Source organism: Lepisma saccharinum, chromosome 1 (assembly GCF_977018435.1).
Source record: "Lepisma saccharinum chromosome 1, izLepSacc3.1, whole genome shotgun sequence".
Classification (NCBI taxonomy): domain Eukaryota; kingdom Metazoa; phylum Arthropoda; class Insecta; order Zygentoma; family Lepismatidae; genus Lepisma; species Lepisma saccharinum.
The window spans coordinates 156,355,156-156,931,871 of record NC_139229.1 but is presented as its reverse complement, the minus strand read 5'-3'; the positions used below and the strand labels follow the sequence as shown (position 1 = coordinate 156,931,871).

The 576,716-nt window shown below is 39.6% G+C and overlaps 3 protein-coding genes and 1 non-coding gene across 5 annotated transcripts; 2 read left to right on the top strand and 2 right to left on the bottom strand.

Annotated features, from left to right (window-relative positions):
- Window positions 1-96,167: 96,167 nt before the first annotated feature.
- LOC146002924 (lachesin-like) lies at window positions 96,168-494,052 on the bottom strand. Of its 2 annotated transcripts, none has more exons than XM_083141087.1 (9): window positions 493,881-494,052; window positions 306,863-307,013; window positions 238,444-238,559; window positions 219,095-219,280; window positions 191,422-191,614; window positions 156,875-157,003; window positions 148,855-148,995; window positions 105,546-105,719; window positions 96,168-97,611 (listed from the first exon to the last, which is right to left on the bottom strand). In XM_083141087.1, the coding sequence occupies exons 2-9, from the start codon at window positions 306,975-306,977 to the stop codon at window positions 97,247-97,249; spliced, it is 1,419 nt and encodes a 472-aa protein (XP_082997213.1). In that variant the 5' UTR covers window positions 306,978-307,013; window positions 493,881-494,052; the 3' UTR covers window positions 96,168-97,246. The 2 variants fall into 2 exon arrangements, with proteins under 2 accessions (XP_082997213.1, XP_082997207.1); XM_083141081.1 differs by lacking the exon at window positions 493,881-494,052 and adding an exon at window positions 485,213-485,320.
- Window positions 494,053-501,854: 7,802 nt separating this feature from the next.
- LOC145989755 (uncharacterized) lies at window positions 501,855-507,107 on the top strand. The gene is made up of 2 exons (XM_083125052.1): window positions 501,855-501,994; window positions 505,569-507,107. Exon 2 carries the CDS (start codon window positions 505,578-505,580, stop codon window positions 507,105-507,107), a length of 1,530 nt encoding a protein of 509 aa, XP_082981178.1. The 5' UTR covers window positions 501,855-501,994; window positions 505,569-505,577.
- LOC145986679 (protein GVQW3-like) lies at window positions 504,016-504,606 on the bottom strand. Its single transcript, XM_083120982.1, has one exon. The coding sequence runs from the start codon at window positions 504,604-504,606 to the stop codon at window positions 504,016-504,018; it is 591 nt and encodes a 196-aa protein (XP_082977108.1).
- A 513-nt stretch (window positions 507,108-507,620) lies between the features above and the next one.
- TRNAS-GGA (transfer RNA serine (anticodon GGA)) lies at window positions 507,621-507,691 on the top strand. Its single transcript has one exon. It is a non-coding gene; the product is annotated as a tRNA-Ser (tRNA).
- The last annotated feature ends 69,025 nt before the right edge of the window (window positions 507,692-576,716 follow it).

Sequence of the window (576,716 nt, the reverse complement as noted above, 5' to 3'; positions counted from 1 at the left end):
ATTCTGTACTTTAGCCTATAAAATATTACTGTACCCTTTATTACGTTTAAATACGTACAATAATTAAAATACACGTTTCATATTTATTTCAACTTTAAAACTGTCTTCTCAATTGTAACATGTCTTTTTTATGCCAATTATGGGTATATTATCAGTAGTATTCTACCACCAATGCCATTTATATACATCCACGCAATACAGCAAGACCATCTTAGAGGCTCAGGCCGCAGCACTCAGTCCTGACGTCATCATCTGGAGGCGATCATCTTAACACTGTACAAGGAAGACAATATTTTATCGTAGAGAATTTAAGTTCGTTTGTTTCTCTTTAATAAGGACTGGAAGCTCAGAGATAGTTACATTTTAACATGTATCATCACCGTAAATATAGTTAGAAGAGATAGAAGAAAATATTAAATATTTACACCAACATTCTTCGTTCAAGAAGCAACTTTGGCCACCACAAAAAATTCCTAATATCACACAAATTCATGTCGAAAATCGTTACAAACTTCCTGGTGGAAATTTTTTAAAAAATGCGTGTATTTGTGAAATATTATCCGTAATATTTTAAAGTTTTACATAAAACTCGTTACAGTTTTTGTAAAAAAAAAAAAAAAAAAAGGTAAAAAGAAATAGAATAAGTTAAACCCCGCATGTTGAGTTCAGAGGAAATTCGCCGAGTTGCCTAACCAATTAATAAACTCACAGAAGCATCACTAGCACATTTATTATTATTATTATTTCATTGTCTTTCCGTTCTTGAAAGGACGACGACAGATAGTACTTTGTAGTACCAACACTCAATTATTTTTTCAACAATTAAATAAGGCAAACAGCAAAGAATTTTAGAGTGTGGATAGTTTCCTTCTTTTGTGTCGGCCTTCAACAAAGTTATTTACCTTTTTACTTAACAAAGCATTTGTTGAGGACCACAAAATTATTCTCAAAACCTTTTGGCATTCGTGTCCATTATTGCAGCTCACCCACCACTTATCTTCATCTTCTCTCAACTTCACAAGACTGAGATTGCATGCCACTTCCTGCTGGTTTACTGCTTTCAAGAATTCCACTTCATATTCACGGCTTATCAGTTTTTTGACAACAACATAATTGATCAGCACAATATCCACAACCACCTCTGAAGGACACAACAATCCACCTCTATCCAAACTTTTTATAAAATCCAATGAATCGTTTGGAAGATCTTGCATACTCTTGTCCAAAACTAGAATGTTGCTGCAGTCATCACACGTCAATTTTTTCCTTGCAATGTAAGAGCAATAGCCTGCTAGGTAGCGCTACATCAAAATATGAAGATCTCTCTTCGCTTCCACAACATCCGCAGCACAAATTTTCAAACTCTGAAACATAGCTAAGTCTGTAACTGCCAGGGTCAATTCAGGTGTACCATGCTCGTCAATTTGATTTACAAAGATGTCACCATATTTTAGTAACTTCAGTTTCAACTTCATTCTGTTGGCAAGACGCAGTTTTTGTTCCATCTCAAAAATCTGACGTACGTACGTTGTACTGCGCACCAGTCAACTGTCGGTATTGGCCAAATCTCGCTTCAAGTGTGCCTGATTGAAATTTTCCTGGCAAAAGGTATTGCATTCCTAACTCTTCTGTACAATATCTGGTTATTTCAATTAGCCCGTGGGTGGTTATTTTCAGGGCACTGGAAGTTTCTCTAGTGAGTATTCCTGACAATATGTTCAAACTTTCCCACTTTTCCAACCAATCAAGGAATTTATGAAGCTACGTACAAGAGTCTCTCATCTGAGGCTTCGTTTGTCAGAGGATACTGTAAAATGTTTCTTAACCTCGCACCTTTCCATGGAGACTTGACATTAACTACTTCCCACCAGTTTAAAACAATGTTAATGAACTCTGCAGTGTCTTCATAGTTCGGCAAATTGTGTTTTGGCCCTTGTTGCTTTAAACCTTCAATCATCATATGGTTGAAAACTTGAGCAACTAGTTTCACGTTTTGTCTTTCTAGGGAAGTTGGCCACAGAGATTTAAATTATAAGTTATGAGCATATTTTAGGATATTATCACTTTCCATACTAAAGAGTGTTCTAAAAGTTGCGAATGATGCAACATGAATATCACACAGGTTTTCAAAATCTGGGTAAACAACACTCACATTTTCATTTTTCTGATTGATCCAGTTGTTTCTAATACACTTAAATAAGTGCACAGTGTCCACAAGATAAAACAAAGGCCTCTTCTTATCACTTGGGTGAATATACACAAAGTTCTGTTAATGTTCAACATTAAACATGGACATAGCTTTCCTATTTATGTTGTTATCTGAAACAACACATATAATCTTAATACCTAAATTTTCAATTCCCAATATGACATTCTTAATTACGCAATGCAATGAGTCAGCAGTTAAAGTTTTCACGGATAATATATGTACAACTTCATTGTACTTAGAGAGCACACTGTTAATCATAAATACATGAGCACTTTTTGCAGCTTCAGAACTATCATATGCAGTGCCAACAATTGAACCACCCTTATAATCGATGTAGGATTTGATATGGATTTCATCCAATATCAATGAGCAGTACAACTCATGATCTTTAAGGTGAGCCACTTTCTCTTGCATATGCATTAGAAAATTGCGTTCACTTTGCTCTGCGATTGGACTTGCATGGATATCTGAACATAATTTCTTCAAAGTATTTGGATGGGGTAAAATAAAATATCCTGAATCACGGATGACCCTATATGCACATGGAGACATACAATTCAACAACGATGAGAAAACAATAATCTCAGAATCATGTCTCAGCCGTTCTTTACGAACATTTAACAGCCGTATTTGTGATTTTATAAAATGAAGCACTGACACTCTGCTATCATGTACATTCTCTTTTACATTGCCAAGAAGGATTTCAATGGCTTCCAAAACATCACTAATATTATATGCTGATTCTACACTGTCGAACATTTCCAGGAAATGTATTGCATCTTCAATAGCATGTGTAGTTGATACCTTACGTGAAAATCTCTTCTTATTAATTTCAACTCCACGATAAAACATTGACAAAGAGAGTGAGTCATTTACAACAACATACTTAACAGGTATGATGGACATCCAGGGAAAATTGATGGGATTGCACCTGGACAGATCCGATGCCTTGCCAAAGCAACTCTGAAGACTTTTCCTGTACGGTCATCCACATGTACAGTCTCCCATTCAATGTCCTCAGTCTTGAAATGTGCTTGGCACACCTGGAAATAGCATAATGAAAAATGGCATTATAACTGGGAACATAAAGGTAAAGTGGGAGCTTTAGAATGAAGTGAACTATTAGGTACTTGCTTTATACAAGCAGAACTTAAGATACAAGGGAAAGCAAATCTTGCAGAAATTGTGACCGTTTTTGAAATATAGAAATACAAGTGTGTGGTTACCATGAAAATTTTCAGCAAATCATGACGTGAGGTTAAGAATGCCAGGAATTGGCAATAAAAAGACCATAGGTGGATATGACATTCATTTCCCCCAGCATAGAATGAACAAACTGGTAAAGTTCTTACAATTTATTAACAATACACATCTACAGTATTTAGTTACTTAACCTGTCCTCAAGTAGACATGTAATACTTTTGTTGAAAGGAAAATAATATTCTCTCATCGAGGTCACATGACATCAGAACCGACTCGGTGGCTGAGAGGTTAGCACAGCGCGCTACAACGCCAGGGGATCCGGGGTCTGAATCCTACCGGGGCACGGGTGTTCTTTGTGAGTGCTACATCAATTTCATCATATCGTCATTCGTCCTCATCGTCGCCATTAACCAAAAATGGTAGAAAAGTTACGCTAAATAACAACAATCAAACATGACATCAGCAAGTCTCAATACTAGTAGTTATACATTTTTTTTAAAAATTTGAACCAATACTTTTTACAAGGCGGTTTAAGGATTCAGGTTACGGTTGGTACAGAGAAAAAAGGATTTGCTTAGACTAACGAAAAAGGTTAGGTGGACAGTTTGGCGTTGAGCAGTTTGGCGATTTATTTGTTTGCAATAACCAAACATCAGTAAAAATTTCTAAATCATTTTGTTTAGGAATACCAAAACAAAAGTGTCACATAAAAGTTTGTTTAGCCAAAATGATTTATGCACATGCAAGTAAAGAATGTGATTAAATATAGGCTATTCAAGAAAAAGAAAGTTAAACGAAATTACTATGTTTGCTTATTCGCATAGCTCGGTAAAAAGTATGTTTTTTTGTGTGATAACGTTTATTTGAAACATAAACAATATATTCTTGTATAATTATACAAGAAAATATTCCAACAAATTGTTTGTTGTTACACAATGTATACTTTGTATTTCAATGCATAACCTAAATATCAACTTGCCTTCCATTATCTCCGATTAACCTAAAGAGGCAGAAAAACGGGCTAAAAATAAGAATATAAATGTGCATATTTTACAATTTTGCTCAGTTCTATAGTTTTCTTTCTTTAAGCATACTTTGAAACTAAAAAGTTGTATAGAATTCTCGATGATGAACATGTTATCGAAACAGACTGCTTTGGTAGATGTAACAATATTTTATAACAATTCATTTTGCATCGATAAACAACTATGTAATGTTAACCAAATATAGTAATTCAAGTTAAATTTGGCATTTCTAAAGAAACTAGCTTAATTAGATTTACCAATTCGATACTGGTGATGAAGAATGATTTGCAAGAAACAAGTAAAACTTGACCAAATCTAAAAGTATGTTAGATGCCTATTTCGTGCACATTAAATCTTTACATTATGAACTAAACTATCTCCCGTTTATTTATAAGTATAAAATCTGTGTTACTTACCCTGGAGTTTATCGTAGGGTCAAAATTACGTGGAATTGCCCTAATCCATTTCTCTCTTTCAGTAACGTCTTGAGGAAATCTAAATACATTAGTCTTACTGTTCTCATCATAATTTCCTTTACAGTTGAGAACACAACACTTATAGACCATATTCCTTGTACGCTCCCACTTTACTTACACTTCGTTGCAGTTCTTATAATTGCATTGCAATTCCACATACGCTAAAAACGATCCAACATTACTTCCACCAAATAAATCAAACATGGCGGCTGTTTCGCCTACAGATGATGACGTCGCTCACGTGACTAGAACAAGCCATTCGGCTTTCTCCAGTTTGAGAAGGTGATGAATACAGTCTCACAATTGTCTGCAATAATCAGTTACATGCCCGCTTGGTAGCCTATGTCTGAAGTAGATGCATAGTCAAGTGAAAGTAAATTTTTCAAATATAATGCCAAAGTCTCGAATACGACTGATTGTATCTAACATTATGCCCCAAATTAAGTCTATTCAATATATATAAAGCCTCAATCCCACCACTGACTCACTGACATAAATGTTCTTCATGAAGGAAGCCCCGGAGGCGAAAAACGCCCGATTACGACCCCCCATGAAATCGTCCCAAAAGGCCGAGAAAATTAAGAAATCGCCCTTCCTTAAGGGTGAAAATTCCCTTTTCTCACGTCCTTAGCAACCATTGCCACGGACATTTTTTGCAGCACACATTGTTTCCTTCAATTCTTAATTGTCGACATACATTATATTTCTCACAGATCAAAAGCACACAGATGAATGAACTCCTGGCTTTGAAAAGGTGGCTCAAACAAAGGTGACATCTACATAATAAGGAGTTTCAGCCCAGATACAACTACGTATATACGGTATTGGTAAACTCAATGCGAAAATATTATCTACATCGTGGTTGTTTTAACTAGATGTTTAGAGGTATAATAACATCCAATTATTTAGAGAGTTTGCGGTGCTTGTTGTTCACCATGGAAACGGACGTTGCTAGGGAACTTAAAGAAAGTTTATTTCACCCAGAAAACTACTGTAAGTGAATTATACTAGACTTTTCGTATTTTAAAATACAAGCGTCAGAATATATTACAGAGGCAAGGTAGGAATTTTAGGGGAATGACGAAAAATTTTCTAATTACGTTTAAAAATGTGAAAATGACAAAAGACGTAAATATTGTTTTCTCAATTTTATGTCGCTCTTGAATTCGTTTATACAAGAAATCTAACTAACTATCTTGAAACGGTTATTGCTTACTCACTTTATTATTAAGAAAATAGACAATTTTAATATTTTTTATATTTGTACCATATTAGAGCCCGTACACACACAGAGTTACGTTCAAAACTTTCCAAATAAGCGAAACGTATATATTGGTAAACTCAATGCGAACATATTTACATCGTGGTTGTTTTAATTAAATGTTTGAAGTTATTTTAACAAACAATTATTTAGAGTTTGCCGTGCTTGTTGTTCACCGTGGAAACGGACGTTGCTAGGGAACTTAAAAAAGTTTATTTTCACCCCAAGAACTACTGTAAGGGAATTTTAGTAGTGGGATTGACTGTATTACCAGCTCGATAAAGGAAGAGCTCTCCTCCAGCAGAATTGTCTACACTTAAAACTAGCTCAACATGCCTATATGAGCTTTTTGCTCAAGTGTGGAACCCCCTCTAATCCAAGATTTTTGTAAAAATGCCCTCATGGATTCCATGAGAAAGGAAGAGCCCCTCAGATTGATGTGCCTATACTTACAAAAAGGCACTTCTGTGAGATTGTTGTCCATAAACTTGTCAAAAATATGCCCCTCTTAATGCCCACACTTAAAACTAGGCCAAGACACACACACATACACACACATACACACATATTTACTTCCAATTTAAGTTTAATTGGACCCCAGCCTCAATCCAATATTAAAACAATGCAATATGCAGAGCTCCTCTAGAATTGCTCCGTGACTCTCTCATTTCTTACATCATAAACATATGATTATTCCCCTATGAGAATAACACTACATATGGTGTCATCAGGTAAAGCCTCGTGGAATTCACAGATAATTTTAATATTTGTTCTGTCATTCACCACAACTTGTTTTCTTTTTGAAGCATTGATTACAAACATGGGTCTCTGTGCCTTGAATTCATCAGGTGTGTAATACATGTCAGTGTTGCCAGTAGTGACTCTTTTGAAAGCCGAAAAAGCTTCATATAATTTGAGGAAGTCATCCTTGGACATGTCTAAATTGTAATTTTCTCTAGGAAAGACCTCATTTCTGCCATTTTTAAGATATATGTTCTTGATGTTGCAGTTATCAAATTTACTTGAATTTTTTTCCTGATTATTGTGTCTCCCAGTCTGAAACAGTACTACCACAAAATCAGGCATGTCAAATTGTATACTGGAGAATGAATTTGTAGCATCAAACTCATAATAAGTACCAGATGCGGGCTTCTGTACACATTGATATGTATAAAATTGTAGAGGAATTTGTGGATTTTTTATTATATCAGCTTTGTATTTAAGACCATAACTGGCCTCGTATTCACAACAGGGATTCTTAGCTCCATGGTCTGAATAATGCATTTGCCTGCATCTGGTAGGGTATTAGGCAGAGCTTCTCCTGTAGAATTTATTGTACTGTACCTCATCAAAGCATTGTTATCATTGGCAGCTCTTCTAAATGTGATTCTTAACCCACCCTTCCACATAATTTCTTTGTAATCTGAGAAGAATCCTGGCAACAGGCGCATAGGGAACAGCACACTGTGGTTTTTAGATAATATCTTATCACCGGCCTCAAATCCGCCTATTTTGTAATATGAAGCCTCGGTTTTGGATAATTTTAATGTGGCCAAAGCTGTGGAGGTAATGCCGGGATAATCTATTCTGTTTATAACAACGCCATGCTTTCTGACCTCAATTTCAGAGAATAGATGCGGCACAAAATTGTCTACAAGTCTTATATTTGAATTTGCCTGATAAGCTGTTCCATCGAGCTTTACAACATCAAATTTGATGTATAGATCTGCTCTGTGGGGGTGTATAAATCCATCCCCTACATCAAGATCAACCTCAACCTCTGTGTTGGGTTGATTTAAATTTGCAAATGTCCTCCTGTTTGGGGGGAATGATTGTAGCTCATAACTCTCAATATTTTCCATTGTATGTATTTTTATTTAAATGTTAATTTCTATGATTGCAGTTGTTGTGGCTCCAGCAAAATCAACTAATTCTTCTTTTTCATTAGTGACCATCAACTCAATGTAATCTATTCTATTATGACACACAGGAAAATATAATGTTGGGGATGGATTGTAGATGATTGGCTCCATGAATTCAGAATTAGGTTTGAATGTTGCAATGATCCCTGTTTGTTTGTGAGAGCCTATGCCATTTGATTTGGTGATCATACCCTCGGCTACATTACAGTGAATATTTAGAGTCTCTATGGCTAAGAATTTAGGTATATTCATAGCAGTGTGTTTAATGCCCGGTTCAAGTTTTGTATTGTTCTCAAAGCCTAACAGCTCTCCTATCGTAGCCAGATCCACTGTTTCTGCAGCAGATACAATCTCTACTCTGTGAGTGACAGAATTTTGACTTAACACTACACCTCTGGGTAATTGAGCATTTAGAGTGGAGAGATTATATTGCCCTGGAGTGATGACAATTTTTTCATCCCCTACTGCAATTGTGTTGTTGTGGTGTGTAATATTTGGGATCAGGTACATGCCATAAAATGCTCTGAGAGCTATTGTTTTGGGATATACTATGTCATCATGCAATTTGAGTTTCAATATTGAATTTTGGCTGGTGAGATGGAATACCCCCATGATGTTTCAGATACCACAAGGCTTTTTGAAAATCTTCAATTGATGGTTTATTTATTTGAGACATATATCTAAGAACATACAAACACAAATGTCCACAATTAACATCTTTGAAGTTTTGAACACGGGCATTATTGTAATAAAAATTAGCTGATTTTAGATATTTTATTAAATTTTCAGGTGGAACACCTCCAAATGAATCAAACACAAATGCCTCATTTTTTACATATTTAAGATAACAAATCCAGTGAGTGCCCTGATTTTTGTACTCATCCAAATTAACAATGCCACACTCTTTGTTGAGTGGTTGTTCCGGTAAAGAATCAGACATGTACACACCTCTAAAATGTTTGATGCCCAGTGGCTTGATTAAAGCTTCAATATCTTGGTTTGTAAGCGGCTCTTGTTTTTTTTAAACTTATTCATGGCTCTCTTAACACCTTTGCCTTTTTTCTCCATTGCCAGGTTATGGCGCTTCTGCTCATCTAATTCTGCCCTATTTTTCTTGGCATTTATTACTGTTTTTGCTATGGCGGCTGAACCCCCAGCCAAGCTCCCCACAGCCCCGAGAGCAGCTAAGATGGCAGGGATGGTAAATATGAATCCCCCCACATGTGATTTTTTTCTTGATTGCTGTAATTTTTTTAATTGGGGGGTACTAAGCAACAATTTCATACCATGACCCTTTGCAATACAAGAATTTTTTTTCTTGCGCTGCTTTTTGGTCAAAAGACTGTCAATAGTTTTAAGAGATTTGAGACCTGCATAAGGTATTTGATACATAACACCCTTGGCCTTCATTGTAGGTTTATTATATACATATTCACAACCCCCACCCCAGTTTTTGTTTGGTGCTCATAGCTATGGTGGTCCCCAATGCTGCTATTTTTTCACTCAAAGAAGCATCTTTGCTTACAAATCTGCCAAATGCAGCCTCTTCTAATTTCTTATCTGCAACATGTCTCTTGTCAAGATCAGAATGTGTGTTGTATGCAATATCATGGTCTCTACAAGCAGCATCTAAGGGATTAACACCAGGATCCCCTCTGTTTAATCTATGGTCCAGTTTTGTGCCTGGACCACAATACTGATAGCCTGGAATATGTAGTTCAAATGGCAGCTTGTTTATGATGTCATTAACCAAGCCCCGACCCTCAGAAATATTCCAAAATTTAGGTGGTAGAGTATTAATAATTTTTATGAGATATCCAATCCCCTTAGTGTCATTCACTATAAAATTAGACAATTTGGTGCTTATCATGTCCATAATTCCAACCTTCTCATTGTAAAAATTGTGGTTCCCAGCATTTTCCTCCCCAGCTATCACCAATAACCTATCTACAAGTTTCCTGACATCATCAACCCACACAAATTCTTTAGGCAGGGTGTTGTATTGTTTGATTCCACTTCCAGTCTTGATTTGTGACCATATGGGCTTGATTAAATTGTTGTATTTTGCCCCACTGCTCGACTTGACTCTTTTTTGTGTGGGATCATTGTTCTGGTATAGAGCATCTGATTTTATTAATATTTCTTTGTAATCCTCATAATCTTGATCTGTATAGCTGCCAGGCCTTTTCCTAGTCATGAGTTCCCACAATCCAGGTGTTCCGGTGTATTTAACAAAAGCACCTTTTTCTCCAAGTCGAGATTCTGAATATACAATTATATCATCTCCCATAAATGTTACTCTGAAATTGCCAATTCTATGTATAATGCTGCCATCAAGCTCTGTGTCAGCATATAAGCCAAAAACCTCATCTTTATTGTCTTTAGGTGTGGTTAAATATTTTTGAGCAAGAAGACCCAATACAATAGGATCTTGACTAGCCTCAATTCTTCTAGGAGCAATAGGACTAGGTGTATGAATACTGGAAAGTGGGGTGAATGGATAATCTAATATGTTCCTTGCAGCTACAGGTACAAGCTCTGTGAGCAAATTTTGATTTTGATCTGTAACAGTTTTGATATTCTTACCTAAATTATTAATAGCATCAATTACAGGCTGTTCTGTTTGTTTGTGTTTTTCATAAATTCCTCGGTTCTCTGATTTCCATCCCTTAAATCTTTTTACAAGATAATCTCTTAACTTAAGATCATCAATGATTGGCCTTTTCATGTTTATTTATATACGTCTCAACGTCTAGAAAATGTTTCAACGTCTAGAAAATTGTTGATTTTATTTCTATATTTGCCACTATTGGGTGTTCTTGTCATATCAATTGTGACAAACCCATAACTGTCCTGGTTCCAGCACTTGCTGCAAAACTTAGAAAAATCATTGTAGCTCAGGTCCCCACCTACATATTCATCATGTATGTGTTTGAGGTTGGTATGGTCTTGATGAAACACACATATAAAATTGCTGTTGTCTCGGATCAGCTGCTTCGGTATTTTTGAAAAAGTCTGTGCCAGGTAGAAGCAATCAATGTTTTTGTGCCGGCCCTGTGTAAAAAAGTTTCTAACCTTGTTTTGATTATCCAATATAATGTCATCAAACACAACAACAGAATTATCGAGACATTCATCAAGTGGCTTAACATCTGGTTCAAAAGTGGCAATATCCAATCCATCATATAGCTTCATCAGCTGTTGATATTTTAATTGTTCCAAGCTCTTAGAGAAGATATACAAGTGCCTGTTTTTCCAGTCTAACCAGTTGGGTGCCAATAAAAAATTATCAACCATTAGTGTAGTTTTACCACAAGCAGATGGCCCAACAATAAGACACCTAATATTATCAGGCAACAAGTTGCCATTTCTCTTATTCTGTTGTTCAGGTTCTGGCAGCCTTTTTATAACATCCCAGGTATTCATATTATCACTTTGTTTGCATCGATCCAGCTGTGTTCTGGAAGTCCTAGCCATTTGACAAGTAACTTTTTGCCTTTTCTGCGGATGATTTTTTCTATGAGATATGTGTCAGGCTGTTTAGTTTTGCTGAGCTCTTGTTCATAGAACCTGCCTTTGAGAATTTCTCCTCGGTGATCCTTTATTATATATGTGTTAAGGGTCCCGGGTTTAACTTGAACCACTGTAAATAATTCAGTACTCCAGTTTCTTGTAAAGCCTCTCTTGAATAAGTGCTTATATTTGCTTATTCTTACTTGATCCCCAATCTTGTATCTGGCCTTTCTTATTGTTGGCTGATATTTAGGATAATAAACAGTCCTGATCAATTTTTGCTCATCAGATGAGCTCTTTACTTCAGAGGGTTTCATGTTGATTGTGGAATGGACAGAATTGTTATATTTATGTAAAAGTTCTGGAAGAATATTAATCCATTTATAATTACCTTGGAGGGTAAATTGTTTATACATAAGATTTTTTAAGGTTCTGTTGAATCTCTCTACAATTGAGGCCTTGAGATCACTGTAACTCGAGTAATGTTTTATTGCCTGGCTTTTAATAAATTGTTGAAACACTGAATTATAAAATTCTTTGCCATTATCTGTTTGCAAATAGCGCGGGGATCTTCCACTCTGATTGATAATTGTTCTCAAAGCTTCTGTAACACATGTTCCAGTCTTGGATTTGAGTGGCACAGCCCAGGCAAATTTTGAAAATGTATCTATGATAGTGAGTAGATACTTGTAGCCCTTGTTGATTTTGTCTAAGTTTTTCAACTGTCCACTTGCCATTTCAATCAAGTCGCTCTGCCATAAATCATCTATGCCCTTTGTGACTACTGGGAGTCTCTTAAAATTATGTCGGGCCTGTCTGTGTAATTCATCAACAATAATTTTTCTAGACATAATATGTAAACAAGAATATTGCAACTATAGGGTGTTCAGCAGCTGAGACTGCAGGATTTTCTAAATATAATTTGTCTCCAATTTGTATTTTAAATTCCAAAGAGCCATCATCTTCAGTATAGGCTGTTTCTAATGTATTGGGGTCTGTAAAATCCTCCAATTCTACACTGGTGATTTTCACTTTGTTATCAGCATTTGTTATTGATAAGGTAGGGTAGTGGTGTGCCTGTGGCTGAAGCCAATATTTGATCTTGATTGGTCTCAATGTGCCCCCAACAAAAAACTGGTAATAAAATTGTGCAGGGGACAGCATATATATTTTGCCACCTGGTGTAAATGGTGAATCATATTCTTTGTTGGGGATGCTGTACAATTCAAGTATTACTGAATGTTTTGGATTCTCGATTATGCCTGTTATTTCCTTTTCTGCTGTGAGCAATCTGCTTGTTACAGATTCAAGGTGCTCATTGATGGTTCTTACAATCTCATCGTGCCCAGGCTTGATTCTTATGTCAACAGCAAGTTTCTTGTATTGTTGCACAATTTCTTGTAGCTGGGTGGCAAAAACAGACAGAGCATTTGCTTGATTGGATTCCATGGTCCCTAGCTGTTGCTTGATATTAGCTACAATTTGTTGCAAATTTTCAACAACTGCCAATTTTGAATTTTGAGCTGTAAGATCATGGACCTGTCTTCTGATATCCTCAAACAGGGCATGCAATTCATTAATATGTTGATTGGTTGGTAGAGTGGCCACTGTCTGAGTGAGATGTTTGATCTCTGCCTGGATATTCTTGATATCTTCTGATTTCAATATCCTATTCACTGCTCTCTTAATATTTTTAAGTTCCTGTGATGTAGGCAAATTTGATACTGTATTTTGCAAAAATTCAAGTGCCAATTTCACATTGTGTAATTCAGAAGCATCAGCCACATTTTGCATAGCATTTTGGAGCAGGGCTATATCTGCCTGAGAGGGTGTGGATTGTTGTAAAATTTCAAGTTTTGTTTGGATATCATCTATCAAGTGATGAAAATGAGATAGTTCAGATTCAGTATTGAGGTTTTCAAGCTTTGTGATTTGTTGCTGGACACTGACAAGTGTATCTACAATCCCAGGCAATCTGGATTCTAGTACATTTGCCAAATCACTTTGCACTGCTGCTATTGTACCTTCAAGATGGGTTATGGAACTTTGAATTTTTCCAAAATCTTCATATGTTTCAAGTTGCAGCTTAATATTTGCTACACTCCGAGTTATTGCATTTAAAGCATCAGAAGATGGCAAGTTGTTCATAAAATTTTCAAGTGTCTCAATTTTTTCTTTAACCTCGGCTATGGCATTGTTCAGAGGATCCAGATTAGGTATTTGGAGTGACTGAATCTGTTCCTTTAGAGTGGAAATCACTAGATCAAAATCTTCTTGTGATTTTATGCTTTTGACAATTGTTTGGAGCTGTGCCTGGACATTATTTATCTGCTCTTCTAATTGCTGTTTCAATTGCTCAGAGTTGTTAGCCTGGGTCTTAAATTTGGCTTGAAGAGCTGCAACAGCTTCTTCTAAACTTTGAAAATTATCCAATGTAGCCAGGTCAGTATATTTCTGAAGCAGCAATTTGAGTTCAGAATCAATTTTAAGAAGAGGGTCCATGCATTGTGATTGTAAATTTGTAATTTCTAATTGAAGACTGGCATTGAGTGTGGTTTGTAAAGCTTGTAAATCACTTCTTAATTTCTTGACTCTGACATCAAGCATCAAAATCTCATCACTGTGATCTTCATGTCTTGTATGGCCAAATATATCATTAGGCATTTTGTTTAGTAGTTATTTATTATTGAATACCTGATTCTTAATTCTATAAAAAAGGGTATAAGCTTATCATAGGATCCAGGGACCTCAATATATAAGCAGTCACCAGCAGAAACAGTATAAACAGTGCCAGAAACCATGTTTGAGTGCTTAATTCTGTAAATATTTCTCCCTACTGAAATTTTAACATCACCCTCAGGGGTTGTAATAAATTGCAATTGCCCACCTACAGGTAATTGGTAATGATTTAAATTATTGTTAAATATGTACAATATTTTGCCTGTTTCATCATCAACATCTGTAAATATGCTGTTCAGATGAATAATTAACAAGCCACTCAGTTTAGACAGCTTATCAGGAGAGGGTTGTGGTGTTGGCAGCTCCATAATAGCCTGTTTTTTGAACCCAAATAAGTTCATAGGCATGTTTATTTATTTCAAATCATGCTCTGTGCTTGTGCATTGATTGCCATTTTTCAAATCACAATGACCCCATGGTAGAGTATGTATGCCACATGATAAAATGCATCTCTTATCATCATGTGGGTCCAGAGCCACTTTTCTTACAACATTTGAAGTCAATAAGTGATCCACACTCTGAATTCTGGATTCCGATGTTCTGATTAAGCTCTGGGATTTGATGCAATTTTTATAATCTTCAAATTTAAGCTCTTTTTCCACAGCTACTTTGCCAATACCCTTGGCTTTTTTGATAACAGCATTACATGTTTTAAAACTGTACATCTTGGCACTTAACCCAGCAAATTCCACAATAACATCACCAAGTGTCTCATCTTTTAACTTGCCGGGCACTTTTTTGTTGTGGGGTTGAATATTCAAATGGCTTGGCAATTCACTGGTGTCAAAATATTTAAACAATTCAGGCTGTGACATATCTTGATAAACATCTTCTGTTTGAATATCAAGAATAAAACTATCCGTATCCATGTACATCAGTTTTACATTATCACCATAAAAAGGTTTCAGCACATCATAATACAATGTTAACATATGTAATTTGGACAATTCCAATATTGCAGCCCCTACATAAATAGGTTTATCAAACTTAATTCTTGTTTTTTTCATGTTGAAAAGTGCCATATCTTCATTATAAATTCTTCTGTAATTGAAATTAGGCTTTGCAACCAATTTTTTGCTCAGGCTGGGGTCAGTAATTATTTTAACATCGGTATGTTTTCTGACATTTTCAATTGTTTTGCCATATACAGAATTGACCATCAATTTAAACAAGCTCTTATCAAATTCGCTCTTTGCAGATGTTCGAAGCTCTGTATTTGTATCAATGTATGGCTTCAACCATTCTGAGTGCCTGAACCTTAAGACTTTGCCAAGTTTGGTCACTTGAACACCATGTTTCATCAGGAACTGGAGGTTTTTGTAATATATGACACAACCCTGTTTTGGCTCCAGAGTCATCATGAGCTTCTTCTGTTTAGAGCCAGGTGAGCACTGAACCTCGGGAATTGGGGGCAAATCAGAAAATTTGTTATGTAAATAATCTGGAAATATCAGATCAACTTCTAAGAAGAGGCCACAGTCTCTGTCATCAAAACCCTGAAGATCTTCAATATTAAAATCTTCGACCCACTCAAGCCCTGCATATGGCAGTTTTTGCATCATGGCATGACCATAGAGGCTGTTTGCATCCACATACAATATATAATTTGATGGCCGTGCTGGATCATAATCAGGCATATATTTGTTATTTGCTCTGGCATATTTCTGAGAACATTGCACCATGCCTCCTTTTATATTTTCCTCCACAAACAGATACATATCTTGATCTTGGATCAGATCCAATTGCTTTTTAGTGTTTAAAAACATTGCAGCCCATGCTAGGCCCGGGGCACTGAAAAAATACACTGGGTCCAGTCCATAATTTTGCATTGATGATTTTCTGAATGCTTGAAGTATATCAGCTAAGAGGGTCACATCAAGTTTCAAATATGCCATGTGATAATCACCAAATGTCTTGCATTTGAAATTGTTCCACATCAATTGGGCATGGTGATAATCTTCATCTGTGATTCCAGAACCTCTGATTTTGCTGTAAAACTCATGTTGTGGAGGCAGGGAACACTCATTAAATTTAGAAAAATCTGTAACATAATCATATGGATATACACCTTTTCGCCTAATTAATTTCAGGTCCAGATTTGGAAACATGGCACATGTGATTTTGAATTGATCATCAGATAATTGAGTGGCCAGTGTAGCCAGGCTAGCAGATAAAAATCTGTAAGAATCAAGAAATCTCATGTGAATAGGAGTTCCATTAACTTTAATTGTTTTGCTAATAGATATATATTTTTCATCATTTTCAGCTAAAATATTTAAATTCTGTTTCTCAAACCCCTCGTACCTGATTAGATGATGGAAATCATAATTGGATGCTCCATGGCAAAATATGGGGACAAATCTTGGTCTCTGGATCTTAATATTACAGCTATTACACAGGGCCTGTTTATATCGACCATCTGTATGAGAATGGTGATGCACCTTGATATTTGTATCTGAAAATTCACAATCACATAGTGAGCATTTTTCTGCATTGTTGAAATCTTCAATCTGTTTCTCTGTTAAAGGCAACATAGGTTTTGATTTTAATAAGACATTAGATGCTATGTCACGGCACTCATTTTCTATTTTATGTGCAAATTTTTTGATGGCATCTGGTCCCATGTATGAATCTATTTTGGTAACAACACCATCCTGTACAACCACATAACAAAAGCTGGAAGGTTCATGTAGCTGATATGGTGTAACTGAAGATTCTTCAGGATCCGGATTGCAGGATGCAAGAGATTTGAGATTTGATTCAAAATCACAAACAATATATGCTGGGTGTTCCAACAAGGCTTCAAACTTTTTGAATTTGCAATTCTCACTTGGCATTGGCATCACCATATGAACAGGTTTATGATTGCCACAGTATTTCAGATGCTCAATTAACTTGTTTTTGGCAATTTCTGCACTCTCTTCACGAACCCCCCTCACCATTTTTTGACCATAAAATACACTTAAACATCTTCTGCACAACTTGAATATTATATTAGATTTGTCTAGTTGTGTTCTCACTAAAGCCTCAAGATTATGTATCAGAGTGTAATGATATTTGCCATCCTCTTCAATTAAGAGCAAATCAATTGGAATAGCAAAATCATCATCAATTGTACTGATTCTGAGAGGTTCTATCAAGCAATTGCCAGTGGAACAAATATATACATTAATAGATAATTGTTCACCATTGATATCCCTGGCCTTTTTTTCAAATTTATCAATATTCTGAAGAGACATTGGATATTCCAAACCCTCCATTGCATCGTCAAAATCATGTTCATGTTGTTTGTAATAACTTATTCTCTGAGAATTTCTTGAAACTGGATACAAAGCAGCTAAAATACACCACAAAAAGCATTTCTCATCATTATTTTCAATATTAACCACGGCTTGTTTGTTTTTAATATTGATAGGTAATGGCAAATATGTAGATCCTTGTAATGGGCTGAATTCAGAAATATTAACATATAACTTGTGTGGAGAGCCGCATAGGCTCCATCCAGACTCTTTTGCTGCAAATTCAGAGTGTTTAATGTTTAATTGTTCTATCAAACTGCTTATTATTGTGTCTGAATTTGCATTTGAATACACAGGTACAGTTTCTGTCATGTGGGGCTGTGTAAATTTTGTGCCATTTGGTTTCTTATATTGAGTATACAATTTGAGGGAGAGCTTATAAGAGCCATTTTGTGTATTTAGAATTGCCTGTACATCAGGATTTATACTGTTCAAGAAATTCTCAATACCACATCTTGGCTCTGATACAAACCGATAATCCCTAAGTTGGGCATTAAAACTGCTATGGATAGGTGCAAAGCATGGCTGCTTTGCTACTCTGGCATTAAGAGGTACTTCATGCTTTCTTTTCAGACCAGATGTGGATGGTTGTAGGGGCAATGTTGATAGCTGTGCAGAACAAGTATTTTTATGTTTATATGTGAAATATTCCATGCTATATTTTCTATTGCATTTGGGGCATATTTTTGTGGGAGTTCTGTATTTGCCTGGGTTACAAATCTTTTGGTGTCTGGCCCAATTAGAGCTAAATATATTCTTATTGCATTGGTCACAATATTTTTGATTCGGCATTTTTGTTGTTGTTTATTATATACAATTTCCTGGGATTCAATTCAAAACTTTATACTGGATCAGTTGGGTTCAGCACTGTGCTGTGTGTATGTGTGTATGTATGTATGTGTGTTAATATTTCTCGCTTTGGTATTTATATAAAATTTCCTGGGTTTTAAATCTAATCTCTATACTTAATCAGTTGGGTTCAGTGCAGACAAAAAAACTGCATAGCTCTATGTCAATTAGTTCTTGAGATTTGTATTTAGGAACCACTTTGGCCCCCCTGCCAAAAATTGGCTTTTATTGTATTAGTGTATATTGTTTCTATGATCAAAATTCTATGCTTAATCAGTTGGGTTCAGTACAGAGAAAAAAACTGCATAGCTCTATGTCAAATAGTTCTTGAGATATTAATTATTTTGTATTTAGGAACCACTTTGGGCTTTCCCCCCTCTTCCCCCCCCCTGCCAAAAATTTGTATTAGTGTATATTGTCTCTATGACCTTACTTGGGTTATTCCGCCAAATTATATGCTTCAAGTCTCCTATACTTTGGTGGAGCCTGTTCAGGTTCTGCCCCCCACTTGTGGGTTCCATTGCCGATCCAGCAATGGTGAAGAATCTGCTCTGTGCCCTGGCTTATATAGATTTACAGAGCCAATCAGAAAACACCACATCAGCACATTATGTCGTAAGCATTTAATCAATTAATATTGCACTAAAGCAATTAATTACATAGAAAGCATTGCATGCCTTCCAGAAACAATTAATTAAATAGAAAGCATTGCATGCCTTTCCAGAAGCAATTAATTACATAGTAAATATGTATGGATGTGGGTGGGTGGGGGTAGGGGTGGGTGTGTGGGGGTGAGTAGGTGTGGGTGGGGGTGGGTGTGGGTGTGTGGGGGTGGGGTGGGGGTGGGTGGGGGTGCATCTTGACTTAGTTTTAAGTGCTGTGTTCAAAATAAAAATATAGTGGCTGGTAGCTATATCCAAGCCCTATTATAATTTTTGTTTCTCTATTCTGTCACTAATTTTGATCCTAGGATAATTATATTTATGGGGGTGATTCTGCATGGCCCCCAGAGCAACATACTGAAATTTTGAAAAAATCGATTATTTTTTTTTTTCAATTTTCACTAGTTTTGATCCTAGGCCAATTATATTTATGGGGGTGACTCTGCATGGCCCCCAGAGCAACATACTCAAATTTTGAAAAAATCGATAATTTTTTGAATTTTGATTATCTCTGGAACCATGAACCCTAGAGACATGGGGTTTGTTGCTTTGAACTCAGCACGGCAAGATGCAACTTTTTGATGTCTATAAATTTTTCAAAATATCTTGTTGTTCTCTAGATCTTGAATAACTTGCCCAATTTTCAAGATATCAGCATGGGGGTTGCATATTTGAAATCTAGAGGCTGTTTAGAAGTTTTGTTAAAAAATCGATAATTTTTTTAAATTTGAGATTTTTCAGAAACTATCAACACTGGAGACTTGAAATTTTGTAGACATATTCTAGGCATAATTCTCTATATTTTATGTCTCTATAATTTTCCTGATATATGCAATATTTAAGCTGCAAATCTCTGATTTATGTCTGTTCTATAAATAGAATTTTCTGAAAAATGCGATATTAACAACTTTGTTAATATCTTCGGAACCACGAGTCCTAGAGACATGGGGTTTGTTGCTTTGGACTCAGCACGGCAGGATGCAACTTTTTGATGTCTATAAATTTTTCAAAATCTCTTGCCATTCTCTAGATCTTGAATAACTTGCCCATATCATACAATATCAAGAGGGGCATATTTTTGACAAGTTTATGGACAACAATCTCACAGAAGTGCCTTTTTGTAAGTATAGGCACATCAATCTGAGGGGCTCTTCCTTTCTCATGGAATCCATGAGGGCATTTTTACAAAAATCTTGGATTAGAGGGGGTTCCACACTTGAGCAAAAAGCTCATATAGGCATGTTGAGCTAGTTTTAAGTGTAGACAATTCTGCTGGAGGAGAGCTCTTCCTTTATCGAGCTGGTAATACAGTCAATCCCACTACTAATTTTGCTAGACTTTTCGAATTTCAAAATACGAGAGTCCGAATTTATTACAGAGGCAAGGTAGGAATTTGAGTAGAATGACAGAAAACAATTATTATCCAATTATGTTTAAAAAATGTGAAAATAACAAAAGACGTAAATATTGCATTTCCAATTTAGTGTCGCTATTGAATTCGTTTATGCAACACATCCAACTAATTATCTTGAAACTGTTATTACTTACTCAGTTTATTATTAGGAAAATAGACAACAATATTTTGAATATTTGTACCTTATTAGAGCCCATACAGACATAACGTTACTTTCTAAACTTTTCAAATTAGCGAACTTATACACTTGTTTGGCTTCATCCAATAAAAAATGCAGACATTTTACCCCATCTATAACATGATTACGCCCACAACGTGGCCAAAGATCACGCATGCGAGCGTACAAGACGTGGCCAAAGGCCACGTCGAATTTACGCGAGTCTTAATAAAATCCAAAATTTCCTCCTCGTTGTATTGATCCTTTCACACATTTACAACTTCCAACAACTTTATCTTCCTACTATTAAGGGAAGTCGGGGGAATATGAGCATAGTTAAGGTTTTTCATTAAAAACCTAAAAATCCGTATTTGTTACAGTTTGAGACGTTTCTCAGTTTGTTTTCTACTTTAACCCAAAACAGATAAAAGAGGAAACAGATAGTTTCTTGTAAAAACAATATTTTACAAAATATTGTCAAGTTGCTCATATTACCCCATACACGGGGTGATATGAGCATAGACCAGGGGTAATATGGGCAACTGCAAATAAAGCTGGATATATCAAAATTTTTACATTTTTTTCTTAGTGCACCTAGTAGTTATTACCATTTATACTCTACACAAGCACAATCCACCACAAAAGGAATGATTGTCTCCATCATCATCACCCAAAAATCATTTGCAGTTTTCACATACAAAGGTGACTCCATCTTCCTCAATGCTTACACCGTCCTCATGTAATCACTCGCAGCCATTCTCACACCTTAACCATTTTTCTCCATTGAAGTCATTGTTTCCTCCGCAAATAGGACACATACAATCGTCATCAGTTAAAGAATAAATAAATCATTAAATCATCCATTAATGTATTTCATTGGTATTTGTTTATTTACTTATTTGTTTATAATATTGTTCAATTACATTCATTTCTTTAATTTAAATGTTCTAAAGACCAGAATAATTAATCTATTAATCTAATTTTTTAATATTGTACAGTCGAAAATAGTTGCTCATATTTCCCCATTTCTGCTCATATTACCCCGAATACCTCTGCTCATATTTCCCCAGACGCAATGATTTGAATTACCATCTCCTGTGCCACAATGCTTACATGCAACGAAAAGTTTCATTCTGAATAGAAAGCCTAATCACTGCGTTTTCAAATGACTATTATGGCATTTTTTCAGACTAAGAACTTACATGTTATTTAACCCTATACAAATATTCCTAAATAACTGAGACTACATTTTGACAAACTTTTCACAGACTTACATTAAAATGACGCTGACACGATAAAGACTGTCGCTAGGCTCACGACATTTAGTGGTGTACTGGGAGAGGCTTCAGCGAAGTGCTGCTAACTGTTGGTCTCTGAAACACAATTCTCCTCTAGCGGTGTGCGCAATAATGCTTCAACCTGCTCATATTCCCCCGACTTCCCCTACCATGTGACTATTCCAACGAATGATGCATTGCTCCCTAGAGGACACTATTGCAATCAGAGTTTTCTTATATCTCACAGACTACTAAGTACAAAAATTAACAATGTGCACCTAAAGAATCTACAAGGAAAATAAAAACTTAATAAAATAACTTCACTATTATACCAAAATATTGTGCTAGTTACAAAGTACCAAAGAGTCTGCAGCAAGAAACTGTTATTGGAAATTTATTTTTTAAAACTAATTTGAGTTGTAGTTACAGTTTGGTTTAACAAAGTATTTAGAAACAATATGTGAAAAGTAACTCTTAGTCAGTGCAAGGAAATTTTGTTGCAAACAAATTACAATAGATGATTGTTAATTGTAATAACATAAATACATAAAGAGTTACATGTGTTTTATTTGTGTTCCTGCTATAGCCTATGTCTTGTATAACAACAAAGAATGTGAGATGAAACAAGGAGTCAGATTTGCTTGAATAATCATTCATTTTACTCTATATATGCATGTAAGTGGGTTTCATGTGACGTCAGGATTCGCACAGCCGCCATGTTCGCGGCCAATTTTGTTTGTCGTGCGATGCAAATATCGTGAAATAACTTGAGCTTCTGCTTGAACAATGCACAGTGTACATTAAACACGGCACAAATCTCCCGCCCGCCCACTTGAATTCCGTATGCTTAAAAGAACTGGCCTCCACCATGGCTGTTCGAAGCCACAATTCAGCAGTTTGTAACGTGGGTGAAAGACACCTATAGGTGCGCTCAGGCTACTTTATTTGGAAGCTCCTAAGGCGAATTTCAGTTACCTATCTGGACAGTTTTGGCCTAATTGTTGTAACTTCATATTCCTTTTTCACAGAACCAATTTGGGATATGAAGTTGAATTTGAACATTATAGTCTTTCAGTATCCGTTATCATTATGACGATATACAGGGTGATTTGTAATTCGACCTATTCCAGGAAAGGGGTAATAATAGAGTACATTTGCAACAAATTTGACCCTATGCACCGGGGGTCAGAAATCAATGGGTTTCGAGTTATTGCAGTTTGTAGATTTTCGTGACATATTCCGACTTGCGACCAAAACGTGTCAAAATTTAATTGACACGTTGGCAATAGCTGACGAATGAGTGACTACTGGGAAAAAAATCATGCTCAAAAATTCCTACCCACAGAAAGAAACAGTCATTAGATCGATTACACGTCATGAACGAATTTGGAAACTATCGTTTAAATCGAAGAGGATGACTCAAAAAAAATGGTAACACACTGAGCGTAAAAATTACGGAAAAAATATCCTCGTTTCATAAGCTCACCAAAAAGATACAAATGTTGTCAACTGTCACACGGGTTGGGGAAAAAATATGAAAGAGTTAGCCTACAGTACACCAGTGGACTCCCAAGAAGAGTTGAGAGAGAGAATTGTGGCAGGCCTTATACATACGAGACAGAGTGTCAACGCGAGTTACTGTGTCTGAAGTACGCCGTAGGCTGCGCGCTTGCATACGTAACCGGGGGAGACAATCTGAACAGGATTTGTAGTTCTTGTAACTGTTAATTCTGACACCCTGGAATCATGAGGATGGTAAATAACATTATTACTTCACTCATTTTTGTTCATTTATTTCTCTAAACCGATAATTTCTTTTTCACATTACAAAGAGGTCTACAACGCGCATTTTCCGCTTTTTCTTCAGATTTCTCCCCCCCCCCCCAACCCAGGTGACAGTTGACAACATTTGTATCTTTTTGGAGAGCTTATGAAACGAGGACGTTTCTTCCATATTTTTTACGCTCAGTGTGTTACCATTTTTTTGAGTCATCCTCTTCAATTTAAACGATAGTTTCCAAAGTTGTTCATTAAGTGTGATCCAATGACTGCTTCTATCTGAGAGTATGGAAATTTTGGGCATGATTTTTTTCCCAGTAGTCGGTCATTTGTCAGCTGTTGGCAACGTGCCAATTAAGTGCTTAGGGTGGAGTATTTTTTTCACAATTAGTAGTTTTTGGTCGCAAGTCGAAATATGTCACGAAAATCTACAAACTGCAATAACTCGAAACACATTGATTTCCGACCCCCGGTGCATAGGGTAAAATTTGTTGCAAATGTGCTCTAGTATTACCCCTTTCCAGGAATAGGTCGAATTACAAATCACCCTGTATATGTATCTGTTATTTAAATAAAGAAAGTAAGCAATTTAACATTTTTAAACATTGGCCCCTTTCGAAGTTCACTAACACGTTTCCTAATGAATGCAGCAATACACCCAGAACATTTAGTTCTCGCGAACAATTGGAAATGAATAATTGAAAAAGCGCGGATATTCTAAATTTAACATGCAAGGAAGCCTAGCTTCTTTGCCTTAGGCGATTTTACGGTCAAATGTAGCTCTTCCGCACGTTACAAAAATATAGTTAGCAATTTGTGTTGTAAAGTTACTGTTGGTATCGTTACTACAAAACGTAGCTCTGTTACAGTTCCTTACTTTTAAAACTGGCTACTCCAGTTAAAATTCGTCAAGATAGATTACCCGTTTCTTGTAACGGAGTTACTTCCAAACACAAGTAACTGTAACAATATGTTTTCAAGTAATGGTAATTGCAACAGATTTACTTCGAATCCGTTACTTTTAAAGATAGCTTCCCGTTCTCCGCTGCAGAAAACAACTCTCCACTTTTGGCATTCGATCCTCTTCATAGAGAAGTGCGGAGGGGGACAGAGAGATGATGCTCGCTTATGACACGTGCTTGTTAGCTTGCCAGGTACGGACGAAAGATGTGCAATATCTTTAAGTGCGCCCTCCCACAGTGACGAAGGGTGGGCAGGAAATCTCCGAGGACCACCCTGAGCAAACAACCCCGCGTTAGCCAACGCCTGTTCGGAAGAGGGCCGTAAGTAAACAGTGAGATGAGATCATTTTAACATTCTCGGTGAGGAGATGTTTGCGGCCCGACATGTTTACAACCAGATTAAGAAGACGGGTTTTCTCCCGCCTAGTCCCTGCGCTGGGACAGTTTGCAAAACAAACTCCCGAGGAAGGCGGTCTGCTTGTATCTTCAGCGAGATTCCTTGGGAAACTTTTATTTTTAATAATTCTCCTGAATTTCGAAATGGGCCGGCTTCTGCAAATGGAGAAAACTTTATCTTGGACCTGCTCAAGTGCGCTCTGGATCATTAAAAAAAAATATGCTTGTTTCCGGAAACGTCAAGGTTGGGCGTTGGTTTTTAGTTAATGTTTGAAGTTCTGTAACTGTGATGTATGGAGGATAGAGTTGAAAAAAATGAAATACAAGTATTCCCTCCGTCCCCAATATAGGTTTAGGTTTGGAATTATTTTGTTTTAACCCTTACTTCATGCTCAGGTAAGCAAATCGAGAGTAGATCCACGATTTAAAGTGAGATCAGAATCACATGGCAGTGTGCCTCCACCAAGCATCGAACACGGGACCCTTTGATTACCTCTCCTCCATCGGGAAAGTATGATGAATGAAGAACATATGAAAATGATGGACATTTTGCAAAGAGCACCGTGGACTCGAACACAGAACCGGTGTTTACGAAGTGACTTTTCTCAAGATACCCAAATGTCAACCTCACTTCCACGTAGTACACGTCTGCATTTTGCACACTAACGGGACTCTGGCGCCCGGACTAAATTACAGTATAATCCTCAATGGGACTTTTGCTATGTCCTGTCCATATGTGTTTCCAATTGCCCCTTTATCTAATTCATGTTATTAACCTTTGCCCAAAAATAGTACGATGTGTATAAGCTCCCTTCAAAAAGCAGTCGCGCCATGCGGTTTTGTTCAGTTTCCATGTTAGAGGACGAAGGAATTTTTTTTTTGCATGTTCTTAGCAAGGCATCTAGAAAGTTTGTGAACAAAGTTGGAAAGATATTTTACATCCAGGGGCATGAATAAAAGTCCGTTGCGAACATATGCAAGCAATGTTGCATTTTTTAGTTAGGTTAAACACGGAGGCGGTGAGGAAGACTGCAGTATTCATAAGAAAAATAGGAAGAGATGGGAAACATGGTATTGTTTATGTATTTTTGTAACAAGAGAGTTTGATAAAGTATAATTGTTCTTTATGCCCAGATGTGGGCCTGCAGTTTAAGTGAAATAGAAATCACGGTGCAGTGTGCCTGCAGCACGAATCGTACCCGAATTCATATTGGTAATTTTAATTAGGAAGAGTGGCTTTCAGATAGTGTAGTGGTAACGTCGTCGCCTTGTAATAAACGAGTCCCCGAGTTGGATCCCGTTGAAGGCACGTAGATGTTCGGATTCCACTTTTAACTGTAGGTCCAGTCCTATTTAGCTTATCTGTGAATGAACTTCTACTTCATGAATTACAACAATTTCTGTAATGGGTCAGATTCACGAACCTTCGATCCTAATGCGAGTATCAAAACTTTACATAACGCGTTTGCTATTTTAGAAAAGCATCCATGTGGACTTATAGTGATAGACACCTTAAAATCCGTTTTTAATGGGTATTTTTAGTATCATTTCATTGGGAGAAATTATCATAAGCACTTATGTGACGATCGAATTTTTGATTCATTTTATATGTATGTAGCAAACATCTATACATTTACATACAAATATATTAGAATGCCTGCATAGTTTAATCATAACTTCTAACAACTTCTACTAATAATATCCACATAAGTTACTCGGAATAAATAATTATAATTGCAATAACACGTCAATATTACTTGGTCTACCTGCCAATTGAGAATCAAAACACAAGACCTATCACGTCGCGTATCACTGAAACAGATGAGAATCTGAGAATAATATAGGAACACTATATATTAGGAGCCATGTTCCGATATTAATGAATTTAGTAGTACTGTGTAATTTATACAGCCGAATTGTGATGCAATTTCAATATTTTGTAAAATTAATTAGAAAACAACTTTCACTAAGAAGAGTTAGACAAATTGCACAAAGTAAAAGAAAATCCTAGTTAAAAGCAATTAAACGATGTCGGTTGAACTGCACATTTGACAAAAATGTTGTACAGGGTAGCCCAAAAAAGGTGACTGAAATTTAGAACCGTTGCATTATGTTTCGTTTAGCTACCTTTTTTGGCCACCCTGTATTAAGAAGCGAATTTTGGCAGTACTAAGTTAGACAGTGTACAGCATAAATTTTTAGGAAACTTTTAGTGTGTTCATTACGAAGGCAAGTACACATTTTCTGTAAATATCTTAGCAGCCACGGTTCGATATTGCTGCCTAAGTACAGTAATGAATTAAGTAGTACTGTGTAATTTATACAGCCGGATTGTGATGTATTTCAATATTTTGTAAAATTAATTAGTAAACAATTCACTTTCACTAAGAAGAGTTAAAGACAAATTGCACAAAGTAAGAGAAAATTCTAGTTAAAAGCAATCAAGCTATGTAGGTCGAACTGCACATTTGACAAAAATGTTGTACAGGGTAGCCCAAAAAAAGGTGACTGAAATTTAGAACCGTTGCATTATGTTTCGTTTAGCTACCTTTTTTGACCACCCTGTATTAAGAAGCGAATTTTGGCAGTACTAAGTTAGAAAGTGTACAGCATAAATTTTTAGGAAACTTTTAGTGCGTTCATTACGAAGGCAAGTACACATTTTCTGTAAATATCTTAGCAGCCACGGTTCAATATTGCTGCCTAAGTACAGTAATGAATTAAGTAGTACTATAAAATTTATACAGCCGAATTGTTATGTAATTTCAAAATTTTGTAAAATTAATTAGAAAACAATTCACTTTCACTAAGAAGAGTTATAGACAAATTGCACAAAGTAATTTATACAGCCGGATTGTGATGTATTTCAATATTTTGTAAAATTAATTAGAAAATAATTCACTTTCACTAAGAAGAGTTAAAGACAAATTGCACAAAATAAGAGAAAATTCTAGTTAAATGCAATCAATCGATGTCGGTCGAACTGCACATTGGACAAAAATGTTGTACAGGGTGGCCCAAAAAAAGCTAACTGAAATTTAGAACCGTTGCATTATGTTTCGTTTAGCTACCTTTCTTGGACACCCTGTATTAAGAAGCGAATTTTGGCAGTACTAAGTTAGACAGTGTACAGCATAAATTTTTAGGAAACTTTTAGTGTGTTCATTACGAAGGCAAGTACACATTTTCTGTAAATGTTTTATTTTCGTGCACTATATATACAGGGCGAAATTAAAAAGACATATAACTGCTAGTCCACACTCAACTACTGTAGCTTTTTCCTCCATATTGCTTTTTACTAATTCCTTCCTGTCTATATCGATATTTTGTTTGACGTAGTCGCCCTTTAGTAATATGTTACCTGGTGAGATCCTGACAATTTGGAGGTGCGGTTTTGCCATCAGGTGCGTAATCATGAATTCCTCCAAGCGTGGTTAATTATCTGTCTCTGCTGGACGCGGAGTCGAGTCTGTGGAGATGATCTATGTGGCCGTGCACTAATTAGGGGGAGTGACTCACACGTCTATCAAGTTTTGTCTCCTTCCATGAATTGTTGCAGGACACCTACCTCGTCCAAGTGACGATAAATGCTCCATACTCAAACACCGTGGCAACAGTCCCTTGAGGGCCAAGATTTGACACGTTGTTGGGACTACGATTCCCATCGCCGCTGTTATCTCGCTTTCCAGACCGGAGTCCGCTACTATTTTAAGTAGCTCCCCAGTTATCCTCACGAAATTCTTGGAGTTTCCACTGGGATCGAACATGGGGCCGCTCACACCAAAGGCGAGAGCTCTAATCATTCTGCTTAGTGGGAGCTCACAAACGCTTCATCTCTATTCGAATCTATGTATAAGGGATACGCGGTTCTAGCTAGTGTTGCCAGCTACGGTAATATGCCACTAAAACTGCACTTTTTAACTTAAGCCATATAATCGCATGTCTCAAACGTATCAAATGCTGCACATAACCCATATTGGTCGTAAATGACAGATTAACATGGCATCAGTCATAATAGTCTAATTATGACCTTTCGATACTTTCTTATATATTTATCTCACTGAAAGGTGAATTTTCGGAAGATTTTTATCGCTGCCTTCCGTCAGTTCTTAATTTATAGAATTTTCTGTGTGGAGTAAACTGATAATGTTAAGCATTGAAAAATATTTCAATGGACGAGGCTTTATAATGCAGAAAACCTGGTTTAAGTATATTTTACGGTTTTCATGTTACAGGTGATCAAAGTTTAAGTTGGACGACTTTTGAACATTCTAATTATAAAAGTGCCCATTACTGTACGCATCAGAGTTCAAAACTAGACTATGATATTTAAGCGCAATTTGACGACTATACTGAACGCAACTCCAACTGGCGGTTGACCTTGATGGCTATTTCTGGCGCGTCCTGTCCCCCAATCAGTTTCGGGGGGGGGGGGGGTCCGATGGGTGTCAACAAACTCAGTTGCGAAGCAAAAGCTGAAGGGATCACATCGCTCTCCCGAAGCAACGTTGCCAAGCGTACTTCGGTTTTTGCCACTTTTCTTTACATGACTGTATGCCGGACCCCGTGACGGAGTGGTTAGCACATCGCGCTGTGCCGCCAGGGGTCCCGGGTTCGAATCCTGGCTTGGGCATGGATGTTTTTGAGTGTTCATTCATCAATTTCATCAAATCATCACTCATCCCCATCTTCGCCAATCAGCCAAAAGTGGCACAAGAAGCGATGTAAAATAAATCAGATAATATATATAATTGTGTGTCCGCCTGTGGGTGATCCTTCCGGAAAGTTCATCGTTCAGGACCGCATGCACAGTTGTACCATTAACCCCCGCTGATTTCTGTTGCTGACAATACCGTTGCCCGAAAAGACACTTTCTCGCTTTACAGTACGCTTGGCAACATGTGGTGGACCCAACGCTCATTTGCTTCGTCTCGTGAACAACGTTCGGTACCTTGTGACTCGGAAATGCCTGATCTCAGTCGAAATTTCAAATGATCGCTGATTCGCTGTTTAACAGCAGCCAGTTGGATTTGCGTTTAGTGTAGTACATAACATTTTCACGGAATTTGGCTACCAATATATAACATTTAACCGCCATTTTTCGACTAGTATACATCATTTAGGAGACATTTGGTGACTAGTACATAACATTTAGGCGGCTTTTGGCTATTAGAGCATAGGTTCCAAAGCTGACAACTTGAAGCAGCAAAAAATGCGACTCATTAATAACTGAGATGCCAACGCAGGTGTACACTTGAAACATATGTTCCTACGATTTTCAGTACCCCACATCAATTAATAAAGTTAATGTAATCTGAATTTATTAAAAATATGCCATTATTTGTTAAATTGAAACGTTCATTGCAGAGGAACTGTTCAGTCAGAGCATGAATGTATTGAGACACCGAGCACACACACAGGAACAATACTGGCCATAGTTTCAGGCGCCAGAGATACGTTAACCTGAAAGAATATATTTTGCGGGGTGTGCTAGCTGGACAACAATTGCTCACTCGGTGACGGCACCGTAACTTTACGGTGACATGGGTGCGAGCCATGCCACCGTGAACTTAACGGTGTTTTCGTCGTAACAATTTACAGATTTGCACCGTAATCTTGCAGAAATGTCACCGTTTCAATTACGGGTTAAGTCAGGGGTTCCCAGGCTTTTTCGTTTCACGGCGCCATTAGTGTTTCAATATTTTTCCGCGGCGTCCAAGTGAGAATTTAGGCCTATCTAACACTTTGCAACGCTCATTTAGTGTTTTTAGGTTAATTACCTTAAGTTAAAAAATACACACATTTCAAATAAAGAAACATTTTATGTGAACAAAGCATTAAATAAGCACATGTTGGAAACGGTCATATCATTAAATTTACGATTATAATTAATTGTAATATTGGAACGTTTCGCGGTGCCCCTGTATTCCAACAAACTTTGGAAACTACTGGATTAAGTAGTGCAAGAGATATTGTCATGTCACCGTCATGTTACAGTTGCAACAGCGATACACTGTGATATCCACAGTGAGTGTTGTTATTTTGCGTAAATTGTCGCTGTAACAGTATTAACATCAATGTACTGTATTATCCCTGTCACACTGCGCTAACCATTACGCCACGGAAGCCGGCACACAACAAATGATACACCATGCCACAGGCGGGAATCGTACTCAAGTACATTAATTGCAAATTGACAAGCTTAGTAAATAAGTCTCACACTAGTTTCAAAAAGAAATAAGCATTGTTAATTGGGAAACCAAGAACTTGGTGACCACAACATCCTCCCCCCGCGATACCTGATAAATGAGCCTATAACAGCCGGAAGACCGGAAACAAATTTTCGCACTTTTGATTCCGGAGTTTCCAGGATGATACGCACAACCTTGGTTTCCACCCTCTGAACCACTCTGAACCGGATGTTTGATTGCGAACAAAACTCGAATCCCCTTGAATTATCAATTCCTCGCTTCAATTAGTCAGAGCATGGAAATTGCGTCTTTAAATATCTATCGCAGGTCGCTCTAATTGCTTCGGAACAAATCACACGGTGACCTACACAGGCGGCGTGAGATCGTGTGTGAGAATGTGGAAATAACGTACACAAGTTCATGCGGATTGTGTGCGAGAAAAAGTCGGTAATTCGTACGCTGAAATCTAGTAGCAAATTTGGTCGTTTTGGTTGTGAATAAATGTTCCGGAGAGAAATAGAAGGAGATGTGTTTGCTACAATCCAAGTGTCAACAGTCAGCTACAACCCGTGACCGTACATCGCTTTTGAGGTTAAATTATCATATCTTGAGGACGAATAATTACACAAAATCTACGAAGTAACAGGCAACAATTAACTCGATGGCAGAATTGGATTGATTTGTTGTTTTAAGTCCACTTTATGCACAGTAAGGCTAATCGGGACTGGACCTACAGTTTAAAGTGGGATCCGAACCAATATGTGTCCCCACCGAGAATCGAACCCGGGACCCCTTGGGCAGAATAGGGGCCTCCTCAATTGCGTATGATAACGTTCTGTTTGATTTAATTATTTTATGTCGCTTATCTTCCACTTTTTTCTTGTGCACAAAAGATCTCTGGTTCTATCTCCGGCATAGCCACGTTGTTCAGTGTTTTGGAAAGTGACAGAGGAACAGATTGAGAAAGGGAGAGATTGAGAGAGAAAGAGATACGTTTAAAGAGTAAACAGAGATTGATTGATTTCCTTTATTTTACTTCGCTATTTGCGACACTTTTGGCTAATTTGCGAAGGTGGTGATGAGTGATGGTATGATGAAATTGATGAATGAACACTCAGAAACACCCATGACAAGACCCGGATTCGAACCCGGGACAGAGATGTTGAGAGAGATAGAGGAAGATGAAGAGGAGAGATGTTGAGCGCGACAGAGATATGTTGATAGCGAGAGAGAGAGAGAGAGAGAGAGAGAGAGAGAGAGAGAGAGAGAGATATGGCAAGCGAGAAAAGGATAGAGGAGAAGAGAGAGGAGAAGATAGATGTTGAGAGAGAAATAGAAATGTTGAAAGAGAGAAGAGAAATGTTGAGAGAAAGGAGAGCGAAGAGAGAGAGAGAGAGAGAAGAGAAATGTTGAGATAGGGACAAAAAGGGAGGTAGAGCAAAACAGACAGAAAGAAGAGAGAGCAAGGAACACAAAGAGAGAGAGAGAGAGAGATAGAGAGAGAGACGAAGAAACACAGAAAAGGGAGAGAGAGAGAGGACAACATAAAAAGAAAAGAGCGTAAAGAGAACTTAATACAAACTTTTTATCAAAAGTTAAACACTTAATACAGGATTACTTTATTCGTTTTCAATCAAGTGTAGATTAGAAAGATGCTTTACTTTTACGTCAGTGATGCTGATCGGTCCGCGCGCGCGATAGAGAGAGATGCAGAAACTGACGATGCATGAGGTTTTTGTGGCCAAAACACAAACCAACAAATTAATTTTTGTTATCGGATAGCAACACTGATATTAACCCTAAATTTTTGTTGGTAATTTTTTTTATAGAAAACGGAACCACAACGATTGAACATTCAATCAACCGAGGCTTTTCATATCTCCTCTCTTGTTTGTACGCGCGACTGCCCCTAATTTGATCCCTTCAATTCATCTGCTACGTACCCACACACACACACACACACACACACACACTCTCTTGGGATGGGATGAATTTTGTTTTGCGTTTTCGTGGAAAACATGGTTTCCGTTACGATTATGTCGGTGGTGCTAATGAAGTGATGCGAATTAAAATCCTCAGTTTCCGAATCACAATTGACAGGATGTTGGTGGCGGAGGGGGAGTTCCTATCTCCAATTTCTGTTTTTGATGCTCTTCTGTTCGGTTATTGGACGTCGCATCCTGTTACGGAGGGTGGCCGTCATGGGTGGTGTTGGGAAAACCAATATGAAGTGAAAATAGTTCAATAGACATGCTTTATCTTGGAATACAATACTACAGTCGGATTATTTTAGCAGTGTCTCGAGCTGATAGCGCGATCTAGCTAGCAGGCTTACTTCCGTCTCGCCGAGTTTCACAGAGACAAATATCTCATCTAAGGAAAATTTTCGGCAAAATGAAAATTCCACTTTCGCTTAATATTTTGAATGGAGGGAATTTTTCCTTCGCTGGGAAAAATCAGGGACTTAGGCGAAATATAATTTCAACGAAGTCAGAAACTCACTGTACAGTTCTGTTCACATAAAGTAGCATACTCGTTTGAGGCGTGGTCCAGCGTCTGAGAGCGAGTAGGGCGGTACACTCGAAATAAATGTTCGAGTAGATTAAACATCCTCTAAATAAATGATTAGTAATGTAGGTGATAGGCGGCATGCTTACTGGACTTCTCTGCTAATTTCACTTCCCTGTGTTACTTCTTCTCCTACGCAGTTTCATTCATCATTTCATGAAAGAGATAGCTTATGAATCTCCACTTTTCCACACCTGCACCGATCTTATTCAGTATATCTATAAATTTATTTCAATTCACTAAATCAAATGTTTTCTTCAGGTCCACAAATGTTATAAATAGTACTTTCCTTCTCTAGGTATCTTTCACCATGTAACTTCTTAAATTCATTTATGTTGGTTTACATAAATGAATGAGGTGTACTTTGACTGTGAACACATGAAATTTCCCAGAGGAAGGAAAATTCCCTCCCTTCAAAATATTCGGCGAAAGTGGATTCGACGAAACGGGAATTTATCTTTCCTCGAAAATGTTTTGTTACATTTATATTTTAATATATATTAATTTTATTATATTCTCGTATGTGCCTCTGGGCCATTCGGCGAAAGAGGATTCGGTTATAGGAACTAGCCAGCCTACCAGGCGTGCAGAGCTTAATTAAGAAGGTTGGCGATAGGCGCTGGATTAAGATGACGTCAGCGACTCGGTACTTCATTCGTGGATTTGAGAGTTGTGACTCGTTCCCAATCTTAAAATGCAGAACAGCCGGAGTTTTTACGCAAAAATCTCACTCTAGATACTACACTATTATAAATATGTAGCTGAGTGGTGTAACACCCAAAACTGATGTAACACAGTGGTTCTCAACCTTCGTGAGCCCGTGGCCCTGTAAATTCGTTCTTTAATAGACGATGCCCCGATCCCAACAATTTTACTCCTAAATAGTTTACTAAGTTTTTAACTTGATACGTTTAAAATCAATCAATAAATTATGCCATAATCATGGTAATAATTCGATTATGTCTAGGCTTGTCAAAAATAAAATTTGGTTTAAATTAGTTGGTGACCACTGGAATCTTTTAGTTTCCTCTGCCCAATATTATTAAATTAATTTGGTAAGTGCTGCTATTCATTGGCATGTTCCAATTGATCAGAATATTTTCACTTCAACATATTTGTTAATGAAAATTTCTGCGCAAACTTACCCGACCTTCAAGCTCCAAATTTGGGGGATGGAAGCAACGCACCCCCTCGGTTAGATTGTTTGATTGCTCACAATCCCTGTCACGAAAGCACCGTCGTTGTCTGTTATCGCAGTGGAAACCCGAATATTTGAAGGTGGTTGTCAGCTCGGGCTGCAAGTCGCTTGACCCTTCCGGCCGTAATTCGAGAACGGTCCCAAGGTTGTAATTCAAATGTGAAGGATGCAAGGGTGACAAGACTCCTCTCAGCGGTTTTGATTTATTACCAGCATTGGCGAAGAAGAATTTCCTCTTTTTCGATAATGATCGAAAGGCCATATTATCCAGGTGGTTGCCAGATCTGGCTGCAACTTCAGTAGAACAATTCGCTGCCCGATATAATTGGCACCAGAGCCCGGTGGTGATGTCATTTAAGGAGAGAACATTTCCCACAATGAATTCTATAGCTTCCTTGCAAGTAGATTAATTCGTGCTGTGTGTTGCCACGTCTGTTAGGCATTTGCCAAGAAACTGTATCCCAATCCTTTTTCACTAATTTGTTACAAATACACAACATGTACACTATTGCTTTACAATTCATACCAATAAAGTGTAAGAATACAGAAGGTTGTTCGCTTTATATCCGACCATTTTCGACGGGTACTCACCTTAAGAGATACCGCTCCGCCACCACCGATCATGTTCTATTGGACCCCCAGCATTGTGGACTATCGCCCGGCATCGCAGTTTCCATTGCAGCAAGTTCCGGCGCAGGACAGGCATGGGAATTCTGTCCCACTCCTCCCTGCAAGCTTTCCATAGACCATCCAGGGTGCGCGGGCGGCGATGTTGAAGATGTCGTTTCAACAGTCCAAATGCGCAAAAATCCATTGGACTGGCATCTGGGCTTTTCACAGGAATGTCTTCAAACGGAATGACACGAATTCCTAATTCCTCTGCCATTTTCTGATAAAAACGTAGTGATGTTCTGGCGGTATGACTCGAAGCCTTGTCCATATGGATCATCCATCACCTGGTTCGCGTCCATTCCATACAATTGTGGGATGTCTCTCCGATAGATAGGTGTCAGAATGGAGTCTTGGAAGTATCTGGCATTCACCTTCACGTCTTTGTCCACCTTGCGTATCATCAACTTACCCTCACATCCGAATCCCGTCACAACCAAAAAGCCACGAGGGAAACTTTCCCTGCACTGACGAACAAAGTTGCTGCGCCCCTTGCCGTCAATGTCACGGTAAGTGATCGCCCGAATGTGACCACCAGCAGTGAGATGGACATATGATTCATCCATTGTGACAACTTTCTTCCATTTGGAACCCGCCAGATACTTTTCATACAGTTTCCTGCAGTTCGTCTTACGTTCGGCAATGTGACGGGCCTTCGGCACACACTTCAACCTGAGGCGCTTGGGAATTGTTTTGTTCACAGTTGACGGTGCGAGGTGAAATCTGTGGGCCATATCACATTGAGTCGGGGGGATTTTCTTGGCACGCCAATCGACGGATCCCCCTTCGCACTACGGGTGACACTTTGTTTGCAGCCCTTCTCCTGGTGGTTTTTGTGAGTGAATGTTTCGCAAGGAGAGCCTGTTGTGTGTAACGGGCCACAATAGCTTTCGCAGTAGTCACCCCGAGTGTTAACCCATTCTCCCGACACTGTTTCACAATGCGTACTAATGAAAACTTAGCATGAAAAGGGCCATAACGTAACCCTCCCAATACCGGTTGATTTTCGGCGCCATTTGATAACATTCACTACCAACACTCACGCACCTACAAGGTCAGACACAACACTGCTCCCGCCAGCAGACCCATAGTTCCAGCGAATCACTTCTGTATAATCTGTTTTTTTTTTAACGCTCGTGGAACATTCTTTAATTTTGACAGAAACCAAGAGCCATGGACGTAGCAACATATCGCGAGGCCCTGGGCGAGATTAGAATGTGAGGCCCCTATTACATTCTTTAAATGGAAATCGAGCAAAATATTATCAAACTTTAATAATAAAAAAAATGCTGATTACGTATTTAATATATTCTGCGTATACAGGGTGTATCATAAGTAATAGCGCAAACTGACACAGTTGAAAGTACACGATAATAGAAGCAAAAAAGTCTCAGTAAACATGGGTCTTCAAACGAGCCGTTTTCGAGATAGTTGCGAATGTGTGGTTACAAGCCGCCACTGACTTCATTGTTTGTAAACGTCGTCCTAGTTGGTAAAGGTTGCTGTAAGGTTCCATTTTCACTACGCAGTACAGCACAACTGACGTGACTCTCACAGTACGATTAGACTGTATCCATCCTGTTTCATTACAACGCCACCTCTCGGAAATGTTCTGTCTTGTAAACAAACCTCGGAACGCGCAAGGAGTTTACAAAATGCAACCAGTGACTGCTTGTTGTTGTTGATTTAGTTTATTTTACTTCGCGTTTTGTGCCACTTGGCTAATTTGCGAAGATGGGGATGAGTGATGAAATGATGAAATTGATGAATGGGCATTAACAAACAACCAAGCCCGAGCGGGATTCGAACCCGGGACCCTTGGCGTCGCAGCGCGATGTGCTAACCACTCGGCCACAGGGTCCGGCACAACCAGTGGCTGCTTGTAACCACACATTTCCACACATTATTAGCATTTTAACAACTAGGACAAAGTTTATAAACAATGAAGTTAGTGGCGGCTTGTAAGCACACATTCGCAATTATCTCGAAAACGGCTCGTTTGCAGACCCATGTTTCCTGAGACATTTTTGCTTCTATTATCGTGTACTTTCAACTGTGTCACGTTTAGTTACACGAACAACAATCAAAGATTCTATACAATGAGAAATTCCTTTATTCATAGATTACTTATAGCGGCGTGGATTCTAAAGTCGGACGACTTCCGCAAGGTTTATTGAAAATACTTAATAATGGACGCATTCATTCAAATTGTAATGTATAACTAGAATTTAAAACATGATAAAAACAAAATGCTGTAGTTTTATCGCCCCAAAACATTAGTCTTCCATATATTTTTCTCGCTTCTTTTATTACATTTTTAATGTATCAAGCTACATTGAACGCGAGGAGACTACATCGCCCACCCCCTCCTACGCCTGTGGCAAGAGCGTTGATTAGTTTCCGCTGGATCAGACCACCGTAGGATCCAGGTTCGAGTCCTGGACTGATCAATTTGCATGACTGTTGTCAGCGTAACAACTCGATAATTCGGCAGGGGACGATTGTTGCGACACGTTCTAAGCAGAGTTTTAATTCCCGCACCACATATGATTTAAAACACATCATCAAACGTCCAAATAGACACGTTGAGGCTAACAAGAGCACACACGACTAAATTTGCAACAACGGGACCAGAGATCATCGTAGCATTGTTGACGCGAGAGTAGAATAAATAACGAGTGTCCCGCCACACGCGGAAATATTAACATCGCGCGTGATATTTCCTGCGCAATTCTCCCTGTCTTCCCTCTTTATTGTCCCTCGTTCTGCGGACTCTTCCAGGGCCGCGTCATTATCTTCCCTGGAGTCGCAATTTCGGGCCCCCCGGCCGGGTTATTACGCGAGCAGCGAGCTTAATAAACACTAAACACGGGGCTTTATCGCGGTTTTATGAAGAGTTAATTTATTGTAACAGTGCGCAGTCGTAAATAATCATCCGGGAACAAATTTTAGCGCTTCTTAATTATTCTCAGCGTTTACATCCTTTCCGTTTTGGAAGAACTGGATAAAGTTTATTTTTATTTTAAAGAATTTTAAATTTTCAAATTTTAATACACGTCTCATGGCTTCCTCAAGGAGAGCTGGTGTTGTAACTACGTCATTAATAATAATAATAATAATAATAATCCGTGGCGGAACACCCTGCGGGGTCCTACCTACCGATTTAACAGACTTCCAGCAGCCTCACTCCCACCTGCGGGGGATCATTTAACTAGTTACGGGATGAATTGCGGTCAGCACGACGAACTCCCAGTGACCGCGTTACGCTACTCATTCGTAGCTCCCCAATTTCATCACGATGGTGGGTGCCCACCGGTCACATACACAGGCCGAAATCTAAGAAGAAAACTTGTTACGGTCCCCCCCCCCCCCAGGAGACCCGAACCTGCGCGCCTGTATCCGGGGCCCAAAGCATGACGCTCACTGAGACGACAATAATGGGGGAACCCCCGAATGTATCCTAACCTCCACCCGCATACATTCGAGGGTATGCGCATGTCCCAGTGCGTCTGATATAAACTGGGACGGCAGTTGCTCGTATTACGGTTCACCCATTATTGTTGCACACACTACCTTTATTTAAATTATCCTTTACTACAGTACACATATATATATATAAAACAAATATAAGAAGAGAAAGAAAAACAAAAGAAAATATATAAGACACATACATATACATGATTCCCAATACAGTGATTTGATTATTATATGTAAATTACAAGTCACAAATTACACATTACAGTATTGTTAGTGGTCTTCACAGATATCAGCACATAGTTATATTTTAGTCATTTTTATTTAGTTATGTTTATTTTATTTCTTTTCACATCCTTTTTCTTGTTTTATGTATGCACTGTGATCCGGATTCCGGACTCCCGGAATCTATAGTATGCTTGATCCATGCCGCAAGACGAACCGTCAAGGACAGATCGCAATAGGTTGAGGACCTTTAATTATTTGAATATATTGTTTGGGAGATTGCTCACCCCAGAGGCTAGGTGTTCTTATCCCTGTCGGTTCGTCCTACTCCTCCTATTTCAGTCCATGACTTATGTAGCTTGAGTTGCGTTTGAAATATTTGTACAAAAGAGTAAATAAGGTCTGACAACAATAAAATAAAATAAAAAATAAAATAAAACAATATAGAAAAGCTAAGTTGTCGATCAAAATGGGTACACTCTGATCTTCATTATATGACATACAGTGAATTAAGTTGTTTTTTTTTAGTGTTAGAATTTGAATAAAAATAATTTAAATGAATAATAATATAGTGCTTGTTTAATTTGATGTTAATTAGTTTGGGGTTTAGATTAGACATTGGAATGCCAATGTCACCGGGTGCTGGAATACCAGCATACCATATTTTTTTTATTTAATTACTATCTATTTTAACCTGGCTCCCGCCACTCTCAACAAATAATCTTTGTGCTTTTCCCCTAGCATCCGAACAGGACGAATTCTTCTTCTTTCTGCGGCTTCCCGTCTTCCAGTTGATACCACGTAGTGCCTTCTTCTTGATACAGTTGGTGGTGCCTCATTGTTCTTCATCATTCTCTTCCTCCTGCTCGAGGGCCGGGGTGATCCTTTGTCTTTGTATTCTCGTACTTCTCCTAGGTTCTTCCGGTGTTTGTTGGCTGTTTGTGGGGGCCGTGTTACGGTGTCGTGGGTTGAATTTCTTCTTTTCTTCTTTTGAGACTTCGTCAACCAAGATCTTCAGATTTTGAATTTGCTGCTCGCATAGAAGTGTTCTAATATCACACGTAGGAAGTTCTCTTCGCAAAGTTTTGATCCTGTCAGTTGTTTCCGGGCAGAAGAAGACTCTATGCTCGGGAGAATCCTCCGTAGCTCCTCAGTAGGTACATTTCGGTTCCAGGGCACTGCCAATTCGGTGAAGATATTTGCCATACGGTCCATGTCCCGTTAGAAGATGCAACAGGCCCGCTGTATTAAATATTTTTGTCTGTGTGCTGCTTCGGACTTTCGGGATAAAGGTATATGTCTGTCTCCCATTTTCGGCATTGTTCCATTCCTCTTGCCATCTGTCCAACAGGGATTTTCTCATTTCATGCAGGGTTGGGGTGAAGTTTCCTATACAGGAGATCATTTTGTCTTCATTTCCTTTCTTAAAAAAGTATCTACCCGCCCTCCATTTTACTTCTAAATCTAAAGGGAGATGTCCAGTCAGGGTTAGCAATGCTTCTGTGGATGTTGTTCCAAACGCGCCTGTTGTTCTTAACAATATTCTTCGTTGAGAAGCCCTGAGAACTCTGACGTTCTTTTTCAAAGCTAGACTCTCAAACCAGGTAGAGGCTGCGTAAGTCACAATGGAGTAGTATATTGCTCGGATATATGCTTCGATTGTGCTTGGTTTCAGGCCACACTGTTGAGATGCCACTCTGGTGAGTTTACCCATCGCCATTTCCGCCTTTGCTGTAATGTTTTTGATATGCTCTCCGAATTTTATACCCTCTCCCATGGTCACGCCGAGGTATTTAAAGTTGACCGATCTCTGTATAGCTGATCCCAGTATCCTAATGGATGGATTCCTGCTGGTGCTAAGATGGCCTTTAGCGATAAGATATTTAGTCTTCTCTGCCGACAGTTCTAGTTTAGCGTCTCTGCACCAGTCTCCCAAGGTTTTTAAAGCATTGTTTGCCTTGCGTTCCACCTTAGCTCTCGAGTCGTCAGCGCAGACCAGGACTATATCATCCGCGTAGGCTATAACTCTGATCACGTCCGGATTCTCACCCAGGGTACGAAGACAAGGTTCTAAGTTAATATTCCACAGGTGAGGACCCAACACTGAGCCCTGTGGACATCCCTTCGTCGTGGTTTTTGTTAGTTTGTTATCGCCTATCCTCAGGGAGACCCTGCGATTTCTAAAATAGTCCTCCAAAATTTGAAACAGTGTGCCTGGACAATTTATTTTCTTTAAAGTGTGAAACAGGTTAGGCCACCAGAGGTTGTCAAAGGCGAAGATAGCTACAACTATTTTCTTGTTTGATCTTGTAACTTCCTCACTGAGACGCCGAAAAGGTACCACCCCGAACGTCCGTGGAAAATTCAATGTGCCTTTCCGAGGCCCAAGTGACACGCCACGCTCGAACCACGCCGCCGAGCGGAACATTTCCCATGCTCGGCTACAGTAGGGCCGAGGCAGCCAATGGAAAAATTCCACTCTACAAACCTGCAGACTTCTGGCACCTAAATTACGCCCTTCTGTTCCGTGCGTCTTCATGTAGTGGGCGTTACACCATATGATTTCAATAGTAGCAGACAACAGCAGCTCTGTTGCCGCGATTCCCCGCATCTCAGCGGGCGATATGCTTTAGACCCAACGGCCATGGTGCGTGACACAGTCATTAAAATTAAGCATTAATATTTTAGTATAACCTCTCCCCCCCCCCCTCCAACCATGCCGAAGAGTACATAATTATTCCTGGTTTCTTAAGTAAACCGTCCAGAACATTTAAAACAAAACACTGTCCGCAAATCTTTGTACTTGTTTCCTAATTTCAAAATTCTCCCTTCCACCCCTTCCTCTGCTACTGTCACCTAGGTCCTATCATTTTCACGAAAAAGTGTTTGCGTCGCTAGAATCCAGCGTTACTTTAAATGTAGAATATAATGAAGCCGACATTCGAATATCGACCGGAATGCGTAGGAATCGATAAAAAAAATTAAAAAACGTTTATTTATACCTACTCAATTTTCCCTTCCTTCCTAAAGATTGATAATAGATGGCACATTTTACAAATTCAATGTATTTTCTACAATACAATGTTATAGAATATTCTTCTCCTCAAAGGTTACTTTCGTAATGTGATTTTGATGTTTTAGCCTACGTTGTATTCTTTAATAATCTTATTTCATTGATTTCTTTGTTGTACATGTAACAGATACATCTATGCTAGAGTAAGTTCTCATTTTTTTTTAAATAAAATAACTGAATTTATTATGTTTTAAATGAAGATACAGCAGAATAATAAAGTTCTAGCTGGTTTATCTAACAAACTAGAACTTCGCTTACTTTCGTGAACCCTAGTAGTTGCCTATTTCGGGGGGAGGGAGCAGGAAAGGATATGTTACATCCCTCCCTCATTCGCATCCAGGACGCCAGGTGCCTGGGCTTCCCGGGCAATGACGTCTGCTCAAGAATTAGTTTCAACAAACATGACACGTTTCATACTTTTACATATAAAATATCATATTTTGTTCCAATTGTGACAAATCTCCGTACTAACAGCGTTGAAGATAAGGTGATGTATACCCTGTCCCATCTATCTCCTGAGCAAAGCCGCGCATAGCGTTAGAGAACGGAAGGAAATCGAATGGGCAGAGCGAATAAGTACAAAGTACATGCTGCTCGAAGCCTGGTAACTGCAGTTGCTTTCTTCTCTCTTCACGCAATACTGTTCCCTCTCGCGCGTTCACTGGCGGAGCCGTCTCGATACTTGCAAAGAGACTTGTTTTCGTTCGCCTTCTCCATAAATAGGACAGAACATATGTGAGTTACTATTGTTCCGACACCAGGAAAAGCCACCACACATGTTCCAAAATATCATCAGGTTCTGCTGCATCAGCACGACAATCAACAACCTTAATAGACAAGAGTTTCACTCGACACTCCTTAATAGCGGGCTCACCGTATCACGGTACAGGAATATATGTACATCAATTAAATGCATATTTTTGATGAATAGTGAAATCAGTAAATTATCGGCATGGGAATCTCAGCTAAATATGCGAGTACATTGTAATCGGTAATACCTTTGCTTCCTCACATCATTATTAATAATAAGTTTTCGTGCTAGTCATTTTTGAAAGGCAAATAAGCTTTGTTTAAACAATAATGAGCTAGAGATTGTAACATTAATTTCCAACAATCTTGGTGCTGCCATCTGTCGACACGATGGCGAGAACAAAGCACTTGGAGAAGATGAAATTTGTCAGAAGTCGAGTTGCTGAAAGAAACGGTGAAAGTAAGAGAGGGAGATAACTGACGAAGACGATTACAACATCCTGCCGGACAATAAGGCATAAAATTGGAAGTTAATGAGCCGACAAGAATGGAAATTGATACGAAAATAACGGAAGGGAAGAAGAAGGGAAACGTTTCGAAGGAACGAATTATTCAAGGATTAATATCGTGGATGATGAAAGCGTCGTCGCTGGATTTTAAAGAGCTTTTTAGTCGCTTTGATGATAGACTAAGGGAGTTAATTCTTCTCCACTGGGGAACTTCTTGAATCTATGTATCTTCTGGCTAATAAGGTTACTGTAATCGACGTAACAATAATGAAGTGATTCCTTCGCTGCGGAAATATCCTCTCCCAGAGTCAAATTGAGATGAGACGAGAGATGTGACTACTTATTCCATCTCTGTAAGGGAGGTGAGTTCACTGTATTCTACAACTTTCATAATGTTCTTTAGCTGGTAAGATTTATCATTATGATGGAATGGTCCAAGGTTTAAATTTTACCTTAATCTAACCCTGTTAGAAGTTGATATAAAATTTACAGAACGTTACCGTTGAAATTTACAGAACTTTATCGCTGAAATTTACAGACATTACCGTTAAAATTTACAGAACATTACTGTTAAAATTTACAGAACTTTACCGTTGAAATTTAACAGACTGCCTGTTAATTGCCACAAACGGGACAAAATCTTTCCTTACGTAAATTTCAATGTTTTATCATGAAGAAAGAATGTAAATTGGAGTTCTTAGCCATAATTATATCTTTAAAAACTGAATAATATTTACGCAAATTATGATAACTCTGTAATGGCCATTAATACTCTAAAAACTGTCATGGTAATTTTTACGGAAGTTGGATGGCAGCGGAAATTGACGGTTTTAGACCGTTTTTTCTCCAGTCAACTTTTTACAGTGACAGGTGGTCTGGAGACAAGACGAAGAGAGGGGGAGGTAGGGTGCTGTAAAAATCTCGACGACAACGAGACCATGTTCTTCGAGACTTGTCGAGACGGAACAGAGAACGAGACAGACGTCTGCAAAATCGAGACGAAAATGAGACTTTGGTGTGATATATTTAAAAATGTACCTAAATGAAATTTACTTTACTATGTATCAACTTTATCACACACCATGCGGATATCTACCTGGTTATTTAGAGATGTCATATTTTTTTGTTTATAGTATGCCTAATCAATCAATTAGTGGCAATTGAGGACCTGTGCTGTGTGGTTGCATAGTATATTCAGGATGAAATCCATTTTTTCTTGGGGTTCGGAGCTTGGAAACGTTAAAATAGAAAAGTTCGTCAGTAATGGTGTTTGCATTAATGACCTGCATACGGAGTGCAAGTTTTGTGTGGTGAATGGCTGTATGTGTTGTTAATGATATCTGTAAATATTTCGAGACTGAGATGGAGACAAGATGAGTGTTTATAAATCAAGGAAAATACGAGAAGAACTAGAGGCGAAACGTCTTTTCCTGAAAACGTCTTTTCCTAAACCACACTTCGTACATCAGCGTACTCATTATGACAATTCTAGTTCTGTTCACATATAATTTTGTTTACAAAAAAAAAAAATCAAAATACTCAAATCGTTTTTACTTCTCTGCCACTTTTGGCTAGTCATGACGATGATGATGAATAAATGATTACATAAAATTGATGATTATTCGAACGTAGAACCTCGAATCCTTAACCTGGGCGTTATTTATGAGTGTCACTTCGTCAGTTTATCACACCATCACTCATCATCATCATCTTCGCGATTATCCACTCTGGCATAAAAGCGAACTAAAATTAACCAAAACAATCAATCAGTCATTTCACTTAGATGTTATACTGAAGTGTACAAATACTTCTGCAAATATACAGAAACCATAGGAACGTTACCAGACCTTGACTATCGTGGAAAGTGTTATACCACATGAAATGTACGTTCAAGGATAGGACAGTCTTTAGTGACAATACTTTTATGGAAATTACCAAGGCAAGGCTGGTTGCATTCAGACTTTTATTCGAAAAATTAATTTTCATTTGACACGTTTTACATACATTTTTAACGACGTTATCTAGACGGAGTGCGTTCAGAAATTCCCTATTTATAAGTACAGCAACGTTTTTATGAGTTCTTGTTAAATAAAATGAATATAATTTTTGCTTCATACGTTGAACTTCAGGCGCTTAATTTCCCATTTTTCTTTGTGATTAAATTAGATTGTAAATTCTACTTATACTATGACCTAACACCACTAGTTTTAATTTTTTTTAGTTCACTTTGGTCCTCTGCTAAATTATAATAAATGAAAATTAAAATCAATTTCTTCTATAATCCGCATGGAATTTTGCTATTGTGAGATTTATAAGAATCCAATATGGTGTCTAGCTAGATATGAGAGATTGCAGTAAACAGTGATATTTTTATCGCGAAGAAAAATTGTGCACGATTATGATGGATAAGTAGGTCACACCATTGTTCCCCCTTCATCATGTTATATCATTGTAATTTTCTATATGTATGATACACCAGCAACATTATGTTAAATTACAGACAACAAACGCCTACACACTGAAAAGTGGAATTTTACACAAATAACATTTAATGATAATTATTTGTAGCTAATGTAATTATGAATAAAGATGTAAAAAATTAATGAAATTTTTGGTATCCTGTTTTCTGACTTTCTTTTCGTTGTTGTATTTGGAAACACAAGGCAATTTGACATTGTTACATCGGAAAGGTTTCCCCATAACGATTTGTAAACTCGACTGCCATCTTTTGGCAGAACGAGGAACAACGTACAAAAGTTGGTTGCCATACCAATTGTAGCAAACTAAAGTAAAATGTCACTAGTTATTTTCTTCCAAAAATGTTTGCAAATTCTTATTTAAATTCTTCTTCCGGTTGAAACTTAGATAATGCTGCTTATGGGGAGCAAATGTTTCAAAGCAGCTAGATATCAGTGGAATACGATTTTGAAAAATAAACTATAAGTACCAGTGGTGCCAACTTCATGTGACACTGGAGGAGGGGGTGGGGACAAAATTGACGCACAGGTCTTCATATATAAGGGAGCATGTGCATTTATAGCCTATTCGCATTTGCCCCCACACTGTAGATTCGAACATATACTAACAGTATACATTCAGCTGTTAAAGCGGGCTCTGTGGCCGAGCGCGATAATTGGTTCACTTTCGATATCGTAACCAATATTCGTGTGTTCGAGTCCCGGTCAGGGCATGCATGTTCTTTCTGAATATCATTTTATCACGCCGTGTCCGAAAGCTGGCTTTCTATCTCCATGATTCAAAACAAATGAGCAACGAGTGTGGATATCACGTGACCTAGTCACCAAGTATCTGTGCTGAGAGCTGCGTACTTCTATTCTTGGCGCTTTCGAACTGTACTAGGTGACGTCACTTCCGTCAAAACCACACTTCAAGTATGTACTTTGCACCTTTCGGACAGAGCCTCAGTTTCATCAAATCATCACTCATCCGGCCTCCCCGATGGCGTAGTGGTAACGTCGTCGCCTTTTAATGAAGGGGTCCCGGGTTCGGTAACCGGTCTGAGAGATTATCTACGAATAGATGATTTGGAGAAGGAAATACTACAAATATGTATTCTCATGTGTACCGTATATCTTATGTATCAACTTAAGGAGAAAGTTCTAAGTTCTGAGTGAATTTTAAGATGGTGGGGGAGTTAGTATTTCTTGAGGTAGAGACAGTTTCCATCACCCCTTCTTTCCAAAGTCGATGCTATAGACATTTTCGCACGATGGCAACAGACGAAGAAATTAAGAGGGAGTGATATCCCTACGTCTGTCCGTGACAGCATATCAAACAATCAAAAATGGTCGGTTAACAAAAAGAACATTAAGAATAATTTTGCAGATGATGTGACTTTTAAACCTGACAGTAGACCTTCAGTAAATCTAGCGACTGATACGTCGTTAATACGCCAGTGGATGCAACATACATTCTCATCCGTCTGTAAATTTAGTTATCTTAGAAACCTACTAAATTCTAACTTAATGCGAGAAAATGATCAGGATGTTTGGTAGGTGTGTTCGGAAATGCCAAGTGTTGGGTCATTAGCCGAAAGTGGCAGAAAAGTGACGTGAAATAAGACAGATGTACTAAAAGAAATATATTCACATGGCTACTGTCATTGCAACTGTATACTTCACGTGTCTTTTATAGAGTTCGTTTTATCTAATCCAGTATCTTAGTTCCATTACGTTACGGCTTTTGTATAGTGGCGGCTATTAGGGGGCAGTTGTCCCCCCTCACACTTTTTGCCACTTTTACCCCGCGCTATGCTAAACCTTATATACCAAGGGAAAGTAAAATGTACTTGCCGTCCCAGTTTTGGAACCCAATCTCCGCCACTGCTCTATTTACAAATATTTCTGAGTACTACTGAAGGCTCCTTTGTAGGTGGAAGCCTAGAGTTGAAGCCTCCTCCTAAATCCGGCCCTACTTGGTATACCTCAGGTTGCTTAACATTTTATTGAGATCTAATTTCGAGTCTTTGGAAGCAACGAATTACTGTTTCACGAATTACTACTTACTTATTAAGTACCTAACGGTAACTCGGTAACTTTTCTACCAGGTAATGAGTAACTAGAGTAATTTCTTGCACATTTCAACTGTATTTGTATCTACCTGTATACATTTGTTAGCAAATATTTTGCATTCGATTTTTTATAACTTCGTTTCGTTATAATCAAGGAGTCCATAGTTCGATACCTGTAATTCGGATCCCACTTTGAACTACAAGTCCAGTGACGGTTAGCTTATCTATGCCTAAAGTGAACTTGCAGCAAAACTGAAACGTAATATTTTAAAGTATATTGCATTAGTTTGGATTTTCTTACCTCTAACTTTTCACATTTAAACACATTAAGTTTGTTATTATTTCATGGAAATTCATGTTAATTTTAGATGGTCACGTAATGGCCAGGCCTCTTGCAGTTCATAAATACTACACGCTTTACGAGTTACAGATAATTTTGAAAATAATTAATGTAACAAGTTTTGAGTTTTGAAACTAACTAATTCTCCAAGCGTAAATGTCTAATTTTGAAGTTCTCGCTGACGTTTGTACCCATTGTATAGGTACTTGCGTTTCAGAGGAAACACGAGAGATCGTTTTTCTCATAATTAACTGAGGAAAACGTCCAGGATTCCACAGTAGAGAAAGGAATAACTGGACGTTATTTTACGGTTGTATTTTAGTATTAAATCAATTGTCTTAAAACATCTTCTTACTGTTTTTCTGTGTGGCGTATGGAGAGTACAATCACGAGCCATCTGTTGGTGGAACGGAGAACTAAGTGGAGTGCTTCGTCGCATTGTATCCAACTGTATGAAAATGTTACTCAAACGGTAAATTAGTACTTCCATTGAAACGCATGACAACAAATATTATGTAATATTATTAGGTGAACTCTGAGTAGCTGGTCAAGTTTGCTAAGTATGCTGCAGTCATGCACTGCAAACCCCTGAACTGTAAAAGTGCTTGGTAAAGATGCCTATTACATCGTGCGAATAGATTTTATGTAGTTTATTTTGGGGACTGGACAGTGGGACGCAGACCACAGGCTGGACCAGATTATTCTCGGGGGAAGGGAGGTGGCATAGAATATTCTGGAAACATATAAGAGGATCTCACAACGGATATATGCAAACAATTTTGGATATATACCGGGCGAATCACCTAAAAGTTGCACCCCAAATATTTCAGAAATGGAAGGTGCTATTGATGTGCTGTTTTCACAGAAATGAAGTGTAACCAAGGGCTCATAATTGTAGCCCATACACAAATTTTTATAATTATTAGAATGTGTATTTATTTTAGAATGTTACATTTTTTCAAATGGAACAATGCCTATTGACAGTAGCAAAATAGAACTAGAGTAAATTAGAATGTCAAGACAACTGCCGGTCTGTACAATTTGCAAACTACGATAGCTAGTAAACTACTTGTACTAGAATCCTGAAAGAAACACCATTGACATTCTAATTTACTCTAGTTCTATTTTGTTACTGTCAATAGGCATTGTTCCATTTGAAAAAATGTAACATTCTAAAATAAATACACATTCTAATAATTATAAAAATCTGTGATGGGGCTACAATTATGAGCCCTTGGTTACACTTCATTTCTGTGAAAACAGCACATCAATAGCACCTTTTATTTCTGAAATATTTGGGGTGCAAGTTTTAGGTGATTCACCCGGTGTACAAAATCCACTTGGTCGTACGTACTTCTGTTCTACAAGCTCCACAACTTAGCGCAAGCAGAGAGTGGAAGGTATCAAGGGATGTCGATGATGCATCTTACCTCTCGGTTAGGTGATTAGTAGGTGGACGTCAGGTGACAGATCTCGGAGTCCTGGATTCGCTGGCCCACAGTCTTTAGTTTCTGTGGTAGGTTGATGCTGTGTGAGTTTTAGCTACTAGTTACCACTTCGGGCTGCATCTGGTCGATGTGATTGAGTCGGTGGGCAGTACTAGCCAAGTAGACTGTAGGCAGGTGCGGCGTACAGTAGCGGTTGCCCTTAGCGAGACGGCGACTCGAGAGCCTGGAGCTACGCTAGCCGCTCGTAACTACCTCGCTGATGAATGACTAGAAGACTGACTGTCTCTCTGACTGACTGGCTGTGACTGGCTCCCGAATTGTGGAACTTACCCCTTTTAACCTACCATAGGGCGATGCTCAGATTCTGACTCAGCCTTCCGGGTTCGTCGCTTGTCGACGTCCATGCACCCGGTAGTGTTTTGTGGAATGCTGCGTCTCCTGACGTCACTTGCTTCCGCTATTGCAGGAATGTATGATTGTGTTGCCTGGCCGAGTATCGATGTCTGCTTTGAGTTTTAGCTTTTCTTACAATGTCTCCCTTGACTCTTTCCACGTTATAGCATGTAGCATGAGGTGTACGGACAGGACCTCATGAGTGAGAGAATGGTTACACGATGATGTAGACAGACAATACACGAAAGGCCGATCCAATGTGCACGACCGCGTACAGCCGAGCGAACGCGGAATCTCTTGCATCATTTACTATGGAAGATCTCGCGCCTAGCGACTTCTCTTCCTTCAGGTGAAGCGGTTTCTGACAGGACAACGTTTTGCTGTACAGAAGATTCCAGTCCTTGGTGGCAGATACATAGCTATGGGCTAACACGGAGATACAAACTTTACTGCCACCCTACCACAAATACCTGAACAAAGGCGGTGAGTATGTCGAAAAGTAGGTCACCGTAACTTATGTAATACAAACCAATTGCTACTAATATTCTTGTTTTATTTTGTGTCTAATCGAAACTTATTTTCTGGACGCCCCTCGTAAATTTATTATTTTGCCAGAATTTTGTGTTTCTTGCGAATTGCACCACATTGTACTCATATTCTATGGAAACCCCCACAAAAATCAATCATATTCTGCTCTTTAAGTTTAATATCTGCGGTAATATTTTGATAAAACTAGAATAATGCGAATAAAATAGTCACCAATTAAGTACATAGTGACATGATTTGGGACCTCCTTGATGGCGCAGTCGCCTTGTAATCAAGGTGTCCCGGGTTCGATACTCGGTGGAGGAACGTAGAGGTTTGGATCCCACTTTAAACTGTAGGTCCAGTCCCGATTAGCGTTACAGAACATAAAGTAGACTTAAAACACCAAATCAATCAATCAATATTACATGTTTTATCGGTTCCACTACATTATACAAGGTGTCATTTTTAAGACGCCCACGGACCACGGAAACGTATAGAGGACATCAAAACAAACAACTTTTCTCAGTAACATTTTTCTCGTTGGTTCATCGTTTCGGCGCTACAGTCGTTTAAAAAAAGCCCGTCTTGCCGCCTGAATGCTGGCAACCACACACATCATTTAATTGCATTTGTGACGTCATATCCCGTCGTGAAGCGATGCGTTCCAGGGTTGCCAGGAACACACATATGCTGTGAAAAATGACATAGTTACATTCACCCAAATTATGTACCGTAAAACAAAATGAGAAAACACGTTCTGTAATCTAACAGGAAGTAATGAAACTATACGAAAAATGGTAGAAAGAAGATAGCATTCAAGTGGAAGTAGTCATATCGAATTTCGTCTTAGCTTACATGTCAAATCTTTGCAAATCTAGTTACCAAGTTGGTATCTACAATTTAGCCTATCCACTTCGTCCTTCTGATACTAGTTGTCTGTGACATTCTGAACAGATGACAAAATAGAATTGAAAGAACTCAAAATTCCAAAGGTAAGCAACACATAATAATGTATATTCAGGGCATTATGAGTCAAGTGGCAAAAATGGTTGAAAATACAGGGATATAAGTAGTTGTAGTAAAACAAACTCTCCGACAACTGTGTTTATCTATGCACCGGATACACATTTAATAGTATGCAACTATGAACAGGGTTCGCTACTGATTCATCATTAGATTGTTACTGTGGTTGTACGTGTTTTAGCCGTTATGTAACAACGTGAACCTCGGATACATACGTACGTTATCAGCACAAAGGTACCACAAGGCATCTGGACACAAACCTGTAGATATCAACCTTGCAATGAGATTTGAAAATATAATTGACATGTAGCTGGGCGTAAACAGCCACATTTAAGTTGTAAGCCCAATAAAATTTATTGTTGATATTTGACATGTAGGCTGAGACAAAATCCGATATTGAAACTTCATTTTTAATACTTTTTTTTTACCATTTCTCATATTGTTGGTTCACTTCTCCCTTCCCCTGAGATGACTGTTGATCTTCTGGCTGGTAGGCTATGATGTTCGGTCTACTGGACGCGTTTCTCGCTTCGTTTTACAGCTAATAATGTGGTTGGTAGTTTGTCCTTTTCACAAAATGTGTGTGTGCCTTGGAACACTGCCGTGCGCTGTTTCACCGCAGGAAATGACGTCACACATACGATGAAATGTTGTGTTGTGTTGCCAGCATCCAGGCGGCAAAACGGTCTTTTTTGATTGGCTGTAGCGTCGAATTGACGCACCAACGAGAAAAATGTTACTGAGAAAAGTTGTTTGCTTTGATGTCCTTTATACGAGCCTGTGGTCCGTGGGCGCCATTAAAATGACACCCTGTATAATCGAGTTGGGCTCTACCCGAAAAGGAATACTGACTACGCCCCTGATAACCATTATTTCGCAAAGGTATTCTTTATTTCATTCTCAAAACGTCATGTTTTAATGTGACTTCACTGCTACTTCACTGCCTGAAAAATCAGTGTAAAGCTCAAGGAATTTTTACTACACTCAAAAACGTGCATTACGTAGGTGCGAGAAAATCAACTCATTTTCTTGTAAATGAAATTAATACCTCTTCCCTCTTGGAACAAATTCCTTTGTTGGGTTCTACATAAAAAATGTTGCGTGGTTTATTTTCGTACATTTATTTTGAACTCTACTGAACAAACTTTATTCTTTTCGGAGTAACTTACGATGATGTCGACGTCTTTTCCAATTTACCAAGATTCTGACGCTTGACTCTCGGCCAGTATAAATAATCCTCTGTGGGGGTTTATTTGTTTGTGACTTCCCTTCATCCATCTTACCAAATCACTATCCATCCCCATCGTCGCCACGTTAATAATAATAATAATACATTTCTTTATTAAGCGGGCGAGGGCTATAGGCCTATAGGCTGCTCTGCTACCTAACTCTTGTCAATGTAATGTTACATATATAATAAACTGCATGTGGAGCAGTGAGCTACAAGTAAAATAATACATATATACTTGTAAGAGATACACAAAATTAAATGAATACACAAAGTGATTAACTACAAATACAAAAGACAAAATAATAAGTAATAATAATAGACAAAAGTAATACATAACAATAAAAATACAATTTCATGAAGTGACTTGATACCTTCAATATGTGCCGCGACTCTGCCATTGTTCCATTAACAGTATATCTTTTACTTTGCCTCTGAAATTTACGGGGTTCTTTATGCATGCAATGTTCGCAGGCAATGCATTCCATGCTTTAGGAGCCGAAAAGGAGAAAGATGATTTGTAGAGCGTGGTAAAATGATGGGGTAAATCGAAATTGTTCCGCTTGCGGGTAGCATATTCATGGATATCCCTACGAGAATGCATTTTTTCGGACAGATTCTGCGGTTTACCTTCTGCTAATATACCGCGGACGAAACAGAAATAGTGCATTTTCCTTCTGTTTGCCACAGTAAGAACCTGATTGTTGTTTAAAATCGGAAGAATATGATCGGATCTTTTTAGTTGGAAAATGTATCTGATGCAGGCATTTTTGCACCATTTGTATTTTTACACTGAGCTTTTGCGAGACTTGAGGGCCGTAAACATTATCACAATAGTCAAGGAATGGGTATATTAATGCTTGGATGAGTCTTAGTTTGCATTCAACAGGGGGGAAGTCACGGAGACGATTTAGACTTCTGAGTGTTCCGTAAGCTTTCATACATTGCGTCTTTATGTGTTCTGACCAGTCCATTGTTTCGTCAAAGACCAGACCAAGATTTTTGGCAGTGTTAGAGTCCAGCACAGATATTTCTGCCGTGCGATGCGCGACAGAACTCAAGAAGCAGTGTTGCTAATGGAGCAGATAGAAAAATCGCTGCAGTGCGCCGATGCACAGCTGTTACGTACAACAAGGAAATTAGAGAATTCAGGTCTATCTAACGTTGAGTTTTAAACGTTATGCATTCTACCAGGACTAGGATTAATATGTACTAACAAGTGGCTTTGTATGTAGCTACATACATATGGACTAAAAATTCGCAAAATATGAACTAACACATACGTAAAATTACCAAAAATGTCGCAAAGAAGACTTCTTCATACGATTCCTTATTTGAGTGATTTCAAACAAAATAAAAAATATGATTTTTCATTGCATTAATGCACTGGTGGCGTTCTAACTGTTCACTCCCAAAACCCGTATACACTGGTACGGAACTGCAACGGCAGATAACAACATGCCAACGTGTTAAACCGCGACAATTGGACCACAACACTCCTCCTCAAGCAGTATTATTATATCCTCTCTGTGATCGGCGAAAGTCGGTTGCCTTTGTTCTACATTTACAAACGATGCCGGCTTCCACAACAATAACAAGTACATATACTGCCACTAGACGATAAACTGCGCGGCTTTTTCTTTTGCTATGAACCAGGGCTGGCGCTAGTCTTTTTGCCTCCCTGGGCGGTGGCGGCAGATGCCGCTCCATTTCGAACCCCCCCCACCGCCATTACGCAGCAACGGGAAATTGAAAATCAATATATTCCTAAGTAAAACATCAAAATATAAAATAAATAATGAGACTTCTTATGCTATTTCAATACTATTAAGCGCAAAAGAATATCTCGCTCGACCACAGTTTTCAATAGTCTTATTTTTTTCTTCTCTTCAAATTTTGCCACCCTGGCCGGTGGCACGGTTCGCCCTCCCCTTCCGCCGGCCCTGCTATGAACTTGGTCACCCATCAAAGCATGGCAATGCATTAAGCAGAAAAAATGACAGCCTCCTCTTCCTCCACCTAAATCCCATCTTTCGCAGCAAACGTCGCAAACTCTCTTGACTTCCCGCAAAATGTATGTCCGGATAACGTTTTCATCAAAAGCGTCCACTGACGATTTGGTCGCTGGTCTTTGTCGTTCTTTCCCGGGAGTGTGGAATGATGTGGAGGGGCCTTCTGACATCTCAAGAGATTGTATTTCGTTCATGATAGCCCTGATTGTTCGTTCAGGAAATCCAGTCGCAGCCGCTGCTCTCTTGCCAAAATGCTGTATTGGGATGCTAACACCTTCACTGGCTTCCTCCTTCATGAACTCGTGCACGTTGCTTAGAATTTCCTGAGCTTGGCTATGCAAGGTTTTTGATTTCAACTTTGACAGAACTGGAGGCATTATGGAATTTAACGTTCATTAACAAACACACACTTTCACATACACACACGCAATACACGCACACAACGTCAAACCGGTAAAATACTTAGTATGAAATAAACATATGGTGCTTCCAGTCCAACAAAACTCACCGTCATTTTACCTACCTTTCCCCTTCCGTGACAGAAATAGTGCTTCATTATTACAGTTGGCAACACTAGTTACTAGCTAGCCAATGAACATGCACTGCATAAAAGAAGCAACCACTACGCCGTGCTATATTGCCACATTACCGTCCCTGCCGAACGGTGTGAACCGCGAGCTGGAGCGCTATTCAATTGTTTTCAATGATATTTGCGCGAGTGTGTCCAGGAATGGAATGACAATATGGCAACAATAGCAAAGGTTGGCGACCATGGTAGAACACGTGATGCTAAAAGAGAGGGAGACGAAACGAAAATTGGTATCTACGCAACGGCAAATTTATGTGTGTTGTACTCTACTCCTGCCAATAGACATATTGTTTATTTTGAGATCCATGTTAATGTTTTTCATTAACGACCTTGAATAATTAGATCCAATGATCATGAAAGTGGATATTTCCGGATTGATTTTAAGACCGTTAGATTCACACCAGTTATTGACGATGTTCAAGTCGGAGTCCAGTGACCGCAGGTTGTGTTCCAATGGAGCATGATGACCTGAAAAGTATAACTGGGTATCATCTACGTAAAAATGTGGAGTGAGGAATTTTATGGCTTGCTGCAAATCTGCAGTATAAAGGGAAAATAGGAGGGGGCCTAGTATCGATCCCTGTGGCACACCAGCTTTTAGCATTATAGGCTGACATACGTGAGACGGTGATTTATGCAATATGACCCTTTGACGCCTGTTAAACAGATACGATCCAAACCAGTTTAATGTTGAAGCAGAAAGCTTGTAATATTTAAGTTTAGCTAATAATAAATCATGCTGCACAGTGTAACCAATTTAATTTTTTCAAATTAATAAATTTAATTAATCACCAAATCAAGTTTATGCTCTTGGATTTCAAGTTCAGCTTAGGACTTAAAATAGGTTGTTGGCATGTTAAAGTACCACGAAATTATGTGGAAATTTATTTTAAAATTGTCTGGAAAATTTGGAAAAGTCATGAAATTTATTTTGCCAAATGAGTGGGAATTATGACGCAAAAAGTAATACAATATCTGCCTATAGCCACTAGTATATACAGTGGGTATATTACATGATTTAAATATAATTATGAATATAAATATATAGCACTCATCGGTTTCAAAATTCTGGAAACAGAAGGGGATGCATTAATCAGAAAGGTAATTTCCCCTCACCTTTCTCCCCTTCAGGCCCTACTTCTGCATTTATTAATGTTTGTGATAAACTTACCTGTACAAGACCTGATCAATTCCCATTACAAGTCTCAAAAGATTCCCGAACAAGTTCAGCATAAGATTCAATGATTTTGTTTGTTTAGTGTTCGCAACCAACAGGCAGACGCTACTTGGCGGAGATTTCATGTTCGCGTAGTTCCATATTCTGCCACGAGATGTCAGCATAATACAGAAATTCCTGCGCGAGTGCAATTCAAGTAGTTGTATGGATTTCCGCAAGATGGCAGGAGAGCCCCTTTCTTTCCCTACTCTGTCTAGAAAGCAAATGCTCGGATGATGATGGCGTTGCGAGCGAAAATTCAAATATGAATAATTTTAAGACCAAATCGTACGAATTGCACATATCATTCTCACTCTCCCTTATACTTCTTGGAGAGTCGTGTATTGGCTTTCCTGGAGGTGATGTCTAAATAATGTGTGCCAGAACATTTTCGTAGGCATCAGAAAGTGAAACTTATTTCTGTCACAACATAAAGCACATTTGAAATATACTGTAGAAAGGAAACTTGGCCAGTGATGAAACACTCAATGTACCCTACATGGTTTGTAAACGCTTTCCTACACAGTAGAAGTTATGGGTGAGTGACTGGTGTTATGACCGCGTTTTCCGAGTTGTGCTCTGTATCGGACATTTTGTCAGGGAAATAATTTGCACTCCATGGAATTGAAAGTGACTTAACAGCAAGTGATATTGTTCATTTCATTTCCTCTTGTGTCAGTGGAAGTCGAGAGAAATTTTTCCATGTACAAGGCTCTCTTGTCCGACAACCGACAATCATTCACTTTTGAAAATTTGCGTATGATTTTCGGTGTGTACTGCAACTCAGTACTTAAAGTGTAAAAGATGACAAAAAGTGAACTTTCTTACTTGTACTACCATACGTAATGAACATGTGATAGATACTGTAATGTTAATTTGTAATTTGAATTTCTCTTGGTAGTTTATAAATTTGTTTTACAAATCTTTTAGAATTTTTAGGTTATTTTTCTAAGTTTATAGAGCATTTTCTTGCATGTATTAGGTCATAAATGCAATTTTTAAAGGTCATTTTTGGCAAATTTAAGGTCATCAAAATCCTAGCCATAACGTGGTATGTTATACATACGAGGTGTCATTGTTACATGTCCAAACAATTTTTCATTCGTGAGCGTTAGTTCCAGAATTTAGCACTGCTACCGCGCATTTACATTCCAGAAATATACGTACTACGTTCATTCCCTTTCAGCAAACCTCTGGAAACAACCTACGTGGCGGAGTGGTCAGCGCAGCCCGATACTACACAAGGAGTGTTCTAGACCCTAATCCCGGCCTAGAAATGGGTTCTCTTTGTGAGTGTCCCTTCATTAATTTCACTCTATCATCATTTATCATCATCGTCGCGATTAGCCAGATACAGCAGAAAAGTGGCGCTAAATAACAAAATGAAATCAAGCAAATATCTCTCGAGTTTTGCCTTTGAGAACATGGAAATGAGTTACCAAAGAATGAAGTTTCTCATGTAATGTGCAACCCTTTGACAAAGTAGAATGGCCAAATATTATTTGAATATAGTTATTCATTGCATATTCTATATGTATATCTTTATGTGCTTTTGCACTTTCCCTTCCTCATTCTCACCCAACGAGTCTCCAGGTGCCTGAGCTTGCCTAATGTTAATGGCTTCCCGGAGAATGAGCCGTGCACAAAATTTTAAGTAAAATTCAGTAAGCTATCTCATTTTTCTTAAATTAAAGTTGCTGTGCAGTCCATTGTACACTCCTGTTGACATAAAGTGGCACATTTTCTAAGGTTGGAGTGTTGAAGTATGTGTCACTTTATCTGAACAGGAGTGTACATCTGTTGCGAGACATGAGAGATAGCTGACAGCGAGTAATAACATATACATACAATGTGTGTCGAGATTTACACCTTTTATTTTTTCAATTCACTGAGGTGACCTATTTTTGAATCCAACACATACTGTAAACATCCACAAAGTACTCCACTGTTAAGCCGAAAATTATTTCTAAGGCAATTGCAGTCAATATAACTAGCTAGTCCATAGGCTTACACCACGATACTATCAAACAGTTTTCCACCACTTATGTGCTTTCATAAATAACAATGTCGACGATATGTTAAATGATTCATCTGCTAGAGCTTTCTATGTTCAAATAAACATGCCATCTTGAATATCAGCAGTTCTGCATGAGGTACAATTAACATCTCTATTTTACAATGCAAAATGCATGAGAATTTATTATGATTTCAATTTTTTAAATACATTTTTGTTCACAATCGTAGGTAAATTTTTTGCACGAATTGTACTTCGAGCTTCATTTACACATTCTTTAGTTTATATTAGAATAGGTACGAAAACATTCCACAAAAAAAAAAAAAAAAAAAAAAACGAAGCAGTCTCGAAGATTTTGCACGTTTAGCGTTCTGTAGGAGGAAGTGACGTCTCATCCTAGTAAGAGCGTCCAGCTATTCAGATGGTTGGTTCATAGTCATCCTGCACCCAGAGTAACAAGACAAGACAAGACTTCAAAAGTGACGCTATTTCAACAGCAACATGCTATTATAAACAATCTTGAAAATCGTGCCCCTTAAACATAGACAACGAAGAAATTTTCCGTCACTAATAAGCATTTAAAATGCTTTCGTAGGCGTTATTGGAAAGTTTTCCTTTCCTTTGACCAATAATAGAGATAAATCGACAAACAGGACAAATAAGAGTTCATTTACACCGCTTGTGTCAAAAGATATACTAATAAATGGTCCGCCATTTTGAAAAAGTCTGCCATTGCTGACCAACAGGGTATTTTAAATGCCTCCAATCTTTAAAAGTATTAAGACAGCTATTAAACTACATTCGAAGTTTCATGCTTTTATCACAAAAATGCACAATTCAGCAAATATCTGCCCATTTCCGTCGAACTAAAATGATCTTGCAAGATGGCAACACTCGTGGAAATTTATTGTGGGGATGTCTACTGTTATATTTGGCATAGTCTGACAACATTCTTTGTTTCATTTGATTTTAATTTGATTTAGTTGAATTTTACTTCGGTTCTTGTCCCAATTTTGCTAATCGTGAAGAACATTATTTCTATTCAAGTTAATAAATTATGCATCTGAATACTTTCAAATGTAGGCTTTAAGTGTATTGCTGTTGTCAATCCTTGTTAAATTGCTTTTATGTACGCACTTTTAAACAATGGAGAGTGTCACTCTGATCCACGATTTGTATAATGCAATGTGCATTAATGAATACTAAGTATGTGTGTGTGTGTGTGTGTCATGATTCCAGACTTTAGAAGAACACCTTTACAGATTCACAATAAACTTCTTGATTAAACTCCGAATATTATGAAGGTACACATGAAACTGAATCCGAATAACATGTTTACAATGTTCAAAGTTTCTGATAATTGCCTGAATTCAAACAAATGTATGAACATAGTTGATGAATAAAATTGGTAAACGATGTAAGTGCCAAAAATATTGAAACACCGTTTTCCACGTTAAACTGTCAAATGTGCCATGCTTTATAATGTGGTAAACGTGAAAAGCGACTGGTAGCCCTGTAAGTAGTTCAAAAGGGCGTGTAAAGAGGTCGCGAGTGTGATCGTCCCTGCGTGCTGATTTGGTGGAAGTGCCAAGCAAAGTTACTGAAATTCTCAAACAATAAATTGAAAAAAAAAATGTTATTATTTCAAGTTCCAAAAGAGGTTTCACGTTGAGGGTGAGTGAAAATCGTAAACGTTGTCCATGTGGAAAAACAGTTTTTTGCGATTTCCCAACACTTTCGCTTTTGGCACTTACAACGTTAACCACTTTTAGTCCTCAGTTATCTCCTTTCCGAGAATAGTAGCTACATATTTTTTTCATTCTTTACTAAATGGCACTTACTTTCTGCTTTTTCGGCTTGTATCTTAGTTGTTGCGTTGAGTAGTAATTTCCGCAGAGGGTGTGTGACTTGTTTAGCAGTTCAGCTAGGACGATCTTAAGTCGGAAGTTCGTGGTGACGTTGCTGCAGCCATAAATCTTTCGGTTTAAGAACGCTAAGAGCTAGTTAGTTAGTATTTTCTCTGTCATATCAGTTGTCTAGCTCACAGAAAGCATTGTTGTCGCCCATTTCCAGCATGAGCGACACTAGCGCCACAGTGAAAATTTGAATCTTAAATGCAATATTGAATATAATCTTGATAGCAACTATGAATGTTGTTTTTACTATTATCTTTACTTCTAGTGAGGGATTTCAGTTATATTTTTATCATATCACATTACAATATTCACGGTGAACTGGCAGCTATGGCCAAGTGAAATCGTCTCCTGAGTTGAGTTAAGTCCACTTTATGCACAGTAAGGCTAATCGGGACTGGAAGTACGGTTTAAAGTGGGATCCGGGATCCGGGTAAAGATACCACCGGGTATTGAACCCAGGACCTTTGGTTACAAGGCGACGACGGAAATAGTCTGTGCATAGCAACTATTATAGATTTTGTTTATATATGTCTTTTCTATGTTAAAAATGTATATCCGTAAAGGTTATGAGTTAAAATACTTAATTATTATGTATAATTCTTATGAAGTTCCATTCTTGATATGTAACCGGCCTATCGCGGAGTGGTTAGCACATCGCGCTACGACGCCAAGGGTCCAGGGTTCGAATCTCGGCCTGAGCATGGATGTTTGTGAGTGTCCATTCATCACGTCACCACTCATCTCCATCTTCGCGATTAGCCAAAAGTGGCAGAAAAGCGAAGTAAAATAAACCGAATCAATAGCAATAACATTCTTGATGTGTGTGTTTCTGTATATCTCTAGAAGAGAAAGACATAACAGTTTGTACACTTAACACGAAAACAAAAATCAACATACAGATCTTAATATCATACTCGTATTTCAAATTCGGCAGCCTCAAAGAACGGATACTGTTTTTTCTGTAAAAATCGCATTAACTTTTCAAAAATTTCCGAAGGTGCCCGACCCGGGCCCGGCTACGCCAATGACTTGAAGTCATTAGCCTCTGCGTAACTTCTCTTCGCAAAATTACCTTCCAGTTTCACCCTCTTGACTCCCCCCAAAACCCCCTGCTTCCTCCTCAACACTTCAGAAGTCCCTCAAGCGTGAATTACTTCCCTGAAAGTTTCCTCCATCGCTTTCACGTCGTTCCGAGGAAATCTCTCCCTCTCCCCCTTAGCCCAGTCTGTTTGTCATTCCGTCCGCGTATCATTGTGGCCCTATAACGCGGCGAGGAGGACGCCCGGCGTCGCGGCGCAACAAGTAGGGCGTCGCGTGTCCACCCGATGCTATCCACGTGATTAATAGGTTCTCCGGCTTTCCTTCTGGCTTCACGTGACGAAGGCGTGCGAGTCGAACGCCTGGTTCCTGCTGGGGGTGGGAGACAGTGGGGTCAAATCGACGCTTGATTTACGACCCCTCTCCCTGCACCTTTCCTGTCAAGAGTAATGGAGTGGTTTTGGGAGACGCTCGTCCGGTGTATTCAGTACCTCAACCGCAATGTCTTCGGCCCGTTGCGAACCCGTGACTCGTATCTCTAAGCAGCCGAGGTGCCTGTCACGCCACCAAGTTTCCTAACCAATGTCTTCCGCTAGCTTGTTTCCAGATGATGGTGAAGAGATTGTTCTCCAGGTAGGTTCTGGGACAGTTTCCGACCCCGGACGGCGTTTGCAGACTAACGAGGCTCTGGCGTGCGGACACAGAGCCAGTTTACTTCTCTGTGGGGCTCATGTCATGCCTTGTTAATGTGCGCTTGTCTTCCTTCCTTCACTCTTTCGTTTAATCTTTTGGGCCTCCCCGCTAGCGCAGTCGCCGTCGCCTTGTAATCAAGGGATCCCGGGTTCGATACCCGGTGGAGGCACGTAGTGGTTCCGATCCCACTTTAAATTGTAGGTCCGATTAGCCTTACTGTGCATAAAGTGGACTTAAAGAAACACCCAACACATTCATTTAATCTTGTCACCTTTCATCGTCATCTTCGCGATTAGCCACAAATGAATCAATTAAGGAGTTGCAGATATTAAGGGCGAACTCGACGAAGGTTGATTTTTTTATCGTTGCATCATATACGTACATTGAAGACTGTAGGAACTCATACAACGTCTGACAGGAGTCTCCCTCGTCTATAATACTCTGAAATTGGCTTAGAATAAGACAGACGTTTGTAAAACTTCCGATTCCCGCAACTTGTATTTTCCAAGTTTTCCACTAATATCCGAAATATCTCAACTGTTTCCGAGCTTTCGCTGATCTCCGTAGCGGAGTGGTTAGCACATCGCGCTACTACGCCAGGTGTCCCAGATTCGAATCCCGATGTTCTTCGCGATTAGCCAAAAGTGGCAGCAAGGCAAAGTAAAATAAACAAAAATAAATCAAAGTTTTCAAGCTTTCGAAGCTAACGTCACTCTTATCCTCAGAAGTTGAAGTTCAATGATCAAGAACCAACCAACGCAAAAACGAATGAACCACTTTTTTCAACCATTAGGTCCATTCCAAGCGGTGTAAGGATGACCTCACGTAAGGCACCCAAATATCTATATTTATCTTTATTCAACTTGTATTCTTTGTCATTTTATAACACTTTTCTGTCACTTTGGGTAACCGGGACTATGAAATTGAGTGATAAGGGTGCAGAAAGAACACCCATGCCCATACTAGAATTCGAATCTGGGAATTTCTATAGTAAGATTTACGGCAGCTCTATCAAACAAAAACCATAATTTAGCAACTTTTCTGCTCTTTCATTTTGGTTATATTCACTTTTTGTGTACACTGCACCGTTTTCGAGATATGAATTTTAAAAAAAAATTAAGGCGAATTTTTGCCGCCATTTTCCAACATGGCGGATTTTCCCCAAACATTTGGATTGCAGATTTTTAATATATTATTCACTATATCACTCCGCACAATCTGGCACAAAACAACATTTGTGTTGCAATTATTTCCGGGTTAGGACACTTTTTCCCGTTAGTTTCCTCCACTATAGAGAGCTAGAAAGTCGATTACTTAACGCACTCAGTCACTGAACCTCTCTTCAACGCACTGCTCCCTGGTAAATTGCATATGTGCTGTGTATCGAAGCTTTGGCATCTGGAGGCACTGCCATTATATTTCTCTGTGGAGTTGTGCGAGATGATGTGCGTTTTATCCTTGCATCTGTCGAGTCTCTCTTCACAGACTCAGTTTTTAACCTGGGTATGGAGATTTTACTCCTCAGACAGATTCATTGATTTCAGTTATGGCAATGGGTTTGGTCAAATGTGATGTAATTTGTAAAAATTGCCTAAATGCTGAACCACCACACAATTTCAATCGGTGCATTGTTTCCACTTCTTCAACGATTTTTTCCCCAATTTTCACTCTTGCTAATCATTTTCTTCAATCCTTTTCACTTTCCTTAAACAATTTTACCTCATGTTTTCTCTTTATATTTAATGCATTTTTCCCACCTCAATGTTTCCCATCCTATCTACTTTTGTGAACTGTCCTTCTTGAACAATTTTGTTCGTCTTTCGCACTTTTTTTGCACCTCGACTACTATCAATTTCTGCCCATATTAAATTCGGTTCATTCTAGTTTTTGGACTTTTAACCATTGTTATTTTTTAAAGAGATTTACCTACGTTTCAGAGGCTGAATCTGCCTCCGTCTTCAGGGTAGCGTGTAGTCTGTTAGATCACATAAATGGTTGCCTAGGCCACCAAAAATAATCCTCCTTGGGGCTAAATCCAAGATACTTGCTTTGAACGAGGTTCAGCTTCTCCTTTTTAAATGCAGTGTGAAGCCCTTTTGGCTAAATACACGTCCATGTTTTTTTTTTAAGAATAAATTATTGTTGCCTGTTCATGTATTTCTCTCTCAACGGCCTGGCTTCAATTGCAACTTATGGTTGAAAATACCGTTGGTCTTTTTTGTCTGTGTTCTTACACTCTGTCTCGGGAATCTATGGAGCAAGGCCGCGCACAACGGTAGAGAAGGGGAGAAAGCTAGTAGTCTGAGGAAATAGCCGGTATCTGTAGTCGCGTTTTCCCCTCCATGTACTCACTGCCCCTCTCACGGTTTCATTGGTGGAGCAGATCACTTGTTTTCGTTCACTTGCTCCAGAGATTCCCGTACAGAGTTGACTCGTGTAACGAGGCACATTTTGTAAGGTTGGGCAGTTGAGGAATGTGCAATTTTATCTGAACAGGAGTGTACAATCTTTGAGTTAAGCATATCGTCCACTGAGATGCGGGGAAACGCGGATAAACGCGGCAACAGAACTTCTGTTGTTTGCTTCTATTGAAATCAAATGGTGTAATGCAATTAATTCTGATCTTGTTTCTAATGCTCGTCTGTTCATCATGTTATGAAAAGCAGCTGCACATTGATCTAACCTTATGTTAATAGGTAATTACATGTATGATACGGTTTGTGTACTGTGTACGGTTATTTGTGTCCCAGTTAATGCATGTTTTAAGTACTGCCTGTAGCATTAACATTATTAGTTAACCAAACCTTGCAGTATGTTAAAGAAAATCGTAAATGCAATGTGAATGACATTCCATGTTCTGTCTTTCTGAATGTTAGTAAAGAAATAGAGCTTACGACCTTACTTATTGGATAACTATAATGCAAAATAGAATCATTTATCACTTCAGAACCACCTTCTACAACTAAAATTTATGGATAACAAATTTACTAATAACTTGAACAATTCAAAGGTGTTTTGTGGTCGCCCTGAATGGGAAGAGAATATCACGTTTATCGTCACTAAGAGTTTTGCTAATGCCATTTCAATATTTCAGGAAAACAGAACGACCTTTCAACCACGGAGATGTTTTCCGAAGCAGATCGCTGGCAAAGGTCGAGGCACAGGTGTTTTTGCTAAGTGTTATCAGAATGGAAATCTCTCACTGGGGAAGACTGCAAGTTCATTCCTCCTGTGGCTGCCTGTATTCACGTTGAGAATGTCAAGGATTGCATGTACAGTCAGAGAAAGTAGTTCTTGGGCCACGACACCTACTATATCGTAACATCTTAAAGCCTGTTATCTATGCAACCCAAATAACAGAATTGTAGCTTAGATTTGCCTGGTGAACCTGGCTTATCGGGAACGATTGAGTATTGACAGCAGCGTGAGTCATATTCCCAGGACCAGCCATAACAAACAACAGCTGGGTGCCGTGAGACCACCAGAAAAAGTTTCAGGAATTTGGTTACTTAACAACAGCTACTCGTAAGGAAATGTTCTCTTTACTGATATTAGAGTCATTGTCAAGAAAGTTCACTGAAATGGTGATTTTCATCGAATCATCATCGCGCAATACACATGCTGTCAACCCAGAAGTCCTTGAAAAAGATTGGAGTTAAAAACAACTACTTGACAAATGATAAAACGAATCGATATTCATTAGTCCCAACTTAGAATTTTGTGTAAGGCATGGATCATCATGTCCTATCATCCACTTCATAGCTTCATTAATCATCCTCATCGCCTTTGTTCACGCAAATGCTAGAAAAGCAATATAAAGTAAGCAAAATTAATAAATTACATTTTCAGCAATTTCACGCAGCGACTCAGTTGCATGTAGACAAAGTTTCATTAGTCGGGAACCAAGGGCCCCTTCGTTCTGCTTCATTGTCATTTTCCCTACACTTTGCCTGCCGCGATTAACCTGATGTTGATTAATGCAACATTAATTAAAGCAACCAACCAACGAAACAATCCACAAAGTGCACCAAAGCGCGCATATTATGAATAGGTAAACTATGTGATATTATGCTAATTTAGAATTTATTAATAAAATGCGACTTTTGGGGGGTTCAGTTAAGTGGCTGCACATCCATTACGTAATCGCAATATCATCAAATTGTACGAAGCGTGTCTACACCTACGTAAAGTGTCAGTCCCCGTCATAGGCGTGCGCAGATTAGGGGGGGGGGGGCAAAAGCCTTGATGATAGTTCAGGCGGGAAAAGAATAACGTAATTTCATCTCACTTGTTTACATTTTATTGCATTGATGGGTGTGTTTATATATACACACCCCTCCCACCGCCCCCCCACACATATACATACATATATATATACAACACACACACACACACACAAACACACATACATGAATACCAACAGCAAAAATCATATAAATTGTCTCTCAAATGTTCGCGTCCCTTTTCCTCCAAACAATTGTTCATGCACTTAAGAGAAAACCTTTTAGCAGCAGTACTTCTCTCCTCGGTAATATAAAATGCATTACAGAAAACAAATTGCGAGCGAAGCGACCAATAAATTTTCAGATCCAAATTTTTGCAAAATAAAAAGAATATCGATTTAATATGGCGAAAAAATTTCATGGAGCGTCATATTATTCTCTTTTACAATTCTTTTTTTATTTAGATCGTTTGGCGTCCAGGGTTAACTCCCGCCGACCCCTAGCTACGGCTCTGAACTTGACTTGACTGCAAGAAAAGCAGACATTGCGAGCGAAGCGATGAAGAAAATTTTACAAAATATATTTATATTTGTATAAAATTTGAAATCAAGGGGGCAATTGCAGCTCTGCCCCCCCCCCCCCCGCAGGTGCCCTTGGCAGTCTGGAAGAAATAATGTAAGAAAGACGTGAAAACTAAATCCATCTTGAGTGTCCTTTTGTCCTGCTACTCTTAGATTCTGCTACTTTTGCTTTCCTTTACTTCCATGTTTGCCCCTAAAATTAATTTCCGTGAGGGGGGGCTGTGGTTGCGCCACTTAACCCCTTCCCCCGTAGTTGCTTTGAACTTTTATCGGCTTGAAAATACTTAATTTTCTTTAAGAGTATAATATCGTTTAATAACGGCGATAGGATTCATCTATCCTACATTTCTAGGTAAAAATATAATAATATAGGGGCATAGATGTCTGGAAGGGGGGCAAGGATTGCCACATCTTCCCCATAGATAACGAATGTCAACCAAAAAGTACGTTTTCACATGTATAATTTTATTTCAGTCATAATAAATTAAATTAATTATTATAATGAGGATGCAGGAACGCGATAATTTCAAATTCAAGAGGTGTCTTTTGAGGGGGCAACACTATTATCGGGGTAATATGCCCCATGGAAAAATACCTTGCTTGTCTCTTCATGGAAAAAATATGCTGACGTCCATGATTAAGAGTTCATTTGCCCTCCCCCTGGCCCCTGGGCGCACGCCTATGGTCCCCGTGATGGAATATGTATCGCAAAGCCAGGGATTTAACATCAAATTTGTTTTGTTATTGTTTTTATTAGTAATTACCTCAGTTTTCTTCCTCTGAAGTTAAATTATTCATGACGATGATCTATGATTACATTAAAGACATGGAAAAACATACACAATGAACCCATTTTGGTCGGAACTCGAACTCGGAACCTTGTTCGGCAAGAAATACAAATATCCATAAGGCATGAGTGTTTCATTGGAGATGTTCCTCTACTTCCGTCATTTTATCACTAATATATTTCTTTAATATACAATAATAAATCACAACTACCTAAAAATAAATATTATACTGTATTTTCACATGCATGTCTTTTGATGGTTAGAGTGTGAACTGGCACCTGTTTATTTAGATTGTTCTTTATGTTTCGTGTTTAGTTAAAGATAGGGAAAATGCTTGTGGAACGATTAGGGCTATAAGAATTCCGTCCGTGACAGACTGGTTAGCTACGATATCTGATGTCCTGGGTTTGAATCCCGTCGTGCGTATGGGTGTTCTTTGTGAGTGCCCCTTCATCAATTTCATCACATCACTCATCCTCGTCGTCGCGATTAGTAAAAGGTGAAGGGAAAACGACGCTAAATAAGAAAATAGAAAGAGGTTATAAGAATCATTCTTATTTCCGGACGTGTCCTACATTTTATAGTTGTGTCTGGCCTCCGGAAGGAATTTGAAAGAAATCTCAAATGTCTTATACGTATTTTTGGCATCACGTAACTTCAAATTAGATGGAGAAACTGAAAATCTGACGGGAGTCTGAGATAACGTGGTTCCTTGGAGAAGTATGCTTAAATCAAAGAGTGTGCATGGTTGCTGCTGGATGTTCGGAAAAACAATTACAATCCCAGCTCAGAAATTACTTCCCGATTTTCTAGATCCGGAAAAGTCCGGATGTATGTATAAAAATGCTTACTTTGTGAAGTTTTATCGATACTATAACTGTCGGTAATTTGTTCGAAGTAACAAATTTCATTCCAGAAATTACATAAACAGTTCTTATTGGAGAAATAAGGACAATTCTGTTTTTCCCCAGTGTAGTAGTTTTTTACATTTCAAACAAGAAAAACTTCCAGACTTTGTTTACGAAATTGTGAACTTTTTCCTTCCCGAATTCATGGATTGTTTTCTCTTCCTTGCCCCGCATCGACGAAAAACGTTCTGTCTCACATACACAAGTTGAAATCACATACGGCCGTGCTATTAATTAGCAGTTGAGGAATTTTGAACTCGACTGTTCACTTCAACATTAATTTTTGAGCTGAAGATGTGTCATATCCTCGTTATATACTAAGATGTCCTAGTACGCGTAACCTATTATATTTACTGCAAATACTTTCGTGTCCAACATTTTGAGACAATTTGTCCTACTTTCCGCTGAAGAGTGATCTGATAGCCCTATGTGTGATGAAAACTGATTTTACTCAATTTCTGATATAATTTATTCCAGCATTTCCTTCACCGTCTATTACCTTATTATTACCTCCAATGCTTACACGACTTTTCCTTCGTGCTCGACCTTTGGGTTCAGAAATGTTTACAACACTCCCGCGTGTAAATAGCAGACAACAACACTCTGGAAGACCATAATGTATACAACTTGTTTACTACATATTTTACGAAAATATTAGAATGTTAGCTTGATATAACTGTGGATTGGAACGAACGAAATAAAATTCCTGTTTTATACGCACACTGGAACGAGCGCAGACCTGCTGTGAGTCACTCTGGCAGTGAAGGTCACTGATCGAAGCAGCTAATGCTGCTTACTACAAGCAGGCGCCTTATCTTTCCTCAAGGAAACACGAAAATCTTCCTTACTTTTTTTCGCCAGACTAATGGTGAACATTTACAGGAACGTAAGGAGTAGTATCGTATTCTATTGGAATTAGATTTCGTGGCGTTTTAAAGATATTATAACAATATGTAGATCTCTTTTGTGACCTACACTGAACTTATGTTAAAGTTTCATTGACATGTGAAAGCGGAAATTTAGAGATCCTTCTTCCTTACGATTTCTAAACACCTGAAGAGTGTGGTGGTGAACGTGAAACTACTTATTGTTCGCAACACCGGTATGTATTACAAATTGTCTCTAATCAAAATCCCTATTACATCACAGGAAGTGATATTTAAGACAATTCTACCACGTATCCAACGTAACCAATACTCAGACTGATTCCAAGCTTCTTCTTGGGTTATTTTGTGTCGCATTTTTACCTCTTGCGATAATCGCGACGATGAAGATGATGGGTAATGATACGAATGCAATGCTACATCTAAGCCTCAACAGGTTTCGAACCAGGATCCTTTGGCTTTGTAGAGAATTACGGTGATTTTTATTTTTATTTTCATTTGGTATTTTAAGTCCACTTTATGCACACAAAGGCTAATCGAGACTGCATCTACAGTTTAAAGTGGGATCCGAACCAATGTGTCTCCACTGGGTATCGAACCGGGGACTCCTTGATTACAAGGCGACTCCGCTACTACTGCGCCATTGGGAAGGCTAAGAGAGAGAGAGAGAGAGAGAGTTACGGTAACTACGGTAATGAAGAATTTAAAGTAGCAGAACGACTAAGCTATTCTTTAGTCAATATTGGGATTGTTAATGAATATTATGAATGTCAGTTCAAATTGAAAAAAAAATAAACTACAAAATTTCCAGAGTGCCGTTACAAATCGTTAATTTTTCTCTTTCCACACATTACGTTGCTACTAGATATTTGCATGCTAAGATGTAGAAAGTGCTGCATTTTCAGTGTGTGGAATTGAGATTTATTTCTGAGAATGTAGTAGTGGGAAAAGGATCACCTCACATGTGTGGATTATACCCCCCCACACACACACGCACACAAAATATATCGACTGTTGTTCTTATTAGGAAATATAACATGTATGAATTGTGTCAAGAAAAATTGGAGCCTATTCACATCCCTACGGAACTTGGAAGAAAGCCCACGTAGAGATTGGAAAGTTCTGTTTCGACAAAATCGGGATGTATATAGTAAATTAAAAAGCAAAGTGCTACCTTGTGCTTTGCACCAAGCCATGAAGGCGTGTAGGGGGTGTGGAGATTAGGCTCCAAGCTTTCTTGATCAGGCCGAAAGTGGGGATGATGTGATCAGCACCACTCCCCTGGCCACCTTACCCCCTCCCCTCTTTATACGATGCTGGGTGAGAACCGGAGCCGCTTGAACAGGTGGACAAAATCCGGAATTCTCCCCCGTCGGTGATCGAACCCAGATCTCTCGCATGGTAATAAAACGCCGTAACGACTGAGCTACTGCGGCACATATAGTATAGTAGACTATGTAATTAAGGCAAGAATTATTTTAGCGTTTCGTTCAACGTTTTTAGGCGAATCTTTTTCGGAGATATAACGTGTAGCTCTTGTCGGTTGTTCGACCTGGCTTGAAAAAATGCGATTTTCTGACGAACAACATTCAACCTGACATGTAGTGTTGCCCACGAGACGAGACTTTGGCCTGTCTCGTCTCGTGGAGTCTCGTGGAAATGCTGTCTCGTCTCGAAAATATTCGTTTGTCTAATGACACATGGTCAATCTCGTCTCGTCTCGAATTTTTAAAAGCCTGTCCCGTCTCGTCCCGTGGACAACACTACTGACATGTCACGTGACTTTCCTACATTTACTGTGCCTGTTGTCTTTTGCATGAAAGACGAGTCGCTCTTGAGACAGACAGAATCACACGATCACCTAAAAGTGCAATGTGTGTTGCCTACCCTTCCGGCATTATTTGCTGCCATTAAAGTCTTATGGGGAAGAACTTTTTTCCACCACTGTACAAGGACTGAATTACGAAAACAACACGGTACGTTACCTCATTTTGTCTGCCTAGAAACATTGGAACTTTAAATGCTTTTAAACATCACATTCATTTTAGTATCTAGGATATTCGGGAATAAGTTTTAAAAAAATGACATTTTACAGCTTTAGTTATTGATATTAATTATCTTAATAGGACACATTTCAGGAATGATATATTTGTTGGATCATCACCAGGCAACGGATTTATATGTAGTAAAATGTGCTAAATATGTGAATACATATTTAGTTATTTTCAACAAATCTGGAGTAAAATATGGACTTGAAAGTTTTAAAAAATTACATTTTTAATAACATGACATTACACAAGCTTCATAAAATACAGTACGCTTACGTTGACATTAATTGTAAAACAACACAAAATGTGTTTTCCTTTCCTGCTTGCAAAACAATGAAGAACAAAATTTTGTTGTGTGTTCGAACGTGAATTTCCTTCTATTGTCTCTAAGATGGATTTATATTGACTAAAACTACTTTCAATGTCGCGAGAAGTAATAGGAGTGTATTTCAAATTTGTCAGTTATTCGCAAGAAATATGTAAAAATAAGTAAAATATGTAAAAAAAACAAACTAATAAATGGAGAAATATGGGAAATAAAAACTGAATTTTTCGGGTCTACATGCTACGATGCGCGCAAAGATAATACAAAATATAACTCTTTTCAGCTTCATACATAAATAGGTTTTGACGTACATATAAATATGTTCCCTGATCATTTTTATGAATCTTTACACATGCCCAATATAAACTTGTAATTATAATATTTTACTTGATTGATTCAGTTTGACTTGAATGAAAGCAAGAGAATATCGCAGTTATAATATAGCAAATAATGATTGATCTCTGATAGCAAGGTATAATTTCTAGATGCCAATCACCTTAGACTTCGACTTACAGAACATAATTATGGAACTCACCATCTATTTTTTCTAAATTACGAGATTCATTTTTGACGTCTATCCTCACGGATTGACGTAAGATATCTATCTCGTATCTAAGCAAAGTTTTTTTCTAAAATTTATAATTGTAAAGGTGTCTATAATTTAGAATTAGCGGAGAATAGTAAATTTGCAACGGTCATTGTTACAAATCGAAAGTGGCACAACAATAATGGGGTTCAATTTGGACCTCTGACAGTCTAGGTTGCCACGCCTCCAAATCGTCTATTATTCACGTATCAAAAAGTGGATGTAAAGAACAACATATTAAAAATTTGAAAGAAGTTTTTATCAGAATACTTTAGTGTACTCGCTTAATCAGAATTCTTGCATTCTGGATAAAGAACAAATGTTTGACCATTGCTCCAAATCGTATTGATAAAATTTACGAAATTTGACACGACTTAAAACATTACAAGGTCTCAGATGAGCTTTTTCCAATATATTTCAACTTTTGTTCCCAACAATGCGGAAATTGCAGCTTCTCTAAATGAACTGAAGACAGTAAATAAAGTTTTTCTCTCGACTGAAAAATGTGAAGCGAGTTTAAAATTAAATAAAAGCGAATTTAATTCTATAATCGACTCACCAGATTTTTCTGAAGCGTAGCGTTTGGAAGCGGACAGTACCTGGCGCTCTTGTAGATGCAGTTTCATACAACCAGTCCATTTGGTAAAGCGGAAGAGCGGGTTAGATTCCCGGTGTGAAAATTTTTGTCCCTCCGTGGAGAGGTTCGGGGGTTCAACCAGCCTATATAAAGTGAGCCCCTGGGATAAACCTTGAAGGGTAAAGGAAGCCGGAGCGTGGTGCTGATCACATCAACAACACAAATGGCCGAGATTATAAATGTGTGTAGCCCCTGTGTACCTTCACGACGTGTTGCAATGGGCAGTGTGCAGTTTTCTATCTTATTTCTTCGTGGCAGAGTGGTTATTACAGCGCGCTACGACGCCAGGGGTCTCGGGTTCGAATCCCGGACGGAGCATCTGTATTCATTGTGAGCGTCCCTTCATCATATCATCACTCATTCTCTCATTCGTGATTAGCCAAAGGAGGCAGAAATGCGAAGTAATATAAACCAAGTCAATCAAACCTTCTATATTCATTTTCGTAATTATTATTGGAATGTTATAACTATTTCTTATATTTTTTATGTTCAATATAGAGTGTCAAGCCCATGAAACGGGCTCTGTATAAACGATAAAATCTTAATGTAACCTCACTATAATGAATAACTTAATAATGATATGTATGCAACCCGTGGAGACGATAATGGAATATATCGAATTTCATAACTTACCCATTTAAAGGTTAGACACACAAAACGAGAAATCAACTACCAGAATGACGCTAATAATATGCAGGCAAGATCACTAAAATGAAGTGATAAGGTTGTATCCACACTTTCGTGAATACGATAGATATAATAAGTTAGAAATGCTCACATTCCCTATCACTGCACACTAAAACGTTAGTTTCGGAATATGCCTCCAACTCTAATGTGCCATAAAAGGGAGAGTTTTGCTCCACTACATTGACTCTAATACATTACATTGGTCAGGGGATACTATTTTGCACAAACTTTGTTAGAATTATGTATCATCATTTATTATCTAACATAATTGTTAATCGAGAATCAAATATCTACCTTCTGATTAATTTGATTTCTCCTATTACAATTTCAACAATATTTCTTACACATTTTCTTCTTAAGTATCATTGTACCGATGATGAATAGGAAACCATAGCTCTGTACCCATATTAATTCCGATCCAACTTTAAAAATTAAGTTTAGTCCTTATTAGTCTGTGCATAAGGTGCACTTAAAACAACTTCAACTTCACAAAATTTAAATTTTAAATATTACAAATTTAACAATGGTTCCTTAATGACTATAACTACGAAACGAATCTTCATCGTGCCCGTAGCCTAATCCTGATTAGTAGTGCAGTGTCCCGGGTTCTGAAACCGAAAATGAGGCTCGGTGAGGCTCGCCTTAATGGATTTCTCTCGTAAGGCATGAGCCTCATTTTCTCGCAGTGTTGCCAGCTCACCTCAAGAATATTCCACCATGTGATATTTTACAGGCGAAGCTAACCTACAAATGGGAGTTGGCAACACTGGCAACATCAATTGCGGTTCAGTGTTGCCAACTTACCTCAAGAATATTTTACCATGTGATATTTTACAGGCGAAGCTAACTTTAGTAGTAGGTGGAATGCTTCGTTCTGGAAGGGCCTTTTGACCTACTTTTTATTTTCGCAGTGTTGCCAGCTCCTCACTCGAAAAAATCACCAAGGTTTTTGTTTTTGGGTATAACCTAACCTCAAGCAAGGAGCTGGCAACGCTTGAGGCTTTCTCGCAGTGTTGCCAACTCACCCCAAGAATATTTCACCATGTGATATTTTACAAGCGAAGATAACCTACGAATGGGAGTTGGCAACACTGGCAACATCAATTGCGGTTCAGTGTTGCCAACTCACCTCAAGAATATTTCACCATGTGATATTTTACAGGCGAAGCTAACCTACGAATGGGAGTTGGCAACACTGGCAACATCAATTGGCGATCAGTGTTGCCAAATCACCTCAAGAATATTTCACCATGTGATATTTGACAGGCGAAGCTAACCTACGAATGGGAGTTGGCAACACTGACTAGTGGAGGTAGCCGGGTTCACCAGCATCAATTGGCGATCAGTGTTGCTAACTCACCCCAAGAATATTTCACCATGTGATATTTTACAAGCGAAGCTAACCTACGAATGGGAGTTAGCAACACTAGCAACGTCAATTACGGTTCAGTGTTGCCAACTCACCCTAAGAATATTTCACCATGTGATATTTTACAAGCGAAGCTAACCTGCGAATAAGAGCAACACTGATTAGTGTAATCAGCTCAGTTGAGCGCCATCAATTGGCGATCAGTGTTGCCAACTCACCCCAAGAATATTTCACCATATGATATTTTACAAGCAAAGATAACCTACGAATGGGAGTTGGCAATATTGACTAGTGGAGGTGCACGGGTTCACCACCATCAATTGCGGTTCAGTGTTGCCAACTCACCCCAAGAATATTCCACCATGTGATATTTTACAGACGAAGCTAACCTACAAATGGGAGTTGGCAACACTGACTAGTGTAATCAACTCGGTTCTGCGCCATCAATTGCGGTTCAGTGTTGCCAACTCACCCCAAGAATATTTTACCATATGATATTTTATTTCCAAGTCCCGGGGACACCAATGTATATCGTGACTTTTGTAAACCTCTCTCGGGAACGATGTGCCACACACACGCGCGCGCTGGCGCCTCTTATTATTTTTGTATTATGGCGCAAACACATCTAGAAAAAACTACAATTTTGCCCCCTCTCCTCTCTGCGTGTGCTATCAATGTTGACACAATAACGCAAATTCAACAATACGTAGGCTTTGGGACGACGGAAGTTACACAACGGCAAGCCTCGTCAGTACACCTACCCCCAACATCCGGAGTGTGCAAGTACATAATAGCGGGCTGCTTGGGCGTATACAATTTGTTTTGTTTATATTTTGTTTCAGAGCGGGCGAGATGCCCGAAGATTATTAGATATCTGGAGCATGCAGGCACACAACAGCGAGCTGGGATGGAAGATCGTCAGCACATCCGGAGCGTGCAGGTACATAATAGCAAGCTGCTTGGGCGTTAGCGTGGCTTCGCCGGATGCAATACACACGATGCTTAGGTTACAACAGGTTGTTAACATTAGCTTTGGGGGAAGAATGTTTTAGAGAAGATTGTCTTAGAATATTTTCATAGTTTCACACCTCTATTAGATTGGTAGAAAAATATATTAGTGGGCAATAAAATCTGAAGAAGATTTGTGTCTAGCAAAAATAAGCTAAATAGAATTACACATGCATACAATATTTATTTTTTTTTCTATCTACAATCATATTTTTCTTATATATTTTTTTAATTTTTTTATAGGGTTGATTAAAGCACATATTTGAGGAAGACAACACTCTACCACCAACAGATCACATATAAATAAACATACCCCGAAAAAAATGCGCTCCATGAAAAGTTGCCCTGTGTGTAAAAGAACTATATCAAGCAAAAATTTTGCAAGACATTGTCGCACCTGCGTGCCAGGCAAGCATTTGGCTGCCACCGAACTGTGTTCCGGATGCAATAAACACATTACAATTGCGTATGCCAAGAAGCATAAGCTTACTTGTCTAAGCGAAAGTACATCTGGTGCTCAACCGTCGACCAGCTCAACCAAAAGGAAAGCGGAAGCCGACACGCCACTATCCGCCAAGCGCATCAAAACTGTTGCGAAAGCGAACCAGTTTGCTTTCGAGCGTTTGTTAGAGGACTTTCCTCTTACTTCGGAGGACTCATGCGACGCGCGTAGCTTTTTGGAGAACGTACAAGCCCAAATTATTTCCATCTTCGGCGATGCGCTTGCAACGCACTCCATCAAATTCTACGCATCGCTACGTTGTCGGTACAAGAAGCCGTCTGATGAAATTTACAGCTTCTGCCACAACACCAAGGCGAAGACGCTGCATCTGGCGGATGTCGACAACCTCGAGGTCATCTACAACAAGTTTGCCGAGGAGCTGGTGGCAAAGCAGGAGGAACATCAAGCCAAGGGCTCGGGAGGTTCGTTGTGTGGTGAGCCTCACGAACTGCGCGTCAAACTTTGCAAGTTTGTGCCTCTCTCCGCCTCCAGCTACGTCCGCTTACCATCTGCCATTGCGGCAAAGAAGGCCATCCTGAACATTCAAAACAGTGACGCCAAGTGCTTTCTCTGGTCGGTGCTTGCAGCATTACACCCTGTCGACCGCAAAAACCAACCACGCCGAGTTAACCACTACCTACCCTACGAGCCAGAGCTGGAAGATGCGATGGCTGGGATCGACTACCCGGTGGCGCTTTCGGACATTCGCAAGTTTGAGGCCCGTACACACAACCCTCGGTTGACTATCAACGTTTATGGCGCCACCGACGAAAATGTGGTGTACCCTATTCGGGTGAGCGACGTAGACGACGACGGTGCGCAGGAAATTCACCTTCTGCTCATCAAGGATGAAACTCGCCACCATTACACCCTCATCCGTTCCCTCTCTCGGCTTGTTTCGAGCCAGCTGAGCAAAGACAAAACCCACATAGAAGTTTGTCCCAGGTGCTTGTCTATATTTCGTAATCGAGAACGGCAGGATTACCAGCGCATCAGAGGTCGCAACATCGCTGCCGAGAAGCTCGCTAGCCACAAACTTTATTGTAATGCCAACAAGCCTGAGGTGATAGTCTTACCCAAACCTGGCGCCGTGGAGCGTTTCCACATGCACGGTGCCATGGTGGAGCACCCCGCTATCATCATCGCGGATTTCGAGGCCTTCCTCAAACCCCTGTCCACTTGCGATCCCGATCCCGAAGTTTCCTGCACCACCCCTTACCAACTCCACGAGGCATCCAGTTTCGCATACATTGTGGTGCGACGAGATCAACACATCGCCCCCGAGCCCTACGTGTACCGTAGTCCCGACGCAACCAAACACTTCCTCGAGAGGATGGTTGTCGAGGCCATCGAGATAGGGAAGGTACTGTTGGCTCCCAAGTCTATGCTCCCACTGTCCCCCGACGATCAACGTAGACACGATGAGGCCATCACTTGCCCTGTCTGCGACGAGGAGTACACCGCCAACAACCGTAAAGTCCGACACCACGATCACTTTAACGGTAGGTACGTTGGTCCTTGGTGCAATGATTGCAACCGTATGGCCCGGGACCCACGCTTCATCCCTGTGTTTTTTCACAACGGCTCGGGGTACGATTTTCACCACCTGATCAAGCATCTTGGGTACGACGACATGCGAATTAACGTTCTCGCCCAGAACGAGGAGCGTTACATCAGTGTGAGCAAACTAGTGTCGATCCCGGGAGCAGACTCTACCGTCGAGCTTCGCTTCCTCGACTCCCTGAGGTTTCTCCCGGCTAGCCTCGATGCTCTTGCAGGGAAGCTGAGCAACGAACAAATGCTTATTACCTCTGCGAATTTTCCGAACTTGGACGCCGGTCTCTTCAGGCGTAAGGGGGTCTACCCCTACGAATACGTCACCGACTCTACCAAGTTTGCGGAGACGTCGCTACCTCCCCAGGCGAAGTTCTACAGTCAGCTACGAGGCTCGAACATTACCAACGAAGAATATCATCACGCCCAGTCCATGTGGCGCGAGCTAGGTTGTCGAACTCTCGGAGACTACCACGACGCCTACCTCAGACTTGATGTGACGCTCCTCGCCGATGTGTTCCAGGCGTTTCGTGCAACTGCGAAGACCATCTACAAGCTGGACCCCGCCTACTTCTATAGTCTCCCCGGACTGGCGTGGTCAGCTATGTTTCTGGTGACAAAAATCAAGCTGGAGCTTCTTTCGGACGTAGACATGATGCTGTTTGTGGAACGCGCTGTGCGGGGTGGAATGGTCCAGGTGTCGCAACGGCACGCGCGCGCCAACAACCATCACATGGCTACTGGCTACGACTCCACCCAACCGTCGAGCTACATCATGCACACGGACGTGAATAACTTGTATGGGCACTCCATGATGCAGCCACTCCCCTTTAGAGGGTTCGAGTGGGCTGACCCTTCCAACTTCGATGTTAAAGGTTTCGACGATTCGGAACATGGGTTCTTCGCCGAGGTGGACCTTGAGTTCTCCGAGAAGCTGCAGGATTTGTTCTGCGATCTCCCCCCTGCACCCGAGTTCAAGTGTCCACCCGTTTCCAACCAGAAGAAGCTCGTCATGGATTTCGAACCCAAGAAGAATTACATCCTGCACTACCAGAATCTCCGGTGGTTGATGCAGCGAGGGGTCGCGGTCCACGCAGTTCACCGCATCCTCAGGTTCGAGCATTCTCCATGGTTGCGTCCATATATTGATGTTAACACTGAACACCGCACCGCAGCCACGTCCGAGCTTGATAAGGATTTCTTCAAGCTTATGAATAATGCGGTGTTTGGCAAAACCATGGAGAATGTACGGAATCGCGTGGACATAAAATTGGTGACGAGGAAAGAGCTATGTCGTCAGCTTGTCGCAAGTCCATTGTTCAAGTCTCGAACAATCTATAACGAGCAGCTGGCTCTGATTCACATGAAGCAAGGTGAGGTGAGGCTCACCAAGCCCATCTATGTTGGAGCCACTGTTCTGGATCTGAGCAAGCTCCACATGTTCGAGACGTACTACGATATATTACGTCCACACTACGGCCACAACATCTCGCTTCTCTACACGGACACGGACAGCTTGGTGTACCACGTTCGCACAGCCGACGCATACGGGGATATAGCCACAGTTCCATCTTTGGTTAACCTCTTCGACACCTCGGGCTATCCCCAGCCGAACCAGTACGGCATCCTGGCCCGCAACAAAAAAGAGCCTGGCAAACTCAAAGATGAGAAGGACGGAGACGTGATTCTCGAGTTTGCAGGTCTTCGCGCCAAGGCCTATACCATCAAAGCCGAGGGCAGCGTTACCAAAAAGGCCAAGGGTGTCGGCAGACAGGTGGTTCGGGAGCATCTCACATTCGAGGACTTCGTGGATTGCCTCAAAACCAGGTCGTCGGTTCTAAGAGCAGAACAGCGCATCCAGAGCGTCGACCATGTGTTGACCACCAACAAGGTGAGGAAGATTGCCCTGGATCCCAACGACGACAAGAGGTGCGTCCTCGAGTGTGGAATCCACACATTGCCTTGGGGACATCGTCGTTTAGAAATAAATAAGAATTGCACACAGTGCAAATAAACCAGCATGCCTATGAACTTGTTCGGTTTCAAAAAAAAAATCATCATGGAAACTGCACCGTCCATACCAGATCATGAAGTCTTACCTTCCGTGTTACCTAAACTCAACGGTCTGTTGATCATTCATCTCAACAGCATTTGGACGAAATTGGATGAAGACGTCGGCAAAACTTTTTACATCTTCAACAACAATTTATATTTTTACGAAATTCCGATCGGTGGGAAACTTCAAATCACCGTGAATCCGGAAAACGTAGGCGAAATCAAAATATCTACCGGCAAAAATATTTTTCGAATCAAGCACGACAAGATGCTTTCTAACATTACGTACGATGTTTCCGCAGGAGATTATCTTTACGTTCAACTCCTGGGAGATTACGACAAACTTGTTCCTCTCTTCGTAGAATTACGAATCGTCTATCCTATTATAAATAACCGTTAACCAAAATGCCTAATGATATTTTCGGCAACACCAAGCGTGTAGACCACGCAGAAGAGATTCTCATGTTGGACGTCCGAATTAAAAAGTTGAGGAGCGATTTGATCGCTTTGCAGGAGACCTTAAACAAAAATTTAGAGTCCGAGATCGCTACGCTCCAAACGCAATGTCTCGACCCTATTCTGAAAATCGATTCCGAACTGAAAACGCTCATAAAAAATTATGTCGACGTACCTTCTTACGACAGCGTTCAAAATATACAGTTGAGCGTGGATTCGCTTCAAAATGATTTGGCCAAATTACAGCAATTTCAATTGAAAAATGAAGATTTGGAAAAATTGAAACTCGAAATCGAAAAACGAACTTCGGCAATCGAAAAGAATTTCTCTGAACTTCAAACTGTCGTGAAAGATATTGATGTAGAACGCTTGCATGTTGTTGTTTCCAAATTACAAGAAGAATTCACCGGCACGTTGGAAGAAATTAAATCCAAGTTACAGACTTTGGAAGATACAATGACGAACCTACCATCGTCAGACGAACTGCAGGTCATCGGCAAAAGTGTTGCGAACATAAAAATTCAATTGGAGGCTTATCAAGATTTCGAACACATTCAAACCACCATCGCTACGCTTCAGGCGTCTCTGGAGTTGATCAACGAAGAAATTAAAAATATTCACGCTGAAGCGAACGTGTTAACGAGCATTCAAGACACGTTAAGCACGGTTCAGCAGAAGATCGAATATTTAGAAAATTTGAACGTCGAATCCAATCTTGCTCATTTTCATCACGTGCTGGACAACATACAGGGTGACTTGGAATCGTTACGGATGAGCGTGCCTTCGAGCGAAGATTTGGAAAAATTGAAAACGGCGGTGACGGCACTATCCGAATCGAGCGACATCAAAAGTTCGTTAAGCGATCTCGAGAGTAGGGTGGCCAATCTCCCCACCTCCAAAGAATTACACGCTTTAAAAAGGAACATATCACGTATGCTGAAACGACTAGAAACGGAAACGGCGAACGTGGAACAGATTCGAGACGAACTTGCTTCGCTGGTGTCGACGCTGCCCACTTCGCAGAGCGTCGCAGACCTTCACACGCAGTTTACCGAGATGCGAAGCATCGTGAACGATCTCACCGAGAAAAGTTCGAAATTGAATCAAGTCGAGAACCTTCAGAGTATTGTCGTCAACATCAGGGATCAAGTTGGAGTGCTGGAATCTACGCAGGAATCGACGCTGGCCTCTTTCGGTGCCAAGTTACAAGAACTTAACGAAAACTACAAGCAGTTGAACGTGGAAGTGAAAATCAAACCGTCATTTTCTACCGTAACGGATACCATAGTCGAGCATTTGTTGCCCGTACAAAATACACTGGGACAGCTTCACAGCAACCTCGTTAGCGTCGATACTAAATTCGCTAAACTGCATTCTCTGCAAGCCATCGAAATCAACAGCGTACCCAATCAACAGAGAATCTCCACGTTCGTCGAAGGTAACAAACTGTACATGTTGCATCCTTATCATCCGTACTACAAGTTTCTCCTCGATGGCACGATTCAGATAAACGAATTTTCGTATTGGTCTCACGGCAGAAAAGCTAGCGTTCCCACCATGACCTTAATATCGAATCGTGGTGTTCAGAAAGCAGGAAACATTCCTCTGGCACGTTGGAACGAAACGCGCAACGTATATGAAATACACGAAGACGAAGATCTTACCGTTTTCGACGTGAGTGCCGGCGATAAGCTGATTGTTCAAAACACAGGTGAGGTGCCACCCTCTTTGAATCCCATCACGCTGGTGCTTCTCTTCAAACGTAATCTCTAAAAATGTCTAGGCAAGCCATCGTCCAAGAATTGCATAAACCTGCACGCCGCAACTACGAACGTTTGGCGGTGGTAACCAAGGGCATCGACGACCTCTGGCAAAGTGACCTCGTGGAGATGAGCAGCGGCAATCTAAAAAACGTACATAAATTGAACAAAGGCAACAAGTACCTCCTCACAGTCATAGACACATTTTCGAAATTCGCATGGGCTCTACCTTTGAAGGCGAAAACAGGGATGTGCGTCACGGAAGCATTCAAGACAATTTTTCGCGAAAGCGGCGGCAGACGACCGCGGTTTTTGCAAACAGACAACGGTAAAGAATTTTACAATGCGGTATTCCAAAAGTTTATTCAAAAACATGACATTCGACATTATTCAACTTTCAGTCACATCAAAGCCAGCATCGTGGAAAGATTTAATCGAACCTTGAAAACACGCATGTGGAAACGATTCACGCTTCGGGGAAATTACAAATGGGTCGACATTCTGCCGGAACTCGTCGATACCTATAATGATACGGTGCACGGAACGATAGGCATGAAGCCAGCTGACGTTACGAAATCTGACGAGCAGCGTTTAATTTCTACAGTTTACTGTCCAAAGTACACGCCCACGACAAATAAACCTAAATACAAAATTGGAGACCAGGTGAGAGTCAGTAAATTGAAGCGAACGTTCGACAGGGGTTTCACACGAAACTGGAGCACGGAACTTTTTACCGTGGTTCGAGTTCTACCCGGAAACCGTCACACGTATATAATAAAGGACAGTGGCGGTGAAATTTTATTGGGGCGCTTCTACGAAGAGGAACTCTCTAAAACTAAATACCCCGACACGTACCTTATCGAAAAAGTTTTGCGTAAGAGAGGCGACAAACTTTTGGTGAAATGGCTGGGACTTCCGGACACGAGTTGGATCGATTCAAACGAAGTGATTCTATGAGTGCGTGGAATGTCGTGAAACGTCTACCTGATTCGGAAAATCGAAAGAAGAAAAGGAACGGCGAGTTGCTTCCCGACAGCATCCGCTGTCTAATCGTAGGTCCTTCGGGGTGTGGGAAAACGACACTGCTCGTGGACAATTTTCTCCTCGCACCGAATTGGTTAGATTGGAAGAACAGGCACCTGTACGTATTTTCGAAAAGTCTCGAACAGGCGAAATACCAGCAACTGATGAAACTGTACGATGGTCTGGATATTGCAACGTTCGCTTCGGAAATAAAACCACTCGACGATTGTCGTGAAAATTCAGTCGTTGTGTTCGACGATGTCATCCTGGAAAATCAAAATGAAATTCGCAACTTTTTCACGCAAGGTCGTCACAAAGAAATAGATTGCTTCTTCCTAGCTCAAACGTTTTCCAAAATTCCAAAACAGTTAGTACGCGACAACGCTAATTTCATATGTTTGTTTCGTCAAGATCACACCAACCTCAAGCACGCGTACGATGACTACGTAGGCGGAGACATGAACTACAATCAATTTTCGGAACGCTGCTGCTCCCACTGTTGGAACAGTGACGATTTCGGATTCGCAACGATCGACATGACAAGGAAACCCAACGACGGAAAATACAGAAACAAAATCAACGACTTTCTAAACGTTGCAACGTTGTGAGAAACGACGTGTATAAATAACGTTATGACGAAACGAAAAATCGAAGACGAAAATCTCAAGCTCCGCGATTACCTCGCGAAACGCTTCAAAGGTTGGAAATCCGAGAATCGCGGATTCTACGAAGAGAAGAAACGTCAAGATCAACCTGTGATCGACGCCATCAGCGATCTAGGTAAAGAAATTAAAAGCGTCACGGAACAAAATAAAAATTTGATCAACGAACTCGTACCACTTGCAGCTAAAAGTTACGCCGTACCCACGCCTATTTCGAGCATTCCTTCGACGCCGTTCGAACTGAAGGACGTACCGGCACGACGTCAAGCCATAGGTAGCACGTCGTCGTCTTTGGATAAGATCGAGTTGGGACCTTTGGCACGAGACTACCTGAGCACGGGGAAATTCGACAAGGATGAAGTGTTCGGATTGTATCCGAGCATGGAGAGCAACGAGGGCGGCGGTGTGGTTTGGAAGATTGGAAAATCGAAGGTGACCTTCGAAGGCAACGACATTAAAGTTAATTTAGGCGAGAAGAATAGTTGGAACAGGTATCCGGGTACGGTGGGACTGTGGGAACTCGTTGCCAAAAAGCAGCCGAAAGATTACACCGACGAAGATTACCAGAGTTACAAAGAAATTTTGATCATGACGGATGCCTTGTACCAGAACAACGACGCCTCGCAGAATAGGGTGAAATCGAGCAGCGGCGAGAAGTACAGAAATCTCATCAAGCCGATATGGAACCAGGTCAAAACAGGCAGCGGCGTCAAACTCTACAACACCCTACCCAAAGAGTTCGTTTGGGTGGACGACGTGCGCAAGCTCATAGACCGATTGTTGGTTATTGCAGGAGAGGAGAATGCAGGCAATCGTAATTTCTACAACGAGAAGGTAGGAATTGTGGACATGATCAGCGCCAAACTTTCCAACTTCATCGTGAACGACGACAAGGGCATAGGTTACCTCATTAAAATTATCAACACGCTGCCTCCGAGATTCTGGAACATGGTCGAAGGAAAGGGACTCGTGAACGACATCATCAACAAGTTACCTTTCGAGATGCATTTACCCGGCTACCAGTACTGCGGACCGGGTACCAAACTCGAGAAAAGATTGGAGAGAGGAGACAAGGGTGTAAATCCGTTGGACGCCGCATGCAAAGATCACGACATCGCCTACAACACCACTCGCACCGATCTAGATGCACGTCACGAAGCAGACAGAAAATTAGAGCACGCAGCTTTCGAAAGATTCGTCAGCAGAGACGCATCGCTGGGAGAAAGAGTTGCGGCACTGGGCACCACCATAGCCATGAACACAAAACAAAAACTTGGGTGGGGTATATAAATAACATACAGTAAAAAAAAAAACATCATGTCTGGTATAACCGACTTGCTACACGAACTACTGTGTAAAATATTCAAACATGCAGTAAACGGAGATTGTGAGGATATAAGAAAATTTTTGATCATAGCGAGATCAACGCCGGAATTTCGCATCCCTTGTCAAATGGCTGTCAAGGAATATCTTCGGGAAATTAGCGGCATGAGGTGCGACGATCTCGACACTCTTTTTTCGGCCGCAGGGGAAAAATTAAACAATAGGTTAGATGAACTGCATGAGGCGAGGCAGGGGAGAAGACGATTCACAGATGATTGGCATAAGTCGAAACAAGAGACGGAAGATATCATCACGCACATCATCGCATTTTCCGAAGCACAAATTTTCTTCCTCTAACACAGACAAAAAAAATCTTCGATACAAAAATCTCGTGAAAAAAAAAATATATATAAAATAACACACATCGTGAAAAAAAATAATCTTCAGTGTATATATAAATAACACACATTGTGAAAAAAAATTAAATTTCTCTAACACACACACTGAAAATTTCTCTTCAATATGACGACTGAAAAAATGAGTGACCTCCAAGCATTAAAACAAATGCTAAATTTGTCAGTAGAGTATGTAAAAATTCAGGAATTGGAAGTGGACAAACCTTACACGATAACTTCCGGTTCAATTGTTTCCACCCAGTATGGTCCCAAGGCGCGTCTGTTGCTCAACGCACAATACAGTCTATTTTTACCAGATCGATACGCTGACATGTTATCCAACGAGAAGCTAGCTATTTTAATCGAGAACAAAACTCAAATCGTGTACAAGGGTACAAAGGAACTTCTTGGTAAGAAAACAAAGCACGTAATAGAATTTGTGTAAGGGCTCTGCGCGGAGTATATCCTTGAAAAAAAAATTACACGCAACAAAAAAAATCTCAGAACATTTATATATAAATAACATACCGAAAAAAATTACACAAAACAAAAAAAATCTCAGAACATATATATAAATAACATACCGTGAAGATAACATATAGAGCATCAACATGAAGCCCAAGGGTGTCGTGTACCAGATACCATACTCCAATCTGAAAAATCTAGGTGCCCTCGATGGGTTACTCACCAAGAAACAACGCGAGAAGAAACGTTCTTGCTTGACGAAAGGACACGGAATGAAATTACTTCTCAGCACACCTCAATTGAGACGCTTGCAGCGTTCGCGGAAACAGCAAAAAATCGGAGGTTTCATATTCAGCATCCCGGCCATCCTGGCAGCATTGGGGGCTGTTGGAAGTTTGGCCGGCGGAAGCGCCGCCATCGCGAAAACCGTCATCGACTCGAAGAAGAACAAGGCGGAACTGGAAGAACAAAAACGTCACAATCTGGCTATGGAGAAGAAGGGGAAAGGTATAACCAAAAAGCAAAAAAGCAACCTCGATGCTTTGAAGAAATATAAAAAAAAAAAGAAGCCCTGTCCAACTTCGATATTGAATCTCTGATCGAACTGTTGGGAATAAAAAACTTCAGGGGTGTTTTCATGTCCGATTCTCTACCCTCTGCTGTGAAGAAAAAAGAGTATGGCGTGGTCAACCTGGACAGTTACAAAAATCCTGGTACACATTGGATATGCTACCTCAAAATTGACGATAACAATGCATTTGTTTTCGATTCGTTCGGTGGCACACCACCTGCCAGGTTGGTGAAGTATCTCAGTGTTGCCAACCTCTACTACAATAACAAACGCATCCAGGGTTTCACCGATGTTAACTGCGGCCACCTATGCCTTTCTGTTCTCGCATACATGTCTAAAATAAATAACCCGTCGGCGGAACATTTTCAGAAAGTATTGTGGAATCTTAAATACGATGGGTGTGTTCCATCTCACGAGCGAATCTTCAATCTTGAAACTCACGCTGCACGACGACATCGTCTATCCTAAATCCGTGGCTCTGCGTGCATTCTACAGCATGTACCTCATACCTAACGTCACGCAGCACAACAACAAAATTAGTGTCGGAAGCGAACACATCGTCGTCACGCCAGGCCAATACAATATTTCCACTTTGCAAGCTCAGTTACCCAAAGGCACATACCTTTCTCAAAATTCGGTCACGCACAGAGTGGAAATCGTATCGGCGACGGAGACCGTGGACCTGGGCACCATAGGAGAACTTCTAGGTTTCGAGAACAACACAAAACTCGAAGCTGGCATCAAGCACACGGCAGCAAACATTCCTAAATTTCTGGCCATAGAGACTCTGAACGTTCACTGTAACGTGGCGGAAGGCATGATCACTAAATCTTCGGACGGGGAGTTGCTGGGAAGTCACAAGCAGACAGGAATCATCGCCACATTCAAACCCAATTCCGAATTCATGGAACCGATCATCTACACGCCCTCTTCGCCGATCTATTTTCCAGTATGTCGCAACCGCATAGACGACATAGAGTTGGTAGTGACGAACGAGAAAGACGAGGTGGTGGATTTCGCAGGTGCCACTACGACGGCCATCGTGGAGATCAACGTATAATAAATAACCATACATAGTAAAAATGGAACAAATCGAAAGTTACGAATTGCAATCTTTCCCTCCGAACCGTCGCACGTTCGCTAATCTCAACGAAGCGAACAGGGAGATCGAATACGACGTGGACGTAGGGGACGGGTTTGTTCATCCTCACAGAGCGGACCTCTACCTTCAATTCGACGTAGTGAAGAAAGAAAGCGGAGAAGCGTTTCCACCCAATGCAAATTTGAAACTCGTGGACAACTTCGTGCCTCACCTGTTCTCACAGGTGGAGGTGAGGAAACACAACACCGTCATCGACAGAATCGATTATCCAGGTATCACGTCGACGGCAGTGGGAACATTGAAATTATCCAAAACAGACGCGGCATACTATCAAGCGGGAGGATTCGAAGCGGGAACAAAAATATCGACGAGAAGTCACACGGTGCTCTTTCCCATGCGTCTGCTGCCGGGATTCTTCTCCGACTACAAAGAGATCATGTGGAAGGGAGGATTGCGCGTCACGTTTCGAAGAGCGGCCAACGACAACGGCGCACTGATGCGATACACCAACTTGAACGCCGACGGCACGCCGATAGCCAACACATTACCCGAAGCAGCCAAGTGCGTCATCCGAAGCATGGAATTGAGAATGCCGATCGTGGAATACGAGACGAACTACGCCCTCAAGTACAAAGCGGAGATCTTGAAGAGTCCGCAGGTGCCGATTCACTTTCACGGTTACCAGTGCGTACAGAAGTTGGCGTCGGGAAGTCACATGGAATTCGACGTGACGACTCAGTTCAACAACATACAGTTCGACATGCCAGATTTCGTCGTGGTACTCTTTCAGACCGGACGCGATAACAACCAGGAAAAAGATTCCAGTAAATTCGACGACTGCAAGATCAAGAACGTTTATCTGAAGAATAGCAGGAACGAAGTGTTCCCGCGCGAAAATTACAACCTCGACATAACCAAAGACGATTACCTCAAACTTTACGAAGCTTACACGGCTTACAAACGCGTGACCGAGGGAAACGTGGACATGTACTACACGCCCAGCGAATTCAAAATCCGCAGGCCGATGTTCGTCATCAACACGACGAAGAGGAGGCAGGTGGTGGTCAACGATCGCACCAACATCAAAATCGTCTGCGAGTTCCACGAAGCCTTGCCCGATGACACCGTGTGCAGCGTCATCCTGATTGCAGAGAAGTCTTTCGCCTACGACGTGAAGAACGAGAGGGTCACAGAGCAGTTTTAACAGGTTTAACATCTTTTTCTTGCACAATCAGTTACAATAAAAATTTTGTGCTAGCACAATAATAATACGAATTTCTCTAGTTCAGATCAGTTACAATATCAATTTCACTAATTATCAGTTACAATATCTTTTTTTCATCAGTTTTTTGCACTATAGCACGAGACAATCAGAATTTGCACAAAATTTTGTTGTTTTTACATGAGAAAATTAACAATAAAATTCTTTTTTTATCGTTTCAGATGCTGTCGAACATCAAGCACAAACACACACTAGAAAAAAAAAGCATGCAACTTTAGTTTTTATAACACACACATTCTCCATCTTCATCAAAAATATTATAATAAACATATCTCACAATAAAACTCTATATCCAAAAATATTACAACATCAAATAACACTAGAGTCGTTAGTACACGTTGCATGCATTACGGAGGTCCTCTGTAGAGTTTCATGGAAGTTTGAGAGAAAAAAAAACACATGAAAACTTTACAGAGGTGTGGTTATCCATAACCACAGCCGTTAGAACCTTTTTGGGTTGGGCACCACGCACCCTGGCGAGGTTAGAGGCTAGGAATCCTAAAAAAATAAAAAAAATATTTGTTTGTTTGCTTGCGTCGCAATACGAAAATAATAAGAGGCGCGCGCGCGCGTGCGTGTGGCACATCGTTCCCGAGAGAGGTTTACAAAAGTCACGATATACAAACATTAGTGTCCCCGGGACTTGGAAGATTACGATAAAGTGCATTCGTACTTCAGAAATGAGAAAATGCATTATTTACTCATCACGCTGTGTCAGCGCAACGAATAAATACGCGAAACGTAATCTGCCGATAGGCGCGCGCGCGTGTGTGTGGCACATCGTTCCCGAGAGAGGTTTACAAAAGTCACGATATACATTGGTGTCCCCGGGACTTGGAAATAAAATATCATATGGTAAAATATTCTTGGGGTGAGTTGGCAACACTGAACCGCAATTGATGGCGCAGAACCGAGTTGATTACACTAGTCAGTGTTGCCAACTCCCATTTGTAGGTTAGCTTCGTCTGTAAAATATCACATGGTGGAATATTCTTGGGGTGAGTTGGCAACACTGAACCGCAATTGATGGTGGTGAACCCGTGCACCTCCACTAGTCAATATTGCCAACTCCCATTCGTAGGTTATCTTTGCTTGTAAAATATCATATGGTGAAATATTCTTGGGGTGAGTTGGCAACACTGATCGCCAATTGATGGCGCTCAACTGAGCTGATTACACTAATCAGTGTTGCTCTTATTCGCAGGTTAGCTTCGCTTGTAAAATATCACATGGTGAAATATTCTTAGGGTGAGTTGGCAACACTGAACCGTAATTGACGTTGCTAGTGTTGCTAACTCCCATTCGTAGGTTAGCTTCGCTTGTAAAATATCACATGGTGAAATATTCTTGGGGTGAGTTAGCAACACTGATCGCCAATTGATGCTGGTGAACCCGGCTACCTCCACTAGTCAGTGTTGCCAACTCCCATTCGTAGGTTAGCTTCGCCTGTCAAATATCACATGGTGAAATATTCTTGAGGTGATTTGGCAACACTGATCGCCAATTGATGTTGCCAGTGTTGCCAACTCCCATTCGTAGGTTAGCTTCGCCTGTAAAATATCACATGGTGAAATATTCTTGAGGTGAGTTGGCAACACTGAACCGCAATTGATGTTGCCAGTGTTGCCAACTCCCATTCGTAGGTTATCTTCGCTTGTAAAATATCACATAGTGAAATATTCTTGGGGTGAGTTGGCAACACTGCGAGAAAGCCTCAAGCGTTGCCAGCTCCTTGCTTGAGGTTAGGTTATACCCAAAAAAAAATTTTGGTGATTTTTTCGAGTGAGGAGTTGGCAACACTGTCAGGCGAGAAAGTAGGTCAAAGGACAGGCCCAGAGTCGCCCATTTCACCTACTACTAAAGTTAGCTTCGCCTGTAAAATATCACATGGTAAAATATTCTTGAGGTAAGTTGGCAACACTGAACCGCAATTGATGTTGCCAGTGTTGCCAACTCCCATTTGTAGGTTAGCTTCGCCTGTAAAATATCACATGGTGGAATATTCTTGGGGTGAGCTGGCAACACTGCGAGAAAATGAGGCTCATGCCTTACGAGAGAAATCCATTAAGGCGAGCCTCACCGAGCCTCATTTTCGGTTTCAGAACCCGGGACACTGCACTACTCTGATTATCGTTATTAGCCAAAAGTAGCAGAAAATAGACGTACAATAATATGCATGCAAAAATACATGCTACAAATTTTTGTTGCTTGGATTAAAAAGTATCTGAATGGTAAGCAACAGGATCAGTGAATACATTCTTGTCTGATTTGGGTAACAACTAGCTTTTGTCGTCACATGAAGAAATTAACCTGAGACATACGAGGTTAAAATATTTTTATTTTCTGTACATAATGGAATGGAACAAAGAATTTTTTATTGTTTTAAAGTTTTTTTGCAACACACAAAATGTTTGTCACATATTATATTTCCCTGACTTTATATATATATATTCTTTTTAGTTTTTAAACTTTTAATACAAACAATACGGTAGGAAACTTAAGATTATATGGAAACAGACATTGCACACAGATTGAGCTCAAAGGGGATTCCCCCGTTCGGGGATTCGCAGTTGAGTGACGAAGAATACAGATAAGTGACGTACATTGTTAAAGTTGATTGGTACTTGAGTGAACGGATGGAGGAATGAAATCTATTTAATGATAAAAGTTTTGCATTATTTGCAATGGAAAATACCGTCTGAGGATATGTTTGTATTCGCGAGTTGGGATATCTAACGTGTGTAAGGCTGTTTCTCTCGTGTCTAGCTCAGTTCGGTTGGGCCAAGGGTGGACAAAATATTTCCAAGTCTGCTCTAGTTTTGGTAGCCAATGTTATATTTTTCTCGCTCCATTTTTTAAATTCTTCTTTCTTTCTGTTTGTTCTTCCATGCATTTCCCTGAGCCCTGTCTGTCTTTCTTTCCTTTACTGTGCTTCACTGTTGGTCACTTTCTTCCAGTACTTATTTCAGTATATTTCCTTATCCGCGCCATGAAATAAGTATAGGAAACTTACTTTAGGAAGTTTATATGCTTTGAAAAATGATTAGAACATAGACTTCACAAATGATTGTGAAGACCGTCAGTTTCAGCTGTCATCCGATTAAAGGTTAATACATAATTAAACGTAATTAATGATCCAGTTTTTAAAGCATATTTATATCTAAAAACACTTTTATATCTATTTATAGTCCACACAATTGAAATTCATAATCATTATCTATATTTATGCAAGGTAAATTATTCTGATTTAAATTTGAATTTTTTTACTGTTATATGGCCCAAAGCTGTACAGTATAGGCCCGTGTCTATATAACATGTACGATGCGAGTCTGTTTATTATTCCAAGCGGTTTACCATGCCAGGTGTACTTCTCATTCTAGAACAGATAGGTGAACAGAATTGAAAAAAAAAAAAACAGTTGCCCACCTTTTTTTGAGAAAATTAACAAACAGCCTGTTGAATTTGAAAGGTAAAATAAAACTTTACCAATCAACTTTAAGCTTGCGTAAGTCACATGTCGTGTCTCACAAAGAGTTTAACAACTTTCCACCATAGCACCTTTATGCATTAGTGTAGCATCTTATTTATATCATAGATTTACAGTATGATTCACATTTATAAGTTCTTAACTACTGATTGTATCCAAGGAAGAAATTGTACGGTAAAAGGGTCCAGAAGAGACTAAATTGATGTAGATTTCGTTCCAGAAAAGCACTGAAAACTGTACGAGAATGCAAAAAGAAAATGTAAATTGGTTACATCCGTCCACTGTCGATCTTCAAGAAAGTAAACTCATTGTACTAGAAAGAAATATCGCATGTGATTGAGATGTCCACGAAATGGAAAGTATTTTGTTGTAGGGTAATGAATGCTATTAAAATGGTGTTCCGATTTTTGCGGCTTCTGCATACCATAATGAAAGTATCTACCAAAGTTTTCTGTAAATCCAGTTGTCTTGAAACCGAATTCTACTGAGAATAGACTGATTCTTTGTAAATATGCGAAATTTTGTGTCGCTTTATTAAACTTTATTTATTAAAATTGATCGACGAATATATCCTGCATATACTTATCAGTTCGTCAGGAAATATCACTTGAACGAAATTAAATACATCTGTGAAAGGAAACGAAATAATAGTAAATTCATGAAGCGACAAAGAATGAACAAAAACTTACTGAAATGGTACTAAAGTACAGAAAACACCTTTAATTATTGGTAGCAACCGCACAAGTTTTCACAAAACAAGAAACTAATTTAGGCATTAACATTTTCAAACACATGCATTGACATCTGTTGACAATAAAGAGCAAATTATTATTCCGTGAAGTAATGCGATACGAATTCTGATTACTTTGATAGTATTCCTGTTCTAAAACCAGTAGTAAAGAACTTTAATAATGCTTCAGTACATGATATTACCTCTTATGAAATGATTGTTTCAACAAAATAAAAATCTATACAAAGAAATGAAACTGTTTCTTAAATGAAAACTTCACCTGAGAAGTCAAACGCCTTGTAGAGTTAAAATGAAATTTTGTTCATATTAGAAAATGTTCGCACCAATGAGTGCGTTTTCGTGACAGTATTTAGTTGAAATAAATGTTGAGAATTTGGACCAAAGTTCGCAGGTTTGATTTTGAACTGAACCTTCCTTAAAGTGGCTATGTAAACATCGTTACTTTCATTTTGGTAAATTTTGTGTTCAATATTATTGCTTTCTGGTAATCTTTATCAATAATTTATAATATTAATTGCATAGAATCTGAATTGGTACTCAGTTAGTTTTTACCTGGTAACTCATTAATGAAACAAAATGTATGTAAAATATTTATTTTTATCAAGTTAGCTTTCTTGTAATTAATTGAATTCATTGGCTGGATTTAGGGATATAATTTTAGAACTACAAAATTAATCTTTCCTTTTGCACGTTACATTTTCTAAAGAATAGCACGTGATTCGTCTGCTTTGTTATTGCAACTTTAAGTTACGGCTTTTCAAAACTAATTTCTTGACCGTTTCTACGTCCATAGAAAGCACGACAAAAGTGCTGTTCCGTCTGACGCAGTTGGCGAGTCGTCCTGACTGACACGCGGAAGACCTAGGTTCAATTGTCGTAGTGAGATAAGAATTTTTCAACAATATCCATGTATGCAGCATCTCTGGGGTTCACTGAGCCTCTAATATATGAGCACATAAAATGGACTCTCGGGGAAAAGGTGGGTACCTGTGACCATGATGTGATGATCACATCATCTCCACAAATGTCAGAAGTTATGAATGTGTACTGTGTAGTGTAGCCCTACATTCCATCTCCCTTATACCTTCATGGTAAGAGTACGTTGTAATGTGCTTTAAAGTATTCATAGTGTTAAAGATATTCGCTAGACTCACAAAATTAGCTTATTTCAGGTACAAATGCAGATACATTTCTATCAACTTTGCATAAATTATGTGTAGGCTATATAACTGTCATATCGACATTGTGGAATGTAATTTTGTAATATGTTATAGCAATTGTGTTTTCGATAATCTTTTTTTCTGTTTTGAAGTACCATCTAGTTGTAAACTAAAGACTCATAAGCCATATCTATAATAAATAATAGTAACTAACTATATACCGTGGGAAATGTCGTCTTTAAGTTTACTAAATTACACGTATGAACAAAGAAATTAACATTTTCTGGTCAATATTTTACTCTTGAGGTTTTATATGTTAGATAAATCTATTATTATCCATGTCTCAATGTTTTGATCGTCGGACTTCTTTAGGATCCTTGTCGCGTGTGTAGTTTCCTAACCGATAATTGTTCTGAAGCTGGTAAAGAGAATTAAAAATATTTCGTTCCTTTATTTAATTTACAGTCTGGATGGCTAGTGTCTGTGTGTACTAGCAAATAAAAAAAAAACATCTGTTCTGTTCGCTCCATGCGTTCCTCTGTGGTGACGTCAGACTTTACTTATATCCTTATGAATACATTCCAGGATTTTCATGACTTTGCATATTTTTTAGCAGTAGTCAATAATTGCTGATACATTGAAATTAATATTTAAAAAGAATACTTAAGGTGCTTCGTGAGTGCGTATATGTGCACATTTGGTCATTGCAAGGTGATTGAGCATATTTTAACCATTTTTAGGTCATATTCATTTATTTTGTTTTCAAGGTATAAATAACTGTCATTTAGATTTTGTTTCCCCCCCCCCCCCCAAGACAGTACAATTTCCACCAAGGAGTCTTGTACACGGAAACCCCAGGGCTCAAAACATGAAACACCAAGATGTATGTGAAAAATATCCCACCAGATGGTGCTCATTTTTAGATTGGAACAATTAGTCTTACGTACTTGCGAATTTCACAATTTCTTGCTTATCATATCTTTTCTTTCTCAATTAGGTTACCTCATCAAGAAAAATATGAATAGGGAATTTTTATGTTCAAGGGAATATTTAAGAAAATTTTATCTCTTTATTGCATTTTCATATTTCGGTGATTGTTGAAGTTCATAAAATTCCATCGGTACTTATGAATATATTCGCATTTTCACCTTGATGGTTTCTGTACCCAATGGGAGATGGAGGATTGTCGTTATCTGTGACGTTAATAGAGTATTGCAAAGAATCCTCTGAACTATTTTCCCGCAAGAGCAGGACTAAAATTTAAGCGTTTGACTTCTCATGGTTGTCTTGATAAGTAATCGAAGTTCCAAACTGGATCATAAAATATCAGTACACAATAAAACTCTCAACACAAAAATATACAACCTCAAAACAAACAAACAAAATTAAGTTCTTCTTTAACAATACGTTTCACAAATCGATATGAATTTATCTGATTTTCGGCGCCAGGTTTCAACAATATTACTCTGCAATAATTACCGCACTACCAACAATTGTTAATCGCATTGTTGCCTCCTTGTAACAGTCTTATTTTCTTCATTATTGCACATTTCTTTTTTTTTTTTTACAACTCTACAATTCACGTTTTTCAAAAACATTGTGACTGATACGTATCTTGTGTAACGCGTTTCGATACGAATTATTTGGAGATAAGGTCCCGTAGCGGCTTTATACCCAACATAAAAACAAAAATTATTCATACCAACAATCCACCCGTGAGTCAGTCAGAAACCATATTCACCCGTTTTCAAAGTAGGAGACATAGCCATAATCTTGCACTCTTGACACATTTTCTTTTCTTTTTAAAAAGATTATTATCTTATTTGTACAATAATGAGTCACTGATGTGAATTTTCGCGTCTTTGAATTAGTCCAAGACTCATTGTCAGCCGTTATGCAATGTCTGAAGAGCCCAAGACGCTAACACCAATAACAATGGAAGACGAATTTTATTTGTTGCTGCCCTGTTGTGCCCGTGGCGAACGGAGTACCCGGATGGCCTCCGCGTTGTTGGGTTTATTGTCTGCTGGGTTCGACTCTCGAACATGGAAGCGTGGGTCGTCATCTCCTCCTCCAAGCCTTCTCCGTCCTCGTCGCTCTCCTCCTCCGAAAGTCCGTCCATCCCTTTCCTCTCCTTCCCCTGCTTGTTCCTCTTCTTGGACCTCCCTTTCCCCTCCTTCCGGCGGTTCTTATTGTCATTGTGTCTGGAGGGAGAAGGGACAATGGTCGTCTTGGGCGCCAGCTGGAGCTCTGCAAAGGGAAAAGGAGCCAATTAGTGTCGTTTCTCTAGTCTCTGAATATCTTTCTGTAACTGATAAGGGGGGAGGGGTGTACACTACGCGTTAATGCTAAGTAAAACACCACACCATGCGACAAGCAATTAGGCGTCTTCAGTTATTTTTAGGAAGATTGGTACTGACACCGTCTCGACTCGTTCGAACAGAAGCGTCACCAGAGAATTACATTATAATATTACAAAATTACAAAATATTATGAAGTGGGGCTGCGTCTGTGATCATGACTGCTAACACACTCTCTCTTCTTCCTTCTCTTTGTTTCTACAATTTATTCCTCCTCTTTTCTCTTTCTTATTGTTTCACTATCGGTCTTTGTATATTCTTTCATTTTTATCTTTTTTATCTTCCGCTCTTTATTTCTGTTTCCCTATTTCTTTCTTCGACTCTTGCTCTCCGGTTTGTTTCTCTTTCTCTCTCTTCCCTCCCCCTCCCTCCCCCTCTTCCTCGCCTCTCTCTCTACTTCTTCTTTCTCTTTCTCGCTCTGTCTCCCCGATAGGGTAGTGGTAAAGTCGTCACCTTGTAATGAAGAGATCCTGGATTCGATACCCGGCGGAGGCACACAGTGGTTCGGATTCCACTTTAAACTATAGTTTCAGTCCCAGTTACCCTTTCTGCGCATAAAGTGGACTTCTTAAACTTCTTCCTCGGTCCTTCCCGTTTTCTTTTGCTCTGTCTTTTTCTCAATCTTTCCTCTGTTTCTTTTACCTTCTTTCCTCTATATTTCTTTTCTAGTTCTTTCCTTTGATTTTCTTTCTCCTTGTTTTATCTGTTTCTCTTTTCCCTCCCTTTCTCTTCTCCCTCTGTTTATCTTTTTCTTTCTTTCCTCTGTCGGTCTCTTTCCGTCTCATTCTTTCTACCTTTCTTCCCTTTCTTTATCCTTCTCTACATGAGATTCTTGCTATTTGGACGGCACGACATGCTTTATGGTGAGCTTTAAACTATCTTCGCCCACCATACGTTCGAGACTCGTAATTTAAGAATGAAGCAAAATTACATTGTTACGTGGCTTACTTAGAACTGCCACTAAGACAGAAAGTTGGTTACATATAACCTATATATTTTTGTCGTAATTGCAAAATGCCAGTTGTGTACCTGTACAGAGTGGTCAAGACAAAATTCCTTTTTGCAGAATTCGTAGCACAAGAACGAGTAACATTATTCTGCACAATTGTTTGTCTTCATACCCTCCATGCGCCGTGAAATTTTTTAACGTGACACCCTGTGTATGTTTCTTTCCCGAACTCGAGACGACACAGATGTTTACAACTTGCAAAGAAAGACAGTTTCGTCTTTAAAGGTTCACAGAGAACACTTCTTGGATTAGAGATTTTCTGAACTATTATTATTTTCCTGTTTCTTCCTGATTGTAGCTCATGTCATTGCTTTGAAGGGACCTGAATATATCCAGCTTTTCGATTTTTCACCTATATTTTTGTTTTATTTTTACGTTGTTTTTATTATTTCCTCCCCTGTTATTCCATTTCAACGTCTGTGTTAATATAGAATTGATATCTAACTTTTAAACAAAACGATTAAGCAATCAAAAAGACATTCGTTGATGTGAAGTTTAGAAAGCATTTCCAGAAAAGAGTATGGACACTGGCAACCCTGCCAATGTTTCTCTTCCGGAAGTGCATTGGGGCGCAATTTTGAACTTGGCGTTCAGTCCATTTACCCCTGCCTCCATAAATCTAATAGCTTAAATTGAATTTCTTCGACTCCACTTAAAACAGAAGAGTTCCCTGTGCCTCGAACAGAAGGAGCGTCGACAACAGGGTGGAGGAGGTTGAAGAGGGGAAAGTTTCCTTTTACATAAAGATTCCAGAAGACGAAAACGTCAACTTAAGGAAATTGTAATCTCATTTAGAGTGAAACATTTGGCTGCCCTGACTGAAACTGGAGATCTCTTTAATTCCTTTGTGAGGTGATCCTCTCTATGGAGCCTTACGGTTAACTTTCACGCAACTATTTTCTCCTTATTCCGTCTTCAGGCTGGCAGGTTCCGCATTTCAATCCCAGTTTCAGAATATGGACGTTTCAGTTTCATCAATTGGCCGTCCTCTGTGGCGGAGTGTTTAGCATAGCGCGCTTCGACGCCAGGGGTCTTGGGTTGGAATCTCGAACTGGAGATGGGCGTCCATCGTGAGTGTCCATTTATCAATTTAATCACACTACGCCTGCTCTTCGTCGCGATTAGCCAAAAGTGGCAGAAAAGCGACGCTAAATAACAAAAATCAGATCTGAAATTGTAGTTTTTCCTGGCGACGTGATTCGAACAAGTGTTCTCGGTTTACCAGCCATGTAAAATCGGCGTTAGCTTCCAACGTCACTAGGTCATCAGGAATCACATTCACTGTTGGGATTTTGGGGTTAGCAAAGCTCTCTGCCCAAAGTCAGCGCGTATGATCAGAAATTTAGAAGACGCTTGTAAAGTATTTCATTGGCCAATTCTGAACGTAGTTTTGGGGGGGGGGGGAGGCGAAAGGAAGCAGATAACGTCTAAGTTGCCTACGCTTATTTGTAATAATATTTACTAATTTCCTAGGATGGACGGAGATGGAAAACTATGTTGCTGCACCAATCAAAATTACATGACTTTGAAATTCGGTGCAGGATTTCAAGTGAAACCAAGAGGTTCCAGGTTCCATCTCGCGGGGAGTTTTAAGTGCACTTTGAGCCTTGAGAACTTATATCTGTTCTCATTTAATTTCAATAATATAACTTAATGCATTGTTAGGTTAGCAGCTACGACAAAGATGTTAGATTGGTTGGTTCATTTGGTGTTTTAAGTCCACTTTATGCACAGCAAGGCTAATCGGGACTGGACCTACAGTTTAAAGTTGGATCCGAACCACTATGTGCCTCCACCGGGAATCGAACCAGGACCCTTGATTAAAAGGCGACAACGCTACCACTGCGCCATCAGGGAGGATGAAGGTGTTAGCATTGTTGATGTAAATGAGGAGAAGGGTGCAGGTTAAGGCAGTAAAATATTTAGTGGGAGTATGACGTTACCAATAATATATGATTACTCTCACGGTGTAATTAACTTAAACTTCATGAATTTTATCTGTTTTCTGCAAACTTACTTGTGAGTTTTGTTTAATTCAATTTTTTTAAAAGGGAAGAATGGTGATTACCCACACTTCCTAACGCCGAATGTTTTACAAAAAGTTTTTTTGGTCATTCAATCTTATAACCACATTAAAACGACGTTACCCCCCCCCCCCTAAAATGTAAAAGCCATGGGAAAGATCTATGATTTTTTATATAAACTTGACTTGGCATCAATGTGGAATGATTTAAATGAGGTTTTTTTTTTTTTTTTTAAATATCACTGATTAGAATCACTTTAAAGAAATAATTTCTAGAATAATGTACATAAGGATTTTGCAGATATCGGAATCACTTTTGGTGAAAGCCTATTAATCTCGTAATCATTTAATGGTGTTTATTAGGCTATAAGAATGGAATAGAAAGGAAATAAAATGTATGTACTGATGTTGTGAAGCTCATATGAAAGGAAATGGAAACGCACATTTCTCTTGATTTAAAATTCAATAATTTTTATGGGCAAAAGTAGCAAACATTTTGTGTATAAAAATATACGAAATACTAATCATGTTAAACCATAAATAGTGTAATTATCATTGAACTGTAAATAATCATGGCCGCTGATATTTTTCTAACCATCAATAATACAAATCTCAAAAATTCAGTTACAAAGACTATAAAAAGATGTAAGTTACTAACTTAAGTTACAATTATAGAGTAAAACCAGAATGTTATATTTTAACTGGAAGAGGAGTTACTGAAATTAATATTAGTTTCAATAAAACATTTAACAATAAAACATTTAACAATATTTCCATAGTAGGTACAGTATCAAAAACAGAAAAATGTATATTTAGGTACATTTTTTATTTGCTTTAATCAAACTTGAAATATTTTACAGGGCCATTTAGTAGAAAAAGACTTTGTATAAAAAACATTTATCTATATGTATGGTGCCAAAAACCATACAAGCAATTTTAAGCGTGTTTTTTAAAAAAAAATCGAGTTAATTTTTAAAAATCCGATTTAAATTTTAAAAAATTAACAAAAATGTTTTTTAAAATAAAGATCATAATTTCTATCCACCCTGCTTGACATACAATGACATTAATGTCTGAGATTTACAGTCTTGACTTCCTTTTTTTGTTCTCTTTCCTTCTCTTTTTTTTTCTCTTTTACTTAGCTTTACATAGTAAATACAGGATACCAGCTTGGTCTGTGTGCAATGGGTTGGTTACCTATTACAGAAACGCAGACTTAAATATCGACATTTTCGTTCAATACTGTATATTTCTAGAAGCTTAATTTCCTAGTTACTGTAGTTCCTCAGATTTTGACCAATTCTCGCGTGTCCATTGTTACTGAAGTGTAAAAATGTTGAATCTCGTTTGCTCAGTCAGCACTTTTTAATTTTGTGTTAACATGCTGTTTCATGACAAAATTCGGAAAAAGGACAATTCCGAGCGTTACATCATTCTCCACTTGGATCCTTAATTCATAAATTTTGCTACAACCTTCCACAGAGTTGTGCCATAACCGCTTCCGTTACCCCCTTCCTCAAAGCAAGGAGACTGCACTTCTTAATGCCGTTTTTTTTTTTTAAAAAAAACTCCATCAACCATGACGTAAATTACAGCGCTAGAACGGAAGTGTTTCTAGGTTCGAATCTGCGATATGGAATAGAAGTTTCATTATCCAATTTACCATGCATCTTCATTGTGACAATTAAACTATAGAGCTCGGAAAGTGACGTAATGCCCGTTCTCAAACTGCAAATGTCATGTGTTTTCCTGATATCTGAGCGTTCGTTAACCTTCCACGTTGGAATCGATTCGTTACGGAGACATTAAGATAGGTCGGATCATATTGCAGGCTTTTTACCATTAGGTAATAATCAACTTTAAAAATTTTAATCCATTCATAATTCATCATTATGAGAGCATTAAATTTTCACTTAAAATAATTAACGTAAAACTCCAAAATTGTAAGCTTCGCCGATCAACAAAATTCGCACCATGATCAGAAGTGGCTGCTGTTTCAACAAGTTGACAGAATATATTTTTCTCATCCGGTCACAAAATGTTCGTAGGCTCCTGGCAACCCTGCGAGGGGCTTTCCTTTACGGAAATCTTAGTGATAGCAGCGCCTCTCTTCGGAAGAGGACCCAGCATCCCTGATTGGAGGCGACAGTCTGAATGACACGGTTTCTTTATGGTTCTATTAAACGGAGAACGCAGGGGACACCATTGTTCGGAAATTCATGTATCCGAATTGCCTCATTCCTTCGAAGAGGAAAGTGATCCGCCATTTTCTTGCCTCGCTTATCGGTGACAAAGAGTAGCTGTTTCGGTGAAAGTGCTTTGGGAAAGACCCTAGAAAGTTTAAATTATAATGTAATTAATTTCCGTGGATCGTGTTCTGCCAGCTTTCATAGCTTTGTCGTTTCCTCTTGCAATTCCAAAATAGTCATTTTCTTATCAAAATGTTAATTAAAATTATCCTCCATGTCTGATCTAACATGGAAACCGAAGAACCACATTGCTGAATGTCGAAGCACAGAAAAATATGACAATTATTATTTTGCGATTGGACCATGGGCTTGCATTGTCTTATTTTGGCGCCAAAATTTCCCTCCACTATAAAACCGCCAATGGAAGAGCCAATCATGCAACCCCAAACGGAAAACTGAAGCCGATTGGCTGTTTAATTAGCATGACGTCAGAAGTTTTAGCGATAAATTTTTGTAGTAAAACTGATAATACCAAATGTTTGGAAGTAAAGCAATCAATTAGTGGTTAATTATATTACTAAAACTTCTCATAATAAATTCTCTGCGTTTAGAAAAGATGATCACTTCTTTAGAAAATTACAAATTAGAGATACTGGAGTCTAAATGTCAAAATTAGAAAAAAAATATAGGTCTTCACTTTGATATTTTGCAAGAAATTTCCTCCCCGATGGCGCTGTGGTACCGTCAAGGTGTCCCGGGTTCGATACCCGGTGGAGTCACATAGTGGTTTGGATCCCAATTTAAACTGTAGGTCCAGTCTCAATTAGACTTACTATGCATAAGGTAGACTTAAAACACCAAATCAATCAATCAAAGCAAGAAATACTCAGCATTCAACATTTATACATCCAGTAGGAGGCTGAGTGATTCTTGGAGCTGCTTTGGAGAAACTGTAAGACCATTCCCGGCATTCCTTCTTCTCTTAAGTTACCCACGTAATAGTCAGATGCTTACCACTGAACACTGAATATTCGTATGGGAAACTCTACAACCAAGTCATTTCATGCATTACAGTAACTCTAACCAGTGAACAATAAACATCGTACACTAACGCAAGATGATACTGCACTTGTGTTGTAGAATTCAATTGATCATGTAATAATGTTACTTAAATGGTCAGCGCAGTTTTACCCAGTTGTAGCGAATTTTAAGCAAGGAACCAATGACTGAAGAACACTTCGAATAGCAACAAAAAATCATTTAAAATAAAATGTGAATTAATACAAAGTTACTTAAAAGTACGTACATTTTACACACTGATCTAATTGCACCATCTATACTTTTAGAATTTAACCAAAGAATAAAACTAAAGAAACACTTAATTACTTGTATAAGAGCTACACCACAATTTTTTAATTAAAAACCATACATTTAACACAAGTTGTCACTTTGATTATATTATGTGTATGTCTAACTTTATATCAAAGAGTAAGATACACTGTAACGAAAAACATCTGTTTAAAAAAAATTCAAGATAACTTAATGTAATATTTTACACTGCCTTGTTATTTATTACAGCAAGTGTTGTTTTAGAAAGTAACCACAGAGTCTGTCAGAAATCTGATATCCAATATACTAGTACTGTAATCGAGTGTTTGTATTGTATTTTGTACAAGTGAGACAAGGAAACATCAGTAGATGCAGAAATAAATATGTATCAGTTTTCAACATTTAAAGCCCGTACGAAAAGTAGGCTACACTGTAAAATGCTCAGGTTTGTTTCTAGAAATTAAAAAAAAAATAAGATGCAAAAAATTGCATAAGAGTATGAACATATCGCACATTTCTATCCTCATCGTCGCGATTGATAAAGCAGCGATGCGAAATAAAAGAAACAAATAAGAAAAATACACTCACTTTATTGTAAGATACTACGTATAATCCCAAGTATTACAAATCTGATGTATCATAGTTCTACGAGTTAATTGGTTTTGTAATAGAATAGAAGACAATGGTCTTTATTTAAGCAGGCGTGTTTCTGCCTCATGGGCAACCAACCCTTGTCCGAGATACAATAAATCAATAAAAACGAATAAAGAGGAAAAACATGATGATCATGACAATACAATAAAATAATGTGAAGATTAAACAATGATAAAATAATATATTGAATTGATTAGTTTGTATATTGTGGAGTTAAGATAATAAATAATAACTCATTATCAGTGCACTGTAAGGGAGAAGGGTGATAGGTATGCGTTACATGATATGTAAGTGTAGATGCAATTATTAAGATTTGTAGCCTAATGAAGTTGTTGAGACAATAGTAAGTGCTTTAGGTTTTTTTTTTAAAACTTAGATGGAAAATTATGTTAGTCAAGGGTGCTAGCAAGTACAAACAAGTACAATATTTCCGATTTTGTTGTGAAATATGAAACTGTAATTTGATTAAGACTGAGTTATATATTTAATGTATATACTGAATGTTTTGTGGGAATATGTGCTACTTTTTAACACACGATGTGTTTTTGAAGTTACGCCTGTTTCTTACAACCTAATGTAAAGAACCCAGTGAGTAGGAAACAAAGGCAAAAGACGCCCACCTTGTAGCCTAATGACGCCCTCGACGTTTCCCAAAGCGTTCGCCGAAGAGCAGACGTAGCTGCCGTAATCCTTCTTCTCCAGGTTCCTGATGGTGAGCCGCATGGAGAGGGAGTAGCCATTGGGCTGAGGTAACTCTTCCATAGGGAACTTTGAACCTTCCACCAGCTTCTCTCCTGGAAAGAAAAACAACATTCAACACTTCTCGCACAAACACATGTAAAAGCTGATAAAATCAACGTGAGTCGGGAAATTGATTTTTTTTTAGCTTTGATTCTCGAGGTGTGTGATTTCAAGTGGGGATTTTTACCGACATTGCTGCATAAAAGCGTCTATAAAATTCACCCAGACAGTGAGAATGGGTACCTGGGGGCAAACGTGGGGGGCTAGGGGCGGCAGGAGTGTGGTGCTGATCGCATCACCTTCACAATGATTGAGATAGTGAATGTGTGGTCACAATGGAAATGCAATGAGCGCGGTAAAGAATATATGTACATATTTTCACCTTCTGCCAATTTTTGAAATGTTCTAAACTGTGTGACCCTTCGGCAGCCTATTAGCCGGTTCCGGATTTTAGCCTCAGTCTGAACATGCCTGTGTATTTGCATTTCATCTATTTCACCTGCTCATTAGTCATCCTCTTCGTTCTAAGAAACCTTGTTCTTCATTATTAGGGCTACTTCTATACTCTGTCCCAGTTATCTTTGGAGCAAGGTCGCGCATAGGATACCGGAAATCGAGTGGGCAGAGCGAAGTACGCTGCTGCTACAGTCGCACCCCCTCCACGAAATCCCATTCCCTCTCACGTGTTCGCCGGTCCCCGTGGCGGAGTGGATATCACATCGCGCTACGACGCCAGAAGGCACGACTTAGAATCTTGGCCCTTTAATGGATGTTTGTGAGTGTCCATTCATCAATTTAACCGTATCATCACTCATACCCATCTTCGCAAATTAGCCAAAAGGGGCACAAAAGGCGAAGTAAAATAAAGCTAACCAATCAAACCTCTCACGTGTTTATTGGTGGAGCCGTCTCGCCTCACTACTTGCGCAGAGACTTGTTTTCTTTCGCTTGCTCCAGAGGTAACCGGAACAGAGTATAGTGATTGAAACTTCCTAGAAATCTCTGCTCCATATCACTGCACAAAGAAAGTTAGAAGAGATTAAAAAGTTTGTAAGCATTAACCCAGCAGCCATCTTTGTCAGCCATTTTGAGAAGATGCAAACGAGAGATTTCGGCAAATTTTTATACCGGGTGGTCCAAAAGTCCCGGAACGGTCATATATCGTGAGAAATACACATCGAATCGGAAAACGAAAAACTACGTGTTAAATAAATGAAAGAAAACTATTTAATGATATCACAATTGAGTCCACACCCATCGCCCCCTGGGGGCGGGGCGGGGGCAACTGTGAAATTTTAAATAGAAACCCCCATTTTGTATTGTAGAATTGGAATTGAGAGAGGAACATAAATTGAGAGTATTTGAAAATAAGATCCTTAGGAAAATCTTTGGACCTAAAAGGGATGAGGACACAGGTGAGTGGAGAAGGTTACATAATTTAGAACTACATAATTTGTATTCATGTCCAGATATTATTAGAATGATTAAATCAAGAAGACAGGTGGGCAGGCCATGTGGCACGAATGGGAGAGGAAAGAGGAGTTCACAGGATTCTTGTTGGGAAAGCTGATGGCAAGAGACCTGTAGGAAGGCCAAGACGAAGATGGAGGGACAATGTTGAGATGGATTTAAAGGAAATCGGTAGGGATGGAAAAGAGTATACAAATCTTGCTCAAGATAGGGACAGATGGAAGGTCTGTGTTGCTGCAGCCATGAACCTTCGGGTTTAAAAAGGCTAGAGAGTTAGTTAGTTAGAATCGGAAAGAGGACTTCATTCCGAGTCCAACGAGCTATCAACTATCCTCCTAGCTCAATTTTATAAAACACCAAAATATTTCAAAGGGACGCTCTGCCCCTAATTGAGCTAGGAGAATGGTTGATAGCTCGTTGGACTCGTTGAAATGAAGTCCTCTTTCCGATTCTACAATGCAAAATGAAGTTTCCATCTAAAATTTCACGGGGCGGGGGTGGGGAATCAAATGTGATATCATTAAATAGCTTTCTTTCACTTATTAAACACGTATTTTTTCGTTTTCCGATTCGATGTGTATTTCTCACGATATGTGACCGTTCCGGGACTTTGTGACCACCCGGTATGCTGATAAGTACATTGAGTGCAACTACATTACACGAAAATCAGATTTTTGTCTGTAATTTCCAATTTTGATTACAAAGTTGTCTAAAATGACTAACATTATCATAGCCACAGTGTATCTGTGCCATAACCGAGACTTGGAATTTTGACGACGTTGACAGATGTAATATTAAGGATGTTTGACGTCATGCTAAAAATTTACACTCCTTTTGAAAATAAAAGGGGCAAAAGCTTGATTACCGAGCGAAACCGGTTATCATCTTACAGGCTACTTCCCACACTCGGCTTGCTTTCCATATCGTGGATCAAGTCTTTATGAAGTGCTGAACGCGAAATGGTGACCTAGGAAAAAGAGAGAGATTGGGGGAGGGATTTGTAATGTAAATCATCACGTAAGATCTCGAACCTCGTACACGGAAAACAGTAATTATTTTTGTCAGTGTGTTAACCTTAACGCAATCGCTCACCCCCTTCTTCCCCTCCTGAGGATACGCACTGCGGTCTGATCGCTTAATAAAGACTCGCCTGATCGTTCGTCTTCCTGTTAAAGCCCTTTTCGAGATTGCGTGATCAATTCATCAGGCTTTTATATAGGGAGCCGCCTCCCTTACGAAAGGGTTAAATCCATTGGAACATCGGTGAATAAGAGTTAATTTAGACCGCTCTTTGAGTGTCGTTTTTTTTTCTTTTTTTTTCCTCCTCCGGCGTCGAGCTTGGAGCTGATAATGTGAAAGTGTCTTGGCTGTACGCGGTGTTTAAAAAATACTGAATTTTTCCCGGCGTTTTCATTTCCACACGAGGCAAAAAGTATAAGTTATAAACTCATTGCATCGGCTGTGAATAGTGGCCGGTTTTTTTTAAGTACAGGGTGTCCCGAAAGTCTTTTAACCAATATGTTTAACAGAAACATGCTTTATTACTCGTGCTACATTAACTCTTCTTTACAGCAGTTGTTCACCCTAGTACAGTCACGGACATTTTTGGGTTGTAACGTCCTCATTGGAAGTCGGTGAGGTCGTTATAAGCCATATGTGTCCACAACTGGCAAGAAGTTCAAGAAGCATTGTTAATTAAGGAATACTTTTGCCATTACTTTTCTTAATCGACCTAAGAAATAAGAATTTCATTAACAATACATTCCAATACATTGATAGTAAATGCAGATTGTAACGAACCTGAGAGTTTAAGGTTTTATATTTGTAAGAAGTTAAGATTTTTAAAATGTTTGTTACTTCAAATAATGTGCAAGTTGTCACAGACAATTATAGTTAGATTGATACAGTTGTAGTTGGAAATTTTATATATGTTTATAAATACGTCAAAATCTGTTCGTGTTGACGTCACTTTCTCATCTCAGCACAGGAAGTGAACCAACCTGAATGTTTCTCACCTGACGACAGACTGAGATTGAAAAACAGATGAAGGTGAAGAATCAATAATAACTTGGGTACGGAGAGAATTCAAGTATAGATTTTGGGTTTCCGAGTTTTCTTCTTGCCGATAAGTTGAAAGTAAGCAATTAATTATGTTCTTTGACTTTCGCTATATGTGAGGGAATTGCCCAACGTTAGTATTGAATGTTCTAGTGTTTTACTGGTAAGTGATTATGAAATATACGCGATTATAAAACTGCGTTTTAACTTTGAAAACAGTGTTGTGTTTCTTTTCTGCCCAGAAAGCCCTGATGATTTGCAGATTCTCATGTTCCCTACTAAAGGAGTAGCGGACTAACTTTGTGATGACTGGTGTACAACCGGGGGACCTTGCAATATGTACTAGGAAGTAGCAGCCCAACTGTGGGGAAGGCTTAGCTTTAAGAGACCATAATGCGGGGTCAAAAGTGACAAAAAGGGAGGGCAACTGACCCGCACGCCCCCCCCCCTTTCCTCTAACGTCGACACTGGTGCTAGCATTAACATGTGGAACATTTACTGTGAAGGCGAACTAACATAGCAATAATGCATATTTGTGTAAACCAAACTTTCTAGTCACCCTGTTGCAGGAAAAAGCTAAAATGCGGACAAATTATACTAATACGTAAAACTCTCATTTTAGTTTGTTTTACAAAGGGAGATCCGCCGCAGTGAAATCTGATCCTCGGACCACTAGACTACATTTCTGAAACTTGAAGGATGAAACTAATGCGAATGTTTGGGCATCACTTGAACTTCAATTTCGGAATATTTGAAAAGGAAAAAAAAAATGCTTGGTTGGTGCTTAAAAGGGGGGCTATTAGGAGAGGGTGATTTACCAATGTAGCAACTACAATATGTGCCCTAAAACGGGTGTGGCATCATTATTGGATCATTTATTTATCCTGATCGTTGTTATAGTCTACAGGCGAAATACAGATAAACGCAATGGGAAGTGAGAAAGAAAACTACTCGTGTAAATATAATTGTCCGATGAGAGAATTTTTTGTGCAAATACGTCCCTAAATTTCTCATACGGGTTTTCTTCCTCGTCCAAAAAAAATCGATTTGAATTTCGCTATTTTCTGTGATGTTTATTCTAGTTATGTAATGTTGACATATTCCGCTCAGTTCGTCAAACTTTATTTTCGTGGTATCTTTGTATCTGACCTTTCCGTCGCCTTGTAATCATGTTTTCTCTGGTTCTATTCCCGGTGGAGACATTTTACGCATCCCACTCTAAACTGTAGGCCCAGTCCCGATTAACTTATCTGTGCGTAAACCTGATTTAGAACAAACTTTTGATTTGCAAATTTATTTTAATGTTCCCTTTTGTAATTGACATAAAAATAAAAAAAGGTAAAGGAAACGCTTGTGCATTGCACCGTTCCTTGAAGACACACAGTGTTAAGAGGGCATGGCTCCACACATTATCGTTACAAGCAAAGATGGAAGTATCAGCACCAGCCTCCGTCGTCTCTACTACACTTCTTGTAGGGTTCTAAAGCATCCAATGGTGAAAGTCAGGACAACCCTGACGCTACTGTCTGGCATCACTTCCTGGAGAATCGAACCCGGACCCTCCGAGCGGCAGTCAGACGCCACACTTACTAGTTTGTAATTGACACCAATCGAAATTAAAGGTCTCACGTCACAACTTGGTATCAGTTGATCAGATTCCAAATTATAATCAATTAGACGTTTCACGGTGGAAGCAGGGATGCACAACAATGTAGCACCGGCGGGGGGGGGGGGGGTGGGAAGGGGATGAAGTAGGGGGAATAAAAGCAGGAACCGGGTGCCAACACAAACGTTCTTGCCGAGCGCTTATGTTCGGCCACTTTGCATTCCACGGCAGAACGCCCGTCCTTTCATAGCGGCAACCGTTAAAAGAGGGAGCCGGATTCCTCCGGCGCCTCACCCCCCTCCTGGAGCCACGTGGTCTCTTCCGATCCGCTCCAGGAGATTTTCCGGATTTCAATAGCATTCCGGGGCCCGGAGTCAACGGTTGGCCGGATTCCACGGAGCCACATGAAAAGGGTTTTCGACGGGGGGCGAGGGGGGAGAGGTCTCCATTACCCGACCCCTCCTAAGTCATCTGTACCAACACCAGCTCTCGATTCTCGGCGCTGGAGAGGCCGGTCGCCTGGGAAAGGTTTGTGATCTCCCTTCCACCTTTTAATACCAGATTTCGTCATTTGCAGCATCCGGGGAAACTGGACCAAACTTAACGCCGCTGATCGTCCTTGTCGAGCTCCATCAATTAGCATCCATTAGCCACGCATTGTTAAGGAATCGCGAGTTGAGCAGAACTCGCAGGCTAACGAGGTTTTGGCGGCAGAAAAGACTGCAAGGATACTCATCTGTGACCCTCTAACTCTGCTCTCTTGCATCCTTAGTCTGTAGTTACTCTCAAAGTGAATGTACAGGGTGTTACGGCACAAGATGGACAAACTTGCACTTAAAGGACGTCACGATGAACAATTTTCCTTAGTAACCTTTTCCTCATTTAAGCTTAGTCTTGACACTAAGAGCCCTGGAAAAAATCCCATTTTCTATTTTGTGTACATGTAGCCATAAACCACAGATCAGTCGTTGACACAGCGATTTATTTTTTCTGGGTGATAATAACATACTAAAAACGATATTATGCTGTGGAAACAGTATCGTATCAGTAGAGATTCCTGTAGGTTAAAGTTGATACGAGTAGATCGCCTTGTAATCAAGGGGTCGCGGGTTCGATATCAGGCGGAGTAATGTTCGGATCCCACTTTAAATTGTAGGTCCAGTCCCATTTAGCCTATCTGTGCATAAAGTAAACTTGAAACAAAACCTCAGATTAAATTTGCTAGGTTAAAACCCTACTAAACTGTGCCAGGATTAAGTGAAAGTTCATCAACTTTCTCTATTTTTCGAATATTTTCTTGCACTCTTTCCGAATATCTTCCTGCACTCTTTCCGAATTTAATGTGTGTTTCGATGTTGTTATCATGAATACATTACTTGTAGTGAAGGGCCAATAGAAAGAGTATTATGTGTGTCTTACACATTGCAGTCAACCCAAATAATGAGAAAAAAATCCTAAAACAGGGAATCAATAATTACAGTATCGATAAAATATAAAATGAAATTATTACTATTCATTTATAAATGCTTGCTACAATGCGATAATGTACGTACTCTATATTATTGCAATTGTTGCTTGATGTTTTTTAGTAATTTTGTAAGCTTTAATCCATAAGTATGGATAACGTTATAACGTAAGTCGTAAAGCATATTTCCCTGTAGGTTGTAGTAAATATATATCCCTATAGGTGATGTTCCTGGGTAAACAAAAAAAATCTGACAATTCGAAGGTGGGTATGGAACTTCTGGTTTGGACAAGTTCCCAATGTAAACAAGTGGGATACATATTGTATTCGAGTTTATTTTGTTTCAAAAGATCGGATACAAATTGGATCACTCAACATTTTTAAGTGATAAAGAGATACAAAGGTACCTAGAAAAAGTTAGGAAGTTCCCTAATCTTTTGGATGCAGATATAAGGGACAACACTAATATTTTCCAAGGCAATGTTGATCTTTTACCAACAGTTTCGTTTTTGATAAGACTTCTGCAGGTTGAGATGAAGATTACGTTAATTATAAACATTGAAATACTACGATTACATCAATAAAATAAATAATAATAATTACCACGGTTATAATTATTATACACTAATAATAACCTATTTAAATAAATTATATTCGAAATTTATTATTATTGTTGTTGTTTATCATGACGTTCGATCCACAATCAGAGTGGATATCCAAAACAACTATTTTCCATTGATTAACATTTTATACTTACTACACGGAAATGCACAGTTATTGTATTTTGTTATTAACTTTTGAAAGTGTCGTTCAAGAAAATACTTTAGAAGTTAGAAAAAATGACTCATAAAATTTTTATTGTGTGACCTCATGTAAAATTATATTTTTTGGAATTCTGAAAACTGTGGAATCATTTATTCTTTGGATTAAATGGTAGAATACGAAAAAAATAACCTGGTTCATGTATTTTTCCCCTTTTTTCGATCTAATGCATTCTTTACATTGGTTACTCTGTTCGAATACTAATCAAGTGAACTTTATTTCTGTTATTAATAGTAAAAACAACAAACTTTCTGCTTTTTTATAACTTGAAATGAACGATGCCAATTTTTAGGGGGAGTCGACTCAACCGTTCGACACACCTCCCGACGCCCATGGAGAGAGCACTTAACTACAACCAAAAGACAAATGCTTTATAATATGATTATAAATAGTTACAACTTTTAAATTTAGTCAAGACATGTGCGTTAGACAATTATGATTTTCGAAACACACAAAATATTTTCATTGAATTACTGCGGTGATGTAATGTCGACTATAGAGCCTATTACCTCGTGTTTGTGTCCAGTCTTTTCGCTTTACTGCCTGAATTCACTGATCTTTCCGTATCGGGTCTATCTGAAAACGATGCATATATACCTGAGAACAATTATTTGTTCCCTATCTCATGTTGAAACCAAAAGCTACACAAAGATTGTCGCGTTTTCTTAAGACACTGCCTTTTCATCTTTGAAATCCATGTTATTCTTGTCAAAACCGGAAGTGCAATCCCCGTCAACGCCAAGGAAGCACAGAAATGTAAACATCCGGTGAATAGCCCCTATTGCAAAAAAACTAACAATCGTAATGTTAATAGCTATCTATGCCTGGCGCTCATAAAGAAGTTATGAAAAATGTTGTGCGACAATATGCCTAATACGGATAAAAGCAAATGGATTACGGACGTAAACGGTAAGTTGAACCCATGTGCATTGCACTGTGTCGTGAAGGCACACAGGGTGGGGAGATAGAGCGCCACACATTCTCAATATCGGCCACACTGTAGATGATGTGATCAGCACCACGCTCCCACTGCCTTTATCGTCCCCAACCCATTGATCAGGGGCTGCATGAGCCCAAGGGAGGCTCTATGCAGAGATATTGTTAGAAAAATTCCACCTGAGATATCTTAGTTCGGCCATAGCACCCGGATCTGTCGTGTGGTAGTCAGACGCCCATAAAATACTTAAAAAGAACAAATCGGCTGCAAAGATTGTAACGCTATTCCTCGCTCGCAAAGGAACATAAGTCAGATTGTGTGCAATTCGATATTCCTTTGTTTCCCTTATTCGAAGAAGTAATACGTCACCAATCATGTGACTATGGAAAGGGAGGGCTCTCGCGTGGCTTGCGGAGTTCTCTCTCTCTCTCTTACTCTGGTAGCGGTTGGGGTTACATGTCGTAGCTCTACCTTGGACTGGTAGAATCGGTTAGCTGAAGTTATCATCTGTGTACTGGTAGTATAATTATAATATATTTAAGTTTAATCTAAGAATTATATTACTTCATTCAGTTAATTAGTTTCATTTGTGCACTATTTAGTTATTTGATATTTAATGCTACCATTACGCAGATGGTCATTTCAGATTTGGCCGATACTTACTAGTCTTGTTCATTTTGCATCCAATTAGATTTACAATTTCCCCATTCAAAATTGCTGACTAATATATTATATACGGAACAATAATACCGAATATTGAACGCAATCTAATTCCGGTACATCCATTAGTGATTCTATTGGACACATTAAAGGTTTCGAATACCGTATTCAATTAACAGACAATATTCCAGTGAGAATGATGCCATATAATTTGGATCCAAAGAAAGAAAAGGAAATGGAAGAAATTATTGATAATTTGTTAAAGCATGGTGTTATTGAACCTACTAATGGAGCATATGCTTCTCCAGCATTTATTGTGTATGGAAAAAATGGATCTAAAAGAATGGTCATTGATTATAATAAGATAAATGATCATATTTTATGGGATGGTTTTCCTCCAAATAACTTAGAAGACACCTTAAGTTTTTTGAGCAAAGGAAAAATTTATTCTGTTGTTGATATTAAATCTAGTTATCACCATATCTTACTTGCAGAAGAATCTCGAGACGTAACTAGTTTTGTAACAAAAACAGGCCATTTTAGGTATAAATTTCTGCCATTTGGTTTACGTGTAGGAAGTGCATGTCTAGCAAGAGCTATGGACATGGTCTTAGGAGATTTAAGAGGTACATTTCTTTCTTATTATTGTGATGATATTTTAATTGTATCATCTGAAGATATTGTTTAAAAGATTCAGAAATTATGGAATAACAATATCACCTCAAAAAATGCAATTGGGCCAGACAAAAATAAAATTCTTAGGGTTTGATGTGAGTAATGGAAATCTATGTATGGATCCTTCGCGGATCGATGCAATTAGAAATTTGCCAGCTCCCAAATCCTTGAGAGGATTAAATAAATTGTTAGGGTTTATAAATTATTTTTCAAGATTTATTCCTGACTTTCAGAAAATAATTTCACCATTAAATGATGTAAAATCTGTGAAACAAAAATTTTATTGGGGTTCTTTACAGCAAAATGTGCTCGATACAATTAAATTAGCATTTGAAGAAAATGTAATATTGAAGTTATCAGATATAGAAAAGTCATTTATAGTTCAGGCAGATGAGTCTTTATCAGGCTATGGTTCTATTTTATTGCAGGAAGATGAGGATAGGAATTTAAGACCTGTCTTCTTCTATTCTAAGCGAATGAAAGAAGCTGATAAAAATAAAACCATATATCAGGTAGAATTGGAGTCTTTAATGTTAGCTTTAGATAGATTTGATCCTTATTTGAGATGCCAACCATTTATATTGCAAATAGATAATATAAGTGTTGCATGGATGATAAAAAGAGCATCCAAATACCCAAAATATGCTAGATATTTAGAAAAGCTATCCATGTATAAGTTTCAAATAGAGCGTATACCGACCACAAGTAATAAGTAATAATTTCTATTGTTAACGTTACTACTGTTGCATATGATCAATTTCTAGTAGTTATTTCATCAATAAATTGTTAAATTTACTTTTTAATTTTTGTACTTCCCACAATGGCCTCTGATTCGGGTAAATATTTCAATAAGCAAGGTAGTCAAATTGTCAGCCCGTAGTATATATAATTGTAGAGGACTAGTGATATAATCCAAATCTAAATTATATGAGAAAATACTAGGGTGGTGACAAGATTATGATATTCGCCACCGAAAGTTATGCATTCAATTCTGCTCAGAGCGTAGTGATCGTTCTTTCATTTCATCTACAATTTCATATTTAACGTGGGAATTAACCTACAGAGGCAAGAAAGGGACGTAAAAATAACTAAATTTAAAGAAATAAAACATAAGCAGTGGGGATGGTATCGAGATGAAACAGGTCTAGGTCTCGCATCACAATCTGAGACCGCGACCAGACTATGTTGAGAGTTGATGAGACTATACCGAGAATCAGACATGCACAGGCCCATACCCAGGTTTTTTTTTGAGGGAGGCAGACCCATAGGCGAATTTTAAATACATTTTCTCTCATATTATACACTGATATATACGAGGCGTATTCGTAAAGTAAGTACCGTTTGCAAATATTGCCGCTGTAGCGATGCAGTCGCGACCGTGTATGTTCTCGCTGACGTCCTTCATCCATTAATTAGCCACAGGCACGCATGGGAGCAGGTCATTCTTTTTATTCGTAGTTTATGAAGGTTTGAAATGTTCAAGAAAATCAATCGGCCCGCCGACTGTGAAGTCCGGTCTGTGATTTGTTTTCTCAATGCAAGAATGGTTGAGTTCTTGCCTAGAGGACAGACCACCAACAAAGATGCCTGCTGTAACACATTAATCCGGCTGCGTCGTGCAATTCAAAACAAAAGACGCGGAATGCTTAGCGAAGGCATTGTGTTGCTTCACGACAATGCTCGTCCGCATACGGTCCAAAAAACTCAAAATGTCATCACGTCATTCGGCTAGGAACAATTTTGTTCATCCGCCAACAGCCCTGACTTGGCACCAAGTGACTACCATCTCTTTCTTCATCTGAAGAAGAAGTTTCTTGCTGGTCAGCGTTTCGACGAGGATGACGACGTCGAAGCAGCAGTGCATGGATGGCTTTCGTCACAGGCGGGAAAATTCTATGATGATGGGATACAAAAACTAGTGCCACGCTACGACAAATGCTTGAACAATGGTGGAAACTACGTAGAAAAGTAGTTTAAGGTCTGTAGAATGCAATGAAAATAAAAAGGTACGAAACTATTTTACTTTATTTTTTACACCCTTTCGGTATATATGTATATATACATATATATGTGTATATATATATATATATATATATATATATATATATATATATATATATATATATATATGTGTGTGTGTGTATGTATGTATATGGGGTGTATAAGAGAGGGTGGGTAGAGAAATTTGATCATTTTGTTACGAAATGTTGAAGAACAGCATTTTCTAACCTATATGTTACATGTTACATATGTTATATGCACAGATTACATGTGTTCATAATTAAAACAATTCAAATAGCCTACGGAAAGCAACATAGGTATATGTGTGGAGTTGATAGATGAGGGTTCACACCAATTTTGCAAAGTCTCTGACTTTTCCAGGTATTTTACATAACTGTGTAATGATTTAATGTGCTAAAAAATAGTTACATTTCAACTTTATAAGTTAATGAAATGAATCACGTTTGTTGAACATTTTTGAAAATAAATGAAAGAACGTTTTTGTAAGCAATATTACCCAAGAAAAGAAGATTTTTGGGAAGATAAAACGAAACGTGTTTCCGTTACAAATTCTACCAAGCAAAAATAATTTGTTTTAAATGACCTCAGTCCTAGCCTTGTTTTCCTGACTCCTCCAGTTGCCAGGACTTTAAAGTCAGTGCGAACTCTGTAAATAAATTATTTGAAGGGAAAGGCCAAGTGACTTCACCCTGGCAGTGTGTCTGCTGGCGTAATATTGTTTCTATGGTGTATTTTTGCTTCTAGAATCTTATTCGACAGTAAAAATGAATTCCAGTAGTAGGAGCAATTAAATGCGGTTGGGATAGAAAAATGCCATTTTCAACTGCTTGTAGCACCAAAGTTTTTGGTGTTGATGTCTTCTGCACACTGTGAAAGTTGTCTGTTCACTGTTGTACGGTCACACCACTATTCAACATAATTACAAGTAGAAAAGAAGAAAAGTTGCAGAAAAACAAATCCCTGTTGGCAGAATTGCGTAAATAATTAATGTACTTAATTTGAGTGTTTTGGACAAATAACAATATATGTTAAAAGTACTTTAGGCAATCTTTTGCCCCCAAAATCTACCAACGATTCTGCTGTGAAGTGGATTCTCAATTTACATAATATTAATTAACCCTAAGCCATTGAGTGGCAGAATGGACATCAGTTGCAGAAAAACCATGATGTCGGAGAAAGACAACAACGTTTTTTTATCCTTCTGCTCAGTGGTGGCGAAAAGGGATCACAAACCTTGCGGTGCTGGTGGACAACTAAATGCCTCTTATATAGTTGGTTTTGTATTGCAGTCATTGAGGAACTTTTCTTCCATAATGTAAAAAGTATAGAAAATTCCCCTCTATTCTAATTATGTGAAACATTTGTGACCGAGCCGAGGCAAAATTTCGGGACATGGATTGAAAGGAATGGACTGTCCCGACTAAATCGGAACGACTGATAGCCTTGCATCAATGGCTGTAGAACTAAAATAGCACAATATTGCAGACTGCAGACTTGTGCAGCCTTCCTCTGTCCAGAAACAACCTATTCATTTGTGCAAGGACAAAATCGAAATTCATGTAAAATTTGAAAAACCATCAACGTAATTTTTGTAGGTTTTTATAAGTTCAAATTAAAAATTGTCATGGCTTGAGGGGGGGCTTGGCCCCCCAGCCCCCCCGCCCTTGGAGATTGAGAAAGAGGTAGGCATGTGCGCATAGACACAGGGGTACGCACGTACACCTTGAGACAGGGGTGCACACAGAGACAGGGGTACGTACGCGAATATAGAGACAGAGATATGCATGCCCACATCGAGACAAGACAATCTCAAGTCTAGTCTCGTGTCCATTCCTACCATGCAGGATGTCTTTCAAGCAATAGTTGAGAACAGAACGGGTGCAGCCAGAGCGCCCAAGTGCGGACGTCCCGCCATTCAGCCTTAAGCACATGCGGCCTAACAAAATTTCCTCCGAACATCAAAGCGAATGGAATCCTACGGAGATATTGGTGTTTCCTATCTCTCATTCCCAGGCATGCATAACAGTGATAAATTGCTCCTTCCATTTATAGAACCGCCCCTGACCACCAAAATCTCCCGGAATGATTCGATCGTGGTCTGCAGGCGGTGGAGTGAATCTTCTCGGAAGGAAATGACCCCATCTATATCCTCCCATCTCCCTTCAGTCAGGAGGTCGGATTTTGTCCGTCTACACGCAGGGAAACTCGTTCCAGTTATCGGTAAGGATCGTAGGAGAACTCTCAATTTGCGTGTTACCGTCACGTATCTATCTTCACGACTTACGCATTCGCAGTTTTACGAATAAGGTGATAAAATAACAGCAGAAGAGTCAATGTTATCCTACAAAATCCTCAGGGTTCATAAATGTAGCTAGAATTTTTATGAGCTAAAATTTCCAGAAATAGTGCCACAATAATATAAAATCTCTAATTAATAAATTATGTACACCCTAGCACAAAACACCAGCACATTCATATGTTCCGATTTATTGTACACAGGTTGTGGTTAATTCCATTCCACAACTTTAGGAGGAAGGTATGTTCAACAATTTCCAGGAAACTGACTAGTATTAGAGTAACAGTAGAGTAAATACGCTACGATGTGAAACATTGCTCATTCGTTCCAAAGTGAGATGTGTCGCTTGCCACTTCGGAATGAACATTTCCCTATACCTTGAAATGCAAACAATATGCTGAACATAACCAAAAATTCTTAAAATATGCCAAATGTGCATACATATGTTCCAACAAAGAACCGTAATTTAGATTAAACATTAATTTATATACAGTTCAGGAACATCACGCCTCTATTCTGTTTATCTATCTTATTTGTATGTGGCTGTCTACAAATTCATTTACCTTCATGTGAAATATCTAGTGAATAAATGTACAAAAAATATTTTGTTCTAACTACAAACATAATTCCGCCTTCAAATGTAGTTACCCTTATCTTCTACGTGCTTATACTTCTGCCCCTCTACCAATTTCCCGTAAGTTTTCCAACTTTCCCTTTAATTTTGAGTTATTGCTTTCTATATTTTACTGCTGTTTCTGCACAGTGCATCTTAAATTATTCATTAGTGACTTGATTTCCTCTATTAGATTTTATTTCTTTAGGTTCATAAATTTCGTCATTCAATATATGTTTTCCTCGTCCAGTAATCCTTTACACGTTGATGTGTCTGTGCTCCTTAATGCTTACTATTTCGGTCAGGACCAATTTTTCTTTCAGCCGAACTACATTTCTTTTATGCTTTTCTTATTTTCTGTCGTTACCTATTTCTATCCTCTCTCGTTGCGCATTTCCTTCTTTCTTTTCTTATTTATCGTTCGGTTAATTTAAGTATTTTCGGTCAGTTCTTGTTTATTTTACTTCTATTCTTTCTCATTTTACCATTTGCTTCGACTTCGCCTTATTCTTTACCATTAGCGACGTCCCGTTCCTTGCCGTTCGTTCCGTTCTATTCCGTTTTCTTCGTCCCGTTCGTTCCTGTTTGCTCCGTCTTGTTCATTGGCGTTCGCTCAGTCTCGTTCTTTCGCGTTCGCTCCGTTCTGTTCCTTGGAGTTCGCTACGTCCCGTTCCTATGGCGTTCGCTTCGTCTCATTCTTTACAGTTTGCTCCGTCCTGTTCCTTGCAGTTCGCCCCATCCCTTTCCTTGCAGTTCGCTCCGTCCCGTTCCTTGCAGTTCGCTCCGTCCCGTTCCTTGGTGTTCGCTTCGTCCTATTCATTACCGTTTGCTCCGTCCCGTTGTTTGCCGTTCTCTCCGTCCCGTTCCTTGACGTTCCTTTCCTTTTCCTCCGTCCCGTTCGTTGCTGCGTGATCCGTCCGTTCGTTGCTGTTTGTTCCGTCCCGTTCATTGGCGTTTCCTCAGTCTCTTTCTTTGGCGTTCGCTCCGTCCCGTTCCTTGCAATTCGCTCCGTCCCGTTTCTTGGCGTTCGCTCCGTCCCGTTTCTTGGCGTTCGCTCCGTCCCGTTTCTTGGCGTTCACTCCGTCCCGTTCCTTGGCGTTTGCTCGTCCTGTTCCTTGCCGTTCGCTCTATCTCGCTACTTGCAATTCGCTACGTCCCGTTCCTTGCACTTCGCTCCGTCCCGTTACTTGACGTTCGTTCCGTCCCGTTCCTTGCCGTTCGTTACGTCCCGCTCATTGCCGTTCGCTCTGTCTCATTCTCTAACATTCAGTTAGTCTTTTTCCCGCCATTCTCATCACTTTATTTATCCTTCGTTTTATTCCATCCTCATCGTAACCACCAAAACGTTCCCACTGGCGCTATTAAGTTTACTTTACTCCAACTTCATCTCCTCTCTTTCGACATTCTTTCTTGTTCAATTCCTTCCCACTTTTCCTCCCGCGAGGAATCGAATTAGATCCATTACCAGTGGACACTCTATTTGCGCGCGGAAACTAAGAGGTCTTCGAATCAGTCCATTTCTCACGGAAATTCTGGCTGTCCCTTGCCTCTCCTATGACGAACTTGGCCCTTATTCCCCAACTCCCGCTCCTCTCTCGGCAGGAACGGAGGCTGGCGGTGTAAATCAGGGCGGGATGGGGATAATTTGCTTCATCCCTCATTTCATGGGTCGTTACATCTATGCCCCGTCGCAGTAAATGTCCGAAAGAAGCTTCTACAGCCATTCTTTACGGAGTTGCAGGAATGTCTCTTGCTCTGGGACGGTTTCCTCCGCCGACGAAGAGAACTGTCGGGGAAATTGCTTCCTTAAAAATAATCCTCTGGCAATTACTAGCTGTATTCTCCTCCTAATGACCATAAAACTACTCCGTGGTTTTTTCCCTACCCAACCGGGAGCAAGAGATGGGGGGAGGAAAGTGTAACGCACTTTCACCCGTATGTTCACTCTCTCTCTCCAGATTGTAATTTGTTATTTAGATGGCCTTGTCACTGCGAGAGTTATTGATGCCGCCCCCGAAACAACGCTGCCATAATGTGCGCAAACGAGGCTTGCAATGAGACGAGAAACAAATGACAAACGACGTTTACATTTCTCGTCTCCTTTCTTCACCGAGGAAATGGCAGACGATGCATATATTTTACACGGGATTTATTCACATTTCCCCTACCGTGATTCTCTTAACCCCTTGCTTTTTCTCTCGCCATTCCTTCACAAATTACCTTCTAACATTCAATTTCCTGTGCTCATTTATTTATATCTACACTTAGACGCCTTTATTTCCTTCTTTCGCACCAGGCCATTACTATCCTGTAAGACTCATTATTATTATTTTCATTTTTTTTATTAGTTTCCAATTAATTACAATAGCTTCTCTTTATCCATTTCTTTTGACTCATAATTGCAATCGTGCCATCTGGAGACGTATTTAGGAAACAAATGTGCTTTTCAATATACATAGGTACGTAGGTCACAAACGTTTATTAAAATAATACTAACTGAGATACTGTCTTGAAAACAGTTTTTATTTTTCAACGTAATCTCCACCAACATTGATATACTTATCCCATCGCATTATCATTCCCGCAAAACCTGCTGCATCAAAAGTATTTGGGCTGCAATCCCAGCCATAGTTCAACATCATCATCATCCGCAAAATGTTTGCCGCCTCCGTGCGCACACTTTTCGGAAATTCAAAGGATCTTGCATTATGCTGTAGGCAGTGATGTTCGTCTGCGCGTAAACGACGATAGTCTACATTCTACACGTAGACTATTTTCTACACGTAGATAACGTAATCCATGTAAAATAAAACATGGCGAAAGGTGGATGACTTAACAGTAGTAGTACAGCAAAGAGAATTCTGCGCCCGAAAATGAGGTATAGTGAGGTACACAGTGTTGCCAACCTCTTACTCGAAAAAATAACCAAGGTTTTTCTTTTTCGGTCTAACCTAACCTCAAACAAGGAGCTGGCAACCTTGCTTGAGGCTTTTCTCGCAGTGTTGCCAGCTGGGGCTCGGTGAGGCTCAGTGCCAACCTCTTACTCGAAAAGTTACCAAGGTTTTTATTTCTTGGGCTAATCTAACCTAACGCGAGGAGCTGGCAATCTTGCTTGAGGCTTTTCTCGCAGTGTTGCCAGCTGGGGCTCGGTGGGGCTCGCAGTGTTGCCAACCTCTTACTCGAAAAAAATGACCAAGGTTTTTATCTTGGTCTAACCTAACCTCAAGCAAGGAGCTGGCAACACTGCTTGAGGCTTGTCTTGCAGTGTTGCCAATATTTTACTCGAAAAGTTACCAAGGTTTTTATTTTGGTCTAACCTAACCTAAGGCAAGGAGCTGGCAATCTTGCTTGAGGCTTGAGGCTTGCTTTAATTAATTGCATAAATCAAGGTTGCCAACCTACTGGTATTTCTACCATGGTTTTTTTTTACAAAAAAAAAGAGAGAGGGGGAAGAGTTAAACAACCGACAATGCTGCCAACACCTACCTATAGTTTTTCTTACTTGATAAGGGTTTAGCCAATTTATACACTGGCGTAACATACACACACTGTGCAATAGAGCCGGCAACAAATATATACTGCCGTAAAAGAGAGATGGCAACACAGTATGTGTGTGCGTGTGTGCGTGTATAATATGTAGCATTATTAACTAGAGTGTGTTGGCAACCTACCTGCAATTAAAAAAAAAACTAGAGACGTCAATGTTGCCGTAAGATAAAGAGGGAGACTAAGCTGGCAACAGTGGTGAGCGAATATGCCTTATTTCCAAGTTCTGGGCGTCAATGTATATCGGGATTTTTGTAAAAACCTTATCGCGGGAACGATGTGCTGCACATGCATATGCGCGCACCTGTATTGTGACGCAAACAAACAAATAAATAATTGTTGTTTTTTAGGATTCCTGCCAACTCACCTCAAGAATATTTCACCATGTGATATTTTACAGGCGAAGCTAACCTACAAATAGAAGTTGACAACACTGGTAATATTAATTGCGGTTTAATGTTGCCAACTCACCTGAAGAATATTTCACCATGTGATATTTTACAGGCGAAGCTAACCTACAAATAGAAGTTGACAACACTGGTAACATCAATTGCGGTTCAATGTTGCCAACGCATCTTAAGAATATTCCACCATATGATATTTTACAAGCGAAGCTAACCTACGAATGGGCAACACTGACTAATAGAAGTGGCCAGGGCTGCGTCCGAATCAGCAGCAGATGTCACCTAGAGCGCTGTTACATCCGGGGACTCAGCCAATCTCTGTTGTCCGAATTTGCGGTAGACGTGGAGTCGGAGGGAAGAGCAGAGAGGCGCGACAGATGCACGCTGGCGCTGTGACGCTGCGCTTGGCAGCCATATTCTAATTTTTATTTTGTACAGACAATATTTACTGATTAGAGGATGTAAAACTCAGTTATATTTTAATATTTTATCGATAATGAATGCAGAAAACGTAAATGATGAAATAGCGTGTTATATTTTTAATATGAGTAGTTAGGTGGAAATTATTTGTTTGTTTGCGCCCCACGCGGTGGGTGAAGTTTGGGCTGACACCTGGCGGGAAAAGTGACAGGCGTACTACAAGGGGGACATGCAGATTCGGACGACTTGGACGTGATTTTGACGGCATGCGAGAGCAATGGGGAGAGAACGGGATGGAGTGCTTGCCAATCCGGACACGGCTTTTGTAAACCTCTCTCGCAGGCGATGTGCTGCACATGCATACGCGCGTGCTTCTTATTATTTTCGTATTGTGAGGCAAACAAACAAATAAATAATTGTTGTTTTTTAGGATGCCTGGCCTCTATAACCTCGCCAGGGTGCGTGGTGCCCAACCAAAAAAGTAAAAGGTTCTAACGGCTGCGGTTGTAGATTATCGCACCTCTGTAGAGTTTTGTGAGTTATTATTTTTTTAATTTGTGCATCGAACTAACTTATATTGGATTTTGATCGTAGTGTGCAGCGTTAATTTGATCAGAGGTGTCTTATCGGCTGGATTGTTGTTATTCTGCAGCACTGTTGAGGTGAAATCCAAATCGTACATGTGCTTGTCGAAATGTTTTCGTATGCGTGGAAGGGTGTGCTTGGACCAGTGGGGAAATTTATTTTTCGCACCGAGGTCTGTCGCGGAAGTTTTTGTGCTCGAATTGTGCGAGGGGGTTGTCGTCGAAGATTCGTCCAATAGGAGTTGGCAACACTGACTAGTTGCTTCACAATTTTTTTGTTTTTTAAACATATGATATTTCACAGGCGAGGCTAACCTACAAGTTGACGGTGTAATTTTCTATAAGATGATAAGTATGCAATAAGATGAAGAAGACGCTAACTGGCAATAGCGGTGTTAATGTTTCCAGTTTTCTACCCCCTCTCACCGGGCCTTCTCCCTCTATGGCGCAGTGGTATTTAAAGATTTGATACTCGCACAAGTGGTTTTTGAAACTGTAGGTCTACTCCCGATTAGTTTTACTTACAGGTTTTTTTTTTGTATACTTCTGTTTTTCCACATGTATGTATGTATGTAATGCGATTTGTGTGGGGGGTCAAAAATTTTGAAACTTACGACTTAATTAATCTGCATGAATGCTTAATGTTTGATTTTTTTTTATTTCTAGTTCGATATGAGATACACACAATTTTATTTTTTGAAGTACAGTTAATATTACCTAGTTCGGGTTAAGCTGTAACATACAACTAGCGATCGACACGACCACCTGACACACAGACAGAGAGAGTGTGAGCAAATTCAAAGTGTGATCTATTGTGAACTAAACTAACCTCACTCACCCACCCACATATAGTCTTACAGGTAACTCAAAAAGCAGAAAGTAGTATATAGCATGACAGGTCGATCTATTTGTAAACTAAACTAATCTTATTTGCCCACCCACATATAGTCTTACAGGTAACTCAAAAAGCAGAAAGTAGTATATAGCATGACAGGTCGATCTATTGTAAACTAAACTAACCTCACTCGCCCACCCACATATAGCCTTACAGGTGACTCAAAAGCAGAAAGGCGGCTATATCACTTGTAAGGGCCAACACACAAGATCTATTGCAAACTAAATTAACCTACGACATAAGCCATGGACATATTTTCCAGACAGGGTATAAGCAACTCACCTCTTGCAATTGTATAACGGGGAAAATTAACCTACAGCTGGCAACACTGTTTGAGTTGTTTTTGACGAGCCAAACTTACACTTTGCAAATAGGCTCTACAGCTAGAAGCTTGAAACATATACCTTCGCAGAGTATGCCAACTTACCTTATGTAAAAATATTACCTAGTACAGTTAAGCTGTGACATACAACTAACGATCGACACGACTACCTGACACACATACGGAGAGAGTGAGACAGCTTATACGCAATATATTCCTACACATGTACTGGGTTTAAAAGGTAATTTGCAACAACTATTTCACTCACTCCCTATCAAAATCTTCTAACCGCATGTTTTTGATACTTGCTGCCAGAACATGGTGGTTTTAGACTGTAAATTCAACCCGATTATTCTATTTGTGCATGATGCCTGCATTTGGAATATTTAATTTTTGGCATACGGTATTTTGCGTGCTCCAGTAACCTTGCGCTCGATTCACGGAAGCTATGACGTGTATTTCCTGTTTCGCGAACATGCGAGAATTTTTCACAATAGATAATATATTGCAAGAGCGAGTTGTTTGTGTATATAAATCTAGCTTTGGAAATGGACATGAATATAATGTCAAAAATTATTGCATAACTTAAAAATATTGATATTTATTGCACTAGCAAAAGTAAATGTGGAATGCCCTCGCCCCCCTCAGCTGTTAGGTTAAACAGCATAAATATTTTATTACTGATAGCAAGCATTGTCATATGGACAAAACAGATCTAGTAATGAGCTGTCTTGCTAGTCTCTCGAGTGAAGGAATATGATGCTACTATAAACTGTAAACAAGATATACAACCTCTGGCATGAGATGCACGAGACTTATGAACCTCGACCTATAGAGTTGTACAATGGATGTTTTTTGTTAAGCATAGCGGTGTGTTTTTGCTTATTTCAATGTCATCGAGCGGGCATGTAAAGAAGGGGAGAGAAAAAAGAGGAGGGGGGTTATAACGGATAATTCATATTTCGATTTCAATACTTTAGCTAGTCACGATTCACCTGCTATCTAGAAGGACACTGGACGATGGCTAAAAGCGAGGGAAGGAGAGAAATGTTATTTTTTATTTTTTGATAGTGTGATGAAATAGTTTTAGATAATAATAGTAGGCTAATAGAATTGTAGAAAACGGCTGTATCGTGATGCGAGGCTGAAAGCAATTTCGAAAGCAGTCTCGGGCATCTTCGCGTTCAGCCAACAAGAAAAATGCACATGGAGGGCGCAACGGTATTGTCTATAGATGGTTTTTCTGAATAAACATACATATTATTTTTTTGCAGTCTCCAGATAGGACCGGAGCTTTTTGTTTTGGTTGGACAAGAGGGTTCAGATAAATACATGGACATCAAAATAAAAGAAAAAAAATTTACTCCACTGCTTACATGTATTGAGTCTTCCAATAACACACCTCGCGGGGCGTACCTACATGTATGCAAAATATAGTTAATGTCTTATTTCTCGAACCTGTGGTCTGTAGATTTGCTTTTGTTGGCAACAGAAACAGAAAAATGGCACCATGTTATTGTATACTGATAAGGGTGTACTGTAATCATAACAATTTTCTAGTTAAAAATCTATGTTGAAAAGCAATGTTGGGTGACTTGTCTGTGTTGGGTATTATTAACAACTTCACAGCTGTACCTGCACAACTCATCGACTACAAGGCAACAATGTTAGGAAATGTGTGCATGGCTCCGAGAATACAATTTAAAATTACTAATGTGGCATGAACCCCTCTTCACTTGTGTGTATTTGAATATGCGAAAATTAGATATTTTGAATAATCGAGGAGAACAATCACAAAAACAGCTTGCACCGGTATGACGTGTTCAAACTTCAGACGATTTTTGTTAATCTACAAAAGCCAATTGCGAACGGAGATCACTACGAAAATTGTGGAAAAAAAAGAAGCGAGGCTATTTTGGCTAATGGTAACGATGAGGATGAATAATGGTTGTTTTAATAAAATTGACGAAGTGGGGCATGTTGAATATACCTAGCCTAAAATAAAATTCAACAATTAATGTTAAACATTTGCCACTCTGAAATGGCAACGGCTATCATCATAACATCACTTGTTTCTAACCTATCCATATTGGCCCTCTCTCTACCCCTCCATAAATTCGATTCGAAAGGTACAATCATTCCAGTTTTTGAATAATCAATCAAATCAAATTTGACGTAATCAAATATTTTTTTGAAAAGATGGTTGAAGAGGTTGAGACTATTGGCAGCCTCTTACGCGAATCGAAACCAAATGCTTCTATTATCCAGCGATGAACTTCAATCTCACAATAACATTGAAACGTGTCCGGTGTGCGATCAAAGGTTTCCACCGACGAGAACCGGAAAGTTATTTCATCATAATCACTTCACCGGAAACTACATCGGTGGAATCTGTAACATAATGTATTCATGTATGTGTTTGACAATCATATATCACTTATTAGAACAATTTTCATATTGTTTTTACTACGTGAGATGATATTTTATTTACATTTACGATAAAATAGAGGTTTGGGTGTAATAACAGTTTTTTATTAATTAATTTAGAGATGCTTTTTTTTTTTATTTGTTGAGTTAATGATTAGGTTAATTTGTTATTTCTCGCGAAAAAGAGGGAACCACAGCTGAAAGAAAATACACAACTTGTATTATTGAGGTCAAGAGTTTGTTTTAACATTACTTTTTGCACACATAGGCTAATCACGACTCGGGATATGTTTAAAATGGAATCTGAAACATTATGCGACCTGACTGGAACTCGGAATAGGACACACTGATTACAAGACGTCGATACATTACCACTTGGTCGGTTCGTATCTTATTTTAAACTGTAGGTCCACGCTCTATTAGCCTATCTGTGTATAACGTGGATTTAGAATTCAGTAGAAAATAACGTCGATCTAGCATTTTTTTTTTTGGATTTTAGATGCGTTGAGACCACTAAAATTACCAATTCTTATAATAAAAAACTTTTCCTCATATTACTATTTTGAAAGAGAGAATTAATTGTATAATATTTTGTTGTTAATTTCAAAGAAGACTAATTCAAATAGTAACAACGGGAACGAATAAAGCTTACGAAAAGTTTTTGCCACTGTGAGAATTTGAACCTACGACTATTAGAGTGACAACCCAGTGCGATAACCACTAGCCCACGAGTTTGTTTCTTCTTACGGCATGATTATGAGTTAAGACCAATTTGTTCAATATGCATAAGAAATATAATCCCCCACTCGCTTTTTTTATAAACAACGCACCCAAATGCTTCTTTGTAGCAAATGAAATAAAGGTGGTATGAATGTCACAAGATATTTAAGCAAAATCTACTATATTTACGTCGCAATTGTTTTACATGGAGAGGCCACATCTTCGAGAATTGAGGTTGTGGTTTGACTGTAATTGTAGGATATCCCATAGGTATTGATAAGCCAAGGCTCTAGTGTGCACTAGATTCGTTTATTTGTAGTGATGTGCTCAGGAATTTTTGTAAAGAGGTATGTGAATATAAAAATTGTGTTAATGCTTATTTTTTTAAACAGTGAACTTATATTTTAATATCTCTCTGTCTATTTTATTATTCTACTTAGGAACTAATTAGTATTACAGAAGTTATATTGAAAAGAAATCTCACGTGACAATGACGAGAAATTAGATTTGTGGAATGAATAGTTTTCATATTTTAAAACCTCGAAGGGTTATGGGCTATCTCCCGATTCTTTTTTTCCACAATCCTACCTAGAGTTATTTTTAACTAGCAACGAGGTGACGTTTGGTCAGCACAACGAACCCTCAGCTGTTATAGAAGATATCTGAAACCAGCTTACACCAGTCATTTGTAGCTCCCCCAATTTTTTTGATGGTGGGTTGCTACCGGCCTTATACGTAGCCCGAATAAATTCCGACCAGAGCCGGATTCGAACCTATGCCGTCTCGCAGCGAACATTCTCAAGACGAGTGAACGCCGTAACTCGCTCAGCTACGGAGGAGGACTCTCTCTTTTTTTTTCTCCCTCTCTATTTTTTCTCTAATTTTCATCATCATAGTTAAAATTAATCCAAGAGAAAATATATATTTTGTGTTGACATAGGAAATATGCAATAAAAAATGCATGATCAATAGTTAAGGTCAAAATCTGAATAAACAGTGAGGGTGATACACGCAAGCTTCCAGGCATGTGATTTGCACAGAATTAAATATAAAAAATGAGAGATGGAAGGTTTTTGTTACTATTAGAATTTAAGGACGGAAAATATGTACAGTGAATGAATACTACGTTTGACTAATCGTGAAGATGAGTATCACAGTACGTTTTTTATCGTTCTTATATAAACGTTGAAACGTTTAAGAACGTATAAGAATGTTTACCGAAACGTTTCAACGTTGTTTTCACGCAACGTTGAAACGTTTCGGTAAACATTCTTATACGTTCTTAAACGTTTCAACGTTTATATAAGAACGATAAAAAACGTACTGTGATACTCATCTTCACGATTAGTCAAACGTAGTATTCATTCACTGTACATATTTTCCGTCCTTAAATTCTAATAGTAACAAAAACCTTCCATCTCTCATTTTTTATATTTAATTCTGTGCAAATCACATGCCTGGAAGCTTGCGTGTATCACCCTCACTGTTTATTCAGATTTTGACCTTAACTATTGATCATGCATTTTTTATTGCATATTTCCTATGTCAACACAAAATATATATTTTCTCTTGGATTAATTTTAACTATGATGATGAAAATTAGAGAAAAAATAGAGAGGGAGAAAAAAAAAGAGAGAGTCCTCCTCCGTAGCTGAGCGAGTTACGGCGTTCACTCGTCTTGAGAATGTTCGCTGCGAGACGGCATAGGTTCGAATCCGGCTCTGGTCGGAATTTATTCGGGCTACGTATAAGGCCGGTAGCAACCCACCATCAAAAAAAATTGGGGGAGCTACAAATGACTGGTGTAAGCTGGTTTCAGATATCTTCTATAACAGCTGAGGGTTCGTTGTGCTGACCAAACGTCACCTCGTTGCTAGTTAAAAATAACTCTAGGTAGGATTGTGGAAAAAAAGAATCGGGAGATAGCCCATAACCCTTCGAGGTTTTAAAATATGAAAACTATTCATTCCACAAATCTAATTTCTCGTCATTGTCACGTGAGATTTCTTTTCAATATAACTTCTGTAATACTAATTAGTTCCTAAGTAGAATAATAAAATAGACAGAGAGATATTAAAATATAAGTTCACTGTTTAAAAAAATAAGCATTAACACAATTTTTATATTCACATACCTCTTTACAAAAATTCCTGAGCACATCACTACAAATAAACGAATCTAGTGCACACTAGAGCCTTGGCTTATCAATACCTATGGGATATCCTACAATTACAGTCAAACCACAACCTCAATTCTCGAAGATGTGGCCTCTCCATGTAAAACAATTGCGACGTAAATATAGTAGATTTTGCTTAAATATCTTGTGACATTCATACCACCTTTATTTCATTTGCTACAAAGAAGCATTTGGGTGCGTTGTTTATAAAAAAAGCGAGTGGGGGATTATATTTCTTATGCATATTGAACAAATTGGTCTTAACTCATAATCATGCCGTAAGAAGAAACAAACTCGTGGGCTAGTGGTTATCGCACTGGGTTGTCACTCTAATAGTCGTAGGTTCAAATTCTCACAGTGGCAAAAACTTTTCGTAAGCTTTATTCGTTCCCGTTGTTACTATTTGAATTAGTCTTCTTTGAAATTAACAACAAAATATTATACAATTAATTCTCTCTTTCAAAATAGTAATATGAGGAAAAGTTTTTTATTATAAGAATTGGTAATTTTAGTGGTCTCAACACATCTAAAATCCAAAAAAAAAAATGCTAGATCGACGTTATTTTCTACTGAATTCTAAATCCACGTTATACACAGATAGGCTAATAGAGCGTGGACCTACAGTTTAAAATAAGATACGAACCGACCAAGTGGTAATGTATCGACGTCTTGTAATCAGTGTGTCCTATTCCGAGTTCCAGTCAGGTCGCATAATGTTTCAGATTCCATTTTAAACATATCCCGAGTCGTGATTAGCCTATGTGTGCAAAAAGTAATGTTAAAACAAACTCTTGACCTCAATAATACAAGTTGTGTATTTTCTTTCAGCTGTGGTTCCCTCTTTTTCGCGAGAAATAACAAATTAACCTAATCATTAACTCAACAAATAAAAAAAAAAAGCATCTCTAAATTAATTAATAAAAAACTGTTATTACACCCAAACCTCTATTTTATCGTAAATGTAAATAAAATATCATCTCACGTAGTAAAAACAATATGAAAATTGTTCTAATAAGTGATATATGATTGTCAAACACATACATGAATACATTATGTTACAGATTCCACCGATGTAGTTTCCGGTGAAGTGATTATGATGAAATAACTTTCCGGTTCTCGTCGGTGGAAACCTTTGATCGCACACCGGACACGTTTCAATGTTATTGTGAGATTGAAGTTCATCGCTGGATAATAGAAGCATTTGGTTTCGATTCGCGTAAGAGGCTGCCAATAGTCTCAACCTCTTCAACCATCTTTTCAAAAAAATATTTGATTACGTCAAATTTGATTTGATTGATTATTCAAAAACTGGAATGATTGTACCTTTCGAATCGAATTTATGGAGGGGTAGAGAGAGGGCCAATATGGATAGGTTAGAAACAAGTGATGTTATGATGATAGCCGTTGCCATTTCAGAGTGGCAAATGTTTAACATTAATTGTTGAATTTTATTTTAGGCTAGGTATATTCAACATGCCCCACTTCGTCAATTTTATTAAAACAACCATTATTCATCCTCATCGTTACCATTAGCCAAAATAGCCTCGCTTCTTTTTTTTCCACAATTTTCGTAGTGATCTCCGTTCGCAATTGGCTTTTGTAGATTAACAAAAATCGTCTGAAGTTTGAACACGTCATACCGGTGCAAGCTGTTTTTGTGATTGTTCTCCTCGATTATTCAAAATATCTAATTTTCGCATATTCAAATACACACAAGTGAAGAGGGGTTCATGCCACATTAGTAATTTTAAATTGTATTCTCGGAGCCATGCACACATTTCCTAACATTGTTGCCTTGTAGTCGATGAGTTGTGCAGGTACAGCTGTGAAGTTGTTAATAATACCCAACACAGACAAGTCACCCAACATTGCTTTTCAACATAGATTTTTAACTAGAAAATTGTTATGATTACAGTACACCCTTATCAGTATACAATAACATGGTGCCATTTTTCTGTTTCTGTTGCCAACAAAAGCAAATCTACAGACCACAGGTTCGAGAAATAAGACATTAACTATATTTTGCATACATGTAGGTACGCCCCGCGAGGTGTGTTATTGGAAGACTCAATACATGTAAGCAGTGGAGTAAATTTTTTTTCTTTTATTTTGATGTCCATGTATTTATCTGAACCCTCTTGTCCAACCAAAACAAAAAGCTCCGGTCCTATCTGGAGACTGCAAAAAAATAATATGTATGTTTATTCAGAAAAACCATCTATAGACAATACCGTTGCGCCCTCCATGTGCATTTTTCTTGTTGGCTGAACGCGAAGATGCCCGAGACTGCTTTCGAAATTGCTTTCAGCCTCGCATCACGATACAGCCGTTTTCTACAATTCTATTAGCCTACTATTATTATCTAAAACTATTTCATCACACTATCAAAAAATAAAAAATAACATTTCTCTCCTTCCCTCGCTTTTAGCCATCGTCCAGTGTCCTTCTAGATAGCAGGTGAATCGTGACTAGCTAAAGTATTGAAATCGAAATATGAATTATCCGTTATAACCCCCCTCCTCTTTTTTCTCTCCCCTTCTTTACATGCCCGCTCGATGACATTGAAATAAGCAAAAACACACCGCTATGCTTAACAAAAAACATCCATTGTACAACTCTATAGGTCGAGGTTCATAAGTCTCGTGCATCTCATGCCAGAGGTTGTATATCTTGTTTACAGTTTATAGTAGCATCATATTCCTTCACTCGAGAGACTAGCAAGACAGCTCATTACTAGATCTGTTTTGTCCATATGACAATGCTTGCTATCAGTAATAAAATATTTATGCTGTTTAACCTAACAGCTGAGGGGGGCGAGGGCATTCCACATTTACTTTTGCTAGTGCAATAAATATCAATATTTTTAAGTTATGCAATAATTTTTGACATTATATTCATGTCCATTTCCAAAGCTAGATTTATATACACAAACAACTCGCTCTTGCAATATATTATCTATTGTGAAAAATTCTCGCATGTTCGCGAAACAGGAAATACACGTCATAGCTTCCGTGAATCGAGCGCAAGGTTACTGGAGCACGCAAAATACCGTATGCCAAAAATTAAATATTCCAAATGCAGGCATCATGCACAAATAGAATAATCGGGTTGAATTTACAGTCTAAAACCACCATGTTCTGGCAGCAAGTATCAAAAACATGCGGTTAGAAGATTTTGATAGGGAGTGAGTGAAATAGTTGTTGCAAATTACCTTTTAAACCCAGTACATGTGTAGGAATATATTGCGTATAAGCTGTCTCACTCTCTCCGTATGTGTGTCAGGTAGTCGTGTCGATCGTTAGTTGTATGTCACAGCTTAACTGTACTAGGTAATATTTTTACATAAGGTAAGTTGGCATACTCTGCGAAGGTATATGTTTCAAGCTTCTAGCTGTAGAGCCTATTTGCAAAGTGTAAGTTTGGCTCGTCAAAAACAACTCAAACAGTGTTGCCAGCTGTAGGTTAATTTTCCCCGTTATACAATTGCAAGAGGTGAGTTGCTTATACCCTGTCTGGAAAATATGTCCATGGCTTATGTCGTAGGTTAATTTAGTTTGCAATAGATCTTGTGTGTTGGCCCTTACAAGTGATATAGCCGCCTTTCTGCTTTTGAGTCACCTGTAAGGCTATATGTGGGTGGGCGAGTGAGGTTAGTTTAGTTTACAATAGATCGACCTGTCATGCTATATACTACTTTCTGCTTTTTGAGTTACCTGTAAGACTATATGTGGGTGGGCAAATAAGATTAGTTTAGTTTACAAATAGATCGACCTGTCATGCTATATACTACTTTCTGCTTTTTGAGTTACCTGTAAGACTATATGTGGGTGGGTGAGTGAGGTTAGTTTAGTTCACAATAGATCACACTTTGAATTTGCTCACACTCTCTCTGTCTGTGTGTCAGGTGGTCGTGTCGATCGCTAGTTGTATGTTACAGCTTAACCCGAACTAGGTAATATTAACTGTACTTCAAAAAATAAAATTGTGTGTATCTCATATCGAACTAGAAATAAAAAAAAATCAAACATTAAGCATTCATGCAGATTAATTAAGTCGTAAGTTTCAAAATTTTTGACCCCCCACACAAATCGCATTACATACATACATACATGTGGAAAAACAGAAGTATACAAAAAAAAACCCTGTAAGTAAAACTAATCGGGAGTAGACCTACAGTTTCAAAAACCACTTGTGCGAGTATCAAATCTTTAAATACCACTGCGCCATAGAGGGAGAAGGCCCGGTGAGAGGGGGTAGAAAACTGGAAACATTAACACCGCTATTGCCAGTTAGCGTCTTCTTCATCTTATTGCATACTTATCATCTTATAGAAAATTACACCGTCAACTTGTAGGTTAGCCTCGCCTGTGAAATATCATATGTTTAAAAAACAAAAAAATTGTGAAGCAACTAGTCAGTGTTGCCAACTCCTATTGGACGAATCTTCGACGACAACCCCCTCGCACAATTCGAGCACAAAAACTTCCGCGACAGACCTCGGTGCGAAAAATAAATTTCCCCACTGGTCCAAGCACACCCTTCCACGCATACGAAAACATTTCGACAAGCACATGTACGATTTGGATTTCACCTCAACAGTGCTGCAGAATAACAACAATCCAGCCGATAAGACACCTCTGATCAAATTAACGCTGCACACTACGATCAAAATCCAATATAAGTTAGTTCGATGCACAAATTAAAAAAATAATAACTCACAAAACTCTACAGAGGTGCGATAATCTACAACCGCAGCCGTTAGAACCTTTTACTTTTTTGGTTGGGCACCACGCACCCTGGCGAGGTTATAGAGGCCAGGCATCCTAAAAAACAACAATTATTTATTTGTTTGTTTGCCTCACAATACGAAAATAATAAGAAGCACGCGCGTATGCATGTGCAGCACATCGCCTGCGAGAGAGGTTTACAAAAGCCGTGTCCGGATTGGCAAGCACTCCATCCCGTTCTCTCCCCATTGCTCTCGCATGCCGTCAAAATCACGTCCAAGTCGTCCGAATCTGCATGTCCCCCTTGTAGTACGCCTGTCACTTTTCCCGCCAGGTGTCAGCCCAAACTTCACCCACCGCGTGGGGCGCAAACAAACAAATAATTTCCACCTAACTACTCATATTAAAAATATAACACGCTATTTCATCATTTACGTTTTCTGCATTCATTATCGATAAAATATTAAAATATAACTGAGTTTTACATCCTCTAATCAGTAAATATTGTCTGTACAAAATAAAAATTAGAATATGGCTGCCAAGCGCAGCGTCACAGCGCCAGCGTGCATCTGTCGCGCCTCTCTGCTCTTCCCTCCGACTCCACGTCTACCGCAAATTCGGACAACAGAGATTGGCTGAGTCCCCGGATGTAACAGCGCTCTAGGTGACATCTGCTGCTGATTCGGACGCAGCCCTGGCCACTTCTATTAGTCAGTGTTGCCCATTCGTAGGTTAGCTTCGCTTGTAAAATATCATATGGTGGAATATTCTTAAGATGCGTTGGCAACATTGAACCGCAATTGATGTTACCAGTGTTGTCAACTTCTATTTGTAGGTTAGCTTCGCCTGTAAAATATCACATGGTGAAATATTCTTCAGGTGAGTTGGCAACATTAAACCGCAATTAATATTACCAGTGTTGTCAACTTCTATTTGTAGGTTAGCTTCGCCTGTAAAATATCACATGGTGAAATATTCTTGAGGTGAGTTGGCAGGAATCCTAAAAAACAACAATTATTTATTTGTTTGTTTGCGTCACAATACAGGTGCGCGCATATGCATGTGCAGCACATCGTTCCCGCGATAAGGTTTTTACAAAAATCCCGATATACATTGACGCCCAGAACTTGGAAATAAGGCATATTCGCTCACCACTGTTGCCAGCTTAGTCTCCCTCTTTATCTTACGGCAACATTGACGTCTCTAGTTTTTTTTTTAATTGCAGGTAGGTTGCCAACACACTCTAGTTAATAATGCTACATATTATACACGCACACACGCACACACATACTGTGTTGCCATCTCTCTTTTACGGCAGTATATATTTGTTGCCGGCTCTATTGCACAGTGTGTGTATGTTACGCCAGTGTATAAATTGGCTAAACCCTTATCAAGTAAGAAAAACTATAGGTAGGTGTTGGCAGCATTGTCGGTTGTTTAACTCTTCCCCCTCTCTCTTTTTTTTTGTAAAAAAAAACCATGGTAGAAATACCAGTAGGTTGGCAACCTTGATTTATGCAATTAATTAAAGCAAGCCTCAAGCCTCAAGCAAGATTGCCAGCTCCTTGCCTTAGGTTAGGTTAGACCAAAATAAAAACCTTGGTAACTTTTCGAGTAAAATATTGGCAACACTGCAAGACAAGCCTCAAGCAGTGTTGCCAGCTCCTTGCTTGAGGTTAGGTTAGACCAAGATAAAAACCTTGGTCATTTTTTTCGAGTAAGAGGTTGGCAACACTGCGAGCCCCACCGAGCCCCAGCTGGCAACACTGCGAGAAAAGCCTCAAGCAAGATTGCCAGCTCCTCGCGTTAGGTTAGATTAGCCCAAGAAATAAAAACCTTGGTAACTTTTCGAGTAAGAGGTTGGCACTGAGCCTCACCGAGCCCCAGCTGGCAACACTGCGAGAAAAGCCTCAAGCAAGGTTGCCAGCTCCTTGTTTGAGGTTAGGTTAGACCGAAAAAGAAAAACCTTGGTTATTTTTTCGAGTAAGAGGTTGGCAACACTGTGTACCTCACTATACCTCATTTTCGGGCGCAGAATTCTCTTTGCTGTACTACTGTTGCTGTAGAAGAAAAAATATTATACTGCGTATCAGTTGCTGATGTGTGAAAAAACCTTGTATATTCTTCTTTATAATTACGAACAATTTCTCACCGAGGAATAACGCAACATAGGAAATATTCTAGTGTTTTATGGGAAATATTCTACTCTTGCCCCACTACTGCCATCTATTTTGTTGCACAAAATTTAGCTTATTTTTCACAGTCGATAGAAAGAGGAGAGAGAAATTTTGTTTTAAATAGGATTCTTCTCAGTTCATTAGGAACAAATATACATGCTACTTTCCTTTCATGAAAGCCTTGAAAACATAATTTAATTTAATTTAGATTGTGTACGTAGTCTATGTAAACTACAACCCAATGTAATCTATGCGTAGATTACGTGTAGACGTAAACTTATAGTGTACGGCACATCACTGGCTGTAGGCTAAACTATGAGGACAACCTATTGCGTTTCCTGTGCTACCTATCGTTACTCGCCTGTCAGCTCGAATCACCTGCTCCATCCGTACAATCTCCACGTACAGTCCTCGAGTACGGTAGCCATTTTTAATAAACTGAGCAGCCCATGCGTGCTGCTATCTAGCTACTGCTAACTGAATATCATCAAGTTGGATAGTGCTGCCATCGAATGACAATTTCAGAAACTATTCACTATTATTTCTAGTATCCCATTTCAGTTTGTGGCCTCTTTACTGACTTTCCCTCGGGGAACAGCTATACTAGCAAGACAGAACACACCACGATCATTGCCCAAAAATCACTCCAGGTCTGAATGTGAATGCTGCAAGTGTGAAGAGGGAGCACTAGTATCCGAGAGACCCATTCAACTGCAGATCCAATTGAAACGTGGACCCAAAACATTGGACCACTCGCCAGAGGAATGGCCAGGGCTGGATTTAAAGTGTTGCTGCTCCTAGACAAGTGTGAAAATTCCGGCCTTTCCAGACTATCTTCTGTGGATTCTGGGGATGTGGATCACTGAAGATTGGTGGTTGATATAATAATTCACTTAGTTAATTTGTAACATGGCGTTACGACGACTGGGTGGAAGGAAAGATCCAAGGTGACCGCGGAAAAAACTCATTAACGATGAATTCATACAATAGCAAGATAAACTCATCTTTGGATATAAGTTTTCTACAGACCAGAATTTTTATATAGTTTGGAACGAGGGACATCACTTTTTTTTTCAGTCGTCGAATCTCTCTGTTTAGGGTCTCCAGAGGAAGAAAACACACGACTATGATTTTAATTGATTACAGGAGGAAGCTCTAGATGTAAATTATTAATGGAAGAACCTGAAAGACTAATTCTATGAAATGTCACACTTCAAAAACCTATTTTCGTTGCTCACGGTTAACACTAGTGTCTTGACGGCATTTTGCATGGACAAAGACAGATCTTTCTTTACTGATATTTTTTTTATCTTGAATAATATCATTGGCGAACGAATAACACAAGACTTGCCACTACAACAATAAACTGAGCGAGAGAAAACTCCAGTATTACATCAAGACAAGGAGCATTTAATTCATAGATAAACACAGTAATTTATCTCACTTTGTCTGGAGACTAGAATGCAGACCTGTGAAAATGAGCGGCTTCTATTTGCTTTGCATTACGGCCTACTTACTCACAGAGAAAAGCGGGTCCCGGGTTCGAATTCAGGCCTGGGCATGGATGTTTGTGAGCGTCCATTCATCAATTTCATCACATCATCACTCATCCCCATCGCAAATTAGCCAAAAGTGGCACAAGAAGCGAAGTAAAATAAAGCATACAGAGAAAAGCACCCATAGTCTTCTCTGGTAAAAGAGAAAATAGGGAAGACAAATAAAATAAAAACCTTTATCGCAATAACATAAAACAGGTGCGATGGGAGCGAATTGTAAAAAATAAAGACAAACCCGGAGGAAATGGTAATAGTAAATTAAACAAGGAGCGGCTGGAGCGTGGTGCTGATCACATCATCTCAACAATGGTCGAGAATGTTTGGGGACGTAACTCCACCGCCCCCCCCCCCTAACCTGACCTTTAACCACTTACGGTAATAATAGCCTCAATGTCGCCTAGGTGTTACTGCTACCCCTACGACCAAAAGACCGTTCTTTAGTTCCTTTTAAGCATACATTTCAAAGTTTTGAAGCTCCCTCTTCCGGCGATATCTGATTGGCGCTTACAAGTTTTGCGGGAAAGCACAGTTTTTACAGATTAGAAATCCTAAAGTTGAAATCTAGTATGAGAGATTGTTATTCAGAATATGTAAAGAACTGTAGAAGGTCCCCTGCGCTACTTTATATGCAGTTTGATAAAACATTCTAATTTATATGTGTATTTTATAAGGTATAGCTTTCTTGGTAAGCTTTTATAGTTATCGGAGCCTGGGCAAGGCTTGGGAACCACTTATGGCCGTAAATGAAACGTTAGTTTGGAGATATCAGTGTGAACCACTTCTGGGAAATCTCCGCTTTCCTAGGAGGGTTTATCGTTTTGTTTCTTGTGTGTGGTTCACCTGTTGCTCGGCGAAGGAGCCACTGTATCTGAGGAACATTGGCTTCCTTCCAAAGCAGCAGGCAACAAGCGAACGCCGTTTTGTTTCCAGGGACCAACGATAATGGCTGGAAGATTCATTCTCCGGCTTCCTTTCTTTTCCATTTTTTCTTTTGCTTTTGAAACTCTGCCATCTTCTTCCTCCTCCCCCTCATCTTTCTCTCGGAGGAACGTGAGATGGGAAGAGATCTAACAGACTAACACAAGTCGGAGGGAACGAAATACATGTTGTCGGATGAATGGAACGGAATCATTCTTGTTTTTTGGAAAGGGTGGATTGTAATTCAGTGTTCAAGAATGGTCTTTAAAGAAGTGTTTCTCTAAATGGACGTTCTTGTTCGGGAGTAGCTAGTGTCGCCTTTTTGTATTCGGATTTGGAGCTGCAAGTGGGTGGAAATTTATTGAACTAAATAAGGATTTCATTAAATTAGGCACACACAGGAGATGTACTACGTAGATTTTTCAGCGAAAAATACACGAATCCGGATCTCTGGCAGTGACAGCGAAAAATCGGGCGAGGCCAGGCCGGTTCGGTAGCTCAGTGGTAGAGCAATGGCACGGTATGCCTGAGACCTGGGTTCGAGTACTGGTCGAGCCTACAATTTTCGCTGAAAATTGTACGTAAATAAGGATTGTTTCAAACTCGGTTAAGAGTGCTCTTGTAGTTAACTTGCTATAATGTTTGTGATTCCGGTTCCTCCCTTAGTATTTAATCTTCATTAGGCACAGATCGCTACGACGTCAGGCGTCTACTATATCATTTCGTGGAGTTCTAGATATATAAATACTGTTTATGATTTACTGTGTGTTATGTTAGAGCCTCAATTTTATTGTTGAAAAGACTTGATATTGTGGGCGTCCTACCGAATCACTAACAATCAGTGCTACCAAATCCGGTAAGTGCTACAATGTGAATTTTAAATTTCCATATAAAGAAGCTTTTATGCCTGCAGCAGATACAACCATACCTCAGGAATGATGTCACAAGAGATAATATTGAAATTCTGAAAGAACTGTTACTTCAGCTAATTAAGGAGCAGCCGTTTCACGAGGACATCACTGACAGGTTTGCGGCCTTAAAGGACAGAAGGATCGCTTTGATATATAGGGTGTCCAGAAATGAAGTGTACACTTTCAGGTTGCTTGAAAAATGAGACGACGATATATAACAAGGAACATTTATGCCTCAAACATATACCATAAGTTAAAGTTTTGTGCAACACAGTCAGTATGTCTCCACATGCGCGCCGTTCGTTGCTCGTAGGATATCCAGACGATAGTCCAGTCCCATCCATATACACTGAAGGGAAGGGAAGTTGTACACATCATTTACAGACACCCGGCGCGAGAAATATGCGAGTGTCTTGTTAAAATAAGTATGTGTAACTATTGATCTAACTTTCTCTATTATCCATTTTTTTCCCTACTAGCCCACCACCAAACTTCAAAGTCACCAGCCACCTCTACTAAATCGCAACACGTCTGGTAACCTTACGCTAACATTGAGATAAGTACCGTTTAAAAAAACTATCAGAATCTGAGTGCAATCCTCGTTCAGCTTTAGCCATTCTGCTCCTCTTTCACATGTGTAAAAAGGGGTGTTAGTTTTCGTCAGATCGAACACGGACTATTTCCTGGAGCCGAACTACATCCGCTCTGCTTCGAAGGACGCAGCAGCTGATGTCATAAAGAACATTGCCTTCTCCGTGAATTTTTTCCTTTCTCTAATTCCCTAAATCTGTGCTCCTTCGCTTAACCTATATTTTTTTTTTCAGACGCCGCCTCCTCCGCTCTGTTAGCTCTGCCGACAATGTTTCCCGGCGTACCGGGGTTCGATTTCCGATTTTTGCCTCCCAGCTCAGCGACGTCGTTTCGGGAATAACGGTTCAGCCACCTTGGCTGGGGAAGTGAGTCGATGTTGCCAGAGGTGGGAGGAATAGAAGAAAAAGAAGGAGGTCAATGGTTAGGTTTGTAAACTGTGCCAAGAGAGGGTTCGTTCAAGAGCACCAAGTCTGCCTCGAGCAAAGCCGTGGATTAGTTTCTGGTCGTGCTGTACCTGGTTCTAACAATGACCATGCTTAACGGTAGCCTTTTTACGGTTCGTAATTATTAGGTGTTACCGTTTTTTCCATTTCCTGTGATGAAGGTGCCCCCACCCTACACACACTTCTGCTATGTTGATTTTCCAGGCAGGAAACTAAATGTAAGTACAATCACCGGCAATAAATATTGGACACCTATATCCTGAAATACCTGCTTCTCCGCAGGCGTGTTGTGTGTGCTGGTTAACTTTACGGCAATTTGCCAAATTTGGTATCGACGTTCGCTAGTCATAGAGTTAAGCAACTCGCACAACGCATTGCTGATACGTATTACAGGATTTTTAGTGTAGATGACTGTACAAGAGGTCAGTTGTTTGAGAGAAACCATTGGAAATATGAAGTTTAACATTTTGATTAGGAACTAAATAACTGTAGTAAAAGCTATTTACTTAATCTCTACGATATATAAGTAACGTTTAAAATACGCTCAGCAAGAGCTCAGCGAGAGAATAGTTTTTGAGTTCAGTGTCCTCCTGCCCTTCGTGAAATATCTTCGAAATAATATTACTAATAATGAAACATGGAAAATGAACTTCCATGGTACAGTATGTCGCAATATTTAACACGATCTTTATTTCTTGCCTACAGATGGAGAAGAGTTCTTAGGCATACAGCAGACTGCACTGTATTGGAATGAAAAGTTTGTTAAACTTGAAACTCACTCACGTAATATGAATAGCTCGAAAAGTTGAACAACTCTCGTGCAGAGTACGCAAGAACTAATTTGATTTCCCTTTTGCAGAAAATGGAGAAATTGTCATCAGACGTTTGATGTTGATTTTCAAAAAAGGTAATTTTCAATCCACGCTAGTATTTTCCTTCTTGTAATTTCAATTGGTTCATTCATCTGACATGTCGCCAAACCCCAGAAAAGTTAACTTTTAATTGAAACGTATTACAAGAAACATATGCTTTGATGAATGGAAGTGTGAAATGTATGAAAAGATATAAATGCTGTTGTAAAGTCCAGCAAAGGTTCAACATGGCAGGAAATGGCACCAATTACCTGTTTCTTTCCCTTGAGCCTTCAATTCACGTGGAGAGAGTAGAGGGGGGGGAAGATAAACAAACAACCGTCTTGTAAAAATCCCTCCCGGAAATATTTTTTTGGGCTCGCTCCTGTGCAAGAACCTCGAAATGTATAAAAGAGGAGCATGATTTGGCAAATAGACATTGAGTGATGGCTAATAACCAATAAAAGGAATTAATAGGGAATAAATTAATTTGAAAATAGAGATCAGTCAGATGTACAGTAGGTTAGAAATTGCCTCTTACAGAGAGGAATCTGCTTGGGAAATATGTGAGTGATCTCATACAGAAATTAGCCATGTGACACTATTGTTAAGACTATTACTTGGGCATAACCTACTTAATAATCCGCTATTGTATTGTATTTTGAAGAATAATATCTAAAGGGGGCATCATCAAGGTGACTATCATGTTCAGAATCTGGCCCCCCCTCCCCCAATTTGAACTTTATTTTCCTATTACAAATTGGGCAATAAAATCGATTCCTTTCGATTTTCCTGTTCGAAATTTTGTTGCAAGTGATTTTCTTTCAATACTTTGATATGTCCTTAATGGGACCCCCCTTGTGGTTGCGCCGAGATCAAGAGCATGTTCATTTTCCCACTACAGACTTATGAACAGCGCTCTTTTTAGTTGGGAGAAGTTTGCCCTTGCACGTTGTGATTGTGCCGAACTGTTGTGCTGGTGCCGTATCTGTGTGTGATTAACACAAACACATTACTCGATGTAAGAATTTTGACGTGACGTGTTTGGTTCACCATGGAATCGTGTGTATGTTTTTCGGTGGAAATGAAAGGACATATCCCGTGATATGCACGCGATAATTTATGCTATTGTTTTTGTGTAATTTACGTTCCATTTGTGCTACAGATTTAAATTTATTTCTATATTTTATTTACTTTCAAAATCTTTGAGTGACGTCAGACTGTTGAAGTACACAGTCCCACCTTGTATATATTAATCTTGTTGCTGACGTCAAATTAGTAGTTTTTATAGTTTTCTGGTAAAGTTTTGAGTTATTTAAAGAATGTTTTAATCGCAAAATGCACTGTATAATTTTGTGCTGTTGCTGTGTCTTTTGTGCAGTTTGTTATTATGTATTAATGTTTTTACGCGCTTTTGCGTATATAATTTCCATTCTGATACTAGTCGTCTGTGGCGACAAAAGAGTATAAATACGGGCCAGTCGGCCAAATTCTGAACCATTTTTCATTTGCTGTTTGAAGTGTATAGATGTCGAATGTGCTTTGTTTAGATTCTCCTTGGTGCTCGGTGGGGTGTGGTTCGTGTGGGGGACCTGTGTGTAGAGTGCAATACACCTTACGGCTCTCTTGCTATACACAACTCGTTACACCCTGGCACATGCTGAGGAGTTTGTAGTTGCTTATTTGCCATTTTGTGTGATTATTTCAATGTTGATTTTTGTTATGTGCATGGTCCCAAGATACCTTGGTGCTCGTTCGGGTGAGGTTAGTGTGGAGGACTAACCTGAATCTATTTCAAAAGTTAGTTCTGAGTTTCATTGACTACAAATCTTAATATTTTCCGCGCTCTGAGAGGTGTCATTTGTATACCATTATAGAGTTTCATGCTGTTCATTTATTGAGATATTGATATTACTGCTACTAATATTCTATTGTTGAACCTCGCACAAACGTGTCAACTTGTACCCTCTTTGGAAATTTCATGTGGATGTGAAAAGTTGAGTACGTTAGGCCTTGAACATCAAGTCACAAGTCCGTGAATTAATAATGCACGGATCTGTTCATTTCTGTACGAATCAAGAGCTCATATTCTACTTTGGACGTGACGTAGAAAGTACTAGCATGTCATTCGGACCAATGGCAACCTATTTTCATGCATTAACGTGATAGGACAAACTTTAGATAGTTTTCCCCAGACTGGAGTACAATTTAATTCTTAATATATCCTAGAGAAACGCTTATGCACTTCTTGCAGTAAACAGAGCTTAAAATTGTGAGCATTTTCACTATTTATGTAGTTGAACATTGCCAATCCAAGTTATCTTAATCATCCTTTAGAAACCATCATGCAACTCTTGCCGTAAACATAACTCCGACTTATTTGTATGTGTTACATAATAAATTTTGAAATTGATGAATTAACTGCTCCACACGATAAATCAAAATTATATTATTATCCTATACAGAAATCAAATTAGAAAAATATCACTGGACATCCGAAGACAACAATAGAGAAAAGATGTTCAACAATTAAGAGATTTAATTCTGTTTAAAAAGAGAGGGACACCCAACAATGTCCAACTAAGCCTGGAGGCTATTCTCGAATCCCATTTACATATAATTAAAGCAACCCTAATTGCAAGAGACCCCCCTCCCTTCTGCGAGGAAAAGAGCAATAAAATTTCGTGCAGAGTAAACTAATAATTCAATAGGAAATCCTTTTCCTCCCGTGGCCCCCCTTGCGAGCTGCAAATGAATGCCCATGGCGTGCCCGTTCCTCTTCTGGTTAAACTGCTGCGTCGCACTGAGCTTGCGTGGTAGGGACCATGCAAGGAAAGGGGGCATAAGCCTTATTTATTTGCCTACTTAATAGGCATGCTTTATCTCCTGCTGTTGTGTTATTGCATGGTTTGGGTGTCTGCCACCCCCTTTCGTACAGCTGGGCCTCAGCACCTGATTTTGTGGTTGGGTTCGGTTTCAAGATGGTAACGCACTGTAGGAGAAAAGATTGTTTCATCCTGGGATGGGGTTCATCGGGACCGGAGCTACAGTTTAAATTGGGGCTTGTACAGATCTGCAATGTACTGCCACTGGAATCGAAACAGATACTCCTTGAAATTTAATTAAAACCTTGTGGGTGCGGCAGCACGTTGATTGTTTGCGCCCGTCACATTGTACCGGACCCAGCCTTTTACCGAAACTTACATCACTACCTGTTTCTGGGGACTAAAGTCTCCATACCTTATAAAAGCTGTGGCTTTAAAGGGGCGCTCAGCATAATTGAGGACAAAACACAGGACAACACAGCCCCACAGAGGATTAGGCTGTAGATCCAGGCGCCAGAGCCTTGTTTTCCTGCAAGAAGCAGCTACCGGGATGTACTACGGGGAAGTGAGGTTGACGTTTGGGTGCCTAACAAGAAGGTCACCCCTTACACGTCCAGATACCCAAAGATTTTACTACGCCATCGGAGAAGCTCCCTGTCGCTTGGAAGACTGAAAGATATATCGGCAGACACCATGCTTCTACATATACTTCATAGCTGAATCTTTCTATTTTATATTTACTTGCATGTTATTTCACGCTGCTTTCTTCTTATCTTTGGCTTAATTGTGACGATGGATGCTTAAGTGGAGAAATGAATGATGAGACAAGAACAATGATGCATCAATGCCAGCCTCCGTGGAGGTAGTGTTCAGAATAACGCCCTACGAATATTGGTTAAGGCATCATCGATTTCATCATTCATCCTCATCGTCGCCAAGAGGCTGAAAAGCGTTGTTAAAAACCGAAACAGAAAGCAAGGGTTCGACCCCGGGCTTCAGAGTGCGTTACGGTGATGTCTCTGCCATGGAAGCCAGTCATAGACAGATGTGTTCGTTTTAAATCAATCTCCCTAAATCTTCACCTTCACGACCTGCTCTCGCCCTTACTCTCACATGCCTTCATCAACACAAGTCTTCTGGACGGTGAGGATGAGGTGTTCCCTCATGAGGATTTCCCTCCAGATGATGAGCACGTCTCGTCCTAGACAGCCTCAGGCGTTTCAAATTAACCAGTGTAATGATATCATTCCTTAAGGATCATATTCTCGGTGGTCACAATTTCCGCCATCGAAGATTGTCGATTCGAGTCATGGGCCCTATGATTAGTGTCCATACTCATTATTATCCTAAGAGACAGAAAAGCAACATAGTATAAATTCAATTGACGATCAAATAAACAACTGATATCCGTGAAGAATAGTAAGCAGTGGCGGCGGGGGGGGGGGCAGTTGCCTACCCCCCTTTTTTCCACTTTTGCTCTCACACTATGCTAAACCTTATCTACCAAGGGGAAGTAAACTGTTCTTGCCCCCCTTCCAGTTTTGGTACCTTGTCCCCCCAGTTTTGGAACCCAATCGCCGCCACTGATAGTAAGTGTAATGGTTTTTAAAACCAGGATACTTTTGTTCGAATATTTGTTAAGGCATATTTCTTTATTTTTGTATGTTCTCTCTATATACAAACAATTCATTAATTTTTTGAATTAATTCAGTTTGAAAAGAAACTTAAAGAATAAAGAAAAGCTGTAAAAATGTAAAACTCTCCCCTGTGGCGTGAATACTTGCGGGAGGTGTGCGAGTTGACCACCACAGCAATACGATCATAAAATAGCTTTATCCTCTCGACTTGTACAAGTCGCATTATTTTATTTTTCGTGTTGATTATCTGTCAAGGCGATGAGGATGAAAGGTGATTAGCTCAGTACCAAGCATTCACATGTTCCAATGTGTAGTTCGGGATTCGACCTCTCAACCTTCGATGGAGAAATAATGGACCGACTACTCAAGGAAGGAACTCGACATATTCAATATCACTGAACAATACAGGAGAAAGCAATGCAACCGTCTCTTACTCATTTGATTGTTGGTGAGTCCCGTGTCCTTGTACCAGCTGTTCATGGCCTTGGGGGAAGCCTCCACGTAGCATTCGATGATGACGTTGCTGTTGACGGGCGCCACGACGAGCTGATTGGGCACTTTGATCAGCGGGTGAACTGGAACAGGAAGAAATAAAACCATTAAGAAACATGTGCACAAACTAAATGCATTTGTAGTAATGAATGATTACGTGCATGTATATTTAATGAAGAATATATCCATCGAACAGGCAGCGCTAAATGGGTGTTATGCCTCCCTCCATTAAGTGTGACACATTCTTCACACCCAATGTTCATCCAATAATGATGATAATATAGCCAGAAATCACACCTATTATAGTTAAAACCGTACTGGAGCAACATCTGAATCATGACCGATAAAGGCAGACAACCACTGATATTTAAGGCCCAGTCGAAATTAGGTTTCGCATGTAAAGGAACCTTTAACAGAATTGTATTTAGTTGTCTTGAGTACGTGAGAAAGAAGTCAGGGTAAGGGAGAAATAGACACGCGTGGAGAGAGAGAGAGAGAGAGAGAGAGAGAGAGAGTGAGAGTGAGAGATAAATAATAGTAAAGAGAAATGAGAAGGAAGAGAAAGATACGTAAGTAGAAATATATAGAAACAGAGAGAAAGAGAGAGTTTTCTTTCCATCCATCTATCCTTTCATATCGTTGAAATACATGTGATAATAAACTGCACTCCACCGCCATCACCACTAAATGCCGATAACAGTCGTTGCCTATGATCTATCGGACCTTTCTCGTCCATTTTTTCCGTAAGCCGAATTTTACATATTGGAATTCTCCCTGACCTTAAATTATAACTTTATGAATTCCACATCAAACTGTACTCTCCCATACAGTATACATGATAAAGATATTTATTACGATTACGTACAGTCACCTAGATCAAAAATTGAGACACCTAAATTCTGAAATACTGGCTTCCCTGCTATGCGTTGCGTGTTGCCTAACTCGACGGCGATGAGAGAACTTCAATACAAAAGTCTTGAGCAGAAGCGTAGAATTAGGCAGTACACACAATGCCACAAAAGAATGTCCATTAAGAGTTAGGCAACACACACAATGCCACAAAAGAAAGCCCATTAAGAGTTTAGCAATACACACAATGCCGGAAAAGAAAGTCCATTAAGAGTTAGGCAACACACACAATGCCACAAAAGAAAGCCCATTAAGAGTTAGGCAACACACATAATGCCACAAAAGAAAGCCCATTAAGAGTTAGGCAACACACATAATGCCACAAAAGAAAGCCCATTAAGAGTTAGGCAACACACATAATGCCACAAAAGAAAGCCCATTAAGAGTTAGGCAACACACATAATGCCACAAAAGAAAGCCCATTAAGAGTTAGGCAACACAAATAATGCCACGAAAGAAAGCCCATTAAGAGTTAGGCAACACATATAATGCCAAAAAAAGGAAGCCCATTAAGAGTTAGGTAACACACACAATGCCACAAAAGAAAGCCCATTAAGAGTAAGGCAACACACACAATGCCACAAAAGAAAGCCCATTAAGAGTTAGGCAACACACATAATGCCACAAAAGAAAGCCCATTAAGAGTTAGGTAACACACATAATGCCACAAAAGAAAGCCCATTAAGAGTTAGGCAACACACACAATGCCACAAAAGAAAGTCCATTAAGAGTTAGGCAACACACATAATGCCACAAAAGAAAGCCCATTAAGAGTTAGGCAACACACATAATGCCACAAAAGGAAGCCCATTAAGAGTTAGGCAACACACATAATGCCACAAAAGGAAGCCCATTAAGAGTTAGGCAACACACATAATTCCACAAAGAAAAGCGTATTAAAATTTAGGCAACACATATAATGCTACAAACGAAAGCTCATTATTTCAGGATATATGTATATACGTATATCTAATTTGTATTGCATGTACATGTAACGTAGCAGAAACTTAAATGAGATAATGTATGCCATGTCGGCTACGGCGGTAACCATTGGTCCCATTCAAACTTTACAGATGTATCCTTTTTCTCGTGTAGATTTTCAAATAGATATCTCAGCATCATGCCAACAGTATTACACCATGTAAATAGATGAAGTGATAAAAACATCCCAAAAATCCACAAATATTGCTCTTACTTCATTAGTTTTTATGCTGCGTTATAACTGATTTCCTTTCAAATTCATTTCAGATGAATGAGAGTGAACGGAACAGACAGAAGACATCCATCACTGTATTACTGCGAGTGGTGCTTGCAGAAGGCGACACGATGATAAGGTAGGTGAAGAATTAACTGTTTCCATATTAATGGGTTGTTTGTGCTCATATTATATTTTTTTTCGTCAGAGGGTATCATTTCTTAATCGCCGAAGCGTGTAAAGCAAGATTTTTTTATGGTGCGGTAGGTATAATTGGTACTCACTTATTCTCCTCTACTGAACGTACTACTTACCTGTGTTGTCAGAATGCGGGTTGATTCATGTTCGATACTGTAATTCAGTCTTATCTTACGTCTGTTTTGTGACAATTTACTCGAGGTATCGAGTTTAAGAAAATTTGTATTATCTATTCCTCTATTTAATGTGCCACTGTTATTTCAAACTACAGACCATAAACAAAACACAATCTTCTGAGGTATTTTATACAGTCCGCACCGCCATGTAGAACATAAACATCTATCTCATTCTCGATCTCGTGTCTGTCAGCATCTGTTTTGTGCCTACCTCGGTCTCGATGTACATGTAGTGCAAACATCAACATTTACAGTGTATAGAAGTTATTGAGTCAAACATGTTTTCCAAAAAACGTTGTCGCCTCGACTACGATCTCTAAAAACGTATTTTTTATCCTGAATATATGCTACCACCCAACAGAGATATTAAAATTGCCACATTTAGATTGACTTTGCAATTAACGTAATCAAAATGTATGACGTGTTTGTAAATAATCAGGAAGATATATGTATGTTGTGTCTGAAGAAGTATCATAGTAAAGTTAAGTAGGTTTAGGTACCAAAGTCTCGAACGAGACCGAGAGTGTCGCACTAAGTCTCGTTCTTGTCTCGGTTTTTACAAGGACCCTGAGTCTTTGTATCATCCTTAATCTAGAGCGTGTCGTATTCTCTTTACGCGCTTTAAACGCACACCTTTGGGATGCATTACCAGATGTATTTCCTATATTTTCTGAACGTCAAGAAAATAATTTCGTAAATTCATTCTAAGAGCTGCGGTGGTCTAGTCAATAGGGCGTCTGACAGTCACGGGGAAGACCTGGGTTCGATTCCCGGGGTGGGTGATCCAAGGTTGGAATTTTTCCGGCCTTTTTCCCGCATAAAGCGGTTCTGGGGCTAACCCAGCCTCAAATCAATGGGTACCTGGGGCAACCCTGGTGGGTAAAGGCGACCGGAGCGTGGTGTTGATCACATCACCTCCAAAATGGGCGAAATCAATAATGTGTCGGGCCCTACCCCCACATCCCCTAAATGTGCCTTCACGGGACGGTGTTATATGCACGTGGAACTTTACCATTCTAATGGTGCGTTCAAATTTGTGCAACTTTTCGTTCATGCTGTAGGGATATGGTACCAGAAGACGCATGTAAAGGAGGTCAGAAATGTGTTAGCAGCATGGACATACTGTGTATATATTAGTACTGGTGGAAACGGCAGTTATATACAAATAGTATCGGTACAAAAACTTTATTCCATTCTCTCCCGAAATGCAATAAATACCAATGTAGCAAAATCTCATATGTTTTTACTATATCAGGTCGCGTAATAGCTTCGTAATCCACCAAAAAACCCAAGCTGCCGTCAACCACCGCGTAGAACCCTAGAACATAAGCGCTGGCGATAAAAAAATCGAGAAATTCAGGAGGAGGGGGCTAGGACCCCCTCTTCCCCCTGTCAGGGCACCGCAGTGTTGCCAGTTCACGCTCCGTGACCCACCAAAAGCCGCTCACCGCTTTGGAAGTAATGTCTTTTGTGCCTGCGCAACGCTGTTAAATTCTCTCTCGCTCTCTCGAATATCTTTAATAAGGAAAGGGGGCGGCGGCACATACCTTGCTCTGGCCGCATTCCTGTCCCCGAAACAGAAAGTTCCATCCTGGCGCGCATGACCTGGATTTTATTTTGCAGGACAAGCGAGCACGGATTTTCTCCGCGATGTTTACCGTACTCTGTGTGTGAGTGGTTGCGAGGAACGTTCCGACCGATATTTCACCGTACTTGTTTTTTTTTTAAAGGTACTTGTAGTTTTGTATCGTTTTAGTTTCATCGCTATCAATGCCCATCCGATAAATTTTAAGTTTCATTGCATTAAGGCTGTAGACTACATTGAAACACCAGCAATGAACTTAGTGGGAAATAAACGCTGGACAAGGAACGTCTTTACCTGTTTGTGTGCTCTGTTCTTGTTACATCTTGTTGTTCTATCGTGTCTTTAATGATAGCTGCCTTAAAAGTTATGCGCTTGCAGTAGGTTTGGCAACATGCGGTAAATCCGACACTCATTTGTTTTCCCGCGAGCAGCGTTCGGCTCCTTGAGACACGAAAGTAAACGATGTCAGCCGAATACAACCGAACGCATCATTGCTTGTCAGACCCCATATACAAAGACGGCAAGTACAGTTATGATGATGTAATGAGAAAGAAAATTGACCGCATGTTTCACGCTGGAAACAAAATTCAACGAACTACAAGTGTTTGCGTACTGTGTAACGCAGTTTTTACCACAGCACCAGTACTGAACTTTTTAACGTCGATGCTTATTGACCATTAGCTTCAGAAATACCCCGAGGATGGCCCCCAAGAAGCATCGGGAAATGCTGCGTCGTAAGGAAGCATCTGCTGTCTATGTGCTCCTCCAGATGCACGGAGACACTTGACCTGTTTTCTATATTGAAACAGTCTCTGAAAGAGCTGTAATGGTAAATAGGCCAACGCTGTGCTTATATCCGGATCAATTAGAAACAAAACACTCTCTCTCTCTCTCTGCCCTGTTGTTTGCCTGTCTTACTCACTATCTCTTCATCAATTACATCTTTTAATGATTGATTTATTCTCATTGTCGCGATTAGACTGGGGCCGAAAATGAAGCATAATAAGAGAAATAAGAAACAACCGTAGCGTTTGTTGTGGGTCAAAACTGGCCAAGCAGCTTTTTGTTGGGTGACGCGTAGTCATCACATCGTGTTTCATCGCCGCCGTTTTCGGCTAAATCCTCAATTTCTCTAACGATACTAGATGAATATGGAGATTTTGGAACTCCACTGGGAATCGCAACTGGGACCGCTCGCACTTAAAGCGAGAGCGCTACAATTACGATAAGCGGAAGCTCTGTAATAATGAAAATAAAAATGCAAATGAGATAGTTTCAAGGTGAAGTTTGAGTTCACTAAATTTTAATTTTCAATTTCAAGTAGTTACTGAACAATCGATATTGTTAGGTTGTTGACTATTGTTGACTACAGTAGATCGATATTGTTCGGATGTTGATACAATCTATCGATATTGTTGGGTGTTGACTACAATTGGTCGATATTGTTTAGTTGTGGACTACAATGGATCGATATTGTTTGGTAGTTAACTCAAGTCGATCGATATCTTTGGGTGTTGACTACAATCGATCGATATTGTTGGGTTGTGGACTACAATGGATCAATATTGTTTAGTTGTGGACTACAATGGATCGATATTGTTTAGTTGTGGACTACAATGGATTGATATTGTTTGGTAATTAACACAAGTCGATCGATATTGTTGTGTGTTGACTACAATCGATCGATATTCTTGGGTTGTGGACTACAATGGATCAATATTGTTTAGTTGTGGACTACAATGGATCGATATTGTTTTGTAGTTAAGTCGATCGATATTTTTGGGTGTTGACTACAATCGATCGATATAGTTGGGTTGTGGACTATAATCAATCGATATCGTTTGTTGTTAACTAAAGTCAATCGATATTGTTGGGTTTTTGACTACAGTAAATCGATATTATTAGGTTGTTGGCTGCAATATACATTTATGTATTTATTAATCAAGAGTATGTATATTGCGCGTTTGTAATTTACCACTTGCCTTATTTATGGGATGAGTTGTTGAGCTGTCAACAGTCCGTTAATATTTAATTTTGTTTAAATAATATATATTCTTAGATAATGTTCGATTTATAAATATTGTTTTTTTCACGGCCAAACAAACGGACGAATAGCGGGCGGACCTGTCCGCCCAATAAAGATATTTTTATCAACTATTACAGATTGATTTCTTATTATTTGGATAAATCGCAAGTGTGAGAATGAAGTGGATGATGAAACAAACATCAGTGCCTTGATTCGAACCAGGGACCTCTGGCTTCGAAATTACGAAGACAACTTCGATCAGAATTGATCCTATAAAAATAGTGCTAATAGCCAAGGCACTGGAGCAACCTCTTTGTCTCCTTTTCCACTACCAACTTCGTTCTTACTGTGAGGATGTTCTTTCACAAAAGGTCCTCAAATTTAGACACCTTTACTGAAACAAAAACCTTACATCTTTTCGACTTAAAAGACAAAGAGCCAAAGAGATTTTAAACTTGCCATCTCTGCTTCGTGGAACAAAGAAATGAATAATCAAATCTCTTGAGTGCTTTTCAAACAACAGGCCAACTTTTCTGTTAATTCCATCTGTCTATTGTTGAATATTTTCAGCGTCTTCCAAAGTGTGAAACAAAAGAATGGAGGATCTCTCTCCTCGTCTCCCAGCTTAACAAGTTTGCGAGAATGAACGAAGCGTAAATTTAGTTGTAATACTTCTAATGTTGGCGGCTGCAACTTCCTTCAATATTTATCGAGAATTGCAAATTTCCCTTGGCTTCGTTCTTTCTTATATTTATGTAACTGTGACCTGAGGTTCTTACGATCTGCAGAGGAATTGCATAACTATTTCCGAAGTTACTCTGCGAGGAATGGATTTTTTCTCATTTTGTTCCATACGAAGACAAAAGCATACCTCAAATAGGGAAAAATTAAACATGTGCTTTCAGAAAATTGTACTAGCAAGTTTTCCCATACAAAACTTTGTAATTTTGGGGAGGGGTGCTTAAAACGTTTATAAGAATCGTGTGATGTCATTTTATGGAAGCAGAAAGAAGAGAGAGAGAGATAGAAGTAAGAGAACGCTAGAAGAGAGAATGAGTGAGAAAAGAGGAAATCAATAGAAAATGAGTGGGTGTAGTAAACAGAAACACAGAGAAGAATAGATGTGATATAAGAGAAGTGAATGAAGAATGAGAAAGAGAGATGAAAGAAAATCTAAGGAGATAGAGAGAACGAGAGGAATAAGTGAATATAGAGATGCAAAGAGAATAAAGGACAAAGGTAGTCACAGAAGGAAGAGATTCAAAGATCTGATTAACAAGAACAACAGTAAGCAAAAAGAGATAAGTCCTAAGCCCCAGAAGGGAGGGTACAATCTAGAGAAAGGAAAGAAAGGAATACAAATCGTATAAGAAAGAAATATCTACTTAATAAACAATGTTTCCACATTCTAGAGGAGGTCAAGTGTCCCTCCCACCCCCTCACCTCCTTGTGGACCATAGAGAGAGACCAACTACTTTGAGACTGAGAAGTCGACAGGTGAAGGAGGAAAGGACTTCTACCTGAAGCAGTCTCTCACTATTTGAATTTGAGAAGCGTCAAGAAGTAGAAAGAAAAATGCGTTGAAAACTGATCTTCCCACATGCGTCCCTGCGTAAAGCATCAGTCTAGTCTCTAAGCAGTGGTCACTTGAGTGAATGGAGGTCAGAGCGTGGTGCTGATCACGTGAAATAACGTTGACTATTTCTTCATAATAAACTTCGCAGAAGTTTCAAAACAGTCCGGTGTACTTAACAACGACTATACTAATTGCTAGATTGCGAATTTATAGGCACTAATTGCCCTTTCCCAATAATTTGCACCATGCGGTACAATCTCAGAAGTTGAGAGGAGAATTCTGCCCCTGCATACTCACAGTGGACGTTGACGATGAAGCGCTTGCTGACGGTCGGCTGTATTCCATTTTTCGCTATACACAGATACACTCCCATGTCCGTCCGTGTTACGCTGTTTAGCTGGAGGACTTCGCCGTCGAATTCTTTCACTGCAACGAAACAATAAAGAGATTAAATGCTGTACTTTTTTTTAAAAAAATCGACATTTTATAATATTTAAAAAATCAGTTGACAATTCTAAGTAGTTCATTTTGAGTGACAAAAACACACATTTTTCATGCTAAAAGATATGGAGAATGTTGGAAATAACAGAACTAAATGTGTGTTCACTATAAAAAGACAAAGATCTAGAACTGCAAAATGTGCCCAGCAAACTGGTAGGAACAGTTCTCCTCTTGTTGAATATACTTAAATACAAACGTATCATAATGGAAGTCTACTTCTATGTGTTTCTGTTTGAGAAAATTGTAGGTAGCAACAAATGTTTGTATTAACTTATATTTAAAAGTATAACGTATTTTCTCTTAACAACAATTCATTACAGATGGAGAAAGAATGTATCCTATTGGCAGAATGCTCTCTTCTTCCATACGCCATTGGATCACCAACTTCATTCAAACTTTGACCTCAAAATGTTATTCAAAATGTGGTCTCAACATATTTGTATTCAACAGAAATACGAGACAGTACATTTTCAGATACCTAATTGAAACAAAGAAAAACATAATGGTTAAACGTAGAGTTTAAAACGTATTCTTCTGTTTCAACAGAGATTTCTCTAAAACAAAGAGAAAAATATTTATCCTGTAAAATAGGTTTCGTGCATGTGAAAAGGTTATACCCTTTCGTTGACCTTTTGAACTTTTAATATCAAATCAAGTTGTAGTGCAGAGTCGGGCAAAAAATTCGAAAATGTAACACGCTGCTATCAAAGAATAACATTTAACTATTTACGAAAGTAGCATGTGCATATTTTCCCAGTGTAACATGCCCAAGTTAGAAACGACACAACTTGTTTCGTCCTGGCAACCCGAAGTACCATTACTACTACTACTACTACTATTGTAATTTCGGTATCGTGTTACTAACGTAAGTACTGGAGAAGTGATGCTTTACGCGCGTTACGTTTTATAGAGAAGAAAATTACCTCTGGCAGCCATGCTAGCACATTATCATGCACTGTTGATTGACCGTTATCAAAATAAGTAAAAGTAAAAAGCATTAATAAAGTGATTATGCCCAATTAATATTACATGCAAGTATAGAACCAATCTCTAATAAGCCAACATATATTTGATTTTCCATATCCATCGTTAACCAATATAAAAGTTTGGCATCAATATATTACGCAATCACTCTTGGTAATGTTGGAATTTATTGTACAGTTGATTACATTTGTTCGATAACTTATCAATGTTAGTAGTATTGTATTTGATTCTACAGGGTGGTTCATATTGTATTCACCGATGTTAGTTGATAAAGCGGTCCGAATAACAGCGCGCATGTTCAGGAATCTCCAAAGCTTATCTTGATCAGTGGCTGGGTTCGCACTCAGTTTGTCATGGAAAGTTCACTGATTCACACACGAATCGCTGACGTCGATGCGTTCATTGGAACAGATTGCTTTCTGTGGAAGCAGAGGGGTTGCATTGGCAAAGTATTGTCTAGCGTCCTGATGCTTCACTTCCAACCTGGAGACTTGTAGTTCTACACTCAGCCACAAGCTATCTATTGGCTGACACCACACATTATGCTGCGACGCTCTGGCAAGGGTTGATGACGATCCTCAATGAACAGGCGTTAGTGTTCGTTGCCTCTCCTGAATAGAACCTATCCGGATGAACACGTCCACTGCCACGATTCGCGTCTGAACCGGCCAACGTTTCTTGGCAGACTGCGAGTCTTGCAGTTGTCTAAACGCGATGCGTTCCTGCGCATGCGCGGACCTTCGTTCAAGCAGTGTTACCAACTGGAACAACATTCGCCAAGAAAATAGTTCTGATGGGCTACAGAATGTTTTGAAGAACTGATGTCCTATGTAAGTTTTCGAAGTTATATTTCACAAATATTTCTACCGTAAGTCTGGGAACACGATATCTTTTTCATAGGAGAGGTTTAGAGGAACCATGCGTCCATCCTTCTCGAAGCTGACAAAACGTGCTATTTTCCTTCTTAAGTTTCCAGACGCCGTCAAAACTAATGCTGGAACCCGAGTTGAGATTTCATCCCGGCGAGATGAATGATGACGCCTGCGATGATATTCATAAGTACTTTCAGCTTTGTTCATCCCGAGTCGGAAATTGCAAAATCATCTAATATCCGTTTGTCAATTTTTCTCTCTGCATGAATAATTCATTATATGTACGTGTTTTCAGCCCTCTGCCAAGTTTAAGTGCCCGGAGGGAAGGGGCCAGAGGATGGGGGGAGTGGGAGACAGAATCGGGCTGGAAATCTTCGGCAACTTCCCCGCAATCGGTGCAAGTTCATCTCTGAAGATTTCCGCATACTTCTCTAATGCTTTTCTGAACCTGGCCCCCGGGACGGGCGAGTGGATGGAGAATCCGTGTTGCGGGAGACTCTTTAGAAAGCTATTACTCCGATCTCCCGAAAGATGGCGGAAGTAAAGTTGTTGTGTCCGGCGGAGGGGTAGCGGAGGCAGGAGAGTGGGGGTGCTCTGGCTAAGAAATTAATCTTCAAACTCATTAATCCACGTCACGTGCAGAGAATCGAGAGGAGGTGGGGGATTCCCTTTCGCCGGAGTGTACAACATGTGATGCTTAGAGCCTTCCCGTGTACCCGCAATACTCGTGCGTGTACCTTCCAGTGTTGCCACCCTGGCATGTTAAGTACTGAAAAATTTGCTGTGCAAAATTGGCACGATGTGCCTTCAAATTCAACGCATTTCATCATGTACTTCTGGATATCAAAACTCAAATTTTGTTTTCGGTTCACTTTGTGCACAGGTACGCGATTAGCCTTACTGTGTATAAAGTGGACTTAGAAACAACAACTCAATCAATAAAAACACCAACAGTTCTTACTGGCTGGCCCCGGTAGCTCAGTCGTTAGGGTGTCTGACTACCATGAGAGAAACCCGGGTTCGATCTCCGGCGGGGGAGAACCGGGACTTTTTCCACCTATTCAAGCGGCTCCGGCGCCCACTCAGCGTCGTATAAAGTGGGTACCTGGAGGAAACTCCTGGGGGGTAAAGGCGGCCAGGGGCGTGGTGCTGATCACATCACCCTCACCTTCGGCCGTGATGAAAAAAATGTGCGGCCCTAACTCCACACCCCATATACGCCTTGATGGCGTGGTGCAAAAGCACAGGGGAGCACTTTACTTTTTTACATTTTAACAGTTCTTACTGAATCATACCCAGGAATCCTTACTCAAATTTCTACGCCACCTGTTTTTTCTTACCAAAGTTATGCATCTGTGTGAATTCTAGAACTATTTAGTTTTTTATACCTAGGTACTTATGTATTTAAATATTTCAACGCTTTCTAGAATTGTTTATAAACATGTTGAATTAAAAGTTTGAAATTACATAAAATTCTCAATTTAATTATTTCCGAATATGTCTCTGCATAAGCAGCTCTGGGGCTCATCTAGTTCTTAATCAACATGTAGCTGGGTGGGTGTTATGTTCCCAGGGTAAAAATGGCAGGAGCGTGATGCTGATCCTGTCGCCTACCTGCACACTCCCTATTGACTTCATCGCACGGTTCAATGCGCAGGGGATAGCTTTACCCTTTATCTAATATATGAAAATTTGTCACTATGTCAAGGTTTATTGATTGTGAAATCCTATAAACAAGATTTTAGCAAATATATATATATATATATGTATGTATGTTTGTGTGTGTGTGTGTGTGTGTGTGTGTGTGTGTGTGTGTGTGTGTGTGTGTGTGTGTAACGGAATTTTAGGGAATACTGAAAGACTGGTCTAACAAAGGAACCGATTGAGAATGGAAGTCGGTCTTATATTATTGGTATTACGTTTGGTGAAACGAGGTTGACAGGTCCAAATTGCTTTTGAGCAGGTCCGGGTTATGATATAAGTGGGGCTTAGGGGGCTACAGCCCTGGCCTCGATATGCAAAGGAGGCCACTCAATGTGGAATATTGCTTTCAAAATGTCAACAAGATAACAGAATGAGATACGTATTTGTATGAATAATATTAAGAAAATAACTAACCAACTCGCATAACTTGGCGAAAAAGTTGTAATTGAATGTGTAGATATGGAAGCCTTGCTGCGTTGTTAGCGCTGGGCCTACTCATACACATATCCAGGCCTGTCGTTATCTATAGGTATTTCGAGGCTGCTTTTGTAAAACTATTATTAATTTTATATCGCCTTAAAACGCGTCTGACTGCTTCGGGGGAGACCCGGGTTCGATTTCCGGGATGAGTGATCTAAGGGCGGATGTTTTCCAGCCTTGTTCTCCGCATAAAGCGTCTCTGGTCCCACCCAGCCTCATATCAATGGGTACCGTGGTGCAACCCTGGGGGATAAAGGCGGCCGGATGTGGTGCTGATCACATCACCTCAAAAATGGCCGAGATAGAGAATGTGTTGGGCCCTACCCCAACATCCCCTGAATGTTCTTTCATGGCACGGTGCTATATGAACTGGGAAATTTACATTTTAACTTTGCCGTACATATTGTACAAGAGTAATGCACAATTGTAGAGTTTAACGAATGGGATTTCATCCTCGTTGTCGTAAGTAGCATAAAAATTCAGAAATGGGATGTAAAATGTGAAAAAAACTAGACAATTCATCTCCATAATGTTATTTATAATAGTTAACGTTGACTATTGGCAGCGAATTTTGCTGTTCTGTGCTAACTCTTTATAACATAATCGAAATGTTGACGTATGCAATGGAGTACATACTTATAGGTACAAATTAGTACAGTCAGAGGCAAAAAATGGGAAATACGTAAATCACTTTCCTGTGAGGCGTTGTGTGTTACCTAACTATAGCGATGGGCGAAACTAAATAGTAACAAAACAGTAAAAATGCTCTCAAAGGCATTACATAATTACATAATAAAATCCTATGAACGTAATGTGTCCACCCTCTAACGGCGTCTAATCTTAGTTTGAATCTTTGTCTGAAGATGGCCCTGTTAGAGGGTTGAAACGTTACGTTTATAGTGTTTTATAATAAAAGCTACCTTGGTCAGGATTGTTAGTGTTTTATTAAACATGGAAACAGAGCTTAATGGTGTTACCTAAATAGTAATTAATATCACTGCTGTAGAGCCAACACACGCACAACTCCATGCAACAACACAACAACAAAATAGTTACTAAAACAAATATTTAGATTCAAATTATATAACTTCGCATCCATTACCAGTTTGCCTTTTCTAAAAGAGACTGAATTGAAAATAACACACAATGGGTCTACTTCGCTTTTTGTGCCACTTTTGGCTAATTTGCGAAGATGGGGATGAGTGATGATATGATGAAATTTATGAATGGACACTCACAAATATCCATGGCCAGGCCAGGATTAGAACCCGAATCAATGAAAACATTTGTACACATATAACAAGTAGCAACATTTTCCAGAGATAAACAGCTAATAAATGTGCACATTTGAAGCTTGTTTTAGATTATGGGAAAGTTGATATGTGGTACATAACAACTGACGCCTCCGCAGCATACTGCATTATCCGTGTTTATATGCATTTAAAAAAAAAGTATGGAATATTGTTATGTTACGCATTAGTTGATAGGCGCACCCTTGGAATGCAACAACACATGGTATTTGTCTCTGCTGGATGTCCTTGTGTTTTTCGCTACTTTTTTTGAGGAGTGTATATCGACTCTATGGAATAGACGTAGAGGGCCAAAGTGTGGTGTTTTTCTACGAGTCAGATGACAGTGTTTCTTAAAACTGGCCACTTATCGAAATCCGAAAACAAAACATTCAGATTCGTCGAGAACAGGCGGAAGAAGTATGAAGAAATGTGAGACTAATTCTTCTTTGTTTCTTCTAGCGCTGATGAAATTGATTCGCACTCAGCGTTTCTCCCAGCCCCTTACCTTCCCCTGAAAAAAAAAGGCTGCGGGGTGGATGAGGATGGAGAATTTGTAATTAACATTCATAGCTGCACACTTCAGTCTCCTCGTTTGTATTCTGAACTTTTAACGTCCCTAGATTTTTCAGAGCGTTTCCGTTGCAAGGATTTATCCTCGCTCTTCTGCAACCCACATCACTTCGGTCAAAATCGGGTTGCATAAGAAGCGGTCACATTGTTTCTCTTCTGTGAAAGCTACTGGCGTTGGTCAAGGGAAGTGCTCGGAGCTCGGACGTGAAATTAATTTTCTCAACTTTTTCAACTCTTCGAACTGATTTCAGCAATGAGATTGAAAGATAATTAGGTAACGTTGATGGAGGAATACTCAGAAGAGAACACCGAAGTCTAGATTAGGGTTTGAACCCTGCATCTTAATTGGCCTGGTCGTGATTTTTTTGTTGTTTAAAAGTCCACGTTATGCACAGAATGGCTAACCGAGGCTTTACCTACAGTTCAAAGTAGGATCCGAACCACTGTGCCATGTGCGTCCACTGAAGTATAGAACCAGGGACACGTTGATTACAAGGCGACGACGTTGCCACTACGCCATCCGAGAGGCCCGCCTGGTAGTGAATCAGCCACTCAATGGTGCGTAGAACGCGGGACTCCTCCCCCCTTTCTGTTTACAAACTCATGTTTCCGACAAAATGGATCTGATCAACAACTGGACATCAGCATCGGTAGTCAGGATGTTAAAGATATTTTCCTCTTTCCATTTTGATTCCTCCACCTTTCCACTATCTAGTGAGGTTTATAAAGAGGTATGGAGGTAAGTTTGATTCTTGATTGATTTGCTTTATTTTACTTCGCTTTTTTGCCACTTTTGGCTAATTTGCGAAGATGGGGATAAGTGCTGATGTGATGAAATTGATGAATGGACACTCACAAACATCCATTCGCAGGCCGGGATTCGAACCCGGGACCCCTGGCTTCGTAGCACGATGTGCTAACCACTCCGCCACTGGGGCCGTTGTGTGGAGGTAGGAGCTTGACGACATGGGGCATTGTGGAAGTGATGTAATCATCACCTCGCTCCGATGCCTTTATGACTCAGCACCGATATTGTTCGAGCCTAGGTAAACCGCAGAGCCGCCTTAAGCAGGGCGACCTGAAATCACCTGCGAAAGGAATCGAACCCAGGAGACTCCATACCGGCTCGGTAATCACGACTCTCCATATATCTGTGCACTACACTGGCTGATTTAGCGGGAGGGCCACGGGGGCTTTTTCCCTTTCCCAAAAGACATAACTAAATATTATTCAAAAGTATTTATAGAATGAAATTAAAAAGAACAAAAGAAAATCTAGCAATCCTTTTCCAGATAGTGAAAAAAAATAGCAAAGTCTAGGGACTAGATTTACGGGACACTTAAGTAAGTTGACGCCCGTAATCGAATCCGAATCTTGTTGGTTACAAGGCAATAACATTGGATACAAAGCGAGATGATGCTATGGCAAATATTGGCCATGTTTGTGACAATTTCGCCCGAGGTTATGAATTCTCACAAGCTTATCCCCTTAATGTAATCACTGTTAATACAAATACTTCTGTTTAAAAAAACAACAATACTTTCACCTTATAATGAAAGCATTATGGGTTCGTTTCCCGGTGGAGGTACGTCGTGCAGTGCTTTACATCCCACTTCGAAGATCCAGAGATCGTTTGCCATTTACAATGGTTCAGATGTCACTTTGAAGGTCCAGTCCTGATTAGTTTATCTGACCACAAAATGCACGTAAAGCAAACCCTTGTAATTGTCTTGTTGTGAATATTATATGTTAAAAAGCTGTTTTCAATAAGTCGAAAAATCTGCACAATATATGACCCATATGCTTACAGAATATTTATTGCTTCTTCCAGAAATATTTTCTACATTCGCCTGTAGCCTTTTGGAATTTTTCTCTTATTTTCTTTTTCTGTGTGCCTGTGCTCTCTCTTTTTCTCTTCTGTAACTAATTGTATTGACATAACTATAAGTGTTAGTTTTTCGTGTAGACTATTTGGGCGAGTTAAAACAATTTCATGTTCGGATTCAGCTTATCCAGTAGCGACACCTATTGATTTGCCTATCTGTACACAGGCTATGTATTACGAGGGGCGATCAGGTTGCTCCGACCCTAGCATAGAAGGAATGACGTTATGATTGATTTTTTATTTTGTTATTGTTTAGTGATCCTTTATATGCTTTCATTCTGAATAGCAAGTCTAAGTAACGTACAGTTTTCTTTTTACAGGGGTTTAACTGAGTGAAGTTGTGTCAATGTGCCAGAATGGAGAAAACTGAGGTGAGAGCGGCGATCAAATATTTTGTGAAGAAGAAGTGGACGGTATCCAAAATTCATAAGGACTTGGTGGATACATTAGGGGACAGTGCTCCTTCATACAGTATGGTGAAGAGATGGTGTTGTGAGTATAATTGTGGGAGAGAGTCGTGTGAGGATGAAGATGCAGGTGGAGCACCAAAAACTGTCATGACAACCGAAAACATTAACAAAGTCCACGATATCGTGCTGAAGGATCGTCGAGTCACTATCCGTCATGTTGCTGAGATGTGTGGCCTGTCATATGGCACTGTGCAAAACATAATTACCCTGGAATTGCAAATGAAAAAAAATGCTGCAAGATGGGTCCCTCGAAACCTCACCCCAGATCAGAAGCTCAGCCGAGTGCTCATCAGTCAAGAACTTCTTGACAAGTTTCGTGCTGATATAGACGATTTCCTTGCCCGATTTGTAACTATGGATGGATGAAACATGGGTCCATCACTTCGACCCAGAAACAAAATCACAAAGCATGGAGTGGAAACACTCACATTCTCCACCAACGAAGAAGGTCAAGGCGCAAACGTCAGCCAAGAAGGTGATGGCCTCAATTTTCTGGTACTGCAAGGGTGTCCTTCTTGTTGACTATCTACAAAGAGGCCAAACCATCACAGGCACATACTACAGTGACCTAATCAAAAAATTACGTGATTCCATCAAGAAAAAGAGGCGTGGGATGTTGACCCGTGGTGTGCTCCTTTACCAGGACAATGCACCTGTCCACACCTCACGCATTGCGAGGGCAGCTATAGCAGATGCATCGTTCGAATTGTTGCCCCACTCACCCTATTCCCCAGATTTGGCCCCCAGTGATTTCTATTTGTTCAAACATTTGAAGAATGACATTCGTGGGCAAAATATTTCTGATGATTCTGAGGTGATAAGGGCTGTGGACTCATGGTTGGAGGACAAGTCGGAAGATTTTTTTTTTGCAAGGTATCCAGGCGTTGGAGCACCGATGGGAAAAGTGCATTGGAGTTGCAGGGGAGTATGTTGAAAATAATAAAAAAAATGAAACCCTATTGCCGCTCTTTCTATGTTAGGGTCAGAGCAACCTGATCGCCCCTCGTATATCGGGTAGTCCAAAAGTTCCGGAACGGTCACATATTGTGAGAAATACACATCGAATCGGAAAACGAAAAAATTGCTGTTTAGTAAGTGAAACAAAGCTATTCAATGATATCACACTTGATTCCCCACCCCCTGGAGTCTACCATATATTCTATTGAAAGGTCTTGACGTGCAGATTCCGAATCAGCAATCGCTTTCACTCTAGCTCAATTAGGGGCAGACCGTCTCTTTGAAAACATTTTGGGTTTTATGAAATTTCAAAGTTTATTATTATTATTATTATTATTTTAAATTTGAAATCGCCATATCTCCGTTCCTAATTGAGCTAGGAGGATGATTGATAGCTCGTTGGACTCGAAATGAAGTCCTCTTTCCGATTCTACAATACAAAATGGGGGTTTCCACTTAAAATTTCACAGTTGCCTCCCACCCCACCCCCAGAGTGTGAGGGTGGGGAATCAAGTGTGATATCATTGAATAGCTTTCTTTCACTTATTAAACACGTATTTTTTCATTTTCCGATTCGATGTGTATTTCTCATGATATGTGACTGTTCCGGGACTTTTGAACCACCCGGTATCTATATGTTCTGTTTGTTTATATATTATAGACTATTATAAAAAGACCGATCAAATTCAGTCAACTGACGTCCTGGTTTATTTAAAGGCAACGGGACTAAAGCGCATACCCTCGAATGTATGCGGGAGAAGGCGGGCTTACTTCGGGCGTCCCCCCTTTTTTTTAAAGTTTGTCAAGAAAGTCATGAAAGTCAAGAAATTTACAAGTACGTCAAGAAGTCAATAGAAAGTCAAGAAATTATTATTTTGGTCAAGAAATTTTACTACCACAATGACTGACTGGGTGATTGATTGATTTAGTTAATTTCACGTCACTTTCCTGCTTCTTTTGGCTAATTACGAAGATGAGGATGAATGATGGTAAGTTAAGATGGATGAAGGTACAATCACAAACCCGTAGGGACACAACACGAGCACCACCTAAAAATATGCTGGCGCAAGACGCCAGAGCCTTGCTAGTCTGCCAAATGCAGTCCAGGATGCATTCGTAGATACATCAAGTCTGCTTCTCTTGTTAAGTTTTCATCTTAACTGGTCTTTTCGTAGGGGATTTTTATGAAATAAATATATATTTTCATAATTGCTAATTCCATTTTTACCTAAGTAGGGGTCGAATAACTAAAGGTTAAGAAAAACGAAAGAAAGTTAAGAAAAGTCATGAAAAAGTCAAGAATTTTGGATTTGTTATTTTCGTAGACAACTTGGTACATCATATCGATCAAAACAAAACTAATAGAACGTTACCCAGCAACAGAAACAATCCAATTGGATTCAATTCAGAATCTGTAACGAAAATTATCGGATTGTTGATGTGATTCCGTGGTAGAGGGACCGGAACAGCCTATTTATGCCATCGATTTGACGCTATCTATGTCGACAAGTGGAACATAGATGTAACTTTCTCGCCTACTGGTTTGATAACTAACGGTCTGAATGAAGATAATATTTTTTTATAGTTAATTTAGCACGCACGGACCATGCGGTGCTAACGGAATACATTTTTCACAGTTATGTAAGCTAGTACTGGTAGAGAAAGCATGGAAGCGTATGTGTTGCCTCCACAGGAGATAATGAACCTACAAGTCCATTCGATACAGTTTCGATATGTGAAATAAAATATCTTGAAAAATATTCAAGACTGGTGTGTTGTTAGTTCCTATATTATAGCTCAAAATATAGTCACATGCCAAACTGTTTTGTGAACACTTACTTGATTGGTTCATTTGGTATATTTTACCCCGCTTAGGGATCTCTCATAACACAAGCAACAACCAACATCGTGTTCTGATGTAGGTAAGGAATACATTCGTTCTTAGGTCATACTTGTTAGTTTTAGTATTCATAAATACACTGCCATTTTATCTGGGCTTGATAGAGAAACTAAGCCTAACCTAACAACGAAGGCATTCCGTACTTATGTCAGAACACGTGTCATGAGTGAGATCCTATCACTTAGTAGCGGCGCAATTCGCTTCTTTACACAGCACTTTTGTCCAAGATAAATTTCGACCGACAATATTAAATTTTTTTACGATTTTTATAAATTATATAAAACTTTGGACTAGTGAAGTGAACGAGAAGTATTCGAAAATGCCCCAGTAGATGGCACTGCTATCAAGAAGTCACATGTACTTTTTCACACTCTTTACTCGTCTCTCGTCTGTTGTTTAATCTTGCACCTAATAAAGAAACAAAAATTTGTAAATTAGAGTTTTTAGAGTTAGAGTATATTCATTTTTATGTTTAAGGCTATACTAATGAAAATTCAGGTCTTAAGTGTATTTTTTAGTGATTTTAAGTCATATATGGCATGACCGGAACTATACTGAGTAGAAGACCTGTTCCAGAATCGCTATTGCAGAGCTAAAAACAGTTATCCTACGGCATATGCACGCGCAGATATATACCTAGGTAAGTATTACGGTCCTGGAGAACTCGTTCCTTTCTTCCCCTCGGGACAGAAGGAAGAGAAGGAACCGGAACAGAAGGAGAAAAACACTTTGGGAACCATATTTCGTCCCTCCCTCCCTCTCCGGGAGAGTTTTGTATATTCTTTTATGAATCACAGCCGACCGTGTCTCTTACGGGCGCCCGCACTCGCATCTCCCCCCACCCTCTCTTAATATTTCGTTTCGCGTGGCAACCCTAAGGAGGAGAAACTTGATTTGATGGGCTTTTAGGGATCGTTATATCCTGGTCTGCCGCGTATGCCTCAAGTTTAGGGCGGCCCTTTTGTCTAGCGTCGGAACGGAGACGAGGGAGGAACTCCAAAGATAAGATTAGTCCCATTGCCATTCAGAGAGCGCTGGAGATGCCGCCTAAGGAATGGAGAACTCTCTTACTTATCTTTGGTACACATTCCAGCCTCCCTCCTCTTTCTCTCTCTTCTCCTGTTTCCCGCTCCGTGAGAACCGACACGACAAAAGTGGCGTAGAAACCGCTACCCAGAGATTTCCCGCGATCTACTGAGCAGATTGTTGGGGAAGGGACTCTCTTGGGTTCCCTTGGCAACTTTCGTGTAAGGTGAAGGGATTATGATCAATGTGCCGATAGATGGCATTAAAGTCAGCTGTACTTGATTCATAGTTTTCTTTAAAAGGTAACCAGGCATGTCGTGTGGCGTTTAGCTCATTACAGTGGTAAATCGTTACGTTCTTGTATTTATGCTCGAAAACTTATTTCTTCTTCTGCGGCAAGATATTTTATTGTTTTCCTCAGTAAACCAAGTGAAATATTGGGGCAGTATCTGTAATAAATACCGTTGCTTGATGGAGGGAGAAAGTTACTTATGTAGTACACTCATCATATTTCACATATATGTATTATTAAACCGAAGGGAAATTGTAGGTTAGGACTTGGTAGGTTAGAAGGGCCAGATTAAGAACTCTTTAACATTTAGTTTGGCGTTTGGTGAAAGCTGGGTGTGAACCGCACCATACCCCTCGAATAGGTTAAATACAAAGTGACATGAGCAGACCTCTGTAGCGGAGTGGTAAGTATAGTGCGCAACGATGCCATGAGTTCCGGGTTCGAATTCCGGCCTGGCCATGTGTGTTCTTTCTGAGTGGTCCTTCATCAGTTTAATCCTCATATACGCGATTAACCAAATGTGGAGAAAAGCAAAGTGAAATAAACGAAATCAATTAAGTTTCTGACGGCATCAAGAAGGAGTCACCACCTATCTATACAGGAATTATCAGGTTTCGTTGAAACAGGTTGAACAGGTTCCGTTCCACTAGACACTCCGCAGCAGCGGGCTAACCGTGCCAAGCACGATATTCGTTGTTAACGGTCGGCCCGGTAACGGACCAAACAACAGCTGCAAACAGATATATCCATTGTTAACGGTCGGCCCGGTAACGGGACCAAAGAGCAGCTGCGAGCAGATATATCCATTGTTAACGGTCGGTTCGAAAACGGACCAAACAGCAGCTGCGAACAGATTAATTAATAAAATTATACAAGAATCATTAGATGACTGAAAAGTAAGTAATGGTCTCTCAAACCACAAAATAGTAATATAACAACTACTTCTAATGAAAAAGTTAGTTAATATCCATTGTTAACGGTCGTCCCGGTAACGGACCAAACAGCAACTGCGAACAGATATATCCATTGTTAACGGTCGTCCCGGTAACGGACCAAACAGCAGCTGTGAACAGATTTATCCATTGTTAACGGTCGGCCCGGTAACGGACAAAACAGCAGCTACGAACAGATATATCCATTGTCGGTCGGCCCGGTAACGGATCAAAGAGCAGTTGCGAACAGATATATCCATTGTTAACGGTCGGCCCGGTAACGGACCAAACAGCAGCTGCGAACAACAGATTATCCATTATTAACGGTCGGCCCGGTAACGGATCAAACAGCAGCTGCGAACGACTATGATGCATACTATGTTTGTGAAGAGGAGAGGGTAGGGTAGTCTTGAATCGGAGGCGTCATAGAGAAATTGGTACGTTTACTGCTCATTTTCTCACACAAAGACAAAAGTGTGTACAGTAAAAGCGAAACCTTATTTGCACGATCTAGGTGGATCGGGACGAACGCCCACTGACGGTGTTAAATTTCAAGGAGGCATTGAGAACGTTGCTCATGTTCGTACAGAATCGAATTGGGTGCTCGTGGATTACTCCCGTTTGATTTCCTTCAAATCAGATTGGTGATGCCGTTCTGGCCTGTGCAGTACCGCGCCTACCGTTTAAGTAGTAGTACTTGTGCTATTACCAGCTCGATAAAGGAAGAGCTCTTCTCTAGCAGAATTGTCTACACTTAAAACTAGCTCAACATGCATATATGAGCTTTTTGCTCTAGTGTGGAACCCCATCTAATCCAAGATTTTTGTAAAAAAGCCCTCATGGATTCCATGAGAAAGGAAGAGCCCCTCAGATTGATGTGCCTATACTTACAAAAAGGCACTTCTGTGAGATTGTTGTCCATAATCCTGTCAAAAATATGCCCCTCTTGATATTTTTTTTGGCCATACCTAAAACTAGGCCACACACACACACATACACACCCATACACACACGTATTTACTTCCAATTTAAGTTTAATTGGACCCCAGCCTCAATCCAATATTAAAAACAATGCAATATGCAGAGACCCTCTAGAATTGCTCTGTGACTCTCTCATTTCTTACATCATAAACATATGATTTTTCTCCTATGAGAATAACACTACATATGGTGTCATCAGGTAAAGCCTCGTGGAATTCACAGATAATTTTAATATTTGTTCTGTCATTCACCACAACCTGTTTTCTTTTTGAAGTGTTAATTACAAACATGGGTCTCTGTGTCTTGAATTCATCTGGTGTGTAGTACATGTCAGTATTGCCTGTAGTGACACGCTTGAAGGAAGAAAAAGCTTCATATAATTTCAGGAAGTCATCCTTGGACATGTCTAAATTGTAATTTTCTCTAGGAAAGACCTCATTTCTGCCATTTTTAAGATATATGTTCTTGATGTTGCAGTTATCAAATTTACTTGAATTTTTTTCCTGATTATTGTGTCTCCCAGTCTGAAACAGTACTACCACAAAATCAGGCATGTCAAATTGTATGCTGGAGAATGAGTTTGTAGCATCAAACTCATAATATGTACCAGATGCGGGCTTCTGTACGCATTGATATGTATAAAATTGCAGAGGAATTTGTGGATTTTTTATTATATCAGCTTTGTATTTAAGACCATAACTGGCTTCATACTCAACAACAGGGATTCTTAGCTCCATGGTCTGAATAATGCATTTGCCTGCATCTGGTAGGGTATTGGGCAGAGCTTCTCCTGTGGGGTTTATTGTACTGTACCTCATCAAAGCATTGTTATCATTTGCAGCTCTTCTAAATGTGATTCTTAACCCACCCTTCCACATAATTTCTTTGTAATCTGAGAAGAATCCTGGCAATAGGCGCATGGGGAACAGCACTGTGTGGTTCTTAGATAATATCTTATCACCAGCCTCGAATCCTCCTATTTTGTAGTATGAAGCCTCGGTTTTGGATAATTTCAGTGTGGCCAAAGCTGTGGAGGTAATGCCGGGATAATCCACTCTGTTTATAACAACACCATGTTTTCTGATCTCAATTTCAGAGAATAGATGTGGCACAAAATTGTCTACAAGTCTTATATTTGAATTTGCCGGATAAGCTGTTCCATCGAGCTTTACAACATCAAATTTGATGTATAGATCTGCTCTGTGGGGGTGTATAAATCCATCCCCTACATCAAGATCAACCTCAATCTCTGTGTTGGGTTGATTTAAATTTGCAAATGTCCTCCTGTTTGGAGGGAATGATTGTAGCTCATAACTCTCAATATTTTCCATTGTATGTATTTTTATTTAAATATTAATCTCTATGATAGCAGTTGTTGTGGCTCCAGCAAAATCAACTAATTCTTCTTTTTCATTAGTGACCATCAATTCAATATAATCTATTCTGTTATGACACACAGGAAAATATAATGTTGGTGATGGATTGTAGATGATGGGCTCCATGAATTCAGAATTAGGTTTGAATGTTGCAATGATCCCTGTTTGTTTGTGAGTGCCTATGCCATTTGATTTGGTGATCATACCCTCAGCCACATTGCAGTGAATATTCAGAGTTTCTATGGCCAAGAATTTAGGTATATTCATAGCAGTGTGTTTGATGCCTGGTTCAAGTTTTGTGTTGTTCTCAAATCCTAATAGCTCTCCTATCGTACCCAGATCCACTGTTTCTGAAGCAGATACAATTTCTACTCTGTGAGTGACAGAATTTTGACTTAACACTACACCTCTGGGTAATTGAGCATTTAGAGTGGATAGATTATATTGCCCTGGAGTGATGACAATTTTTTCATCCCCTACTGCAATTGTGTTGTTGTGGTGTGTAATATTGGGGATCAGGTACATGCCATAAAATGCTCTGAGAGCTATTGTTTTGGGATACACTATGTCATCATGCAATTTAAGTTTCAATATTGAATTTTGGCTGGTGAGATGAAATACCCCCATGATGTTTTAGATACCACAAGGCTTTTTGAAAATCTTCAATTGATGGTTTATTTATTTGAGACATATATCTAAGAACTGATAAACACAAATGTCCACAATTAACATCTTTGAAGTTTTGAACACGGGCATTATTGTAATAAAGATTAGGTGAATTTAGATATTTTATTAAATTTTCAGGTGGAACACCTCCAAATGAATCAAACACAAATGCCTCGTTTTTTAAATATTTAAGATAACAGATCCAGTGAGTGCCTTGATTTTTGTACTCATCCAAATTAACAATGCCACACTCTTTGTTGAGTGGTTGTTCTGGTAGAGAATCAGACATGTACACACCTCTAAAATGTTTGATGCCCAATGGCTTGATTAAAGCTTCAATATCTTGGTTTGTAAGCGGCTCTTGTTTTTTTTAAACTTATTCATGGCTCTTTTAACACCTTTGCCTTTTTTCTCCATTGCCAGGTTATGGCGCCTCTGCTCATCTAATTCTGCCCTATTTTTCTTGGCATCTATTACTGTTTTTGCTATGGCGGCTGAACCCCCAGCCAAGCTCCCAACAGCCCCGAGAGCAGCTAAGATGGCAGGGATGGTAAATATGAATCCCCCCACATGTGATTTTTTTCTTGATTGCTGTAATTTTTTTAATTGGGGGGTACTAAGTAACAATTTCATACCATGTCCCTTTGCAATACAAGAATTTTTTTTCTTGCGCTGCTTCTTGGTCAAAAGACTGTCAATAGTTTTAAGAGATTTGAGACCTGCATAAGGTACTTGATACATAACACCCTTGGCCTTCATTGTAGGTTTATTATATACATATTTACAACCCCCACCCCAGTTTTTGTTTGGTGCTCATAGCTATGGTGGTCCCCAATGCTGCTATTTTTTCACTCAAAGATGCATCTTTGCTTACAAATCTACCAAATGCAGCCTCTTCTAATTTCTTGTCTGCAACATGTCTCTTGTCAAGATCAGAATGTGTGTTGTATGCAATATCATGGTCTCTACAAGCAGCATCTAAAGGATTAACACCAGGATCCCCTCTGTTTAATCTATGATCCAATTTTGTACCGGGACCACAATACTGATAGCCTGGAATGTGTAGTTCAAATGGCAGTTTGTTTATAATGTCATTAACAAGGCCCCGACCCTCAGAAATATTCCAAAATGTAGGTGGTAGAGTATTAATAATTTTTATAAGATATCCAATCCCCTTAGTGTCATTCACTATAAAATTAGACAATTTTGTGCTTATCATGTCCATAATTCCAACCTTTTCATTGTAAAAATTGTTGTTCCCAGCATTTTCTTCCCCAGCTATCACCAATAACCTATCTACAAGTTTCCTGACATCATCAACCCACACAAATTCTTTAGGCAGGGTGTTGTATTGTTTGATTCCACTGCCAGTCTTGATCTGTGACCATATGGGCTTGATTAAATTATTGTATTTTGCCCCACTGCTCGACTTCACTCTTTTTTGTGTGGGATCATTGTTCTGGTATAGAGCATCTGATTTTATTAATATTTCTTTGTAATCCTCATAATCCTGATCTGTATAGCTGCCAGGCCTTTTCCTAGTCATCAGTTCCCACAATCCAGGTGTTCCGGTGTACTTAACAAAAGCACCTTTTTCTCCGAGACGAGATTCTGAATATACAATTATATCATCTCCCATAAATGTTACTCTGAAATTGCCAATTCTATGAATGATGCTGCCATCAAGCTCTGTGTCAGCATATAAGCCAAACACCTCATCTTTATTGTCTTTAGGTGTTGTTAAATATTTTTGAGCAAGAAGACCCAATTCAATAGGATCCTGACTAGCCTCAATTCTTCTAGGAGCAAGAGGACTAGGTGTATGAATACTGGAAAGTGGGGTGAATGGATAATCTAATATGTTCCTAGCAGCTACAGGTACAAGCTCTGTGAGCAAATTTTGATTCTGCTCTGTAACAGTTTTGATATTCTTACCTAAATTATTAATAGCATCAATTACAGGCTGTTCTGTTTGTTTGTGTTTTTCATAAATTCCTCGGTTCTCTGATTTCCATCCCTTAAATCTTTTTACAAGATAATCTCTTAATTTAAGATCATCAATTATTGGCCTTTTCATGTTTATTTATATACGTCTCAACGTCTAGAAAATGTTTCAACGTCTAGAAAATTGTTGATTTTATTTCTGTATTTGCCAGTATTAGGTGTTCTTGTCATATCAATTGTGACAAACCCATAACTGTCCTGGTTCCAGCACTTGCTGCAAAATTTGGAAAAATCATTGTAGCTCAAGTCCCCACCTACATATTCATCATGTATGTGTTTGAGGTTGGTATGGTCTTGATGAAACACGCATATAAAATTGCTGTTGTCCCGGATTAACTGCTTGGGTATTTTTGAAAAAGTCTGTGCCAGGTAGAAGCAATCAATGTTTTTGTGCCGGCCCTGTGTAAAGAAATTCCTAACCTTGTTTTGATTATCCAATATAATATCATCAAACACAACAACAGAATTATCGAGACATTCATCAAGTGGCTTAACATCTGGTTCAAAAGTGGCAATATCCAATCCATCATATAGCTTCATCAGCTGCTGATATTTTAATTGTTCCAAGCTCTTAGAGAAGATATACAAGTGCCTGTTTTTCCAGTCTAACCAGTTGGGTGCCAATAAAAAATTATCAACTAATAGTGTAGTTTTACCACAAGCAGATGGCCCAACAATAAGACACCTAATATTATCAGGTAACAAGTTCCCATTTCTCTTATTCTGCTGTTCAGGTTCTGGCAGCCTTTTTATAACATCCCAGGTGTTCATATTATCACTTTGTTTGCATCGATCCAGCTGTTTTCCGGATGACCCAGCCATTTGACAAGTAACTTGTTGCCTTTTCTGCGGATGATTTTTTCTATGAGATATGTGTCAGGCTGTTTAGTTTTGCTGAGCTCTTGTTCATAGAACCTGCCTTTGAGAATTTCTCCTCGGTGATCTTTTATTATATATGTGTTAAGGGTCCCGGGTTTAACTTGAACCACTGTAAATAATTCAGTGCTCCAGTTTCTTGTAAAGCCTCTCTTGAATAAGTGCTTATATTTACTAATTCTTACTTGATCCCCTACCCTGTATTTGGCCTTTCTTGTTGTTGGCTGGTATCTAGGATAATAAACAGTGCTGATCAATTTTTGCTCATCAGATGAGCTTATTACTTCAGAGGGTTTCATGTTGATTGTGGAATGGACCGAGTTGTTATATTTATGTAGAAGTTCTGGAAGAATATTAATCCATTTATAATTACCTTGAAGTGTGAATTGTTTATACATAAGATTTTTTAAGGTTCTGTTGAATCTCTCTACAATTGAGGCTTTGAGATCACTGTAACTCGAATAATGTTTTATTGCCTGGCTTTTAATAAATTGTTGAAACACAGAATTATAAAATTCTTTGCCATTATCTGTTTGCAAATAGCGCGGGGATCTTCCACTCTGATTGATGATTGTTCTGATGGCTTCTGTAACACATGCCCCAGTCTTGGATTTGAGTGGCACAGCCCAGGCAAATTTTGAAAATGTGTCTATTACAGTGAGTAGATACTTGTAGCCCTTGTTGATTTTGTCTAAGTTTTTCAACTGCCCACTTGCCATTTCAATCAAGTCGCTTTGCCATAAATCATCTATGCCCTTTGTGACTACTGGCAGTCTCTTAAAATTATGTCTGGCTTGTCTGTGTAATTCATCAACAATAATTTTTCTAGACATAATATGTAAACAAGAATATTGCAACTATGGGGTGTTCAGCAGCTGAAACTGCAGGATTTTCTAAATATAATTTGTCCCCTATCTGTATTTTAAATTCCAGAGTGCCATCATCTTCAGTATAGGCTGTTTCCAATGTATTGGGATCTGTAAAATCCTCCAATTCTACACTGGTGATTTTCACTTTGTTGTTAGCATTTGTTATTGATAAGGTGGGGTAGTGGTGTGCCTGTGGCTGAAGCCAATATTTGATCTTGATTGGTCTCAATGTGCCCCCAACAAAAAACTGGTAATAAAATTGTGCAGGGGACAACATATATATTTTGCCACCTGGTGTAAATGGAGAATCATATTCTTTGTTGGGGATGCTGTACAATTCAAGAATTACTGAATGTTTTGGATTCTCGATTATGCCTGTTATTTCTTTTTCTGCTGTGAGCAATCTGCTTGTTACAGATTCAAGGTGCTCATTGATAGTCCTAACAATCTCATCGTGCCCAGGCTTGATTCTTATGTCCACAGCAAGTTTCTTGTATTGTTGCACAATTTCTTGTAGCTGGGTGGCAAAAACAGACAGAGCATTTGCTTGATTGGATTCCATGGTTCCTAGCTGTTGCTTGATATTAGCTACAATTTGTTGCAAATTTTCAACAACTGCCAATTTTGAATTTTGAGCTGTAAGATCATGGACCTGTCTTCTGATATCCTCAAACAGGGCATGCAGTTTATTAATATGTTGATTGGTTGGAAGAGTGGTCACTGTCTGAGTGAGATGTTTGATCTCTGCCTGGATATTCTTGATATCTTCTGATTTCAATATCCTATTCACTGCCCTCTTAATATTTTTAAGTTCCTGTGATGTAGGAAGATTTGATACTGTATTTTGCAAAAATTCAAGTGCCAATTTCACATTGTGTAATTCAGAAGCATCAGCCACATTTTGCATAGCATTTTGGAGCAGGGCTATATCTGCCTGAGAGGGTGTGGATTGTTGTAAAATTTCAAGTTTTGTTTGGATATCATCGATCAAGTGATGAAAATGAGATAGTTCAGATTCAGTGTTGAGGTTTTCAAGCTTTGTGATTTGTTGCTGGACACTGATGAGGGTATCTACAATCCCAGGCAATCTGGATTCTAGTACATTTGCCAAATCACTTTGCACTGCTGCTATTGTACCTTCAAGATGGGTTATGGAACTTTGAATTTTTCCAAAATCTTCATATGTTTCAAGTTGCAGCTTAATATTTGCTACACTCCGAGTTATTGCATTCAAAGCATCAGAAGATGGCAAATTGTTCATAAAATTTTCAAGTGTCTCAATTTTTTCTTTAACCTCAGCTATGGCATTGTTCAGAGGGTCCAGATTAGGTATTTGGAGTGATTGAATCTGTTCTTTTAGAGTGGAAATCACTAGATCAAAATCTTCTTGTGATTTTATGCTTTTGACAATTGTTTGGAGCTGTGTCTGGACATTATTTATCTGCTCTTCCAATTGCTGTTTCAATTGCTCAGAATTGGTGGCCTGGGTCTTAAATTTGGCTTGAAGAGCTGCTACAGCTTCTTCTAAACTTTGAAAATTATCCAATGTAGCGAGGTCAGTATATTTCTGAAGCAATAATTTAAGTTCAGAATCAATTTTAAGAAGAGGGTCCATGCATTGTGATTGTAAATTTGTAATTTCTAATTGAAGACTGGCATTGAGTGTGGTTTTTAAAGCTTGTAAATCACTTCTTAATTTCTTGACTCTGACATCAAGCATCAAAATCTCATCACTGTGATCTTCATGTCTTGTATGGCCAAAAATATCATTAGGCATTTTGTTTAGTAGTTATTTATTATAGAGTATCTGATTCTTAATTCTATAAAAAAAAGGTATAAGCTTGTCATAAGATCCAGGGACCTCAATATATAAGCAGTCACCAGCAGAAACAGTATAAACAGTGCCAGAAACCATGTTTGAGTGCTTAATTCTATAAATATTTCTCCCTACTGAAATTTTAACATCACCCTCAGGGGTTGTAATAAATTGCAATTGCCCACCTACAGGTAATTGGTAATGATTTAAATTATTGTTAAATATGTACAATATTTTGCCTGTTTCATCATCAACATCTGTAAGTATGCTGTTCAGATGAATAATTAACAACCCACTCAGTTTAGACAGCATATCAGAAGAGGGTTGTGGGGTTGGCAGGTCCATAATACCTTGTTTTTTAAACCCAAATAAGTTCATAGGCATGTTTATTTATTTCAAATCATGCTCTGTGCTTGGGCATTGATTCCCATTTTTCAAATCACAATGACCCCATGGTAAAGTATGTATGCCGCATGATAAAATGCATCTCTTATCATCATGTGGGTCCAGAGCCACTTTTTTTACAACATTTGAAGTCAATAAGTGATCTTCACTCTGAATTCTGGGTTCTGATGTTCTGATTGAACTCTGGGATTTGATGCAATTTTTATAATCTTCAAATTGGAGCTCTTTTTCCACAGCTACTTTGCCAATACCCTTGGCTTTTTTGACAACAGCATTACATGTTTTAAAACTGTACGTCTTGGCACTTAACCCAGCAAATTCCACAATAACATCACCAAGTGTCTCATCTTTTAACTTGCCGGGCACCTTTTTGTTGTGGGGTTGAATATTCAAATGGCCTGGCAATTCACTGGTATCAAAATATTGAAACAATTCAGGCTGTGCCATATCTTGATAAACATCTTCTGTTCGAATATCAAGAATAAAACTATCCGTGTCCATGTATATCAGTTTTACTCTATCACCATAAAAAGGTTTGAACACATCATAATACAATGTTAACATATGTAATTTGGACAATTCCAATATTGCAGCCCCTACATAAATAGGTTTATCAAACTTAATCCTTGTTTTTTTCATGTTGAAAAGTGCCATATCTTCATTATAAATTCTTCTGTAATTGAAGTTGGGCTTTGCAACCAATTTTTTGCTCAGGCTGGGGTCAGTAATTATTTTAACATCGGTATGTTTTCTGACATTTTCAATTGTTTTGCCATATACAGAATTAACCATCAATTTAAACAAGCTCTTATCAAATTGGCTCTTTGCAGATGTTCGAAGCTCCGTGTTTGTATCAATGTATGGTTTCAACCATTCTGAGTGCCTGAACCTCAAAACTTTTCCAACTTTGGTCACTTGGACACCATGTTTCATCAGGAACTGGAGGTACTTGTAATGTATGACATAGCCCTGTTTTGACTCCAGTGTCATCATGAGCTTCTTCTGTTTAGAGCCAGGTGAGCACTGAACCTCGGGAATTGGGGGCAGATCAGAAAATTTGTTATGTAAATAATCTGGAAATATCAGATCAACCTCTAAGAAGAGGCCATAATTACTGTCATCATAGTTCTGAAGATCTTCAATATTGAAATCTTCGACCCATTCAATCCCTGCATATGGCAGTTTTTGCATCATAGCGTGACCATAGAGGCTGTTTGCATCCACATATGTTATATAATTTGATTGCAATTCTGGATCATAATCAGGCATATATTTGTTATTTGCTCTGGCATATCTCTGAGAACATTGCACCATCCCCCCTCTTATACCTTGCTCCATAAACAGGTACATATCTTGATCTTGGATCAGATCCAATGGCTTTTTGGTGTTTAAAAACATTGCAGCCCATGCTAGGCCCGGGGCACTGTAAAAATACACTGGGTCCAGTCCATAATTTTGCATAGAAGATTTTCTGAATGTCTGCATTATATCTGCTAAGATGGTCACATCAAGTTTCAAATATGCCATGTGATAATCACCAAATGTCCGGCATTTTAAATTGTTCCACACCAATTGGGCATGGTGATAATCATCATCACTGATTCCAGATCCTCTGATTTTGCTGTAAAACTCATGTTGTGGTGGCAGGGAACACTCATCAAATTTAGAAAAATCTATAACATAGTCATATGGATATACACCCTTTCGCCTAATTAATTTCAGGTCCTGATTTGGAAACAATGCACGTGTGATTTTGAATTGATCATCAGATAATTGAGTGGCCAGTGTGGCCAGGCTAGCAGATAAAATTCTGTAAGAATCAAGAAATCTCATGTGAATAGGAACACCATTAACTTTAATTGTTTTGCTAATAGATATATATTTCTCATCATTTTCAGCTAAAATATTTAAATTCTGCTTCTCAAACCCCTCATATCTGATCAGATGATGGAAATCATAATTGGATGCTCCATGACAAAATATGGGGATAAATTTTGGTCTCTTGATCTTAATATTACAGCTATTACACAGGGCCATTAAGAATTTACCATCTGTATGAGAATGGTGTTTCACCTTGATATTTGTATCTGAAAATTCAGAATCACATAGCGAGCATTTTTCTGCATTGTTGAAATCTTCAATCTGTTTCTCTGTTAAAGGCAACATGGGTTTTGATTTTAATAAGATGTTAGATGCTATGTCACGGCACTCATTTTCTATTTTATGTGCAAATATTTTGATGGCATCTGGTCCCATGTATGAATATTCTTTGGTAACAACACCATCCTGTACAACCACATAACAAAAGCTGGAAGGTTCATGTAGCTGGTATGGTGTAATTGAAGATTCTTCAGGATCTGGGCTACAAAATGCAAGAGGTTTGAGGTTTGATTCAAAATCACAGACTATATATGCTGGGTGTTCCAACAAGGCTTCAAACTTTTTGAATTTGCAATTTTCACTTGGATTAGGCATCACCATATGAACAGGTTTATGATTTTTACAGTATTTCAGATGCTCAATTAACTTGTTTTTGGCAATTTCTGCACTCACTTTACAAACCCCATTTACTGTTTTTCTACCACCATGTACAGTTAAACATCTTCCGCATATTCTGAATATTCTATTAGATTTGTCTAGTTGTGTTCTGACTAAAGCTTCAAGATTATGTATCAGAGTGTAATGATTTGTGCCATCCCCTTCAATTAAGAGCAGATTAATCGGAATAGCAGAATCATCAACAAATGTACTAATTCTGAGAGGATCTATCAAGCAATTGTCACGGCCAGTGGAACAAATATATACATTAATAGATAATTGTTTGCCATTCATATCCCTGGCTTTTTTTTCAAATTTATCAATATGCTGAACAGACATTGGATATTCTAAACCCTCCATTGCATCGTCAAAATCATGTTCATGTTGTTTGTAATAACTTATTCTCTGAGAATTTCTTGAAACCGGATACAAAGCAGCTAAAATACACCACAAAAAGCATTTCTCATCATTATTTTCAATATTAACCACGGCTTGTTTGTTTTTAATATTGATAGGTAATGGCAAATATGTGGAACCTTGTAATGGGCTGAATTCAGAAATATTAACATATAACTTGTGCGGAAAGCCGCATAGGCTCCATCCAGACTCTCTTGCCTCAAATTCAGAGTGTTTAATGTTCAATTGATCTATCAACCTGCTTATTATTGTGTCTGAATTTGCATTTGAATATACAGGTACAGTTTCTGTTATGTGGGGCTGTGTAAATTTTGTGCCGTTTGGCTTCTTATATTGCACAAACAATTTGAGAGAGAGCTTATAAGAGCCAATTTGTGCATTTAGAATTGCCCGCAGATCAGGATTTACACTGTTCAAGAAATTCTGAATACCACATCTTGGCTCTGATACAAACCGATAATCCCTAAGTTGAGCATTAAAACTGCTATGGATAGGTTCATAGCGTGGCTGCTTTGCTGCTCTGGCATTAAGAGGTGCTTCATGCTTCCTTTTGAGACCAGATGTAGATGGGGGCAATGTTGATGACTGTGCAGAGCAAGTATCTTTATGTTTATATGTGAAATATTCCATGCTATATTTTCTATTGCATTTGGGGCATATTTTTGTGGGAGTTCTGTATTTGCCGGGGTTACAAATTTTTTGGTGTCTGGCCCAATTAGAGCTAAATATATTCTTATTGCATTGGTCACAATATTTTTGATTCGGCATTTTTGTTGTTGTTTATTATATATATTTCCTGGGTTTCAATTCAAAACTTTATACTGAATAAAAAATATCAATTGGGTTCAGCACTGTACTGTATATGTGTGTGTGTGTGTGTGTGTGTGTGTGTGTGTGTTAATATTTCTCGCTTTGGTATTTATATAAAATTTCCTGGGTTTTTAAATCTAATCTTTATGCTTATCTTATGACAGGTTGTAAGGCCAATAGCCCACAAGTGGAAAAAGAGAATAAATATTGATTCACACTGACCTAGCACAAATGCCTGCACGAACATGCATATCTTGAATGGCAATGACCCAGCACTGAGTGTTATGTATTGATTTTTGTATAACAAGCTGTAACAGATATAGGCCTGACCCTAAATAACAACAAATAAGCTAGATGTAACAAATATCAGGCAAAATATTGTATTTAATATGAATATTAAATCAAACAGGCCTGTAAGTATGAGGAGCACTGTAAAAACACATCTGTTCTCCTCAGCCACTCTCACAATAATGGCTGATGTAATGCAAAATCTCTTTATATACCCTAATTTCACGGGAATTTCCCGGCTGATGCAATTTCTGAGTATTGAAGCTTTGCGTGCAAACAAAATTGCATCAGCCAAGAAATTCCCGTGAAATTTGTTTTTTACAAGAATTTCCCGAGGGTTTTTTCACAGAAAATTCCGAGGGGGCATATTTTTCACGGGAATTTGTTTTTTACAAGAATTTCCCAAGGGTTTTTTCACAGAGCAATTCTAGAAGAATTATATTGTTTTAATATTAGATTGAACCTGGTATCCAATTGAACTTAAACCTGAAGTAAATATGTATGGGTAGGTATGGGTTTAGCTTAATTTCTGGTATGGCCAAAAAATATCAATTTTTGACAGGATTATGGACAACAATCTCACAGAAGTGCCTTTTTGTAAGTATAGGCACATCAATCTGAGGGGCTCTTCCTTTCTCATGGAATCCATGAGGGCTTTTTTACAAAAATCTTGGATTAGATGGGGTTCCACACTAGAGCAAAAAGCTCATATATGCATGTTGAGCTAGTTTTAAGTGTAGAAAATTCTGCTAGAGAAGAGCTCTTCCTTTATCGAGCTGGTAATAGCACAAGTACTACTACTCGTTTACAATAGGTCTCCTCTCTCAGGGAAATTCAAGAAAATAGACGCGCCAAACTTTCCGACCTCGTGCTTGATTCACGATCTCGCCAACGAACGTTTTCGGGTTAGGTTCGTCTTAGCCTGGGACTCATTTGTGGGTGTGTCTTCATTAACAATCCATTAATTCTTCATTCTCATCGTCGCCACAAAAGTCACGTAAAATAAGAATAATGCAGACTCAACTACAGAAAGAGGATACAGACAGTATACAGGGAGATGTACTCGTAGATATGGTAACACATAAACGCACGCAAAAAGAAGGGGAGAGATATCGACAAAAAGAACACACACAACATATGCATGATGTTGCTGTACAGCATTGACAAATTTCACAATAAGAGGTTAACATGACGAACAATTTTTTGCAATGTTTTGTTCGTCGTGGCCTTGTCTTGAAACTACGAGCCTCGACAATTTTTATACTATGCATAAATTCATGTGATTAATCATGTGACTCTTTAGTTTAGTCGCTGTGGTAACATTATCATGCCTGTAGACACGCTAGCAGGAAAATACCGTACAGTTTAACCTCTTCACCTTCTTAGCTTCATTGTATCAATAATGAACTAAATTAAATATTGTACGGCTTAAATGTAACCCTATTAAGATAAATAATAATAAAAAGAAGGGTTTTGTAATGTTTTCTTCTATTTACACGCCAGAGAACCTGTTGCATTAACTGGTTATACAGCCTGATCCTACCGTATTGAAATAAATTGTAATCCCCGACTGAAAATATAACTGGAAGTGGTAACCTTATATCTGCCCCGAATTACTACATTACAGGATAGAAAACGCCAACTTAGAGGACTCGTGCATCGGAACTAGACATCGGAGTTTTCAGACAGAAGTGGCAAGTGATACCTGCATCTTGGTAACGAACCTGCATAAATAAATTCACCCTTTCGTATGGAATTGACACTCTGTACATGTCACTTGCGTGTCGGACTGGGCTATTTTTTCAATTGTGTACGCATCGTGTCACCTCCATCTTTTATTTGGTCGCCCATGAGCAGCGAATTATTTTTTACAGCCTGGAGCGGACCTGGGTAATTTGTACCTGTCAGTTCCATGTAAAATACTCATGTCAATTATCGCTTGTCGTTGTAGTTTGCCACATGTCGCTTTTCACATTGGTGTGATATCTTCCTAAAGAGTAAAATGCTTCCAAGAAAAATTGAAGTCTTCGTTTCTTTTACATGCTGTGAAAAGCCCGACCCTGTGGCCAAGTGGTTAGCACATCGCGCTGCGACGCCAAGGGTCCCGGGTTCGAATCCCGGTCGGGCTTGGTTGTTTGTGAATGTCCATTCATCAATTTCATAATTTCATCACTCATCCCCATCTTCGCAAATTAGCCAAGAGGCACAAAAAACGCGAAGTAAAATAAACTAAATCAATCAATCAAATCAAACATGCTGTGAAAGTTTGGAGGGGGAGAGATGATCATGTTGAAGATGAAACCTTTGGTTCGGTCACTTCCTGTGCGATGCGTTTAACCTACTTATATAGTGCATGTGCACTTAATTAAAAACCTACATATATACTGTATATGCGTTAGTCAAATTAAATACCAGGGATCCCGGGTTCGAAACCTGGCCTGAGCATGGATGTTTGTGAGTGTCATTCATGAATTTCATCATATCATCGCTCATTCCCATCTTCTCAAATTAGCCAAAAGTGACACAAGAAGGGACGTAAAATAATCAATCAATCAAATAAAATAACCACCCACCATGGAATACCAATATTACTTGCAAGTTTTCTCTAGCATCTGATTGTTATTGTCGCTATACGGACCTCTAATGAGTCTGGGGTGTCACATTAGCAGAGCTGTTAGGTACCTTCGTAACACAAATGCAATCATCTGCCGGAGAGTAATGATAAAGAAGGTATTTTTATTGTCAACAATTACCTCCTTCGGTAACACTCTTAATTGTAAAGCCGGTGATAGTTATATTGGCCGAAGACTTTTTTAAAAAATCAATATTTCCAGATGAATGTTTGCATGGTACCTATACCTTCTTGTTCCGCTTGCTGTTAAGTCTGAAGTGTAAGGGATGATCCTTTAGGAGACACCCAAATGTCAACCTCTGTTCCACTTAGTACAACCTGGGCCGGATTTTTGCAGATTAACGAGGCTTTGGCACCTGGCACTGCAGCCAGGAATTGTGTTGTGTCGTCCATATGTATTTGTGACTGTCCCTGCATCCATCTCATCATATCACCATCCATCCCCATCGTCGCAATTAATCAAAAAACAATCAAACTCGATGAAGTCCCAGCTCCACATAACCTAAGGTCATGAAGACAAGCATGGAATAGCCCTGCCCTGGCGGCTAATAGTCATGTGATTACCTTATGTATCCACCAGGTGAGTTAAGCTGAAGGTTCCAACTTCATAGATTCTGGAGAATAATTTCCAGAACTTAACTGCTCGTTAACCCGATAGAACTTTTAACGACGATAAATAGGTTAACGACATCTATTTTAGTAAATAACTAACCCACACAAACTAACGACAATAGGAATCAGCCATGTCGAAGTTAAGAGAAATAAATGAACGTGTTTACCTCACGTTTTTGCAATATATTTCCTATTTGATAATATACTTACTCTTAATGAAAAGAAACAAATACCGGTCCCAGTAAGAAAAAACTATTTACTTTAATAAACTTTTCGTGGAAAACCCCCTTCTCCGGGAAGCCATCAGCACAAAGCAAGCTCAAGTACCTAGTAATCCTTTGCGGGAGCAAAGGGAATTTTCTTGAACCTTGCTGTTTCCTCAAGAATAGTAAGTTTAGATCAGCTATGTTTAATAATATAATTTATTCGAAGTTAGAAACAAGTCGCCCATACCATAAATGTAATTAATTAACATAAATATGCTACTTTCTTCGAAATTGTGTACGTTTTCCTTACAATAACCTGTAATAGTCATAATATTTATATCCATGAACATTATATAATTTATGTTATTATAAACGAAATAAACAGTTTTCTCTAGGCTTGATACTGGGAAACAATTTTGAAATTCTAAGAACTTATGTAACTGTTAATACAGCGCCATCTATGAATAGCCTCTGTTATCAGTTGCTAATGCACGAAATATTTTGCCTCTCTGGAACTAGGAAGTTTCCTCCCTCATGAAAAGTTAGTGAAATCAACCTATTTCAGTTAAAATAATTGTTTTGTTCCCTGCTTTAATAGCGTGTATATTGAAAGGTTTGGTATTTTTCCAATATAAATAATTCGGTAATTTGTTACAATTCCAAAATTTATTATTTGTTTATTATTTTTGGCGGTAGATGGTAATACAGTACATATTTCTTCAGATGTTCATTGTAAATTACTGTTCTGAGCAAAGAGTATTGACTTCTTTATCCGTAATTGTAAAAATAACTAAATAGACAAGTTTTGTAAAAGTAAGTCTACTGTAGAGTGAAATCACAATACTTACAAGTGAAATATCTCTATTTGGCAGATGTTTTGTTGCACAAGCATAAAAAATAATGATGTAAAACTGCATTTATATGCCATAGTACTTCAAGCTTGAATTAAGTAAATTTTTTATAACTTAGTGAATATGTAACACAAGACAAAGAAAAATAATACATAATGTTAATATAACTGTAATAAGTTTTTTTGAAAATACACTTTAAGGTGTTACAACATAAGAACACTTACTGAAATGAAGCTAACAATTGCACTCAACACTGTAGCCTCGGTTTTAGAACTAAGCGGATCTCCAAATCTGCAAGTTTCTTTTAAGAAATATATATCAGCGAAAGAAAAGAAGGCTTGTCTCCTCGAAAAACGACAGCCAAAGTTAATTTCGAGTGGAATTTCGTTTCTTGTGCCGCAATAGCAGCCCTCGGAATGGCAACCCCGCCCACGCGTCTTTATAACTCTCCCGACAAGCAACAAATGGCCAGCATTGGACCCAGATCTGTCACCCCTTCTCCTCCGAAAGATCCAATACCCCGACCAGAGAAGGAGAGGCGGGGAGGGAGTATAAGGAGAAATATTTGACCGAAAGACAAAGCAAATAAGGTTTTCTCCGGCTCTCCCTCCTTTCTCCCGGCATTCCCGTCACCTCCCACCCTTTATTGATTTCCGCTGGCCCCCTTAATACGCTCGGACTCAGAAGATGTACTTAAAACTCTTCCTTCTGCAAACTGCTGTGTCTATTTAATCTGCACTCGATTGTTGCAGATACCAGTTTTTAGGGCAATGTTTCTTTCCTTCCCCCGCCCCTTTCTTTACGCTGTTTCTAGCGTGAACCCCAAGAAACACATCGGGGAAAACTTCAACTTCTCAGCACAATCCCACCGCCGCTTGTCTTTCCTTCATTAATATTCAGCAACTTTCAGATTTGTAACAAGCTACAGTACATCTGTAAGTGCAGTTTTACTCGAGTACGTGTTTTCCTTCGCTAGCTTCTGCTAGTATTCATGTAGCAACGATGTGAATTATTGTATTTGAATCTTCACACAGAACCGAAAACACGTCAACTTTACCATATTGTCCCTAAGGATGGGGTATTTTGTGTTTGTCGTTAGTTCTGCATAAATTCTGCTATCCCGAAAGAAATAACACGAGATTTTTATACAGAAGGCGAGTACAAAGCAGTCCAACTATACGTAACATCAAATATTTTAGTCAGTGAACCTAAGCTCTAAATGGCATTTTATACTGGCACAGCATTGGTTTAACCTGTGGGTGCATCGTTAGTATGCTTTTGATGGCGATACTGTGTGGAGGCACTATCTGCAGTATTTTCCACGAACTACGTCCTGGCTTTTTACATGTATTTCGATGTAGGGCTATACGGATAATAATTTATTATTTATTTTCATCTTTCACAATTACTGACAATATTTTCCTTACGGATTTGCATGGATGAACAAGCCATTAGCCGGTCAGTGTTATCTGTAGTAGAGGAGCATCTGTTATTAGCTGGCAGTAAGTCGACTATTTGAAGTACAATATACAACCTTGTACACGAAAATACTTGTAGAAGTAAGAAGAAATGAACTGAGTAGCTTACAAGATATGGCACCGTTAGTCCACAGATAAGCGTATTATACGTTTACGTTTATCTGTGGTTAGACCATTCGCCTGTTTTCATATCTGTCATTGAGAAAGCGTTCCCTGATCATGCTAAGTATTTAGAATACTGTGGACTTGACCTGCTTCAGAAATAATTGTATATATCAGCATATTCTTACGTGTTTTGATTGATTGAATGATTTGATTTATTTTACTTCGCTTTTCTGCCACTTTGCGCAAATCGCGAAGATGAGGATGAGTGATTATATGACAAAACTGATGAAGGAACACTCACAAAGAACACCTATGCCCAGGCCGGAATTCGAACCCAGGGGTGTTCTTATGTTTTGAAATGCAACCTCGAGATACTAGGCTCTTGGACAAAGAATGAAATGGTTGAGAACGACTGGTGTCTTTGGTTTTTACAGAGTGTGGTTTGAGTTTGAGGAAACCTGAAGGTCTTTCTAAGGCGAGAGCAGGTGGTATCAACAAAATACTGTTGGTTCTTGCTTCGAATTTCTGGGCAAGCTTCCTAATAGATGAACATTATAAAGAAAAGTTAACCAAGTTTATAGTCTGTGTGGGTTACCATGACTACACGATTTTGTTGTATGTATAGTAGGAACATGGAGTAAATGTATAGTACATGAATACGTTATTATTGTGATACGGTATGTGTACGTTTTACACAATTATACCAGTGTTGTCATGGTTCGGTGTTGTACCTAATGACTTTTATTTATCATCAAATAAGTATAAGCAATGGGAAGCGAGACGACTCATTTATGATAACAAAATCATATAGTCATGGTAACCCACACAGACTATAAACTTGGTTCCCTTTTCTTTATAATTTGCGTCTATCACTACCGAGTATCCTCTCCATGGTAATCCCACACACTTATCGAAATAATAATATATTCTTCTGGATTGTAAAAAGAACCACTGCATTCATTGCTATCAATAGCGCCCATCAATAGTATCCAATTATCACCACATAACTTCTCCATTTGCAATTTGGCGAGTTAATCAGATAACCTTATTTCGGCCTCAGAATTATCATTCACTTTAGTGATATATATCAGATTATGTGCCTTAATAGTGTACCATTTATGTGCTCATTTGAATGCTCTGTACAACATCAAAATTTTCTCGTAAACGTATTCAAATTACCCACTTTACCCTGTACATTCGACAGACGATTCGATTACTCGAAAACTGATAGAGAAACTATGATACGAGGTGGATTAAAAGATCGAATAAGTAGTGTTATCATACGACATTAAAAAAACAAAATGTGTAGCTTTCGATATTTCTTAAACAACAAGAGCTGCAAATATGAAATTCGGGAACTTTATATATGTATGTATATATATATATATATATATATATATATATATATATATATATATATATATATATATATTAGCGAATTCCCATTATTATTATTTTTAGTAGACTTTTCGATTTGTTTGTTCATACAATCAGTAATCATTGCAGTTACAAAGATATACAGTATTTGATATACTAGCTGACCTAACATATTCAGGTTTATGTACTACAATACGAGTTCGCCAGATTAGTCAGTTAGATTTACCAGTTTCTGTTTAGTACTCGTGGAGTATTTACAAAGCAAAAGCAGCTCCAAATTGTTTCTGTACCGTTTGTCGTTTCAGCTTTGTTTTTTTATTGTGCATGCCTGGGGAACGCTTTTCTAAACTGGAATGGAAAGTAGCTTCTCAAGGTGTGGGCAGTTTCTGTCGGATTGCCACTTGTCACTTTGATGTGTGCAGATTGTGTTGAATTGTCACTTACTTCAGTGTGTGCAGATTGTGGTTGAACTGCCACTTGCTAGTTTTGTGTGTGCGGTTTGTGGTGAAGTATCTTCAGAATAACTCGTACAGTGTTCTATGGGAATTTGAGTTTTTACCAACGATAGATGGGTAGTCAATCCATGACTACCTATCAAACGGTGTATATGCATGTATAAACTTATAAAGTAGAATTGAGTAGCGTAAAAGTGAAAATATTTCTTTCTCTTACCTCTCTTAGTCGCTTGATTTTCTTCTCGCAATACGATCTCGTTGCCGTCCTCCCTCCTCCAGTAGACCCGAGGTTCGGGCAGCCCTGTGGCTTTGCATCTGAGTCGGACGCTGCCCCCCTCCCTCGCCATCTGGTCATCCGAGGACTCCTCGCTCAAGATGTCGGGCGGGACGACCACTTCCAGGTTGCCCATCTGGAAAAGCAAGAAAATGGTCTTAATGTTTGCAACGTCCCCTCGGTTGTACACCAGTCGTCACAAAGTTAGTCCGCTACTCCTTTAGTCGGGAACATGAGAATATTTGCAAATCATCAGGGCTTGTGGTAGAAAAGAAACACAACACAGTATTCGAAGTTAAACGCAGTTTTATAATCACTTACAGTGAGTCACATAATTATTCGGACCCAAAGTAAATTTCTAACGTTTAAGAGCGGGAAGGGAGTGAAATCTGTGTACAGCGTTGAAGTTGATTTTCGTTTAAAAAATGTCATGTTTAGCACAAAATTGGACGATAAAAAGTTAAAAACCGAACATCAACAACAATATAACGAAGGATGAATCCCTACCGTTGCAAAAATAGTGACACAAAATTATTCGGACACATAGTAAATGTTAACGTAAGTTTGCGATACAGTAACAATTTCGATTTACTTATTGATTGATACTCTGTTCATATATATTTAATCTGGTTTCCTGTAGGTTTCTATAGCAATTACGATCGCGTTTTGGTTAACAAAGTTGTGATATAAGAACATTTTCTATGTAGAAATGGGGCGAAGAGGAAAGGAAAGTTCATTTGAACAACGTAAGTTAGTGATACGGCACCACGCTAAGGTAACACTTACCGTGCAATTGCCTCAATGTTGAAAATGAAAAAAAGTACAGTTGCAGATATTATTAAGCGATTTAAAGAGGAAGACAGGATCGAGTCCCACGGTCATACAGGGAGACCAAGAATTCTTTCCCCCAGAAAAGAGACAGTAATCGTGAGGATTTTTTTTTTTTTTTAAAAAAATGAGTGCTCCAATGGTGCGTGCTGAGGTAGCTGAGGAGTGAGGAAAGCATAGTCATCCTGAAACTATACGAAGAGTGCTCAGAAGGGCAAACTATCATGGCCGTGTAGCCAGGAGAAAGCCATTTGTAAGTAAGCCAAACAGGACAAAAAGACTGGTGTTCTCAAAGGAACACTTAGGAAAGAATCAGACATGGTGGAATCGGGTAATTTTCACTGACGAGAGTAAATTCAATATTTGTGGGTCAGATGGGAGGGCAACAGTGTGGCGTAAACCAAATGAGGAGCTCCGAGGGAAAACTTTGTAAGCAACAGTGAAGCACGGGGGTGGTTACATAATGGTTTGGGGCTGTATGTCGGCCCAAGGCGTTGGTAAATTGGCTTTCATCGAACAGACAATGGACAGGTACCGTAACCTTGACATTCTGAAGTCAAATCTAAAGACTAGTGCTGAAATGATGGGCATTCTTTGTAACTTTGTTTTATCAAGATAATGACCCGAAGCACACTTCCCGCATAGTACAAGAATGTTTATTGTACAACTGCCCAAAAGTGCTCCATCCTCCACCGCAGTCTACAGACTTGAACGTCATTTAGCACCTCTGGTGTAAGTTGGAAAAAGAAGTGAGGAAAACACCTATAACCTCGAAGGCAGACATCAAGGAGAGACTTCAACATGAATGGGCCAACATATCGCCAGTGTACACCAGAAAATTGGTAGAAAGTATGCCAAATCGTTTATTCGAGGTGTTAAAAATGAAAGGGATGCCTACCAGAAACTGACATTTTTGTTCGTTGCTTTTCAAGCGTGTTTTCCTGTTTCTCCTTCCATGTGTCCGAATAATTTTGTTTAACCCACAAAAAATGTTTGTTTTGTTTAATGAAAATATTTTACTAATATATTATATTAAACATAATTGAAGATAATTAACAGTGTGCTCATATTGTGTTTTGTTTGTTAAATAAATATTAAACATTTATCATCGTATTATATCACGACTACGTCAGTAAATATTCAGAAATCTTATCTGTCCGAATAATTATGTGACTCACAGTATATTTCCTATCGTATGTGGACTTACAAGCAAGGTACAGATTTGCTTACGTTTCTGCCTGAAGAGGAACAATTCAATATCATATTAAATCACATCACAATCACTAAACACACTTACATATAGAATTAACGTTGGACAAGACAAACGTAAATACACGAAAGTTTCTGTATTTAATTATTATTTCCGAGTATAGCCAGAATGAAACGAAAATAATTACCAATTACACTATTCGGGCATTCCATTAACAGTTACCACGTTTCTGTTGATTTCTCACCTTCACCTGTTTTCTAACTGAGTGTCGTCAGGTGAAAAACATTCAGGTGGGTTCACTTCCTCTGCTGAGATGAGAAAGTGACGTCAACACGAACAGATTATGACGTATTTATAAACATATATACAAGTTCCAAACAGAACTGTATCAATCTAACTATAGTTGTCTGTGACAACTTGCACATTATTTGAAGTAACAAACATTTAAAAAATCTTAACGTCTTACAAATATAAAACCTTAAACTCTCAGGTTCGTTACATGTTAGTTAAAGGTAGTCTCAATGAAGGTGCATTAGAGAAAATGAACTTTGTAAAGTTTACAATGATTATGATGATTAGCTCATTGCAATATCTCCGTTATGATACTCGCTCGTGGTTCTACGTTTCTGCTGTAACTAAACAATGCTAGTGAGTACATGACATAAACTAATTTATCCGTTTAACCATAAGCTCACCTCTCACATTCATCAGGCGAGATCTTAATAGTGTGAGAGGGAAATCCAAGTAATTGTGATAGACATTCAACCCAGTGAACTCCGAACTAACACATTCCCACGTCACTGAGGTGTGAAAGGTTACATCTGGATCTTGGCGTCTGTTTTCAAGTGGCGTGCCACGTGCCATTTCGGTGTGTACATAAACTTCGGCACCTATATTGAAACTTGAATTTTGGCGCGGGATCGAAACGGTTGACGCGAGAAAGTAGAAGGGATTAAGCTACAAAAAGTAGGGGGGGTTGGTAACCATCCGTGACGAAGAATAGAAAAATAGAAGCCAACACAGCATGCGTCACTTAAAACCCTATTCTCTTCCCGGCACGTGATACCAATTGAGGAGAATTTCGAAGCCAACTCCGGCAAGGAGAAAGGTCTGGGAGGTTAGGAGAGACCATTTCCAAATTGTGGTCGAAAATTCGTTGAGAATTCTGGAGTTCTTTCTTCCACCCTCCAACCCGCCCCACCCCCGTCCTCTCCCTCTCCAGTCCCAGCAAAAGTTGCTGGCTGAGACTAACGACAGAAAAGGCACAGGGATTCGATATCCGCCATCTTTTCATCATGATCGCCGACCGTGAAATGGTGCCGGGCCACAGTGAGTGTGTTACAAATGAAGCGGCTCCGGTTCCAGAGGACGATCATGCCTCCAGCCCTGGAATGGAAAGGCGAGAAATAAAGAGATTGTGGAGACGCACTCTTAAGAGCTGGAAGCCCCCTCCCCCGTCTCTCACTCCCTCTGGAGAACATTAACGTAATGGAAAGGCCGGGAACAGAAGGAAATTTTCGGGTTCTCCTGGATTCCATAAAAGGGGCGCATCCAACCGAGAACTGTCAATCACCACCACTGCAGCCTGAAGGTTTGTTGAATGATTGTTCTGAAGAATAATCTATTAAAAGACTTCAGTAGACAACACTAGTTGTGGTGCAGCTAACAAGCATTATCCAGTGGACTTTTTAAGAAGCTAATTACCATGTTGTTGAATTACCTCTCAGTCTTCAGAAAATTACTATTTGAAAGTAACATAATTTTTCAGTTACTTTACTGATAAAGTAGCAGTGTGTTTCATACCTGCTGAAATAGCAATAAGAGTTGCAGTTATACTTTGCTGAAGAAGTACCAGAGTTGCAGTTACTTTGCTGAAGAAGTACCAGAGTTGCAGTTACTTTGCTGGAGAAGTACCAGAGTTGCAGTTACTTTGCTGAAGAAGTACCAGAGTTGCAGTTACTTTGCTGAAGAAGTACCAGAGTTGCAGTTACTTTGCTGAAGAAGTACCAGAGTTGCAGTTATACTTTGCTGAAGAAGTACCAGAGTTGCAGTTATACTTTGCTGAAGAAGTACCAGAGTTACAGTTACTTTGCTGAAGAAGTACCAGAGTTGCAGTTACTTTGCTGAAGAAGTACCAGAGTTGCAGTTACTTTGCTGGAGAAGTACCAGAGTTGCAGTTACTTTGCTGAAGAAGTACCAGAGTTGCAGTTACTTTGCTGAAGAAGTACCAGAGTTGCAGTTATACTTTGCTGTAGAAGTACCAGAGTTACAGTTATACTTTGCTGAAGAAGTACCAGAGTTGCAGTTACTTAACTTCAAAAGTAACAGTGTCTCTTTGGGAAGGTTCACCGCGTTAGAGTGGCTTTCGTTCTAGATAAGATATAACTTGTACAACTTGTATTTTGAAATGCAAAATATCTCATTTTTCACTAATGACTAGGACTAAGATTAATTTCTTAAATGCGAAAATATAGATGGATTTGAATTCGCATAAAATATACTTGCAAAAAGTATGTCACGACAACCATTGCCTCGCAGTGAAAATTAAAATGTTTTTTTTTTAGTAAAATATAATTTTGTAAATAGTGGCCTTCCAGATGGCACAGTAGCGTCGTCGCCTTGTTATCAAGGGGTACCGGGATCAATACTCGGTGGAAGCACACAGTGGTTCGGATCCCAGTTTAAACTGTAGGTCCAGTCCCGATTAGCCTTACTGTGCATAATGTGGACTTAAAACACCAAATGAATCAATCAATAATTTTGTAAATTGCTCCTGAGTCAAGTAACTATGGCATCTCCAGGATAAATGTTGGACACAATATCGTGACTTAGCTTAGATAAATAAATGAGACTTCCGTACATGTAGTGGCGGGTGAGCCTGGTTAAAAAAATGTACAGGGTTCTTCACTTCTTTTTACAATAACACATTTATAATAGTTACATATTTTATGGTCTTCCTGTATTGCCAAATGGTATGCGCTCTTGCCTTTAGTGCGAGCGGTCCCAGGTTCTATTCCTAGTGCTAGCCACCAATATTTCGACGTTTATCAAGCGTCGTGAGGACAATTGGGGAACTTCTTTAAAGTAAGTAGTTGCGGACTCCAGTCACGAAAGCCAGAAAACAGCGGCGATGGGACTCGATGCGTGACCACGCGTTATCCAATGAAAAAGGAGCTTTGTCAGGCTTGGCCGTTAGACGACTGTTGCGTAATGGAGTTTAGTTTCAGTTAATATATTTTAGGTAGGGGTCCAGGGTTCGAATCCCGGCCTGGGCATGGATGTTTGTGAGTGTCCATACATCAATTTCATCATGTCGTCACTCATCTCAATCTTCGCAAATTAGCCAAAAGTGGCACAAAAAGCGAAAGTAAAATAAAGCAAATCAAAATCAAATTAAAAAAAAATATATTTTAGGTATCTTTCCTTCAGAAACAGAGAAGTAGCTGTGAAAGTTACTACTAATTTATTTACTTGGAAAAAGTTGTTTATAGCTACGAATTCCTAAAGTAACCTGTTACTTGAAAAAGGTAACTGATAGTAACTTGTTTGCTTGGAAGTCTACTTTATTCGGACAGGCTAATCGGGACTAGACTTGCAGTATAAAGTCGGATCCCAACCACTTTGTAATGTACCTTCCCTGGGAATCAAATCCGCGACCTCTGAAACCACTGTAGACAGATGACTCAAATTTGGCATCTGCCTGAATGTTACTGACATCGGTCACGATTTTCATGAATCGAAATGAAAATATGAATTACCTAGGAAAGAAAAGTGTACAAGTCAACGTAAAAGGTGCTCAAGAGGATGTAAAGTGTAAGAAATATGTAAATTAATATTAAAATGTCATTTATTTATTTAAATTTTAAAATATTAATGTTCGAACCTCATCATTCCAGTCCTAACCACGGAAACTGGAACATTTTCTTAATCGGAAATTTCCATTTCAAGATCCCCCTTCCCCCCCCAAAAAAACCCTCCAGCGACCCCATTCTTCTCCATGTGATGGCAATTTTTAGCCATGTCCTTCCTTCGGAACCCGTCTGATCGAGACGTCAGATTTCCCCGCAGCCACTCCATCCAGAATCCAGAGATGAGCTCGGAGAAGTGGAAGGCGGGGGCGGAGGAAGGGGCTTCAGATGTGTTTCACGGTTTGGGAAACAGGCGTCTTTGGATATGAACATCCATCACCCTGGCGTCCGGATGCTGCGGTTGCAACTGTATTATTGGATCTCGAAATCCTTCTTTGTACCCTGGGACGGAGATCTCCGGAACTTTCTTCGATAAACATGGAAGTCATTCTGTTTCTTCTTGTAAGCCTTTCCCATTGAAAGTGCAATAAATTATAGTTTTCTCTCTATGTATATGTTGAGACGAGGTAGGTCGAGTTTCTTAAGACACAAGACACACATTGTCCGAATATATTAATTATTCACGATGACGCCACCGCAAGTTCGAGACGTAGTCTGGGATGCTTGTTTCTTTCTGACTGTACCAGTATCAATTTCATACAATAATCATTGTCCAAATAGTAGCATTTAGCCTAAAGAGGTAAAGAAGCGAAGCAAGATAAAAATTCAAATACAAATAAGTGATGTTCGAACATGATGTGAACGTTATTAAAAATCACCATATCATCTGCACATTAAGATCTGTCCTGGGTTACCATGACAACAGGGATCAAGTTATGGAGATATTTTGAAATGTGACTTTTCGGATATGCCACGTTTTTGCTACAGTTTTGGCCACCGTATGGTATTTACGAGACAGTAAACCACACGTTAGAAGACAAAGCTGTTGGCTATTGAACCCACAAAAGACACGACAACTATGAAATTTGGTCAGCTATTAACCGAACAGAGAAAGACAGATCCAGAGTGATTTTTAAGGGAAGGACCTTATACTGATGACCAAGAAAGCTTAAAGACTATAATAGGACTTCCCGATGTCGTACTGGCCAACACTATAGTATTGTAATTAAAGGAGCTCAGATTCTATCCCAGATTATGGCACGTTGCACAATGATTTGAACATCACTGTAATATTGTAAACTACAGGGTGGCTCAGAAATATGGCTACATGTTTGAAGCAAATGTAGTGTGTTACTGTACGGTCAAGGACACTTCTGTGTTATAACAATTCCATTAACTTTCAATGGAATCGTTACAACCCAGAAGTGTCCATGACTGTACAATGTACAGGGAAATTGTGAATGGTACATTAAACTTCAAACTTCATTTTATCATTTCAGGTAAGTGTCACGCGCACAAGCTTACTTATGACATGAGTCAAGACGGCGCTGAACACGCAGCAGGAATTTTTAGTTGCAGCGTGGGCAATTGTATACCACCAGAATGATCGTGAAAGCCGTGTGCATACCAATGGACTTAACTAAACAACAATTTGATCTAAGCAGTCGTTTTCTGCACTTTCCCACAGTCGACGGCAACAGTGTTATGTTAAAATCATCTCTCGCCAGTCTCACGATCATTCTGGTATTCAATTGCCTATGTTGCAACTGTTCAGCAAATGTTCAGCGCTCGGGCGTGTGACTCTTATCTGAAATGAAAAAAATGAAGTTTCAAGTTTAATGTACCATTCATCATTTCCCTCTATATTGTACAGTAACACTGCATTTGCTTCAAACTTGTGACCATATTTCTGACTCACCCTGTAGATGTTCAGTCTGTGCAGAAAGCGAACTTAATATTTGCTAAGAAGGAACTAGAATGTTTCAAGCTAAAAAAATCTTTACACTGTGAAGTGAGCCCAAAATTAACAAATCGTGAACTTGTTTCCAAATGCAAATACGTTCTAAAGATATCGAAAAATATATTGAAATAGTGGACTTCAATAATAACTCCTTTTAGAGTTTAGAATATAAAGCATATTTTTAAAAGGAAATGTAGTTCATGTTTTCGGGAACCAGTTTCTGGTTAGGGGTTGGAACCCTTGTAAACAAGAAAGCATGAAACCCTGTCTCGTATATTATTGCTCGCATGATGACATATTTTGTTGCTATATTCTTAGAATGAATCGCTTCTACCTCCAAAGGTAAATCATGATGAACAGGATGAATGATGAAGCCTTTTAATGTCCTCTGCGGAAATCTAACCAACGATCTGGCAAGTCGTGCTTAGGAGGCCTGTTTCCGTCGTGCAGTGGTCAACGTAAGGTGCTACGAGGATAGTGGTCCGCCGGTTCGAATCCTGGGTAAGGCATGAATGTATCGTCCATTTCGTCAGTTCGTAATTCATCCTGATCGTCGCGATTGATCCAAGGGGTAGAAAAGTGATGGAAAATAACCAAAGCGTAATGGAAATGAAAATAACCTAAAAGGTTACAAGGGTGATTCGAATCAAAACCTTAAAAGTATAAAATTCCTAAAAGTTGTACGATTGGTTTTTAAGTTGGCAGGAGTTATCCTTGTGGTTGAAAGAATGACCAGCAGGTGGCACAGAAGAAGGAAGCAGCGTCAGTGCAACGATGATCGCTCCATTGTCGACATGCACCGCGTTAGAGCAGCGATCTGTGGCCAGTTTTTTGAGTAGTGAAGGTGTTAAACCACTTGAAATTCATCGCAGGATGAAAGCGCAGTACTTGAATTTGGAAACTGGTTCAAACAAGTTGCAATCAGTAATTAGATTTTGATTATTACCTAACACTTGGTTTCGGCCTGGAAGCATATATTTAGTTTTCTCTTTGCTAGCTTCCAAACCTAACACTTTAGTTGCTTTGAAAAATATTTTAGCATTATTTTTAATTGTTTAGTTCTTAATTATTATTATTATTGTGTTGGTTCAGCACACAATATTATCCATGATGTGCTGCGATTCAATAAAGTGTCGGCGAGATGGGTGCCACGTCAGGTGACTGCTGAATTGAGAGACCGTCGCATCGATGCTTAAGAGGAACGTTTGCGTTGTTTCCAGGTAGAAGGTGATGGATTTCTGGAAAGAATTGTTACAGGAGATGAAACCTGGGGTGCACTATCACCAACCTGAAACAGAAAGATCGAACAAGGAATGGAACCATAGCTCGTCGTCAAAATCCCCAAAGAAAATACACCCAACCATCAGCAGGAAAAGTCAGGCTCACTCTCTTCTGGGATGCAAATGGGGTACATTACATGGAAACGGAAGTAACAGTGACCAGTACTTCTTATGCAGATCTGCTACAAAATCACCTTCGCACTGCAATCAAGAGTAAACGACAAGGATTTCTGACTTCAGGTGTACTGTTACTGCATGACAATGCCTGACCACATACTGCCCGTTTGACGTTGCGTGCCCGTTGCGACAATCCAGGATTTGAAATTTGAATGTTTCTTACACCCACCTTATTCACCAGACGTCGCCCCCAGTGACTTTCATCTGTTCGGAAGGCTCAAAGAAGCGATAGAAGGCACATTTTCATAGTGATGAAGATTTGGAAACCGCGGTGCACGAGTGGCTACAGTCACAACCAAAAGATTTCTTCTCACACGGTATCCACGCACTTCCGAAGAGCTGGAATACGTACAGTACATTATATGTCATGGGAACTTCGTCGAAAAATGATGTATGTATAATTTTTCTGTATTTCCTCATTTGCCTCATAATAAATAATTAAGGTTTACATTTGAATCACCCTCGTATTTCTCTTGTAGTGTTGGACACGTTTAGTAGAACGTTTTATTTTAAAGTTTGTATTGTCGAGTTGCATATGTTCTATGTGTGCACCTTGTGTCGCACGACAGATATCAATGTCATTGTGCAATTCTTCCCAAAACACGTTAAATTTGCAACAGTGCTCTGATACGTTGTTCAATAACTTTTACAGTGAGTTGGAGTGACGAGAACTGTCTTTAACATATCCCTTCACAGAAACGTCCCAGGGTGTTAGATCCGGATTTCTTGGCGGCCAGCATATGGGTGACATGTTGTCTATTACAGGGTTCATTCTTTCACACAAAGCATCTTCCTGTCGATTCACTACAGTGGTACCACCTTCATCGTTATCCTAAGCTACTACACACAACATTGGATGCCTGTACATTTAAGGAGTTCTGCTTTATAAGATGTTGAAAGTGTCGTTTCTTTAGTGAAAACTAATTGCGCCCTCTGCTAGGAGGATACTTGAAAGTCATCTTAGAAAAACATTCTTGAAAAGAACAAAAAAATCGTGTTCTCCAGAAGCTTTAAGCACTTTTTCTTTGCTTTCCATCTTCTTTGTTCCGTGAAATGAGCTTAGATAAGCACGAGGCAAGAGTAAGATAGATAACATTGAAAGCAAAAAGAGTAAAGAGGAAGAAAGGGGTGAAATTTCTACTGTTTGATTTGTGATATAAGGCTTAATAGAATTAAAAGAGGCGGATAATTTCTTCGTATTTGCTGAACCACCCACATCTTTATCTTGATCGTTGTCTTAATTGTTTTATACGTGCAGAAAAGAAAATTCTTAAGAACAAAAACTTGTTTGTTCCGACACATGAAAAAACGCAAATATATGCGTGGATGTCGATGAATATTGTTTGTGCATATTGATATTATTATTGTAATTACCTAATGAATCGCTAATCAACCTTAAGTAAAGAATGAAAATACTTTGTCATGATTTGCTGGTAGTGTTTTTTTTCTTTAATTTATGGGAGCTCCCTCCTAGATGTATAGCTAACTTCTATGGTGGGTTGGTTAGCGCAGCACGCTACGACGCCAGGGGTTTCGGTTTCGAATCCAAGCCTCCGCATGGGTGTTCTTTTTGAGCGTCCCTTAATCAATTTAATCGCATCATCACTCATTCCCATCTTCGCGATTAGTCAAGAATGTCAGACAAGCGAAGTAAAATAAACCAAATGAATTAATCAATCATATCAGTATAGTTAGCACTATTATATAAATTTTGTCGTACACTCCTGTTTAGATAAAGTGGCATACTTTGTAAAGTTGGACAGTTGTAGTATGTGCCTTTATCATCCACCTGCTACCATGCTTTAACACTGATCTTGTCCAACCCCTGAAGAAGGCGCTTGGTGTGATAAAAGCTTGAGAAGGAAAAGCACTTTCCAAAACACCAACATTAAGACCGTACTTGAAGCGATATTCCTCCGAGAATCGTCTTGCACTTCGACTGCAGCGCCAAACACGATCAGTAGATTTAACTAAGAGAACATTGTTTCTCCCGCGTTGTAAACTTTTTTTTTCACCATAGAAATTGCATAGCATTTTGTAAAGTTTTACACATTAGAAGAACTACAACCAACATCTGGTTGACTTTCATCCTACATGGTTTCAGACAAATGAACGGCAAGTGCACGTGTCAAGTATTCAAGCCTACAATCTCGCGTGCTGCAACCTGTGGTCTCTATTGCTAGTTTCGAACTGCACTATACTCTGTCCCCGGAATCTCTAAGTCGAGCAACCTAAAGCAAGTCTCTGCGCAAGTAGAGACTCGAGAAGACTCGCCAGTCAACAAGTGCGAGGGAATGGGATTGCGTGGAGGGGGGCTGCAGTTACCAGCCTCTGCAGCAGCGTGTACTGCTTCGCGCCTTCAACTCGCCATCTCTGCCATTATGTCCGGTCTTGCTCCAGAAATTCCCGGGATAGTGTATAGGCGACGTCGCTTCCTACAAAAACGTACTCGAAGCCTTTCAGACACAGTCTGTGTGAAAGCATATCCCGTGCCGGAATGGTTAGAACATCGCCAGGGGTCTCTGGTTCGAACCCCGGACTGGGCATGGATGTTTATGAGTGACCATTCATCAATTTCATCATGTCATCACTCATCCCCACCTTCACAAATTAACCAAAAGTGAAGTAAAATAAAGCAAATCAATCAGTCTGTGTAAAAATATTGCTATGCGGTGTGAGTTACGCTTTATGTATTGTGGAGCTCTACATCCCCTCTTGCATTGTCTTAATGGGCAAGGGTAACGTTACCTTAAGCAATATAATGAGTTACGGACCCAACCTTTACGAAGGAAACCAATGGTGCCAATGGGTTAGTGGGCGCCACGAGGAAGAATCAGTGTGTTTCCCGCATTTGTACGGTTTCTCCTTCACCCATCTCGCTTTCTCTGGCGACGAAAGCAGTGCCACTCCTTCCGAGATCATTTGCCTCCCCTCCCGCTTACTCCCTCTCCCGCGGAGAGCGTAGAATTTTAATTGATGAGCCCATCCATTACGCGGGACAGAAACTGATATCTTCAAGCAGAGAACATGGAGTCAGTCTTAAGGTCGCCTCGCGTAAAATATCAGCTTTCTCGAGCCTCCGTCTTCCTTTCTTTTCCATTCATTTCCCTCGCTTCAGTTACATCCTCGAATTTCAGCCTTGGATTACTCCAGCAGAGAGGAGCCCCAATAGCATTTGGAGACGTCTAATTTTCCTTCTTCACCTTAGGTGTTATAGTCAGTCCATTGCAAGGAGCGAGTGATGGTCTGCGGAAGGAATATTATAACGAATGCTGGGATTTTATCGTGATTTTTGTTTGCAGAGAAGAAATTATGTTATATTGCTCGACATTTCCATTGCGTCATAATACTTACTTATTCAAGTTCTCTCTAGCCTTCTTAAAGCCGAAGGTTTATGGCTGCAGCAACATAAGCCTTCTATCTGTTCCTATCCTGAGCACAATCAATACAATATTTTCCGTCCTTACCGATTCCTTTCGGGTCCATCTCAATGTTATCCCTTCATCTTCGTCTTGGCCTTCCTACAGATCCCTTACCATCAGCCATTGCGTCATATTAATAAAACTAATTAAGTACTCTTGAGAACGTCCTCCAGTGTTAGTGGAGTACGTGCTCTATCTTTTTATTCATATGCGTTGAAGTACTCTCTCTTGTTTATCGATATGAAAATGTGAGAACTGATGGAACATGTGCTCAACATTTTAATTCATGTGATGTGGATTGCATGCTCTTTTTTAATTAATATCAAAATGTGAGCACATGCTCACCACCGGAGCAAGTACTCACTGATGGAGTAGTTACCATTTTTATTCATACGAAATGGAGTACGAGCTCCAAAAAGTTGAGAAATGAGCATGTGGTTATTTTTATTAATACGACCCATTGTTTCACATGGATAAAAATGTTTTGCGGGTGCTTATCAATTATAAAGTTGTGTGAATTATGGAACTTAAATTTTAACCCTAAAAAATGTAACATGGTGACATTCTCTTTAAAGAAAAACACATTAAATACTGTTTGCGTTTGCTGCCCGGTAGGACCCTGATTGTCTCCCTGGAATGGATGGTATCACCATAGAGCTGAGTTCACCGCGATCTTCTTAAGGTGTAAAGAAAATGAAGGCACTTACTACAACTAATAACGTTATATTAATAATAAATATGTACACATAACACGTAATTACACTGTCCTGCACTCCTGCCTCAGTAAACTGTTTATATGAAATTGGAAGCCGGTTTTACAATAACACGTCACTAGTTCTTCACTGAATGATATCAGCACTATAATGTTCCTGTGAAACTGAACTACATATCACTGCACTTCACTGATATGCTGAATGAAACGTAGCCACGTTAGGCTTACGTATTTGATGATTTTCCGCAACGCGGTGACTCGGCTGTTGCCGGAGTGACTTCTGCATGAACACTGGCGGAAGTAAGCTTCCGCGCAAAGATGGTGGCAACTAGGCACCGCACCCGATATGAACTGGCCAATGGGAGTGCAGGTTTCTTAAAGCACTGGATATACACAAAATAAGCAATTGGTTATATAGAAACAAATGCAAAGCAAAATGAACAAGAGAAAAGTTCTGTTATTTGCGAATACAAGAATATATAAAAATATATATCGTGGTTAGTTTCTAGAGATAATTCTCCAACATACTCCCCCCCGTTGGAATGTTCACATCCAACCTAACACTAGGGGATATATTGTCAATGATTTAGCTCATGGAGCGTCTTCTTCCCAATGTGGTAAAGGCACAATTTTGCTTAATGCTCTCTTGTAGACTCCGTCTCTAGTACGAACGGTGACTACGCGCACTAGGTTATCCCTTCCCGGAAACACTTCTTGGATGACGCCGACTCTCCACGAGAGTGGTGGAAGATTGTCCTCCTTCAATAGCACTGGTGTGCCAGGCTTCAAATTCGACTGAACGGCTGTCCATTTCTGTCGCTGCTGCAGACTATGCAGGTAGTCCTGAGACCACTTCCTCCACACTCGCTGCTGGAACTGCTGTATGCGCTGCCATCTGGATAATCTGTTGGCAGCCAGATCTGTAATGTTTGGTTCAGGAAATGAGGTTAGAGGACCTCCAATAAGAAAATGACCAGGGGTAATGTAGCTGAATTCATCATGAGAATCAGGGAGTGTGGAAAGAGGACGGAGTTGAGGCAGGCCTCTATTTGGCATAGCAGAGTTACTAGTTCTTCGTATGTTAGCACGGCGTTTCCTGCTACTCTGCGGAGATGGTATTTCATAGACTTCACTGCACTTTCAAAAATCCCGCCAAATGATGGACTGCGTGGTGGAGAATACTTCCATTGGAAATTCTCTTCTGCTGCAAATCTGTTGATGTCCTTGTTGAACTCTTGTGATTGAAAGAGTTTACGTAATTCCTGCAATTCATTTTTAGCACCATGGAACGTCGTAGCATTGTCGCTAAAAATACTTGCACACTTTCCTCTTCTCGCGGTGAAGCGTAGTAGAGCTGCGATGAAGGCTTGCGATGTCAAGTCTGAGACAATCTCTAGATGAATTGCCCTTGTGGCAAGACAAGTGAAAACTGCAATGTAGCATTTTCTTGTGGATCTGCTTCTTGCGGCTCCGGTCTTGATGTGGTATGGCCCTGCGTAATCAACGCCTACGTGATGGAATGCCTTGCTGGGTCTCACTCTACTGGAGGGTAACTGCCCCATCAGCTGCTGGGCTGCTGAAGCCTTCAAACGATAGCATATGTTGCACTGGTGAATGATCTGTTTGACCACCTGTCGTATGCGAGGTATCCAGTATTTCTCACGAAGTGATGATATGAGAAGCTGTGGACCAGCATGTATAAGTCTCTTGTGTTCTGATGCTATCAGAATTTTCGCGAAATGGCTCTTCGGATAAAGAATAATTTGATGTTTGCTTTGAAATTCCAATTCACTGTTTTCCAATCTTCCTCCGACACGAATTACTTTTTCATTGTCGAGAAATGGATGAAGGTTCCTCAAAATGCTTTTGTTGTGTACTTGCTGCTTGTCAGACAAATCCTTGATTTCCTGAGAGAAGAATGCACGTTGTGTTATCTTGATGCAAGCAAGTGTGGCGCCTTGAATTTCAAAGGTGGTAAGGTCTTCACTCCTTTTCTCTCTTGAGTTTCTGCAATTGCTGATGAACCTTTTGCAGAGTGACATTACTCTCAGTAGCTTGGATAAACTTGAATATCTAGATATGATTTCTTCTTCAGTTGTTACATGAGTGACCAATGTGGTAGCTGCTACCTTACGATGCTCTGGAATAGTGTTGTCGTCTGGATGGAATGCTAAACTGGATGATGGCCACTGTGTCTCCTCTTCTTGGAGCCAGGTGGGTCCGTGCCACCAAAGCTGAAGTGATCTGATAGTTTTTGCATCGACTCCTCGTGAGATCAGATCTGCAGGATTGTCTTTTGACGGAACGTGCTTCCAATCACTGACCTGTGTGAGTTCCTGTACCATAGCAACCCGGTTGGCAACAAAAGGTTTCCATTTACTGGCTGGTGACGCCAGCCAAGCTAGGACGATTTTTGAGTCGGTCCATAGGTGAATGGTGTCTATACATAGACGCAGTATGGGCAATGCTTTGTGTACCAGTTTGGCTAGTAGAACTGCCGCACATAATTCCAAACGTGGAAGAGTGGTTCTCTTCACCGGAGCCACCTTGGACTTTGAACACAATAAGTTCACACTTATGTGACCCTCTGAATCAATTGATCTTACGAAGAGAACACTGCCATAGTTTCTCTCTGATGCATCAGAGAAACCGTGAATTTGAACTTTATGGATGTCTTATGGAGCCAAAACGAACCGTGGTACTTTTACTTCGTTAATACATGTGAGCTGCGAATGAAGACCGCCATGTTTTCTGCAAATCTATAGGAAGCGGATCATCCCATCCTACATTGTGGAGCCATAACTGCTGCAGGAATGACTTGTATGTTATCACCACTGGCGATATTAGTCCGATTGGATCGAACACTTGTGCAATTATGCTGGCAACTTGGCGCTTTGAGAAGATCTTCAACGAGCCTACATCCACTGTTGTGGCGACCTTGCTGTCCATGAGAAATTCGTCCGTGGATGGGCGCCATGAAATTCCCAATGTTTTTGTGCCTTCTGTGTCGAATTGCACTAGATCCTGTACTGCCTTCAATTCTTCTTGTATCGTGGGACCAATCATTTGTATACTGTTCAACGATTCCCCCGTAGTTGTGGGCGAGCTTCCATCAAAAACCACTCTTAAACGTGTAGTTTTGCTTGATTCCTTGATCACACAGTGATGTGGAATGTAGTACCTTGTCTCCTTGTCTCTGGATACATCTTCCAATGTGCCAATTGGTTGCATGTGTTTGAGTTGTTGGTACTCGACCATGAATTCTGTGTACTCTCTTTTCAATTCCATGTTCCGATCAAGTCTTCTTTCTAATTGGTTAAATCGTGAAATCGCTGTTTGCAGAGAATCCCCAAGAACGGATCTGTCCTTCTTCAAGGGTAGTTTGACTGTGTATCGACCTTCTCGATCACGAGATGTAGTTTCCTGGAAATGTTTTTTCACAGGCGATTTCTTCTGGCGAAGGCAACTTATCATGGAATTCCTCCAAATCCCAAAATCTCTGTAAATGGAAATTGACCGTATCTTCTGTGCGAACAAAGAATGACTTCGAAGGTCCGTTATTAGATGGTGCATTGGGAATCCTTCCTGCTACAATCCATCCAAATTCAGTGTTTTGCAACGCTGGATAGTTTCCTGTTCTTGAAAGTTTTTCTGGCTTGAGAATCGTGTAGAACACATCTGCAGACAGAAGTAGGTCAATATTGCCAGGTATATGGAAGCTAGGATCTGCTAAATGTATGTCACTCGGAATTCCCCATGTGGAAGTTTCGAGCCTCTGCGCTGGCATCGAACCTGTGATGTTTGGCAAGATGGAACAAGATATATCCATGGTGAATCCACTTATGCTGGATTTAATCTGAGTCTCCATGGTGTGAAAGGCTTGCACTGTAGCTTCATTTATCCCTTGGATTGGAATTCGGCGTTTTTGTTTCTTGATGCGTAGCTGCTGAGCAAGGTTCTCTGTCATAATGTTACTCTGCGAGGCTCCATCCAAAAGTGCATGACATGGGAGCCACTCGCCGTATGCGTTCTTGATTTTTATGACTGTTGTGGCTAGGAGAACTTGCGAAGTTTCTCTGTTCTTGACAGAACAATATGTTGCTTTAGTCTGGGCATCATTATCCTGAAAACGAGTATCATCACCTACTGCCGATTTACTACTGGGTTGACTGTGCCGCTTCTGTGTTTGACGTTCTCTGCTGTTCTTATCTTCATGAAGAAGGGAATTATGTTTCTCGCCGCAATACTTGCAAGATCCTGCCTTGCATCCTGACCTAAATCCCTGGTGATCTGACTGTCCAAGACAATTGAAACAGATCTGGTTTTCTCGAAGAAATTTGTACTTCTGAGCTATAGTAGCTGCTTTGAAAGAACTGCACGCAAACAGCGGATGCTTATTATTCTTCATAGTATCCTTGCAATACAGGCATGAAGGAGATACAGTAGAAACATACGATCTTGAAGGGGAAGGATGCGCAGGTTTGTGACTTTGTTGTTTGGTGTTGCCACTAAACTGTGGTTTGAATGTTGATTTTTCATTGGAAATTGGTTTGAATTTCTCTAAAGCCTTGGTTCTGTGCTCTAGAAATTGAAACAAACTGTCAAGAGTGGTGAATTCAGAATCATTCACTTCTAATTCAAAAGCTTTTCGTGTGGTGGCATCAAGCTGAGAGGTAAGATGTTGAACTAACACTATATCTGATAGTGAACTATCTCCTGCTAATAATTGTAACGCTGAGATGGAACTGATAGCTGTGTTTGTGAACGCTCGCAACTCTTCTGCATTTTCTCTCGACACTGGTTTTATATGCAAAATATCATTGACGTGTGAAGCAGCTATGAGACGCTTGTTGTCAAAACGCTCTTGGAGTTGTTTCCACGCTACACCGTAGTTGGATGCTGTAATTGGTATGCTTTCATTGATTTGCAATGCCTCACCCTTCAGTGCGACACGTAAATACTGGAATTTCTGAATATCTGAAATATCCGAATTATCATGTATGAGCGAAGAAAATGTGTCTTTGAATGATACCCATTGGGTGTAATTTCCACTGAAATGCGGAAGCTCTATTAATGGCAACTTGACTTGAGACTTGCACGAAGCCCTGTGTTCATTTTCCGCGCCGTCTGTATTTGAATGATTTCCCTCAATTAATGTTAGCATCTGCGACTTGAGATCGAAATATGAAAGTTCGATTGTCTCTCGAATTGCCGTGTGTTCATCTTCTGTGGCTTCAAATTCAATGCAATCCTGAATTTCTTCTAGCTTGGGCCATAATGTGTTCAGTTGCTCCAGCCGAACCTTGATCTGTTGAACGTTCGGCGCCTCTGGATCAACACTGCTAATATACGACTGCAATCTCGTTATTTGCCCCCTGTAGGCGGCACGTTGCTTTAGAAGATGTGCTAAGTCTGCCATGCCTCAAGGTGGGAGGGGCTAAGCAATGCGTATTGAAATGAAAGGAAAAAGTGAGGAAATATTGAACCAAACACTGTTGTACTCACCGATCTGGCATTCACTGGACCATCTTGGCATCTGAAGTCCTGGTTAGGCTGCAACACTGCGGGTACTCGAACAGCTGATGCACGGTTGCTATAGTGATGTCACGTCTGCACGCGTGGGCTGCTATGCACCTCTCCGCGATACGTTTTTCCTCGCTACGAGTTTCCCGCACGAAACGAACGAAAAAGCCAGTCCCGCGGGGGAACAGAAAACTGCAGGCTAAAAATAACTCGGCGACACACCAGCGGTGTATGACGTCATGTCACTGGTCGCCGACTGTTCCTCACACAGCGGGAGGGGAGAAGGGAGAGGAGTGTGAAACGTCACTGACAAGCGAACAGCGAGAGCGTTCTCGGTCGGGGAAGTCCCGGGCGTGTCCTTCAGCCACGTGGAAAATATCTGGCGCGCTACAACGAATGACGTAATGCTTTCAATAACTTGTCGCTACTGTACTTGAAAATAAAGCTTGCACAACACAATGTCACTAAAATCACTGATGGTAACGTACCTCATGCTCAATACAAAGGAGATCGCGGCCTGCGGAGGACCAAAAATGTTTGCGTTTGCTGCCCGGTAGGACCTGATTGTCTCCCTGGAATGGATGGTATCACCATAGAGCTGAGTTCACCGCGATCTTCTTAAGGTGTAAAGAAAATGAAGGCACTTACTACAACTAATAACGATATATTAATAATAAATATGTACACATAACACGTAATTACACTGTCCTGCACTCCTGCCTCAGTAAACTGTTTATATGAAATTGGAAGCCGGTTTTACAATAACACGTCACTAGTTCTTCACTGAATGATATCAGCACTATAATGTTCCTGTGAAACTGAACTACACATCACTGCACTTCACTGATATGCTGAATGAAACGTAGCCACGTTAGGCTTACGTATTTGATGATTTTCCGCAACGCGGTGACTCGGCTGTTGCCGGAGTGACTTCTGCATGAACACTGGCGGAAGTAAGCTTCCGCGCAAAGATGGTGGCAACTAGGCACCGCACCCGATATGAACTGGCCAATGGGAGTGCAGGTTTCTTAAAGCACTGGATATACACAAAATAAGCAATTGGTTATATAGAAACAAATGCAAAGCAAAATGAACAAGAGAAAAGTTCTGTTATTTGCGAATACAAGAATATATAAAAATATATATCGTGGTTAGTTTCTAGAGATAATTCTCCAACAAATACAAAATATTTCACAAGAAATAATTGTGTTCTAAGAGTTACCGCACAGAAGCACCTGGGAGTCATATTTGACGAGAGACTCTCCTTTTCTGACCACATCTCTGCACTCACTAAGGGTTCCATGCGTATGCTGTGTCTACTCGATCGTTTCATCGAAATAAACAACCTGTCTGCTCTCAGCACTTTTTACAAATCTTTTGTTTCACCAACAATTCAATACTGCTCTCCGATATGGTCTATGGCATACCCCTCAACTTTAGATAGACTTAATTCTGTCCTAAATTTCTTCCCGGCAATTTTTCGTCACCGAATTCCATCCACAAAACACTTGCAAAAACACTTCTGAAGATATTAAATATTCAAACTCCTCACGAGAGACATAGACTGGCCGACCACATATTCCTGCATAAATTAGTCAATGGCAACATCAGAAGCAACCGCCTTCTTCAGGAAATTTCCTATCGAGTGCCTCTCCGCTCAACAATTATCACTCAACTTTTCGCTTCTCAGAAGCAAAGATTGTGCCTCATCCAGCGTTCACTGTTCCATAGACTGGCCAGCCAATATAATAATCTGACAAGCCAATCGACATTTTTGATAATCTGGCACATTTTAGATGATTGTTGGCTAAAGGTATGAGAGTCTCTTAACCACATGTAAGTTTAGTTCATGTTATTATTTTTGTTATTTTATGCTATTATTTTTGTTGAGGTTTTCTCTTGTTAATACGTTCCAACGTAAAATGGCTAACGCTGAATTTGGAATCCTCTATTAAATAAATAAATAAATAGATACATATTTTTGAACCTGGAAACGTGTCATTGACTTTTTCGTATTTTAAAAATTGTTGCGTAGGCTTTAATAAAAAAATAAAGGTTCCAGATTCGAGTCGTGACGTGAGAATGATTGTTTCCTTCTCAGTATCTCTTCATCAATTCCATCTCATTTCCTGAAGATATGAAGATAAATCAAGAAAAATACAAATAAGAAAATACGAAGACGCGTACAGAGATGCTAATTTTGCATGTTAGTTGCTTATTTAGTTTTCCACTTAATTCCATGCTTATATATTTCACGTAGCGAAAATGCCTCGATAAAAACACTATTTCCCGTGTGGTTAGGTTATTAACGTGTGCATATCAAAACACTGTTGTTTACCTCCATGGCAAAATGCTTATCACAACGCTACGCCAGAGATTCAGGTGGGTGCGAAAGGGTGCTCGCCCGCCCCTAGATTTTATTCCGCACCACCCTTTTTCAAAATCTATGTTCGACCGAAGATACTAACTTTTACAATGTTATATTTAGTCATATTGTTAGGTATTGAACTGAGACCTGTTACAATAGGCAAACATTGATCCTGCTCTGAAAGAGAAGCCCCCGCATTTACTTAGCGGCAGTTGTCTTCCTTTCGTCAACATTTTTGTCAAGAACTGTTTCTTCAAGTGGTCTCGCCAGACCCCTTGGCCGAGTGGTTAGCACATCGCGCTGCGACGCTAGGGGTCCCGGGTGTTACGCTGCCCCCGTGTCAGGGCAACAGTCTTTTTTTTCTCTTATTGAAATATTTATTAATATGTTAATTAATTGGGTAATCAAGTGTATAAACATATATATGTGATTAGTGTAAACCAATTTATTATGCATTTTTAGATTCGTATTATTCCATGTATAAATACCATTTAGCTCTCTGTTCTTTCTTCGTGTTTCGAACGTTCAAAGAAAGGCGGGCTTAAAAATTTTGAAAGAAGGGCCGTTGGCAACAGACGCCAACAAAACGTATATAAACTCCCAGATGAGAGTGGGGGAGGTCGGCTGTTGGAACTGAGACTTGGAAGGCAGAGGCTGTTTTTGCTTCGGTCAGCTAGGACCGGAGGACAGGTCTCCCGAAACGGATGCTGTAAGAGATTGGATTGCCGGGCAAGCTAGTGCCTTGGTGTCCAGTTTACAGGTAAAAAGGTAGTTTGTACTGGATGTTATTTTGAAGTAATTACGGTGCGCCGGGCAGCCTAGTGCCTTGTCACTGTAGAGGTTGAGAAATGTACACGTCGGGCGGCCTAGCGCCTGTTAAGACGTTTCTTGGAGTAACGCGAGTCTACCTTGTGACAAGCGTACTCCCGATGTAATTCATGAAATGTAAAGCATCCAGGTACAAACAATAGAGATTCCAACATCAAAATTAGAGTTTTAGCCCGATAAATAATTAGAGAAATAAACGTTCGGATACGACTTGTATATACTTCAAATTTTACGTTAATTAAACTATAGAAAATATCCAAAATTTCCGTTTATAATTTCACAAATGCTGGACAAGGTAATTTATCCCCTATAGCAATAAGATTTCGCAAAGGTTATCCGTTGTCTCTTGTAGTTAATTATATAATTATGTTGACTTGTAGCAACCCACGTGCATTGTCGTACAAAGAAAGATACCCCTAGACAAATCAGAGCCGAGTACGAAGTGCATCGAACTTCGAGTGCGGAGGTAAAGTGTGGGGGCAGGCTAGTAACACGGGTTCGAATCCCGCTAAGGCTTGGTTGTTTGTAAATGTCCATTCATCAATTTCATAATTTCATCCCTCATCCCCATCTTCGCAAATTATCCCAGAGGCACAAAACGCGAAGTAAAATAAATCAAATCATAATCAAGTGGTCTCTTTGAGGTTTTCAATAATTGTGCACAGAAAGACTAATCGGGACTGAGCCTACAGTTTGAGGTGGGATCCGAAACCGGATCCCTTCATTACAATGCGGCGACATTACCACCACGCCATCTGGAGGGCGATTTTCATTAATTGCCCATAGCTCTATGTAATAAATAAGTTTTATTTATATTATCATAGATGCCAAATAAAAGTTGATGGTATTTGAAGTGGTAGCTAAAGGTGTTTCATGTTTTCTAGATTTTCAACACCCCCCCTTAAATTTCATTTCGCGCCCCTCTCAGCACCCCTACCCGCCGCTAATGCAGGGATCTCAGATTCGAATCCCTGCCTGTGCATGGGTGTTCTTTGTGAATGTCGATTCATCAATTTCATCATATCATCACTCATCCAAATCTTTCAGATTAGCGAAAAGGGACGTATAACATACTAAATCAATTAATCAGTTTGCTAAGTTCACACATACCCAAGTTGCATCATGCGCATGCGCACAATGACGTAAAAATCGTCACTTAGTTCTCCTTAGACACAATCTTTCCACGGAAATGTGAGTATATAAAAATACGGATTGCATACAGAATAATTGTATTTAAGAAGATAAACATTTTACGAAGATGAAGTTAATTGCTAACCGTACATCTTTATGAAAACAGAAAAGGGAATAGATGCTTGATATCAACTAATAGATGGCACTGTATTACGAGCCAAGAGCATGTGTAGAGAGAGAGGAGCTTGTGGGTTCAACCCCCTCGCAATATCTTAGAAGCAGTAGCACTAAAAGTAATGCATGTAAATTTAATTTCATTATTTCGTTTACTTTCTATTCTTAAACTTTACAACGCAAATCTCCCATTTTCGTACTTACAGATAAAGTGGGAATGGCTACATAGAAAATCTTCCTTTCTTTTTTCTCCAAAGAAAATATATTAAACTAAAATGTATTTATTTTTGATGTGGAACCCGTAAATCGATAGGTGGTATGGTATGCGGGTTCCCTGAAATTTCAGGACTAAGATCGGAGGAGGAGGGTGGGCTCCCCCTTGCTCCCGATTCTGATTAGGATGGGAATAATATCCAGATTTTCTGGATTCCAAACAGTTGGAAAATTTCTAATGGCCTTGCACTGAAAGTGCTCAAGGATGGAAAACGTCTTACAAATAGCCTTTTTTACTCCAACAATGCGAAAACAGTCATTTCGGAGAGCGTGTAGAATTCGTGGTTAGAGATTTGTCGTGGAAGGAGAAAACTTGAAAGTCTCGAAATTTTTAAAATACATTATGAAGTGATTGTTTTCATATTTATGGAATGTAGGTTAATAATGAGGTAAGCGGTAGCCTCCCCCTTTACTAGGCGGATGGGTGTTTAGATTGGGCTACGGTGTAAATTGGTTGATTAAATTGTTACACTTCTCCGGCTGTCAGTCAATATATCCTTCTCTTCCTTAGCGGTGAACAATGGGACTTAACACTTTAACTGCCAGGGTGGTTTCATCAATTTTGCCTCCTTTACCAAAGTGGTTATTGGACTTCATTTCGCAAATTCGAAAATTTCGTTTTTTTCTTGTTAAATATAGAACAGCCATAAAACTTTTTTATGCGCTCGACTCCTTACGCCTTGTCGGTCATGCCTTATGCGCATCATTGTTATGCTCGTGACCGACGGCGCGCTAGGAACAGAAAAAGTAAAAACACATGTTTCGGTCATAATGACCAACATGGCGTGATTGGTGTGCGCCAGTTTCGGTCATTATGAGCGATGTGGCAGAGAACGTGTTTAAACAGCATACAGTGGAACTACCTCTGCAGCACACAGTTTCTACAATTCAGCTCTAAATACTGTTGCCACTAATGTTCGTTCTTTACACTTTGGTGGCAACAATTGGACAACCTTTCTTCGTTTACAGTTGTCAAAATTTCACAAGCCAAATAAAAGAACGCTGGATAAGAACACAAACACTTATTCATGTCGAAACATCAACAATCTCTCAGCAACCGAAAATCTACAGGTTGGTCCATAACTATTTTGTGAAGCTACACAATTGTGTCGCATCTAGAATTGACATAACGTAAGAAAACTAACATGTTTAAATTCTGGTGTTTTCAATGACAAACTACTAAATTGTGCAAAGGCGCGATTAGCCAAAAGCGACAGAAAAGCGAAGTAAAATAAACAAAATCAATCAATCAATCAATCATTAAATGGCCTACTATGAAACCACATCTGTCGTGGCGTAAACTGGAACATGATACAATACCATAGGCATTCAAACTACATTTTCTATCATTCAGCTCTAAGTCCTGTTGCCAAGAACCAAAAAAACATTTATTCGTTCCCTACTGAATGAGCAGGTTGTTCAGTTGAGCTCCTAGTACTGCAATATGGCCCAACACAAAGGAACTAAACAGGCAAATGAACCAAAATAATAATCGTAAAGATAAAGAATAAGCCATGGTTGTCACATGCAACAAAAGTATTTACAAATAACTCGTTTTAATTACGATTCCAGATTATTAAATTTCAGGTCGAAACTTGATTAGCCTATCTGAATATGAATATAGTGGACTCAGAAGCAGACTTCGCGAGAAATAGATTTGTTTCTACAAAGAGTAGACGATAGAAAGATACATTTAAATCTACCAATAATATTTATGCGATGTAGAAAAACGCACTGGTTTTAAATTACCACCACCTCAAGCTGTAACATCGTGGAACTTGAGACAGAATTTCTAACAAGGGTGTTCCCGAACGTAATATACAAAGTGATCTCTTCCATTCTGAAGGTGAAATTTCCGAAGAGATATTTCATCGGAGACAGAAGGAGCGATCGAGTTTCAGACGTCCTCCGAAGAAGTCGAAAGTGAGTTATTGCCCGGCGGGGGGAAGAGGGGGGAGGGTCGCAGAAACGTTTCCTCTTCTGAAACGTTCATCTCCCTTCTCCACCCCTCCTGCCCCAGTTTTTTCTCTCAATTGTTTCCGCCAGAGTCCCTTTCTCGCAAAGTAAAGAGTGCTCTTGTTTGTCGTGACATCAGCAAACATAAAGAACAACAGTCGAAGTAAGCCTGTGGAAGACAATAACCAGTTTTGGTCTGCTGGATACACTCGGTGACCAATCTCCAAATAAAACACGGGTTTGTTCCACTTTGTCACAAGCATGGCTTTGTGAAGGCTCCTTACTCGTTGTCTGCAACTTAATTGATTAGATTTCTGTCTAGAATACTTTGCCATTTTCTTCACGTGATGTATAGTGAACTCTTCCTAACTCGTCCATTCCTTGCGTAAGGGAGTGTCATATTAATAAGTGTCGGGTTTCACGCTAGTATTCAGTGTCACACATGTATTGTACTATGTTTAAGAAAATAACTATAACAATTCTATGATAATGTAGACACTGCTGCAACCTGACCTTTCATGGAAAATAACATTACACTAAGAACAATAGGAGTGAAAGACTGTTCAATTCTCGTTTACTCCATGTAGCGAAGCGTGTCATATCTGCGCTAGTGCCATCTGTGTCGAGGGGCAAAACTATTTCCACTTAGATGACAGCTCATTTTTGAGAAATTGTTAACGAAAACTAAAAGGTGAGAGTCGTGAGCATGTTTCGTGTATAGATGTAGAAATAGCATCAATTTAACATTAATGTTTTAGTAACGATTAGATAAACCGGAAACACATTTCTTGAAATTTACAGGAGAAAAGACGAGAAAGTACTTACGGAATTTAGTTCTTGTGGACTTTCTGAAGCTGGGGAAAGTGTTTTTTCGAATCGTGCAACTTATTCGGCCTGTAAATAAGGTATTTTTCGACATTCATGTATCTCCGTTGCACGATAGCTCGTGCCACCATTACCGTCGACTACGTGAATCAAATGTTCCGTGCGTTCGATTACGTAACCCCCTGTCAGTGTAGCAACCACGCGGTAGTTTTACTAGATGACGTGTGAGCGGGATTTTTTTTCCAATTTAATTTTCTATGTTTGCCTAACCTAACTGAACCTAACCTAACCTTCCGTGAATGGTTTGTGGATTAATAACAATCATTTTTAGGTTAATAAGTGTTAGTGTAACAAGCACGCTGTAGTTTTACAAGATGACGTGTGAGCGTTTTTTTTTTCAATTCAATTTTCTGTTTGCCTAACCTAACTTAACCTAACCTAACCTTCCGTGAATGGTTTGTGGATCAATTTACGCTTAAAAACCTTTTGTGAATAGTTTGTGCGGCATTTATGGGTTCATAAGTTTGGAAACACTGCACACCAGCTGACGATACTACATATCAGCTGACGATAGACAACGTGAGTCAAGATTTGCCCGCCGAATTATCAACGACCAATAAATAATTATGATGTTAAAAATAACGCTTTTTTCATGGGAAAAAAAGTGATCCAAAGTTGAAAAATGTTCCGCTTTGCATATGAGGTAAGTAGAAATGAATTTTATTTGAAAATAAACGAGTTGAATGTGTCTCCGGCTTATCTAACTGGTACCAATGTTTTATCTTTCAGAGCCCAAAATTATATCTTATTTATCTTTTTGTTATCACCACAATATATAGTTGTATTAGGTATTTGTTGGACCATCGTGGAAAGATGCTAAGATAGAGACATCTATTGAGGTGCTGCTAAACCATAGACTAGAAACCTAATATACAACGTAATGGTAGGCGAATTGTCCATCACCATTCTTATCAGCCTGTTTTCCGCAACGTGATGGTCGTTAATTGAAATAAAAACGTCAGTAAGCAGAAGACATCATCAACAGAATTTTACTTCTTAAAACAACTCATGTATAGAATAAAGAAGAATGAAAATAATGATGGACGATTTGCATACTATTATGTCGTTGGCTGTATTATGTTTATATAACTCCTGAACTCTCTCTCACACACAACTTTGCTTCAAAATGAATCAACTCACCCTGTTCCTCATGGGGTCTGTGTTGATCTGGCACATGTACGTTCCGGAGTCGTTCTTCTGCACGTTGCTGATATGGAGTTTCCACGTGTTGTGACCGTTGTGGGTGACCGAGAGGCGCGGGTTGTGAGCTACCATGTGGTTGTGGATTGCCAGGATGGCCTTCGTGTCCGACTTGATCCAAGCTACCTGCGGAAGATAGAAGAAACGACTATGAGAATACAGATGGATATTAATCATTGTGTTTGCTGTGCATGCTGTTATTAAGAGCAAGACTAGGAAAAACACTTCTCTTTGTGATAAATCTTCACTACTGGCTACCCTTCTGGAGCTAAATGATACATCTTATAGTCACTGGCAAATTATGACTGTTTTAGTTGAACACTAAGTACGTAACTTATTATTTCGTATTGTTACACCCCGGTGACTGCAATATTGCAGCCAACAAGGCTCTTGTGTCTGGACCCTTCAGTCGCTATAATCCTCTGGAGAGCTGTGTGTTGCCCTTTGTTTTGTCCTTACATGTGCTGAGCGACCCTTTACAGCGTAAGGGGATTTTATTTATAGTAACGGGCTTGGCTCAATATAATGTGACGGGTGCTGACGCACCAAAAGGTTTTATTTCAATCAGTCAATAGTATTGTTGCAACACTTTTCAATTTTAAATCTGCATATGCAATATTTCATCAAGGGCCTCTACGATGACGTAATGGCAACACTGTCGCAGTGTAGTCATGGATTTCACAATTCCTTTCCTGGTTAATACAGATTGTGCAGTGGTGATATGCATCACACCCGAATGAGCATAAAATGTAACAAAATAACTTTTCATCACGTATAGAGAAGAAATTAATATTACTTTTAAACTTTTGAGCATTTGTTTTACATCTACACTTTAAACGTATTTTGCGATATGTACCTAAGATACAAATGGAGAATTCCAGCGTTACGTGTGAGACATTTTCCACACAAAACGTAAGGTTCTAGACATGCAATTGGATTACAGTATTCATAATGAACTCATTGCATGGAATTATAAAGTATGGTGTCTGCTAACAAATGAAAAAAAAACTTGTGCATGATGACGTAGCTTTAATGCATGAAAAGGATTAACGGAAATATGTTACGTGTGCAACGCTTTAAAAATGTAGCAAAATTTGATTTTTTTTGTCTGTGAAGCATAATGGCTGCAGATGATAATAAATTTTTTTGGTAAAACATGCAAATTATATGCATCCATAAATATTTAAACGTTAATATAATTAAAAACACTAACCAGATAATTTATTTTATTATTTACATGGAGGAGATCCACTTTTCGTGGAATGTCCAATATTAGACAAAGCTGTAACACATCTTTCAATTTAATCCGAGAACACTTGTTCGAATCAACATATTTCAATATATAATACATTAAACAAACGTATTATGAATTTAATTCACAATTAAAAGAACTAGAAAAATTGTTCATCACAACTCCAACTTGGCGACGAAGAATTTAAATGTAAGGTAACTTTTGGAACACCCTGTTCACATATTCAGCTTCCGTGAGCAGTAAAGTCCTCCGAGGATACAAGAACAACCACACAGAGAATGAAGCCCGGCTATTGTAGAAGTCTTGCACACCACCATTCCACGACAACCTGAAGTTGTTTCATTACTTTGAAGTATGTAAAATTGGCGCACGTGTGCTCGAGCGAGTTTTGAGCAACACTTTGCTAATGCTCTTCGGGGGACTTCTGGAGCACGGACAAAGTTGTCGGTGAGGGCAAGTATTAGATCCTTCCAGGTGTATAATTTGGTCCCTACAGGGTAGCAAGCTGTGCAGATATTTCACAAAGAAGGAAATGTGTGTCAACATCTTGAACATAAACCTTCATACGCATTTTTATCAAACGACACGTATCATTCTTTTTGGCCTGTGGTTAAGGTTGATGCTTACACCGTCAACAATTTCCATAATTTTGCGGTGATGACATCATAAAATCTACTGATCGTTCACCGTAAGTCCAAGGGGGCCACTTGTCCCCCACCCCGGAAAACAAGTGGTGAAAAATTTCATTCTGTACATTGTTATAAACGTTATTCCCTTTTCAAATAATTCAAAATGAAGCCTTGCTCCCATGAAACAGTGTTGTTGTCGTCTTTTAAAATATAGTTGTTTGCCCCACCCCAACCGTCATGGATACGCTCATGTTCTACAATACTTTCATCGTAAATGAGAGAAACTTCAAAACGATGAATTTAACTTATAAATTTAAAATATCCTACATGGAACTAATTTAAATTTTAGATACTTTAGAACTGTTATAAAGTGTTTGTTGTCGTGTGGGCAGCAAATTGATACCAAAATGCACAATAATTTACGTAAAAGTACATAAAAAGTTATATTCAAGCAACAATAAGTTTGAACTACTGCCATTGGATGGAACAACTTGCAAACAAGTGAAAGGCAAAGAAAGCTGAGGTGTTGCTTTCCCTGTGATGTGATTTTACAGTACAATTAAGGTAACTTTTAAAGCTTGAGAAGTAAAAGTATAGCATAAAACTGTTTAAGACTTTCTTTTTTGAATACATTGAAAATATTTCGAATGTCCAAGGATATTTGGAATCTGTCGTTTGGTTAGTTTCAATCCAGAGAGATTTATTCGAAAGTTGTAAAATTGTTTCATTGTAATCGTTTGTTATAATTGCAACGATGAGAGTGGATATAAAGTTCATGCAATCACAGTAATAATAACTGAGCATTCGAACAGAAAGCTTAACACTTTTTAGTGCAATTTCATAGAAACAAACACACGCTTGTTTTACTATCCAATCTACACTGCTAGAAGTTATCGTCAAATTTGCAATATTGTACTGTTGTTTATCTATTAGTTTACAAATTTTTTTAGGTGAGAAATGAAATTGACGGTTTGTTATGACTTATCCTTATTGACATAAACATAATAACATGTCAAGATTGGAACTTCATAAAATTGTATATTCAAACTTATAACAAGGTGAATTACATTTTAAAACACTTAAATCATACAACAGGATACATAAACAAGATGCATAATCGTGGCTATGCACAGACTATGTACATTGGCCATAGTTGCTAGTTTACCTTCTACAATAATCTATTTTATAGCATACTGGCTGATTACCCGACCTTGCTCGGATGTTGAATGAATTCTAACTATAGCGTAAAATGTAACTAATTTTATTTATTGCTATTTAAAAGCATAAGTACAGTACAAATTAAAGTAATATATTTTAAAAATTAACTATAATATAAATTTAACAACAATTTATGAACGACATTTTTAGTTCCACCCCCAAGAGCAGGAATAAATAAATTAAACGGCATTAGGAGTGTCACTATTCATCTTAGCGGCCCCGAAAATTATGGATTCCACACTAATATCGGTCGTTTAAATGTCAGCCCTTCCCACCCCCACCCCCCAGGGGTGTCTTGGAGTTGAACGGCATTTGGAGAGTCACTATTCGTTAGCGACCTCGAAAACTGTGGATTCCACACTAATATCGGTCGTTTTCGATAGTTTTTACATGTCACCCCCATCCCACCCCCACCCTTATGGGGTGCAAGAGGTGTCTTGCAATTACACGGCATTGGGAGTGTCACTATCCGTCTTAGCGACCCCGAAAACTATGGATTCCACAATAATATCTGTCGTTTTACATGTCACCCCCTTCCCACCCCACCCCCAGGGGTACCACTGCTTTTTGGAGTTGAACGGTATTGGGAGTGTCACTATTCATCTTAGCGACCCCAAAAACTATGGATTCCACACTAATAACCTTCGTTTTTTAATTTTTTTACATGTCACCCCCTTCCCACCCTTACCCCTAGAGATGCCAGGGGTGTCTTGGAGTTGAACGGCATTGGGAGTGTCACTATTCATCATAGCGACCCCGAAAACTATGGATTCCAAACTAATCTCGGTCGTTTTACATGTTAACCCTTCCCCAACCGTAGGGGTGTCTTCGAGTTGAAAGACATTGGGAGTGTCACTCTTTATCTTAGCGACCCCGAAAACTATGGATTCCACACTAATATCGGTCGTTTTCAATTATTTTTATGTCACTCCCTTCCCACCCCACCCATAGGGTGTGCCAGTGGTGTCTTGGAATTGAACGGCATTGGGAGTGTCACTATTCATCATAGCGACCCCGAAAACTATGGCTTCCAAACTAATATCGGTGGTTTTACATGTCAACCCTTCCCATCCCCAACCTTAGGGGTGTCTTGGAGTTGAAAGGCATTGGGAGAGTCACTGTTTATCTTAGCGACCCCAAAAACTGTGGATTCCACACTAATATCGATCGTTTTCGATTATTTTTATATGTCACCCCTCTCACTCCCACTCCTAGGGGTACCAGGGATGCCTTACCCCCACAGTATTTCTTTCGAGATTGCAAGTGATATGTGTTCCAAGTTTGGTTGAAATCGCTCCAGGTGTTCGAGTGTTACGCCGGAACAAACATACACACATAAACACATTTTTATATATTAGATATCAATCTTCTCTCCTTCGAGAGAAAACAAACTTATGAGAGGTAAAACACACTTGTACTTTTTACTCTTTGAGATTTCCTTCATCCCATCGAACTATGTCCTAGAGCAAAACTATTCCCTTGCTTCTTAGATGAACTGGTTCCTGGACAAAGATTACTTCCTCCCTCCCTTCTTAGACGAACTGGTACTTGTGGTGCATATATTTTTCTCAATGTAGCAAAGAGTTCCTCCAAGGTGCAATCTTGTGGATCCTTTATACTTAATCTGTGTTCCAGCTCTTCATATGGTAAACTACCGATTACAGAAATGAGAGTAAATACTCGTTTTCTTTCTTGTACTTCGTGGCTTCAACAAACGCCTTGAATCTTTTAATATGTGAATTTATATCCTGGCTTGGGTCATAAGCCTCAAATGCAGGTATAAAACTTACGTGTTTTTCCATACTGGCTCAATTGGACTTAATTACTATATAATTCTACTTACAGTAGTAATTGTTTATCTTCTATAATCATCATCGCCATTTTGTTATGTCTTATCCTTATTGACATAAACATAATAACATGTCAAGATTGGAACTTCATAAAATTGTATATTCAAACTTATAACAAGGTGGATTACATTTTAAAACACTTAAAATCATACATCAGGATACATAAACAAGATGCATAATCGTTGCTATGCACAGACTATGTACATTGGCCATAGTTGCTAGTTTACCATATACAATAATGCATTTTATAGTATATATATCACGGTTTTAAGGACAAAGGCCCCAGTTTTGTTCAAGTTTATATAGCATCTGAAATCTTGACACTTTCAACGATAGATATATGTGAAAATGTTAAAATGGAGGAGAATCTAAAAGGTCAGATATTCAGCTGAAGTTATTGTAACGGCTAAGATACAATGAAGTACTTTTTCAGACCTTCATTTCAGCAAAATAGACGCGTATCAATATAACGCTCCTTACAACCCATCGTAACCAACACTTGGATTTGATTGATTGATTGAGTTGGTGTTTTAAGTTCACTTTATGCACAGTAAGGTTAATCTGGGCTTGACCTACAGGCTAAAGTGGGATCCGAAGCATTATATGCCTCCGCCGGGTATCGAACCCGGGAAACCTTGATTACAAAGGCGACGACAATACCACTGCGCCATCTGGGAGGCCTCCAAAACTTGAAAAATTCATGTATCGTGGAAGTGGTTGATGTGAGGGAGAGGCATTATGTAACGATGTTTGGTTCGAATAAACAAATAAGAACAATAACAAGTAGCTTCACTGAACAAAGGATTCTGGCTTGGACAATTCTACAAAATATATATTTGATAGGGCCGCTGTGGTCCAGTCGGTAGTGTTCGAATGTTAGACTAAAGTCTGAACTAAGTACATTGTTGTAAAGTACAAATTATGAGCTATCATAATATGGACTAGATATAAACACCTATCACTTAGAAGATGCAGTAAGTAATAACTTCCATATGCAATATTAGATGACGTAGAACGCAATCAGGAGGTTCAGCTATTTTGCTTCTTTCTCCTCAAGTTATATCACTATAGGTACAACCAACAGGCTCAATCATGTCATTCAGACAGTCCAAATGACATACTAACGTCATTTGTTCAATTAACCATGTAACTACTTGGGAACAGCAAATAGGCCATATTGGGTACTAGGCCATATTGAGATCAGGTACCTTACGTATCACTAAATCATTGATTTTGTTTAAAAAAAATTACCGGTATATGATCATTTGAGTAATGATCAGTACGATAGATGACAGTTGAATGTTATTACATAATAAATGATTGTTTTTAAAGCATCAGTGAATTGTTAAACATCACCATATTGATGTTACACAGATTACATTTAATTTAATAAAGATTTACATTAGCATATCTGTCAGACTGAATGAACAATTAAACTATATAACTACCAAACCCCTTAAAAACATGTTTAAAAACAAGTTGTTGTAAAACCCTTTCAACATGCCTATTTATATATTTATAGATCGGCTCTATTCTTTAGTTTAAGCACGACGGTGAGGACGAATACTGACCGAGTGAATTTGATTAAAACACTCACAGAGCAGCTTCGATTGATTAATCAACGCACTCTTTAACAGCATACTTTCTTTTGTGCATGTCATTTGATAGGGTGTTGCCTGTTCATCACACCAATTGTGAAAATATCATTTCCGCAGTAAAAGCAGTTACGCACCCACCCAGTGTTCGAATTAACGGGGGGATGCCGGGAATTCCCCCCCCCCCTGCAAATTGTCTTTTCCGGCAGAAGAAAATGTTTTAATCCCTGCCAGGGATGGTTTTATCCTCCCCAAAGAAAATGAAATTGATAGTACAGTAAACCATTACTTAACTATAGAACTAACAGCACTTAAAATCATTCCAGAACAGTTATTTAATCTTTAAAACCACCGCCTCCTACTTCGCGTCTGAAATTCGATTTTTAAATAGACCATGATTTACAAAATCATGGTCTATTTTACAAAACGCTCCCACACCAGCGGCATTGCTCTGTCCATTATTAAGGGCATGCTGAACAGTTTCCGTCAAGGTCATCCCTCCGATTCAGTGTTGGCAACTTAGCTGTTTTTGGGCCAGATCTGGCTCTTTCGTGCACTCGTTTCGCTGTGAACTAGAGCACTCGCCACCATGCTCCACTATGATGCCATCACTGGCACTAAGACACACAGTCCTACTTTTGCCATGAGTATCCATTTTGCACGTGACGTGATATTGCTATATTGGCTGCGTCACCCCACCCCCTCTTACCTTCCAGGCTAATTTTTTATAGCGTCGTGGAGATGACGTAATATTGTTATCCGGGAATCCTTTATTTTCGATTTTATACGACCATTGGTGGATTATTGAGATAGGTGATGCCGCCGGAAATCTTATAATAAATTGTCATTACTTTAAAGTTAATGGTAATAGCAGCGCCCCAACCCCTTTGACACCTAAAATTAGAATTACCCTAGGGGGCACTTTATTTTGCCTTCGTAATGTAGCTCCTTGGAAGTCAGTTTTAATTCAAATTGCGAAATTTAGCTCTTTTATCCGCATCAGGTTTGGCAACACTGCCAGGAGAGCCGTAGGAGGCAACGATAAATGCATTGCACTTATGGGAGTATTATTTGATTTGTTCTCTTGGGAATATCAAACTTCCGATGGCATAGAAAAGATATTAACGAAAAGAGGACAGTTTGAATATGTGTTCGACAAGAGGAAAAGTCGAAATTTCCATTTGATTAGCTGCAACTTGAAGTTGTCGATTTTTTCCCATAAGGAATACATGGGATTCTGAAAATTCTCAGTCATCATATTTTTCAAACATCGGTCTAGCTTAATAATCGACATAAAAGAAGCTTCCACTTGCAACATGAGGAGAAATTCATAGTCTTGCATTGCCCATTCCGACGATATTAAAATAAAAGCACATATGGTGCGTAACTGTAACTCCTAACATACGAAAACCTGCCGCCATGGCAAGTAGAGTTCATTTCATCAGCTGCTAGGTACTAGGAACGTCAAAGGCAGGAGAAGATTATAAAATTAGGGCTGACTACTACTACGTACCCCGCTTTCAAAATCCTGGGAACGCCACTGCATACACAAATTAGCATACCCAATAAAAACCTTTTCTAGGAATGGAATCACAACTACGCCACTGAGTGAGCATCCCCCTTCCCCAAAGCAGAAAGCTTAATTCGCACATTGCACCCTCTGCCCATTATTCTAACACCAGTGAGGTTGCAACACTGAGCAAAGTTTTGGTTATTTTTGCGCAACCCACGGCGCCTCCTTTAGCCCGAAGAAGACTGATACAATTGCCGAACGCAGAAGCCTCAGAAGCCCGGGCTCCTCTGATGAGAACTTCATTTTCTAAGTCATTTAACAAATCCAACAAGTGACTAAATGCTTTAATTTTCTAATTCATTTAAGTAATCTTTGCATCAGAGGAACCCTCCGAGAGAAACCCTTTATCAGGCACGGTTTTAATTGTAACTCCGCTCTAAGTTCTTCCTTAAGATCCCGAGTCAAAGAAGATAGGCAATCAGCGCTCTGTCTTCCAGAGATTCTGCGGGTTGTAATTTGCCAGTGTTTCGCAGGAATGCTTCCCCCCACGTATAAGCCTCCTGTTCGCTATGAAGAGGGTGAAAGCGGGGGAAGCTCCCAGGCAATGTGGTGAATGGAATTTTGAGAGTCTCTGAATAGTTACTTATCCCATCAATAAAGACAAAATTTCAGATAAGTAAGCAGTATCTCTATATACAGGGCAATTCAAACTTATTCGTTCGATTTCATATACAGGGTTATTCAGTACGAATTCGACAACATAGCGGAAACAATTATCTTATCTGCTGAGAAAGTGTTTACGTCTGGCTGGTACGTATCCCTCAATGAAGACAACATTTAAGTAAAATAATCAGTATCTCTATATACAGGGTAACTCAAACTTAATCGTTCTATTTCACATACCTACAGTGTTATTCTGAACGAATTCGACAACATATCAGAAACGAATATCTTATCTGCTGAGAAAGTGTGTAGGTCTGACTGGTACGTATCCCTCAATAAAGAAAAACAATCAGTAAAGTAATCAGTATATCAATATACAGGGTAATTACAAATGATTCGTACCGATTTCATGTATAGTGTTATTCAAATCGAACTGGACAAAACAGCGGAAAGCTTCATTGTAACGAGTAACATAGAGAATTGCTGCTGATGGTATTACTGATAGTAGCTAGCAGATGGCACTATTGTGCGCGACATGGCTTGCTGTGGTCACTGCCAACATGACATCGCCCAGCGAGAAGTCATTCTGTGTAGTTTGTCACGAAACAAAATCTAATGTCGCTGTGGAACTTTTGTGTCGGTACGACTTTAACAAGTAATCACCATCTTTTCTATTTGTAAATAGTGCAAACAGTTTGTTGAGGATGTATGTATTTATAAACATGCAAAAGTAATGTTCATGAGTACACAAAGTATGCATCTGTTCTGTTAGCAGAAACTACTATGAATGGCTGACTGAAAATGAAAATGACATCATTTTTCAGTTACATGAGATTGCACCTCATTTCCAAAATAAGGTATAAGATTTTCTCAATGGGATATTTCCGCGTCGTTGGATCATCAATTCTTTTCCAAGCGTTCCAAGTATTTTGTTCTGCCCACCAAAATGCCAGACTTCACACCGCCTGTTTTGTTTTGTTAAATACTGTTTGTCCCCCCTTTCCTTTTCACATTAGACTTACTAGGACGCACAGCTGAAGTTATTACACAAGTCAATCGGGAGACGCTGGAAAGTATGGGCTAATTTGACTATCGCTTGTACTGTTACTCGTGGAGCATAAACGGAATTGTCATTACAAATAAATTCTGTAATACCACACATGTAACCTTCATTTGATAACTCTTTTCTTTTAAATATTTATGGACTTCATTTTGAATAATCCTGTATTTTGAGTACATACGTCGTAAAGGTGCGTTATACATTAGTATGAAAGGAAACATGCACAATTTCATGCCATATCTTACAAGTACTTTATGCAATTTGCCTCAGTAACACGAGTCAAGTTCCAAGCATTAACGGTCTAATATGTTAGTTTTCACAGATTTCACGGCAGTACTAACGCAATTTTTCACGTTAGTAGACCACGACCTATGTCATCATCTCATGTGCCTAGGAGGTCTACCAGGGTTAAAGTACCTCCTGATATACAGGGTGTCCGGGCTAGAGGTATACAAAAATACACACATATATTTTAGCATCTCATCTGTAAAGTTTTTTAACTTTCTTGTCCTGGTTATGCACAAAGTAACTCAGAAAGTTTTTATGTACGTTGATGCACCTCAATGTTAGCACAATTTGTAGCTCGACACATATCCAAACGAATAGGCATTCTCATGCCAAGCGTTGACCAGCATTTGAGGCGTTATTAGCGCAACGATACGCTGTCTCAAATCACCAAAACCGTGAACTTTCCATTGTACACAACATCTTTAATGAAGCCCCATGCAAAAAAGTATCATCTTGTCAAATCTGGAGTGGCCAGGCAGTTTCTGCGCATGCGTGACTCAACAGCACGATTGATCGTCCAAGTGGACTACTGAAATCTTGGGTCGATGGTCAATCGACTGAGCTTCAATACGAGACAATACAAAGAGCAGTTTTCGCATTATAAGCAGTTATTTCTGTATACCTCTAGCCCGTTACTTTTTTTGATGATTATGGTTACCTCCGGTTGATTTTTCTTTTAGTTGAGGGAGGAATTAATGTTGCCTTCTAGAGGAAGAAGACAAACGACTCGACTATTAGGGAGAATTCACACCGAAGAGAGACGCGACACGAGTTTCCTACCGAAGATACAAGATGCACGCGACACTTGATTCTTTGCTCACTTTGTATGATGGTACCGATATAATTGCAATAATCAGTTTATTAGTCACCCGAAAAAAACGTAACAAGACACATTGTTGCATCTAAATCGCGTCGTAAAATTTGTGCAAGTTATTGAAACTCCGGAGATGCATGTCGTGCATGAGAAAACTTAGAAATAATATGCACTGACATCAAACTGTAACACCATTAAGCCTTGTTTCCATGATATGAAAAACTCAATATGCTGACCAAGGCAGTAATTTATTTTATTATAAAACAAACTAAACGTAACGTTTCAACCTTCTATCAAGGTCTTCTTCAGACTCTGTATCAAGTACAAAAGTAACAAGATACAAAAACAGGGCATTATATATACACAAACATTACTCCCCTCCAGACTATTAAAAAATTGTTCTGGAATATTCTAGCAGGTGGCTTTCCCTTGTCAACTGTACTTTCACCTAGAAGGCTAAACATATTTTCTTCCATCTAGAATGTGGTTGGACTCTTTATCTCACGCTCATTTTCCTTCATTCTTCTTCCTTCTTCTCTCCCCTTTCTCTCTTGTCCTTTCCACTCTTTCTAACACCTTCTTCCATTCTTTGTTTATCTTCAGTCTCCCATTTCAGTTCATTGTATTTTCTTCACCTTTCTTCTCTATTTCCTTGGCCTCCTTCCATTTTCTCACTAGTATTCTCTTCTCCCTTCCTATCTGCTTAGCCTCATCCCACTCTATGTCTTCGCTATTCTTAAGATGCTTCTCCCTCCCTTCCTGTAAGTTTTAATGTCCGCTTTCCGAAGCACTTTGCATATCTTTTCTGTGGTCTTCCCCCTATTCCTTATTCCAAACCTCCTCTCTTTTTCTTTCAAACTGTACAGGCTAGACTTTCCAGCCTGGATAAAGCGAATACCTAAACACAGAAATGGTTCTAAATTTTCGTGAAACCATGTTCAGGTATTTATTTAAGTCAATGCCCTTAGACCAAGAATTTTCCTTGTAAACACCTTTTCAGTATTTAAGATTTTATGCGTGAATTAACATGTACCTATGAAATTAAATATTGATAAATAAATTCTGGCATAGGCCTAATCATAAAGAGTAATAACAGTTTGATTACGTGTGTAGGATTGTTGACAAATATAAAAATATGGATGACGAAGTGGTAATGTCGTCTCTTTGTAATTAAGTGATTCCGGGTTCGATAACCGGTGGAGGCACATATTGGCGCGGGTCCCACTTTAAACTATAGGTCGAGTCCTGATAAGTATATTACTTAAACAACGAAAACTCACAACTCAAATATGATATTGGGATTATGATTATTATCAACCACTTTCAGCAGAACATTTCGCAGCTCAGTATAGTTGATACGAGGGCACGGTATCGGGTCGCGGTCCGGCAGTTGAAAAACAATGCACTAGAGTACTTTGCCATGTTGACTGATCTATTTTGGACTAAAGTCCTTCCATATGCTGACTTCTTCAAATAAAAGCAGTCACGTCGTAATTGGCGAAAACACGGCCTCTTTACACAATGTCGAAGACAAATTACAGCCGATAACTGCATCAAAATACTTGATAGAGCGAAAATAACACTGTGTTTAAAGCTTAAGTCATTGCAAAAACATTGTACATATAGATACTTTATTATATCAACAAATTTGAGCTTCAAACACGTTGTAAGGCCTCCGGTTGGGTAGCCAGACAATTGCGATGAAGGACAATTGCGATGAACATAGTTAAAAGTGAAATGGCGGGTGGACAATTGCCATCACATCTTAAATCTTCTATCAAATTGAAGGGTGACTTAACACCCCGTACAATACCTCTTAGAAGAGAATTATGGGAAATATTGATATTTCCGAATAGAACACTGATTCCTCTCACACTTTCTCCAGGCTTGGGACTGGAAAGGTAGCTTGTAAACGTATTTGCATTACAACCACTTTTAGGTTAGGTGCAGCTGTGGGTTAGTCATACTGACCGTCGTAATTGTCCTACCATTAATTTATAAAATGACCTTCACCGTCAAACTCATCGCAATTGCCCGTGATTTTGGCTTTATCGCAATTGTCCGCCATCGCAATTGTCCTAGATTCCTCCGGTTGGGCTCTCTTCTAGAGTCTAAATATAGCTAGCTGGAGTGAAGCATTCACTGCAGATAGGCGAACAACAAACTCAGGCGACACGATGCACGGTATTGAGAAAACGGCGCAGTCCGAGAAACACGTAAGTGACACGTGCATCTTGCCGTGTCTCTTCGGTTGGAAAGGTTGCATTGATTACCGAGGGTTCGCTTCCAAGCGACACGTGTTTCTTCGGTGTGAATTATCCCTTACTATGGAATAGTCCGTGGAAAAGGAAATTGTAAGACTTATTCAAAGTATGTAAGGTTGTATGTTCTTTGTATTTCGGAGAGTTACCTGAATAAATGTAGCTTTTCTCGGTAATGTCTGCGTTTATATAGCACAAGTCACCAAACACCAAAAGAGAACCGATGTCGTCATCTTCACCCATATCGTCGTGCATCAAATGAGTAGAATTTAATTATTTTCATTGTAATCTTACCTCAACGCCTGCAATTTCTATGCATTCATACCCAAACGTCGTCGCAAAACTCCGAAGTAGTCGTTTGGGCAATTTCTTGTTCCCACGACCACCATGGAAGGTGACCTTTCACGGGCTACATTGAGAAAATGAGATTCTTCCAATATCTTCAGATACGACTGGACTGACAGATCATTTTGGCACCTGTTGTTGTGAAGTTTCGTTTCTCTGATGTGGTTTTGGCTGATTGTTTAGCGTTCTTCTTGCATTTCGAGTTCTGCGATCCCTGCCCTCTCGCTTGATGTCAATTCTGTGTGTGCGGTCCTTAAAAGAGTAAACAACTAAACTCAACTATTTCTGTGCGTTTTGCATCTACAACTCTCGAACGGCCGATACCAACTGTTAGTAGTCTGAGAACGTACTGGATTAATTTCGTATCGTTGACAAAACAAACGACACACCGATATAATCAATTCAAATGTAGAAAAGTGGATCTTTGAGAGATGTCTTCTGTGTTCGGTCACCATTTTCCTTTGCACTGATTTCTGCAATGGTTAGAGCGTCAGGTCTTCCATCTACCGGCAAAGTGTAAAATCTTGCGAGTTTTCTTTGGTATTGGTGTACAGCGTTATAAACTCAAAATATATTGTCAGTTGAAACTCGACGAATAGTTTTCAATTACCCTGTATAATTAACGGTATTATTTTGTTTGTGAACCACAAGAAACAATAAGCTGTAGACTGCAATTTTTCTGGCTGAACTCCTTCCAAGAAAAGGTTTTGATTAGGCTGCATTCAGATGGGGAATATACAAGGTGAAAACTAATATTCTTCCTGTAGTAAATTGAGCTTCCTGTAGGGAAAGAAAAATATTTTTCTACAGGAAGTTCAGTGGTGAAGGTTACCATTTTTTTCTGCTATAAAACTGGCTCCCCTACAAGAAGAATGATTTTTTTTTAAATTTGGGAAACATCTTAAATGTACTAATAATGTAATTGTAATAGAAAACTGAGTCTGTCGTAGAAAAACAGGAGCTTTGGTTAGCCTACTTTTATCTTAGGAAAAGAAGGCGTGGACGGCAATTCTTCAGATACAAGAATTCTGCAGGCAAGAAATTGTTGCGTTTTTTGCGTCAAGGAAGGCAGATAGATCTTTCAGCCATCTAGCGTCACAATTTCACACTAGGGCGAATTTTATAATTGCGTTAACGAAAATGTGTTAGTGAACGACCAAGAGTGGCATTTGTGGATGGAGGTTCAACGCCCCTGGATGCGCCGCAACTTCCCGAGGAAGCATCCAGGAAATAGAAGGTAAATCTTACGATTTATATGTATGAACCGGAGAGGAAGTAGGAGGGGGGGCAGGGGGGGAGAAGAGAGAGTATCATTGTCAGTCGCCGGCAACTCGCACACTTTTCCTTCGCCGCGCAACCGTGGAAAGGAAGAAGAAACATACAAAGAAAACTCAAAGTTGAAGGAAACACTATTTCCAGCGTTCGCCCCGCGGTATTGTCTGCCTCGAAGGGAAGGAAGGAGGGGGGTTGAGGAGAGGGAGGGAGACGTGAGAAGTCTCAAAGTAGCTCGCAGCGTGAAATCAAGTGTCCGGTGACAAGCGGAAAGATTTGAATTTTTATTTGCAACTTAGGAGACTTCCTAGGGAATCCGCCAAATAAAATAAACCGGATATCTCTTAGCTCGACCGCTCCCCCCTATCCAAGAGGGATGCCAGGTTCTCGCCAGACACTCTGTTCTCCTAGATTTTTTTTTATTGAGGTTCCATGCAGTGGCAGTTTTATCGATGGCCGTGCACGCGGCTATTCCAATTTCTGTTACGATCCATTCTCACGTCTGCGGGAAAGACTGGAAGCGCACTCCATCTCCCCCCGCGGCCGCCCCTGATCTCTCAGACGCTTTAGCAATATTAGGACTCGAATATACTCGCCCGCGTCACTCTTTTTCCGTGCCGCAGTGATTCTGCGGTCGGCGAGGGAATTAAAGAAAACCAAACCGTGACAGGCGTGACTGTTAAACCGTTCCCGTGCAGACACTACTAACCTTGTTCTTTGCATTTATCAAAACTTCTGAAAGTGTTTTTTTTTTTTTGGCGATTTATTACGATCTCCAACATGGGCACCCGCAGAGGGGGGAGCTTTTTCTCCTACATGAATTAATGTTAAGTTTTCAGTTATGCAAACTGTATATAGATATACAGAATATGGAAATTACAAATGTATGTAATTAAAAAAACAACATAAGTAGTAGTAGCAGTAGTTAAAGCCGTGAGTGGTACACATGGGTCCTCAGGACCCAATGGAAATTTGTTGACGTGTTTACTCACAGATGGCAGGTCTGATTACTTTCATCTCCCTAATAGTGTTTTGACTGGCAGTGGTGAATGTTGTGCTGAAAAAGTTTTTCCGTAAAGTGCTTGGAAGCTTGTGTATTACAAGGGAGTGGGTTCCCTGGATCCAAGTGTACCATTTATGTAACTTTTTATCTGGATGAGGGATTATTGATTGATCATTTGTTACATTTCCTTCTGTTCCAAACATTATGGTGGGAGGAAGTCATTTAACCGATGATGAAATAGCAGACATCCTCAATAGGGAAGAATATTCTGAATATGATGCTAATTACGTACAGAGTGAACATGACAGTGAAACTGAGATATCATCTGATAACACCATTGCTGGAACAGAGGAAATCGATGACAATTCTGCAGAGGGATATCCGTGGTTTAGTGCTGCGTATTCTTGGAGAAGCACGTCAAGAAGAACCACCAGATGTTGTAGTAACTACTGAAATTCGTAAAAGTTGCGCATTGTCCCCCAGCAAAAAGGACAGGAAAACAAACAACTACTGCCACTGTTGCAAACTACCAATCTGTATATTATGCTCACACTGTTCAGAAAAAGTTTGATCTCTTTTGTAGCAACTCATGAGAGCATCTATATTGTACCTGAAAACTTTTGAGCAACGAAGAAAATGGTTCACGTCAAAATTTCCAATTTTTAATAATACGGGTCCCCAGGACCCAAGTGTACCAATGTTTTTTAAGTGTTCACCACTGAAGGGTAACAACACCAACAAAAATAAAAACAATAATTGCAATAATAAAGCAATAATAATAATAGTAGTAATAATATGGAAAAGAGTATATAGATCTTGCTCAGGATAGGGACAGATAGAAGGCCTGTGTTGCTGCAGCCATGAATCTTCGGGTTTAAGAAGGCTAGAGAGTTAGTTAGTTAGTAGTAATAATAAACGTTTGTGACTGCCCTCCCCCCGAGAAAAAATCCTGCGGGCGCCCTTGATCGTCAATGTTTGTTTCTGTTGACTTCTTCTGTTCTTCATCGTGATTGGTGGAACCATTACGAATGAAACTTGTTGTTTTTGCAGAACGAATCATAAGTATTAGTAATTTCCCATAAAGGGCTAAACCATATTATTTGTATCATATGGTTTCTACGAACCTAATATTTTTGCATTGTTTCTCTGTTAACAAGTAAACACAATTAGACCGACGATGTGTATTATGATTTTCTTATCTCTCAAGTTTTATTTTGGTATTATTATCTGTTTGCCGTCTTTCTCGCCATCACGACTCCAGCATCGACCAACGTTCATACCGGGATCCATTAAAACTTCACGCTGCAATCGACAGCAGAGTGACGATAAAATTCAACCCCACATTTGATTTCGTCAAAATTTATATGCACTTTTGCCACAACTTTTCTCAGGTTGGCCACACTGCCTTCAGCGCTTGTGTGCTATAAGATTGTACTTTTGTGGTCATGTGGCCGACGTTTGATCTTAATAGCTCCATTTTTCTTTCTTTTGTTACAGATTCAACATGGCCGCTCCACTGGCAGTGTGCACCAAGGAAGAACAGAGATCAGTGATCCGATTTCTCTGGTCTGAAGGTGTGTTAGGGGCTGAAATTCATCGCAGGCTTTCAGTACATCTAATGATGTCAGAATAATCTCTTTGGATGATGGGTGACCATCGGTTCATCAGAATCATTTCTCAAGCTTGTTGAATGTTCCCATCAGTGGTGGAGGTTGATGGGCATACTCCCGCTTCGTGTTTCACGCTTGTCCAGCCATTTTTTAAACCTGTCGATCAACTTATACACAATTCTACATGGTAAAGCGCTGTCTCTGTATTGTTCTGAAAGGCTGTGATGAATTTCAACCCCTGACACATCTTCAGACCAGAAAAATCGGATCACTGATCGCTGTTCTTCCTTGGTGCACACTGCCAGTGGACCGGCCATGTTGAATCTGTAACAAAATAAAGAAAAATGGAGCGATTAAGATCAGACCTCGGCCACATGACCACAAAAGTACCACCTTTTAGCATACGGGCACTGAAGGCAGTGCGGCGAGCCTGAGAAAAATTACGGCGCAAGTACATTTACTTTTTGACTTACCCTCGTATATTTGTTATTTAGCGTCACGTTTCTGCCACTTTTGGCTAACTGGAAAATTAGGGATACTCACAAAGAACTCCCAAGCTCAGGCGGGTTTAGAACCAGGGTTCGAACCAGCGACCCCTGGCGTCGTAGCGCGCTGTGCTAACCTCTTCGCCACGGAGGTCCGCTCGGCTCCAAACTAAAATTGACTTCACATTCTCACCAGAACCCACTACAAATTCTCCCTACAATTGACTTCAACTTCGCATCAGAAACGACCAAAACACTTCATTTTGCCAGTCTTTCACATGATATTAATCCAAGTATCATGGCGGCATTCTGTACACTTAGGCGGGTGTTAGATTCAGGCGAATGTACCATTCAGATGTTTTAAGGTCGTAAGGTTGGTGAGAGACAGTTTCGAGATACTGCATCAAGCAGCGACCGAGAACAAGAATAAATAAATTGTTCATGGAATGTCGCATTGGACATCTTCGCGAGTGCAAGAGTTCTGTAACGTACTCTTCCAAAGTCCTCGGCGATCAGCTGTCAAACACGCCTTGTCGCTGGGAATATATTCATAAAGCGAGATTTGATTCAACTATAACCTTCCCGATTGTAGCGTCGTTGTCTTGTAATCAAGAGGTCTCGGGTTCGATACCCGGTGGAGGCACATAGTGGTACGGATGCCACTTTAAACTGTAGGTACAGTCCCGATTAGCCTTACTGTGCACAAAGTGAACTTAAATCACGAAATCAATCAATCAATCATGATTTCAACTACAGTGTAAACGAGATAAATGTAAAGAAAAGTACTCCCTTGTGCTTCGCACCACGCCATGAAGGCGTATGGGGGGGGGGGGGGGTTGGAGTTAGGGCCCCACACTTTCTGATCACGGCCGAAGATAGAGGTGATGTGATCAGCATCACGCCCCTTGCCGCCTTTACCCTGCAGAGTCTCCTCCAGGTACCCACTTTATACGACGCTCGGTGGGCGCCGGAGCCACATAAATCCCGGTTCTCCCCTCCGGGGATCGAACCCGGGTGTCTTGCGTGGTAAAATCGACACGCTACTATAAATCCAGTACCTTTTATTCTGTGTACCAACGTTCGATTCAATCAGTTCCTTTCCTTTCATCAGTCCTGATCAACCCGCTCTAATTGAGGAACAGCGCGTCAGAGCGAGCATCGGTACTGTAGCGCTATGAAATGGGCGGAAAGAAGGAAGAGAATGAGACAGGAAGCTTCGCTAGTCGTGTTCACGCAGTGTGCAGGTGGGAAACTCTCACTGCACTGAAGATACTCGCTGGCCTCCAAAAATACAAATATCTGAAGCATATGTCACATCCATACTGGCTGTTTTAAACCCTACTCTCTATGTTGCCCAGCCATTATATGGCAGTATCCAGAACACGTCTCCGTTACCATCTCAAGTAGCCTATTTATTAGAGATGTGCTTACCTTGTAACTGCCCAGGTGATTCACTACGCACGTGAAGTACACATCCCTGCCTTGGACGACGGTGTGGTTCTCCAAAGCCGCCAGGAACACTGGGTCAGTCTCTTGTTGGTGCTGGCCTGCAACGACAGAAGGAAACATGCTCACTGAACTTAAACCGGAAGCGCATTCCTTTGTTATAATTTAAAACTAGTAAAAGGTAGAAAATATTACCACACATTTCCCCTGATTATTGTACTCGTACAATTCACATATTATTTTGGTAAAACTTCGATAGCGTACCAATGGATTTCTTCATTTTTACACAAGAAACTACTTACCGAAATGAGTTTCTGTAGTATTTAGAAGTTCGTGTAGGTATTTTCTTTCATCGAGAAAAACCGATGTTGTCCGTATATGCTAAATTGAACGAAATGAGTGCTAATGGAACCTAACCTAACAGGCCTAACCTAACCTTGTAGGCATACCTCGTCTCCGTGATTGTTCGTGGGGCTATCGTGAATTTTTGGGGCTAACGTCAATGGTTTGTGGGGTTACCCGTGGATGTTTTTTGGGGCTAACGTCAATGGTTTAATAATTACTCTTTATGTCAAAAATTGAACTTCTTTTCGTGAAAAAAGCAAAATAGCACCTTGACGAATCTTTCGCAATGCAGAATAGGTAAGTACGAATGTTAAAAATGACGAAATAAACGAGTGAGAGGTGTTGGGACGCTATCGAAGTTTTACCATTACTTTCCCAAATGTAATCGGTAATAATAATCGAATTATGATATATCACGTAAAATCTCATTCAGCTACCAACAGATGGAGTGGAATTGTTATGTAAATATCTGAATGAACTATGGCGTAATGTAACACCTTCCAAATTTTAAATTCACTTGGATAATCAGAATGTACCTTTGAAAGTACACTGTCTCTCATACAAAGTAAATAAAAGCTAATACGATTTTTCATGACAACTGACAAGACAATTCTCGTTATATATTTCATGTTTTTGCAAATCACTAGAGACGAATCGGGAATAAAATCACCATTCGGGATATCATTTTCTGATTAACGGAATCCAGTATTAGAAGTGCTAAAGTGTCAAGAATTACGTGAAGATTTCGGTCTTTTATTCCAGAAATTCGAAAGCAATAACTTCAGGGAGAAAACTTGTGTAGAATTCGAGATTTCTGTACACATATTTGTATATGTGTGTGCGTTGAGAATTGATGTGTGTGTGTGTGTCGGCACCGTATATGACAATTATCACCCTGTCAAAAGCTCTGCCGATTTTTTTACGGGTACGCCCGTACATTCACATACGCTCATGTGCACGTATACAGAAACTTTCGTCGTGTATTGGTCATCACTTGCAGCAAAGAGCGGAAGAGGTTAAGGAACTCGAGAGTTTGAAACTTTTATATGAGACACTCCAACGGCAGAAGGTAACAACCGTCTCCATCGGCAAAATCGTCTCGTGCAACAATAATTACCTTAGAAAGTCCTAGCCCGGAGTATCAGCAGCCGGGATTACAAAGGAGAAACAAGAATCCGGTGACAGGTATCTTGCTTTACATTTCAAAACTTACATAATTAGGTTCCGGGAGAGAGATACCCGGAGCAGAATTTCTTCAAATTCCATCCTGGAACAAGTCCCCCAACGGATTCCTAATAACCCCCAGCATGCCTTAAATTGCGTTATGATTGACGTTTTCCAATTTGCGTTGTGAAGTCGAATCTTGTGACGAAACAGGACGGAAGAAGGAGGGAGGGAGGGTGGGGCGGGGAGGAAAATATGAAAAGAAGGCAGAAAATTAGGAATTCCAGATGGCAGTTTTTTTTAGCTCGCAAAGCATCAACTAAGGAAGGAGACTCCATATACCTGTTCTGGAGACATACATATTTCTTCCTAATTAATTAAAACTATGTACGTTTGTATTGGCTCAGAGTATACCTACAGTCTCATTGTAGTAATAAACAACTATGATAAACCTGTTAATTCGATTAATCATAGTCAAATTGAAATACCTTCTTGACAATATGACTTCAGTATCACATGGAAATTGTTACAATTAACAACAATAGGCAAATAAGCCACAAAAAACAAAGTAAATCATTTAAAGTCTATTTTAAGTCCACTTTATACTTCGATAGGCTAATCGGTGCTGGACAGTTGAAAGTGAAATCCGAAGAAAAGTGAAAGTAATGCCGTAACACCATCTATGAGGCTCCAGAAAAACAACGCCCACAGTTGCAATTTCCACATACGTTTTGCAAGTATGGCTCCAGGAGCATTTTTGATAATACCTCGTAAGTTCTTCAACACGCACTTAAATTTCATGAAATAATTTGTTAAAGGTGTATAAAGTGGCATGTTAAGTCACCATTAATTTCTGTTGACGAATGTCCAAGCCCGCAGCGCGTAGCGAGAGGTAGGTTGGGGGGCTGAAGCCTATAGGGAGCAATTCAAAGCTGCTCTTAAAAATAAAAGACAACAAAGTGGGAATATGAGATGTCAGATGTAAAGGGAGAAGGAAAACATACAAAGTGTAACTCGATCCTACTTCTTAAAATCAGAAATGCAAACTACAAACCTTTAAATATAACCTATATTATTTTTAATGAGTTTTCATTTGCTTCCTCATTTCAAAACTTGAAGGATGTAAATATCACAAACCATGGCATAAGAAGAAAATATTGAAGAACGCATATAATATGTCGGTGCTTGTTAGTGCGGGGGCGGCGCCAAACCACAATCTGCTTAAGGCGCCAAAATATGTAGCTATAGAGCTGTGTTCCGCTAAAGTAGTTTAATACTAGAATGGCGGGATGGGCCAAAATGACCCCTACCTTCACTGTCACTTTGATAACTTTCCCGTTTTTTATTTTTTTTTCATTGAAATTTTGTGACTTTTCATAATCCTTTGCCCATTTTAAGATGGTATATTGAAATCTACAAAGAAAAGGATAATTGTTTTCTGTGAAATTTTATGTTATGCCCCTAGAACAGCGGGAGAGATCAATTTGACCCCTGTAAAGTTTCATTTATGCTTGCTCGTAGGCGTAGCTAGAACATTATATTTGGGTGTGCACAAAGAAAAAATGAGGTCTTGTACCTTTTTTAATAGCATATTTTGCAACACAATCACTTGGCTCTTTAACTGCACTGATGTTTGTAAAGGAATATAAATTCACTAAATGACAGTGTTGAAAATTTCTGAATATATGTAGTAGAAAAAATCAAATTGCATAGAAATTACACGCACACAAAATGTTCATAAATGTTACAAACAAATACATCAAAATACATGTCATCTATAACAAGAGACGTCTGTCAAAAGGTACAATGTTTTTAAACTCATCAATAACTTCATTTACATCAATAGACTATGCTTTTTCCTTTTCAACAAATAGCAAGAGCAAGGCTTCCAATCTATCCTGCTTCTGAGTTGCTCTTAATTTAGTTTTAACTTTTTAAGCTTGGAGAAAGCTCTCTCACACGTGCAGCTTGTGACAGGTATAGAAGAAAAGCGCTGCAGTACAGAGTAGAATGCAGTAAATATCTTCTTTCTCCAATGACATCAAAATATCGAAAAACTACAGACACCCGTTTCATCAGCGATAATGCACACGTTTGTACCAAGTAATGACATTTTCAACTTCAACTGCCGCTTATTTTCTCTCATTGAAATATCTGTTTTTAATTCTCTTTAATAAAGCAACCCATTAGGGTGTGCCTAGGCACACCCGGCACACACCGTAGCTACGCCTATGTGCTTGCTGCAATATCAGCGTTAGGTTGCAATTCCTGTGTCATTCCGTCTTTAGCATGTTCCCACTTGTCACAGTTTACATTCCATCATAGGTAGTGTTCTTGGACAGGGAAGGACGTCTCGGAACATGTCTCGTGGTGAAATGTTGCGTATTCTGGAGTGTTCAGTTGTTCATGATTATAATTTTTCTTTGTAATCAAGATGTATCTCAAACCACCTAAACAATTTCATTATAATACATAAAGCACAGATAATAATATGAATTAAAAATATGATCCCACTCTAAAATAATTAGAATTTGAAATGCGTTTCTTATGAGGGTCAAAATGACCCCTTTCCGCTTATCTAGGAGGTATCAGATCCTTCGCCGTTCTAGTGTTAAGGTGTCGTCGTGAATCCATTAAGATAAAAATGGTGCAAGTTATTTTACTTCAGTACTTAACTTACTTTTCTCTGTGACTATACGGTTGCAGTGTGTGGTGCCAGGAACATGGCCTTCACAGGCTTCCATTTCTCTCAAATTTTCTGAAACTATGGGAATTTATAACTTGCAAGATAGAGACACTTTGGTCTGTCGGAGCAGAGGGCGTAAGAGAGGAAAAGCCCCACCTTGATCTCGAGGGAAAGGGAAGGAGAGCCGCACATTGTATCGACAGCTGCATCAAAGGTTGTAATACATTGAGGCATTAGGCTTCCACTAATCTTGAAAAATGATGGGATTCTTACCTCTCGATTTTTCAAGGGTTTTCATAATATCAGGTCTCCAGATTTTCTGTTCTCACCTTGTCTTTTGGCTTTCTGCACCAAGAAGTTGTAGATTCATTTTAAATTAGGAGTAAATATATATACACAAGCAGTTAGGACTTGTGATAACATTTTTCTGAACGTTGAAAGTAATTGAAAAGAGCAGTGTTTCAAGTGGCAAAGATTTATTGATCTCGTCTTCTTTTCTAAACTAACATATTATGTTGTATGTGGAAATTTTTAAACCTTGTCCTGTTAATGTTTTGAGTTAATAATTTCATGGCTGTTTCAATTTTTCTTTCAATTGATATCCTTATTCATATCTATCCCAGTTACTTCTTTAAATTGTTCTTAAATTCCTCGTAAGACTTTTGTTTTTTACGTTTGATTTGAATTTTGTTATTTAGCGTCGATTTTATACCATTCTTGGCTAGTCGCGACGATGAGGATGAGAATATGAAATTGATGAAGAGACTCTCACAAGAACGCCCATGCCGATATTCGAATCCGGGCGCTGTTATAACCATTCCTTCTGGGAAGTCGGGTTGTCTTTTGTTTTGTTTATATTTTGTATTTTTCTTATTTCTCATCTACATGTTATTCTTTACTAATAATCATGAAGGAGATGAATGATGATTAGATTAAATTGAGGACGGATAGGAAGGAACACCAATTTGCAGGCAGGGACTCAAACATGAACCCTCGGTGCCGAGATCATGAATCAACTTTTCAACACACTTGATCACCAAAGAGGTTTGTCTTTATATTCTATACATATTAGTTATTCCTGTACTTGGAGAAATACTAGGTATTTGTGGCGTGACTTTCAAATACTGAGTTTTTATATAGTAAATGATTGCCACTCATTTTGTCTAGGTTGTTGAGGTTGGTCCATGGCCATTTCGCCACGTAAGCTCAGATGATGAAGGTAGAAATGTCACGTACAGTTTTTTTCATGTTTGAATGTGATGAAAGCTTCTTTGCTATTTTGAATTGAAGCCCTATTATTAATCTGCTAGTGTGCCCCTTGGCCCTGACCATGTGTTGCAGATGGAAAATAAATATTCTACTGAGTAGCTAATTGTGTACTATTGTTTGACGGTGAATCCTATGGTGTAGTGCGTTCAGAAGGCACGCGGCAAGAACTTACCAACAAAGGTTTGATCCTTTCCTGGTGGCGAATGACGAAGAGATTCTCCGGGGGATATCAGCCAGATAAACTCCGACTGGGCTTTCGAGAGCTGACGTCACTGTTATCCAGGCCAATTCCTGAAGACGAGAGTGACTCGGAAACATATCCGGAACTGACCTGGCTTCGAGAGAATCGCTCTATCAATGCAGTGAGATTTGTTGGTTGTTTTAATTGCAATGGTATGAATCATACAGTCTGTAATTTCCTGATTTGCGAAACTTAACTAATGCAAAAGAGCTCAATACCTAGAATGGTACTAAAATTACTTTGAAGAAGCCAGGTTTACGAATTAATTAAATGTTTGGAGTGCATAGTAACATATGGCAGAGTTGTTAAAGGTCAGGAATTTTAAATAAATGCAATTCCGGTCCAGGAGAGAAAATCTGCAAGCGTAAATGGGTTCTGGACCGTAAAGAACCTTTTTATCTGTAAAATATTTCAATTCGGTTCAGGAACCTTTTTTCCGGCTCAATCTAAATACGGTCCAGGAACAGTTTTTCTGGATCAATTTAAATACGATCCGGGAACCTTTTTTTCAATGAAACAATACGCAACGTGGACCGAATTTAAATTGTGTGAGAAAACGGTTCCGGTCCTTCAGCGGAACCCAATAGAACCAATTAGAATTTATGGGTTTCTGGACCATTAACAACCATGACATAAGGCCATTGTTTGCGCCCTTCAAAGAGTACTTGAAAAATTTCCTCTTAACTAAAATTCGTGCCTGAAAGTTAAAAAAAGGTGTAAAGAGCCACTTGAGAAAGATTAAAAGTGCAAAGTTATAAAGGGGCCTGCACAGTATATAACACATTAAAAAGGTAAGGGGACACTAAACACTTCATCAGAGATAGTGTAATAGGCTCATGCTTCTCAAAAAGCTAAAACCATTTCTTAGAAATACTGTAATAACAAAGGCTGTCGCAGAGAAGGTGAGACTAATTCCTGTATAGGAAAACAGCGACCTCCATTGGCTAGCAAATGTACTAGGGTGAAAATTTGGTTCATTAGCTGCCGATTGAGACCAAAATGAGCGCAATAGGTCAAAAAGTCGTGACTGCGTAGCAGTTAAAAGACAAGCATGTACATGGACCCCTCCAAGAATCATTAAAATGAAACAAAAAAATTACAAACCACAACATTTTTTATTCAGAATCAGCCATATCGACTAGGTATACATCTTTTTCAAAATAGGCACCATTGACAGCTAAGCAAGCGTCCATAATCTCCTGCCACTTTGTGAATGTCTGAAAATTCGTCGTCAGGTAGCGAACTGAACAAAACTTGCGCTGCGGTGATCACTTCCTTGTTCGTCATGAAATGATGACCACGAAAAAGTGGAAATAGCCAAAAGTCGCAGGCTGCAAGGTCCGGGCTGTATGCTGGATGCGGGAAAAATTATATTTTTCTCTTTGTCGCGTAATCCTGAAAAGCCCGCGCGGTATGCGGGCGTGCGTTATCGTGGTGCAATATGAAGGAGTTCTTCAAATGAGGCCTCTTTTTTGCTACGTGCTGGCGCAGTCTCAATGACTCCTTGGTAATACTGTGGCTCTACTGTCTGTCTTGATCGGCATATGCCTGTTGAAACATTGCATATGTTTCCGCAGCACTTTTCCCTAAACGCCAACAAAATTTTATGGCATGTCACTGTTCATCTTGAATACTCATCGCGAAAAGAAATGTTATACAGAAAAACTTGGAGAGGTAAACGAAACACGTTCCACACATCTGCTCACTAACGTAGTTTCGGAACATGTGACAACTTGCTATGGAAACAGAATGAGTCATCCTACACGACGCGACTAGTGCCGAAACCATAGGCAGTGTTGCCAAGCCAGGAAAAATCTGTCTCACCTTCTCTGCGACAGCCTTTGTATTTTAATGTTGAGTTTTCTTTATGTTAGTTTGTGGTTAGTTTTAATTATCTAACTGTTGTTATTTTGGGTGTGCTATAAATACGTATGACAACCATTCTGAAATCCAGAACAGTTAATGGTTTGAGTGGTTACAGGTGATAGGGTTGTGGGGGTTGAGGGTTTAGATGAGGGTGATTTTATAGAAACTTATTTGGTGGGTTGACTTTGATTAGTCTGCACGGACGCTAGTATCCAGTCTGGTTTCCAGATTAGGTTTCATGAGGACTACAATACAAGATCAGAACTACAATTCATATTTAGAGTGAAATTAAGAAGTGACGTTTGTAGATACCTGGATTGGGACACTAATTGCAAGGAAATAGTGCAAGGCCGTCCGCAGGATTTTTCTCTCAAGGGGAGGGTGGGCAGCAGCGGTCAAAGTATGAGGAACTTCGGGTGATGCTGTCCCTTCAGTTACGAACATTCTCATAAATATCCAATAGTATAATTTGCATAGGTATCCACCCACCAACTGCAGTTTCCCCATTTTGATCCATGCCAGCATCCCTCAACTTTCCCCAAACTTGGTTTTCCAGATATCTCAGGAGGGGTGCGTGCTTTTGCCTCTGCGGGCTCTCTTGAAATACAGGATGAGACAAAAGTCCAGCACCAGCCTTTTAATTTGAAAACTGCTTGACGGAGGACGGTGAAACTTCGGATATGGGTAATGAGGGTGGGAGCACACCAGATAGGACCAGTATGAATCATAGCGGCCATATTGGAAGCCGACATTTTGGAATCTAGTTTTTCAAATGGAAAAGGGGTCATGTTGCACGTCATGTAAAATGTGCGTTTACTCAGAAATAAGAATATGCAGTTATTTTCCACCGAACTTTATTTGGTGAGGATATTTTGACAGTTGAAGTTTTCATTTAGCGTAATATAATGGGTTATTATTTATTCGTTCCCGGTGATGTAACATGGCGCTAAATTAAATGAACGGATTGAAATTGTTGTTTTGTTCGGATCGTAGTGCCAGGGTCGTCGCCGAAGATTTTCACGCCCGGCATCTAGAGAGAGAGACGACATCTCGCATACCACAGTGTTGCAGAACTTTAAAGAGACTGGATCCGTGCACGACAGAGAGCGTAGTGAACGGCTGAGAACTGCTACCGACGAGAAAGCAGCAAAACGGCAATCGTGGCATCCTTAGTCAAGAGCTCGAAACGCAGTACCCGACGTTAGGCGTCAGTGCCAGGAGTCAGTCAGAGATCCATACTCCGAGTGTTGCACTGGAACAAATGGCACCCCTACGAAACTCAAATGCGGCAGGACCCACTGCGTGACCAGCCCGTTCTCCGGACCTTTCGTCCCCTGACTTTTACCTTTGGGGCCATAATGAAGCCATGCTTTATCAAGACAAAAATCAATGATCTCAGACATCTTCCAGTACCGGATCCAGCATGCGTATGACTCCGTGGACCCTACAGTGTTATTGCGTGTCCATGAGAACTGACGGAATGTCTTGCATTTTGTGTAGCACATCTTGTAGGACGCCAAATGTGAACTTCAACTGTCAAAATATCATCATCAAATAAAGTTCGGGAAAAAAACTGCATATTCATATTTCTGAGTAAACGCACGTCTTAATTGACGTGCCTCATGACCCCTTTCCAATTTAAAAAGCTGGAGGTAATTCCAAAATGGCGGCTTTCAAGATAGCCACCGTGATGCATACTGGCCCCATCTGGTGTGCCCCCCAACCCCATTATCCATATCCGAATTTTCATCGTCCTCCGTCAAGCCGTTTTCAAAGTAAAAGGGTGGTGGTACACTTTTTCTTCACCCTGTAGTGTAAACCATAAGGTTCTCCCGAAAGTACGTCGCAAAACGATGTTTTGTATAACCGTAACAAAAGCTTGCGTTCCCTTGCCGAAAGCAAAAGACCGTCTTAAGCAACCCGTTAGAATGGAACTAAACTTTAAGTCGTAGGACTAGAATACTCCTTGTATCATACCTTTATGAGCTAACTATGAGTACAAGTTTGAAATGGTACTTCTCTGTTCTAGAACAAAATTGCAAACATCTGTCTGAATTGCATTACAAAGTTGTAGCTGTCAAGTAGAGAATGCCCAAATAGATTGACAGAATATTCTCGGACAGCCACTTTAGAAGTTCCTCCGCAGTTTTACATCTGGGATCTTGGATCTATCTGTTTCGTGGCAAGAGGAAAAGCATTCAGGACTACATCTCGACTCATTCACGCCGTCGGTGACGCGCAATGAAAGAGGCGTCACCTGATAACCGAGATTGTGTCGCATCCCGACTGGAGAGTCCTGGTTCCCGCGTGCCAAAGACGTCCTTTCAGACGAGAGGACAGTATCAGCCGGAAGGCAGACGACATGAATGGTTTCATAGGCGTTGGGACGCCCAGGGAAGTTGTAAGACTTCTGCTTATTATCTTGCAGATGTAAAAACGCTATGAAGCTATGTTCTGAGACAGAAGTGAGGGGACAGGTATCGTCTAGGCAAGGCTTCGTAACATTTTCAAACTGAAGATCGCCGTTTTGAATTCAGTTTCTTGAAAGCAAATTCTTCAAATCAATTTACTAACTAGAATATTAATCATACTATAATGTTTATTATACTTAGTAATATTTGATTTACTTGACTTTGTTTCTCTACCATTTTTTGTTAAGCGCGAGGATGGGGTTAAGGTGACGATGATTGTTGATAAAGTGACAAGTCACCCTCTTACATCACTCTAATATATGCTGCTACATCTCGAAATAGAGATCTATTCTATGGCATTTACAAATGCATTATTAATAAAAGATTTGCACGTTAGATTTTTAATGATTGACTTATTGAATTAGCTATTTTGCATCTCTTTTTTGACACTTTTACATAATCGCGACAATGAGATAATTGATGGTATCCTCTCCGATGGTGCAGTGGTACCGTCGTCGCCTTATAATCGAGTGGTCCCGGGTTCGATTCCCGGTGGAGCAACATAGTGGTTCCGATCCCACTTGAAAACTGTACGTCCAGTCCTGATTATCCTATAAGTGCATAAAGTGGATTTAAAACACCAACTCAAGCAGTCAATCAATGAGATGATTGATGATATGACGAAATTGATGAATGTACAGTCTTGAAGAACTCCCGGATTCGAACGCGGGACATCTTGCGTTGCAGTACGCTGTGCCAGCCTCTAGTTAAATTTTTAAGCCGTACAATAGTACAGTTTAAAATTTGATCCTGTGATGTTATGGTACCGTTCGGAAGAAAGGAGGGTATAGAGGTGCGACTGTCAGGTGAAAATTACAAATTTCATTTCTGTGCTAATACATATCAATAACTATTAAAACTGAGTAGTGATTTCAATTAGGACTTGCATAGCTTACCTGCAGAAATGCCAGGATTCGAGATGCGAACAAGATAAATATAATATATACCTATAATACAGTTATTCAATACTTCCTGACTCTTTTGTCAAAACCAATACTGTCATACCGTAAATTCCGTAAGAACTGGATGAATTAATTAATTGATTTATTGTTTGTACTTGGCGTTTATGCTACTTTTGGCTAATTGCAAAGATGAGAATGAATGGTGATAAGGTGGAATGAATTATACTGGTCTTGAGTCCAGACGAGAGAGCCTTCCTAGTCTGCAAAATGCAGTTCAGGGTGTACTACGTGGAAGTGAACTTGACATTTGAGTGTCTTCTTAACCGCTTGCCTTACAAATCAATTTCCAAAATTCGGAAATTGGAATTTTTAAAATCCCTTTTTCTGCATTGTATGCTCGTTACTTAGAATACATATTTTACCTGAAATATAGCACAGAAGATAGAATATCTATATATGTATGAAATATGTTAATGTTTCATCAACATAATGTAGGAAAACTTATTTTTACAAAAAGTTCATAACGTACTGCCTCTAAATATTGTATACATGAATTGAAAGTTTAAACAATTCAGTTCACTCACTTATGAACATTATGTAAGTATATATATGTATACATAATGAACAAATGTTATTATCCCAAGTATACTCGGGCTAATGAAGGATATACATTCTTATCATCACAATGAACGTGAACATAATATCTTGCCTTTAAATATTGTACGTATGATCTTAAATTTTTCAAATTACAGTTCTACTTCTGAAAATTATTAGATATTAGGCACAGTGTGATAAACTCTGAAGCACGTAACTACACATAAAAGAACATTGCAAACTGAGCAGTTATAATGTGATTCTCTGCCAATCTTCTTGCCTTCTGCTACACATTCCGAGCCTTGAGCTGAGTAAGGTGCTGCTTCCAAGTGGACATTTACAGTACTTCGTGGCAGAGAGCCTTTCACGTGTTTGTAAAAGTAAAAAAGTAAATTGCTCCCCTGTGCTTTCCACCACGCCATGAAGGCATAGGGGTGATGGTTGTGGGGTGATGTGATCAGCACCACGCCTTGGCCGCCTTTACCCCCACAGTTTCCTCTAGGTACCTCTTTTATACGGCGCTGGGTGCGCGCCGGAGCCGCTTGAACAGGTGGAGAAAATCCCGGTTCTCCGCCGCCGGGGATCAAACCCGGATCTCTGGCATGGTAGTCAGACGCTCTAACGGCTGAGCTACCTACGGCTTGACGAGTTTGTACGGGATAAAAAATCTAGAAAGACCAGTTTGGCCCGAATATAATCGGGATAACATACAAACTGCACCTAGTACCTACCCAAAACATACTCGGAATAAGGAAAGCGTATTAAAGAGTTACCCCCGAATACCCCTGAACAAGAATGATACCTGCACTGTCTCAGAGGATGAAATCTTCATAGTCTAGTTAATAGATGAGGCTGTAAAGTAGCTCTCAGCACACACGAGGACAAACAGAAGATTGCACTGGCCTTGGGTCCAGGAGCCAGAGCCCATTTAGCCTGCAAGGCTGCAGTTACCTGTGTGTACAACGCGTAGAACTTATTTTTTCATAAACTTTCAACTCAAACGAACAGATTCAGACGAGAAACTGAACCGATGCTTTCCCTTTATCTTAACGAACGAGTATCCAGCATCAATTGGACGTCATTGGAGATCCACACAGCGTAACTAAACAGATTTATTAACATTAGCTCAGGAGAACGCCAACGTTGAAGCCATCACTCTAATCTGTTTGCTACTGTTATCCGCAATACGGTGTGCGCCTGCACAAAAACAAAAAAGTCAACGTCCACGTTCTCCTATGTACTTTTATCCTTAATAAATGCCGCAACACGACGCCCACACATAACAGTGAATCAGCGGACGGCCAGATGCGTCACGAGAGGGCGCTATCACCGCGAGAATTTTATGAGAAAACATCCCCGCGTTTTGACCCGGCCTCGAGGCAGTTGCTGCTCCGTTGGACGCTAATAAAATGTATCAGGCGCCCAGCGTGCAGGTACGAAAGACGCCCGCCTATTACAAACACCATAAATATGTATTTCGTCAAAAGTAAATCCGTACGTGGCGCGCGTATGAGGAATACGTGTGCACGCATGAGTACGTCGTATAGATGCGCTGGGAATATTTAGTTTAAATATCGATAGTATTGTTTGGTTAAACACCGGTGGAAATGTTCGTAAAATAAAAGGCATTTTACCCTCCACTCCACCGCCCTCTTTCTTCTTGATGTATTGGCTTCACTCTCTTGTTTTGGACTCCCCACCTTTTTAAACTCCTCATTTATTTTTACCGTCCTTTATTAGTTCATTACAGATTCCCCTCTGCACTACTTTTACTCGTTAACTCTCATTACTTTCTGGCTTGCTATTAATTCTACTCAATTTACCATTTTCCCGTACTTCTTAATTTAATTAATCATTGCATCATCTTCTGCTCTTCTCGATGATTCAACTCATCCATTCTTTCTCATTCACGCTCTCTCTATTTCAGGCACATAGTGGTTCGGATTCAACTTTAAACTGTAGGTCCAGTCCCGATTAGCCTACCTGTTCATAAAGTGGACCTAAAGAAATCAAACATTCAAATCAATTGTCCTCTCTTAATGCCCCTCCTATTATCTCTCCTTTTGCATCTTTCTCTCTTATCTGATTCCACCTAATTCTATCTGATCTCTTACTACCAGTCTCATTCTCTCTCCTCTCAATTTCCCACTCTTCTACTCTCATTTTCTCTCCTCTATCTTCCTCTTATTTTCCCCTACTCTCTTACACTCCAATTTTCTCTCATCTCTCTTCAATTCCAATTTTTCTCTCATCTCTCTTCCAATCCAAATTTTTCTCTCATCTTTCTGTTACTCTCTTCTCTACCTTCCTCTCTCATATTTCTCGCATCGCTCTTTTCTCATCTAATTTCTTTCCCTCTCCTGCCTCTTTTCTTTTCTGTCTTCTATCCTCTCCCTCTATCATTTAAGTTTCTATCCTCTCTCTTTTCCTACTTACCCTCTCATTAGTTTCATTCTTCTTACTTCCTCTCTCTCCCTGCTTTGCTTTATCTAATTCCTTTCCTTCATCTCTCTCCCTTTTCTCACCCATCATTCGCCTCTTCTCATATTTCTGTCTCTCTCTAGTGCTCTCTATATTATATTTTCTCATAACTGTATCTCTGCTAATATCCATTTACAACCTTACGTCTCTTTCCACTTCACAAGGAACAATTTCTAACCATTCACCTCTGGACCATTTCAACCATAACAGTTTTATTATTTAAGATTCTTTTCAGTTCGCCATATTCTCCAATCAATGTACTCCTTGTAAGCGGTGAATGGAAGCTCTGTATTTGAAGGACACATTTCCTAACGGGAGAACGGAATAAGGAAAAAACTGGAGCGCACGTTCCATGTAGCGTTTAGACCATCAAGTGTTTGAAATATGAACGTTTTTAATGAAGCAAGTTCGTGAGGACCGGGACATAATGGGAATAATCTTCTGAAGCAGTTATTGAGAAGGAACACCTGCTGCACTGGGTCGATACCCCTTGGCCCCTTCATAACTCTCCTCGCAGAAGACGCAGTGCGTGACGGGTAAAGGGGGAGGGAGGAGAGTCCCCCAGTCGGGCTGGTTTATAATCGACTTCATTGCGAGGACTTCGGTGGCCTGCTGGTTAAGAAACTCCCGTCTCTCGCTCCGTATATCACCGGAAGTCGCTTTGTTATGAGGAGGTGCATGGTTCTGCGTCGGAACAGCGCGGAGCGGAACGTCGCTGGAGAAAGCTTTTTAATTGCAGGAGGGGAGGGGGAGCCGAAGTGCTAAGCGGTTATCAGCTTTTCAAAAAGCTGAACGGTGAGGTGAGCTGGTAATCAATGCAAGAGATCATTCTCTGAAATTTAGTGTTGCCTTCCAGACTCTTACTTTGACGATAGGTATCCGGAGGTCACGTGTTCAGAAAGGAAGCACAAAACGAACGAAAGCGAGGTCGATAGAAGGTCCTGGGTTCAAGTTTGTTTGTTCACTTTGTACTCGGATAGATGATTAATTGGTTGATTGAATATGGTTATTTTACGTCGCTTTTGGCTAATCGTTAAGATGAAGATGAGGGAAGATACAATGAAGGAAAACTCACAAAGAATACTCATGCCCAGGCCGGGATTCGAACCCGGGACCCCTGGCATCATAGCGCGTTCTGCTAACCACTCCGCCACGAAGGCGACACTTAGACTAATGTGAAATGGAAAGTGGAACCGCTGTACAATGTATCCTCATCATGAATCGAACTTTGAACCCCCTGATTACACAGTAACAACCTTATCCACAACACTATCGGCGATAGCGAAAACTATGTTTTTTTTTAAGAACGACAATCGGTGAATTGTACAATCACGAACACTGCTGGGTTGTAACGATTCCATTGAAAGTCAATGCATTCATTACAACCCAGAACTGTCAATTTAGTCAGCTCGAATGGGACGCCTTCGTATCAATTCTGTTCTACCGTAAAAGTGACAATATTCACACCGTTAAGACTTATGAATCTGTCTTTTAATTTACAAAAATGAGATGAGCCTTTTTTTCGTGAGCACATGCGCATTCTTTTTCCTTACCTCTCTGTAGCTACCTAGTCATATCATAAATTCTGTTACAAAGTTAATAATGATTTACAGGCACAGTGAGCAAGCTAATGTATTAATATTTGGATGTTACAAAGGTACAGGTCTTGCCAACACAGAGTACCAATCACTGTTCAAAATGGCCACCTCTTGCCTTCACACAGGCCCTAAGTCTCTGAGGGCAGTCATCGATAGCGGCACGCACGGTCTCGAGGGGCAAGTCCGCCACTGCCTTCACAAGAGAACGCTTGAGACTCGCAAGGTTTAGATGCCTCTTCCTACAGACCATGCCCTCCAAAACGGACCACAACCTATAGTCCAATGTGCTGAGGTCGGGCCTGCTGGAGGGCCTATCAGCCGGAGCAATGAAATCAGGCACATTTCTCTGAAGCCACTCCTGTGTGGTCATTGCCATGTGGGCCGGTGTTGAGTCCTGCTGGAAGCTCCATGGCTCATTGTTGAACACGGTGCGGGTCAACGATTTCACAAGTGGCTCCAACACTGTCGCTTGGTACACTTTTGCACATGTTTTCACACCATGTTCACAGAAGTGGAGGTCAGTTGTGCCATCGTACGAACCCTCCGCCAAACCCTCACTGAGGCGGGATGATGGCCTCCGAGGATCCTTGGCGTGTTTTCACGAGCTTCCTGGGATGTCGAGGCATAATCACGGTCGTTTTGACGATTGTTAAACTCTTCAATCGTGAAGATTTTTTCGTCCGTGAAAAGGATCCTATTGTGGCTACCATTTGCGTAACGCTGAAGGAGTCGTTTTGTTTTCTGCTCCCTCTGGACCTTAAGCTGTGGAGTGAGGAAGTGACCAGTACTTCGCCGATAAGCGCGGATTCCTAGGTCACTTCGGAGCACACGCGACATCGACATTTTCGAAATGTTCAGCTCTCGAGCCATCACTGCTTGTTTCCTGCCAGGATTTCGTCGAATCCGCGCTGCCACTGCTTTCACGAGCTTCTGGCTCCTCACGCTACGAGGTCTACCTTTCCTGGGGCGGCCCTCAATTGTCCCTGCGTCACAGTATCTACTGGTCCGATGCACAAACATCCTGCTGATATTCAGCTTTTTCAGGGTGTTGAAAATGTCCGATGGTGATTTGCCAACTTTGTGCAGTGCGATTACTGCCACACGGTTCTCGTATACACCGCACTCCATTCGAAGTGAAATTCACGTTTCCGCTACCACAGCCAACACACACAATGATACTGGTTCTTGTTTGATCCAACATTGCGGGGTTACCTTGCCAACCAGTGTTGCCATCTCTGTCTAAACTTTGTAACATAATTTATGATATGACTAGTTAGAATGAGGCAAGATGACCTTGATAAAGGCTTAGAATATTAAACACAGATGGACGGACATACATATGACATACACCATCGAGATATTAATTAATATTTTACCGTTCATATAAATAATTATAAATTGTAGTTGTTTACACTATAAAAATATTTTTAAAATCAGAAATATTGAAATCTCATTAATTGTCCTTAACTACGTAATGGATGATATAATTTTTTAAAAAGGTCACGGTCATTTCTATTACGATACATTGTTAGAAGGAACCCTATATTTAAAATATTAATGTTATTAAACTTCCAAGATATAAACTAAGTTATTTAATGTATATTTGAAAATTTAATTAGGCTATACATATAAATAGATAATGATAGAATTATTACAGTCGAGTGCACCATAAATTTTCAAAAACTGAATCATTAATGTTACATTAATTAGGTTAACAATGTAATGGTCTGTAATACTTTAAAAACGATCAGGGTTAATTTTTGCTGCAGTTATGAGGCAGTTGAAATTGACTGTTTTAGAGCGTTATTTCTCAAGTTAGCTCTTTAGAGTGTAGTTGGACGGCAGCTCAAATAGACGGTTTTAAATCGTTATTTCACTAGTCTACTGTGTATAACTTGTAGGAATATCAACGTGTTTATTTTAGTAAGTCACTAACGAAAGCAATATTCTTCTGTCTACAGCGGAAGTAGTCCGCGGATTGCATCAGAATTGGCGATACTCCTGAATGGCATTGTATCTTGCAAACACCTGGGGCTGGTGGCTTAATCTCGAAGTTAGGGGAGGAAAGATAAATTATTCTTAAAGGAGCCATATCGTTTCGGAGATATCAGAACTATGTTTCCAGTGCCTTACATCTCCGAGGCTTATCCATCTTCTTCGTGTCTTTTGCTTTATTCCTCCATTTCGGTTCGGAAGGAAGAAGAGAGAGAGAGAGGAGGATCTCCTCGAATTCTCATATTTCCACCCCCACAGACTCTTTCGCCCTTGGTTTTTCATTTTCCGAGGTCGACAAGCTGAAAATCTACAATTAATTTGGATCGAGTGGCGGAATTTGCCCCCGCTGAGACTCGCTCTTCAGTTCGCCCGAGCGACGCGGGCCGGACTGGAACGACACTCGCCATAACTCATCCAGTCTTTCTCCGCAAAGAATGGGAAAATGCTGGAGAAAAGAGGAACTCTCTCTCTCTCTCAGACTGTGGGAGAAAGACGAACATCGGAAATTTCTACTTTGGCCGAGAGGTGGGGTAAGGGAGGGCATCGGATTCTAGTAAAGGAACACCACGCTGAAAAAAAAAGGAGGCCAATTTTTGGCCGTTGCTTTTTCCTTTGTCAAAGACACGTTTCTTGGATTTAAGGGCAGGGGGAAGTTTTGTTATTTGTGTCAAAATCTTCACTGTTTTGGAAGATGGCACAGTGATACTGATGAAAATTTTCAAATATGTGCGTAGAGTGGTCTACTCACGCATTCAAGATTCCGGGTACGAGCCCCGGCTTGGGCATTTGCATTAATTTGTGTTTTTGGATTCATAATTTTCATATAAGTGACGATCTTTCTCTCTTTCTATTTTATTCTACTTTGGATAATCGCGACGATGCGGATGAATGATGAACGGATCAAGTTGATTACCATGTAATGCTACATTAGTTTTTACGTTAGTCATTGTCTAGTGCAGGAGATCCCAAGGTGGGCGTCATGACTGGCTTACAGGTGCCCCGATATGTTCCAGTATTCTCACTGAAACGATATGTATGTTCCAAATACGTGTTTATTTAGTACTTTTTACATGTAAAATGTTTCGAATTTGAAATTAGGTACCTGAACCCAATAGGGCCTAGTACCCAATATGGCCTATTTGCTGTTTCCAAGTAGTTAAGTGGTGAATTCAACAGGTAACGTTAGTATGTCATTTGGACTGTCCGAATGACATGATTGAGCCTGTTGGTTGTACGTACCTATAGTGATGTAACTTGAGGACAAAGAATTATAAATAGTTGAACCTCGTGATTGTGTTCTACGTGATCTAATATTGCATATGGAAGTTATTAGTTACTACATCTTCCAAGTGATAAGTGTTCTCATATGTCCAGTCAATATTATGGTAGCTTATAATTTGTACTTTACAACAATGTACTTAGATTAGACTTTAATCTAAAATCCTGTTTAAAACGAACGAATAAACACCTAGTCTCGCCATAAACACTATTACAACGTAAATAATGAAGAACTGAGCAGTGGTTACAGATATATTAATGTAACTTTTCATGGCATTTATATATGGAGTATTGGCCATACTTAGCACCAATCATTTTTCAAAATGGCCACCTTTAACACACACACAGGCTCGAAGTCGTCCAGGCCACTCATTTATTGCAACACGTATGATGTCCACTGGAAAATGCGCCATTACTGCTACCAAGGAACGCTTCAAACTGGCAATTGTGGGGTGCCTCTTCTTGCAGACAATGCCCTCAAGCACTGACCACAATTTGTAGTTCCATGGGTTGAGGTCGGGGTTGCTATAAGGCCAGTCTGCAGGTGAAATGAAATCAGGCACGTGATGCTCGAGCCACTGTTGTGTTGATCGTGCCTTGTGGGCTGGAGCATAATCTTGCTGGTAACTCCACTGTTGGTTTGCAAACAATGTGGTGCTTAAATCTTTGACAATGGGCTCCAGGACTGTGTTTGCATACGTTACTGCATTGGTTTTAACCCCATTTTCACAAGAATGCAGCTAGGTGGCACCAGAATAACTCACCCTCCACCAAACCATCACTGAGGAGGGATGATGGCCCCTCTGAATTCTGGGAACTTGTTCACGGGCCTCCTGCAAGCTAGTGGCATACACCCGATCATTTTGGCGGTTGAAGCTCTCTTCAATCGTGAAAAGTTTATCATCGGTGAAAAGAATCCTCCGATATCCATTCTGGGCGTAACGCTGCAGAAGGCGTTTGCATTTCACCACACACTGCTGCTTCAGTCGTGCGTCAAGGCAATATCCGGTAGATCGGCGATATGATTTAAGTCCAATGTCCTCACGAAGTAGCCTAGACATCGATCTCTTCGATACGTTCTTCTCACAAGCCATCATCACTGCCTGCTTCCGAACTGGATGTCGGCGAACACGTGCCGCCACTGCCTTCTGCACTGCTGGGGTCTACACAGTGCGAGGACGACCTTGTCGCGGGCGATCCTTAACAGACCCGGTTTCAGTGAAGTGCTGTACAAGGTAAGTCAAAATGATCTACCCGATTTCAGACATTTATTCTGTGAAATATAATAAACAAATGTTAATGTGAAACATGTGCTAAGAAAGGTAAACTGTCAAAGTTTTTTTCAAACAAATCACAAGTGTTCTATGTGAGCACCTCGCGTAACACGGCACACATCAAGCCGATAGTCTGTCTCCTGCCAAACCTTGTGTAGCATGTTGCGGTCAATATCAGCAATGGCTGCTGTGATGCGGGCACGCAGGTCATCCACTGTTGTTGGAAGTGGTGGTACGTAAACATGATACTTGACAAAACCCCACATGAAGAAATCACATGGGGTCAAGTCGGGGGAACGATGTGGCCAATGAAGGAGAGGTCGATCCTCCGGAGATGCACGGCCTATCCAACGTTGTTTTAATGCCCCATTGAGATGGTCCCGAACGCTGCCATGGTAATGCGCAGGGGCACCATCCAATTGGAGAATGAAATCTGCGCTATCCTCTGCAAGCTGTGGAAGGAGCCATAGTTGCAGCATATCAAGGAAAACAAGTCCTGTCACAGTACGTTCATGGAAGAAAAAGGGCCCATAAATCTTTTCATGGGAAATGCCACAAAATGCATTCACTTTGGGAGAATCGCGTTCGTGTTCCACAAATTCATGCGGGTTAGCAGTTCCCCAAATCCTTACGTTGTGTCTATTCACTTTCCCTGAAAGGTGAAAAGTTGCTTCATCACTGTAAATTAACCTCTCAGAGAACCCATCCGTTTCCATTAATGGGAGGAAATCAGCACAGAAGGACGCGCGCAAAGCATAATCAGTGTCTTTTAAGGCTTGAACTAGTTGCAAGCGGTAGGGTTTTATTTGTAAACGTTTCCGCAGAACCTGCCAGACAGTTGTCTGTGGAAGTTGAAGTTCTCTCGCTGCCCGGTAGGTGGACTTCCGTGGACTTCGCACGAAACATGTGCGCACTCGTTCAACTGTCTCTTCCTCAGTCGACGGACGGCCAGTCGATTTTAGTTTACAGATGCAGCCCGAATCTTTGAAATGTTCATACCACTTACGAATGGCCTTCCCCGTAGGTGGTTCTCTCCGATATTTGGTACAGAAATGCCGTTGCACACTAATCACAGACTTGTTCACATGATAATCAAGCACACAGAAAGATCTCTGTTCTCCGGTCAACGCCATTTTCCTGCTCGCTGCTCGCTGCTGACTCCTAGCGGTAGAAAGTGGAAACACTGCATGGAAACTAAACTTTGAAAGTTAATCTTTCGAAGCGCATGTCTCACAATAACATATGTTTATTAGATTTCACAGAATAAATTTCAGTAATCGGGTCCATCATTTTGACTTACCCTGTATTGTCCGGTGCACAAACATACGATTGATTTTCAACTTCTTTAAGGTCTGGAAAATTTCACTGGCTGATTTCTCAACCTTGTGTAATGCTATCACAGCAACACGGTTTTCGTAATCTCCCCATTCCATGTTGCCAGCTGCAGGTACATGCTTGCTCTTTCAAAGCCACACTCACAATGAATCAGGGTGGAAGCCAACACATAGGTGGCACTCTATTGTTTACACGTGTTGGATGGTATACCTCAGACGTTTGTAACAGTATTTATGGCAAGACTGGGTATGTAAGGTGGACTCAATATGGCCTAAATCAGAATAAATCGTAAATAACATATGCAAATGTGACATTTGTTACTCTTATGTTCGCGTAGTGTGTCTGAGAGTCACTAAGGATTATGAAGGACCTTTCATTTGTCCAGACTGTGATGTGTAATCCATGTTCTTCTGGTGACAAGTTATGACACGTCACTTCCTTGTTGATTAGTTTGTAGACGATGTTATTTCTTTGTATAATCTCATTATGTCGTTATGTAAATAAGATACACAAGTTATCAATATACTTATCTACCTATACAAATAACATTCTTGTACTCTCTTTACAACTTCTGTTGCATTTCTGATGTGAAATGACAAAATATATTACTAGGCCAAAATATAGTACATACGTACCCAATATGGCCTAAACGTTACATTTTAACAAAATCTTTACTGCACCCATGTTATTATTTGGAACTGACTCCAATTTTCAGTAAACGTCAAGAAATGTTCCCTCTTTTGAATCTTGTGATTGGTTTTATCTTTCTGACTTTGTACACCATTAGAAACAATCGCAAACCTTAGGTAGGCCACATTGGGTTCAGGTACCTTATGTGTTTGTCAACTTAAGGCAAGTAACCTCGTTGCAAGTGCTAGATGGCCTAGATTTTGACTTAGGCGCCGTGGAACGAAAAGGATTTAGAACCCCTGGCCTAATACTTTTTAATTATCATATAATTATATAATAGAGAGAGCATCTATTCTCTTGTCATCAGGTGAACAAATTTATTTTTGCCGGTGGTGCGGATTGAACCGACGACAGGCCTGTGATTTTATTACAAATCCGGTAGATAAACAACTGCTCCACGGTTCGAATCTCCTGGGGGAAGCAAAACAACTTCTCTCCTGAGCTTTCGGCCTGTGTATGGGACCGGTGGCCACCCACCATCGTGAAGAAATTGGGGAGCTACGAATGAGTAACGTAACCCGGTCATGGAAACCTACAACAACGACTGGGGGTTCGTCATGCTGACCACACGTTACTCCGTAACTGGTTGGACATCGGTAGGAGTGAGGCCGGCAGTCGGTAGGAAGGACCTGGCCCTCACGGGCATTTGCTCCACGGGTTATTATTATTGTTAGCAGGTAAAATACAATATAAAAAGTATTCTAATGAAGTACTTAATTTAAACGGTCTAATTCAGTTGTTAGCATATGCGTATGATGTAGATACAAATACAATGAAGAATAATGTTCAAGTATTTTTCAAAGCAGCTAAAGATATAGATTTGGAAATTAGCAAAGAAAAAACGAAACATATGCTTACAGGCCGAAACCAAGTGTTATGTAATAATCAAAATCTAATTATTGATATCAACTAGTTTGAACCACTTTCCAAATTCAAGTACTTAGAAGTAATACTAACAAATTAAAATGATATTAAGGAGGAAATAAAATGCAGGCTTAATTCAGGAAATGCGTGTTACTTTTCTCTTCATAAACTATTATTTTCTCGTATAATATCTAAGAAACTAAAAGTTAAAATATTCAAAACAGTAATTTTGCCTGTAGTATTATATGGATGCGAAACTTGGTCCCTTAGATTGAAAGAGGAACATAAATTAATATTATTTGAAAACAGAATCCTTAGAAAAATATATGGACCTAAAAGGGATGAGGAGACAGATGAGTGGAGAAGGTTACATAATTTTGAACTACATAATTTGTATACATGTCCACATTTTATTACAATGATTAAATCAAGAAGACTTAGGTGTGGCACGAATGGGAGAGGAAAAGTTCACAGGATTTTTGTTGGGAAACCTGAAGGTGAGAGACAAGTAGGAAGGCCAAGATGAAGACGGAGAGATAACGTTGAGATGGACCTAAAGGAAATCGGTAGAGACGGAAAAGGGTGGATAACCTTTCTCAGGATTGGGACAGATGGAAGGCTTGTGTTGCTACAGCCATAAACCTTCGGGTTTAAGAAGTCTAGAGAGTTAGTTAGTTAGGTAAAATACAAGTTCTATGAATGAGGGGCAAGATATGAAATCTTACTCTGCTCCCTGAGGAAAAATCCTGCGTACGTGCCTATTCTCAGACGTTCTCCTCAGTTCAATTCCTGACCTTCACATTGCAGGGAGCGAACATGGTTATGGACAATTCACCTGTCACTGCCTTATCTGTACTATAGAAAATTGTGCTCCACACGTGAGTCGCCGTCCTGAGCAAATTGCAATACGCTCTCCCAGTCCAGTGTGGAACAAAGATTCCCCCAAGAGAACCCACTTCCTTATAATTTATTTTGCGTTTTGTCGCAAGGGAAAAGTGTCTCAAAAGGGAGTTCTCGGATTAAAGCTTCCAGGATCCTCCGCGACTCCAAATCTCCCTTTTATTATTAACTCCCTGCATTTACCTTCCTGGGTTTGACTTTCCGTATTACTGTTTTACAAGTCTTCCTCGGCGTGTTCTTTTGTTTGAAGGAATCCGCGTGGCGAAATTGCATTACGGTCCTCCGTCAGAGAACATCTTAATGAAATCGCGAACCTTAATGAGCTGGTGCAGTCACTACCACCAAAGGTCTCCAGCAGCCTCCAAGAGGGCATAACTCACTTTCACCCTACGAGAGACATGTGAGGCTGAGGGCCAGAGCGATGTGTAGCAGTGAGAAGTCGGACATTTTTGTGATAGATACTTGGGTTTAGACTCCAATTAAAAATTAACCCGTAGACCTACAAAAAAACAAGTTATACTTAATTCTGCGTTTATCTATGCTAACCAATATGTTTTTGAGTATGTTTTATATTGTTTATCATCGTGAGAACAAAAAAGGGTCTTTTTTAGTTTGCAAACGATCGCTCATTTTGAAATTCTATAATTAAAAAACTGGAGGTCCGATTGTGATGAAAGTTTAGTATGGTGCAGGCAGAAAGGTTCTAAACACTAATCTTAATTTTCAGATTTTTAAAATTTGTCGAAAAATTGTTATCGTCAATTTTGCGAAACAACTTTTCCTTAGTATTGGGTAGTCCTACAAATACAATATTAGTATTATTTTGAAGCTCTTTGCATCTGTTATTAAAATCCATCATCTTTGTCAATTCACATTGAGAAACCGATACAGATTTTTATTCAGCGGAGTAAAGGTGAACGTTGCAACACCACAAACACCGACTCGCAATGCCAGCGGAAATATGTTCATCGATGTGGAAAGCTCAGCTAAAGTACTATATTCAATCGAAATCTCAATAGTAATATGAATTACTAGAATTTTTTTTCCAAACATTAACTTTAGATCACTTCTACTCTGAAGATGAGAGTGACGTTAGCTCTAGAAAGCTTAGAAATTCTTCCAGAACTCACCTGGTCGATGGCCCGAGTTTCTATTCATCATTGTTTCTGATTTATCTAAAATATCTATGGGAATCTAAGAAACAATAGTGTTACAATAACGACTTACAGAGAATTAATAATATTTTTTTAAAACTTTTTAAACATTACGATTTCATCCATTCCTAATGAGTGCATGGCATTTTAATTTAATTTGCACTCTTTTGTAACATTTGCATTGTGCACATCACGCACATTCTTGTTTGGACTGTTGTATCAAGGTTCTTTCCTATTCTTCAGTAAGATAATGTAAGTAATAAGTTACATTAAATAAAGCAACCGCCGTAAACATGAAGGGCTTACATCGTCGCGATTCATCGGGAGAGGTGGATAAGAGACGTAAAATACTACAAAGTGTACAGTGATCTTTCGCTATATCCTGGCTTGATCTAGTTTTCTAGCGGGCGATCTGAGGGATTGGACCTGGTGTTGGGAGGTTGAAATGCCGGGTTCGCGACGGATAACAATATATCCCCAATCAAAAACCAGCAAGCCCAGGCTTTTCCACGCACGTTTTGTTGGTCGAATCACGTTCGTCCGCTGGTGACAAATTAGCCCAGTCGACGAGGGTCGCCACCAACATCAATCCGGCGTCGCTCGAATGACAAAACGGCTCGGGGGTATCACGCAGACGAAAAATGCCAGAATTAAAAACATTTCATCCCTTGTTTAACGGAAGAATCACCATTGGTGGAAAGGGAACAGTCAATTTGCCATTATTTTGGTCCGTAGATAAAACGTATTAACACAACCCCAGACACCTTTGTTATATTGCATATTTTTTTTTGTTTGTTTTTCATTGAGCCCGTGTTGAAGTGCTCAGCGGATGCTGGCGGTTGAGGGTTCGAATCTTGGGTAAGACATGAATGTTTGTAGAAAAATGCAGGCTCGACCAGGTCTCGAACCCGGGTCTCTGGCATACCGTGCCATTGCACTAACCACTTTTTTTTTTAAAAGGAATACCCCTTACTGGTAGTATTCCCGCTTTTCATTTCTCGGTTTTTCTGATTTGGACAAACACAAATACCAATGCCTTACCCGGGACTCGAACCCGGAACGCCTGGCGTTGTAGCGCGCTGTGCTAACCACTACGCCACGGAGGTCGACACCACTGAGCTACCGAGCCGGCCTAGCGTAGCCTGATCTTTCGCTATGGCTGTCTTACGTGCGTGAAATCGTCTCTCCCAGTGCTACCGCGACGCGATCTGTTGCCTTTGAAACACAGTAGACTTCGCTGAAAATTTCTACGTAGTACATCTCCTGTGTGTACCTAATCTTCAATAATTAACATCTCTACGCTGGGAGGAACCAGCCAATGTCTAAGTCTACAGTGTTTCAAAGACAACAGATCCCATTGCGGTAGCACTGGCAGAGACGATTCCACGCAGGTAAAACAGCATAGCGAAAGATCAGGTGAGGCCAGGCCGGCTCGGTAGCTCAGTGGTTAGAGCAATGGCACGGTGTGCTAGAGACCCGGGTTCGAGTCCTGGTCGAGCCTGCATTTTTCGATGAAAATTTCTACGTAGTACATCTCCTGTGTGTGCCTAATCTTCAATGAATGTTTGTGTTGTTGATGAAGAAAGAGATAAAAGAGAGAATATGGTGTCACTAGGTAGGTACGAGATACATATAATTACAAAGCACATGGAAAGCAAGACTTCAGTGCAATAACTGACTTTAAAATGAAGAAAGTTTTGCTATGGCGTCTCACTGCCATGCGAGAGACCCGGATTTGATGATTAGGTGGGAATTTTCCCAGTAATCCCCCTGTATGGAGCAGCTCTGCGATTCACTCAGCCTCTAATACCTGGAGGCGACCTGAGCTTGGTGCTGATCACATCAACTCCACAAATGGCTGAGATTGTGAATGTGTGGGCGGGCCCTTACCTCCATATCACCTGCCTTCGATGTGCAGGGGTAGTTTTAGCTTAAAACTCCAGGGTGTAAAGTAAAGGGTGATCTTTTGAGAAGGCTGCCAAAAGTCAACAACACTTACTCGTAGTACACACCCGAAACTTGTAACTTCAGTCTTGCAGACCGACGAGGATATGGCGTCGAGAGTACGAGAGTAATCATCTGTAGGGCTGTCTTAGTCTTATGTTTTGTGCTGAGTGCCATTTTACAGCCTCTGCTTTTAACATGGGTAAGGGGATTTTAGCCCTCAGAGACAAGTGTCCATTTTAGTTAAGGTAAGTGGCTGTAACCCCGTACAATTTGATTGTGATTAGTGCAAATAACCCAAGTGTTGACGCACCTAAAAATTTTATTTCAATCCAGTATAAAAAAAGTTTTACTGCACTTCTAATATTAAAGAAAAACGTATTACCTCTATTATAAAAATTACCTTCTGGCTCTGGGCCGACGGGTTCGAGTCCCGTCTTGGGCATGTCTTCTTCATCAATTTCACCTAATCATCACTCATCCTCATCGTCGCGATTAGTCAAAAGTGAAAGAAAATCGACGTAAGATATCAGAAATTGAAACGTATTAAAAAATACCCGCACTGTAAAAACTACCTATTTTGTATTAATCTACGCTCTTTTTATACTTGGACTGAGAGTGGCATAACGAACACAAAGTACAAAAATAACTCTGGTCAAATTACCAAATGATACGGTATTGTTGTGCTCTAAACAGAATCCTGCCTTTCCTCCCTTTCCAGCCGGCAGTAATCCAGCTTTTCCTTCCCGCGGATGTTGTGTAATCTCAGGTGGCCAGGCGAGCTCCCCCAAGGATTATTAACGCGGCGTATCCCCCGGAGGGGCTCCCTCCTTCGAGCCAAGAGTAATAGCGGTGGGCGTATTTGCGATGTCGCAGAAGCAGTAAATCTTGTTTTCACCTTCTTTGGCTGCTCGCTCAACCGGAGCGGGCGGGATCCGTCCGATGCAATTCGAGACACTCCAAGTGTGCGGAATCCCTTGATTCGGCCGCCGTAAAGTTTATCAGGGAACTGGTGTATTAGAATGCGGTGTTGCGGCGACATTGGTTAGAAATAAGTGAGGATATGCTGGCATTTAGTGGATTACGCTGTTTTTACTTCGAGAATGGTATGGATGGACTCTATAGAATCAATGGTCAAATTGTACTTCATAGAATGTCTTGTGAACTTCAATATTCTAGGTTGATGCAAATATCTGTAGAAAATCCATAGTCTGTTTCCACAAAACAGATTATCTCTGAATTTCAGTAATATTCTATTCTACGTATGAACATACATAATCACCGTTGACCCAAACGCACTATTTCTGCCTTTCTGGAATATCTTTTGAAAATTCCTAGTCGCAGTTGGCACACTAAATGATCTATTTGTGCCTTACTGGGAATATCTTTTGAAAATTCCTAGTCACAGTTGGCACACTATATGATCTATTTGTGCCTTGCTGGAATATCTTTTGAAAATTCCTAGTCGCAGTTGGCACACTAAATAATATATTTGTGCCTTACTGGAATATCCTTTTGAAAATTCCTAGTCGCAGTTGGCACACTAAATAATCTATTTGTGCCTTACTGGAATATCCTTTTGAAAATTCCTAGTCACAGTTGGCACACTAAATAATCTATTTGTGCCTTACTGGGAATATCTTTTGAAAATTCCTCCTAGTCACAGTTGGCACACTAGATGATCTATTTGTGCCTTACTGGAATATATTTTTGAATATTCCTAGTCACAGTTGGCACACTAAATAATCTATTTGTGCCTTACTGGAATATCTTTTGAAAATTCCTATTAAAAGTTGGCACGCTAAATAATCTATTTGTGTCTTACTGGAATATCTTTTGAAAATTCCTAGTCGCAGTTGGCACACTAAATGATCTATTTGTGCCTTACTGGAATATCGTTTGAAAATTCCTAGTCACAGTTGGCACACTAAATGATCTATTTGTGCCTTACTGGAATATCTTTTTTGAAAATTCTTAGTCACAGTTGGCACACTAAATGATCTATTTGTGCCCTACTGGAATATCGTTTGAAAATTTCTAGTCACAGTTGGCACACTATATGATCTATTTGTGCCTTACTGGAATATCTTTTTTGAAAATTCCTAGTCACAGTTGGCACACTAAATGATCTATTTGTGCCTTACTGGAATATCTTTTTTGAAAATTCCTAGCCACAGTTGTCACACTAAATGATATATTAGTGACTTTCTGAATACCTTTTTTACATTCCTAATCACAGTTGACACCAGTGTGTCTATTTGTGCCATTCATAAATATATTTTCAAAATTCCCAGTCAGGGATGACATAAAGCAGTTTATTTGTGCCTATCTAGAATATATTTTAAAACTTCTTAGTCACAGTTGACACAAAACAGAATAGTGAAGCCTTTCTGGAATATGTTTTTAAAATTCCTTTTCCCTGTTAACAGATGTATAGAGTTAACGAAAATGTGTACCCTTGGTAACCATATTTTCATGATAACCTGCATTCATTCGAACCGCGTTCTTTTCGGCAGTGAATTGTCTTTTCTAATTAGCTGCAAGTAGTAGCACAAATTTGGAAACACACACAGACGAGTTGCATACAAGAATCCAGTATATTTCGATGTCAAACTGCTTTACAATGACATCGCATATCGTTTCAAGGCAAGCAATCTCTCGCACGAGCAATATTTATTCGCTTATGTCTGCTAGAGGCCAATGAGAAGTAAGACAAAATATTACTTTTTGTGATAAAATTTGATGATAGTGGCTTCTTACAATATAAACTACATAAGCTCATCTGTCTGTTCGTCAGGTTCATTTATTCGAAAAGGGAATATGACGACTATCCTTAACTGTCCACTTAAATATTATCATGTAAAGGAATATCCATACATTGTGAACATTTTTAGTACAATTGCAAGGAAAGAAATTGGAAAATATTCCATTCATTCGTCCATCTGTCTGTCTGGTTCAGTAATCAGTGTCGAATGCATTATACAGTGTCCGAAAAGTCATGCAACCCGGTGTTTACGACCGTATAGTGGAGTAGCGAAACGGAATGATGATAAACGCTTTCTGCCAAAAAAATGCTCTGTATATGGGGAAAATTTAGAGACAAACATATGTAAGAACATGCATGTTTTAATAACAAATAAGCAAAGTGTTGCCAAAGGCGGAAACGTTTTTTTTTTTGCAAATCGTGTGTATTGATGCACAGAACTCACTGAGGTAAATTATTGCAACATTTCACAATACCAACGAACAATTTGGATGGCCATCTATTGAATTTGACAGAAAAACAACTTTCACGAAGTTTCAAAAACATTGCACGAGGGAATAAATGGGCTGTTCCAAAAATCGATGTTTTCACATTATTACGAGGGACACTGGCAACACTGTTGCTGTCACGTGTCACTAACAGACGTGTTTCACCTCAGGCTATCACACTAAGGCACTTTTAACGACAAAGGAGAAAGTTGGTAATTCTCGAACATATGCAATAAATTACATACACCTTGCAAGCCTGAAATGTGGGCATCCCTACAAATTAAAGCAAATGTTCGAAGTGTCCGAACTTTACAACTTTACTAACACATGGATTTCATTTCCATATGCAGCCAGGAAAAGCAACACTTTTTTAGGTTTTCGCACTTCAAGTATCTATTTTTTCTTAATTTCGACCCTTTTCCAACCATTTTTCTCCAGTGGAGCTCTTTTTAAAGACTCCACCAACCCTTCTCTAAATCCGGCCCTGTATAGAACACACACTCAAAATTTGTCGTATAGCATGCCGTAAGGGAAGCTCCAACGCGTTATATCTGCAACCAGCGGGCGGCGAGGCACATGTGTTGAAAATTCCTTACCGTTACGTCGCTGAACGTTGTGCAGAATGCAACGGCTCGTCGCCCGCTTTTCCAGCTACAGTGCTTCCTGCCTCCAGTGCGGCGCGAAAGGGGGAAGGGGTGAGGATTAGCAGCAATGGATGGGCCTCGACATCGAAAGTGTCAGGCATGAAGAGTCTAAGCACTGGCTTTGCTATGGAGCTGCCGCCGGCCGACAGGCCACTAGTTCTTCCGCGAGAGAGCAGCACTGCATCCCGCGCCATGAAATCGACCTTTCCCGCCCTTTTCATATCCAGCCTTTTTTAGCTTTATTATTGCAGATACATATTTACATTTTACAATCCCAGTAACAGAGGGTGTATACCCGAGTTTATAAATCAATATTGCGCTAAAATATTTACGCGATCTGGTGTGAAAATTCTTGAAATAGTCTCGTTTGCATGGAAATTAGTGGTTGCCAAGGTGGATGAATGATAGGTGCGTAAATTAAGGTAAGTATACGTTGTATAACTAGAGGAACGTAACTTCGTTTTTTCCTTTTGTTTAAAGCATCTACTTTGAAGAGCTATATTTGGGTTTGGAGTCAGATCGACATATCTCCATTTGAATCTAGGACAATTGCAATGCCGGACAATTGCGATGAAGCCAAAATCAGGGCAATTGCGACAATTTTGACTGTGAAAGTTATTTTACAAATTAATGGTAGGACAGTTGCGACGATCCGGACCTGACCTAACCTAACCAAAGGCGCTACAGAACTAATAATGCTGCAGAAGGTTGGAAAAACAAAATAAATAGTTGCGTTACCGCCTATACCCGGTAAACCTATCTATCCTAAGCATTTCCCAACTCCCGAGACTACTATAAATGGGGTTAACAGCCTGCCTCAGGAGAAGCAAACGAGGACGCCAAGGATCTAGATCAGGATCTAGATCGTCTACAGGGCCGCCCAGAAGCCGTGGGGCCCAAGCCGGGGCCTGTCCAGAGGCGAGATGCCTCAGGCCAGCCAGAGGGACCAACGCCCAGCCGATCACTCCAGCGACCAGACGATCCGGAGATAAGTATCTGCCCCTTTATGGTGCTAATCCTTCTCCCCTAATTTCTCCCTCTTAAATAATATATTGGAGTGCTCACTAAATTAACTCAGTCACTTAAATATTCAATTTGTGTTACATTAATTAACTGCTCTACCTCTGACTCGTCGCCCATTAGTCAACGGGTCCTACCCTCAAATACAACGGGTGAAATCCGGTACGACTAAGGTTTTAACGCCCCCCATTGCGTCTCCGGGGACCAGCCCTGGGACAGGAACCTTAGCTCCTAACGGGTGGCTTGTTCTAGCTCTGGCCGCCTCAAGAGCCAAGCAGAAGACATCAACATCAATTACATGCGGATGGAACTTAATCTAGAATGTCAGAAAAGGAAGAAGCGTGACATTAAAATCGACGAGAGAGTTGGGAAGTGTATTCGCACATATGAGGAAACGGGTCACTTCAAAAGGTGTCTGTTAGCTCTAGCCCATGTTCAAAAACGTGATTGAACCTAATTTCCAGTCGAAAATATCAATATTTCACATAATTATCTTGTAAGAGATATTTTACGAGGGGAGAGTAAAAGGTTTTGAGCCTCACATGGAAGGAGTGATGCTAGGTAGTTAAAATTTTGGAGGATGTAAGGTTTGAGTTCTAGGACACTTTCCAATACACCTTATTTTCCTGACCTGCCCCGCCAGATTCTCATCTTATCCCTGCTATGAAGAATTCACTTCGAGGATGTCACTTCCATAAGAATGAAGGCGGTCATGCAGAGGTGTGAGACTCAGGACAAATCATTCTACCAGATGACTGTAAACAAATTGCAGCACAGAATTCATAAGTGCATTGAACTGGGGAGTCATTATAGAGATTATATGATTATGTAGAGAAATCATAAAGTAAAACTGTAGCTCAAACACTCCTATCCTGTAAGGCTCAAAACTTTTCACTCTCTCCCTCGTATGGGGTGTTAAAGTCACCCTTCAATTTTATAGAACATTTAAAATGTCATCGCAATTGTCCACCTGCCCTTTCACTTCTAACCGTGCTCATCGCAATTGTCCGTCTTCGCAATTGTTCGGCTACCCTCCACTTCTAATCCTTAGCAGAAAGGTGAGGTCACGTATCTCCAATTAACTCTTTTTTTTTTAAGACTGAGACATATTTCTAAGAATACATTATTTCCTCTCTCCTCCAAATTTGATATATTGGAGTTACGTCTGTCTGGTTCTCACACGGCGAATAACGTCACATAACATTCTTCAATAACGATGATTTGAAGCAGAACAATGAAATAATATACACCCGTAGCTTATGTTGATTCTTATTATCAAAGAGTAAAAACTATGAATTCTCATCCCAAAGAGAATCAAAATAATAAAGGAGTAATACCAAATTTGGAAGAAAATATTCTAGGTCACAATATTGCTAATAATAAGGAGTGTATCGAAAAGTAGTTATCAATGTTTCAGGCGGTCTGGCGCATGCTCTAGGCCACATCCGCGACCATGCACAACGGCAGTTGCTCAGTTGATGTCTTACAACGCTGGCTGCTGTGTGTTTCCTGTTGTGGTGAGTACTGAATGGGGCATGTCGCGAGTGAAACCGGACGTGAAACGGGACATCGTGCACAGTTGGTGTACTGAAAGGGGCATTACACACAATCAGCTAGGCAAACGGTATGGAGTTTATCATGCAACTGTGAAATCTATCACTGAAAAATTTGGTGAACATTATACGTTTGCAGACATGCCGCGAGCAGGGCCGAAAAGGAGGGCCCAGTAACCCGATATTGGACCGCATAGTGGTGAAGTTGATCGCAGCAAATCCATCGATGTCTGTTCGCGATTTGGCAAAAAAAGCTGGGACGACGATCGGAATGATCCAACGTGTCAAAACCAGACACAATTTGAAAACCTATGAAAAGCAAAAAGTTCCCAAACAAACGCCAGAGCAGAAGACGAGAGCCAAAACAAGGGCTCGCAACCGCATTGTGAAGACGCCAGAGCAATGCATTTCGATGTACGATGAAACCTACGTCAAAGAGGACTCGAAAACACTGTCAGAGCCGCAGTATTATACAACAGGCAGTGCTGTGACTGTGGGTGACTCCGACAAGTATGTGGAAGTGGACAAATTCGGTCATAAGATGCTGATGTGGCAAGCTATTTGTTCTTGTGGCTTGCGTTCTCCTACGTTTTATACAAAAGGAGCCATTAATGCGGAAACGTACAAAAAGGAATGTCTGCAGAAACGCATGCTTCCCTTGTATAAAAGGCATGTTCTCCCCCCACTGTTTTGGCCAGATTTGGCATCTGCCCGCTATGCTCGATCCACAGTACAGTGGCTCACTGAACGGAACATCAATTTTGTTGGCAAACACATCAACCCACCCAACTGCCCACAGCTCCGTCCGATTGAACGATATTGGGGAATTGTGAAACTGTATTTGCTTCTGTACGTTGTACTCAACACGAGGTGTAGTTTCATAAATACTATTCTCTCTCATTGTTGTCTTCTTTTTTTGAGTATGTTTGCCGTCTCCTTGTTGATAACTACTTTTCGATACACTCCTTATGTCAGGTTGTGAGTGGAATATATTTTTTTACCCTTCTCTCTCTCTCTCTCTATATATATATATATATACCTTTCTTACTCCCTCTCTCTTCTTCTCCACTTCTTGTCCTTTTCATCCCTCTACTTCTTTTTTTTACCCTTTTCCCCCTCCTACTATCTCTCCCTCTCACCTAGACACACACACACACATATGCGCGGCCGGAGACAGAGAGAGAGGGAGAGAGAGAGAGGAAGGACAATCTTCTTTGTTTTTTTTAAATCCCAAAGAATTAATCCTAAATTAACTTGGAAGTTCTAACACTCAAGTTCCATAAGCAGTTTACAAACGACGCTAAGTATAAGTATGGATTAATCTTCTATCATTTTAATGTCGAGTACAACTTGCTTCTTGAAAACGCTAAGTTCGAAGAAATATCGCGAAAATGAGGAAATAACATCGATTTTTGCAAATACTTACCAGTAGATTCAATACCAACTTTAGGCATTGTCAGTCACTTATCAATGCTTATCGTTCATTACCAAAAGGAAAACTTGTCGGATTGCAATTGCCTGTTTAGTAAAGTCTACATTAATCCTACTAAAGTGATATTGAAGTGATCGGATCAACTAACAACTGGATGTACCTGTTTGCCACCAGTTCTTATTTCCGTAGGAATAGGAACGGGCCGCTTCTCCTTCGTACGGAACTCCGAGGCGCATATCTCCTGGAGAGGGTTATCCAGAGGGAGCAACGAAACCACTCGACGCGGCACGAGACGCCTCGAGCACCCTTCTCTGCCCACTTAGAGACCGCCACGGCTTCAACTGCGAAGAGAGCTAATCTCGCGAAAATCCAGACTCACGAACGAGAGCAGGATGCACGGCCTCTGATTTCTAGTAGTGGCTTCAAACACTGGGAACTTACAGGATTAACCGATTCACCAGTTTTGACACTCCAAGTCGGCTTTCGTCCCTTAAATACAACAAAACTAGAAATTCTTTATCTTGAAAACGGAGCAAGGTCGATTGGTTAGAGATGTTACTGAGCAAGACTTAACATTCGTATTTACTTTTTTTTTTATTGGTTTGGTTTATTAACGTACTTCGATTTTATGCCACTTTTGGCTAATGTCGATGATGAGGATGAGTAATGATATTGATGAATGGGTCTGTCACAAATAACACCCATGCCCATGCCAGGATTCGAACCCGGATTTCCTGACGTATTGAACTCAGCAGGAAGAGATGGCATATTGAGTGACTAATTCACGATCTCGTCACTGAAATTCCGGATTCGAGGCCCTGTAGGGAAAGCGCTTTATCTCAGTGTCCTAGCTCCGTCAAGGTACCTGATGATGGACCATTGCGTCATCTAATAAATGCCATTAGTCACGCCCACAGTTTGCAATTTTCATGTGGGTTTTGTAAATACGCGTCGCATCACCCATCGCAACGTTGCAAGTTGACAAAAACAAGCAAATGTGCAAATATTCAACAGGGCGATTAATATAGTTAATTACCGGATCTGTGTCCGAGCGCGTTAAGTGGTAGTCTTTCGATCTTGCCTGCTACTGAAGTTACCGGGTTCGAGTCCCGGCATGGTCGTTCTCTGTTACTGTCCTTTCATCAATTCCAATTAATCACCGCTCATCCTTATAGTCGCGAATAACCAAGAGGGGCAGAAAAAGCGACGTAAAATTAGAAATTTCACAACACAAGCAAGGAATTTGTAGTATAGATTTCATCCAAGTCTATCACTAACATACAAATTTGTGTTTCGTTTCTAAATAGTTCACAGACCTGTTTTTTACAGGTACATGAAGTAAGCTTAAGATTCTTAACGTTTGATAAGGTAGTGAGACCTTTGTGGCACACGTGATCATAAAAATTTACGTTGACTCGAGTGAAAATAATTTTGGAAATATGTAAATATAAAATATTTTGTAAAAATAGACAAAGAGTCTACTAAAAAAAAAAAAAAGAAAGTAAAGATATCCGTAAGGACACACAGGTAGCTACTGATGTGAGAAATGACGAAGAAATACTGCAAGTTATCAAACCTAGCACTAAATATGCAAATCATAGGAAATAACACATGGATAGCACAATTTGTATTCTATTTGTCGCCGCTTCTCTATATCTTTAAGTTAATCTCCAAAATGAAGATGAATCGTGAGTATATTGTCAAGTTAATAACAATTATCATGAATAAGCGATCATTAAGTATAACGGGAAGACATCCGTAAGATATGTCGCTTTCAGCCATAAACCAAACTCAGAAAGAGAAATGCTGGAGCATAAGCCAGCGCAACATCTTGATGCTAACGTTAGCGATTCTGCTCCGGGGAAAAATGTTCTTCTTGAACACACATTTTGAGAGACCGTTTGGAGAAATCTGTTAACATATGTTCCAGTTGACATTTCTCCAAGATTTCCATTGGAGTATGCCTCGTCTGGCCCAGGAAAAAAAACACAAGAATGATTGAATCAACAATGGGGTCTGAACCGGAAACCCTCCTCTATCAAAATGTCCCAGCCAGTTTCAGCATGTCACCACCAGAGGTCCCGGACTGGGGGGAAAATATCTGGGCCAACGCAGCAAACAGAATTAAGATGAGGCTGTGCGTAGGAACAATGGCGGAGGGAATATTGTCTCTTCGAAAGGGGGAGAATGTAGGATTTGTAAGGAAACGTAGGGAAATCTGAAAGATGTCTCGATATAAACTTTTAAGTTCCTGTATATTTTATAAGTCACATGATTCCACCTGACATGAAAATCCAGGAAAACTGAAAAAAATCAGGAAATCAACTTGTAAATGAAAAATTCATGATAGCGTCAAGAAATTTTGTAAAAAGATCAAAAACCTGGAAACATAAATGTTTTTGCTTGGAAACTGAAAAAGCATTTCAATTGTTCCTACCGACTACATTCCACTTTTAGAAATAATTTACACAGATATATAACACATATATTTTCCTTTTATCATTAATTTTCAACAAAGTCGAAAAAACTTCATTCGATTTTTTAACATGCTAAGTTGAAGATGTAACACTAGTTCGCTGCACTTTTTTACTCTCTCTACACCGAAGCGACTAGTTCTTTGATTTGGAGTCAAGTAGTGTATTTGGAATCTGCACCGTTTGCACTGCGTTCTGGGTCAGTGTATGGTGTATGGTCACGTGGTGAGTGCTAACTAATCAAATGACCGTTTCAAGCAGCAGACAGGCACTTGTTGAATCTTCTGAACTTAAACACCGCTATCCGTCTACTTGGATGAACGTCACTTCCTTGTACCACCCTGACACCGGAATACACCTGCACTCTACACTGAGTGTCAAAAAGTGCAGCGAACTATACGGGGCTATTTTGTAAAATGAATCAAGTTTTATCGACTTACAAGGGAGGTTATCTAAGTGTCCACCTCCGATTTCCATGAAACTTGGCAGGTGTATAGAGGGGCCCAAAGGAAGAAATACGTGTTTTGTTTCGGCTACCCACTTCAATTTGTCCTCATCTTGACATTTGAGGGGGGGGGGTTGCCCCCTAAAACTGTTTTTTAGCCGAAACAAGAAAACACGTATTTCTTCCTCTGGACCCCTTTATACACCGCCAAGTTCCATGGAAATTGGAGTTGGACACAGGGGTCAGATCCCCACTTCATTTTGACATTTGAGGGAGGGTTTTGCCCCCTAAAACAGTTTTTTAGCCGAAACAAAAAAATACGTATTTCTTCTTTGGGCCCCTCTATGCATCTGCCAAGTTTCATGGAAATCTGAGGGGAACACAGGGGTCAGATCCCCACTTCAATTTGTCCTCATCTTGACATTAGAGGGGAGGTTTTGCCCCCTAAAACAGTTTTTTAGCCGAAACAAAAGAAACACCTATTTCTTCCTTTGAGCCCCTCTATCCACCTGCCAGGTTTCATGGAAATCGGAGGGGGACTCAGGGGTCAGATCCCCACTTCAATTTGTCCTTATCTTGACATTAGAGGGGAGGTTTTTGCCCCCTAAAACAGTTTTTTAGCCGAAACAAAAAAAACACGTATTTCTTCCTTTGGGCCCCTCTATACACTTGCCAAGTTTCATGGAAATCGGAGGGGAATACTTAGATAACCTCCCTTGTTAGTTGAAAATTATTAGTATGTTTACCACAGATAAGAGTTTTTCTCACAACTTAAGAAGCAGGTGTCGTAACGGCGCACCCTTGTAGACCGCCAGAAAAGAAGCTAGCAACAGTTCAAGCTATTTCATATAGTATAATCACACATAAACGTCTAAAATAATACATTTGTTTGTCTGTGATATAAATCCTCGCGGGAGAATTCAACAAGACTGCATTAGCTACTTTCATCCTAACGTATATGCAACCCAATTTACACTAAAGGTAAATGGGTTGCCTAACGGCAAGGATATGTACTTCGCGTGAGAAAAACTATATTTTTCCCCACTCGTTAATCTTTGCTACTTTTGGAGCTAACTGTACACTGAGCTCAATATTAGTTAGTGCGCGTCTGGATGGTTTGCGCTGCAGTACTATGGGTCCCGAGTATGAATATTCCCAAGTTTCGGTATTTCGACGCACAAAATAATCGAATTCCATGTACTCGCCGCATGTCACCTACACCAAGGAGTTAACTCTCATTCAATTCATATGTACGCTTTACACTCTAAAATACGCGTTGAGATATTAGTTTGTCCAAGATTTTTATTTTAAGGCTTCCCGGATGGTGTAACGGTCACATCGTTGCCTTGTAATCAAGGGGTCCAGTGGTCGATTCCTGGTGGAGGCACTTAGTGGTTCTGATCCAATATTAACTGCAGGTCCAGTCCCGATTAACTTAAATGTGCATAAAGTTGACTCAAAACGAAACTCTATATAACTAAATATATAGATTTTGCAATGGCTTTTAACATAATTAATCATAATATCCTTATAAGAAAACTTGCAAGTATTTCGTTTTCCACACAATATGTAAATCTTTTCAAATCTTACATAATTAAGCGAAATCTTTTGTTTATCATATTGAATCTGTGGTTCCACAGGGTTCAGATCTAGGTCCTCTATTGTTTGCAATTTTTATTAATGATCAACCAGGTACAATCAAATTTTCAAAGTGCTTAATGTACGCAGATGATGTTAAAATATAGAGAGAAATTAGAGATATTAAGTATACTAGGAAATTACAGACTGAAATAAACATGGTTCATAGGTGGAGTGCAGAGAATGATCTCAGGTTTAAATTTTAGAAATGTTCATATATGGTATTTACCAGAGCAAGAAATAATGTGCAAAATGATAAGTATATTATCAACGGTGAATATGTAGAAAGAGTGAATTCCATTAAAGATCTAGGAGTAATTATATTACGCATAACATGCCCTTCAATGAGCATATTTCTTGCATTACGCAGAAAGCCTGCAGGAATCTTGGATTTTTAATAAGAAATGCTAAAAGTTTAAATGATATATGCTCTTCGTGTATGCTCTATAAATTTTTGGTTATAAGCAGATTAAAATATTCTTTCTGTATGGGCGCCAACCTGTAACTCCCAGAAAAATATGATTGAACGTATACAGAAAGAAATTCTGAGATTTTTGTATTATAAGAAGCAACAAATGTCGCCAATGATACTTAAAATACCATACAATGAATTGTTAAATGAATTTGATTTTGTAAGCCTGTCAAATAGACAAATGCTTCTGTATAAAATAATAAATAGATATATTGACAGTAGTATTATGCTAGAAAGAATATGGTTAAATGTGAGAAAGGGTCATTTACGTAATAGACGTTTACTTGCATACAAAATCCCGAGAACAGAAATGTATAAAAGTTCCCCCACTACAAGAAATGACTCTTGAATATAACAATATATCAAATCATGTGGTTAACTTGGATTTCGGTATGACACAGACCAAATTTATGAATATGTTAAATGGGTATTATTTCTAAATAATCATTTATTGTGACGATTGGATTTGTCGTATTAACGTTTGTTGTAATGATATATTGTACTGTTTGTGATACTGTTGTGTGTGATTCAGGTAAAATGGGTAAATATCTGAAAATTTTTGTTGTTACAGTTAAGTAGTAGACCTGTTCTGTCACTAAGGTACATATTATGCTTAGTATGTATAAGTTTATGTATGGGTGTGTGTGTGTGTGTGTGTGTGTGTTCAAGTTGTAAATGTAATATTATACTACTACCTTCTGTAATTGGAGACCTCTCTGTTGAAGGCAAATAAATAATTAAATAAAACATATTTTGAGAATATTGTGGAAACCAATGACGTAAGATTATTTACACAGGTTGAAATATTATGAGTAGTTACTAGCTTTTAATAGTTAACTTTAAAACTCCATGATATGAAAGGAAACTAACAGTATGAATTTCTAGCTTTAAACAAGTTGAGCCGACCCCCGTGGCGGACTGGTTAGCACATAGCGCTACGATGCTAGGGATCCCGGGTTCGAATCTTAGCAATTTTGGTGTTTGGATGTTTGTGAGTGTCCATTCATCAATTTCATCATATCATCACTCTTCCCCATTTTCGCAATTAGCCAAAAATCGCGAAGTAAAATAAAGCAAATCAATCGAAGCAATCAATTAAGCAAGTTGTTATAATGCTCCATAATATGCAAACCAACAACATTTGAATCTCCTGTCGAAAAACCTCCTGTACTCTATAGCAAGAAATGCGAAGAGAGCATACCAATTGCATGCACTTTTCTTAATTATTTAGAAATCTAAGATGACGATAACTACTTTAATGTAATGTTACTTTATGATTAAATTCGTTTTGCAATCTTTTGTAGCTTCCCAATACTGCATATTTATTAACGATTGCAGAAGTAACCTTAAAAAATGTTAATCTTTAGTGAACACTGATTCGTATAATTTGCTTTCTTTGGCTTTCATAAACGCGATGCCTGAAATATTTTCACACGGTAGTGTAAGTCTTTGATCGATTTTCATTTCCCAATAATTTTATGTATTTTTGTCTCTTTTGTAGTGTACCGTGATGCAGATGCAGTCAAAGTCAGTGTGAGTACCAGAATGTTATATATTGACATGCAAATTCCTTCTAATTTCTCTCTATGGCCTATTATGTTTTTAGAGTGCAAAATGTTAGTACTTAGTAGACCAAAAATTAGAATATTTTCTCAATGTAAAATTTCATACAAATATTTGTACAACAGGACGTATTTCATATTTTCTACTTCCAACCTTTATTATTTGTCTGGTCTATTTTTGTTTATTGATTCTTAATGGATTATTTATTACAACGTAAAATCGAATGAAAAGTACAAATCGGTTAATTTTTCACCACGTTTAATTTACATTTTCCCCATGTTCTTCTAAGAAAATTGGGTTGTAAAGTTCATTAACATATACACATCCTCAAATTTCAAAGATATACATTTAGAAAACTTTCTTCAAAGTAGATTGATTATCTGTTATACTATGTAGATTGCCATTAATATTCATGCATTCTTAGAGTACGAATCAGCAAATTCTGAAGAAAGTATCTTCATGCGACGGTTGAGTTGAAACAACGCGTGGACTAATAGAACTATCCAAATGGTAGCTCAAGGACATATCTCTGGGCCCGTATGTCAGGCCCTGAGCCTGTCGATATCTTTGAAACCATCAAGTACGTTGTAGGAAGATTTAATATTCTCTAGAGTTGAATGCCTAGCAAATGTCATTTAACAATGCATAAAATATTTTTTTGGGTCAAAAATGTGAAATAAAGCAGTCGATATACAGTGAATTCATCTTAATTGGAACTCTAAGAGGACAAAAAGCTTCGAATTATCCAAAATTCGAATAAACAAAAAACATTACGTAATAAAGATTATTTCAAGGGGAATAAACTTGTGTTAAAATTACCGAGTACTTCGAATTATTAACGTTCGAATGAAAAAGAGTCCACCCTACATTTCGATATCTCCAAAACCCTTCTACACATAAATATGAACTTTTGAAGTCTAAGAGACACGTGAAATATAAACCTGATACAGTATTTTTATTCTTGGTTGGCTTTACAATTGTAGTGTTCTAGTCAACAGTCAAAACCCATCCTTATAAATAGATTTGTTAGAAACTGAAATATGACTTAAAATTCTATAAGGTATTTTTCCAATAGGAGTTATACACTTTTTCAAGAGTTGTTGGAGTAAGCGAAAGAAATCAATTTCCCTGAGCAAGTCGCAGTTGAAATTTCTCATCCATTGAACGTGAGAGAGGGAAGGGGACAACGCGACTGCAGCAACCCGCTCTCCATCTTTCCACCCACTCGCTTTCTCCACTTCTCTACCGTTATGCGCAGCTCTGCTCCACATACTCCTCCGACGAAGTATACCGGATTGTTTTAGGCTATTGTTCCCATGCGCCTACACTAGCTTTGTCTAGTTCGCTACACTTTCTGACACCAGGTGTAGTGCAGGTTCATCCCAGTGTCAGGCTGGATCAAGAAAATTGCGTTCAACCATGCTGGAAGCAAGAAGATTCAACAAATGCCTGTCTGCTGCTTAAATCTTACTTTTCGTTGGTTAGCACGCACCACGTAACCATACAGCACACCGTGGACCGCTCCAGAACGTAGAGGAAACGGTGCAGACATCAAATACACTACATGACACCAAATATACGATGTAGACGAATCGGTGTTGCACTTCGTAACCAATTAGACGCGAGAGTGCAAAGAGGGTCAAAAAGTGGCACGAACTACACGGGACTACTGTTTCGATATTGATCATGACAAATTAAGTTATGGAGCCAAACACAATGTACGCATATCATGAGAGCGTATTACTATAATTTGTATTTTATGGAAACTACGTTCTGGCAAAACTATGTGAATATTTCGGTTTGCATAAGTGGCTGAGAAAGATTGCATGATTTTACCCAGCTGTGTTACTTCATTTGGGGTTGGCTGTATGGAGCTCATGTGTACGTACTCGTATATTACATAATGTGTATACACTGTGATCAAGTGAGCTCCCAAATGCCATTTTGTCATTTTCAAAAATTGTGGCTCCAATATACACTTGCACCAGAGAAGGGCAGTGGTATCTGTCTCTATGGAAGTGTAAGAACCTTAATATATTCTGTAGCAAGTTAATATTCAGTGTCCCTACCAAAGCAGCAAGTTTACGAACGTAGGGCAAGGTGCGATAATGGCATCACCTCAAATGGGTGAGCGGAAAACTCACAATGGCTCATTAATGATCTCACAGGCAACGCGAAGATTACTTTTCCTGAGGTAACCAGGCTTTATGCTGATCAACAATGAGTGTATACTGAAATCCAGCAAAGCTATTTTAAGGCCAAGTCGGTAACGCGTCTGACTACCATGCTATAGGTCCCGGGTTCGATCCCGGCCGGTTCAAATCCGGGAACTTTTCTAACCTTGGAAGTGGCCCCGGCCCCCACCCAGCGTCGAATAACATGGGTACCTGGGGAAAGTCTGGGGGGTAAAGGCGGTCAGAGGCGTGATGCGGATCACATCACCCCCACTAACGACCGGATCAACGACCTATACGCCTTCATGTCGTGTAAGCACAGGGGAGCACTTTACCTTTTTATGTAAAATCTATTAGATAAACAAAAACAAAGTAAGGCTATTTCATTAAATTAGGCACACACAGGAGATGTACTACGTAGAACTGTTAGCGAAAAATGCAGGTTCGACCAGGACTCGAACCCGGGTCTCTGGCATTCCGTGCCTTCGCTCTACCACTGAGCTACCGAGCCGGCCTGGCTTCGCCTGATTTTTCGTTTCCGGCTCGGTAGCTCAGTGGTCGAGCCTGCATTTTTCGCTAACTGTTCTACGTAAATTAAGGTTAGTTTCGTAAAGAATAGGTATCAACTTACAATCTGTGGTGCAATTAATATACTAATGACGGAAAGTATCCTATTGCTACCACGTGCTTTCGTGAAACGTTATTTGCACACAACCAGCATTTTAAAACAACACTGTTTGGTCATAATGATAAAGCCATTGATCGCTTCTACAAATTTTGATCAATATTGAACCAGACGTTTGATACAACTCTGCGTGAGCGTCAAACAATTTTGAATAAGGGTCACATGAAAGGATATATTTTTATCACTTTTACACTAATTAAATTTCATATTTAGTATTCATTATGGGGAACAAAAGAGCTAATCAACTGTGGACATTTTGAATGGCAAATGTAGCTTTTATCAGGGACGATATCTGATATTTTTGGGGTGGCGTGTTGCTGCGGTGGCAGTGACGAAATCCCTGTACACGTTTGTTTATGTATTTGGGTTTCCGGGGGAGAGAAGAGAGCAGTGTTTCGTGCGGGTTTTGTTTAACCCTAGCTTACCCGTACCGTACGAGAAATTTACTTACCTGAGGGGGTTCCATTGTTCATTATGCATGTGCAGTTATTTATTAATTATAATAATTAGAAAAATTACTTTAATTAATAAAAAGTAATCAATTATTGCACGAGTGTCACACACACACTAGAACTCACAAAAACCACACTACTTTTTCATTGGTGCTTTATCTTTATATTGGTGCAATTGTTTATTAATTATAATAATTACAATCATTACCAGAAATTGTTCACTGTCACTGGCATGAGTGTCTCGAATTACACGCATTCAAAGATGGCTGCTGATAGGCTCACCAAGTGCATTTTGCCTCCTATTTAAATTACATTTATGCTTTTATGACCAAAAGTAGTAGAGAAATATTGGGCATATCCTTGAGAACAATGTAATTTATTTTCAATCTTTTATAAAAAAAATCACAGTTGAAAAACAGAAAAAATAGAAGTGGGGACCTAACAGCCCCATCCCCCTCTCGGGCAAGCTAGGGTTAATATATAAGTAGAATATGCGGCGTATAGAATCGCGAAAATTATTTACTTCTAACTGTATTTTATTGCGGTAATATTTTGGGTGAAACTTTCTTGTCTTCGTACAGTACATCAGCGTGATGTTGTTGGGTGAAACTTTTTCCTTGCGTAAAGTGCATCAGCGCGATGTCGTGTAAAAGAACTGAAAATTGCTTTTGGTATTTATTTGTTATTTCTTTTGCACCCAAACCGAGTTAGTTCCCTCCTCTGGGCACTGATTTTTTCAGAATTCTTTCTGATTTGCTGCAACAGGCCGCGTTTCTAATGAAAACTCCAGAGGCTCTTTAGAAAAACTCCTCCCCCCCGCCCCCTTTGCTACGTCACTATGGGAACTTATCGGAATTTTCCTGGGACGGCGGTTGCAGAGGAAAGACCGCGGTGCCGGGTCGCCTGGAAGAGGCTCAAGTCTTCGTCATGGAGTCGGGATATCTCCTCTGATCCAACTCCATCTCTTTGGACGCGTCTCTCTCTCTCTTTTCAGTTTTCTTCCGAGGAAATTTATTCGACTCCGCCGCGAAATAATCTTCTTCTCTTGTTACGGCTCAAATGCTCTGGTGGATGTTTGGAGGACGGTGCTTGTATCCTAGGGTCTTGCTATCTCAGTCAGTCCCCTGCTAAGGAACCGGTGCAGTTACTTCTATCGTTCCGCGATGCGTGTTTGTTTCAATTCAAGTGTATGTGCATTCACACTGTCTCACAGAAAATGTTTGCTGAGACCTTTGATTCTTGGCAAGAGACGTTCATCACTTGTTCATAGGTGGTCATTTTGACACATACGTGGGTTGGAAATTTAATGGTGACAACTTTTAATTTACAAATGATACGACAGAGAAACCTCTGTGAAACTTTTACAGCCCTTTGATGTAGTCACCAGAATTGTTCTCAACCGTTGCCAGCGATGTGGAAGCCGTAGTATTTCTGTAGCAGTGCCTGTTCTGTTGATGGTTCGAATGGAGATGTATATCGTATATGTATTTTCAAAATCAAATGTGGCAAGGACATACTAAAAAACTAGACAAGTTAGCAAAAAGTTTGGGGTGGGGTTAAATTTTAAACTGGTTAACAAACTCTTTTCATTTCTGAAAAAAAAATGAAAAGGCCCGCACCTCCACCACGTAACGAACTGTGAAGTTCGTGGGATCTTACCAAGAATGTTAACCAATTAATCAATGGGTGATGTAGCTTATTCATCATTCATCCTCGATGATGAGAGCATTCGTCATTAACATGACAAGTTTACGCTTGGCAGTGCTAAAGGCACAACTAAAACTAAACCCCTTAGAAGCAAAACTAACAACTAGAAAAGACAATGGTCACTCGTTGGGTTTGATGAACCTTTGAACCTGAATCATGGCTGGGTTAGGATAATTACCTGTCTATCTGACGAATGAAGACAATTTCGAAGAATAAAATAAACTAAGTCCTTGGCTTCGTTACAGGTTGACCAGCGCGTTGCCTCACTTTTCCTCTACTCTCTCCTAAGCTCTTCTCTCTCTTCTCAATCCCAATCCAAAGTCCATCCCTTCTCAGTCTGTCTTCCCTCTATATCACCCAGGCCATGGAGACCTTCCTCCATGCCGAATCGTGATTTTAAGTGCCACTATGCAAACCGATGACTCCATAGGCAGATGGAACTTCATATTTCCTGAATACCTCAGGAGGTTTACGTAGCACAACACTGTGCATAATTTACATACCACAGAGGTTGAGACAACTGAGATAAACAAGTGAATGCCCTGGTCAACATGAAGCATCAGAGAGGCTTTAAATAAAATATAATCTTATGGATTGATACGATATTACCTGAAGATTCTCTGGAACTGTTCGGAAGCGAATGCCGTTCATCTTAGGTATCAAATCAAAGTCACAGGGGCTTAAATCTGGGAAGTATGGGGGATGGTAGAGTATCTGCCAGCCCCATCGAGGTAACAAATCAGCCACAGGTTGAGCTACATGCGCCCTAGCATTGTCCTGCAAAATGACGGGAGGATCCAGCAAAAAGTGTCCCCTTTTCTTTCGCAACGCAGGTTGTTCCAAAAATGAATAGTCATACTGCGCATTGAAGGTCTGTCCTGGAGGTACGGCGAGAATCACCAGAACTTTCACATTAGTCTGGTTCAGACTACACAATTTTAGAACGCCAACTCCAGAGATACTCTATTCCTCTCGTCACTGCGCATGAGCCTAGTGTTGGAAGGAAGAGTCCATTTACATTAGGTATCAAACTAACATGTGGTATAAGTGAGAAGCACCGGTTCCGTTTCATGGCGTATATACAGCAGTGTTGCCACTACTAAATTTCCAACTCACCTACTTACGGATCCACCTCACCCTCACGAAACGTTCTTGTCCTCACCCTTATTGGATAATCTTGCCATCACCGTGACATCTCCACTTCAGTCTCCTGCTCAAACGGGGTGAAGTGGTGATCTCGTAAGGCGCTCAATCAGAATCTCTTCTACACAGTACACTCTTATAGACCAAGGAGGGCCCAGCGCCTGGACCCTTAATCAGTTTAATCCTTTGTGGACTTGTGTATTTGTGATTGTCCTCTTATCAATTTCATCTTGTCTAAACGACCTCTCTCTCTCTCTCTCTCTCTCTCTTGTCCTCATGTCTCTATTTCGACCTCGTCCTCTCACACTCGTACCCTCACAGATCGCCTTACCCTCACGCGGATTCGAATCCTGGCCTTGGATATTGTCGCTTCATCATATCATCCCACATCCCCATCTTCGGGATTTGCCAAAACTGGCAGAAAAGCGAAGTAAGATAAACCAAATCAGCCAACAAATCAGTCACCTTCGCGATTAACCAAATAAACTAAATCAATCAATCAGCTTGCCCTCACGCATCATCATCTTTTGCTTCCCGTACGTACTCTCACAGCTTGGTCTCACTCTCGTATGTCTACCGGAGTTTGAGGGTTATATCTGTCCTGATGACATCCGTACTCTGCGTGGGTGACTACGTTCGCTCTTGACGTGTCCTCTCCTTCCACAAACTAATATGTGTAACTTCGACTTGTTCTAATGACGTCAACTTTAATTCATCCAATAAGTTATTTTTTTCTTATCTCAGGGAATAATTGACTTCCCTCAAACTTTCGAATTTTACTGAAGGAAAATCAGATCAACCGAAAAATCGATTAAGGAATTTCAACGGTGTTTAGTCTTTAGTGAAGACTGGATTATTGATAAAAATAATTTTGCTTTTAGTTAGGGTGCTGCCTTATTAGCTGACACTTTGAGTAGTCGGCTCAGGATCTCGCCAACGAAGTTTCTGGGTTCAAGTCCCACTTTGAACCTGGCTGTCTTGCTTTCATCCTTCATCGTGTAGTGTTCATAATCGTCAATACTTTCTTACAATTTCCAAGTAAACATTTCTTAACCTACTCTCTTAGAACACTCAGGAACATGTTGGTGTTATTTTTTACGCTAGTGATGTTCATCTGGTTCCAACTCTCCCACCGTTCTCACCCTCAGTTCGAGGCCACGCAATCAAGGCTTACGAGAAATATTTATGATGTTGCCGAAACAAGCAAAACAAACGATTGACTTTCCTGATTACCGGCTCTATAAATTTTGTGCTGGACTCGCCCCTGGAGGTGGCTTACTGGCACTACATCTAAGTGCAATTCAGGCTTGAATTGTACTCTTGCAGTAGCTCTCGCAGAGACACGTTGGGGAGGCATTTCTGAATTACTGAAGCAGGTATTTTCTATTGTTCCGTTATGATAACTTTGTCTTGTGTGTCCAGTTTTGAAATTGTTAATATTACTGCTTTTAGTCTCTCGCATATAGATGGCGCCAGAATGTGTGCGAGGGGTACTTGTATAGTCACGAACAGTTCTGGGTTGTAATGATTCCATTGCCCTTCAATGAGAGCGCCTAAACCCAGAAGTGTCCGTGACTGTACACCACCAATTTTCATCTAAAAACTAATAGAAACAAGAATAATCAATGAATATATATGGCAGCAAGTTTGTTATAGAGTTGACGAGTTGTAACTTTGCGGGTAAATCCTGGTCAAGCCAGGCTGTTCAGTATCAAGGGGAAGAGCTGAAGGTTTACCTTTGTCACTTGGCGTCTGCTTGCGTTCTGCCCCTACTGTCGAACAACCAAATGGTGATTAGATGGCAACTGCGGAAGAGTGTTCTCATTCTCTCTCGTGAAGTAGCCAAGGTGACAGCAAAAATACAGCTCGCCAACTATAGCACATATGGCAATTTATTGCGATATGCACTATAGTTGGCTAGCTGCATCTGCTGCGATCTGCTCCTCCATATTCACTGCCGGTAGAACAAGTGCAAAGTGTCCAATCTCGGTTAATCTCTGAGTAATATAACTATCGTTTCTTAGTTGGTATTAAAAATAACCTGTTTTACAGCAGTAACTCGCCGATTTACAAACTGTTTTGATAGGCCTAATTGCTCATATGTACGGAAATAGGCTACTTATATTAATTAATTAATATGATACTAATATGTTGCTACCTCTCGGACATTGCAACGGGCCGTTGCGTATGGAGAGATGCGTAGGTAGGTAGAACCCCACACATTCGAAATATCAGCTATTTAAGGATGTGTTGTGGTTAACACCACGCTCCATTCGCCTTTACGCCCTATGGTATCCCCCAGGTACTCATTTGCTAGAGGCTGGAAGAACCCACGGCCGTATTTTATTCTTGTACTTAATGTCGCTTTTCCTTCAGCTTTGGGTGAGTGATGATTGAATTAAGTTTGTGAAGGGAAACTCCCAAAGAACATACATGCTCGAAGAACATTCATGCTCAGGCCGAGACTCAAATCTGTGAACTTCGGTGACGAGATCGAAAGTTCACCACCTTGAGTGCTGGACCCTCGAGTCTGGTAACAATTCTGTTTGTTCTTCGTCACCGATTTTGATTTTTTTTTAAATTTTTGTTATTTAGCCTCGCTTTTCTGCCACTTTTATGTAAATAGCGTCGATAGGGATGAGTGATGATATGAAATTGATAAAGGGACCTTCGCGAACCTGATTGGTTCTCGCAGACACACCCCCATATTGTCGTCTGCTGGAAGCCCGCGAAGCGATCTTTTTAAGGCCTCGTGGAGTATAATCATAATTTACCACAATTGTCACAATAGGCCTGAGTAGCATAAACATGTCACGTCATGCAAAAATACATAATTACTGGGTACAATAAATTCTTTAAAGAAACGTAAGTGCGAATACAATGTGTGTTAAAAAGTGCAAATTTTCTATCTGATTTTTGTCCAGTTTAGCGCGGAACAGAAAGCAATATAGTGGCTAATGTGGCTTGAGGTTATTTTAAAGAAGATAAAATCAGCATCTTTCAAACGTCTTTCTACAGGAGAGCGCATCTTGGCCTCCCTCCCACCTCTTGGAGTCGAGATGCCACTTGATGGATACGGACAAGAGGAAGAAATACTCCTCACCAGCGGGGAAGAAGGCTCACCCCTTTATCTTAATTAATCTCGAAGGCATTAATGAAATTGAATGGCCAAGCTGCTTCTCCCTCGACGGCGACGAATCAATTTTAAAGGTTCCGCCTCCTCTTCCCTCCCTTTTGTTGAACACCGGGGCACGAAATCACGTAGGGGGACTCCCTCCCTTCAGATATCGACCTAAATGTCCATTCCTTGAACTGATTTATTTATTCTTCCTAAACCTCCGACGCGTATCCGGTGTCTCTGCGTATGAAGTGGGGAGGGAATAAAGAGTGAATTTGGGCTCTTACGGTTTTCTGAAGAGGAAAGCGTTAGCTGAAGAATGTCTGCAACCAGAATTGACTAAGCCACACATAGATGTCGTTACGACTTCATTATCTAGAAAGTTATGTTTTTTAAATTTCATTTCATCTGAAGGAGTTTCGTACCTCGGATTCAACTAAATTAAATTACACTTTCGGAACTACCTTGTTTTAATCACACAAAGAAGTAGTTTTGTATTATTTCATGTGTTCTTTATACAGGTCCCTGCTATCACTGTGAATTTTTTTTAAGTAATTTAGGAACGGTGAGCAAAGACATGGTCTCATATCCGAGAAACCCTATGGAGGAGATCAAAACGTGGACAACACGTCTACACTAACCTACAACATCGGACAGGAAGATCCACATCACAAGATTCGCACCGTACCTTGACTACTCTTGTTTCGGAAATCTGTGCAGCAAGGTCGCGCATAACGGTTCAGAAGGGGTGGAAGCTAGTGGACGGAGCAAAGAAGTGTGCGATGCTGCAAACGGCTGTAGCTACAGCTGCGTTTTCCCTCCATGCAGTCACTTTCCCTCACACGAGTTGCTAAGTCGAGCCCTACCTGTGCAGAGGATTTTCGGTCGCATGTTCCAGAGATAGCCGGGACAGATTGAAGGAGCTAAACTCATGTGCTTCGAACCATAAGTATCATCACAATGAGATGATATTATTCACCTCGTTTTCTGTTCTATATATCAGCAATATATGCCATTTCTCAAGGAGCCACACCAGCTGTTCAGCCAAGCATCATCAGGCTCCTCTGCATAGACAGAACCAATAACTTTTAGATTCAAGGGTTCCACTCGACATTCCACGGCAGCGGGCTTACCGGATCAAGGAAATATAGCTTCGCAGGAAACATTACAATACTTACCACTGCAATTAGTATATAAGCTTAGTTGTTGTTATGAACAAAAATATATGTTGCTGATAGTAGTCGTTGTGCATAGCTAGAGAAACAGCTAGTTCATTGAACTATCCATCCTATTTGCCTATTTTGATGGTCAGGGAAAGGAATTTTAGGTTTGTCAATCCCAAGTACAGAGATCATTTATCATAGTGTGCATCGAAGAGCTCGAATCAAAAAGTAAATTTTCAGATGCCGAATAGTCTATCGATGTTGTATTGGGAAAACGATTGGCCAAGGGACCGATCCTCACTGTGTGTCCACAAGTTAGCCCACTGATGGATGGCCGCGTGATTAAGTGCCTTTTCTCCAAGAACCTTAAGATTACTCCTTTGTTTTCAGCATTCTTATGGCATTTTGAACAGCATCTAGACCAACCAGTATCATCTGCTCAGACCGCAGCTTAATGCATCATAGACTTTAAACACCACTTTAAAATTCTCCTAGGAATGGATACCCTCATCAGTTTACACCCTAGAGGTATCATGTGTAAGCCAAAGGAGCGTGCTACCGTATTCTTATTTTACGTCGTTTCTCTGTCACTAAGGGCTCCTGCGTAGCCATATGGTTAACGGTCTAGCCTTTGGTGCGCGCGGTCTCGGGTTCGATTCCAGATTTTGACGTTGACCCAGGAGGACAATTGAGGAGCTAATGTGCTCGAAAGCCAGAAAACAGGGGCGATGGGACTCGATGCGCTAACTACGCGTCACCCAATGAAAACGCCGCTCTGGCAGGCAATGGCTCTTAGAGGGTTGTTGCTCCATAGAGTGTTAGGAGTTTCTGTCACTTAGCTACTAGTTATGGTGCTTAGACGATTGGTTGATTTGGTGTTTTAAGTCCACTATAGCACAGTAAGGCTAATCGGGACTGGACCTACAGTTTAAAGTGGGATCCGAACCACCATGTGCCTCCATCGGGTATTGAACCCGGGACCCCTTGATTACAAGGCGACGACGCTACCACTGCGCCATCGGGGAGGCCCCTGGTGCTTAGAAGGAGCTGAAGAAAGGACACTCATGGGTTTACACCGTATAGGTACGTTCATTCCTAAGGCAAGAGGAAGCGTGCTAATAAAATCTAATTTTACTTCACTTCTCTACCTAAACTGAAGTAAGGACAGTCATCTCCAGACCAGGACTCGAACCTGGGATACTAAAGCAGCGAGGATGTTTGAAGTCATGTCTATGTATACCGTATGTGCAGTGTAAAACGCAGGGGAGAGAGCTATGTCATTTTCGGTTTCGGTCACGGTAAACCTAATTTCAACGGTTAATAGTCAGCCAGTTACTTAAGACAATGAGCTTTCAAGAGGAACCCGAAGATATGGTTAGATCACTGTATTAAGTGGAAGTCAAACAGCGAAATAGTAAGCTCTTAATTATTGAATCGGAAACAATTATCCGAAGATATCCCCTTTTCCCCGCCGGGAAGAGAATCCCAGCTCTCCAAGAACTCTCCCTGCCTCCCCTTTCCACCACTTCTTCAGAAACGTACGGAGCTCTCCAGCTAAGCTCTGTCGGAGATAAGGAAACTACATCCAATAAAGGAAAGATACGAGCGCGGGTCTTTTAGTTAAGAAAAGGATACGCCCGCCTTCTCGCGCCCCGAAAGCTTTTTACTTCTCTTCCGAAACAGAGGTTGTCTGGAGTTGGGGGGGAGAGTTAAACTCCTCTCTCTCTCTTAGCTGCATTGAGATAACCTCCTTGGTACGGATGCTGGGGGGAGGATCAATTGTGGGGGAACGGTCTTGTTTCTTGCGTCGTGGAGGATTAGTAACTGAGATGCGCTCTTAAAGACTCGGCTCGTCATAGGAGAAGACAATCTGTTTACTACGCGCTAGTAAAGTCGTTAGTTTGTACAGTCACCATCAATAAAAATTGTGACATATATATCCTGAAATTCTCGCTTCACTGCAATGTGTTGTGTGTTGCCTAACTGTACGGAAAACGAAATTGTTATTGAAGTTCGCTACTGCTCCTAATGTTAGGCAACAGCAACGTGTTCCAGTGAATTGAGTATTTCATGATCAAGATGTAATTTTTATTGATAGTTACTGTACATGGTAAGCTTCGTTGCTTAATAATCTAGTACCCTTCTATAAATTTTATAATAACGATCCGTCTGCAAGAAATGAATCTAATATTCTAAAAGATGACAAATAGTTAGTTTAAAGTACATTTTACGCATATACCCAGATAGGCTAATAGGGATTGGACTGTGCAAAATGCCTTCTGGTCGAATCGATCCCGAAGTCCTTCATTACAAGACAATAGCTATGTGGCAGGTTGAAAACGGACCAGTAGGTCCTTAGATGAATGTCTGAGTAGAGATTACATAACTAATAATATTCGAATATAATAAAGGGTATAGCAGTATATAACCAGTATAAATGGGTGATCTATTACTTGGTAACAAGCTAATATTCTTAATTGTAAATCAATAGAATTAATACAAGTAAACTTATATTGTATACTTTGATTCATCTGTGCATTATTCATATTATGCCATTAGCTAATTATGATGTTATGCAAGCTGTATGAGGACACTAGTTATCGGAAGATTTATTTTTAAAAAAGGTCTCAACATGCATCTCTCGTTACACCTGACAGGCTATGAATTACAAATGAATACGCAGAGAATATGCCTGCGCACACTTCTAATGAAATATGCACACAAGTATATTATTTTCATACGTATTCATTTTGAAAAAGGCTCCTTAAAAATATGACTTTTATTTAGTATCCTGTTAGTATAGATACACCCAGGATTCACACCTAAATATATTCGTTACCCAGAAAGGTATGGGTAACTGTAACCGTGCCGTCAACAGAGTTTCATTCGAGTGGTCGACAAGATATTTTCATGTGCGTTGCATGTGTCCTAAGTTTCTCCTCTGCCTCTTCCTCTATTTCTCTCTCGGTGTGCTTTTATCGTCTTTCTTTCTTTCTTTCCTGGTGTATATCTTTTTCTTTTTGTTTTATTCTTTGTTTCTACCTTATCCCTGTCTCAATCTTTCCCTTCTCTTTTTCTCTTCCCTTTCTTTCTTTCTTCTTCCTTCCTCTGTGTCTCAATCTTTCTCTGTCCCTTGCTTCCTCTGTTTCTGTTATTTCTTCCTTTGTGTCTATTTTCTCTCTTTCAGTTCAATTCTTCTTCTGTGTGTCCGTCTTCATATTTGTTTCTGCCTATCTATCTTTTCCCACTATCTCAATGTTTTCTCTTCCCTTTCTCCTCTGGTTATATTTTACTTCCTCTATGTATCTATATTTTCTTTTGCCTGTGTTTCTCTCCCTGTTTCTATCTTCCTTCATCTTGTAACTGTCATACTTTTTATAACGTTCACAATTAAGTTGTATTAATGATAAAAATCTTTGATAAGAAGAAAAACATTTCATTATCACTGTTACTGTTCTAATTATGTATTTTTGGATATAGTGAAATACACGAATTCGTAAGTTGTTTTCTGTATTTTATTTCTTAAAACAAATTATATATTTTTACTAGTTGCTAATTTAAAATCTAACAGCAACAATCTGCGTCTCACTTTTCGTTTTCTATCTTCTTTATTTCCTCTAGTTTTCTTTCTTTTTTGCTCAGTATGTGTCTATTTTTTACTTTTATCTTTTCATACTCTTTCTTCTGACCTCCTCCTTCTGGTTTTCTATATTTTCTTTCTTTTGCTTCTTTCTTTAATTCTCTCAGTTTTCGTTTCGTCACTTTCCTTCTGTATTTCTGTCTAATTCTTTCTAGCTCTTTATATCTTACCTTCCGTCTGTTTCTTTGTCTCTTCAGTTTTATCGCCTCTCTTTCGCTGTGTGTATGTGCCTGTGTTTGAGGGAGAGAGAGAGAATTGTCCTCTACTACAAATGATACTGATTTAGGTTGTTTTGGCGGAGAGTGGACCAGAGACCTCTGTGACGAAGCCTGTGAATTAGGAAAAATTGCTAATTGCAATTATTTTTTCAAAAATTGTAATTTTCCCTCCTTTTGACAATATTATCATGAGATCAACACAATATATAATCCATAAATTGCATCTTCATTAATATTTTTTAAAGTTTTTTGGGGTGCCATAGTTCGACGTTGTGCCTGGGTGTAATTTTTACCTTCTGCCACCAATGCTTGCATATATAATATGATATTCTGTCAAGTCAACAACAAGAACTGTTTCATATAAATTACTCTAACGCATATTTTCGATTGGTATAAATTTCCTTAAAGCCTTCTTTGGATTGTTATGCAAAAATCCCGTTTGTTGAAGGCGCAAATGAAGCGTAGTTAGTCATTTGTCCGCGCGAGGCAGAATTGATGTTCCGGCGCGAGTCGCGTCGACAGGTGGGGGCACCGGGAGGGGTGGGGGAAGGGCGGGGTGTTTATGAGCTAAGAGAGGTGTTCGCTATTCATCAAAGTCCTTTATTACTCCACTTTCCCGCGTTAAAAGGAAAGGGCGCGAAATTACTCTCCGGAAAATTTAGTTCCAATATCGCCCGACGCTTGGCGCTCGCGTCGCTCCTTGTTAGCTCCTAATAGGAAGGGTGTTTGCCGGCCATATTCCCGATTTAGCCCTCGTTATGGACTCCGGTCCCGGAGGCCCGGGCTTCATAATTTCGTGTTTGTTCCTTAATCTACGACGCTTCCATATGGCACCGTCAAGGTGGCGCTTTTTCATTCAATTTTTACAGCCCCTGAGCAGGTTGCCTTGCTGTAAAATTAAGGCGGGAAATTAATAAATAAGTTTTAATTCTTCAAAGTGAGCTAGAGCCAACAACATGAACTGACTGACATCGTAAGATAAAAAGCAGGCGAGACTGTGGCACTGTTCTCAAAGGAACATTAAATCTCAAGGTTTTAGACAAGTTTGGAAATCAGTTGACACTAAGTGTATATTCAAATACTTGTCGATAAGATAATGCACTATTTTAAAGTCAAATTTTTCCTCGCTCACTAAAGTGGGTTGGTCTAGTAACTTCCACATGGACTTCCACATGAAAATATGGGCACTACTACTCGAAAATTAGGTCTAGTAGGTAAGGCGTCTGACTGCTACGGTTCGATTCCAGGGATGGATGATCTAAGGTTGGAATTTTTCCTGTCTTGTCCCTGTATAAAACGGCTCCGGGGCTCACCCAGCCTCAAATCAATGGGTACCTGTGGGCAATACGGGGGGGTATAGGCGGCCAGAGCGTGGTGCTGATCACGTCACCTCCAAATTGCCCGAGATCGAGAATGTGTGGGGTCCTGCTCCCACATCCCTTTGTAACGACCGCCATGTTAAGCAGATTTCAGTTGTATATTGGCATTTATCTTATTCATATACTTTCAAGTTAAGAACTTGGATTAAATTATTTATACTTAATTGTTTTTATAATTCATGTATATATTTACGTTTTATCTTATGTTATATTATCATTCGCGTATTTTTGCAACATTTATTCAGAATTTATAGGCTAATAATTATTCCAAATAATATATGCAACGTTTTCATTGTTTTTCAAATCCAAAATTGCTAGGATTATTACTATCTTTCACGCAAATTTTGTTGTTTAAGCACAAGTTAAATACATTTCTTCTTAATATTGATTTTTGTTCAACAATGTACAAGATTGAAGTAATTTGTCTTCGTTATAAACTAAATCTTTATTTAATCATTTTTATGTGTAAGGGCAAATATGATTTATTTGATAAAATCAGTTTAGTTATTTCTATATAGTTTAATATTGTAATATTATAGAAAAGTATTTATCCCTCCTTTTCAATAAAATATCGTTTTCCTATTGGCTGTTTATGTTAGGAGTGGGGGAACCACGCTTCGTGTTCTTGGCGATGTAAAAACTTCCACTTTGACATTTTTAATTGTTGCCAACCTGAACTTTAGCTTACTATCGCTAATTAACATTAATGTGTTGTATAAATTATCAGTTTTTCTTGTGTTATTTTATGTTATGAGTTGGTATTGTACGTTAGAACAATATGTTATGCTGCGCCTCGCGCTTGAGGTAGGTAGTTGAGGTCTTGCTATTAACTGTAAAGGCTCTCGTGTTAAATAAGCTTTTTATCACTGCCTACGAGCGTGCATGACCCAACAAAATACAATTTTTAACTTGTGCGAATCAGTATGTACGCACGCGATTCGCAATTAAAGATTTTGGACATTTTAATTATGAAGTATTTGAATTATCTTATTTACTGCCATGTGTCGCAATTTGGTGGTTTCCTTCCTGGACGAAGGGTGGATCGTCTTAATCCCGATCCCTGTGTGAGAAGTGGTGCTCCCAACTGACCAGCCGGAGCAAGGAGCGGTGTGTTGCCAATTCGGATCTCCATACCCTGGAGTTACGAGTGGTGGCACGTTGCACCTTAAATGTGCCTTCATGGCTGTATGCACGGGGTACTTGCTTTAAATACAAGGCATCCGAATATAAACTTCCAGCTCAAATACAAGCCACTAGCATAAAAACAAGCAGAAGAGTAAACACAGCAGTTTCTACATTCAAGGCATCAATAGAATACACCAGAACTCGAAATTAATGAAGTTCAACGTTGATGCATCGAAAGTGCTTCAATTGTGACAGTTAAACGTGTATTAATTATTTTTTGAAATGAACTTGTCTGATATTCTCAAATGATGCATTTTAGTTTTTCAGATGGAATAGTAGCTAATACGAGTACCCTTAATGCATTTCTGTATGAATTTTGATGCATCATTAGCAGTTTAATATGTTACTAGTGTCAACGTATTTGTGTCATTTGGCACATTTTGAGCTCTTCTGTACATACCGACATCTAGCTACAAGGTAACACTCAGGATACAAAGAAATAGCTTAAATACAAGTCAACAGTCCAAATACAATATCGAAATAATTAGTATCTGCTCTGTTTTAGCAATACAAGCAACCAGCTTAGCAGGGGCTACAAAAGAAAGCGCTCAGTAAAATGCGCTTCAATCTGTATCGCCCTTAAAAGCTATATTATCGCGTGCAATGAAGATTATTCAAGAGGAATCAGAAAAACAAATCATCTCTACTTCCAGGGATCCCCCCCCCCTGTCTTCGCGTGCTTAGGTAGCGTGCGAAGAGAAGGCGAACGAAATAACTTATTTCACTCCAAACATCTCCTGTATCTATGTTTAGGTCACCTGAAAACAGAGATTCTTAAAAAATATGAATTCAACTTCGAAATTATATTCATGACTTTGAAGGAGAGAGATTTTGTTTCACTTTCAGCGCAGAAGGTTTTCTCCATGAAGAAATTATTATGCAGATGTTGGGTCGACTTCAAAATTCCTGTATTTCTGCCAAGGGAATTCTGTCCCGGGAATCTCTGGAGCAAAATAACGAAATCAAGTCTCTGCGCAAGTAGTGACTCATGGAGCTCGACCAATTAACGCGTGTGAGGGAAGTGAGTCTACGGAGTGACTGCAGCTACCAGCCGTTTGGAGCAGCCCAACGGCTTTGCTCGGTCCACTCGCTTTCTGCCCTCTCTACAGTTATGCGCGGCCTTGCTCCACAGATTACAGTATCCAGTGACGAATGTAAAAATGAATCACTGCTTGTTTCCTGCAAGAATTATATCATCTGTGATGAGAATAGTCTGATATATAATCATGATGAAGATCTGTCGTCATATTGTTAAAATATTTACACACTCTAAAAAAATGCAACCAAGTTGTCACCTAACGTGACAGCGTGACAAGGCTTTTGGTGTTAATGCGGAATTAGGATTGTTTTTACACCATCTTTTGGTGTCTTGTTAGATCATTCGCTATCAAACCACACCAATTACGGAGGCCTTCAAAACACTCGACTAGGTTTTATGTTACACAATTTGTGTGTAACACCACTATTGATGGCGACTCAGTTGCAGGCGACACTAAGTGCAGGGTCAACAAATTCAATAAGGATCTATTAATTGGCAATCATTTTTTCTAATCGAGTCCTATAGTTAATGAAATTTCTCTATTTGTCCCAACTGACATTTAAAAAACCATTTAAAACAACTTGCACACGTTAAGAAAAGTCGAAAGAAAGAAAAGGGGAAAAGTCTCTGGGAAAACTTTGGCCGCAGCTTTCCCGTATGGACACCGGAGCGTCAGATGTGCGGATCGTTTTGAGTCTCTGAGAATTCTGGGCCTCTGCCCAAGTGAGCGAAGCCTGGTGTCGAGCCATAAGTCGAGGCTGAACGACCAGTAAAGATGAGCGAAATATATCGAGAAGTGGCTGTGAAGCTCTGCATGAGAATTTCCTGAAAGATGCCGTTTGGGTGAAGTCTCTGCATTTCGGAGAGATCTCTCTCAAGGTCTAGCCCACTGATGCAAGTCTGTGTAATTTCAAGATTCAAGATGTCCAAAGTAAAACACTTCTTCCCAAAGGATATACGAGGTTCCTGAATGTTTTTCAATAGTAGCGGTACAGCGCCTTGACTAACGTAATGTGGAAAACGGCACTGTTCTGGGCGCTCTGGCTGGTTCCACTCGAATATGATACCGCTAGAGGCGCTGGTGTCGGCACACCTGCATGTCATTCGTCTGCTTATAATGGAAGTAAATGGAGTTTTCGCTGCAACGTCTAATTCTTTTACATGAAACATTTCTATGAATGTGATAATTGCTATGATATTTGGTACAGTTATCGCGAAGATATTAACTAACATTCTAGACAGTTGATCACGTCCTGTTATCGTCATACTTTCGTTAATAATACGGGAGAAAAAATACGCGTGGAATGCTCTTGGCAACTAAATTTTTATGTATGAATTAGGCTCATTATTATTATCATCATTTCTTATAAAGATATACACATTGAAGCATTTGTATTTTTGATATTTACTGTCTCTTTTCTTCCGCTTTAAACTAATCGCGGCAATGATGACAATGATGATTGCATGAAACGACAAGGGGAATCCCACAAAACGTTCTTAGTGCCATCGACATGAGTGTAAGGAAACTTTCAGACCAATGGGACAAGCGACAAGGGATGTTCACACTGATGTGACTAGTGACATAGACACTTCCAGATTGTAAAATAGCATTCATTGCCCATGAGGGTCCAAACAGCAAACGACACGTTCATATGGCGTATTCACGTGCTACTTGTTACTTCGGCCGGAAAGCTCCTTAAGGGAGGGGTGCTCAGACCGAAGCGACGGGCTACAGGGGGAGTTCCCAACTAAGTGACAAGCGACATGGTGCCTTCAGTCTATTAGCAAGCGTTTGCTGCTAATTGTGCGAACAACAGATAGGCGACACGATAAACCGCATGTTACAACATCAGATCTAGGCGACACGATAAGCCACACGTGTCGCTTGTGCGTCGCTCATACTGGGCCATTTTCTCAATAGCTTGCAACATGTTGCCGTGGTTTGTTGTTCGAGCATACGCGATGCAATGAGTGTCTTGCTTTAGGGAGATTGAGCATCAAAGCGACAAGCGGCACGCGACACTTATCGCTTGAGGATTTCGCCAACCGCACGCTGGCTTATGCTTCCCGTCATGCCGCTACGATGTGAAATGTTGCTCTTGATTGGCTCGTTTCCAAGCAACATGTGTCGCATGTCGCTTCGGTATGAAAGTTGCCTTGGACCGAAGGACCAGTGTCGCTTATGTGTGAAATTCTCGTATTGTTTGTCGCGTGTCGCTTTGGTGTAAAATCTCCTTGCGGAAACAGGTGCAGTCAGAGCTTGTGTCCCTACGGTTCGAAAGGCTGCATTGATTACCAACTGCTCGCTTCCAAGCGACACTTGTGGTTTGTCGCCTCGGTATGAAATATCTCTCAGGATACTATTATATTCTAATAACACAGAAAAATAAAACTCTAGTACACAATCCAACACCTGACGTCCGGAATCACTTTGCGATGTTTCTTCTTGTGTTACGCATGCTTTTTATTTATTAATTTTATTTTACTTTTCTTTCCAAATTAATGCCGTTTCGTGACTGCAAATCACTCCACAAATATAACTGTTTCCATCAATTCACGTACCGCATTTCAAGACAAACAAATCTACACAATATATTCCAAAAACTAACTAAGCCGCATTAATTTCAAAAGAAAATTAGCAGTCGTACTGATCGCACTCTCATCTATGTTGTCATCCGTCTGGGGAACTAGTTTCTTGGGTCGTTTTCCAAACTACGTTATTCAAGGCGCTGTAGTAGCGGGGAAATTTTTGGAAATATGGAGGTTTTCTTAATGCTCAGAAAGGTAAAGTAAAGCATTGTACCATGAGAGACACATTCAGGGGATGGGTTAGGTATCATCGGCCTTTTTTTTCCTTTCTTTTCTTTTTCTTCAATGATGTGATCACCACCATGCTCCTGCCGCCTTTACCTCCATGGTTACCCCCAGGGTACCCATTGATGTGAGTCTGGGTGAACCCCAGGGCCGCTTTATGCGGAGACAAGACCGGGAAAATTCCAACCCGGGTCTCCCATGTGGCAGTTAGAAGCTCTACTGACTAGACCACAGCGGGTCAGCAATCTAACGAAAATATCAGCTCAAATTGGATTCCGACTCGAGGGAATGGCGTACAAGGACAATGCGTAGCTTTGACGTCACCCACCCTGGCCAAAATGGCAGAAAATCGACGTAAATTTAGCAAATTACAAAGAGACAACAATACTGCAGGATTAAGCTAACCACTACACCGTCTAATCTGAGAATAGAAGTAATACATATGTGGTGTTACTTAAAGTTACACTTCATCTAAGGCAATATCGTCTGTAGCTATGTTTCCATGGTATCATGAAGGCACGTGGGGAGGAGGGGGTGGATTTAGGGCTTGACTCATTCTCGATCTCGGCCATAGTGGAAGCGATCAGCAGCACGTTCCAGTCACCTTCAGCCATAAAAGGTGCGTAATTTATAAGAGTCTGGGTGTGAACCACAGTTATTTAGTGCGGGGAACATGTTCAGGAAAATTGATTTAATTTTTTTGTTATTTATCGTCGATTTTCTGCCATTTTGGCAAATCGCAGCGATGAGAAAGAGTGATGATTTCATGAAAATGATGGGACACTCACAAAGAACACCCAGGCTCAGGCTAGGATTTGAACCCCGGATCCCTGCGTCATAGAGCTATGCTAACCACTTCGTCACGGAGATAAGCAATTTCCATTTTACCATTAAACCAAGATAAGTACATTGGTGGTAACAGGCATCTTACTGGTTGGGCCGTTGCGCTTAGAACTTAATTTTAAGCCGGTAAATAATTGCCATATTGACATGTTACGTCTTTGTTTCGTTATCGCTTCATTTTATGCGTACTTTGCTTTTTGTGCCACTTTTGGCTAATTAGCGAAGATGAGGATGAGTGACGACATGATGAAATTGATGAATGGACACTCAAAAACATCCATGCCCAGGCCGGGATTCGAACCCGGAACACCTGGCGTCGTAGCGCGATGTGCTAACCATTCTGCCACGGGGGCTGCTGCAGATTTTCGTATATTGCAATGAGACAATATGAAATTATTTTATATTGTTCATGAAAGTTTAGAAAATGTGATATTGACATTTATAAAGTGTATCTATATTTGTTCAATTCGTTGCATGTCTAAAGTTAGAACCCAGGACCTACTACGTTGCAGGGCATTAATATACAGTTTACCAATATATCACAAAAATGAAGATACATGAACTCGCGCTCATGTTTCATCTGCATTGGTAAATTCAGTATTATGAAGAACGATTCTCTAGCTATTGAACCACAACGTACGTGAAATAATCGTTGCAAGAACGCCTCCAGAGAAGCACCAAAAACATGTCGCAAGAATGCAAATGAGGTCTGTTTCTCCGCATTGTTAAGATTTCGTGCAAGCGCAGATATCAACTTTTTCCCCTGAGTACCAAGTTGCCAGGGCTTAACGGCTGAATATCGCTCTTACAAGGATTAGGCTTCATGGTGATTTAATTGGCTCTTTGTGATCTCCAGAGGAACGCAGAGTTATCTCCCAGCGCCATCACTTAGCGGAAGGTGGAAGTAATCGGCTTTCAGATTAGTGAGAGATGTTAGCACCTCGTTCCAACCACGCTCTTCGTTAAGAAAATGAAATTTCCAGTGATCTTTACAGTTGGGTCGTCATTACGACCTGATTTCTAGAAACCATTCTTGAATGAAAGTAAAAAAGAACATCCAATGGATCGCTTTATCAAAATGTCTATTTTTTGTATGCAAATACTTAGAACCGAATTGTTAGCGCTCTTACCTTTGGCGCTAAAGGTTCTAGGTTTGATTCCCTGTCGTAGCTTTAACGAATTGTACGGCATCGTGAGGCGCTGGCGTACGCAGAATTACTTTTCGAGAGGGGCTGGAATTGTAAAGGTGGCTGCTTTCTAAGGGGGGGCCGGTGTACACAATAAGATATTTAGTATTTTAAAAACTTTCCACATGGCAATCGAGGAATTTGGATTTACACTCTGGTTTTTCCAAGTTTTTCACTATTTTTATTTGGAAATTTTAACTTTCACAAAATTTCCGACGGGGCTGTAGCTCCATCAACCCCCTCTCTGCGTACGCCAGTGTAGTGTCGTGAGGGCAATTGAGGAGCTACTTGAAAGCAACAGTAGCGGACTAGATGAGCTGACATGTCACCCATTTTTTAAAAATCGGAAAGCTGTTACACAACAGTTGTTTCTTGTTCTTTTTATGCGAATATTGAGTAATTCTATGTTCTTCCAGTTCCAGGTCACCGGAAGGGGCCTGTATTTGCCACACACTCCTACTAAACCCGTCCACCAATGGATAAGAACAATTTGTGTGGTGACCAGTTAGGACGTCTGACTGCTACATGGTTCGATTCAGGTGCGAATTCTTTAAAGCACAGCTCTGCATAGGTTGGTTCATCCATTCTCAGTCTCGAATAAAATGGTTACCTGGGGAGGGGGCAAGGGCGGTTCAAGCATGGGGTTTCTCAGAATTCTTTCACAATGGCCGAAATTGTGAATGTGTGGAACCGTTACCTCGACACCCCCTATGAGCCTCGATGGCTTGTTGCCATGTTGCCTTTACCATTACCACGCAACTTTCTTGAATAAATATTATTTGGCATTGTATCTCTTAATTTCCTTTCAACTTCCATTATATGGCGCAGTAAAAAAATGTTAATATTTCCGTTCCTCTTTTCTGGGACGTTGTAGAAAACACTTATCCTTATTACAGGCTGCCTTTTCGTAATATTTTTTTCGCGATATACTGAAATGAATGGTTTCAGGTTTAGGTCATGTTTTGATATTTGGAACACCAATTTTGTATTGCGTGATCCATAAAAGATATCGAATCCTACCAAATATTTTCCACAGTAGAAGGCAACTGATCGCTCTTCGAAATCTCTATTCGTTGAACTATCCAGCCTAGCTATTACCTATTTTTGGAATAGGGGAAAAGTATAATATATATGATATCTCCCTTTCTCACTCTTATTGAATGGGTTGCCAGGCACCTGGGTTTCCTTTAGAAGGGGGCATGCTTGAAATGTACAGCGTGTCCACAAAAACATTCCGTGATTATAAACACATATAGCATCGCTCTCTGTACTCATATTTATATAAAATTGTTGCCATTAAAAGCAGAAACTCAAAAATGTTAATACCTAACTACCTACCCCAGTGGCACTCAATGTGTGCTCCTCGTGTCACCTTCCAAACATCAAGGCGATATTCCCACTTATGCCACACGCGTTCCATTGTATCTACAGTGACGGTCCCGATGGCGGCAATGATACGACGTTTCAGATCTTCCAGATCTTGAGGCAGTGGGGGTACGTATACAAGATATTTTATTTGACCCCATAAGAAGATGTCATAGACAGGCAAGTCAGGGGACCTCGGTGGGCACTTGCAAAACACAGCATCTTTGTTTCCGGAGGGCCCAACTTCCTTCAAGTTTCTCATTTAGAAAATTCCGAACAACGGGATGGATTTTGGACACGGAGGATTTAGGGATGTTTAACTGCAGGCTAGCTCTACATAATTTGCTTCTAACAACAATGCCATTTACAATAACACATTAGCAATCGAAAGATTTTTTCCTTTTTTTCAGTTTTTTAATTATTTTATTGTTATGTCATCTATTGTTGTAGTTGACGCCAACAATTACACAGCCAGTAAAATTCTTTGAGCTGTTCTTTCGAATGGTATCGGTATATATTTCGTAATATACATAATTAAAATTTTGTGGTCGTTTATAATCACGGAATGTTTTTGTGAACACGCTGTACCTATATCACTGATTACTCTTCTATGATCTTATAGCACACGCTTATTAGTATATATTTCTTGTATCGCAACAATTATGACTTCACGCTTTCTAAATTTCAATGTATAATGCAATTTCGTACGCACTAAAGTGCTATAATATATTCAGAGCTTTGCATTTTTGAATCTTCTGTTCATTCTAATTATGAAGCTATCAAAGTTTGAGGGCATACATTGTTCCGGCCTCCATGGCAAATTGTCCGATGTACGCAACGTGTCTCATTTTTGTATGCTGGGTAAGACACGGACGTTTCATTACGTTCGTCCCTTCATTGACTTCATTAGTTCATCCTCATTCCGCGATTAAGCCAAGAGGTAGAAAACAGTCGTAGAAATAACTGTGAAGGTCGGCGGCGTTATACGAAATATATATAAAAAAGGAGTGCTTGTTATTTAGATTTAGCTCAAATGACTCTTGAACAAAATTTAGGGGAAGCACGGGTAATATCGTACGCAGGCCAAAACCAGATGGCAAGTAAAATTCGCACTGTGGGGTTGGTATCTCTGAATTGCATGGCAAGGAGACAGTCAGTGTTGAGGAGGCTCCTGGAAGATATTATGCAGATGTTTAGTTAACTAAAGCGTGCATAATTAAAAAGAATCTGGTTCGCAAGTGTAAGTAAAGAACGTAAGCTCACAGTAAATAGTTAGACCTCGAGCATACGGTAATAAGTTAAAACGAGTAGATCGTGTATGCGAATGGTTCACTACATGTTGCGTGTTTATGCATTGAAAGAAACTGAATCGTTTGGAGTAATACCGCATGACTAATTACACAGTCAAGAGTTGACTTGAGGAATAATGGTCTAAAACCGTCAATTTCAGCTGCCATCAAACTATCGTAAAGTAAATGGTCGTGGCCGTTTTTAAAGTATTAACGGCTACTATGCACACAACTGAAATTTCAAATTTAAATTGGAAAGATATTTTATGGTATGTCTGATCCTCCGAGTTTACTTTATTGTAAACACGAAAGAAAGGTGATTTCACGAATGTGCATGTGCTTACGAAGAAAACGGTTGCGTCCTTTTTGTAAGAAATGTTATCTTCTAACGGTAAAATTACGGTAACTTATAACAGTGTGTTTCGATAATTTTGCTTAGTTTGTCTTTGCAAATTTCGTAATGCCATTGATATATTCAGGTTTTGCATTTCGTGACATCTGTGCCAGTTAACGAAGATACAAAACACCAAATCAATCCAATCCAAAGGTAATACGATATTACCCTGTTCTCTCCTAGTACTTCGGATTTTTTTGTTCTTGTCGTAAGGCCCGTCTCCTCATATATAATACAGAACGTGTATATAGGTATATTATGAAACTGCACGAAGGAAGGCATGCATGGACTTACCTCGTTAAGCTGAATGAGTAAATTCAAATATTTTGTCCCGTATTGCCCCGGTCTCCCATATTAGAGAATGGAGCAATTGCCACCCTGCAAGGCAGTGCAAGGGGAGTGCTAAAGAGTGCTTCCATATCCCCTTTGTTTTAGCAATAGAATTTCTAGTGAAGATGGACTCTTCGTTCCTGATTAGCTTGTATATCCAATTGTTCTACCCTTCTCTCTCTCTCTCTCCTTATCTCCTCTTCATCTCTCTGTCCTATTTATCCCTCCGTCCCTTTCTCTCCTTCTACCATCTTAACTCCTTCTGGACATTTATTATTACCAGTGGGGGAGAAGAGAGGTGTTCTGTGAGGGAGTCACATTACAATGCAATAAATGTGACTTTCTTTCCGCATAATCTTCCCGTCTTCTACCCTCTCCTCACCCTTATTTTTCTGGCGGCATTTCTGGAGAAAAGCCTGAAGCTTATGGTGATGTTAAGCACAAATTTATTTAAAAAGAAACAAAAAAAAATGGATTCTTTGGAGGAAATTATAATTTATTATCAAGAAAATATTTTGATTCTAAACAAATTATCACATGAGATTCCTCGCGCACATTGTCTGAAGGTGTCTCGTCATACAAATGGTAATATGGAAACCAGTAGAATACTCTCAGAAAATAGTGATCGTGTACAGCCACGGACAATTCTGGATTGAACAGCGCCATTGAGAATTAATGGGATTATTTCAAACCATAAATGTCCGTGACTGTACATTGTCTGAAAGAGTGACCTACCTTGAATGATGGAAGCTACGAATAAGATACAGATAGTTGCTGTCGATACGCCGTGGCTTAACGGTCCCATCCCAGAAAGTGGCGGAGGAAGGCTGCCTACAAGTGCGTGTCCCATGTGGAGCTGTCATTTACTTTCTCTTCGACAAACATCCTGTAAAAGAAGATGCACTTGAATTATTATATTTAGAATACAGATCTGTAATCTACAATGTATCAGCAACTGTAAGAGGGTCACTATTTATATTTTGAGCCTAACAATGAAAAAACAGGAATTTGGCATTGAAAACTGATTTATTGTTTTTCGAAGTATTCTCCTTTATGGTCAATACACTTTTGCATTCGTCCGAACCATTTGTCAAAGCAGTTTCTCCAATCTTCTTGAGACACCTCCATAATATGGTTTTTGAACGCATCAACGGCGTCTTCCGCCGACGAAAATCGTTGTCCACGCAATTTATTCTTGACATTCGGGAACAAGAAGAAGTCATTGGGTGCCATATCAGGACTGTACGGCGGATGACCCATCAATTCGATTTTTTGACTGTTCATAAAGTCGGTTGTTAGACGAGATGTGTGACAGCTGGCATTGTCTTGATGAAGAATGATCCGACGGCGTTTGTTTGTTTTCCGTATTTGACCGAAGACCTCTGGCAAACAAATTGTTGTGTACCATTCAGAGTTGACCGTTCTACGTTCCTCTAAAGGCACAGTTGCCACATGACCAGTTTTCTCGAAAAAACAGACGACCATTTGTTTCGATGTGCTGCGAGCGCGAACAACTTTTGTTGGATTGGGTTCATCTTGAAACACCCATACAGTCGACTGCTGTTTACGTTCCGGCTCATATGCATATATCCATGATTCGTCACCTGTTACAATCTTATATACGTCTTTTGAAGCACCACGATTGTATTTATTGAGCATTTGTTTGCACCAATTGACGCGAGCGTCTTTTTGAGTTTTTGTCAAATTGTGTGGGATCCAACGAGAACATACCTTTCTCACAGCTAAATGATCATGTAATATTTTATACATATATGCTGGTGGAACTAATGCCTATGGTTGCCTCAATCTCACAGTATGTCACATGACGATCTTGCAGTATTAGGTTTTGCACAGCATCAATGTTTTCTTGAACAACAACTGATTTTGGACGACCTTCGCGAATCTCGTCGGTGAGCGAATGGCGGCCACGATTAAATTCGTTATACCAGCGTTTCACAGTAGCAAAGGATGGGGCTTCATCGCCAAATGTGGAAGTAAGTTGATCGATGCACTCTTGTCTTGATAATCCACGTCGAAAATCGTAAAAAATCATCGCACGAAAATGTTCACGAGTTAATTCCATTTTATTGTTGTCGCGCAATCTCCAAGGCAACATAAACATCACAAATCAAGCTATTGACAAAACATTTGAAGTACGTTATGGTCAATAATGCCAGACGATTCCGTGCAAACGTCAAATCGCGCCTAACTTCAATCAGTGTTGCCAAGGTTCAAAATATAAATAGTGACCCTCGTAGTTGTTAATCATAATGACCCACACACACACATACTAATCAATATTTGTTTTGTTACTGTTACTTTGCTCATTTATTACATTTAGAACGTAACTTACTTGATAAAGTAACTGAAAATGGCATGTAGTTACTTCTTTCTACATACTTTGTCCTCGCGTGACCGAATAGGTTTAGGCTCTTTTCTCTAGTTCGATTTCAAAAAATTAATTGTTGTCTCCGCATTGTCATGACAATTGAAGATCTACATGAAAGAAATATTGGGGTGTAAAGGTTATCACGAAATATCAATCTCGTTTCCACGTAGGGCATGCACTCTGGATTGCATATTGCAGACTATACTCTATTCCGGCAATCTCTGCAGCAAGGCTGAGCATAACGATGGAGAAGACGAGAAGACGAGTGGGCGGAGAGAAGCTGTATACACTGCTGCCAAGGCAGGTAGCTGCAGTTGCTTTTTCCCTCCACGCAATCCTGTCCCCTTGTATGAGTTCATTGGTCGAAACCTCTCGAGTCAGTGCTTGCGCAGAGACTTACAATCATTCGCTCTCTCCAGAGATTCCCGGAAAGAGTATAGCGCAGCTCTGGTGTCTCGACTCGCAGCCCCAGTATGATCTTCTGTTGTGCTTGTGTTGTGTTGTCCATATAGGTGTGTGACTGTCCCATTATCCATTTCATCCTATCGCCATTCATAACCATCGTTAAGATTAGCCAAACGTAAAAGAAGCCGCCCCCCGCTGCGGAGTCGTTAGCACATCGCACTATGACGCCAGGGGTCCCCGGTTCGAATGCTGGCCTGGGCATGGATGTTTATAAGTGTCCATTCATTACGTTCAACATATCATTACTCATCTCCATCTTGGCAAATTAGCCAAAAGTGGCTCAAGAAGCGAAGTCAAATAAATCCAATCAATCCAAACCAACATGGAAGAAAAGTGACGTAAAGCAAACTAAATCAATCAATCAATGAAAGAAATAGTAGCTGGATCCGGACTAGATAACAGCGACGATGGGATTCGATGCGACAACACGTGTCACCATAGGACAGGCACTTCGCAGATCTTCGCTCTCAAACCTATTTTATTAATTTTAGTTGTTTTCAATCTGTGTTTTCAGGATGAAATTTACATATTAATGTGGAAAAATGTTTGTAAACTCAAAATAAAGTTTTGAACATCTGTAAACGAGGTAATTATACGTAGGAAACATCAGCGAACGATGGTGCAGTTCGTGAAATATCTGTCTGTGTAGTTGTGCTGGACGTGTTCTCCTCTCCCTGCAGACACCAACAAAGTTTTCCGCACCAATCTCTCCAGCTGTCAACAGCTCTCCTCTGCCTCGGTCTGCCCACTTCTCCTCCAACCACCTTCTCTCTTCGTTCTCCTTCAACACTTCCATCTTCCGCACTTCCTATCAAGTTCACGTTTGCAACGAACGGACATTTCCTCTTTCAGAATATTTACAATTTTCTTATCGCGAGCTCCATACGTACACCGTAGAACATTCCATGAGCGTCTTACTCCATACGTTAGAATACGTTTCACACCCTGTATGGAAAAACTTTCCCTTTTGGAACTAAGATGCGGTAACGTCGAATTGGTGTTAGTTTTGGGTGTATTAGTAAAATGTGTTTTTGTGTAAAATGTAAAGTATAGTTGAAGGTTGATGCACTCAGCACCGTGCTCCGACTGCATTTAGCACCCCGCCCCCAACTTCCAGGGCTGGTCCTAGGTATCCGTTGATTAAAGGCTGGGAGAAGTCCAAAACTAGTCTATGAGGATCTGAGAAATCCCCACCTGGGATCGCCCACGCTTGGATAGATTGAATGATTGATTTAGTTTGTTTTAGCTTTTCTGCCACTTTTGGCTAATCGCGGAGATGAGGATGAGTAATGATATTATGAAATTAATGAAAAGGCACTCATAAAGGACCCAGATGGGGATTCGAAACCGGAACTCTTGTCGTCGTAGCGCCCTATGCTAACCACTCTGCTACGGAGGCTGGCACCACGCGTGGAATCTCTCTCATATAATGAAACAACAACGAGAACATGGCTATATACCGGGTGGCCAGAATTAAAGTTACCCAACTGAGAGCCCTCTGTAGATTGTTTGAGGCATCGTAGAACTCTGAAATTTGGTGAATCCACTATGTAGACCATGGGGAAGAGGATGGCGATAAAAAATAGTTCAATTTTCCGCCACCAGGTTGAAATATGGCGCTGTACTTCAATGATGGGTTGTAATAATGACGTAAACTGCTCCAATTGGTTATGGATTTGCCTTTACCTTGCAATCTTGCAATAAACGAGAGGTTATTTTCTCGCATCTTCCAGCCACTAACAAATGTCTTTCTAATTAATAACTCAGTTTCACTTAACGTGATTATTTGTACAACCCATCATGGAAGTACAGCGCCACATTTCAACCTGGTGGCAGAAAATTGAACTATTTTTAATCGCCATCCTCTTCCCCATGGTCTGCATAATGGATTCACCAAATTTCAGAGTTCTACGATGCCTCAAACAGGCTACAGAGGGCTCTCAGTTGGGTAACATTAATTCTGGCCACTCGTTATTTCTTATATTAACAGTATAAATCGCAGGTACAACAAAACAATTACTATGAAAATCAGTTTTCTAAAAAATGCTTTGTTGACTCATTTATTCAGTTATATATTATAAATGTTTTCTGCCCTATTTTATTCTGTTCAAACTTTTGTATGAGAAATATCACTAAGATCATTTACTAAACAAATGGATGATTTTAGGAAAGAAAGCTTACTAACTTTTTGTTTTTAACTCTATATTATATTTCTATATCAGTTCAAAATAAAAATTCTTAACTGAGAGTAAATATTTAGTGTTCGAAATGGTACTATGTGATCTCTTCAGGCACTTTGGGTGACAAAAATGCCTCGCTCCTCTACAAAGACTGTGCCTATGCTAGTTCTCCATAAGATATCCCTTTAAGACACACACGCACATTTATGGTAAAAATCATGTCAGAGTTTCGGTTACTGGACGCATGGGTACGCAAAACGCAATGAATTCCGGATAGTGCGAAATCAGCCGCAGAGAGTAATAAAATGTGATCGTACGTACCCACGATATCGCTTATGTTACACTCTGCGCAATCCGTATGAGTGAATCCCTGAATTGTTACGGTTGCGACATCTGCTTCGAATGGGAGAGACATGAATTTTCCACCCCTGAACAGGGGATTTTTTTTTTTTTTTTTTTTTTTGCGGCCGATTCTCGTACGAACATAGCGTTCACCTATTTAAATCTCTCCCAGAGGCAATGCTCCAAACAATATTTATTTGAATGCCCTATATTACTCATCTGCAGTGTCAAATGTCCGTAAAGTGTGGGAACATCAAGCCTATGTACTTTTCTCACCAACGTTTTTCTCTTAAAGATCTCGTTCAGACGATGAAACCTCAAAACGGCTATCCTGTATATATGCAAGCACGACATACACATTGAAAACCTAGCTATGGGACACTAAAGATATGCTGCATGAGCAATTATGATAATGATTCTCTAGAATGTGAATACTTCAATAATAGACGATATTTTGAAAGATAAGCTCAATCAATAAATGTGAGGCTACTCACTGTAAAATGCCATAAAGGTCTATGTGGGGAGGGGGAGGTGGAAGTAGGGACTGGGCCTACAGTTTAGAGTGGGATCCGAATCACTATGTGCCTCCACCGGGTACCCCTTGATTACAAGGCAACGACGCTACCACTGCGCCATCGGGGATATTCATCAACCTGTAGAGAATGCGTTTGAATAAAACTGAACAGTAGAGAAAGTGTTGGAAGAAAAGCTCAATCAATAATAGATATAATGTTTGAAGAAAAACTGACCAGCAGAGAAGAAAAGTTTTGGAAAAAAAAGTCAATTAATAGTAGAGAAAACGTTTGAAGAAAACTGAACAGTAGAAAAAGTGTTGGAAGAAAATCTCAATCAATAATAAAGAAAACGTTGAAGAAAACTGAACAGTACAGAAAGCGTTGGGAGAAAAAGTCACTGAATAATAGAGAAAACATTTTAAGACAACTGAACAGAGAACCCGTTGGAAGAAAAGCATAATCAATGATAGAGAAAACGTTTGAAGAAAACTGAACAGTAGAGAAAGTGTTGGAAGAAATGCTCAAACAATAATACAGAAAATATTTAGTAGCTCGGAGAACTTCGGAGAAAAGACTATATACTGTAGGGATTGAAGAGTTTATGGAACGACAATCGTATATGCATTCCGGAAAAACTATGTGCTCAGGCCTGCTTAGTGCTTGCGGCACAGACAAAAACCTGCTGTCAACTGATCCGAAAATCGGCCTATTTCTTCGTTACGGTCCGCTCCGCCCAAGTTAACAGTTGATCCCCGGAGGCCAAGCACTCGGAAACAAACTGCCATTCGGAGCAAGTCAAAGCGCCATAAATCCAGGTCTTCTACCTTCTCCGGCAATATCGCCTTCGCTGCCACGGCTGAGGGGATAAATCTACGGGAAGTGGCGGGGAAGGGAAGAAATCCGTTTTCCTTTCTCCCCCGTCAACCGGAGCTGGACAGTCGGAAAAATAACCCTGAGGGTTAAAGTTCGATGACTTTATGTGGCCAATGGAGAGAGGGCAGACAAAAGGGGCTACGGGTGAAGAAATTCGCCTCGAAAGCAACATCTGATTGCGTGTCTTTCGAGTTGCAATCAGGAAGGGACGACCTGACTCAGCAGGAGGACAGGGTGTTCATAAATTACATGGCCGGTACAGATTCTCATACAGGGTGGTCATTAAAATAATGATTATAGTGAATGTGAATGATCGACAGTGTGTACACTTTCAGCATTTTTTGCTTACAAATCTAGTTTCTCTCTTGGTTGTTATTGTTCAGTGAGTATCTACCATGATATGTTCCACACTTTTCGTTCTTACCCAAGTTGAAGTCCACTTTATGCTCAGATGGGTTAATCGGGACAAGATCTACAATTTGATGTGGCATAGCGCTAGAGTAGTAGTCTTGTGATCAAAGGATTCCGGGTTCGATCCTCGTTGGAGGCACATTGCACAGTTGTTCGATCCCCCTTCAAACTGTAGTTTCAGTCCCGATTAGCCAATTGGAGCATAAAGTTGGGTTTAAAACAAACACGCTATAGTTAAAGTGGCATCCGAGCAACAATACAATGTGCCTCCGCCGGGAAAGAGACCTAGATGCCTTCACTACAATACGATGGCATTCGCAATGCGTAATATCGCTGCATTATCCAAATCGAACAGAGGTATAGATAATGGCAGATTCAGAGGGTAGTTCGAGTGAAAGGCTAGTGTGAGGGTAACGAACTGATAGAGCGACTGGATGAATATGCGAGAAGGGAAAATAACTTTCGTAATGATGGATGCAGTAGGTTTGGTTGCCCAAGGGGGTTGGTGGGAATCATAGCCCCCCTTGGTTCAGTATTTCAAGAAGAAAGGATGTGAAAAGCAGAAAAATAGGAACGGACTACTAAAAAAAAGTATACGTAACCCCCTCATTTCAAAAATACTGGACACGCCACTGGATGGATGTGACAGTAAAAGAAAAGAGTTTGATGGAAAACGGTAAATGTTGTGAAGTGCTGTAGATTTCTCGCGGGATATGGGACCTATTTCTGCTCAACTTGCACCACCAAATTGTCCTGACCTACAGGTTAACATTGTGTCAGTATCTCAGAAGATAGTCAACGGTTTGTTTCATTATAATCCAATGGACACTGTTTGGATGTGAAGAAAATGTATACGTGAAAACAACTCTTTACTCGTTACTAACCTTGAAGGGGAGGCGAACAACAAGACACTTTAGTGGGCAGATTCCAACACGTCTTGAAGGACTTCAAACCCCAAACATATCTAACACTACAGGGAGAAAGTTCCTTAAGTGTGAAGTGTGTGTGTGTGTGTAATGAGCTATGTTTGTCCAGTTGGTAGGGCGACTGAATGCCACGCAGTAGACCCAGTTTTAATTCCAGGTTGGGGATTTCAAGTGGAAATTTTGCTAGAAACTTCCCTTCATGGAGCAGCTTTAGGGTTCGCCTTAATTTCTAAGAAATGAGTACGTGAGGCGAGCCGGAGCTTGGTGCTGACCACATGACCTTCGCAAATAGCCGAGGTTGTGAATATGAGAGGCCGTACCGACCGCCACGCACCCTACATGCCTTCACCTGCTTTCTGCCTTCATGACATGTTGCACTATGTAGGGGGCGCTTTACCTTTTGCCTCATATATAGCAAGAAGGGACAGTTTTATGATTTACATATTACTAATTTTATGTTCTATATTATTAGTATTATTTTCAAGCTGTTAACTTTTGGAGCTTGAACCCCAAAACCCTCTCAGTAGCTTCTTGATTCCAATTGTTTGTCCTGTTTATGCATTGTTATTATATGTTATTACATGACACAGTAAACGTCGCACATGAAAACAAAGAAATTAGTTCATTTAATCTTTGTGGGAATATATTAAATGTAGGATAGTAATAATACACGATAGCCATAAATTTAACAATGATTTGATTGGGTTTATTTTACTTCGCTTTTCTGCCACCTATGACTAATCGCGAAGATGAGGATGAGTGATGATATGATGAAATTTATAAAGGGACACTCACAAAGAACAGCCATGCCCAGACCGGGACTCTAACTCGGGACTCCTGGAGTTGTAGCGCGATGTGCTAAATTTAACAATGAAAGACTATGAAAATTACAATGGAAAATGCGAGTCAACCAGTCCAACATGTATCTTTACATACTTCATGCCTCTCTGTTAAATTAACATTGTACCACTCGCTTGGGACGACGTCCCTGAAAGGGGACAGAAAGGAGGTAACTGATCTAGCTTAAATAAATAACATTACAGGTGAACTCACCTGGTCGATAGCCCGAGAGAATCTGTTCATCATTCGTTGACAGGAAAGCTTCAAGTCTTAACTTCAACATTACAGGTGTTTTATTCCAACCCTTCTGACTGAGAATGGCAGATAGATGGATAATGATAACTCACCCTGTTCGATATTGCGCACACCTTGTCTCCCTCTCTCTTCACCTGGTAGCGATCAACAATCAAAAGACCTCTTGCCCCCCCCCGATTCTCCTGGTTTTGTTGTTTTTGCCTGACCTTCACTCACCTCTCCTCGAGGTAAGTGTCTCCCCGCTTCCTCTGAAAAAAAAACATTCTCGGCAAAATCCAGCTACAGATCTGGACAAGTTTGCGCACGATATCGAGCAGGGATGTTACGACATGTACAGTCATGGACACTTCTGGGATGTAATGATACCATTAAAAATAAATAGGATCATTACACACCGTGATTGTACGATGATAGTGTAAGCGAATATTCCCCTCGGAGAAAAAGTTAATGATAGAACCTGGCTGCTTTCCCTCGATTACTAAAATCGGTCAGCCTTTTGAGTTCGCAGCGCCTCCAACGGGACGAACGGAAATACACGGACTCGACTGATACGAATATGGTACATCTGTCTCAACCGGGGGACAAGAGGCAAAATTAAGGGAGGGGGATTGCTAGAAAAGGATTAGCCATCTGTTCAGAATCCATCATGATCATTGATTTTTTTCTTCCGCTCGCATGAAGCTGAGCGAGAGTAGCCCATCCACATTGCACGACATTTTTTTTTACCCCAGGAGAAATGTTATTCGATACGAGAGATCTGTTCGTGAAGTTCCAATAGATCACGCCGTGATGTGGTGGTGAGGTGCAGCCTATGCTTCTTTCTTAGGAAGAAATTTTGATTCTCAAATGCGTAACAAGTGATTTGATTGAAAGTTTTTCGTATTAAATGTGAGAAGAATGCGCTTTAATTCCACTATTGAATAATCACAACGATGAAGATGAATGATAATGAAATTGATGCAGGGGCGTAATTATTGGATGGGTTAGTCGTAGCATATACGGTGGAGGCACATAGTGGTTCGGATCCCACTTAAAACTGTAGGTCCAGTCCCAATTGGCCTTACTGAGCATAAAGTGGACTTAAAACACCAACCCAATCAATCAATCAAAAGTCCTAGCATATAGTAGCGCCAAGAAGTCTGAAACCTCGAAAAATATGTGAACTACAGATATATCCATGACTTTAGCTAGCGACACTAGTGCCACTGCTTTCATGCCAGGGTTTCAAATGCCTTTGTTGGATCTATGCCTTTCTCTCCACTGAAATAATCGACACGAGCCTTTTTTTAGGATCGTTTAAGGTACACACACACTCACACCTAGAGAGATGGAGAGGGAGAGAGACGGATTGATTGATTTGGTTATTTTTCGAATTTCTTGTGACACTTTGGTTAATCGCGACGATGAGGATGAATGGTGATTAGATGAAACCGATGAGAGGACAATCATAAACATAAATGGATAGGACACAAGTCCCACAGAGAATTATACTGGATGATATTCCAATCACCAGAGTCTCGTTAATTTGCTAAGTGTAGGTCAGAATGTACTAGCTTGATAAGATCCATATTTTTATGTCACGTCATAACTTTAAAATATGTTACTGATATAATATACTTTTATGAAAGGACACTTAAATGTTGTGTTATTATATGTAATATTGCACCCTGTTTGTAATGTATATCTTTTGTTTAATGTTTATTGTATTTTATGCTCTATTATGAGTAGTTTAATGTATCTTCATGTTTGCGAGAGTGCACTATGTGAATTTGTATTTCTATACATGTGTAGATGTCAGTTTTGTTGATAGTATCCTTTTGTAGATAGTGAGTGATTCATCTGTACTTGAATCTGTGTTCACGAAAATAGTATATACGCGAGGATATCGCGTAAGAAATATCTCACTTTCGCCATGGATCGACGAAGCTTTTAAAATTAAAAGGAACTCCTCGGTGTTGTGCATACATCTTGGTATGGCAGTTCGGGGCGCAAGCTAGGCCTATGTGATCATAGGCATGCCGATAGCCACGCACTGAGTTTATGCGTTTTAGTTGAGTCAATTCATCGACAAAGCGCTCAAGTACATTTGCATTATGATTGCAATAAATAAAGAATAAAACCTTTCAGTTTATACATACTGTAGTAATGTGGTTTTATTTCTCTGTGCTGTGAATATTGTCTTTGCCTAACACTATCGCTGTACCTGAGAGGAGTCTGTGTACTTCACCGAGTCTCATCGTTCACCGCTGAGTATTGTTAAGTTAAATATTAATAGTATAATAATATAACGCGTCTATTACAAGAACGTATCAAGCTGGAATAAAGTTTGAAACCCAAGTGCCTTTTGTTAAGACCACTCCTTACATCCTAGAGAGAGAGAGAGAGAATGCAGTAGGAGATAGAGAAATACTACCGAGGAAAATGAAAAACTTGCAGAGGAAGAAGTAAAGACTGAATGAATGAAACATGGAATATGATAAGCATAGAAAGAGCGAAAAAAAAATGCAAGGACTATGAAGATAGAAAGAATGAGATAGTGAAGCATGTTATAACATCTTACTTCACAGTCGGCAAGAGAAAAATTTGAAATAGGGGCAGGATCTATTCCTATAGGTCTACTTTGTTTAACGGAAATGATGATTTCTCATGTATGGACAAGCACCGCCAAACAGAAATATTCAATAAAAAATAAAATCTCAAAATATAACAAAAATTTCATTGACTTCCAGAAAATTCTTAAAATGACCTAAAAATTGCCAATATATGAACCATTTTCTTTCTTACTGACCTTAACCATTGATAAACACTGCTCCATGTAGAGATTTTGGAGAGAAAATTGCCGACTGTTATAGGATTCGAACCCAGGTCTGGCATGCAGTGATTGACATAATTACCACACAAATAAAGCAGAGAAAGCATGAGTCAGGTGAGACTACTTGATAGAGTAATGGCTCGTAATGTCAAGTAACTCGGTTCGAGTCCTGGTCAAACCAAAATTTTCACTCGCCTTGGCTAACGTTCAAACACAGCACACTTTTCGACAACTATAATAACTGGTTCTGTATTGCTATCGAATTACTAGAATCAATACCAACTCAACTTGCGTTGTTCCTCAATACAACCACACCTGCTCACTATTTCATAAGGACAGTTCATCATCAAAGAGAGAGTGAATGAAAGGTAATTTGCAATTACGCAGCGTCCCTGGTACATGAAACGAATGACATTGATTATGAATGGACATGTATATGCATTGGAAGTCTGTATAAACATCCATGATGGCAGGTATACAAAAAACATCAATACATGGCTTATAGGTAGAGCTGCAAGGTAGGGAAAAAACAGCTAATACTGTGAATATTACGAATCAATTCTTCAAAATGAATGGCACGCGGCGTCCCATTATCACTGTTTAATTAGCATTATATTGTGAGATGTCACTCGCTTGCTGTGGTAGGTAACAAAATGCCTGATTTTGTTTATGCATTTTGGTTATTTAAAGTAGCTTTGCCGCGTCTTTAGACCAATGATGATGACGAATGATGATTACATGACCTGATTAGAATTCGAATACCCAAATTTTCGAAATATATCTACTTAAATGTTCATCAGCATGATGCCAATAAATCTCTTTGTTTATTTATGATCGTACATTTCTTAGTTATTACTAGGGAAGAAGTTTGAGCATGTTGCATCATGTTTTAAAAAATGTATATCATGAGATAATTGGTTAAATAAAGGCAATTTTGGGGCATTTTTCTCGTCATTTTTAAAGGATATTATATTTTTTAGGCTTTCTTAGCTCATTTCGAGAATTTTGAATACTTTTCTAGAAGGTAATGATAATTTTAGTTGTTTTTTAGATTTTATTTATCATTGAATATTTCTGCTTGTTAACACTTGTTCACACATAAGCAAATTACATTTTCAGGAAACAAAATACAACTTTTGTCTTTGACCTTAGTCTTAAGCAGGTCTAGCTGTGTAGTTACCTAACACCGAAAATAAAATATTGTCATATGTTTGTGATGCAGAAATAATACTAAAATTATACTAAATATAACAATACCAGCTCTGTTATTCTATTAATATGTCACATCTATTGTTGGAATTAAATCTGAACAATAATTAAACTGTTTGTATCAATTTATAACAAATATTATGTATTAATGTACTACATAGGACCACCCCATTTGCTCACACTCGAATCTATAGAATCGAAGACTATTTCGATAATCGTAGAATTCTATTTTAAAGTGTAGATGTGTGTTCAGTCAATATGAATCTCACAATAAATATATTTTCTATGGTGCAAACTCACTCCGGAAATAAATACTTACTGCGGCCACAGCGCTGCACAGGTCAAATTACGTGTCCGGTTTGAAACAAGTCTGAATAAGCAATATCGTCTCGAAATTGTTAATACACCCAAAAAGAAATCGATTCCACATATTTCCTGTTTTCATTGTAGTAACGGTTTAATTATTGCTATCCTTTCTACAATAATCTTTAAACATACAGTGCGTTCAACGAAAAACCGGCCCCGCGGTACGTCACGGACAATGCCGGTTTGTAACGATTCCATTGAAAGTCAATGTATTCATTACAAGCCGGTAGTGTCCGTGACTGTACATGTTTAATACTTGGCCCATTTGCCTGTTTCGTTGTTGTGGCAGTTTTGTATGTACGTGTACTTGTTGCGGGGAGTGAGGGGGTGCGAGGAAGGGGCGAGAGTGGTGGTAGAGGAGGTGGCATGGAGGGAGGGTGGATGGAGCGTAGCGTAACAGTGAAACACATTCTTTAGCACTAAACGGCATGGTAGTCACACTATCTAACCAACAACACCAACAACACAACACTAGGAAAGCGTGGAGGAAACTGATTGTGACTCACTGAAGAATACAGCCTTTCACTGTTACACTAAGCTCCATCCACCCTCCCTCTCCCCACCTCTACCTCCCCTCTCACCCCTTCCTAGCACCTCCTCACTCCCCGCGACAAGTACACGTACATACAAGACTGCCACAACAACGAAACAGGCAAATGGGCCTACTATTAAACATGTAACGCTGGGCCGGTTTTTCGTTGAACGCACTGTATCTCAAAATCCACAGTGGTTCTAATAAGGGTCTGTTATTCTTATCATTTTCTGTAAAATACGTACAACAAGATATGTACATTATCGACACACACATTTTCCGTGTTATGAAATGAGATTTAATATGGCCAGAGTTGATACTTAGTGCCATCGGTAATATAATAAAGGGTACATGGATACATGCGTACGTAAAGATCTCAATATCCTGACCAAGGCAGAAATTTATTTTATTTTAAAACATAAACTAAACGTAACGTTTCAAACTTCTAGCAAGGTCTTCTTCAGACTCTGTACCAAGTACAAATGAAACAAGGTACAAAACAGGAAGATATATATATATACAAAAATCACTCCCCTCTAGACACAAGATTATTAGAAAGTTTTTTTTTTTAACATTCCAGTAGATTGCCTTCCATTGTCAACTGTACTTTCACCTGACAGGCGATTTAGATAAACATTTCCTATCATCTGGAAAGTGGTTGGACTCTTTATCTCACGCTCTTTTTCCTTTCTTTCTTCATTCCTCTTCCTTCTTCTCTCCTCTTTTGCTCTTGTCCTTTCCACTCTTTCTAACACCTTCTTCCATTCTTTGTTTATCTTCAGTCCCCCATTCCAGTTCATTCTGACTTCTCTTTTCTTCTCTATTTCCTTGGCCTTCTTCCATTTTCTCACTAGTTTTCTCTTCTCCCTTCCTATCTGCTTAGACTCATCCCACTCTATGTCATGTCCTGTTTCTCTCCTGTGTTTAAATATCGTATTTCTCTCTCTCTTAAGTCGTACATCATCCCTATGTTGTTTCAACCTGTCTTTCAGCCTCTTTTTCGTTTCTCCTATGAACACACACTGACATTCTTTATATTTCACTTCGTAAATCATCTCTTCCTCTTCTCTGTTTTCAATTTTCTTGTTTGCATTCTTCTCTATTCTTAAGATGCTTCTCCCTCCCTTCCTGTAAGTTTTAATGCCCGCTTTCCTAAGCACTTTGCATATCTTTTCTGTGGTCTTCTCCATACTCCTTATTCCAAACCACCTCTCTTTTTTCTCTATTTTCCTCTTTCTCTTTCTTTTCCTGTTTTTCTTTCTCTTCCTCTTCTCCTCTGCCACTTCTCCTCTGCAGATAGGAGGGGAGAAGAGAGTACTAGTGACAAAATGGAAGGAGGCCAAGGAAATAGAGAAAAAGGAGAAGACACAATGAACTGGAATGGGGTCTTCTGAAGATAAACAAAGAATGGAAGAAGGTGTTAGAAAGAGTGTAAAGGACAAGAGCGAAAGAGGAGAGAAGGAAGAGGAATGAAGAAAGAAAGGAAAGAGAGCGTGAGATAAAGGTCCAACCACTTTCCAGATGCTAGGAAATGTTTATCTAAATCGCCTGTCAGTCAGGTGAAAGTACAGTTGACAAGGAAGGCCACCTGCTGGAATGTTCCAGAAAAAACAACTCTCTAATAATCTTGTGTCTAGAGGGTAGTGCTTTGTGTGTGTGTGTGTGTGTGTGTGTTTGTATATATATATATTCCTTATTTCATTTGCACTTGGTACAGAGTCTGAAGAAGACCTTGCTACAAGGTTGAAACGTTACGTTTAGTTTATGTTTTAAAATAAAATATATTTCTGCCTTGGTCAGCATATTGAGTTTTTCATATCATGGAAACAAGGCTTACGTAAAGATGGCATTGTGCTTACATGTTTAAAAAGATTAGTATGCTCGACGAACATATCAGGTTGATAAAATATTCATCGCCGAAACTAACAGGAAATTGTGTGGATGAGATAACAGTCTCATAAATATACGTTTCAAGAGAGTGGTATATTAAAGTAGGAACTATTGTACCAGCTGTCTGTATAAATTCTGCTAAGTAAATTTTAAATATTTTAACTGATAATTCAGATATTACATTTCAATCAGGTATCAAAACGCTGTTCTCATTATAAGGTAATAGTGTCTATAGTAACAGTGTTAGCACATACAAGTACCAGAACTCAAACCATGACCGACCTTAATATAATTTGTGAGTATTCCTTTATAGTTGTGGTTAGCCAAAAAACACAACGATTATGTGAATGTTAATTTTGAGACAGTGAAAAAAAGAGGCAGTAATATATCTTGTTAGTATCAATGTGGTCCTGTATGTTACCACAACCATAAGAAACGGAATTCGACCTCCGGTGGAACTCAGTAAAATATTAAATACAGTAAAAATTTGAGAATTTCCAAATTATACTATTAAACCGAAGAGTTTAAAATTAAATCTGAATAGTTTGTTGTTAATAGTAACAACTGTTTGTTGTTATCTCACACAGATTTATTGATAACTACCCGGCGTTGCCCGGCTGTTTAATGAATTCTAACTATAGCGTAAAATGTAACTAATTTTATTTACAGGTATTTAAAAGCATAAGTACAGTATACAAATTATAAAGTAATAAATTTTACAAATTCACAACAATATAAATTTAACAACAATTTATGAACAACATTTTTAGTTTCACCTCCAAGAGCAAGAATAAATAAATTGAACGGCATTGGGACTGTCACTATTCATCTTAGCGACCCCGAAAACTGTGGATTCAACACTAATATCGCTAGTTTTTGATATTTTTTACATGTCACCCCCATCCCATCCCCAGCCTAATGGGGTGCATGGGTTGTCTTGGAATTGAGCGGCATTGGAAGTGTCACTATTCATTTTAGCTACCCCGAAAACTATTGATTCCACACTAATATCGGTCGTTTTACATATCACCCCCTTCCCATCCACACCCCTAGGGGTGCCATGGCTGTCTTGGAGTTGAACGGCATTGGGAGTGTCGCGATTCCACACTAATATTTATTCGAGTGCTTACTAAATAAAACTCAGTCAATTAACTGTTCAATTTGTGTTACGTTAATTACCTGCTCTACCTCTGACTCGTCGCCCGTTGGTGAACGGGTCCTACCTTCTAATACAGAGGGTGAAATCCGGTACGGCTAAGGTTTTAAAGCCCCCAATTGTGTCCCCAGGGACCAGCCCTGAGACAGAACCTTAGCTCGTAACGTTAGCATCGAAATTGTTTTAATATGCTAAAGCACAAAATGTTGTTATCCCCGTCGTACGAATCGTTTCGTTTGCCGTAAACGCGATAAGATACTCGTCTGTTGAACGAGTTTATCGAGAGGACTCGTACTTGCAATGTCAATAATAACTCGGTTAAAATATCGAGGTATAAGATGTGAATTTTGAAATTGGTGTATCTTTATTCTTTTGATCATAATGAAACAACATTGCCATTATGTCACCGTTTCAATGACTTAATACATTTATTGTCACATTTCCACCACTTTTGTTGATCATGACAATAAGAAAAAAGCACACAAATGGAGTACAAGTGTTTCCATCGGGTATCGAACCGCCGACCTTTCATTATTGAACGTTCCATTCTTGCAATGCTTGCTTATTCATGACAATAAGGATAAATTGTGGTAGGATATAAATGTTGAATGAAAAATCACAAATGTGGCTACAACGTATTCCTACCACTGTCAGTTTGTTGTTAAGTTCATGTTATGTACAGAGAGGGTAATCAGGACCGAACCTACAGTTTTAAAGGGGAATCCGTTCCAAAAAAATAATCATTTTGTGCACAGAAAGGTTAATCGTGGCTGGACCCGCAAAGCGGAATCCGAACTACTATGTGTCTCCACAGGGTATTGAACCTGGAATCCTTGATTTTTTATAGTTTATGTTATGTACAGAAAGGGTACTCAGGACTGGAACTACAGTTTTAAGGGGAATCCGATGTGCTCACAGGGTATTAAAACCGGTGTGCATGGTTGCATGTTAACAACGTCACCACTGGCACGAGGAATCAAACATGTAATTTCAAACACAGCTCTGTTAAAATATCAAGGTATGATATGCCCATTTGAAATTTGTATTTCTCCATTGGGTATCGATTCTGGGATCGCTTGGTGATAATGAACAACATTACAATTATGCCACCGTTTGTTTGACCTAATTTATTTACTGTCGTATTCCTGTCACGCAACCTTTTGGGCACGACTCCGTGAACAGCGGATCTTGGAATTCCTAGCTGCCTGCTTGCCTCCCGTATTGAGTTCCGTAGGCTATGCGTGCCTTTTCCTGTGACGACGTCACTTTTGTTTGAGCGACACTAGCGCCGCCACCGCTAGTTGTACATATATGAAAATTTGCTAAACCAAACTTGCAAATTGCAATGCTTGGTTAACAAAGATCTCAGTTTGTTAAAATGTAATAACTATTTAAAAACGGTCAGTTACAATCCGGACACCCTGTATATTTGAATTTTGCACAAACACGTTTATTTCCTCCTATTTATTGACGTTATTTCAGCGGGCGGTAACTAACTCTTCCATCAGATGCAACCGGTGATCCTTTTCAACGCCTAACCGTTTGCACGACCCATCCGCCATTTTCTGTCCTCAGAGCGTCACTCGCGTCCGCCTCGTTAGATGACAGTTTAATTTCCATCCATGCGACAGGATGACGTAAAAATGGACGCTTTTGTATTATTTTTTTTCACCTGCTAGCCTAGGAAGTGACAGGAATGAAGCATTTGTACATGCTTCCGGCACCGCCATCATGAACCTTCATGTACAGTAAATTGGCAGCTCGTGTTTCCAAAGCAGTTTGTTTGCACCAACCGATCTTCCCCCTTCCATGCCTGAGTGCAGCACGGACAGCTTGCACAGCGTGTGGACGACATCAAGGCTAACAACTTGTCTCTGTGACGTTTTGCTCATCAAAGCATCGATTTGTGACAGCTATGAGATCTCCAAAAGTAAGATGATCAGACTTTTCGTATTCGCCGCGACAGTCCCTTTTTTTGAGCCCCTGTCCCGTAAAACGGGAAGCCAAAATGCTACTTTCTCGTGACAATGACTTAACGGCATACAATTACTGCAACAATACATCATCTTCTCTACTATTACTATGAACTACAACATTGTTGGTTAGAAATTAATTTACATTTCAATGTCAACAATGTGCCTGCAATATTTAAATGTTTTCATTCGAGGTTCTTCTCTGTTGACCTGGAACTAATGCCTCTATTGAACGAGTGTTTTCGTATATAAATTGTTTGTGGACAGGTGACCAGAACGCTCTATCAGCATAAACTTTGAAAGCTCTGTTGATTAATAAGTTGAGTTTCAATTTCACGTGTGTAAACTTTTACAAAATGTTATTTGAAAATATATATATACACTGAAGATCCATTCCTCTGCAAAATATCAGTGAATGTCTTCTCATTCTAAAGAAATGCTTCATTGGAGTGGAGTGCATATAACCAACCATATGTGAGTTATTGACACATTATTTATCTAATTAGTTTTCAAACTTATTTATGACGAAACAGTTTTTTTTTATTAAAACATGTAGCTACATTTTGTCGTCACGTTTTTCCATCAGGAAAATATTAAGAATGTCACATTTTGTTGTTTAAAAAATGTGGTCACCTTAACCAAAAATAATATTTCCTACCGTAAATACCTTACTCAGGATTCGAACAATTGACCCCTTGCTTCTTCACATGTTACGTTATCCACCAAAATCTTCCTCAGAGAATAATAGCTTCCATGAAAATCTTGCAGTTACTATCAAAAGTTATTTTTCGGTAACCGTATTGCGGCAAAGTTACTTTATTCCAAGATTTAAAATTGGGCTTACTTTTTGGAAACTTTAGACTTACTAATTTGCATTTTACTGACAAGCAAATTTTTATTGACAAGAGGAAAAAACAAATCTATGAAAGTTTTATCATGTTTTCCTCCCACTAAAAAATCCATCCTCCTTCTTGGTCTTCCATACAGATTTAGTGAAGTTCAAAACCCATCATATCTTTCCTTATTCTTTAAATCTTTCATCTCGCCCATCCTTGAATATTGCCCCCCAATTTGGGCAATGGCCTCAAAAAACAATCTTACCAGAATAGATTCTGTTCTCAGTTTCTTTCTTGCCATTGTTCGCCACAGAATACTTACTTTCCGACATGTATCCAAATCGGACACCATGGCTGCTCTGAATATTCAGTCTTCATCCTTTCGTCGTCATCTAGTTGACATGAAATTTTTATAAAAGATAATAAATGTCAAAATCAGAACAGATCTCGTAATCAGTGAATTCACAGTTAGGGTAGCCAAAAAGCAAACGCGCAACCTGCAACTCTTCCACAACCCGACCACTATGCTATCCCTTCTACAACGCTCCTTGTTTTACAGGCTGCCAGATATTTACAACAAACTTCCCCTGGATGTCGATATTTTCTTTCCAGAACGTAATTTTTATGTATTACTGACAGAGAACATTTAAATCTATCCCATCTTGTAATTGTTTTTATCTTTTGTTATTTTTTGTTTCTACTTTATATTGTTTCAGTGTAAAATGGCCAAATAAGACTGTATCTGAAACTCTGAGTAAATAAATAAATCTCTTGACAGCCGTATCATGTACAAACACTTTTAATTAGAAATTGGATTTCGTAACAGAAGCCATATAAATTTTTCTCTGCTAGAGCCGTTTCGAATTAACATGAACCACATACTTTCTTGCTCTAGAGAAAAATAATAAATTGTAGTAGCACTTGTAAAAATTATAAATATTGTTTAGATATATTCTGTATTACATTTTAAATGTTATTACATTTGAACTTGCTACATATTCAAATTGTATTATTCCATATTCCCGCAAATTATGTGATGAGAGAGCGAGCGCTCTTACATAAAAAAATACGAGACGTTGACCTCCGTGGCGGAGTGGTTAGCACTACGATTCCCAGGTTGGAATCCTGACATATGCATGGATGTTCTTTGTGAGTGTCTCTTCATCAATTTCATCATATCATCACTCGTTCTCATCTTCGCGATATCAAAGTGGCGGAAGAGCGAAGTAAAATAAACCAAATCACTAAAAATACGACGTCCACACGAACATGCTACACTTACTAGTTTTCTAGCCTAAAATTATGTCCTACAGTTGTCTTTCAAAATAGGACAACTCTAATTTAGTTAATTTTACATATGAGTGGTTGTTACTGAACTAATTTTTAAGCTGCTTGGTATAGGAAAACTTAAGTCGAAAACCTATGATTTACACTTAACTGTTACGTGGTTCCATGGTTAGTTAACATAATTTGATACGTGCTGGTAATGTTATAAAAAAAATCATCTCATTGCTGTCGAAACGCAAGTCTTTCTCAGAATTAATATGATTTCGTCTTTCCTCAGGGGCGTTGGCACTAAAGGAACGAAGGAGGTTCTAACCCACCCTTTTCCCCACTCAATTAGAGAGAGAGAGAGAGAGAGAGAGAGAGAAATATGTGGGAGACTGAGAGACATGAGGAAGATAGAGAAAGTAGATGGGAAAAAGTATTAAAGAGATACTGAAATAAGATAAAAAGACAGAGAAGTAAAGGAAAGGAAGGTAGAGAAACAGATGAAGGAAAATAACGATATAAATATGTAGGCAAATAGAGAAATAGAAGAATATAGAGAAAAAGGACAATGAGAGAGACCAAAAGAGATGATTAAATAGAGAAAAAGAAGACTGAGAGTAACACAAGAACGCAAAGAAAGAAAGGCAGAGAGAGGAAGAGAGAGAGAAGAGGAAAAAGAAAGCATAGATTTAGGTAAATAAAAAAGAAGAAACAAGACCAGAAAACAGAGAAAGGAAGAAAGAATAAGAATGTACAGGTAGACAAAGTGAAGAAGAATGGGAGAGAGAACGAAGAGTAAGATGGCAAGAAAACCATATTGAGAAATACAGAATGAGTAAAGAGGGAGATTAGGTAAAGAGAAGCCATGATAACTGCATCAGTCACAGTAACTGCGCCTCCTCTTCAATCCATGAAAAGCGAAGTGAAAAGTGAAACACGAGTCATCGATCTTGAACTATTTCACCTCCCCCCTTCTTATCCCTATCCTAAGTACCCTGTAAGACATTCTTGATCTGTGAAGAAAATCCTTTAAAAAAAAATCCCCGTGGGAATTTCCCTTCTTTCTCACCACATATCCCACCTCTCAGCCGCATTGATTGCATTCTCCAGCCTCCCTTGTACCGGTGGGGAAAATCTTTTGTTTCCTTCCCTGTCACCGCCTCTTCTTTGGGTTTCCTTTTACGAAGGCCTTCACGGTTTGTTTGCTGAATTCTGTCGCCTGATTGGCCCGAATCATCCAACAACAAACAACCCAAAAATCACAAAGACGGTAAAACTGACCAAGACTGAAACCAGGTACAATTATACTCTTGTCTCTGGAATTTGTGGAGTAAGGCCGCGCATAACGGTAGAGAAGGGAAGAAAGTGAGTTGGCAGAGCAAAGCAGTGAACGCTGCTGCAAACAGCTAGTGGAAGCACTCACTTCGCCTTTCACGAGTTCATTGGTCGAGCCCTGTCGATTCACTACTTGCGCAGAGATTTGCTTTCGTTCGCTAGCTTCAGATATTCCCTCGACAGAGTGTATCTGGGGATCACTGCACAACCTTTGCTTACTTACTAACGTAGACATAAATATATGACTTTCTGTATGCAGAGCTTTAAATACTAGACATTAAAAATGTGCGGGTTCCCGAAATGTCGGTACCAAGACCGGGGGAAAATATCCCATCCCATTCTTCTTCATTTCATGATTTTTCCTATTTCCGAATACTCGGGAAGTCTCGGATGGCCGTGTATTGAACTTGGCTCAAGACGGAAGTTTTCATGCTGGAAATGCGAAACAGGCAAAACGAACGGTATACACTTGGAGCCCAGTAGTAAACGTGTAAGCCATGGCGGCGATTGAGTTCCAAAACTGGGGGGGGGGGGGGGGAAGGTTCCAAAACTTGGAGGGCAAGGGCAGTTTACTTTCCCTTGGTTGATTGCATAGCGCGGGTGCAAAATTGGCAAATAGTGGGGCAACTGCCCCCCTGCGTGTAACCATAATTTATCTGTGGTAGAGGGCTCTCAAATATGGATCATCAGTGAAAGACGCAATGAAATTGAAACTTAAGTGACCTCATTATCTCCATATTGTAACGTGCAAGTTTTCGGACGTTCATGACTTTCTGTAAACTTGAATTTGGGTACGGTTTTCAGAACAGGAAGCACTCAAGGCGCTGTGGATCGATCTTATCTTGCCTGTCTTCAGTTTTACTCCTTCCCCTGGTCGGTGCAAGTGCACTAGGAAAAACCATAAACAGGATATCATTGTGGCTTTTGCGATTCCAGGAGTGCTATATGGCCCTGGCGATTCTGGGAATGAACTTTGAAGACAACAGGATGTCATAAGTGCATCTGCTCTAGGAAGGGTGCACCAGATGAGTACCAAAGTACCCATCACTTCCTTCAAAGGTGCAAAGGCACCTGCACATCCTTAATTCCTAGAAAGGACTAACTAAGTACACAAGCCACTCAGTGCAAGTGTCCCTAAGGGAGAACTATGGGTGAGACGAAGGAAATACACAAATATAAAAAGGGCAGGATATAGATTTCGGGGGGCAGTTGATTCTCATAGTCCAGAGAGTCGAGAGTGCAGTCCTGATAATCCAGTCAGCCGGGGGGTGGTAGTCGACCAAGAGATCTGAATTACAGCCGGAGGCGCTGTCTAGTCTCCGACCCAAGATGGCTATCCACCCAGCCAAGTCCACGCTGTCTTCAGGCACTTAGAAGATTACTAAGTATCGCTAACCCTTCTTGCATTTCAGCTCCCTTCCCTTAACACATAGGTCGGAATATTCTGCATATATCAGCCACATCTGTTATCTATAATAAACCTTGTTGTGGTTAATCATTACTCATGCGCCGAATTGTGTCTACACCTTACAGGTTCTCCTATTTAGTATTAAGACTATACCATAATATTAATGTATTCCTTTACAGCTCTAAGCCCAGACGTCGGATCTACATACCCCTAACGGTAGTGCTCGAGCACAGGCCCGACAACCGTTACCAGTCTGTCTTACCAATACACAGTGATGTATGAGAAATGGATGATTGTGGGCTGAAACTACCAAGGCGGATATTTTGCATGTATGTGCCTGCGATTATTATGACATTAAAATGATATTCCATTGTATACGCTCTAGGGTGGGAGACGAGTAAAAAACAAGTGAAAGTGGTCCGATGCATTAGTCTCGCTTTTCGCGGTCGAACAATAAGCAAGTAAGTGATACTAACAACAAAAAGAAAAAGGGGAGTTTTGGTGTGATTTAGGTGCCGTAATGCATTACTTCTATTAGTGAAGATGAAGGCACTGTATAAGTATCCCACAGTTCTCGCTTGCAAATGAAAGAAGACAGTGCAACAGGTTAACTTGAAGGTAGTAACTTCGTTGTTCCCATATTGACTATTTTTTCTCCTCTTAAAATAAGAACGAAATAACTGTTGACAGATTATATCAGCATCATGCAGGAGACACGCACTTAATAGGAGTTCCTTTCCCCCTTAAGGAGTTCGTGCTCGACATAATAAATACAGGATGGCATCCTTTGTTTTGCACAGTGCCGCCTTCTAGCAAAAGGATGCCGGGAATGCAGAAGAATCCTTTTGTCAGGGGAAGACGAACCATGGGTGAAAGGGGGAAAGGGGTAGAGGCTTCCCCGCATTCCGTCCCAAACCCCTTTCCTGCCACGGAGTACTTCGATATTGCCCCCCAGTGTCACTCTTTGGCGACGTTGCTTCCAGTCCTTTTCCCTCCCTCTTTTTATTATTAAATCCGCGCAGTCGGCCTGAGATGTGTTGAACTTGTGCTCCAGGCTTTGCACACTTCATAACACGCATGCTTAGGATTCTGTTCCTCTGTGTGACGCCAAACGGCCTAACCGATAGAGTATTTCAGCCTGGGGCTGTTCTCGGTGGAGCCAAAAGACGTCGTTACATACTTGAAACAACCTCAAAGCCTCCGAAATATGACTCTGCAAAGGTATTGGACGAGAGACTTGTCGCAAAAGTCACCTCAGGGTTAATGTGCCCTGCATGTATGAACATTAATTTAGTCTTATGATCTTGGGGAAGATTCTTAGTTGCTTCCAAGGATTGGAATTTGCAAAATTCCATAGCATTGTTTGCCAGAGACAAACATAAAGAAAGGCTGATCTTATCTCCACACAATCTTGACAAGGAGTGTGGCCACCACATGTTTCTTTGATTTTGCCAATTCTTGAAAGGACGCCCACGTGGAAAGGGCAGTAACGATCGGTGTAGATGTCCCATATGCCAAGTTCGAAGGGGGAAAGGAGGGAGGGTGGTTGAAATACAGAAACGTTGCAACTCTTTAAATCTAGCCTCAAGCTACATTTTTACCCCGGGGATCTCTGGAGAAAGCGAACGAAAATCAATCTCCGCGCAGGTAGTGACTCGAGAGTGCCCGACCAATGAACGCGTGATAGGACAAGTGAGTGCATGGAGGGGCAAACACTGTAGCAGCTACCTGTCGTTTGCAGCAGCGTGTACTGCTTTGCTCCGCCCTCTCGCTTCTTCCCTTCCCGTAGCCGGTTCTTTTTCGAAAACGTGCCATGTGTTTCCTCAATCTGTTTGAGGTACATGAGAAGTGGATGCTTTATCATGTTGAAGGGAAAGTGTCTACTCAGGTGTGTGTAAGTGTTTGTAGTTTGTGGTGAAGTGTCACTTGTTACTTTGGTAAAACATTATCTCAGTCTTACTTAGGTACGAAAAGTTACACCCCTTGCAATGCACCGTACCCATATAGGCACGTAGGGTGGATGTAGGATCACGATAGCGGGCACAGAGAGGTGTTCAGCACCACGCTTCGGCCGCCATTACCCTCCTCTCCCATGGTTTCCCCAAGGTACGCATTAATTAGACGCTGGGTGCGCTCCCAGTACTACTCAATGCAGGAATATAACCGGAAATCACTCACCCCCGGGAATCGAACCCGGGTGTCTCGCATGGCAGTCAAACGCCGCACCTACTAGGCCACCACGGCTCTTTAATGGTGAAGACCCAATCAAAACACAATTCGAATCTTGCAAATTGCAGAAAACCTGTTGTCTCCAGATGTGTAAATAAACTGAGAGAAAAAAGCTAGAATGCAGGGGAAAAGTACTGAGGCTGGCAACACTGCAAAAGTGGACCGGAAATGAAGCACGGTCCATTTCACCGAATCTTGTCCCGTGCTCTCAAATCTTGCAGGGAGCGCTCGCAAATCGCTGCTAAAATACACTCCCCCACCGCACTGTGCCTCGTAGATCCTGCGGCCCATCCGCAACAGACGCCGTAACACACGAGGCACCTGGAGCCACAACATATAAAACAACGCTACACGGGAAACAGCCTCTTTTTTGTCACAGCTTTCTGACGCACTGTCGAGTGCGAAAATGGACGCTCCGTTGGCCACGTTCCTAATTCTATTCAAGCAGCCTTGGTTTTTAGAAAATTTGATATCAAATTTCAGGCCTTTTCTGTTTTGGAGGAAAACTTCGTAGAGCTCAAATAATACGAATATACCATTGAGATGAGAGCGTGTGGATGAATTCAGCTCAGTTCATCAAATGTCTGGTTTATTTCTCTGCAGTGGAAAATTCGGCTGTGATGTCGACGCAGAGTCTTATGGCATCGATAAGGATATTTATAAGTGTCCGTTTCGAAAATACATTTAATCCAATTTAGCTTCTTCTTCTTTCTTCTTCGTAGAAACAATCCTTTAATTTCTTCCTTGGTGTCTTTTCTAAGTTTCAGGGTAAGGCCACTTCATGCTCAAATGGGCTAAACGGCACTGGAGCTATAGTTTAAAGGGGGAAGGAGATATTGTGCAATTTGCGTACACCTGGAATCGAACCCAGAGTCTCTTGATTATAAGTTGGCAAAGTTATCAACTACACTATCGGAGAAGTCATATTGTTTGCCTCGTCTTTTATTTTTCAAGTCCTTAATTGCCCTCGAACTGTTTCCTATATCCCAAGAGCATTTTAGAGATATGCAGGTCTACAGTGCTATCATTATTAAGTTGTATATATATAAATTTGTTTCGGTGGGTTAGGTGACAAGATTGGTAGAAAAATACAGGGCTTCCGGTCGCCACGGCGCATGAATTTTCATATTCAGTTCTAAAACATATAGAATATTTAAATATCTCTAATTCGCTCATGGAAATTTTCATTATTTTTTTAAAATAACGAGTACAGTATGTTATTTTTAATGTTTGTGTGTTTCCTGTATCACGTGTATCATTAAATAATAATAAACATTTCACATTATTTTTTTCACTGTTGCTAGCTGAATTGTATAATCTGCGGTGATATGGCAGAGTCGGCCGGCCATATATTAGAATGTATTGAGTAGTTATTCATGCTGCTACCGGTTGAGCTTTCTTTAGAAATGCCACTTCGACGCAAGTATTAATTGCTTCTAATCCATTAATGTATTAATTAATAAATTTAATGTTTTAAGATCATATTTAAGAATATACAGCTTTATCAAAGCTTGGTTAGTGGCTTTCTTAGCTCGTATTAAAAAGAACTGGCTCCTGACAAAAAGAAGGCTGGCGTCAGAATTATTTCTATTGTTTTTCTATTCCTGGGTGAGAAGACCCCTTCCATTTCTTGCGGATCCAATTGCACAGTAATGAGAGTGAAAAGATCCAGAGATAATTCAGGGAAAACTATTCTTCATTAACTTTAAGTACGTAGTGTAATGTAAAGAAAAAGAACCACGTGATTTCTAAGAAGTTTCTTTTCCTGTGCTGGTGTTATTTTGATCATGCGCAGCGGTAGTAGCATGGCTTTGTCATGGCATTCGCAAATTTTTTATGGGGGGGGGGGGGAGGGAAAGAGTTGGGGAACAGAATCTATTTATATCAGAGGAAGTAGAATATTGCTTTCAGGGCAGAAGAAAATTAAGAAGAAATGGCATTAATCCAATCAATATTATTACAAGTTCATTGTAGCAATTATGTATCATTATTACACCTTTTGCTAATTGAGGGGTCTAGTGAGAGATGGAGCTATGCCACAAATCTTGAAAATATTATTTTTTGCCATTTTCAGTCTTCTCCTACAATCTGTCATCTATCATGTGAACTACAACCATGCGGCATAGCTCCCGCTTGTTCTGCAGCAGATTTTCTGAGTTCTTGAATACGTCCTCATCAGCATTTTGAGTGAGAGAAGGAGCTATGCCACTTACTGATGGTGTCTGCAATAGGAGTGGCAGAGGTTGTGTTGCAGTAACCGGTGCAAGATTTAATATCAGCCCTGAAGTTAAAAGATCTCATGGCAATAATGCCTTATATTCCTCCAGTTTTTCATGGTGTTTACCAAAAACTAAAATCCACAGAAACAATGGACAGTGAAGATCTTCCAGAAGCCATTTGAAGTTGTCTTTATGTAGATCATATGTAACCCTGTGAACATGATTTACACTCAGGCAAAAGTATTTAAGCCTTGTTCAAAGTATTTGATGTGTTAGATTGATTTTTCCACATGGGTATACTACAACAATATACCATACATGTTCATAATAAATGGTATTTATATTGAAATTCATATTTTTCCTTTTGAATAATTTACCTAACAATATGTTCAGAAAAAAATAATTACCCTTTGTTATACAAATTATGACTCAGCGCAATGCTTTAGAGAACTCAATTTATTTCCATTTTTTGTCAAAGTGGCATAACTCCCTCTCTCACTAGACCCCTCAATTCATACTTTTAAAAACCTTAGACGTTTCTATTTCATTTAAAACAAAGTTTAAAGGCGTTTTACTCTTTTCTGTCGCTGGATACCTTTTTATCCTTTTTACTACTCAAAAATTATTCAACTAAAAATCCACGTTTTTCTTCAGATTGGGTTCAAACACAGAGAGAGAGAGAGAGAGAGCGAGCACAAAGCCTTAAATTGTGTAATAGTTATCCTTCAAATGAAAATAGGAGTGCCTCTTTCGGAAAGCGCAACTCTCTTTCAAGTGGTGCACCCTGGACTGTATTTTGCAGACTACCGAGGCTCGGATGTCTGGTTTCTCATCCAGTACAATCTTGTCTGAGGCTTGTGTTGTGTGTGTTCTTCAATCAATTTGATTTTATCATCATCATCTTCGCGTTTAGCCAAAAGTGTGAGAAAGGTGAAATGATCAATCAGTCAATGACTGAAGTTTATGATATATTCCAAGTTATATTTTAATATCCAAAGTAACCTTATATTTTTTTGTTAATAAGTCGCAGAGTGTTTTTAAATATTCTTAAGCATAGATAATTTTTATAATATAGCTAAACTTATGAATGAAATTGAGAGAGGGGCATTTGTCCCTGTTTGCTTCTTCCTGCGGAACCACTTGTTCCAGAAGTTACCAAAGCAGCAGCAGAGATCTTCCGAAAACCCAGTGAGCAAGGTTGTCGGGAAATATTTCCCAGATAACATGAAAAGTTCCTTTCTGTCTCTCCGTCGATTCGCCTCGCTGACCCAATCTTGACTGAAAGATCTAAAAAGATTAAATGTGAAAAGTAGATGAGGACTTTCGATATTCCTACTCCGATATTCAGCAAGTGCTACGCGACAATCCAGAGAGATTCACAGCTCACTTGCAGCGCAGAAAAATGGCACGTGCCAGCCGGTTAGTTCTCTTCACCCTCAGAGGAGCAGAGGGAAGTAACAGGATGCCTAGACATAAGAAATGTAGGTCGAACTTAGCTCTCCCTAGGGCTTCGAGAACCCTTACTTCATCACCCAAGCACACATAGGCACATACTCTCCCTCCTCTCGCACATAAGGTTTGCTCGCTAGAACTGCGAGAGGGCGCGCTTTCTCCTTCTATCATCTCACCCCCATCCCCCGTTTCGTGAAACTTCAGAAGCTCGGCTCAGGCCTGTAGCATCAAACTGGCCCCCTGGGGGCTTCCATTTGTCTTTCATTTTTCATCTCCCTCCCGAAGGAAGAGGAAGTGAGTGATATAACCTCCTCGGCGGGAAACTGATTCAGGGACTCAAAGCAAAGTGATAATTGAGAAAAGCTTCAAGAGAGTCGGGGTGAAAAAAACGAACCTCGTTTTCAATTTCCTTAGATTGTCTGGCGCGGGGATTCCCTTACCTGCTTAACAAGAAAATTGTCTCTTCCCATTTCCAGTTCTCAAAACCGAACGATCTTGTTGAGTTTTATGATATCAGACAATCGAATATTGTCGTTTGCTATTTACTATTCGCTCGTTTCAAAGCGCCTAGCTGCATCTTATGTTGGATATAACACTCAGTGGGGTGGCCTGGTCGTAGTTACAAGGGCAAAGGCAAGGGAAGCAATGCAGTATCTGTGAGGAAAGAGAATACACACAAGATACACGACCAGCAAAGTCGTTTTCGAAAACTACGTTATAAGGCCAAAGGTAAATAAACAATTCAGTATCTGTGAGAAAAGAGAATACACACAAGATACACGACCAGCAAAGTCGTTTTCGAAAACTCCGTTACGAGGGCAAAGGAAAGGGAAACAATGCAGCATCTGTGAGGAGAGAGAATACACACAAGATACACGACCAGAAAAGTCGTTTTCGAAAACTCCGTTACGAGAGCAAAGGCAAGGGAAACAATGCAGTATCTGTGAGGAAAGAGAATACAAACAATATACACGACCAGCAAAGTCGTTTTCGAAAACTCCATTGCGAGGGCAAAGGAAAGGGAAACAATGCAGCATCTGTGAGGAGAGAGAATACACACAAGATACACGACCAGAAAAGTCGTTTTCGAAAATTCCGTTAGAAGAGCAAAGGCAAACAAGCAATGCAGTATCTGTGAGGAAAGAGAATACAAACAAGATACACGACCAGCAAAGCCGTTTTCGAAAACTCCTTTGCGAGGGCAAAGGAAAGGGAAACAATGCAGCATCTGTGAGGAGAGAGAATACACACAAGATACACGACCAGAAAATTCGTTTTCGAAAATTCCGTTAGAAGAGCAAAGGCAAACAAGCAAAGCAGTATCTGTGAGGAAAGAGAATACAAACAAGATACACGACCAGCAAAGCCGTTTTCGAAAACTCCTTTGCGAGGGCAAAGGAAAGGGAAACAATGCAGCATCTGTGAGGAGAGAGAATACACACAAGATACACGACCAGAAAAGTCGTTTTCGACAATTCCGTTAGAAGAGCAAAGGCAAACAAGCAATGCAGTATCTGTGAGGAAAGAGAATACAAACAAGATACACGACCAGCAAAGTCGTTTTCGAAAACTCCGTTAGAAGAGCAAAGGCAAACAAGCAATGCAGTATCTGTGAGGAAAGAGAATACAAACAAGATACACGACCAGCAAAGCCGTTTTCGAAAACTCCTTTGCGAGGGCAAAGGAAAGGGAAACAATGCAGCATCTGTGAGGAGAGAGAATACACACAAGATACACGACCAGAAAAGTCGTTTTCGACAATTCCGTTAGAAGAGCAAAGGCAAACAAGCAATGCAGTATCTGTGAGGAAAGAGAATACAAACAAGATACACGACCAGCAAAGTCGTTTTCGAAAACTCCGTTAGAAGAGCAAAGGCAAACAAGCATTGCAGTATCTGTGAGAAAAGAGAATACAAACAAGATACACGACCAGAAAAGTCGTTTTCGAAAACTCCGTTACAAAGGCAAAGAAGCAATGCAGTATCTGTGAGGGAAGGGGATGCACACAAGATACACGATTCGCAAAGTCGTTTTCGAAATCTGCGTTCGAATAAAAGACAGCTACCATATTCCAAATTCTTGAAAATTTAGATCACTGTAGAATTCCTTCTGAAAAATTCATGCTAACCGACTTGTGATTTGCTTCCGCTTTTTTCTAGATATTTGCGATAGTTCAGTAACACCGTAACCATATTCTCTATCACATATATTTAGACCATAATGATCTAGAAGCAACTATAAGCATGGACAAGTTTTCGGAATTCGGAATATCGTAGCGGGTTTTCGAAACGAGAGAGATTTTCGGATCTATAAAAAGTGACAGTACCCACACGATTCATAGACACAAGGCTAATCGCTGTATGCTTGAGTGTAGCCGTGTCTTTTGTAGGTTCAATAACAGACACTTCAATTTTCAAAGTAGTGGTTCAATTGTTATAAATTCATATGGTGATCAAAACGAATGATACTCTCACCATAATACAGGGTGTCCCACATGCAAAAGTACAAATAAGCAAGTGCAAAACCTCACATTTCAAAATGTCTCCATAACTTGTTCTTTGATGAATCCTGTTTCCCTAGTATCCCAATCATAGTTCATAAGTAAGGATGGATTGGTTTAAATAAAGTTCACCTCACGAGTTAAAGCATGTGCACATATTTAAGAGAAATTTAAGCAGGTGAAATTGTGCTGAAAATAGTCAGTTTTATATTGCTGATTGTGTGTGTTTGGCGATTAGCATCTTTGTTGAGAATCGAGTAGTGGTAAAAAAAGGATTCTTAAAAAGTTGACCAAGCAATTCGATCATCGCAGCGGAATCAATTCAAATTGATTGACTGGAATTAAAATTCAAGTCTGTGACAGTGGCTAAGCTATTGACTCCCATCATGATATATGAAGACCATTTCCACAACTCAGGACAGGACGAACAACTTAAAACAAAAGTACATTAAAATTTATCGTTGTGGAATGATAAAAATCAATAATAATACTAGTAAGAATCTATTGGAATAAATTGATATCCTAATAGCAACCAGACAAAGTTAAGACCACATAACGCCACAAAACAGAACAGCTTCACAGCTCGTTGTTCTCACTATATGCCGGGAATTTCTAGAGTAAGCGAACAAAAAAAGTCTCTGTGCAAGTAGCGACTCGAGGGGGCTCCACATGAACACGTGAGAGGGGAAATGATTAAGAGTGTAAGGAGACGAATATGCAGCTGCAGCTCGTATTGCTCTGCCCACTCGCTTTCTCCCTTCCTCTGCAGTCATGCTCAGCCTTGCTCTACAGATTCCTGGGACAGCGTATAGATCCAAGGGCCAGAAAAACTCTTTAGTTTGCAAATGTGCAGTGTCCAGGGTTTACTTGGTAGGAAAAAGGTTCACACTTTTCACTTCTAGAAGACCACACCTCATGTTGATTTATGAAAATAAGACTTCCCTTACTCCTTTACAAATAAAACAGATTGGAGGCACATCTAACCGGCCTTCATGGTCAGAGTAAAGCGAAACAAAGCCATAGATGCCAGGTTCGAACTCTTGTGCACTGTTAAAAGTTGACTGAAGAAATTACCATCTAACAGGTCAATTTTCGCTACCATCCAACTACCGTTACAAATAAGTGATCGTGACCGTTCTTAAAGTAGTAACGACTATGATATATGTGGCATAATTAATGTAAATTTAATAATTCAGTTTAAAAACAATATGGTGTAAGAAGCTGTAATTTATAATAATTATTTATCTTTATGCATAATAAAACATTTAAGTTTAAATAAAAACGGTTCTCTACAGTTTTTATAAATTAAAAAGCAGGATGTTACATATTTAACGGTAAATTTTGTAAATTATACGGTAACTTATAACAGTGTGCTACATTTCATCAGATAATCTTCATCGTCGCGATAAACACACAATATAGAATAGCGACGTGAACATAGTTCAAAATGATTGATTGAGTTGGTGTTTGAAGTCCACTTTATGCACAGTAAGGCCAATCGGGACTGGACCTACAGCTTAAAGTGGGATCCGAGCCACTATGTGCCTCCACCGGGTATCGAACCCGGTACCCTTTGATTACAAGGCGACGACGCTACCACTACGCATCGGGGGCACCATAGTTCATCAAGATGAACCGTTCCTTGGAAAACATTCGACTCTAAAGTCTCGTATCGTGTTAAAGAGTTAATCGCATTCTCAGAGAGGCCGGAGCCCCCACTTGGGAGTCACGTGGAAGATTATTCAAGAGCGTGATCTTGAGGCGAGCCAACTGGGGCCACTTAACAGGCAAATTGCTGGGAGAACGGAGCGATGCACTTCGGCTGAAGCGTCACCGCAGGCCCTGCGTTTCGACAGAAAGTCTTGGCGCCCGCATTAGCCTCTCCTTAAGATCCTCCACTTTGACCCTTTCTTCGCCAGAGCTTAATTAGTGCTTATTTAAACGTCTGGCGTTGCCACTTGTAACTGCCGCCCTCTCCGCCCCTCCAAGTTGGCCAATTTAACTTTGAGGAGCTTCCGAAGCGGGCGACGAAGGCATAGCCTCGAGGACTGAGGAAGACGCTGCCATTGTTCTCGGCGGTTACCATGGCGACGCTTGCCAGTTAGTTTCTGTCGCAACTGTGCAAGGGGGCTTATAAAATCTCTTATGTATTAACCTTGAAATGCACAGATTTGTGGGTGGATGAAGATGAGCCACTGACTTTGAGGTGAAGTCACATATTACTATTTTTTCGGTATTAGCTAACATACAACCGAGAACTACTTGCGTCGCTATTGGAAGGCCGAATTGTCCTAGACCGCACAAATAGCACGAGAAATTTTAAAACAACACTGATTAGTAGGAATTTAAGCAAAAATTAGCAACTGCTCGTTATGTCTAGTTCTACTAATGGCGCGGTGTGGCAGCCGGGTTCGAGTCCTGGTGAAGCGGGCATATTTTTTCGCTTATATGTATACCAACTATTATCCTGAGTGTGCTTAAACACAAGGTAACACAAATTAGTATTGGGGCTTCCCCGGTGGCGTAGTCGTAACGTCGTCGCCTTGTAATCAAGGGGTCGCGGATTCGATACCCTTTGGAGGCACATTGTACAGTGGTTCGGATCCCACTTTAAACTGTAGGTCCAGTCTCAATTAGCCTTTCTCTGCATGAAGTGGACTAAAACAACAAATAAATCAAGCAATTTGTATTTTAACAAGATCCTTGTATGAGAGGGAACACACACGGATACAGAGAGGAGGGTAGTGGACAGTATATGATGGAATAAAACAAAGTTATGGAAAGTGGTATATTGAGAATGAGTAAGGACAAGAGGGGAAGAAAGAAAGAAATGAGTGAAAGGGTAAACAAAGATGGATGTAGAAAGATTGATTAGCGAAAGGTACGATTCCTCTATGTCAGAGTTAGCCAAGGTTGACCTGGCTAAATACTCCCAGATATTGCCACTTATATTGACTACTTTTGCCAAACGTATCGTTTGTTAGGGGACTACACACATATAACCACATAGCACAATACACTGCCCTTCACACGGAGACTGAACAAGTCTCCAAAGCGGTGTCAAAAAATGCCTACGAATTTATAGAAATATATGTCAGAATCCATTTAAAAAAATACTGCAAAGACCACAATGGAATTGAGCAAAATGTAGCTAAAAATCACTTGTGGCGATTCTCGATCATTATAGATAACTTGAGCTTGAGGCGATTCCCATAAATGACTTGTGCTTACACCGCAATAAGAAACCAGCACTCAGGACATGGTTATTTTTTAAGCAAGTGCCCATTCAATTCTTAAAGAGTTCTCTTCGCTCTCTCTGCAGTCCGCGCGAATCACGGAACTTGCACTAGCTGCACTATCTGCAGTCTTCGCTACTAAATCCCTGCTTATCGACTCGATCAAGCCAGACTGAATTAACGTCCGCCCTCCTATTAGAACGGGAATTAATGGTTCCGAATACAATTTTATCTTCCTGGATTCTCCCACTCTACCTCCAACACGCAATCCATTCCTCTTTGAGCTCGCGTTCGTCTTCTTTCTTTCATTCGCCGGTTCTTCGCTGAGTCACGCTTGGATTGCACTCTCGATACATCAGTAGCTCTCCTGCAGCCTCTGGTGGCAATCGGAGGAGACGTGCCGTGATTGGACCCCTGGAAATCAGGTGGCCAATAGATGTTATATCCTAATTTAAACTGGTTCTTTCATTATATTTCAGCTTTTGAGTTTAGTATGGACAAGAGCGTGTTAGCAAGAGTAAGGTAATGTACAGTCACCGGCAAAAGAAATGGGACGCCTAGATCCTGAAATACTCACTTCCCTGCAAGGCGTTAAGTGTGTTGCTTAACTCTACGGCGGTGATAGAAGTTGACATTGAAAATTTGGTATTAAAATCTACTTATCGCTTACTCATCGATACTTATCAGGATCTAGGTGTCCCATTTTTATTGTCTGTGACTGTACACTCCCGTTCGCATAAAGTGATGTTACCGAACAGTAGTGTTTACAGAATCTGTAAAGTATCGTGATAAGGCATAGCACAGCCTCATGCTTATTATAACGTCTCTTTTTTTCTTTACGCTACTCGCTACGATGTTCGTGAATGATGATCAGATGGGGTTGATTAAAGGAACACAGTAACGGCCATTGCAACAATCCCAAATTATGTCGTAGCAAAATATTTATTATTTCTTTGTTTAATGTATGTACATGTTCGTTTGAGTAAATGATATTCGTTCATTGTATAACATGGGTCTTTATGGTCATAGAAGATTTCTAGTGTTATCACTCATTTAGATATGATAATTTTCTGTGCGAGGTTGGCAACTCCGCAAAAATGAGCTGTTCGGTAATGATGGAAAACATAGGACATTCTTTCTAGGTTATCAACAAGTCTTTTTGTCAGTAATCTTGTGACTATTTACTGTTTCTAATCTGTTGAAAATAGCAGAGCTGAAATTTAATTGAAAGATTTGCCTCTGCATGGCTTGTGTAATGTAAGCATCTCAGTGGAAGTGTTTTTTTAAAACGTGTTGAGTCACGTGTGTTACCTAGTTTCTAGTTAAAGCAATTACTGTTAATAAAGCATTAATTATGCAATATTTAGACGTTACTTGAACCCAGCAAGACCTGGGCGTGAAAGAGTTTCATACTCCTAGCCGGGGACGTAACACCATGCACAATCCAGGACTCAAAGCGAGTACTTTTGGAATGAGGATCGTGAGAAAACTGATCAATAAGATTAGCCACAGAGGGTTGTTTTTTCGAAAATGAGAAAGGCAAAGGATAAACGTCAATATGTATACGGGAACGACCAAAGGGCATACCGTACTGTTATGTAGAACCATTAATATCATTTGATCTTGCCTTCTCCTTAACGAAGAAAAATTATAAGAGTAAGGAATAACCCTTTTCCCTCCTCCAATGACAATACTCCCTATGTATAGTACAATATTGTTTAGAGCTTGTTCATAGCTTACACGCTAATGTGACAAATACATCAGTTTCCAGATCAATGCCATTTTTGTGTGTTTAATACTTTTACAAAGATAAAAAGATTATGGAATTAATTTCAATTTTTGAACAATGAAAAATTGATTTAACGAAGGAATTAGCATGTATTATAACTTACTTAGAAACTTGTTCACACATTATACAGATGTGTTGACTCTGGTAGAGAGACAACACTCGTTAGAGGGCAGCTCATATCAGATATGATATCAACGTAACAAAAAGTAACGAAATGAAAAGTACAATTTCCAGTATTGTCAACTGGTATGTACCTTAAAACGTGTCTAACAAACCTGATAAGAAAGTATATTTATCATTTATCAAGAGAATATTTCGTATGCGGCGTATATTACACAGCCACGGCTAAATAAGAATACTTCTTAAGATAATTCTATGATGACTTTAATGCTGTATGGGATCGTTACTTACAGATATTAATTTTATATACTCGCAACCGCTAACCTAAGTAACAGGGACGAGGGTCACTATTTATATTTTGAGCCTAACAATGAAAAAACAGGAATTTGGCATTGAAAACTGCTTTATTGTTTTTCGAAGTATTCTCCTTTATGGTCAATACACTTTTGCATTCGTTCGAACCATTTGTCAAAGCAGTTTTTCCAATCTTCTTGAGACACCTCCATAATATGGTTCTTGAACGCATCAACGGCGTCTTCCGCCGACGAAAATCGTTGTCCACGCAATTTATTCTTGACATTCGGGAACAAGTAGAAGTCATTGGGTGCCAAATCAGGACTGTACGGCGGATGACCCATCAATTCGAATTTTTGGCTGTTCATAAAGTCGGTTGTTAGACGAGATGTGTGACAGCTGGCATTGTCTTGATGAAGAATGATCCGACGACGTTTGTTTGTTTTCCGTATTTGACCGAAGACCTCTGGCAAACAAATTGTTGTGTACCATTCAGAGTTGACCGTTCTACGTTCCTCTAAAGGCACAGTTGCCACATGACCAGTTTTCCCGAAAAAACAGGCGACCATTTGTTTCGATGTGCTTCGAGCGCAAACAACTTTTGTTGGATTGGGTTCATCTTGAAACACCCATACAGTCGACTGCTGTTAACGTTCCGGCTCATATGCATATATCCATGATTCGTCACCTGTTACAATCTTATATACGTCTTTTGAAGCACCACGATTGTATTCATTGAGCATTTGTTTGCACCAATTGACGCGAGCGTCTTTTTGAGTTTTTGTCAAATTGTGTGGGATCCAACGAGAACATACCTTTCTCACAGCTAAATGATCATGTAATATTTTATATATGCTGGTGGAACTAATGCCTATGGTTGCCTCAATCTCGCAGTATGTCACATGACGATCTTGCAGTATTAGGTTTTGCACAGCATCAATGTTTTCTTGAACAACAACTGATTTTGGACGACCTTCGCGAATCTCGTCGGTGAGCGAACGGCGGCCACGATTAAATTCGTTATACCAGCGTTTCACAGTGGCAAAGGATGGGGCTTCATCGCCAAATGTGGAAGTAAGTTGATCGATGCACTCTTGTCTTGATAATCCACGTCGAAAATCGTAAAAAAATCATCACACGAAAATGTTCACGAGTTAATTCCATTTTATTGTTGTCGCGCAATCTCCAAGGCAACATAAACAACACAAATGAAGCTATTGACAAAACATTTGAAGTACGTTATGGTCAATAATGCCAGACGATTCCGTGCAAACGTCAAATCGCGCCTAACTTCAATCAGTGTTGCCAAGGCTCAAAATATAAATAGTGGCCCTTGTATCTGAGACATTTTAAGACACAAAAATCCTATTCTATGGGCAGCAAAAAGCTAACTTACAGCAGCGTCTCCCTGATGGCGTAGTGGTAACGCTGTCGCCTTGAAATCGAGGGATCTCAGAATCGATCCTTGATGGATACACGTTGCATAATGGTTCGGATTCAGCATTAAACTGTTCGTCAAGTTCCGGATAACCCATCTGTGCTTAAAGTGAATTTAAAACGAGTGTTTTCTAACTGCAAGCAATGCAAACAGTTCAGCGGATGTACAGCGAAAATGCAGATCCAACTAATGTTTGCGTAAGTAAGCCCGACGCGAAGACTTAAACATACTTGTCAATGCACTGCAGGGTTTTCCTCCCTCGTAATCTCAGCCCGGAGGCTGGAAGCGCCCCTTAGGGAATAGGCAAATGTAAAACAGCTCAGCGATGCGGATAGCTGCGTGGTCGGCTACACGCGGCCGACGTCTGATGAAAGGTGCTGGGTCCTTGAATACAGAAGGCGGAAAGTTGCCGAAGAAGAGAAACCAAGAATGAATGCCTCACGAGGGAAAAATATTATTGAATAGGAAGTTAGGAAGATGTACGAGGGTTGTCCGGAAAGTTGGTATACAGATCTTTCCACACTGCTTAGGGATTGACAAATCCGTATAAACCTTTATCCCGATATCGGATAATATTCTAACCGGATTTCAAATATCCGATATTCTGATATCCGGATACACGGATTATCCGAATTGCCCGGATTACCCGGAAATCCTATGCACACATGTTAGAATTATCCGAATTACCCGGAGAGCCTTTATCCGGATATTCCGAAATGCCTAGATATCCGAATGTGTGCTTTATCCGGATAGTTTAATTTTCTATCCGTTTTACGGACTATCCATATATTATTTTATTCGTCATGTTTGTATATCACTGTAGGGATCTTCTACAAATCCTTCATCAAATCTGTGTCCGGATATCAGAATGATCAGGATATCCTTACTATCTGGATATTCGGATTATCCAAATATCCGACAGCTTATCCGGATATCCGTTGCATCCGAAACGGATATCGAACAATTTGAAATCCAGATATCGATTATCTGGATTTTGTGGCCGTCATAAGTCTCATATCTGTTCCTACATCTAGGTGTCGGATAACTATTGCAATAAATATATCAAAATATTATGGGTAACTCTCTTCTTTCCGCTACAGAATATACTTAATATAGACAAACACACGCGGCTTCTGAGTACAGCCATTGTGTAGGAATCGTACACATATATAAAGAAATACCATTCAGCATAGCTACTAGAGTGATGTATTTCAACCGCATCATAGTGGCACCCTGTTTTCTCAGTCCTTCCATCGCGTAATCGTCTCATCAGACAACGAAACCAATGATAGCGTTGCAGAATCTTCGGATACAGAAGATTAAAATTTGTCAGTCTGTACTTCGCAACACTAATCAATTTTCTCAAGTGTAATATTTAGACTATAATGCACAAACCGATAACAAGTAATGTGTTAACTCATTTTTCACGCTGGAAATATGTTTCTTAAACTGTCACGAAGAAATGATGTGCCTAGATTTGGACTATATTCAATGTATATTCACGAGAATTTCGTGCATCCTAATCTTGTACCAAAGACAACTTAGTAATAAATGATTATAAGTAACGTGTGAGGAGTGCTTTTGTTAGGGTAAAAGAGGGTAAGTTGGCCACCAAAATGTTTTTCATTTTTTTTCCTTCTTAACTATTTCGGGGAGAAGGACAAAATTTATACGATACAAGAAGTAGTCATTGTGGATTATGACGAATATAACATAAACACTGTGTTACTTATACTTATGACGTAATATTAAAAATAATAAAATGAGAAAAAGTGGCGAAATTCCCGCCACATGCTGGGAAATTCGCCATATAACTTATTTACCTATCATTTAATCAGATTCTGAATCGGAAGCAAGTGCGTCACCATCATCACACATTGTGCACAAACCACACGCTTTCACTGTACCTTTTTTTCGCGGTCCTCATGAAACCATTGTTGGCAATTAAGCATTGGTACCAATCCACTTTCCTACCTCTGTGATTCAAGTAATCATCGCCACAGTCACCACAAAATGTTGACTTGATTTCCTCATTTTCTGTTACTCTGGCGAATTTACCAGCAAATGCATAGTCGAAAGAAATCAACTTATGTTTACTTGTACAAGGTGGTTATAATTAAAGTGACGGTGTTCAGAGTGGTACAGCACGGGCTGTAATGAGAGTAGCAGTCTGAAACTTCGTAGATATGCTAATGAAGCAATGCGCTCGCGAAATATGCAAAAAAAAAAAAAAAAAAAATAGTTCCAATTCTCGCCACCAGGGTAAGAAACGGCGCTGTAAGCAGTCAAAACGTGGAATTTTCCGTAACTCTGACGTCAAAGTCGGTGAAATTGCCTGACCATTGTGTGAGCTCCCTGGTTGTTGTTGGTGACGCTTGTTGCTTTTTCCTTTAGTAATGTTCATGTAATTCGAATAGTGAAATTGTAGCGATATTTTATTACAAAGAGTATTGTTTTCTGCGATTTATAGTGTTTTTCCTGTAACTATACCAAGTTTTGACTGCTTACAACGCCATTTTTCACCCTGGTGGCGAGAATTGGAACTTTTTTTTTGCATAATTCGCGAGCGCATTGCTTCATTAGCATATCTACGAAGTTTCAGACTGCTACTCTCATTACAGCCCGTGCTGTACCACTCTGAACACCGTCACTTTAATTATAACCACCTGGTACATGCACGCTTTCCAAAGCAAATCTTTTCACGACATTCTTGCGGGTTCAGGTTACGATATCAATAATTAAAAGGAAGAAAAATATTTTTTATCGGCCATGAAATGACAATTTCTAACGTAGTATTGAAATTCGGAACCTTTCTTTGTCTTCTGTGTAGACGCAACTGCGCATTCCAAACTGTACTGCTTGCTTGCTAGTTCGCTCACAATACTGCAGATGTCAGTGGAAACAAGGCACATGTTACTTGATTTTTTATAGGCATCACTGAGTGTTTCCAACTCATAGTTTTTATCTATGATTAAAAAAAAACACAAGTACGGCGAAATTCCCAGCATGGCGAACATCCCTTCTTTTACCCTATCTTCTTTTGTACATTGCTACTGATGATGAAAATCAATGACAATGATACGAATGATATGAGTCGAAACCAGAACCTTCGATAATTATATCGTGAGTCGACCACTCGGCGACTGAAGCGTGCTCCGGTCGGTCGGCAGTCTGTCTTGAAACTCTTTGTTCAGAACTGTTTAAGGGCTCGGGGATAGAACGTGGTAAGTGACATTTTGTTCATTATTTATTTGCAAAGTTGAAACAGCCATTTGCATTGGACTCATTCAATCCTTCTGAAATTGGTAAACACAACATGAAAACAATATGCACTATGTAGCCAAAAGTTAATGGACACCGAAGTGAACGTGGCGGTAGTGTCATGCCCTGTGGCTGTTTTTCCTGGTTTGGGCTCGGGCCATTACTTTTGGTCAATTGCAGCATGAACAGTTGTGTTTATGAGGACATTTTAGACAACAGCATGCTGTCCACACTGTGGCAACACTTTGGAATGGGCCCTTTTCTCTATCAGCAAGATAATGCTCCAGTCCACAAAGCAGGGTCTATTGCATCTTGGTTTCAGGACAATCAGGTGGATGAACTTAGCTGGCTCGCTCAAAGTCACGACTGGAACACCATAGAACATCTTTGGGATGAACTGAAGCGTTGGTTCCGTGCCAAGATTCACTTGTTCGAGAATCACCCACGAACTATTCACGAGGCTACAGGACGAATGAGAAAAAAATCCATCCGGAATATATCAGAACTTAATGGAAAGCCTGCCCCGAAGAGTAAATGCTGTAATTATTGCTAAGGGAGGTCCGACGTCTTAATAGTTACCTGGCTGGTGTCTTTGGAATGAACAGCACTGGGTGTCCGGTGACTTTTGGCTATCTAGTGTATCTACAATGTAGCTTCTAATAACCTTTCTGCTTATGAAACTCAACAATGAGCAAAGTGTTTTAGCCCCGAACCCTTCAAATAAAAATTCTTGAACGTTAACCTTGAATACAAAGGAATAAATGACGTCAGTTTCGTCAAGTGTCGAATTCAACGTGTTGACCGGCGTGTAGGCGGGTGAGTCAGAAGGGTGCAACACGTTGCGTTCCTTCCAGACAGAAGCTACCATTGCCGTCGATTCGATCCGCACGGATATCTTCCCTTTATTCACGTCACTTCCCTGGAACGAGACGAAAGCTCTCCTGCGGGATGCGATCATCCCCCTCCCCCTGCGACAAAGACAATTGGGCGAGGGAACAAAGCAGATGTACGCGGCTCCCCATCCCGTCCTCCCGAGTCTGGATACACGTTGACAGACAGCTGCCGATAGCCAACGTCACCCGGTATCGACCGCTGGGTCCTCTGTAGGAGCTGGCGGAGGCTTGAGTATCCTCCGATGAATGATCTCTTGTGGGGCCGGGGGGGAGGGGGTGATCCAGCAGCCATTGATCTCTTGAAACGGTAGGCTCCCGGCAAGCGTTTGCGGAACTGCTCATCACTTCGCAACATGGGGTCGTGGCACCGTCATCTTGTTCGCTGAATTGTGCGTTTATCACTAGTTTCTCCCACTTCAACCCCTGACGTGCTGTAGACGGGTCGAATCCCATTACGATGCTACAGGTGATGGATTTTTAGTGTATTTTCCGCCAGAACAAATAAAATAGCAGTGGCAACAGCAAGCCTATATTGCATGGTTGCATACAGAGAGGATAAAAAATCACTTTTTCGAGGACGAAACGACATCTGAAAGAGATGAAGCGCTATGAAGAGAACTTGTTCGCCGCAATGCCTTATGCACGCCGTTCTACACTACTGAAATGGCACATTTTATAAGGTTCGACAGCTGAAGTACGTGCCACATTATCTGAACACGGGTGTATAATGAAGAGAAAATTAATGTTGTTTTTCAATCATTACATCACTCGAAATGACCTGAAATTCCTGTAATTCATCACCCGCATATCGGACAAAGCCCCCGGTGTACCCGCTTACCGTTGCGCCCTATCGCCATTAAAATGACGAAAAGATGCCCTTGATATTAACAGCTTAATTCATAGTCTTTTTTTCAAACACTTTCAAACACAAACACACCGCCTGGCACAAATAGTTGGCTTAGGGTCAAAATATACCAATCAGCTTATTGTTAGGTGAGGCATGGTCAACGCATCATGTCCCATCGCCGCTGTTTTTTTATGGCTTTCGATATAAGAGTTCGCTACTATTGTGTTGAAGTAGCTCCTCAATTGTCCTCACATTATTGCGCCAAAACCGAAATTTTGGAGCTTCGCCGCAGTGGGGGGGGGGGAATTCAATAGCTTTTAGAGATTTAGGTGGGCCGCATCTTCAAATAAAATGAATTTTGATATTGACAGTACTACCTTCCCCTAACCTCCCATTTTATCAAGCTTTTAATGAAGTGGAAATTGACAGATTTAAAAAGCAGGCTTCCAGTACCAGACAGCAAACATGAAATCATTTTTATCAAGATTATCAAACATAAAAAGTAAGCAAATTTTGTTATCTTATAAAAACACTACTAGCAATGGTCACAACTATAAAAACAAATAGGCCCTCCCGTCAGACTTAAAACACTGAATCCAGTCCTCATAAAAAGTATCTTGGCAAATGATGCATGTAGTTTGATTTCTACTAGCTACGTTTTCATCACTATGTAGCTGTAATGTCCCTTGAACTCCACTTGAGACCTGTTGTCCTGTTTCTGCCTTCTCATTCTTGTCTAGTGCGAAAACTTTACTGTGTGCTTGCTATGTTTGCCCTTGGATTTTTCCCCGATTTTCTTCACTCATTGCATCTCTGTGGGTTCTCCTCGTTTCAGAATTTGTTTTCTTCTATGTGGCATCGTCTGCTTTAATTCCAAGTTTGTCTTGTAGGGGCTTGACGTCAAAATTACACTTGTTTCACAAAGTATTTTCCTTTCAGTCAACCTTCTCTTAAAATTGGATGAAAGTGGGGCAATTTCATTGATGACATGTTGCACGTGGGATGAAGTTGATGGAGTGCTTAGGTTCGTCCGTGAGGCGTGGTGTTGTGTCTAAATGAAGTTGGGTTATCGTGATTGGTTTGTGTTGTTACAGGAGATGAGTGTCCATCATTAAGAGAACCATTTATTTCAAGTCGAAGATGATCTGAAGTAGGTAGGCACGGTCCAGGCGAAGGTTCTGCAGGAATCTCAGGTAGACCTATGCAGTCAGAAAGTTTTCGTGTTCCTAATAGACAATACATTTGTCTGGATTTTTACTTTTCCTGTCTACTTCATTCCACTTCCCTTTCTCCTTTTCATTCATAATGTGATATTCCAACTGAAAGATAGACAAACGCTCAATTACACAAGTCCAAGACGAATGTTGTTTACTTTCATCTGTCCGGTACTGGGAGCAGACCTGCTGTCTGGTACTACGCCACATGCACGTGTTACAAAATCCGCTCACACACGACGCACAGTTAACACGATAGCCAAGGTTGTTAATGGTTTTTGATCTCATTTAATCATAAATTAATAAATACCTATTACGATTCATGAAACTCGTCCCTCAGGAAAGATTGTTCCGCTGCAAATTATCTTCCGTCGTTCGCTTTCTTCTTCCAACGAGCAGAAGCCGCAACACGATGGGCTAATGTGACGTAATCTGTGAATTCGATTACTCCAAATTTACCAGTAGCGCCACACAGTCGTGTCTTACACTTTTATTGCTGTACATGTATGACAACTAGCGGCGATACAGAGAAACAGTTACTGTCCGGTACTGTGCAACTCTCCCCTAATTGTTTAATGTTTCTGTGTAAGGTCCCTTGGTGTAATAACGCCAAGTGCTCTTAAATAAAGTTATGGGGAAGAAATCCGAGAGATGGCATATGCAGTACCTTGATTGAAGCTTCTGAAGTCATGAAAGCGAAAAAAAAAAACGCTCTGGAATATTTCCTGTGGCGTCAGTAATTAACTATGGTGTGCAGAAGGCGGTTGATTTCTGGTCAGTTGTAAAATAGCCAAAGTAAGTCCGTTGTATGTGAGACTATAATTCAAATGTCTGTCAATTACACTGCACACAAATTACTAGCATATTTAATATATTAGCGTTATATACTAAGTGATCGTGAATATGTTCAAGAACGAGCTCATCATTTAATATAGAACGTATAATACGTGAGCCGGGATAGTAACACCAAGTTTTGTTGCTTTCAATGAATTTGGGGCCTCAGATCAGTATTGTTTTGACATTTTAAATACCAAGAATATACACAAAAAAATACATACTGCATGCTCGAAGATTTGCGCCAACAGAAGATGTTGTCTGAGCCAAATATATTTTATTGGTGAATCTACCTTGATTAGAAAGGGGGGGGGGGATTAAGATCCCTTTCGTTTCGAAATTTTATCCTTTGTTCATATCACTATGCCCTAATGAACAGCCCATATTTCAGATAACATTAGCCACAATTACAGGTTTTGTAGTTGTGTGCTTGTGCGTATGTGCGCGTGTGTGTTTCTGTACACACACACATACACATCTCTTACTTCGTCTCTAATCTTGCGTCATCATTCTCAATTTAACGAGTACAGTACGGTGTTGCGATAACTTAAATGCCTCCTTAAGGATGAAGCATGTGTCAACCAGGCAATGTCAGTTCTCACTTAGGCTCGTACCAGCGAACAGCTTCAACGGTGGTTGAAAATTCAAGCACATTATATTGAAAACCTCATATTTCCAACAACTTTTCTATCTTTTTTATTTTTCGCCATATGCACTAATTACGTGGTTATCCTATGTTGTCAGACTTTTGAAACACCCTGTATATATACAGATTGTCAAAAATGGAACTATTATTATTTCATGGGCTTAGTCTGACACTATTTTGGATCCATCCAAAACATAAGATTTGATCCAAAACATGATCAAATAGCTGAAAACTTTATTTTTAGACTTTTCGCGCCATATTGGCCACCATATCTAATATTATTTGATAAAGTGGGTCTTTTTAATTTCTCATTATCATAATACAGTTATAAACTGCACATTAGGTGAAAATAAGATATCATGAATGATAAATAAACGAACAGGTTTCTGGTTTAGAATCTTCGTCATGACCGCCATTTTAAAGACGCCAATACACACAAACCGAGGGATTAAAAACTTGGGGTCTGGTGCGTTTTAGGTTCGGGAATTTATGTAGTATCCGTCCCCCAAAGGGCACGTTCTCCACCGGAAGTTAAATATTCTTCCTCTTTTTCTTGCATTTCAACCACACTAATACTGTTGGTTAGGATTTAATATTGTTGTGTGTAAATGTACTTTCTTTAATATATTATGAATTTTTGAACTTGGCGGTATTACCCCTTACCTGGTGGCGTTATTACCCATGTATGTAGTTGGGTAATAACGCAAGTTTGCAACGTTTTCTTTAAAATTTTCTACAACATTTGTTTCGGATTCCAGCTATCGTTTTGCTTTTCTGTGGGTACTACATAAGCTACCCTACTTTATCCTGTGCTTGTTTGTGAAAAAGAACTTTCATCAGTAGAGATACAATTGACACAACTTTAACGTGGCGTTATTACCCCCAAGGGACCATAGAATCATATAAGTGTTGACTCTTGAAAACAAAAAAATATGTCCGATTTTAGATTAATACAGTAAATGCTGGTTTCTAGTATACCACGCAAAAGCTTAGCTCGTAGATCGCAGTCAGGTGACAATGAGCTGATTGGCTGGTTTCTTTCTGTTTGCGGTAAGGATGTCTAGAAGCAAATTATATTCCCGGGACACCAAAGAGAAGAACAATCGCCATTAAGCTACTCGCAGTCTATCACAAGTATCCCTGGCTTAATTCTCACCGTTGTGTCGTACCTGTGATATGGATATCCCAACACATGTAGATTAGTGCGTCATTATCTGTCAATTATCACGGTGATGGAAACACGATCCTCCGAATATTATCCACCAAACTGTGTTGTGTTAGTCAACATTGCCGGACACCCAATTCAATGTAGGATTCTGCGTTTGCGTACACCCTGGGAATTTTCCTCTGCAACAACAGGCACACTGAACTGAACGAATCGCAAGGGGAAAAATGTTTACTAATTATTACGTACTCGGAAGGCACTGTCTGGAGGCAATCATTCATCATTATTTTTAACTAATTCTTCGTTCGAATCAGTTCCCATTGACACGTTTTTTAGGTTTATTATTTCAAGTATTATTTATCTATTAATAATAACTTAATAATACTCAGCGGTGAACGATGAGACTCGGTTAAGTACACAGACTTCTCTCAGGTACAGGGATAGCGTTAGGCAAAGACAATATTCACAGCACAGAGAATAACACCACATTCCTGCAGTAGATAAACTTATGACAATTATAATGCGAATATACGAGGTATATTGAGACGAAGGCGAGGATTTCGCTTTGTCGATGAATTGACTCAACTAAGACGCGTAAACTCAATCCGTGGCTATAGACATGCATATGATCACATAGACCTAGCTTGCGCCCCGAACTACCACACCAAGAGATATGCAATAATAACCGAGCCAATATTTGCTCTTTAGCCTTTTAGTCCAAATTAATCATTAGGCTATCTTTATTTCTTAACGAATAATGGTTGCAGTATTGTGCATAGCATCAATGCATGGCCATCGGCATACCTATGATCACATAGGTCTAGCTTGCGCCCCGCACTACAATACCAAGATGTATGCTCAACACCGAGGAGTTCTTTTTAGGTTTAAAAGCTTCGTCGATCCGTGGCGAAAGTGCGATATTTCTTACGCTACATCCTCGCTTTTATACTATATCGAGAACACAGATTCAAGTACAGATGAATCACTCACTATTTACAAAAAGATGCTACCAACAAAACTGACATCTATACATGTTTAGAAATACAAATTCGTATAGTGCACTCTCGCAAACATGAAGATACATTAAACTACTCATAATAGAGCATAAAATACAATAAACAAAAGATGTACATTACAAACAAGGTGCATTATTACATATAATAACAAGGAAATTACGCTTTCTTTCACATAAATAAATATATTAGTGACATATTTTCTACTGGTGACGTCACATAAGAATATGGATCATACCACCATCACCTTAGAATCAGGAAGTGGGGACCAAAGTTTCGTTTATGCTATAAGCGAAGCTAGAGCGACGTGAACAGCTGCAAGAGACACGGAGGTTTCATATCACGATCACGCACTGGAATACGCAGTTTTCCCTGCAATGTGTAGAAAAGCATTCGTTGCGTATGCGTGACTAACAGAGGCAACATGAACACACGCTGTTGAGAATTTGAGATTTTGTTTTAATTCCACTTCATGCGAAGATAGGCTAACCGGTACTGGGTCTACAGTTTAAAGTGGGATCTGAACCACTATGTGCACCGGCCGGGAATCGAACCCGCGAACCTTCGATTAAACTGTTGAGAAAACTGCGCAGTCCGAGTGACAACTTGTGCTTGTCATTCCGGTATGAAAACTTGCATTTACAGGCTGAGGGTGGCTTGTCACTTATTACTGATAGCTCCCCGAGGCAAATCAACTTTGCAACAACGCTTCACGAGCCAAGCAATCTACGTGCGCGCAGAATATAGTTCTCCGTAGAAGGGTTCTAGTCCTACACAGCTGCCCACCTGAAGAGGACGGTCATGTAATTTGTAGTAAATGAACAAAATGATACCATGTTTTAACAGATACATTTCCCAGCTACGGGCATCTCTGGAGCAGGCGAACGGAGACAAGTCTCTGCGCATGTAGTGGCGCGAGACGGCTCTACCAATGGAAACGTGAGAAGAACGGGATTGTGTAGAGATGAGAAAGCGACTGCAGTTATAAGCCTTCACAGCAGCGTGTACTGCTTCGCTCTGCCCACTCGATCCCCTCCCCTTCTCTGCCACTATGCGCGGCCATGGTATACATATGGAAGCGATGGTAGGTTCGCCAACTACTCTCTCTTACCAGCATTGTGTACAACCGTTGCAGCGATGTGGAAGTTGTAGTATACCTATAGCAGCACCTGTTCTGTTGATGGTTCGAATTGAGCGGTCTATTGCCTGACGAATCTCTGGAACAGTTCGGAAGCGAATATCTTCATCTTAGGGTTCAAATCAAAGTCACAGAGACTGGTATAGCATCTGCCAGCCAGCCCCATGGAGCTAACAAATCAGCCACAGGTTGCGCTACATGCGGCCGAGCATTGTCCTGCAATATGATGGGAGGATTCAACAAAAAGTGTCCCTTTTTCTTTCGCAACACAGTCGCAGGTTGTTCCAAAAATGAACATTAGTACTGCGTTTTAGCAACTAGGACAACGTTTACGAACAATGAAGTCAGTGGCGGCTTGTAATCACACATTTGCGATTATCTCGAAAACGGCTCGTTTGCAGGTTCATGTTTACTGCGACTTTCTTGCTTCTATGATGGTGTACTTTCACCTGTGTCAGTTTTAGCTATTACTTTTGAGACACCCTGTATAAAATACTTATAAGTGTCTTTCCTAACTCCTAAGAAATGCTTCATTTACGCGAATATAAGACGCAGTCTAATTTTTACGCACAATTGGACGCGAAAAATGGTTTGCTGCTTATATTCAAAATGAATAAAATAAATACGCAGTTTTGACATAATTTATTCTTACTTTTCATTATATATTTTATTTTCTTGCTATTAATTTGCAGTGTGTAAATTAGACTTTCTGCTTTTGGGTATGGCTGAGAAAATCTCTCTTTATATAGCAGAAAATGCATATCCGTATTATTGTTAGTAGTTGTAGTAGTATCATCATTACTCTAACGATGACTGGATGCTCATGTTAACATCTAAGAATTTTTAAAAAGAACATGATTTTTTTCAAATATTTTGAAGAATACCGTTAAAATTAATATATGTATCGTGTGTTGCGCCAGAACGATTCAGCGTCATTACCGCCAATCAGCGTTGTTTGTCAGGATGTGACTCTACTTGGATGTACCATCCCAAGAGAACAACTTGATTTCCGGGTCCCGGACAGACAGATAATTCTGGAGTGATTAGTAGCACCTGGCGTATTAGTGCAGTGCTTAAAGCACTTGTTTATATGCTTTATTAGATGATATTCGAGATTAATAAGGTGGAATAAATGGGATACAGTACCTTCATGAGAAAAGAATATTAATAAAATACACATGTCGTCCACGAAAATAAAATGTAAACTGAGAACTCTTGGCTTGTTTTTTCCCCACATACTGTCCGGTTACTGTAGTCGCTCTACCGAAAAATCAAGATTTTGAGCAGTTTAAAGGAAGTGTTTTGTTAGGCATTTGACTACTAGAATTGTATTGAAGAAGCATATATGAATGTCGTTGCGTGGCACCCATTTTGCTTTAGACAATTGTGGCGCCATCTAACAAATTGACGCCTAACTACTAAAATCTTACAAGTTAAAATTACTTCTAGCGTACTTTTCTCAGTTTTAACCGTAGCTTACCATTACCTTCTCTATCTGAAAGCCTAATGGCTTGCTCCGGTCACATGACTAAGCGTCATCAACTGGAGGCGAGATAGCCGCCATGTTTGATTTGCTTCTTCGGAATCAATGTTGAACCTTTTTAGTGAATATGGGATTGTAATGCAAATTTAAGAACTGTAATTGAGTTTACATGACGTGTAAATATGCTTAAATGTGGAAGAGGTCTGGTGTATAAGTGTTGTGTTCTCAATTGCAGAGGCAATTATGATGAAAAAGGTAAGAGTAACGTTCACATTTCTTCAAGATGTTGTTGAAAATGAGAAATGTTTAGGGCAATTCCATGCCATTCGGTCCATACGAAAAGATACAAGTTAAGTAACAGAGGTTTTATACTCATAAATAAATAAGAGTAATAGTTCATGATGTAAACATTTCATGTGTCCGGAATAGGCATGCAATATACTCTTAAATGTGTTCATGTTTTATCTCTTGTCAACATTTTTTTTAAAGTTTACCCTGAATTACAAACGTTGGTTGACGTTAAGATGCGTTGTTGCTTATGATTGCAAATCAATTTCAAGATTTAGTCAACGTTTAAAATATACGTTCGTGTCTACAAGCAGTTTGTTAGTGTAACTTTTATGCAAGCATTCGATAACATATTCATATTATTTGCACAAATTTTCAGTTTCGAAATATGCTTAATGAAAGAAAGCTATACGACAGGGCAAAGTTGATACATGTGTACATTTACATTCTTATTTTAGCTCGCTTTATGTTTCTTTAGGCTAATACGAGGGTGCGATGTGTAACAAGAACTTCGATGTAATATTCGTGAGTAAAATTATCTAAGAATATATTACTTATGTTTCAAACACAAATGTTTTCACACAGAAAGCATTTTGTAACCTAGCTATGTTAATATGAACTGCAATTGTATTAAATTTAATAAAACTTTCATATGAACTGCTTTTTATTTTTTGTATTTGTGAAGCTTCGATGTTCGTAACTTTGATTATTAAATCAGTGATAATGTTTATTGTTTCATATTTTTTTTTACATTCTTCACGATTTTATTAACAGAGTAAAGACAGTGTGAAGAAATATTCCAAATCTTTATTTCCCAAGTGAACGCTAAGATCGAAATATTAATCTGCTTTTTCTTTTCAATGAAAATGTTGGAAACTCTAGTTATTGTCACGGATCTTACTAACTACAATGAAAAGATTCAATTTGTTTATTATCTTTCGTTCAGTAAGTCAATAGGGTCGAAATTACAATGTGTAAAATGATTTACGTTTAGTCTTTATACACAGAAATGTAACATTGCCCTTGTACCAATAACTTTCGCTTTTGCTGCAAGGATATAGAAATTAAGTTTTTGTATTGAGATTGTATAGCTACACAGAATATCTGCATTATCTGGTTGATTAATTTGGTAAAGTTAAAGACAATTTAATTGATTAGGTAACTTGGAAAGTTTGCGGTCAACCCAACATGCGGGGTTTTGATTTAATCAATTGATTTTTACATACAACAGTTCATACAAAAGGGGTTACGAGTTTTACTGTAGCTGACAAATATTCCCAATAATATTTTTCAAATATATACAATGTTTAAATTTTTCCGCCAGGAAGTTTCTAACGGTTTTCAACCCGTTCTTTGTGCTATGCTAGGAATTTTTGTAGTGGCCATAGTGACTTCCTGAATGAAAATTTTGGTATAAATATTCAATATTCTACTTTTCTCTTCTAACTATATTCGTCGGGAAGGTAAATGTCAAAATTTAACATCATAAAGGAAATAAATATAGCTTAATTCTCTATGATAAAAATACGACAAAGGCGTTTATAGCGTTAAGACGATCGCCTCCAGATGATGACGACTTGACTGAGCGCTGTGGCCTGAACCTCAAGATGGTCTTGAGCTTACCCGTACCGTACGAGAAACCTACCTCGGGGGGGTTCGCAGACCCACACTTTATTTTATCACTAACATTCAAGAAACCATTATGTTAATGAATCACTCCTTCCTTTGCTGATTACATATATGTAGGTATTTATTAATTATAATAATTACAAAAATTACCATCATTAATAAAAAATAATAACCATGCATGAGTTTCGCACACATATTTTAGAACGCACAAAAAACATAATAATTTATCATAGTACTTCTTGTTCATAGAGGTTCAATTGTTTATTAATTATAATAATTAGCATCATTACCAGTCAACTGTACACTGTCACTGGCATTATTGTCTCGAGTTACACGCATTCAAAGATAGTGCCTGAGATGTCCACCAAGTACATTTTGCCTCCTATTTACATTTTTGTTTTTGTGTACAAGTAATACACAAATATTGGGAACACCCTAGTCAACAATGTAATTTAGATTTTCAGAGAAGGATCAAAATCTAGAACGCATGCAAAATAACCAGACGTTAAAGAATAACATTTCGTAACTAAGTCGCAATATTAGTATGTTTTGAAACCCGATACTTACAGCTCCATTTTCCTATTGGCTGTCCTCGATACCAAGATGCGAGTGGTTCTAATTATTCCCGCTTTGAAACCAACGACAATGGCCAGGAAACTAGGGAGACCCTATGATAACGAGGAGTTATTCTTTCGCTGGAAACGAAGATAGCGAAATGGGGGGGGGGGGGCAAAGTCTTGCAAAGGCATTGAGATGAAGAAGTGGCAATGTGAAGAAAAAAAGCATGGTTTCGTCTTCACGAGAAAAAAGATCTTTTCGTAATTTTTTTTTTCCATGAAAAAAAAAAAGAGTCCGGGGCTTACGAAATAAAAGCTCCTCATTAGCGAATAGCTGGAGGACTCGCGGATTCCGGTTGTGGAGAGGAAAAGGGTTGGGAAAGAAGTGTAATATGTACGAAAGAAAATGGCGGAGGGAGGGGGTGGCGAGAGAGAAGTGTAACGCGTGTACGAAATTTCATTTTCGAAATAATAATAATAAAAAAAAGGAGGTCGAAATTCTATGATCTGAGCTTGCTGAAAAAAAACAGATTCTCTTTTTTTCTCTTGTTGTTCGTCCATGGAAGTCAGTGTAATTACGTTACGCTTTCGGTGTTGAGGGATATTTTGCTTTCGCCATTAAGGTGGGCGGGCTCCCAGCGCTTTGGAAAGGGCAGGAACCGTTGCTTCTCGCTCTTCGCTACGTCTTTCAACGGCCTCTTATCTGAAATGAAGATGTTCCCGTTTAAGTAAGTGGAAAAAACTGATCCACAAATTTCCACCACGTCAGACAGGGTGGGATACCTCAGTGGCTAATGCGACACACTGGTAATTCGGAATGTCGCGGGTTGAAACTCGGCTGGTAGCAATGCTGAATGAGTTTCTTTTTCCTGTTTCTTCCATAATGTCCATATCGATACATTTTATTAGTTTGAATACGTATGTATGGTAGATATATGTAGCAGCCTCAGTATGACAGCTTAATCTATATACGCGTATATAAAAATTGATGTATGTGTGTGTGGGTGTATATATATATATATTTGTTCCGGCATAACTCTCGAACGCCTGGAGCAATTTCAACCAAACTTGGTACACGTATCACTTGCAATCTGGAAAGAATACTTTTGGGGTAAGACACCCCTGGCAGCCCTAGGGGTGGGAAGGGTTGACATGTAAAAATAATCCAAAACGACCAGATTAAATTCCGCACAAACAAACATCCGTGACTTTATGCAATCCAGCACAACGATAGTGTTTCTCGGGTTGTCATTCAGGCTGTGTTGCGAAAACAGTGTGGAATCCATAGTTTTCGTGACACTCCCAATGCGGTTCAGCTTCAAGTTCAGTACCTATCGGCACGGGGAGTGAGTGTGGGTGAAAAAGAAAATGCCACAAATGACCTAGATTAGTGTCGAATCCATAGTTTTCGGAGTCACTAAGCTAATTGGTGACATTCACGATCACATTTAAAATTAGTTACATTTTACACTATAGTTAGAATTCATTATTTTCCTGTCTAATACAAGATTTGGATAAATAAATACCCGGGCAACGCCGGGAAATCAGGTAGTGTTAAAATGCAAAAGAGATCATTGCATATTTTGCTAAATGTACATCAAACTAAAACATGAAAACTTATTGTTAAAACATTTCCGTATATCACCAATTCAAAGTTTTTTACTCCACATAGCATGTAATGTTAATTGGACATTATCCATTGTCTAGCGCTTTAATCTATAATTATTCTAACACTGTTTCGAGAGGGCACCTCTTCTCCCGTTTTCAGGTGACGGAAATAGTATTAGAATACGTATAGTTTAATAACGCTAGACAATGGATAGTGCCCAATTAACATTGCATGCTAATGTAGAACCATTGTCACTAACATTAAGAGAATTATACTGCATATACTTGAAACACTTATACTTTTACACACGAAACAAAATCAAATCAAGCTATGTAAAGAATTGTGACACTCAGAATTATTTATATTATCAGAGAAAAAATAACTTTCACATTCCTGAAGTGTGGGCAACCTACACATCAGAAAGCATTATTTTAGACAGGCATCCAAAATAATTATAAAAAATGATAAGGAAACCATTATATTAAGGCGTAAAAAGAGGTAATTACTGTACTATTGATAACATCTTCTATTCGATTAAATTTCAGCTAATAATGTATTTTAGGAATTTGTTGAAAAATTCATATGATAGATTTTATGTAATTTCCCTACCTGTGGTCCGCGAACCCTCTAGACGCCGCAATACCCCCCATCCCCAACCAGGGAGCCGTGATGGCTTGAAAAAAATGTTCCAATCTTCTGTCCTTGACACGATCGAGTGATTTATCTTCGCGTTTCTGCCACTTTTGGCTAATCGCGAAGATAAAGATGAATGAGAAGATGAAATTGATGAAAGAACAATAACAAACATACATGGACAAGACACAGCACTAGCCCCAGGTAGAAATATACTGGCTGAAAGTATCTTCTAGGACCTAATTAATCTGCCATATGCAGTCCATGGTATAACGCATGGAAGAGAGGTTGAAATTTAAAGCTCACTCCTTTTCGGACCTGTCCTTGACACGAATATTGAAGGAAAATAAGGTGTCAAGTATTGCATAAACAAGTCAAAATATACTCAACATCTTCCCAGAGATAGTAACATGGCAATATTTCTGACCGTTTTTAATAAAATTTGAGATTGTTTATAATACTAAACCTCGTAGTAAAAAATCCACTATTATGAAATACATATTTCCAAATCGTCAATAATCTAATTACAGTACAGTCGGTCTGCGTCAGTCGAAACAACATTAAGAAAATAACGAAGTAAAATGTAAAACCAGTCTTTTCATTAACGAAATATTAGGTTATCATTCACTGTTTGTTCGGTTTTGTCATTATTTTTACGAAGGGTGCCCATCCCCCCAAGGCCAATGGCGCATTCAAGCAAAATCATGTCATGCACCCCCTCCCAAATCATAACATTCGCGCCCTCAAACCATATCGTAATCCGCAGAAAGTATTTAATTACGAAAGAAAATTTTTACATCAATTCCTTTGCAGGCTTTCAAGAATATTAATTTAATAGGATGTTAATACTTTCTTAATCTTTTCCAGCTTCTCCTTTGACACGTTCGGGGTCGAAAATTTGTGGATACCACATCGCTAAATACAGTCTCCAAAATTTAATGTCCGAAATCTCTCTCCACTACACAAATTCCTCGACAATCTACGATTGAACACTTTATCAAGAGCTTTCTATCTCCCTCTTTAAATTCAATAATCAATTTTAGACTTACTGTTGATATTGAAGAGTGGATATTGCCTCCTCCAAAAAAATAATTCTCAGTCTCCACACCAGAATTTCCGCAACGGTAAGACAATAGTAATACACAAGAATTGGATACCCCCTCAATTTAATGCTGAATCCCCCTAAACTAAAATCCCCGCCATCTAAGACCTAGAGTTGGATACTGTCCCCCCGACATGTCAATTAAGACCTAATATGTAGAAGTTGGATATCCTCCCACCTTTGATAATACCCTTAAGCACTTTCTTTTCTTCATCTAATGGATTAAATATGGTGCATTTAAGGTGTAAAATCTTTACATATATTTTGGAAAAGGATGGAAATGTTGAATTTTATATTATTTGAAGGGAAAATATCCCCCTCAAAAATCTAGATGGCGCAACCTGCGCCATAATCCCCCCCCCCCCTGTGGGCACCCCTGATTTTAACAATAATAGTATAAAAATTGTAATAAATTGCACTTTATAATGGTTATAAAGGAACCGTGCTGAGCAACTTTAATATTTAATGGACTTTACAATATCAAAACATTGCATCAAGTGCTGAGGGTCCACAACACCAAATGATATTTAAAGAGCGTTCGTGATAAATGAAAGGGTAAGAAACGCTGTCTTAGAGAAAAAAAATTGAATTTGTTTGTAAGTCCAATTTATGCACAAAACGTCTAATAGAGAATGGGCCTACAGTTTAAAGTGGGATCCGAACTAGTGTGTGTCCCCACGAGGTATGGAGTCCATGGCCCCTGTATTACAAGACGACGTACCAGATAATACGAATCTACTTTAGGAATGTGTCTTTGTGTACGTTTTCGGACCGAGAGGACATTGCGATCGCCTTGAAACTTTGAGATGTCCCGACTTACACCTGATGAGAAGGATGGTATTCGATGTCTCCCATATGTGGAGAAACTGTCTCCCACATTGTAGGCAACGTGTTGTGGAGGCCCTAGGAGACTACTTTGAGGGTTCATAGGGTTCTTTGTTTGCGCCTCTTTTGTTTTTGTACTGACAATGTAGCCTTGTGACCAATACACGCATGTGGAACGAAAAATTTTCACATATCATGGCACACAAGACCTGCATTGTTCATACGTTGTTCAGTTTCATACAGTGTCCTCTTCCATTTTTATATTTTGAATCTTTGTGCGGGTCCGAAAAGAATAGTTGCCATGACACTCGTACTTCTACACGTTTTTATTATATTATAATATAATATAATAATTATTGTTCTGTTAAGCTAAAATTATATTTTAAAAATGTTGCCAATGATAATATTCAAGCGCAAAGAGAATTTTGCCTCCCCGATGGGGCAGTGGTAGCATCGTCGCCTTGTAATCAAGAGGTGCCGGGTTCGATACCCTGTGGAGGTACATAGTGGTTTCGATTCCACTTTAAACTATAGCTCCAGTCCCGATTAGCCTTACTGTATATAAAGTGGACTTAAAACACCATCTCAATAAAATAAACCAAGATAATTTGATGCGTAGCAAAGTCTCGACAAATTCAATAACAATGTAGGAAAATAGGAAGTACATGTATGGCGTCCACAGCTAGGTTGTGACAATGGAAAAGTCGCTACATTTTACTACCTTCTCCGAAGTTGAGAACATCTTGGATTTGGAGGAAAAAGCCTGCTGAAGGTGGGGAATTGCGGGCCCTGAGCCGTCCAATCGGTTAATTAGACTCTTCCGTGAATAGAGACGCTGAGCCAGGGACCTTCGTTAGAGCAGGAGAGAAAATGACGCGGCAAGACATGTCGGTTGAAGAGTCCTTTCTCGTACGGGAAGAAAGCTGCACCAGCGTGTTGCCTACGAACACAAAATACAAATCGATAAAGTTACACGGAGGGGGATAAAGATTTTTTGCAGCATTTGCAGATCTCTTGAGTCCCAAGATATTATTGCTTCAAGCAAGTTCTCGTTCCATGATACTTGGCATAATACACACGAAAGCCAATCTCACTTCCTTGTAGTTTCTGCAATGTCGCAGGCTAACGAGGCTCCGAGTTGTGGTCCTACAATCAGTTTAATTCTCTGTATAGCTGTGTGCTGCCTTGCATTTCGTCTCTTTACACCAGTGTGCGAATTAGGCTTATTGATTTGGGGGAGGGGGGATGCTCACTCAGTGTCGAATTTGTGACTTCATTTCCGGGTAGGAAGGGGGTAGTTGTCCTTTAGGTATGCAAAGTTGTATATGTTACCAGTAATTTATAAACCGTATTTTTACTTTCTAAGAAAATCCGCACACAAAAATAACTATTCAACTATACCCTGTACCAGCTAACTGTAGACCAGGCGAACGAGAACAAGTCTCTGCGCAAGAAGTGACGTGACACGGCTCCACCAATGAACAGTGAGAGAAACGGGATTGCGTAATGAACGACTGGAGTTACCCGAGTTCTCTGCTTTGTTCTGTCGGCGTTGCAAACTTTTGAAACCGATAATACAGTACGCACATGGCAAACGGACCGTATCTCTATCTCCAGGTCCGTACACGCTTGGTTTAAGAATTTCTTAGGGAAATATTAGGGATAAACCAGCAAGTGGAAATTTTGACAAGCCGTACTTTAGTTTGCGGAATAAGGTCTAGACCGTTCGTCCGTACATGCCATGACATTTTTGTACATTTACGGTAATGACCATACTGTTGGCAACGCTGCGCTTTCACCACTCTATTTCCCGCCTCCTTCTCTGCCGCTATGCGCGGCCCTGCTCTACAGTTAGCTGGAACAGGGTATAGTAACACCGAGGAAACTTGAAAAATTGCTCGTTCAACGCAATGACGGGGCGTGGAGAGAAAAGTGATCTACGTACCTACAATGAAGAAACTGACGAAATCAGCTCTTGCCATGGCCTTTCGTAGCTAATTTGACAGTAAAAAGAGCAACGGCGTTATTTTGGGAGCTTTTAGTAAAACCTCTGCACCCCAAGACAATAAACAAATAAACAATGAGCTGTTAAAAATAAAACTTCAGACGCGAAGTAGGATGTAATTGTTTTAAAGGCAATTGAACTGTTTTCGAGAATGATTCTTCAGTGGGGATATTTCCATGGTTGGTAAATGGTATAATATACTTTCAATTCGATTTTCTTTGGCGGGGATAAAAACATCCCCCTGGCAGGGATTACCAAACTTTTCTTCTCCCGGAAATAAAAATTCCTTGGGGGGGGGGGGGAGTAACAGTGCGGCGTTGCATAGTAATCATGCTGGTGCTTCATTTAAAAAGGAGAGGATCCTCACTAGCAGAATTTTTTACCTCTCAATACAAGCGGCATCACCACTCCTGCCCTGTTGCTTGCTGACCTTGAGGTCCAGTGTACAGGCGGGAAGCTCGAACCACACGGAGCGGTCGCTGGCGTCTAAAGGTGCAAGCGAGAAGCTCAAGACTGTGGTAGATTATTGTAGATATATTGAGTTTTACAATTACATCTATATCTAATGCTAGAGCTTACAGCAAAAGGTTATCAGTGTCCTAGAAACACTGACAGAGCTGGGATATGGGTACTGGAGTACTTCAAGATTTTCCTAGATCGATCTGCTGACCAAGGAGAGATGCTTCTTACTGGGATTGATTGATTGATTTAGTTCATCTACAATGTAATTGTAACTGCACACGCATTTATTATAATTTTCTTTTTTTACTTCACCTTTCTGTCATATTTGGTTAATCCCGCAGAGTGATGATATGATGCAATGGATGAAAGGGCATTCACAAAGAATACCCATTCCCAGGCCGGGATTCAAACCCGGGACCCCTGGCGCTGTAGCGCACTGTATTATCAACTCTGCCAGGAGGTCAGCTTACTGGTGTCGAGCATAAAATGCCAACTTATGCCCAGTAATAACAACTGTTAAGAAATTGCAACGTGTTGCTTTGGAAATTTTGAAGCTAAAATCTTACAGAACTAAAATAGTTCCCCTATTTGGATCTCTTGACGAGGACTTATTTTAGGATGTCCCTCGAGTCAAGATAGGTTTAGGATTATGTGTCGGTTGCAAATATCGTTTCTTCGTTTGTTTGTAGATTCCATCGTGCAGTCTTTACAGTATACGGTTCCAAGTCATTCTCCCTTTCAAAGCCTACAACAAAAATCGTCTTCCTTAACAGAAATGGCAACCATTAGCAAAGATGGAGTTGGCTGTAAGTTTCTTGCAACAATTTGTGTCTTTTCAATTCCCTTGTTTCAAGTTTGCAAGAAGTATTGCAGTTTCTTATCTTGCTTTACGGATGGTTTTAGAGCCTTTATGTTGTACCTGGCAATTAAAACCATACAAGGCAACTTTTGACAGTACGATGTAATGGAACAAAAGGGAGGAGAAAATATCACGTGCTTGTTCATGTCTTCTCCATTTTGAATTCCGACATCCAAATGAATATTTCAAATAGCATGCGCAAAGTGAGTTTGAATCATTCATCTTGTCTTTTATAGAGTCCGCGATCCTTTGAATTGTCCATTCCATTCTTCGGTCATGCTGTTTTGTAGCCCGGAAGGAATGAGTGAGAGTTAAGCATACCACCACGGCTGATGGAGAAGATCCAAAGACTCCAGCCGAAGGCGTGGTGCATTCTGGGAATTTAGAGAAGAGTTAAGCGCCCTCTTCTGGTTGTTTCGGCTCTTCACGCTACTTTGCTGGGGTGGCTGAGCGAAAAATTACGCCAGTATCTTTTACTTAGCCCCGGCTTGTCTTCACCCTTAAAAACCACCTTCCCGCGGACCCACCCACCCTAGACGCCCAGCTTCCACGCTGGAATGCGACGTGATTAAGAGAAGGAAATTGTTCCATTTCCCAAGCTGGGCCTCACTTAATCTGTGTCAACATGGCGCGCATAGTTCTGGCTCTGTTTCTCTCTCTCGCCTGCCGAGTCTGCAACCCCACACTACTCCCCTGTGGCCGCGGACAGCATAACATTCAGGGGCCGCCTATTGTTTTGGCTTTTCGCCCTTGCGCACCTGCATTCACGTGCCTCTTCGACATCCATTACACGGCAAACGACAACCAAACTTCGCACCAGCTGACCTGGCCCTGCCGTATTCCTCCGGTGGAAACAGGGAACGCTTTCCGGAAGCGGATTCCCCCGGTATCAAAATGAAATTACGCGGGCCGAGCAGACCAGACACTCCCCGTACGTGCAGATGGAATGTAATTTATCAACTCTTTCGACACGTCACATCAATTCTCCATATGTTTCGTAGGGATATTCACATGAAAACAGATTTTTTTTTCCTCGAAAATTTGTCCTCCACATTACCTCCATTAATCTTGAGATATTGCTTGGATACAACGAAGATTTTCATAAATTCAAGGTAATGATACCTAGATACGTAGTATTGTCCTTTATTAAACTCAGCCAGTTTAGATCTATATAACCTCACTGAAGAGAAATAGTTAATTATACTTTTGGGGACTAAATGTCTAGACAGCCATTCAATTTCCAACCACTCGAAATGGCCCTAAAATTGTGAAAATCGTACAAATAATTAAGCTGTCCAAATTAAAGTCAGGCATCGCGTCTATCCAAAGGTTTGCACATTAGGTCTCTGTGCGCGAAGTCCCGGGTTCGATCCCCGCTGGAAATTGTCCATCAGTAATAACTTTGGTCTTGATCCAGGATCATGATAATTTTAGAGCTGCTTGATAGAAGCAGTAGTAGCCCCCGAAATCCAAAGAAGAGCGGCAATGGGTCTCCAAGCGCTGGTCATGCACTACCCAATGAGAGCAAACATTGGTCCTCAAATAATATTGAACCATAGAGATTGGTGGACTGATAATAAATATGACAATATTGTTAAGTGAGTATGAATACATGCACTTGTTTGAATAATATACAAGGAAATACGGTTTAAACTGTTCTAAATATTACCCAGAGCGAGTCCTAATAACACATATTTACCGCCTGTTGTTTGACATGATTTAATAGACTAGAAAAGTAAAGGCCTTTTTTTTGGCCATCTGAGGAAGTAATTGCAACAGAAATGAAACCAAATGACTCTGTAGTAAAAAATGTGACGATCCGATTTTGAAAAATTTACCACTCGCTGACTTCTAGGTTCGCCTCGATTTTGAAAAAAAAATGACATCAAAAGTTCCCAATGAAAATTAAAAACAAATTAATATTTCGAAAACGGTGCATTGTGCACAAAAAGTGAAGATAAACAAAATGATAGAGCAGAACATTTGCTAAATCATAGTTTTTATTTGATAGAGCCACCCTAAATCTCAACTGAATTAGAAAGCTCCAATTATTTCTGTAATTGTTTTAGAATTTGCACAAAAGTGGTTTCTGACACAGATAACAGCCAAATAAATAAAAACTATGTAATTTACGTTGTAAAGACAGTGAGCTCGTCATTTTCTCTAGAGAATGGTTTTGTTTCGTGCCGGTAGTGTCAAGGGTTGAGGAGATATGTAGTTTACCTTTTGATTGCCGAGCCCATTTTGCCATGTAAGCCCCCCGGGACCGGACCAATTTTTAGCAAAATGCAGAGTTTCATTTAGATGACTGTAGATCGGAGGCTAATTGCACTAGACGGATGAATCAAGTACCGTTATACGCGGAATGAACCATAGAAGTACATACAATTTATGCACATTGAGTGTATATGTGGTTGCGGGGGGAGGGGAGGAACCTGAAAATTCCAAAATTTCTGGAAAAAATGCCCCACCCCCTCTCTGGACAACAAAGTACAGGAAACTGTCATAATACACATGGAAATGATCGCATGCATGTGTGGAACAAGAAAATAATTGCACAATTATCATAAGCAATATAACACGACTTGTACCCCGCCAAACGACATGTCTGTGCGCCACTGACTCAGTTTCAAAGAAAGCCGCCATTTTCCCGCCTTTTTATGGAAGAACATGACGTGCAAGGGTCCTTACGATGCAATTTATGTGTTAATAATAATATAAAAGAAGAAAATCGCAATGCCAGCGAATAATAGCGACATTATGACGTAAAAATTACTAACATGACAACATATCTTTATATAGATATGTGGTCCCCGGAGTTTACAAGAACATATCTTTTAGATGATGTGTCAAAACAAGTCATGTATTTCCCTATATTTGACATGCTCTATTTATTCCGATATTGGTGAGAAAGTACTTGTAATATAGTTTTTCTGCAGTGTTTCGTTTACTTGCGTTTGTTACCTGTTGTTTTGAAATGTATGTCAATATATTTAACTAATATGATACGGTAAAATACGACTGTATAATAAGATCAATTGACAGACCAGCCCAAAACCGGTCACTTAACCTAACATGTAGTCCATTTCAAATTTCTTGTAAGTATAGATACCTGGGTTTCATCATTTCCAAGTACCTATCTATAAGAGGATAGGTGAGCCTCGCAGTTACTTTATGCAGGTGCATAGTCGGAAAAAATCCTACCCGAGATCACCCGACGCGGGAATCGAACCTAGGTTTACCACGTGGAAATCAGACGCCCTACTGACATGTCCAGCACGACTAATTAAGGACTTACATTGTAATCAAGAAATGTGGTATTCCAGGTTAAAAATACGAGTATTCGCCAAATGAATAATGACTGTTAAATCGTTTATTTTTGTGTTTTCGTTGTTTTTTCATATTCAAATCTCGCTCGGATGCGTTTCTGTCCATTTGAACAAAAGTTATGGACTAGAGTGAACCTCAAACTTGCTTTAATTTCCTTTCAAAAATAACAAAAACATACAAAGGAAATGTTTTCGGCCAGCAACAAAATATAACAAACAAAAAACATGTTAAGGATGTTATATATTTTTTAATTGCCGACACGCTGACAGAGGAACCCAATAAATGGAATTGTTCTGAACGAGTTTTCCGTGGTCCAGTCCATCAGGATGCTGCGGTTCACAAACAAATCATTTACTTCGTTCTCATGAACCATTAAGATATCCTGGACGCATCAGAAATGCTTTATCGCTGCGTTCGATATTTCAAATTGATGCAAAATTCCAAAAGGCCGAAAGTGTCACTTTTTTGGGCGGAGACAAAGCGTACGATAAAAATGGAGGGGAAACCAGAATTATGGAGAACCCATTTCCATAACCTCAATAACTCACGCACTGAACGGCCATTGAAAACATGCGTATGTGTATCGTGCTCGCATTGTGCGTGGCAATTCTGAAACCCAAATGTGAGGCGATATTTTAATGGCGCTATCGGTTCGGCTCCATTCTATTATGTTGGGAGGCCATTGTGGTAACCGGCCATTTACCGAAAATATATACGAGGGTCGTTCAAAATTTAACCATGTTGAAGTTTGTTTATTTTTACCTTTTGAGAGTAGTGGCTTGGAACGCGCATTTGGAAATGTAAAAAGATCTGCATGACGAGATGTAGAAAGACATTTTTCTGGGCCAACAATATTCCTATTCTCTTAATCATTACTAAAGCAAACTCGCCAGAGATAAGTACTATTTGGACATGTCAGGTCTTGGCGTTTGTATCAATGCGCCACTCATCCACTTCTTTTACGTAAATGCATCTCAGAGTATCGACCAAGACTCAACTTTGCCAATTATAATTCAGTTAACTGAAAACAACTAAGCTGCCTTAGAAAGCCTTCATCGTTATTCTTAACGCATACGTTAACCTTTTGACAAGGAATCAAGTAACAGAATCAAATGATCAAATTGCTCAAGTACCTGCCCTGTTTTCGAAAGCAAACCAATTCGTCTATCAACTGCGTAAAAAGACGTGCGTATTGCTAATGTTTGCAAGCAAATTATGCTGTGTCTAAGCCAAGAACCACTTACTGGCTCTGATTGGCATCTTCATTGCCAGTTGCTCAATGAATGTCTTATAGCAAATTGGCCATGTGTACAGCTTGACAAGAAGGGAGAACCCTTCTGTGTTCGCTGTCGTCAAATTTCAACACAGTAAGGTACCGTGGGCGACGCAGACAGCTGTTTACAGTGTAATTCTGTCACTGCGTTACCAACACATCGTCATTACCTTTATGCAATGCTAAGTGTTTGTATTATCGTGAAGGGTACACCGTACACAGCATAACAAGAGACTTAGTATTCAAAGAAGTTAGGCAAGTTCTCTGCGCAAGTAGTGATTCAAGAGGGCTCGGCCAATGAACGCGTGAGAGGAGAAGTGAGTGCACAAAGGGGAAAACGATGCCGCAGCTACCACCCATAAGCAGCAGAGTGCATTGCTTTGTCCAGCCCACTCGCTTTCACCTCTTCTCTTCCGTTATTGGTGGCTTTGTTCCACAAGTTCCCGAGACAGAGTGTATAATTGGTTGATGATTCGGTTTATTTTACTTCTTCCACAGTTTCCTAGTCGCGATTACCCCCTACCTTCTACATCGTCACGGGGCTCTTTGCCGGACGTCTTCAAGCTGAACAGACACGTCAAATTTCTGCTGACTCAGCGATATATCCGCTCATACACGGCTGTTACCGGATGTAACATAACACCGGATGCGTCGGATTTCTGCTGATTCGTAGGAATATAGAGCTGCCATTCTACTGTCGTAGCGCCTTGTGTTAGTCACAACATCACGGAGGTAGGCACAAACAACTATAGAAAGAGTACAGTGGTGGTAATGTTGAAATTGATTATCTTTTGTTGAGGGAAACTGAACGTGAAAGCATGTCTTACTACTTCTGCTAGTGACCGTTATGGACCAATGAAAGGCGGAACTTTCAGCTGCGTGCGCAAATGGTGTAATTTATACTCAGCCAAAAGTCGCCTCCTTCACGTTCGATAGTTAGGCATAGCTTAGCATTGAATTTGCTTGAGTCGCTATGGAATAGAATGGTGCAGGGAGAGGATTTCGCTCGAGCGCCAAATAGTTCGCACGAACGACGCTAGATAGCGTACGGATTTGAGAGCTGCTTCGCTCGAGCGAATGAGGATCGAACAGGCAACACGAGCGGTATACACTCGAACCCCAGTAGTACACATACGATATAACCGTAATTTGTCTCTGGTAGTGAGCCTTCAAATATGGATCGTGAGGTGATAGACGCTGTGAGATTGATACTTAAGTGAACGTGCTCATCATCTACATGTTTAAATGTAGTTTAGTCTACCTTACCAGAACACATTAACATATGGAAATGAAATAGATGATTGTGGGCTGAAACTAGCAGGGCGGATATTTTGTACGAACGAACTTTTATCTTGCTGGACTAAATGCACAATCTTAGTACAAGGGGCGTTTACAAATGATTTAGACTAATGACACGTACCATGTCGTGGATGATCCGGGCTCCCAGGTTAGGCTTCAGTTCTTTCCACGTATTCTCCCTGAAGAGCGATGCAACGCTGCCACCTCTCCGGTAGCTTTCGTATAGCCGCACGGTACCAATATCTTGGGGTGTCACTGTTAAGATGAATGTGCCAACACAGTGAACCCCAGTGATCTCAGCTTATCCTCAGTGCGGTGGCTGGTATGCGGACGAGCACTGTCATGGAGCAACAGGACGTTCTTGACCCACTTTCCCTTGCTATACTGCTGTATTCGGTGACGCAACTTCTGTAGAGAAGCACAATATACATCGCTGTTGATTGTCATGTTCGGCGGGAGCCAATCAACCATAAGGATGCCATGTTCGTCCCAGAAGACCGTTGCCATTTGTCCACCTCTGCCCGTGATAATAACACTCCATGACCTGTCAGTGAAGCCACATAGGTTGCCCGTAAAATGGCGCGATGGTCACGCTACTACTGACATCTACCGGTCTCCCGCATCATTATTCACTCTTTGAGGTCGATTCTTTCAGACTACTGTACTGTCGCCGGCTTGCCTATTCCGGGGTTCGAATATCAGCCTCAGTCTAAATCACTTGTAAATCCACCTCGTAGCATTGGATCTTGTACTTGATACTCGAAGCCACCTAGAGGCGCGCTGGGATGCGCAAATTCTGCTAATTTCCCAAAGATTCCTCTCCGCACTGTTCGCGTGCGATTCTATATTTGGAGCAAAAAGCCAGCTTCGGGCTGCAACCTCGACGCTGCATGAACCGAATTAAAAAATTTTCTGGATTCCTGCTCCCGCGGGCAGAGAAAAAATCTCGCTACACTCAACGAACAAAAAAAAAAATCCATGAAACGTGATTTTCGGTTATGGCGTAATAGGCTTTGTGGATGGATTCGATTTATATTGCGGTCTGAAGTTTTCCCTGGAAAGGGTACAGAAATTATTGGAATTTTGTGATCACCTTAATTCTATAGAATTTCAATGCGGGATTAGTAAAAATTCCGCCAGAGAGCTGCGGTTAACGGGTGTACTCGAAAAACCGTGTATGTGTGTTAATTATTGGGTACGTTTCGTTCTCTCGTGGATTAGGTTTGAACGATGCATGTTCCGGTGTGGTGGAAGGAGGAGGAGTGTTATAAACCACTTTAGTGCAATTGTTAGGCACTTCTGGTACATTGTTGTTGTTTGATTGTTGCTCCAGCACTCTTAGTTCCGCACAACAGCACTCTGGAATCTTATTTCTCCAGCCGTACGAGTCTCTGGTCTCTAAACCCCACCGCCCCATTCCCAATCTCGGTCATACTGGAGGTGATGTGATCAGTACCACGCTCTGGCTACCTTTTCCCTCTGCATGGTATCTATTGAGGCTGCTGGACCTTTGGTCTGCCCAAGGAAAGTTGTTTGTGCTGATTGTTTTCCTGAAAAACAAGTGAAATACTACATCTGCTTCGAATTCCTTCTAGAGCAGTCAAGTGAATATTCGCATAGTTTGATTTTGCTGTTTAGATATCTCCAAAACTTTCGTTGCATTTCAAGCCTATTGTCCATCACAGATGTCTAGAGAATGGCAAAAGAAAACCACATGAAAATTCGATTGAATTTCTCAGGAGCAATTCTAAGTAGATGGAAATTTTTGAAATTAGAAATGCCAAAGCAGTTTTCTCGAAAGGAGAGGAATAAGCAATAACGAAATTGATGCCGCGGGTTATAGTTACAGCACACCCTTAATGAGAGACAGAGTCCCTTTATGCTTCGATTGTTTTGGTTCATTTCCAAAAGTTTACTTTACTTTTACTTCACTTTTCTGCCAATTTTGGCTAATCGCGAAGATGAGGATCAGTGATGATAGGATGCAATTGATGAAGGGCCATTTACAAAGAACATCCATGCTCTGGCGTCGTAGCGCGCTGTCATAACAACTCCACTGAAGAGATTATCCTTGGAAAAGTTCCAACTGAGGCAAGTGATTCCAGGAATCGAATCAGGATTTCCGTCGCGTCGGTCAGACATCCTGCCAATTGGACAAAGTTGTGATTAGATTGTTTGAGGGGCTTGTGCAAGTACAATGTCGAAGCTGCACATAGCTCAAGTGTTGACGTGGTGAGTGAAGGGTGACCTTCGCCTCCACGTATTACACCGGTAACTGCAATACGAGGCTCCAACGAGGATCTGGCGCCTGTTCCACATTCGGTATGTTCCTCTATGGGGCTTGTTGTTGTATCGTCCATATATGTTTGGGATTGTCTCTTCATGCATTTCTTCTTATGAACATTAATCCTCACCGTCGTGATTACCAAAACATTTCAGAAATTCGACGTTAAACAACTAAATCATTTAAACAAGCAAGCACTGACGCTCTCGCTATGTTAATTTTAGTAAACCAAGTCAACCAAACAAGATATGTGGAGTATCCTTACTCTATCATAAAGATAATAAAAAATTTAGAGCACAACATTTATAATTGGTCATTACTGTCCCATCCTAACAGGAACGTTTCATATAATAATAAAAAAAAAACCTCTCGGCGTAACAGCCCGTGAGAGCCAGTACAGTCTGTGGGCCTCACTCTCACCAGAGGTGGGAGATCATCGTACCAGTTATGGGGTGGCATGTAGTCAGCACGATGAAACTCTGTCGTTGCTGTATACTGTATCCCGGGAATCTCTGGAGCAAGTCCGCGGATAACGGTCCAGAAGGGGATAAAGCGAATGGGAGGAGCGAAGCTGTACACCTTGCTGCAAAGGCTGATATCTGCAGTCCCTTTTCCACGTAATCCCGCTTCCTCGCGCTTGTTCATTGGTCGAGCCCTCTCGAGTCACTACTTGAGCAGAGAATTGCTTTCGTTCGCTCTCTCCAGATTTTCTCGGGACGCGATTTTTTTTTCAGTCAACTTGTGAATGCGGGTTCATTTCTTGCTCTCTGATTGGCTGTTGGAAAGTTACGGTGCTCTGATTGTGAGAATATCTTATTTCCTATTTTCAGCGCAAATTTGCTGCTTTCTAATCTAACCTAACCTAACGTACAGCGTAAATAAGATAGTCTCACAATCAGAGCACCGTAACTTTCCAACAGCCAATCAAAGAGCAAGAAATGAATCCGCATTCACAAGTTGACTGGAAAAAGAAAAAGCGCACGCGGGACAGAGTATAGTTTTGCTATGCACGGGTTAAGCTACTCATTCCTAGGTCGTAAATATATCCTCACGGTGGTGGGTGGCCACCGGCCCCATACACTGGTCGAAATCTCAGGAGAAATGTTACCCTTCACCCCGTGAGACTCGAACCTGCGCACCTCCTGTAGGCAGAACACAAAGCTTGCACATTCGTGTAATGCTCCCTTAAACAGTAAACGTTAAAGCCATTCTGAATCATATTTTTCGATATTTTGAATTGCAAATACCCCAAGGAAAGATAATATAATATATATGTAATAATGTTTAATTATAATCAAATTTTTTAAGAAATACGCTTATAAAGGGTCGTTCAGTTGAAAGCTTAGTTAGGTCGATAATCTCACCAGAACACTTTCTCACCTTGAAGTTATCCCTTCCTCTCTGAACATAGGGAATTTTGATGGAGAGAGATTTGCTCAGATTTACCACAAACTCCCCGGATTTCCAGAGCTTAACAATAACTAAGCACACGAGAATTAACTCGCAACTATTACATTGTTGTCTGTTGATGTTCCATCCTCCACAATGCCTGTTTGAATGCCACGTTATTGTTGACACTGACAATGACATCAGATAATCCTGAATGTATGTTCTATGCGTGTGTGTTGACTTGGCTGTATGTGCAACAGTCGTCAATACAATCGCTTCATTTGCTCCAATTGAAATATTAAGAAGGGAGTCATTTGGTAGAAAGCGACAATATATGAGGAAGTAGGCGAAGAGGGTGAAATACTATGAATGAATGGAAACCTAAAGGAGCAGATAAACTGATTGACTGGAACAACAAAGATAGATAAAATAGTTCAAGAAATAGAGACAACATGAAGAAAAAATAGAGCAGTATAAACACAGGAAGTTGGAAAGAAATAAAAAATGGACAGAATTGATGAACTCTTATTTATTATGTACTAATATTTATATCTTTAACGAATTACTGTTTAGGGGCACTATTTGAAAGGTTCATTTTAGAATGGGTTCATAATGAACGTACCTGAAAATAGATTATTGAAAGTAAATAAAGATATAAAATGGAATGCAATAGAACAATAGAGAAGAGACAACAGTAAAGAAATGGAATATAAGGAATCGGGAAAGGATAGACGAAGGAGAAAGGTTAAAGAAAAAAAGAGAAGAAATTGAAAGTACACTCTGTCCCGGGAATCTTTGGAGCAAGCGAACGAAAACAAGTAGAGCGGGCTCTACCAATGAACGCTTGAGAGGGGGCGGAGTGCATGGAGAGGTAACACGGTTGCGGCTATCAGCCGTTTGCAGCAGCGCACACTGCTTTACTCCGACCACTCGATTTCTCCCCTTTCTTTGTCGTTATTCATGGTATTGCTCCACAGATTCCCGACATAGAGTGTAGAAAGGAACAGAAGAAATTCGTAGTACAAAAATTCGAAATCAGAATAGCAAATGTGTTGAAGATCGATATATATTTTAGTTATAATCATTGCCTTACTCTCTTGGAAGTTCAAGTAGGCAAATCTTGCTAAGTTACTAAGAGCTACTTCTCTTATTACTGATATATTGCAGGAAAGTATATCCTTAACTGTTATACAAACCTGTATACTTCTCCCTGACATATATTGCACCACTGTACGATTGCAGGTCGAAAATTACATTCCTTCGCTCAAAAAAATGACTTTTTACGCTAACACATTGCCTCATTCTCACGGGGATCCGTCACGTGCGACTAGTGTTCATGCGTGAATATTTTCCGTGATCCATTTTAGCTGTGACCATCTCCTATTAATTAAAATCTCTCCCTCCTCTCCAGCCATGCTCATACACGATTTTCAACCATTCTTGGTGGCTGCATTAATGAAGTTTCTCATCCAGGCTTTCGAAGCTGTGCTATGTATAATACTGTATAAATATAACTCCACGATACGATAAATTGTGGGAATTTGTAAAACATAGTTTGAATACCAACCTTTTTTTCCGAATTGTCTATGTTTTATTGCCCTCTTTCGTTCATTGTTTTTATGCAGTCAAATGAATGGCTTGATGTCACTTTGTATAACTGTTAAACATATTGAATTATCCAGTATGGACACCCCATGGACACATAGTTCTGTGTATTATGTATTAATAATTGAGCGGTGATGACTCACAAAGTATGTAAATGAAAAAATTCAAGTGGAAGTTCGTTCGTCAATTGCGTTGTGGCTCATGTATTACCTGGATCATCCTGTGTGTTTTTTTTTCAAATTAACGGCTACTTAATGGACTTTGAATACTAATTTTAGAGCAACATGAGACTGTGCAGCGACCGAATCCACGCGAAGCTGCTCAATTATAATCTCTCACGCACTGTCAGTTTAAAGTCATAAGTTATCACTTCAACAGTATTGAATCAGTTCGGTGTTACTCCGGGAGCGGGTGTAGGTGAGATAATGTCCCTTCCGGCAGCCATACCACTCTTCTCTTAAGTATAGACAAACCTTATCAATCTGACTTTCATTATTACAAGCAAATATTTTATTAAAGTTCACTGATGCTTTTGGCTTCCTCGATGGCGCACTGGTAGCGTCTTTGCCTTGTAATCAAGAGATCCCGGGTTCGACACCCGGTGGAGGCACATAGTGGTTTGGATCCCACTTTAAACTGTAGGTACAGTCCCGATTAGCCTTACTGTGCATAAAGTGGACTTAAAAACCAAATCAATCGATCAATTCACTGATGCTTAGTAAACCTGAAAAAACACCACTATTGTTTAGTTGAACCGAAAACTCGCGACCATTGTTTAGCGAAACGAAATGAATAGCAACTACTTTTTAGTAAAATGATATAAAATTGCTACTACTATTTAGTAAACTAAAAAATCGCAACTTTTGTTGCGTGATTTAACCCTTAACCGACACACCTGGGTCACAGGGGCCCGACGGAAATTTATTTTGCCTTCCATTACGTAGTGGTTGGCAGCAATGACGCGACTGGCATGGTAGTCTCCTAGCCCTTTGTTCTCTTCGAGCCAGTGGAGTGGTTAATGTTGTGAGGGTACTAAACGTGCCAAAAGCAACTAACATTGGGTCTCCAGGACCCACGTGTGTTTTAGTTTTACTTTTTGTGTTAACGTGATTTTTACATTGACCAAGCTCAATTGAGGATTGTGAACGAAAAAGATGTCCTTGCAATCTTGAATGATCCATAATATCAGTGATACTGATAGTGAGTAAGAGGTTAGTGAACATGACTCAGATAAAGGAGAAAGCGTAGAGGAATGTGGTAATGAAGGTGAATCTGCCAATGTAGAGGATGATGTAGAAGAAGCTGAATATGGCACTGAGACTAACAAATCTTAATTTATTTTATAGTACTGTAAAAACCGGTATAAGTTGCCTAAATTGTTTTGAATATTATGAAAAATCACCTGGAGAAAGCTACTCTACCAACTCTCTCACCATGAGGCTTTGGTCAAATTGTAGTTGTGTTATTTTTTCTTATTTCTATATTTATAATTAATGTAATTAGTATTTAATTACTGGCACATAAGAGCATCTCACATATGAAGATTAGAGAGAATGACGGAGATAGTTAGTTCTTCATATACACTCATTTCTATATACGATGCATATTTTGTCATGATGTAAATATATTTTTCAAAACATATCTATTTGTTACAGTCTGAATATTTTTTTTTTCACATGAACATACTTTCGTTTCAACTACCAATAAACACATTTCAAGGCAACATGAATAAATATTGTATATTTCCAAATGTTTATGTGCATAAAAAGTAAAATAAAAGGTGGCTCACAGGGACCCAGATGTGTCTTAAGTTGTTTTTTTAGTTGTGTCGGTTAAGGGTTAAAAAAGTCATGGGTAAGATAACTTGCTTTGTTATTACAATTTTACCCGATTGTTGTGTAAAAACACTCACAAAGGTGGACAAAGTATTTCCAAGTTAGTTGCTCCTTCCGTGCTTATTATTTATTTACATATTATTTGATTGTTATATATTTCTTCCGAGTCCGGTGACTTGTGATTAATAAAAAAACTGATGAAATAAATGAACAGATAGGAAAAACCTTCGAAGAGGTCGTGATTGTAGCTTTGAATGCACCAGATCATATTCTCATTGAAATGGATTACTGTTCGGCCTCGGAATACTGGTCTATCTGAAGTTGCAACGCCGCCACCGCCTCCTGCTCCCTCCGCAGGTGAACGGATTGGCTCGGATTTGAATTGTAATGGTACGGTGGCTGGTTTCTCTTGCTGCAGATTTACCCATAATGCTAAAACATTTTGACAGTCGGGGCATGTGATTCCATTACACTCAGGGTTCGGGTGGAGGTGCACTTACTAAGGGCTACCGAAGGTTTTGCCAGAGCGATACAGTGAAAAAATCAAGAAAAGACTTTAACACATAAAGTTTATTCAACACCAATTGTAGACAAGAAAGAAGCTTAGACCCGTTGCAGTTGGGTTATACGTTAAAACTATGATTTCACAGCTACAGGTACGGAAATCTTTACTGTTACAACTTTACAGTTATCGAACTACACTATTTAATTTTTAAAGAAACTGATACACTTATACCCAACCTCGTATATGATACTCATTATTCCTGTTAGACGGTAATCTCAAAGATTTATGACAAAGTCGCCGAAAAGAGAAGGTTTGAGGTAACCATGGAAACGTGGTTTTTCCCAACGGCGGTGAGACGGGGTACCACATTGGATAAGAAACTATATGAAGTGACTTTTCCCAGCATCGATACGACGGGGTGTCACTTTAATCTCCAGGCGTCCAAGAGACGGAGTTTAAAAGGGCCATCTAAATTTATCTCGCTGGTTAGGCGAAGTGAGTATCTCTCGCTAGAAAGCGGAGTGGGTCATCTCACTCTAAAGTGGAGTATATTCTCTCTCACCCGAAGGTGGAGTGGGATCTCTCTCTTTCGTAAGCGGAGTGGTTACTTCTCTCACCCGAAGGTGGAGTGTGTTCTCTTGTCCGTGGGCTGAGTCCACTTCTCTCGTCCGAAGACGGAGTGTAACTTCTCTCGCCCGAAGGCGGAGGCGATCTTTCTCACCCGCAGGCGGAGTCCAACTGAGATGGTAGCCAAGCTCTTGCCTTTATAAAGGGTTGTCGACGCTAGCGTAAGCGGGTGGAAGAAGTACAAACTATAAAAAGTATATCCATCCTTAAATATTAACCATATACAAATTAAATTCTCAATACATTAGATTCTAAGAAAGGTCATTTATACAGAGGTGGGACTCGCACAATTTGTAACGAGACGGGTTCGTTACAAAGTGGACTATCAAATTGTGAAAAGGGAAGTAGTTGGTAATGTGTGCGAAATCATGCTTTGGATTTAAGTTCAAAATTGTGTTTGTGATTTGTTGTGACTGTTGTAACTCGCAACCAAACCGTTTCAAAGTGGAACAAAGACGATTTTCACGGAACCTGCTTCCCCGTTTGCGTACCACTTGCAATAGTCACCCCTATCTTGCCACTGGACTCGTCCAGTTAGCGCATGCGCATTTGCATGAAATTCATCTACAGAGGATATCACTCATCGCACCATACTCAAACACCTTCTTGGTCAAGCGCGGTATGCTTTTGTAGTTGGGTTTAAATCTATACAAACTATATTTAGCCTAACTACGAAAGTATTTAGCCTGACATCAGAGAACAACATGCGGCGCTTGACCAAGAAAGTGTTTGAGTTTGGTGCGATAAGTAAGACCATTTGGAGGTGGATTTCATTTTGCTGTAATTTTCTATAATCTCGTAACCAGTTACTGACATGAAAATTTCGAAACTTGTCTCGGTGCCATGACAGGCCCTTTGCCGGAAACACAGCTCCAACTTATTTCGAGCTTTGCAGACTAGAATCATTAAAAACCTCCTTGTGGAACGGGACAATACAAGGGTCTTTGGACGATCAGCCATCCAATATGGCATTCGAAGTTGGATTATGGAAACGCATTGCAAGGTTTCCCACGGGATCCCCAATCCGAGTGGCCATGTTTAAGATTCCGCGCCGAGGTTCTGCATTGATCACCGCTCATTGAATCAAACCTTCCTCGCGCGCGTGAGATCCAGCACCACCAAGTCAACCCTCGACTTGGTCCCTTTCATCCGAAGCTGCGGAATTATCGAAGTTTTCACTGGGACTTTTTGGGGGGGAGGAGACAGAGCGGGGGAGCGGTGTTCGCTCGCCCTGACAATGGCGTTGGCACAAAAGGCGCGAGATATACGCTGGCGCGCTGTTTAAATAAATCAGAAGTACACGACGCGTACAGAGAAGAGCATTCACTCGTTCTTTCCTTCTTCTTCGTCTTTGTGGAGGGGAGTTGCCGACCCATAAATGCCAGAGACCTCTAGAATTAACTAAGCTAGTACCGGCATGGTTAAAAGAAAATCTGCATCTAAGTGAACGTGTCACGTGTGGACAATCCGTTTCAGTTATGTCTTTCGTTTGGTCCTGAAAACTGGTAGTATACACCAAGCAGTTGTGAGTACCAGAGCACTGCGTTTGAATCATGCTTAATTCGCTATTGTTGAATTAGGTTATTTTACGTCCATTTTCTGCCTCTCGTGGCTGATCGTGACTACAAGCATGAGCGATGATATTACTTTAATAATAATAATAATAATAATAATAATAATAATAAATCCGTGACGGCGCTCTGCGACACCAGGGGTCTCTAGTTCGAATCACGGCATAGGCATGGCTGTTCTTTGTGATTGTCCCTTCATCAATTTAATCATATCATATCACGCATACTCATCGTCGTGATTAGCCAAAAGTGGAAGAAAAGCGACGCTAAAGTAGCAAAAATTAGTCAATCGATATGACTGCTACGGAGGTCGGCTCATTCATTATTACCTCCATGATTTAACTCTAACTTTTACTCTGTTTTGGCTTTAGTTCAGTACATTCTACAACAGATTGAGCCACTATCGCACTATTACTTTTTTTTAATATATAAACTGACATAAAACGAAATACACTTCTGTATAGTTCAAAGAAAATGTTACCTTATTGCAGACAATATAATACTGCGTAAAGTACAATTACATAAAAAGTAAAGCACTTTGTACTTGCCAAAAACTTTTGTTCTGGCACAAGTATTAGCGGTAGCGCGAAGGGTGGGTCTCAGCATGCAAAGGACAACCTAAAATTTCACTTTGTCAAAACATAAGGGCAATTTTCGTATAGAAGTGAAACACAAATGATGTAGACAATTATGAATATGAAGCATGCGAATATCAAATATTTTCTTTGAGGGTGTGGCCCATCAAAGTCTTTGACAGCCACCTAGACCTGAAAGTCTACCACCACCACTGATAAGGGTTCAAAATAACTGCTTTATGGAGTTCTAAATATGCCTTGCATTTTATGTTGTCCCCCCCCCCTTAAACACTGGTGTAATAGTCGCAATCGACATGTTGCAGAGAGTGTAATATGGACGGTTGTCAATTGCCCTTTCGTTATTATTTTTCTCGATAGAATAACGGTTACATTCTACAATTTTTATTTATAAACATTATCAATATTGGCAACCAGTTGATACCGCGTAAAGCGAAACATTTAAACAAAAAAATTATTACTAATGAAATAAAAGATTATTTTATAATTAGTAATATAAAATAAAGTAAAATATAGTTTGATATATTATTTGTATGAGCAGAAAACAGAAGTCATAAAGTGCGAGAAAAGAAAGGGGTGGTTTTCCGATATAAAATATATCGGTATGAAAGAAGGGAACACAGTAATTTTCAAGGCCGGCCCCCGTGGCCAGGTGTCCCGGTTACGAATCCCTGCCTGAGCATGTATGTTTGTGAGTGTCCACTCATCAATTTCATCATATCGTCACTCATCTCCATCTTCGCAAATTAGCAAAAAATTGCACAAAAAGCGAAGTAAGTAAAGCAAATCAAATCAAATAAAAAATAAGTAATTTTCAGGCTTTGTTTATGGTATATAATTCTCAGGTATTGCTGAGAAGCGCTGAACCCATAACCACCTTCCTCCTCCTTTCAACACGCCCTTGCCTCGACCTATAGCGTTCTTTCTTCCGATCTCTAGCAAAATTTTCCAGAAAAGGGACTAATTATCCAGAAAACGTACACACAACGCTCTATTTGGCTAACAGATGACCCGCAGATCGAAGCGATTCAATCAATCTAGGAGCCGCGCATGCGCAGTGTTTAAAACATTTTAAACGTCCCTCGTATTTGAGAGACTGAAAGAAGTGGACTACCATTGTTTGTGAATATCTCCTTCTTCTTTCGGCCTGTTTGTATCTAACAGTGGCCGCCGCATCCTCATTACAGCCTCCGCACCTGAAACCAACTATTTGTAACCCGAGTGAGGGTCGCCACACGATGTGCGTGTCCCGTGACACTCGAGCTGAATAGGTAATTTCGCGGAGTGCAACGAGGCAGCGCAATCCCATTAAGACGTTCTTCTGCCTCTCTCCTCCACCCAAAACCTCTTTCAGCGGACCATGCATAGTCCACAATTGCCACTCGTGATTCTGTTATGTGCTAGCAGATTTCTGTATTCTGTACTGCTGTCAGAGTTTTTAAGGCAAACCTTTTTGCGACCCCCACGTCAGATTATATTAAGGCTGTAGTTAGGATCCCATTACGAGTGCTTACGTACCTGACTACTCTCACGGTTTTGGGGCGGACGGTTCCGGGTTCGATCTCTCATACAATCCTACACTCCATACAAAACACTTCATTAGTCTTTATCTTGTTTGTTGCAAAGGTCCGCACAATACAATTCATCTACCAAAAGGCTTCATTCACTTCTTATGCCACATCACAGGTATCTGAAACTGCCAACTAGTTCAATACTTTGACCTCCAATTTTCATTCTTCCCAATTAGCATTGCCTTGGTCTTTTCATATTTATTAGTCTGTTCCACCTATCTCTGGAGCAAACGAACAAAAACAAATCTCTGCGCAACTAGTGACGCGAGACGGTTTCACCACGTGAGAGGGAATGCGATTGCGTGGAAGGGGAAAAAGCGACTGATACCAGCCTTGGAAGCAGCGTGTACTGCCTCGCTCTGTCCACTCGATCCTCCTTTGCTGCCGCCATGCACGGCCTTGCTGCACTGATAACCGGGACAGAGTATATTTTCACCCAGAACTGTTCAATGTGGGCATTCGAATCTTATAACATGCATACAGTTCATCGTCATTTCATTTTACACAGTTTTAGACAGCTTATTCTTCTATCTGCTACGTATTAATACCCTCCTATATTCTTGAAACTATCCTTACGTTGAATAATGTAGGTGATAGACAGCATCCTTGTCGTATTCATCTCCTAATTTCACTTTTCTCACTTAACTTCCTTTCCTGTTTTTCTTAGTATCTTTCGTCAATTGTGTGTTGTCCTGGTTTTTATCCATATGCATGCCATTTTGCCGCCTCAACTTTTATCAGTAGCTTAATTGTTTTAGTTAAAGCGCCTGTGCTGACGCACAATTTTAAATAACCTATCAACTAACAGTTTTATAAGACTATAACCTGTCTACAAGGCAAAGTTTCCCCGTGGATATAGCACAGTGCCATGAATGCACATTCAGAGGATGTGGTAGGTAAGGCCTCACACATTCTCAATCTCGGCCATTTTTCGAGGTGATGTGATTAGCACCACGCTCCGGCCTGTCTACAAGTGACAAAATTATCTCCTGGCATTAATATATCACAATGTCTATTTTTTTTTTAATATACCCTGATAAAATTTTGCAATGAAAAGTACGTTCTAAGAAAAGATTCTACGATTTGTTTTCCAGAAAGTGTTCAGACTTTGGGACAAGTGCACAGACTACAACATCGACTTACAGCAAGGGAATATACGCGTACAAGGAAGGGGGCATTTGTTCTTACATTTTAATTCCTTATATTTGTATTCCTTTACTCCCTTTGTTTTTCTTTCTATAGATTTTCGCCTTCTGTCATGTATTTCCTGCTATCTTCTCCTCTTCCTATCTCTCTCTTTCTCTCTCAAGTGTATTTCCTTCTTCTCTCTATATCTCACTTAAGCTTCTCTTTTTCTACTCCCTCGATTATCTTCTCTCTTTCCCACCATATCGCTGTTTTCTATCTTGAACTCTTATTAATACACATTAGACCTATTTTTAGCAATTGTTGATCACAATCTCGCTATAATGACGAAAGAAGAGTCTCAATTACAGCAAAAAATGCTTCAAAATATTTTTTCTGGCAAAAAATTGAATTTCTTTACTCATTTGCCTACCTCTTGCGCTATTCTGTTCTCATCAACCTGTTGTGAGACTCACTTTACTGACATTAACTGCGAAACCACGGCCGCCATAACTATGGGCCGCAGGTCCCCTTAGGCATGCTAAAGTTCTTTGTGGCCAGTGTCAGTAGTATTCATCAAGTCTGTTGTTTTTATTTTGAAGAAGTTTGCCCTGAATCAAAAAGGAAAGAAAAACATTGAACACCCTTGTGTTAACGAATACAGAATTTAGAAAATGATAGATTACTAATATTTTTGTCCCATAACATTGTTAATTGAGGCTGAATATTGAATGGGGGGGGGGGGGGCAAAAAGGTGTTCTCCGCCTCAAAGTACAGTCACCGGCAATTAAAATGGGACATCTAGAGACTGAAATACTCACTTCCGAGCAATGCGTTGTGTGTGTTGCCTAACTCTACGGCGATAAGTAGATTTTAATAGGAAATTTCCAATGGCAACTTCTACCACCGCCGTAGAGTTAGGCAACACACATAACGCCTTCCAGGGAAGTGAGTATTTCAGGAAATGGTCTCCCATTTTTATTGCCGGAGCCTTTACTTGGAAGGGGACGATAACTCTACTGCCTCCCCCCCCCTTTCAAGTCGGTGCCCATTCATATTCCTATGTCATATTCCGAGGTTTCCTGTTTTCACCCTATCCTAGTACTCATGGAGCACATCCGCATAACTAAATCTGTTTTAATTCTGCAGTCAAATCTATGTATACCGAGAGAAGGGTTTTAGTTCTTGGTTTCCCTCCCAAAGCGCCATGCAACTCAGTACAAGAAATATATCTTCGGGCTGTTTCCTCTCACCATCTCGGAACTTGCGCTACGCTTTCTCCTACTCTGGTCCATCGGATGCTGTGCTCTTAAGTTGTTGACCCAGGAGAAGGGGCCGGGGAGAGGAGAGACTGTTTGCCCAAAATATTAGCGCCCCGAAGGCAGCGCAAACAGAGGCCGATCATCATCTCAATCGCGTCTTTTCATCGCTGGGAAGTGGAAACGGATCTTGAAGGAGGCCATTAGATACTTCAAAGGCGGAAATAAATAAACCCGAATCAGCTTTCTTTCAGGGTTTGCGATCGGGTTGATGGACGCCGGACGGAGATCTCGTGAGAAGGAAACGGGCCGGGTTAGCATTATCGTTTGCGGTAGAGCTTGGAGAGCTGGGAGTAGGCCTACAGTCTGGCACAAGGGATAAACACCACGAGCCACCGCGTGAGGAACAACGGGCGTGGCACACTACCGTGGCGCAACAGTCCGTGAAGCCCGGGCCTACCTACCGAATACCGGCCTCACTCCCACAAGCCAAGGTGAGAGATCATCCAACCAGTTATCTATCGGGTGACGTGTGGTCAGCACCACGAACCCCTAGTCATTGTTGTAGGTTTCCATGACCGTGTTACGCTACTCATTCGTAGCTCCAAAAGTAGTGGGAAAGTATATATAACCAGGACCGGAAAGTATGAACCCCCTCAAGCAGATTTGCCTACACTTAAAACAAGCTCAACATGCCCATATGAGCTTTTTGCTCAAGTGTGGAACTCTGTCTAATCCAAGATTTTTGTAAAAATGCCCTCGGGAATTTCTCGGAAAGTATGACCCCCCTCAGATTGATGTGCCTACACTTATAAAAGGCACTTCTGTGAGATTGTTGTCCATAAACTTGTCAAAAATATGCCCCTCTTGATATTTTTTTTGGCCACACTTAAAACTAGGCCAAGACACACCCACCTACACACATATATACACCCACCCACACACCCACACACACACATATTTACTTCCGGTTTAAATTCAATTGGATACCAGCTTCAATTTGTTTATCTAATATTAAAACAATATAATATGCAGAGCCCCTCTAGAATTGCTCCGTGACTCTCTCATTTCTTACATCATAAACATATGATTTTTCACCTATGAGAATAACACTACATATGGTGTCATCAGGTAATGCCTCATGGAATTCACAGATAATTTTAATGTTTGTCCTGTCATTCACCACAACTTGTTTTCTTTTTGAAGTGTTAATTACAAACATGGGTCTCTGTGCATTGAATTCATCTGGTGTGTAATACATGTCAGTATTGCCAGTAGTGACCCTTTTGAATGCCGAAAATGCCTCATATAATTTGAGGAAATCATCCTTGGACATGTCTAAATTGTAATTTTCTCTAGGAAAGACCTCATTTCTGCCATTTTTAAGATATATGTTCTTGATGTTGCAGTTATCAAATTTGCTTCGTTTTTTTTTCCTGATTATTGTGTCTCCCAGTCTGAAACAGTACCACCACAAAATCAGGCATGTCGTATTGTATGCTGGAGAATGAATTTGTAGCATCAAACTCATAATATGTACCAGTTGCGGGCTTCTGTACACATTGATATGTATAAAATTGTAAAGGAACCTGTGGATTTTTTATTATATCAGCTTTGTATTTAAGAGCATAACTGGCTTCATACTCAACAACCGGGATTCTTAACTCCATAGTCTGAATAATGCATTTGCCTGCATCAGGTAGGGTATTAGGCAGAGCTTCCCCTGTAGAGTTTAATGTGCTGTACCTCATCAAAGCATTGTTATCATTTGCAGCTCTTCTAAATGTAATTCTTAAACCACCCTTCCACATAATATCTTTGTAATCTGAGAAGAATCCTGGCAATAGGCGCATCGGGAACAGCACAGTGTGGTTTTTAGATAATATTTTCTCACCAGCCTCAAATCCACCTATTTTGTAGTAAGAAGCCTCGGTTTTGGATAATTTTAATGTGGCCAAAGCTGTGGAGGTAATGCCGGGATAATCCACTCTGTTTATAACAACGCCATGCTTTCTGATCTCAATTTCAGAGAATAGATGCGGCACAAAATTATCTACAAGTCTTATATTTGAATTTGCCGGATAATCTGTACCATCGAGCTTTACAACATCAAATTTGATGTATAGATCTGCTCTGTGGGGTGTATAAAGCCATCCCCTACATCAAGATCAACCTCAATCTCTGTGTTGGGTTGATTTAAATTTGCAAATGTCCTCCTGTTTGGGGGGAATGATTGTAGCTCATAACTCTCAATATTTTCCATTTTCTTCTTGTATGTATTTTTATTTAAATGTTAATCTCTATGATAGCAGTTGTTGTGGCTCCAGCAAAATCAACTAATTCTTCTTTTTCATTAGTGACCATCAATTCAATATAATCTATTCTATTATGGCACACAGGAAAATATAATGTTGGGGATGGATTGTAGATAATATTCTCCATAAATTCAGAATTAGGTTTGAATGTTGCAATGATGCCAGTTTGTTTGTGAGTGCCTATGCCATTTGATTTGGTGATCATACCCTCGGCCACATTACAGTGAATATTCAGAGTCTCTATGGCTAAGAATTTAGGTATATTAATAGCAGTGTGTTTGATGCCTGCTTCAAGTTTTGTGTTGTTCTCAAAGCCTAACAGCTCTCCTATAGTACCCAGATCCACTGTTTCTGTAGCAGATACAATCTCTACTCTGTGAGTGACAGAATTTTGACTTAACACTACACCTCTGGGTAATTGAGCATTTAAAGTGGATAGATTATATTGCCCTGGAGTGATGACAATTTTTTCATCCCCAACTGCAATTGTATTGTTGTGGTGTGTAATATTAGGGATCAAGTACATGCCATAAAATGCCCTGAGAGCTATTGTTTTGGGATACACCATGTCATCATGTAATTTGAGTTTCAATATTGAATTTTGGCTGGTGAGATGGAATACCCCCATGATGTTTTAAATACCACAAGGCTTTTTGAAAATCTTCAATTGATGGTTTATTTATTTGAGACATATATCTAAGAACAGATAAACACAAATGTCCGCAATTAACATCTTTGAAGTTTTGAACACGGGCATTATTGTAATAAAGATTAGATGAATTTAGATATTTTATTAAATTTTCAGGTGGAACACCTCCAAATGAATCAAAAACAAATGCCTCATCTTTTAAATATTTAAGATAACAAATCCAGTGAGTGCCTTGATTTTTGTACTTATCCAAATTACCAATGCCACACTCTTTGTTGAGTGGTTGTTCTGGCAAAGAATCGGACATGTACACACCTCTAAAATGTTTGATGCCCAGTGGCTTGATTAAAGCTTCAATATCTTGGTTTGTAAGCGGCTCTTGTTTTTTTTTAAACTTATTCATGGCTCTCTTAACACCTTTGCCTTGTTTCTCAATGGCCAGGTTATGGCGCTTCAATTCATCTAATTCTGCCCTATTTTTCTTGGCATCTATTACTGTTTTTGCTATTGCAGCTGAACCCCCAGCCAAGCTCCCAACAGCCCCGAGAGCAGCTAAGATGGCAGGGATGGTAAATATAAATCCCCCCACATGTGATTTTTTCCTTGATTGCTGTAATTTTTTTAATTGGGGGGTACTAAGCAACAATTTCATACCATGCCCCTTTGCAAGACAAGAATTTTTTTTTTCTTGCGCTGCTTCTTGGTCAAAAGACTATCAATAGGCCCAAGAGATATGAGACCTGCATAAGGTATTTGATACATAACACCCTTGGCCTTCATTGTAGGTTTATTATATACATATTCACAGCCCCCACCCCAGTTTTTGTTTGGTGCTCATAGCTATGGTGGTTCCCAATGCTGCTATTTTTTCACTTAAAGAAGCATCTTTGCTTACAAATCTGCCAAATGCAGCCTCTTCTAATTTCTTGTCTGCAACATGTCTCTTGTCAAGATCAGAATGTGTGTTGTATGCTATGTCATGGTCTCTACAAGCAGCATCTAGGGGATTAACACCAGGATCCCCTCTGTTTAATCTATGATCCAATTTTGTAACGGGACCACAATATTGATAGCCTGGAATGTGTAGTTCAAATGGCAGCTTGTTTATAATGTCATTAACAAGGCCCCGACCCTCAGAAATATTCCAAAATTTAGGTGGTAGAGTATTAATAATTTTTATAAGATATCCAATCCCCTTAGTGTCATTCACTATAAAATTAGACAATTTTGTGCTTATCATGTCCATAATTCCAACCTTTTCATTGTAAAAATTGTGGTTCCCAGCATTTTCCTCCCCAGCTATCACCAATAACCTATCTACAAGTTTCCTGACATCATCAACCCACACAAATTCTTTAGGCAGGGTGTTGTATTGTTTGATTCCACTGCCAGTCTTGATCTGTGACCATATGGGCTTGATTAAATTATTGTATTTTGCCCCACTGCTCGACTTGACTCTTTTTTGTGTGGGATCATTGTTCTGGTATAGAGCATCTGATTTTATTAATATTTCTTTGTAATATTCATAATCTTGATCTGTATAGCTGCCAGGCCTTTTCCTAGTCATCAGTTCCCACAATCCAGGTGTGCCGGGGTACTTAACAAAAGCACCTTTTTCTCAAAGACGAGATTCTGAATAAACAATCAGATCATCCCCCATAAATGTTACTCTGAAATTGCCAATTCTATGTATGATGCTGCCATCAAGCTCTGTGTCGGCATATAAGCCAAACACCTCATCTTTATTGTTTTTAGGTGTGGTTAAATATTTTTGAGCAAGAAGACCCAATTCAATAGGATCCTGAGTAGCTTCAATTCTTCTAGGAGCAATAGGACTAGGTGTATGAATACTGGAAAGTGGGGTGAATGGATAATCTAATATGTTCCTTGCAGCTACAGGTACAAGCTCTGTGATCAACTTTTGATTTTGCTCTGTAACAGTTTTGATATTTTTACCTAATTCACCGATAGCATCAATTATGGGCTGTTCTGTTTGTTTGTGTTTTTCATAAATTCCACGGTTCTCTGATTTCCATCCCTTAAATCTTTTTACAAGATAATCTCTTAATTTAAGATCATCAATAATTGGCCTTTTCATGGTTATTTATTTATGTTTCAATGTCTAGAAAATTGTTGATTTTATTTCTGTATTTGCCACTATTGGGTGTTCTTGTCATATCAATTGTGACAAACCCATAACTGTCCTGGTTCCAGCACCTGCTGCAAAACTTAGAAAAATCATTGTAGCTCAGGTCCCCACCTACATATTCATCATGTATGTGTTTGAGGTTGGTATGATCTTGATGAAACACACATATAAAATTGCTGTTGTCCCGGATCAGTTGCTTGGGTATTTTTGAAAAAGTCTGTGCCAGGTAAAAGCAATCAATGTTTTTGTGCCGGCCCTGTGTAAAGAAATTTCTAACCTTGTTTTGATTATCCAATATAATGTCATCAAACACAACAACAGAATTATCGAGACATTCATCAAGTGGCTTAACATCTGGTTCAAAAGTGGCAATATCCAATCCATCATAAAGCCTCATCAGCTGCTATTTTAATTGTTCCAAGCTCTTAGAAAAGATATACAAGTGCCTGTTTTTCCAGTCTAACCAGTTGGGTGCCAATAAAAAATTATCAACCATTAGTGTAGTTTTACCACAAGCAGATGGCCCAACAATAAGACACCTAATATTTTCAGGCAGCAATTTTCCATTTCTCTTATTTTGTTGTTCAGGTTCTGGCAGCCTTTTTATAACATCCCAGGTGTTCATATTATTATTTTGTTTGCATCGATCCAGCTGTGTTCTGGAAGTCCTAGCCATTTGACAAGTAACTTGTTGCCTTTTCTGCGGATGATTTTTTCTATGAGATATGTGTCAGGCTGTTTAGTTTTGCTGAGCTCTTGTTCATAGAACCTGCCTTTGAGAATTTCTCCTCGGTGATCCTTTATTATATATGTGTTAAGGGTCCCAGGTTTAACTTGAACCACTGTAAATAATTCAGTGCTCCAGTTTCTTGTAAAGCCTCTTTTGAATAAGTGCTTATATTTGCTGATTCTTACTTGATCACCCACCCTGTATTTGGCCTTTCTTGTTGTTGGCTGATATTTAGGATAATATACAGTTCTGATCAATTTTTGCTCATCAGATGAAGTTACTTCAGAGGGTTTCATGTTGATTGTGGAATGGACAGAATTGTTATATTTATGTAGAAGTTCTGGAAGAATATTAATCCATTTATAATTACCTCGAAGTGTAAATTGTTTATACATAATTTTTTTTAAGGTTCTGTTGAATCTCTCTACAATTGAGGCCTTGAGATCACTGTAACTCGAATAATGTTGTATTGCCTGGCTTTTAATAAATTGTTGAAACACTGAATTATAAAATTCTTTGCCATTATCTGTTTGCAAATAGCGCGGGGATCTTCCACTCTGATGATTGTTCTGATGGCTTCTGTAACACATTTTCCAGTCTTGGATTTGAGTGGCACAGCCCAGGCAAATTTTGAAAATGTGTCTATAACAGTGAGTAGATACTTGTAGCCCTTGTTGATTTTGTCTAAGTTTTTCAACTGCCCACTTGCCATTTCAATCAAGTCGCTTTGCCATAAATCATCTATGCCTTTGGGACTACTGGGAGTCTCTTAAAATTATGTCGGGCTTGTCTGTGTAATTCATCAACAATAATTTGTCTAGACATAATATGAAAACAAGAATATTGCAACTATGGGGTGTTCAGCAGCTGAGACTGCAGGATTTTCTAAATATAATTTATCCCCTATTTGTATTTTAAATTCCAGAGAGCCATCATCTTCAGTATAGGCTGTTTCTAATGTATTGGGATCTGTAAAATCCTCCAATTCTACACTGGTGATTTTTACTTTGTTATCAGCATTTGTTATTGATAAGGTAGGGTAGTGGTGTGCCTGTGGTTGAAGCCAATATTTGATCTTGATTGGTCTCAATGTGCCCCCAACAAAAAATTGGTAATAAAATTGTGCAGGGGACAGCATATATATTTTGCCACTTGGTGTAAATGGAGAATCATATTCTTTGTTGGGGATGCTGTACAATTCAAGAATTACTGTATGTTTTGGATTCTCGATTATGCCTGTTATTTCCTTTTCTGCTGTGAGCAATCTGCTTGTTACAGATTCAAGGTGCTCATTGATGGTCCTAACAACATCATCATGGCCTGGCTTAATTTTTATGTCCACAACAAGTTTCTTGTATTGTTGCACAATTTCTTGTAGCTGGGTGGCAAAAACAGACAAAACAAAAACATTGCTTGATTGGATTCCATGGTTCCTAGCTGTTGCTTGATATTAGCTACAATTTGTTGCAAATTTTCAACAACTGCCAATTTTGAATTTTGAGCTGTAAGATCATGGACCTGTCTTCTGATATCCTCAAACAGGGCATGCAGTTCATTAATATGTTGATTGGTTGGTAGAGTGGCCACTGTCTGTGTGAGATGTTTGATCTCTGCCTGGATATTCTTGATATCTTCTGATTTCAATATCCTATTCACTGCTCTCTTAATATTTTTAAGTTCCTGTGATGTAGGAAGATTTGACACTGTATTTTGCAAAGATTCAAGTGCCAATTTCACATCATTTAATTCAGAAGCATAAGCCACATTTTGCATAGCATTTTGGAGCAGGGCTATATCTGCCTGAGAGGGTGTGGATTGTTGTAAAATTTCAAGTTTTGTTTGGATATCATCTATCAAGTAATAAAATGAGATAGTTCAGATTCAGTGTTGAGGTTTTCAAGCTTTGTGATTTGTTGCTGGACACTGACAAGGGTATCTACAATACCGGGCAGGAGAGATTCTAGTACATTTGCCAAATCACTTTGCACTGCTGCTATTGTACCTTCAAGATGGGTTATGGAACTTTGAATTTTTCCAAAATCTTCATATGTTTCAAGTTGCAGCTTAATATTTGCAACACTCCGAGTTATTGCATTCAAAGCATCAGAAGATGGCAAATTGTTCATAAAATTTTCAAGTGTCTCAATTTTTTCTTTAACCTCGGCTATGGCATTGTTCAAGGGGTCCAGATTAGGTATTTGGAGTGACTGAATCTGTTCCTTTAGAGTGGAAATCACTAGATCAAAATCTTCTTGTGATTTTATGCTTTTGACAATTGTTTGGAGCTGTGCCTGGGCATTATTTATTTGCTCTTCCAATTGTTGTTTCAATTGCTCAGAGTTGTTAGCCTGGGTCTTAAATTTGGCTTGAAGAGCTGCTACAGCTTCTTCTAAACTTTGAAAATTATCCAATGTGGCCAAGTCAGTATATTTCTGAAGCAATAATTTGAGTTCAGAATCAATTTTAAGAAGAGGATCCATGCATTGTGATTGCAAATTTGTAATTTCTAATTGAAGGCTGGTATTGAGTGTTGTTTGTAAAGCTTGTAAATCACTTCTTAATTTCTTGACTCTGACATCAAGCATCAAAATCTCATCACTGTGATCTTCATGTCTTGTATGGCCAAAAATATCATTAGGCATTTTTGTTTTAGTGGTTATTTATTATTGAATATCTGATTCTTAATTCTATAAAAAAGGGTATAAGCTTATCATAAGATTCAGGGACCTCAATATATAAGCAGTCACCAGCAGAAACAGTATAAACAGTGCCAGAAACCATGTTTGAGTGCTTAATTCTATAAATATTTCTCCCTACTGAAATTTTAACATCACCCTCATGGGTTGTAATAAATTGTAATTGCCCACCTACAGGTAATTGGTAATGATTTAAATTATTGTTAAATATGTACAATGTTTTGCCTGTTTTATCATCAATATCTGTAAGTATGCTGTTCAGATGAATAATTAACAAGCCACTCAGTTTAGATATTATATCAGAAGAGTATTGTGGTGCTGGCAGATCCATAATACCTTGTTTTTTAAACCCAAATAAGTTCATAGGCATGTTTATTTATTTCAAATCATGCTCTGTGTTTGTGCATTGTTTCCCACTTTTCAAATCACAATGACCCCATGGTAGAGTATGTATGCCACATGATAAAATGCATCTCTTATCATCATGTGGGTCCAGAGCCACTTTTCTTACAGTATTGCTAGTCAATAAGTGATCCACACTCTGAATTCTGGATTCTGATGTTTTGATTGTGCTACATGATTTGAGGCAATTTTTGTAATCCTCAAATTCAAGCTCTTTGTCAACAGTAACTCTGCCAATGCCCTTGGCTTTTTTGGCAACAGCACCACTACATGTTTCAAAGCTATACATCTTGGCACTTAACCCAGCAAATGCCACAATAACATCACCAAGTGTCTCATCTTTTAACTTGCCAGGCACTTTTTTGTTGTGGTGTTGAATCTCTGTATGTTCACTGGTATCAAAATATTTAAACAATTCAGGCTGGGACATATCTTTATAAACATCTTCTGTTTTAATATCAAGAACAAAACTATCCGTGTCCATGTACATCAATTTTACACTATCACCATAAAAAGGTTTCAACACATCATAATACAATATTAACATGTGTAATTTGGCCAATTCCAATATTGTAGCCCCTACATAAATAGGTTTATCAAACTTAATTTTTGTTTTTTTCATGTTGAAAAGTGCCATATTTTCATCATAAATTCTTCTATAATTGAAATTAGGCTTTGCAACCAATTTTTTGCTCAGGCTGGGGTCAGTAATTATTTTAACATCGGTATGTTTTCTGACATTTTCAATTGTTTTGCCATATACAGAATTGACCATCAATTTAAACAAGGCCTTATCAAATTGGCTTTTTGCAGATGTTCGAAGCTCTGTATTTGTATTAATGTATGGTTTCAACCATTTTGAGTGCCTGAACCTCAAAACTTTGCCAAGTTTGGTCACTTGGACACCATGATGCATCAGGAACTGGAGGTTCTTGTAATATATGACATAACCCTGTTTTGGCTCCAGTGGCATCATCAATTTCTTCTGTTTAGAGCCAGGTGAGCACTTAACCTCAGGAATTGGGGGCAGATCAGAAACTTTGTTATGTAAATCATCAGGAATTGTCAGATCAACCTCTAAGAAGAGGCCATACTCACTGTCATCAAAATCCTTAAGATTCTCAATATTGAAATCTTCAACCCATTCAAGCCCTGCATATGGCAGTTTATCCATCATGGCATAACCATACAGGCTGTTTGCATCTACATACAATATATAATTTGATGGCCGTGCTGGATCATAATCAAGCATATATTTGTTATTTGCTCTGGCATATCTCTGAGAACATTGCACCATCCCCCCTCTTATACATTGCTCCATAAACAGATACATATCTTGATCTTGGATCAGATCCAGTTGCTTTTTAGTGTTTAAAAACATTGCAGACCATGCTAGGCCCGGGGCACTGTAAAAATATATTGGATCCAGTCCATAATTTTGCATTGAAGATTTTCTGAATGCTTGAAGTATATCAGCTAAGAGGGCACATCAAGTTTTAAATAAGCCATGTGATAATCACCAAATGTCTGGCATTTTAAATTGTTCCACATCAATTGGGCATGGTGATAATCATCATCACTGATTCCAGATCCTCTGATTTTGCTGTAAAACTGTTGTTTTGGTGGCAGAGCACACTCATCAAATTTAGAAAAATCTGTAACATAATCATATGGATATACACCCTTCCGCCTAATTAATTTCAGGTCCTGATTTGGAAACAAGGCACATGTAATTTTGAATTGATCATCAGATAATTGAGTGGCCAGTGTAGCCAGGCTAGCAGATAAAATTCTGTAAGAATCAAGAAATCTTATGTGAATAGGAACACCATTAACTTTAATTATTTTGCTAATAGCAATATATTTCTCATCATTTTCAGCTAAAATATTTAAATTCTGCTTGTCAAACCCCTCATATCTGATCAAATGATGAAAATCATAATTGGATGCTCCATGGCAAAATATGGGGACAAATTTTGGTCTCTTGATCTTAATATTACAGCTATTACACAGGGCCATTTTGAATTTACCATCTGTATGAGAATGGTGTTTCACCTTGATTTTTGTATCTGAAAATTCAGAATCACATACCGGGCATTTTTCTGCATTGTTGAAATCTTCAATCTGTTTCTCTGTTAAAGGCAACATAGGTTTTGATTTTAATAAGATGTTAGATGCTATGTCACGGCACTCATTTTCTATTTTATGTGCAAATTTTTTGATGGCATCTGGTCCCATGTATGAATATTCTTTACTAACAACACCATTCTGTACAATCACATAATAAAAGCTGGAAGGTTCATGTAACTGGTATGGTGTAATTGAAGATTCTTCAGGATCTGGATTGCAGAATGCAAGAGGTTTGAGATTTGATTCAAAATCACAGACAATATATGCTGGGTGTTCCAACAAGGCTTCAAACTTATTGAATTTTGCATTTTCACTTGGATTAGGCATCACTATATGAACAGGTTTATGATTTTTACAGTATTTTAGATGCTCAATTAACTTGTTTTTGGCAATTTCTGTATTCACTTTACAAACCCCTTTTATTATTTTTTTACCATCAAATACACTTAAACATCTTCTACAGAACTTGAATATTGTATTGGATTTGTCTAGTTGTGTTCTCACTAAAGCTTCAAGATTATGTATCAGAGTGTAATGATATGTGCCATCCCCTTCAATTAAGAGCAGATCAATCGGAACAGCAGAATCATCATCAATTGTACTGATTCTGAGAGGTTCTATCAAGCAATTGCCACGGCCAGTGGAACAAATAAATACATTAATAGATAATTGTTTGCCATTGATATGCCTGGCCTTTTTTTCAAATTTATCAATATTCTGAACAGACATTGGATATTCTAAACCCTTCATTGCATCATCAAATTTGTGTTCATGTTGTTTGTAATAAGTTATTCTCTCAGGATGCCTTGAAACTGGATACAAAGCAGCTAAAATACACCACAAAAAGCATTTCTCATCATTATTTTTTATATTAACCACGGCTGTTTTGTTTTTAATATTGGCAGGTAATTGCAGATATGTAGATCCTTGTAATGGGCTGAATTCAGAAATATTAACATATAACTTGTGTGGAGATCCGCATAGGCTCCATCCAGACTCTTTTGCTGCAAATTCAGAGTGTTTAATATTCAATTGATCTATCAAACTGCTTATTATTTTGTCTGAATTTGCATTTGAATATACAGGTACAGTTTCTGTTATGTGGGGCTGTGTAAATTTTGTGCCATTTGGTTTTTTATATTGTGTAAACAATTTGAGGGACAGCTTATAAGAGCCATTTTGTGCATTTAGAATTGCCTGCACATCAGGATTTACACTGTTCAAAAAATTCTCAATACCACATCTTGGCTCTGATACAAACCGATAATCCCTAAGTTGGGCATTAAAACTGCTATGGATGGGTGCATAGCGTGGCTGCTTTGCAGGTCCAGCATTAACAGGTGCTTCATGCTTTCTTTTCAGACCAGATGTAGATGGTTGTGGGGGCAATATTGATGACTGTGCAGAACAAGTATTTTTATGTGTATATGTGAAGTATTGCATGCTATATTTTCTATTGCATTTGGGGCATATTTTTGTGGGAGTTCTGTATTTGTCTGGATTACAAATCTTTTGGTGCTTAGCCCAATTGGGGCTGGATATATTTTTTTTGCATTGATTACAATATTTTTGACTTGGCATTTTTGTTGTTGTTTATTATATACAATTTCTTGGGATTCAAATCAAAATTCTATGCTTAATCAGTTGGGTTCAGCAGTGTGATTTGTGTGTGTGTGTATGTGTACGTGTGTATGTGTGTTAATATTTTTGGCTTTGGTATTTATATAAAATTTATTGGGGTTCAAATCAAAACTCTATGCTGGATAAAAAATATCAGTTGGGTTCAGCAGTGTGATTTGTAATTCAATTTATACAAATCTGCAATATTTTTGTGTTTAAAAAATATAAGCAGCACTGGAACAATACAACCTTACTCTTCAACAGCTCTTACAATACTGGCTGATATGCAATGCAAAATCTCTTTATATACCCTAAGCACGGACCGCATTGAAAACATCTGGGTGGGTGTGTGTGGGTGTGGGTGTGTATGTGGGTGGGTGTATATATGTGTGTAGGTGGGTGTGTCTTGGCCTAGTTTTAAGTGTGGCCAAAAAAAATATCAAGAGGGGCATATTTTTGACAAGTTTATGGACAACAATCTCACAGAAGTGCCTTTTATAAGTGTAGGCACATCAATCTGAGGGGGGTCATACTTTCCGAGAAATTCCCGAGGGCATTTTTACAAAAATCTTGGATTAGACAGAGTTCCACACTTGAGCAAAAAGCTCATATGGGCATGTTGAGCTTGTTTTAAGTGTAGGCAAATCTGCTTGAGGGGGTTCATACTTTCCGGTCCTGGTTATATATACTTTCCCACTACTTCCAAATTTCCTCACGATGGCGGGTGGCCACCGGTCACATACAAAGGCCCCCGATGGCGCAGTGGTAGCGTCGTCTTATTGTAATCAAGAGGTACCGGGTTCGATACCCGGTGGAGGAACATAGTGGTTCGGATCCCACTTTAAACTGGAAGTCCAGTCTCGATTAGCCTTACTGTGCATAAAGTGCACTTAAGACATCAAACCAATCAATCAATCAACATACACAGGTCGAAATCTCAGGAGAAAAGTTTTTACGCTTGCTTCAGGAGACGCGTCCCATAGCAGGAGCCCAAACGCACGACCACAGCTCCAGTTAAATTCATGGTTCAGCGTCCATTTGCATGTAGTGGGTATAGTTTTACTTCTTTTACAAAATTGAATGTAAAAACGAGACTGTCCTTTTGTAGGAATATCTCGTCTTTCATAAGAGATGTGTGGAATGTGTCCAGAATCACTTGGGGTGGGGAAATCACAAGGCTTCAGCATATATTACATTTATAGCAAGAAGATCAAATTTTCTCTTAAATATTCATGCTTGTTATTAGTTTTCTTAGTTGAGGGAGACATCTAAACCCCCTCATCTATTTCCTCGGCACGCCAATGTTTTAACCTCGAGATAATGACAAATCAAATAGTAACTTCATTCCTCGTTTTACCCGTAGTATCCCCGTCGATACGACACCGGATTACCACACGGAGGCTTATACTCGAACCCCTTGTGAGAAATGTCTGGGATTTTGCTGTCCCTGCATAGGTTGATCTGGAAGCCATCCAGTCTCCCGTCAATGAGTCTTATTCATAATCTTTTATCCTCTAGACTATATAAAAGAATCTAAAGGTTAAAAATATACAAAATTCTGACTGTAATTTTGTATGGATGTGAATCGTAGACCTTTACACTAAAAGAGGAAACTAATTTAAAAGGATTGGAAAAATCTTAAGAACGATATTTGGATCTAAAGAAATGAGACTACAGAAGAATTGAGAAGGAGCATAATACTGAACTGCATACTCTCTATTCATCCCCTGATATTATTAGAATAATTAAATAAAGAAGCATTTGATGGACAGGTCATTGGAGAGGCTAGAGAAGTTTACAGGTTTCTTGAGCAATCTGACGGTAAGAGATTTGTAGGAAGGCTAAGACTGTTAGCAGGAAGTAACGGGAGTTCTCTTGTATGTACAGTTTATTTATACATACCTCCCCTACTCCGTATATACATCTTTCGTTTACAGATCCAATAAACATGCTCTAAGTTGCCATTTGCTCCATCACAGAGAGAAATGCACTTCTCAGGACTTCACTCTACGAGCGCGATATTTAGCATAGCTCTAACCCGCTCTCGCCGGTTATCACGCAAGAGTCCCTACCAGTGATGTGCCGTAGACTATAAGTTTACGTCTACATGCGTTGTCTACACGTAATCTACGCGTAGATTACATTGGTTGTAGTTTACATAGACTACGTAGACAATCTAAAGTGCATTAAAATTAATTTTCAAGGGTTTCATGAAAGGAAAGTGACATTTTCAACTGTATTGGTTCCTAACGAAGTGAAAAGAATCCTATTTACAACAAAATGTCTCTTCTCTTCTATTATCAACTATGGAGGAAGATAAATAGTATGCAAAAAACAACAACAGATGGCAGTCGTGTGGTATTTTCCCACAAAAACACTAGAATATTTCCTATATTAGGTTTCTTCCTACGTGAGAAATTTTTCGAATTTGGAAGAATGAGTATGAAAATGTTCTCTTAACACATCAGCAACTGGTACGCAGTATAATTTTCTTTTAACTCCACAGCGCCTGTTGCTAAGTTATCACCGTTCGCCATGTTGTTTACATAGATTACGTAATCTACGTGTATAAAATAGCCTACGTGTAGAATGTAGACTATCGTTGTTTACGCGTAGACGCACATCACTGGTCCCTACGCCGTCCTCTCATCAGTGCAGTACATCTTATTTGCGCTACGAGCGCACTATTTAGCGTAGCGTTCGCTAACCCGCCCCCGCTGTTTATAACTCTCTGTGTCTGTCTATGCATCCATAAAAACTGCCTCAATCCATCGGGCCTTGTATCGGAGCATCTGAGAGCCGGGAAACTCCCGGGATATGAGAATATGAGCGAGCGTAACCAGTCGGAACCCGGTATTTATACCTCCGACAAACGACCCGCCCCCAACCACTGGGGCAAGGTCCTATTGTTACCTTTCAAACAGGGAAGCCGTTGAGGGAAAGCAACCGTTGGCTTCCCCGGCTACTGGGCAAAATGTAACGAATTTTCCAAATATTCAATCACCTTTTTCTTGTGGGTTGCCATTTCTTGCCCCGAGGGGCAGAATTTTTATTTTAATTCAACTAATAGAAATTGTAATTTTTATCATATAAATTAATATAAAAGTGTTGTACGTAGGATACATCTGGTACTCAAAATATAAATATCAAATCGAATTATTTCATTTGGGACTTTGGCCAAATGTTTCCCCTCGCATAATCTCTCACCCGTTACAACTTTTATATCCTTTTTCAGTCCTCCGTCGTGGTTAACCTAATGGTACAAATGCGCGAAGTTAAATAGCCCTTCCACCACAACCAATGAGGCCAAATGTTTACACACCTTTCGCCGGCTCTCTTGCCCTTTCTTAACGTCTCCTCTGGGCGAGATGGGAAACGGCTGCAGCGGACTCTTTCCTCCCCCTCCCCTCCCTCAACAACCTTCCCTCCGAAATCTCGGGCCGGCTCTTTCCGTGAGAAAGGAAGGGGGGAAAAAGTGGGGAAAAAACGGGAGAGAAAAAGAAAAAACGCTCGCGGAAAAGGAACAGCTGCGGTGTTAATCCTTCTGTAGATCGCAAGTCAGCGGCAGATTTTCCCTTTTCCCTCCTCCGACTCCTCTCATAACGCTTTGTTCCACCCCCCTTCCACTCCTCCCGGGGGAAGTTTTCGTAAGGAAAAACTTAATATGGTTAAGGGCGGCTTTAGGAAGAAAACACTTTAGCCGCAGTTGTCAGTGATCGCAGCGAAATCAAAATCTCATGTCCCAGTTCCATGCTCGACGTTTTCTCGTTGACCTCAAGGTTAAAAGTTGCCGATTTCAGTGTTGTGGAATTTCGTGACCATCTGTGGAAGTACTTTTATCGAGTTACTTTTTTTTTTACCTTTCGAGTAAGTCACACTTTCGAGTAGCTGCCATTTCTTAAGTTTCCGAAACATTTTCGAGCAACCCCCACTTTTTTTAGTAATCCCTACTTCTTTCGAACAACTCCCACTTTTTGCGAGCAACTCCCACTTTTTTCGAGCAACTCCCACTTTTTTCGAGCAACTCCCACTTTTTTCGAGCAACTCCCACTTTTTTTCGAGCAACTCCCACTTTTTTTCGAGCAACTCCCACTTTTTTCGAGCAACTCCCACTTTTTTCGAGCAACTCCCATTTTTTTCGAGCAACTTCCACTTTTTCCAAGCAACTCCCATGTTTTTCTAGCATCTATCACTTTTTTCGAGCAACAACCACTTTTTTCGAGCAACAACCACTTTTTTCGAGCAACAACCACTTTTTTCGAGCAACAACCACTTTTTTCGAGCAACAACCACTTCTTTCGAACAACAACCACTTTCTTCTAGCAAGAACCACTTTCTTCTAGCAAGAACCACTTTTTTCGAGCAACTCTCTTCCTGCGTTTCCTTGCCTCCTCCTTGCTATTTTTTCCCTATTTGAATCTCTTTCTCTTAATGTCTCTCTATTTCAGTCTTGATTGTTTTATCTCATCCCTTCCTCCATATATAAGTGATTGAGAAAGTTTCAAAGCACACTATTTGAGGGCGGGAAGAGAGTGCGCTAGTATTCACCAACGCTCACCAGTTACCGACGCCGCTGCTTATGTGTCAGTCATGTTAATTTTAACGACTTTTTGTTAGTTTAGCACTTCTCTGAGAGGAAACTGCCCCTTTGTCGCTGAACGTTTAGCCTGAGCCAGCGTAGATTGTTTTTGAAGTTTCTCTCCTTTCGAATTAAGTCTATTGAGAACTCATTGTAGAAATCTTCGTGCGTTTTTCTCTCATTGTTGTCTAGATAGGCTGGAAGCCAAATTTCTATAGCAGATAGGCTATCTGGACAACAGCAACAGTTATGGACAGAAGTTCTGATTAGATGCAACTTAGCACGGCTTTTCGAAAGGAAATTTTTAAAAAGTCTGGCAGGTCCAACTCTTGGCGCATCCATCAAAGGTTTGCAACACTGTTCAGGAGACATTGCTTTGCCTTCATATTTTAATTAACGTTGTCCTCTTGTGCCTGCGTACAGTCCAGTACACACATTAATTGACAGGAGCCGCCTACCGACTAGAGTCGGAGCGACCGCTCTTCACGGCTTCTGGACAAAGGGAGACACTGATGCGGCTTTGCAAGCGTTACGTCAGCAAGGCTTTTCCGCGACCGGCTTCAGAGTGTTTTCTTGGATTGTTTGAGCGGCGACACTGTACGGGTAATTAGCTCGCTCTCACGTTACGTCACCCCAGGCATTTCCAGGTAGGAATGGTTTTAATTGCTCGGGTGCGAGGCCTGGACAAGAGGAAAACTGAAGACAAAAGTTGTTCTTTTATGTTTTACGCCTTCATATGTGACGATGCCTTTGTGTCCTATTAGAGATAGTATTATTGGATAGATTCATCTTCCGTGGGGGAGTGGTTAGCGTAGAGCGCTGCGAAGACTTAGACTTTTAGGGCTTTCAGATAGAGCGGAAAGGATATATCCGCTGATTTTAGGAGCGACACCACATTTACAACAATGTAAGTTAATTGCCCATATTGTTACTGTTAGCTTATAGCTTCTGCACATGCGCGATTAGCGCCACTGTTACCAATCACTTATTAAGAGTGGCAAGCCCTTACTTTTGAAATGCTCCTCGTAGATGGTGAAGGCAGGCCTTGGACGTTAGAGGGCTGTTGAGCGTGGAGTTTAGTTTCCCTTAACTGGGCTCCCCGATCGCGTAGTGGTAATAAGGGGTCCCGCGTTCGATACCCGGTGGAGGCACATAGTGGTTCGAATCCCGCTTTAATCTGCAGTTCTAGTCCCGATCAGCCGATCTGTGCATCAAGTGGATTTTGAACTAAACGAATTGAATTCTTGTTTTATTTATGCACAGATAGACTAATCAGGACTGGACCTACACTTTAAAGTGGAAAAATAAAGAATGTGTTATGTGATTGTGGAAAATAGGTATAAATGGGCATATTTTAAACTTCAATACTGGTAAAAAAGTTTCTTCTTGTCTCTCTTTGTCTGCAGTCAATCCACCCTTACTTCCCACAAAAATACACATAAATACCCGTATGCAACAGTAGAATATTTCAAATTTGTTATGTATAACATAGATGGTAGTAACATATTTCGCTATTGAGATAATGCATAACCAAATCTCATACTAGAATTCCTAGGCGTGTAATTACAATGGTTTTTTAAGTGCTTCTCTTGATACACAGAGCGACAAATTGAGGAAGAAATTCTTCGTGAACGGGAACCTGAAAATGCAGTAACCTCCGCATATTTACACCACCATTTCTCCCCTGCGAAAGTGGCTATTAAAAGCGTAGGGTCGACAAAGCGCATTGCAAAGAGAATGAGAATGAGAGACGAACGTTTAAAAGTGTCAACGCCATTTTTTCTCTTTTCCGTTTTTGCATAAAAGCGCTGTTGCCGGCTGTCGGAACATCTCAGGAACAAATGGCTACAAGTGAGTTATGAGGTCGGAGAAAGATGAGTTTCCGACGGGAGCCTACGCACTCCGAACGGCATTCTGCTTCAAGGGTAGAGCCAGGCAGGTCCAATGGACGACCGTTGAAGCAGATATGAAAGCGTTTTCCAATACGTAACCATGAGGCTTTCATTGCTTCTTGTAGGCAAGATAAACTAGTAAATGTCGTGCATTCAGAAGTAAGTGGATGCTTCTTTTGTTCATAGAGTTTCGAATATAAACCTGGAAACACCCAGTTTTTGTTTGCTCTGTCAGGCCCGTACCCATGGGTGCAGTGGGGCCATACCCCCCCCCCCCCCGAGCCATGAAATATTTTGATGTAAACCTACAAAAATAGCATGGATATTTTTTAAGATTTTGCAAGAATTTAGGCTTTCTTCTTGTATAAATGAAAGGGTTGTCTCCGAAGAGAGGCAGACTCCAGAACTCTGTAGTCTAATATATTTAGTAACTTTTGTTTTATAACCATTTATGCGAAGCTACTAAATGTTCCAATTTGGTCTGGACAGTTCACCATATTCACCCGCTGTTTTGAGTATTTTCGAACTGCAGTCTTGATGACAAAATTTCTTATTTTTGTGGTTAATTCACATTAGGACATGTTCTTCATTATAAGGATAATTCCATAGCGTTGGTGAATGGGGATCACCCACCTTCCCACCAACGATCTTGTTATATTAAATTTTTTCCCCAATTAAATTTTTCCGAGGATAAGAGTTTGTGTTATAACAACAAAGATAAGCAATTTGTTTGGACTTCAAACATACTTTACTAAGAATAACATCATAAACATACGAAGAAGGAATAACAAAGAATGATGTCAGCCTGTGTGTGAATGTTACATACATCTCTTGTTCTCTCTCTCTCTCTCTCTCTTTAGGGCTGGTAACAGCATAGGTAAAAAACGTACTTCTACAGTAATAGATAAGATTTTAAAATTATATCAAATTGGACTAGTAAGAAATGGAGCCTTAGCTGCGAAGGTGGTTGTCATTGTCACCCTAGGCCCATGGAACATAGAAATTAGACCGACCTGTCATTTCTCCTACTTTTCTCATCTCCTTTCGTCGGGAATAAAACATAGCACTTACATCTTAAGAGAAAACTAATGTCTTCTTAATGTTTCTCATTTTTGTCCCTCCACCTAGTTATCTTTAATTTGCAATCGATTTTGCAGATGTGAACAATAATACACACTGCTTTAATGAAGATGGTGTGGGATGCACAACCGACTGTCCTTTTATTAGCCATATTTCTTGAGTGCTAAGTTTTCTTTTCATCGGATTCAACGGAAAAGAGTAAGTACATAAAATTTCTGCAATGTCTAAGTACATATAGGTAGGGGGTTGCTAATTGGGTTCAGGGGGTGCGAAAATCATTCTCGTCCTGGGCGCTGAAATCTCTAGCTACAACTCTGATAAGGAAATATTTCCTTTCGAGAGACCATTAATAGATTTACACCATTATAAAAACAACACAATAAAAGTATGAAAATTTAATTATCATTTTTAATAAAAAGCAATAAATAAATAATATCTAACAATTATTAAAATCATATCATCTATCTTCTAATTTTGATATTTTGAACCAGTCGTTAAAGGAATTAATTTGCTAGTTTATAAATGTAGCAAATTAATTTGTTTATATATGTTTATAAATATATAAATAAATAAATAAATTAATGTTATTAATTAAATATTTAATAATTGACATATGTTTCATGACAATTTTATATATATAACCAAGATTTAGGGCTTGGCTCACCCTGAAAAAACTCCTGGGTACGGGCCTGCTCTCAGTTTTCGGCTTAAGATCAACATGACACAATTTATTTAATTGTTTGCTGCTTTTTTACTAATCTAGCATTGAAGATTTACTTGTAGTTTTGATTGTGGACTTCGTAAATATATTTATAAAACATTTTTAGTCTATTTTACGCACAAACAGTTTAAAGTTGGAACCGAACCACATTCACCATAATCGAACCGAGGCCCCTTGATTATAAGACAACAGAGTTACCATTACGCCATCGGGGAGGCCATATAGTGTATATTGCTTGCTTTTGACATGTACTGTATTTGTACACACACACACACACACACACACACACACACACACACACACACACACACACACACACACACACACACACACACACACACACACACACACACCAAGCATCTCCATCACGTATCTAACCTAGGGATGAGCTCGAAACAAGCTATTTTGTAAAAAGTGAAGGATGTGAAAGAACCAATGCATCACGAGAATTATACGAACCGGATTAGAATTTTACCTACCTATTCTAAAGAAATCAGCCTACCTCCATTGGAACTTCGTTGACATGATCGACGAACTTCTGCTTTTTTTCATTGTCCCTGTTTCGAAATCTTTTCGTTTTCTTCATTGAGAATCGCCGGTCTTAACGTAGGGATTTTGGCGATGTTCTCAAAATCAGATCGGTTTTCTACATCCACATTTAAGTGAATTCAAACTGCAACCCGCCCTCCGTGTCAGGTTGAGCAAGATCTTTGGAAGACATCTTCCTTGGATGCTACACTACTACCCAGCTAAGGAAGACAGGCCAGTTTTCATTATTCGTATTTCTACTCTGCAACTACAATAGATAAAAATATGAAATTTTATGGTGAGTCTTAATTGCATTGCTCTAGATCCTGTTATAGGAACAAGTAGGTCTAATAATAACTGATTTAGTTTATAAGATATCTTGACAGCTGAACTTAAAGGTCTTTCGATCGTCAATACTGTAGTGCTCTTTTTTTAAAATTATCCACGGTTCGATCCCGTTGACAGTACATGGGTAGCAAATTCCACATTACTTTTTAGTACATTGACTCAATTAGACTAACTACTTACCCTACAAAGATTAATGTTGTGCGAACGTTTCGACAACATTCAGTAAACACGGAATTAACTATAAGGAATACTAACCCTTCAAACAATACAAGCCTGAAGACAGTGCAGTAAGTTAATATAAAACTTGCAAATAAGAATATTTAATATTCTTGATATATAAATAAACCCAGGATACTTTATCATATATTAGATAAAACGCGAAACACATGTCACACGTTTCCAATTCAGCAGCCTCAGAAATATGGCACTGGCATGTTGTTACCAAGCCAACAGTAGAAGCCATTTACGTGTGATCTGAACAAGGGGCAAGTCATCTGTTTGAATTGTAAACGAAGGATATGACGTCGTACAATACATACAGTGCCATGTCTGTTTGCGCAATGCATCCCATAATAGCAGACTGCATGACTTTGATGGTTTCAAGGGTTAAACGTAATAGGCGTATGCAATAGATTCATATATCCGCTGCGGAAGACTGAAAGCGTAGTTCTCAACTCAATGACTACAATAGATTTAAGTGTGAACATTTTATAGAAGGACATAAGATTTTACGGTGAAGACACGTAATCAGAACTGACATATTTAAAAAAAGAAGAAAAAAAGGATTTCTTCTAATGGACTACGAAGTCACAATTCGAATCCTGCTCAAGGCATGTTCCTTCGATTCAACATTCATCTTCATCACTGTAGAGAGGCAGAAATGTGACATATACATGTATACATACAGGGTGTATCATAAGTAATAGCGCGAAATGACACGATAATAGAAGCAAAAAAGTCTCAGTAAATAATGGGTGCCGTTTTCGAGATAATTGCAAATATGTGGTTACAAGCCGCCACTGACTTCATTGTTTGTAAACGTCGTCCTAGTTGGTAAAATGTACTCTCGTTGCTGTAAGGTTCCATTTTCACTACGCAGTACAGCACAAATTAAGTGACTTCCACAGTACGATTAGATTGTGTACTGATTGTATCCATCCTGTTTCATTACAACGCCACCTCTCGGAAATGTTCTGGTTTGTAAACAAAGAGCAAACCTCGGAACGTGCAAGGAGTAAAGCACTCGGTGTGCACAAAATGCAATCAGTGACGGCTTCTAACCACAAACAATGAAGTTAGTGGCGGCTTGTAACCACACATTCGCAATTATCTCGAAAACTGCTCGTTTGCAGACCCATGTTTACTGAGATTTTTTTTTGCTTCTATTATCGTATACTTTCAAATGTGACAGTTTGCGCTATTACTTATGATACACCCTATATATATTAAGAAATATATTAAAAATGAATGTAAATATCGGAAAAATATAACAGAAGGAATTGTTTATAGACAGCATAAAATTTATATCTGTTAATGTAACTCAAAATATTCGTAAAAACCAAAATGAGGATCAGTGGCAGAAAATACAACAATGTCTCTTCCAAGATACGTGTCGGATGAAAATGGTTTCTAACTGCAAAACTATAAGCGAAAAGTCTAAATTAATTTGTAACACCGGCGCTGATTTTCCACAGGAGATAGATATACTGTATGCCAGGCTACATCAAACCTATCTCGGCCATAGACACAAGTCACTTCTTGATGCGCCTTGCTAGCTGTGGGTATGCACAATACTTCGGATTGACCAGAGGTTTTTCTCAGATACTTCAAATTAATGATGGGGGCCAGGATTTTCGTGAAGAAAATATGACTACAAAGGAGGGTATGGACTATTTTTCTTTGGTTTAGTAGTCAGCCATTTATTGGATCATCTTTTTATGTACTTGACGTAATTTATATTTACCAAAGCTTGGACAAAGAGGGGACCGTTTTCATCCTCAGCAATCTTCCTTCCCTCGGGATACACCGGTTGGACGGTTCCTTCTTAGTTCACTTCATCTTTATTTCATCTTGTTCATGGCAACAACCCATCTACGTGTTATACTCAAGAGTCAACCTGCAGAAGAAACTGTACATATACGAGGGTCACTATTTATATTTTGAGCCTAACAATGAAAAAACAGAAATTTGGCATTGAAAACTACTTTATTGTTTTTCGAAGTATTCTCCTTTATGGTCAATACACTTTTGCATTCGTTCGAACCATTTGTCAAAGCAGTTTTTCCAATCTTCTTAAGACACCTCCATAATATGGTTTTTGAACGCATCAACGGCGTCTTCCGCCGACGAAAATCTTTGTCCACGCAATTTATTCTTGACATTCGGGAACGAGAAGAAGTCATTGAGTGCCAAATCAGGACTGTACGGCGGATGACCCATCAATTCGATTTTTTGACTGTTCATAAAGTCGGTTGTTAGACGAGATGTGTGACAGCTGGCATTGTCTTGATGAAGAATGATCCGACGGCGTTTGTTTGTTTTCCGTATTTGACCCAAGACCTCTGTCAAACAAATTGTTGTGTACCATTCAGAGTTGACCGTTCTACATTCCTCTAAAGGCACAGTTGCCACATGAACAGTTTTCCCGAAAAAACAGGCGATCATTTGTTTCGATGTGCTTCGAGCGAGAACAACTTTTGTTGGATTGGGTTCATCTTGAAACACCCATACATTCAACTGCTGTTTACGTTCCGGCTCATATGCATATATCCATGATTCGTCACCTGTTACAATCTTATATATATACGTCTTTTGAAGCACCACGATTGTATTTATTGAGCATTTGTTTGCACAAATTAACGCGAGCGTCTTTTTGAGTTTTTGTCAAATTGTGTGGGATCCAACGAGAACATACCTTTCTCACAGCTAAATGATCATGTAATATTTTATATATGCTGGTGGAACTAATGCCTATGGTTGACTCAATCTCACAGTATGTCACATGACGATCTTGCAGTATTAGGTTTTGCACAGCATCAATGTATTCTTGAACAACAACTGATTTTGGACGACCTTCGCGAAATCTCGTCGGCGAGCGAATGGCGGCCACGATTAAATTCGTTATACCAGCGTTTCACAGTGGCAAAGGATGGGGCTTCATCGCCAAATGTGGAAGTAAGTTGATCGATGCACTCTTGTCTTGATAATCCACGTCGAAAATCGTAAAAAATCATCGCACGAAAATGTTCACGAGCCATTTTATTGTTGTCGCGCAATCTCCAAGGCAACATAAACAACACAAATGAAGCTATTGACAAAACATTTGAAGTACGTTATGGTCAATAATGCCAGACGATTCCGTGCAAACGTCAAATCGCGCCTAACTTCAATCAGTGTTGCCAAGGCTCAAAATATAAATAGTGACCCTCGTACAAGACAACGATACTCAGCGTGTGAACCCCCACGGCTAGTATGATCTTTTGAGAGGTTGTGTGTTGGCCTGTGTACTGACTGTCTTTTTACAGCCTCAGCTTTATCAGTGGCGTAGTGATACTACAGTGTTTCGTACATAAAACCGGTACTCATATGCATCGTTTTACCCATTTGAAGCACTTTAGAATAAACACAACTTACACAAGTCAGTGAATAATAATAATTATTATTATGGAGATGAATTCCTTATCAAGCACACAGTAAAGCATATACAAACTACTAAACGATGCACATGACGCGTACCGGTTATACGAATACGAAACACTGTAGTATCACTACGCAACTGTTAAAGTTGAGGCTGAAAAAAGACAGTCAGTACACAGGCCAACACACAACCTCACAAGGGAGGTCCGGACGCTAGAGTATCGTATGTGTGCATTTTCTTCTGCAGGTTAACTCTTGAGTATTTTTCTAGAATATCAACCATTACATCCCTTTATTACTTAGGATTCGAATGTAGGAACCTTGGCTTCTGAGCACGACATACTAAACACTCCGCCAAGGAGTATTCGGTAACTAGTATCCAATTCTCCTTGGAATAACCATACTATCTTCCCCCTTTTCTGCAGCGACTTTTCGAAGTCGAAATATTAATAATAAAAATCCTCTTATATCCAGTCCGGAGACTCTTCCTTACAAATCACAGAACCAACAGATTCCCTTCATCTCATATTTCTCCCTCCAGCCCTAATCCGATTTCCCAGTGGCCAAAGGAGCGGAGGGAGCCCAGCGGAGAATTGATCAAGGACTCTCCCAGTGTTATCCACCGTCTCGTAGCGAGAGCACGCCCGGGCTTCTCAGAAAGCGATCCGGACGCTTTACGAGTCCTTCGATTGTTTGTCTCGGTTTTCGGTCGCAGCCGTGTCGATGGCCATGACAGGTCGCGGACACGGATGAAGAATCTTTTCAGCTCAAACGCATAGTTCCAGACCGTGAGGTCACATGTGGGACAAAGATACCACAATATATCCAAAAGCGATTACTTTTTGACTTACGGTTCAAGCCAAGACCCTTCTGCTTCAAATCACCTCTCTCGAACACCTATGCAAAGGTAAACCTGTGCACGTGCACACATACCATGAAGATATATGTGGTGATGTGGTGATGTGGAGATCGAGCTCCACATATTCTTGATATTGGCCATAGTTAGAATCACGCCCGGCCGCCTTTAGCCCCCCGTCCCCACTATTGTCCCCAGGTACCCATTGATTCAAGGCTGGGTGGTCCACAGAGCCGCGCAGAAACAGGTAAATTACTGGAAAATTTACTGGTCCAATGTTTTTTTTTATTATTTTTGATAATAGTATGAAATGGTTTAGGTGTTTGGGAGGTTAGTCACTTTATTGGAGTTCACCTGCTCCTGGATTCGAACACAGGTCTTCCGCGTGGTAACCAGATGCCCTGCGAATTGAGCTACCGCGGTCCACCGAACATCTATGTATTAACTGTATTGTTTTCAAAGTTTGTTCATTGTAGATTTTGAATGAACTTGAAAATATGAAATGTGTGTCATACGTATTTATTTTAAATTGTGTTAATTTCATGACAGATTAAATAATTGAGATTACACTCCGTCTTCTGAAGTAACGAACATCGACATAAGTGCACATGCGTCAACTGAATGACTTTATTGGCAAAATAAAGGTGCAGGTGTAACAGGACATCCTTAACCTGCAACGTTTTTACCTCATCGAAAAAAATATCCTTGAACAGGATATAACCCTCAGGTAAAGACGGAATTACCTCTAATAAAACAATAATTTCTTTGATATGTATTGAACGGGCGTACAAATATCCTGCGCAAATTTACCTCCTGAACGAAAACTCGTACGCACATGGTAAGTAGATTCCGTGAAAATAGTCTTTGTTCCATTTTGGAAGGGTTCGTTACTAAACAAAAACACCGGTCCCCGTGGCGGAGTCGTTAGCACAGTGCGCTCCGACGCCAATGGTTCCGAGGGCCTCCCCGATGGCGTAGTGGTAGCGTCGCCGCCTTGTAATCAAGGGGTCCCGGGTTCGATACTCGGTGGAGGCATAAAGTGGACTTAAACACCAAATCAAACAACCAACCAACCAAGCCAATGGTTCCGGTGTTCTTTGTGAGTATCCCTTCATCATACCATCACTCATCATTATCTTCGCGATTAGCCAAAAGTGGCAGAAGAGCGAAGTAAAATAACAAAAAAATCAAGCAATCAATAAAACACAAAAAAGGGAACGATTATAAACAAACGAATGCATACAAAGGAAATATTAATATAAATTCCTACAACGTCGTTCGCGCATACTTCTACATACTTTTCCTCTAACATGTGGATTCGTCCACACAGGCTAGGCGCGTCTTTTGCTGTCAAGCAGCGCAATGTACTTTTGTAATGTTGACGTATGGAGCTGTGGCCTTAAATTGTTTAAGGATATTTTGTATCTCTTTTAACATTGCTTTCCCGGGTTCCATTTTGGCAACATTTTACATGAGCTGGGGTACAAGAAACGTGAGCTTCTTCAAAGTAATACTAATAGACTCAGGTGTTGAATAAAAGGAAAGAGTGTCGAATGGACTCGATGCAATGGCAATGCATTTCCCAATGGAAAGACACTAAACAGGTCCACGCTTCAAAGGGCTGTTACAGCATTCAATTACGGGAGTGGCCTTACCTTTGGAATCAAACCGATCTCAATTGCCTACTTGTCCTACTGTTTATCTTAGCCTTAAGCTTGAAATCAAACCGTGAGCCGTAATGGTAACACTATTAGCGAGTTATAACTTTCTTTTTACTACTGAGAACACAAGCGGCTGGAGCTATGCCCTATCGACAACCGCACATGCGAGTTTCAGTACTGTATATTTTGGCGCATACCGTATGTCTGACACCTCGAGATCAAAAATCTTGATCCAGTCTTGTTATTTGTAAGCATAGTAAACACAAAACAACATGCAGTACTTCGTGTTTTGTAAAGCAAGAACATTTTTTTCCGAATTCGATATTTGAACCACAGGATCCAAAAGATACATACTATGAAGGAAATACAATGGATCCAGAACTGCTTTTTTTCAGTTCTTTCTAGCACTACCCGTGGGGAAATTTTTGCTTTTGCTTACTTATATTTTTTTCTATGCACCATTACTTTCATATATTCTGTGTAAGTTGCGTTGCGATGCTCTTCAATATGTGTTTATCTGTTAAAAACAATAGCGTTGCATGCTTGATGACGTCACAGAAACCCTGTCGTGTTGTAAACAAGCGGACTGAAAAAAAAGGTCTCTTATGACCAGACCTTCAAGAGCGGGGTAAAGCGGTCGAAGGACCTTGAATGACTTAACCTGCCTGACACCATTGCACTCAACAGGAAACGTAGAGGGACGGTTGGGCACGGGGGGTAGAACTGAGCTCTCCTTTCCATGCGCTAAACTTAGCGAATCTCTTGCGTATTTCTAGCTACTTCATGATCTCACTTGACTAATTTCACTCAAATATGCAAATATTCTGACTTATTTTTTACTTCTTTTCTAAAATATTTAAAAAGCAATATTTTTATTATTTTGCTTTGTCATTGTTGCATCTCCCGATGACTGGATGCCTCTTGACCTTAGCCTTACGTTTCAAATCAAACCGCTAGCAATTGCTGCTACTCCATATCTTAGAAAAATGTAGAAAAAGGCACGAATTGTCAGGTATATTACAAAGTGCTTTTTCCAAGTTTCGTGTGCTCAAAATCTGCCCAATGTTTTAAATGCATAAAAACTAGTGTGTTTATTCCATCTCAGATAAATAACTCCCTTGGGCTAGAAACGGCCACGCTGTTTGCTTCAGGCCCCTTTTCATGCTAATCCTCTCTAATCGCACCAATAACATTCCTGTTACGTCTGCAACCGTGATCTTCTTAGCCGTCGCGCGGGTTGCGTTCTTCCAGGATGACGCGAGAGGAAATTAGTAAGATTCAAACAACCCTAATGCCGGGCGGCTGAAGTGGAAATGAAGCCGAGCAATCCGCTGGCTGAATAGCAGTCTCTCTGTTCGTTGAAGTGCGGGGGGAGGAGGGGAGGAGATGGATCGTCCTTCATTCATTGACTGTGGGTCCGCAACCGGAATAATCCATCCACTGAATAGGGCATCTAGTTTCTGCACGTCCGTCAAACGCTAAAGAGGAAGCGGGGTGGTCCGAAAGGGGGAAAAAAGACCTTATCAATATTGGTGCGAACTCTCCAAGCTGTCGTCCATTGTCAGGCTGTTCCGAAACAATGTTGCCAACGGTGGCAAGAGAAAATTAACTGCCACGATTAATCAGAGACTGATTTCGTGAATTCCTATTCAGTTGGTTCGTGAGCTTCGAGCTCTGATAACACCTTCTCAAGGACGTCTCTTGCAGGATTTGGCTCAGGAAGGGCAACTGGAAGAAGTTTGAAATTCGTTTCTTAGACGAATCCACTGCATGTTGTTTTTTTCTGTTCGAAATGTAAAATGTCATTGGAGCAGATGTTGAATTCTTAATTCTAACTGAAGAAATAATCTCAGATTATAGGAAGTTCTGTTCTTTGTGGCTATGCTTCGATACCGGCATTACAGTCCTTCTCAAAAACTGTGAAGCAACGCCGTTCATAACGGTAGAGAAGCGGAGAAAGCGAGTGGGCGGAGCGAGGTGGTGCGCGCAGCAGCAAACGGCTGGTAGCTGCAGTCGCGTTGCTTCTTCCCCATGCAATCACTTCCCCTCTCACGCGTGTTCATTTGTCGAGCACTCTCGAGTCACTGCTTGCGCAGATTACTTGTTTTCGTTCACTTGCTGAAAAGATTCCTCAATCAGAATGTAGGTTAAATATTGAGTCAAAGAGATATTTTTTGCCTTACTTTGAAAATTATGGATCGCTGTGGATATGTGTGAGGAAGTATACTTTTTCGTGACGTTTTCAGTGGGTGGAGACAAAGAGAGATAGAGAGAGAGAGAGATGTGGGACACTATTGTTTCTCTTTCTCTTAGAGAGGGAGATAGGGAAATAAGAGAGATGGGGGAGAGAGAGAGAGAGAGAGGTAGCAGCGAGAGGGAAAGAATGCAGGAAGAAGCAAAAGAGGGATAGAGAGAAATAGCGGGGAGAGAGAAAATTAAACATAACGATATATCTCTCTCTTATATCTCTTTCTCACCAGATCCCACGCGCAAGAGAGATTGAGTAATCGTAAGAAAACTCAAATAACAAACAAAATCCGAAATACGTTAAGAAAATGTGAACGATTTGTAATCTATCGTCTATATTATATATATATATATATATATATGGATGTATGTATGTGTGTGTATTTGTTCCGGCATAACTCTGGAACGCCTGGAGTAATTTCAACCAATCTTGGTACACGTATCACTTGCAATCTGGAAAGAAATACTGTGGGAGTAAGACACCCCTGGCACCTCTTGGGTGGGGGTGGGAAGGGGGTGACATGTAAAACGACAGATATTAGTGTGGGATCCATAGTTTTCGGGGTCGCTAAGATGAATAGTGATACTCCCAATTCCGTTCAACTCCAAGTTCAATTTACACTATAGTTAAATTTTTCTGCCTAATAGAAGATTGGAATAAATAAATACCCGGACAACGCCGGGCAATCGGCTAGTCTATTATAAATTAACATATAATACATCTTGAGGAATGTGTATAGAATAAACGTAAGTAAAGGAATAAATCTCAGTAGATTAGGAATGGTAACTTTTGTTATGAGAACAAAGCTAAAATTCATGTTACTCGGGATAGTGTCGAACGCATGAGAGCATGGGTAGACAGACGAAAATAATAGTGGCAAGTATTTCTTGAGAGAGTGATGAGTGGCAACGATGCTGGAATTCGAACAAAGAAAGCTCACAAATATACTTTAAAAAAAAAAGGGCCCGGAATGAACCATGAATGGAAATCAATGGCGTAGAAGAGGTGCTCACTTATTGAATTTTCGCCTCTCACCTCGTCGGCCCTCCACTGGCCCTATCCGGGAGAGGTTCAATAACTGGCCAGCAGAGACATCTGGTCTTTTTCCTGGCTCCAGTTTCCGAAAAGAAAACAAAACACGGACGGGTCAGGGGCGTGACGACGAGCTACATATCACCACCGCGCTCGCCAACCTGTGTCATCGGCATACGGCGGGACTGATGTCCGACGATACCCACTGACTTATGTAGCATTGACTCCGAACAAAGAACGTCTCTCGGTCGCTGTTAGTTTTGGAATTAATAGGCCGAGGTTAATGGATACACCACTTTATGATATCTGCAAATTTCAGTCATATTTTTATATTTTCAGGATAACCCTTTATGTATTTATTATTCACTGATTAATAACTTATTTCTACCTAGTTTGTTATGTAACATCGCTATTGTGTCTGTTGTGTTAATGGCGACGGTGATGATGAATGATATGACATACACAATGATACGTCTAAGCAATACCCAGGGTTCGAACCCGGATCTCTTACGTAGCGCGTTACAATGACATCCCCTCCAAGAAGACCAGCATTCTTCCGGGAAATATATCTTTGATGTAACATATGTATGTATTATTTTCACACTCCACGTAAATTATTGCTTATAAATATATAGCTATAGTTATTCACATTAGACTACATTCTTTTGAATTTAACTCATTTTACGAGGTGGTACAGTTGCTAGGCTCCGACTTGCATGCAGAGGACTACGGTTGGATTTCCGGTGTGGCTGATCTGATCTCCATTAGGAATTGTTCTCTGGATACCATAGCATAAACTCTGGAGCTCACACCTGGGAGCAACATTGGAGTGGTGGGTAAAGGCAGCTGGAGGCCCTACCCAATGGACAACGCGGTTTATTTAATGAAAATGACAGCACAAAATTGCAAATGTGGCTACAAATGAAAACCACTGACAGAATTGCGTGATTCGTTCAAATAATATTCCAATTCTCCACAGAAATGCTGTACTTGCCTTGCCTTAGTTTATCTTCCGCACCTACCTGTAAAGATGAAAAAGCAAAAATTAGATACGAAATATATTTATTAGTAAGGGAACACTGTCACTATTGCCATCATTAAATTTGTAGCGTTGTCAATAAGAAACTTACACTTGCAACCACGAAATGAAGGTTGCATATTTAATTACTAGAATACCGATATTTATCCTCTTACCTTTGTTATTCCTTTATGGTATCATGATATTTTGAAGTTTGTTTCATATTGTCTGGAAACCGATAACGCATTTATATAACTGCGAATGCCTATTTTGTAGTTTAGCGCCTATTTTCTGTAATCTTGCCTATAAAACAATTATTTTGGTAAGTTTTACTTAGTTTCTTTATCTCTCTGTTTTGGCGCCATCTATAGTACACTGTATTTATTTATTTATTTATTTATTGAATTTATTTATTGAAATTTCCAGTACAGCAGAAGCCATTTTAAACCAGAAAGAAACAACTGTAAAACAATAGACTAAGATTAAAAACAAAAGAAAGGATAACATAAAATAAACAAAAATAAAACAAGCCAAAAAAGTACCAAGGTAAATAGATCAGTTTCACAAAAGCATTACTTATGTACAATTTTTTCTATGTTGCTGATAAAAAATGAATATGAAGTGAATATATCTATTTGGTTTGATATTATGTTGAACTGATCCGGTAGCCTATGGAATAGTGAACGTTGTATGAGTGAGAGCCTGGGAGTTGTAGTGTGGAAAGTTTCCTTGCTCCGTGTTTTATGTCTAGGCACTCTGAGTGAGAGTTCGTGGAGTGGGATGCTGCATCTTAAGTTTCCATTTATAATCTTGTATAGCAATTTCATATCTGCAATGTATCTACGAGTTTCTGGAGTATTAATATGCAGATTTATAAGCAGATCTCCCATAGGCAGGTGTCTCAGGGCAGGCACTCTATATCTAACGATGGAGTGGAAAAAGCTGAGAACACTGTCGATCTTGGAGGTATGAGAATGGGCAGCCATGTTCCAGATTGGTGAACAATATTCTAGAATGGGGGACACAAATGTCTTGAAGTAAATTGAAAGTGCTTTCGGGTTATTGATTTCGGTGAATCTGCAAAGCAGGCCTAGCATACGCATTGCCTTTTTTGTGATGGTTGATATGTGATTATCGAAATTTAGTTTTGAATCTATGAGGATACCTAGATCTTTGTGTTGTGCTTCTTTAACCTTTAGTACGCCGCGGTAAGCTCAGTGTCGCCGAGGCTTTGAGCGCGAAATTTGAATTCGTATACATAATGGAGAAAATTCGTAATAACTCTGGCACTATGGGACCAATCTACTTCGGATAACTTTTGTTTTGCAGATAGAACATCAGTGCATTCAACCATGTAAAATTTGGATGCCCCAACCGCGGGGGGGGGGGGGGGGGGGGGTTACGGGCGGGAGCTGCATGCCCCGAATTTCAATGAAAAAAACATAAAATGTGGAGTTTGCCCCCTCTTCTCCAGCTACTTTGGGGAAAAACCGGAACTTTTGCTTTTTTTTTTCAAAGAATGGACCTTTCGCAACAGAATGAAACTTGATTCATGTTCGTGAGTGCAATACAATTTGAATAATCAGGCAAAACGTAAAACTGTTTTTTTCCTCAAAACAGCGAATTTTAGCCAATTTGCATATTATTCATAAAATTGTTATAACTCGGACACTATGGGAGGCCTTTCCTAAACAGAGGAGGGGAGGGAGCCTTTGCAATCCTTTGTTTTGTCTATACTTCTGGATAGACTCATGATTCAAGCTTCTGGCCTCGGGCTGTCGTCAGGCTTCATTGCATTTGTAACATAGAGGCGACAGAAAGCTGACACCGCTAAACCTCTTCCAATCCAGCCTCTCCTTGACCCCCCCCCTGCTACACTTTCGGCTGGATCACCAGGTCTAAACACAAAGAAGAATGTGTGCCTTATCAGTACTAAATCACAGCGTTGGAAGCTTGGAGGAAAACAACATCGTAAATACCAAGCATTCATTGTGTCTGTCAAGTGTCAGCCCAAACACGTGACATATTCCGAGAAAGGAGGGGTGGATTTGGAATTTTCTTAAACACATGTTCCCGAACCGAACTGTCAGTGTTTCAACCTCAATATACAAATATAAGTGTGGCAAACCCTCGATAATTGTATCTAAAGCTGTTTGTTCCATATATGCAACCGCGGCTGACAGGGACATACTTTTTTTGTTCCACATATGGAACGGCGGGGGACTAAAGGTTAAACAAGGTAATATATTAACTTAGACCTATAGGCCTAATCAGATTTCAGAATCGTAAGGGATATCAGATCTTGGTTGCCCATATTTCAACAATAAACAGATCCGTCTATACATAGCAGTCCCTTTATCAGTTTCTTCAAATCACGTCCCCTTGTATCGATTGTCTCAATTAGCCAAGAATTCAAGAACTATCATACAAAAACTTCAAATTAATAGTTCTTCATGGTGTCCGAGAGGTTCTCGTACCCATACATATACATGCCATATTTATTTATTTACATTATAACATGCTTGCGTACTTTACATTACGTTACAGAAGCCCTTCTACACTGTGTGGAAGAAAGTCATTGGATACCACATGTCAGCGGATACCATCAGTTTTCTTGCAATCAATAGGTGGTCGGTCCGCCTTTGGCAGCGATAACAGCAGCCACTAGTCGTGGTAAACTTGGCACAAGGTCGTGTTGTACACCGAGTGGGATATTCCGCCATTCCTCCTGCAGTACAGTCACCAACCCTGGAAGTGTAGAAGGAGGAGGCGATCGCGACCTCAATCGGCGCTCCAGTTCGTCCCATAGATGTTCGATAGGGTTGAGGTCAGGACTCTGAGCAGGCGAATCCAGTCGGGTGACATTATTTTCTGCATACCACTCTATGGTAGCCCTGGAAACATGACAAGTTGCATTATCGTCCTGGAACACATATTCTTCGTTTCCATAGAAACGCCACAACGTGGGGAGCATCGAGTTGTCGAGAATATCTCGGTAGGACGCAGACGTCATGTGGCCATACACTGGTACCAGTTGCCCCGCGCCATGCCAGCTGAAACAACCCGAGAACATGATGCCGCCACCACCATATTTCACTGTGGGCACTACGCACTCGGGTAACAGACGTTCTCCGGGTAATCACCATACCCACACTCTCCCATGTGATCGAAACAGTGTGAAGCGTGATTCATCGCTCCATAGGACTTTCCGCCATTGCTCCACCGTCCAGTTTCTCAGCTCTTTACACCCGCGTAGTCTCTGCCGTTTATTGTTTTTTGTTATCAGGGGGATGTGGGCAGCGGCTCGACCATGATAACCGAACGCATAGACCTCCTTGCGAAGTGTCTTGGTCGAAAAAGTCAAATTGGTCGTACTTTGAAACTCTCCTGCAATCGAATGCATCGGACGGGTCCTGTTTTTCCGAATCTCCCTCTTCAGCACTCTCCTGTCCCGGTCGTCCAATTTCGTGGGTCTTCCACTTTGTGGTGCATTGCTGCAGTGTCCCTTTTCCTTCGACTTCTTGATGACAAAGGCTACAGTTGATTTAGGGACCTGTCGGGCATCAGCTATGCTACGTATACTCATGCCTCCTATAGAGCAGCCTACTATGATCCATCTTTCAAACATTCTGAGCCCTTTCCTGTCCTGTATACAACTATGTCCGCTCACATCATCAATGGTGCCTCAATACGAATACATACGAACGTTCCATGTGACCTTCAGATAAGCGATGCCAACCACGAAAATAAAATCATTCAAACAACCTAAGACGGTCGCGACAGGATATATACAAATATGGGTACGGGAACTTCTCGGACACCCTGTACAGTGACGGACACTTCTGGGTTGTAATAATCCCATTCGCTTTCATTACAACCCAGAAGTGTCCTTGACTGTACAAGAAGCAAATAACAATTTCATGTTACTATCTATTTTGGTGAATTTTTAATTATCTAGTGTCTTTGTAATTGTCAATTTGGAGGGTTCTAGTGTCCATAAATACTAAGCTATGTGGTACAGCAACCCTTTAAGGGCAATAGTTGCCAAGCTGCTTTTGTCTTGGCGACTCGCGGTCAGCGAATCGAGTCCCATCGCCGCTGTTTCCTGGCTTTCGACACCACTACTATAGCTTCCAAGTAGTTTCCAAATTGTCCTTGCGCTGCTGGGTCAACATTATGAGAGTGGTTCGCTCCGAGTACGATCTGCACCTTTCGGACACGGCCTTTGTCTCATATTTATGTACACATTTTATAAGTTACTAGCTGATTACTCGGCGTTGCCCGGGTATTTATTTATCCCACTCTTCTATTAGACAGGAAAATAATGAATTCTAACTATAGTGTAAAATGAACTTGGAGTTGAACAGCATTGGGAGTGTCACTACTCATCTTAGCGACTCCGTAAACTATGGATTCCACACTAATATCGGTCATTTTCGCAACACAGTCATAATAGCCTAAATGTTAGACAACCCGAGAAACACTATCGTTGTGCGGGTTTGCATAGAGTCACGGATGTCTGTCTGTGCGGAATTTAATATCGGTCGTTTTGGATTATTTTTACATGTCACCCCTTCCCACCCCACCCCTAGGGGTGCCAGGGGTGTCATACCCACCAAAATATTATTTCCAGATTACAAGTGATACGTGTACCAGGTTTGGTTGAAATTTCTCCAGGCGTTCGAGAGTTATGCCGGAACAAACAAACATACACACACACACCCACACATCAATTTTTATATATAGAGAGATGTCGCACAAAAATTATGTCTCTGCTCATACTACATTCAACAATGTCAAGAAACGTAAAAATACTTCCACGCTAACTACTAGTCCACAAAAGAAACAGACAAGCTCCCAGGGTGCTTCGGCTTCAAACGAAAGCAATAAGGACGAGGGACAACCCTCAGGAGAAATATTACCATCTTTCACAACCTCCTCCTCGCCCATCAAAGATCGTTCCTGTCTGCTTACGTAAAAACCTCTTCTGCAAATGAAAAGCCTTTGGGGAGAGGGGGTAGCGGGTGGGGAGGGGTGGCTTCGATTCAGACGCTGGGAACTTCTTCCATTTGAGCTTCTCGGCAGACCTTCCGGAAATAGTGATAGCAATCCAGGAAATTGATTATTTAAAGTCTCCCCTTACACTTTAAGGAATTTCTCCTTGCTGCTGGCTAGAACCTTTCCAGCTTCTTCATTTCTTAGAAATGAGCGATGCTCTTTTGTCTTCTCGGTGTGCTCTGCTGACGTCGACCAACATTTTGGGCTGTAGAGGGCTCTCAATTTTGTAATTTTATTTTCAATGTTTTGTGGTAATTTTGCTGTCCAACCCGCTTATTACTTCTTAGAGTTTATTTTGTAGAAATAACAGATTTGCATTTGTATATATGTGTTTGTTCATCGGAGACTGAAGTTCCACTTATATCGAAGTAATAATATGCAACCTATTCAAGAAGATACAAACATGAAATAAATAATTTGTTAAAACTATCAAAGCCGGGAAATTTCTGTAACTCGTTTATTCTGTAATTGTTGACATTCGTACTTACCTATTCTGTATTGCGAAAGATTGTTTAACAAGGGATTTCGCTTTTTTTTTAACGAAATTAGTATATGTTGTCGACATATCGAGTAATTATTGTTCGTTCTTTTCTCGCTTTCTGAACACGCAAAATGGTGGGCAGATCTTGACTAGCATTATGTTTCAAACGGCAAAGAAGTGTTTCAATCTTCTTAACAGAAAAATTCTCGCATAGACCCAAAAACCATTCGGGATAGTATGACCATCCACGAATAGCCCCAAAAACCATTCACGCATAGCCCCAAAAACCATTGTGGATCGTATAACCATCCACGAATAGCCCCAAAAACCATTCATGATAGCCCCACGCACCATCACGGTAAGGTTAGGTTAGGTTGATTTAGGATGGGCAATATAGTGAAAAAACTGTGTGTTTGTAAACACTTACCGGGGATTACGTCATCAGATGCTCGCAACATCCGGTTCAAGTACATGGATGGAGATGCAAGCAACAGCTTTCGTGCATCGGACGGACATTATTATAGAAAAATACATGATTTAGCGGCCAAATACATTGAAGAATGCGAGAAAACACTTCTATGACCTTCTGAAATTACACAGAAACTCAATTCCGTAAGTACTTTCTCCTGTAAATTTGAAGAAATCCATTTCCCGGCTATGACATTTTTAGCAATAATTTAAAGCGTTTTCGTTACAAATTATTATTTTGTTCATTACTGTTTGCATTCTGATTTAGTAAAAGAGGATTTTTTGTAAACTGTACACTTAAGAACATTATACGAGGGAGAGTGAAATGAAATCCTTAAAAATCCGACACAAATTACAGGACAGACTGCAAACAGCTCAAATTTACATCAGGTATTGACTGTTATTTACGAAACGACCTCAAGGCTGCGAAACTGACCAAGTAGCTTGGTAACACCATTTTTGTAATTTTAAAGATGGCGCTTCGTGTATACACATGAAGCAGCGAAGAGCAGTGGTCTCTTGCCTTCTGGAAGTCGAAGACATTCTACGGCAAATGAAAATTCAAATCTTCTTCTTCTTGAGGTATACAGGCACAAACTCAGACTTGAAAATATATCTGGATCAGCAATGAGTGTGTGCTAAAATGCAGAAAACTTATGCAACCCTACATGCAGAAACGTACACGTTACAGAACAAAAACAAATTAAGGTATTTCATTTGACTCTCCCTCGTATATACTGAAAAATTTGTTCAAACATATAATAATGATAAATCATTAAATGATCCTTGCATTCTTGAAATTGGAAAGTTTTTGTACGGTCACCGTCAATAAAAATGGGACACCTCGCTACCTGGCAAGGTGTTATGTGTGTTGCCTAACTCTACGGCGAAAAATGGCTTATAATAGAATTTTTTTCAATGGCAAGTTCTACCACCACCGTGGAGTTAGGAGACACACATAACGCCTTGAATGAAAGCGAATATTTCAGGATCCAGGTGTGCCATTTTTTTTTGCCGGTGATTGTACATTCAGTCTAAAGAATGGCGAGCAAGAAGCTGTTTTATTCATTGCTTTGAAACGTGTTAATAAAAAATTTAAAATTGTTTTATGCGCTGTAAGTAATTTTATATGTATATGACTGTTGGTGACAGTGGTTTTGCATTATTTTCAAAATGTTCATATTTTAACTATTACACAGGGTGTCTCATAGGTAATAGCGCAAACTGACACAGGTGAAAGTACACGATAATATATTGATAAAATGTTAATAATGTGTACGAATGTGTGGTTACGAGCCGTCATTGATTACATTTTGTAAACACAGAGTGCTTTACTGCTTGCGCGGCCTCAGGTTTGCTCTTTGTTTACAAAACAGGATATTTCCGAGAGGTGGCGTTGCAATTAAATACAACATTTCCGAGAGGTGGTACGGCTTGTACCCACACATTCGCACACATTATTAGCATTTTACCAACTAGGACGACGTTTACAAACAGTGAAGTCAGTGGCGGCTTGTAATGACAAATTTGCGATTATCTCGAAAACAGCTCGTTTGCAGACCCATGTTTACTGAGACTCTTTTGCTTCTATTACCGTGTACATTCACCTGTATCAGTGTTCGCTATTACTTTTGAGACACCCTGTATATTGATGAGGTGTAATGAGTGAAGATAGAGAAGAGGCTCGTTTAATGCTCTCTTTATACTGTTCATTAATCTGTCGCTCCCGTCGACTGCCTCTAAATTATCCCAGGAATGCGCTGCATTTCCTAATACCTCCGTACAGAGGTTGTGCGGGAGGTGACGAAAATACACCTTGTCGATAGAGGACATGAGGTGTAATAACCTCTAGTCCTGCAGGAGTATAAAATATGAAGTTTGGAAGCGCATCGCTCTCAGTCAACCTACAAATTCGGTCGCTACACTTAGTACGGGATAACGGTAGAAGAGCGTGTCAGAGTCGAAGTACGGACTCTGGCAAGTTATGGACACGACTTGCATATTCGTCTAGGACAGGACTCCTCAAGAACAGTGGACAGGTGTGGAGAGAGCATTCTCACTCAGTTATAACTCATCTTTCCTTCATTGACCGGGGCGGGCCCTTTTTGCAGTAGTTATGAATCGTAATCCTCTTGCCGGACCCTGTGGCCGAGTGGTTAGCACATCGCTCTGCGACGCTAAGGGTCCTGGATTCGAATCCCGCTCTAGCTTGGTTGTTTGTGAATGTCCATTCATCAATTTCATCACTCATCCCCATCTTCGCAAATTAGCCAAGAGGCACAAAACGCGAAGTAAAATAAACTAAAATCAATCAATCAATCGTAAACCTCTTGCTTTATAATTTGCTACATGCCAGTGACTCTCGATCCCCAAGGTTTATCGGAGTCACACTTCAACATATTCTGTCACCACATTTTGAGAGCACCTCTTGTCTCGGAATCAGGTAAACAAATTTATTTTTGCCCGTTGACGGGATCGAACCTATGACTGGGCTGCGAGTTTTCTACAGAGTGCTTCACGGGGACCTAGAAACGTAGTGATGGAATATACAGTAGGTAACCGATGGACAATGCATAATGTGCACATAAGATTGCATGAATGTAATGTTATAATTTTAACTCTGCATCTTAGCATAAAACTTTGTACGCACAGTGTGTGAGAGGGTGACTTTTCTTAAAGAACCCAAATGTCAGCTTCCCTTCCACGCAGTACACCCTGGACTGCTACAGACTATCGAGGCTCTAGCGTCTAGATTCACAACCAGTATATTCCTCTGTGTGGATCGTGTTGTGGTGTTTCTGATTATCCGTTCATTCATCTCAGCACCATTCATCCTCATTTTCGCGATTAGACAAAAGTGGCAAAAATGGGAAGTGAAATCAATCAATCACACAGTGTCGTAGTACAGCACCCGACAAACTTTCACAATGCGTAGAGAACCTCAAGACAAACATCTTAGTAATTTTTGGCACTTTGAAGCCTTGATTAAAAGCTACAACCTTCTAACAACTGCATTTTCTTACTTGCGTGTGTGCAGCCACGAGACTCAGATTCATTGTTGCCACTGTCATTAATTAACTACTATACAGGATGTTTACGTGACCATGTTACAAACTTTCAGGGATGATGGAAGGAGACAAAAGCATCAATATGAGATAAGCAAGCCCTGTCCGGAAAAGCCTTGTTCAGAAGTTACAAGCCAAAACCATAATTGACGAGAAGGGTATGCCAGCAGGTTCATCTGATCTGTTCCCGCAAGAATCCTTGCTGCTAGTGAGAGACTCCAGGCATGTTAGATCATAGAGTTTCTTGCAATGCTATCATGCCTGCATAAATGCTAGAGGGTGCTATTTTAAAACAACAGCTACAAATGCATTAATCTTGTCTAGTTATGTATGATGTAGTAATGGTAGGGAATAGTAAATAACTTATTAAGGTTACAAACAGAGAGATTTCTTCTTTTTCCATAACCATCCCAAATGTTGGTTATACTTTGGTTTTGTTGAGACTATGTTATGCTCAGATGGGCTAATCGGGACTGGACCTACAGATAAAGTAGGACCAGAGCTACTGTGGTAGTTTTACATCCTGGAAAAAGTGACTGCATAGAACCTTCTACCTTCCAACAACGGTTTTTCGGACAGAGATTATTTATATCTTATGTCCATAAACAAACAACGTATCTGCTAGTTTCTCAAGGTCACATCTTCTTTCCTTTTGTGGGGGTCCCCTGCAAGTTTGTGGATTGCATAACTTTCATGTCAGAATGTTTTTGGAACCCTTGAAAGTTCTGAACGAGGCGTTTCCGGAGAGGGGTTTCTTATCTCGTATTGATGCTTTTGTCCCCTTCCATTATCCTTGAAAGTTTTTAACATTGTCCCGGGAACACCCTGTATATAAACGTTTGTTTGGCTTAAAGAGCATCTATCTATTTTTATGTTTGTTGGTGGCGCTAGGGGGAGGCAGACTTGCCGACAACGACTTATTCGGTCCCCTCTCCCCCTCCCCAAGGCTAGCAAAGAGCCTCACTCACCAGTTATCCAAAGTACGTACAATTCAACAAAACCTGCTTACTGCAACTGGACGAGAGTGTACGGAAAATTAAAACGACCATTTTCCACTACAAGCTCTGTTATGAAAATCATGCAGCAAGCAGATGAAGAAAATAAGAGGGGAAAAAAGGTCAAATCTAATGCGAGGCGTTACACACATTTTTCACTGCCTCCACGAATTAGCACGCAACAATACCTCGCACGGCTTTCTCTCCCTCTACCGGCTGAGCTCCAAGTGAGTTTCATCCATATTCATCATCCACGCATATGGAAACATCCGCAGCTCATCCACCGTGACAATTCAGTGATCCTATTAAAGCCTACACGAGCATTTACAGTAATATTATTGTTGCCCCATGCTGCCCTCTGTTGTTATAATTGACAACGTTTGGAAGTAAAGAGGAGTGAAATTACTTGTGCTTTATTTCAATACCAACAGATGGCACAGGTGTGGTTGACATTTATATGAAGAATTCGATTGGCGGGAATCGGGTAATTTATAAATATTTTAGCTCCAATGTTAGTGATTTATTAGGTCCTCTCTACATGAAATGAACATGTATCATTTTACGGAATACTCAGTGCATTCATTTGCATAAAAATTCAATTTAGTCTGAGTGAATTACTTTTACAAAACTCTTTATATACAAGAAATATATATGAAGCGATGAATAGTTTTCCGTCATTGCACTCGAAATTTTGGTGCCTGTGAATGTAAAAACGTTGTGTGAGACTACATTTATTATACCAACAAACTGTAGCTTCGTAAATATGCAAACGTATGGAATTCCCTTCTCTCACCTCCAGTTTTTGCCCCGGTGCTATCAGAATAATGGCCTTGATCTATTGTCGACAAGGTGTTGTAGAATGTACTGTTTTCTTTTCATGCTATGCCTCTCTCTTTCTTCATTGTTGGTGGGTGGACACATAAGACATAGGCAGAGATGTTACGAAAATAACACAACTCTACCAAAAATTAAATCCTTTCGAAATTGCATTTACAAAATTTTCTTGAGAACCTTACGTGAAGACACGTTCTGCTGAATCCGTTGTTTTTTCGCTGATCCTTTGAGATAACTTTGTGAATGAGAAAGTGAACTCTGGAAACCTTGAAAAGGAGGGTAGGAAGTAATAATGGAGGATGCTAATCGCCTACAAGGGGTGAGGCACACTAATTAATTACGGTGTAATAGATATTACCGTTTTGGCTTTGTTTGAACATAAAAGGGCTGCTGTGAAAATTTAATAAGGAATCTAAAGAGGAGAGCGTTTTTTTCCCGTTCCAATGATGAACAAACAGCAGGCCGCGATTATTAAGCGCAGAATATTGCCATTGTTGCCGACGGAGCTCTTTGTTGCCGCACCTTGAGTGTTTATCTTTGTTCGAAAACAATTAAGGAATATGTTGCGTTTGTGGAATCTTTGATAACAAGCATCCTTCACGGCTTTTTCGTAAACAAAAAAGGTTTAAATTTCCCGATCTTGAAATATCTACCCGGATGTTGTGGTACAGTGGATGCGAGTGGCAAGCCAGGCAAGAGAATTCCGGTATATTTACAGGATTATGTTATCACAGCGCGCAACGACACCAGGGGTCCCGGGTTCGAATCCCAGCCTGGGAATGGGTGTTCTTTGTGAGAATCTTTTCATCAATTTCATCATATCATAATCCCCTTCCTTATATTTTCGATTAACAAGTGTGGCAGAGAAGCAAAGAAAATAAACAAAAAAAAATCGTCAGGGAATTTCCACTTCCTTTGTCTTGGGATTTTCACATTATTTCCTTCTATTTTCCATTTCTTCACTTACTTTCTATCTTTCTCTCATTCTTCTTTTTGTTTTTGTTTCCTCCCTATCTTTCTTCTTCCTAAATTTTTCTCTTTTCTTTCTATTCAATTCATTCTCTTGTCCTCTCACTGCTTTTGTTTTTCTCACATTCTCTCCTTTCCTTTTTGTGTTTCTTTTCTTTTATTTTCTTTTTCTCATTATTTCTCAATTAAGTTTCGTTTCTCTCCAATTTTCTCTCTTTCTCTTTCGAATTATTTTTCTTTCTATTGTGTGTCTCCTATTCCAACTCTCATATTCTCTATTTTACTCTTTCTTTCTCTCTCTCTCTCCCACACACCCATACACATTATATTTCACTTTCTTTGAACTTTTTTTGTGAAACTAGCTCGACTAAACAATTAATCACCCTATTAAAGGGGTATTGCTTTCTCCTAAAAAAAATCACATGTTCATTCTCTTCCATAGGCAGGAAAGTAGGCTAGCGCCCACTCTCGCGCCTGTTAAAAACTATTGTTACTGTGATGTTAAAATTCCATAAGACTTCAGAACAGTTACATAAAATTGAATATTACTGAAACAATACTGCAAGAAATAGTACGGCAAAAAAAATCGAATGTTATCAGAAAATAACGCATTATTTGCTATTCAACTTGTCATAGGAATTCTGAACTTTGAAAATTTACACGAAAAAATATTACTTCACTCATGTCCTGGCTCAGTAATAGACAGAAATTGGAATCCAAGCGGTACTACCAGTAATGCTTCAGTACTACTTTCCAGTATTAAAAAAATCGACGATGTATGACGTTTCTACAATTATGTAAGACAAGTAAAATATTTTGTACGGCTAAATTAAATTTGTCCATAGAATTGGGTGCATAAGTATTAACAAGCAAATTGTCCATCAACATGTTTTACGCAATGGGAACTTCAAGAATTGAAACAAACCGCCCGGATAGCTACATTGTACCAGCATACGTTAACATCCATTCTTTTAAAGGCAGGAGGAACAGTTTTTGCCCAGCCAGACACGAGAACCATGAACTGCTCCTCCGGCAACGACATTTCCGCGCGGTAACCTGAGGAAAGAGAGGTCCGTGTGCTGAATAGTCGTAGGAGGAGGAGAAAACTTAGCATTACTCTTATGGGAGTATTATATAACTTGTTCTCTTGGGAATGCCAAACTTCCGATGGCGTAGAAAGACACATGAGCGGAAAGAGGACACGTTGCAGATTTGATTTGTCGTAGGAAAAAGTGGAAAGCTACCATTTGATAAGCCGTAATTTGAAGTTGGAAGTTGTTGCGTTTTTTTTTCTCCATAATGAATGCATGGGACAAATTCACACTCGCTTCTGCAGTCGGGTTTCTGTGTAGCAGCGGTACCCATTCAGACGACATTGACATAAATGCACACCTGGTGGGAAACTATAACGCTACTCCTTAAGGTAAGTCGGATTCAAGATAAAAATTGAATGGGTGAGAGAAAGAAGGTAAGGATTCCACAATTTGGTCATTTTGAGCTGAGATAGCCATTTTTTTACTTAAACTAAGCTGCATCAACCGACACAGAGAAAACAAACATCCTCCATCTCGGCACGTAGTAGTAGTCATTGAGGGGAAGAAGGAAAACATTCCTGGAATGTTTTGCCTTTTAGCGCTCAGCACCGACAAGAAGCAGCCAGCATTTGAAGTAAAAAGTGGTGAAAATCAACAAATAATCAAACTTTAAGCAATTGTGGCCTGCGCTGTTTAAGAAGAGCACTAGGAGCTTGAAAAATAGAGAACTGTTTCAAATTAGCAAGCACAGACATCTCACGTAAAAAGAAGAAGAAAAAGTGTATGTGACAGCACACGAGTTTATAGACTACACTAGGAGAAGTATTCAAGTTCTACAAAGACGGTGAGATTGTGCTTGCTACTACCACAGATCATTATCTGTGCTACTACTAATGTTTATGGTGGGAAAGTTCCAATAAACAGTAATAATTTTTTAAAAAAAATAAGAAATGAAGAAAATTGATGACCAGACAACTGCAAAAGTTGTATGGCATCTTATCATGGCTTTCATCCATGCAGTCTGCATATGATGAACATTCTGATAGTGACTAGCAGTGCTGTACAGAGAATACTGTTCAAAGTAATTTTCATGTTGCAGGTTCACCCGTATTTGAAGAAAATGTTGTGTTACTTAAAATAATTATCGAGAATTGTTAATGTAAACATTTTATTTGTCAGAACATTTATATTGCATTCATAGTAATGCTAGGGTAAAAGAAGGGATGTTCGCCATGCTGGGAATTTCGCCGTACTTGTGGTTTTTGTAATCGTAGATAAAAACTATTGGTTGGAAACACTCAGTGATGCCTATAAAAAATCAAGTAACATATGAGTCATTCCATGCCAAATCAACACAGATATGTGCAATTTTTAACCTGACCATCTCCGATTTTCATGAAATTTGGGGAATTGAAACTATGCATGGAACTTAGTAAGTATGACAATTTTTAGTTTCGTGCGTCTTGTAATTGTTAAATTATTCAAGGTCAAAGTTTGCAGAAATTGCCCTTTTTGAGCCCGCTTAGCTATACTAAATCTGCTGTAACTCCGCCCCTATTTTGCCTAGGAAGCTCAAATAAAGCTTATTGTACAGGGAATTGAACAAGCTTTCAAGCGATATATAACAAGCCTACCTTTGGATAAAAATATAATTTTGTCACGTGACCTTGACCTTTGACCTTGAATATCTCAAAACATGTCATCACCGAAAATCGTGAAAAAAATATATTTGGTGCCTCGTTCCATACTATAAAACATATCAAAAAATCATTCTGGGACTGCAATGGGATCAGAAGATACAAAATAATATGTGTAACTATGTGACTGATAATAGCCCGATTACATGAACTATGAAGAGTCAAATGTCCCTTAACACTCTCTACAAAATGTGAAGGAGTTATCCTGGGTATAATTGGTCATGAAAGAAATAGGTTAGGCACAGGGAGATCCCTAGCCGTGTGTGTCAATCGCAGATCCAGCATATTGTTAACCGCCATATTGAATTCAACGCAAAAATTTCAAAGGAAAGGGGGTGATGTGATATATCAAATGAGGCTAGAATTTCACGAGAAATGAAGTGACGAAGGATTTTCCAACATATATTTAGCCAGCAAAAAGTTATACACATATCTTTCACTTATGATATATGCATATTACAATGTTGTCAATGTTCCTGTGAGCACACTCGTTGACGTCTCTCACACTCGCATAGAACATTTGGTAATGTAGCATGTGCAACAACATCGCAAGCAGCAACTATGCCTTCTCTCAGATGGTCAATATCAGGGATTTTTAGTGCATGCACCATTCTCTTCAAATGTTTCTGTAGGTAAAAGTCCTCCTAAGATGTTAGATCTGGGGAATGTGCAGGCCTTTTAATAGATCCCCGTGTGCCCATCAATCTACCTAGAAACTTACCATGAAGAAATTGCGAAAATGTCTACATAGTGTGGTCACACTCTGTCCTGTTTCAAAACTCTCGAAAAGTGCCATATCCCGTAACCAAGGATGAAAAAACCTGTTCAATTAACAAATCCAAGAAGCCCTCACCATTTAAGGTTCCGTTGTTGAATATGGACCAACCATTTCCGTTCGCCATACATTATACCACGTAATTAGCTTACCAGCAACAACCATTCGACTGAGCAAATCACAGGTATTGCATATTATTTTTACTAACTTCACCGGGAACATAAAAATTTGCCTCGTCACTGAAGAATTTTTCATTCCAAAGGAAGTGTCACGTAATTGTTTGAGATACTTTTCCCAATATTCTTCAATATTCAACTATTTGGTGAATGTAGCTGATTAAAATCATATGCAATGGTGCGTATACTTCTTTCTCTCCCAAGATGTCAGCGTGATCTCGGTGAGTTCCTACAACGTTAGGAGCATTCCAATGCTTTGTTTTTAACACCTCGAAAAGGAGAAAATGGTACAAGCATGCAGTAATAAATTGTTGCTGGTTAAATATATGTTGGAAAATCCTTCGTCACTTCATTTCTCGTGAAATTCTAGCCTCATTTGATATATCACATCACCCCCTTTCCTTTGAAATTTTTGCGTTGAATTCAATATGGCGGTTAACAATATGCTGGATCTGCGATTGACACACACGGCTAGGGATCTCCCTGTGCCTAACCTATTTCTTTCATGACCAATTATACCCAGGATAACTCCTTCACATTTTGTAGAGAGTGTTAAGGGACATTTGACTCTTCATAGTTCATGTAATAGGGCTATTATCAGTCACATAGTTACACATATTATTTTGTATCTTCTGATCCCATTGCAGTCCCAGAATGATTTTTTGATATGTTTTATAGTATGGAACGAGGCACCAAATATATTTTTTTCACGATTTTCGGTGATGACATGTTTTGAGATATTCAAGGTCAAATGTCAAGGTCACGTGACAAAATTATATTTGTATCCAAAGGTAGGCTTGTTATATATCGCTTGAAAGCTTGTTCAATTCCCTGTACAATAAGCTTTATTTGAGCTTCCTAGGCAAAATAGGGGCGGAGTTACAGCAGATTTAGTATAGCTAAGCGGGCTCAAAAAGGGCAATTTCTGCAAACTTTGACCTTGAATAATTTAACAATTACAAGACGCACGAAACTAAAAATTGTCATACTTACTAAGTTCCATGCATAGTTTCAATTCCCCAAATTTCATGAAAATCGGAGATGGTCAGGTCAAAGGCTGTGTTGATTTCGCATGGAATGACTCACATGCCTTGTTTCCACTGACATCTGCAGTGTGGTGAGCGAACTAGCAAGCAAGCAGTACAGTTTGGAATGCGCAGTTGCGTCTACACAAAAGACAAAGAAAGGTGTCGAATTTCAATACTACGTTGGAAATTGTCTTCGTGGCAGGAAAGAATTATTTTTCTTCCTCCTTTTAATTATTGATATCGTAACCTAAAACAGTAAGAATGTCATGAAAAGATTTCCTTTGGAAAGCATGCATCGACTATGCATTGGCTAGTAAATTCGCCAGAGTAACAGACAACGTTCCGATTCACAGCCAACAACCAATCCAAGTTCTGCTTCTTCTGGAGAACAATGCCCATTGACAGACTCTCCAAATTAGTTTGTATTGTATTTTTTTAGCAGTTTTGTATTGTCATTTGTAGATTTTTTACGCTTTGTTGCCTGAGTTATTGGCAACAACTTGGTATTTCATACACTTAAATTGACGATAAAATGATAAATAAGTTAAGTTAAATAAGTATGGCGAATTTCCCATCATGTGGCGGGAGCTTCGCCACTTTTTCTCATTTTAGTATTTTTAATATTACGTCATAAGTATAAGTAACACAGTGTTTATGTTATATTCCTGATAATCCACAATGACTACTTTTTGTATCGTATAAATTTTGTCCTTCTCCCCAAATTTGTTTAGAAGGGAAAAAATGAAAAGCATTTTGGTGGCGAACTTCCCCTCCTTTACCCTATATCAAATAATAACAGGGTCGTAATAGTTAAAAACTGTATTTATTGCTTGCTACGTTCAAATGAGATCCAAAAGAAAACATTCCACGATGATTTTATAACTTGTCTATTTACATATGAACAATTTACAAAAAGTATTGATTTAGAATTATTGCCAGAGCTTTGTATTATAATTTTACGATAGGAAGTTTTATAGTAATTAAAGTATTTCGACCTCCAGAACTATTTCGCTGATTTTCCAAAACTTACACTCTTTGGAATCTGTTCCTTCTTTCTCTCACCCATTCAATTAACGAAAATAGTCGTGGACAATTTGTTGAACGACACTTGTGTATTCCATTGTACCTTTTGTTTGTAGCGTAACTTTCCTGAAGTTGAATGGAAACATCGTATAATATTTGCACTATTTTTAAGTACATCAAAAATGGTACTTCACGTAGCTAAGACGCTAAAAAAAAGCGTTCTCAGCTCTAACCAGTGAATGCACCCCAAGTGCTGTGTACACACACGCAGCAAAAATTCCTTGATTTATCCAACGATAAAACGCCTTTCCGGCAATGGGGGACCGCAAAATGTACACGACCATCAGTTAACAGGAAACGAAGGGGTGGCCCTTGCTGATACGGTTCGTTATATACTCAGCGAAACGAGGACCATGCGTGGAGGAGCGGATTAAAAAAAGTGTGTGAGAGAGAGAAGAAGGGAAAAAAAAACAAAGTAGTTAATCGATTATATTTGCCATGTAAACAAAGCGAACTGATGTGGTCGGCCCTTTTTGGAGGCCCGTCACTTGGTCTCGCCACATATGGTGCGTGGCCGTTCCATATGAATCTGCATACGTGTGAACCTCGACGGCAAGGGGAGGGGGGAGTGATGGTGTCCAGGCTGGCAACGTGTCGCTGTCAATCGAGGAGGACATAAATCTTTTGGGCGTGTGGAACGGGAGGTGTGCATTGAGGCTGCGTCGAAATTTCTGTTGGTTAAGTCCCTGCCATGGGAGTGATAAGGGCTTATTTTGGTGTAACACGTCAGAAAAAAGAAAGGTACGGGTATCGAATAAAAAACGACCAACTGTGATTTTTTTTTTCTCGCTCAGAATCAACAGCGAAATTTTGCTCAAAAGCACAACCTTTGACGTTAGCGTCGATACTCCCAATCGTTTGAGCCTCACCAAGAATTAAGCCTATCTTATTTGTACCACTGAATAATCACAATGAATTTCACCAAATGGCATCTGACAATATCACTTTTTAGTAAAAAAAAATGATTTTACTACAACAATTCGTTAAAACTGTAATTTCACCTACATATATTAACATAATAATATTTTTTATTAAGCGGGCGAGGGCTATAGACCTATAAGATGCTCTGTCACCTAACCCTTGTCAATGTAATGTTACATATATAATAAACTGCATGTGGAGCAGTGAGCTACAAGTAAAATAATACATATATACTTGTAAGAGATACACAAAATTAAATGATTACACAAAGTGATTAACTACAAATACAAAAGACAAAATAATAAGTAATAATAAAAGACAAAAGTAATACATAACAATAAAAATACAATTTTATGTCGTGACTAGTTACCTTCAATATGTGCCGCGACTCTGCCATTGTTCCATTAACAGTGTATCTTTTACTTTACCTCTGAAATTTACGAGGTTCTTTATGCATGCAATGTTCGCAGGCAATGCATTCCATGCTTTGGGAGCCGAAAAGGAGAAAGATGATTTGCAGGCCGTGGTAAAATGATGGGGTAAATCGAAATTGTTCCGCTTGCGGGTAGCATATTCATGGATATCCCTATGAGAATGCATTTTTTCGGACAGATACTGCGGTGCTAATATACCGCAGACGAAACAGAGGAAACTATACTCTGTCGTGGGAATCTCTGGAGCAAGCAAACGAAAACTAGTCCTCCGCGCAAGTAGGACTCGAGAGGGGTAATAGGCCAATGAACACGTGAGAGGGAAAGGTGGGGCAACTACCAGCGTTTTGCAGCAGTGCACACTACTTCGTTCTCCCCACTCGCGCTCTCTCCTTCCATACCGTTGTGCGCGGTCCAGCTCCACATAAATCTTTGGACAGAGTATAGTTACATTTGTTTTATAACTGTATTTACCATTAAAACTAAGTTTTGGAATGGTAGGGAGCACGTTGAATGCGCAACTCATGATGACTCCGCTACAGCGCATTGAATAACGTAGTGTGGAAAACGGCACTGTTCTGGGCTCTCTGGCTGGTTCCACTCGAATATGATACCGCTAGAGGCGCTGGTGTAGGTACAGCTGCATGGCATTCTTCTGCTTATAATGGAAGTAAATGGAGTTTTCGCTGCAACGTCTGATTCATTTACATGAAACATTTCTATGAAAGTGATAATTGCTATGATATTTGGTACAGTGGTCGCGAAGATATTAACGAACATTCTACACAGTCGACCACGTCCTGTTATCGTTATACTTTCGTTAATAATACGGGAGAAAAAATACGCGTGGAATGCTCTTGGCAACTAAATTTTTGTGTATGAATTAGGTTCATTATTATTATTATCATGATCATCATTTGTTTTAAAGATATTCACACTGCAGCATTTGTATAATTGGTCTCATTTCTTCCGCTTTAAACTAATCGCGGCGATGATGATAATGATGATTGCATGAAACGACAAGGGGAACCCCACAAAACTTTCTTAGTGCCATCGACATGAGTGTAAGGAAACTTTGAGACCAATGGGACAAGCGACACGGGATGTTCACACTGATGTGACTAGTGACACAGACACTTCCAGACTGTAAAATAGCATTCATTGCACATGAGGGTCCAACCAGCAAGCGACACGTTCATACGGCGTATTCGCGTGCTACTTGTTACTTCGGTCTGAAAGCTCCTTAAAGGAAGGGTGCTCAGACCGAAGCGACGCGCCACAGGGGGAGTTCCCGACTTAGTGACAAGCGACATGGTGCCTTCAGTCTATTAGCAAGCGTTTGCTGCTAATTGTGCTAACAGCAGATCTAGGCAACACGATATATCGCAGGTAACAGCAACAGATCTGGGCGACACGATAAGCCACACGTGTCGCTTTGTCGGTTGCGTGTCACTGATACTGGGCCCTTTCCCTCAATAGCTTGCAATGTGTTGCCGTGGTTTGTTGTTCGCGCATGCGCGATGCAACGAGTGTCTTGTTTTAGGGAAATTGCGCACCAAAGCGACAAGCGGCACGCGACACTAAGGATTTCACCAACCGAACGCTGGCCTGTGCTTCCCGTCATGCCGCTACGATGTGAAATGTTACTCTTGATTGGCTCGTTTCTAAGTGGCATGTGTCGCCTGTCGCTTTGATCTAAAATCGTCTTGAGGAAACGGTGCAGTCAGAGCTTGTGCCCCTACGGTTCGAAAGGCTGCATTGATTACGGACTGCTCGCTTCCAAGCGACACTTGTGGTTTGTCGTCTCGGTATGAAATATCTCTCAGGATACTATTTTTATTCTAATAACATAGAAAAATAAACTCTAATACACAGTCCAAGACCTGACGTCCGGAATCACATTGCGATGTTTCTTCTTGTACAAATATAACTGTTTCCATCAATTCACGTACCGCCTTTCAAAGCAAACAAATCTACACAATATATTCCCAAAAACTAACTGAGCCGCATTACTTTCATAAGAAAATTAGCAGCTGTGCTGATCGCACTGTTGTCATCCGTCTCGGGAACCAATTTCTTGGGTCGTTTTCCACACTACGTTATTCGAGGCGCTGTAGCTCCGCCAAAGGTTACGGATTCGAGTAACTGGGCATGGGTATTCTTCCTTGTGAGTGTCCAATAATCAATTTATTTTATTCTTCATTCATCCTCCTCATCATGATTAGCTCACGGACGTCTATAACATAGCTTTTTTTTTAAAAAAAAAAAAATAAGAAGAAATGTGTGTGTGTATACGTAGAGAGAATCCATTGCCAACAACGTTACAATTTTTTCATTTTGTTTTGTTTATTTTTATTGTTGTTATTGCAGTAGAATTAATACCGGAGTTTGCGTGCCAGAACTGAAAGGGCGGGGGGGGGGGGGGGGGGCAAGGACAGTTTACTTTCTCTTGGTAGACAAAACTTAACATTAAGAGGCCATAGTGAGGGGGCAAAAGCGAGGGAGAAAAATTGTCCCCCACGCTGTTCCTAATCGCCGCTACTGGGTACAGATTATGGATTCAAGTAGTTAAAAAATGGATGCGCCCATTTTGAACGATAGAGAGGGGGGATTTGAAAAAGTAAAGCTACCCCTAGAACATTGCAACATACCGTGTAGGGATATATGGAGTGATGTGGAGGTAGAACCCACACATTCACAATCTCTGCTATTTCTGGAGGTGATGTGATCAGCACCAAGCACTGGCCGCTTTTACTCACGGTGGCCCCCAGGTACCCATTTATTACAAGCTAGTGAAGCCAAAAACTTCTCTATGCAGAGACACGCTAGTGTGTGTGTGTGTTCTACACCACGAGATTCACACATAAAATACGGTCGAAGGCTCAGATTCGACCATGGGGTAACCGAAATAATGTAGGGTAGGGTGGTACAATTTCGATATAGGTACTATTTCGATTATCCGTTATAAAAAGTCAAATATTTTGCTTCCTGTTACTTGCAACCTTGATTTGAGGAGTGAGGGTTGTTACGTGGGGTGTCAGGTGTGTTGTGCAGAAACATCGAGAAATTCTACGAAAAACCCGGAGAACCAGACTTAATTTTGTATGGCAAGGTGAGTACGTTGTAGATAGAATAGGTGCTTTGTATATAAACGTCTGCCTGTCATTTTGCGTGCCCCGTTTTTATGCTTGATCGTAGGACATCGAAATTCAAGTCAAACGTAGACAAGCATGTGGTGGCTGTAGCATGTGACATGCGTAACCATCTGATGAGAGATGAGGGAACTACAGAAATATTTGTTTCCATGCACAAAGTGGCACATATTGGATCGGCGGAAATGGTACAATTTTGATCAGCGAGGTATACAGTTTGAGTTCCATTACCGTAACGTGTGCAACACATCTTCTACTCATTTAACAAGCAACAAAAACTTGTGCAAAACTGCAACCAATACGTCTACACCAACAGAGAGACAAAAGAGCAGAGAGACTTCCTGAGCACTGAAAAATTACGATGATGTGCATACATTTTGTAATATAAGTTATTACAGAGTTGCCTCAGAATCTAAAGTAGACTGGATAGGGTGTTAGAGCTGCAGTCGTTGGTATCACGAGTTGTGTGTTGGCGCTAAAGGAAAGAAGCAATTCACCTGCGGCAAATGGCTGTAGACACAATGGACTTCCTTTCATGATACTAACAGCAAATCAAGGAACAAACGTCAAGAAATCCTTGTGACTTCTTTCATGTTAAAAATAGACCTATATATAAATATTACGTAAAGATTTTCTTCTGTTTAAAATCTTTCTGCTTTTGTATATTTTTAAACCATAGTATGTTTAAAATAATATAGCTACATAAAATATTGTAATGTATCAAAAATTAAAAACTTATATCCCTAATATAATATCCGAGTAGTACTTACAAGGTAGCCTAATATTAAGAGAACGAAAAAAATATTTTTTGCATAGCTATACATACTTTCCTATAATTTGAATTATGTAAGGATGAGTAGTCAAACAGAGTTATAAAACTAACAGAACATGCAGTTTGTGTTTATTTTGCTCCTGTAGGCCTACGACATAGAAGAAGTTGCACTTGTAGTATATTTTAAGGATACTGTTTCTTCACTCAATGTTGTACCTAGGTACAATTCTGATCAAATTTTATCCGACCGAAATTTATTTCTGCTGTCTACAGTAGCAGAACTAAAAATGTCATGTTATGCCAGCGTCTTTAGTAAAAGGTAAGCATTTCATTGGCACAAAAGCTGTAATTTTGCTGCCTATTTTTTCCAAGTTATATTGAATTTAATTTTTTGTGATTGAAAATGTACCACCTTACCCTATTTTATTTTGGAAGGTACACTAAAATAGTTAACATTTTTGTAGCACAAGAATTTCGTTGGGCATTCTTGCAAGCATAACAAGCCCTACAATAGCATTCGGCATCTTTCACACTCCTTTCCAAACACGTACATTGCATTGAGAATTTTGCTGGCAATAACTGTTACTGTAGTTGGTGGTGCTGAGGGAAGTTTTTCGAAGCTAAATTACGTGAGATCAGCTACGTCGCATTGAGAAGATAATTTCCTCGTCTCTAGATTACGGAGAGCTCATTGAAAACTCAAAAAAAAAAAAAAAAAAAAAGTTGAATTTTGGTGGATAAACTATTAGATAATGCCAATAAAGCAGGGTTGTTAAAGATCTAGGAATTTTAAATAAATCTAATTCCGGTTCAGGAGAGAAAATGAACAAGCGTAAATTGGTTCTGGACCGTAAATAAACTTTTTACCTGTAAAGAATTACAATTCGGTCCAGAACCATTTTTCCGGATCAATTTAAATACGGTCCAGGAACCTTTTATTCAATGAAAGAATACGCAACGTGTACCTAATTTAAATTGTGCGAGAAAAAAGGTTCCAATATAACATTAGAATTTATATATACTACTTACTATACACAAGATATGTACTTGTACATAACTGTGTATTATTTAGTGAACCAATTTCAGAATGAGCAAGAGTTTATCCGGAATTTTTAATTTTATGTATGATTTTAGGGGGGGGGGATAAAATGATAAAATTTGCACCAAAATGTTAACAATATTCCCTTTGAAAAAGTTTGGGGATATATAAATCACTGAGATCTTGAATTTTTTTAAATTGATCTGAACAATTTTCGTTTTTGTGGCATGAGAATTTCGTTGGATGTTCAAAGTCCAAATGATCAGTAACTAACAGTTTGGAGGGTAAAGAGTGAATAGATAGAGAATATTGGACAATTTGTCTATGATTTCACTTATTTGCTTGCAAGTACCACTTCTCGCGGCCTGAGTGATCATTTGAGATATCGCCCTTACCTGGATAATCGTCCATTTCTCGCTTCCAAATTGCGTTCGTGGCTTCCCCTGCGATCGAACAATTGTGGGGAATGACCCACTTGGGCGTCTGGTGACTGCTCCCGTGGACAAATTTAAGTGCGGTGAGGAGACCCAGAATTATGGCTGCTCGCTCCCTATCTCAAATATGGCCCCCCGTGCTATTTGGCTCGCTACGAACCACAACTGACAGAGTTGCAAACTGACACAAGAAAACACTATGATTTAACGTTTACCGAATGCACCGTTTAGTGTTCGTTCTGCTTATTGCCTACTGTTTTCCTGTGAGATGAATAGTTATATTTGATGTTATAAACTGGTGGTAGTAATACTAATAATTGTCTGGAGAGGCACTGGTCCAGTAGGAGTCTAGTCCAGTCGCGTGACCTGGGTTCGATTCCAAGTCTGAAAGATAATTACTTATAATTTACACGTGCATGTTCTCGGCTTTTGTAGCGGACAAATTGCATACCATTTACATTGTTAATTAAATGGTTCCTGGGTTCGAGATGTTAAAGTAAAAAGAAAAGGTAAAGTTAATGCGTTCTCCTTGCACTGTACATAGGGAATGTAAAGGTATGATTCAACACCTTCACAATTTCGTCCATTGTGAACGTGGTGTGATCAACACCACGTTCCGGTCGTGTTTACACCACAGGTACCCATTTATTACAGGCTGGGTGAACCTCAGGACATTTATATGGACATTGCCGAACAGATTCTCTCATGATATCTTCCATCCCGGTGATCGAACCCGGTTCATCCGCGTACCAGTCAGATTTTATGATCATTTAAATCCATCAGGTAGCCATTCTTAAGCCATCTTTTTTCTTCATAGAAAGCTTCTCATTGGACACTGCTATCACATAAAGTCTTGATTGGCATCTAAACCAGGTGCTACCAAATAGTTAAATATCGTTGTTTGGCTGAACACTGTTATACTCTGACTGTGGAGTCTGTGGAGCAAGGCCACGCATAACGGAAGACAAGGGGGAAAGCGAGTTAGCGGAGCAATTCACTACACGCTACTGCAAATGGTTGGTAGCTCCAGTCGCGTTTTCCCCTCAATGCACTCACTGCCCCTCTTACGCTTTCATTGGTCTAACCCCCTCTAGTCACCACTTGTGCAGAGACGTCTTCCCGTTCGCTCCCTCCAGGCATTCACGGGATAGGGTGTAGAGAAACACGTTGCGAAGTCAGATCTGATTAAAAATTATACATAATCGAGTTTGGACTCCAATTAAAGATTAACAAGTAAACCAACATAAAAATGAATTCCATCATGGTACTCAAATTCTTTTTTAGAAGATGCGTTAGATCTTTTATCGCCGTGAGAACAAAATTGTGCCGTTTTTTGGTGTTTTTTTCCAAACGTTAACGTTTCCGAACAACACGTTACTCCGCCACGGAGCTCGGCAGGTGAAGCATTGTGTTTGTTCATTCGTTTACGAAATGACGAAAATTGTAAAAAAACAAATTGCCCAAATTTGGTATGAAATTCTCTAAATTGGATACACTGATGGTTTACGTGCGCTTATGTATTCTACGGCAGTGATGTTTTGGTTGCAACTTGGCTTTGCTTCCTCCGAAGCCTTGTCTTTGAAGTGCCTGGAGCTGAAAACTAGTTTCCTCATTGTTTTAGGTGCGTGTGAATCGAATGTGGCTGCGGTAAAGTTCTTCTTGTTGAATTGTCCTTTCTAAGCAGGGAAATGTTCCGATTTGTGGGCACCATTTGTGTGGACGAACTTAAACCCCTTTTCATTTTTTGCAACATCCGTATTGGAAATTACAGGTATGTCCGTACAATTCTAACGAAGGGAAAACTAAGTACTTGTATCACAGAAACGTGAATAAGTGTTTCGTCACAATTCGCATTCTTGTAATCCCGTCCCTTTCATTCCATTAGCTGCGGTAAAGGAACGATGATCAGTGGAGGTGCTGGAAAACATATTGTTCGTGCTGTAACCATAGGCGTACGAACGGGGAGGGGGGGGGGGGCACAGATTTTTCCAGGGAGGTAAATGGGGCATATTCCCTCCATTAAGGTGTTACCTTCCCCAAAAACACCACTTCAGTTTGAAATTACCACGTTCCAGCATTCTCATTGTAATATAAGAACAAATTATATATGTGAAATACATTGAGTGTAAAAAGAGTTTGGACACCATTGATGGTACGTAAACAGGGGATCCGCTCAGGGTTGTGGGTGCAGGTAGGCGAGTGGAATGAAAACCATATTATTCTACCTCATATACTTGTCTATCTGATACAACAGGAAAATACAAAATATAAAAAATAAACCATCTATAAACAATAATAACGAAAATATCACTTATTTTGAACACAAAAAGTCTTTGGACACTTGCCATTCTTGTCTATATTTTCTGCAAAAAATACAAGCATTTAATATTTTGTTGGATTTTCTTTGGCACGAATCACTGCCTGGAGCCTGTCTGGTACAGATTTTACCAGATCCGCAGTAATCTGAGGTGAAATGGCGTTTCATTCTTCCTGAAATACTAATTTTAGGTCGGATTTGTTGGATATGTTCCCTTTTCTTAACTGTTTCTCTAATACACTCCATAAATTTTCTATGGGGTTCAGATCTGGGGATTGAGGAGGGTGTGAAGTTGTTTTGGCTTGTTATATAACAGCCACACATTTTTGTATTAAGGGCGGTATGCTTAGGATCGTTGTCCTTTTGAAACAAGTAATCATTATCCAAGTTCATTTGAGCTGCACTAGCGCTCAAATTATTCTTCAATATATCAATGCACATGTACTGATCCATCGTCCCCTCTTTGAAATGCAACTTGCCGACTCCAGCAGCACTCATACAACCTCATACTAAGAGCGAACCACCACCGTGTTTCACAGTTGGGATTAAGTTTCACGGCTCCAACTCTGTCTTTCTTTGCCGCCATGCCATATGCCTACCATCCGACCCAAATAAGTTGAATTTCCTTTCGTCCGAAAAATGACCTAATTCCAGAAGTCTGCATCGTAATTGCGGTGGCGTATGGCAAATTCGAAGCGTTTCTCTCTGTTTATTGCACTAACCCAAAATTTCTTCCTTGCCACGCGTCCATGGTAGGCATTTCGTCGGCATACGTTACGAACTGTACTGGAGGAAACTTGCTTACCTCGGTCTTGAAGGCTTTTTGATAGTTCGCAAAATAAACCGTTAACTTGCAGAGAAAGCACTCTTGGTCGTCCACACCTCGGCTTATTTTCTACTGTTTTTCTTTCGCCAAAGCGATCTATGATCACGTGCACTGTTGATTTAGGAATTCCGGACAAGCGTGATATTTCCCTTAACGATTTGCGCTGGTTGTGTAACCGGATAACTTGCCAACGTTCACAAACGGTGAACTCTCTCTTTCCGTGTTCAATGAAGCGGAGCTACTGCCAGTACTGAGACTTCCGAACTGACAGCTGTGATCCCAGAGGTTGAATGGGTCAGTGATACGTGTATGGCAGTCCAGGTTTATTGATCGTGTTTCACAGAGGTCCTTTTTAATGTTTTTTACTAAGTGTCCAAAGACTTTCTGTGCCTATAACTTGTGGCATTTTTGTTATAATTGTTCATGGATTGTTTGTGTTTTGACATTTTTATTTCGTTGTTGTGCCAAGAAAGAAGGAATTTGAGGTAGAACCAATGCACTTTTATCCCGCTCACCTACCATCATCCACAACGCCAAGAGGATCCATTATTAACGTAACTACAGCAGTGTCCAAACACTTTTTACACTTACTGTATATACTTTTAGGTTGACATTCATTTTCCAGGGGAAAGGTCTGACCCCCTCCCGCTTCCAGACGTCCATGCCACTTATACTAGAAATGTAGTGTAGAGATAATCTTATCGCCGTTATTAAACGATATTATACGTAAATGAAGAATTTTCAAGTCAATGAAAGTTCTAAACTACTACGGACGAGGGTGTAATTGAACTATAATACGCCTAAAATTACACTAGTGGCTCCAGGCACACACTACATGTTTTTCTTTCCCGCTGAACTTTCATCAAGCCGGCCTCCGTGGTGGAGTGGTTATCACATCGCGCTACGACGTCAAGTGTCCCGGGTTCGAATCCCAGCCTGGGTATGGATGTTTGTGAGTGTCCATTCATCAATTTATTCATATCGTCACTGATCTCCATCTTCGCAAATTGGCCAAAAGTGGCACAAAAGCGAAGTAGAATAAAGCAAATAAATCAAAATATCAAATGATCTTTCATCAAGATTTTTGCCTCCCTGCCCCAGAGGTGCCCATCCCCTCTAAGGCCAATGGCGCATCCCCCACAAAAATCATGTCATGCGTCCCCCCCAAACATATAATTCGCGCCCTCAAACCATATCGTAATCCGTACAAAGTATTTAATTACGACAGCGTGTCCACCGAAAGTATCTTTTCTTCTTATCTTTTTGTTCCAAATGATGCACTATCGCTCATGTCTTGTAATGCAGCTATAGTATAAGACCTCACATTCACCTCAGTAAAGCGCCAAAGACGCATTCTCGGCATACAAGACTGCGAGCGAAGCGAGCAAGATAATTTTTACATCCATTTCCTTGCAGGCTCTCAAGAATATTATTAATGGCATGTCAATACTTTGTTAGGGTCCCGAGATATTTAGTCTTTTTCAGCTTTTGGCACGTTCGGCGTCGAAAAGGTGTGGATACCATATCGCTAAATACAGTCTCCAAAATTTAATGTTCGGACTCTCTCTTCACTACAGAAATCCATTCACAATCTAAGATTTAACACTTTATCAAGAGCTTCATATCTCTTCATTTAATTTAATACTCAATCCTAGCACAAAAAGTTTCATGCTAATTTTACACTTACTGTTGATATTGAAGAGTGGATTTTGCCTCCTCCAAAGAAATAATTGTCAGTCTTTACACCAGAATCTCCGCAACAGTCCAAGACAATAGTAATAATCAATAATTCGATACTCTCCTCAATTTAATGCTCAATCTCCCTCGAACTAAAATACCCGCCATAATCTAAGACGTAGAGTTGGATACTGTCCCCCACAACGTTTAATTCAAAATCCCCCTCCCCCAGAATCCACGTGTAAAGTAAGACCTAATATATAGGAGTTAGTGGCCGCGGTGGCTCAGTCGGTAACGCGTCTGACTACCATGCTAAAGGTCCCGGGTTCGATCCCCGGCCGGTTCAAATCCGGGAACTTTTCTAACGGTGGAAGCGGCCCCGGCGCCCACCCAGCGTCGAATAACATGGGTACCTGGGGGAAACCCTGGGGGGTAAAGGCGGTCAGGGGCGTGATGCTGATCACATCACCCCCACTCATGACCGGATCAAGAAAGTGTGGGGCGTTACCCCCACACCCCCTATACGCCTTCATGGCGTGGTGCTATGCACAGGGGAACACTTTACCTTTTTTTTTACCTTTATATAGGAGTTGGATATTTCACCACCCCCCTTTCGAAAATACCCTTGAACACTTTTTCCTTCATCTAATGGATTATATACGTTGCATTTAAGGTGCAAAACTTTTACATATATTTTGGGAAAATGTATAAATGTCGAATTTTACATTATTTGAAGGAAAAAAAATCCCCCCCCAAAAATCTAGATGGCGCAGCCTGCGCCATAATCCCCGTGTGGGCGGACACCCCTGCCTCCCCCAGTTAGAGTGTCTGCGCACGCCTATGGCTGTAACTGAAAATTGAACCAAGAATCCTTGGTTTCGTAACTTCATTTTCGTAAAGAGTATGTACACGATGGTCAAGCAAGTAAAGTGGTAGATGTCGCCACTGAGGTCCTTGGTTGGAATTCCGACCTGGACATGGGTGTTCTTTTTGAGTGTCCCTTCACAAATTTCATCATATAATCACTACTCTTCATCGTCGCGATTAGCCAAATGTGGAAGAAAAGCGACGCTGAGTAACGAGAATTAATTTCATTCAATCCTCGTCCATCCTCATTGACGAGATGAGCCAAGAGTGGTAGAAAAGCGACGTAGAATAACAAAAAATACAACATAAAATAAATACGAGATGGTACGTTGTTGTCTATAATTAGATTTCCGATAGAACACTGTCGTGTACTCTGTCTTGCGTATAAACCGAACATAAAAACACATTTCTCATATAAGATTGCTTTTCTGCCGCTTCAACCCAATCGGATTTATAGGCATTTATAGTAGAAGTAAGCAAGTTTAGGACGTATAGATTTTACATGAAATTGATTATACCCTGAAACGTGCTTGTGTCCTCAAAGTCTACGAATGTTGTCACGGCATCAAGATTTTACAATATCCGGACTCTACTTATCATCACAGAATGGGTGAGGTGCTATAAGAAGGTAAATTCTCTTTATACGTGGAAATTGATAATATTTGACTGCTTCTCCGTGAGCAGCACACAACATGTCTATGCACTCTCTCCCCGCCCAAGACGTGTTCGACGTCAGCAAGACTGGGACATAACCAATGCACGAACTACACATGCCGGGACCAAAGAATACTTCCGCACATGAACCCCAGTCCACACTTGCTTCGTCGATCATAACGCAAGGAATTGATTTTAATGTACAAGTATTTATTAAATGTATATGTGGCCGGGAACTTTTCTAACGATGGAAGCGGCCCCGGCGCCCACCCAGCGTCGAATAACATGGGTACCTCGGGGAAACCCTGAGGGGTAAAGGCGATCAGGGGCGTGATGCTGATCACATCACTCCCACTCACGACCGGATCAAGAAAGTGTGGAGCGTTACCCCCACACCCCCTATACGCCTTCATGGCGTGGTGCTATGCACAGGGGAGCACTTTACTTTTTTTTTTACTTTTTATTAAATGCTTTCTTTTGGAAAAATCTACAAGACGATTTAAAAATTTTATAAATTATAAATATATATTTTTTAGATGAACTCTCATTACTAATGTTCCTTTTTTTATTTGATTTATTTTACTTCGCGTTTTGTGCCTCTTGGCTAATTTGCGAAGATGGGGATGAGTGATGAAATGATGAAATTGATGAATGGACATTCACAAGCAACCAAGCCCGACCGGGATTCGAACCCGGGACCTAATAATGTTCCTCTTATAAATGAAAATTATACATGTGTTTTATGTTAAAGTTCGTCCGCTATATATGAACAGATAGCGAAAACCAAGGCTATATCTACAGTTTCAAGTGGGACGCGAAAACTGTGTCCCCCTACGGGAGAATCGAACCGGGTAAACCGTCTTAAGAAAGCGATTGCTTTAACAATAATGCCATCTGGGAAGCTATTATTTCTATCCTCTCTGCTATTAGCTTCTATTCTCTTTGCAATTAGCTCCTACTTTCTCAGTTTATCATCTCTATTTCCGCCTTCCCACTTATTTCCTTCTGCTTTTAGTACCTAAATTCCACTACGTTTTCTTAAGTTCCCTCTACCTCTCGTGCCTATATTTACACCCGTTTTCGCATTTTTTGTCAACTTCCCCAAATTAGAGATGTGTTGATGCCTACGAGTATCATCAATTTCATCTATAGAAGCTTGGACAAATGCGTGCTGGGTGATAATTCCGACCTGAGTGGGCAACACTGTGGAGCGCGTGAAGCGCCAATTCACTGGCTGTGTGCCACGAGCTACAAAACTTGTCCATCCGGGATTCAACGGCCGGCCTCCAGGATCCATTCAAGTGATAAACGGGTTGCGACAGAATGAGCCGTTACGGACCTTCACGGTGGCCACCGCGGCTTATCAAGCAGAACTGCCCCAAGCTTACTGTAGCGGAGATTTTTTCCCCCCTCTAAAAGCTAAAATATTTGCCATCGCGCGCAGTTTCAGAGGATTTTTCAATATATGGGTCCCCTGGCTCACACTTTTTCCACCTCTGTTGTGAAACTATAGCAGATATTGTTACAACTTGGAAATATTCAGTGAAGCTATTGCTCTTAGTATTTTTGGTTTTCCGAAACCATGTAGGGACTTTATACCCTACATTTTTTTATCTTTTTTGTGTCGCTTTTATGCATATGCAGGTTAATCGTGACGATGAAGATGAATTGATGGATACTCACACAAGAATCTTATTAGCAAGTCGGAGGTCGAAACCGAAAGCATTGACTATTTCGGTAGCCGGACAATTGCCATGGCGGGCAATTGCGATGAACACAGCGAGAAGTGAAAGAACGGGTGGACAATTTCGACGACATTTTACATCATCTATCAAATTGAAGGGTGACTTAACATCCTGTACAATACCTCTTACAAGAGAATTATGTGAAATATTGATATTTTCGTCTGGGAATTTGGTTCAATCAAGTTTTTGAACATGCGCTAGAACCAACAGACACCTTTTGAAGTGACCCGTTTCATCATATGTGCGAATACACTTTCGAACTCTCTCGTCGATTTTAATGTCACGCTTCTTCCTTTTCTAACCTTCTAGATTAAGTTCCATCCGCATGTACTTGATGCTGGTGTCTTCTGCTTGGCTCTTGAGTTAGGCCAGAACAACGCATTTTTGGATGCGGTCATCCAAGCCACCCATTTATTTTGTTGTTCCAACCTTGTACAGCATTATTAGTTCTGTAGCGCCTTTGGTTAGGGTAAGTCCTGATCGTCGCAATAGTCCTACAATTAATTAGTAAAATGACCATCACCGTCAAAATCATTGCAATTGTCGGTGATTTTAGCTTCATCGCAATTGTCCGCCACCGCAATTGTCCTAGATTCGACTATTCCATGTCCTCAATTTTTAAATTATCGTTGTTAATATTGTTTACCTTTTTACATTTGTGTCTTATTGTATTGGTTTAGCATTCTTATCGCGGTTGAATAAGAACACCCATCTTGAAAGGGAAGAAGAACGAAATAAATTGTAACTATGAACTAACTCTCTAGCCTTTTAAACCCGAAGATTTATGGCTGTAGCGTATCTAGGCCAAGATGAATATAATCTTTTCCATCCTTACCGACTTCCTTTAGGTTCATCTTGTCTTGTCTTGGCCATCCTGCAGATAAAATGTGTTGTAAAAGGTGATGAAGCTGTAGGCTATCCCATGTAAATTATTTTACATTAAATGTGATTCTTTTTTATGTTGCAATATGATTTGCTTCCACAGTCATACGGTGGATAAAACGCAAAGACGGGTATCATGACTTCGGAGGTGAGATCATAGTCGACCACCGAAAACACTTTGCCACTAATGCTGCTGATGTAGTCCGGGTGCCATATCGAAAAGCTTGTTTTGAGGTATGAACAAAATGTTTTGACTGTTTTTGAAAGCTTATGTTATGTACATTTCAGATCCGATTGATACCACTCTGTCAACCTTGAGCAATTTGAGAAATTCAAGATGGCGTCCAATATAGCGGATTTCCGGTTAATGGCCTATATCACGGTAACCAATGGTCGTAAACAGAAAATGTTTTTTTATTCTTGATCCTCATTAGATGAACTAAGAAAAAGATTCTGTTCAGTTTTTCGCTAATATCAGTGTTTTACCGTTATTTAAAAAATAATCTTTAAATTGTGTAATTTTTCTAGTTCATTTTGAAGTTTTTGCCTTGTAACTTTTGAATAAATTAAATGACAGGAAATTGTTTTGAATATACGTAAGTAGTAGCCCAATTCATAAGCTTTAAAACAATTTAAGTTTTAATCTATTGGAATGAAAAATACGCTATAAAATATGTCGTAAAATGTAGGATAGTACCATAAAATGGTTTGTTGTTTTTCTGCAAATCTTCTATTTCTCAGAAATATATTTATTGATGTATTATGAAAGTTTACATTATTTGGAACATTTCTGAGAAAACCGGACGTTGATAGAGGACACCATTCCCGAGATATATATCAAATTTATAAAATATGCAATATGTTACGTACCAATGGGACCAACTCATGTAAAAGGTTTGCCGAGGTGGAATAGAGATGACAGCACAAGGTGTGCAAGATTGAAGATTACAACGAGATACGCGAATGGCAGCGTAAATAAGCGCAAAGTAATTTGGAAAGATGAACAACAATATAGTTCATTATAAAAGGATAATGAAAAGATATAGAAATAATAAATTAATGTAAATACTTAATGAATTAAACTAGTGCTCACATGTAAATATACCGGAAAACTAAAGTAGTAAAAAAAAACATACAAATTCGTATATTTTAACGGATCGAATCTGTTAGCTTGATTCACCATTTCCCTTGGTGGAAAATTTGAGTTGTAGCAGTGGCGGCCAGGGGGTGTTCGTTCGGCGGCGCAGATCGTATGCGCAGTTGTCCGTGGATGCATGACGTCATCGTCGAAACACTCGGCACGGAAAAGGCTGGTTCCTTATGCAAATATTGAGATATTTGACAACGAATATCTTCTAAAATATAGTAGCAGGGGAAAAGTTACAACTTTTACTGTTAAGATTCATCCTTTCTAATCAATTTATCACAAAGTTGATTCAAATGTGTAAAATGGTTTTCAAGAAATCGTGTTACGAAGTAACCCCTGTTTTGTTCTCTTCAGGCTTCCAATGTAAGGGAGTTTTAACTTAAGCGCGTTGGATTTCTTTTTGCTCTATGTTTTGAAATAAGATTATGTTGTTCTTGTCAACTGAAATCATGGCTAAATGATATGGAAAGCTGTGAAAACTATTATCAGAAAACTAACGGAAGAAATGTAAAATATCACAGCTTGATTGATATAAAAAAATGCAGTATTGCCCATTTTTGTGAAAAAGGCATTGTGCGAGATCTAAAAGCAGAACTTTTTAGTACTGTATGTAAATGTAAGGGTGTAATAAACGTGACTGCTTCCCGTAAAATATCACTGCACTCTCCACGTTTCTCTTCTGTCTTTTCTTTGGCGCCGTCAATAGCTTCAAAACGTTGTTTTTTTATATATATATTTGTCACACATTTGTTCCGTCACCTGAACGCAGAAGCTAGGGCTCAAAGTGCAGTGCAGTTACACCGGAAGAAGGCTCGGAAATGACAGGCTTCAGAAGTCAACTCATCCAAATTAAATTAAACAGGTATGTGCTCTCTCTAAATTTAAATCATAGTTCACAAATAATTTGATTAAAAGTTTTAAAAGTATCTGTTTTATTTAATAGCGTATTAATTGGTGCATTCTTCTCCAGCATAGCTATAGGCAATGACCACACTACAGGGGGGTGCTGGAACGCCCCCCCCCCCTATTCTCGTTCGACAATTTCTCTCTCTCTATCTTATCTGCCCCCAGTAAAACGACAAAAATAAATAAATGAATGAATGTTCTTTTAGCCAAAATATGCATTTTTGTGTCATATGTAACGGAATAAAAAACATGATTGCCCCGGGAAAATATGACTTACCCCTCCATCTTGACTATTGCGCCGTCACTAGCTACAACATATTTTGATTTCTATTGTTCCCACATATTTATTTTAATTTTAGTATTGTGAATCATATTCCTCTGTGTTACCTCACGTAGCCACCCATCCCCCCCCCCCCCCCACACACACACACGTACGATTTCAGTTGTAAGTTTTAGACTAAATTTGTCAAATGTCCACTTATATCTTTGTATTCTTGAGCCATTTAAAAAAAAATCATTTCGTCCCTTCTTCTGGACTATTTCATAGCAATGTTTTCCCACTGGAAGTCCCTTCGCAGATCGAGATCCGGGGCTATAGCCTTCCCAAGCCACCGTCCCCTCCAAATACTCTCTTGGCCTCACGAAAGAAAAATATATGTATTTCTACGAAATATTAATTTGACTTGGCAGTTTCTTTTTTCGAACAGGAATAACTTCTAAATTTTAATAGCTTATAAATTTACACTAGCAATTTTGAGTAAAGGTTTTGCGTAACTCTAAAAGTACATTTAGAGACTACAAGCATAGAATAGTTAATGCTACAAGGTCAACTCTCGATATTTAAGATATATTAATAATTTTCTTCACAACGTCTTGTAATAATTATAATTTGTTACTTCAATAATCTCCTCGCAAATGTTTCTCGCATATTAAAACATAGATGCCATTTTCTGTTTATTTCCTTGTAATTCTGACCTCCGTGGCGAAGTGGTTAGCACAACGCTTTACGATGCCAAGGGCCCCCAGGTTCGAATCCCCGCCCGGGCATGGGTCTACTTTCCTTTCTTCAATTTCATCATATCATCACGCATCCTCATCTTTGCGATTAGCCATATGTGACAGATAAGCGAAGTAAAATAAACTAATTCTATTAATCAATTATTTTTTTAAACTCTTTAATTCTTCTTTAGCATGCCACGTTTTTGTTAAAATTATATTACGATTTGTAAAATGACGAAATTCTAAAGGAGAACACGTAACTTTCTTTGTAGCGCATCGGTCGGAAAGTTTCTGGAATATGGATTTTCCATATACATTTTTTCACATGTGCTTTTCCCCCTTTTTAAAGTAGCGCGTTTTCAATTACGTTACTAATCATTAAAATGATGCCTCAATATCATATTGGAGGATGACAATTATTATTATCCCCCCTCCTAAAAGTAATAATATACTTTCGCTCTCTGAATCTCCCGTATAAATCCTAGGGGCCGTCTGCTCCAGTCGAGCTCACTGCTTCTCCGGTGACGTCACGCGTTCGTGTAAGATCGGCAATCTTCGGATGGCTTTACCTAATCTCTATCTACCTTGAGTGGCGGCGCGTTCCGGGCGCAAAGCACATTACATTTTCGTTGCGAGTTTTAGTCGTCCAGCACCAACTATACACTTTGTTATACTTATTTAGAGTTGGCGCGTTCCAGTCGTTGCCACAAAGCACGAGGGAAAAGAAGCTAAAAAGGATAAAAGAATTCCTCAATCGTCGAAGAGCAGAAATAGGCGGCGTGGATATCAACCCTCACCCTCGAAATTGTAACCCTCTAGGACTTATCGTGGATGAAGAAAAACTGAGGTGTTACCAGCTTGTGAAAATAGAACTCAGTGAAGAGAGGAAACTTAAATATGAAAATACCAGAGGGATTGGAATACATAAAAGTCAGATGGAAGTCCAGATCCCCACAGAAGGAAGTCCAGAAGAAAGGATGTACGAAAGAAGATTACACATTAGAAAGAAGAAATAAATTCATGAAGCATATAAATTGAATGTAAATAAGAATCAGAGAAATACGTATCTCATTATGTAAATATACAAATCCATGTATCCTTGCTGAGGTAATACGTATAATCGGTTAAACGTCTCCATTCTGTCTGGTTTCGTTTTCAAACAAGAACCCTACCCTGAAGATATATTAGCCGTGGTTTAATATTAAGATTTATGTATCTTTGCGCAAATGGAGGTGGCAAATATGGCGGATTATTTTCGAGATGGCGGCCGTCAGGTAGCAGATATCGATTGGCTACTCGACTGAAAATATATTTAATGATATAACAATTAATCCTATTAAGTATCTTGCTTTTATCAAAAAGTCAATGATTCGGGGCTTAGCCGCCGGCCTGTAATACTGTTTTGTATTACTATATTGTACTATCCTCCATTTTACGACATATTTTATAGCGTATTTTTCATTCAAATGCATTAAAATTTATATTGTTTTAAAACTTATGAATTGGGAACTTATATTCAAAACAATTTCCTGTCATTTATTTTATTCAAAAGTTACAAGGCAAAAACTTCAAAATGCGCTAGAAAAATTACATATTTTAAAGATTATTTTTTAAATTACGGTAAAACTACTGACATATACGAAAAACTGAACAGAATCTCTTTCTTAGTCCATCTAATGAGGACCAAGACTAAAAAGAAAAAAAATCTCTTTACGACCATTGGTTAATGAGATATAGGTTATTAACTGGAAAGTCCGCCATATTGGACGCCATCTTGAATTACTTAAATTGCTCAAGGTTGACAGAATGGCATCTATCGTATGTGAAATGTACATAAATGTTTTGACTGTTTTTGAAAGCTTACGTTGATTCATACCTCATAACAATGTTGTCTATCCCACTATTAGGCATTTGGCACCCGGACTAATGTTAAAGTGTACAATTTTAAGAATCCCACATGAATATTTAAAAGTTTGAGGATGCATGGGTATTTTCCGTCCACGCTCGTTGTGATACTTTAATCACATTTCTTGTGCTGTGAATAAAAAGTTACACAGAAGAAGCTGATATGTTTTGTTCACCACGGCCAGTAAGAAAATGTGTGTTGTCATTCTTGAAGGTTTTCATCAATTTCATGTAATTATATATTTTTCTTGTCCTTGCGCATAACTTAGTTACATGAAAAGGTAATGAAAGGCACAAATACAAAATGTAATTATCAATGCCATCTCGTGGCACATTGCGATATTAGGTTTATTAAGATTCATATGCTCTCCGAACATCAAGTGTGATTATCCATGTCAGGTGTGTATGTCACGAACGTAGGACGCTTACCGACGCCACAACTAAACAATAACTACGCCGCAATGGCAGTGCCAATTGCCAAGGACGACGTGACTTCCGGTCGGACGTAAGTTTGTATACCCAAATATACTGTAGACAAATGAGGCACAGGCGAAGAAAAACGCACAACCACTGATCGGTCGCACGGCAGCTGCTTTACTGGACGCGACGAACGTCTCGACGCTACTGTCAACTCAACCTCTTTCACAGCGAGCGCGGCTCTGCTCGTCTTACCTACCTGCGAGACTTACTATGGCCGTTACGCGCGCTTATTCACGCATGAGGGTTGACCTTAGCTTTATGTAAGACGAAATTCATCTGCGTAATATACAGGTATATATATACTGTATATGTTCATATAACTATAACTGTGTGTTATTTCACTCTCCACTATAGATAGCCTTTCAGTAACACACACACAGAGAGCTGCAAATTATGGTAATCCTAGCCTGCCTCAATCTTCCAAATACCTTATGTTCTAATTTCACCTCGGCTAAAACTCAGACGGCTAAATGGGATACTCTGACCCCTCCCAGGTACGGGCTTGGTGAGTAAAGTATTGAGAACTTAAGGGCATTGTTGGTGAATCATGAAATAAATGAACGACTCTTCTCAAATTTTAAGATTGGCAACTGCATCTTCTGGGAGGTTACTTTGACCTTTCTTTTCATTCATTTTTATCCAGGAGATGGTTTATTTCCAATACATACGAAAGCTTACATTACACTCAGTTACATTTACAGTCCATGAATATCCTTAAATTTAAAAGAAATACAGAATCCCCTGTTCGTTAATATTAGATTCGATGAATGCAGAATTCTAATTTGCTGCATGTCTCCATGGGAAAAATCCAAATATGTATATGTGCAGGTAATAGTTACGTGTGTCGCTAGGAGGAAGCCGTACCAGGGAAGAGAACCCTGTCGTTTTTACAACCGTAGACGAAGCTTACGGCCTACCATTCAGTAGCAGACAAAAACTTTCGTACGTGCCCATTCCTACAGTATTGCGACCAAAATGTGTCACGAGTATCGATGTTAATACGGGCAGGATTCAAGCAGAATAGAATCTACGGACTCCACTGAGTACTTGGGATCGAGAAACGTTAATAGGCAGAGCTTGCATCAAGATACACACCAATTATGACATTTTCCATTGAAAAACGAGAGACATTGCATTACATGTCTAGTCTTGCTTCCTTGCCCAAATAAGTCTGCGTTGAATAAATTTTGAAGAAAGCCAAAATAAAGTTCGAAGATTGAAATTCTATCATTTATCCGTAAGAATGCGAACATATGGGTCAACAGTGACAAATACATGTCCAATAGGCAGGCGTCATTAATCTCAAACGATTTCGGCCGATCCTAACCTGTCGTCCCATAACATTATAAATTTCGAAGTATAAATTGTGCTTGGCGAAATACAGGTATCTTTATTCCCAAGTGTCATTAGATCGTAGAGCCGACGCTGATGTAATGCGTGCAAACTAAGCTCCGCATTGCCTTATATCGCGCTGCGACGCCAAGGGTCCCGGGTTCGAATCCCGGTCGGGCTTGGTTGTTTGTGAATGTCCATTCATCAATTTCATCACTCATCCCCATCTTCGCAAATTAGCCAAGAGGCACAAAACGCGAAGTAAAATAAACTAAATCAAATCAAATCAAATCAAACCTTTCCAATCGATGCTCACTTGTTAAGTATTACGTTATTTGCACAGCGCGACTCGCGACATTTCCAAAAGCTACATACTCATCAATGTCTATATTCACAGTCTCAATATCAAAGGTTAGCTAATTTCCACGTTGCAGCAAAACCAAATAAAATTGTGTAAGGGGAACGATTCATCTCTGTTAATAAAGACTAAACTCGAATCATTCCCCGTTGCAACTTGAACCTTATTGAATACATTAAACTTAAAAGAACAGATTCGATCTTCCCATTGTTGTTAAACGAAATCTATGTCAATCTAAATCATAAACATTTTCTGTTGTGAAAGAACACAGATTTACATATCCAATGTTAAAGATTCGGTCAGAAAATTAACATAAGGTTTATTACATTACGCTGCGTTTACACTTATTGTTACAATAAAGGAAATATTAGTGGATTATAAGCCTAGTAATAATCTTTCTATTTATCAAAAATTATGAAATATAAAAGATTACAAATACGAAATATTAATAATCAAATAATAAGAACCAACTAATATAAAATAATCCAGAATAATTAACGCCACACGGATATGAGCCGTGAGGTTCATATCATGTACTTATTTCGCAAAGTGAACGACGTCAAAATCTAAGTCTACTTTATGTTCAGGTAAGCTAATTGCGACAGGACTTAATATTTAAAAATGGATCCGAACCATTGTGCAATTTGTCTCCACCAAGGTCGAACCCGAACATGGATTGCCTATCGCTTCCCTGTGAAATCTCCCTAAATAATGTTATTTATTTTTCCCGAAATAATTGGCGGCGTACTATAAAGGTTCTTATCGTTAAATGCGACAAGAACAGACAAGGTCTGTTGCATTTGATTTTGAAACACTAGAAGAACGAAATATGAGAATTGTTGCTTTTTGTTCATTTTTTGTTTTTACAGAAGCATTTTTCCAAGGTTTTCACTTTTAGTGTAATCAGCAGTATTATTAAAATTGTTAACAGTATGCAAATTGATAATGCACAAAAGCAATATCAAAAAGAATATAAAATACAATAATATGCTGTACTGTAGCCGATAAAATACTACTGTATTCTAGCCTTTATGTTTAAATGCAATAATTGAAATACGGGTTCATATTTTATTTTCAAAATGCCTTCTCTACTTCAATATAACTCTTTTGTACAAATTTTCAGAATATCATCGTCATAAGTATTCTACCACGAATGACATTGTTTTGTTGAAGTTAATTGATTTCATCCATACACTTAACATAATCCATAATCCATACGTGGTCTCCACTTAAGGTTTCACACTTAGTGTCCATCCTCTGAAAATGTTGGGACTATAGCACTGCGTAAAAGTGTAAAGATAGTTATGCATATGTGATATGCAGTTCATTATACGAGCTTCAACTATGAAGTAGAAACATTAAAATTACGCTATAAAATATTTGAATCATGCAAAACATTTACATTTTTCATTGTATCCACTAAATTGCTTATCTTTCACAGTTAATGAACATCTTCAGGTTTTACAATGTTTTCGTAAATAAATTTACATATTGTAAAAAGTGTGTATGTATGAAGATAAACTTACGTTTCCAACACTCACGCCATCTTTTTTTTTTTTTTTTTGTTTTTTTTACAGAAAGCAGAGTTATTCCTGGATATCTGTTCCCGTAAGTACTTACTAAACATTGTCATGCATATTTAATTCTAGCTCAAATTTAATGATATTCCATTATTGGAAATTATATTTCTTCAATCTTACTTGCGTGAACACAGATGGGTCTGTTTTGAATATTCAGTTGTTATTTTATCATTGTGATACTATGCTCTACTTTCACTACGGACAAAATTGTACAAATTAGCTAGTGTATGATCTTGTTTAACGCTGCTTTTCCATGACCGAAACTTTGAATTTCATTCGTGAAAATCTCAAAGCCTTCTGATAAATCTAAGTTATAACTTTGGATAAGTTATTCACAACATTTTGCCAGTTATTCCTACATGTTGCAGCATACTATTAATTTATTTGAAAATTCTCGTCAATATTGCCAAATAGTCAAACCTACGTATAATTCAAAAACCTACTAACTGAAATTACCTTCCCTCTCATTACCCACTCGGAGTCTCTTTTGTCTGTTTAGGACAACGAAATTCGCTCAAGGGGATGAAGACTACAGTTTGCAACATTCTCCAATATTCACTCTGTTGTTAATTATTGTTTATTGGAAATGGATAGAGCAATATGAATGTTGAACTTTCCTTGTTCAATACATCCACTATATATAGTAAATCATTTCAGTAAGGTTGTTTCATTTACGGAGATCTACCAGGTTGATTTGAATGGAATTCCAAAGGATCTCATTTGATTGATAAAGGGAATATTCTCTCAGAGAATTTACTTACTCGTAGAAGGCAAATAATTAATGTTGCAGTTATTTTTATAATGCAACATGTGAAATTCCAATATCTCCATTAAGTGCTTTTCTCTCTGTCAATTCTTGTATGTAAGTAATATGTATTATGCGAATACATCGCACTCACTCATGCATGCATGAACTTAAACCTCACCCCACCCCCAATTTATTTAAGTGACAACCTTGGTCCTTTTTTTTAGCTATTTGTCTGTTGCCACTTATCGCTTTGTGATATCACGACGCCACACATGACATGCCACTTCTAATTTTGACGTGAAATCACTTTGTACAGTCGACGGCAAAGATAATGGGTAGGCAAACTGACCATCTCTACTTTCATTCTTATTTTATTCTACATTAAGTATTGGGGTGTAAGGGGTACCTTCCACGTAGGCGCCCAAAAGTCAACCTCACTTCCACGTAGTGCACCCTGGACTAAAGACTAACGAGGCTCTGGCGACTGGCACTATGGCCAGTATAATTTTGTGTGTGTTGTCCTGTTTTTTGTCCTTGTGTGTGCTGAGTGCCCGTTTACAGCCTCAGCTTTTAACAAGTCAGAACATTTTAAGATTTTTAGTTATGCAACGTTAGAGTTGTACTTTGTAATGGTAAGGGGCTGGCCCCCGTATAATGTGACGGGAGCAAAATAGCCTAAGTGCTGACGCTCCCAAAATTTTAAATTCAAATTCAAATTCTACATTAAGTGTTGTTTTAAGGAACGGAATTCTGTTGGTGTGGAGTAGATATTGTCCTCTGCGTGTTGATGTTCTTATTTCAATTCGTTATCATTGTATTGTGTAAAACAGACTGGATGAAAAGGTGATGCTTTTGCAGTTGGGTGTACGTGTTATTTGCCACCTGTCAGATTGATGTGAAATCACACTATCTCAAATCACCACTATCAAGTCACCGTGCCACGTATCCCTTACACTTTTCATTAACCTATGTAATCATCGTGCCACGAATCAGTTTCCACTTCTGATTAACGTGTGTAGTCACAAGTGCAAGTATCACTTACCACTTATTACGGTGCGAAATTAGCGTGACACATATCACTTGTAACTTCTCGTTTTGATGTCAAGTCACTGAACCACGTGCCGCATTTGTCGCTAGTGGATTCTACACCCTCCACTTGCAGCTTTGGTGCGAGGCATCCTCAACTCGCAAACGGTGAAGTCACTTTGTGTATTGCCACTACGCGAGGGAGGCAACAGAGGAAGACCTGTTTATAATACTCGGGCGCTAACTGTGTGCTTTATCTTCAACCCCCCCCCCCCACCCCCGCAGTTCGAAAGCGGCATCAACATCTGTTCCCATGGTTACGCGCTGTTAGCCTTTGGATGAATTACCAAGTGTGCTATTGGTGCTAATCAACTTTTCCTCCGACTTCCAAGAACGGAATGGCAACAAACAATGACCTTTGATTTCCGAAATCGATTGGGATTGAAGCGGTGCTTGCTTTTTCCGTGCGAGAATCGATTTGAAAGATACTGTGGAGGGGAAATGGGTGGGATCACATTCCGTTTCCGGCAGATTGGAGTGTAGGTGGTGGTGACATAAATCACTTTACCAATTGCATTCCTGTTTCTTGCCTGCGTATCGAAATAATTTCTTTCTCTTTGCTTTTGTTTCGGCGTCTGCCCGCTGTGTGGCGCGAATAGGTTAGAATCGACCTATGATTCCTTCTCATTTCACTCTTTTCTTATACATGCAGCAACACATTGGGTAAAAATACAACATATTTTCACTGATCTCTGCAACATCCAGCCTAATAGAAAGTTCTCGCCTCTCAAAACGTACTGCGATGGGATATCGTTCCAGCTGTCCGTGATTTCCGCATGCCGACTCTCTAGCTCGTCTGTTGGAATACATCCTCGCTACTCTCTCAGCATGGTTATTACGATTGCCAATATTTTGAAAACTTCTAAACAATATTGAGACTTCCGCTCAGAACCACGCATGGTGCGAATATGGAAGTCCATTAACGTTGTAACAAATCTTCACACATTTACAAACATTCTATTACAATTTCCTCTAATAATGCAAAAAAATCGCTGACTATATATTGTAACAATGGCGTCAACTTATATGCGCCCTTAGTACCCGAGTCCACCCAAATTTGTAATAATAATGTTTCCCGTCCATATAGCACCATGCCATGAAGGAATATTTAATGAATATGGGGGTAGGGCCCCACACGTTCTCGATCTAGGCCATTTTGGAAGTGCAGCACGCTCCAGCCGCCTTTACTTCCAGGTACCCATTGATTTGAGACTGGGTGAGCCCCAGAGCTGCTTCATACGAGGACAAGGCCAGAAAAATGTATACCTTAGATCACCCACCCAGAGAATCAAACCCGGATCTCCCGCGTGGAAGTCAGGCACCCTACCATTATTATTATTTTTATTGTACGAGGAATAGCTCAATTGTAATATCTCTAGAAAAGGCATGAGATTCAATAGCTGAACTTGTGGAAAGCTACAATATGAACTTATGATGATGTATAAGATTGTAGGATCTATTTCATTATTTTATATTTATCTATTCAATTTTGTAGTTTTGTATCTCATATTTTGTCATATTAATGTACTTGGTTGTCATGCCATGTTCATCACTTAAATAAAACTATTATTATTTATTTGTTATCGTGTTAGCGGTTGATTGCTTATTGAAATTAATTAGCACATTAAAAAATATGTAAGAATGCGTAGTTGGTGTTGCAGGAAGAGCATTTCGCACAGAGTCCGCTAGATAGCGCACGGAATCGAGAGCTTCTTCGTTCGAGCGAATGACGCTCGAACAGGCAAAACCAGCGCTCGAAGCCCAGCAATACACGTATAATTTTAATTTGTCTCTGGTAGTGGGCCCTCAAATAAGGATCGTGAAGATAAAGACGCAGTGAAATTGAAACTTAAAGTGAGTATAAATGTAGTTTAGTCCATCTTACCAATACAGTGATATATGAAAATGAAATAAATGAATATGGGCTGAAACTCCCAGGACGGATATTTTATAGGCTACATAGGTGTGTGTACGATTATTGTCACATTAAAACGATTGTCACGCTCCAACGTAACACGCTCGAGCGTGAGAGACTCAAACGAGTAGGAGTGAGGGAAGGTGGTTTCATGCAGTACTATAGTGTTTTGTCAACTTGTAACTGAAGTCTTTGAGCTCACCCAATATTGTAAAGGTTTTATGACCAAGACACGTCATCGAAACCTTACCCGCTTTCAAAGAAAGTTGGCGATTGATATGTCCTTCAAATGACACTCACGCTTTACTAAGGCTCTAACTCGAATCCAGCTCATTGGTGTCTGCTGGTTGCAGAGTAAACCTCATTTCTTCGTTCATCTTTGTAGCAGTGGCGGTTGATTCATGATGAATTGAGAACTAAAAGTGGTAAACGTTGTAAGTGCCAAAAGAGAAAGTGTTGGGAAATCGCATCGTTCCACACATCAACCCGTAAGAACGTGCACACTAGTGACCTCTTTACACGCCCTTTGAACTACTTAGAAGGCTACCAGCCACATTTCACGTTTACATGCACAGCATGGCACATTTCACAGTTTAACGTGGAAAACTGTGTTTGAATTATTGTGGCACTACAGCGTTAACCAATTTTAGTCTTCATTTTTTTCAAAAAAGTGTCAATATGAGTAGGCAGATAATTTAGCCGTGGCCCATACCGACACACGACCATTGCAAAAATACGTACATGAATTGTTGACAATATTTGTAACGTTTTGTCTAAAACAAACCAAGTGCATCCAATTAATCTTTTCGTTTGGGTTGACTTTTTGGTTATCATATTTAGTGTTATTTTGCTACTTCTCTCACTGTTTCCTGCTGTTCACTTTTTAATGTTCTACATAGACAGCAGTAACTACTTTCTATCTTGCGAAATTTCAGCGAACTTTTGTACGAAGTTTCCACCAATGAACTTGCAATGCGCCGTGCTGCCATCTCTCGTCTTTTGTGTTAAGCTGGGTCATAGGAACAACGTGTGGTTAACAGCACCAAATCCGACCTGCCTAACCTACTCACGTATGCATCTAATAGCAGAAATATATGTGTACATGGTTTTGATAGGTCAGGTTTAGTGCTGTTAGTGCATTTTGCACAGCAGGCAGTAAATATATGACGTCACAACAACCAGTGCTGACAACTGGAGTAAGCAGGATTGTTTTTCGGAGGGGGCTTGAATTGTAAAGGTGAATATTACATAGCTGCTTTCTGTGGAGGGGACATACGCTATAAAATATTTCGCAATTACCATTTTTAATCTTCGTTTTAAAATTTGTCAACGATAAAATTGATAATCGGGGGCCATGTTAGGGAATTTTGCACCACTTTGGTTTTTCCCGAATTCTTTGCTGCTTTCATTTTGAAAATTTTGATTTTCTCAAAATTCCGGGAGACTGTAGTTACATCAGCCCCCCACCCTTGCGTACGCCAGTGGTTCCGACAATGTATCTCCTAATAGTTGCTAAAGCTTTCGCTACACGCTCGTATTGCTACAGTCTAAAATTCTACCTAACTCCTAATTTCGTGCCACCTTCTGTAGTTTGCAACACTAACACAGGCAGTGTGGCGTATCCAGCGGAGAAAGCGAGGAAAATACCTTTTAAAAGAATTCTTCACGAATTCCTGCTTCGTTTCCGCAAATCTGCAGATCAGTCTCTGGGGGGGATTGGATAGGAAAAGGGTAGGTGGCTTCCGGGATCCGAACGAGGAGGAGTTGGGGGGGGGGGAGGAATGATATTGGCTATGGATGTGTGAGGTTGCGGAGGAGGGAGGGGCGGGGGAGAACTCGTGTCACACGAGAAACAATCACCGCCCCCTCGAAACCATTCACTTCAATTCCTGGCTCCAATTCCCAACACAGATCGAAAATCGAATGGAAAAACAGGTTCCGTGCCTCTGGGAGAAGTGATGGAGAAGGGATTCGAATATGAGGCAAATAGGAAGATCCTTCACCTCCCGCAGTCACGCAGGGATACTTCTTTTTCCTCCCCAACGCTCGTAACCGAATAAAGGTAAAAGCGAAAAGCTCGTTGTAAGGAGATTTATTAAAGCCGATGTGTTGAGGAAAGCAGGAGCATAACTAGAAGCAGTTTGCCGGATTGCATAAAAATAAAAGCAAAAAGTTGTTATACGAGGGTAGATCGAAAAGTCTGGCATTGAATTTGGAAGCAAATTGTGCGTGTGGAAAATTATTGAACTGCGGTACTTCTGTATAAGCATGAGCGATAAATGATGAAGGGAACAAAAGCTGGTCTCTCATGTGCCTTACAAAGCCAAGTAAACTGGGTTCGAACCGCATGGGCATTTCCTATACTTATATTAATTCGTAATTCATTCACATTTCATTCTTATCGCACTTAACCTAGGAAAGTAGAAACTACCTAATAAAGCAGAAATTGAAATACGAAAGAAACAGGAATATGTTCTATAAAGACTATAAAGGTTAATCCTCATTATTTCAGAGAGAATTTCATGTCTTAGTAGAGAATATTCGTACGGGCTAGGTTAATCAATGTGTCCCGAATCCACATAGCTCGTGGTGAGTAGCTATAATGAAATTAAAATAATCATATCTACCGTGGAGAAATTAACTTGGAAACTAGATGGCAGTGTGTGCTGACTCGATATCTTCACCGAATGTCCCATGTTCGAGTCCTGACCTAGGCATGGATTTTTCTTGGCTAATTTCATCTCCCGTCTTCCTGTGTCCTCTCTATCAGGCTGCATCTCTTCCTCGGTATTTCAAACTCTCTCTCTCTCTCTATTCCTATCACAGTCTCACTCCTTCTATATCCCTTTCATTCCTACTCTTTCTCTCTAGTCCTTCTCTCGGTCATCTTCTTTTCCATCCTCTCTCTTTGTTCCTCATTTCCCACTCTCTATTTCCCATCCTTTCCGCTCTATGTCCTAACTCTTTCTCACTCCTTCTCTATGTCTTTTTCCAAGTCTCTCTCTCTCTCTCTCTCTCTCTCTCTCTCTGTGTGTGTGTGTGTCTGTCTGTCTCCGTCCCGCTTTCCACTACTTTCTGTCCCTTTTCATCTCTCCTTTCTCCGCCTCTCATTGTATCGAGATGCTCCTCTACTAGTCAGCTATACTTACAAATAAAGAAACATTATATCCTGTTCGTAATCCTGCAGGGCGAAAATTAACATTCAAATGTTAATCAGCATGGCTAGGTTGCTGCGGGCCTAGTATTCTAAAATGTGAACAGATTCTGTAGTCAGGCACATGTGAGCAACGCACTTGCCACTCCGGCCAGATACGATATCGATCACTGCTCTCTGCTGGCTAGTGCCACGGCTCAGTGACTGTAACTTGCCGTGTAAGGAACTGAAAGATTGATTACGCTCTGATTTTTTGGTGCTGTGTTCACTGGCGTACGCAGGATGTTTTTTCTGGAGGGGCTGGATTGTAAAGATGGGTAGTACATAGCTGCTTTGCGGCATACACAATAAGATATTTCGTATTTTTAGAACCTTTCACTCTCAAAAATGACAATCGGGGCCCATTTTCCGAAGAGTTTGCATTTACTACTCCGGTTTTTCCCCGAGTCCTTCACTTCTTTTATTTGAGAATGATGATTTCCTCAATTTCGGAGGGGGCCTGTAGCCTCATAAGCCTCCCTCTGCGTACGCCAATGGCCGTGTTCAATATTTCGGCGATATCTTTATCCGCGGGATCATTATCATCTGAAAATGGCTGTAGTTGTGCGATTGAAGACTTGTTGGTAAAATCGTTTATTGAAAGAAATTTCACAAAAAAAAGTTTCAAAAGCACGACCAACATGGACAGGTCAATGATGGGGTTACTACTAGGATTGCTTGAAGTTTACGAGAGGCCAATGATATTACGCGTTCGTTACGGTAGTTGAGGTAAGGAAAGACACTCTGCAGCCTCCCCCAAATGAAGCGATGTAGTTTGCACTCAAGGTAGTTGAAAAGGACAAAGCGCGAATTGAAGACCCAAAATACCCAACAATGCGGAAGACCACGGATGACAATCGCGACAAATTTGTACCCTCTGCCCCGCTTCCGCCCACCCCGCGCAACAGAAGTGGTTGCGTAATTTCGACGGACACAAAAAGATACACGAGCCGTCCCATTGTTTCCCGATAGCCGGTCTGGGGGCGGCGTATAATTCAATCTGTTAAGTGAACGAGCTCCGAATGGCGCGCTTTATCTTTTCGTGTGGAATCCAGCCCGTGCACACAGCGACTGTATACATATTGCGAGCCGTCTGTTTTTTTTTTAGTGGCGAGATAAATGAGGGTGGGGGGCCCCCATCGCGGTTTTAGAGGTCGGTGCTGATACAATCTTCAATGGGCGAGAGTTGATGGCTGCGACGTATAAGTGACATCACATGAAAGAGGCGACCTTTCTGGCATGTGAAATTTTCCGCGAACATCACACACGCGCAATCCTCCCCACACCCCCGATTTACAGTACGCTCTGCGTTGTACTCCTGCGCGCCACCGCAATCGCCGCCTCGTTGGGCGTACACCCCTCACTGTCGAAGGTTTCGGGTTCGATTTAGTTTGTCGCTCTTGTGCCACTTTCGGCTAATCTCAACATTGGGGTTAATGGTGATAGGGTGAGTTGGCTGAAGGGACAATTATAAATACAGAATAATTTTAAAAAATGGTGCAACTTTACACAGTTATTATGACGTAGCTATTTGCGATAGAAAATCAAACAAGGCCTCAATATAAAGAAAAACTCTGGAAGTTTTCTTCTCACTAAGTGGGCTTATGCTGCTTTGCTGCTGTTCCACCCGGATCGCCAGTGTTGCAAAATGGCTAGTGACCAGAAGAAGGTGTATTATGTGTTGGAGCCAGCGATGTGCGTCTACGCGTAAACAACGATAGTCTACATTCTACACGTAGACTATGTTATACACGTAGATTACGTAATCTTTGTAAACAACATGGAGAAAGGTGATTACTTAGTAAAGAGCGCCGTAGAAATAAAACAAAATTATACTGCGTATCAGTTGCTGATGTGTGTGGAGAACTTTTCATACTCCTTCTTTCAAATTCGAACAATTCCTCACCTAGGAAGAAACCTAATATAGGAAATATTCTAGTGTTTTATGGGAAAATGACCACTCTTGCCTCACGACTGCCATCTGTTGTTGTTTTTTGCACACAATTTATCTTCTTTCATAGTTGATAATAGAAGACTAGAGAAATTTTGTTCTAAATAGGATTCTTTTCATTTCGTTAGGAACCAATATAGTTGAAAATGTCACTTTCCTTTCATGAAACCCTTGAAAATTAATTTTAATGCACTTTAGATTGTCTACGTAGTCTATGTAAACTACAACCCAATGTAATCTACGCGTAGATTACGTGTAGACAACGCATGTAGACGTAAACTTATAGTCTACGGCACATCACTGGTTGGAGCTATCAAGAACTGATTCAATCACAATGGTGACAAGACATTTCCATATGCGTTTTGGTAGTATATATTCCACCCTTCCGAAAGATTTGCCAAAGTTACAACTGTGAATTGTTAGTGTCTTCGAAACCATGAACAATGACTTGCTGTCTCGTGCATAGCAAGTACTTAATTATCGTTTGGACGTTTCCCACATTACACGTGGTTCCCATGTTGAATCTTTGTAATGTGAGTCATGTGAGTAAAACTTCCACAGTTTTTCTTCAAGTTGATGCCTTGTCTGATTTTCTATTATAAATAGTAACGTCATAATAACTGTGTAAAGTTGCACCATTCATTTTTAATTACCCTGTATATATGGACGACACAAATTCTTCAAAGATGATCAAAGATCAACCTTCGTCGCGGAGTGGTTATCACAGCGCACCACGACGCCAGGGGTTCCTGATGCGAATCCCGACCTGTGCGTGGTTGTTCGTTGTGAGTGTCCCTTCATAAATTTCATCATATCACTGCTCGTTCTCATCTTCGCGATTAGCCAAAAGTGGTAGAAAAACCAAGTAAAATAAACCAAATCAACCAGTCAATCAAAGATCATATCCAGGCACCAGAGCCTCCGTTAGCATCAAAGATACAGCCCAGGGTGTACTACATGCAAGGTAGGGTTGAGTGCCTTCTGTGAAGATCACCTATTGTATGCCCAGTGTTGGGCTCGAATCTGGTCTAAGTATTGGTGTTATTTTGTGAGAACATTGTATAAAATGTTGGTGTTGAAACAACACAGACAGTTCACCCAGAAGATTAACGTTCAACTTCGTTGTTTGAAACTGTATTGATTACACCACCATTAATCTGTGTTATTTACATCACTGAAGTTAAAAACCTTAACCAAAATGGGGTGTGAATCTTCTCGGACCACACCCTATCGTTTCAACACAGATTTCTTTCCAGTGCGTTTATAATTTTTTTCTAATCGTTATTAATTCTCACATTCGCGATTACCTTAATTAGTAGTGTGCAAAATTCAAGGTGTCTACTAGCCAGAAAATCCTGGAAAAGTCGGCGAAATTACTTCTGCAAAATCTGAAAAATTTTTAATCTGGAAAATTTGTAGAAATTTAATCTTTCTCTAGGAAAATCAATGTGTTTGTACTAGGAGAACTCTCACAGTATAAAATGCTTAAATGTCAGTAGCATCAATGGATAAATTCGCTATAGCAGGCGTTACTCATCCAATGAGAATCATCTGTAAAGGGTTAAGTTCATTTCATCTGATTCCCACGTTTAATAAAGGTCTCAGTCCATAACAAGTGCTGCTTGAATGTTACTGGACACTGCCATTACTTATTTATTGGATTACGATTACGTCAGAGTCATTCTTCTTAATTCCAAATGGTTTGGTAATTTGAATTTTTGTTGTCGGTATATCAGTGAAAGTGACTATTCTGCAAATAAAAGAAGTTACGTTTTACATTTATTGTGGAGAAACTGTACTTCACTTTGATGTACTGAGTGTCATAGGGGTGGGACACGGGAAATAGTACAAATGAAAACACCGATAACAAAAACGGTATGCTAGGTATAAAAAATATATTGACGTCTGTGCATATAGATACGTTACCATTATGGGCAGTGGCAGCGATTGGGTTACAAAACTAGGGGGAGAAGGTGCCAGAACTGGGGGAGGGTGGGGCAAGAATAGTTTACTTTCCCTTGGTAGATTAGGTTTAGCATAATGCGGGGTCAAAAGTGGCAAAAGGTTGGGGCAATTGCTCCCCCTCGCCCCCCTAATAGCCGCCACTGATTATGGATTCACCAAACAACATGTCTATGCACTAAGCCAAGAACCAACTTCATGCACCACATCTAGACTTTGAAAATAACATCGGGCAAATAACCCCAAGCTGCGAAGCCCTATCACCTGGCCGTAGGTGTTGCACAAATTGCAACAAACGTACTATCGTCTCTTATGCTTCCTATAGGTGACCAAATCCGTATGACATCGATGTTTCTCCCACTTTAATATCATTCTTCTGTCTTAAATCGGGCAATAGGTGTCCACAGCCTGAATACGCCAATGGCATATGGCGAAATAATTGGCAGACCTTTGTGTCGCGTTTGTGCACGACAGGTGGCGCTGCAGCACTTTCTTTTGTAAAGAATTGCTACTTGTTATTGTACTACTTCCCGTGGTTCACCCTGTAGTTCAAGTAGAAATTTTATATTAAACACGCTAGGAAAAAGAGCTGTGTTTTTAACTTATGTCAATGTGTACTGTTATAAGTGATTATTAGTACTTATAACTTTCTCACTGTAATTTTCTGGTGGTGTTAGGTTAACTGATTGTTAGGAACGTGGCACCGATGCGGTCACCGATAATTCATTGCTTTTAATCCAAAGTTACTGTTCGGTTTCTCAGTTACTACTTCTCCTGTGAATTGAATATTCTAAAATATGGGATTCTCAGTATAACTGTATCTAAAATATAGCGACCTCCTTCCAGAGAAGTTCACGTACACTAATTTAATGGGTGAAAGAAAGAAGGCAAAGATTCCACATTTTGGTCATTTTGAGCTGAGATAGCCATTTTTTTTTACTTAAGCTACGCTGCTTCAACTGACACAGAGAAAACAAACATCCTCCCTCTCGGCACGTAGTAGTAGTCATTGAGGGGAAGAAGGAAAACATTCCTGGAATGTTTTGCCCTTTAGCTCTCAGCACAGACAAGAAGCAGCCAACATTTAAAGTAAAAAGTGTTTAAAATCAACAAATAGTCAAGTTTTAGCAATGGAGGCCTTCTCTATTTATGAAGAGCGCTAGAAGCTTGCATAGCAGGGAAGTGTTTCAAATTAGCAAGTACAGGCATCTCATGTAGTAATAAGAAGAAAAATGATATGTGACAGCACACGAGTTTATAGACTGCACAAGTTCTACAAAGACGGTGAGATTGTGCTTGCTACTACTAATGATTATGGTGGGAAAGTTCCAATAAACAGCAATAATTTTAAAAAATAAAAAAAATGAGGATGTGGCTATAATTGGGCAGTAAGTACCAAACGTCTGGAAAGACTTGTATGACGTCATTTTATCATAGTCTGCATCCATGCAGTCTGCATATGATGAACATTCTGATAGTGACTATCAGTGCTGTATATTCATTACGTTCATGTTGGAAGTTCACCACTATTTGAAGAAAATGTTGTGTTACTCAAAATGTATTAAGGAGAATTTTAATGTAAATATTTTATTTGGTCAGAACACTTATCTTGCATTCATAGTAATGTTAAATCAAATATTAACTTGGCTGTAATATTTAAAAACTACATTTACGTTCAAATGAGAACGAATAGGAAAACATTCCACGATGTTTTTATGACTGTGTTCATACTTACGTGCTGGCCCCCGTAGCGGAGTAATTAGCACATCGCGCTACAGCACCAGGGGTCCCGGGTTCGAATCCCCGCCTGGGCATGGATATTTGTGAGTGTCCATTCATGAATTGCATCATATTATCGCTCATTCCCATCTTCACAAATTAGCCAAAAGTGTCACAAAACGAAGTAAAATAAAGCAAATCAATCAATCACACTGAAAAAATATATATCGGTGTTAAAACAACACAAACAGTGGTCCCAGGAAGTCTACACTCCATTTTGGTCAACGTTTCACCTCAGTGGTGTTGAAATAACACAGATAAATGGTAACAATCAACAATGGTAACACATTTTCTAAAATGTTGATTGTTACCATTTATCTGTGTTATTTCAACACCGCTGAGGTGAAACGTTGACCAAAATGGAGTGTAGACTTCCTGGGACCACTGTTTGTGTTGTTTTAACACCGATATTTTTTTCAGTGCATTAAGTGTGTGGACAATTTACAAAAGGTATTGCTTTATAATTATTGTCCAAGCTTTCTATTGTAATTTCACAATAGAAAAGATTTTTTTTAATTAATAAAGAATTTTGAACCCCAGAACATTTCTTTGACTTCCTAAAAATTATACTCTGTCGAATCTGTTCCTTCTTTCTCTCACCCATTCAATTGATCAAATGCAAATTTTGATTCTTGGGCTGGAAAACCTAGAAAAGTGCCTACAACTATCGGTCTCGTTAGGAGACTTTGATATGATATGGTTCTAAATAAAGCGTTATTTTTATGCAGCTTAAGTGGAAGGAGCTGCTGCCCCCGTGAGCTCCGCTTTGCTTGCCAGCAATTGAGGTTGAGCTCACACATCGCAAATCTAGGAACGATCGGGTCTCTTAAACTTTCAATAAAAGTCACAGCGTTGGAGAATAAAGATAAAAATCTCATCGGTGTGTATTTTTTAAGACCTTGCTCCTCAACACAAGATGTTAAGGAGAGAGGGGCACGATCCCCAGAGGGGCCCACAGCAACATGTCGACTAATCGATAGCGTTTGTAATGGCCCCCGCTTTCCAGCAGCCGCTTCTAAGAGTGCAAAACAAACTCTAAGAAATTCAGGAGACACAACACCAGTTCCGGCACAGAACCGGAGATTTATTGCTCGCCCTGTTTTCCTCCCAACTCCGTTTTAAATGACCTACGATAGGCAGTAAAGCCCGGAACATAAACCGGAAGGCAAGCTTCGGTAATCACTTTATGACATTCTGCGATGTTTTACACGGAATATGCTCTTTTATTCAGCATGTTTTCCCTCCCGTCTCAAACACGACGTAAACTTGTTTCAATCTTTTCTCCCCTACGCAACATTTGACTACTTACCACTTCTATCTGGCTGTAAAACCCTCTCGAAGGTTCGAGACTATGGCCCTGCTGCTCGTGCACTTAAAATGAACGACATCTATTGGGCGGGAAGGGATTTAGAAACAAAAGAAGTGCGAGTTAAACTGAGGAAACAATATTGTTGCGGGTTTAATTTCTTGCAGAAGCAATTTCGGTGGATCGCTTGACAGGGACGCGAAGATGTTTAGGGAACTTGTCTTCAAATTACATTGTAAGATCCAGTGTATCAAAATGAAATATCTCTTTCAAGTGTATTTGTCACAGCAAACATTGTATACTCTGTCCCGGTTAACTCTGGAGCAAACGAACGAAAACAAGTCTCTGCACAAGTAGTGACGCGAGACGACTCGACCAATGAACACGTGAGGGGACGGGATTGCGTGGAGGGGTGTGACAGCAGCGTGTACTACTTCGATCTGCCCACTTGATCCTGCGCGGCCTTGCTCCAGAGATAGGAGAGACAGAGTATAGATGTCAATATAGTGTAAAAGTATAATTCCCGCGTGAAGAGCACGTGCAAATTGTGGTTGGAATCCTCGGCAATAATACAGAAAAAAAATGTAATTTTGAAGAACAGCTGTGCATCAAATGTTTACTTAACAATACCTTATGATGATTAAAAAGTTTTTTTATAAACTTTAAACTACCTAAATTAATAGTACCCTGTCCCAGCTAACTGTAGAGCAGGGCCGCGCATATCGGCAGAGGAGGAGGAGGAAAATCGAGTGATGAAAGCGCAGCGTTGCCAACCGTACGGTCCTGACCGTACGTGTAATGACGTACGGTCCACACCTTAGTCCGTACGCTAAATGCACGGCTTGTCAAAATTTTCTCTTGTAGTTTTATCCCTAATATTTCCCTAAGAAATTCTTAAACCAATGGTACGGACCTGGAGACAAAAATACGGTCCGTTTGCCATGTGCGTTCGGTATTATCCTTTTCAAAAGTTTGCAACGCTGCATAGCGAAGAAGGAAATCAGGAAAACTCCCGTCGCCCATTACACAATCCCGTTTCTCTCACTGTTCATTGGTGGAGCCGTCACGCGCCACTACTTGCGCAGACACTTATTCTCGTTCGCCTGGTCTACAGTTAGCTGGTACGGAGTTTAGTTTCCGAGTTGTTAGAGGTCCAGTTCTTTTTTTTAAATAAATTCAATTCCGGTCCAGGAGGGAAAATCAGCAAAGTGAAATGAGACTGTAGAACCTTTTTATCTGTATAGTATTTCAATTCGGTCCAGGAACCTTTTCTTTCGTATCAATTTCAAGACTGTCCAGGAATTTTTTTCCCAGATCAATTTAAATACGGTCCAGGAACCTTTTCCCCGGATCAATTTAAATCCGGTCCAAGTTCCGTATTGAAATGCAACAATACTTAACGTGGACCGAATTTAAATTGTGCCGGGGAAAAAAGGTTCCGGTCCTGTTTCGGGACCCAATAGAAGCCATTAGAATTTATGGTATGCTGGACCTTTAAAATCCCTGCTTAGTTTCCTATGTCGTTGGAAGCATTGCGACGCCAATGGAGTGTCGGAGAATTCTTCGCTGCAAGGGTTATTTGCAACTCCACAAATGGCCTCTTTCGCCTGCTAGCAGAAATATCTTCCCATAGGTTTATCAAAATATTCAATTCTTATTGTTCCACAGCACCTATCAACTTTAAACATGTTTTAGCCCACTTTGCTTAAATTCAATTCGAGGAATCTAGAAACCATAAGAATGTCAACTCAAAAGTTTTTGATTTCCCCGCAGTTATCGTGGTATATAAAAAAACGAGTACCTGCATCTTCTTTGGTCACGCGGCCTTAATAAACAGACACGAACAACTTTTCTGAGCTTCATTTGTAGCGATGTTGTGAAATTGCTATGGGTTTTCTGAACTCCAAATTATCTTCTAGGCAGAAATATCACCAGAATTCGCAACGTCCATTTTGAAACGCCCTACCAATATTTTTCAAATGTAAAATCATACCAGACAGCTAAGATAATGTAGGAACATCAGCCCAGAAGCTACTGCTTCTGGCAACAAAAATTGGCTACAGTAAAATTATTTTCGTAACATCTCTGGCTGTAATGCATTTCCAGCTAGGGAGCGAATCACAATTCCCGAAGCCTCCAATCAACAAGTGTGCCCCTGACGTTATTCTAACCCAGCACCTATCACAAACCCTCTTGCTCACAGTCTAGGCTCGTGGTAGGCTTGCTAGATAGCTCAACTCGTGCGCCACCCTGGAATTGCCTCTTTGGACTCTTCCTATTGTTATTACGATCCATATAGCCTACTTCAATTTCTAAAAAAAGACCTGCAAAATGCTGATTCAAAAAAGATAAATGTTCTCCATTGACTTGTCAGTATGTCTACACAAAAATCGAAAGCTAACAATAGAAGGATTCTTGATTTTACAATGTCTCTGAAATTATTGAGGCTTCAAAAATATGAAATGTGGTGATATGAAATAGTTGTGTAGTATTAATGTTATGTGATCTATAGATTTTTGATTGTCCATACTGTTTGTCTTTTCTAGTAAACATATCCATTGTCGACAAGATGAATGCATCTTCAGACTTCATCATTTTTCTTCATGCACAATTATGGATAATTGTAAGGCATTGTTTCCGAAATAATCAGCAATTAATTGTTGTGTTAATAGAATCAAACAACATGTTTGAATTAGTTTGTTAATTCAAATACAAGGCCGCTCATAAAGAAACCGAACTGTCAAAAAAAATGTAGACAGGTACCGTATTCTGGCAACACTGCCAAGAGCTATATCTAAACTTCCCGTCAGTATATGTTTCAACCTGTTACAGGCAGTCGGTATCGGGGCAAGCCTGCTTCAGATGCAGGTCTTGTGCGTACAAAATATGCTCACCAAGATGGAACAACGTTACAGCATAAAGTGTTGTTACAAATTGGGTAAATCGTTTACAGAAACGTTACATATGATACGGGCAGTGTATGGTGATGCAGCATTATCAAGAACCCAGGTGTATGACTGGTACAATCGTTTCAAAGGTGGACGTGAAAGCGTGGAGGGTGAACCAAGATCAGGACGCCCTTCAACGTCAAGGAATGACGACAATGTGAAGAAGGTTCCCAAGGACTGATCCACCATGAATTTGTCCCTGAAAACCAAACAATCAATCAGTGGTATTTCAAGGAACTGCTTGGTCGACTCAGAAACAGGATGATGCGGGTTAGGAAGGACCTCTGTGATTCTGGCCAATGGTTTTTGTTACACGATAATCCTCGACCTCATACCTCATTGTCTGTACAACAATACCTTGGTAAGCATTCAGTGACAGTGATCAATCACCCTCTATATTCTCCGGACTTATCGCCTGTTGATTTTTTCCTTTTTCCAAAACTTAAGATTGCTATGAAAGGGCGAAGATTTGATGACGTCGCGCACATTAAATCAAATGTTACGCGTATTTTGCGAACACTTACTGTCAATGACTATCAACAGTGTTTCCAAGACCTGTACAAACGCTGGTCAAAGTGTATTGCCTCCTCTGGCGACTACTTTGAAGGCGATAAAGTCATTTGAAGGTAATTACTTGTTTTCTTTCCTAAAAAAAAAAAAGATCTATTTTTTTTTATGGGTGAACCTTGTACTTTGGAGTAATATTATTGAATTTATTGTGGACAACGTCTTTAGCAACAGCCGACATTCATTTTCAAAACTTGAATAAAAAGGAATTTAGAAGTAAAATCTGATTCAATAGAGGAATTTAGAAACAGGTTTATTCAGGTACTTTATGCTACTTTTTCATTCATAAAACTCTTATCCTCCCGTCTATCATTAAATAGTGTAAAGATTGGCCGCACGTCTCCAGGAGTCGTAAGTTCGAGCATGAACGTCCTTTGAGTGGCATTTCATCAAGTTCATCATATCATCACTCATCTCCATTGTCGCGACTAGTCAAAAGTGGCAGAAAAGCGACGCTAAATAGCAAAAGAAAATCAATTCTTTTCTACCAGGTTGAAATTTACGGAACGATTGCCGATAGAGCTATTGTGGTTCTGCATGGACCCCTTACATTAAAAGAGATACACTGACAGAATTTTAGAAAACAATGTTAACCCATGTGGATGTAAAAGACACGAAACATCAGATTAGTGGAGAACGTTGGTGAATACTGAACTGCATAATAGAATAATTGAATCATAAAGACTTTGGTGGTTGTTAGGCTATGCAGCGCACATGAAAGAAGACAAAAAAAAAGTTTACAGGATTATTGTGCAAACATAGTGGTAAGAGATCTGTTGGAAAACTAAGACGAAGATGAATTATTTAGTATTAGCATGGATGGACCTGAAGGGAACTAACAAGGATTGTCAAGATCGGATTGATTTTATCCAGGATGGGATACGGATAGAAGACTTATGGAGTCCGCGGTTTGAACGTGTCGAAGAGCTAGTTTAAATAATTATGCACATTTCTTCAACTTCTTATTGAAAATTCAAAGTATAAAAACTAAAAATCTTGTGAAATAATTAATCAATTTCGATCAAATTTGAAGAAATGTTAATGGTATATTTTTCTTTTATCTCTCAGTGATAGAAAAACCAGTAAAGGGATTGCACAAATAACAACGATAAATTTCAAAATACAAAATGACAAAAGCGTAACAAAGTTGATAAAGTGCGTATAATGGAAGTGTCCAGTTGAACTTTGTTGGTGCCACAAGAGAGCTGTTATGAATAACACGTCCCTTTGTAGGGTTGTTGAAGCCTTATTTATATTAATGATACACAACATTTGCAGCAAGCAAAGTGGGTTTTACGGCAGCTTCCCCTTGTAGACCAATGAGCGAAAGGTGAAATCGAAACAGAGCCATTAATCGAACTCGCTCTTTGTAGGAACTTCTAATGTAACGCACGGACCAATTTAGTTCTAAAAGCCGATAATCATTTTTCATGCAACGTTTGCCTATATTGGAGACCGTGTTATTGGACAGCATTCACGGTGTTTCTATTAAATGGTCGTTTCCGCTTAGGAGAGTACAAATGCGTCAGGTCATTTTGAGGAAAATTGTGTCAGTATGTCTGGTATATACGTATGTATACGTAGCCTATATACACACACGTGCACACACAAGTTGAAGCCGCTAATAGCATAGAAATGAATAATAAATTGCATAAAATCAAGGACACCCGCAGGATTACTTCTCAGGGGGGGGGGGGCAGTAATAGAAACTTTTATTATTAATATTTTTGTGGTTATTATTATTATTACCACCACCACTACTACTACTACTTATGTTTTCTCAAAAGTTACATACATTTCTAATTCCCTTATTCTGTGTATTTATATAGAATTTGCATAACTGGATATTTAACATATTAATTCATGTAGGACAAAAGCTGTTTTTTTTATAATTAGATAATAAGTGTAAAATAGACTGTAACCTTAAATGTAACCCTACTTTAACAAAAAATAATAATAATAATAGTTGCTATAACTTCCTGTGTCACAGAATTAATATTCTTTTGTTACAAAATATCACTACAATTTCACCATTCGAATTTATTTAACACTTTCTAGAAATCTCAGGGGGGGGGGGCAATTGGCTGTCTGCCCCCTTCCTGCGGTCGCCCTTGAACAAAATATCAATGTTACTTCACAAAAACCCATGGGGAGAGTTTGCAAGTGTGGGTCGATGGTCAGCGTAAGGCATTACGAAGCCAGAGGTCTCAACTCTTTTTCTTGGTTCAGATTGTTCCAACTTTTGTTATCTAATTTTCTCCTCCATACTCTCTATTGTTCCATCATTTCCTCTTTCCTCGTCATCTTCTTCAATCTATCATTTGAGCCTCCCGATGGTCTTGTTGTAACGTTTTAAAACAAGTGGTCCCCGCTTCGATACCCGGTGGAGGCACGCCGTTGTTCGGTTCCCATATAAAAGTCTAGTCACGAGTAGCCTCATAAAATGAACTTAAAAACTGAAAACTCAATCGTTCTTTTGTTTTCTTTGTTCTTTCCTGTTATTTTATGAATTCTAAGGTTTTTGTTAGGGCATCATTGAGGTCGCCAGAGATGAGACAGAAGCCTGCACACCACAAATAGGAAAAACTATACAATATAATTTATTTTAGCAAATATATGCATTCTGCATCGTATTTAGGAGTGCATAAAGTGACTCCCCCTTCCCTAAATCACTTCTCTCTGCCTCCGTACCCATCTTTTATGCCACAGTCACTGTCCCAAAGCAGTACTGGGAATTCTCGTTATGGAATGCTGGGAGGAAAAGAGTGAGATCTCGTATTTTGAGCTGTTTCGTTATGTTCGCTCTTTCATCTAGAATCATCATTGTCGCGATTACTTATAAAGAAAGCGACCAACAATAACCAAAATCACAATTCACGAGACAAATAATCACAGAGATTGTAGACTTAAATAAACATCACACGGTTTATTTTCACTTTTAGAACTTGTACGTACCTTTTCTACCGTCTACATTAATCGCAAAAGAGCAAACAAGATGATACTTCCATGCTTTAGACGAGCAGGAATCAAACTAAGACCCTTGGCTTCACAGTGCTCTACTGTGACTACTCCATCACAGAGGTTGGCTAACTAAAACACTGAAATTTTAAAGTATCACATCACTTTTTTCTGTAATTGTGTTGGTTCCGAAAATATTTTTGTTAAGAGTAACGTTAGTTACTTTATGTTGTTTGTGTTACTTTGTTATACTCAAAAGTGAACAGTTTATTCGCTGGAACAAAACCTCAGTAACTTCCTTAACTCTATTATCAGCGCTTACTTCGAAAAGTAACTGAAGTACGAATACATATATCGTAATGCTACAAGGCAATAGTAGAACAACAATTGCGCATCATGTAAAATATGTTCCTAAACTTTCAGCAATAGTTCGACAGGCTCCCAGCCAATATACTCTCTCAACGTGCCAATTCGAAATCATTTGTACCCTGTGCATCAAATGTGGTTGCATGGCAATGGAAGCCTTAACTAAACAATACAAAAAAAATCACACTCAAGTACATAAGATTGCATAACATTTAAGGATATACTTCATCAAACTGTTAAAAGAAAAATAATTGCTTTCGCAGAAGTACGACTTTTCACACTGGCGGTGCAAGTACTAATAAGTTATATTTGACGTTGTAACTATCTATGAATTTCTGATATTGTGCGAGATTTATTGGCGCTTAAAATTAAACGTGACTTATTTTGGCGAATGTGGATGCACTGTTAGCGAGATTTCATTTTAACAGCTACACAAAACACGTTCACCATGCAATGAACGTTCATATTAGTGAATAATGAAAATATTGTGCCAAAGGTGTGTATAAAGTTTGAACCTCCCCCAACAAAAAGAAACTTAAACTGTCTCCTGTTCTTTCTGAAATTATCTCTCCGACTGTTGAGGATGTTAAATGTGGAAGTACGGTGACGTCACAACAGATTAAAGCTTTAATGTCACTGGCGTACGCAGGGGGTGAGCTGATGGGGCTCCAGCACCCTCCGAAATTTAGAAAATATTTTTTTTTAAAAGAAAGTAGTGAAGAACTCTGAAAGGGAAAACGACAGTGGTAAATGATCGCGGTACAATTTTGAAGAACTTATAAAACAAAGGTTAAAAATTGCAAGAACTTTACACTTCAAAGGCCCTCCAAAAACAAAAAATCCTGCGTATGCTACAGCATACTATGGACTGTTAAAAAGCGTTTGCAGGCGCCAATTCGGAAGCCGAACGCGTTAAGTGGTTGACGTTTGATCTCGCCACCTAAGTTCTCGAGTTGGAATGCCCTGGAGATGGATGTTGTTTATGATTATCCCTTCATCGCTTTCACTTCATGTTCATTTATCATCATCATCGCGATTGGCCGAAAGTTGAAGAAAAGCGACATAAAATAACAAAAATGCAAGATATGGTCTACAATTTTTTTTTTAAATAATTGTATTTGTATCACAAAAAATTAGTTTCGAAATTCATTCTGAGAGACTCGGAATTTTCATTGTCGGTAGAGTAACTAACTTGATTTTACAATTACACTTATTCCTCGGCTCGCGCTAAGACGCCAGGGGTCCGTGTTCGAATCCCGGCCTGGGCAAGGATGTTTGTGAGTGTCCAATCATCAATTTAGTCATATCATCACTCATCCCTATCTTCGCAAATTAGCCAAAAGTGGCACGAAAAGCGAAGTAAAATAAAGCAAAGTCAATAAACAATAAACAATTATACCTCGGCTTTGATTTATTGTTATATTGTTCAGAAAGTCATTACGTGTCTCTTAATCTTTCTTTGAATTGTATCGATTGTTGTAACGTCCAGTCTAATTCATAGGAAAGCAGTGAGGGAAGTTTTCGTGTCGGAAATGTTGATTGTTATCGCACGATATAAACGCAACATTCAGACATTTCGGGAATCTTTTTCAAAATTCTGCAAATAAAGGAGTCGTCTTTGATTGTTGCATGGTCCCATTCAATTTTTAAAATGAGATGAGTTTTTCCATGGAAATGTTGATTGTTATCGCATAGAGCGATAATCAGAGATTTCGATATCTTCGAAACATGTGGCAAGCGTGGCTTGCTGCAATGTCCAGTCCAATTTAAATGTTTCAATACAAATGTTGATTGTTATCACACGCTGCGAGCGCAACAATGAGAGATTTTGAAATCTCAAGAACTTGTGGAAACTCAACGATTGCAGCGTGGTGACTTACGTAACATGAGTTGGGCTAAGCCGGGTAAAATTCAGAAAGAAAAAGTAAGTTCTCCTACCTTTCAGTCGTTGCGGTCACACTGCCCGATGCCTCGTACGATGCGAGCTGGAGGAAAATTATCGGGGAATCCCGCGTTCACAACTTCCCGCGAGGATACTGAGTCTGTGGAGAAGGCTTCCGTGGGGAGTGCCTGTCCGTCCGTCGATCATGCGCACTGGGGCCCCCAATAGATCCCCCCACCCGCGCCCCTCTTCTGCTCCTGTTGCATCTCGCCTCCTCCCCCGCTCCCCCTATCGACGCTACGTCATCCAAAACCGACCCCTGCTTCAGACAAGGCTATTAGCCCTTGCGATATATAGTAGCAGCTTCGCCAGTTAACTTCGGATACATTTTCGGAGACGGATAAAGAAAGAGAGTTTTTGGGGGGGAGGGAGTTAGCCAAGAGAAAAAGAAAATCCACGAAAATAAAAACTTCGGTAGCGGAAGAAAGAAGTGGCGGTGGGAAAAGGGGGAGGGAAGTATTGGCCAAGTTGAAGTTTCGGTCAGCAGCTAGATTTTTCTTTTTTTGTTGCTTTCTGGACGTTGTGGGGGGGGGGGGGGGTCTGTCATAAGGAAACTATGTTACTTTTGTTTACCTGCGTTATTGCTACCCACCGACAAACTGGTTGACGTAGGGCGAAGCGCGAGTTGGCTCAAATGGGGTTATTTTTGGTTGGGGTGTAGGGGGAAGGGGTGAGTGATATAGGAAATACGAAGATATAAATTTCGTTTTCCACAACAAGACACCAGGCAATGTTCCACCTAAGGAAATATTCGCGGAAAAAGCTTGTGTGCGCACAGACGTATCCAGATTTTTTTTTCCCAGGAGAGGTACAGTACATGCTGTAAACACATAATAGGTTGTAACCTAAAAAATATAATGGGTACCTAGGGGATGGCTGTTCTTTGCGAGTGTCCATTCTTCAATTTCATCATATTATCACTCGTCATTAGCGATTAGCCAAAACTGGAAGAAAACCGACGCAAAATAAACCAAATCAATCAATTAATCCACAAACATCGTAGCCCTGTATATCACACTCTCACCACAATCACCCAAGATATTTTGAAAACTTTATTTAGGTCGGTTATTTGCTCAGACTGCTCATCCGGACGTGGTAGAAAATGTAAAGTTCCCAGTACACTTTGCACCATGCCATGGGGCCTATATAGGGAGATGTGAGGGATCTCGGACATTTTGGAGGTCATGTGATCAGCACCACGCTCCGGCCGTTTTTGCCCTCCAGAGTTGTCCCCGGGTACACATTTATTTGGGGCTGGGTGAGGTTCAGAGCCACATGTGGGGACAACACCAGAAAATTTCCGACCTTACATCACCCACCCTACAAATCGAGCCCGAGTCTCCCGCCTGGCAGTCAACAGTCCTATCGACTACAATCAAAACCATTGGACCATAGGACCCTTTGATTACAAGGCCAAGCATTAGCATACTTTCGTGAATCAGAAATCGTTCCACAGTCTTTGCAACAACTTTGGTTTCTATTATTATTTTTATTATTACAGTCCCAATTATCCTATTTGTACTTTTTTATTTTTTGGTCGTTGGAATATAACGATATCATCACTTTTGACAATACTTTTCAATCCCTTTTGGGAGGGGCACCCCCCGCTACATCTGCTAATGTGTGTCTGAGAGGGATGAATACATGCTTGCATTGCGGTTATTCAGCGTTGCTTATTGACTTTTCAATTTAATCGCGACGTTGAAGAATGATTAGGTGAATAGATGACAAACTAACGCCCTTGACCTACTCCATACCCAAACCCACGGCAGAAATTGAGATTTGACATAAAATATTGTCGATGAATCAGTTGGAAAGGCATTTCTTAATTAACAAATGTTTCCCTACATCTCTTCATCTATGACTCCGCTATGTTCCAATACTGGCTCCTCCTCCTCTCTTCTGAACACTACGTATATCTTCCTGCTGACCCGGCACTCCTCTCCTTTTAGCATGGACCTATCCATTGTTTACCTAGTCTCAGACAACTAGTTACACCTATTCTAACACTACGTTTCGAAAGAGCACCTTTTCTTTTGGCCGGTTTCGTTTCTCCTGAAGACGGAAGAAGATGCGCTCTCTCGAAACATAGTGTTAGAATACGTGTACGTAAATAGTAGTCTCACTAGACTAGATAATGCCAAATTAATATTGCATGCTAATAAAGAACCATTATCACTATCATTCAGAAAATTACTCTCCTCCTCTCTCTTCAATATTCCCCTGCTGTTCCATCACTTTTTCTCTATCATTTTCTAGTTCTGATCTCTTCTCGCACTCTTCACTTCTCTTCATCTTCCTCTTCTGTAACACCATTCCTGTTTTTTTTTGTATGTTCCAATCATTGGATATTCCCCTCTACTCACTCTTTACTTACACCTGGAACTTGGATCTTCTTCCCCACTCCTGCAGTGAATGCCTTCACTGACTCCTTGTGCCCGAAGTATCTTAATTAGCCACGTTTAATTTTGTCCTGCAACCTCACGTATCTTACTCTCTGCTGAATCACTTCAAGCCTTGATTTTTCGTATTATACTTTAGAATATCCTGGCACATCTTGTTTTTCTCCTTTATTATCCATGCCTTTACTCTCTCTGTAACCGCGTGTGAGTATGTGCGTGTGTGTGATCAACCCTTAATTCCAACACTTTACCCTGTACTCTTCTGAACATACAAATCCTCCCTTTCCATTTTTTTTACCTTGGCGCGTCAGTTGTTGGAGAAATCTTTAGCGTGTCGCCGCCAAGTCGCTGAAGACAAGTTGCTGAAAAATCCAAATCCAGATATGAATTTCGGCGCACGGGTCGTGACAGATGCTAACATCTTGGAGATAAATCTTCGTGTCTTGCTGTTCCCCTTTCTCATCCTGTCACCGCTGCGCTATCTTCCTTCTTGCTCCCTCGATCTTCGGAGGACGAGGGATTCTCGCACACGGCCTTGCATTTTTATCTCGAGCTCTCATTACGCATTTCCTTCGTTATCCGGGATGAGAGCCAGGAGCGTCGTGACTGCCTGGTCTTGCAGCACTGAGGAAAAAAATCACAAAATAGCATTAAAGATTCTGAAAAAAGTTTTGACTCATTTGTCAAGAACATGTTCCGAAAACTCACCATGCTTGTAGGGCATCTATACCTTCCATCTCGGTATTGTGACAGTTGTAACGCTCGATTAATCTCTAGTTGAAACACTCGATTAATCTCGAGTTGAAACGCCCGTTTAATCTCGAGTTGAAATGCCCGTTTGGTCTCGAGTTGAAACGTCCGTTGAGTCTCAAGTTGAAAGGCCCGTTGAGTCTCGAGTTGAAACGTACGTTGAGTCTCGAGTTGAAACGTCCGTTGAGTCTCGAGTTGAAACGTCCGTTGAGTGTCGAGTTGAAACGTTCGTTGAGTCTCGAGTTGAAACGTTCGTTGAGTCTCGAGTTGAAACGTCCGTTGAGTGTCGAGTTGAAACGTCCGTTGAGTCTCGAGTTGAAACACCAGTCCCGTCTCGAGTCGAAACTCCTGTTCAATCTAGAGTTGGAAACTTCCGTTCCGTTCTCTTCTTGACTTGAAAAAAGGTTAATAGTTTCGCCTAGGCCATGGATATTCCTTTGCATTTATTCCTTAATTTGCCTAATCATCCTTGTTACCGCAATCAATCTACTGAATATCAACGAACGGAGAAAATACAGATTCCAAATTTAAATTTCCGTATTGCTAGTTTTACGGCCGTGACCAAAATCCAAGCAAAATTGAAACTGGGGTTATGTGAATTTGCAGCAAGATTCTCCGTATGGATGTAATTAACGAAAAATTTATCTTTGTTTCAAAAAAGTTCAGGCTCTCCTGTATGAACGGTCAGACTGATTGTCCGAACGGAAGTCAAGGGTGAGGGTGTAGGAGGGGCCCTCACAATTTCACCGAACGCTGCACCGGGCACCCCAAACCCCCCCTCTGCCGTAACACGTGATCGCTCTCTGCTCACTCAACTGTCATGATTCACAATTCCTGATGGGAAATCGATTTTTAGTCATTTTTCCTTCGGATTTTCCTGCTCTAGTCTGTGCTGGAAGTGCATTACACGTTCCATCGGCTCCCGAAAGTGATGCAAAACAAAGGAGGAGGAACAGGAACAAAGGACTCAGGAGAAGAGATTTCCCTCCATCAAACATCCCCTTTGAGGACCTCTGCGGAGAAAATGCCGATCTAGTTATTGCTGTAATTATATTAATTTTTAATTTAGGACCAGAATTCCAAAGCATCCTAAACGATTGAAAGAAGCATGTCCTAGATTCCAATGTAATTAGATTCCTTGTTAATAGAAATGAAACTCTACACCAATGAATAGTTATCTAGTTATGAATAAAATGTCATTGTTTTGTAAGGTTGCAATCGTAAAATGGGGGAGAAGAAGCAGTGAAATTCGTATTTGTAGCTAAAGTTATTTCAATTAGAAATATTTTTCTTCATTCTGTGTGAATTAGGGGTAGTGCACCAACAAGCCCCTCCACCCTCTGGCAACGCCCCTTAGCAATTGAGACGAGTAAGAGACCATTCCCTTGGAGTCAGAACGAGGCAGACCTCTGTAAAATCGAGACTAGACGATACCAAATATCCGAGACGCTCGCTCTGGTTCGATACTTTGGTAAACTATAACCTTTAGGTATTTTAAAACCAATGTGACGTTCCTTTTTGAGTCAAGATATCTACGTCATTGTAATCTGCCTAATCTCATTGAGCGGTAGGGTTATGAGACTCTCCTGAAAATTATAAATGCACTAATTCTTCTCAGGACGAGACTATAAAAATGAAAACATAATCTCGTGAATGGTTAAACCAGAAAAAATTATCAATATCTTTAGAAAAGTCCAAAATAGTAGTATTTAAGCATAAGGGTCTTCAAAATATTTTCAACATTATTCCTAGGAGATTACAAATTCCAATTGTTTCACAAGTAAAATATCTAGGTGTATACTTCGATGCTTCATTATCATGGCAGTATCAAATAAATATGATGAAAAATAGATCCGATAAAATATTTCATTTATTTAAAGCTATGGCGAATACCAAATGCGGAGCACATCCTACCAGCATACTTATGTTTTATAAGAATTATTATCGAGCAGTATTAGATTATGGATTAATGGTCTTGTGTTGTCTTCCAGTAACAAAACTTTCTCCACTAGAAGTCCAGCAACGAAAAATTCTAAAAAGATGTTTGGGATTAATGAACAGTACTCCTAATGTAGTGGTATATATGGAGTCAGTAGAATGTTCGGTTTCTGTGAGGATAAAGTAAATCGCAATAAAAATGTTATTTAAAATTCAACATTCACCATGGCATCCTTTCAATGATGTTTTATTAAATCTTTCAGAGCTGCATGATTCAGGAATAACCAATGATAAATCAGCTACACTTTGGGTGCAACTATTTGGTAAATATCATCATGAATGTAGTCAAGTACTCATAGCAAGAACATTGCCAGTGTACTCGTTAGAATTTCCCACACAACCAATTCAAAATATATATTTCCCGAAATATAATCATTCAGCTGAGTTTAGAGAATCTTGGGAAGACTTTTATCACATATATACAGATGGGTCTAAAACTGAAAGTGGAGTAGGAGCAGCTCTTTATGATACTGAAAGAAATATATCAAAAATGTTTAGGTTACCAGTGGAGGCATCCATATTTACAGCAGAAATATATGCGGTATATCAAGCTTTGATTTATATTGGTACAGTTCCTGAACAGAAATTTCTAATACTAGTTGATTCGCAAAGTGTTTTACAAGCAATACAATCTAGTTATAAAAATTTATTTAAAATATCACCATATGTCATCAATTGTATTCGTGCAACTAATAGCTTAATAAGCAATGGAAAAGTAGTTCATTATGTGTGGGTAAAATCACACATTAATATTTACGGAAATGAACAAGCAGACAGATATGCAAAACAAGCTGCTCAATTGAATGAAACAATCCAGTTACCATTGCATTACACAGATCTTTTGCCGAGGGTTAAGAAGAAAATTTTTGAAGAATGGAACTTATGGTGTAATAATTCATTACAAAGTGTTGGTGAAAGTTATCGTCCTTATGTTGATTACACTAGGAAAAAAACTTGGTTTTATAATTGTAAAGGTTCAAGAAATGCAATTGTTTTAATAAATAGACTAAGAAGTGGTCACGCGAGAACATATCATCATTTATTTAAAATACACATTTTACAATCTCCGAATTGTGACTGTGGTGATTTAAGGGGTGATGCTCATCATATTATTTTAGAATGTCCAATTCACTTAGAGAAAAGAAAGACCTTATATAAAACTTTGTCAAAAATTAATGTTCCTTTTCCCATTAATATGACTTCAATGTTGTATGCTCCAGATATTAGAATTGGATATGTTATACTTGCTTTTTTGAGAAAAGCTGATATAAAATTATAATATATTTTTGTTACTGAATGAGTTAATGTAGTTATATAAAATTGTATTTAAGAGCGTTTATGAACTTTGTGTGTAAAATTTATATTAAAAATGTATCTTATGTTCTTATAATGTATACTGGGCATAAACAGCCACCTGTAAAGCTGTAAGTCCAATAAATCTTAGTTGAGTTGAGTTGAACATAATCTCATACCCAAGGTTTATTGAAGATTTATCACTATTAACACACAATATGATCATCAACACTACCACAATCTCACTGGAAAAATCATATAAAATTGTCTCTCTACGCGTATAACACACTCCGTAATAGCGTATATCTCATTCCGTCTAATTCTAGGTGATCGCGCTTGGATACTGTCCCAACAATAGGTTTGTCTCGTTGCTCTATTCTGGATATTTCTAGAAGTCTCTGGAAATGGGAAATAGGTTCAGATTCCGGTGCAGATGTCCTGGGATCCTAGACAACTCCATTGTCAGCACTACAAAGGCTTTTCACCAATATGATCTATGTTTTTATCTATTTGCGTCAAATGAGAAAGTATTTGTCATAAAAAAACTATTGTAAAATATAAAGAAAATATTCTTACCGAAATCAAATTGAAAGGGTGTAAATGGCGCTATCTCACTGGCCAATAGCACTATTTTGCTGAAACATGCAACATTTGAAAGCTACCCTCTGTATCAGGAATTTGTGAATCAATGACGCGAATAACGGGAGAGTTCTTCTTGCGCAGAGGCTTTTTTACGTTAGCTTGCTCCACAGATTCCCGGGACAGAGTGTAAAATTTAGTTCTTGAATGTAATGAATATTATTAAACATAAATTCAATATCTATGATTACATAATAACGCAAATAAAAACATTAGGCAAATAGACCATAATAACCAGAAAGTAAACAAGCCGTAACAATTTTAAAATGCGACTTGTTCAAGATATGCATAACGGATATCCAACGATAGGTAAATTATATGCATTGTAGCCTGGTTGCATACATTCAGGATACAATATTACTTTTCGAAAGTTCATAGCGTCCAAACGAACTACAAACGGAAAAAATGTTATTAATGATCTATGTGCTCTGTGAGCATTTGTGCGGTGACACATTGTACCTGTAGTATTGCGTATATCACGCATTTTGAGACTCCAGACGAAACCGAAACGTGCCGATCTCGATGGAGGAGTGGTCAGCGTAACGCTCTACAAAGCCAAAGGACCCAGGTGGTTCGAACCCCAAGTGAATCATTGTATTTGTCCCATTTCATACGCTTTTCATCCTCATCTTCTAGATTAACACAATAGGTAGAAAAGCGACAAAGATTAACATAGTGGTTCGGACCTACGTACGGAGTTGTAGAGAAACTCCCAGAAATGTACGGAACATGTTCGGGCGAACTGGACGGAATCGGGAGATCGAAGGTTCAAATCTCGCAGATTGACATCAGCACTGAGAGATTTACTTGGTTTACTTCAGTTACTCCGGAGAGTGATAGGATGGTATATCTTAACAATGTTACCGTGACACGTCCTTTCCCCTAGGATCAATATTTATTGTTGTTAATTTCCTTTCTTATTCTACAAATGTTTATTGTTATTAATCTTAATCTCTGTTATTTATTTTGTGATTCTTCTGGTATGTAATATTTAGACCTATCACTGATAATGTCAGGATAGTGACTTACCTTTATATACGTACCTTGTATGAGCTGTTGCCGTGGGAATTACGACTGTGTTTTGTCTTTAGTTCGGGCTTTGAGTTTTAAAAGAGTGGCCAAGCTGATTTGTAATATGCCGTTATTTCTTTGAAATTTCAATGGAACTACGCACCTAAGCATTTTTATTTTGTTAAGAAGTCAAACATGCTTCTGTAAACTTGACTTTGATTTTTATTTGACCAACGAACGAACAGAGATCCATACCCTGAGAGGCATCACGTGAATGCTGCGAGTCTTCATGTGAACATATTATTTCGTGTTTTAGTTAAATAATGTTCTTTTGACTAAAAGTGCGTATCAACTGTCGCTTTCTCTCTTACTCTCCCCTTACCCAGTGATCCAGTGGCGTACGCTTCATTAACCAGCAATAGCGAGCGCTATGCGTTTGAAAGGTGTGGGTGGCGACTTGGTATTAAACATTTTGGTCAACATAATGAGAGTACAAAGGTAGATAAGATGAGTGAAAGCAAATCAATTATATTGCAATCAATGTACGTAAAAAAATTATCTCTCTACGTACCTACGGGATACCTCACTGAATAGCAGAAGTCAAAATTCTCAGCATTCAAGTTCTGTCACAATTTTTGGTCTCGCGACGATGAGGATGAGTGATGATATGATGAAATTGATGAAGAGACACTTTCAAAGATCACCAATGTTCAGGACGGGATTCGATCTGGCGTCGTACCGCAGTGTGCTAAACACTGCACCACGCAGGTCGGTAGCGGCAACATGCAATAATTGGTCAGCCTTGATGGAAGCATTGGCCGGCAGGATATCCTGCAATGTTACACGAGGAGCTTTGCCTATGCACAAGTTTTCATTACACTGAAAAATCTTTCTACATGTATCCGGTATAAATGCTATCGCGTAACATCCAAAGCATGGAGGAAATGGGTGTGTTATGGAGTGTTGGTGTCACCAGGAAAGAATTGCAGAAACTACGTCATACTGGCCACACGTACAGGAGGTGTCCCAAGTACGCCCCTATTTAACCTCATCACAAAGCAATATGCGAGGATAGTTTAATTTTTGCCTTTGGAACGATGTTTATCCTTTGCTGTATTTGCGTGAAGAGGAAATAAAGAATCAGGCGTTTTACAGTTTCTTTTTTGGGGGGAGGAGTATACTTTTGTATGTGTCAATTAAGAATTATGAGGGTGGTAGGTGTCATCTAGCTTCCCATACTACTCCTCTCTGAAACACAGTGTTCGACATTGCCTTCATCTCTTCGTCGTGATTAACTGATTTAAAAATAAATGACTTCTCCAAGTTCTACCGTAGATACATGTAACACGATTAGTGTTTTGTATTCAAAGAGTGCCTGGTTCTGTTCCACGTGTGAGCAGATTGTGGTTTGGTTGTTAATTTAATCTGGAAGCACCGGCACTGGGAAGGAAAGATTAAGTTAGGGCTTACTTCCATACAAATACTTAACCATGAATGATGGTGGCCGGCGGTAAGTTCGTTTTTATTGTATATACGTACGTTTCTGTTCAATATAATTTCGAAAGTTAGAGGAAAACGAAGAGAGAAGCTAAAAGATGCCTTGTTGCACAACAACGCTGGGAACTATGGCAAAGTAGATTGTAGTTTGTCAACAATCGATAGATGATAAATCATGTAAATACTGCAGTGAACAATTTATAATGTCCCTCACAACTATAATGCGCTGCAGGTTAAATCACACTATCGCCGCAGCTCACCTTTACAAGAAGAATTTAGTGACTTCAGCAGTTTGTTTGTGCAATGAATATACTGCAACTCCGAAACATTATATTTCAATGCGAACTTTATGAAACGTACAGAGAACCATTTTTACAGGAATTGTACAGGAGTGGACATCAAATGCCACTGACACTGCCTTGTTTACTGACTTCACCTTCATCCTCGGTAATCTATATTCTTACAAAATATCTTAAGTTGAATATAATTCTGTAAAAGTGTAATGAAATTTGGTAACTATTTATTACGAAAGGAATAATTGTGAGTAAATATTATGTGCATGAATGTATATATTACCAATTGATAAAATTGTTAACTGGTGCATGGATTTCGTCCACAACCAATAAATATTATATATATATATATATATATATATATATATATATATATATATATATATATATATATATATATACAGGGTGTCATTTTAATGGCGCCCACGGACCACAGATTCGTATAGAGGACATCAAAACAAACAACTTTTCTCAGTAACATTTTTCTCCTTGGTGCGTCGATTTGACGTTACAGCCGTTCAAAAAAGACCGTTTTGCCGCCTGGATGCTGGCAACCCAACACAACATTTGATCGTATCTGTGACGTAATTTCCTGCAGCGAAACGGCGCACGGGAGGGTTGCAAGGAACACACAAATTTTGTGAAAAATGACAAACTACCAGCCATATTATAAGTTGTAAAACGAAGCGAGAATCGCGTCCAGTAGACCGAACACCATAGCCTACCAGCCTAAGATCAGCAGTCATCTCAGGGGAAGGGGAAATTGAACCAACGAAATGAGAAATGGTAAAAAACGTATTCAAAATGAAGTGTCAATATCGGATTTTGTCTCAGCCTACATGTCAAATATCAACAACAATAAATTTTATTGGACTTGCAGCTTACATGTGGCTGTTTACGCCCAGCTACATGTCAAATATTTGCAAATCTCGTTTCAAATTTGATATCTACAGGTTTGTGTCTAGATGCCTTGTGATACTCTTGTGCTGATAACGGAAGTATTCCAGGTTGACGTTGTTACATTACGACTAAAACACGTACAGCCACAGTAGCAATAAAGATGAATCAGTAGCGAATATACTGCCCTGTTCACAGTTGCAAACTATTACATGCGAATCCGGTGCATAGATAAACACAGTCCTCTGAGAGCTTGTATTACTACTACTTATATCCCTGTATCTTTTAACCATTTTTGCCACTTGCCTCATAATGCCCTGAATGTACATTATATGTGTTGCATACCTTTGCAATTTTGAGTTTTTTCATTTCAATTTTGTCATCTGTTCAGTGTGTCACAGACAACTAGCATCAGAAGGACGAATTGAATAGACTAAATTGTAGATGCCAACTTAGTAACTAGATTTGCAAATATTTGACGTGTAAGCTGAGACAAAATTCGATATGACCACTTCCACTTGAATTATATTTTCTATCTACCATTTTTCGTATCGTTTGTCTACTTTCTGTTAGGTTACAGAACGTGTTTTCTCATTTTGTTTTACGGTACATAATGTGGCCGATTGTAGCTGTCATTTTTCATAGAATATGTGTGTTCCTGGCAACCCTGCAACGCATCGCTTCACGACGGGATATGACGTCACAAATGCCATCAAATGTTGTGTGTGGTTGCCAGCAATCAGGCGGCAAAACGGGCTTTTTTGAACGACTGTAGCGCCGAAACTACGCACCAACGAGAAAAATGTTACTGAGAAAAATTGTTTGTTTTGATGTCCTCTATACGTTTCCGTGGTCCGTGGGCGCCATTAATGGCCAAGGAAACGTATAGAGGACATCAAAACAAACAACATTTCTCAGTAACATTTTTCTCGTTGGTGCATCATTTCGGCGCTACAGTCGTTCAAAAAAGCCCGTTTTGCCGCCTGATTGCTGGCAACCACACACAACATTTGATTGCATTGTGACGTCATATCCCGTCCTGAAGCGATGCGTTCCAGGGTTGTCAGGAACACTCATATTCTGTGAAAAATGACGTAGCTACAATCAGCCACATTATGTACCGTAAAAGAAAACGAGAAAACACGTTCTTTAACCTAACAGGAAGTAAACAAACAACACGAAAACTGGTAGAAAGAAAACAGAATTCAAGTGGAAGTGGTCATATCGAATTTTGTCTCAGCTTACATGTCAAATGTTTGGAAATCTAGTTACCAAGTTGGCATCTACAATTTAGTCTATCCACTTCGTCCTTCTGATACTAGTTGTCTGTGACACACTGAACAGATGACAAAATAGAAATGAAAGAACTCAAAATTCCAAAGGTAAGCAACACACAAGTTTTAATATAAAGTTTTAATATAATGTATATTCAGGGCATTATGAGGCAAGTGACAAAAATGGTTGAAAAAACAGAGATATACGTAGTAGTAATACAAGCTCTCCGACGACTGTGTTTATCTGTGCACTGGATACACATGTAATGTAATAGTTTGCAACTGTGAACAGGACAATATATTCGCTACTGATTCATAATTAGATTGTTACTGTGGTTGTACGTGTTTTAACCGTAATGTCACAACGTGAACCTCGGATACTTCCGTTATCAGCACAAAAGTACCACAAGGCATCTGGACACAAACCTGTAGATATCAACCTTGCAACGAGATTTGCAAATATTTGGCATGTAGCTGGGCGTAAACAGCCACATGTAAGCTGTAAGTCCAATAAAATGTATTGTTGTTGATATTTGACATGTAGGCTGAGACAAAATCCGATATTGACACTTCATTTTGAATACGTTTTTACCATTTCTCATATCGTTGGTTCACTTCTCCTTCCCCTGAGATGACTGTTGGCCTTCTGGCTGATAGGCTATGATGTTCGGTGTACTGGACTCGTTTCTCTCATCGTTTTACACTTAATCATGTGGTTGGTAGTTTGTTAATTTTCACAAAATTTGTGTGTTCCTTGCAACCCTGTCGTGCGCTGTTTCGCCGCAGGAAATGACATCACAGATACGATCAAATGTTGTGTTGGGTTGCCAGCATCCAGGCGGCCAAACGGTCTTTTTTGAACGGCTGTAGCGGCGAAATGATGCACCAAGGAGAAAAATGTTACTGAGAAAAGTTGCTTGTTCTGATGTCCTCTATACGAATCTGTGGTCCGTGGGCGCCATTAAAATGACACCCTGTATATATATATATATATATATATATATATATATATATATATATATATATATATATATATATATATATATATATATATATATATATATATATATATAACAATTTATAATCGAAAATCATGCCTCAATCACGTAGATATCAACTGAAATTTATTTTCCTTTTGTTTTCTTACGCACATATTGCGTAGAGATCGAAATGAACCATACCTATTCTTTATGCTCTGAACTATTTTTGTAGAACGTATACGTATACCTACATCAACATGTCATTATTACAGGGACGTAATAAATTTTGTGCCTACGTTCGCCCCTGAAATGATTTTTCGCACTCTTGCTTCCTGATGTTTTACAAGTGCCTTCCCGATGGCGCAGTGGTAACGTCGTCGATACCTGGTGGTTCGGATGTGTGAGAACGATGATTATCCTTTGCTGTATTTGCGTGTAGGTGGAGTCCCGATTAGCCTACCTGTGCATTAAGTTGACTTAAAACAAAAAAATCTCAAAACTAAAAAAAAAATGTGGTTTTACTTTGTGTAATATACATCATCTTCTGTGGTTCAGTTTGTAGAGCGTCTGATTGCCGCACGAGAAAGCTGAGTTCGATTCTCAGGGTGGGCGATCTAAACTGTGATTTTTTTTAACCTGTAGTAAATTGGTATCATGGAGGATGGGGTACATGCAGCCGGAGCGTGATGCTCGTCGCATCACTCTTCCAAATGACCGAGTTTGTGATCCCCGTCACAGTATGTTGCACTGTGCAGGGAGTATACCCTTTTACCACTAAGTTCATCTGTACAATACGAGCATTTTTCCCTTGACGATTGAATGAAGATTGTATTTTGTAACAAATCAAGAGTTCAGATTGTCGTATGTGTGACGCTTATTACGTAAATAGTCTGTATGGTTTATAAGACCTTTGAAGTTGTCAAGATGTTGGTAAAAACAGATTGTGTTTTGTCTTGTTTAAATGGAGTTCATTATAGTTTGTTGAATGGTAATTTGTGGTCAATTAAATAATGTTGAATTATGCCTGCATATCATTTTTAATGTATTCGACACCTTGTGTGAGATCTGCATGTGTACCAAATACACAACACAGATGTGGAAGGAATGGAAGAGTGGTGAAGGCGGCGTTTATATTCTGCGAAGCGCAGAGGAAGACTTCTTTCCGACTCTCTGCTCAATTATCTCAAGGTCAGATGTATTAAGCTTATGACACGAAGGCTGTACAAAAAAACTGGAAGTCGTTGACACTTTTCTTGGTCATGTGTAAAAAAGCTGTACACTGTATGTCTATCAGCTGCAAAGTAGGAGTGGTCTAATTCACTTCTTTTTACAGAAAGTAGAAGCGGAGGAAGGATTGGATTTCTCGGTACCTTTGACCCTCTGTACCCCCTAGAGAAAGTTAAATATCTTGCATGGTTTATGAATATTTTGTTGTTTATGAACGTTTTCAGTTGATGTTAACTCTCGGAAATGTGTTATTGTGATGTAAAGTACGTCTGTTACCTTAGCATGTTACTTTACTGTGAAGTAGAACAACCCGAAGGCTTAGCGCAAGTGAATACGTGTCATTCTATAGAATGAAGGGATCTGAACCAGTTAACTGATGGGGTGATGTAAACTACTCATCATTCATCCTCTTGATGAGACCACTCGTCATTGACATGACGAGTTATTGCTTGGCATGCGAAAGGTACAAATTACACAAAGGAATTAAACTACTGAAAAGACAATGGTCACTCGTTGGATTTTGTGAACCGTTGAACCTGTATCATGGCTGGGTGTAAGATAATTACCTGTCTAACTGAAGTCTCTTAGCTGAATGAAAATAGCGAAGTCCTCTGTAAGCTTCTCTCTTATGCTGACCAAAGCGTGCTTCCACTACCGACCTCCTGCCTTGCTGACCACCTCTCTCTACCAACTCAATTCCCAAAGTCCAGTCACCTCCCAGCTTGTCTCACCTCTATATTCCCTGGCCATCGAGCTCTTCCTCGATGCCGAATCGCCGAATCGTGTTTATTATAATTGCTACCATGCAAACCGCTGACACCATAACCAGAAGTGTTACCTGTTCCTGAATGCTCAGGAGGTTTGCATGGCACAACACAATGCATTGTAAACATGCCTAAGAGGCTTGAGACAGCTGAGAAAAACAAGTGAATGCCCTGGTCAACATGAAGCGTTCAGAGAGACTTAATAAAATAAACATACAATCTTAGGGATTGTTACGAATATAGCACCCAAAACGACTTTCCACAACAGCAGCTATAATTTTACGTAGTTATGTTAGGATTGGTACTGATAGTCATTTTCGGCGTGTTCTTTCGCTACTTTAGTGTACATACAAACAGTTTTTACTAACAAAAAGTGACGAAAGTACTCCGTGCATATTTTAACTTACATGGGCCATTCTTTGGGATCAAATATCTCCGTTATTTGTGCTTTACTAACTCTAGAACCACTTTTACATTACGTAAAACATTGAAATCTGTCGATTAAAAAAATTGACATAATTTTTGAGGGGGTACAGTGGGTAAACAGCCTCGATTTCTCGTAGCCAGTGACAAATAATTTCCTTTATTTTTAGTACTACTGTGTCGAAGATATTTTGGGGGATTGAATTCCCACAGCCCTACTCTGCCCACGTCCTTAACTAGTAGGCTACGCTTACTTCACCCTCCTCTCAATGTTTCGCGTATTTTCTATATTCATGGGCATGATTGTTTAGCACCCTTCCAGAATAAGAAAATATGATTATCTATTGATTGATTGGTTTGGTTTATTTTACTTCGCCTTTCTGCCACTTTTAGAAAATCACGAAGATAAGAATGAGTGATGATATGATGAAATTGAGGAAGGGATACTCACAAACAACGCCAATGCTTAGACTTGGATTCGAACCCGGGACTCCTGGCGTCGTAGCACACTTTGCTAACCAGACCGCCACGGAGATTCCTTTTTCTGTATTATTCTTGGGAATTTCAATTCCTTTCTTAGTCTTAGAATCTGTTCCTTCTTGCGTCCTCCTTTCCTTGTTAGTTGTTGCTTTAACTACATTTGCTGTTCCTTGTTGTGTCTTGTTTTCTCCTTTCCTCTCACTTGCTCCAACTACTTTTCTTTCTTATCTTTCTTTCCCTAGCTCTGCTGAATCTTTCCGTCTCTACCGCTTTTATTCCTCTCTATTCTTATTTCATTCTCTCTCTCGATTCCTTCTTTCATTCTCTCTCTGTTGTGATTCTTTTCCTATCACCCTGTCGTTTATACTTTCCCCCTTACTATCGCTTCTATCATTAGTTCTCTCTTTCTCCATAAGCATTGTTATTTTGCAATGACCCATAAGTATTCCGTCATAGGACTTTCAACATATATATGTCACGTAAGGAGATTAGTTTTCTAGTTTCACCCCTTTACCGATGTTCGTTAAAAAATCTAGATATTAAATCCCCTAAAGGATAGAAATCATTCCGTGAAATTTGTAAAGCTATTTCCAATTCCACACATCGCCCACGTCAGTCGAACTACAGTAATTTTGTAGATAACTGTGTCCATCCTCTATCTGTTGTTGTTCAAGTAGTTTAATTATTAAGGCGATTGTATTGTTGCCAAGCAACAATCCTACTCGAGATGACGGAATTGAAAAATCCTTAGCACATAGATCTTCATGTACTCGCCGCTGTGGGTGGAGCAAGAACTGACAGGGTGCCTCGAAAGTGGTTTCCGTTCATCCACAACGGGGCCTTCCGACAGGTTAGTGATAAATCTTATTGACCTGCAATCAAAAATGTTCTCGGGTGAATTCTTGATGAGAACACATACGAATATCTGTTAGGCTATTTTGCAATCACTGCCCTTTTGTTTTTATTTACATGATACTCTGAGATCCTGTAGGTAGCGTCGTCGCTTTCAATGAAGGAGTCCCGGGTTCAATACCGGTGGAGGTGCATAGCGGTTCGGATTCCACTTTAAACTGTAGGTCCAGTCCAGATTAGCCTTACTGTGCATACAGAGGACGAAAAACAACAAATCAATCAATCTGAGATCCTGTAATATCTACCCAAATGAGCAGAAAGTTTAAATTGTTAAGTTTCTGAAAATATTTCTTGAATGAATTTATCTGCGAGCTATTCTGAAAGTGTGTGTATATATATATATATATATATATATATATATATATATATATATATATATATATATATATATATATATATATATATATATATACACATACACACACACACACACACACACACATGAAGGCTAGTCAAAAAATAATGACAATGAATATTTTACTTACAAAATACATTAAGCAGGGTCCAGGTTGATATGGTCTATTTCGACGTAGTCCCCATCGAGTTGTATACACTTGGGCCAACGTGTCTGCCAGTCCTGGAAGACGTGCTGGAACCAGTCTTTTGACATCGTCTTCAGAACCGCCTCCGCCTTCTTCAGAACGGCCTTTGATGAGTCGAAACGCTTGCCCCACAGCTCCGATTTCAGACGAGAGAACAAAAAAAAGGTCACACGGAGCAAGATCCGGCCTGTACGGGGGGTGCAGGACACATTCAATGTTTTGTCGAGCCAGATATTGCGCAAGGACGTTGGAAACGTGAGGGCGTGCATTATCCTGGTGTATGCGCCAACCAGATGGATGCAGCTGAGGGCGTTTTCGACGGATATTGTTATAACTCCGAGTTGGCCATTACATCGTGGTTTTATATTATTATTATTATATCTTATATTATTATCTCATGCTTATTATGGTTGCACGTATATATTCATAAATATTATATTAATGCTTTCAGCCAATTTTCCAACATGGCCGCCTTTATAATCGTTAACATTATACACTGATATATGTGACAAGTATGAATAGCGGCAAATTTAAGCAATTTACATAGATTCAGCATTAATCATTTGATTTGCCTTCAAATGTTCTAAGGAGTGTTATAAGTTCAATTTTGATCAGTGAATTGAAGCCGAGGTTATTAATTTCCAAGTTAAATTCCTTATATTCATTTGTAGTTCATGTTTTTGGCAGACGCTATTCTATTCCGCATTATTTCAAATTGCATTGTTGATTTGTTTAAATTCTTTTGTCGAGTAGAAGATCACGCGTTCCTGCTTGCATTGTTGCCACGGCATATAAAATTTCACTGTCCCAGATGAATGTATACTTCTAATATTTTACTGTTCAAACATATCCAATTTCTGGTAATATAAAAGTGGTTTTGTCTGGTGCCACTGTAGCAGTGGAAAGGTGTAACCGTCTCCCAGAGATCGCCCAACAGTTTTTCGGTGAGATCTCGCGAAGCAAGAGCTGCTTCGCATCGCGGGCATTTTCACGTACGTATCTCGCACGGATAACGGTCGGAATTGTCTGTTTTAGGTTGTATTACGTAGTATACGAGTGTGTTTAATATTCTAATAAAGCCAGATTAGAATAGACTGCGGTTTTCTTTATTTAAAGTCGTTATACTTAGTTCAGAGCAGGAATACGAGAACATCCACGAGACCGTCACGAAACTTCACCAGTGGATCAAAGGGGAAGGAACATAGTAACTTAGGCCGAACCCGGAAATGTCCATATCATGTTCTGCTGAGCTTACAAGGTAAGTGTACTTGTGAAGTGCATCGCTACGGGACGTAGCAATATGTTCAGCCAGGTTCTTTAAAACTGTCACGTAATACTGCCCAGTAACTGTGGTATGCGGGGGCACTTCATGTTGGTAGACCATTCCACGGTAGTCGAAGACGGAAATCACGATTACCTAATTCGCCGACGGAACAGCTTTGGCTTTCTTTGGCGTCGGAGAACTGGGTGATTTCCAGACTGTGCTCACCTGTCTGCTTCCGGGATTGTAGTCGTGAAACCAACTCTCGTCACCAGTTATGATGGAATTCAGGTAGGCCTCGCCATGTTCCGCTACCAGACGCTGAAGCTCCCGACACACCTCCACTCTCACCTGCTTCTGTCCAGGCGTTAGCAATCTTGCCACCCATCTTGCACATATGCGTCTCATGTGCAAGCGATCGTGCAGAATGGTGAACGTACTACCATGGCAAATGTGTAACACGTCCGCCAGTTCATCTATTGTTATTCGGCGATCTTCCCGAACATTGACGGCAGCTGTGTGGACCATGATCTCGTTCACTGCGGTGGCCGGAGCGCCCGGACCGCCCTGCTTTGTGGTCGAAACACGGCCCTCCTTATACTGTTTGAACCACCGAAATGCGGTTGATTGTGTAAGGACATCTTCGCCGTAAGCCTGCTGCAACATTTCGTATGCTTCCGTGGCAGATTTCTGCAGACGGAAGCAAAATTTCAAAGCAGCATGCTGCTCCTCACGAACAGACTCCATTTTCCGTATGCGACTTCTGACTATTCGTGTTTTGTTTGCGCATTGTTGCCAGACGTATGCGCATAAGCGCTTGGAATTTTATCTGCCGATTCCACGAGGCACGTTCTTCTCGTGCAAGTTTGTTTCACCGCTGCATGTTCACTGTGTGATAAAAAAACAAACATTCTCACTCTCTTTTGACTAGCCCTCGTATATATTCTTCTTATCACCACTTTTCTGTCTCTTTAGGCTGTTGTAAAGATGAGAATGAATGATGGGTGGATAAAATAGATTTGATTTTGTTATTCGTTATTTACAGTCTCTTTCTACCACTTGTGGCTAATCGCGACCATGATGATCAGTTATGATGTGACGAAATTGAAGGACACTCACAAATAATACCCATGCACAGGCAGGAATTCGAAACCGACACCCCTGGGGATAAAAGAGATGAAATTACTCACGAAGGAACATCCATTCTCACACCGGAACTCGAACCGGAACATTAGACGATGATCTTGTGACAAGACCACTTAACCCACTCGAAGTATTTTGAAAGAAGTGCCAATTTTAATTTCCTCAGACCTTCCCAATGATTTATCATACATATTTTTATCATTCAAATGTGTTTTTTTAGGTTTTTGAAAAGCGCGGGCCTTTTACATTGTTCCTGAGGAAGTTTTTACACCATCCTTACCTTTTGTAATGTGTTGTTTGTCTTGTACAGGTTCCTTTACAACTTGAATTTTTAACTCTTCTCATCCTTTTTTTAAATTTTTAGGTAAGGATTTCAGATTTGGGCATTTTCCCCCGTGTACGTAGAAGGGTGCAAAATGGTTGTACGCGCCGAAGCTCCCCAAAATTTCAAATCAATCAATTAATATGACAAGTCAGTTTACCGGAAGGTAACATTCTGGAACGCAAGCAAAAGCAATGTTGGAAATTTATTCTTCCAACTACTATAAAATGAGCGCTTATTTCAGACTCGTGCGATGCCCAGGACGAGGAGGACCACTCCTGCCTCTCTCTACAGTTCCTGCCTCGAACCCACGCTCCACGCCCTCTCCAAGATCTCCGTACCGGATGTGTCGGAGGCTGACACCGAGTGGCCTCTGGACCATCTGCCCTCAGAGATTGTGTCCGACCTCATGGAGGCGCAGATCGTCCGATACATAAGGATAGGCGACCCGGTCCTCATATACGCCATCAACTACAGGATACTGTTCACCCCGCTCGTGAAGCGAGCCACGGTCTTCTTCAAGCACGAAGACCTGGGGTTGTTGGCGTTGAGATGCAGAAGGTTGAAGCAACTGGTGATCGTCACGTGGAACAGCTCGTACAAGATGGACTTCTTCAAGCCTCTACTACAGGTCTCTTCAGTCTTGCAAGTCACCGTCGAGAAATACCAGTACGGTTTCATTGTGTACAATGCCGAGCTACGGCGCTCCGTTCTTCCGTCGAACGTGACGTTCTGTTGCTCTCCGTTTGCCGAGAGGATCCTCGCGCATGCGCCGTATAGCCTGCTGCCGAAGCTGAGGGCAGCGGAGCCAGCGAGCGAGCGGCCTGTCGAGCTGTATCTACTGAACGTTGACGTGCACGTCACGGACGCCATGCTGATCCTCAGTCTGTGTCCAAGAATACGCATCCTGCGCTGCAGGAACCAATTGGAGGCTCTGTACCTTCTCCACAAGGACGCGGACCTCGATGAAAGCAATATAATATGCACGTACGAGCTTCGGAATATGGACTACGTGAACTGCGTTCTCGGGGAAGAGAGCGATCAAAGTTCTGTCTTGAGGAGCGAGGACGACCTCTTGCTGGCGGTCAAAATCGCGGTGAGGCTCTGTCCTAAGATAAGGATAATCTTGCTTAGGTACGACTTCGACAGGATCGAGCAGAAGTTTCGTGTTCTGGAACCGCTCCTGGATCTAACATGCATCGAAGGGTTGTACCTCATGGGAGGTCCGGGGAAGGAGAGGGATCTTTACATGCTCCTGCGAAAGCATGGGAGGACCCTGCTAGCCCTGGAGCTGAGCGTCTTCCAGACTCTAGATTTGGATCTCATAGTATGCCTGTGCCCCAACGTCGTGTACCTAGAGTTGGCCATCGGAGACCTCACGGTCCAGGAACCGGTCGTGCTGCCCTCATCGGAGCTCCACAACTTGAGAAGCCTGAAGGTGGGCCGCGTCTGCAACACTGGGCTGGCACCCGGGTCCTGGGACGTGCTCCTTGGTTCACGCATGTTGACGTACATCCAGCTGCTCGACATCGAGATCCATCCGCACATCCTGGACCACGTCACGTCCAAGAACCCGTGGGAGAACCTTCTGGAGCTCTGCCTGGTGCGGTGCCACACGGTGAACCTGTCGCATGTGATGAAGCTCTTGAAGCGCGACAACCAGTTGCGGACGCTCATCGTCCATCTCTGCAAGCTCATTGGAGAAGGCGAGGCTTTTCAAATCGAGAACTACGTATCCGAAAAGAATTTAGATATCAAAGTGCTTATAAATCCTTTTGAATAAATTGCTACTGAACTGTCACTGCCATGACGTATTTTGTGTACACTTAAATTTAGATAGAACTGTTAGCGAAAAATGCAGGCTCGGCCAGGACCCGAACCCGAACCCTGGACTCTGGCGTTCCGTGCCATTGCTCTACCACTGAGCTACCGAGCCGGCCTGGCTTCGCCTGATCTTTCGCTTCCCCTGTTTTACCTGGGTGGGGCCCGACCCTGTGGCCGAGTGGTTAGCACATCGCGCTGCGACGCCAAGGGTCATGGGTTCGAATCCCGGTCGGGCTTGGTTGTTTGTGAATGTCCAGTCATCAATTTCATCATTTCATCACTCATCCCCATCTTCGCAAATTAGCCTAGAGGCACAAAACGCCAAGTAAAATAAACTAAATCAATCAATCAATCAAAATTACCTGGGTGGGGAATCGTCTCTGTATTGACACTGGCACTGGCACTCTGCACTGGCAGAGACGATTCCACCCAGGTAAAACAGGGGAAGCGAAAGATCAGGCAAAGCCAGGCCGGCTCGGTAGCTCAGTGGTAGAGCAATGGCACGGAACGCCAGAGTCCCGGGTTCGAGTCCTGGTCGAGCCTGCATTTTTCCCTAACAGTTCTACTTAGTACATCTCCTGTGTGTGCCTAATTTAATTAAATTTAGATGTATATACCATGTTCCGAGAAGAGTCCTTTCGTTTCTTTAGAGAGCTGTGAAGGAGTGCTTGTCTCAACCAAGTATAGTATTTATTTCAGCATATAATGTCCAGTACAATCTGTCAACTTTCCACAAGGTCATTTATGCCTCCTATGAAGAACTACTTTTTAAAGTGCTTAAGTGGAATTTCCTCTCAAATGATCTTTCAAGTACCAAAACATCGTGGCAGTTCAATGGGAGAAAGGTCAGGTGAATAGGGTGGATGGGTTAAACCCTCCCATCCGAAAGTTGTTCACGTATGAATGAGTTGATTTATTTTACTTCGTTTTTCTGCCTTCTTGGCTAATTTCGAAGATGAGGACGAAAGGTGATGGGATGAAATAGATGAAGAAAACAATCACAAACATGTATAGACAGCACATAAGCCCCATATGTTCAAGTGTCGTTTCTGGAGCATGGAGTTTCGCGTTGTTCATGAACAACACTATGGCGATTCACTAGTGAAGGTTGTTTCTTCACCGTGAATTGTGATCTCCTTGAAGCTCTCAACAGAAACATGTGCAATAATCGTTTCAATCTGTATCAGCAGCTCGTAGTGCACTCTCCCTCGTGCTGTGCAAAACACAGTAAGAATACGCTTCTTCGGATGGAGATCTCCCTTTGGTATTTTGCTGGGTGTTTCACCGGGCAGAAGAAGGTCGTGTAATTTTGTGCCAAGCCATCTTTCATCACAGGTGATGATGCGAGCAAATAAAGACTGTCTTGTGGCACATGAGCAATAACTAGGAAATTTTCTGATACGATCTCTTGTGTTCGCCAGGCTGTTGATGAGAAACGCATTTGTCAAGTTTCCTCGCTTTTCCAATCTTGTGGAGTTGAGGTCTGGCAGAAGATTCTGTTATCCCAATCTTTATACTGTCCTCAAAGCAAGTATGATGAAGATGTGACTCGGCTTTCGAAGGTGGCTGCCATCCTCATTTTGCAGTATTTTTGTATGGTTTTCGTCCTCCAAGGTTACTTCTCTGTTTTGGAACCAGACGAACCAAAGCCAAGGATGCAATACGAGCAGTGAATACTGCAAGAACACTTTAAGAATGCTTCCTGCTGCCTCGAAAGCTTGAAGGCCCAAGAGGAGAGTACACCTGATCCATGTTCCATGTTCGTTAGCATACATTTCACGAGCAACTGATCGACATACGTATGCTCTGGTCATATCCCAGGAGAGCTTCACGGTAAACACCTTTCGGTTAATTGATTGATTTGGTGTTTTTTAAGTCCACTTTATGCACATTAAGGCTAATCGGACTGGACCTACAGTTTAAAGTGGGATCCGAACCACTATGTGCCTCCACCGGGAATCGAAACCGGGACCCCTTGATTACAAGGCGACGACGCTACCACTGCGCCATCGGGGAGGCCCTACCCTTTCGGTTAAATGGGACTGTTCTCAGATGTAAAGAACTAGGTGAAAATTTTGAAACAAACGACATGCTTTCTGCGGTCCTGACATCAGCAACAATTCGCTGATGAAGGTAATGTTTTTTTGTTGTTAAAGAAACGCAAACAGGGCCTTTTTAATATGGTGGAGAGGATTATGACATCTTTTTAGTAGCAGTAACAAAATTATATGACACTTTAATACGTTACTTCATCAACATTACCAATTTCAAATTGGTCAATTGATTCACCAGAACAAAATTTGGTATCTTTTATAGTAAGAACTGTGTTTCTCAGAACTTCCTACCATAGTGACTGAGAATCATTAGTATATATTTCTTCTTTCAGTTTGCTATTCTGTCTCTGTTGACAAATCGCGACGATGAGGTTCAAACCGTAAGTTGAAATGTAAAGCTATCCCTTGTGCACTATATAGACGGTGTGAAGGTGCGGCCTCATACATCCTCGACCATAGTGGATGTTACTGATGAAAACCACTGTCTAGCCTTTACCCTCCAGGAGTGTTACCCGTTACCAATTTATTAGAGGCAAACAAGGAAAAATTGAAATACACATAATTAAACTTCAGTATACAAGTTTCAAGAAGTATGTTTGCACTTTTGAAGACATTCTTGCCTAAAGCTTTTGGGCATTGAAAATACATAGCATTGTAATATTCCTTTCATATTTTGCATTTTGTTATTTAACACCTCTTTGCTACCACGTGTGACATTTTTCTGCTACGACGAGTGGATGAAATTGAATAACTGATACTCACAAAGAACAACCATGCCCACGCCGTCGCCTTGTAATAAAGGTGTCCCCGGTTCGATACCCGGTGGAGGCACATAGTAGTTCCGCTTCCACTTTAAACTGTAGGTCCAGTCCCGATTAACCTTACTGTGCATACTTAAAACACCAACTCAATCAATCAATCAATCGAAAGTCGACCATTTTTGACTGTATATTGTTTGATTGAGTTGGAGTTTTAAGTCCACCTTCTGCACAGTAAGGTAATCGGGACTGGACCTACAGTTTAAAGTGGGATCCGAACCACTATGTGTCTCCAGCAGGTATCGAACCCGAGACCCCTTGATTACAAGGCGACGACGCTACCACTGCGCCATCGGGGAGGCACTTTTGACTGTAATACTTAGAGGGAGAACACTATTCGAATACAACTATGTAGAATTTTCGCATAATTTTAAATTTCTCTCTCCCATACTTTTGGGGCACAGTCGGAAGTTATTTTTCAAACGATTTGGAAGTACATCTCTTGTACTTTCAAATACTGTGGGAAAAAATATGAAAGACAGATCCAGGAATCGTTAAAGAATGTCCACAGTTTGCCATTACGACGACAAACAGTGTCGAAGAAGACACGAGAGAAATCCAATACGGTCGTCTCGGTCTCGCGCAGCTTAAAGTGTTTTAATTTTGCCCCCCCCCCCTTTCCGCCCCCCTTCTCCCTCGTGCCGTCGCTATTCCGAAAGATATTTTTCATTAACACCGCGGAAATCTTGAGGGCGACTTTCCAGTAGTTTTTAATTAAGTTTTATTCCCTCGCACTGGATAAGCTCGACATAATTTAAGAATACATCCGAAGTTATTTAATTTCAAAACGAGAAGAAGGGTTGGGGACGGAATGGGATTCGTCACAGGGGAATCTTTGAGCGGCGGTCTTCTGGGTTTCTTTCTTTTTTTGTCTCTGTACGAGTCTTTTATTTAGCCCAGCGGGAAGGAATTTATTGGGAGGAAGGTGGAGATTCTATAATACCTTGGATGTAAATCAGGAATGTCTAGGTTGCATTTTTATAGAGAAACTGCGTTCTCTAGATGTAACCATCCCGGTTACGGCGTCTTTTCACCAAGCGCGTTATTTATAATACAGACAGAGACAGCATTTTAAAAATCTAGACCAGACAATGTAACCGAAAAAGGAGACGCGACTTATACTCGGTCTCAGGAATCTTTGGAGCATGGCGGAGCGGAACGAGCGAAGGCAAGTCTCTGCGCAAGTATACTTTATCCCCGGAACCTGTGAAGCAAAGCTGCACATAGTGGTAGAGAAAGGAGGGGGTAATCGAGTGGGTAGAGCGAAGCAGAATACGCTGCTACGAAGGCTGGTAACTTCAGTCGCTTTCCCCCTTCCACGCAATCCCATTCTCTTTCGTGTTCATTGGTAGAGCCGTCTCGTATCACTGCTTCTTCAGAAACTTGTTTTCGTTTTCTTGCTCTATAGATAGCCGGATCAGAGTATAGTGATTCGAGATGGCTCGATCTATGAACACGTGAGAGGAAACAGTATTGCGTGGAGGGAGAAAAGCGAAGTCAGATACCAGCATTTGGCAGCAGCATTTACTGCTTCGCTCTTCCCACTCGATTTCCCCCCTTCTCTACAGCTACTCTGCGTGGTCTTGCTGCAGAGACATAGGCGCCGACTCCATGGGGCTTGGGGGGCTCGAGCCCCCCCCCCCCCCCATGTTATCGATGTGGGAGCAAAGCCCCCAAATAATTTTGCTTTACAGGATCTAATGTATTATTTTGCTTCTCTTGTAAAGTTTACTCTGAATTGTGCCAAATTAACTTAACTTTAAATACACATTTGAAATGTTCTAGATCATCAATTTGGGGGTCTGAGACCGCTAAACCATCAACTTTGGAGGGGGCTATGATCAGAGACAGCAAAACACATGACTTATTACTATATACTAAGTATGTAATTATAAGTATTGTTAAAATGTTTACTAAAAAGAGTTTCAAGAGACGATGTGTGTGCATGAACTAGGGTAGTGGATGGGACGTTTGGGCTACAAATGGCTCTAACATGATCTGTTTTGCGCTCCGTGGTAGCAGATATTAAAAGTCGGGAATATTTTGCTATTATGGTTGACGAAACTTGTGACATATCCATCCGTGGACAATAATATTCTGCATTAGAACAAAAGTAAAAAAGGTAAAGTGCTCCCCTGTGCTTAGCACCACGCCATGAAGGCGTATAGGGGGTGTGGGGGTAACGCCCCACATATTCTTGATCTGGTCGTGAGTGGGGATGATGTGATCAGCATCACGCCCCTGATCGCCTTTACCCCCAGGTACCCATGTTATTCGACGCTGGGTGGGCGCCGGGGCCGCTTCCAACGTTAGAAAAGTTCCCGGATTTGAACCGGCCGGGGATCGAACCCGGGACCTTTAGCATGGTAGTCAGACGCGTTACCGACTGTTCCACCGCGGCCACCTGCATTCTGCATTAGAACTGTGAATAAAAATTTTGATATTTTGGAGGAATTCGTGGGCTTTTATGAGATTCCGAACTCTGAGGCTAAAACTTAAAAAAGGGAGAGAATGAGTCATTCATTTAGGTATTTTAGTGATCAGAGGCCCCCCCCCCCAATAATTTTGACCAGTCGGCGCCCCTGTCCAGAGATAATTGAGACAGGGTATACAAATAGCGAATAATAGAATTATGTTTACCCATTCCATACTTCCTGTTCAAAGTGCCTTTCTTGAACCGTCTAACCCACTGAATCCTATCTTCCTAAAGACCGTAACCACAATCGACTTGAAACCTTAGCCATCTCGGCTGAAGACAGACGTGGACAGCAGTTATACTAAAATACACAAGTTATGGAAATAATTTACCAATTCACAAAACGTTCGAGGCGTCGACAGAAGAGAAATAAATACACAAAATAACTAATTTCCTTGAGAGGATTTCGCAAAGCACCACTTTACATCGGCCGAACACTCACCGAAAACCTCTTCATCCATCCCCGCGAGGATGCTTCGGGGGAACAGTTTTGTGGAACTGATATTCAGTTCGAGAGAATTGATCTGCGAGACTGGCTTCCTGACCAATAAGGGCCCATCCATAAAAAATGTCTCGCAGAAAGAGACTGACGCCCAGCGCCGTCCTTCCGAGGCGTCCATTATATAACCAAGCTATAAAATACCTCCACCGGCCCTCTTTTATAACTTCTGTTTAAGTGCCTCTGGTGGAGAGACAGTGTTCGCCTCGAATCCGTCTGCCTCTGTCCGAGGGATCTTCGTGCGGTATGCTCCGAACTTCTAGGATCATTGTCGTGCATTGAGTTACATTGTTGTGTTCCTCTATTGTCTTTCTCAGCGCAACAATTGGTCAGGACTTTATTACGCCATTCCTCTTGCAACGAGTACTATTGTTGCGATATCAGTATTTTCTTCTTGGCAATGACCACAGGAACTATCGTAAATGTGGAGGTTTTGAGTAGAAAACTTTATAAAACCTAGAGACCTTTCGAGAATTTTTGAGTTTAGTCTTGAGAATTTTGAGAATTTGAGTCTGGTATTGCTTCTCGCGATTAGCCACTTGGCAGAAAAGAGACGTAAAATAACCTAATTCCATCTAGTATTGGTACATACAGGTCGAAATGTTTCACGATAGCTGACGAAAACCCGATTTTTCTTACGTTGTGATCTCTTCGATTCATATAAATATCGTAACGATCTGTAGGATCTTTTAAATGTAAACTACAACGAACTCTAATATCCTAGTTGTTTAGCCATCACCTTTCCAATCAGGAAATTGCTAGAACCATCCAAGGAATGTCTCGTCAGACATTGCCAGGCTTCCTTGATCGCCATCGTTGTAAACAATCGCAATCAAGGAAGAAACTACAGATATGAGGGGTGAGTGAGATATGAGCAAACGGAGTACTAAGGCAGAAATCGAGGAAAGAGGAACCAGTGAGAGAGGCAGGAGAATTTTGGGGCGAGACCGTATCGAGGCGAGTCGCAAGTCAGACTCTTGATACAGCCTTAGCATAACCTTTCATCGTGGATCTTCAGCAATCGTGCAGAAACAGGTATACGAGTACCTTATCTATAGCCATGCTGATCCAATCTGTAAGGGTTTAAACTCAAGTATTGTGTAACTGTTGCCTCTCGTAACTTTACCATCAAGCTCACCATGAGCAGCGAGTCGCTCTGCAAGCGAGGATGAATGATTTTGAGCTACATCACCCATCGGGATATCTAAAGGTCCGAAGTTCGATTCCCCGTTCCTAGGAGAACGTTACGATATTTTCAAACCTTTGTCTACATTACATTTTTAGAGAGACAGATATGAAATTGACAGATGTTTTATGGCATCATTTTAACTACGATTTGGTAAGAGAAAAAATAGTTGATGCAGCATTTACAAACCAGTGTTTGGAAGTAACTGGCTACTTGTAACGCAGTTACAAATAATAGTTACTACGTATTTTGAAGAAACTCTTACTGCAACTAAAAATTTTCAAAGATAAGTAGATGTAACTGTAACAGAGTTACTTTTTGGCAATATAGTAACGTTATCAACGGTTACTTTACGGCCCTTAAATTGTTAATTTGAAAATGTTTAACGAGGGGAAGGGCTAAATTTGGTGCTGTTCTGGAAAAAAGCACCTAAGTCAAACACTGAAATTTTACAGTAGACAGTTATTTATGTTCATTATTTGAATAGCAAGCATTACAGACATGATATACATACATGTTGGATCATCACTGTTTAGTGATTTTGTAGTTCCATCCTTTCACTGCAGTATTTGTCCGGTGTTTCCTGTTGAAGCAGTTCCACTACTCTTTTGGCACTAAGGGGTTTTCGAGACATTAACACATGAATGAAAGTCACTATCCTTATTTGCTTTTGAAAAAAAGGTTCCTCAGTTCCATGTTCGCAATCAGAACATTGAATTATTTCTCACTTTTATGTGCTCGCAAATTAAGACATTTTAAACATTGTTCGCAATTAGGACATTTTAGACTTTGCTCGTAATTAGAAACATTTTAAACATTGTTCGCAATTAGGATAATTTAACCATTGTCGCAAATTAGGACATTTTAGGCATTGTTCGTAATTATAACATTTTAAGCATTGTTCGTACTTAGAACATTTTAAGTATTGTTCGCAATTAGAACATTTTAAGCATTGCTAGCAATTAAAACATTTTAAGCATTGCTCGCAATTAGAACATTTTAAGCATTGTTTGCAATTAGAACATTTTAAGTATTGCTCGCAATTAGAACATTTTAAGCATTGTTTGCAATTAGAACATTTTAATCATTGTTCGCAATTAGAACATTTTAAGCATTGTTCGTAATTAGATCATTTTAAGCATTGTTCGTAATTAGATCATTTTAAGCATTGTTCGTAATTAGAACATTTTAAGCATTGCTCGCAATTAGATCATTTTAAGCATTGTTCGCAATTAGAACATTTTAAGCATTGTTCGCAATTAGAACATTTTAAGCATTGTTTGCAATTAGAACATTTTAAGCATTGTTTGCAATTAGAACATTTTAAGCATTGTTCGTAATTAGAACATTTTAAGCATTGTTCGTAATTAGATCATTTTAAGCATTGTTTGCAATTAGAACATTTTAAGCATTGTTTGCAATTAGAACATTTTAAGCATTGTTTGCAATTAGAACATTTTATGCATTGTTCGCAATTAGAACATTTTAAGCATTGTTCGTAATTAGATCATTTTAAGCATTGTTCGTAATTAGATCATTTTAAGCATTGTTCGTAATTAGAACATTTTAAGCATTGCTCGCAATTAGATCATTTTAAGCATTGTTTGCAATTAGAACATTTTAAGCATTGTTTGCAATTAGAACATTTTAAGCATTGTTAGCAATTAGAACATTTTAAGCATTGTTCGTAATTAGAACATTTTAAGCATTGTTCGTAATTAGATCATTTTAAGCATTGTTCGCAATTAGAACATTTTAAGCATTGTTTGCAATTAGAACATTTTAAGCATTGTTTGCAATTAGAACATTTTATGCATTGTTCGCAATTAGAACATTTTAAGCATTGTTCGTAATTAGATCATTTTAAGCATTGTTCGTAATTAGATCATTTTAAGCATTGTTTGTAATTAGAACATTTTAAGCATTGTTCGCAATTAGAACATTTTAAGCATTGCTCGCAATGAGAACATTTTAAGCATTGTTTGCAATTAGGACATTTTAGGCATTGTTCGTAATTAGGACATTTTAGGCATTGTTCGTAATTAGAACATTTTAAGCATTGTTCGTAATTAGAACATTTTAATCATTGTTCGTAATTAGAACATTTTAATCATTGGTCGCAATTAGAACATTTTAAGCATTGGTCGCAATTAGAACATTTTAAGTATTGCTCGCAATTAGAATATTTTAAGCATTGTTTGCAATTAGGACATTTTAAGCATTGTTTGCAATTATAACACTTGAAGAATTGTTTGCAATTAGGACATTTTAGGCATTGTTTGCAATTAAGACTGGTAGCAATTAGAACATTTTAGGCACCATTCACAATTGGGACTGTTAACAATTAGGACATTTTAGGTTTTGTTCGAAATTAGGACACAACCGTAATGCCATGATACACACACACACACACACCAAAACATCCATCGTCTCCTCCCCCGGCCACCTCTCATTCTGAATTTTCTTCTAGCGGCGCAATGTTTGAAGCAACTGCAAAAACAGAATCAACCTTATTAAAGTATCAAAACCAAACAACTCGCAGACGTCTCCATTGTTTCCTCTCTCTCTTATACAATATGGTTCATGCGGGAGGAACAATGCAAGGCCCAGTAAAGGGAACGTCTTCGCAAGAGAGAGAACTCAATATCCCTTTGCTCTGCTGCGCAGTACTTTTCTTCTTGTATTTCTCTCGTTTATAATACTTCTATTGTCAGTATATTTAATATCCCTGTCTCTTTCTTTGTTATTCGAAAAGAAAGAATAGACAAGCATTTATGACAGACTGTTGCTGAGAAGAAGAAACAATGGTAGGTTTCAAGCAGTGGAAAAAATATTCATATAGTTGTTGCGAAATGTTTAATATTTTTGGAGTCCTGAGGTTTCCTAAGAATAGATTTCCTTCTGGGGGAAATTACGTAACAGGAATGCTAAACTTGTAATATATCCACGTAAATCAGGCCATGAAAGTCTGTATACTGGCTCAGAGATCAAGTGAGCATTTGTTGTCCTGTCCCCCTACCTGATAATATTTTGGGGGATCTTGGAATCTACTCGTATAACTAATCATTGTAGAGATACAAAATTAATCTTTCTTTCTTGCATTCTGTATTTCTCACATTCTCTCTATTACCCTTTCTTCCTTCCTCTATTTCTCTCCCAGTCTCTCCACCCCATCTTTCATCCTCTCCTTGAGTGTTTCTTTCACTGTTCCTCTGTGTATCATTTTTGCTTTGCTTTTCCACGTATCTTTTTTACTTTTCTTCCTTTTTGTACTGTCACACACGCTCTTAGCTCTCTCTCTCTCTTTTATATGATTCTGAATATTTCTCATTTAGATGAGGTGGGTATTCTAAGAATATTTTACGGCGATCTAGAGCCCATCCTCTCCCACACAATCACTACACCACTGAATCATTGTGAAATTTAGTAGAAAGTTCAAACTACAACAATTATTGATCAGAAATTGACAACCGGAACACTGAAGGCACTAATTTAACATTAGAAAACCATGATTAGTTGAAAATTTCATGAATACTATACTTAAAATAAGAAAAGTGTCGTAGGACTAATTCTTAAGCAAATTAGAATGAGGCTTGCGAATGGACTAGAGAGGGCTCGACCAATGAACGCAGAAGGAAAAACGCTGCTGCAGCTACCAGCCGTTGCAGCACTGTGTACTGCTTCGCTCTGCCCCGTCGAGTTCTCCAATTCTCTACCGTTATGTGTGGCGTTTCTTGAGGACTCGTTTTCAGTCGCTTGCTCCACAGACTTCTAGGACAGAGTATAGCAAATACAAAGCTACAAATGAAGTCCTAGTAAATGGTAGTTTAACGCGATATAAATTATTTTCACTTGCACTTGGGATGTTTGTTATCTCCACTGATCTCAATGTATGTCTCTCTCTCAGCCGAGTTCCGTGGCGGAATGGTTACCACAGAACGCTATGACGCCAGTCCAGTGGTTCCATTTTCTAATCTCGCATGGGTGTTCTTTGTGAGTATCCCTTCATTACATTATGAATCATCTTCATCTTAGCGATTAGCCACAAGTCGCAGAACAGTGAAGTAAAACAAACCAAATTAAGCAACTGTCAATATCTCTGTCGGTGTGAGTTAAAACTTGACATCAATTGATATTATATCAACCTATCCGTAACCCCCCCCCCCCAAATAAAGTAGATAGAATCCAATAGAATAGAATTGGTCTTTAAGCTGACGTGTTTCGGTCTCATGGACCGAATATGGCTGGGGTACACCACTTTGCGAGCTGAGTTCCAGACCGCGTCGCTAGGTGGCAGCACTGGCAGGGAGTCAGGAATGACTGACTAGTGCCTTGGAGGCAAATTGTACATACACAACCTAACCTCCCTTCCCTGCCAGTGCTGCCACTTAGCGACGCAGTCTGGAACTCGTCTCGCAGACATGTGGCGTACCCCAGCCTGTCCTACATATCCCGAAAGTTTCATCACTCTTGTCACTTGATTTCGCTTTTTCACGGCATTAATCCGGTTATTTATTGACCGTACCAAATAATAAATTATAACTAATAATAAACAAAGAAAGATAAAAAAAACCATCATGATCATAATAATAAATTGAATTGATTAGTATGTATACTGTGAAGTACAGATAAGTAATAAGTCATTAGTAATGCATTTGTGGGGGTGATAGGTATGCGTTATAAATAAAATAATAATTTTAATGAAACATTAGTTATATCGATTTGTCTGAACTGAACCACGAAATTTATATTAATTAGGTTAACTATGTAAGATATATTAATAAATGGTCACGCTCACTTTTACGTGGTTGAATAGCAGCGGAAATTGATAGCCTTATACCCACATTTCTCCACACAGCTTTTTGGTGTGCATGCCGCTTGAGGAGATCCTCCAGCAAATCCCCAAATTCTAGCCCTGTCAGACAGATATGTTGTCGGAATACGACTATTAGAATCGGTTTCCACAAAAGGCAGTGAAGGAAGGTGTAGAACAGTTTTCGGCAAAGACTAATTCCAGAAGACCGAAAGCTTAGCTGTTATGAAGGGCGGGGTTCGTAGCTGCCCACCTGCGAGTGGGAACAACCTGGAGCACGGAGCGCGTGTAACATCTGGAGCCGACGATCTCTTATGTGGGCAGCCCCGTCTTTTCACCTTTTCTTTGGTTTTACTTTTTTTTCCCATTCCACGGGGGAAAAGAAATTTCTGACTTGCCTCCACTGCGGAGACAGTGTGTCCAACTGCTTGTCAAAATCCGTGTTGTAGTGTCTGAGCAGGTTAAACAAATGGATCAGAGTTGTATTTTTCGAGTTCGGAAGGCAAATTTCACTGTGGCATCAATAGTCCCTATTATTGCGTGATAACATCTTTTGGAGTCGTGACGTTGAAATAAACTTAAATAGTAGAAAAAATAACAATAAAATAAAATTAATTGTATTATTAGTCCTCCTGGGTTATTTTATTTCTCTTCTTCGTCTGCTAAAACATATCTATTTTTACGATGAGCTGTAATTATGACGTCATGGTTCTCAATAATATTATATATACTGCTTGATATCACAACTTCTTGCATATGTCTATTTATTTTTGACATTAACATCTTGGTTATACTCTGTCCCGGGAATCTCTGGAGCAAGCGAACGAAAATAAGTCCTCTGCCCAAGTTGTGAGACGCGAGGTCTCGACCAATCAACGCGTGAGAGAGGAAGTGAGTGTATGGAGGAGAAAACGCGGTTAATGCTACCAGTAGTTTGTAGCAGCATGCACTGCTTTCCTCCGCCCACTTGCTTTCTCCCCGTCTCTACTGTTATGCGCGGCCTTGGTCCACAAGTTCCCGAGACAGAGTTTAGAACAGCTGATTTTTATAAAATTTTCGTGGTTTTAATTTATAGTTTTAGCCATTCATGTAATAATAAGCATTGTCAATTATATGTATTTATTAATTTTAAGGTAACAATGATATTAATAACATTTATTATTACTTTATGTGAGACATTTGTTTGCTTGCGGGACTTCTCCTCAAACATATTTCTAGATACGCACCTGCACGTTACACAAATATCAGTAACTGTCATCGCAATGCGTTTCAATTTTTCAAACGTTACAGTTGTCGCCTGTGCATTGAACCATGCAATAAAGGCTAAAAGCGGATGCGAAAATAGGGCTTCACAAATATTTCGAACTTGCCCATAGCTGGAGGTGATGTGATCAGCACTACTCTCCAACCGCCTTTACATCTCAGGGTTGTCTTCAGTCACCCATTGATTAGAGCTTGGGTGTACCCCAAAGCCGATCTATAGAGAAATCGCCATCAGATATCACCCATCCCAGGAATGGAACTGGGGTCTTTGGCGCCGCACTCGGACATCATGCCTCTACAAGTCCTATTTTTTACAATAATGATAATTATTTTATTACATGCCCAACTTTGCTACATTCAGTATAGACAAATGACGAATGTGTGTATGGTGGAGGTGTGGAGTATGCACGCATATTTCCCCAGAAATCATGCCCCTGCACATAACTCTCCACCGAGACATATGTGAAGTGTTTCTTCTGTCCTGCTTAGAAAAGTGAGGAATAACCTGGTAAGTTTTTTATGATGTAAGTTGGCAACCCGGAAACAAAAGCAGATCGGAATTCTCAGATATGACTGAGAAGAAAAGAAGGAATGGAGATTTGGGCGTGCAGCATTTGTCCGTAGCTAGCCTCATATCTATTCAGTGTCTGACGGGGGCAAACGTGAGAGAGGGGCCGTAAAAACATGACATTGCCACGGTTTTGGGGGGTCCGCCATGAAAGGGAAGAGAAGGCTGTCAACCATTTTGTGACAGAAGTCTAAACTGGCGCACCTTGCAGCTCAAATGGCCCGGAAGCCTCAGGAAGACTGTTTATGATCGGTTGTCGTGAGGCGGGTCTAAGGTGTCTGTGGTAAATTACATATGTTCGTGGTTGAACACCTTCGGGCGACAAATTCCTTGAGAATGTTTGTCAGTCGGTAGGCGGTATTGATCTATGAGCACGTGGGACAAGTGTTTTGCTTTCTGAAACCATATGTAGACTCTCAAAGGAAATTAGGGAATTTCAACATTGACAGTTTCTTAAGGATCAACTCATTTAGTGATACGAGTACGTTTGTCCATTTCTATATAATTTGCAGGTCGTCTTGTGTTTTGTTTCTCCGTAGCTTAGTGGTTAACTTTGTGTGCTCTTAGATTCGATTCCTATTTGTGCATTCCTTCGCACATATCATCAAATGACTTCTTTCTAGTCGTCGGATCTAACTTATTCGACCTCCGTGGCGAACTTATCTTAGCGCGTTACGACACCAGTGGTCCCAGGTGCAATTCCTAGACAAAAGTGGCCCGTGGCGGAGTGGTTTTAACAGAGCGCGCTACGGCTCCAGGAATCTCGGGTTCGAATCCCGGCCTTTGTGATTGTCCCTTTATCAATTTCATCCTATCATCACGCATCCTCATCGTCGCGATTAACCAAAGGTAAGGAAAAAGAGTCGATAAATAACACATATAAAATCAAGTCAAACCTATTAAGGGTGAGAAATATTAGCAGTGTAAGTCTATTTTTATGCTATGAGGGTCTAATCCAGACAGGTTGTGTTTTGTACTCTTATTTACATTGCATTGCTGGCTCGTTATGTTAATTGAAATAATGAGAATGAATGATGATTAGATAAACATTAGTAAAGGGCACACACACACACACACACACACACACAGATACCATATCCAAATCCGGACTCGAACCCATAGCATTCAATGCCAACATTGTTGTTCGGCCACTCGACCAGATTTGTATGAAAAGGCGCTCAGTGAAAATTTCGCTCAAATGGAATGTTGGGAAAATTGCGCTCAGATTCCTGGAGGAAAGAAACGCACCAGCGTATGACTCACCGCTGAGAGCAATGCACCCCTTCGCCACCAACTATTTATTTCATTTCATTTCATTTCAGTTGTGACTCTTGTGTGGTGCACTAATGGAGATTCTTACAACTACTAACGTCAATACTTGAGGTGAAAGAATTACAATTTTGAGCGCAGAAAAAAGGAAGAGAGAGCTTGCAGATTTATGACAACTTTTTGATGGACGGAACGTTTAAAGTTCTGCCAAATTTACACAATTCACGCTGATTTTGGAGCAGGAAGGAAGAGACGAATATATATCCGATTGTGTTTGCTTTGTTGCCGAACAAAAGAAAGGATACTTATGATCGATACATTAGATGGTGTCTCAGAGCGATATCATTCTTATAAAAGCTGCAGTAAACTCAATAAACCGATGATATGACAAAGCTTTCTAGCAAGAAAATAATGACGAAGAATTTATAAACAGATTTTAAACACGTCTAAATAATTGAAATATATTTAAATTAATTAGCCAGTACACAGCCTGGAAAAAGTGCCATGGGAATCAAATATTAAATAAATATATTACATGAATATTTGATTTTTTTAGTGTGGGGGAGGGTCCTTAATGGTTCTTGGAAGTGTAAGCGGATATTTCACTGAGCGTATAGAGCGGAACTTTCGCGACACCGTCCACCAAGACGGCTGAACCTACAGTTGAAAGTGTGATCTGAACACTTGCTGTGCTCCCACCAGAGCTTATCATTTTGTTTCAATATCGGTTACTCTCACGGGTCTTCAACGTCTTTGACCTCATGGGTCGATCTCACCCTCAGGCCATAAGGGATGACCTTTTGGTAATGAGGCTCTGATGTCTACTGCCAGCATACTCCTCTGTGGTGTTTGTGGTATGTCTTGTCCGTGTGTGTTTTTGATTGTCCCTTCATCTTTCTCACCTGATCCCCATTCAACCTCATCTATGCGATTAGCCAAAAGTAGCAGAAAAGCGAAGAAAATAAATGAATCAATCACTCAAATGACCTTACCTTCACAGGTCTACCACGTCCTTACCCTGAGGGGTCAACCTCACTTTCATCCATGTAGGCTAACGAGGCTGTGTCATTATAATCCTCCGTGGGACCCGTGTTGTATTGCCCATATGTTTATGATCATGCTGTTACGTTCCCACAACTGCGTAGTGTGAGTGACTCCACACTGTATCTGTAAACAGACAGACGCAGTCGCAGGAACTAAGTTAATTTCCCTCAGCTCCTGTAGTCAACATCACGGAACTCCAAAGGTCCGCACTGGAACCATCTCAGGTGTGCAGAAGAAAAACTCGAAGCTCAGGATATAGGTTTTATCTCGTTTTATTATGGTAAGTCAATTTGTGTACATGGGGAAAGCTAGGAGCGCCAGACTGAGAAACCGGGCAATTTCAGATTTAGAGATCGTCCTTAAGAACTTTACTCAGTATAGAAAAACCCGCGGGGTGTGAGCGACTCAACACTAGGCCTGTAAACAGACTCACGCAGGAGCGGATATCACGAAACAACTCTCTAGCAAAGAAATTTTGGCTTATTTATACCCGATTTCTGTACTCTCTGACCCCTGACTAGCAAGTTATGAAGACAAAATCTTACTTAAATTACAATAAAATGTGAAGTTTATACATAAGTTATATTTGATAAATTGTCGAAAAGGTTCTGATACATCTTTTTCAGTTAACAAATACTTGTACATTGAGAAGTATAAAATAAAAACTTCCGCCATTAGTTTCTTACATAAAGGTTAGTACATCAACATCTTTTAAAATTTTAATAGGCGTTCATTCGATTATGTCATAACATTTAGTTTATCGGAACAAACAACTTCACTCTTTTTGTCATAACATATCCTTTAGTTTTACATTTTTAACCTTGCGCCTTATACATTTTCTCTTTCTTTTTTTATTTTTATAATGTATGCTGGGCATAAACAGCCACTTGTAAAGCTGTAAGTCCAATGAAACTTTGTTGAGTTGACTTCTTTCTTTCTTTTTAAATGATTTAACAAATTTATCAAATTAAGCAGGGCGTAACAATGATTTCATTAATTTCATCCTCATCTTCGCTATTAGCCAAAAGTTTCGGAAAAGCGAAGTAAAGTAAGTAAATCGATAATCCAATAAATCAATCTCTAATTTTTACTCTCGTAGACCAGCATTATATTCACTCTCAAGGATTGAACTTGCTCCTTCGTCATGGGTCAATCTGACCTCAAGGGATTGACCTCACACATATCATCAAAGATTATCCTCATATTCTTATGTAGGGCAAATTCTTTCCTAATGAAAATGGCCTTCCAGAATGACTACCTGTAGTCAACACATTGGGGAGGCCTCCTGTAAGCCACGAAAAACAACAAAACTACAGTTTGCCGCTATCTAGGACAGACGGCCACTTAGGCACACTGGAGCAGCAATAGTGCACAGGAGCGATAAGTGAGAACTAGAGAAAAAGTTCGACGGATCCCAAATTCATAGAAGGGGGACAGATATTTCGAAAGCGGGGAGAAGGAAGGGAGAGATATTCGTTTTGAAAATGATCCCCGAAGTGGAGCTGCCCCCCGGGAAATCAAATATACTGTGGAGTAATTAAAAATCCCTTATATGCGTTTCTACGCAGGATATGAATGGGACCTCGGGCTGTTTCCTCGTCTCGACGTCTGCCAACATCCCGCTGGCCGTCCCCTGCCAAAAGGCCGATCTTCAAAGAGCTAACATCCGATGCTTTGTTTGTCTTTTCTCCCTCTCCCGCCATTCCTTTATCCGTCCCTTTTTTCTTTCTCCTCCTCTTTCCCATGTATTCTCTTCCAGCATCCACCGAGGAGCTCTTGTTTGAAATGTTCTTTTCGAATCTTTTTTTCCTTGTTTTCGTCTTTAAAGATGCGTCGTTCGAAATCTCCCTTCTCACCAATTTGCAAAGTAAATGAAGGGAGGGTTGTGCTCGTTAGAGTGTTACACCCTCTGGTGGAAAGCTCTGTGTAATTTTCTTCACGAGTGTGTGCTAATTATGATTTTTTATTGTTATAGAGCGCGGAATAACTGTTAACAAAGGGCTACAAGTGCCCATTGAAGTTTTTTAGATGAGCTTTCGGCTTGCTACGGAGTCACATCCTATGGCCCTCTTGTGCTTTCTCCAGAGGGGTGGGGGAAGCTTGTTACACATAACCTTGAATATGGTATTCCACAATAGTATCAAGCCCATGGTTAGTGGCGGTACCGGCGCCAGAGGAACTTTGTCCCTTACACTAAAAAATGACCATAAATTAAGATTATTTGAAAATCCTTAGGATAATATTTGGACCTAAAAGGGGTGAGGAGACAGGTGAGTGGAGAACTACACAATTTGTATTCATGTCCTGATATTATTAGAATAATTAAATCAAGAAGACTTAGGTGGGCAGGCTATGTAGCACGAATGGGAGAGGACAGAGGAGTTTACAGGATTCTTGTTGTTGGGAAACCTGATGTTAAGAGACCTGTAGGAAGGCCAAGACGAAGATGGAGGAATAACGTTGAGATGAACCGAAACGAAATCGGTAAGGATGGAAAAGATTGGATTGATCTTGCCCAGGATAGGAACAGATGGAAGGCTTGTGTTGCTGCAGCCATAAACCTTCGGGTTTAAGAAAGCTAGAGAGTTAGTTAATTACGACGCCAGGGGTCCTGGGTTGAAATTCCAGCTTGGGCATGGGAGCTCTTTGTGAGTGTCCCTTCATCAATTTCATCATATCATCACTCACCCTAATCTTCGCGATTAGCCAAAGGTGGTAGAAAAGCGATATAAAAAAAATTAAAACGATCACTCAGGCATGCACATGGTTAGTGGATATATATTGTATCTGTGATTTATCCCTGCGTTAGTTATGCTATTTGAGCAAATGTTTCTGGTTCTTGGTGGAGTAGTGGAGGATGGAATTATTTGTACTCTTAGATTCATTGCACTTACAGTGGAAGTACCTATATTCTATCCCGGGAATCTCTGGAGCAAGGATGCGCAAGAAGGGAAGAGAGCGAGTTGGCGGAGGGAAGCAGTACACGCTACCGCAAAGGCTGGTAACGACAATCGCTTTTCCCCTTCCACGCAATCCCGTTCCCTCGCACATGTTCAATGGTCGAGCCCTGTCCATAACTGCTCACGCAGAGTTTTGCTTTCGTTCGTTCGCTCCAGAGATTCCAAGGACAGACTCGTGTGAAAAATGTAGGCTCGACCAGGACTCGAACCTGGGTGCTCTACAAACTGAACTACCTAGCCACCTCTGGTTTTGCATGATTATTCGCTGTCTGGTAAAACAGCAGAATCGATAAATCAGGTTAAAACAGGTCTGGCTCGGTAACTTAGTTGGTAGAGGAATGCTATGGCATGCCAGAGACCAAGGTTCTATACGTGGTCTCACCTGCTCCTTTCGCTAAATTTGTTCGTAGCAAATCTCCTGTGTGCGGGGCAATATACGGATTCACGCTGGGAGATATACAAGGCACGGTCGATGTCATCGGTGTTTCAAAGGCAACAGATCCTGTTGCGGTAGCGCTGACAGGGACAACCCCACACAGTTTAAAAAGCAGACGCGAAAAATCCGGCAAAACCAGAGCTGGATTGATGGCTCAGTTGGTAGAACAATAGCAAAGTATGTCAGAGACTCGGGTTCGAGTCTACTGGAGCTTGCATTTTTTACTTAAATTTTTTCTTAGTGCATCTCCTGTGTGTGGCAAATTATGAAGTCTCTGCCGGCGTATGCATATGTTTCCGATACACGGATGTTGACATTCAATATATTCGTTGATTGATTGAATAAATGAATTAGGCTGTTCTACGTTGCTTTTCTGCAACTTTTGACTAAACACGACAATGAGGATGTTAGGACGAAATTCATGAAGGGACACTCACAAAGAACAACCAGGCCAGGGTTAGAACCCAGGACCCCCCTCATCGCAACGTGCTGTGCTAATCACTTTGCCACGAAGGTCGACTTGATGTCTTCGTCTATCCACTAGCACATGTAGGAAGTCGTTTGCTGTGTTACATGCCCATTGTAAACTTGACTGACGGTTCGATGTCATTAAGGTTTTGAAGGAAGTCTGGCAATGTATATGTTTTCAATGGAGTCCTATTACGAATTTATCATCTATGTACACGAGTCCTGCCGTCTGGTGCTTGTATTCACCCAGACTTTTTGTCGTAGGAGGTTTGTTTAACGTCGTCCCTTCCCTGACTCTTATCAATATTGTGCTTTGATCTCTTGTCATTGCCAAGCACATACAATGAACAGGAGTAGGCAAAAGTGTGGAAGAACAACTCGCAGCTGTTCACACTGTTTATGGCTCTGAGAAATCTCAGCCACCTGTTTAGAATCCCCCACTTCTTTCCACGGATGATTTAGAGGAGAAGAAACAGGTGCTTCTTCGCTCTCTGGTTTGATTATGATGAATACAATAAGTCTGCTTCGTGGTCTTACTCGACCATTAGAAAGAACTACAGGCAATGTTGCATTAGAACTTTTGTCGGGATCTGCAAGTTGCACATCATATCTCTAGATTCTTTTTCGCCATATACTCAGCTGCAACTTGATCATTTGCTGTTTTATGTCGCGCCTGTGTTTCATGACTCGACGTTAGCCGAATAGTTAGCGCTCAAGGGTTCGACGTTGGAGTCCCAAATATAGGTGTTTACCCAGAAGCATGAGGACAGTGAGGAAAGAAGTAAGTAGCGGACTCCGGTGTAGAATGCCAGAAAATAACGGGTCTAACTTATGGCACCAAACTCGAACACCTTCTTGGCCAAGCACCGTATTTTGTCTTGGGTATGGTTACCAGGCGTTTTGTTTATCCCGTATATGTCCTACATTTTAGCCTAATGTCCGACGTACGTGAGGAATTTTTTTTAAAAATACAAATGTCCTACATTTTGAGCATCACATAATTGGAATTAAGAAAATATCTGTTTCGGTCGAAAAAAGGGTAATTAAAGATAACATCGTGCATTAAAATCCTGTGTACTGCACTCCCACACCCAATAGTGCAATTAATTTTGATTCAGACATTACAAAACTAAAAACAAGGGCCAGAATAAAGATTGATACAGAACAAAGTTATTGAACCAGAAATCACCCAAATGAAACTTTTCGAATCATTTCAAGTTATCTTAAGAACATTATGTTTCATATTATTTCAAGTTATGTTAATTTCTGAACATTTATTTGTCATTCCAGGTAATAATGCAAATGTTAAGAGAGTATTTTCATTAATGTCAGCACAATGTAGTGATAGAAAAATTTTCATGGAGTCTGTAAAAGGTTTGGTACTGGTTTCTGTATAATTTCAAAGAGTATATTTTGAGTAAATCTGAATTTTTAAAAAAATTGGCTCCTCCGAGAAATATGATTGAAAACATGTGTGGTAAAATGTATTGTTTATTATTGATTACAAGTTTGGGAATTTAGTTTCTAAGAAATTATTATTTTTGAAAACTGAAAATGTGTCAATTTTTACATATTTACTAACATTTTCCAGTAATGTGTATTACTTGCTGTGAATGGCTTGTGTCCTACATTTTGACTTAAAGTCCTTCTTTTTAGGATAGGAAGTCCTACTTTTCCCTTGTAGGGATGTAGTAGCCCTAGTCTGATGTGTCATCTACAAGTCATAAACTTAGCCTGACGTCAGGCTAAATTCGGGGTGTAAGGGGTGATTTTCCACGTAGTACACCCAATTGTCAACCTCACTTCCACGTTAGTACACCCTGGACTGCGTTTTGCAGACAAACGAGGCTCTGGCGACTGGCACTCTGGCCAGTATAATTTTGTGTGTGTTGTCCTGTTTTTTTGTCCTTGTGTGTGCTGAGGGCCCTTTACAGCCTCAGCTTTTAACGGAAGTCAGAACATTTTCAGTTTTTAAGATTTTACTTATGCAACGTTCGAGTTGTTCTTTGTAAAGATAAGGGGCTGGACCCCGTATAATGTGACGGGTGCAAAATAGCCTAAGTGCTGACGCACCCAAAATTTTAAATTCAATTTCAAATTTCAAGTCAGGCTAAATTCTTTCGTTTTTAGACTAATTGTATACTCTATTCCAGGAATCTGTGGAGAGAAGCGGCAGAGAAGAGGGGAGGGGAAATCGAGTGGGCAGAGCGAAGGAGTACACGCTGCTAAGAAGGCTGGTAACTGCAGTTGCTTCCTCCCCCTCCACCCAATCCCGCTCCTTCTCACGTGTTCATTGGTGGACCCGTCTAGCGCCCCTACTTGCGCAGGGACTTGTTTTTGTTCGCTTGCTCCAGAGATACTCGGGACAGATTTTAGTGTATTTATGCTAAGAATTTTAAACCTAACAAGCCTACTGCGCTCGACAAAGAAGGTGTTTGAGTTCGGTGCGATGAGTCATACCTGTAAAGAATGGCGATGCGCTTAGATGAATAAAATGCCACTTGGAACGCTGGCGCTAACGGGGTTGTTGAGTCACGGATTTAAGTTTTTGTTTACTGCCTCTCTCTCTCTCTCTCTCTCTCTCTCTCTCTCTCTCTCTCTCTTTTTATGTATAATTGTCGTTTTTACATTAAACTCGCAATGAAATAACGCATAAATTGAAAGATTTACATTCAAATGTTGAGGTAAGCCAGCGAAACCTTGTAAACGAAGTTCTGAGTGATATGGAAAGAATTGAGTCGATGAGTCACTCTTCTCTCATCACATGATCTACATTACTTTCTTCACCTGACGGAAAGCTCTTAACTGTTAAGATAGAGCTTAATTGAATATTCATTATCTGGAATTTACTCGTAGTTAGGGATTCTGGATGGATTCCAGGTTTTCCAAGCAAGTGACAGTTTAACACAGAGAAGGACATTGAAATCCTCTCCAGTGGAAGAAAATCTAAATCAATTTCTTATGTCTACATCACAGGAAGCGTTGCTTTAAAGTTCCTATGTGTAATATTAACGAATATATCACCATTCATACGAGGGTATGTGTAGTTTGCTGGACGCCAAATATTATTCTCCATATTTGGTCGACGCGGGCATGGATTTTTTTAGGAAATTCAAAATGTTTGTCATGGACGCCTAAACTGACACTCCATCAGTTATCATTTTCGTACTGCTATTTGTAATGTAAGAACCTATAATGATTCGGCTAGATGCAAAGTACAGATGTGACCGTTTCAATGTTACTCGAAGACATTTCATCATTTAAACGCTTCTACCTCTGCCGTTACTCAGAGAGTTCTAACAAATTGCATTTCAAACTAAACTCCTTCAATATTATTTTAAAAGTATTCAATGCTTTTTTCGCTAATGGTAGCCAGTTTCGGTCAAAATCTATTTCGATTGCAAAATATATAGTAAAATCTCCAATTTCAGTGACATGACACTTCTGCAAAAGAATTTAGATTCTCTAATAAAGTGGTGTGAATTATGGAACTTAAAACTCAACCCTCAAAAATGTACCATCATGACCTTCTCCTTGAAGAAAAACACATTTAATACTAAATATTTCATAAAAAATAATTGTGTTCAAAGAGTTGGCGCACAAAAGGACTTGGGCGTCATATTTGACGAGAAACGTTCCTTTTCTGAGCAGATCTCTACAGTCACAAGGGGTTCAATGCGTATAATGGGTCTTCTCTATCGTTTCACGGAAATAAACAACTTGACTGCCCTCAGTACCTTTTACAAATCTTTTGTGTCACCTAAAATTGAATACTGTTCTCCGATCTGGTATATGGCATGCCCCTCAAATTCAGATATACTAAATTCCGTCCTAAATTTTTTCCTGGCCATTGTTCGACACCGAATTCCGTCCACAAAACACTTGCAAAAGTCCATCCTCCTGCAAATGTTAAATATCCATACTCCTCAAGAGAGACATAGACTGGCTGACCATATATTTCTACACAAAATAGTGAATGGCAACATCAGAAGTGACCGCCTTCTTCAGGAAATTCACTTTCGTGTGCCTGGCCGCTCAACAAGAAGCACTCTACTTTTTGCTTCTCAGAAGCCGAGATTGTGCCTCATCCAGCGCTCTCTGTGCCATAGACTGCCCAGTGAATACAATAATCTAGGAAGCGAAATAGACATTTTTGAAAATCTGGACCGTTTTAGAAGAAAGTTATCTAAAAGTATGGAAGTCTCTTAACCACATTTAATTTTTCTGTTATATATTTTTTTTTGTATTATGTTATTATTTTTTTTTGTCCTTATGTTCTATAAAATCGTTCCAATGTAAAATGGCTTACGCTGTATTTGGAATCTTCTATTAAATAAATAAAAAAATAAAAGCAGATGTTGTCCTTTACATTTTCCTTTTAAAATGTCCATTATAGAAAATATGCTTTATGAACGATTAAAAAAGAACTGGTCCAATTAAATTCTATTGGTTGTTACGAAAACTGGCTTGAAAGAAGGCTGTGTACAATTATCCAATATGGCGTCTATTTCAAGGATGTCGACAATAATTTTTGGGCTATTTCTAAAAACATGCTTACGTATGTATAAAAATACGTTGCTTTTCTTGTTCCTACTATGTATTACATATAGAAATCCATTCGCTTCCGTCCGTTAAGTGAAGTCACTAACGTTAGCCAATTACGTGAAAGTCCCGGAGTGCCCATCTGGATAACAGCTACGCTCTTCCCTGTCGGTTGAATTGAGATATCAGCCTTTCGGCACCCGAGAAAAGTAGGCCATAGAACTGACAAATTTGGCTCTCTTTATATCAAATAGTTATTTACAAGATTCCTCGACAACTTTGTTTTCGGTTACAAGTTTCCATGTTTTTTTCTTCTTCAGAATTACGTGTAATCTTGAAATTTAAAACTTCTACATAAAATATATACGATGTTGAAATTACATAACTTTCTTAATATTTTCCCAAAGCGGAAATAAAATACAAATCTTTTAAACTTCGCTTCGAAATGTAGATCAAAATTATCTCTAGAACATTCTAATTAAGTACCTGCCACAGATCACGTCTACAGATGTTGCAAGATCTATTTAAAATAGAAGACATGTCAGAATTGACTGGAGCGACACGCTCTTAGTGATTTGGTGCAAAAACTCTCTCATCAGTTCGCGGAGTTGCATATTTGCAGAATGGCCACGCACGATCAGTTCTTATGCTCTCTCTTAAGTAGTCAAGCTTGTGTGACAGTTTCTTTCAGGGGCGCATTTGATGCTGCCGTTTGTGGGCGTTTCCTGTTTGGATAGTGAGCACGTATCCTTGCTTCGGTGTTTTCCTTCCTCCGTTTCAAAGGAACCGACCAACGGAAGCATCTGTGATTGACGGCGAGTGCTACATGTCCGCGAGGTATGCGAGGTCAGAAAGTCTTGTGTAGAGAGAAGCTCCACCTTGTAGTGGCGCACTGTACGGCCATTTTTGTGCGTAGGGAGATAACTTGGCTGTTTCCCCTCTCGTGTGTGTAACTTGATCTATCTCGGTCTCCCAAGAGATAAGTTTCACTCTCGTTTCCAAATATACAGTGATTCTTAACCTGTGGCCCGAGGAAACTGAAAAGGTCGCCTTGAAGAGTCTGCCAATACTTGAAGAAATGTTACGACATTCTGGCACACTCTCTCGGGAATCTCTGGAGCAAGCGAACGAAAGCAAGTCCTCTGCCCAAGTAGGACTCGAGAGGGCTCGACCAGTAAACGCGTGGGAGGGGAAGTGAGTGCATGGAGGGGAAACGCGGCTGCAGCAGCGCGCAATACTTTGCTCTGCCCACTCGCTTTCTTCTCTTCTCTACCGTTATGCGCGGTCTTGCTCCACAGATTCCCGAGACAGAATGTACACTTGTCACGAAGGTTCGAGGTATAGCTACAGATCTTCATGATTTCAAGAAACAATAGGTTCCATGGCTAGCCAGGAGTTATATACCTATGTTACAATAGTTGTTGCACATGGCGACATACCGTGAAGGCATATGGGAAGATGTGCAGGTTGGAGCCCACACATTCACATTCTAGGCTATTTGTGGTGGTGACGTAATCATCACCATGCTCCAGAAATCTTTATCCTCCGAGGATTAGCCTCCAGGTACTCATTTATAACAGGCTGGGTGAACCCTAGTGCCGATCCATGTAGTGATTTTCCTGCAAAAATTCCCGCCTGAAATCACACACTCGGGGAATCGAACCCGAGCCTCCCACGTGGCAATCAGACTCCCTACCTCTTATTAATATTAGAGATTGTTTGTAATACGAAACTTATTATTATAAATTCCCCATTTCCAAATCTTCAAGTCAAGGTCCTTTCTGTACTATTGGACTCATTTACAAGAAGGCTCTGATGCCTTCAGTAACGACACACTTGTGTGAATAATCGTTTTCTGCTCGGTCCTGTATTAAAATAAATACAGAAACCATTTGTTAAATGTTGCACCTTAACTTCGAATGCAAGTTTCCAGCAATTAAACCCGATATATCGTGCCTTCCAAGTGAAAAGTAGCGCCAGACCTCTCGTTAGAATAGTATTAGACCATCATTTATTCACTGTTTATTATTATTATTGTTACAATAAGATGTGAATATTGTAATACATTTATTTTTATCACTGTAAGAAGACCATGATGAGCAAGTTCAACTTCTGGATTTCAAGTATTCAGTCAAGCCCTAAGGGTCTGCATCATCAAAATACATTTAGAGAGTCTGTACTAATTGTAAGGTTAACAACCGTTGTTATAAACAACATATACAGCGTGTCCACACACACAGAGAAACACCTTTTCCTAGTGCAGTTTTTGTGTTCGACGCCACGTTCCGACACTACGAATCCTCAAAAAACTTAGTTGTTATCCTGATTGATGGAACCGCACTGGACATATTCACATTAGCCACTAATGGATTAACTTAGCAATATTTTTCCTTCAACTATTTGATGTGCATTATGAAGAGGGAGATTTTCACAGATTGACAACTCGAGACGGGAACTGATCTCTTATTGTGCGAGAGACATCACTTGTTATCTTGGTCTTCCCAGCAGAATAGAATGTCAATGTTGCAAACCACATTGTCTCCCTGAGTTTTTGTCAGCTATCTTTTTTGTCCCTTGTACTCGTGGAGGAGGTGTAACAAGGTGGATTCAAAGGTTCAACTAGTGAGAATTTGGGTGGAAGTTACTTAAAAAAGTATAAGTTGCAAATCTACTTCACTGTCCTTCCACATGTAACGAACGAATACAGACCCCTAGCCTCGAAAAAGTTCCCAATTTGAAATTTTATACTGATCTGTGCAAGGCGAATGTCTGAGTATGTCTAAGGGCATATTGAGTTATTTCTTTTTAATTTGGCGTTAGTATATCTACCACCTTATACATTGCAGAAGATTTGAAAGGCAATTGTGACTGAAGACGGAGGAAACTTAGACAATGATAACCCAAAACCCTTTCTTGTCTCAGTTCCGTGCTCTTGACTGACATTGAAGGTCAGAGCATTGTGATTCTCAAGAAATCTGCCTGACAAAAGAGAAAGCAATGGAGTTGGTCACGGAACGGTCTTTCTTTTTATACCTCCACTTCCAGCAACCACAGAGACCAGAACATCTGCCGCCTGCTCCAAGGGATGCTGGGGGATGAAGAGAGGGGTGTATCCAGTACAGAAAAATCACTTTTGAGGTTCGTCGAACGCCCGATCCAAAAATAGTTTGGGGGGAAAATTTTCGTCCGAGTGTCAAATGGAAGTTTGGGACCTGTCGCTGGCCATCGACGGTGGTTTTCGGACCGCCTGTGATGAATTGCGTTTCGACGGGAGTGATTGATATGGCAAATAGCAGATGTAATGGTGCATCCCCTCCCTACCATACCCCTCTCGATGGGAAATAACAAAGGGTTGTTCTGTACGCGTGTGAGTGGACATGCATCGCTGCAGTATTGCATACGGTGATGAGGTTAACATGCACAAGGATTGGATTGAAAATTAGCTGATTTATAAGTGATTAACTGAGGTCGCTTGATTAAGTATTCTTACAGGGTTGCTGCATTCTCGTCCCCTCTCCTCTTTCCCTTTGGTGGTAAAGGCTGTGACAATGTTCGGTTCCTGACATGACCAATGGTAAAAATGATACTTCCATCTAAGTGATCAGTCAAGTGATTAAGTGTTTTATTTTTTTTAGTTTCCACCTTGTGCCAAGTTGAATCTGTCGGCTACAGAGAATAGTCGACCATAAATTACATAATATTCTCTATATTAAGTCACTTCAACTCTGGACTAGATCAGAGGCGCAACCATGATTTTTTGTCTGGGAAGGGGCAAGTACCAGGATAAACGTACCAATAATAATAATGGCATTATTATTATTATTATTATTATTATAATTACTAGTGGTAGTAGAAGTAGTATCAAAGACGTTATTATCCTCATAAATTACGCAAGAAGGGGGTAGTAGTCGGTGCTAAAGCATTTGTTTGGTCAAACGATTTGAAATATTTTTTCCACACCGACAATTTCACATTAGCTAATGATGGAAAACAAGCACACAAACTGTATTTTTGAATGGCAGAAAATGAATGAGAAATGCATTCCGAAGATAATTCATTTTTACATATAACATGTATAACTTTAATGTACAACATATGTTTTACACATATGCAACATGCTAACACTAAATTGTGTACGTATTCAATATATATTCAATATATAATATATGTATATACAACACACAATATTGAAATACATTACAATACAGATAACAAGCAGAATATGAGCGAAGCGAGCAAGAAAATTTTTAGATCCAATTCTTGCAATTGAAAACAATATTGCTCTAATAGGACTCGAATAATTTCACTGGTCGCCATGGCATTCTCTCTTTTATAACTTTTCTTTTTACTTAGATCGGTCGTCATCCGTGGCCGACTCCGGCCGCTTTCTAGCTACGGCTCTGAACTTGACGAAACTGAGAAAAGCCGGCAGGCCTTGCGAGCGAAGCGAGCAAGAAAATTTAACGAAATGTATTTTAATTTGCATAAAATTTGAAATCGAAGGGATCAGTTGCTCCTCTGTGCCCCCTGCAGGTGCCCTTGGCCTTGCACCTCATAGAGCACAAATAATATCACGGGGCGCCAAGGCATTCTCTCATTCACAACCTTTTTTTTCATTTAGATCATTCGGTGCCCATGACCGACTTGCGCCGCGACCTAGCTACGGCTCTGAACTTGACGAAACAGAAAAGCAGGTTTCTAGTTGAGTTCGCTATTTCTGAAAGCCTGCATTTAAAATAATGCCTCGCGAAAAAAATGATGGCGACAGGTAGTCGCAACGATTCCGTATGAAAGAGTAAGAGTTGGCGTCTACTGAAGATTCAATTCACAATCCTTCCGTAAGATGGGGTCCATTGAAGATTCAGTTCGCAATCCTTCCGTGAGTTGGCGTTTACTGAAGATTCAGTTCAAAATCCTTCCGTAAGATGGGGTCCATTGAAGATTCAGTTCGCAATCCTTTCGTGAGTTAGCGTCTACTGAAGATTCAGTTCACAATCCTTCCGTAAGTTGGTGTCCATTGAAGATTCAGTCCGTAAACTTCTATAAGTTGTTGTTTACCGATTATTCAGTCTACAGGCTTTCATAAGTTGCCGTTTACTGAAGAATCAGTAAAAAAGTTCTTCCATAAGTTGGTGTCTACTGAAATTTCCGATCACAAATCACCCCAGCAGTTACCTACTTAAATGAGAGAATAAGTAAATGCGAATAACGTCTGAGAAACATGCATCAGAATAAGTCGGAATCTTTCTACAAATTTGCAATCTGCAACAATGTTTTCCTTGTAGCTGCACCAAACTCTCATCTTTAATTGCATTACTGGAAGTTCTGCATCCAAGAAACAAAAACTCTTGTTTACATCTCAAACAATTTGTCTTGCCTACGCGACAACCCTTTAATATGCTTCCAAGATAACCATCTGGCATTCCGAATGCAATTAAAGCTTGTCTTTTACCCTCCTCCCATTTTAGTGCTTGCCATCTTTTCTTTCAAATTTCTTTCCAATGTCATTTTTCTTACCTTAGCATTTCCAAACCCGGTTCAATTTCCCCTCTAGATAAGGAAGCCGAATAGTTAAAAACACATTTCTCTGTACAATGTCATCTTTTTTCTTTCTTTTTCTTCATTCTTTTTTGAGATGGAGAACGATATCACTAAAGTTACCAAGTATTGCTTTCCGAAAGAAACAACCATGCGGAGAAATGCCTTTGCAGAGGAATTCCAATCGGAATGATTGGCAGTTGTCTGCTTTCGTTGATCGATCGAACTGGGAACATCTATTTTCACGGATGCAAAGGTCCCCCTCCTCACCTATTTATCTCCCCTTCTACCTCATTCATTTCGTCTCGAGCTGCTCCGCGTCTGTTAAAACGCATCTCGTGTCTTCTTTTGCCTACAAAGCAGGAAGCCATACGGGTGGCTGTTTCCCAGGTTCGTAAGGGATACTTCCAGACGTAATGGGACATTTATTTTCACATCTTGGCTCTCACCGTGTCGAGAGTTGGCACTGTTACTCCGTGTGCTGGCGAAGCGCAAAGGTTAAACCCTATTGTGTGTACCGATTGTGTAATTAGTACATAATATCAAGTTGAAAAATAGGAATTTCGCCGGGAAGCGAACTAGCGAGTTCATAATTACAAGCCGATAGAGTGAACCACTACTCTATCGTTGAGGTCATACGGTCACCGGCAAACATAACAGGTAAATTGTCCATTGTTTGTTTCGTTCTCTTTCCTGCTGCAGTCTTCTTGTTTTAAGGAATAACATTTTTCTTGAGCTGGACCGTAGGTTAGCATATCCTTATTGACGATTTTGTTTCAGTTTTTAACCTCACGTTGACCAGACTGATAGACGTGCTCCTGGATAATTTTCCTCTTATCATCTTTGACGTTGGCTGTACTTTCTCAAGGAAGCCACAAGTAGCAGAAAAGCAAAGTTAAATAACAAAACCACAACACCATCAATCTCTTCGATGGACTGGAATGTTTTGGATAAAACTGATTAAAGCTAAAATATATTTATGGTAAATGTGCTTTGCTAAAATCCATTTTAAGATAATTGGATTTTAGTGAGGAGTTACAGGATCACATAATGCACCTTTTTTGCCTCAGGATTTTAAAAATATAAATATCTGGATCTATTTTCTAGATTTGAGTATAATTTATCAAAACATGTCAATATTGAACACCCCTGTGCTACAGCTAAAAATCAATTTAAATCAATAGTATTTTCTGTTCAGGGTTAAGGGATCATAACACAACTTTTGATAAGAGTTAAATCTCCGCAAAACGTATTTCTTCAATTTTGCAGAAGTAACTACTTACGAAAATGAGTTTCTGTGGCATTTTCAAAGTTCGTGAAGGTATTTTCTTTCATCGTTGAATCTATTCGACCGGGAATTCATGTATTTTTGAAGAGAAATATATCTCCGACGCACAATTGCCGTTGCTCCGTACGTTTGATGACGTAACCCCCTGTCAGTGTTTCCAACCACGCCGTTGTTTTGCAAGAAGTGAAGGTGATTTTTTTAAAAAGAAAGTTGTATCGCATTGTTTTACGAACAAAATTTTAACTGCTTGCCTAACCTAGCCGAACATAACCTCACCTTGCCGGAAATGGTTTGTGGGGCTATGCGTCAATGGTTTGTGGGGCTATTCAGGTGTTCTTCGGTTACGAAGGTTGGAAACACTGCATACCCACATGATCCACGACGCGACTCAAGCTGTGCCCGCCATATTGTGTGTTACGAAAGCGAAAAAAGGAACTACAATAATTACTGTTAATGTGAAAAATTGAAATTATTTTCGTGAATAAAACAAAATGCCATCTTAAACAATGTTTCGCAATGCAGAATAGATAAGTAGGAATGTTAAATATGGCGAAATAAACGAGTGAGAGCTGTTTTGCGATGGAACAAGTATTCAACTTTTTACTCCCATGTTTTTCAATTTTAAAAAAAAGAATGGGTCACATATTTTAGACCCACCCTACTGTGGGTGGGTCATACATGCAAAACCTATTCCCGACGAGCTCCCTCTATCTCTTTAATGCCGTACTTCACTTGAGATTTATGTAATAGGAGGGAGAGAAAAGTAACCCCCTTGTCAGTTTGTCAGCGTTTAAACTACCTCCGGTTTTGTGCAATGGGATGCTAAAACTGCTGCCATTTTGTGTGCTCGCAAGAACCGCTTCACTTAACATTCGTATCCTTCCGCCGTCGGAGTCGGTTCCCTTTCGAGAGATCAACCTGAAAGCGTCAAAAAAAGAAAAAGAGAAGGAAAGGATTGTGTTTCTGAAAAGGAAAATCCCTCCGATGGATGGCGATATTGTGTTGACTAAGCACCACCTCGCTCTCATGGAACTCACTCGCGCCCTCTTTTGTCGCCCCGCGCGCGGAGGGATATCACCATGCTGGACACGCGCGGGGTTGTCATATTCATCATGCGCACTTGCTACCGTCTTATGAACAGACCGAACTCAATTTCCGGTTACAGACCTATGTTACAGAACGTAGCAGAATGACATGGATGGAAGATTCGGAAGCAGGGGTCCGGGGGGAGCCGGAGTTTCGAGGATCGAGGGGTGGGTAGGGGCGGAGTGGGGGGAGGGAGGTATGAGTAATGCCAGTCGAAAATCCTAGCTAAGTGATTCTCCCCGGCGCAAGGAATCATGGGTGTGAATTCTCGGCTTCTTACGATCTCTGAATACGAAGTGGCCATTCTGGCAAGAGCCCCCCCTCACCCCCTCAGCACAGCCTTTCCATCTCCTATTCTGCTTTTCATCTTAGACATATACGTGGCAGTTTGAAATAATGTGCTTTTAAGGCGGGCGGACACCCTCGAACATATCAATATCTACGAGCACCCCCCACCTCTCCGCCCCTAGTCTTTTTTTTCCATTCCTTTTTAGTCCTTTCCTTTTCCTCCCTTTTTTAATCCCTGCTCCCAGCATTGACAGTGGGAAGACGGCCCTGCACATTAGAGTGTAATGGAGCGTGTATACATTCACGATATTTCTCAGCGACAGAGTATTGGAATGAGAGAGACGTTCTTTTTTTTTCTTCTACCCTAAGCTTCGCAGAAGCAAAGGGTTGAAAATATAGACTCCGAGGCTGGCCACGGAACGCAAATCTTTTGTCCTGTCCGTCTCTGTGTCACAAGCTGTCTGTGTCCCTGACAAACGGACAAATGAGTTGTTTCCGAGACAACCATTCTGAAATTTCTGATTTTCCTCGGTCACTTAACCAACCAACACTCTGGCATTCCTAAACCCGATAGTTTATTGCCGCTACAACATGTCGTACTTCTATAGAAAGTAACGCGTTATTTTTTCGTTGTAAAAATGCAAAATAACTCGGGAAGTTTTGGTCATGGACAAATCAAGCAAGAGCAGTGGTGGCGATTGAGTCCCAAAACCCGGAGGAGGGACAAGGTGCCAAAACTGGGGGGGGAGGGCAACTGCCCCCTCGCCCCCCCCCTAATCGCCGCCACAAGAGTACACCAATGCGACTCTATAGTTAGTAGCACAGATAAACGTGGTGAACGCTGCTGTCATAGCTTTGTGACTCAGTTGAGACCGTTATATACGTAACTCAGTTCTGCGTAATTCTGTTTTATACGTAAGTTACTGTAGGTCCCGGCAAAGTATAATTTAAAAACGTGTTTATTAAACAATTCGGTGTTATACGTTCTAATTTTTATAAAATGCAGTTGATTTGTACGTAACCAGGCTACAATGTCACAGAAGTAGGGGCATTTCTTGTCTCGCCGACAAGCGTCAAGAAATGAGAGGTAAAAGATTTGGCGTTGTTGTTCAGAACATGTGAAGCATTTTCTTTTGTAGAGTCCAATTACTTTCGGAACATCTCCAGCGGACTGCGCGAGTCTGTCTAGCGAGCCTAGTGGGCGTGTAGAACCTGAGCAAGGAGCTTAGCGATAGGTTCTGGGTTGAGATGACGTCAGCGGCTCGCTTGGTCAATTGGCTGCTTCGAAAGTTGTGACTCGTTCCGAAGCTTCAAATGCAAAACTGCCAAAGAAGTTACGGAAATAATCTTCCTCTACGTAATCGCGATACGAAAGTATACACGTTAAAAAGATGCCGATAGCTGACGTTTGTCGTGTTCCATTATAAAATGAGAACAGCGATTCCTTCAGTGAACGTTTTCAGTTGCTACTGATCGGCAATGGAGAACAGAGACAGGAAAAGTTACATGGTTGACCAGAAAGTAACATTTATACGGGAAGTGGACGCTGCTAATCCACATAAAACTAAAACTGAAATAGCTGCAGATTTAGGCATCGTTTATACCACAATTTGCACAGTCATTAGTAAAAAAAATGCTATTTTCAAAATTTGGGTAGTATATGAACAAAACGCAGCCGTCAACAAGAGGGAAGATTGCAGATTTAAAAAAGCGCGTCTTACCTGTATTTAAGAATCAAACTTTTAGATTTGTTAATTTACATCATTATGACAGAAATAACCTTATTACATCATTTTCCTCAAAATAGATACAATTACAGTATTTTAATAATGATATGACATGGTATCTAAATCTGATTTGTAAGTAATTCTCAGTTATACGTATTATTTTCTCTTATTTATTTATTTTATTTATTTCGTGTTCTTTTACATGGCGAAGTTAAGGCTGTGGAGCCTTTTCTTCCACTTGACCATGTTTACAAAAAAAAAATTGAATTTGGAATATTGAACTATTGAAAAAAGAAAGAAAGAAAACATATATATATATATATATATATATATATATATATATATATATATATATATATAAATTACAGATAAATAAAAAAGTACAAAAAAATACATATTAGAATGGTAATCTAACCTATAGATACGGACACACACACTCACACATACATATTTTTGCCCTTACACATACACATGTAGCCTACTACATGCAAGTACATAACAGTACACTTACTTAAACACAGTCCAAAACGGAATACTTTGACGATAATTCATCTTAACTATTACGTTAAATCATTTTTGTGCCTTACGTTCTTCTACCATTCTCTGCACCAGCCACTTTATTAGGGAATTCAAACATTTAATTTTCATTACCATAAATACTGTCACAAAGTTTTAAGTCAATTGACACAAAATGCTGAGAGATATTTTAATATCCTAATAACATTACTGAAATGGAAGCATGAAAAATAAAAATCACAAATCGTTATTCAAAATGGCCACCCTTAGCACGCACACAGTCCTTTAAGTCTTTGTGGCCACTCATTAATTGAATTACGCAACACGTCGACTAGGAAATCACAACTGCCTTCAGATGAGACCGCTTTAAACTTTCAATATTGGAATGTCTCTTCTTGCAAGCCATCTTCTGAACCTTGGACCACAATTTGTAGTCCAATGGGTTTAGGTCCGGACTTGCAGAAGGCCAATCTGAAGTGGAAATAAAGTCTGGAACATTTGCCTCCAGCCACTGCTGTGTTGTTCGGGCCTTATGTGCTGGGGCTGAATCCTGCTGGAAGCTCCAGTTCTGCCCATTGAAGAGGGTGTTGTTGAGATTCTTGACTAGTCTCTGAAGCACTGTCTTCTGGTACACTTTGGCTGATATTGTGACCCCTTTTTCACAGAAATGGAGCTCCGTTGTGCCCTCATAGCTGACATCCCACCACATCATGACTGATGAAGGATGATGACCCTTGGAGCCTTTTCACCAGCTTCTCTAGCGGATTTGGCATATACCCTGTCATTTTCTGCATTAAAAGTCTCCTCAACACTGAAAAACTTTTCATCTGCGAAAAGGATGCGACGATGCCCATTTGCCGCGTAACGCTGCAGATTTGCCTACCTTACGCAGAGCTATAACAGCCACACGATTCTCGTACACGCTTTTACGGTCCGAGGTACAGCCACCCTCAAAAGTTGTTACAGTATTTATGGTAAGACTAGGTAATATGTGTAACTTTAACAATTTTTTGGACGTCACAATTGAGGAAGAGACATGAATTTCAGGTGGCAACTTGTTCCGAAGGCCTGCTGAGGTAACAGTAAAAGAATTTGCCTAACAGTTGGATTTGCGGAGTGGAATGGAAAGCAGAGACCTTTCGCACGTGGTGTTCACCTTGGCATATATATAACTCTGTACGTTATTATACGACAAAGCACTATGTTTTAGTAATTCATTTTCTCAAACCATTGTTCCTTTCTCCAACCAAAAAACTGCTCAAGTGTCATCATTTTCAGAGTATAAAGTAATACGTTACATTCATAGAAAGTAACCTGTTGTTATAAAAGTATTGTAACGGGTGATTTTCAGCACCACGCTGTTTTGCAGAGCACAAAGCCCCGCGAGCTGCTTCAAAAACGAAGCAACTGGTTACCTGTTTGGAAACTTCTCCATGTATTTCCAAGAACTAAAGACGTTCCACTCATGTTCCTATCTTTTCTACAAGATCTTATAACAGAAAGGGTTATCAAGAGCATTAAACAAATGAAGTCCAAAAAATGCAAACTAATAAGGCAATGGCGCTCTGTAACTCTCCACTTATAACCGAGTTCACTAGAGATACAGAGCCTAGAATAACGTAGTGTGGAAAACGGCATGCTTCTGCGCTCTCAGGCTGGTTCCACTCGAAAATGATCCGCTAGAGGCGCTGGTGTTGACCCCGGTGCTTGATGTTCGACTGCTTATAATGGAAGTAAATGGAGTTTTTGCTGCAACGTCTGATTCTTTTACATGAAGCATTTCTATGAATGTGATAATTGCTATGATATTTGGTACAGTGGTCGCGAAGATATTAACGAACATTCTAGACAGTCGACCACGTCCTGTTATCGTCATACTTTTGTTAATAATACGGGAGAAAAAATACGCGTGGAATGATCTTGGCAACTAAATTTTTGTGTATGAATTAGGTTCATTATTATTATCATCATCATCATTTCTTTTAAAGATATACACACTGAAGCATTTGTATTTTTTATATTTACTGTCTCTTTTCTTCCGCTTTAAACTAATCGCGGCGATGATGATAATGATGATTGCATGAAACGACAAGGGGAAACCCCACAAAACTTTCTTAGTGCCATCGACATGAGTGTAAGGCAACTTTCAAACCAATGGGACAAGCGACACGGGATGTTCACACTGTCACATTAGTGACACACACTTCCAGACTGTAAAATAGCATTCATTGCACATGAGGGTCCAAACAGCTAACGACACGTTCATATGGCGTATTCGCGTGCTACTTGTTACTTCGGTCGGAAAGCTCCTTAAAGGAAGGGTGCTGAGACCGAAGCGACGCGCTACAAGGGGAGTTCCCAACTAAGTGACAAGCGACATGGTGCTTTCAGTCTATTAGCAAGCGTTGCTTGCGAACAACAGATACGCGACACGATAAACCGCACAACACAACAACAGATCTAGGCGACACGATAAGCCACTCGTGTCGCTTTGTCGCTTCTGCGTCGCTCAAACTGGGCCATTTCCTCAATAGCTTGCAACATGTTGCCGTGGTTTGTTGTTCGCGCATACGCGATGCAATGAGTGTCTTGCTTTAGTGAGATTGCACACCAAAGCGACAAGCGGCACGCGACACTTATCGCTTGAGGATTTCACCAACCGAACGCTGGCCTGTGCTTCCCGTCATGCCGCTACGATGTGAAATGTTGCTCTTGATTGGCTCCTTTCCAAGCAACATGTGTCACTTCGGTATGAAAGTTGCCTTGGACCGAATGACCCGTGTCGCTTTGGTGTGAAATCCTCGTATCGTTTGTCGCGTGTCGCTTTGGTGTAAAATCTCCTTGAGGAAACGGTGCAGTCAGAGCTTTTGTCCCTACGGTTCGAAAGGCTGCATTGGTTTCCGACTGCTCGCTTTCAAGCGACATTTGTGGTTTGTCGCCTCGGTATGAAATATCTCTCAGGATACTATTTATATTCTAATAAAAAAATAAACTCTAATACACAGTCCAAGACCTGACGTCCGGAATCACATTACGATGTTTCTTCTTGTGTTACGCATGCTATTTATTTATTAATTTTATTTTACTTTTCTTTCCAAATTAATGCCATTTCGTGACTACAAATCACTCCACAAATATAACTGTTTCCATCAATTCACTTACCGCCTTTCTAGAGAAACAAATCTACACAATATATTCCAAAAACTAACTAAGCCGCATTACTTTCATAACAAAATTAGCACCTGGGTCGATCGCACTGCCATCTACTTGTCATCGTCTCGGGGGACCAGTTTCTTGGGTCGTTTTCCACACTACGTTATTCAAGGCGCTGTTCTAGAGACTAAGTAGTGGCGTCAAAATAATTACAAGAGAAGCTATCACGCAAGTTACAGTGTAAGGCAAGAACTGCAATACTGTGATGCAGCACAAGGCTGTTACCTTGTCTCATATAGTACTCGTAGTACTTAGAACTAGGATGATTCGGAAACATTGTACAGATTTTCTCTCGGAAACGAGGTTTCCTTCTAAAAGCGTGATGGAATGTTTGTGTTACCTCACACTAGATATTAGCTGGAGGAGTTGTCAAAATTGTTGGCATAGATGTGCAGACTTTATGTAAAGAACAGAAAATCGGTGCCCACTGTCCTCAGCACGATGGACATAAAAGACAATGGAGAAAGCAAGACTCCTCGATTATTGACTTTAATTACACTGCTGCCATCTCTGGAGAAGTGCGAAACTATTTCCAAGCAGAAGATAATGTTTTCTTTCGTTCCTCTTTCTCCATTCCACAATGACTACATGGGACGTGTATTGACATTTTCATGAACGACTACAAAGAATGAGCTGTTGCCAAGTTTCCTAAATGCTTCCATTTGACTTCCATGTGAAATATTAGCAGCTGCTTCCATCTCTATGAAACAAGGTTGGTTTGAACCTAATTTTACCCGTAATTAACAGTGTCAGTAAGCAATAGCTACCACATGATCGTTGAAGACCTTGTTCACGTGTAGTAGAACTGCGGCGACCTTAGCAAGTACTTTTATTAATTTCAATTCGCGACAAAAGGGAATGGCAAATTGATGCAATGCAATAATGAGTGAAGCAATGAAATATCCAAACGTCACCCAGGATTCGAACCTACGACCGCACTTCGGTCATCACTCCGCATTCATCTCTGTCACTATATCTATAAGCATGAACACATTAATGAGAATTTCCAGTAACATGTAAAAATAAATTTTATTAAAGAATAACATTAACTTGGGTTTGAGTTTTCTGAGACAATCTGTATTCCTGTCCAGACATTATTAGAATAATTAAATCAAGAAACCTTAGGTGGGCAGGCCATGTAGCACGAATGCGAGAGGAAAGAGGAGTTTACAGGATTGTTGTTGGGAAACCTGATGGTAAGGGACCTGTAAGAAGGCCAAGACGAAGATGGTGGAATAACGTTGAGATGGACCTAAAGTAAATCGGTTAGGATGGGAGAGATTGGATTGATCTTGCTCAGGACAGAGAGAAGGCTTGTGTAGCTGCAGCCATAAACCTTCGGGTTTAAGAAGGCTGGAGAGTTAGTTATTTAGTGGGTTTGGGTTTGTTTTTGTTCTAAAACCATTTTATGCGCAAATAGACTAATCGGAAGTGGACCTACAGTTTAAAGTATGATCCAAATTATGTTCCTCCACTGGGAATCGAACACGGAATCCCTTGATTACAAGGCGATGACGTTACTGCTTCGCCATCGTGGAGGCCCGTAAGATTTAATTTGGTTGCCTAAACCACGTCTTGAAGCAAATTAACGTAATTAAGGGCGCCCATGGCTGCCTAGAGCCGAGACACAAACCCAGTCCCCCAGTTCGAGTGCATAAATTACTTTATTTCAGTTACTTATGCATTAAGCAACTCCCATTCCCCATTTTCTTGTTTTCCTCTCAATTACAGTTTGTTTGATTCTTCCGCTGTAACTGATTTAATGGCCACATTGTATCGTTAAGCACACCTTATTACCTTTCCCACGTGTATTAATCCAATTACAAGGGCTATTTTCTTCCTTTCAATAATCGAGATTTATGAGTGAATGGAGCGCAGTTAAAGAGAGTCGCCCTGGCAGCCTGCTTCAGGTAACGATCTGAGGATGCTGGGAGGAAGATGAATGATGACTCTCCGTGACACAGCTTTTCCGGAGACCCACGAGATCAGATGCAATCTCTTCATGCGGTCTCCTCCGAGACTTTTTTCCAGCTGAGAGAGTCGCGGGCCGAAAATTGGTTTGGTATTAAAAGACGTGGTTGTCATACAACGCATCTCTCCGGATGTTATTGAAAAGACTGTGTTTCATCGCGGTTCTTTTCCATCTGTTCCGGTTTCTGGGAATGCTAGAGGTCGCTTTGTCTGTGTCGGTGTATGTTTCAAGAATTCCAGTGCGGAACAGGCGAACTTTTATTAGAATACACGACGGGAAAATAAACGGCAGTGGCAACCGTGAATCGGTGAGTATGGTTTCATACACGAAGGATAGATATGACCTATTTTCGTGGGCACGTGGTCTCAGTTATCTCTGGATCAAGGCCGCACATAACGTCAGAGAAGGGGAGGAAATCGAGTGGGCTGAGCGAAGCAGTATCTTCGCGTCACTACTTGCGCAGAGACTTGTTTTCGTTCGCCTGATCCAGAGATACCTGGAACAGGGTATAGCATGGGAACGAGGCATCACAGAACGAAAGACTATTAAGACTAATCCCAATCTTCACGACCTCTACAGGCTGCGTAGTCAAATGGTTAGCTCTGTTACCTTTGGTGCGAACGGACCTGGGTTCGAGTGGCAGCCCTCAAGATTTCGGTTTTTACCAAGCTAAGTGAGAACAATTTGGGAGTTACTTTAAAGATGTAGTGTCGTTTTCCGGTCTCGAAACAGCGACAATGGGACTCGATGCGCTGAACACGCGTCACTCAATGAAGGACCATTTTGAAGACCCTGGGCCATAAAGGGCTGCTGTGCCATGGATTTGAGTTTGTTTCGTTAGTTTGAATTTTCCAAGTCCATTTTATGCACATAGAGGCTAATCGTTACCGGACCTACGGTTTAAAGTGGGATTCGAACGACTATGCAATGTGCTTCCGACGGGTATCGAACCCAGGACCCTTTGATTACAAGTCGACGACGCGTTACCACTACGCCATCGGCTATATTTTTTCATTTTTGGGTGTGTGTGCATGTATGCAATTATCAAGATGTAACAGGGAAAGAAGAATTTCTATGATTTAATGGACATATTTGTAAAATGTCAGAGAGAGAGAGAGAGAGAGAGAGACACACCAGCGCTTATCACTAATTTCAATAATTAATTTTCACATACCTCACTTCCGCCGACAGAAACAAGCTATTCTATCAGCAGTTAATGATAAGTTTTATCAGTTCTTCATGGTTGTTTTCGCATTTTAAAAAGGTTTCTGATTCAGACTGTTATTCACATCGTTCGATTACAAAACTGCCAATATTGTTATCAAAAATCTGAATAACATACAATACTTCTGCGGAAAATTAATTAAAAAATACTTTACGTTATCCCCACTCGACTTCGAATTTATGAATTTCATTCTGCTGCAAAACAAAAGAATGAACATTAATTCTAGGAAACTTTCAAATACCAAGATTCGATTCTTCAGTTAGTGGTCTCATTATTTCCTACTGCAAGAGGATCCTCCTGATGAATTGGTAAAAAGGAACTGAAGATGTGAAACTGGTTACCAGATCACGTTCTGAGAATAATTGTTACATTCTTTTTATCCTACTTCAAACTCTAAATTCCTCTCTCTCCTGTCTATTCTCTTTCTGTCCCATTTCTTTCTTTCGTTCTTTCTCTCTTCTATTTTTCTCTCCTTTAATTTATTTCTCCAATTTTTTCTTTTTGTTTTTTCTTCTCTACTTCTTCGCTCCCTGTCTTCTTCTTCGCCGATTCTCCTTCTTGCCCCTTCTTCATCTTTGTCCAGTCTTTCTCTTCTCTTAAATTTGTACTTCTATCTCTACTTCCTTCCCTCCTCTTCTCCTCCGTTCCATACCCTTGATCATTTCTTCTCTCCACCTTCTCCGTTCTTAATCTCATTTCCCCTCCCCTTTACCTCATCCTTTCTTTCTCCTTCCCTACTTAAATGTCAGTGGTAATATTCTTAAGATCTCGATAGTATTATAGCTGCAAAAATAGGATCAATATTGAAAAGAAGTGCAGAGAAAAGAAAAGTAATAAGCTTGAATGGACCAAAGTGATTCAAAACAGAAACACAAAAACAGCGTTGCTTCTTCGGATCTCAAAACCTAAAACCTGATTGCCCGTAATCCATTTCCTCATGAAACTGAAGGTTGCGCATCTATTCTTCCCTTTCCTTCGTCTCAAACATTAATTTATTACAGCTGCTTTGTTCAGTAACGTCTGCATGTTGAACTTTCAGTACTTGTCTTTCACACATTCATTTATTTTAGTGTATTGAAAGAAAGGAGACAGTGATGGAACCTTCATGGCTTAATCTGAGCACCAGATATTGGCGCTTAATTGGGCTCAAGGGGATATCACTTGACCTTATTCCCTACAATAATGAGAATCTGTCTGCTTATTCTTATCTTTTATTTGGATCTCTTTTCTGTTTTGATTTCCTTGTACTCTCTCTCTCTCTAGTTTTCCTTCAGCTTTTCTCAGTCCTGGCATCTTTGTTCGCGCTTACTTCTTCTTTCATTGATACTTTATTTTTCCATGCTTTCCCTTCCTGTTTTTCGTACGAATTTCCACTCCCGACCTTCGTGGTGGAGTGGTTAACTCAGAGCGTTACGAGGCACCAGGGGTCCAAACTTCGAATCCGGGCCCTGGAAAATTTAATCATGTCATCAATCCTGGTGATCGTCGCGATTAACCAAAAGTAGCAGGAACGCAACCCTAAACAACAAAAATCAATAAACATTATTTTTCTCTTCCTTGCTTGTGAAATGGCCAAACAAAAATATGACACTGTGCTAGAAAGCGTTCATGCAAACAGGACAAATATTCCGAACAGGTGTTCTCGGGTTACTAGCCAGGTAAAATCCCGAAGTTAACGCCGCTTTAACCTGGCTGGTAACCCGGAACACATGTTCGAATCACGTTGCCAGGAAAGCTACAATTCCTATTTTCGAGGACAAATACTGTTAAATGATGGAGAGAATTTGGGACATTCTGCTAAGATGATAAAACTTCTTTTGTTAGATGCGTTAGGAGAAATAGTTAACGGAGAAAGAATTGGGGAAGAATTATATATGTTGAAAGTAGACGTTAAATTATGTGACTCCTGCTTTACTTTTGGCTCCTGGCCACTTTTTGGGTTCCTCCATCTCCTAATGTCTTTGAAAATATCGGCATGTATTATTGGAGGAAGGGAAACGAGTACGTTTGCTTATTTGAAAAGTTTGTGTGTGTACGGGCTCTAATATTCAAAATATAATTGTTTATTATCTTAATATTACACTGGGTAAGTAATATCAATTTCAAAATAGTGAGTTACATGTTTTATATAGACGAATTCAATAGCAACACTAAGTTGGAAAAGCGATATTTACTTCTTTTTTCATTTTGACATTTTTAAACTTGAATTGAAAATTAATTGCTTTCCCGCAAATTCCTACCTTGCCTCTGTAATAAATTTTGACGCTGATAATTATTAAATTATAATTTAAAATTCCAAAATTCAAGTATAGCCTAACTCACCGTAGTTTTCAGGGTGAAAGTAACCTTTTTTCAAGCTCCCTAACAATGTCTGTTTCCATGGTCAACAATAAACATAGCATGCTCGAAGGAATACGTATAAGCACCTTTTTAAAACTTCTTTTATGTAGATATTTTCGTATTGAGTACCAATATGTAGCCTATATCTGGATTGAATCTTCTTATGTGGATGTCACTCTTGTGTGAAGCAAGTTTTCTAATTAGGAATTGATTCATCTGTTATTGATCTGTGAGAAACAATGTAGGATTTCTTGATTTCCTGGAAACGAACGTTGCTAGAGACGTGAAAAAAAGACATTTGCATCCTTAAAAAATGGGTGAGAATGTGTTTTTTTTTAAAAAAATTCTCGGGGTTTTGAGACAATTTCGGTGGGGGGGGGGGTGGTCGTAATGGAGCAATTTTTTGTCTCCGGGCCTTCTTCTTATGTCAGTAAGTGAGTGAGTAATTGACTGGTGGGATTGCGACTTAATACAGTGCGTTCATTTTGGCTGTGGGCCGAGATAGCGCGTGACTGCATACAACGCGGCATGGCGCCAATACCCGGCATTTTCAACCCGTGACATCCCACTTATTTTTACACACATATCTTTAGCATGCAGACAATTATATTTATATTGCATAACGAGTACTAACCTGTGTTGTAAGAGTTGTTCAACGTGGTGGTCTACTGCATTCACACAATTCCCGGAATCTTTTGATGAAATTTTGATTGACATATTTGTTCATGTTTGCAAGTTATTTCCTTGCTATTGTTAACCCGGTAGCACGCACGCTGGGTGCAAAAATACTCGTTATGCAATAAAAAAAGGTAAAGTGCTCCCCTGTGCATAGCACCTCGCCATGAAGGCGTATAGGGGGTGTGGGGGTAACGCCCCACACTTTCTTGATCCGGTCGTGAGTGGGGGTGATGTGATCAGCATCACGCCCCTGACCGCCTTTACCCCCCAGGGTTTCCCCCAGGTACCCTTGTTATTCGACGCTGGGTGGGCGCCGGGGCCGCTTCCATCGTTAGAAAAGTTCCCGGATTTCAACCGGCCGGGCATCGAGCCGAAAATGTCGTCATCCGCGCCATGCCGCTCCGTCTGCAGTCACGCGCTATCTCGGCCCAGAGTCAAAATGAACGCACTGTATGTATTGGATTCGAAGTTAGAGTGAAAATCGTGCAGGAAATAATGAACGAAAGAATGAACCAACCTTGTAACAACATGCAACAAGTAGAATTATGAAATTAATGATTTTATGCTAAGTTTCCCAAGCATTCATTTCCAGAAATAAATGTCAATAGACAATATAGAAGTCAATCCCCTGCATTTTCACATGGCTATGGATTCCAGAGAAGATTGCATATGAAATGCCTGGAAATACATGGCCATTGCTGGAACGAACAAGCCAAAAAAACATCAGCGTCGAAGGATTTCACGACCAGCTTGCCTTCCTCATGAAAACATTTTCCTCCAACGATGTCCAAAAAAGAAATGACCTTTCGCGTGTGACCGTTGTCCGCCCCTCTTGGCCCTTTCTTGTTGATGGGAGCCAATATATTTTACGCCGGGGACAATGATCGCCTCTCGAAGAGGGAATTGTGCGGACGGGAGTCGCTTCGGATGGGGAGCAAGAAAACGCCTGCTTTGGTCCAGACATTGGATCTTGCGTTTTATTTGCTCAACTACTCTTTTGACAAATTTGATGGCCACAGAATGGTGGATGTTTTGGCTCTTGTGGCTGCTGGACCTCTGATTCAAAAACACATGTTTCTAAATCTGCCTTATTCTTTCAAGCTTTTCTGCTTTTTATAATCTAACGATGAGATGTGTATACTCCGATTTTCCAGTTATTTTGACTCAGAGGGGCCCAAAATTCAGAGCTTTTAACTCCCTTTATTTAACTAAACTTCCCTTTTTATCAGTCCTAGATACTTAACAAACAGAACTAGTAATGTATACAGGATGTACCATAATTCATTTACAAGCAGCTTAATGAAGTATTAAAACATGGGGGGAATCAGTATTTTGCTCTGAAGTAAATTGTTAATGTATTTGTGTACAAAAATGCGCTAAATCTTATTTCTCTAGGGCCTCCCAGATGGTCCAGTGGTAATGTTGTCACCTGTAATTAAGGGGTCCTGGGCTTGATCCTCAATAGTTCGGATCTCACTTTAAACTTTAGGTTCCGTCTCAGCCTAACTGTGCATAAAGTGGACTTTTAACAAAAACTTAAGAACTTGGATCTCATTTATGCATTTATCTGGGTAATTCTCTATCATAAACTAAATTATCACACACCATGTCTCGGAAATCTATGGAGCAAGGCCGCGGATAACTGTAGAGAATTGGAGAAAGCGAGTGGGCAGAGCAAATCGGTGTGCGCTGGTACAATCGGCTGTTGGCTGAGGCCGCGTTATCCCCTCCGTGCATTCACTTCCCCCTATCACGCGTTCATTCCCATACAGCACAACATGGTTTCAGATATGTTAGCAACACATAAGTCGTGAAACATTGTAACATTGCGGCAATGTTGCAGAACATTACAGAAATGTTTCGGGTAAGTTTCAGTAATGTGGAAATGTCCGCGAACATAACACAACATTGATAATGTTACAGAAACATGTAAATGTAACATTACCGACATTACAGAGGCATTTCCATTAGGTTGCATAATATTTCAGTTACATTGCTGCAATGGTATTTTACATTGTGGTTATATTGCATGTATTCATGGATGGTATATTTGAGGGGGGTTATTGGGGTTAAGCCCCTTCAAAAATTATTACAATATTAGCTTGTAAATCATTTCCTGAAAATAGAATTCACAGGATTCTACTTTGAAAACTAGGTTTAGGCAAGATATCTAAATGTTATTATTTTACCTCTCATGATTTGACCACATATCGTAATTGTCGCAATTAATATAAGGGGAGAAAAACTGCATAAAAGTACTGGATATGAATTTATTAATATCAGATAACAGGTAGAGCTAAAAAAAGAAGAAAAGGAAACTGTAGTGAAAATGAAATATTGACAACTACAATCACTAAATTCTAAAGTAACATCAAATTTGTATAAAATAGTGTTTTACATGCTATAATAAAGCTCTCCCTGGTTTGTAACACCATGTCATGAAGAAGATTGGATTTGAGTGATGTTATCATCATCATGCTCCAGTCGCTATCCATCCGCTTTACCAATTGATGAGAGACTGGCAGGATGTAAAACATTTTGCAGAATCATGGTCATCTGAAAATTCGATTCTGTCTGCATTTCTCAGGGATAACACATATGTTCAACTTTCATGGTTTTTCAACCTACACAGTGGTCAAACTATCAGTATTACACAGCAATATTCCAAATTAGATTTCAAATGTTACAAATTGAGTATGTGGTTTTAAAGTATATAACTTCCATATACTAAAAATTACCATGTGTAAATTCTGGTATAATCTGGTGTAACATATTGTTCTGTTTTGTAATATTCCTGTTAATTACAAAAGAATCAAGACGTGACTTCAGCCTTTCATCTCAAATAAAATAATAAAATAGCACACTTGCCCTTGTTTGTAGTTTATCAAAACCTTGTACGTAACTACTTGAAATTCTTGACAAGTCTGCATTCTAATAATATTAATTGTGAAGTATTATGCATTATTCTGTAAACTTGAAATACCTCTGGAGATCATGCAAAGGGTCCTAAAGTAACCTGAATTGCAAGACAATGTCTCTTATACTTACATAACTGGAGAATGTAGACATACATTGACCATGAAAAGATATTCAGTTAATGAACCAGTAAAAAAATAAAGAAAACTGGGAAAAACGACCAGTTCACAAGAGACAAATGCAAAATGGATTAAAGCTAAACTTCAGGATTTTTTGTGCAGTAACATTACAAAAATGAGAACACGCCAGACAATTGTTATTATGTTTGGCCGGTTTGAGACTACACTGTAAGATATATAAATGAGAGCCTTGTAATCAAGGGGTGTCTAGTTCGATACACAGTGGAGGTACATATCTGTGTATAGTGTGTTTAAAGCAACAATAACAACCAAACAAATATAAATAAACATACTTTGACACAGTTATGATGTCAGTGAGTGCTCAGGCACAATTCATGTCCAAGGGCTTCCCCGATGGCACAGTGGTAACGTCATTGCCTTGTAATCAAGGATCCCAAGTTTGATATCTGGTGGAGGCACATAGTGGTTCACATCCCACTTTAAACTGTAGGTCAAGTCCCGATTAGACTTACTGTGCATAAAGTGAACTTAAAACACCAAATCAACCAACCAACCAATTCATGTCAGCATTAAAGTCCAAAAATTACACATTTACTACATGGTTATGGTTATTATGAAAAAAACATTTTTTCATAAAATATATCCTTCATTTTTTTTATTTTTTTTGTTTAAATACACTTTTTCTGTAGTTCAAAAGAATTCAATTGCAGGTTCTGCAATATACCCTCATGTTGGAGTGGAATAACATTCAGTTCCTTCCTGTAAAGGAAATACGGTCATGTGTAACATCAAATCGGAATTAACATTCTAGTCAGAACTTTCATTTAAAGAAAAATATTTTGCATCAGTAAAATAACAACAACCCAGATTTTTTTAACTTCTACTTCCCATATACCAAATATTCTTAAATTCAATTTTATTTTTAAAATATATTGTGTGTGATAATATCTGCAATAGAATACCTATGCCACACTAGGGCTTCTAAACAAAGATGACTTTCATCAACAAAAAAGACCAACTTCATCACAGAAAGAATACTCCAGCTGCCTCCATGGTGGAGTGTAGTAGTTATCACAAAATGCTATGATGCCAAGGGTCCCGGACCGAAGCCTGGCATAGGTATTTGTGAGTGTCCATTCATCAATTTCAGCATCCCCATCTTTGCGATTAGTCAAAAGTGGCAGAAATACAAAGTAAAATAAGCCAATTCAATCAATCAACAACAATCAGGAATATTGCACAAATTTGCAAGACATTTAATTTGAAAATAAAAACGTTGCAACAATGTGAAAAGTTATCAATAAGTCATCGGGAAATTGTGATTTGACCAATGTTTGAAGATGAAATTTTGGCATTGTGGGCTATGCAACAACCTACTGCATAACATGCGAAGTTTCCTTGTGAGATTATTGAGTTGCAAAAAATCTAGCTTTTTGAATGAACTGTTTCTTTTTTCGATAAAAAGCAGGCTTTTTTAAAGAAAAAACAACAGAAATTTTGGCTTTTTATCAATTGCATCTAACCTATTTCACTTGAAGTTATTGTTATGAGTTTACAGGTTTGTAGTCACATAATTTACAACTAGCTACAAAAATTTACATGATGCAGCAGCCAAGAGACATATATTGGCCAATCTCAGTGGGCACATATTGCATAGTGGTTCAGCTACAATTTTAATCCTAGCTTACTGAGGAAGAGGGGGAGGGGGGCTTGCAGTCCAACCACCTCTTATTTTTTAGATTTTTCAACTGTTTGAAAATAAATTACATGGTTCCCTGGAAGGTTCCCAATATTTCTGTATTACTTCTGCTCATAAAAAACATAAATGTAATATAATTAGGAGGTAAAATGCACTTGGTGGACATATCATGCGCAATCTTTGAATGCGTCGAGATACTCATGCCAGTGACAGTGTACAATTAGTTGGTAATGATGGTAATTATTGTAATAATTATATTTAATAAACAACTGCACTTCTACAAACAAAAAATCATTAATAAAAATATCATGGGTTTTGCGAGTTTTAGGGAATGATAAAATATATGTGACACACTCATGTAATAATTTGTTATTATTTTTTATTCATGATAGTAATTTCTGTAATTATAATTAATAAATAACTAGCCACATATAATCAGCAAAGGAAGCAGTGATTCAATAATAAAATGGTTTCAATGTGACACCCCCACTACCATTCGTTCCTTTGGTCTGAATGTTCTTTCTCTATACTTAACAAGATTATTAGCTACTTCATCCGAGATTAAGATTTAGTTTAGCCTGCAAATCAGAGAGAACAATTTGCAAGTACTGTTGTTGGAAAAAGGCCAGCTTTTTATATAAGGTACCTTTCATAATAATAAATGGACCTCTGGAGTGGAATAAAGTAAATGCTCTTGCCTTGTAATAAGAAGGGGTCTGAGGTTCAATCCTCAATGGAGGCAGAGTGCTTTGGATCTAATTTCAAACTCTAGGTCCAGTCCCGATCTCTTAAATATGTTTTTGCCATTTGCGGTCAGTCTTATTTGCTTCTGCTTCAGTTTTAATGCCAGTGCATTTCAACAAAAGGTCCGTTGCACCCAGGGGTTGACAACTAATTTAAATCTAATTTCATATTTGACAGCAAGCCTATACATAATTGAACTATGTATTACTCTTTATGATTATGCCACAGTTTATATATTAATATTGAATATTCATTGAGAGCGCATGTTAATTTACACAAACTTTAAAGATCAGAAATGTATTTATGAATGAAATTCTTGGGATCAGGGCATCGACTTAAAAGAAATAAATTTAGTGGGCTGTGATCTCAAAGGTGAGAACCACTGCAACAAGTAGCAAAATTACATCACTAGTTGCTCTGTGTCCAGGTTTAGCCGCCATTTAACCAAATTATACATTATGTACTGGAAAGCCAGAATACAAATGTATTTTACTGAACACAAACTTTAATGTAAAGATATTTCATACTAGATTCTCAAAAGATAGAGGAGTATATTATTTTTTGCTTCATGTAAATGATCCTATAACAAATTCAAGCATTGAAAATCATATCATACTATTAGGTTATATTAAAAACACACACAAAATTACTCTAGTTATGTGAATATTTTTATACTACATAGATATATTTAATAACCTTATCGAAATATGAAGATGACACTCTGAAAGATCAGCCCATTCAAAAAAGCCAGCTTTTTTGAAAACCCTGTTTATATCTAGCTACGAATTTCATATTGTAAATTGTATTTTATATTTAGAAATGAGTGCCTATTTTACAGTAGGGAGATATACGAAAACCATGCAACAGGAAAAGTACTGCCAACTCCTGTATTTTCATTGATTTGAGACACTTTTGTGAAAAAGCTCAACCAAAAAAAGCTACGGAGAAAAATACTTGTTCCCCCCCCCCCCCCAAGCCAGTTTTTCCGACCACTTCCAACTCTATGAGATTATAAAACAAACATGGAATGACAGTTATTCTATACATTTATATCAAAACTTTTACAGCAATTCCTTCAATCAAACATCTCAAACTCACTGTACCACATATAAGGGAAGGAATAGACGTGCCAAAATGAGACTTCTTTTTCTAATGTCTGTGCTTTAAGAATACAATAGGCACAATTTTGGAAAGGGAGAAAATAAATTAATTATGAGCTCTGTATGTTTGAACCATTTGTCAAAGAACCAAAACCATTGTTGGAAAAAATTCTGCATCTCACATAAAAAATGATAACACAAACACTTTATTGCATCCCTGATGGCATAGTGGTAACGTCGTTGCCTTGTAATTAAGGGGTCCCAGGTTCAATTTCCGGTGAAGGCACCTAGCAGTTCGGTTCCCACTTTAAACTGTAGGTCTAGACCCGATTAGCTTATCTGTGCATAAAGTGAACCTAAACAAAAAAAATCACTTCAAACCGCAACGAACACTTCCTTATGCTGTGCGAAAGTCACACAAAAGGACAAACAGAAATAATCATAGGTGAATATACTATGTCTGCTATGTAATTTAACCAACATTTTCAAGGCTGATTTGGAAAAGAAATTTACATTTCATTGTCTCTGGATTCTGAGTTTGAAGTGGAAAATGTTAGCTGGGGGATGTTTGATACAGCCTTGGGGTTAGTTGGGGGGGGGGGTGCTCATGTAGTTTAACATGGTGACAGTGAGACAACTAGGGTGGAGGGGTGCTTGCGAAAATGTTTTTTTTAGTTTTTTTATGGATTTTTATGCTTGCCATATGGAGGGAAAATGTTTCACCAAGTTTTCTTGCTATGTATGCCTTTAGCAAGCTGTCTGGTGGGAGGAACAATGGCTGACGGGAGCAATGGCAGATATCTATATCTTGCTGATGCCAATGTTCTCACTGTAAATCAAGGAGAATGTGATGGTAGATTACACTTTAAAACTAGCACAACCACAAGCCCGGCAAATATCTAATTCGTAGTTAGGTTTCTGTAACTGCAGTGTAAATATGTTAATCTGAATCAGTGTATTGCTTTTCATGACTTTTGAGAGTAAAAAAAATGCAAATTATCCCAGTTTCCATTACATCATTATAACTTACTTGTTTTGTTTGTTGTTTCCGAGTTTGACCCGCACACGCCACTTCTGCCATATTAGACACCTCTTGCTCTAGCATTTGACCAGTGTTAGTGAACAGTTCCTAAAAGAAGAAATTTTATGAATTAAATCAGTAGTAATTTATTTCTATTTAAATTGGATTCCTAATGTGGATGAGTAGTCAAATAAATTACTTATGAATTAACATGTGAAATGCTCGGTAGTGCATAGAAGACAAATTGCAGAAACAATAATGCAACCTTGGACATTGGGTATATTCTACCCCAGCCCGAACACAACCATTACATGCAACAGTCAACAGTCAGTAATGAACTGACAGGATTATTTTCATGGGTGACTGATAGTGGAATTAATGTAGAGTATAAAAAGGGTAGTGGTGGAACCTACCCCACATGCAAGGTTGGAGTTTATGTTTCATTTCCCCCATAACATTGCAATTGAACATTCATCCTCCCCCTCCCCCCCCCCCGCCAACCGTGGGACCATTATTACCATTACAGCAAATTACTTTTCCCCCACAATTTAATAATAGAAAATTATTCATCCTTGTAGCATTTTAAAATAATAGGATTCAATTGTCTGGAATGGCACAGCAGCATTTAGCAATCGTAGCACCCTTTTGTTGGACTTTCAATTCATCCAGCACTAAAATTGTTGCTTGAGATTAAGAACTATATTAGGTGTACTTTTTTTAAATATTTTTTTATAAGAGGCATGTTCCTGGCTATGATGTTTATATAACTACATATTAACCATTCAGTACCACGAAGGTCCACCTAACTAGCAGACTCACATTTTCATTTGGTTGACAACCCCCAACCCCTCTCATACAAAAATTCCTGGGTGCACCTATGCTTGCACATATGTTTAAAACAAATAAAACTGCCATCCTCAAAAGGCTGGAGAAAAAAAATGAGTAGAGAACATACTTTTTAAAAACAGTTATGGCTTGGCTCTCAAAATGTATATCACAAAATTTAAAAACAGGTACTGCCCGATACAATGAAAGGAAAACATGCATGTTCCATGGGCCTAGTATGACAATGACAACCATCTTCCCATCTACGGCTACATATCTTAATAGTCCAATTTGATATAATTTTAAAATCTTATCTATGACTGTAGAAGTACGTTTTTACCGCATGCTGTTACCAGCCATAAAGAGAGAGAGAGAGAGAGAAAAGAGATGTATGCGACATTCACATACACAGGCTGACATCATTCTTTGTTATTCCTTCTTTGTTTGTGTTTATGCTGTTATTCTTAGTAATGTATGTTTGAAGTCCAAACTAATTGCTTATCTTTGTTGTTATAACACAAAGTCTTACCCTCGAAAAATTTTAATGGAGAAAAATTTTAATAGAACAAGATCGTTGGTGGGAAGGTGGAGCTTGCTGCAATGGAAACTGCGATGCCGGGCGATAGTCCACAATGCTGGGGGTCCAATAGAACATGATCGATGGTGGCGGCGCGGTATCTCTTAAGGTGAGTATCCGTCAAAAATGGTCGGATATAAAGCGAACAACCTTCTGTATTATTGTCTATTTAAAGAAATTCACACCCTGAATGTGACCATCAACGCTATGGAATTATACTTAAAGAAGAACATGTCTGAATGTGAATTATACATTTTTGACGATAGCAACGATAAAGAAACAAAACACACTAGATCAGTAAGTGATAAGTGATAAAATATATGGAAATTTTAAATAGTGACGTCCGAGTTTCATTGAAGTTATAAAAATCCTAATTGCTATTTCGTAAAGTGAATACTAGGATGCTTCGTTGAAGTTCAAGTAAAAGCTTGCTTCAAACATTTAGTAGCTTCGCATAAATGGTTATAAAACTAAAATTACTAAATATATTACTCTGCAGACTTCTGGAGTCTGCCTCTCTGCAGAGACAACCCAACCCATTCATTTATACAAGAAGAAAATCTAAATTCTTGCAAAATCTTAAAAATTATCCATGTTATTTTTGTAGGTTTGCATCAAAATATTTCATGGCTCGAGGGGGGCGGCATGGCCCCCTTGGCCCTTCCCCTGCCTACTGATGTAGTGTGTAGCGTGCAGTGTGTAACACGCTGGTGGAACGTTGCAAATTACTAAAAATACAGAAGTAGTACACGTAGTGAGCCCTCATGTTGCAATCTTTGCCTGCCTTTAGGAATGCTGCGCCAAAGAAGGAGGAGGTGAGGGTGTTTTTGTGATCACCACCAACCCCTCTTTGTGCACGCCACGGGATGCAGGCTTGAGCGCAACCTTAATTTTAGATACAAGTGAATTAACTTTTAGATATCAACATGCACTTATGATTTTTGTTAGTTCTAAATCCTGAAGAGCCCTCTACCTGAATCCGTCTACGATATAACCCTAATGCTTCTTTCAATCTACTTACCTTGATAGCCGATACTTTTGTGCCATTTTCCTCTCAAGCTGCAATCTTAGTTTCCTTGAACGCCTCCCACCCCCCTCTTGCCCTTGCACCAATCACAAAAAGTTCATTTCTAATCTCGCAGCACGTGCATTCAATATGGCTCTGTCGGGACTGTAAATTTCGATAATTGAAAGTATCCAGTATTGTTAGGGACACTATAGCTATCTGTATAAACACCGGGGGCCATAAACAAGGGCTGTAAGTTACTGCTGTCGCGATCTGTTTAGTTTATCAGGCGATTCGAGCCCGGCCACGCTGGCTAATCCGCCATTTTGTGTGATCAACAGTAACCGTTTATGGAAACGACAGAAAACGCTTGTTTCCGGGGGACGGCGGCAGTTGGAGTCACCGTCGCACCAACACCACGTGGACGGCGATAAAGTACTTTTACGATCAAAGGTCCTGACAGGAACATGTTCCGCCTATCGAGCGTCAATTGTTTGTGCGAGCTACCCGTTTCGCTTCGTTCTCCTCCGAGTCAGAAATAAAATTAAATTTTACAAGCTCCACAACCGGGTTCATAAAATTGTTGTAGAGGGTCGATCATTGTTTCATCAGCTTCTCACCCCCTTTACTTTCACCCCCAGAGGTATACACCCCTGTGCTTATATCGGGGGTTTCCCCCGTTTATCCCCTCCACCACCCACTCTGGTTGATACAAATCCATATTTGAAAAACCCTTCCACTTCATGGGTCCAGTGTTCGATCTCCCAGAGAAGCATTTATTGGCGATAAACAGTTGATGGTTGCTGGGGGAAGTAGTCTAGATTCCAGGCCCTATCTCTCCCTCAGACGTGGGTCAAAGCTCTAAAATATCAATCAAAAAGTTATCGTTCTGTTGTGGAGGAAGGGGAATGGGATAAAATAACTAGACCGCATTAGATCACACACTAGAAAAGTACCATTTTTTATTTATTCAGTTAACGTAGTATCTGCGAAGGCAGAGTTATTGTGGATTCAAAATGTGTGAAATCGAGCTCAGGAATTTCACCCTTCATACAGTAGTCTCTACCAGGGGTGCACACAGGAAGGTTTCATGACGCGACGCACCTGTGTCATGAGAATTTTAGGGGGGACAAAATTTTATACCAATTCTATATATCTTCACACAAAAACGTGGAGGATCGTATCGTTTGATTGTCTTGTTATTGATTTTTAGTTTTGGTTATTATGTATAGTTTTTCTACCTACCTGTGGGTGATCGCGGCGATGGGGTTGAAATGAAACACCACCTCTTATGCCTTTAGAATCGGTTTGGATGGAGGGGGGGGGCATGGTATTTGCATTAATACAAGGTTAGTCGAGCAGACAAACTGGGCAGAATAAGGAGTAGTGTAATTGATGATATTATAAACCCGAGAAAGTATGAACCCCCCTCAAGCAGATTTGGCTACACTTAAAACTAGCTCAACATGCCCATATGAGGTTTTTGCTCAAGTGTGGAACCCTGTCTAATCCAAGATTTTTGTAAAAATGCCCTCGGGAATTTCTCGGAAAGTATGACCCCCCTCAGATTGATTTGCCTACACTTATAAAAGCTAAATCTGCAAGATTTTTGTCCATAAGCTTGTCAAAAATATGCCTTTTTGATATTGTTTTGACTACACCTAAAACTAGGCCAAAAATGCTCATATAAGCCATCCATACCCACACCCACCCACACACACCCACACCCACCCACACATATTTACTTCTGGTCCGGGTGATCCAGCTTCCCCATTTCTGTAAGTAGAGTAGATGGAAAATGGGGAAGCTGGATCACCCGGGCGAGTCGTAGCCTTTTATGCTGTATATTTTAAGATATCTTCACGATAAAAAAAATTTGCATTACATATCAGCTAGTATTGTGAGAGTGGCTGAAAAGTGTGGGTATGTTGTTGCAGTGCTCCTCATATTTTTTAAAAAAACACAAAAATATAGCAGATTTGTATAAATTGAATTTGTTTGATTTAATATACAGAATTTTTTATTATTCATATCAAGCATATTTATACACACACACACACACACACACACACACACACACACACCCACACATATTTACTTCTGGTTTAAGTTTAATTGGACCCCAGCCTCAACTTGTATATCTAGCATTAAGATAATGCAATTCTTCTAGAATTGCTCTGTGACCCTCTCATTTCTTACATCATAAACATATGATTTTTCACCTATGAGAATAACACTACATATGGTGTCATCAGGTAATGCCTCATGGAATTCACAGATAATTTTAATGTTTGTCCTGTCATTAACCACAACTTGTTTTCTTTTTGAAGTGTTGATTACAAACATGGGCCTCTGTGCTTTGAATTCATCTGGTGTGTAATACATGTCAGTATTGCCAGTAGTGACCCTTTTGAATGCTGTAAATGCCTCATATAATTTGAGGAAATCATCCTTGAACATGTCTAAATTATAATTTTCTCTAGGAAATACCTCATTTCTGCCATTTTTAAGATAAATGTTCTTGATGTTGCAGGTATCAAATTTACTTGAATTTTTTTCCTGATTATTGTGTCTTCCAGTCTGAAACAATACCACCACAAAATCCGGCATGTCATATTGTATACTGGAGAATGAATTTGTAGCATCAAACTCATAATAAGTACCAGATGCGGGCTTCTGTACACATTGATATGTATAAAATTGTAAAGGAACCTGTGGATTTTTTATTATATCAGCTTTGTATTTAAGAGCATAACTGGCCTCATATTCAACAACCGGGATTCTTAACTCCATAGTCTGAATAATGCATTTGCCTGCATCTGGTAGGGTATTAGGCAGAGCTTCCCCTGTAGAGTTTAATGCACTGTACCTCATCAATGCATTGTTATCATTTGCAGCTCTTCTAAATGTGATTCTTAAACCACCCTTCCACATAATATCTTTGTAATCTGAGAAGAATCCTGGCAACAGGCGCATGGGGAACAGCACTGTGTGGCTCTTAGATAATATCTTATCACCAGCCTCAAATCCACCTATTTTGTAGTAAGAAGCCTCGGTTTTGGATAATTTTAGTGTGGCCAAAGCTGTGGAGGTAATACCGGGATAATCTATTCTGTTTATAACAACACCATGCTTTCTGATCTCAATTTCAGAGAATAGATGAGGCACAAAATTATCGACCAATCTTATATTTGAATTTGCCGGATAATCGGTACCATCGAGCTTTACAACATCAAATCTGATGTATAGATCTGCTCTGTGGGGGTGTATAAATCCATCCCCTACATCAAGATCAACCTCAATCTCTGTGTTGGGTTGATTTAAATTTGCAAATGTCCTCCTGTTTGGGGGGAATGATTGTAGCTCATAACTCTCAATATTTTCCATTTTCTTCTTGTATGTATTTTTATTTAAATATTAATCTCTATGATAGCAGTTGTTGTGGCTCCAGCAAAATCAACTAATTCTTCTTTTTCATTAGTGACCATCAATTCAATATAATCTATTCTATTATGACACACAGGAAAATATAATGTTGGGGATGGATTGTAGATGATGGGCTCCATAAATTCAGAATTAGGTTTAAATGTTGCAATGATGCCAGTTTGTTTGTGAGTGCCTATGCCATTTGATTTGGTGATCATACCCTCAGCCACATTACAGTGAATATTCAGAGTCTCTATGGCTAAGAATTTAGGTATATTCATAGCAGTGTGTTTGATGGCCGCTTCAAGTTTTGTGTTGTTCTCAAATCCTAACAGCTCTCCTATAGTACCCAGATCCACTGTTTCTGTAGCAGATACAATCTCTACTCTGTGAGTGACAGAATTTTGACTTAACACTACACCTCTGGGTAATTGAGCATTTAGAGTGGACAGATTATATTGCCCTGGAGTAATGACAATTTTTTCATCACCAACTGCAATTGTGTTGTTGTGGTGTGTAATATTAGGGATCAAGTACATGCCATAAAATGCTCTGAGAGCTATTGTTTTGGGATACACTATGTCATCATGCAATTTGAGTTTCAATATTGAATTTTGGCTGGTGAGATGGAATACCCCCATGATGTTTTAAATACCACAAGGCTTTTTGAAAATTTTCAATTGATGGTTTATTTATTTGAGACATATATCTAAGAACAGATAAACACAAATGTCCGCAATTAACATCTTTGAAGTTTTGAACACGGGCATTATTGTAATAAAGATTAGTTGATTTTAGATATTTTATTAAATTTTCAGGTGGAACACCTCCAAATGAATCAAACACAAATGCCTCATTTTTTAAATATTTAAGATAACAGATCCAGTGAGTGCCTTGATTTTTGTACTTATCCAAATTAACAATGCCACACTCTTTGTTGAGTGGTTGTTCTGGCAAAGAATCAGACATGTACACACCTCTAAAATGTTTGATGCCCAGTGGCTTGATTAAAGCTTCAATATCTTGGTTTGTAAGCGGCTCTTGTTTTTTTTAAACTTATTCATGGCTCTCTTAACACCTTTGCCTTGTTTCTCAATGGCCAGGTTATGGCGCCTCTGCTCGTCTAATTCTGCCCTATTCTTCTTGGCATCTATTACTGTTTTTGCTATGGCAGCTGATCCCCCAGCCAAGCTCCCCACAGCCCCGAGAGCAGCTAAGATGGCAGGGATGGTAAATATAAATCCCCCCACATGTGATTTTTTTCTTGATTGCTGTAAATTTTTTAATTGGGGGGTACTAAGCAACAATTTCATACCATGCCCCTTTGTAAGACAAGAATTTTTTTTTTGCGTTGTTTTTTGGTCAAAAGACTATCAATAGTTTTAAGAGATTTGAGACCTGCATAAGGTATTTGATACATAACACCCTTGGCCTTCATTGTAGGTTTATTATATACATATTCACAACCCCCACCCCAATTTTTGTTTGGTGCTCATAGCTATGGTGGTTCCCAATGCTGCTATTTTTTCACTTAAAGAAGCATCTTTGCTTACAAATCTACCAAATGCAGCCTCTTCTAATTTCTTGTCTGCAACATGTCTCTTGTCAAGATCAGAATGTGTGTTGTATGCTATGTCATGGTCTCTACAAGCAGCATCTAGGGGATTAACACCAGGATCACCTCTGTTTAATCTATGGTCCAATTTTGTACCGGGTCCACAATATTGATAGCCTGGAATGTGTAGTTCAAATGGCAGCTTGTTTATAATGTCATTAACAAGGCCCCGACCCTCAGAAATATTCCAAAATTTAGGTGGTAGAGTATTAATAATTTTTATGAGATATCCAATCCCCTTAGTGTCATTCACTATAAAATTAGACAATTTTGTGCTTATCATGTCCATAACTCCAACCTTTTCATTGTAAAAATTGTGGTTCCCAGCATTTTCCTCCCCAGCTATCACCAATAACCTATCTACAAGTTTCCTGACATCATCAACCCACACAAATTCTTTGGGCAGGGTGTTGTATTGTTTGATTCCACTGCCAGTCTTGATCTGTGACCATATGGGCTTGATTAAATTATTGTATTTTGCTCCACTGCTAGACTTGACTCTTTTTTGTGTGGGATCATTGTTCTGGTATAGAGCATCTGATTTTATTAATATTTCTTTGTAATATTCATAATCGTGATCTGTATAGCTGCCAGGCCTTTTCCTAGTCATCAGTTCCCACAATCCAGGTGTGCCGGGGTACTTAACAAAAGCACCTTTTTCTCCAAGACGAGATTCTGAATATACAATCAGATCATCTCCCATAAATGTTACTCTGAAATTGCCAATTCTATGTATGATGCTACCATCAAGCTCTGTGTCAGCATATAAGCCAAACACCTCATCTTTGTTGTCTTTAGATGTGCTTAAATATTTTTGAGCAAGAAGACCCAATTCAATAGGATCCTGAGTAGCTTCAATTCTTCTAGGAGCAACAGGACTAGGTGTATGAATACTGGAAAGTGGGGTGAATGGATAATCTAATATGTTTCTTGCAGCTACAGGTACAAGCTCTGTGATCAAATTTTGATTTTGCTCTGTAACAGTTTTGATATTTTTACCTAATTCACCAATAGCATCAATTACAGGCTGTTCTGTTTTTTTGTGTTTTTCATAAATTCCTCGGTTCTCTGATTTCCATCCCTTAAACCTTTTTACAAGATAATCTCTTAATTTAAGATCATCAATGATTGGCCTTTTCATGGTTATTTATTTATGTTTCAATGTCTAGAAAATTGTTGATTTTATTTCTATATTTGCCACTATTGGGTGTTCTTGTCATATCAATTGTGACAAACCCATAACTGTCCTGGTTCCAGCACTTACTGCAAAACTTGGAAAAATCATTGTAGCTCAAGTCCCCACCTACATATTCATCATGTATGTGTTTGAGGTTGGTATGATCCTGATGAAACACACATATAAAATTGCTGTTGTCTCGGATCAGCTGCTTGGGTATTTTTGAAAAAGTCTGTGCCAGGTAGAAGCAATCAATGTTTTTGTGTCGGCCCTGTGTAAAAAAATTCCTAACCTTGTTTTGATTATCCAGTATAATGTCATCAAACACAACAACAGAATTATCGAGACATTCATGGAGTGGCTTAACATCTGGTTCAAAAATGGCTATATCCAATCCATCATATAGCTTCATCAGCTGCTGATATTTTAATTGTTCCAAGCTCTTAGAAAAAACATACAAGTGCCTGTTTTTCCAGTCTAACCAGTTGGGTGCCAATAAAAAATTATCAACCATTAGTGTAGTTTTACCACAAGCAGATGGCCCAACAATAAGACATCTAATATTATCAGGCAGCAAGTTGCCATTTCTCTTAATCTGCTGTTCAGGTTCTGGCAGCCTCTTTATAACATCCCAGGTGTTCATATTATTATTTTGTTTGCATCGATCCAACTGTGTTCTGGAAGTCCTAGCCATTTGACAAGTAACTTGTTGCCTTTTCTGCGGATGATTTTTTCTATGAGATATGTGTCAGGCTGTTTAGTTTTGTTGAGCTCTTCTTCATAAAACCTGCCTTTGAGAATTTCTCCTCGGTGGTCTTTTATTATATATGTGTTAAGGGTCCCAGGTTTAACTTGAACCACTGTAAATAATTCAGTGCTCCAGTTTCTTGTAAAGCCTCTTTTGAATAAGTGCTTATATTTGCTGATTCTTACTTGATCCCCCACCTTGTATTTGGCCTTTCTTATTGTTGGCTGATATCTAGGATAATAAACAGTACTGATCAATTTTTGCTCATCAGATGAAGTTACTTCAGAGGGTTTCATGTTGATTGTGGAATGGACCGAGTTGTTATATTTATGTAGAAGTTCTGGAAGAATATTAATCCATTTATAATTACCTTGGAGGGTAAATTGTTTATACATAAGATTTTTTAAGGTTCTGTTGAATCTCTCTACAATTGAGGCCTTGAGATCACTGTAACTCGAATAATGTTGTATTGCCTGGCTTTTAATAAATTGTTGGAACACAGAATTATAAAATTCTTTGCCATTATCTGTTTGCAAATAGCGCGGTGATCTTCCACTCTGATTGATGATTGTTCTGATGGCTTCTGTAACACATTTTCCAGTCTTGGATTTGAGTGGCACAGCCCAGGCAAATTTTGAAAATGTATCTATAACAGTGAGTAGATACTTGTAGCCCTTGTTGATTTTGTCTAAGTTTTTCAGCTGTCCACTTGCCATTTCAATCAAGTCGCTCTGCCATAAATCATCTATGCCCTTTGTGACTACTGGCAGTCTCTTAAAATTATGTCTGGCTTGTCTGTGTAATTCATCAACAATAATTTGTCTAGACATAATATGAAAACAAGAATATTGCAACTATGGGGTGTTCAGCAGCTGATACTACAGGATTTTCTAAATATAATTTGTCCCCTATTTGTATTTTAAATTCCAGAGAGCCATCATCTTCAACATATGCTGTTTCTAATGTATTGGGATCTGTAAAATCCTCTAATTCTACACTGGTGATTTTCACTTTGTTATCAGCATTTGTTATTGATAAGGTGGGGTAGTGGTGTGCCTGTGGTTGAAGCCAATATTTGATTTTGATTGGTCTCAATGTGCCCCCAACAAAAAACTGGTAATAAAATTGTGCAGGGGACAGCATATATATTTTGCCACCTGGTGTAAATGGAGAATCATATTCTTTGTTGGGGATGCTGTACAATTCAAGAATTACTGTATGTTTTGGATTCTCAATTATGCCTGTTATTTCCTTTTCTGCTGTGAGCAATCTGCTTGTTACAGATTCAAGATGCTCATTGATGGTCCTAACAACATCATCATGGCCCGGCTTGATTTTTATGTCCACGACAAGTTTTTTGTATTGTTGCACAATCTCTTGTAGCTGGGTGGCAAAAACAGACAAAGCATTTGCTTGATTGGATTCCATGGTCCCTAGCTGTTGCTTGATATTAGCTACAATTTGCTGTAAATTTTCAACAACAGCCAATTTTGAATTTTGAGCAGTAAGATCATGGACCTGTCTTCTGATATCCTCAAACAGGGCATGCAATTCATTAATATGTTGATTGGTTGGTAGAGTGGCCACTGTCTGAGTGAGTTGTTTGATCTCTGCCTGGATATTCTTGATATCTTCTGATTTCAATATGCGATTCACTGTTCTCTTAATATTTTTAAGTTCCTGTGATGTAGGCAGATTTGATACTGTATTTTGCAAAGATTCAAGTGCCAATTTTACATTGTTTAATTCAGAAGCATCAGCCACATTTTGCATAGCATCTTGGAGCAGAGCTATATCTGCCTGAGAGGGTGTTGATTGTTGTAATATTTCAAGTTTTGTTTGAATATCATCGATCAAGTGATGAAAATGAGATAGCTCAGATTCAGTGTTGAGGTTTTCAAGCTTTGTGATTTGTTGCTGGACACTGACAAGGGTATCTACAATACCGGGCAGGCGGGATTCTTGTACATTTGCCAAATCACTTTGCACTGCTGCTATTGTACCTTCAAGATGGGTTATGGTACTTTGAATTTTTCCAAAATCTTCATATGTTTCAAGTTGCAGCTTAATATTGGCTACACTGCGAGTTATTGCATTCAAAGCATCAGAAGATGGCAAATTGTTCATAAAATTTTCAAGTGTCTCAATTTTTTCTTTAACCTCGGCTATGGCATTGTTCAGAGGGTCCAGATTAGGTATTTGGAGTGACTGAATCTGTTCTTTTAGAGTGGAAATCACTAGATCAAAATCTTCTTGTGATTTTATGCTTTTGACAATTGTTTGGAGCTGTGTCTGGATATTATTTATCTGTTCTTCTAATTGTTGTTTCAATTGCTCAAAGTTGTTAGCCTGGGTCTTAAATTTGGCTTGAAGAGCTGCTACAGCCTCTTCTAAACTTTGAAAATTATCCAATGTGGCCAAGTCAGTATATTTCTGAAGCAGCAATTTAAGTTCAGAATCAATTTTAAGAAGAGGGTCCATGCATTGTGATTGCAAATTTGTAATTTCTAATTGAAGACTGGCATTGAGTGTAGTTTGTAAAGCTTGTAAATCACTTCTTAATTTCTTGACTCTGACATCAAGCATCAGAATCTCATCACTGTGATCTTCATGTCTTGTATGGCCAAATATATCATTAGGCATTTTTGTTTTAGCGGTTATTTATTATTGAATATCTAATTCTTAATTCTATAAAAAGGGTATAAGCTTGTCATATGATCCAGGGACCACAATATATAAGCAGTCACCAGCAGAAACAGTATAAACAGTACCAGAAATCATGTTTGAGTGCTTAATTCTATAAATATTTCTCCCTACTGAAATTTTAACATCACCCTCAGGGGTTGTAATAAATTGCAATTGCCCACCTACAGGTAATTGGTAATGATTTAAATTATTGTTAAATATGTACAATGTTTTACCTGTTTTATCATCAATATCTGTAAGTATGCTGTTCAGATGAATAATTAACAAAGCACTTAGTTTAGATATCATATCAGAAGAGGGTTGTGGTGTTGGCAGGTCCATAATACCTTGTTTTTTGAACCCAAATAAGTTCATAGGCATGTTTATTTATTTCAAATCATGCTCTGTGTTTGGGCATTGATTCCCACTTTTCAAATCACAATGACCCCATGGTAGAGTATGTATGCCACATGATAAAATGCATCTCTTATCATCATGTGGGTCCAGAGCCACTTTTCTTACAATATTGCTAGTCAATAAGTGATCCACACTCTGAATTCTGGATTCTGATGTTCTGATGGTGCTACATGATTTGAGGCAATTTTTATAATCTTCAAATTCAAGCTCTTTGTCAACAGTCACTCTGCCAATGCCCTTGGCTTTTTTGGCAACAACACCACTACATGTTTCAAAACTGTACATCTTGGCCCTTAACCCAGCAAATGCCGCAATAACATCACCAAGTGTCTCATCTTTTAACTTGCCAGGCACCTTTTTGTTGTGGTGTTGAATCTTTGTATGTTCACTGGTATCAAAATATTCAAGCAATTCAGGCTGTGACATATCTTTATAAACATCTTCTGTTTGAATATCAAGAACAAAACTATCAGTGTCCATGTACATCAATTTTACACTATCACCATAAAAAGGCTTCAACACATCATAATACAATTTTAACATATGTAATTTGGCCAATTCCAATATCACAGCCCCTACATAAATAGGTTTATCAAACTTAATCTTTGTTTTTTTCATGTTGAAAAGTGCCATATTTTCATCATAAATTCTTCTATAATTGAAATTAGGCTTTGCAACCAATTTTTTGCTCAGGCTGGGGTCAGTAATTATTTTAACATCGCTATGTTTTCTGACATTTTCAATAGTTTTGCCATACACAGAATTGACCATCAATTTAAACAAGGCCTTATCAAATTGGCTCATTGCAGATGTTCGAAGCTCTGTGTTTGTATCAATATATTTTTTCAACCATTTTAAGTGCCTGAACCTCAAAACTTTGCCAATTTTGGTCACTTGAACACCATGATGCATCAGGAACTGGAGGTTTTTGTAATATATGACATAACCCTGTTTTGGCTCCAGTGTCATCATCAATTTCTTCTGTTTAGAGCCAGGTGAGCACTGAACCTCAGGAATTGGGGGCAGATCAGAAAATTTGTTGTGTAAATCATCTGGAATTGTCAGATCAACCTCTAAGAAGAGGCCATAGTTACTGTCATCAAAATCCTTAAGATTCTCAATATTGAAATCTTCAACCCATTCAAGCCCTGCATATGGCAGTTTATCCATCATGGCATAACCATACAGGCTGTTTGCATCCACATACAGTATATATTTTGATGGCAGTGCTGGATCATAATCAGGAATATATTTGTTATAACTCTGGCATATCTCTGAGAGCATTGCACCATGCCTCCTCTTATACATTGCTCCATAAATAGATACATATCTTGATCTTGGATAAGGTCCAAATGTATTTTAGTGTTTAAAAACATTGCAGACCATGCTAGGCCCGGGGCACTGTAAAAATATATTGGATCCAGTCTATAATTTTGCATAGAAGATTTTCTGAATGCCTGAAGTATATCAGCTAAGAGGGTTACATCAAGTTTTAAATATGCCTTGTGATAATCACCAAATGTCTGGCATTTTAAATTGTTCCACATCAATTGGGCATGGTGATAATCATCATCAGTGATTCCAGATCCTCTGATTTTGCTGTAAAACTCTTCTTGTGGTGGCAGAGCACACTCATCAAATTTAGAAAAATCTGTAACATAGTCATATGGATATACACCCTTCCGCCTAATTAATTTCAGGTTCGGATTTGGAAACAAAGCACATGTGATTTTGAATTGATCATCAGATAATTGAGTGGTCAGTGTAGCCAGGCTAGCCGATAAAATTCTGTAAGAATCAAGAAATCTTATGTGAATAGGAACACCATTAACTTTAATTATTTTGCTAATAGCAATATATTTCTCATCATTTTCAGCTAAAATATTTAAATTCTGCTTGTCAAACCCCTCATATCTGATCAAATGATGGAAATCATAATTGGATGCTCCATGGCAAAATATGGGGACAAATTTTGGTCTCTGGATCTTAATATTACAGCCATTACACAGGGCCATTTTGAATTTACCATCTGTATGAGAATGGTGTTTCACCTTGATTTTTGTATCTGAAAATTCAGAATCACATACCGGGCATTTTTCTTCATTGTTGAAATCTTCAATCTGTTTCTCTGTTAAAGGCAACATGGGTTTTGATTTTAATAAGACATTAGATGCTATGTCACGGCACTCATTTTCTATTCTATGTGCAAATTTTTTGATGGCATCTGCTCCCATGTATGAATCTTTTTTACTAACTACACCATCCTGTACAATCACATAATAAAAGCTGGAAGGTTCATGTAACTGGTATGGTGTAATTGAAGATTCTTCAGGATCTGGGCTACAGAATGCAAGAGGTTTGAGGTTTGATTCAAAATCACAGACTATATATGCTGGGTGTTCCAACAAGGCTTCAAACTTTTTGAATTTTGCATTTTCACTTGGATTGGGCATCACCATATGAACAGGTTTATGATTTTTACAGTATTTTAAATGTTCAATTAACTTGTTTTTAGCAATTTCTGCATTCACTTCCCGAACCCCATTCACCATTTTTCTACCATCAAATACACTTAAACATCTTCTGCACAACTTGAATATTGTATTGGATTCGTCTAGTTGTATTCTCACTAAAGCTTCAAGATTATGTATCAGAGTGTAATGATATATGCCATCCCCTTCAATTAAGAGCAGATCAATCGGGACAGCAGAATCATCATCAAATGTACTGATTCTGAGAGGTGCTATCAAGCAATTGCCACGGCCAGTGGAACAAATAAATACATTAATAGATAATTGTTTGCCATTGATATGCCTGGCCTTTTTTTCAAATTTATCAATATTCTGAACAGACATTGGATATTCTAAACCCTCCATTGCCTCATTAAAAATATGTTCCTATTGTTTGTAATAAGTTATTCTCTGAGGATTCCTTGAAACTGGAAACAAAGCAGCTAAAATACACCACAAAAAGCATTTCTCATCATTATTTTCAATATTAACCACGGCTGTTTTGTTTTTAATATTGGCCGGTAATGGCAGATATGTAGATCCTTGTAATGGGCTGAATTCAGAAATATTAACATATAACTTGTGTGGAGATCCGCATAGGCTCCATCCAGACTCTTTTGCTGCAAATTCAGAGTGTTTAATATTCAATTGATCTATCAAACTGCTTATTATTTTGTCTAAATTTGCATTTCAATATACCGGTACAGTTTCTGTTATGTGGGGCTGTGTAAATTTTGTGCCATTTGGCTTCTTATATTGTGTAAACAATTTGAGGGACAGCTTATAAGAGCCATTTTGTGCATTTAGAATTGCCTGCACATCAGGATTTATACTGTTCAAAAAATTCTTAATACCGCATCTTGGCTCTGATACAAACCGGTAATCCCTTAATTGGCTATTAAAACTGCTATGGATGGGTTCATAGCGTGGCTGCTTTGCAGGTCCAGCATTAACAGGTGCTTCATGCTTTCTTTTCAGACCAGATGTAGATGGTTGTGGGGGCAATATTGATGACTGTGCAGAGCAAGTATTTTTATGTGTATATGTGAAGTATTGCATGCTATATTTTCTATGGCATTTAGGGCATATTTTTGTGGGAGTTCTGTATTTGTCTGGATTACAAATCTTTTGGTGCTTGGCCCAATTGGGGCTGGATATATTCTTATTGCATTGATTACAATATTTTTGATTTGGCATTTTTGTTGTTGGTTTATTATATAAAATTTCTTGGGGTCCAAATCAAAATTCTATGCTTAATAAAAAATATCAGTTGGGTTCAGCAGTGTGATTTGTGTGTGTATATATATGTGTGTGTATGTGTATATGTGTGTTAATATTTTTGGCTTTGGTATTTATATAAAATTTCTTGGGGTTCAAATCAAAACTCTATGCTTAATAATAAATATCAGTTGGGTTCAGCAGTGTGTTTTGTGTGTCTCTCTGTGTGTGTGTGTGTGTGTGTGTGTGTGTGTGTGTATGTGTGTGTGTGTGTGTGTGTGTATGTGTGTGTGTGTGTGTAAATATGTTTGATATGAATAATAAAAAATTCTGTATATTAAATCAAACAAATTCAATTTATACAAATCTGCTATATTTTTGTGTTTTTTTTTAAAAAAAATATGAGGAGCACTGCAACAACATACCCACACTTTTCAGCCACTCTCACAATACTAGCTGATATGTAATGCAATTTTTTTTTATCGTGAAGATATCTTAAAATATACAGCATAAAAGGCTACGACTCGCCCGGGTGATCCAGCTCCGCCATTTTCCATCTACTCTACTTACAGAAATGGGGAAGCTGGATCACCCGGACCAGAAGTAAATATGTGTGGGTGGGTGTGGGTGTGTGTGGGTGGGTGTGGGTATGGATGGCTTATATGAGCATTTTTGGCCTAGTTTTAGGTGTAGTCAAAACAATATCAAAAAGGCATATTTTTGACAAGCTTATGGACAAAAATCTTGCAGATTTAGCTTTTATAAGTGTAGGCAAATCAATCTGAGGGGGGTCATACTTTCCGAGAAATTCCCGAGGGCATTTTTACAAAAATCTTGGATTAGACAGGGTTCCACACTTGAGCAAAAACCTCATATGGGCATGTTGAGCTAGTTTTAAGTGTAGCCAAATCTGCTTGAGGGGGGTTCATACTTTCCTGAGTTTATATTATAGCCAATTACACTACTATAAGGTTGACTAACAATGGCAGTGAGCCTAAAGTATCTAAAGTACACATATATTGCTTAAATATGTCTGTATTATACAGTGACGCAACCACAGGCGGGCAGGGGGTCATTGCCCCCTCCCCCCAACGTTCGACGGAAGTCAATTCTAAAGTTGCAAGGGGGGACAAACATTGAACGACAAGGGCACCTGCAGGGGGGGAACAATTACCCCTTCGATTTCAAATTTTATGCAAATAAAAATTCATTTTGTAAAATTTTCTTGCTTGCTTCGCTCGCATTATCTGCTTTTCTCGTTCTCGTCAAGTTCAGAGCTGTGGCTAGGGGCGGCGGGAGCCGTCCATGGGCGCCGAATGATCTAAAAAGAAGTTATAAATGAGAGAATGCCATGGCGTCCAGTGAAATTATTCGCGCTCTATTAAATCAATATTGTTTTCATTGCAAAAATTGGATCTAAAGATTTTCTTGCTCGCTTCGCTCGCATTCTATTTGTTTTCTGCAATTTAATGTATTT

Bases quoted from the DNA above. Each gene is read 5' to 3' on its own strand.
- LOC145989755 (XM_083125052.1), top strand. From the start codon at position 505,578: ATGCCCAGGACGAGGAGGACCACTCCTGCCTCTCTCTACAGTTCCTGC.
- LOC146002924 (XM_083141087.1), bottom strand. From the start codon at position 306,977: ATGGGACACGCACTTGTAGGCAGCCTTCCTCCGCCACTTTCTGGGATG. The intron at 191,615-219,094 runs GTGAGTTGATTC...TTGCTTTTCCAG, and splicing joins CAGACCCCATGAGGAACAGG to ATGGGCAACCTGGAAGTGGT. The intron at 105,720-148,854 runs GTAAGAGACGGT...TTTTCTTTCCAG, and splicing joins ACTCACCAACAATCAAATGA to GAGAGAAGCTGGTGGAAGGT.
- LOC145986679 (XM_083120982.1), bottom strand. From the start codon at position 504,606: ATGGAGTCTGTTCGTGAGGAGCAGCATGCTGCTTTGAAATTTTGCTTC.